The sequence below is a fragment of the Aristolochia californica genome, unplaced genomic scaffold (assembly GCF_029961685.1).
Source record: "Aristolochia californica isolate CCGP_79_NKW_82.1479 unplaced genomic scaffold, dmAriCali1.0.hap1 SCAF_10, whole genome shotgun sequence".
Lineage (NCBI taxonomy): Eukaryota > Viridiplantae > Streptophyta > Magnoliopsida > Piperales > Aristolochiaceae > Aristolochia > Aristolochia californica.
Window position 1 is genome coordinate 35,064,122 of NW_027181771.1, and position 551,385 is coordinate 35,615,506.

At 39.6% G+C, this 551,385-nt stretch overlaps 74 protein-coding genes, 1 long non-coding RNA gene, 3 other non-coding genes and 4 pseudogenes across 117 annotated transcripts in view; 31 read left to right on the forward strand and 51 right to left on the reverse strand.

The window, feature by feature from the left end:
* The first annotated feature begins 2,346 nt into the window (after positions 1–2,346).
* LOC137938427 (ubiquitin carboxyl-terminal hydrolase 14-like) lies at positions 2,347–14,616 on the forward strand. Of its 2 annotated transcripts, none has more exons than XM_068783386.1 (20): positions 2,347–2,624; positions 2,722–2,893; positions 3,308–3,420; positions 3,497–3,833; positions 4,140–4,234; positions 5,042–5,175; positions 5,265–5,321; positions 5,424–5,501; positions 6,062–6,116; positions 6,209–6,250; positions 6,439–6,519; positions 10,946–11,144; positions 11,237–11,282; positions 11,375–11,509; positions 11,774–11,862; positions 11,964–12,053; positions 12,641–12,817; positions 12,926–13,050; positions 13,379–13,508; positions 14,068–14,616. In XM_068783386.1, the coding sequence occupies exons 1-20, from the start codon at positions 2,529–2,531 to the stop codon at positions 14,244–14,246; spliced, it is 2,430 nt and encodes an 809-aa protein (XP_068639487.1). In that variant the 5' UTR covers positions 2,347–2,528; the 3' UTR covers positions 14,247–14,616. The 2 variants fall into 2 exon arrangements, with proteins under 2 accessions (XP_068639487.1, XP_068639488.1); XM_068783387.1 differs by having other exon boundaries at positions 11,390–11,509.
* Positions 14,617–17,464: 2,848 nt separating this feature from the next.
* Positions 17,465–19,502, reverse strand: LOC137942649 (putative cyclin-D6-1). Its single transcript, XM_068788377.1, has 6 exons — positions 19,210–19,502; positions 19,025–19,111; positions 18,802–18,897; positions 18,518–18,719; positions 18,302–18,432; positions 17,465–18,206 (listed from the first exon to the last, which is right to left on the reverse strand). The coding sequence occupies exons 1-6, from the start codon at positions 19,378–19,380 to the stop codon at positions 17,964–17,966; spliced, it is 930 nt and encodes a 309-aa protein (XP_068644478.1). The 5' UTR covers positions 19,381–19,502; the 3' UTR covers positions 17,465–17,963.
* Positions 19,503–26,102: 6,600 nt separating this feature from the next.
* Positions 26,103–27,960, forward strand: LOC137943223 (pentatricopeptide repeat-containing protein At1g28690, mitochondrial). Its single transcript, XM_068788914.1, has one exon. The coding sequence runs from the start codon at positions 26,153–26,155 to the stop codon at positions 27,737–27,739; it is 1,587 nt and encodes a 528-aa protein (XP_068645015.1). The 5' UTR covers positions 26,103–26,152; the 3' UTR covers positions 27,740–27,960.
* Positions 27,961–31,223: 3,263 nt separating this feature from the next.
* LOC137942612 (flavanone 3-dioxygenase 2-like) lies at positions 31,224–33,274 on the forward strand. Of its 2 annotated transcripts, XM_068788323.1 has the most exons (5): positions 31,224–31,500; positions 31,584–31,935; positions 32,031–32,278; positions 32,361–32,682; positions 32,757–33,274. In XM_068788323.1, exons 2-5 carry the CDS (start codon positions 31,669–31,671, stop codon positions 33,006–33,008), a joined length of 1,089 nt encoding a protein of 362 aa, XP_068644424.1. In that variant the 5' UTR covers positions 31,224–31,500; positions 31,584–31,668; the 3' UTR covers positions 33,009–33,274. The 2 variants fall into 2 exon arrangements, with proteins under 2 accessions (XP_068644424.1, XP_068644425.1); XM_068788324.1 differs by lacking the exon at positions 31,224–31,500 and having other exon boundaries at positions 31,575–31,935.
* Positions 33,275–50,365: 17,091 nt separating this feature from the next.
* On the reverse strand, positions 50,366–51,880 carry LOC137943198 (tryptophan decarboxylase TDC2-like). The gene has a single exon (XM_068788891.1). It carries the CDS (start codon positions 51,878–51,880, stop codon positions 50,366–50,368), a length of 1,515 nt encoding a protein of 504 aa, XP_068644992.1.
* Positions 51,881–60,203: 8,323 nt separating this feature from the next.
* LOC137942613 (protein PAL OF QUIRKY-like) lies at positions 60,204–62,997 on the reverse strand. The gene is made up of 2 exons (XM_068788325.1): positions 62,856–62,997; positions 60,204–61,637 (listed from the first exon to the last, which is right to left on the reverse strand). Exon 2 carries the CDS (start codon positions 61,625–61,627, stop codon positions 60,470–60,472), a length of 1,158 nt encoding a protein of 385 aa, XP_068644426.1. The 5' UTR covers positions 61,628–61,637; positions 62,856–62,997; the 3' UTR covers positions 60,204–60,469.
* Positions 62,998–64,301: 1,304 nt separating this feature from the next.
* On the forward strand, positions 64,302–67,398 carry LOC137942614 (equilibrative nucleotide transporter 3-like). 3 transcript variants are annotated; one of them, XM_068788326.1, is made up of 10 exons: positions 64,302–64,816; positions 64,926–64,996; positions 65,102–65,206; positions 65,301–65,456; positions 65,553–65,696; positions 65,774–65,879; positions 65,972–66,147; positions 66,264–66,424; positions 66,574–66,832; positions 66,963–67,398. In XM_068788326.1, the coding sequence occupies exons 2-10, from the start codon at positions 64,955–64,957 to the stop codon at positions 67,068–67,070; spliced, it is 1,257 nt and encodes a 418-aa protein (XP_068644427.1). In that variant the 5' UTR covers positions 64,302–64,816; positions 64,926–64,954; the 3' UTR covers positions 67,071–67,398. The 3 variants fall into 3 exon arrangements, with proteins under 3 accessions (XP_068644427.1, XP_068644429.1, XP_068644428.1); XM_068788328.1 differs by having other exon boundaries at positions 67,015–67,398; XM_068788327.1 differs by having other exon boundaries at positions 64,302–64,807.
* Positions 67,399–70,469: 3,071 nt separating this feature from the next.
* On the forward strand, positions 70,470–78,112 carry LOC137938430 (lysine-specific demethylase JMJ26-like). Of its 5 annotated transcripts, none has more exons than XM_068783390.1 (13): positions 70,470–71,201; positions 71,282–71,424; positions 71,568–71,676; positions 71,788–71,920; positions 72,058–72,121; positions 72,417–73,140; positions 73,250–73,579; positions 73,661–74,140; positions 74,598–74,670; positions 74,768–74,853; positions 75,506–75,625; positions 75,742–75,812; positions 77,885–78,112. In XM_068783390.1, the coding sequence occupies exons 1-13, from the start codon at positions 70,680–70,682 to the stop codon at positions 77,964–77,966; spliced, it is 2,937 nt and encodes a 978-aa protein (XP_068639491.1). In that variant the 5' UTR covers positions 70,470–70,679; the 3' UTR covers positions 77,967–78,112. The 5 variants fall into 5 exon arrangements, with proteins under 5 accessions (XP_068639491.1, XP_068639493.1, XP_068639495.1 ...); XM_068783392.1 differs by having other exon boundaries at positions 74,771–74,853; XM_068783394.1 differs by lacking the exon at positions 77,885–78,112 and adding an exon at positions 77,526–77,877.
* Positions 78,113–78,835: 723 nt separating this feature from the next.
* LOC137938444 (uncharacterized GPI-anchored protein At4g28100-like) lies at positions 78,836–80,885 on the reverse strand. Its single transcript, XM_068783406.1, has 2 exons — positions 79,872–80,885; positions 78,836–79,262 (listed from the first exon to the last, which is right to left on the reverse strand). Exons 1-2 carry the CDS (start codon positions 80,499–80,501, stop codon positions 78,909–78,911), a joined length of 984 nt encoding a protein of 327 aa, XP_068639507.1. The 5' UTR covers positions 80,502–80,885; the 3' UTR covers positions 78,836–78,908.
* Positions 80,886–84,119: 3,234 nt separating this feature from the next.
* Positions 84,120–87,974, reverse strand: LOC137943199 (uncharacterized; annotated as a pseudogene).
* Positions 87,975–90,401: 2,427 nt separating this feature from the next.
* LOC137942615 (protein MOTHER of FT and TFL1-like) lies at positions 90,402–92,467 on the reverse strand. The gene is made up of 4 exons (XM_068788329.1): positions 92,161–92,467; positions 91,177–91,238; positions 91,038–91,078; positions 90,402–90,952 (listed from the first exon to the last, which is right to left on the reverse strand). Exons 1-4 carry the CDS (start codon positions 92,359–92,361, stop codon positions 90,732–90,734), a joined length of 525 nt encoding a protein of 174 aa, XP_068644430.1. The 5' UTR covers positions 92,362–92,467; the 3' UTR covers positions 90,402–90,731.
* Positions 92,468–97,377: 4,910 nt separating this feature from the next.
* On the reverse strand, positions 97,378–98,840 carry LOC137942616 (transcription factor MYB102-like). The gene is made up of 4 exons (XM_068788331.1): positions 98,708–98,840; positions 98,465–98,594; positions 97,843–98,233; positions 97,378–97,800 (listed from the first exon to the last, which is right to left on the reverse strand). The coding sequence occupies exons 1-4, from the start codon at positions 98,838–98,840 to the stop codon at positions 97,378–97,380; spliced, it is 1,077 nt and encodes a 358-aa protein (XP_068644432.1).
* Positions 98,841–104,013: 5,173 nt separating this feature from the next.
* LOC137942617 (putative 3'(2'),5'-bisphosphate nucleotidase, mitochondrial) lies at positions 104,014–109,588 on the reverse strand. Of its 2 annotated transcripts, XM_068788332.1 has the most exons (9): positions 109,447–109,588; positions 109,255–109,351; positions 109,058–109,160; positions 108,271–108,521; positions 107,561–107,620; positions 106,890–107,269; positions 106,085–106,163; positions 105,798–105,848; positions 104,014–104,299 (listed from the first exon to the last, which is right to left on the reverse strand). In XM_068788332.1, the coding sequence occupies exons 1-9, from the start codon at positions 109,527–109,529 to the stop codon at positions 104,150–104,152; spliced, it is 1,254 nt and encodes a 417-aa protein (XP_068644433.1). In that variant the 5' UTR covers positions 109,530–109,588; the 3' UTR covers positions 104,014–104,149. The 2 variants fall into 2 exon arrangements, with proteins under 2 accessions (XP_068644433.1, XP_068644434.1); XM_068788333.1 differs by lacking the exons at positions 109,058–109,160; positions 109,255–109,351 and having other exon boundaries at positions 108,271–108,528; positions 109,447–109,581.
* A 1,273-nt stretch (positions 109,589–110,861) lies between these two features.
* On the forward strand, positions 110,862–119,732 carry LOC137942618 (diacylglycerol kinase 1-like). Of its 3 annotated transcripts, XM_068788335.1 has the most exons (14): positions 110,862–110,967; positions 111,055–111,203; positions 112,488–112,689; positions 112,833–112,955; positions 113,084–113,212; positions 114,327–114,412; positions 116,638–116,761; positions 116,931–116,979; positions 117,759–117,841; positions 117,924–117,991; positions 118,446–118,523; positions 118,624–118,711; positions 118,851–118,967; positions 119,143–119,732. In XM_068788335.1, exons 3-14 carry the CDS (start codon positions 112,501–112,503, stop codon positions 119,473–119,475), a joined length of 1,467 nt encoding a protein of 488 aa, XP_068644436.1. In that variant the 5' UTR covers positions 110,862–110,967; positions 111,055–111,203; positions 112,488–112,500; the 3' UTR covers positions 119,476–119,732. The 3 variants fall into 3 exon arrangements, with proteins under 3 accessions (XP_068644436.1, XP_068644435.1, XP_068644437.1); XM_068788334.1 differs by having other exon boundaries at positions 110,862–111,203; XM_068788336.1 differs by lacking the exon at positions 111,055–111,203.
* A 666-nt stretch (positions 119,733–120,398) lies between these two features.
* LOC137942619 (protein THYLAKOID FORMATION1, chloroplastic-like) lies at positions 120,399–123,036 on the reverse strand. Its single transcript, XM_068788337.1, has 5 exons — positions 122,710–123,036; positions 121,874–122,141; positions 121,382–121,598; positions 121,061–121,176; positions 120,399–120,734 (listed from the first exon to the last, which is right to left on the reverse strand). The coding sequence occupies exons 1-5, from the start codon at positions 122,903–122,905 to the stop codon at positions 120,635–120,637; spliced, it is 897 nt and encodes a 298-aa protein (XP_068644438.1). The 5' UTR covers positions 122,906–123,036; the 3' UTR covers positions 120,399–120,634.
* Positions 123,037–126,490: 3,454 nt separating this feature from the next.
* On the forward strand, positions 126,491–127,858 carry LOC137942620 (uncharacterized). Its single transcript, XR_011110576.1, has 3 exons — positions 126,491–126,703; positions 127,257–127,349; positions 127,428–127,858. It is a non-coding gene; the product is annotated as an uncharacterized lncRNA (long non-coding RNA).
* A 3,091-nt stretch (positions 127,859–130,949) lies between these two features.
* On the reverse strand, positions 130,950–132,178 carry LOC137942703 (uncharacterized). Its single transcript, XM_068788439.1, has 2 exons — positions 131,258–132,178; positions 130,950–131,175 (listed from the first exon to the last, which is right to left on the reverse strand). Exons 1-2 carry the CDS (start codon positions 132,131–132,133, stop codon positions 131,068–131,070), a joined length of 984 nt encoding a protein of 327 aa, XP_068644540.1. The 5' UTR covers positions 132,134–132,178; the 3' UTR covers positions 130,950–131,067.
* Positions 132,179–132,400: 222 nt separating this feature from the next.
* On the forward strand, positions 132,401–132,473 carry TRNAA-AGC (transfer RNA alanine (anticodon AGC)). Its single transcript has one exon. It is a non-coding gene; the product is annotated as a tRNA-Ala (tRNA).
* Positions 132,474–133,652: 1,179 nt separating this feature from the next.
* LOC137942727 (uncharacterized) lies at positions 133,653–134,060 on the forward strand. Its single transcript, XM_068788466.1, has one exon. It carries the CDS (start codon positions 133,680–133,682, stop codon positions 133,950–133,952), a length of 273 nt encoding a protein of 90 aa, XP_068644567.1. The 5' UTR covers positions 133,653–133,679; the 3' UTR covers positions 133,953–134,060.
* Positions 134,061–134,832: 772 nt separating this feature from the next.
* TRNAA-UGC (transfer RNA alanine (anticodon UGC)) lies at positions 134,833–134,905 on the reverse strand. Its single transcript has one exon. It is a non-coding gene; the product is annotated as a tRNA-Ala (tRNA).
* A 606-nt stretch (positions 134,906–135,511) lies between these two features.
* On the reverse strand, positions 135,512–135,874 carry LOC137942728 (uncharacterized). The gene has a single exon (XM_068788467.1). It carries the CDS (start codon positions 135,855–135,857, stop codon positions 135,606–135,608), a length of 252 nt encoding a protein of 83 aa, XP_068644568.1. The 5' UTR covers positions 135,858–135,874; the 3' UTR covers positions 135,512–135,605.
* Positions 135,875–139,796: 3,922 nt separating this feature from the next.
* LOC137942622 (vesicle-associated protein 4-1-like) lies at positions 139,797–144,182 on the forward strand. The gene is made up of 7 exons (XM_068788338.1): positions 139,797–140,341; positions 141,080–141,150; positions 141,413–141,494; positions 141,639–141,757; positions 143,115–143,192; positions 143,393–143,512; positions 143,858–144,182. Exons 1-7 carry the CDS (start codon positions 140,083–140,085, stop codon positions 143,915–143,917), a joined length of 789 nt encoding a protein of 262 aa, XP_068644439.1. The 5' UTR covers positions 139,797–140,082; the 3' UTR covers positions 143,918–144,182.
* Positions 144,183–147,822: 3,640 nt separating this feature from the next.
* Positions 147,823–149,802, reverse strand: LOC137942623 (uncharacterized). Its single transcript, XM_068788339.1, has 2 exons — positions 149,151–149,802; positions 147,823–148,383 (listed from the first exon to the last, which is right to left on the reverse strand). The coding sequence occupies exons 1-2, from the start codon at positions 149,589–149,591 to the stop codon at positions 148,024–148,026; spliced, it is 801 nt and encodes a 266-aa protein (XP_068644440.1). The 5' UTR covers positions 149,592–149,802; the 3' UTR covers positions 147,823–148,023.
* A 1,086-nt stretch (positions 149,803–150,888) lies between these two features.
* Positions 150,889–159,972, reverse strand: LOC137942624 (sugar transport protein MST6-like). Of its 2 annotated transcripts, none has more exons than XM_068788341.1 (3): positions 159,837–159,972; positions 152,359–152,681; positions 150,889–152,056 (listed from the first exon to the last, which is right to left on the reverse strand). In XM_068788341.1, the coding sequence occupies exons 1-3, from the start codon at positions 159,970–159,972 to the stop codon at positions 150,959–150,961; spliced, it is 1,557 nt and encodes a 518-aa protein (XP_068644442.1). In that variant the 3' UTR covers positions 150,889–150,958. The 2 variants fall into 2 exon arrangements, with proteins under 2 accessions (XP_068644442.1, XP_068644441.1); XM_068788340.1 differs by lacking the exon at positions 159,837–159,972 and adding an exon at positions 152,793–152,928.
* Positions 153,326–155,665, reverse strand: LOC137938819 (sugar transport protein MST8-like; annotated as a pseudogene).
* A 4,038-nt stretch (positions 159,973–164,010) lies between the features above and the next one.
* On the reverse strand, positions 164,011–166,182 carry LOC137943200 (sugar transport protein MST5-like). Its single transcript, XM_068788892.1, has 4 exons — positions 166,104–166,182; positions 165,624–165,968; positions 164,170–164,492; positions 164,011–164,112 (listed from the first exon to the last, which is right to left on the reverse strand). Exons 1-4 carry the CDS (start codon positions 166,180–166,182, stop codon positions 164,011–164,013), a joined length of 849 nt encoding a protein of 282 aa, XP_068644993.1.
* Positions 166,183–168,040: 1,858 nt separating this feature from the next.
* On the reverse strand, positions 168,041–170,145 carry LOC137942625 (sugar transport protein MST6-like). The gene is made up of 3 exons (XM_068788343.1): positions 170,010–170,145; positions 169,564–169,886; positions 168,041–169,264 (listed from the first exon to the last, which is right to left on the reverse strand). The coding sequence occupies exons 1-3, from the start codon at positions 170,143–170,145 to the stop codon at positions 168,167–168,169; spliced, it is 1,557 nt and encodes a 518-aa protein (XP_068644444.1). The 3' UTR covers positions 168,041–168,166.
* Positions 170,146–172,161: 2,016 nt separating this feature from the next.
* Positions 172,162–173,436, forward strand: LOC137943201 (uncharacterized). The gene has a single exon (XM_068788893.1). The coding sequence runs from the start codon at positions 172,162–172,164 to the stop codon at positions 173,434–173,436; it is 1,275 nt and encodes a 424-aa protein (XP_068644994.1).
* A 1,297-nt stretch (positions 173,437–174,733) lies between these two features.
* On the reverse strand, positions 174,734–176,712 carry LOC137942626 (ARM REPEAT PROTEIN INTERACTING WITH ABF2-like). Its single transcript, XM_068788344.1, has one exon. It carries the CDS (start codon positions 176,589–176,591, stop codon positions 174,879–174,881), a length of 1,713 nt encoding a protein of 570 aa, XP_068644445.1. The 5' UTR covers positions 176,592–176,712; the 3' UTR covers positions 174,734–174,878.
* Positions 176,713–180,910: 4,198 nt separating this feature from the next.
* LOC137943202 (dynein light chain 1, cytoplasmic) lies at positions 180,911–181,496 on the forward strand. Its single transcript, XM_068788894.1, has 2 exons — positions 180,911–181,116; positions 181,302–181,496. Exons 1-2 carry the CDS (start codon positions 180,979–180,981, stop codon positions 181,494–181,496), a joined length of 333 nt encoding a protein of 110 aa, XP_068644995.1. The 5' UTR covers positions 180,911–180,978.
* A 241-nt stretch (positions 181,497–181,737) lies between these two features.
* Positions 181,738–187,215, reverse strand: LOC137938451 (protein TRANSPORT INHIBITOR RESPONSE 1-like). Its single transcript, XM_068783412.1, has 3 exons — positions 185,691–187,215; positions 184,120–184,612; positions 181,738–182,798 (listed from the first exon to the last, which is right to left on the reverse strand). The coding sequence occupies exons 1-3, from the start codon at positions 186,191–186,193 to the stop codon at positions 182,031–182,033; spliced, it is 1,764 nt and encodes a 587-aa protein (XP_068639513.1). The 5' UTR covers positions 186,194–187,215; the 3' UTR covers positions 181,738–182,030.
* A 4,374-nt stretch (positions 187,216–191,589) lies between these two features.
* LOC137943203 (cyclic nucleotide-gated ion channel 4-like) lies at positions 191,590–197,427 on the reverse strand. Its single transcript, XM_068788895.1, has 7 exons — positions 196,889–197,427; positions 193,345–193,560; positions 192,936–193,246; positions 192,739–192,847; positions 192,401–192,637; positions 192,200–192,286; positions 191,590–192,105 (listed from the first exon to the last, which is right to left on the reverse strand). The coding sequence occupies exons 1-7, from the start codon at positions 197,399–197,401 to the stop codon at positions 191,590–191,592; spliced, it is 1,989 nt and encodes a 662-aa protein (XP_068644996.1). The 5' UTR covers positions 197,402–197,427.
* An 11,614-nt stretch (positions 197,428–209,041) lies between these two features.
* LOC137943204 (uncharacterized) lies at positions 209,042–212,588 on the reverse strand (annotated as a pseudogene).
* Positions 212,393–214,573, reverse strand: LOC137942751 (F-box protein SKIP27-like). The gene is made up of 4 exons (XM_068788491.1): positions 214,274–214,573; positions 213,083–213,413; positions 212,914–212,988; positions 212,393–212,825 (listed from the first exon to the last, which is right to left on the reverse strand). The coding sequence occupies exons 2-4, from the start codon at positions 213,317–213,319 to the stop codon at positions 212,589–212,591; spliced, it is 549 nt and encodes a 182-aa protein (XP_068644592.1). The 5' UTR covers positions 213,320–213,413; positions 214,274–214,573; the 3' UTR covers positions 212,393–212,588.
* A 544-nt stretch (positions 214,574–215,117) lies between these two features.
* LOC137942725 (putative pentatricopeptide repeat-containing protein At1g03510) lies at positions 215,118–216,805 on the reverse strand. Its single transcript, XM_068788463.1, has one exon. It carries the CDS (start codon positions 216,748–216,750, stop codon positions 215,473–215,475), a length of 1,278 nt encoding a protein of 425 aa, XP_068644564.1. The 5' UTR covers positions 216,751–216,805; the 3' UTR covers positions 215,118–215,472.
* Positions 216,806–217,227: 422 nt separating this feature from the next.
* Positions 217,228–223,467, reverse strand: LOC137942627 (uncharacterized). 4 transcript variants are annotated; one of them, XM_068788346.1, is made up of 16 exons: positions 223,404–223,467; positions 223,271–223,306; positions 222,288–222,888; positions 221,823–222,206; positions 221,620–221,728; positions 221,443–221,498; positions 221,019–221,357; positions 220,797–220,905; positions 220,151–220,200; positions 219,679–220,062; positions 219,474–219,570; positions 219,291–219,340; positions 218,826–219,203; positions 218,523–218,631; positions 217,907–218,102; positions 217,228–217,756 (listed from the first exon to the last, which is right to left on the reverse strand). In XM_068788346.1, exons 3-15 carry the CDS (start codon positions 222,878–222,880, stop codon positions 217,980–217,982), a joined length of 2,781 nt encoding a protein of 926 aa, XP_068644447.1. In that variant the 5' UTR covers positions 222,881–222,888; positions 223,271–223,306; positions 223,404–223,467; the 3' UTR covers positions 217,228–217,756; positions 217,907–217,979. The 4 variants fall into 4 exon arrangements, with proteins under 4 accessions (XP_068644447.1, XP_068644449.1, XP_068644446.1 ...); XM_068788348.1 differs by having other exon boundaries at positions 217,228–217,745; positions 223,271–223,407; XM_068788345.1 differs by having other exon boundaries at positions 223,271–223,407.
* Positions 223,468–226,663: 3,196 nt separating this feature from the next.
* Positions 226,664–226,735, forward strand: TRNAD-GUC (transfer RNA aspartic acid (anticodon GUC)). Its single transcript has one exon. It is a non-coding gene; the product is annotated as a tRNA-Asp (tRNA).
* Positions 226,736–230,085: 3,350 nt separating this feature from the next.
* On the reverse strand, positions 230,086–235,147 carry LOC137938458 (uncharacterized). The gene is made up of 12 exons (XM_068783416.1): positions 234,782–235,147; positions 234,545–234,656; positions 233,997–234,072; positions 233,534–233,630; positions 233,203–233,305; positions 232,983–233,116; positions 232,703–232,880; positions 232,461–232,618; positions 232,150–232,359; positions 231,452–231,799; positions 231,201–231,327; positions 230,086–230,496 (listed from the first exon to the last, which is right to left on the reverse strand). The coding sequence occupies exons 1-12, from the start codon at positions 234,887–234,889 to the stop codon at positions 230,345–230,347; spliced, it is 1,803 nt and encodes a 600-aa protein (XP_068639517.1). The 5' UTR covers positions 234,890–235,147; the 3' UTR covers positions 230,086–230,344.
* A 707-nt stretch (positions 235,148–235,854) lies between these two features.
* LOC137938469 (chlorophyll a-b binding protein 13, chloroplastic) lies at positions 235,855–237,247 on the forward strand. The gene is made up of 3 exons (XM_068783424.1): positions 235,855–236,100; positions 236,203–236,364; positions 236,464–237,247. The coding sequence occupies exons 1-3, from the start codon at positions 235,969–235,971 to the stop codon at positions 236,971–236,973; spliced, it is 804 nt and encodes a 267-aa protein (XP_068639525.1). The 5' UTR covers positions 235,855–235,968; the 3' UTR covers positions 236,974–237,247.
* Positions 237,248–237,354: 107 nt separating this feature from the next.
* Positions 237,355–250,315, reverse strand: LOC137938472 (myosin-1-like). Its single transcript, XM_068783427.1, has 24 exons — positions 249,181–250,315; positions 247,691–247,792; positions 247,415–247,558; positions 247,168–247,318; positions 247,053–247,080; positions 245,677–245,842; positions 245,454–245,517; positions 245,314–245,327; positions 245,142–245,226; positions 244,608–244,711; positions 244,387–244,525; positions 243,960–244,078; positions 243,727–243,879; positions 243,558–243,647; positions 242,663–242,740; positions 241,703–241,861; positions 240,593–240,796; positions 240,212–240,417; positions 239,991–240,126; positions 239,711–239,840; positions 239,482–239,628; positions 239,210–239,328; positions 238,761–238,973; positions 237,355–238,092 (listed from the first exon to the last, which is right to left on the reverse strand). The coding sequence occupies exons 1-24, from the start codon at positions 249,655–249,657 to the stop codon at positions 237,622–237,624; spliced, it is 3,699 nt and encodes a 1,232-aa protein (XP_068639528.1). The 5' UTR covers positions 249,658–250,315; the 3' UTR covers positions 237,355–237,621.
* Positions 250,316–252,341: 2,026 nt separating this feature from the next.
* LOC137942653 (uncharacterized) lies at positions 252,342–254,856 on the forward strand. Its single transcript, XM_068788381.1, has 3 exons — positions 252,342–252,480; positions 253,265–253,316; positions 254,530–254,856. The coding sequence occupies exons 1-3, from the start codon at positions 252,399–252,401 to the stop codon at positions 254,687–254,689; spliced, it is 294 nt and encodes a 97-aa protein (XP_068644482.1). The 5' UTR covers positions 252,342–252,398; the 3' UTR covers positions 254,690–254,856.
* A 2,348-nt stretch (positions 254,857–257,204) lies between these two features.
* LOC137942631 (sphingosine kinase 1-like) lies at positions 257,205–265,150 on the forward strand. The gene is made up of 10 exons (XM_068788352.1): positions 257,205–257,644; positions 258,959–259,081; positions 259,249–259,349; positions 261,201–261,273; positions 261,843–261,929; positions 262,064–262,141; positions 262,246–262,316; positions 263,837–264,133; positions 264,505–264,627; positions 264,783–265,150. Exons 1-10 carry the CDS (start codon positions 257,317–257,319, stop codon positions 264,978–264,980), a joined length of 1,479 nt encoding a protein of 492 aa, XP_068644453.1. The 5' UTR covers positions 257,205–257,316; the 3' UTR covers positions 264,981–265,150.
* A 1,934-nt stretch (positions 265,151–267,084) lies between these two features.
* Positions 267,085–279,825, forward strand: LOC137938481 (B3 domain-containing protein Os07g0563300-like). Of its 5 annotated transcripts, none has more exons than XM_068783439.1 (13): positions 267,085–267,433; positions 268,612–268,693; positions 268,868–268,966; positions 270,381–271,216; positions 271,341–271,437; positions 271,906–272,080; positions 272,194–272,270; positions 272,903–272,951; positions 273,057–273,304; positions 274,033–274,082; positions 276,254–276,370; positions 277,338–277,405; positions 278,701–279,825. In XM_068783439.1, the coding sequence occupies exons 1-13, from the start codon at positions 267,303–267,305 to the stop codon at positions 279,453–279,455; spliced, it is 2,784 nt and encodes a 927-aa protein (XP_068639540.1). In that variant the 5' UTR covers positions 267,085–267,302; the 3' UTR covers positions 279,456–279,825. The 5 variants fall into 5 exon arrangements, with proteins under 5 accessions (XP_068639540.1, XP_068639546.1, XP_068639535.1 ...); XM_068783445.1 differs by having other exon boundaries at positions 270,381–270,702; positions 270,814–271,216; positions 272,903–273,304; XM_068783434.1 differs by having other exon boundaries at positions 272,903–273,304.
* Positions 279,826–281,256: 1,431 nt separating this feature from the next.
* On the forward strand, positions 281,257–283,185 carry LOC137942632 (uncharacterized). The gene is made up of 2 exons (XM_068788353.1): positions 281,257–282,005; positions 282,396–283,185. Exons 1-2 carry the CDS (start codon positions 281,264–281,266, stop codon positions 282,779–282,781), a joined length of 1,128 nt encoding a protein of 375 aa, XP_068644454.1. The 5' UTR covers positions 281,257–281,263; the 3' UTR covers positions 282,782–283,185.
* A 717-nt stretch (positions 283,186–283,902) lies between these two features.
* LOC137943206 (cytochrome c-type biogenesis ccda-like chloroplastic protein 2) lies at positions 283,903–288,460 on the reverse strand. The gene is made up of 10 exons (XM_068788896.1): positions 288,397–288,460; positions 288,247–288,303; positions 287,201–287,344; positions 286,682–286,866; positions 286,370–286,494; positions 286,155–286,240; positions 285,711–285,742; positions 285,221–285,382; positions 284,379–284,461; positions 283,903–284,302 (listed from the first exon to the last, which is right to left on the reverse strand). The coding sequence occupies exons 1-10, from the start codon at positions 288,458–288,460 to the stop codon at positions 284,227–284,229; spliced, it is 1,014 nt and encodes a 337-aa protein (XP_068644997.1). The 3' UTR covers positions 283,903–284,226.
* On the reverse strand, positions 288,206–290,722 carry LOC137942634 (uncharacterized). Its single transcript, XM_068788359.1, has 4 exons — positions 290,680–290,722; positions 289,191–289,429; positions 288,866–288,937; positions 288,206–288,498 (listed from the first exon to the last, which is right to left on the reverse strand). The coding sequence occupies exons 2-3, from the start codon at positions 289,407–289,409 to the stop codon at positions 288,881–288,883; spliced, it is 276 nt and encodes a 91-aa protein (XP_068644460.1). The 5' UTR covers positions 289,410–289,429; positions 290,680–290,722; the 3' UTR covers positions 288,206–288,498; positions 288,866–288,880.
* Positions 290,723–290,810: 88 nt separating this feature from the next.
* On the reverse strand, positions 290,811–295,582 carry LOC137942633 (probable GPI-anchored adhesin-like protein PGA55). Of its 4 annotated transcripts, none has more exons than XM_068788356.1 (10): positions 295,400–295,582; positions 295,212–295,286; positions 294,871–295,035; positions 294,240–294,431; positions 294,030–294,111; positions 293,791–293,936; positions 293,515–293,596; positions 292,962–293,029; positions 291,990–292,683; positions 290,811–291,876 (listed from the first exon to the last, which is right to left on the reverse strand). In XM_068788356.1, exons 2-9 carry the CDS (start codon positions 295,251–295,253, stop codon positions 292,033–292,035), a joined length of 1,428 nt encoding a protein of 475 aa, XP_068644457.1. In that variant the 5' UTR covers positions 295,254–295,286; positions 295,400–295,582; the 3' UTR covers positions 290,811–291,876; positions 291,990–292,032. The 4 variants fall into 4 exon arrangements, with proteins under 4 accessions (XP_068644457.1, XP_068644458.1, XP_068644456.1 ...); XM_068788357.1 differs by lacking the exon at positions 290,811–291,876 and having other exon boundaries at positions 291,940–292,238; positions 292,317–292,683; XM_068788355.1 differs by lacking the exon at positions 290,811–291,876 and having other exon boundaries at positions 291,940–292,683.
* A 1,187-nt stretch (positions 295,583–296,769) lies between these two features.
* LOC137942635 (ADP-ribosylation factor GTPase-activating protein AGD5-like) lies at positions 296,770–301,865 on the forward strand. Its single transcript, XM_068788360.1, has 10 exons — positions 296,770–297,008; positions 298,185–298,243; positions 298,599–298,689; positions 298,863–298,917; positions 299,040–299,130; positions 299,253–299,472; positions 300,077–300,266; positions 300,391–300,569; positions 300,832–301,121; positions 301,514–301,865. The coding sequence occupies exons 1-10, from the start codon at positions 296,958–296,960 to the stop codon at positions 301,674–301,676; spliced, it is 1,389 nt and encodes a 462-aa protein (XP_068644461.1). The 5' UTR covers positions 296,770–296,957; the 3' UTR covers positions 301,677–301,865.
* Positions 301,866–302,484: 619 nt separating this feature from the next.
* Positions 302,485–305,227, forward strand: LOC137943207 (QWRF motif-containing protein 3-like). The gene is made up of 7 exons (XM_068788897.1): positions 302,485–303,146; positions 303,195–303,654; positions 303,785–303,904; positions 304,082–304,198; positions 304,289–304,378; positions 304,741–304,848; positions 305,180–305,227. Exons 1-7 carry the CDS (start codon positions 302,485–302,487, stop codon positions 305,225–305,227), a joined length of 1,605 nt encoding a protein of 534 aa, XP_068644998.1.
* A 2,330-nt stretch (positions 305,228–307,557) lies between these two features.
* Positions 307,558–308,523, reverse strand: LOC137942663 (vacuolar protein sorting-associated protein 28 homolog 1-like). Its single transcript, XM_068788392.1, has one exon. It carries the CDS (start codon positions 308,345–308,347, stop codon positions 307,718–307,720), a length of 630 nt encoding a protein of 209 aa, XP_068644493.1. The 5' UTR covers positions 308,348–308,523; the 3' UTR covers positions 307,558–307,717.
* Positions 308,524–309,020: 497 nt separating this feature from the next.
* On the reverse strand, positions 309,021–310,922 carry LOC137943208 (uncharacterized). Its single transcript, XM_068788898.1, has 2 exons — positions 310,731–310,922; positions 309,021–310,331 (listed from the first exon to the last, which is right to left on the reverse strand). The coding sequence occupies exons 1-2, from the start codon at positions 310,920–310,922 to the stop codon at positions 309,021–309,023; spliced, it is 1,503 nt and encodes a 500-aa protein (XP_068644999.1).
* Positions 310,923–312,213: 1,291 nt separating this feature from the next.
* LOC137942694 (uncharacterized) lies at positions 312,214–315,573 on the reverse strand. Of its 2 annotated transcripts, XR_011110580.1 has the most exons (8): positions 315,025–315,573; positions 314,553–314,630; positions 314,208–314,242; positions 314,052–314,107; positions 313,453–313,554; positions 313,164–313,244; positions 312,781–312,814; positions 312,214–312,485 (listed from the first exon to the last, which is right to left on the reverse strand). XR_011110580.1 is itself a non-coding variant. In XM_068788427.1 (7 exons), the coding sequence occupies exons 1-6, from the start codon at positions 315,400–315,402 to the stop codon at positions 313,183–313,185; spliced, it is 711 nt and encodes a 236-aa protein (XP_068644528.1). In that variant the 5' UTR covers positions 315,403–315,573; the 3' UTR covers positions 312,671–312,814; positions 313,164–313,182. The 2 variants fall into 2 exon arrangements, 1 of the variants encoding a protein (XP_068644528.1); XM_068788427.1 differs by lacking the exon at positions 312,214–312,485 and having other exon boundaries at positions 312,671–312,814.
* Positions 315,574–315,837: 264 nt separating this feature from the next.
* LOC137942636 (uncharacterized) lies at positions 315,838–319,236 on the reverse strand. Its single transcript, XM_068788361.1, has 5 exons — positions 319,166–319,236; positions 317,816–318,114; positions 317,604–317,726; positions 316,556–316,846; positions 315,838–316,412 (listed from the first exon to the last, which is right to left on the reverse strand). The coding sequence occupies exons 2-5, from the start codon at positions 318,077–318,079 to the stop codon at positions 316,203–316,205; spliced, it is 888 nt and encodes a 295-aa protein (XP_068644462.1). The 5' UTR covers positions 318,080–318,114; positions 319,166–319,236; the 3' UTR covers positions 315,838–316,202.
* Positions 319,237–324,197: 4,961 nt separating this feature from the next.
* LOC137938511 (beta-glucuronosyltransferase GlcAT14A-like) lies at positions 324,198–327,308 on the reverse strand. Of its 2 annotated transcripts, none has more exons than XM_068783471.1 (6): positions 327,129–327,308; positions 326,668–326,727; positions 325,697–326,496; positions 325,338–325,413; positions 325,111–325,226; positions 324,198–324,931 (listed from the first exon to the last, which is right to left on the reverse strand). In XM_068783471.1, exons 3-6 carry the CDS (start codon positions 326,292–326,294, stop codon positions 324,417–324,419), a joined length of 1,305 nt encoding a protein of 434 aa, XP_068639572.1. In that variant the 5' UTR covers positions 326,295–326,496; positions 326,668–326,727; positions 327,129–327,308; the 3' UTR covers positions 324,198–324,416. The 2 variants fall into 2 exon arrangements, with proteins under 2 accessions (XP_068639572.1, XP_068639567.1); XM_068783466.1 differs by having other exon boundaries at positions 325,697–326,499.
* Positions 327,309–328,410: 1,102 nt separating this feature from the next.
* Positions 328,411–334,075, reverse strand: LOC137938525 (uncharacterized). Of its 2 annotated transcripts, XM_068783480.1 has the most exons (10): positions 333,926–334,075; positions 333,286–333,406; positions 333,051–333,141; positions 332,618–332,912; positions 332,332–332,487; positions 331,471–331,620; positions 329,834–330,059; positions 329,661–329,747; positions 328,809–328,901; positions 328,411–328,673 (listed from the first exon to the last, which is right to left on the reverse strand). In XM_068783480.1, the coding sequence occupies exons 7-10, from the start codon at positions 329,900–329,902 to the stop codon at positions 328,590–328,592; spliced, it is 333 nt and encodes a 110-aa protein (XP_068639581.1). In that variant the 5' UTR covers positions 329,903–330,059; positions 331,471–331,620; positions 332,332–332,487; positions 332,618–332,912; positions 333,051–333,141; positions 333,286–333,406; positions 333,926–334,075; the 3' UTR covers positions 328,411–328,589. The 2 variants fall into 2 exon arrangements, with proteins under 2 accessions (XP_068639581.1, XP_068639588.1); XM_068783487.1 differs by lacking the exon at positions 333,286–333,406.
* On the reverse strand, positions 332,332–336,098 carry LOC137943209 (uncharacterized). The gene is made up of 6 exons (XM_068788901.1): positions 335,919–336,098; positions 333,286–333,406; positions 333,051–333,141; positions 332,903–332,912; positions 332,618–332,743; positions 332,332–332,487 (listed from the first exon to the last, which is right to left on the reverse strand). Exons 1-6 carry the CDS (start codon positions 336,096–336,098, stop codon positions 332,332–332,334), a joined length of 684 nt encoding a protein of 227 aa, XP_068645002.1.
* Positions 336,099–337,146: 1,048 nt separating this feature from the next.
* On the forward strand, positions 337,147–341,836 carry LOC137942637 (protein ULTRAPETALA 1-like). The gene is made up of 3 exons (XM_068788362.1): positions 337,147–338,402; positions 340,210–340,534; positions 341,420–341,836. The coding sequence occupies exons 1-3, from the start codon at positions 338,195–338,197 to the stop codon at positions 341,592–341,594; spliced, it is 708 nt and encodes a 235-aa protein (XP_068644463.1). The 5' UTR covers positions 337,147–338,194; the 3' UTR covers positions 341,595–341,836.
* A 14,402-nt stretch (positions 341,837–356,238) lies between these two features.
* On the reverse strand, positions 356,239–357,954 carry LOC137938556 (lysine-specific histone demethylase 1 homolog 2-like; annotated as a pseudogene).
* Positions 357,955–358,953: 999 nt separating this feature from the next.
* Positions 358,954–362,849, reverse strand: LOC137938542 (receptor-like protein kinase THESEUS 1). Of its 2 annotated transcripts, none has more exons than XR_011109878.1 (2): positions 359,199–362,849; positions 358,954–359,092 (listed from the first exon to the last, which is right to left on the reverse strand). XR_011109878.1 is itself a non-coding variant. In XM_068783495.1 (2 exons), the coding sequence occupies exon 2, from the start codon at positions 361,833–361,835 to the stop codon at positions 359,298–359,300; it is 2,538 nt and encodes an 845-aa protein (XP_068639596.1). In that variant the 5' UTR covers positions 361,836–361,929; positions 362,138–362,849; the 3' UTR covers positions 358,954–359,297. The 2 variants fall into 2 exon arrangements, 1 of the variants encoding a protein (XP_068639596.1); XM_068783495.1 differs by having other exon boundaries at positions 358,954–361,929; positions 362,138–362,849.
* An 8,135-nt stretch (positions 362,850–370,984) lies between these two features.
* LOC137943210 (probable jasmonic acid carboxyl methyltransferase 2) lies at positions 370,985–372,502 on the reverse strand. The gene is made up of 4 exons (XM_068788902.1): positions 372,308–372,502; positions 371,818–372,225; positions 371,475–371,735; positions 370,985–371,356 (listed from the first exon to the last, which is right to left on the reverse strand). The coding sequence occupies exons 1-4, from the start codon at positions 372,500–372,502 to the stop codon at positions 370,985–370,987; spliced, it is 1,236 nt and encodes a 411-aa protein (XP_068645003.1).
* Positions 372,503–378,629: 6,127 nt separating this feature from the next.
* On the forward strand, positions 378,630–383,748 carry LOC137938567 (endonuclease 4-like). Of its 6 annotated transcripts, XM_068783540.1 has the most exons (12): positions 378,630–378,988; positions 379,105–379,183; positions 379,408–379,461; positions 379,583–379,700; positions 380,295–380,475; positions 380,803–380,910; positions 381,036–381,091; positions 381,243–381,326; positions 381,529–381,621; positions 381,946–382,013; positions 382,681–382,754; positions 383,240–383,748. In XM_068783540.1, the coding sequence occupies exons 4-12, from the start codon at positions 379,587–379,589 to the stop codon at positions 383,356–383,358; spliced, it is 897 nt and encodes a 298-aa protein (XP_068639641.1). In that variant the 5' UTR covers positions 378,630–378,988; positions 379,105–379,183; positions 379,408–379,461; positions 379,583–379,586; the 3' UTR covers positions 383,359–383,748. The 6 variants fall into 6 exon arrangements, with proteins under 6 accessions (XP_068639641.1, XP_068639619.1, XP_068639649.1 ...); XM_068783518.1 differs by having other exon boundaries at positions 379,105–379,461; XM_068783548.1 differs by lacking the exon at positions 379,408–379,461 and having other exon boundaries at positions 379,105–379,207.
* A 9-nt stretch (positions 383,749–383,757) lies between these two features.
* Positions 383,758–385,018, forward strand: LOC137938605 (endonuclease 1-like). 2 transcript variants are annotated; one of them, XM_068783569.1, is made up of 4 exons: positions 383,758–384,167; positions 384,259–384,370; positions 384,699–384,773; positions 384,881–385,018. In XM_068783569.1, the coding sequence occupies exons 1-4, from the start codon at positions 384,039–384,041 to the stop codon at positions 385,003–385,005; spliced, it is 441 nt and encodes a 146-aa protein (XP_068639670.1). In that variant the 5' UTR covers positions 383,758–384,038; the 3' UTR covers positions 385,006–385,018. The 2 variants fall into 2 exon arrangements, with proteins under 2 accessions (XP_068639670.1, XP_068639677.1); XM_068783576.1 differs by having other exon boundaries at positions 384,259–384,334.
* A 340-nt stretch (positions 385,019–385,358) lies between these two features.
* Positions 385,359–389,147, reverse strand: LOC137942639 (uncharacterized). The gene is made up of 3 exons (XM_068788363.1): positions 388,093–389,147; positions 386,889–386,966; positions 385,359–386,577 (listed from the first exon to the last, which is right to left on the reverse strand). Exons 1-3 carry the CDS (start codon positions 388,996–388,998, stop codon positions 385,453–385,455), a joined length of 2,109 nt encoding a protein of 702 aa, XP_068644464.1. The 5' UTR covers positions 388,999–389,147; the 3' UTR covers positions 385,359–385,452.
* Positions 389,148–389,521: 374 nt separating this feature from the next.
* Positions 389,522–403,675, forward strand: LOC137938619 (uncharacterized). The gene is made up of 6 exons (XM_068783587.1): positions 389,522–389,956; positions 391,132–391,468; positions 391,945–392,029; positions 400,670–400,756; positions 400,850–401,086; positions 403,100–403,675. The coding sequence occupies exons 1-6, from the start codon at positions 389,796–389,798 to the stop codon at positions 403,174–403,176; spliced, it is 984 nt and encodes a 327-aa protein (XP_068639688.1). The 5' UTR covers positions 389,522–389,795; the 3' UTR covers positions 403,177–403,675.
* A 2,334-nt stretch (positions 403,676–406,009) lies between these two features.
* On the reverse strand, positions 406,010–406,529 carry LOC137942781 (uncharacterized). Its single transcript, XM_068788520.1, has one exon. It carries the CDS (start codon positions 406,432–406,434, stop codon positions 406,228–406,230), a length of 207 nt encoding a protein of 68 aa, XP_068644621.1. The 5' UTR covers positions 406,435–406,529; the 3' UTR covers positions 406,010–406,227.
* A 15,272-nt stretch (positions 406,530–421,801) lies between these two features.
* Positions 421,802–422,478, forward strand: LOC137943211 (uncharacterized). Its single transcript, XM_068788903.1, has 2 exons — positions 421,802–421,925; positions 422,264–422,478. Exons 1-2 carry the CDS (start codon positions 421,802–421,804, stop codon positions 422,476–422,478), a joined length of 339 nt encoding a protein of 112 aa, XP_068645004.1.
* Positions 422,479–425,863: 3,385 nt separating this feature from the next.
* Positions 425,864–426,310, forward strand: LOC137943212 (glycine-rich protein 2-like). Its single transcript, XM_068788904.1, has one exon. The coding sequence runs from the start codon at positions 425,864–425,866 to the stop codon at positions 426,308–426,310; it is 447 nt and encodes a 148-aa protein (XP_068645005.1).
* Positions 426,311–427,730: 1,420 nt separating this feature from the next.
* LOC137938636 (secretory carrier-associated membrane protein 2-like) lies at positions 427,731–434,531 on the reverse strand. Of its 2 annotated transcripts, XM_068783616.1 has the most exons (14): positions 434,437–434,531; positions 434,232–434,339; positions 432,720–432,785; positions 432,476–432,592; positions 432,326–432,388; positions 431,203–431,236; positions 430,992–431,114; positions 430,345–430,407; positions 430,129–430,222; positions 429,967–430,012; positions 429,742–429,809; positions 429,060–429,108; positions 428,162–428,227; positions 427,731–428,043 (listed from the first exon to the last, which is right to left on the reverse strand). In XM_068783616.1, the coding sequence occupies exons 2-14, from the start codon at positions 434,286–434,288 to the stop codon at positions 427,957–427,959; spliced, it is 933 nt and encodes a 310-aa protein (XP_068639717.1). In that variant the 5' UTR covers positions 434,289–434,339; positions 434,437–434,531; the 3' UTR covers positions 427,731–427,956. The 2 variants fall into 2 exon arrangements, with proteins under 2 accessions (XP_068639717.1, XP_068639709.1); XM_068783608.1 differs by having other exon boundaries at positions 434,232–434,531.
* A 1,328-nt stretch (positions 434,532–435,859) lies between these two features.
* On the reverse strand, positions 435,860–440,598 carry LOC137938627 (uncharacterized). Its single transcript, XM_068783598.1, has 16 exons — positions 440,206–440,598; positions 439,200–439,280; positions 439,016–439,126; positions 438,871–438,906; positions 438,611–438,721; positions 438,354–438,437; positions 438,164–438,282; positions 437,972–438,073; positions 437,740–437,856; positions 437,599–437,664; positions 437,271–437,337; positions 436,862–436,915; positions 436,585–436,674; positions 436,310–436,345; positions 436,180–436,215; positions 435,860–436,094 (listed from the first exon to the last, which is right to left on the reverse strand). The coding sequence occupies exons 2-16, from the start codon at positions 439,269–439,271 to the stop codon at positions 435,972–435,974; spliced, it is 1,224 nt and encodes a 407-aa protein (XP_068639699.1). The 5' UTR covers positions 439,272–439,280; positions 440,206–440,598; the 3' UTR covers positions 435,860–435,971.
* Positions 440,599–442,231: 1,633 nt separating this feature from the next.
* LOC137942729 (uncharacterized) lies at positions 442,232–445,763 on the reverse strand. The gene is made up of 5 exons (XM_068788468.1): positions 445,385–445,763; positions 443,906–443,955; positions 443,710–443,787; positions 443,033–443,603; positions 442,232–442,888 (listed from the first exon to the last, which is right to left on the reverse strand). Exons 1-5 carry the CDS (start codon positions 445,676–445,678, stop codon positions 442,364–442,366), a joined length of 1,518 nt encoding a protein of 505 aa, XP_068644569.1. The 5' UTR covers positions 445,679–445,763; the 3' UTR covers positions 442,232–442,363.
* A 538-nt stretch (positions 445,764–446,301) lies between these two features.
* LOC137938652 (katanin p80 WD40 repeat-containing subunit B1 homolog KTN80.4-like) lies at positions 446,302–460,632 on the reverse strand. Of its 2 annotated transcripts, XM_068783634.1 has the most exons (20): positions 460,333–460,632; positions 459,478–459,608; positions 458,962–459,079; positions 458,571–458,797; positions 458,360–458,462; positions 455,387–455,457; positions 455,200–455,274; positions 454,980–455,123; positions 454,398–454,479; positions 453,621–454,157; positions 453,152–453,208; positions 452,956–453,077; positions 452,242–452,376; positions 451,509–451,583; positions 451,278–451,390; positions 448,347–448,463; positions 448,173–448,241; positions 446,891–447,618; positions 446,700–446,768; positions 446,302–446,549 (listed from the first exon to the last, which is right to left on the reverse strand). In XM_068783634.1, the coding sequence occupies exons 1-18, from the start codon at positions 460,355–460,357 to the stop codon at positions 447,558–447,560; spliced, it is 2,262 nt and encodes a 753-aa protein (XP_068639735.1). In that variant the 5' UTR covers positions 460,358–460,632; the 3' UTR covers positions 446,302–446,549; positions 446,700–446,768; positions 446,891–447,557. The 2 variants fall into 2 exon arrangements, with proteins under 2 accessions (XP_068639735.1, XP_068639728.1); XM_068783627.1 differs by having other exon boundaries at positions 446,700–447,618.
* A 1,247-nt stretch (positions 460,633–461,879) lies between these two features.
* On the reverse strand, positions 461,880–476,651 carry LOC137942641 (protein EMBRYO SAC DEVELOPMENT ARREST 30-like). The gene is made up of 10 exons (XM_068788364.1): positions 476,375–476,651; positions 476,197–476,281; positions 474,471–474,541; positions 474,303–474,391; positions 473,958–474,201; positions 465,664–465,776; positions 464,948–465,038; positions 464,556–464,684; positions 463,875–464,428; positions 461,880–462,882 (listed from the first exon to the last, which is right to left on the reverse strand). The coding sequence occupies exons 1-10, from the start codon at positions 476,540–476,542 to the stop codon at positions 462,444–462,446; spliced, it is 1,983 nt and encodes a 660-aa protein (XP_068644465.1). The 5' UTR covers positions 476,543–476,651; the 3' UTR covers positions 461,880–462,443.
* A 3,186-nt stretch (positions 476,652–479,837) lies between these two features.
* LOC137942642 (uncharacterized) lies at positions 479,838–481,815 on the forward strand. Its single transcript, XM_068788366.1, has 2 exons — positions 479,838–480,213; positions 480,650–481,815. Exon 2 carries the CDS (start codon positions 480,667–480,669, stop codon positions 481,561–481,563), a length of 897 nt encoding a protein of 298 aa, XP_068644467.1. The 5' UTR covers positions 479,838–480,213; positions 480,650–480,666; the 3' UTR covers positions 481,564–481,815.
* A 1,325-nt stretch (positions 481,816–483,140) lies between these two features.
* Positions 483,141–483,974, forward strand: LOC137943213 (uncharacterized). The gene has a single exon (XM_068788905.1). It carries the CDS (start codon positions 483,141–483,143, stop codon positions 483,972–483,974), a length of 834 nt encoding a protein of 277 aa, XP_068645006.1.
* Positions 483,975–485,883: 1,909 nt separating this feature from the next.
* On the reverse strand, positions 485,884–488,973 carry LOC137942696 (uncharacterized). Its single transcript, XM_068788429.1, has 2 exons — positions 488,509–488,973; positions 485,884–486,412 (listed from the first exon to the last, which is right to left on the reverse strand). Exons 1-2 carry the CDS (start codon positions 488,806–488,808, stop codon positions 486,254–486,256), a joined length of 459 nt encoding a protein of 152 aa, XP_068644530.1. The 5' UTR covers positions 488,809–488,973; the 3' UTR covers positions 485,884–486,253.
* A 2,664-nt stretch (positions 488,974–491,637) lies between these two features.
* LOC137942796 (uncharacterized) lies at positions 491,638–493,505 on the reverse strand. Its single transcript, XM_068788534.1, has one exon. The coding sequence runs from the start codon at positions 493,102–493,104 to the stop codon at positions 492,016–492,018; it is 1,089 nt and encodes a 362-aa protein (XP_068644635.1). The 5' UTR covers positions 493,105–493,505; the 3' UTR covers positions 491,638–492,015.
* A 2,778-nt stretch (positions 493,506–496,283) lies between these two features.
* On the reverse strand, positions 496,284–501,740 carry LOC137938682 (protein GID8 homolog). 4 transcript variants are annotated; one of them, XM_068783683.1, is made up of 7 exons: positions 501,534–501,740; positions 501,152–501,251; positions 500,820–500,979; positions 500,546–500,658; positions 498,525–498,656; positions 497,847–498,003; positions 496,284–496,804 (listed from the first exon to the last, which is right to left on the reverse strand). In XM_068783683.1, exons 2-7 carry the CDS (start codon positions 501,200–501,202, stop codon positions 496,683–496,685), a joined length of 735 nt encoding a protein of 244 aa, XP_068639784.1. In that variant the 5' UTR covers positions 501,203–501,251; positions 501,534–501,740; the 3' UTR covers positions 496,284–496,682. The 4 variants fall into 4 exon arrangements, with proteins under 4 accessions (XP_068639784.1, XP_068639802.1, XP_068639776.1 ...); XM_068783701.1 differs by having other exon boundaries at positions 496,285–496,804; positions 500,546–500,649; positions 501,152–501,254; XM_068783675.1 differs by having other exon boundaries at positions 496,285–496,804; positions 501,152–501,254.
* A 756-nt stretch (positions 501,741–502,496) lies between these two features.
* LOC137938662 (helicase-like transcription factor CHR28) lies at positions 502,497–512,557 on the forward strand. Of its 3 annotated transcripts, XM_068783655.1 has the most exons (14): positions 502,497–503,146; positions 506,073–506,169; positions 506,311–506,394; positions 506,565–506,831; positions 506,919–507,164; positions 507,252–507,820; positions 508,070–508,141; positions 508,234–508,311; positions 508,406–509,363; positions 509,585–509,715; positions 509,821–510,042; positions 511,017–511,580; positions 511,685–511,894; positions 512,043–512,557. In XM_068783655.1, exons 1-14 carry the CDS (start codon positions 502,997–502,999, stop codon positions 512,145–512,147), a joined length of 3,753 nt encoding a protein of 1,250 aa, XP_068639756.1. In that variant the 5' UTR covers positions 502,497–502,996; the 3' UTR covers positions 512,148–512,557. The 3 variants fall into 3 exon arrangements, with proteins under 3 accessions (XP_068639756.1, XP_068639747.1, XP_068639764.1); XM_068783646.1 differs by having other exon boundaries at positions 506,919–507,820; XM_068783663.1 differs by lacking the exon at positions 506,073–506,169 and having other exon boundaries at positions 503,068–503,146; positions 506,919–507,820.
* A 643-nt stretch (positions 512,558–513,200) lies between these two features.
* LOC137938703 (trafficking protein particle complex II-specific subunit 130 homolog) lies at positions 513,201–532,942 on the reverse strand. The gene is made up of 22 exons (XM_068783712.1): positions 532,698–532,942; positions 531,051–531,280; positions 530,553–530,734; positions 529,484–529,667; positions 529,297–529,387; positions 528,310–528,473; positions 528,051–528,140; positions 527,772–527,933; positions 527,279–527,340; positions 526,942–527,032; positions 526,034–526,197; positions 525,696–525,918; positions 525,017–525,574; positions 524,656–524,868; positions 524,085–524,475; positions 523,873–523,963; positions 523,673–523,757; positions 515,077–515,266; positions 514,630–514,940; positions 513,997–514,087; positions 513,733–513,914; positions 513,201–513,631 (listed from the first exon to the last, which is right to left on the reverse strand). The coding sequence occupies exons 1-21, from the start codon at positions 532,759–532,761 to the stop codon at positions 513,739–513,741; spliced, it is 3,813 nt and encodes a 1,270-aa protein (XP_068639813.1). The 5' UTR covers positions 532,762–532,942; the 3' UTR covers positions 513,201–513,631; positions 513,733–513,738.
* Positions 532,943–533,313: 371 nt separating this feature from the next.
* Positions 533,314–546,116, forward strand: LOC137942645 (peptidyl-prolyl cis-trans isomerase CYP37, chloroplastic). Its single transcript, XM_068788369.1, has 12 exons — positions 533,314–533,490; positions 534,161–534,424; positions 534,516–534,605; positions 542,254–542,349; positions 543,074–543,181; positions 543,322–543,371; positions 543,595–543,697; positions 544,152–544,205; positions 544,492–544,647; positions 544,727–544,849; positions 545,673–545,722; positions 545,798–546,116. Exons 2-12 carry the CDS (start codon positions 534,206–534,208, stop codon positions 545,907–545,909), a joined length of 1,161 nt encoding a protein of 386 aa, XP_068644470.1. The 5' UTR covers positions 533,314–533,490; positions 534,161–534,205; the 3' UTR covers positions 545,910–546,116.
* A 211-nt stretch (positions 546,117–546,327) lies between these two features.
* LOC137942646 (caffeoylshikimate esterase-like) lies at positions 546,328–547,467 on the reverse strand. Its single transcript, XM_068788370.1, has one exon. It carries the CDS (start codon positions 547,405–547,407, stop codon positions 546,451–546,453), a length of 957 nt encoding a protein of 318 aa, XP_068644471.1. The 5' UTR covers positions 547,408–547,467; the 3' UTR covers positions 546,328–546,450.
* A 3,260-nt stretch (positions 547,468–550,727) lies between these two features.
* The window catches only part of LOC137943215 (serine carboxypeptidase-like 31), a 3,255-nt gene continuing 2,597 nt past the window's right edge, over positions 550,728–551,385 (forward strand). The window contains exon 1 of the mRNA XM_068788906.1: positions 550,728–551,028. Within this exon, the coding sequence (XP_068645007.1) occupies positions 550,728–551,028 (301 nt within the window). The remainder of the gene's footprint in view (positions 551,029–551,385) is intronic.

Genomic DNA, 551,385 nt, shown 5'->3' on the forward strand with positions numbered 1-551,385 from the left:
AGCGATGGCGCTCTTGTTTCGTCAGCCTCTCGAACGACGCTTACATTGAAAATTCTGGAATTAAATTAGTTAATTAATTGAATTATTTCTTGTGTGGGCCCAATGGGGTGTTTTTGACGTTTCTTTCTCCTACCTCGTTTGTTAACCGGCCGTTGGTCTAATTAGTAACGGAGTGGGCCCACACATGAAGTGCTAACTTTTAGTAGAGTTCATTTGATTTTAGAATGAGCCTCGCAAATTATAAACCATGACGTGGAGCCGATGTGATATATCAGGTCGGGTGGGGGTCCTGCTGCTTAAGGATGGGGAGGCCCTTTACGACAGATAATATAATTTTTTTAATCCAGACCAGGCCAAACCAGACCAGTCCGGCTGAACCTACTATTATTTACGTCTGTATATACTAAATATGGGAGGAGAAGGAATCAACAAATCCGATCAGATTTCGCAGCCTCATCCCCCTTTCTTAAACCCCTTCCTAAATTCCTAGCCACACGGCGAGCGTAGGGGAGAAACCCCACCACGTGGGGAAGGCAAAGCAAGATGGGGGTTTAGGGTTTAGGGTTTAGGGTTTAGGGTTTAAGGTTTAGGATAAATGACAAAAAAATACTCGTATGTTAGCTGTTTGTTTTGTATAGCCGTTTGGGTGAAACAAAGCATGAAAGGCTGTTCTCATTAATCATAAGAGAAGAAACGAGGAAAAATAAAATTCATGTTCATGTTATGCTTAAAACAACATATGCAATAAGTAGTTTGGACTTGTACTTTTGTATAAAATGGAATGAACATAATTGTAATAACCTATGGACCTTAGACCTGGGGCCATTTTATTTGTTTTTCTCTTACTTCACCTTATTTGGATTTGTGTGATGCAAACATTTAAAATAATATGAATATCAAATTTTAAGAGACGAATATGAGGATGATACGTTATTTCCTTGGTATCGAAGTGACAAAATATGATGGTGGTATCTTTATATCGTAAAAGAAAGGTGCAAGTGTTGGGATTTAGATCAAAATGATGGCAAAGAGTGTAAATTAGTGTCATTCTCGTAAGGATGACACAAGGGTGTAATTAGAGAAGATGATATATATTTACTTATGTCTTTCCGTTTTGAGAGTTAACGCCCTAAGGTCAACATAGTCATTTTAATTTGTAACCTTCCTTTATAAATTGAAAACAATGGCACAAGGGGTAAATCATTAATTCACCTATCTTTTCTCTCAAATTCATTGGTACGCTCTTCTCCCTCTCTTTCTCTCACTCTCCATTTATCTAGTCGTCCCTCTCTTCTTTTTCTTTCTCTCATCTCTTCTAAACGATATTTAAATTTATATATTTAAAAAATTAATTGTATACTAATATATCTAAATAATTTAAATAATTTAAATAATTAAATATGTAACCATTTGTAATTTTAAAATTTGAATGGCTTAAATTAATTTTATAAATATAGATATAAATTATAGTAATTTATAAATTATTATGTTTATTATTTTTTATAAATTAAAAATAAGAATGACTAATTTTAATGTTTCCTATTTTGTTCACTCTCTAGAATTACATTTTGGTAGTGAAAAAACTTAAATAGAATTCTAAAGTTATCGAAAAAGTTTGTGCTTTTGAAAAAAGAAAAATCCATAACTAATTTAAAACACTCTAACTTTAGAATCAATGTTGATTTGGTAATTCTTGGTAATTCTGAATCGATCTCATGTACACTAACCCCCAAAATATATGTTTTAGATATTCTTAAAATTTTAATATAATTCCTACCCCTAATTGACTAGCTAGGTCACTTGGTTTGCCGATTAAATTGATAAACTTTGTTGGGTCAATTAACTTAGACAAGAGACCGAGTTTGATTGAACCTAATTCAACCCTAAACACTTGAGAGGTACCCCATGAATTATCGAACTTTTGATCCAACTTATTCGATCTAACTCGGATTTTCAAGTGTTCAAATCAGGAAAACTCTTGTGAGAAGCCATCTATGAACTATTAAACCTAGAATTTAAACTTGAGAGTACCAGCTTCATAAAGAGACAACATCATACTATTTTAGAGAGTAACTTCATTTAACTTGAATTTTATTTAGAGAGTGGAATGCCATGTTTATAAAATCAGTTTCTTATCTCATTTTAGGCTAAAAAACGAGACAAAAGTGAAATTTCTGCAAGTAAAAATAGTAATAAAATGATTCACAGCCATTTAAGGATAAAAGAAAGAAAAAAAAAAAACAAAACGGTGAGATCTACAGAAGAAATCGCCACGACTACAAAGGTTAGACGCATAGATTGTGTTACCACTATAAGAAAGACGAACTGAGAAAGCGAGAGTGGTTCGAGACGCAACGAGACTCGAAACAAGCTACCAACCTCCTCCAGTGTCTATTATCGAGTTGCGTCCGCGAGAATAATTTACACTTTACTACTTTCGGCGCAAAAGGAAAACGAAGACTAGAATCTGATTCCTAGTCTAGCGTTTACTTGTCGTCTCTCCTTAGGTTTACAGAGAAACAATCTCTATGGAGTTGCTTCGATCGAATTTGTCTCGAGTTCGCATCCCTGAGCCGACCAATCGAATCTATAAGCAAGAATGTTGCATTTCGTTCGATACTCCGGTAATCCAATTTTCTTTTAGGTTTGCTTTATTTGAACGAAAAGAAAAGATGGTGTTTATGCAGTTTTGTTGAATGACGAGCTGTTGGTGAACTTTAGAGATCAGAAGGTGGGTTGTTCGTTGACATGAGCTCGTTTCTTGCATTTGGGAGAGAATATGTGGAGTGGAACTATCGAAAGACTGGAAATCCTGTTTATTTAAACATAAAGCAGACAAAACAGCCAAATCCAGAAGATCGCCCGCTCAAGAAGCCCACTCTTTTAGCTATAGGTACTTGTTTTTTATTTCTTTTTTATTATTTGAATTTTAGTTTATCATGTTTTATCATTTGTTTAATGAACAATAATGTGATGTTTAAATTTTAGTTGGAAATGCTTTCGATTTTTAGTACTTTTTAACCAAAATTTCGAGCTGTTTCAAATAGAATTGTTTGAGAACTGCATAATTCTGTAATATCAACTCTTGGGCTGTTAATACTTCAATGACTATAGAGTTGATCATTTGTTTATGAAATGTTTTTCGACTCTTCATTAACAGGTCATTTAGTGTGTTAATGAGGTATACTTCGTATCTTAATAAAAAAAAAGTTAAACCTTAGCGAGTTATTTGTAAATTGCCTTGCTACTTTCCCTAGTGGACTGTTGTTATAGTCTGAACCTTACGTCTTGTGAAATAATTTTGCAGGTCTAGAAGGGGGATTTGACTACCATGAGCAAGACTATGAAGAAACTTATAGTATTGTTGTACTGCCTGATTATGTGTATCTTCCATTTCCATCCGTGGAGTTACCAGAGAAGGTACTTTACCTGAAATATTGGGAACCTTGTTCGTATCTTGAAATACTTGATCTTATGTCCATGTCCAACATAACAGGTTAGATTGGCTGTGGATGCTATTTTAATGGCTGAGGGAGCAGAAAGGAAGGAGCAAGTTGCATCCTGGGTGGCTGATCAGAAGCAAGTTAGTTCATTTGCCCGGAATCTGCAACAAATCGATAACAGAGTTGTCGTTCCGCCATCTGGTTGGAAATGTGCAAAATGTGATAAGGTTGACAATCTTTGGCTTAATCTAACTGATGGCATGATCCTCTGTGGGAGGAAAAACTGGGATGGAAGTGGTGGAAACGATCATGCTATAGAGCACTACAAAGAAACTAACTACCCTCTGGCAGTGAAACTTGGAACTATAACCGCTGATCTGTCAGCAGCAGGTAATTTCTTCTTGTTGAGTTCTAAATTACTCTTGGTACTGTAATTAACATATCCAATTTATCTTTTGTAAGGTATCTGTACCAACTTGTTTTTATGTGATGGATATCAATTTTTCTGTTTACTGGCTGGTATTTGATCAGCTTGAATTAAGTTTCTGTCCGTGTATTTTTTCTTCTTTGAGTTAGGTGGAATTTGAAGCTTTGGTAGGCAAAACAAATTATCGTTTATTGTTCTTGAATTCATAGAACCTTTCTGATATAAAAAGTCAATTGAGAACTAATATCAAATCTTTTGTGGCAGTTCAGATGTTTTCTCTTACCCACAGGATGAAAGTGTTGAGGACCCTTTATTAGCACAACACTTGGCATTTTTTGGCATAGATTTTTCATCATTGCAGAAGGTTAGCTCCTTGGGGAATTGCTTGTTATTTTTGTTTATCAGTTTATCAGTTTTCCTTTCTAATATTAATCATTCAGCTTGTCAATGCAAATACTAATATGGTAGCTGATTCTTTTGCCAATTTTGACATGAGGCAGCGCATTGTATCACCCAAAGTGTTACTAGTTGTCTCCCTTCAGCCATTGTGTAGTTAACCTTCACATTGTTGAATTTCTAGAAAAGAGAAATAATTTATTGGCTTGATTATAACTGAGTGCAATGAGCCTCTATTTATAATAGAGGAAACAAGTAGAATACGATTACAATTAAACTATCCTTGTCCCAGTTACACCCAAAGTAAAACACTTAAAGATAAGTCCTTACACAATTAAACAATTGAATATAAGTAGAAGACTAACATAACTAAAACACCTTTAAATGAAGACTTTTCTGTAAAACATCTTCCTGTGAGACTCCTGTAAAACTTTACCTCTGTGAATTTTCTTGTTCTGAGAGTCATATAAGACTCTCATACATGTTCTGCAACAATATCTTTTTATTTTGTTGATTTTATTTTATTTATGAAAAATTCGCTGTTTTCATGTTTTTTTTATGTCATTTATTGTTGCCCTTTTGTGTGAAGAGCGCTAAGGTCAGCCTATCAATTCCTGCCATACATGTGGAGTCTCATGGGAGATGCATGCTTTTGTCTTTCACCTAAATGACCTCAATGCCTGATTCCTAATTATTCGTATTTCTTCTTCTTCCAAGCGATAATCTTAGACAGTTTCAGAAACCGTAGGAAATTGATTACACGTCTTAATTTCAGACTGAGTTGACTACTGCTGAAAGGGAGCTGGATCAAAATACTAACTTCGATTGGAACCGCATACAAGAAAGTGGACAGGAAGTTGAACCACTGTTTGGACCAGGATACACCGGGCTTGTGAATCTTGGGAACAGGTAAATTTGATTTCCCAAGGAAAACCATTATTTTATTTAGTTTTTTGTTGAAAAAATCTTTGTCCTGAGGCATCTTTATGCTCCTTCAGTTGCTATTTGGCATCAACAATGCAAGTAATTTTCTCAACGCATTCTTTCCGTTCACGGTTAGTGATGTGTATCTTGTTGTTTCTGGTAAATTTCAATTCTGTCATTTTCTTCCATGTATTTCATATTTTTACATATACATGTATTGTGATCCGTCTCAGCTATTATGAAAACCAGAGCTTGAAAGTTGCTTTTGACACAGCTCCTGCAGATCCAACTGTTGACTTGAATACACAATTGTAAGCAATCTTTGATTTTATTTTTGTTTGTAGTCTGGTAAGAGGTTGTTGTCATCTTGATCATTATTAGATCCTTCACCCAGCTATGTTGGGATTGGCTACATAAATCCTTGTTCTGGTTTTCATCGACTAATTGCTGGAATTACAAGCTTCTTTGTCCTTTCAATTTGTTTTGCTCTTTAGTTGTTTGCTTTTTTTTTTTGTTTTTGTTGCTTGAACTGTAAACGTTTTTCTTTTTCCCCTTCTAGCATTCAAGTGCATCATTTGGTTTTATTCCATTTAATTTGTGTTTTCTTCATGCTGGATGAACTTAGTCCTGTTAATGCTTGTCAGGTGGCTCTTTTTGTCCTAATCTTTGATGAGGACATTTATTGCCTTTGCCTTTCTCTTTTTTAAATCTACTAGTACATCCTAGTCCACTTTTTTTTATGCTGGGCTTCTGTATTGTTTCCTAAGACCTGATGCACTCGGTTGTTGGTCTATAACAAAGCTAGTAAGTGATTTGGTGGATGATGCAACTTGATTTATTTTTATATCACTTTTTCCTTGGTTTCAAACAGGACTAAATTGGGGTATGGTTTGCTCTCTGGTAAATATTCAGTTTTAGCTGAACAGGTACTTTAAAAAAAGCCATTGCTTGTTAACCTTAATATTTAATGTTCACATTTCGTTCACTGAATAATACAACTTTTTTCTTTTTGAACCAGAAAGAAGAATGTGAAAACTCCACGCCAACAACTGCAAGTGCTGTAAGTTCTCTCTTGGTGAACCTGTTTTCCACTTGAAAACAGATTCAAGAGCTTTCATTTGCAGTCTGGATAGATGTGAAATTTTTGTTTATCTGTTTTATAGAAAATTAGTGAGAAAAAAAAAAACAGAAACAAGAGGCTTTAAAAGCTTGAGTGTCCTTCATGCAAGTTGAACTCTTTTTTCCCAGAAACAAGAAGGAATACCACCTCGTATGTTCAAGGCAGTTATTGCTGCTAATCATCCTGAATTCTCCACAATGAGGCAGCAGGTAAAATTCTTTGTTAATGTGTTCTTTCATAGTCTTGAATGTCAAATTTATTCGTTTTTCTTGAGCAGTTGATGATTTAATTCTGACCAGGATATCACTATGTCTATTTAGTCCATTTTATGTCACCGAAGGGGGATCGTAATAGCTATCTAGTAGAGCTTGATGGTGGCAGAACTTTTTATCATTTTTTTTTTTAAAGAAGAAACCTTTATGAGTGGCTAATGAATCTGAATTCTCACTTCCTAGTGTTTGAAATGAAACTTACAGAATATTTCCTACACCTTTTCAACTACGCCCTTATTGGTGTTTTGGGGTTTTCTTTATACATTGTTGGTTGGACTTGCAAAGAAAATAGATAAAGAAAAGAAAAGAAAAGCTTTTAAGTAAATAATGAGGTTTTCGAAAACTAAAATTCTATTCTTATCTTTTCTTTCATTTTCTGTGAAATCAAAAAGCCCTTAGATATTCAGGGCCATCTTTACTTATGTGGAAAATGCTTGCATCCTTGAGCACATTTGTAAATTTGTCAATGCTGAGGCCTTCAATTCTTTCATAGAGTGATCATTTTATCAGTTCCATTTACAGAAACAATGGTTGACATTTACATGTCATACCTGACATAAACTAGGAACAAGCTCTCCCATCAAGAAGTTGAAAACATAACTAGAATTCCTAAATGTTGAAGTTGATTTAGTACCTGATCTGCCCATGACTTGTGATCAGCTGATGCCACTGTTGACAGCCTTGCCAAGGAAGTCAGTGATCTCCAGCGGCTTGTGGCATAATTTTCTTTTTTTCCTTGAGAATTCCTAGTTCTTTTTTTTTCAATTTAATCTAATAAAAAAATTTGCCATTCAAAAAAAGAAAATTTATTTATACGACTTTACATTGTTTGGAATCAAATATGGTTGGGCCAACTGGCTTGCTGGATTTGAACAAAAAACATGCCTGGACTTTTCATTTTAAAATTTTATAAATATATTTATAGGGGATAGTGGCTGGATACAAGTCAAGCCTATGTTGGCTGCAACCAACTTCTGCATGATTTGAAAAGTCATGAAAAAAAAGTGAACAATGGTTTTAAAAGGCCTAAAGCCCAGCAGGTAGCTACAAACAAATTTCATGAAACACATTTCAACGCGTCCTAGGAGGGTTGTTTGAATAGATGCCATCTAATAATTGCTCAGAATCTTCTTCAACTTTTAACTTCACTTGAGCCCCATACTGTTCTTCGTGGTTTGCAAATGAATCAGGCTCTTTGAGCTACATGGCTCTAAAAAGTTGGTACTGAGAGAAGCTTATCATGGCCAAATGTGGCTATAGTGAGGATATGTGGCTTCCTTCTGACATAGTCCCTTTCTGCGCTTCCAGCCTGTGGATGTCTGGTTGCAAACTCTTGTGAAATTTCGTGATAATACCAAGATTCATGTTAGAAGTAACCGTCTCACAAACTTCTAACCAGATGTTTGGGTGGGAGAGACCTCTTTGACAGCAGTTTTCTCTTCCATATTCTCTTTTGCTAGGTCCTCTCAAATTTCAGTTCATGCCTCATCTCTCTAGGAAGAAGCCTTAGGCAAGTATCCTATTACCCTAGTTTGATGACTGGTTTATCTGCTGACATGGCGCTGACAGAACTCTGGTATCTATGTGATGGTTTCCCATAGTTTGTTGACTGGCATTGATCTTTCTTAGCAGCATGCGGTAGCAATGCTGGAGCATTCCTTTCTGCAGAAAGTTACTTTTATCTGTGTGCTGGTTATGGTAAGATCCTCATTGTCAATTAGCTTGGTAGGCCTGACTGCCCCATTGCCATTGGCAATACATGAACCATGTTGAGAGTGGCCACAGTTAAGAGTTTATTCACTACTTTTCCTCTCAGATGTGGGGTGCCTTATTGTGAAAGTTTAACCTCTAGTGCTGCTTCACTGCGTCCTTTGTTGACTTCCTGGTGTGATTTTTTTCTATCCCTCTAGGTAAATCAGGGAAGGTCCTCTAGAAGCATTTTTAGCTGTGGTGTTATGGTGTGTAGGTTGAAGGAATATAACAAAGCTTTTCATGGCGTTTCTCACTCAGTTTGTGGCTTAATTGAGCATACAATTCATACCATGCTTTTATTGGCAAGCAAGCTTCTTTGAGTTTAATCTCCTCTCATGGTCCATTATGTGGGAGAATATGGAGGATGATAATTGATAACCCCTGCTTGGTGACCTGCATCATCTTGTTTCATTTGTTCTCTCCTCAGCCAGGGTGGTTCAAGCTTAAAATTGATGGTTGCTCGAGAGTAAGCTTGGGCTAGTTGGGGTGGTGATGTCACTAGAGATGTTGGTGGTAGTGTCCATCAGCATAGTTTACGCCCTTATTCAGTGCAACTTCACTGGAGTTGGGACTCGTTCCCTTCTCCGTGACCTTCAGCTCTATAGAGATGCTTTGTCTAAGCATTTTCGTATTAAAAGCGATTCAATAGCCCATTATCAGCTGGTTTATAGGGCACATAAATGCCACTTGGTGGTTTCTCCAGTTCTATGATGAGATCTTTGATATTTGTCGTCACATGTCAGTTATTTGGACTTGCATCCCTATGCATGTCAATGGACTAGTGGATTCCTTGTCTATTTTTTTTTTTTAATAAAGATGTATTGATAAAACGAGAGAGAACAAAATTTTACAAAAATTGGGGGAGCATATCCCTTACAACTAGTGATTGTAGGTTAGCTCCCTGCCTAGCAAGCACATCTGCTACCGAATTAGCGGATCTCGGAATGTGAGTCCAAATACAATAAACAATTGAGGTAATCTCTAAAATTTCCCAAAAGGTATCCCAATGCCGCCACGGGGGAGGAGAAACATTCTCACACCAACCGATAACCACTTTTTGAGTCACCTTCGATATGAAGAGGCCCACTGCAATTGTCCCTGAAGACGCAGAGACCGGAGAGGAGGCCATGTAACTCAGCAGAAGTAGAGTCGGATATGCCCAAAGGGCCGTCATAAGAGAAGAATTGATTGCTGGAATGGTCTGAAATGACTCATCCGAAACCCGAAATCCCTGGATTACCATGAGATGAGCCATCAAAATTTAACTTAAGGTAACCAGGAGCAGGAGGAATCCATTATTGCAACACTGGGATCTTTGTCCCAGAATGCATCATAGCCATATTTCTCCAGTTTTCACGAATAGGGGTTCCCAAAAAGGAAGAGAAGGCTTTCTTAGTCAAAAGCCAAGTAGATTCCTTGTCTAATTCAAAGTCTCTTTATGACATCTTGTTGTTGGGAACTGGTTCCCTTAATTTCTTTTGCTTGTATTTGTCCCTCATTGCCAGGACTTCTGACCTTGTCTTTCTTTATTTTTTTTTACGACTAACCTTCTCTCTTTCTTTATTGAAACTCATTTTTCTCCTTCTTCATGAGAAAAAAGGAAAAATAGTGAACTTGGACATTAAAAAATAGGAAAGGGAAAAATATATAGTAGGGAGAAATGAAACACCAAGCCATTAGAAGCTACTAAACTGTGTAATGGCTTTATGAGAAGAATGATGAACCATATATACATTTACTTGGGCCATGAGTCTAAATATCTAATACAACAACTTCCTTATGCAAAACATAGGAAGTATGGTTGCTCCTTGTATTTCAAAAAGAAAAGTTTAAGTTTAGTTGATGGTTCTTGTTTGTCAAATTGATTTATTCTACTAATATTTATCTCTAGTTTGTGGTGGCACAATTTTGACAGCCTTAATATCATATGTGGCTTATGCTGTTCTGTTGTTCAACATAGTTGTATCGTGCTGGATGTTATCTCTTTATATCTAGATACATGCTGGCCAGGCATCTGGGTTTTGTGCAACTTGGTTCAATATTTCAACCTACTAAGGACTCATAACATTGTTCTAGTGCAATGTATATTGGAGATGCATATGGGAATGTTGAGAAAGCATGACTTTAGACGTTTAAGAACTAGTGTTGAGCCGCTCCATTCCAAGCTTGAGCTTTTGAGTTGGATGTCTTTCTTTATGGTATGAGAGTAGGTTTTATGGGTTTCCACTGACAGTTGGACTTTCATACAAAAATTAGCCATGTCTTTGGAGCCACAAAGAGGGCCACACTTAAGGGGGGGGGGGGGGGGGGGGGGGTAATGAAGATAGTGCCACATCGGTAATTAAGTGATTCACAACCTTTTGCAATAACCATGGTTGGCCCTCCATTCAAAGCTTGAATTGGATGCCTTTCTTTAGGTATCAAATGATAATATAACAATCAGGCATGACATGGAAATTAGGAAATACCAAGCATACATGTTCTCTGTTTTCATTTTGAGAATTTGTACTTTTCTATTTGCTTTCAGAAAGGCAAGATAGGAAAAATTCTATATTTGTGCTAATTAAAATTTGATCTTGCCCTTTCTAATGAAGTTACATTGCCTATGTAGGATGCATTGGAGTTTTTTCTACATTTCCTTGATCAAGTTGAGCGAGCTCATACTGGGAGGCCTGAACAGGACCCCACTCGGAGTTTCAAGTTTATCATTGAAGAGCGACTTGTTTGTCCTTCTAGAAAAGTGGCTTACAACAAAAGAACGGACTGCATTCTTTCTCTAAATATTCCATTGCATGCAGCAACTAACAAGGGTATGGAGGTTCTTCTATTTGTGTTACAAAGCCATTGTTGAAGTTTTTCTGTTGTTTCTTCCTAATGGGTGTTATGATGTTGGAGTTTTCAGAAGAAATGGAAGCCTTTAACAAGTTGAAAGCAGAAGGAAAGGAAATGTAAATGGCACTCTCAACTTGATGCCTGACATATTTCAAGTTACTGATTTGATTAAGAAAAAGGATGAAGAAATTGTTGCTGTGCTAATCAGGGCCAGTTCTTGCAGTAATAGTGAAGCCGTTCGTCCTAGAGTGCCCCTGGAAGCTTGCTTAGCTTGTTTTACAGCCCCCGAAGAGGTGCAAGACTTCTACAGCACTGCCTTGAATTCAAAAACTACAGCAACCAAGTAAGTTTGCCACGTCTATGTCCTTACAATATCTTGCATTTATTCTTCTAGAAAGGTGGAGGATACATGTTGTATCCAAGATCAATTACAAACACAGATCATGCATTCAATATATCTGAATTTTGCATTTATTTTATTATTTAGTATCTGCACGTTTTAAAGATTTGTTTTGTCATTTTTTTTTTTAAATTTGGATCTTGTTGATTGAAGATATTCTCCACAGTACTGCAAGCAGAGGATTGAATATCATTTTTTGCTTTTCAGAACCACTGGTTTGACCACATTTCCAGATTATTTAGTGTTGCATATGCGCAAATTTGTGATGGATGTTGGTTGGGTCCCCAAAAAGCTTGGTAGGCTACAGTTTTTTTTTTTTTTTTTAATTACTATGAGATTTCTTCTGTTCCATTCTTGGCAGAAAGTTTGAATATAATTTTGTTTTGCCTCATTACAGATGTCTATGTAGACGTTCCAGATATCATTGACATTAGTCACATGCGCAGTAAGGGCATCCAACCTGGGGAAGAGCTACTGCCAGAAGCAGGTATTGGAGTAAAGCACTAGTGTCAATTGACTTTTTTTTAGTCCATTATGAATTTAATATACACACTTTTGCCACTTTTGATCTAGCTACATCCAATTATGATAAGTCAAACTTGAAATTAAACAATAAAACCTGCATGATGTTGGATAAGCACTACAAAAAGTTGTGCCCTTTCTGTAGCAAAAGGAAAAGTTGTTTGGCTTTCTCATGACAGCTCATTGGTTCGTATATCTTATATCTAGGACGCCTAAGGTGTCTTATCTGCATTGGGTTATTGGAACGCCTAAGGTGTCTTATCTGCATTGGGTTATTGGAACCATGATAGGTCAAGTTGCAAGTCTCACAAATTAACAGCAAAGCCGGGCAATCTGATTATTTGTTTCAATGTGTAACTTCTAAAATGTATTACCACTTTCAACATATTGAACTACTCACTGGTATATGCGCGGTAAGTAGGGGAAGATTTTCATCTACTCTTACCTGCTACTTTGTCATTCATTTGGTGCATCAACATTCATGCATGTGTCATGTTATCCATAATTCTTCTAGAAATTGCTTACTTAATTTTATTATTTTCTATGATACAGTTGCTGGCGGTGAAAAGGTGGTTGAAGCTAATGGGCCCTTTGCTAATGAAGACATTGTAGCTCAGCTTGCAAGTATGGGGTTCAATTATCTTCACTGTCAAAAAGCTGCAATTAGTACCTCAAATGTTGGAGTTGAGGAAGCTATGGATTGGTTGCTTTCTCACATGGACGACCCAGGTTGTTTATCATTTGAATAAAGCGATAGGCCTTAGATGGCTTATAATTTGAAATTGCATTTTCTTTTCTGTATGCCAGAACTGAATTTGCTTATGTGACTTCATTCAGATATAAATGATCCTATTTCACAAGACATATGCAATGCTGAACCTGCTCTTGATGAAGGAAGTGTCAGTATGCTGATATCATTTGGGTTTTCAGAAGAAGTTGCACGAAAAGCTTTGAAGGCTTCGGTGAGTCTGTTTTATTTCCTTATTTATTCTTTAAATGATGTCTAACATGTCAAAAACCTTAGATGAGAGTGGAAGTGTGAAAATAGAAAATATGTTGAGGAAAAGAAATTTGAAGTTAGTAATGAACTAATTTTGTCAGTAATATGAATCTTTATCTTATTCGCTGGATAATTATGGTAAAACTTTTCTGGGGATGGTTAAAAAGGCAAGTTATCTTTTACTTCCACTTGATTGTCTCAATCTGTGAGTTTTTGCTTAGCAGGCCTCTCATAGGATCTGAAATAACATATTTGACCTTTCATTGTTATTTTCGTTTATATCCTTTTAGGGTGGGAATATTGAGAATGCTACAGACTGGATATTTAGTAATCCAGATGCTGCCAACGCAGCAGATACAAATGCTTCATCAAGCACTGAGTCTAGAAATGACGAGTCAGGACTACCTGATGGTGGAGGAAGTAAGTTCCTTTGGACCCTTTTTTTTTTTTTTCTGTTCTTCTTACATTAAACTGATCGAGAGTGTTTATCAAGGTTTGATTAGGACAGCAGCTAGTAAGATCAGGTGCACCTAAAGGTTATCCAGCATTGATATCTTTATTCTGTTCTGTTTCCTGTGATCTTCATCTTATCCATTGCTCCAGCTTAGTTACCTTTTTTATTCCACGGGTAAAAATATTGCTCATCCATTAGTTTTTTTTCTGTTAAATACCATCTTTCTAAACTCAGGTGTGTAGTAAAAGTGTATATCTCATTTTTTACTACTGTCAAAACCTTGTGTCACCTATTTGGGGTTTGGCTATAACTCAGTGCCCAGACTTTCTGCTCTGAACTAAAGTTTGGTGATAGTTTATTTTTTATTTTCCTCCCAGTCACCTGTTCTCTTTTCCATTTTATTCATTTTTCATGAGGAGATAACAATATATTTACAATTTCAATTCATCCAGGAGTTCATATGCTTTGCTTTCTGATGCTGTTAAAAAACATTGGTTTATTTTTTTGCTGTTACTAAATTTGCAGAGTACAAACTTATGGCCATAGTGAGCCACATTGGTACCTCTACCCATTGCGGTCATTACGTAGCTCACGTGTACAAAGACGGAAAATGGGTTATATTCAATGACAACAAAGTTGGGGCGTCCATTGACCCACCGAAGGACATGGGCTATCTGTACTTCTTTGAAAGACTTAACAGTTGATCATCGTGCTGGATCGTGGGGAAAATCAAAGGTGTTGGCTTCAGCACGAACGTGAGGTCTTGACATGGCTCATTGTGGCGCTTCAAGTTGATATCAAATGAAGATCAACAGTTAATTTACCCTTACTGAAATTGAGCAGTATCTTCTTCTAGTGCAATTCTGGTTGGAGTGGTTACTGAGGTTTAGATTAGATCAACGAGGACAGTTTAAATTCATGATGGAGGTTATTGCTTCATTTTTTGTTAATCAAAACAGAAAGGGGTTCAGAAATGTATAGGCCAAAACAAGTCATGTCCTCACTTATCGAGCATCGAACTGCAACTGGTACTAAAACCCCCTTTGAATTAAACATATGATTTTTGATTCCCTATATTGCTCTGTTTTGTTACGTTCGTTTCTTCAGTCTTTCGCCGGATCCTGCCTATTTGTTCGATGAACCTGGCAAGGAAAAGCTGCAGGATGGTTGGAGCCAAGGTGTCACAAGGTCAGATGAGCCTAAACTCAGGCTAGTGGAACTCCCAACTCTCGTGAAGGCCTACCTTCAATCTGTCAAAGGTAATACAACCTGTTGCCCCGTCAAAGGTAGTACAACCTTTTGCCCCTTAGATCAACGTTGCAAACTCTATCCTCTCAAGTGAAGCACGAGCAATGAAAAGGTAGAAAGACAACGGAATAGGGAGAGAAAGTAACCTTGTATTAATACTAGAAAAGATTACAAGGAGTGGCCGTTCAAGGTGGAAGGCCAGCATTTTACAAAAACTCTCTCACATCTATGCTTTACAAGTTATCCCCGATGCTGAATGAATATACAAGGGTCGAATGCCTTGGTATTTATAGGCTTTGACCCCTTCCTTTTTCTCATGCTTCCGTCCAATGAGAGGAAAAATCCTCCCTTATCAAATCTCCTTGATTTGCTCCACCTTTATCAAAACTCCTTGATTTTGATCCTTCAGCAAAGATCTTCCCTTATTAAATTTCCTTCTTTGACTCAGTTACGTTTTTTGACCTTTATATGTCTTTATACAATTGGCCACCAACTCAGCCCTCAGGCCACACCAACTCAGCCCTTAGGTCATGCCATAAAAGAGTCCTAGATGCTTTAGGGGTCGGATCTGAGTGGCCCAAGAAGGGTCCCACTCGAAAAGGGTAAGTTCCCAGATTTTGCCACGAAACCATAATCATAGTTCTATATAACTCAGACGACCGGACTGTTGCCCGGACGTGTGCGCGTGCTGCTTCTGCGCCGCACGTGCATCTTACCTTTGACAACCCCATGTGCATTTCATCCGCCCGCTTGCGTTTGCATTTCTCCCTAGGCAACCTCAAATGCAGATGCACCTTATGCCAGGGCCGTGCGCACATCAATTGTGAGTATGGTTTTTGTCTTGGCCGGGTGTTAGGGCTGTTGCGCGTCTCGGTGCTTGGTCATCCATCCAGAACAACTCAAGTGCATTTTTTACTATGTAACGGGCTGGCCATATGCGTGCAAACCTTTTGGGCCATGCATGTGCACTTGACCTCGGTCTCCGTCGCTACTCTCGCTGTACTGACTAGCACAGTATTCCTTCATCCTCGGAAAGAGATCTGGGTCGGTGCCGTTCTTCTAGCTCTTGATCAACCAATCCCATTCTGGCGACAGGTGGAGACTTAAATTCGCAGCGATACCTTGCAACGAACCAGTCGGATGCCAGACTTCTCAACAGCTGCACATATGTACTGTTTATCTGTCCACTGGCCCGCAATCTCCCTCGGCGTGCACGTGACCACCCTGCGACTACCTGCATCGTTTTCTGCTAAAATAAAGAGTAAACACAGTGAAGTGTAACCGCTTCTCTGCTACTTATCTACACCGGTGTCCTCTGCAAACGCAGCGTTTATCCACTCCTTTCTGTCTTCTCTGCGTGATCGTCAATTTCCGTAAAACTGATTGGGGGGGGGGGGGGGAAGTGAAAGTGCATTAGGTAGCGTCTGAACCGGCCCGTGCACCGTGCCCGGCTATCGTCCGGCCACCGAGACTGAAAGAATGTTCCTGCTGTACTTGGACCAGGCGGCGATGCTTCAGAGGAGACCAGTCTCAGTAACATATAAATGTGCATTTATTTTAATCAATAACGTTAAGACTTCTTATGAATTAATTAATTCGTACACGTTCTGACTCAAAATCTGCAGTATATTAAATGTCAACCGAGTTCTCTAGGCTTTAACTTCATTAATCCACAGCAGCGAGACAGCCGTAACTGCAATCCTGGTTGCATTGCAGCTCTTGGAGACTTCCCAGTTTGGTCCCATGAGTTACCTTTTAGTGGGAGAAGTAGAGACACGAAAAAGGAAGAATAAAGATTGTCATCTGACGATGAGAGATGTAGGTGCGGGTTGAGGTTAGGGTGCGTCAGTTAGGAACACATGCAGCTTCGGAAAGTCTCAACCAGAATTAAATAGAACGAACTGCTACTTGACCAGCCCATGAGAGGATAGGAGCAGTCGAGCAGATTTTCAATACCGAGCAAATTCTACTTCCCAATGCACCAGTAATGAACGGGAAAAGGGTAAAGATGAAGAGTACGGAAGAGCGTTTCGATTCAAGAGCAATGATCTTAACATTTAAAGGTAGTAAATGAAACGACTTAGAAGCACGCTTTCTCGTGCTTCGTCTGTGTCAGTCTACTTGTGGCCCTCCGGCTCGAGGAGAATGACCATCATATATATCTTTACGGTAACGTGACTAGGCCAAGGGGCGGGTTGGGTCAGAGTAGGACTTGTCCTTCGTTTTTTCAGCGAGTCCTTGTTGATTCGATCTTTCATTTCAACAAATGAAATAGCGAGTATCTTTTGGGCAACAGAGTCCGGTCTTTGACCCGGAGATGTGAAGATACCCTCGTCATTTTATACTGGAGCAAGCTGTAGGCGTGATTCGCAAATAGACAGCTGGAGTTCTAAGTCAAACGGAATTTTCCAACTATATTTTTCTCGAGTAGATTACTGGTTACAAATTCAACTTTCAACTCAAGAGGACATGAGGAAGAGATATGTCAGAGTCAGTGGATGGTCGTACCACCTAACCTTTGTCTTGCGTTGCCCAATAATCAAACTCTGTTAACAGGTTATTAAAATCTATGTCGACAAAAACTAGAAAAAGCATGTCATTTCAGTCGCTAGTTTCATCAAAGCTAGTCTTTTCCACAACTGCTACATTTAAGATAGTTTTTTAACAGCTTATACGTAGATCATGACAATACATAGATAACCTTTTTCTTTTTTGATTTTTTTTCTTACAGAGATAATGATGATCAGTAGAGGGAGAGAGAGTAGTTGGATCAACTGATATGACGATCTGCGTGAAAGCAACGTCTTCAAACAACTGGGCTCGTATTTTTGGATTTCCCATTGCGTTGACTGGTGTCTAGACGAATCGCCCACAGAAAAGCAAAAGCAAAAAACCATCTCTGCCTGCTTCTCAAAATTATCTTCTCTTATTCCTGACACTAACTTAACTACTCTAACACTCGAAAGAAAACAAGTCTCCCCTTAACCAAAGCTCTGTTTTGTCCTTCTCCGTCCTTTCGATACACACGTAACAAAGGCGAACAATTTTCTTTGAATTTTCTGTTCTCCTTTCCATTTTGTTTTACTTCCGTACAGGATCAAGGTGTGGCGATTTTGTGTCTCATCTTTCAAATAATAATGTTTCGGTTTCGTGGTCTTTCCTCTCTTTCCTATTCAGCACTGCTGAATCTGCGAAAGCTGAAATGTTTTCAGTTTGCAGAAATCGCTCATCTTTGGTCTCTTGAGCTCCGGCTCCAGTCTCCCGGTACTGGTTTTCTCACTTTCTGAGCTTGAGCAATGGCGGTCGAGGACACACAGAGGGGTCCCTGAACTGTACAGCGATGAGGTGTCAATCGTAGAGGCGTAGCCTTCCATGACCACTTCTTGCATTTCAGCGAAGCAATCAAACAACTTATCCTACATGCAAAATCCAGATTTGTACCAATGAGTTGGAAACAGAAAGGAAACGAGAAATACGACTGCAGGAAATAACATATTCTTATTCAACTTACATTATTTACAAATATACATGTGGAGATCTCCTTCCTGAAGGACGGAAATTGTATAGGCAATAGCTCATGAGATGCAGAGAGTAGCGCGGACGCAGCGATGATAGACGGCTTATATCGAAGAAGTTTGACATCTGTTACAGAAACAAGAGTTGTGATCAGATCTCCACAAACTTAAAATGCCAATATAACAAAATATTTGAGGACCGTCTACTTTACCGTTCTGAGCTTTGAGGATGACCTCTGTAGCTCGAGCTTTAAGACATTTCATTAATGAAGGATCGTTGAACTTGAAGTAGGCGAGCAAGAAAGATACAAAAGAAAAAGGCGTTATCGAACGCATTCGCCACTTAAGAGCTCCGAGTATGAGAAGCTCCATCCTTCGAACAGTTTCACTGTCGAAAATAAATCCTTCTTCGCTCTGTGAATGGACCAAAATGTTACTCTCCCAACCAGATAGAGAAAGAGCCAAATGCCGCTTTTTTCTTCCTTGCATTTCTTACCTGAACATCATTCAGAGAGAAGACTATTTTCTTCATCTTGGCGGCAAGCGAAAGGCAAGATATCGCTACAAGTTTTAAGATCTGTGGCTTCCCTTGCTGCAAAATCAAGGACATTAAACGAACCGGATTAACTAGAGACACCTCCAAAAGACGATTGAGAAGAGTTCTCATAGAGAAGAATGATATTATAAAAGAAGAAAAGGAAATCTCTAAAATCCTTCACCGGAATTTCTAGGCTCGAAACAAATCGATCAAGGTAATTAATAGCAAGATAGGTGATGAACGGATCCAATCCGCAAGAGAACTGCGCCTGAAAATTCCAAACAAAGGTCAGAAACCGGAAAGACTTCATCACGAAAAAAAAAAAAAGAACAGTTATCTGAGTCAATGTTTCTCTTAACAATTAACCTTCATAATCAGAGAGACCGCATTTTGCCGGAATGACGCGTCAAAATCTCCACTCATAAAGCTTCGACAGTTTTCAACGGGCATATGATCGGATTCGGCTTCGAAGAGCGATGCCACCGTTTCCGACTCGTGAAGTTCCTGGAACGGATTTTCCAGATCAAACTCTTCCATCTCCCTTCTCTGTCTCGCTCGCCAGGATTCAGGTGCGGTTTCCAAAAGAGAAGAAGACCACCATTGGTCAGAAAAAAAAAGCACACACACAAAAGGTTCGCACTGCGCGTTGAAGACTTTAACTTCACTCCTCCGGTTCCCTTTCCGAGCACTCTTAGAGTCTTATCTATGGCGAGCCTTGATTTTCATCAGCTCTCTAGGTACAGCTCTTTTGGCTTTGATTGCCTATGTTCACGCCAAGGAAACCGTGTATAAGAAACGATAAAATAACAGTATTTATAAGGAGAGAGAAAATAAAAATGCTTCCGTGTCGTCGGTTTTACAATGGAATGCCGAAAATACCCCTGAGATGTCGGGAAGCTGCTACAGTTGTCTCGGTCATTGGAGTGGCCGCGACCCGCGACAATGATTTCTCACCAATTTCACGGATGGTTCTCGTCTCGGGCCAAGCTTAAATTTACTAGAAATTCCCAAACATTTCCGATAGACCCGATGCGTCCCTGGGCTTTATGTTATATATCCCTAGTTCGAAGGATGAAACTGTTTTCTTTTACCTTGCGGCAACTAATGCAACGATCCTTGAAAAGGATCAGGGTTCTCGATAAAATGAGACGATATAATGAACAAGAGAAATTGAGAAGACGTCTCGTGTACATTGCTACGCTATCGACTTTCTGCAGCCAATGAAATGTCTTACGAGATGGTCAACGTCAATTAAGTTATACTTATTTTGTATTACTGTATATGTATTTATTATCATTTGTACAATGAATAAACAGATAAGTACACAAAATAATAATATATTTATCAATAAAATTTATATACAAATAAAAAATACATAAAACACTTTAAAATATATATTAAAAAATTAGTAAATATTACACAATGTATCACCTAAAATAAAAAAAAGATTAAAACTAGGAGTTCTTTTTGCTTGATTCAGTATCCTCACACTCTAAGTATGCAAAAGAAAATCCTTAAAAAAATCTAATTAAAAAAATAAAATATTAAATGGAAAACTTACGATAAACATATGTAACATACACAAAATAAACTTTTTACCCAAAGTATTCGATCTCATCTGATCCTTCACGCACATAAGAGCACACATAAAAACCTTTTACCTAGAACATACATTGTTTTGTTTCAACTTTTAACACTTGTTTGGGGGGGTTAGTCAACTTGAAGATGAAGATGAAGATCAGCCGCATTACTCAGTTCAAAAGATGAACTTGTTAGTGGAGCGCTAGACTTCATGTCATCTGGATGTTGGAGATGAAGCGGAACATCATCTCCACGTTATAAAAAATAGAATCTGGTTTTCGACTGTTTTTGCCAATTATACGGATGAAGGAAATGCAGGGGTTTGAACCCTCGATGTTTTTTTTTTTTTTTCCCTCTCTCGCTCTCTTCTCATTTTCATTTTTTTCTTCCTCTCTCTCGCACGCCCTCTCTCGTCTCCCTGTGCCCTCGACGTCTCTGCTCCCTCTCTTCTCTCAGACTCACCCTCTCTCGTCTCCCTGTGCCCCCGACGTCTTTGCTCCCTCTCTTCTCTCAGATTCACCCTCTGGCCTCTGTCTCTTAGTCTTCTCCTCTTCATTTTGTTCGCCCTCTCTCGTCTCTGTGCCTCCCTCTCTTCTCTCGAACTTGCTCTCTGGTCTCCCTCTCTTGCTTCTCCCTCTCTCTTATCCCTCTCGACCTCCCTTTCTTCTCTCTCTTCTCCCTTTCTTCTCTCTTTCAGCCTCCCACTCCCATCTCTCTCTCGTTATTATTTTTTCCCCTAAAATACCTTCCGATTTCGTTCGATTTCCCCATTTTCCCCATTCCGATTTTGTTAAATTTTATTATTATATTAAACTTCATATTTAAGTCTCTGGTAAATAAAATATAATTAAAGTATGCATTTGATTAATTAATTATTTTTAATTTTTTCAAAATATATTATTAATTAATACCATGTAAAAGATCTATATTATGTTATTAATATAATACTTTTTTATTTATTAATCATTTTTTATTAACTTTATTGTATTAGTGATTTAATAGTGGTAATTAAAATATTTTTAACTCAAACATTTGGTTTAATTAACTCATTTTTATAATTAATAAAATTAATGGTTTTAAATTTAATGGAAAAATATATTTAATTAATAATATGTAAAAATATATAGTGTGATAGATTTTTCCTATTTAATCATGACTTTTTTATGTTAAAGAACACCTTACATTATCAATAAATTAATAACTAAATGTATTATATTCGTTTATGTCATTTTTAACGTTATTTTTTTATTTTTGTATGATTAATCATGTGCACAGTTAATTGATTCACGTAATTACTGTATTAATGTATAATAAACAGTAATCATTAACTAATATAATATATAATTAAATTAATTAGTATATTAATATATTTTAGTTGTACATTAAATTTGTTATTCGTGTAGTAATAATATTTATTTTACCTAATTTAATTTTTAAGTTATATGTTAATTAAGTATACTTTACAAGTTACTAATTCCCTTATTTTCTGCGTTTTTCTCATTAGGGGGAACTAACACTGGAAATTGTTTTCCAGTGGATATGAACTCGTCCACACTAACACCCATTTCGAAGATGAATTTCATGTAGATGCATGAAATGAGGATAGACTTCAAATTTTATGTTTATTAACTAACCCCCCCCCCCCCTTAGTCGAAGTGGAATTGCCTAAAATTACCTGATAGTAAACATAAATTATCCAAATCAATGGAGAAAATTATTGAAATTTTATATTAAGTTAAAAATTTTATTACAAAAATATATGTAAATAAATTTGACTAATGATAATAAAGAGTTAAGAATATATGGGAATGACCAAATATTGGCTCCATGAGAATGGAAAATAATTTTTTTTTAAACCTTTTTATATAAAAATAAATTGAGCATAAATATAACTGTAATAGGATTACTCATGGGATTGGTACCTTTGAAGATAGTGAAAAATTATTGGTATGTATTAAGGCATTATATTTGACACATCCGAAATCGGATACTTATGCATGCTACATATCAAACAAAACAGTTTATTTACTAGGCAAGTCAACTTATAACTTTGATTAATCAACTCACAACTTACTTCTAAGTTGGATAACTCAATTTGCAACTTGGGTGAGTTGACTCACCTTTTAGGGGTGGTAATTCAAGTTGAGCCCCAAGGATTTTCCCATTGATAGAGTTTTCTTACCCAATCCCTAATCTTTGACCCATGCACTTCAAAACCCGGGTTGGTCCGATTCAAGCCAAGTTTCGACTCGCTAAAAAAAAAAGGGACGGATCTAAACCAACTTTGACCTGGGTCGACCCGATCAATCGCAGGACATCCTACGTATCAGACAGATTCTGTCCCCAGAAAGACATTTCGGACTAGATTAACTCGTTATACTCGAAATCTACGGGAAACTGGAGTCTGGAAAAGAATAACCACATAAATTCGTTTTCCCAGAAAAAAAAAGAAATATTAAACTCTTGTGAGGTCGAGTGGTCCAGGGGAGTAATGGAGGTCCGGCAGTCGGCAGATATAGAACAGAGCTGATACATCCACCGCTAAATACAGACCTGCTGCGCAGGCAGTGATTTGGCCTGCCTTTCTTTCTTCCCGTTTGCCGCCCCACGGATTTTGCCGGAGAGAAATGAATGAGCCTTTGGTAGAGATACAGTGGGGACCCTAATCACATGCCCCCCGCTCGCGCGCGCTGTTCTAATTCTTATTTTACCTCCTTCTCTGCCTGACCTGTGATGGTCTTCTTCAAACTACGCCTCGTTTAGGTATATTATTGCATGGTTGATTGGTCGTCAGTGGTCGACGTCTATGTTTATTTCTCCGAGCTTTGCATCCAGTCTTTCTTTATAGGAGCCTTGAGACGATCACGCGGGTATCCTATGGTCGTTGCATGTGGTGGTGCTTTGATTCTTTGACCGCCTGACCGTCCCCCCCGCGCACTGTGCGCCTAGTGATCGATTAGGCCAGTCCATTTTTTTCATATTTTATTACGCCAGAAGCAGTTCAGGTTTCTCATTCAATTATATCATCGAACACCATGCGTGCATTTACGAAGAGTGGACTATGGAGTGTAGCCGAAGGATAGAGCCAAGCGCTTTGTAACCCGTGTGTAGATGCAAGAAAGTGCCAGCTTGTGATGGGTTGCATTTCAAATTATCCAAGGCCTCTGACATATTCACACCAACTTCATCTCCTTACGTTCTCCACTCTGAGGAGGAAGCCGAAGAATAGCATTAATACCTTCCCTTATCCAACTCCAGTTACCAGCTAGGGTCCGTGTCCTCGCGCTGAAACAAGTTCGACATGGGCCAAGGAATTATGGAAAAACCCAGACGCTTGCTTCTCATGTGAACCTGCATTCTTGCAATAAAATCTAGTAGCAGATCTCTCTGCGGATCCTTTGACATTTTATGCTGCTGTCCATCTTCTGACCGCGAGTTTGAAGCATTTGGCCTCCTTAGGAATGATGACAAAACAACTGGAAGAATATAAACCCCATGCTTTTGCTTTAAGTGAATTAGACAATGAGATGGACACATCGTGTGGCATCGTATGTATCAAACAAAGCAGAAATCTGAGGGAGAGAGACATGCAGACATACAGAGACGAACAAGGAGAAAAAACTCCATTATCAAATGGTCCTGTTCTGGCTGATTTGAGCACGTCGACTGTGGATGTTGTGACTAGGGCGGACACCACAAGAGCTTGGAAGCTTCCAAAAGACAGCTTAATCTTTGTCCTTAATCGTCTCTAAATCTTCTCCCCTTTTTCATTATCCTATACTAGTGGAGAATGGGTGGAAGACACAGGCAGAAGAACTGCAATCATTTACTCGTTCGTAGCGAGAAGACTTGTCCCTTGCGGCTTGCTTTTTCTTCCACGTTGGGCACGCTCTTGCCCTTCACTTAAAATGCCGACCATCTTTCCAGAAAATTCCGAAGTCAGTCTGCTCATGATCTCCTAGCTTGATCAAAACTTAGTTGAGTCTAAATCTTTGATAAATTAGTGTTTCATTTGGAGATAGAAATGATATGGGAAGATGTCTCATTTAACAAGCCTTACATCAATAAAGCTGAACACCTTACCAGAGTACCTCGGCTTCTCTCTCTGTGACCCTTTATTTGCTTTCACAATCAAATATGTATTCCTTTCTTTTCGGTGACAATCCCCTTCGGTGATACGACGGATTCTCCATTGCATTGGTGTAAGAGAAAGCCTAAAGGATATGTGTGTGTGTCTGTATCAAAAAGGTGGGTATGGGAATGAAGCCCGTTTCGACTCATTGCGAGGAGAAGCGGCCTTTTGCTTTTGCCGCATCTGGGTTCCTTCCCCCCACCCCCCTCTTTTTTTTACTTTCTTTTTTTACGTTTTAAGCTTTTCTGGTCACAGACCCTTGCAGAAACTTCACCAGTAATAAGTATAACGATGAAGACGAGGAAGACTTGGATTTTCATCCCCTCCTTTTCAGTTTTCACACTGTACAGTATTTTTTAAGGAGAAACGGTAAGCTAGTTCGTGCACGCTTTGGAACAACGTGGCTGTGGTCATTATAAGCTGCTCGTTTAGGAAGGGCTCACATGAGTACGAACGCCACGCCTTACTCCCCATGCAGATGACACCATTATTGTGCATGTCTTCGCTTCGATTCAGCCCCCATGTCATTTCGCCACACCACCGGGCCACCTCTGAGTCACGTCGGTGGAAGAGAGAAACCGGCTGAGAAAGCTTTGTAGTTTGTGAGGCATAGGAAATTAGCAGGCGGAAGCAGGACGACGAAGAGTGATCTGATTATGCTTGGACCAGGACCCCATTGTGGTAGAGATCCGAGAAGCTTCCTGTCAAGAAAAAGGTTTTAGAGAACAAGATCCATAGACATTATAACTTCACGGAAATAACAGCCTAGAAGTCGGATTAGTCTATTTATTAGATGGATGGAGAGAGATGAGAAACGATTTGGATCGTAGCCTAGAAAATTTGATGAGGCCAGTTTTGCTCCTCGAACAAGACAAATGAGGCCTTCACCATGAAAACAAAAAGCAGTCACAGATATGTCCATGATAGAGTGGGGACAGTAGCTCTAGCCATTGCCCAGATGTTAAGATTTGAGACATTCAAGTCTGAACAGGAACTGGTACTCTCTGTATCTCCAGCAGAGCTCGTACTGAATCTGTTTAAGTATGGTAGGCTAACATGAGGAGAGGACCCAGAAAGGGCAAGGAGATATCGGTAACGTCCTTCTGCTAGGTCTGAATCAACGTCCTTCTTGTGTGTATCAACTGCCAAAGGATCTGAATTGACGTCCTTCTGCGAGGTCTGACGAACTTGTGGATCAGGGAAAACTGTGTAACGGCAAAAGCAACTGGATCGATGTGGGTCTAGTGTCTAGTGTGGGGAAGATGGTCCAAGCTCTGAAACCTGACTCTCTGAATGTATAGTGTGACCAGTGATCCTTTCTTTTTAGCATTTAGTTTGTACCAGAGAAGAGTTGTGACAATAGGCCCATTTACTAATGGGTAAAAACTTGGGGTGAACTAGTGGTCCCTTTTTCATCGGTGACGTCTGGTAAGCTCAGTCCATTAGTACGTTTTGGCCCAAAAAGCCGTCTTGGGCGCGTGAAACCCCCTCGTCTCCAGATTTGGTTAGTTTCTACTCTTTTGTCCATGCAACTTGCCATCTCTTCTCTCATGGAGTCCAAAATAATCCACCTTAGATCATAATTCACTGTTGAAGATGAAAAATGGATATCTGTTCAGGACATCCGAAATCTTCAGCTCCCAAATTTGCAGATTCCTTCCTATAAGACACAACTACACTTCTTCCATCACCAGTCTTGCTGCTCTCTCTTCGGCTATTCAATACTACATCGATTCGGTTTCACCTTCAGAAGGGCAGAAGTTACACACCCACATCCTCAAAAGTGGACTCAAACCCAATACCAACGTCTCCATCAAACTCCTTATACTGCACTTGAGATCCGGGTGCTTAGACTACGCGCGTCGGGTGTTTGATCAGCTGCCTAGACCAACTACCTCTTCATATAATTCTATGTTGTCTGGATACATAAAACAGGGCCAAGTGCAAGAATCTCTTGGTATACTTCAAAAACTTGCTTTTTCTGATGAAAGGCCTGATGGATTTACCTTTTCCATGATTTTGAAACTATCAACGGCCTTAAATTGGCTCAATCTATCAAAAGAAGTTCATTCCCTGATAACAAAAATGAATTGTGAAGTTGATGATTTTCTCCTTACTGGCCTGGTTGATGCGTATGCAAAGAATGGCAGAGTTGATTATGCAAGGAAAGTGTATAACAAGGTGTTGGAAAGGAACATAATGTGTTGCACAGCTTTGATTTCAGGGTACATGAAAGAAGGGCTGATACAAAATGCTGAGGAAATATTTGAAGAAATGAAGGAAAAAGATGTTGTGGTCTATAATGCAATGATAGAAGGATATAGTAAAAATACTGTATCTGCCATTAGATCTTTAGAAGTTTATAGAGATATGCAAAGATCAACTTTCAAGCCTACAGTATCAACTTTCATCAGTGTCCTAGGAGCTTGCTCTATTTTGGCAGCATTTGATGTTGGTCAACAAATTCATTGTCAGCTCGTGAAGACAGATAGTCTCTTGGACGTGAGATCAGGGAGTGCTCTAATAGATACATACTCAAAATGTGGGAGAGTTGAGGCTGCAAGGAGAGTATTTGATGACATGCAGGTGAAGAATGTCTTTTCTTGGACTTCGATGATAGACGGATATGGAAAGAATGGAAATTCTGAGATAGCTCTTAAACTATTCCATGAGATGAGGCAGAATGACAATGTGAAACCCAATTATGTCACATTCCTTAGCGCTTTGTCTGCTTGTGGCCATTCAGGGTTAGTTTCCAAAGGTTGGGAAATTTTTAGGAGTATGGAAAGAGATTACTCACTCAAGCCAAGGATGGAGCATTGTGCTTGCATGGTTGATCTATTGGGCCGGGCAGGTAGCTTGTATGAAGCACTAGAATTTATCAAGCAAATTCCTGAAAAGCCAAATTCTGACGTCTGGGCAGCACTACTCGGGGCAAGTAGGCTTCATGGGAATGTTGAAATGGCAGACTTGGCAGCAAATGAGCTGTTTGATTTAACCAGAAGCGAAAGGCCAGGGGCTTATTTGGCTTTTTCAAATGCTCTTGCTGCTGTAGGTCAGTGGGATGGTGTGTATGAAGTAAGGGAACTAATGAAAGAAAGAGGGGTCTCAAAGGAACGTGGATGCAGCTGGGTGAGGAATGAGAGTAGCCTGCACAGGATCCATATAAAAAGGGATTCTTGAAAGGCTTTCATTGTTTCTATGTGAGAAGCAGAGAATGAGAAAAGACAAAAACCTGAGATGGCCAGATGGGTCTAGAAGCACGATAGCAGAGATCATGTATCTTGGGAGTGAAACCTATGGGTAATCTATAATCATCTGTGATTCATCTACTCCCATCTTGGGGTTGACTGATCAAAGGATCAGGCATCAGGTGACCGTTGAAGCTTACTTGTGATTCCACATATGACTGGTGTTTTCATATTGTGAATCTGATTAGGAGAACCCAAAAGCTATCATATTCAAACAAGCCCTTCAGAGATAATAAGGGAAGTTTGGCAATATGGCACGATGATTGATTTGGACCCATAATTGTTTGGATAAGTTGGTTAGAAGTGTGATCTCCTTCCTAGAGATTGCAAAACATGAAGAACATGACCATCCTCCACTCTAAAGAAATAGATTTCTTTTGAAAGATTGGTTTCTGTATGTGCTCAAGAGCCAAGAGTAATGATCAAATATCCTACAGAGAAGTTATTGCAATGTAGCATTGGTCTTTTTGCTAGGTGATCTGAATCCTCAATTAACGCGATGTTGTCTATTCTCTGAGCTTGTGCTGAAGTTCATCTGATTTAGGCTTACTCTAATTCAACTTCTAATCTGAATAGCTCTTTAGGATGCAGACTGCTATTGCCAATTCAGACGACCTGGGCAGTTGTTTTGAAGGCCGGAACATCATACTGCACCAGGAGGAGACAACCATGAAGATTGTTGTGACTTTGAAAAAGTCAAAATAGATATTGGAGAGAAACTTTCCTATGTCTCTCTCAATTGGAACGTTGGAGAGCTCCAACATTCACCTCCAAGTCCTTTATAAAAGAGATATTGGGTGTGAGGGAGAGGCATGAAGTGAGATGTACTTCTTTCCTCTCTCATATTCTCCTAATTCTCTATCAATCTTTTTTCTCATTCTCGGTGATTTTCAATTCCGATTATGATGTCTTGAAATCTATGATTCAATCTTCATGTTTCACCAGAACTATTCAAGTTTATTCAACCCTTATGGTAAAGTTCTTAATGATTGGGGAAGCAAATCTCTTTCGAAGGGAGTAGTGCTTAAAGGTAAATGATAAGAGGAGGTGATGCTGGAAAAAGGAGTAATATGTCTAGTGAATACATATGGCTAACCTACCCTCCAAGTATTATCTAAAATATGTACTTTCAGTAGTTCTGTGAAGAATCGGTTCGTGAAAGAGGAGTGCATCAACACTGAGTTTATTTCAGTGGTTTATTTGAGTATTTGAGTTTCCTCCGGTTATAATTTCCTACACCTAAAGAGATTCATGTTTGGTATAGTAGAATGGGAAACTCCAAGAACTAAATAAACGAAACACTGAAATCAGAACTTTTCGATGGGAAAAACTCAGTTAAGGTGGTAGAAGAGAATGAAAGAATTATTAACCACTTCAGAACTATTTTATGTGATTCTGGATGATGCACCAATGAACATCACAAAGGAATATGAACTCGGAAGATTGGCCTCCCAGCACATATGAAAAGGATGACTACTTGTGTTAGCTGTTGATTCTTAGTGTTTTATTGTATGATATTTACCTGAACACTAGAAGTGCTAAAGGACTACGGGGAACTCTAGAGGCCTAACTTTGGGGAAAAAATTGAATCAAAACTGTTGAGATATCGACCGGGCCGGTCTTTGTATAAGGTCCTGTTGCGCCTTTCACTAAAACCTTGAGGTTTTAGCGCAACTGGTTTCAATATGGTATCAGAGCAAGCCACTTTTTTGACAATATTATCGATGATAAATCTATAATTTATCATATACATGAGATACAAAACATCTCTTGTGAAGATGATAGTGAAGGGCAACTCCAGTGTTGCACAAGTTGTTGGAAAAAGGAGAGGTGAAGTTGAAGTTCGCATTAAGGAATACTGTCACTCTCCATTGAGAATAATATGAGTACTCAAAAAAATTCTTGTGGAGTGCATGTGAGTTCTTAATTCAATACACATTTAAGAACTTAAAATTCTATTGTATCTTGAGAAGGGATCGTCACAAATCGTTGTACATAACAAAGCAAATCTTATTTGAAGATAGTGAATACGCAAATTAGACATATCCTAATGGTATTATTTAAATTATTTATTTTCAGTGGATATGTGAAGAAGTGATTTGTCAAAAGAGGTATGCATCAGCACTAGGTTTAATTGAGTTATAATTTCAATTCACACCTAGTTTAAGAGAAGAAAAAGAAATCCTTTGAATTCTATGAGAATATCTTCAAGTTTTGTCATTGTTTCCAACAGTTTAACGGGCTCCAGATAATTGAGTGATGATTCTAAGCCTTGACGAAGAAGGGTGTCATCAGGGAAAAGATTCCTATCCTAAAGTCTGTGGCTATGTGTGACCACGCATTTTCCATCAGAAATTATCCTATCTTCAGTACCCCTCTCTCTGTTCACGATCAGTACTCCGTCCCCGACCTCTGACACTGTGTAAGGCGATGCTCTTGCATCGCAAATCAAAATTGGATGTAGTGATGGTGAATTCTGATCCAGAAACACTGCAGAGATAAAGATGAGTTGATGGCTGGTATCTTCATTACTTGTGTCTGTCCGGTAACGCGCGTGTTTATCGTTGCCTTCTTCGGAGGTATGGTACCAAATGCCACTATGCTGCCGAGGCTATGCATGTCCGGGACGTGGCTGTTTCTTGCTATCACAGTGACAACACTGATACAGATAAAGAAGATGAGCTACAGTCACGTAAACTCTAATCCTTATCATTCTGTAACTAGTATCGAGCATCGAGAAATTATTATATCTCTCGGATTTCTCCTCTCTGCCGCCGCCACACCGACGATCCCCGTCGTCGCAATCGCCGCACCTGAGCCTCGGCCTCCCGACACCGAGCTCAGCCTCTGCTCCCTTTCTGCAGAGCCCGCAACTCTCTGTTCGTTCGACAGTAACGCGCCACAGCGCGCCCTCCCGCTGCCGCCGCCGCCGCAGATCCTGTCGTCGCCGTCGCCGCACCTGAGCCTCGGCCTCCCGACACCGAGCTCAGCCTCTGCTCCCTTTCTGCAGAGCCCGCAACTCTCTGTTCGTTCGACAGTAACGCGCCACAGCGCGCCCTCCCGCTGCCGCCGCCGCCGCAGATCCTGTCGTCGCCGTCGCCGCACCTGAGCCTCGGCCTCCCGACACCGAGCTCAGCCTCTGCTCCCTTTCTGCAGAGCCCCGCAACTCTCTGTTCGTTCGACAGTACCGCGCCACAGCGCGCCCTCCCGCTACCGCCGCCGTCGCAGATCCTGTCGTCGCCGTCGCCGTCGCCGCACCTGAGCCTCGGCCTCCCGACACCGAGCTCAGCCTCTGCTCCCTTTCTGCAGAGCCCGCAACTCTCTGTTCGTTCGACAGTAACGCGCCACAGCGCGCCCTCCCGCTGCCGCCGCCGCCGCAGATCCTGTCGTCGCCGTCGCCGCACCTGAGCCTCGGCCTCCCGACACCGAGCTCAGCCTCTGCTCCCTTTCTGCAGAGCCTGCAACTCTCTGTTCGTTCGACAGTACCGCGCCACAGCGCGCCCTCCCGCTGCCGCCGCCGCCGCAGATCCTGTCGTCGCCGTCGCCGCACCTGAGCCTCGGCCTCCCGACACCGAGCTCAGCCTCTGCTCCCTTTCTGCAGAGCCCGCAACTCTCTGTTCGTTCGAGGGTACCGCGCCACTGCGCACCCTCCCGCTGCCGCTGCCGTCGCCGCCGCCGCCGCCGCAGCAGCAGGTATTTCCCTTACTCTTCTTTCTTCCCGATTTTTTTTCCCGACCTTTGGTTTAATCTGAGGTCTGGATTTTAATTCCGGGAAGAAGAAGAGCGCGCATCACCTTCCACAGTCAAGAGTTGGGCACTGTTACTTGAGTTTCTCCGAGTTGTCCAGACGATCCTTTCGCCATGGCCGCGCCCTCGACGCTTCTTGCGTTCGTCGAAAATGCTGTCACAGATGACTCCAAGAAAGGCGTCAAGCACCTCGTCGATACCCGCCCCAATCTCAAGACAATCCCTCCGCAGTACATCTTGCCGGTGGCCCTCCGCCCCTTATCCGTATCCCCTTCTCCCCTCCCTGTCGTCGACCTGAGCGGATTGCACGGAGCGCCCGCCTCGAGGGAGCTCACCGTTAGGCATATCAAGCTGACATGCCAAGAATGGGGTTTTTTCCGGGCAAGCATTTCTGGCCATCTTTCTTCTTCATGATCATTTTTCCCATTAAGAGTGCGCATTAGCTGTATATTAACCTGATTTAGTGCGATTAACAGATCGTTAATCACGGGGTCAGAGATAGTTTAACGGAGGAGATGATGCGAACAGTAGAGGCTTTCTTTTCCCTCCCCTGGGAAGAGAAAGCCAAATATGCATCCAACGACGTAATGTCCACTGTGCGATACGGGACGAGCATGAACACCCCGAAGCCGCATGTCTTACAGTGGCGAGACTATTTGCGACATTATGGCCATCCCTTCTCTACTAGCTTTTATCTCTGGCCAGATCGTCCCCAGAATTACAGGTACAAGAATCTCACTTCCCTTCCTGGTCGATAATCCTACCGGACCTGATATTGTCAATCTTCTTCTCTTGTATGTATAAAGACCAGTTGCAAAGGAGTACTTGGAGGAGATATGGAAGGTAGTTATGGATTTGGTGGGAGCAATTTCAGAAGGGTTAGGCCTCGAGAGAACTTACGTCGAAGAATCAATGGGAGAAGTTACACAGATATTAGCAGCCAACTACTATCCGCCATGTCCGCAGCCAGAGCTCACATTAGGCCTTTCTCCGCATTCAGACCACGGTGGACTCACCATTCTGGTCGACAATGGAGTCACTGGTCTGCAAGTGAAGCATGATAACGATTGGGTCTCCGTCCCTCATGTCCCTGGCTCATTTCTGGTCAACATCGGGGACTACTTAGAGGTAATCTCCAACATTAGTCGGATGAAAAGAGAAATCAATGATATGAATATATTTGCTTAATTGTTCTTGTCCAGATTCTGAGCAATGGAAGATACAAGAGTGTGGAGCACAGAGCTGTGGTGAACAACATAAGGACGAGGATCTCGATCGCTGCTGGGCATGGGCCTCAGCTGTCAGCCTCCATTGGACCCGCTAGGCGTCTTGTTGAACGGGATGGAGAACCCAAGTACAAAACCATGACGTACTCTGACTTCATGAGAGACCAGCAGAGCAGTGTGAGCAGGGGAAAGACAGCCCTGGAAGCAGTGAAGAGCGTGATTTCGTAGGAATTGCATGGCGGATTTATCCTGAGCATTATCTCTGAAGCATACTTCGACGAGGACTTTATGAGATTTTAGATGGAATAAGAAGTAAGAATAGATGACGATGAGGACACACCCATGAACAATGAAAGGGAGCTTTCAGTTCTCAAATCAAATCTGACATCTTGTCACGTCATGTCATAACATGTCATAGTAACAGGCAAACTTCCGTAAGAAATAAGATTTCAATTTTGTGTTGTATTTTAATTTACGGATTACATGATTTTAAGATAAGGAAAGAATATATTTCTGTATTTTGGGAAAAATCTCAATACTCTCCCTCAAGTTGGTGTATAGATATTATTCATAACCAATTCGTTGAGATAATTGTTAAAAATTTGGTAAGACACTGCCTTGGTTAGCACATTGGCAAACTGATCTTAAGACCGAACATGAGGGACTTTAATGATTCTTACTTCTAGTTTTTCCTTGATAAAATGCCTATTAATCTCAACGTGTTTAGTTCTAACATGTTGGACTGGGTTGTGGGAAAAATACACATATTGTCTTACTATCACACTATAATTTCATAGGACTTGTTTGCTCAATGTGTAGTTCTTGTATCAGATTCTTGATCCATAATAATTCACATATTGCCTTGGCCATTTCCCTGTATTTGGCTTCCGTTGACGATGTAGCCACCACCTCTTATTTCTTTCTCCAAGTGACCAAATTTTCACCTACAAATGTAAAGTATCCAGATGTAGATCATCAATCCTCTATTGACCCTGCCCAATAGGCATCGGTATAACCTTCAATTTTTAAGTCACCTCCCTTTTTTTAAAAATATATTCCTTTCCCTAGAGATGATTTCAAGTAGCTCAGGATACGGTTGACGACATTCATATATTCTTCACTTTGAAATTGCATAAATGGATTAACCACATTAAATACATAAGCTAAATCTGGTCTGATATGTGCAAGATACATTAACCACCCAACTAGTATTTGATAATGTTCCTTGTTAGCAGGGACTTGATCTGAATGTGTTCCCACTTTTAGATTTTCTTCTATGGGAGTATTGACTGGACTACATGTCATACCAGTTTCCTTCAACAAATCCAAAACATATTTTCGTTGAGGCACAAAAATTCCTTCTTTCTTTCGATCTTGACACTTTAATACTACGAAAATATTTAAGTAGCCAATATCTTTCATTTCAAACTCTCTAGCAAAATGACTTTGCAATTTTTTTCTTTTCTTCTGGATCATTCCCAGTAACTATCATATCATCAATATACACAATAAGAGCTGTGATTGTTTCCTTGTTAGATTTTAGGAAGAGAGTATGATCTGAGTTGTTTTGCTTGTATTCGATAGATTTCATAAAATTGGTGAACCTTCTAAACCACGCCCTCGTGGACTACTTCAAACTATATAGGGGCTTCCTTAGTTTACATACTTGTTTGCGTCATTTTGTTTACATAATACATCCAAGGGGTAATTCCATATATACTTCTTCTTGGAGATCTTCGAGCAAAAAATACATTTTTAACATATATAAGGATCAATCAAGATTCACAACCAGAGATAATAGAATTCGAACAATATTGATTTTGGCCACGGGTGTGAAAGTCTCCATGTAATCAATCCCGTAAGTTTGAGTATATCCTTTGTCGACAAACCTTACTTTGAACCCTTCAATGGTACCATCAGCTTGATATTTAATAATAAATACCCACCTGCATCTGACTCTAGGTAGTAGATTCGGCACAACAGGTGAACTTATGGTTTCATGAAGAACACTTAAGGGAGTTTGAAACTGTAACACACTCGAGGGTATTCGATTGATAAGATAGGTTGCAGTTGTGATGGATTCACCCCAATAACTAGCTGACATATGAGCTTCAAACAAGGAAGCATGAGCAACCTCATGAAGGTGTTGGTTATTTCGCTCTGCAACCCCATTTTAGATATTCTTTCAAACTTTGATTAACAAATTCTCCACCATTATCACTGCGGAGAGTTTGTATCGTAGAATGGTACTAATTGGCTATCATTCTGTGAAATTGTTTGAACAACAAACTAACTTCAATTTTTTATTTCATTAAGCCAATCTAAGTCATACGGGTGTGATCATAAATAAAATAAACAAACCACCATTTATCACTAAGAGAGGCTATATTTGTTGGACCCCATACATTAGAGTGGATAAACATTAAGGGTGTTGGACTCCTATTCATGTTTATTTGAAATGGAACACGATGGCTTTTAGCCAATTCAAAAACCTCAAACTTAAAATCTAAAACAGATAATTTAGCAAAGAGTTTTGGAAACAATTTATTTAAATAACCAAAGGATGAGTGACCCAACCTTTTATGCCATAACCAAATCTCAGAATCTACAGATTTATTCACGGAGAATGCTTGAGCTAACTGATGAGAAATCTCTAGCTTTAGATCAAGGTAATAGAGCTTCCCCCTTCTAGTGCCATAACCAATTGTCTTTCGAGTTCGAATGTCTTTAAAAACACAACGGTTTGGCAAAAAAAATCACAATACAATACAAAGTGAGAGTTATTTGAGCCATTGATAATAAATTATGATTGAGGGTTGGAACAACTAATACAGAATCAAAACTCAGATTTTTAGTGAGGGTGATGGAACTTTCTCCAATAACATGAGAGGGAGCACCATTTGTTGTGGATACAATATGTTGTTCGATGGTTTCATAATTTGAACATGATGATTGTCAAAAGTCATATGATCAGTAACTCCATAATCAATTATCCATTCACTAGCAATTAAAATTGATGCATCTTCAGTCTTGTTGGAGGTGGAGGGTTTTGCTACTGCAATTGAAGTATAATTATTTGGTTTCGAGTTCCATTTGTGAGGTGCTTTGGTAGGATCCCACCATTTTGGATACCCAATAATTGTTGGAACATAACCTTGATCCACGAAGCCCGACAAAAAGAAGCTTCGGATTTTCAGTGTGCTGGCAAGAGAAGTCGGCAAGAACCATGCGATGGCAAGGAAGTCGGCAAAGGTCGACAAGCACAATGCGCTGGCAAGGAAGATGGTAGAACCAGTGAATGTGTTCGGCAACGATGAAAGGTGTATGCGGTGCCGATTAAATCCAAATGTCTATTAATAGGACCTTAAGCTATGTAATCCACAATCCAGAAATAAAACGAAAGTTCAGAGGGCTTTGTTGTCTGAGAGAGTTTAAATTTTCGGTAAGAGACGAACGTTGATTATTTTCAACAGTGGTATCAGAGCTAGTGAAGGCTTGAGTCGACTGTTCGACGCCCGGGGAAGGCCCCCGAAGGGGCCGTTCCAGGTCCATCCCTCGCTACCACTGTCGTCGCCGCAGTAGCTCTGAAAAAAATTTCATCCCGCTGCTTTAACCACCGACGGAGAACTCCAAGGAGCTGGAAGAGGAGAAGGAGAAGGCCAAGCGAGGAGAAAAAGGAAAGATTTTCTGGCGGAAGAAAATCCAGAAACAGAGATGACGATGTCTCTATTTTTCGGTCGAAGGAGGAAGACGAAGAGCAGGTGAGTTTTTAAAATTTGTTTTTTAAGTTCCGGGTCGACTCGTCCCGATTTTCGTTCGTTTGGCGACTCGTCCCGCAAGCTCGACTCGTTCGGCTCAATTCGTCCATCCAGCACCAAGGTGCGCACGGACAGACTCGTCCGACTCGGCTTGAACTCGGTCAGTTCAACTCGCTGAGTTGACTCAGTAAGTTTCTGGAGGCTTGTAGCAGCTCATCCGACGTCCGATCAGGGTGATTTTGGAGGCGTTGGATTCGTATTTTCGAGGGCTTCGATTTGATAAGGTAGAACCTCTTCAAAAAAAAAAAAATATAAGTTTTTTTCTTTGTGAAAAATGACAAATAGTGTGACATCTTTCCAAGTTCCTATTCTCAAAAGTGATATTTATGATAACTGAAGTATCAAAATGAAAGCTCTTCTTAGAGCACATGATGTCTGGGATATCGTTGAAAATGGCTTAAGTGAGCCAGAAAGAGAAGATGCTCTTACACAAGAGCAAAAGACATCTTTAAATGATTCAAAAAAGAGAGACAAGAAAGCTCTTTATCTCATCTATCAAGCATTAAATGATGATGGGTTTGAAAAGATTTCAAGTGCAACCTCCGCCAGAGAGGCGTGGGAGAAGTTGCAAACCTCTTACAAAGGAGTCGAGAAGGTGAAAAAAGGTACGTCTCCAAATACTAAGAGGTGAATTTGAATCCTTGCATATGAAAGCATCCGAGTCTATTTCGGGTTATTTCTCACGAGTAGAGATGTTTCTAATCAATTGAAAAGAAACGGTGAAAAACTAGAAGATGTGAGAATAGTAGAAAAGATACTTCGTTCATTGGATCCCAAATTTGAGCATATCGTCGTAACGATTGAAGAGACCAAAGACTTAGAAGAAATGGCAATAGAGCAACTTCAAGGATCGTTGCAAGCCTATGAAGCACAAAAAGAAGCAAGATCTTTCTGAACAACTGTTCAAGACATAGATCAAAGAAAATGATGAAAAACAAGGCTACGCAAAAAATGAGAATTCCAACAACAACAATGAGAGAGGTGAAACCTCAACAAGAGGTTGTGGAAGAGGAAACATGAATTCCAGGTATGACCACTCTCATATTCAATGTTATAATTGTCAGAAATTTAGGCATTATGCTTCAGACTGTAGAGCTCCCAAGAACAAGTTCGTTGAGGAGACAAAGTATGCTGAAGCAAAGACAGAAGAAAATAAACGATGTTATTAGCATACAAAAACAACAATGAAGAGCAAGAGAATACTTGGTATCTTGACTCAGGGGCAAACAACCATATGTGTGGAAGAAGAAGCTTATTTGTAGATCTCAATGAATAGATCAGTGGAAATGTCTCTCTGGGAAATGATTCCACCATGGCGGTACAAGGAAAAGGTAACATTCTTATTCGAGCAAAAGATAGTAGTCATCAATTAATTTCAAATGTCTATTATGTATCAAATATGAAAAATAATATCTTGAGTTTGGGTCAACTCTTAGAAAAGGGCTATGACATTCATATGAAAGATGATAACCTTTTTATAAGAGATGACAGAGGAGATTTGATAAAAAAGGTACATATGTCAAAGAATAGAATGTTTCCTTTAAATATACAACACGATGTTGCCAAGTGTTTACAGGCTTGCTATAAAGATACATCGTGGCTATGGCATCTTCGCTTTGGGCATCTAAATTTTGAGTTTTAAAGCTATTGTCCAAGAAAGATATGGTGAGAGGCCTACCTCGAATGACTCACCCGAATCAAGTGTGTGAAGGGTATTTATCAGGGAAGCAATTCAAAAAAAACTTTCCGAAAAGATCAGAGTCAAGAGCCAAGAAGCCACTTGAGCAACTACTTTCTTCTCTTTATTGATGATTTTTCAAGAAAAACATGCGTATATTTCTTGAAACAAAAATTAGAAGTGTTTGAAGTCTTTAAGAAATTCAAAGCTTCAGTAGAGAAGGAAAGTGGTAAAGAAATCAAAGCCAAGCGATCTGATCAAGGAGGAGAATTTACTTCCAAAGAATTTCAAGAATTTTGCGTAGTAAATGGAATTCGTCGACCACTGACATTTCCTAGATCTCCCCAACAAAATGGAGTGGCAGAAAGAAAGAACCGAACTTTTCTTAATATAGTTTGGAGTATGCTTGAAAACAAGAAATTACCTAAGAGTTTTGGGCAGAAGCTGTGGCGTGTGCGGTTTATTTATCAAACCGATCGCCAACAAGAAGTGTTTGGGGAAAAACACCACAAGAAGCATGGAAGGGAAGAAAGCCTGGTATCTCTCACTTAAGAGTCTTTGGGAGTATAACTCATGCACATATACCAGATGAAAGAAGAACCACGCTTGATAACAAAAGAGAAAGTTTTATCTTTATTGGTTACGATGCACATTCCACAGGCTATAAGTTGTATAATCCAGATAGTAAGAAGACAGTAATCCGCCGAGATGTGGTGTTTGACGAAGAAGGATTATGGGATTTTGGATCTCATAACAGTGACTTCAATATCGCCACTCCATCTGAAGATGGACCAATATCGGTCGAACAAAATGGAGAAATGCCACTAGAGCCAACAACTCCATCTACTGCAATTACACACGAAGATGAGTCACCTTCGTCACTTTCAAGTGGGAGCCAGAGAATCGCGCCACGAATATGAAGTCTTTGATAAATATATGAAGAAACTGAGCCATCTGGTAATCTCATTCTTTTTTGTTTTTTTGCTGATTGTGAACCAGTAAGCTTCCACGAAGCTGCTCAAGAGAAGAAATGGCAAAATGCCATGGATGAAGAAATTAAGGCTATCGAGAGGAACAATACTTGGGAACTTGTTCCACTCCAAAAATGGCATAAACCCGTTGGTGTCAAATGGGTGTACAAGACAAAGAGAAATGCCAAGAGAGACGTTGAAAAACACAAGGCCAGATTAGTGGCAAAAGGATACAGTCAGAGAGCCGGCATTGACTATGATGAGGTATTTGCTCCTATTGCTCGTTTAGAAACTATACGACTAATTATTTCTCTTGCAGCTCAAAACAAATGGAAAATACATCAAATGGATGTAAAGTCTGCATTCCTAAATGGAGTTCTAGAAGAAGAAGTTTACATCGAGCAACCTTTAGGATATAAAGAGAAGGGAAATGAAGACAAAGTTTTGAAGTTAAAGAAGGCTCTTTACGGGCTAAAACAAATACCAAGAGTATGAAATAACCGGATTGACAAGTATTTCCAAGAGCACGGTTATACAAAATGTCCATACGAGCATGCCCTCTATATCAAGATCAAAGAGGAAGATGTGCTGATTGTGTGCCTCAACATGGATGATTTGATCTTTACAGGTAATAATACAAACCTATTTTATGACTTCAAGAAAGAAATAGCCAAAGAATTTGAGATGTCAGATATCAGGCTTATGGCGTATTATCTTCGCATCGAAGTGAAGCAAGAAGAAGATGAAAATTTTTATTTTACAGGAAGGCTATGCAAAAGAACTCTTGAAAAAGTTCAAAATGGAAAATTGCAAGCCAACCAACACACCGATGGAATACGGAATCAAGATATCCAAGCATGAAGAAGGAGAAAACGTAGATCCAACTTTTTTCAAAAGTTTGGTAGGCAGTCTACGTTATCTAACCTGCACAAGGCCGGATATTTTGTATGTAGTTAGACTGGTCAGCCGCTACATGGAATCTCCAACAACTACCCATTTTCAGGCCGCAAAAAGAATTCTTCGTTATTTAAAAGGTACTATGCACTTAGGCTTGTTTTATTCAGTTTCTAAAAATTACAAGCTTATTGGATATAGCGATAGCGATTGGGGTGGAGACATAGACAACCGAAGGAGTACTACTGGCTTTGTCTTTTTTATGGGAAATACTGCCTTCACATGGATGTCAAAGAAACGACAAATTGTTACATTGTCGACTTGAAGCGAAATATGTTGCAGCTACCGCATGCATGTGTCATGCTATTTGGCTCAGAAATCTATTGAAAAGAGTAGGCTTACTACAAGGAGAACCTACCAGAATCTATGTTGCCAACAAGTCAGCCATTGCTCTAGCAAAGAATCCAGTATTCCATGATCGAAGCAAGCACATCGACATTCGCTACCACTATATACGGGAGTGCATTGCAAGAAAGGATGTGCAAGCTGAATATGTGAAGTCACAAGATCAACCTACAGATATCTTCACCAAGCCATTGACAAGTGAAGACTTCATAAGATTAAGGACTCTACTTGGAGTTACAGGATCAAGTTTAAGGGGGAGTGTTGGAACATAACCTTGATCCACGAAGCCCAACAAAAAGAAGCTTCAGATTTTCAGTGTGCTGGCAAGAGAGGTCGGCAAGAACCATGCGTTGGCAAGGAAGTTGGCAAGCACAATGCGCTGGCAAGGAAGATGGTAGAACTAGTGAACGTGTTCGACAACGATGAAAGGTGTATGCGGTGCCGATTAAATCCAAATGTCTATAAATAGGACCTTAAACTATGTAATCCACAATCCAGAAATAAAACGAAAGTTCAAAGAGCCTTGTTGTCCGAGAGAGTTTAAATTTTCGGTAAGAGACGAGCGTCGATTATTTCCAACAATAATTTCATAACATCTTGACTTTGTATGCCCAGTTTCACCACAGTGAGTACAAATACACTCTAGTACAAATACACTCTAGTTTTGTTGCTCCAATCTCATAGCTGCAATTATATGATTCTGATGCCAGATTTTGATCACTGGTAGGACCAGTTGGTCGAGCTATTTTAGGCTTGCTCGACATGCCACCATTGCAGATGACTCAAAATGATCAACTTCACCATTTAAAGTGGTTTTACGAATTGAGTCATGACGTACGTAAGCATAGGTTTCTTCAAGATCCAATATCGGGTCCTTTCTGAGAATTTCGCCTCTAATTTGTTCGAATTTTGTATCCAATCCGTTTAAGAACATGTGTACATGCAATATTTTAACTGATTTTCTATAGACGGTAATAACATCATGATCTTTCATTATAATCCTATCACGATGATCAAGTTTTTGGAAAATTTTCATAAGATCACCATAATATGTTGACAGAGGGTGACCAGTCTGTTTGGTGGAGAAAACTCTTTGATTCAATGAAAAAAGTTGTAATTCTTCTAACCCATCATAGAAAGCTTAGACCGGAGCATTCCAAATTTCGCGTGCACTGCGCAGCCGAATATAACGCTTCATAATATCTGGAGACATAGAAGTTAACAACTACCCCTTGACCTTTTGATTTTCAGCATACCACTTCATATAGGAAACATCAATTTCTTGTGGGATTGGCATTTTTCCCATAATATATTCAAGATTCTCAAGTCTTGCAATTTGCATCTCTATGATTTGGGATCATACATCGTAGTTAACTTTCGTAAAAATGACTCTAATTGTAAAACCAGAGTTTTCAGATTGAATATGAATAATCGGTGTTGATTCCTTCGCCATGATGTAAGGAGAATGATGGTGATCATAATAAAATAAAACACCCAAAGAATTGGTCTGGTTCGGTTCCTACCACTCGGTTGACCCGATTTGGGTCTCTGATTCTGGTCTGGTATGGGAACTGGTCCAGACTGCCGCAAGGCTAACCCGATTTTGGGTCTCTAATTCTAGTCTGATCCGGTAACTGGTCTGATCTGCCACTGGAATGATCCAGTTAGGATTTTGGTCTGGTCCGCTGGGTTGACCTAGTTTTGGGTCTCTCATTCTGGTCTGGTCTGTCGCTGGGTTTACCCGGTTTGGATTTTGGTCTGATCCAAGTCCGAATGGCACTTAGTAGAAAAATAAATGAACAGAAGTACCTAAGTTAAGATAAAATAAAAACCGATCGCATCTTCGTCTTCTCCGTCTGCGATGCTGGTGCAAGTCGCTGGAACATGGTTCAACTGTTGTTCGTTGGCGGCTTTCAGGAGTCCCACTGGAGTTCGGTGGTGACAATTCTGTTTTACAATGACGACTGAGAGGAAAGAAGAAAATAAAAACGATTGCACCTTCTTCTTCGTCCTTCACTTTTGTCGTGTTCGCCAAAGACTATCACCTCTATCATCATCGCGGTCCTTCACTTTTGTCGTTGTCGCTGAAGACCATCACCTATGTCATCATTGTCGAAGACTGGGAGCCAGCCAATCGCGCTCACCCTATGTCAAGCTTTGATTAATCAATCTGATTAATTGAAGCCCTAAAAGGGAATTGCACACACGTGTGACCTAAGTCACTTACACATGCAAGAGAAAAAAAATTCTCACAGTCAACGACTACCTGCTCACTGTTTCTCAATTCCAACTCACTGAAAATCTCTCTCCAAATTCAAGCCTCTCCATCTTGGTTGAAATTTGTCATTGTGAGGTATGATATCATTGGGTGCATTGATGGCTCCAAATATTTTCTACCGAAAACCCGCACTGCAAATCTCTTTCCAAATTGAAACATGTCACTCTTGGCTCAAATTCTTCCTTGGGTAGATGGATGACTCCAAACCTTGTCCACCGAAAACTCTCACTGCAAATCTCTCCCCAAATCAAGCCTCTCATTTTTTGTTCAAATTCGTTCTTATCGGGTATGATCCCATTACAAAGCCATTATCACTTTCATAGTTTCAGTTGCTAAGATACAAGATTGGCCTATTTAACCGTGTTCTATCTTGAGGGGGCATGATATTGGATTATCTTCCCCTTGGTTTAGGAGATAAGATTTTTCATAACCCTTCAGTTATGAGATAAGATCTTTCATGATTGTATTTATCTTTTCTGTTTTAATATATATATATATATATATATATATATATATATATATATATATAAATATCACTTTCAATCAATGCAAAAATGTGATTCAATTTAACATCTCATTCTGCAATTAGTATGTATTATATATATAGTTATTCATATAAGGAGGGTGAACGAGACTTGCCTATATACATAGGTTTTATTTAGTTTCATTATTTTTTACACAGAGAAGATACATGTAATCTGATTTTTCATGTAAATGTGTCTTACTCGCCTTCTTTTATGTGATTGAAAAGATCAAACTTAAATGTTGATATATGGATAAACAAATCGTGGCATGCACTTACTTCAGCACTTTATGTTCAACACGTTGTTTTGCTTTGTTCCGTGGAATGTGTCACCGTGATACATATTTATTGATATTTGACAATTGAGTATGTTTTTTCTAGACTTAAAAACTCTTTTTTATTTAAATTATGATTTTTTCAAGTTGAGTTCTTCACATGGAGTTGAATTGTGTGCAAATGGTAACATCTGGTGGATTGACAATAGCAGACTGTTATGTGGGTGTCTTGAATTAATACTCATTTGCGACCTGATTACCCGATTAGTGCACACGGTATGTCCCGACCCGGTTAAGTTAATCAGGGTTTCATTTTATAGGGATTTTTCACAAAAGGGGATTGGATTTTGAAAAACCGACTGTAACAAGCTTTGAGCCGCACAACTCTTCTCTCTTGTGAGTGAACATCTCTCGTTGTCTTCATTCCATGGATGTAAAGGCTATTTTCCAAACCACGTAATCTTTTGTGCCTTGTGTGTGATTGATTCCTTATTTTTCCGTTTTCTCATTTACTTATACACCTCATTGCTGGATAAATCTCGAATTGTTTGTCGGTTTTCTAACAAACTGGTGTCAGAGCTATCCTTCTGGCAACATCGCCGGATCTCAGCTCCTCTCTCTGCTTCCGCTGCTTTGAACGGCGATAGAGATCTCTCTGTCCTAAGAGAGAAGCCTATTTTTCGGTGAGTACCGAGGGAGCCCTGTTTTTTCGCTGATTGTTTCTGTAAGTGCCGATAGGGCTTAATCAACCGAGCAAGGGAAACTTTTTTTTCCCTTTTGCGATTGAGATTATTGGTTATAATGGCTGCGAAGTATACAGTAGAGAAGTTCATTGGGCAGATGAGTTTCAGTCTATGGCACGTGAATGTGCGTGCTCTGTTGGTTCAACAAGGTTTCTACAAAGCATCAAATGGGAATGAGAAGCTTCCAGCGACGATGTCAAAGGAAGACAGGGAGGAACTTGACATCAAAGCACTTAGTTCAATTCAGTTGTGCTTGGCGGATGAGGTTTTGCGGGAGGTTGCGGATGAGACTACCGCGGTTAGTTTGTAGCTCAAGTTGGAGAGTATTTATATGACTAAATCTCTCATGAATAGGTTGTACTTGAAACAACGCCTCTACACTCTTCGGATGAAAGAAGGTATGTCTATTAAAGAACATCTTAATGAATTCAATAAAATTGTTATGGATTTGAAAAATATTGATGTTACTATTGAATATGAGGATCAAACACTGATTGTACTGTGTTCTTTACCTTTTTCTTATGAGCACTTCGTTACGACTATGCTCCAAGGGAACAATACCATATCAATGGAGGATGTTAAGGCGTCCTTATACTCTAAGGAGTTGAGGAAGAAGGTGTTTATGAATGGGAGCGAGGAACAAGCAGATGGTTTGTTTGTTAGAGGGAGAACGAAGGAAAAAGGTTTATCAAATTCTAAAGGTAGTGGCCATTCTAAGTCGAAGTCTAAAGGAAAAAAAGGCAAGTGCAATTATTGTCGTCAATCGGGTCACTTTGTATGAGACTATCCAAAACTCAAAGAGAAGGAGAAAAGGGAAGGAAATAAAGATGTTGCTGGGACTGTTGAAGATCATTCAGATGGTTTAGAATATGTTTTCTCAGTTACTGTTTGTGTTGCACACTCACAAAATGAGTGGATACTTGACTCAAGCTGCTCCTACCACATGTGTCCTACCTAGGACTACTTTGCGACATATCAGTCGATGAATGGTGGTACAGTTTTGATGGGGAACAACATGCCTTGTAAAACTGTCGGGATTGGAACGGTTCAAATCAAGATGCATGACAATATAGTGAGGACTTTGTCAGACGTTCGGCATATACCAGATTTGAAGAAAAATCTTATTTCTCTGGTTCTCTTGATTCCCTTGATTGCAGATATACTGTTGAAGGTGGAGTTATTAAGGTCTGTAAAGGTGTTTTGGTTGTGATGAAAGGGAAAAAGATTGGTAACCTTTATGTGCTTCAGGGCAGTACAATTATAGGTACTGCAACAGTTTCCTCATCTGCAGATACAGATTCAAACACTACTCGACTGTGGCATATGAGTGAGAGGGGTATGACAATTTTTAGCAAACAGGGTCTGCTTGGTGGTCATAAAACAGGGAATTTAGACTTCTGTGAATATTGTATTTTTGGAAAACAGAAGCGACTTAAATTCAGTACGACAATCCACATAACCAAGGGTACAGTGGACTATATTCATTCTGACTTATGGGGTCCCTTTTATGTTCCTTTAAAGGGTGGTGCTCGATACTTCATTAGCTTCATTGATGACTACTATAGGAAGGTTTGAATTTATCCGTTGAAGACAAAGGATGAAACGTTTCTTACTTTCAAGCAATTTAAGGCCATGATTGAGAACCAAACTGGAAAGAAGATCAAGTGGCTGAGGACTGATAATGGTTTGGCGTTATATTCAGGGGAGTTTAATGATCTTTGCAAGAATGTGGGAATTGTTCAGCATCGCATAGTTAGGAAGACTCCTCAGCAAAATGGTGTCGCAGAACGCATGAACAAGACACTCTTGGAGAGGGTTAGGTGTATGCTCTCTAATGTGAGTTTGGGTAAAGATTTTTGGGTTGAGGCAGTTTCCACAGCATGCTACTTGGTGAATCGGTCTCCATCGACTGCTATTGAGTGTAAGACTCCTATTAAGGTATGGTCTGGTACTCCTGCTAATTATTCTAGTTTATATTTTTTTTGGTTGTCCAGCTTATGCTCATGTTAATGAGGAAAAATTAGAACCTCGTGCTAAGAAATGTATATTTCTAGGTTATGCATCTAGGGTGAAAGGGTATAGATTATGGTGTCCTGATCCGAAATCACCCCCAAGTTTCTTATTAGTAGAGATGTTACTTTTGATGAAACTTATATGCTTCACTCGAGAAATGAGTCTGTTGAAGCAGGTAGAAATAGTGGTATCAGTGAACAGGTGGAGCTAGAGTGTGACACTTCTGGGAAAGACTTACAAAATACTCCAGTTCAGTCTATTGAGGAAAAGGTGCAAGATTCTAGTTAGGTAGAAGATGCATCACAAGAGCAACTGTACAGTTTGGCTCGAGATCGAGTGAGGACGCAGATTAGGCCACCTCAAAATTACGGCTATGCAAACATAGTTGCTTATGCATTGACTGTGGCAGAGACCGTTCAGTTTCAAGAGCCCTCTACATACCGTGAAGCTGTCACGGGTAGTGATTTTGCAAAGTGAATTGTTGTTATGAATGAAGAGATGGAATCTCTCCAAAAGAACCAAACTTGGGAGCTTGTGAAACTACCAAAGGGCAAGAAGATTGTTGGATGCAAATAAATCTTCAAGGAAAAGGAAGGAACTCCAGGTGATGAAGATGCTAGATACAAGGCACACTTAATGGCAAAGGGCTATAGTCATAGAGAGGGTGTAGACTTCAATGAGGTATTCTCACCCGTTGTGAAACATGACTCTATTTGTGTGTTGCTTGCTATGGTAGCTATGTTTGACTTAGAGCTAGAACAACTTGACGTCAAGACAAATTTTCTACATAGTGAGCTTGAAGAGAAGATTTATATGCATCAGCCTGATGGGTTTTCTGTTTCGGGAAAGGAAGACTATGTTTGTTTGCTTTAGAAATCTTTGTAAGGGCTGAAACAATCACCTAGACAGTGGTATAAACAGTTCGACATGTTTATGGTGGACCATGGTTATTCTAGAAGTGAGCATGACAGTTGTGTTTATGTCAGGGAGCTCTCAGATGGTTCATTTGTGTATCTGCTATTATATGTTGATGACATACTTATTGCAGCCAAAGATATGTCTGTGGTCAACAAGTTAAAGGCTCAACTTCGTGGTGATTTTGAGATGAAAGATTTGGGCGCAACAAAGAAAATATTGGGCATGGAGATTTGCAGAGATAGAAAGGCAAACAAGTGTTACCTGTCACAAAAGAGTTATATTGAGAAGGAACTGAGCGTTTTGGGATGCAGGATTCTAAACTTGTGAGCACTCCACTTGCTGCTCATTTCAGACTTTCAGCAAAGTTATCACCGCAGATCGAGTAGGAAAAGGAGCACATGTCTCATGTTCCATATGCTAGTGCAATTTGGAGCCTTATGTATGCCATGGTTTGCACTCGTCCAGATATTTCACATGTGGTTAGTGTTGTGAGTAGATATATAGGACATCCTGGCAGTCTATGAAATAGATATTTCGATATCTGAAAGGTACCACTAATACTGGTTTGGTATTTGGGGTTGCAGAGATAATGATATTGTTGGCTATGTTGATTCTGATTATGCTGGCGATCTTGATAAGAAGAGATCTCTGACAGGTTATATTTTCACTCTCTCGAGTTGTGTTGTGAGTTGGAAAGCAACATTATAGACTATTGTTGCCTTATCCACTACAGAGGCCGAGTACATGGCTGTGACTGAGGCAGTGAAAGAGGTTATCTGGTTGAGAGGCTTACTTGGTGAGCTTGGTTTGCCACAAGGTGCTACAGTTGTTCACTGTGATTGTCAGAGTGCTATACATTTGACTAAAAATCAGATGTATCATGAGATAACTAAACACATTGATGTCAAATATCATTTTGTGAGAGATATTGTCTTTCAAGGCCAGATTGAGGTAAAGAAGATTGTTACCGCAGATAATGCAGCAAATATGATGACCAAACCAATTTCTATACTCAAGTTCAAACATTGCTTGGACTTGATTGGTGTTTGCAGAATCTGAAGTGGATGCCCTTAGGGGCAAAGTGGAGATGGCAATAGATAGTTTCATTTTTCCAGAGGATTAATTGAATTCAAGCTAAGGTGGAGATTTTTTATGTGGGTGTCTTGAATTAAAACCCGTTTGCGACCCGATTACCCGATTAATACACATGGTATGTCCCGACTCGATTAAGTTAATCAGGGTTTCATTTTATAGGGTTTTTTCGCAAAAGGGGGATTGGATTTTGAAAAATCCACTGAAACAAGCTTTGAGCCACACAACTCTTCTCTGTGAATGTCTCTCGTCGTCTTCATTCTGTGGATGTAGGCTATTTGCCGAACCATGTAACTGTATGATTGATTCCTTATTTTTCCGTTTTCTCGTTTACTTATACACCTCGTTGTTGCTGGATAAATCTCGAATCCTTTGTTGGTTTTCTACCAAACCATAAAAATCATGGTCGGAGAGACGAAAGAGACGAAGGATTGAACTTTTTTTTTAAAAAAATGAGTTCTTCACATGGAAGTTGAACTGTGTGCAAATGACACTTTGATGGATTGACAATGGCAGATGGTTTGCTTGTCAAACTGACTCTCATGCTGAAAGAAACGAGTTCGGACCTGTAGAATCAGGATTAATTGTGGACCAGAAAGAGAAGAATCAATCTAAGAGCCAGAAACTGATACGCAACGTCTATCACGGATACAATTAGTTGCTGTAAGCCTGTGAAAACTGTAGGGATCGAAATCTAATTACAGAAACCGAAAGTTAGGGAGGGATAGCTCCTCTCCTCTAACCTCTTGCTTCGACTTATGCGAGCAGCCAAACGAGAGGAAGCTTTTTCCAATATTCTCCAGAAACTGTGAAAAGGAGGAGACCTTTATGCACTTCCAAATAAATCCATCATCTGCTCGCAATCAGTCCGTCCCTTCCCTACACGGAGCCGCCGCGCGCTGGCATTACTCTTTCATTCTTATGAAAATTTCTCTGCTACTTTCTTGATTCTCATTTTTGTCAATGTCCGAGTAGAAAGAGCAGGGAGACGGAGACAGTCTAATCAGGAAAGAAGATGACCAATAGCCGTGCTTTGCATTTTTGGCGTTAGCTCAGTAATGCCAGGGACAAGCAGAGCTTTGGCCTTTTTCCATGGTGGAGAAGTCGCATAATTAACTTACCTTTAATTCAGCTCTTTAATGAAGGGAATAATTGACATGAGTGGATGAACTACTAGCTATACAGACCCCCTCGGCCTTCCTTTCTCTCTGGGTCGAGTAATGCCAAGAAAGATTAATGGCGACCAGTTTCGACCGCGATTGTCCAAAGCATGACGTCCAAGTAGGTGAGGAAGAAAGTAAAATTTGATAAGCATTGTTCAATATAATGCAGGGAATAGGAGAAAGATAACAGTCTCGAATGGTGGTGACGGGAGGACGCGCGTTAACTTGACGTTTCGGAATTCTATCGAACCTTTATATTGCTTTCATGGCGATAGGGAAATTAAGTGGGAACCCAAAACCGATCACGTAAACCCTTAAAGTATTAGCCCTTTTGAAATTTATTAAGCAGTACTTACTAGCAGCATCAACTCATCCATTCGCCTGAATTTCAACTTGAGATCTTACACTAAGCTTTCCAACTTTGGATTCGAGCCTGCATTAGAGTTACTTGGATCTGCATGTTGTCTCAGTTAAGGAATAGTTTAACATGGTATTGAGTTTATTAATTGGGAAAGATATTTCTGGGTAATCATTTTAGGATAGGCGAAGATGTTTTACGAAATTATTCACTCCATCGATTGCATTTCGAATAGACTAGACCTGGTTTTAGTTTTTTTTTATGAATTTCATACATATATTTATAAATTCTGATTACAGTGTTCCCAGCACACTAATATTGACCTTTGCGGTCAAACATGTCGCACAAATCAAGTTTGTTAAGAAAGAAAAACTTGCTGCTTCCTTCCCCTTCTGAAAGACTGAAGAAATCTGAGAATTTTTGTTTTAAGAGTGATAGGACGAAGCCATCAAGAATCTAAGATTTGTTCAACCTGGTGGTTTTGCCCAACAAATCGTCGGCCGTCTCCTTTATCAGCTTCCACGCCGCCACTACGTGTCTCTCCTCCGTCAAGGTGGCGCCAACCGCGAACCTCAACACGTACAGCCCGCCCACGGCTGTGTGCGTTATGTAAACCCGCCCTGTCGCGTTCACCTCCTCCAGCAACGCCCGGTTCAGCCTCTCCAACCCCTCCGCCTCTCCCGTAGCCGGTCCCAAACGGAAACACACCAGAGCGAACCGTCTCGGCACCACAATCTCGAACCGTGGGTCCTTCACGACGAATCCCTCGAAAATCCCCGCCAACGCAACGTCGGACCGGATGTGCTCTTGCAGGTTGGCCACTCCGTAGCTCCGGAAAATGAACCAGAGGCGGAGCGCCCGGAACCGCCGCCCCACCCCCACCTGCCAATCTTTGTAGTCGACCACCTTTCTGCTTTGGCTCGGTTTGTTTTTCAAGTACTCGGGGTCGATGTTCAGGCCCTGAACCAACAGTTCCGGGTTCTTGACCCACAAGCAGCAGCAGTCCAGATACGACAGGAACCACTTGTGCGGGCTCATGCTTATCGAATTCGCCCGTTCGACCCCGTCCAGGTATGGCCGGAACTCCGGGCAGATGCACGCGCTGCCGGCGTAAGCTGCGTCGACGTGGACCCACGCTCCGAAGTCTGCAGCTACTTCCGTCAGAGCTCCGACCGGATCCACCGCCGTGGTCGACGTCGTTCCCACCGTCACGCAGAGGAAAACCGGCACCAGCCCCGCCGCGACGTCGGCCTCCATGCATGTGCGGAGGCGTTCCGGGGAGAGGGAAAACTTGTCCTCCGCGGTCGTCTCGATAGCCCGGATGTTGCTCGGGAGAATACCGGCTATCTTGCATGCTTTGGCGTACGTCAAGTGCGTCTGATCGGAACTGTAAGTTACGAGTTTGGCAATGTTTCCAGGCCCAACTCGTTCCAGTGCGCGGTCACGAGCTGTGACAAGAGTGCACAGGATGGCTTCACTGGTGGTGGTCTGTATCACTCCTCCGCCTGTCCCGGAAAACATGAACGACGAGGGGAGCTTCAGGAGATTGGCCATCCAATCCATCACGGACATTTCCAGCTCTGTCGCTGTGGGGGAAGCGAGCCAGTTAAACCCGACAGAGTTGAACGAAGTGGCAAACATGTCACCGATGAAACCAGCCGTACTGATGGTGGCGGGGAAGTAGGCGAAGAAGTTGGGACTGGCCCAGTGCGTCATACCAGGCAATAAGACTTTACGGACGTCTTCGAGAATGTCATCGAGGGGTTCAGGATTGGATGGGGCTGTATCCGGGACGCTGTTTAGAAGGAAACCCGGCTCAACGCTGCTAAGAACGGGAAGGGATTCAACGTTATTGTAATAATCAGCAATGAAATCAACAGCTCGATGAGCTTGTTTACGAAAGTCTTCGGGATCCAACGGTTTGAACTCGCTGAAGGAAGCTTCAGGGATTTTGGTATCGAGACTTCCCATCTGTCTCTCGCAGTAGTAGATGGTATCAACGAGGAGGCGAAGGAGAGAGAGAGAGAGAGATCTGTGGCACGGCTGTGTTGAGAAAAGAAGGGGAGGTGCGGTTTAAATAGGCGTCGAGCTGTAGCATCACGAGGGACAAAGTAGCAATTTCCGATAATTTGGTAGGTCAAGCTAGGTAACAAAAGCTGAAAAGCGGCTTTCTTCTAGTAATCCGATCCATCGAGTTTCCCCTTCGTGATCTCATTACTCTGTATTTCTTACACATCTTAAATCGTTAAGCCGAATGGAATCAGTCTTTTTATAATCAGTGTAACGGATAAACGGATAAAAATGAAAATGGCCATAACACCTTATATTATAATAACGGAACATTCTACAAATCAATAAATTACATGCAGCACGTCAAAGATTTCGTGAGGTTTTCACCAAAATACAAATAATTAAAAACGTTTGCCAAAACGTAAAAACCAGCACGCTTTCCACTGGAATCAGAGACTGCATGCAGAAGAATGAAAGCCACAACGCTGGAGCTTACGTGTGGCTGAATGCGAATCCGCGATGCGGGAAAAAGCTGCAAATGCATCCCCGAGTTTTCGCCTCTGCCTTTCCGACCGTCCAGCGACCATGCCTGGGAAAATACTACCTGGAGCAGAAAAGAGCTTTCAGGAACAGGAATAAAATACAATTCAAAATCAAGACCAGGTCAATATAGTTTTCTTTAATCGCACTCTTCGTCTCTTCCAAGTTCTAACTTAGGTGCGAATTGTTAAGGTCAAAAAAAAAAAAACAAAAAAATGGTAGAAATCTGTCAAGAGAGTCGATGTCACTCCTCTTTCTATGGCTCTCTCTATCCTGCCTTAAGCCTTAACTTCTAGATTCTCAAGAAAACTGATCAAATTTGGTCAACCTACCCCCGATTTCATTGGGTCGATTCAAATACGAAATCAAACTTATGAATCCGTAAATCAACAAACGCTAGATTTTAAAGCATGTATAGATTATAAAATATTTGAAACAAATAGTAATTTTCTGGCTAAGTGCAGAACTGTAACCGATGATCAGTATATCATATAATTTCAATTAGAATCAAGCCCTTTTCAAGTTATCCAAAACGCTAGTTGCGTTCATGATTGAAAAAATTATAAAACGACGCACATCCACCTTAAATATAAGATGGGACTCTCATCTGTTGTAGTACGAGGAGAGTGCCTTTCAGGTGATTAAAGAGGCCTTATAAAAGATAAAATAGATGGTTATCGCAAATAAGACACTGCAAGCTGATGCAAACAAATCTAATTCTTTATCCTAGCCTATCTTCTTCATTTCATATCTCTCTCTCTCTCTCCACCTCCCGTTCACCGAGTACTATGAGTGGAATTTTATATCTAAAATGTTACTTAAATAGTAAATATATTTGAATAATAAATATATTTTTCAAATTAAAATAAGAAACGTGAGTTTCCTAACATAAAACAGTTAGTTATTCTGATTTATCTCGGCTTCTCTCTGCTCCCGCTGAGAGATCCAAAAAAAAATTATTCTATTTGATCACATTCGGTGCCGCAACTATTACAACCGGTCCGACTTCTGCTGTTTCGGAAGCCGTGATTGGTCCAACTTCCTTTTAGTTTCGGAAGCAATGGTCCAACGTCTCTCATGGAGAATGTGGTTCTGTTTTGGAAGTTTATGAACCCATGTCCCCACGTCTATGGAAGTTTATATCCCACGTCCCTCCCATCGTCCATTACAGAAGCCGATAAACTTGATGGAAGTTTGATTTATAAATAGTGTTTGGTCCCCAATCTCGTTCACTCATTTAAAACCTTCAACTTACACCATCACTGAGAGTGATCAGAGACCAGAAAAGCCAAACAGAAGTGGTATTTCTACAAAATTTGATCATATGGAGGGTGGTAAGATTTTGGGCTTCCGTTTAAATTTTATTCAATGAATTTCATGTGGTAATTAGAAATTCACGATGAACTTACAGTTGGTATCAGAGCAGACCTTTGATCCTGCGTGTCGGTTCCATATGTTAGAGTTACAGTAGTTAGCTTTGTTTTTGCACTCTGTTTAAAAAATTTATGCGCTATTTGCATGCGACAACGTGGGCTCTCTCATCAGCGATGAACAACGTCGGAGAATGACGTTGGCACCGGCGACCATTACGAATGGTTTGTTGGCGTCGACATCATACAGAAAGCCCACGCCGACAGTCGTTGTGAGCTCTCTGAGCGCTCACCGCGGTGACAGTCGACGGCTCTGGCGTCGCCGTAAAACATCGGAGCCGGTGTCGGTGACCTTTCCGACAAGTTTTCCGGTGCCGACGATGTTTGGGAAAGCCGACGGAACGCCAACGAACAGAGTTTGCCCGCGCAGAAACATAAAAATTAAAGTTATAAGGTTTATTTGTAAATATAGGTTGAGTCGACTCGCCGTTCCAACTCGGCAATCAAGTCTCACGTTGGGCTAAATCGATCGGTGTAAATAAAAAAAAAAAGGAGTTTGAGTTGACTCGAGAGAGGACTGAGTCGACTCAATTCTCAAAAACTTAATTTTCTTGCACCAACGGGATTCGAACCCGTGCGCTGAACAGCTATATGGTGCCAGTGAGCATTCGGCCATTGGCCGTCGTGTGTAATATGTGTAGTATTTTATTTATTTATTTCCTTTAATAGTTTTATGCATTTCTAGCATATAATTAAATGCATGAAATTAAATGTTATGCATAATATTATAGTTTTTAATTATGCATCTATTATGAGAATATTTGTGCATAATGATCACTTGTTAGTGTTAGTTAAAATTATGCAATTCATGCTATTCTCATGAAAATTTTGCGTTATGCAATTTAATGTCTAGTGATCCATATAATTTTTTATTAATTAAAGAGTAACCACAACATCTTTAATTGCATAAAAAAATATATATTATGATTAGGATCACATAAAGTATATTAGACATTAATTGTAACTAATTTTACTTAATATAATAAATTTTATCTCATAGGAATTTTTATTATAATTGAGTTTATTAGTTAGGATAAAATATCATATTATTCATAATTTACCCACAGGAATTATGACTTCATACATAATTTGATAGTTTTATCATAAAAAAATAATTGAATCTGCTTGAATTAAAATTTTTAGCCCATAGGCATTTTTTTATGTAAATAGATTCATTTTTTAGCATGATTTACATCGGTAAAGCATGATATTTATTCATGCTTTATTTTTAACATAAGCATATCGTTTGTAATTTTATGTAGTTCTTCAACCTGTCAATTTTTCTGATATTTGTTGTGATATCCATGATCTTAAGGGAGATAACTATAAGGTATGGAGGGAGAGAATTCTTCTTCATTTAGGGTGGATGGATATAGATTATGCTATTAAGAAAAACGAACCACTAGCAATTCCTAATACCAGCACTGCAGTTAAAATCACGCTTTATGAACGATGGGAGCGATGTAATCGCCTTTGCATGATGTTCATTAAGACGAGAATTTTTGCTGGTATTTGTGGGTTCGTTGACCAACATGAAAAGGTCAAAGATTTGCTAAAAGCCATTGATGAACAATTTGTCACTTAAAACAAGCCTCTAGCAAGCACCCTAATCATGAAGCTCTCATCCCTCTGACTCACCAGTATACGAGGTGTGCACGAGCACATCATGCAAATGAGGGATATTGCGGCACAATTGAAGAAACTTGAGGTTGATATGTCAGAATCTTTCCTGGTGCACTACATCCATAATACCCTTCCGCACCAATATGGACCCTTCAAAATCTCCTACAATACGCATAACGATAAATGGTCAATTAATGAACTTTTGTGTGTTCAAGAGGAAGGGAGACTGGTGATGGAACAAGGAGAAAGTGTCATGCTGGCAATGCATGGAAAGGGAAAACTACAAGCCAAACTGAAAGGGTAAAATACTCCCCCCTCCCCCTAAGCTGGAATTAAAAAGGATTCCAAGTGTTTCTTTAGTAAAAAAAAGGGACACATGAAGAAGGAATGCGCTAAGTTTCAGAAATGGGTTGCTAACAAAGGTAAACCAACTTCATTTGTTTGTTATGAATCTAATACGGTTAATATTAATATTAACACATGGTGGATTGATTCTGGATCAACAATCCACATCTCGAATTCCTTGCAGGGTTTGCAAAACCTTAGTAAACCAGTGGGAAGTGAGCATAACGTCTTCTCAGGAGACAAGATGAGCTCACATGTGGAAGCGATAGGAACTTGCTATTTAAATTTAAGTAGTGGGTTTGTTTTAAAATTAGATAAGAACTTTTATGTTCCAAGTTTTTTCTAAAAACTTGATTTCAGTTTCAAAACTTGTACCTTATGGTTATTCCTTTATTTTTTCAGACTCATATTTCAGTTTATTTTATAATGATCGTGTTATGAATGGTATTTTGTCCGATGGACTTTATTGAATCAATTTACAAACACAATGCTACTTATGATTCAATGCATGTTCACATTGGTACTAATAGAAGTGTTCTTAATGAGGATTCCTCTACATTGTGGCACCGAATATTAGGTCATATCTCCATGGAAAGAATTAAGAGATTAGTAACTGAAGGGGTACTTAATACTTTGGATTTTATTGATTTTGAGATTGTGTAGACTGCATTAAGGGCAAGAAGACTAACAATTCAAAGTAAGGTGCCAATAGGAGTTCAACCATATTAGAGATCATACATACTGATATTTGTAGTCTAGACATGGACTCACATGGTAAAAAATAACGTCATCTGTTTTATAGATGATTACTCACATTACATGTATTTCTACATGCTTTATAACAAAAATGAAGCATTAGATGCCTTTAAGATCTTTAAGGCTGAAGTAGAGACACAATGTGGTAAGAAAATTAAGATCATGAGATTAGATAGAGGTGGAAAATACAATGGTAGATACACAAAGAATGGACAAACACATGAGCCATTTGCAAAGTTCTTCAAGAACATGGGATTGTTGCCCAATATACCATACCTGGTTCTCCGGACAAAAAATGGTGTAGCAGAAAGAAGAAACTGAACATTATTAGGCATGGTGCAGAGTATGCTTAGCAACTCCAATATTCCTAGATCCTTGTGGGCTGAAACACTTAAGACGATAGTGTAAATGTTAAATCGAGCTCCAACCATGGTAGTTCCTAAAATGTCATTTGAATTATGAAAATGTTGGAAACCTAGTTTGCGATATATGCGCGTTTGGGGATGCCTGTCTAAAGTAATAACTTATAATCCACACGAGAAGAAGCTAGACCCAAGGACCATTAGTGGGTATTTCATTGGATATGTTGAAAGGTCCAAAGGTTATAAAGTTTATTGTCCATCGCACAACACTAGGATTGTGGAATCAAGGAATGCAAAGTTTCTTGAAAATGACTTGATTAGTGGGAGCAATCCAACTCGGAGCATAGTTTCTGAGAAGGATCATTCAGAATCTCAACCTTCTACCTCAAGTGATAAATTGGTTATAGATCACAACACCCCTCCAGCACAAACTGGTGTTGAACAACCAATCATTGAAGTTCCACAAAATGTTGACGACATTCCAGTAGATCCGGTAGTTCAAGAGTTGCCAAACACTTTTGAACAACAAGTTGAACCACATACTTCTTAGGAATATGATGGTATAAAATTAAGAAGATCTACTAGACTAAAGAGATCAACAATTCATGATGATTTTGTTGTGTATCTACAAGAATCTGACATGGGAGCCGCAAATGATCCTAAATACTTTTCACAAGCCATGAGTTGCAAAGAATCAGAATTATTGTACAATGCCATGAAAGAAGAGATGAATTTTATGAAGATTAATGGAGTTTGGGATCTTGTTGATTTGCCTAGTGGATGTAAAGTCATAAGATGTAAATGGGTTTTTAAGACAAAGAAAGACTCATTAGGCAACGTTGATAGATACAAGGCAAGACTCATTGCTAAGGGATTCACCCAGAAAGAAGGAATCGATTACATGGAAACTTTTTCTCCTGTATCTAAGTAAGATTCTTTGCGCATTATTTTGGCATTAGTAGCCCATTTTGACTTAGAGTTGCAACAAATGGACGTGAAAATGACATTTCTCAATAGAGATCTAGAGGAGGAAGTTTACATGAAACAACCTGAAGGATTCCCCTCTAGTGATGGCGAGCAATTGGTTTGCAAGCTAAAAAATCAATATATGGATTAAAACAAGCATCCCACCAATGGAATTTGAAATTTCATAATTTAATTTCTTCATTCAGTTTTGTAGAAAATATTATAGATCAATGTATATACCAGAAGGTCAGTGGGAGTAAAATATGTTTTTTTGTTTTATATGTGGATGAAATTTTGCTAGCAACCAATGATAAGGGTTTTCTACATGAGATGAAACAATTTCTCTCTAAAAATTTCGATATGAAGGATATGGGTGAGGCATCTTATGTCATTGACATTAAGATTCATAGAGACAAATTTCAAGGTATCTTAGGTATGTCTCAGAAAACCTGTATTAATAAAGTGTTAGAGAGATTTCAGATGAATTTGTTCACCAAGTGTTGCTCCCATTGTGAATGATGATAGGTACAATTTGAACCAATGCTCGAAAAACGACCTTGAAAGGGAACAAATGAAGGACATTCCATATGCTTCTGCTGTCGGAAGCCTAATGTATGTATAAGTCTGCACAAGACCTGATATTGCATTTGCTGTTGGAATGTTAGGACGATATCAGAGTAATCTAGGGTTAGACCACTGGAGAGCCGCAAAGAAAGTAATGAGGTACCTTCAAGGAACCAAAGACTACATGCTGATGTATAGACGGACAAACAATCTAGAATTAATTGGTTACTTAGATTCTGACTTTGCTGGTTGTATTATATCCCGCAAATCAACATAAGAATACATTTTCTTGATGACCAATGAAGCTATATCATGGAGGAGTGCCAAACAGACTTTGACTGCCACGTCGACTATGGAAGTCGAGTTAGTCTACAGTTTGAGGCTACTTCACATGGTGTATGGCTTAAGAGTTTCATTTTTGGGCTTAGAATTATGGATTCTATCTCTAGGCCATTGAGAGTGTATTACGACAATTCAACTGTTGTTTTTATGGCCAAGAACAACAATAGTAGAAGTCGACATAAACACATCGACATAAAGTATTTGGTCATAAGAGAAGGTATTAAAGAAAATAAAATGATCATTGAGCATGTCAGCACTGAATTAATGATAGCCGATCTTTTGACTGAGGGCATGCCACCATTTAAATTCAAGGATCATGTCGTGAATATGGGACTTGGTTCCATTATCTAATTTTTCATTTTATGAACAATGTTATTTTAGTGAAATTCTTAATTATTGTGATGTTTTTCTCATATTTATGTGCACTTTAATTTTGAGAAAATCATCTATGTTGGATCAAGAATAAACGTAGGGTTTATTCATAAAGTATAAGAAATAAATATATTGTAATATAAGGAAGGTAATACTCGTTATCAGAGGACCTATCGCAATGATTCATGTATTTATGACTTAAATTCAGATTAACGATGAGATTCAGATTACACTAAAAGTGTGGACCAAGTGGGAGAACGTGGTTCCATTTTAGAAGTTTATGAACGTCCCTCCCATCGGCAGTTACAGAAGCCGATAAGCTTGATGGAAGTTTGGCTTATAAATAGTGTTTGGTCCCCAGTCTCGTTCACTTATTTAAAACTTTCAGCTTACACCATCACTGAGAGTGATTAAAGAGCGGAAGAGCCAAAAAGAAGTAGAGACCAATGGTATTTCTACGGAATTTGATCGTATGGAGTGAGGTAAGATTTTGGGTTTTTGTTTAAATTTTATTCAATGAATTTCATGTGGTAATTAGAAATTCACGATGAACTTACATTTCTGAGTTTTTTTTTCTCCGTTCTCTTTCTATTCCTTTGCCATAGTCTTCCCTGCTGGAAGCCTGGAACTCGGATGGACGAAGCCCATCAGGGTCGTGTCTATGGGTCGACTGCCACACCATTGGACGCCAGATTCTTGGTCCCGTAAGCCTGAAGATGCTCTATTTCTGCACAGCAGATGATAAAAGGAATGATCTGTCAGTTGATCTTGATTATTTTTTTTTCCCAGAAGAATATACTACGCATAGCGATAGATTGAAGTAGCAAGCGACATACCTGACTGAAGAATGATCGATGCTTGCCTTGTTATGCTGTTGATATAACAATGGCTTGTTAATGATATCAGACATGGAGTCCAAGCAGTGACAGGTGCTTCATTGGAATGTTAACAAGAAATGATGAAAGCAATCAAGAATTCCATGAAACAATTACAATCATCTTTTTACAAAAAATGCAAATTAAGAACATTTATATGTACACATTTCTTTCAGGAAAAAGACGTCTAACGAGATCCAAATGTTTTCCACTCTTGTAATAACAACAAACAAACAGAAACTTTTACAGTTCTATATAGTACCACGCAAAACCCAGCAGCCAAAATCCAGAAAGAAGAACTCTTACGTATCGCCTAAAAAACGCGTAGAGACACCGCGACGCGCTAATGATCTTTCCCTCCATAGTCGGAGCCGGTCACATGCAGGGATTTCTCTGCCCGTAGAAGACTTGCCCACCATCTCCAATCACTCCCACGGGGAACTCGTACGTCTCCGCTGAAGGGCGAACGACTTGCGGCACTTGCCCATATATCTGACCTGCTGCTACTGGATTAGCTATCATCGGGTTGTGATACTGTTGTGCCGCCTGCATTGGGATCCTCTGCACGTATGGCATCTGGACTTGAACAGGCCGTACTGGCATATTCCCTGCCGGCACGTAGTAAAACGGCATCGGTTGCACGGTCTGACCTTGCAAATGGGGTTCGGAAACGTAGTGCCAGACGGGGCTGCCGACGTATCCTGTCTCCCTCTGAACCGCCGCCTCGGGCGGCTCTATCGGGTTCCCCTTCGTTTCTCTCGCTACAGAGAGGTTCTCCGGTTTGGTCTTCACCGGCGGTAGATATGCAGGCACTCCGGCAGCGGACGACGTGGAACAGCATGGATACGAAGCTACCGAAGGCGCCGGGGAACCTGGGTCTGAGAACACCGACACGTTCTCGGATGGCAAGTGAGGATTCCTTGTCTTAGTATCGGAGTCAGTGTCCAGGCCGAAGAGATAATCGGGCACTTCGGATATAATGGACGACACCTCGGACCTGCCTCGCTCGAGAGAGGCTGAGCCACCGTTGAGCGCGTCCAGGAACCACTGTTTGGTGCCGCCCCCGTCGAGTAGAGAAGCTATGGAGGAAGCCCTCGAACAGGCCTGCGAAAACAGAAAAAGGCGTAGTCGAGCGGTTTTACTGTTGCCACCACTGGAATGCGACAAGCGGTCGAACTCTTCCAACATGTTATCCAAGTCCTCGTCAGTCGTGACGGAGATGAGGGCGTCGAGGTCTTCGTTGGGGAGCTGGTACTTGACGGTGAAGTCGGTGGAACCGGAGAGCTTGGAGAGTTTGGAGAGGAGAGACGAGAACATGGAGTTGCGGTGGATGGCCACGATTCGTGTGTCCCCACCCACGTAACGAAGCTGGTTGTCATGGGGCCTGGGCACGATCCGGCCGCCAAAGCTGCACATGAAACGTATACGTGGCTGCCCCTCTTCGTTCCACTTTTGAAATTGACCGGACCTGGGAGTCGAGTTGACCGAATCGGTGGCACCAGAGTCCGGTTCGACCGGATGGTGGGATGCCATGCTCCCGTACCTGAGGAATGAGTATGCTAATAAGTCTGAAAACCTCTCTTTACGTTGAAAAAATAATTCTAAATTTTCTTTATAAAATTATGGTTTTTTTTTATTACATTAAAAATACAATTTTTATGTGTATGTACTCAAACAAGAAGTAAAAGTTTTCTGGTTTATTTTTCTATTTCTTTTAGCATTTTAAATAACATGAAAAGCCAACGACAACAAAAATAAAATTGGGTCTTCAAAAACTCTGGTATCGAGATTCGAGACCCACGAAGTCTAGACCGTCACTACCGATCCGGTTTGTCATGAACAAGTTTGATGAGACCGAATCAGACAATTATGCGGAAATTATCGTAATTAACTTGGGCCAAGCAAATATAGACCAGATTAAACTGAGCCAGACCGGTTGTAGGGCGGGTCGTTCTAGGTCCAAACCAGTCTTTTACAAGTTCGAGTACAGACCCATAAAATAAAGCTGTCAAAGCAAGCAGAATAAACTATGTTTTCAACCTGACGTGGATGCATCATTAATCAGTCGAAAACTTGGAGCTCTTCCAATTTCAGGAGAGTTAAATCTCTGGTCTCCAAGGTGCGGCAGTGCGAATGGGGAATCGTTTCTGCCCACAGCAATCGCATTATATCAACGCGCATGACCAAAAATGGACGTGAATTACTCAACAGGAGCAACTGGTGGTGAAAAGGAACATGGCTCTTTGATCTCGTACAATCAGTCAATTTATTCCCAATAAAGGAGTGGTTATGAAGCGGTGAAAAAGAACTGCTCCCTTGTTTCTTCTCTTCCATTACATTGATCATTTTCATCCTCGATTCCGCCTTAAGAGGCTTCAAATAAAACCGTCGAACAGAGCCTAATTTCTGATAATAATGACTAAGAAAGCAAACGAATCATTAATTCAGATTCTTCATTTCGATGAGCGTTTTAAACTTTTGTCAACACAATTCCTCATGAGAAGCGCAGAGTCCTAAAGAAAAAAAGCAAATTTTCGCGATAACCAAAGGATATTAACTCAATAAACCACAGCCTCGAATGGAAGGGATACGAGTCGGAAATCCGATGCTAAATCATAAAGATCCACGAATCCAAAATCAAGGAAGCAAAACCAAAATTATTTGTTCTAAAAGAGGGAAGAGAGTCGAAAGCAGAAGAGTACGCAGAAGCGATTACCGGTCGAAGGAAAAAGCGACGGCACAGGCGGTGATTTCTACTTACTTGTACCGGATTCCGATGACCGCCTTTCCTCAGACAATCGACTCGTTGTTGTCGCCGCCTCGCCTCCGACGGAATCCTCAAGTTCGCCCGGCGATCATCGTGGAGGAGCGATGGAGAGGGAGACGAAGGCAGGGGGAGCAGAGGGAGGCGTTAGGTTCTAGTGTACTTTTGGAAGCAATGGCCAGGTTGCTGACGAAGAAAGTGGGCCCCATCTACTTCCGTTTCTAACTTTTTAACGTGGTCACGTAGACGTGCCTCCCCGCGCCACGCCCGCAGAATCAAAAGTGTTATCCGGACCGAACCAGGTCAGTCGTTTAATTTAAAATTGACTTGGTTTGGTCCATGATATTTTGACCCGGATGTAGCACCGAATTCGGGATCCATGAAATCCGGGGTTGATCTAGTGAATTGGATAATCCTACTTTGCCTAATTCATGCGAATCTAGAAGAATTCAAAATAGCTTTTACGATATTAGCAAGATCAGAAAGATTTTTTCACTAATTCTTGGGCCATCACAAACGAACAACAAATAAATACAATCCAATTTTAACATATTTAAAGAGATGTGTTTTACATTTAGTTAGTCATTTTGGGAAGAAATTTTATTAATTTTTAGTCCATTAGATCAATTGAACCAATTGAACCGGACCAACTACCATTTTGGGTCAATAACTAATTTGATTTTCAAAAAGAGTGATTCATTAGAGAAATATATTAAAAGGGTCCCAGTTCAGAATATATTTATATAGAGATAGGAACATATAAAATGCATAAAAAGCCAACAGACTGAACGCCAAAAATATTACAAGAAGGTCCATCCTAATGAATGGGGGCGTCGAATAAAGTTAGGTAATTCAACATAAAATATGACCTAGTGGATGAAATATAAAAGTATCTTTCATTTTGATATTTGATACCTCCCGCTAGGAACACTGACATTAGGGAAAATCCAAAGCGGTGAGGGGGAGGTGAGTGCTGAATGGTCTCTCGTGGGGCCTTGGATAGGTGGCACCACGTAACATCTTACGACATCCTTATCCCTACAAATGTAGGGTTGGGGTTCTTTAAAATCTGGGTTGAGTTTCCGAGTTAGATCAGATGACCCTTTAAGTGAATTAAACTCAGGCGAGTTCAAGGGGGCTCCCCAAGACAGAGCAGTTGAAGATGGTGACCTCAAGATTCCGTTAACCGGAGCCACTGGAGAGCTCCGTGTTTTAGGCCCTGTTAGTGCACAAAATTTCGTTAGTGCCCTCTATAAGTTCGGAGTGTAAGTGAATTCGCTAGGGTATTCACTTTCACTTCATTTACTCAGAAAGTCAATTCACTGATTTAGCATGGCTTTCAGAGCGTCGATGATAGTCTCAATTTCTTTGGCAGGATTTGTTTATATATGGGCTACAGATTATCCTGAAAATTGGAGTGCATTTGCTCCTGATTTTAAAGAGCCGGAGGAGAATGAAGAATATAAGAGAGAGAAGATGAATTTGATTTGATGCCTGAAACCGAGACGGTTTGGTAGAAAAACTTCAATGCGTGGATCTGAATATGTTGGCGTTGGACAAGGATTAAGCTGATTTGTCACAGGAAGAACTCTGTTTTCCGCCAGCAATTCCTTCTCCAAATGTAAGGGAGTTCCTTGAGTTGCAGGCTGAGAAGGGACGGAAACATTCAACTAAGAAAAAGTGCGCTGGTAAGCTGTCCAAGAACAAAAACAAATCCGAGGGGACAGGAGAATGGTAATGGCGAAATGGAGGACTTGTGTCTATCTATCTCTGATTGTGTTGTTTCTACCCACGACTTTTTAGAGATTTACGAGTTTCCTTTTTGGCGAGTCTACTCCACACTCTAAAAGATTCAGGATTCCTTTCATCTCTATCGAATTCCGGGAGTTTCGTAAATCATAACCTCTTTTCCTTATCATCTTCCCCTTCTTCTCCCACTTCCGAAAATCGTAAGTTCCGTAAGTGCCCTTCTTTCTCCTCTGCTTCATGAAGAACGGAACTCGAGGGGACGAACCCCTTAAGTTTTCCCAAACTTTGTTTAACTTCTGCGTCCTTCTCATCTGTTAGGTGTTGCTAGCGGTTTAAGTGGATCGGCCATGAGTCTAACGGACGGAAATGAAGCTCCTGCTCGTGTTGAAGTATGTAACGTGATTGTGATTTTCTGCATTTCTTTCTGGTGCTCTGTTTTCGTCTTATAGGTTGTAAAGGTCCCGGATTTATTTGTTTTGATTTCGTTTTTACAGGGGAGGTATAAAGCTATGGCTGTATGCTGGCTGTTGGGGACCGGTAGCCTTTTCTGTTGGAATAGCATGTTGACGATCGAAGATTATTATAGCTATTTGTTTCCGGTTTGTAAACTCTCTTATCTGCCTGATATTTGTACCTGAACGATGATGATCTCAGTCCAGAGTAAAACTTTTCCCATGACTTTTTTTCTTGCAGAAGTACCACCCAACAAGAGTACTTACCCTCGCATATCAACCGTTTGCCCTGGGAACGATTGCTATACTTACGTACAATGAGGCAAAGCTGAATACAAGACTTCGTAACTTATTTGGGTTTTCTCTGTTCTTCCTAAGTTCACTTATGGTTCTTGTTGTAAGTATGACTTGTTCTTTGAAGTGAGTTTTATAGCTTTTCTTCTGTTTGACATCTCCTGTGCTTTAATTAGTGAACATTATGTTTCTTGTTTAGCTGGACTTAGCGACATCAGGTAGGGGAGGCCTTGGCCCCTTCGTTGGTGTTTGTGTCGTCGCTGGAGCTTTTGGGATTGCTGATGCTTGTATTCAAGGGGGAATAGTTGGCGATTTATCATTCATGGACCCTGATTTCATCCAAGTAAAGTTCTGACCATCTTTTCTGTAACTAATCCTTTACTTTTTCTTTTCTGAACTCTGTACCTCTGTCAAATCTAGTCATTTTTAGCTGGAGTTGCTGCCTCTGGGGCTCTAACTTCAGCTTTGAGGGTGGTGACAAAGGCGGCATTTGAGAATTCTCAGAATGGTCTCCGCAAAGGAGCAAGTATGTGATTTTCTTTTTTTTGAAACTTCTTCCTTTACTTCTCTAAGAAAATTATTAGATTCCTTTTCTAATCTGATTTTACGTCTTGGCAGTTCTGTTCCTTGCTATTTCAGTATTTTTCGAATTTCTATGCCTGTTGCTCTATGCATTCATCTTTCCCAAGCTTCCCATTGTAAAATACTATCGAACAAAAGCTGCAAAGGAAGGATCTAAGACAGTATCAGCTGACCTTGCTGCTGGTGGCATCCAATTTCAACAGGACGAAAATGTATGGAAAATTTTCTTTCGTTTACTTTTCTTCGTCTCTGTGTCATGCTGACTTTAGTTAACACAGTAGTTGTTATTTATTAATTGATGTTGATGCTTATCAAGCCTATTCTGCAGGGTGAAGAAGATGCAAAACAGCAAGATCGCCTAAGCAACAAACAATTGTTTTTGCAAAATATTGACTATGCAATTGACCTGTATCTCATATATGTGCTCACTTTATCTATTTTTCCTGGATTTTTATCCGAGGATACTGGAACACACAGCCTTGGTAACTGGTAAATGCATATGGAACTTTTTATCTTGCACAATTGGAGATTTACTTATAAAATCTTTGACATTTGACCTACTTAAAAAACCATTGCAAGTTTTGCTGCTTCTAGTCAATGCTACATGAGTCTTAATTAGTGTTGGTTTGTTTTTTCAGGTATGCAATTGTCTTAATTGCAATGTATAATGTGCTAGATCTTGTTGGGAGGTATACACCTCTCGTTAACTGCTTGAGGATTACATCTAGAAAGGGTTTGATGTTATGGGTTATTGCCCGCTTCGTATTCATCCCTGCATTTTATTTTACGGCTAAGTATGGAGATCAAGGCTGGATGATCTTGTTGACCTCCTTGCTTGGACTAACAAATGGTCATCTTACAGTTTGCATTTTAACAATTGCACCAAAAGGGTATAAGGTTGGTTTTCATCTACTCTTATAGCATTCTTCTTGGCCATGATTAATCATTCTTTAATTGGGGTTTTGAATTGAAAATTTTGGTGGGCAGCTTGTGAATGAGTGTTTTGGTTTTGGGTTTGGGTTTTTAGGGACCTGAGCAGAATGCGTTGGGGAACTTGCTGGTGTTATGTCTATTGGCAGGTATTTTCAGTGGTGTCACACTCGACTGGCTGTGGCTCATAGGCAAGGGTTGGTGAGCTTGTCGAAGACGTTCCATTTCTTCAACAGAAACCGGAATGCCTGGTTGAACATAATGATTCCATTCAATAATCACGAAATCCATAAAAAACAGACTCAGTTATTCTTTTTGTCATCGCTTGTCTCTCTCTTTTGCTTATGCAAGTTACAGATCACGGATTTGTCCTTATTTTCAATTGATAGAAGACAGTAGTCATAAGCCCCTTACATCTTGACCTCCCATATAAAATGATAAAGCAAATGATTTCTGTTTGAGTGGGGTGTAGTTGCATTCATAAGCAAATTGAATGCTGATTGAATTTTTATGTATTCTGTTTTGAACTTATTAAAAACACCCTACTGTTCTATGATAATGCGCCATTGGAGTATGCAGATAATGAGTTTCTTTCGGCTTGTGGAAGCTTATTTTTAACCGTTGAGCTCGGTGTGTGGGCACCAAAATGTGATTCCTTTCTGCTGAAAAACTAAGCTTTGAAATGTTGTTGGGCGCCTTTCTTCAGTGTGTACCTCATTAACATGCAAATGCTTATGTTTGTTAAGATGACAGTAAATGCAGAATGAGTTCTGCTTTGGGAAAGGGAGTTGCAGCTCCTTGCCCAAGTGGTCTCGGCTTGAAATTCTATTCCCAAGCTCCCTCTCCCCTGTCTACCACCTAGGTAGGTGCTTCTTCTCTTCTTTTATAAAGAACGGCCATTGTAATCATTCACATGTATAGAGACAGAGCAAAGAAGTTCCATGTCAAGTCATAGCATCTCGGCAAATAGTAGAAGCAAGGACAAGTTGTAGTTCTAATGTGCGAATTAGGGGAATATTGCTGCAAAATGCAGCATAAATGATAAGCTTCCAAGTTCTATTAAGAAAAGAATTGGCAGTAAGCTACTGGGTAAATTCCAACGCCAACCATTATAAAAAAGGTTACCCAACAACACTATTGATGATTCTCTATTGGGTCTTCAGTAAACGGTTTGGGGGTGTCAACCCGTTGGTCTTATGTAATGGGTCTCTCTTGGTCAGGGTTCCACAGGCTATGTTGCATACATCAACATGGTCCCAGTATGTGAAACCCTTCAGGTACTCATTCATTTCCACCAATTACAGTAGTAGAACGGGGGGTTCTTCTCCTACACAGTGGGAGGTGAGGGAGGCCCATTTGTTATAGGGTTAGCGAATCCTCCTTCCCTATGAAATCTACACCTACAGCCTCGTTATGGCATAACCAGCCTAATATATATAAAAAAAATTAAGAATGTAACCCAATTAGACCCGGTTAAACAAACGGTTGAGGAACAAAAACCAGTCTTCCTACCAGTTTGATGATGGTTCGATTTTGATGACATTGGTGCTATTTAAAGGGTAACAAATAATTAATCTTTTCATTTTTTCAATAAATTTCTGGAAGAATTGGAGAAAGCCTTTTTACATCTATCACCCAAACAAAGAGGGATATTTTCTTAATTTATTTTTAAGTGCAGGATGCTCACAATTCTTCAAACGGATGAAGATTCAAATGAGGCTGCCTCACTTTCTGTTTAGAATTCATCTGAGCAACGAAATTTACAAGATAAATTACTGAATTCATCTAAACTCCATCGCCGGGACAGGTAAACGCATTGCTTCTATAAACCCTAATCCTTAGAATTGCACATGGACTGGAGCAAGTACTGAATCAGCCTAGTACAGCCATATGAGTTGCAGTACTGAATCCAGTACAAGTGTGTTGATCTATTGTACGACCTTCTCGAAGTACAACCACCGAGCCCTGGCGAGTACGGGAGTTTGACGCCGACTAATACGATGCTCCCGAATCCCGATCCATTCCCTCCAAATTTGCAGGACTTTGACATGAGTGTCAACGTTAAATTTTCTTGGACAGGTATTCGAGCTTATAAATGAAGAAGCTGAAGGGCGACAGGAGAAAGACGGAGGAACGAAACCCGGTAGAAAATCATCATTGAGTGCAGCGTTGATGAAATCGGGGATTTCAGCAGCGCTGCACTTAATAATGTTTTTCAGTTTTTGTCTCTCAGGTTGTTTTATCCAACCTTGCCTTCTATTTCTTGCAAGTTCGCGTCTCAGGTGAGATCTGATCGTTGGTGGAGTCTCTCTGCTTGCGCCATCCGACCAGAACAGAGGCGAGTCATTCAGCAGGAAAGATTCTTTAGTTTTTTTGGGTTAAGAGCTGCAATCTTTATTCAATCGTTTAAATGGTTAACAGTGGAGAAAAAGCAATGGCTGCTTGACTGATCTTTTCTTCTGTTGGCGTCCTCTGTGCGACGAAGGCCTCCCGGGAACGACGCCAAGGTGTACAAAGCCATCCTCGGCTCTCGCTTTTCCGACGACAAAGGCCTCCCGCTTCTAATGTACAAGGAGAGAATTGGCGTACCAGGGGAAAAGAACCCATCTCTTCTTACAGTGTAAATTATAATTTGTAAAAGGGCAGTATTTTCCTAAAAAGATTTGTGACCCAACCCAGACTTGTCATCCAGGTTAGGTTAGGTGACCCGAGTTCAGATTTAGACTCAAGGCCAGGACGAGACTCCCGCAAAATAGAAGGGGAATTCTGATTCCCCAGCCATGCCCGCCTCCAGAAACATCTGGGTCAAACCAATTTAGTTACAAGTCATGTATACCCGATTTAAACCTACCCATCTCCACCCCATCTCTTAATCTTGATCCATCTCTGCCCTATTCCCCTAAACCCTAAACCCCGCCCATCCCTATCTTGAAAATACGACATTAAAAATGGTATTTACAGTTTACCCACAAGAAAACAGATGGGCTTCCTTAGTGCGCTGGGAGCGCAGTGAAGAGTGAATAAAATGGGCTCGTGTAGTCTCTGCCTTGGGCCAAGACTTCCAGTGATGGTACCTGTAATCTTCTAGGTTAGTCCAGGATAAAAATATTGTCTACTATAAAAATACAAAACTATTCACGACAGAATGCATTCAGTTTAAAATGAAACGAATGCATTCAGTTTAAGGAATGCAAAATCATTAAAAGGGTTCAATGAATCTTCTCTAAAAAAAGTATAATTTTTAATACTGTCCAACTCCTGGGATTTCATACGTTTCAGAAACAGATAATAGGTAAGATTTGATACGGATCTTCGTGGTACTTATCGAAGGGTAATTGAACATGAAGCTCCAGAGAAACCCCCCCCCGCGTTGGGTTGGATTCTTGGCTGTTTACAGGAACAAACTTCTGAAGCATGGCAGCATACATGGACGTGGCTCATTCTTCTAGGCTTAGGAAGATATGGAAGGGCATTCCCGTAACAAGAGAGTAAAGGCTCGATACATTGGCAACTTTGGGGATGACATCTACGCTCAAAGCTGGCAGAGAGCCTTATTAATTTCTTTGTTTCCTGGAATGAAACGGAAGACTCTTCCTCTTCGTCTGGCACACTGTTAGGTTCTCTCCTCGTCTCTTTCGCTCGCCTCTCTCCGACCAAAAAACGGAAAAGGGGAAGAGCTCCCTCTCTTTGCATGGCGGTGTACTTGCTTGCAGAAATTTTTGGGAATGGTATACCCGGCTGTTTTTTATTTCCTCAGATGGTTTCCCGCTGAGTAGTTTCATATTTATCTGTTTTTGTTTGCGACATTTCGATTATGGAAGAAAGGGAATTGTTACCTGGTCACCTTCGTTGCCGGCGGAGTGATGGCCGTCGTTGGCGTTGCTTCAGGCGCGCCGTGGACAACAAAAGCTTCTGCGAGCTTCACCTTCTTCAAGCCCGCTACAGGCAGAGTAAACAGGTGGTTCCTCACTGCATGAAGCTGCAAAGGAAGATTCGAACTGCCCTTAACCGTGCTGCGGTCTCGTCGACGGAGAAATCGCCCAGTAAAATAGAGGTAAAGAAGGGTGACTTGCGGATGGAATTAATCTCCATGGTCCTGCGCCGCCAAATTGAGAAGAAAAAGCGGTCCCGTGATTCAGAGAAGCAGGATAAGAATGAGAAAATCTTAATGCGGGATTTACCTAACGGTCTTATGGCAATATCTCACTGTCCTCTTCCGTATTTTGGAAATGCCTTCACTCCCTGTGAGAAAAAATTAGGGCTTGATGGAAACCATTTCCTACGAAGGTGCATTCGTTCCAAGAATGTCGAGCCAGTCCCACTGAGCGGTTACCTGGTATGTGTTTTCAGTTTGCTTTTATTATTTCTTAAATTCAATTCCTTCATTTTTTTTATTTCTTTTACTTCGCTTTTTAGATTGTTCCTCGTTGCCGCAATGTGGAGAGCTTGAGAAGTTTACGGAAAACCTGTCATCAGTGTGGCAGTGGCCGCTTTGTCAATCTTGTTCGATGTTCGGGTTGTCAAAAACAATTTTACTGCAAAAACTGCATTGCTGACCGGTAATTACTTGTTATAAGTATTTTTCTGGGCCTATCATTTCTGACGATCGTCTTTCTCAAACTGCATCTACATTGCGATCAAGCTGTGGTTTGATGTTAAGATGCTTAAAATGTGTAAGTGAATTTTAACCTTTAATCCGTAGGTACTCTGGAATGTCTGAAGAGGAAGTGAGAATAGCATGTCCCATTTGTCGTGGCCATTGCAATTGTAAGAAATGTTCGCATAGTGAACCTGAAGACACTGGATGTAAGGTCTGATCTCTTGATAGCTCTTTCTAAACATTTAAGCCAGAGGATTTGTTCTATATGAAAAGCCTTAAATCCTGTATGCATTGATTCTCACAATTATTCCATTTCTTTCAGGTTTTTGTGAAAGGTCTGAGTAAAATTGAGAAAATACTTGACACCCATTATTTGATTTGTTTGCTTCTACCGACGCTAAAGCAAATCAACTGGGAACAGAGAATCGAAATGGAAATAGAGGCAAAGTTGCAAGGTAACTGCTGTTCTTTGTACATTATGTGAAATAGATACAACCGCTTGCATATCTCTTATGCAAAAGGCGAGTATTCAGCTTAATTTAATGTCTTTTCTGTTGACAAACAAACTCTTTACTTATTCATGAGATAACAGGAAAAGCCCCAGGTACTTATCAACTTGTGCAGGCAGAGTGTGGATGTGATGAAAAACTTTTCTGGTACTTTCACAACTATCATTTTAGTATCTAATAATCAGTATATATGTATACTGTTTATTACATAAGAGTATATGCATATATTTCACATTTTCTTATACATCACAAGATAGTTTATATGCAAATAAAGAATTACAGTATAAGCTTGTCCATCAGAATCAATTGTCTCAGTATTGGTTCAAGAGAGACTACTTTCTTTAGAGTTATTTGAGCATGTCAAGCCTTTATAGTTTAGCTACAGCATTCTTATGAAATAAGTTTGTCTTTTTTAACAACTTTGTTATATGTTTTTAAACAGTGATAGATGCAAAGCATCCATTATAGATTTCCATAGAAGTTGCCCACAATGTTCGTATGACCTTTGTTTAAGCTGTTGCTGGGATATCCGAAGAGGCAGCCTACCTGATCATATTGAAAAACCCAATAATCATAACAAAGAAAATGCTCATGGTCAAGGTGGATACGTGTTTTCAGGACAGAGTCAGGAGATTGATCCCACTTTGAGATCAATCCCACTCGAATGGAAAGTTAGCAATGGTGATGGGGTTATCCATTGCCCACCCAAGGAGCTAGGCGGCTGTGGGACCAGTCTACTTGATCTGAGATGTGTTTTCCCATTAAATTGGACTCAAGAACTTGAAGTAATTGCAGAGGAAATTGCATGCAGCTACGACTTTTCAGAAATATTGGATGCTCCTCCCTGTTGTTCCTTTTGTGCTGAAATGAATGATAAAGGGGGTGAATTTAATGCTAATTTACGGGAAGCAGCCACTAGAGAAGATTCTAATGATAACTATCTGTACTGTCCCACTACACAACATATTAGAGATGAAGGCATAGAGCATTTTCAGAAGCACTGGATAAGAGGTCAGCCTGTAATAGTTCGTAATGTTCTTGAAAGTACTTCAAATATAAGCTGGGACCCTCAAGTGATGTTCCAGTCTTTCATTGAAAGCCATGGGGCAGTATTTCAGAATGATGAAAAATTGGTGAAGGCTATTGATTGCCTGGACTGGTGCGAGGTAATTTCCTTATACTCTTTAGAGTGAGAGGGAGTGAGAGAATTGATTGTTAAACATAGAATCAACAGTATTACTTACATCACAGGTTTTTTATTTTTAAACTTGGCAGGTAGAAATCAATATTCAACAATTTTTTAAGGGATATTTAGAGGGAAGGATGCATGGAGATTTGTGGCCTGAGATGCTCAGAATAACAGACTGGCCTCCATCAAATTTGTTTCAAGAACAGCTCTCTAGTCACTATACTAAGCTTCTTCATGTTTTACCATTTCAAGAATATACTAATCCCAACTCCGGGTTATTTAACCTAGCTGTAAAATTGCCAAAAGAGATCTTGAAGGCTGACCTGGGTCCACGGGTATGTATTTCCTATGGAATTGCTGAAGAGCTTGGACGAGGTGATTCTGTAACAAAGCTGCATTTTGAAATATCTGATGTGGTACATCCTACACTCATTTGGTTCATTTTGAATGCATTTTAGGTTGCTGCTATAGTTTTCTTCTTTGTCCGATTTTTTCAGGTTAATGTTCTGACACATGCAACAGAGGTAGTTCTTCCCATACAGCAGCTTGACAAGATAGAAAAGCTCAAAAAGAAGCACAAGGCTCAAGATGAAAAAGACCTTATTCATTTAAAGGACAACAAAGTTGGGGATAAAGTCAAACTGGAACCAGATTTGGCTGGCATTAGCTTGAGAAACCAAGAAACACACGAAATTGGTGTTGAATGGAACAAAATGCAAAATATGCAAGGGTGTATAAAAACTGACTGTAAGTCCCCATTTCATGGATCCCCAAGCTATGTAAGATCTGTAGATGGAGAAAAGATCATTCAGGATGAAAAGAAGGGAAGCGATCTTGTTTGTGGTGAAAAAATAATGCCCGAGTTTTGTGGGGTTCAATGGGATGTTTTTCGTAGAGAAGATGTACCAAAGCTTGAGGCCTACCTCAGCAAGCATTGCAATGAGTTCCGGCACACATATTGTTCACCAATCAAACATGTAAGATTTTTATTATAGATTTTTTTATAATTTGCAAGGGAAGGGGGAGGAGGTTGTTGTTGAATGCAATCATGTTTGATGTACCTGATGATAGGTACACTCAAATTGATTGCCTGCTCACATAACATTGTATATTGGAGGCTTGATCCTGCTCATTGAAGGTTTCACAACAGTGTGGCCCTGCCTAAAAGTCTCAACATAGTTTAGTCCTAGAAATAATTTATCTTTTTGCTTGTTTCATAGTCATTAACCAGAATTTTAGGATTTACTATTTACCTAGAACTGTTTGTGACTGAGTATCCTTATTGATTGGTGGTTCCAGCTGGCTAATATGCATGCCATATGTATGATAGGCTTCTTTTTTTAAGTCATAGGAATACTCTTTGAATGTTATCTTATCAGTACTTTTTATTGCAAACTCTTGATTGATGCCGGTATGTATGTCCTGCCCTGATAGGTTGCTCATCCAATCCATGATCAAAGTTTTTTTCTCAATGCATCTCACAAGAGAAAGCTCAAGGAAGAGTTTCGTAAGCAGTAGCTTCTTGCCTTTGTGTTCTTCATTAAATTTTTTGCAGTTGTAACATGCTTAATTGAAGTCAATTTTCCCTTTTATGTTGTTTCTAGAAGTGGAACCCTGGACTTTCTATCAGAACCTAGGAGAAGCTGTCATGATTCCTGCTGGATGTCCATATCAACTTAGAAATCTTAAGGTAAGATCTATAAGGAAAATCATGAAGTTCCTATTTCCCTGATCCAAGAATTTTTCCATTTAATGAGCAGGATGTTGCAAATTTTCCATTTAAACTTGGTCAAAATGTTGCAAATTTTTTTAATGCTCATTTACCTATAGAACTGTCAACTGTACCCTTTCCATAATTTCGGTTGATTGATTTCAGAGATGTGGTCATCCAACCTTCATCAATGCCTAACTTTATTAGGCTCATCACTGTTCTGATGTTTAAGCAGCATGGTGAAATCAAAATGTGATTATCCACTTTTGTGTTTAGGAGGACTTGGTGAACTTTTAATTTCAGTGTTTTTGTTGGGTCATCTGTTTGGCATTCTGGACGGAATTCTGCCATGCATGGAATGATTTTTTGTTTCATAAGTTTAGTTGCTGATAAGAAATATTTGGAGTTCATTGCTTGTTAATTCAATTCTAGGCATGTCCTGGACTTATTATTTCTCCCATTCACTTTGTTTCATAATTTCATTAAATATGATCAAGTCTAGGCTGAATAGATTACTGTCATCATGGGCATGCAAATTTGATGGTTTCTGAGATTTTAATCATGAGATCAGGTGGGATGGTTTTCCCTTTTTGAGATTGTGCTTTGAACTATTTTGCTTTGCTAATTTCAGTCTTGTACAAAAGTGGGAATGGATTTTGTTTCTCCTGAAAGTGTGAGAGAGTGCGTCCAGTTGATAGATGAGCTCCGTCTTCTTCCCAACGATCACAAATTCAAGGAGGACAGAATAGAGGTCAATTTTAGTCTGTGTTTCTACATAATTTTCTCTGTTCTTATGTTTTGTGTGCGCCGCATGTTGAAATTATCAGTAAACAGGTTGATAGTATCTATTTGTTGTATGATAAATAGGTAAAGAAAATGGTCATCTATGGTATTAGTTCTGCTATTCAAGAAATCCGGGAGTTGACAACAAGTGGAATGTAAGTTCATCTCTTGAAAAAAATTAAATAAAATCTGTGCAATTTTCACTCTGAATTACTCAGTTTTTCTTTTGAGTACTAGTCCACCCAGGCAATCTTCAATATGAATTACTCTATTCTACTTCGAATTGTTGTCCTGATTGTATCTTCCAAATTATCTGTCCATGTTTCCATACCATCTTATCTAAGATTGATTTCCTCTAAACATTACACAGCAGAGTACAATCTAAAGGAACATCCTATTTCCTTTGTTGTTGCTTAATCTCATTACAGCATCCAGCATCTGCATTCTTCATATTCTTCTGCCTGTTTGGCAATAGGGTGCTGTGCAAGAAACTAAAATAATATGATGTGGTGGTTTCTGTTGCTATATCTTGACTTTTTTGGTATAAATGATTGTCATCTCAGTTAATGTAGACACAAACATGTATATATTCTCTTTTACTTAACCTGGAAAACGACCAAACATGAGGGATTTACATGCTCTTTATTGAACTGGACATCAATTTTATTTTTATTGGAGTTTAAGCATGCTATGGACTATGACAGGGAGCGTGTCAAATAAAGGTCATTTTATGCCTTCTTAATTTGTTATATACGTAATATTTCCCAAAAATGTAACAAATAGATGGCAGACAGCATAATGTTGATGATGACATACTGCAGTAGAGGATTTAAATCACCAACTTCAACAGAAATGGGATAGGGCTATAAAGACGATTGGGTGCTCTGGTTTCTCAACTAATGTTTCTGCATGCGTAGTTCTAGGAAGATCATGTTAAGTTGGAATTGAGAAACTCATTGTTTTCTTGCCTAAAAGAAAGAAAAGAAATGGCCTCTCTTTTTTTATGCTCTGTTTACATATTCTTGCTGATTATCTATTCCCTGGTCCAAAATCTACTGATATGGTTGTTCTCTTTCTCTATCAGACCGTGCTACTAAGAAAACCATACTCGTCTGAATGTATTGATTAGTTTCTTAAAAATTGTTCAACAGTGGAGAGATTGCAGTCTATACATATTTAATCTGTCTAGCCTATACATATTTATGTAAGTACATGTGTCAGACTCCTGAAGGTATAGTCAAGCAAGGTTTAGCTGTTTCTGCTGCCTACTCCTGAAACACCCAGTCAGAAGAAAATACTGAAAAACCAGAAAGTGGGTATAGGCATTTGACACTCCTATTAAGACTACATGTATCTCTCTCTTGAATCAAGTTCTTCAATTAAACCAAAATACTGGAGCTCTTCTACCCTCTGGCCTGTGTTTTTTATGCTGTGAGCTTTCCAAAATGCATGTAAACTTGCAGTGCTTGTTTATATGAAATTTTTACCCATTCATGACTTCTTGGGCTGGTGGGAGCTACTTGTTACCAAGGAAAAGTTTTATGCTTGTAATCTCTTGGATGAATTATGCATCTTAATAAGTCTTTAACTCTTTTTTTTTTTTTTAAATGGTTGATAGTTTACTTCTGATACACAAACTAACTGTGAACACTATTTAGGCTCACACCCGCGTCATGACTGACAACCGCAAGAATAGAACAGGGAAAAAAGAAAGGAAATTTGATTCTTTTTTTTTAGTTTTTTTTTGGGATCTCCATTTTTTTATTTTCCTGTTTTGGAGTTGACATGTGGCTTTCTTGTGGATCATTTTTCCAGCCAGCCATCTGTTTCGTATTTCACTTTTTTAGTATTTTTTACTTCAATGACAGGATTGCTGATGATTCTTGAACTGGAGAGGCTTTGACAAGAAAAGGCAAGGGAAACCTATTTATGGTACACCTGGTGTCACATCTCTAAATTTGCAAATAGCCTGAACCCAAGATTCGGAATTCCTCTTACCTCGTTGGTACTAATGTTTCTTGCCATTGCATGTACTACATGCAGAAGTTTTGTCTGACATGCATTTTCATGTCTATTCTTCCCCCTATCCTTCTAACCTTAATGTGGTGAAAACCCAAGATTTCTAATGTAGCATTTATCCGGTGTCTCTGTACATAATGTTGTTTGTAATTAACAGTTCTTCGCTCACTGGAAATAATTCAATTTATTGAGTCTATTAATTTTTCAGTTGCTTCTGGAAAGCCGTAGCATCAACAACAGCACATCAGCTTCAGTATCGTAACGACCTGATGAAGGCAATGAGCCAGTGAATGAGAGAGAAATTTTGAAGCCCATTTCAGTTATTATAATTATCCTGATCCCTTGCCTTGTGTTAAGAAAAAGTGGATAATCATTGCCTCTAGTTGATAATTCTACAGGTAATCAGATTTTTGGCGAAAGGAAATAATCATAAATAAATGGTCGTTAACTCGTACTTCAGCTTCAGGACCTCATCAGCTTATGTTTGGCAAAAGATTGCAAGGTATCATCATCACCTTCTTCAGAATTTAGATGTGATAAATTTTCATAACACCTGGGTTGGTCTGTACTTCCTCAAACATTGACGAGTGACTCGACTCCAGCTATGTTCGAACACATATCCGGTTTTTGGGAAACAGTAGCTGCGTGTGGCAAAAATCAGTACAACGACGAACCCGTACGTCAACACATAGGTGATCCGTAGTTACCAAACTCAACTCCAATGAAACTAAGCTACAGTAACGACAGACATTCAGCCGGACTTCGCTCTTCGCATGTGATCATCACTCACATCAGCTGATACATCTTGACCCGAGGCACCGGACCAACATCCTTTTAAATAACCGTTCCTTTGGTTAAATGATTCATCTTTTCTATGATCCACAGAGTCACGACAAAGGCTAAAAAGTAGGAATTTTTTTTAAAAACGACTGATTCCCCTCGTGAAGCGAGAGAATCAATTCATAATTAAAACTAATCACCTTAATTTCAACCAAAAAGGCCGAACAGATCGAAAGATGACCTCACAAGGGTAACTTTCCAGTTTCCTCATTCTGAAGTCGTCAACGTTAACACAGATAGGGTAATTTTGATTTGTATAAAAAAATTCACAAGAAAGCCAGATTCAGAACGGAAAATGACGATCGATGGCCCGCAAAAAACTGGGAAAAAGCCTTCTACAGTAGTTAGAAATTTCCAAGTCTACTTTTTACAAAAGAAGAGACTGAAATGAATCAAAGAAAGTGAAGGGTGAGAAGAAGAAATGGCATCGAAAGCCGGAGAAGAAGGTGGAGAGGTGAGGAGAAAATGGGTAGCGAGGAGACTGAGAAAGCGGCGGAATAGTCGAGTTCTTGAAATTGGAGAGAATCGACAGCGAGGGGCATGTTTTCTTGGTCGGGGCTGCACTTGGACTCGTGGGGTGGGTGAGAACTGTACATGATGGCACGGAGCACCGCTGACACCGTCGGGATAAACGCAGTTTTGTTGCGAGCGAGGAGCCATGTAAGCCCCATGAGTTGACAGTCCCTGCTGAACATCTTCCGGGCCCGTTCATTCCCTCCAGTGGTGCCATTAACGCCTCCCGTCAGCTGCAGGAAAAAAAAAAAACCACCGCCGTGAGAGTCGAAGAAGAGATATGAATGGGAATAAATTAATTTTACAGAAGACACCTCGTCTTTCTTCAGGATGCACGCCACGTGAAGAATGAAAAACAATTATGCTAAAAGACAATATTTGCCAGTTGATACGGCAACGGAACGCATTGGCAGATACCCCGAAAAGCTAACAGAAGACCTTTTATGGTTATTATATTAATTTAAGAAGGTGGGTTTACAGAGATGCGCACACCAGGACCCATTTTCTCCCCAGCGCATTGCGATTAAACGACGATGAAAAGTTAATATGATTTTATTTCTTAAACAATTAAGCCTGATTTTGAGCTCTGTGCGTACCAAGGAACACAAAATCTCTTTTCTTCGAAAGATGAAAATGGAAAAAGTGAAAACGAAAAGACATCTGCAAAGAACCCCAGCATGCATTAGCCTGAAACTTTCCTTGTCAATGCAGTGAAACTTTCAAACTAGTAGCAGTAAAGAAAAAAAAAGAAAAAGCAAATTGGGTTTTTCCACGTGAAAATGTATTAAGATTAAATAAGGAAAAAGGAAGAAGGGAACAATGCTAATGGAGGGAAGCCTAACCTTTCCGAGCGACTCCAAGCATCGAGTGCACCCGGCGTAGGATGAATTCTTACAGTTCCGTTCCAATATCTTCACTGCAGCAGTCGGCGTCGCGTTCCGGTACGAGGAAACGTTGAAAGCAGCTGGGCAGCTCAACGAGCTTATCTGATGTAAGCGGATCCCACAAAAACAAAGAATAGTGTCGCAGGTGGCGTTCGGCTGCGGAAGGTGGATGTTCCGTCTCTGCAACGAGCTCCGAAGCGACTCTACGCATTTCTGGGAGTCATCGGGCATCATTGGCATATCGGAAGAAGCCTGAGCTTGAGCCGGAATCTGAAGGGCCGTCCGAGCGTGAGCGGCGAAGAGCCAAGCAGCTAGAACAGGGCAGCATCGGCTGCGGTCGAGGTTCCCGCCGCATGCGTCAGCAACGCCCCCGAATAGCTCATCGGACAGGTCAAGGCGGCAAATCAGTGCTCGATTCTGGACAGGGAAGGCCGGAACCGTGTTCGGGGTTGAGAACTGACCTGGCTTTAGAGGCTGCTCGCCGCCGGTGTCGGACTGAGATGAGATTCCGGCGAGTGCGAGAGGAAGTGCAGAAAAGATAACAGTAGAGATTAAGAAACGAAGACGGAAGATGGAAGCTGGCTGCATGGTTTACCGCGGAATGTTTCAACTAGAAAAGAAACTCAACCAGAGAACCAAACCTTCCCCAGTTCACATAAGAAACTCCTCTGTTCGTCCACTCGAAATGCTTTTCAAAACTTCTCAGAAGCAGGAAGCTGAGGATGGGGTTCTTGGTATCAACCTTTACACACAATTCTTACAGAGATTCATCAAGAGAACCTGCATTTGCAGCGGATCCTTTCAAAAGACGCTCGAACGATTCGAGAGATATTCAGCTACTTCGCCCTCTCCGCTTTTTATCCATTCGAGAACAAGATCAACACATCACCCAGGAACAAAAACCTGAAATAGGAATTGAAAACGATAAAAAGGGTACGGGTCCGTTTCCTCTCCGCCACACGAATAACAGATTTATGCAGAGGGCACCTCTGTTACAGTGAGGACGAAGATAATAATATAATAAAGTGTTTGAATGTGACAAAAGGAAATGAAAATACCCAGATTCGTCCATGGAAACAATAATAACAGACGATATTAAAAAAGGCAATGGGAAAGGTATGGGAGCCTGAGAGAGGGGGAGTTTTGTCTGATTGGGGCGTCCTATTTCTTTTTATTCTCTGTGATTAGTCAGATTAGAGGAGCGAGGAACGGGGATCTCTCTTTTTCTGTCCTTTTTACTCCTTTTGCTTTTGTCTCGGCGCCACCCATCGGGCCTGAGAGCATGTGACCCCTCGAGCGTACGATTCCAGGTCTATTTGGCCTAAGCGAACCGCGGTGTTGATCGCCGCCTTCCGCCGGACATCTGCCATGGGCACGATGGTTGCGTTGGTCATACAGGACGCAAAACCAGCTTAAATGATACAACTGAATACAAAGAGTTCCACACAAACTGGAGTCCACAGGAAATTTGATTTTTTTTTCACTGAATTTTTAAGCTTATCTGATCACTGTCTAGGATGATCCAAAACCAGAACTTTGGACTCAATAGATCATATAACGGATGGCTCAAAATTTCTTTTAAATTTAATTAAATAACAATAATTTTTATTGAAGTGTTTTAAGAGGCAATAAAACACCTCTACATCTCGAATTTTAATCACAATTAGAATTAAAAATAATGATTTTCCAATCCGATCTTTTGTAACTTTCTTGGGTCCATATATTAAAAGAAAAGATAAAATGATTGCTCGATCAAGGGACTTTGATCGATCAATTACGAACTATGCTGGGCTCGTATCGTCGCCATATTTGGAAGATTTTAAAAAACAAAAACGGGAAGAAGAAGAGTAAGTAGTGTGTATGGTGCAACAGACGGCAGGATGGAAAACACTGTTTGGCTGCAGTGAGTGGTTCTTTCAAACTACTGGAAGACAAGCATCGTACCTGAATATCAAGCTGTCTTCCACGAGATGTTGGGCTTCTTCTTATCCAGAATCGAATTATTGATGCCTGATAGGAAATAACGACACGTCCATCAGGTTTTTGGTAGACCCTCATGTCTATGAGCAGCTCTTCCTCTGATAAAGAGTCCATATTATATATAATACATGCTCAACACTTTAAAGCATGATTTTTCAATTTGTGGAGTTGACTTGCTGCTGTTCTGTTGAGTTTGATCGGATTTGGACAATAGTCAAAAGGATGGACTACACCCTTAATTCCGGCGAGTTCCCTTCAATTCGCCCCGAGTCCAACCATCAAACTGATGATCTACGCAGAGATGGAAGTCGTGGAATTTTGATACATGAAAACGATCTGAGAAGAACAATTTCAACAAGGGGAGACATTGGAACCGTTCCAGCTCGCGAGATTAGAAAATGCCGTCTTCTTTAAACAGCAAAACGCCTGGTTCGATTCCTAATAATATGAGAGAGAGAGAGAGAGAGAGAGAGAGAGAGAGAGAGAGAGAGAGAGAGAGACAGACAGACAGAGAGAGGTGGGGGCAGAGGTCGTTCACGGAGGTTCCGATATCGCTGCCTTTGTGAAAAGGTGGTGGTCATGGCCATAGGTGACGTGTTTTTTGGACGGATTTGGTAGAAAGAAGAAACCTCTGCGAAACTGAATCGTCGTCGTGCGATCATGTAGCGCGTTATCTACAGACTGGAATCGTGCTTGACAGCAAAAGAAGCTCACTTAGTCACTTTTCCGAGAAAAATATACAGAGAAAATTGCAAAAAGGTAGAAGTGGCGAAGAAAGCAAAAGCAAAGAAGCAGCTGCAGAATTGACCACCCTCTCACATCACATGTATTCAACTGTTTCTTCCCGATTTACTCCGACAAAAGAAAAGCAACAACGTCCTGGACCAGCGACTGCTTCGATTCCCGATAATAATCTTTCCCACCTTTATTTTCTAAAAGAGAGGAGTAAAAAAAGACTTGCCTTGCTCCGTCTTCCAGAGCGAGAAGGACAAGAGCTCTGAGTCAGAAGGGAGAGTCGTCAGAGTGAAAACATAGGAATTAGGATAAAAATGCTGGGACGGAAACGCCGGCCCTATTAGCCTATAACTGTTAAGCAAAAATTAACCAGAGCACGCATGGGGGGCAATGTGTGACTACAGTGACAATTCACCAGATTCAATTTCTGCTCAAAAGCGATTAATAATGCACAAAACCGAACGGCTCTTGCTCACCGCTTTTCTATTTAAGCTTTTGTAAAGGGGCTCTGCATTTTTACGTAGGTAATTGTGATGAGATGATTTTAATGAGGGCTTGGAGCACGAGAGGATAGGCTTCAGTTGCTTTTGAAGCTGCTTCCCAGAAGCTTTCATGGCGATTTCCGTTGGTAATTGGTCTTAAAAGGGTGGCGCAGAAAAGGGTAAATCATGTCTCAAAAGCGTCGTTTGAAAAGGCACCAAAAATAGGAGTGAGACGACACGGAATCCACTCTTCTGGATTCGCCTGCACGAAATATATATATTATCAATTTCTGGGTTCCTTTCTCGTCTCAAGTTCTGTTTCCTCCCGAGTCCCGGGCATCTCACTCATCGCCGGGAACAAAAACAGCCTGGATGCCGGTAAGGAAATGCAAATTCTCAATCCCCATGATTGATAATGTGAGGTTCGTTCATCACAAGCTAATCACGTCAATTAATATTTTCATTAGTTTATCTAATGTGATTTATATGTTCTCAATTATGAGCTCTTCAAATTGACTTCAATGAGTGAAACGGAAAGCCTCTGTTTGATCTGAGTTCTATTTGCGGCTGCAAGTTACTCTTTCACATTTTGAAAGGTAAAGGCTTCTTCCAAGCTCAATCATTGTAGGCTCCGTTAACGTCACAATCATGACTTGTCTGCCAAACCGCACTGACAATTGAAAATTTCAGTATCATGGTCTGGCAGCCGGAAAGTGAGACCTGTAATGAAAAACGAGGAGAAACAAAAAGGCTTCAATAACTCAGGACGGAGATGAGAGAAGATTGGAGGCTGTCATCTTCAGCACTTCTACAGTGGACGGATGGGGGGAGAGACGCCAAAGTAATCTTTTCCCTGGAGATTATTACTGGAGGGCGCCATAAATGTCCATCCTGAAGAAAACAAAACAACAAAGATGTATTCACAGATGACGGATGATTCATGTCACAGATTTTAGTAAATATTAAAGATCAACAGTTTCCAAATAGGAAATAGAAGTTCGCTCGTTCTTTACCACAGATGTTCTGATTTTCTCTGCACACAGACCCTATAAAATCCTTCAACAGGCTTGCCATCGTGAGCAATATTAGCAATGGGATCATACTTTGACCTAAGCTTCTCCTTCTCCTTAGGAATTGGTAATGGAATATAATCCTTTTGTTCAAGATTCTTCACCGGAAAGTTCACTGATCACAATTAACACCAACAACCCAGAAAACCTAAGGTAAATGTCAAGTCCTTACCACATATGACAAGGAATCTACCCTTCTTTCTAATTAATCCTAAGATTGTGCTTATAATAAAATTAGGGATCTTACAAGGTTCTGAAAATGGTAGTGGCCATAAAATTTGATTCAATGAGTCAATAAGCATCCCAACTCACCCAGGGTGGCGTTTCTCTCTATGAAGAATTGTTCTTTGTAACCCGCAGCATGTGAAGAATTAAAGAATGTGGAAGCTTTGTTACACGGTATCTCATTCTTGCTAGACAAGGCCGTTCAACTTCAGTGGCTAACTGTCCATCAAATTTCTTCACTATGTTGAAGAGCGGAATCTAAAAAAGTTAAAATAAAGGCAACAATGAGATCATTATTTTGACCCAACAATGTCAGAGTGGACAGCGTTTAGCACACTAGATACAACTGAGCCAGAAAACGGAAACATTTCTCACAGAATACAAAATAAATAGAATTATCTAACATTTGTCAGCCAAGAATACCTGAGGTATAATATTCTTCTCCATGACATCTTTGAGAAGCGGAGGTGAAGGTAAATCAAGTCCAAGCATTAAGAATGGTGTTCTTGATGTTTTTGCGACCAATTTTGGACGCTCTGTCCCACTTTCAATGACACTTCATTATTCTGGTCATCCTCCCTCTCTGCAGATGCCTTTCCTTGTATTTCCTTAACTACTACTAGCACTCCCTTCCAAAAATCACCCTAGGTTACAGAACGTAATTCAAACGATTATGCCCCAACAGCAGCTACATGAATACAAACTTCATGAAAACATTAATTACCTGAAGCATTTGTGGATAATGCTACTAGAATTTTTCTTTGACCCCTTGAAATCTGCATGAAGAGTATTAAGCAGCCAAGACATAAACTCAATCAGGTCTGACTGCACACCTAGTTGAAACCTTTTCATGCTATCTTTCATAACTGCCTGTAGAAACTCAAGAGGGCTAACCTGAAAACAAGTTTGAAAAACATCTCATAAGAAGACGAGATAGTATGTGATATGTTGTCTCATAGAAAATGGGGATAGAAAAGGAGCGAGAATACAAACTAACACCACCTGTCCCTTAAGATTCCTTGCATGCCAAATTTTTCGAGTAAGCTCTCCAAACAGATGAACAAGAGGAGACTTGCAGTTCTCATAATTTTCAGGGATTAAGGGAGAAGTTCCTCAAAGGAGTAACCTGCATTAACAATTGAATTATAACATTCACAAAACCTGTCTCCTTAATGTTATTGAGGCCAACCTGAATGCAAAAATTAAATTAGAATAAGCAGTTTTGCAATCACAGGCTTTGCATCGAGAATGAATCAAAGGAGAAAAAAGTGCATCAGTCATACAAACAACAGTAAAAATCCATTATCATCAATACCATCTAAAAAGAATAATAGCAGTAATTTATTTTTTACATGTTGAACCCTCTAACCCAAGTGACTTTACAAAAAAAAAAAAAAAAAAGCTGGATCTCCTTACACTAGTGAGACTTAAACTCAAGACCTCACACTAGAGCCTCCCATGTGGCCATCAAGTCAAAGGCCCAACTCAAAAATAGAAATAATTAACAAATAGTTGTTCTAATGTTCAACTCAAAAGGAAAATTTTGGCATTCATTGGATGCCAACTAATGTAAGCCTTGGGTCAGGTCTCAGCATCCATAATTGAAAGCTGAGAAGGAATCAGACGCTGCTTGTTTATCCCACTGTCAGACATTGTAACGACAGCCTACTACCACATAAACACATTTAACACCGATAACAACACAAACATGAAGAAACCTACTATGGGAGGCTGATGAATCACCAGCATCCCCCAATTGAAAGTACATCATGATAACCCATTCCTCAAAAATGATTTCTCTAACAACACAATCCAGCCCATTTCACCGAAAAAAATTCGCAGAGATGCAATTCTGCTTCTCTTACTATTTATAATGACCTCCACAAGCAAGTTACTTATCATTCCAGGAATCAGACACTGCTTGTTTATCCCACTGTTAAACATTGTAACCACAGCCTCGTGACCACATAAACACATTTAACACCAACAACAAAACAAACATGAATAAACCTACTATGAGAGACTGACAAATCACCAGCATCCCCCAATTGAAGGTACTACATCATATTCTCTAACAACGGAATCCAGCCCATTTCATCACAAAAATTTCTCACAGATGCAATTCTGCTTCTTTTACTATTGATAATGACATCCACAAGCAAGTTGCTTACCATCCCAAGGAGATAGTCAGAACCATCAAGTGCCCTTGACGACTGCTTATATTTGTCAAGTTGTTCCACTTGTTCTGAGTGAATCTGCATGAGTACAGCAGATTATCCATAATTCAGCCAAATGGAGTAACCATAGTAAAACTAAAAAGGCTTTTCCAAAAAAAAAAAAAAGTAAAAATAAATTGATCAACTATGTAGAGATTCTTTCAATGGTGAATGTTCTTATTAATCAAGGGGGGGAAAAAAAAAGAAGAGGACAGGGCAGGAAAAGACCCTCACCCCAAAACAAAGCAAGATATAGAACTGAATCATCCCCAACATGTGATTGCAAGGCATGCAGCTCCAGACTATCAGCAGTACAGTTAGCGGATCAAAGGACAAGCCACTAAGTGATAGGATGAGTAGAAAATATTGCAAAGCTCTTCAAAGATAAGGATCATTGACCATGGTGTATGGGAACCTCTCTTCATCCAGTTAATTACAAAACCAGTACCCAGTCAACAATCAAATAAGGATGGTCTAGAAGAGCTACTAGAGTAATTCCTCGAAAGAAAGCAGCTAGATCATCCTCCATAGAATCGGCAAAGCCAGCATGGCCTGATCAGAAGAGCATGGTCAAGAAAGAACCATTGTTAATTGCTCAAGAGGGCCAAGAGAGGAGAGTAGAAAGTAGATCCGAAGACCAAATTTAAGAAAAGGAGAACCCTCAGACTTGGAAAGTAAAAGGGAAGTGGAGGATATATTCTGGTTTTGAAAAAATTTCACTCTTTTAGTAAAATTATCCGTAGCGAGGATCAAATCTTTTGCCACTAGCAGAGGAAAGTAGAAGCTTTTGATGGTGACCAATACTCCCAAGAGATTGGAGCCACAAGCTGATTAGGTAGATGTGTTAGCAGATCATAGTGACCCAAAAGAGCTTCCTTTTTAGATCAAAATGTCATATCCAACACCTCTTATATAAGTGCTCTCGAGGAGGAAAAGAACGAATTCCGCATGAATAGCGTTTGAGACCATCAGTGCACACCTGGAAATAAGATCCAAATAACCCGAAATTTGAAATAGAAAGGATGGATTTGTAGATAAGAAATTCTAAAAGAATTGGAGAAGGCCTCCAACTAAAATATTTTCTCCGGCTCAAAAACCAAGCCACAATCTAGAACCCATGTTCAAATTGGGCCTTGAGCAATATTTTTATTCCCCAAGGCAGGAAGGAATACAAGGGATTGACTCAGAAGACACCAAAGTTGATCATTGTACCAGTATATAGTTCCTATTAGCAACTGAATTCCATTTCCATTCCATCTAAGTTGGACATCCCCAGCCATTTCCCAAAAAATCATCACACCTGAGTTGAACTTCAACAGCCATTTCCACTACACTGCATGATTCCATCGCCATCTAGGTTGAACCTCCAAAGTGATACCATTTCACATAAGTGCAGGATTCTTTGTCCGTATTCTAGACTACCATAACACTTTGTCGACCCAGTTCAACCCAGCCAGTTGAGCTGGCTCAACCGGTGCTTGGAAGATGGAAGCAACACAGGGTTTTCTGCAACAGTTTACATGTGTTTGTAAATATTTTGGAAAAACAGCTCAGGTTGGACAAACCAACTTAGACCCACCTGTCCCATTCCTGTTGGATTCACAATCTTTCTTGATTGTTATTGAAGCTAAAATGAAGCCAGCATCTCTCAAAGTGGTAACTGCTCATTGTTACAGCAGGAAAGCCACAGACCAAACACTTCCAGTTGTAGGAAAACTGGCTTACTTTTATTTTATATAACAATAAGAAGCTTGAATCCATTGAAAGAGCTCCCAAGGGAGAATAAGCACGGACAAGAAAGCCAGAAATGAAAGGTAAGAGGATCAAAATGCAAGGGAAGTGAAAATTACAAGTTATTGCTAACTAAACCCTCGCCTTGCCAAAGCAACAGCTATGCTATTGGCGCATCAAGGTGTGTGTGATCAAACAATGTTCCAATTTTTACAAATGTCTTCGATTTCATACAAAATGGTGAACCACCTTAATTACCAGGTAAAAAACCAAAAAAACGTGGCTTACTTAATTACCTATATTTAAGAATGCTTTACTTAATATCTTATTTTTAAAATGCACAAGTGCAGTATGTACTTACATGGGCCATAAGTACTTCTATTGGAATTCATAATAATTAAATACTTTAAATGGTCGACAGAGAATTTTATTATTAAATTAAATAACATTAGAAAATAAACAATCACTAACAAAATTAGTTTTTGTCTTATTGTCACCAACTGGAAAATAACAGGAGAATTAGTTAGTGAAGAAATTCGTGATTTGCCAACTTTAACAATCAAAGTTTAGAAATGATCTCAACTAGATTATCAATTACATATAAGCATACAACAACAAATATCACAGCCTGATCCTAAATAAATAGTAAGCCATATAATGAATCAAGAACAGCTTCAAATCAAATAATCCATTGCAGAATACTATAGGATGCCGAAAAAACACCAAAGTTGTGAACACCGAAACTGACATGAATGTAACATAGGCAGGAAGGGATACAAATAGAAGAAGCCAAGTAAGAATAGTGAGGCAAATAAAACCATTTAGTGATTCAGAAATACGCAGAAAATGGTTGGCAAATAACAGAGATTAATTCAAAAATATAAAACGAGTTCTGAGAATCTCTCACCTAGATATGATTCAGTGGCAATGCGCTGCAGAAGAAAGAGATAAGCTTTCTCGCAGAAAACCGGTGTGTGTCCCTCCAAGCAGATCGAGGAAACCACGAAGGAAGCTTAATCGAATGCACGTGCGACGACAGCGTAAGAATAACGGAAGTGGACGAACACTCCGTCCGTAGACAAATAGAGATCGGAAGAGAAGTAAGAGATTGAATATGGAGGAGGTCACCCGTTAAAAAGGAGAACAGGGTTTCGCTCGAGCTGCATCATGCTTTCTGGAGAACAGTAGTTCAGTGAACTGTGAACTCAGCGAAAGCCGAAGGGGAGCACTAATCAAACTCATTTCGCTCAGAGATCCCAATGACTGAAACAGGAAAACAAAGGAACTGTTCGGGATCGGGATTTCCGAATGCGACTCGGCCAGATAATATCCGTATCCAAATCCGAAAAAATTGGGCACGAGGTGGATAAAGAATAAAAATCAACCTTTTCTGATTTTTATCAAAACATTTATGAAATATAAGTAATAATATTATATAAAATAACATTCTTTTTATGAAAATAAAAAATAGGATACAATTAAAGTTGCATAAACTTGAATTCAATTACTTTTATATCGTAGTATCAGGTTGAAATCTTCAGAAACAGATAGTAGAGTATCTGATCATAAATGGTTCTTTTGAGTGGAACGCATTTTTCTGTTTCAGCAAATCTCAACTCAGTGCCCACTCCAGAAGATATTCTGTTTTATTCGATGAAATAAAGTAGTATTCCCAGAATTGGCATTCTTTGGCAATTCAAATAGCTAAATAGAAAAACCAGGTCATAATCACCAACTTACGGAGAGAAATGAGGAAGATTCTGATCCACCTACAGCACCTCAGTTCTTAGTGGAAATCTCTGTATTGCACCTCATTGATGAACTTCAACTTGATTTCAAAACTTTCACCTAAAACATCTAGCGATTTCAATGCTTCCACCTAAACATTATCAAGTGAGGTAAATAGAATTTATTTTCGCTAACTACCCCTACCCCACTCTCAGAAAACCAAAGACGCTCACCACTTTTAGGCTATAAAAAATACAAAAATACACCCAGTATCGTCACTCTCCTGCCTCGGATTTCTTGTATGATTCACTGAACAACAGGTTAGGCCATAAACAAACGAGAAAGTTGAATTACCAAAGAACAGAAAGGACTAATTGCCTCGTTCAGTTCTCAAAGTTCCCAGCGCGTGGTTGCACAAAACAGTAGAGCGCTGTACACAGGAGAGATGAGAGACGCGGATCCAGCAGTCTCGAAGAAGTTTGACGAACAACTGCTCATTTTCGTTCATATCTTGGCAAATCTATATATTTCAATTGCGCCTGAAAAGCAAGAGCAACAAACTCGCAAGCAACTTATGTACTATAGATCAAACTAGTATATATAAGGCTCAACAAATAGCAAACGCCCGGCCGCACACACTATAATGGTCGATCAGCGTTTCTTAGACGCAGGCTCCTTCTGCGCGTTGAAGTAGACCGCAGCAGCTGCAGCTCCCGGTCCATGTCTCTCTGCAAATTTCCGAGTGTTGAAGTTCCCACGAGCATCTGGTACCTGGACGCCTTCCATCGGACCCGTCTGCTCAAACAGCGCAAAAACGTAGCGGTGTATGCCGGTCGGTGGCTTTGGTCCCATGTATGTCACCAGCTCTTTCCCTGTAAAATTTCCATGGCGGCCGTTTAAAAGGGATTTAATTGGAAGAAGCATTAACTAGTGGAGGTAATTAGCAGCCCAACAAACCTTTGGTCACATCCCCTCCTCCTGGTATATCCACTACCAACCTTCAACGAGTGATATGCCATAGTTCAGACCAGAATGCAGATCAGAATCGAGCTAAAAAGACGTGGTATTGATATGAAAAACCTAATCCTAGGCTTACCAATGAAGCCACTCTCTCATATTGGGCTCACTGGGGCTGGGAGCATCTGGATCTGTCATAATCTGTTAACAGGAAAGAAACTACTCAAAAAGGAACAAGGGTTTTAAGTCTTTTATCAGTTTAGATTCATCCTGAAACAAAAGCAACGAGTTCATGTACTGAATTACAAGATACGATGAACCAATTCTTTCTTCATATAAATGGAACGGTTCAAATTGTTCAGTGACTTGTAGGTCACGGCATGCATACGACCGTCCAGAAAAGCAATCTGTTCACTGAAAGAGAATTTGATAATGCAATATTTGTAACAAGTAACAAATTGAAAGGACAATTGTATTTGTGTTTTCTGCTTCAACGGCCTCACGGTGGGGATCAGAACTAGAGGCCGGTGTGATTACCTCATAAAATTTTCCGCTTTATGAGGCGGGCCTGTAATTGTCGATGTTTATCTCTATCCGGGAGACAATAAAGAGCGTTCATCTTTATCCAACAGAATTATTTAAGAACAATTTGAATGTTTGTATAAGTAAAATGAAAGAGAAATAGGTGGAATTTAAAAAAATGGCAACTTGATGATAAATAATGATTCAAAAAAAATGTATTACTTTCAATTCAACTTTCATAGATCTTATTGATATTCAGATAATCCCAGTGCCAATAGCCACACCTCGATTCATATTACGAATATTAAAATCAAAACATAAAATTAAAGCAAACAGCTCGGATGCAGAATTGCATGCGCTAAAAGGTAAAAAGTTCCACCGATTCTGTAATGCTACGACAGCAATCAGCATCTCGGCGCCAAAAATGGACCTAAAGATACTTGATTTTTTTAAACAGTGTATTTCTCCGAATCTCAAATTTGAAGGAGAAAAGAAAATAGATCATTTAATGCTACTGGCTCGACGCCATCCATTCTCGATTCAACAAAAAGAGGTCGAACACTTGAAGAACTTTAAAATGACGGAAAAAAAAACAGCTTACCAGAGTGTAGAGATGGTTGGAGAGACGAGCTTCATGGATTTGGACCCGCGGCCTGTCGATGGTGACCGACGGCTTGATCTCGCAGCCATTAGCAACCTGCTTCGATCCATAGAACACGACGATCTCGACGGTCGGAGAGAACATGTCGAGCACGTCGCCAATCACCTTGCCGACAACCAGAGGCTCAACGGACCGGGCCATTTGCGAGGGACTGGAGGCGACGGACGGACCACAACAAACTCAGCTCACTCTTCTTCACACACAGTAAACTGTAGGGTGCGCAGACGGGGAATTAGTGAGGGAGACAAGGAGGGAGGACAGAGAAAAGAGGGACTCGATGCCACGTTGCAACATCGCTTATACAAACGACACGTAGTTCGTCGTCTTACGGAGGTGGTGCCGTTACACGTGGACGTCTATTATCAGTTTGACGCTCGTTCCGTCGTAAAACCTACTACCCGCTGTTTCTGACGAGACGAGCTTATCGTGAGAGCTTCCTTATACTTCCTCAGTGGGGTCCATGAACGCGGGGAAAACCGGAAAACTGATTGAGAGAGAGCAATCGAGATACACTAACGTGCACTAACTCAATTTCCGTTTTAATTAATATTCACGCGCTTAGCAACTCTAATTGATTGGTAATCCAACCCACCAAAATAGATTTCATAGATCTAAATGACGTCGGAAGCTTCCACGTAAAAGGCCGATGGCCCTCCACTACCACAATTAATTACCATAACCGAATTTTTCGGACTAATACGTGGTCCAAATCCCATAAATCTCTGCCACGTTTCATATTGATGACTACAGACACTACAAGCTTATAATGAAAATCAATAGACAAGATCGTGCTATGTAACATGTAACATATTTAACAAGTATTAGATGTGTTACAGGGTGACACAGGCATTATGTAAGATGTAACGCTTGACTTGCTCTGTCTCTATTCTGAGTCGACCCGCAGGTCAATTCGGTGAATCTGAAAACCATGACTCAACAATCAGTCCAATTTTTCTATTATTTTCTGATGGCAGACAAACGCACGAAAACCCTAAACCCTAAAGGGAATTTTTTTTCTAATAAGAAATTTTTTCAATGAAAGCACTGACAGAGGGAAAAGAAAGATCCTACGCGTTTCTTCCTTCCACTTACGATGCTCTGGTTTCCCAAGCTTGCGTTTACACAGCAATCATCAAAACGGCATTCATATTCTCCACATTGTAAGAAAAGAAAGTTAGGTTTCAGGGTCCGAAGAGGAAGACGGGATGGAATTCACGCACGAGGTCAATAAATCCACAATCCAAAAGTACAAAAGGTTGAAATAATTATCTCTCCTTTCAGCTGAAAGATAAAAAGTCGGAAGACCAGAAAAGTCGTTCTGGCAAAAAGAATAAGATTCATTATTCTCTCCCCAAGCTAAAATCACTGACTTTTCTTCCGAAACGAAAGCTACCCATTAATGGGTTATGGATTCCTGAACGAGGGCGGCCAACATTTTTTATCCAAACAATCCATTGATCAAGGCAGTGGTCATCTTCTGAAAATCTCTCGGATCAAAGGTTCTGGCCAGTTTGGCGGTCCTGAAATGGACGTCTGAGGATTTTGATGTTCGATGACGATGATCTAACGATTAAGACGGATAAAATAAAGACTTGTTTTGGACAACAGTAAGGCTTATGTGGCTCATATCTGGCTCTCCAGAGACAGATGAGTGAGAACCACATCACTGCTGTGGTAGCTTCACGACAATTTTCATGAATGGAGTCTGCAATTATGGGAAGATATCTTTAGCAAATGAGAAATCGTAGCTAAGGCCGCAGATCACAGTGAAGATAAATCATTTAGTGATATATATTTTATATGGTAATCTGTATTTACCATTGCAACACGACCGATTCACAAGGGCTCTACATTTTCTGTTTGAGGAGACACAGCCTCCCAATAAGAAAGCTCCTTTAGAAAAAGCAATACAAAACAAAGGAACAGGTAATCTCTGATAAACAAAGAGTTGAATGAACTAATTGGAAGCAATCAAGCATTAAAAACAAACTCAATTTCTATTCTGGTGATTAACCTTAGCAATCATCACTTGGACTTGACTATGATGCACATTAAAAAAGAAAAACAAAACGATTAAGCTCATTAATTGAGTTATTGATCCACCCATTCTCAAAGGTCTCATCGAGTCTGACTTGAACTCCATTTTTTTAGTGATCGAAGCAATAATGGGTCAACCAAAGTTGTTTGCAAGAGACTAAGATTTCCAACCCCATTACCACCTTTAGGTTATAATACTTAATAGTATACCAAATAATTATAGGTGAAATTAGTTGCAGCTAATATCTCTCTTTCAACTAAATCGATGGAAATTTGCTTAACCATTGATGGATGGATACTAAATACAAGAACTCAACCCATTTGAATATCAATAACCAGTTAAAAAACTAAATTAACGGACTTAGCTCGAATAAACATACACACAACTACGAAAAGTGAAAGCTAATATTTACTTTTAATGGATTTTTTAAGTTTTTGTATTCTTCCACGGCAGAGCAATAGGATCCTTCAATGGCGCCTAATGACCTTTTTGGTCAAACGATAAGGAGACCCCTCACATGGCTACCAGAGTTTCCAGGCGAACTCTGTCATGTCGTTTGTACCAAAGCGATTCAAAACAGCGAGAAACGACATAAAGGATGAATTCTAGGTTGTTACTCAACCTCGATTCGCCCCTTTTAGCGTTCGGCTGTTGTCCAATTCAGACATGTGGTTCACGAATCGAGAACGAAAACCACGTCGCGAATGAACAGAAAATTGGCGACTGGCATATAAGCTGATCATTGCTTCATCCAGTCACCGCAAACAGAGGCCCTGCCCGCGTCATCTGTTCCAAGCTTTGGTTCCACGTTTCAGTACTTTTGCCGAAGCTTGAGTCCCATGGGTGGCTCTATGGGAACCGAAGGCAGAAAGTGCAGAAGGAAAAGATAACCGGAGAAGGACAAAAACGCGCTTTTATGCGGATCAGGACGGTGGAAGGGATGAAAGGGGTCTGTAGCAAAGCCGCAGACGCTAGTCGCCATTAGAGCCAAAAGAGGGTCGAGTCGGTGGGTCCTTAGGCTGGTCGACAATTCGTCAAAGGGAAAAGGGTAGGGGGGGCGGAAGCCGTACAGCTCATACTCGGCAGAGGAGAGGAAGGGGCGGTCGGAGCACTGAGACACCATGTGGACACGTCCAAATCTCGCAGAGTTGACGAAGACCGTCTCTCGGTGTCGCTCTGCTCCCTTTCTCTTCCCCTTTCCTGCATCCTCAGAGGCAAAAACCCAAAAAATAATCAGACGAAGCTTTCATGATTCGTACGAGTCGACTTCGTTTCTTTTTCTTGCGTCTGCGTGACGAACTGCTGACACCCACTGTATGGGGGAGTTACTTGTTGGAGAAAGGAAGCGTGATCGGCCATTCTACTACCAAAGAGGGAACCTCGGCACCAGATCGCCGCCTTTTTTCCCGTATCGAACCTAAACACTTAAAAAATCGTCCCTTTTGTCCCCGTGACTTCCACTAGAGTGGATATTTTTCAAATATTATTTTCTTAATTTATCGATTTATGTTTTTAATTTAATTATATATAAATTTTCTAAAATTTTAGCGGTCGTGGGTCCCAAACAATAAACCCTCCCATTCTCGTATATCATCACTAAATTTATTATAAATCGATATAAAAAATAGATTCATTAAAATTTTAATTTAAAATTTAAAAGTATTTTTATTTTCATCTCAAAATTATGAGCGGCGATTTTTTTTTTTTGCGGCCGCGGAATTCATTAGTTGGGCAAAACTAGGGGTAAACACTGAGGCGGCATGGCCGCACCACTTTACCACTTACCCGTACGATCCAAATCAGATATGAAATTTAGAGATAAGATCTCTATTTAGTCAACTGGGCCCACAACAGGCGGCAAGACAGGAAAAAGCGCCTAGTTCAGTACACGTAGCAGCAACGCTGACGTAAGCACCCTAGCCGAGGCTTTGACGACGCCCCAATTAATGGCCGATGGCAAAGCTACACGACATAAAGCGCAAGAGCCACGCTTAGATTGTCAAAAAGCCAACGTCTCCTTGTGGTCCCCGCCGGGGCCATCACCGCTCCCGCTAGAACACGTGTGTTTCTGCCTCGAAATTGAAAGCAATTACTTGCACGAGATACAACAGGTGGTGGACACGTGTCCTCAATTACTGCTCAAGAGTGAGCTCGGCGACTTTGCTTGGCCGGATCTCCCCTCCCACCGTCGGGATCCCAAAAATCGGGACGGGTTGCTGCTTTGCTTCCTTACTCTACGAATCCTCTGAAAGCACTTCTGCTACTTCATTTCAGATAAGTGTAGATTGTCTCCGAGATGTGTAGCTTCCTTTACGTCTTCTACAAACTCTTCCTTTCCTCCCTTTTTTGGCTATGATTTGTTTATTTTTTACTGTATGCTTTTAGATAATGAGACGCCATAAATCCTTGAGGAACCGAGGATTAATTGAAAATGGTTGTTGTCGAGAGCAGAAGTCCTTGTTAATCATATTGTGTTTGAAGGTGTGCTATAAATAGTTAAGCGGTTTAGCTAAGAAAAACATTGTTGAACTGAAACGGAAAGGATAAGTGTAGCAGTGAGCTTTTTTCTGGTTTTTTATTTCTCTGTTTTTGTAAATGGGAACTTACCATCTAAAAGGGGAAAGAAGAGTAATAAAAAAGGAACCCTTTTATGAAACAGTCGCACTTCTTGTGAGTGACAGCAAGATATGTTTTGTTCTTCAAGCGATCTTTTCAAAAAAAAAAAAAAAAAAAAATTATCCATGGCTGGTTTTCTTACTATGATTTAAAAATTGTAGTCTTGAGCTTTTTTATTGTTTCCTTTGATAGGGAACCGCCGTTGATCGACATCAGTCAATTGTTGCTTAGATTTAGAAGAGATTTAGAAGAGACAGCGGAAGACTATTAACAGTAAGGAGGAAGGAAACTACAGATGAGGATGCAGCTTAAAATGAAAAAATAAAGGAATATCATGAAAGCAAACAAGCTTTCTTGAAACAGCAAAAGCACTAAAAAAATTTCAACAATTCGTGTCGATTGTACAGTATTTGGACAATACAAACAGCTGAAAGATCTGGGAAAAAAAAAAAAAAAAGGAAAAAACCGCCAGCCACAGGCACCCAGATTCTCCGACGACGTTCTTACATGAATTCATTCACGTCCAAGAGATCATGAATTTCAAACTTTAGCCTGTTACTGCAATAGCTATCCCTCTCGTCCTCAGTACTGCTGTTGATGTATGTTGATGAGGAATTCAAAGGCGTTTGGCTGGCACTGCTATTCATGTATGTTGACGAAGAGTTCAGCTGAGTTGGGCTGGAAGCAGGTGTGGATAGAACTGAAGAAAAGTTCACGTTCTGGTTAGGGTTGAACTGAAATTTTGAAGTATCGGCCAGTGTGTCCAGTAAGGCTTGATCAGAATCGTAGTAGCCTTGATTAATTAATGACGCAAAGCTGTCCAAATTCAAGGGCGCTTCGTTATCTTGCCATAGATTTAGCTGCGAGTTTTGACCCCCAAAACTTGTCGGATTCGAGTCGTACTGCTCTACATTGGGTTGCAGGACCTGGTTCTCATTTAAAAATTGAGTGTTTGAAGTGGTGCAGACTGGAATGTCCTGAATTTGGCTTTGAAGCTGGGATGTCGGGAAGGACGCCTGAAATGAGTTCTGCATCTGGGGATTGGATAACTGATTCTCTGGTAGGTTTTGAGCAAGCAGGTTGGAATTCTCCCGTTGAGACGATAACAGATTGGTTGCAAGCCTTAAGAGCTCCGAATTCACCAGTGGCTCCATGCCGAGCAGTCTAGATAAGTTCAGTTGAGTTGGGTTGTAGAGGGAGGAACCCAGAATGGAGGAAAGGTCGAGCAAATCAAGCCTGGGCCTGTGTGTTACGGGATCAATCCCCATACGGAGGAGCCTCTTCCGGATATGCGTGTTCCAGTAGTTCTTGATCTCGTTGTCGGTTCGTCCAGGTAAGCGAGCAGCAATTGCTGACCACCTATTATGACAAGAAATGAAAGAGATATCAATAATGACTACAGAAAGGGGTACCAGGTGTTTATAAAGAACCGAGCTATTTTTATAGTACTAATCAAAACAAAATTTTGAATCAATTGTTAGGCAAATGGCAATGGTCCTCGTGAAAGATTCGGAAAGACTAATGGAAACTGGATTATTCAGAATCGAACCTGAAAGTCAATGAGAGAGAGAGAGAGAGAGAGAGACTTACTTGTTTCCCAGAATACTATGCAGCTGGATGATCGTCTCTTCCTCTTCGAAGGAAAATCGACCTCGTTTGATATCAGGCCTCAAGTAGTTTGCCCATCGGAGACGACAGCTCTTTCCGCACCTCGCAAGTCCTGCGCAACACAGCCACAATTACTCAATTGGATCAACAACACAAGTAACAAATCAAACCATCGAAAAGCTTGAAGAATTTAGAACAGAACCAGTGAGAGACGATGAAACTCACCGGCATTCTTAGGGAGGGTTCGCCAGCTTCCATGCCCATGCTTCTGAATATGATCTATGAGCTTCTGATCCTCCTCTGGAGTCCAGGGCCCCTTCTTCAAGCCATTTTTGTCACAGCAAGGCGCTCTTCCCATCTCGTTTGAGAGTACTGTTTCAGTTGGTAGCTAGAGACGGTTGATCCGAAGATGAGAGCGTTTATGTTCGAGATGGAGTGGTCAGAGAGACGAAGAGGAAGGAGAAGAAAGGTGAGAGCTGTTGTGTTAGGCAACAAAAGTCCTAGTGTCGTGGGAGGGGGGGCGTACGTAGGTATATAAAGAGAAGGGATCGCTGAGGCTTAAGATAGATAGGGGAAGTCAATGGGATTCGGTGCCGGCCTTTGTTAATCACACAAGCGACGTGGCTATTTTCAGGGTAAAACCCTCTCCCTCTCACCCTTTACAACCCGCCCGGATCGTTTCCCCGCCGAGGGCTCTTTTAATTTTCTCGATTCATATTAGCTGTCCCGAACGGGTGACCGACACGTAAACCCCCGGACTGACGTTAACCATACCGCATCACAAAAGCTTTTTTTCTCTCTTCACGGCCTCAGGTGCAATCTCATCTCTGGGGGGGACAAGTCCCAAAGTCAAAATTCGCAAAAGTGGTCCTAACTTGACACTTGGCGGCTTCCATGTGAGTGAATTCAGGACCCACTTGTCTTGCGGGGCCACGATATTGGTCCCAGCGTCATGGAAGCTTCCAGTTACTTGGTTTTCAATCTATTCACATGTTAGTAACCCAGATTGTACGCATTCGATGCAGTGTTTTTATGTTTTACCTTTTCGTGTTTTCTCTGGTGTGGCGAACAGCAATTGTTCATAAATGTTGGGAGCTCGCTTCGGGCTTGGAAGTCAATGTCCCCGACTTTGCGGGGCATTAAATTGCCCGGTGGAGACTCCGGCGACACACAGATCAATTGCGTACATTTAATGAGGAAAAGGAATAAGAAGCTTCATCATTGAAGCGCTTATTAGGTGCACGGAGGCCATTATTGAACGTCCTTCGGCTGGGTTTTTCACCCCCTCTCATTTACTAATAATCAACTCTTGAGCTAAATTGTTTTCTTTTGGGTTCTCTGGATGTAAAAACACACAAAATAAAAAAATTAAAAACAAAAAAAACTCTGAGAAGGCCGGGTGCATTTTGGTAACACTAAAATGATTTATGCAGTTTCCTTCTTCTGCTCCAAAAAATGACAGTGCGGATCCTCGGCCGATTTTACAAAAATTGCATGACGACAGGAAGTCCTCGATAATGTTATTTTAACGACGTGACGTGGGGTGCCGCTTCTGGTACGTGTCTCAGCGACAACCTCATCTTCCGCTTCCATTGGGGTTTGAAACCGAGGAAAGCTCAATAACCAATCGGTTATATACAGGTAGCGAATAGGAGCCAGTTGTCAGCCCAACGGGAGTTACTCTTCTACTTTCCTCCCTCGTCGGCCTATAATTTCTTGCTATGAGAGCATGAAAAGCTCCCTTCATTATTGTCTTAATTTATGTGCATGAGATGATAAATCCAAGCATAACCCCGTCCGGACAGGGAGAAATCAGGTGGAGATGCCTCATCGACATCGACCAATGACAAAATACGGTCAAATATTATTTTGTGCTTTAAGTGAGATTTGCTTGAATGGAACCTTTGACCATAATGTTGCGTGTCCATTGGTCTCACTTCACGGTAAAAGCCACTTCCTCGGGCCTATAGGAGAGTAATTTATAAAGTGGTTCTTACGTGGTAAAAATATTCTGCTGCTTCGCTTTATTTATACCGCAGAGTTTCTTACGTGTCGAAAACTTGCCCTGCACCCGGGGATTGTTTGGGTTTTGGAGACACCTTGATTCCCCTTTGCTAATCACAGATTAAAGACTAATGTTATTGTAATGAAACCGTCAACACCAAGGAAAAAATTTGCAATATCTATGACTAACCAAGATCGGAATAGATTTCTTTGAGACCCTTGATATTTTAACAGACCGAGTGCGATTAGATTATTTCTCCCTTAATCTATGGCTGAGGCATTCATGCTAACTGTTGTTGAGACATTTCTTTTCTAGAATTCCCTGATCTGGGTATGGTGATAAAATTGCACGTATCATTATTGCCAGTTCGGCCATTTCATATTTAAAAGATTACTTGACACTGAAGTAGCTTGCCCCATGAATCATGATTCCACTTCATGATAAAATTAACAAATGAGCAGCGATAAAAAAAAACCAAGGACCTATATGGCTCCAACCACTAACATTCCATGCATGGGTTTCATTAGATTAATCAACCCAGATCAGCAACCCACGCATTCCTTTTTTTGGTGTCAAGGAAACTCATTTTCTTTTATGGTCCTCCCTAATTAGGATTTCTATAGTAAAATAATATCGCTTATATCATATGCCCTTTAGGGTAATTACATGGCAAAATCCCGGGGCTTGCTTGTGCATGGCTTACCTGATAAGTCTCCTCCGCCTTCAAGTTGACCTCATCTCTGCATGAGGTGTCCAAAAGATCCAACAAACTTGATTATTTGTACACAGCTTTTTTTTTTTATCTCCGCATTCACATTCTTTAGGATTGCTAGGGATAGGTGATCCTTCAATCTACTATACAGTGGTCTAATGTGTGCGGCAATGATATTTGTTTATATTATATAGAGTACTATTACATGACACTCAGTCTTGTGACCATGCATAATTTTCTAAAATATACATACGTACCAATATGATAGCCAAGCAAGACAGGAAGACCATAGAAATATCATACCTTAGGGAAGAACACGCATACATCAATCATTATAGTATTATCTGCCGTGAGAACACCTCACATCTGTTCAATCGAGAAAATTTTGCAAAACAAATCTTCCATGATCTCCATTCCAAACAATTCAGACCGTTATTAAGAGTTTCATGGGCTTTCCTCGAAGATGCCCAATAGGGAGCAGATGCACATGTTTATCAACAAAAACTTCTTTATGTTCTTCTGCGGTCTGTGCGGCTTACATTAATTAAAGGCTGTAGTAGGTAAATGGTATCAAATTCTGCTATGCTATGGCAGCAGCACAGTGTACTCAGTAATGAGGCTCCAATCTCGGCCACAGTTTTAATGTATTTATGTTTATCAAGATATATGTTTCAATAGTTTAAATTAATGAACAATTATCCATTAACAAGTACCTACTCCATTGTACGTGACCATAGGCATGTGGCGACTTTAAAAGATCTCTTTGAATGACATAGAAAAAGAAGGCCTAGAAAATCTGGTTGTGGTGACAATGATTCAAATGCTGTAAACCATGACTGTACGTGGCAACAGTTTTCCCCTAACTCATGAGGCAAACAATTAGTCTTTTCAGTTTTTGAAACTCGAACAGTTTAACTAACAAAGTTGTTGCAAGAAACCTTCCTAACTTCAGGTGCCTCTGATAAGGCTTCACTTGTCTACCATGTAGACCTTATGGCACCGAAGGCTTTCTGGAATAACCAGTTGTCATTTGCAAACAATCAGAATTGATGGATGGACAGACTTTACTTACAAAGAGTTTTTACTTTAATAAAATCTTCCTGCTCTCAGAAGAAAAATAACTCTAGATGTTTTGTGTAATCTCTCTTGAATTAGTTGATTAAAAAAGGAGGTCACTATTGCTATGTTAGAAATACCCGTAGACTCGATTACACTAATTGAAGGTTAAGGCAAGAAAGAATATCAAAATGCAATCTGCAGTTCTAGTTAAAACGCGAAGCTAATCAGATCCTCATCGTAAGGACCAAAAATAGATTAAGAGTGGACAGCAAACATGACTAACAGGCACATAAATCCAACAAAATCTAATAGTTATATAACTTCTAAAAAGTTTTGAACAAACCAAATGCTAGGTTTTACGTCACTGCATCAAGGTACAGTTCTAACACAACCAAATTCAAATTGAAGTCATTATTCAGCAAGAACTTAGGATCAAAATAAATAGAATTTATTGCAGACTTCGGTTTGTTAAGGATCTTAACATGAAAATTCAAGTGGAACTGAAGAACTGATTAGATCCTATCGTAACTTAAAACACTATGCACTAGAATTTAGTGCAGTCCACATCCGTAGAGGCTTGATCTTAGCTAACCCAATATTTTGTCATTCCATGATCCAAGCCCCATTATTTGGTGCCACCGACATCAGCTATTAAGATGAGTGCAAACAATTAACTGAGCCAGAAAATGCTTGAAAACTTGATCAGTGAATTTATTGAGGATCATGATATCTATTATGTGTACAGTGGGAACTAACAAAACCTAGTGTCACTCCTGCTTTTGAGCTAAAATGACATGAATGCCTTGATCCCTTCATCTTCCACCAAGTCAAGTAGAATTTTTAAATGATCAAAGTTCAAGTTCAACTATACCACCACTTATTTGAGTTAAAGATAGGCCCGTTACTCCCACACTGATAAGCCAAAGTTAGAGGGCTTTCCACAACTAATGAGCTTTGGATCTTTTTAAACTCAAACCAATGTTTGGAGTATTCTCCCACACAACTCTGACTCTCAGACGGGTAGCCTAAGACATGGAGCACATGGACAGGTATAGGTTGGTAGAGTGTTATACCATTAACACTCCTTGTGTCTAAGACCGAAACAGAGAACCAGTTCAAGGCATGGAGAACATGCACATATGGACCACAGAGGTCACATAAAACATAAACATGGGGTGAGAAGTTAGACCAATTCCTCAAAAAATCACTAGCCAAGGTAAGGAATGTTTGCCATCAAATAAATATTGGATCTTTCCAGGCCAACGGAGGACTATCCCCCCCCCCCCCCGCCCCAAAACAGACACACACAGCAACTGTTACTCTCAAACAACTACTCTAAAACATTGAGCACATGTACAAGTATAAATTTGTCGACATTTTTTGTGATCAACAGTTTGAAACTCAGAGCCTATTCAACTGAAATTTTCACTTAATTGAACCTCTATCATTTCTCTCTGACTTGCCCCAGCAGCTCGTTAATGTGCTAAGGCTGTATATAAATCTAGTGTCAGTACACAAACAATGCCTAAAGTTTATATGGTTCAGTGTTAGTTCTTAGTTTATCAGGCAAAACATTCAGCGAAGACACAAGGCAGAAAACAGGCCAGGGGCCTAAGGCATATGTCAATTTCTAGCAAACACTTCATGCATAAAAAATGAAGCAAAACGTAGATCAATTAATCATAAATTACATTATGTCAATGTTTTCAGCAATGGATCAAATATAATGTCTAGAAAACATAAAAAAATGCATGGTGTCAAGTATCAAAAAAGATGTGAAGTGCAGAGGTGAGAAACTCATTATTTACCTCATGCCATACATTAATTTAATGAATAAACATAATCGTTTGGTTAAAAATATTACATAAAAAAGGTAGTTAAGATTCAAATATCAAACCATTTGCAAACTGGTAGAAATCATCTGCAAGATTTGAATGTGTAAATTACCATTTGTCACAAGCACTCCACCCGAAGGGAATATTACTCTTCGACCAACTTCATCTGCTGCAAGATCCAGAGGACTTCCCTTCCAGTCCGTCACCTGATTATGCATGGTCAGGGAAAGTAAAGAGAGAAGTTCACCACCAATGTGTCAAAAGCAAATTCCTAATCAATTACTCTCAAATATGCGGTTTATTGATTTGTATTTCTCAATTAATTTAGTCTTTTTACCGGAAAGGCTGATGAAATAGTTTGAGGAAGGAAAAAAAACAATATAGTACTTATTGAATAAGATCTCTCTCATGACTAAGCCTTTAGCATTGGCTTGAAAATAAAGACATTCTTTGCTTTGAATGTGTCAATAAGAATAATATAACAGCAGAAATTCAAGAGAGAAGTCTAATTTAGACCTATTTTTTAAAATAGTTAAGATGCTTTTATATAAAACAAAATTCTCATTTAACTTATGGACGTGCATCCAAATATTAATTAAATACGAACTTTTCATGAGAGAAAAGTACAAACAGTTCCTGGAAAGTACAATAGAAAGTACAATAGAAAGTACAACATGTAATATACATGAAATATTATTGTATCAGATCTCTCTCATGACTAAGGCTCATGACTAAGCCTTTAGCACTGGCTTGAAAATAAACACATTCTTTGCTTTGAGTGTGTCAATAAGAACAATATAACACACAAATCCAAGAGAGAAGTCTAATTTAGACCTATTTTTTAAAATAATTAAGATGTGTTTAGATAAAACAAAAATCGCATTTAACTTATGGACTTGCATCCATACGTTAATCAAATACAAAGTTTTCATAAGAGAAAAGTGAATGACAACTGAAAATTCCTAGAAGGCTGCTACAAACAATAGAAAGTACAATATGTAGTATACATGAAACATTCATCAGGGAGAAAGGTCATAAAAAGTGTATGATATGACAACAGAAATGAATTCCATTTGAACACCAGATAGTGACATCATTGGAACCTCATCCCCACCATAATGGGGTCATCAATAGGAATTTTCTTTCTTCATACTTCTTTATTATTTGCAGCTTTCATTGATATGTGATTTAAGTTTTCCAGACACACTTTCATCATTGTTATCTTCACCCTTCTGGATATACTTATCAGCCACTGAACCAGCAATGAGAAAAAGCTTCTAAAACTAAGATAATAGATGAGGTAGTAAATTAGCTAATATTCGTGAAAAATTCCTTTATTATAGGTGATGCAAAATTAAGACGATATAAGAGGTAGTAATCATAAGTCATAACAGAGTGGGAAAAGGCAACTAAGTTACACAAAAAAAGAAAAATAAAAAGAAAAAATAACAATTATAAATGCATAAAAAAGGAACCATAGTGTGAAGAAATGTGAATAGGAAATTTTATTTAATTTTCCAATTTCTGTCTTGGTTTGGATGCCAGAGTAAATGAATCTTTACTGGAACCTGAGAAACATAATACAGCAATTACATTTCACAGTACTTTATCAAAACAGGATAATTAAACTTTTAAGAGTCAAATAAAACATTAGTATCATAAAGGATAAGCAAGTAAAATTCCACAAAAACTGAGACACAGTACCTGTCCACCTGCCTCGTGCACACAAATCATTCCTACTGCATGATCCCAGGCCTGTACCACAGATAAAGTAAATCATCACAGCAGACCTCAGTAGTTTGTCTAAGAAATAGTGTAGATCTGTTGAGGTTCACTCATTATGGGCATTCCATGCAGGTATGAAGTCAATAATCATTAGGACAGTAATCAGTTTGATAAACCCTTCTGGTTTACTACAGAAATTATACAGATTTTCCCAAAGCTCAATCATTGAAAACATCACATGCAAGCATGATCTTATTAGCACAAACCTTGATAACAGTTGTTGACCTAGCGCGAACAATGAAGACAGAAGCTCTACCAAAAGCTACCATTAAATATTTGCATAAGCTGCAAAATAGGAAAAGGTGAATACTACTTTGTCAATAAGAGCATAATAACGATGGGAACAAGACATTAGCAGTATAGAGAGAGAGAGAGAGAGAAAGAGAGATAAATATGAAATCAGGTCATCATAAGGAAAAGTGGACCAAAAAATTAAAAATTAAGAAAAATAGAAGAGCTAATTAGGCAGTCAGTCCCTCCATAGATTTCTTTCATGATCTATTCAGGAAGATAATCAGAAACAGATCCCCCAGTAACTTTAGTATATTTAGATTCTGTCTTTTACAAATGAGACTTAAGAGTCTTGTAGCAAGATTCAAAACTTTTCAGTCAAAGCCACTTTTTAATGTTCTACTAATTTACTTCAGAAAGAATTGATGCAGTAATTTTCAGAAGAGCTCCTTTGCCCATAAAAATGTCCCCATAATCCTCAGAAATAAAATTGCGGATTAATGGATTCAAAAAGATCCAGCAATACCACTGCTGAGGTAGATACAGAATAAGACAGATATCAAATTGGTTTCTAGTTATAGGGGTTTGAGCAATTCAGAAGACTTGCATCGCAGTCTAGCAGCTCAGATCCAAAGTTATCAGATTATTTGCTTGTATAATGTATGTCAGTATGATATTCTGTGAGTGGTCCAGGTAGGGCATACAGATAGAGAAAATCAGATTTGGAATGAGAAGAAATAAGTAAAGTTAAAAACAAAACAATAGAAATAAGAATAAAACCTCCCACAACATGCCGGCAAAAGAAGGACTTTTTGTTTGTCTCCAACATTATCTGCATCTGTTGTTGCAAATGAAGTAGACAGAGGCAGTGATTCCCATGTTTGACTCTCAGGTATACAGAACCCTGCCTCATGAACCAAAGAGCAACTGTCCACAGAGCACTTGGACCACTTATTCAATAAATAGGCTGTGTCATCCAGCATAGTTGGAAGCCTCTTTGCCCATGTTCCACATCTAGTATGGGCAATCATAATAATTCCTGATCCAGATCCACCAGTTTCATCTCCAAGTACATCACCAGTTGGAACACACTCCTTCCAGTTAGGACAACCCATAACACCTACAACAATATTTCCTTCCACTACAAGAGCCAAACCAACCTGAAAATCCGGCATTCTTCCTTAGCTGAATAAAGAAAGCAACATTTGAATATTGATACACTTGAAATTCAGAGAATAAGGAGCATACTCATGTTTACAATGAGCCTGAAAAATGCTTCCTGCAGTCAAAACTAGGAAGAAATTCACTCAAACTTTTGCAAAATTATCCTAATCATTAAAAAGGATTGAACTTTCAGTTTGATTGTTCTGGACTACTACAAAAGTACTGGTGCACATCCACCGACACAGAAAACCCAGGTAAAGTTGGTGAAAGAGAACAGTGAAATTTACCACGTACAGGGCATCACTGCCTTTTAAAAACCCTCGTGTTCCATCAATTGGATCAAGCACCTGAGTCAAGTGTATGAACTCATTAATAAATAGACATAAAGGTAAGAAATTCAACTTTCCAAGAGAGTGCTTATGGAAAATTTAACAGTAGAGAATTGAGCCATCCATGCGGCCATGTCCTTTAAGAAAACAAAAAAGAATATGAATTTCATGCAACTTTTCCAAGTTTCTGATGTTTACCTCAGCAAGTCAAATTGGTACCTCCCAAGTGTCATGATTCAAGAACTAAAACCTTTGATATGCAGTCTTTCTTAGAAGAATGAAATGATCCAAGTACTTCGTGAAATTCTAGTTAGGTATGTTGATGTAGTAGAGTAAACCTTTATCTTAATGATGTTCAAGGTTCGTATCGAAATAAAATTCCCATTGTCCTTAAAAGAAAGGTAAAATGAGCAGGATTAGTGTCCTACACACAAAAAGAATGGCCCATAAATCAAATTGCTGAAGTTTAGACCTTGAACAAAAAGAAAATGCTTTAAGACCAAAGAATGAACAACACAGAAATTGGATGTCTGTTGATATGCCCAATTCTGAGAGGATTCCATGTCAAACTAACAGTTTTTTTTTAGTAAGGCAGCTCATGTAGTATTATCTGAACTTCAATGAAATGATGAATCAATTGGAGTTATAAGTTCATAAAGGAAGCTCACCCAGTAAGTGGCTGGTTTTGTGCCAAAACCAACAGTAATTTTGCCTCCTCTATCAATTGCATCCAGGACATCATTATGACTTAATGATTCACCTATGGCACTTGCTTTATCGCTTACAGCATCGAATACAGAGTCCACCAGGAAGTTACTCGAGGAAAGTTTTTCTTTTTCAGAATTTTCCAAGCTGGACCGTAGGAAAGCTGAATCCTCTTCAGCCACTAATGGGATGGAAGGAAATGCTCTTCCAAGCTCTACAATCTCAAATTATGAGCATATATGTGAGTATACCAACCAGTATAGAGCAACAAGTTCAACAATTTGTTATAAAAAAAGAAAAGACATTCCAAAGAATTAATCTTCAATAATTTAGTTAATAAGTCCTTGGAGAACTTACATAAACACGTGTCGAGCAGAAAGTCAACACACGCAGATAAGTTAAAAAAAGGCAGATTTTTTTTTAAAAATTACAGAATCTAGTATTTGTTATTTTTCTTTATCAGTGTTACTTTACTGCACATCTGTACTATTAGAGCATTCCAAACTTTAAAGACGAAAAAAAATAAAAAATACTGGATCTATCTACAACTTCTTTATCACGTTGTAGACTCTAACATGCTTCTTCCTTCAATTTTATCTTAATGCATATTACAATTATTTAGAGGATTCCGAGATTTAAAATGGAAAGTAAAAAACAAAAAATAAAACTAGAGGATCGGATTCCAGATAAAAGTCGAATAAAGAATGACACAGAATTTACTTGAGATGTCACTATTTAGATATTTTCTACCTAGGCTGATCAACGCCTGAACTCCGAAATCAGCGATTGTAACTGGTGTCTGATCGTTTTTGTGGAGAATTCGCTCCACACCAGAAAATAGAGATTTCTTAACCTTATCAACGACAAAAAGAAATAATTCATATACATTTGAAGAAAAAAGTAAAAAAAAGAAGAACTAATTAGCTTCACGAAGTCCACAAATGTACATCAACACAGAGTCGGCAAGCTTTCTCTACAGCATCTACTGCTACTTCTAGCTCTTTGTAGTACTTCGCCTTTTCAGGTAAAAATGGAAGGCTCGACCTGAGGTGTAAAAGTAGAAGAATTTTTTTTACCTAGATTCCACTAGCAAACGAAGAACGGCATTGAGCAACGAAGCATACGTAGAAGCAAACTACCTTATGGAGAAGCCGCGAGAGGACGAATTTGAACTTCTGCATCGATGAATGGGAATTCGCGAAGAGAAATGTACTAGATTCATGGCCACCAGTAAGGCTTTGGAGCTCTCGTCGTGGCCGGGATTTTGGAAAATAAGACGAATAGACGGAAATTGGCGGGTCTTGAGAGTCGAGAGGGATTTTATTTGTTCGCACGGAGCAGATACCTCGTATTCGGATATCCAGCAGAAGAAATTACCGGAGCAGCGATCGGTACCCTCATAGTATTACGAACATGCCATTAAGAAGCACTCGTTTTCATTTTTTCCTTGGGGCCCGCCCTCTGGGGATATCTGTAACGAACTTGACAAAACATTTTTACTCGGACCGGACCGGGTGGTTCAACTACTAGTTAAATCCAGTCTAACAGAATTAGACCAAAATGGCCACCCATGCGGTTTGATAGCCAGTTGGGTTTTAACAACATTGCCCCAGTGAAAACCAAATCACTTAAGATGTCAATTTATTGAACTTAAAAGTCAGATTCAGAATAAGATAAGTTGAAAGAAAAATATACTAACAGTCAATGGCTACTATACAAGAAATAGCACCAAGGAGAACCTGGAGCAAATATTCAATATTTAGGCCTCATTATCCTGCAGAGTTGAGAGCCTCTTTGTTCATGTTACACAGCCAGCATAAGCTATCATAATAAATCCCAATCCACTTCCACCAGTTTCACTTCCAACTCTAGCACTGATCAGTTAATTGAGAGGAGGAACTCTTTCCTATATTTTCTCCTCTTGAATGCATCAAAATAACGAAATATGCAAATTAACATACACTTGCCAATTTGTAAAAATGTGAGTTATGAGTTTACTTTTTTAACCAAACTTCGTAATCAAATATGAACATATATTTTAAATTTATACAGAAAATCATTACTCATAATGTATTTGGGTCTTTCAATGTCTCCTACATATACTTCATCTATTACTCGTGACCCGAACCATATCCACCTAGTTTATCTTCGATTGGTCGTAAACAAGACGCAAAAGATGGCTGGTCTGAGCTCATCACTACGGCTGTTTCTAATTGTAGTGTGAAAAAGGATCATGACAAATTGACGTTTATGAGGGGAATATCACCACGACGCTTCTACGAAACTTCATCTTCCACCAGGAAAAGTTTAAGTGACGCGGATGTAGCATCATCCTTCGTGGCGAAGATCAAGTAAGTAGGGGAATATCACCACGACACTTTTACGAAATTTCATCTTCCACCAGGAAAAGTTTCAGTGACGCGGATGTAGCATCATCCTTCGTGGCAAAGTTATCATCGTATATACCAGGGCCCGTCCAACTCATACTTCCCTTAACCTAGGCCTGGAGGATAACATTTTAGAGATTCTAATTACCACGTGAGATATTCGTAATATCTCACACGGAGCGGGTGCTTTTATCTTGTGGAGGGACACCAGCACTCCGTCAGCTTCGTCCGGCAATTAATTCAGCTGAATACCAACATTTTCGCGGAAAGCAGGTGCTTTTTCACGACTTTCTGGCTTCTCGCTGCATTTATAAATCCTCGGTGGTTCGAAGTTTATTATCTTGCCCGTATTCAATTCAGGAAAAGGCCCCGGCTGTCTGTCTCAATTCGTTGTCTTTTTCTTCTGAGAGTTTCTTCGTTCATTCTGAGTCTCTGACCTTCGAGAAAGTCTGCTAGTAGCCGTGTAAGGATTCTTTTAAGACAGCCTTCGTTGGAGTTGTTCTCCTTTGGTAAGCTTCTTTTCTAAGATTCTGTAAGCTTTTCGCAAAAGATCCGAATCTTCGGTTATTTCAGAATGTTCCGATCTCGACTCCTAAGCCACGATCTTAAGCATCTTTTCGTTGATATTCGTCGGTCGAAAAGGTAGAACATGTATGCACATGAGGTTCTCGATGAACTACAGCATAGGCATCGAAAATCAGTATCTTTCTATTTCATTGAATTTTTTGTCTAGTATGATGCAGATCCTGATCCGCAGTTCGACAAGATCAGTACAATTGAGTTATATTCCTCTTGGTCATCTTTTCCTGTTTATCGATTAGAGTTGTATCGTCGGGTCTCGTTAAAAGATAGCGGAGATATCTTGTCATGCTTGGCTTGAATTACCAATTACGTAATTTTAAGAAGTTTTACTAGTGCAGTTTAGGGAGTTCTTGATATGTTTTCGCCTCCTAAAACTTTTACACAGTCAGAAGCTACATCTGTTTAGATCTCTGAAGGCAATATTTGTTTGCGGGAAAGATGCTGGTGGTGGATCATGTAGTTTTATCAAAACGAGGAACATCATGTGTTTTTTAACATTGTATTGAATGTATACAGGAACGTCTATATGTTGATTAAACATTTATAGGCCTTAAACAGTGAACCTTGTCTGGATATTCGACTATCGCTGCTAATTAGTTTAACTCGCTTAGAACTCTCCCATCTAATAGTGCCATACCCACTTGTACAAGGGTTAGAGGCCTTACTATTGCTAATGATTGAAGCCCCTGTGCTTTTTTAATTGAGTAGTAAAAAAGCTAAGCACTCAGTTGAACCAGTTGCTCATGAAAGGCTACATAAGGTATCACACTGAAGAGGTTGATTTGATGAATTGAGCCACCTGAAGATGGAACTCTGCCCTCAATGCTGAAAATATCAGTGGCCTTTTTTTCATTTTTATTGGTGGCCAAATATCAGATGTTCTTTTGTTTTAAGGCATGTGATTTTCAGATAATGGATTCATCCTTTACGTTCTTCAACAAACTGTCAAATTAGTGGTTACATGGCTACTGAGACAGTTGGGGAACTGGTAGACAGGAAATACTAAAGTGATGCGTTATACAGGACTAAGTGGTTTTTTGTGACAAATTCCTGCATAAGGCTTTTCTAATGTACTTATGTTATATGTGGAACTTTTGTTTGTGCACTTTTATAGACCTAATTATAGGACTTGTAGTAGGAATTTCTCTTTCTCAGACCTTTCAAATTCATATATTTGACATTATTCGGAACATGGTGGTTTAAAATTGCAGTTCTGGCAAAAGAATGGGTGACAAGGAGGCATTTTTGCAGCAGTTCTATATCCCGGACTACATATTTGAGCCACAAGCAGTCGTGAAGTCTCCTATGCATATCCCTGAGTGTCCTGTGATAGTGTTCATCAACTCAAGAAGTGGAGGTCAGCTTGGTGGTGATTTGCTGGCTACCTATCGTGGTCTTCTCAATAAATCTCAGGTGTGGCTAAGGTGCATTATACGATTATCTTGAAGAATAACTCATGAAACCTAAGAGTGATACTACTATTATTCTTGCTGGAAACGCTGGGTTCAACATGTGTCTTCCCACTTGCGTTTAATCCAGGTGAATGTAACTTTCAGGTTTTCGATCTGGGAGATGAAGCTCCAGATAAGGTGCTGCACAAGCTTTATCACAACTTGGAAACGCTTAAATCTTGTAACGATGATTTTGCCAGTGAAATTCAGAAGAGGCTGAAATTAATTGTGAGTCATACATATTTTGTTCTACATGGACATGGCTTGTGGGGATTATTCTTCAAGATTAATATAGAAGCGTGTTTCAGTATTTACGGTCTCCTACATTTATATCTTCTCTGAATGCACTGCATCAGGTTGCAGGTGGAGATGGTACTGCAAGTTGGCTTCTTGGTGTAGTTTCAGATCTGAAACTGGCTCCGCTTCCTCCCATTGCGACAGTACCATTGGGAACTGGAAACAACCTTCCATTTTCATTTGGTTGGGTATGTATGACCTGAAGAACTAAAAACCAATTGTCTTGAGTGTATATGAACTGCTATTCTGGTATTGCTCGATCATTGTCAGGGTAACTGAGGAACTGGTTAGCCACTTTGCCTTGTGCAGCAATGCATATCTCCAATTTTGTTCTTTCTAGTGTACATATTAATGCAGTAAATGATAATGTTGAAGAATTAACTCAAGAATACTTATAGACATGAGATCGCTCCAAGTTCACTTATGTTTATGAAAGGAGAAGGAGACCCACTTTAAAGAGAGGGAGGCTCAAGTATAAGAGAAGGATATTCAATTTAAACAAAGCTGACTTTCCTAATTTAAGTTCAAGTTTCTAAAATAAAAAAGGCTTAAATTGAGAAATCTATAAGCTGCTATTTCCTACTTCAACAAATAGAAAGTCTAAAAATGGCAGTTTGCTGTAGTTGGACATTTTCATAAAAGAGTAATTTGCTGATTTGGTTTAGAGCATCACTTGGATAACAACTTTTTTCGTTAAAAGCTCCAATTAGAAAGCTTCAAGTAGTAGTAGTTTTTCGTTTTTTTGCTTTGGAGCTTTTTGTTTCTAAACTAGTAAAGCCTAAAGTTAGTAACTCTACAAGTTAGAAGTTATTTCCTATTTTCAAATTTACTGTTTAGCAAGTTAAATCAAGATTTATTGGCTACTAGTTAAAGACTATTTTCAAGAATTTTGCTGAGAAGATTCCTGTTTTATTGAGTTTCCATGTCAATAAAAGGGCTTCATATACAATAAGGAAATTGTTTGTTCATCGAGTCATTAATTAAATTTTGGTTTTTGCTCTTTGATGGATAACTTTATCCTTTTGATCTTTTTCCTGTTTGCTATTTTCTTAATTGCTGTAGAAGTCATACTTTTTTGTTCTGAAGTTTTACCTATCAAACTTTGGTTCATATTATAGTTTTTTTATATTGTTGAAATCTAGGTTACCTCTAAAGGAAGCTTTCAATTTCTTATTCCTTCAATCCAAACCCATGTGCTGCATCACATACCTTTACTATTTTATCTACATGCATACTTTTAAATCTCTTTTGAACTGTTTTACTTCAGGACTTCCATAACAAGCTTTTGTTTTGGATTTACAGGGAAAGAAAAACCCTGGTACAGATGCTGAGTCAGTTAAGTCATTTCTTGCTCAAGTCATAGCTGCCAGAGAAATGAAAATTGATAGGTACCATCTTTTCATTAGTAGTGGCTGGTCAATGACATACTTCTTTGAGATAATTGAAGCATCCTTGTTGGGGTGGCATCAAACTGAGCCGGTTCGTGAATAACTCGAGCTCAACTCAGTTCCGGATCGGTTTGATTCGAGTTGATTCGAGATCGGATTTCCAACTCGTTTAAGTAAACGGGTTGAACCCGAACGAGGCTTGGTTCAATTCATGAGCTTGCGAACTGGCTCGTTTACTTAAACCCAAGGTCAAGAGTCGGGACTTGGGACCAGACGTTGAAACCTTTCATTCTCCCAATTTTTCGACGAATGCAAACCGACGTTTCTAGGAGTTGTGTGCACCAGATTTGCGCATCAGCCTATTGCACGTTGGCGTCAACCTATCGATAGAACCAGCTTTCCGGTACGACCGATCCTCGGCTAAGACAGGCGCTGCCTTGGTTGAGCGTCAGTCGTGATGTCGACGACTGCAGATTTCCCTACGCGTCGTCCATCATGCGCTCTTGGCTCTGCAGCATGTTGGAACATAGCCAAGGCCGGCACTGGGTGTGCTGGCGTCGAGGTGGTGATAGAGGCTGGCGCAGGGCGTTGCTCTTTGCGCGTGGTTGGAGGTTGAAGACGACCTCCAACACGCAGAAATAAAAGAAAAAATTAAATGATTCATATGAAAGAAGTGGGCTTTAAAATGACGAGTTGGTTCGGACTCCCCGTTCCAAACTGCGCAACCGAGTCGTCTGAGTGAAGGCATGACCTACTCGGTAATCCTAAATTTTTTTTTTTGTTGAGTGTGGGATTTGAACCCACGACCTCAACTTAATTTTTTGGGGAATGGCCTCTAGGGCATCTCACCTTGAGTGTTATCATTGGATACATTTAATAAATTTTTGAATAACTAGAAAATCAATATATTTGTTCTTTATGCCATTTCTCATTTAATTCATATGAATTAAATAATTTTACATGCATATATGAATGTATAAATGCATATTTATAATAATTTTTTATGACCAATTTTTGGTTGACCTAAATATAAGGAATTAATAATTGGCATCAATTTTAGACAATTATTTTGGTGTCATATTTGTGTTTACATTTGAATAATTAAGTAATAGCCACATCATTCTTAATTATGAAAATATTTAGTGACATTAAGCTTTGTCACATAAAGTTAATGACATAAAAAATTTTGATTAATCATGGAGATATAATAATTTAACCCCACAGAGCAAATGTTATATTCAAATGATTAATCAGGATGGGAAGGAAAATTTTCAAAAAAAAAAAAATTCTAGTTGTCAATTGGAAAGATTATAATGACATGTTGATTTATTTGTTTGAATTTATTTACATGGGTAAATATTCAATATTTGGCTTCATTACATGTTTTAGTAAGCTTGTTGTTTATTTTGTTCCAAATTTTGATTCTTTCTATATTATTCCTCTAAATAGAGACAATTATACTGATTGGAAGGAGAAAATTCTCTTGTCATTGGGGTGCATGGACCTTGACTTGGCACTTCGATTGGATGAACCTCCAATGCCCACGGAATCCAGTACCCAAATTGAGACATGTATTTTATGCAAAGTTTTAAATATAAGTTGGATTTTGAACTTGGCTCGAGCTCGAGCTCGAGCTCAAATTCAATTGAAATTATTGGGCTCGAGGCTGAGCTCAGCTCGAGTTCGAAGTATTTAAATCAAGCCCAATTTGAACGTATGCAGGTTCGAGCTTGGCTCGACTCGATGCCACCCCTACATCCTTGTAGCTTTCTTTAGGATTTAACATAACTAGCTTTCAAGGAGTTTCTTAATACCGCCTCACAGCAGTGCATTTCCCATTTTGGGTAACAACTTACAGTTCTGTAATAACTAGGCTTATTACAGAAGTCTGCTGATTTTGAGGATAACTTTTATGGGTCAATTTTGAGAATCATATCAGACTATGACCTATCAATATAATTTTAGCTCAAGATGTGGCCCTAAATCTTGGTAAGATAACCCAATTTAGAATTAACATGAGTTTGAGTTTGAGTTGTCTTAAAAAAATTGAATTTGATTTATTGGAATAATGTGAAGTCATATAAAATTCCATAGCATCTATATGCTAATTCTATACAATTATGTAATTTTAAATGGTAATATTTCGGATAAATAATATTGAGAAAACTAAATTTTGATCTCAATAAAGTCGTACTAATTGGTGTTGCTTGTTGCATTCATAACAGTTGGCATATTATCATGAGGATGAAAGCTCCAAAAGAAGGTTCTTGTGAGCCTATTGCACCTTTAGAGTTGCCACACTCTTTGCATGCTTTTCATCGTGTGTCTAATACTGATTCTCTAAACCAGGTGAGCACCTTCCTAGCTCTTTCCTTGGTTACAAACTTCCGTGGAGTTTATTAGACAATTTCTAAGTGAAAAATTGAAAATTTTAATTATATAACAAGTTAGTAATGCTACTTTTCTTGTGGCCAATTATTTTTCACCACATTTTGATTCATGGTGGCATCTTGTTTAGGAAGGTTATCATACATTTCGAGGGGGATTTTGGAACTACTTCAGCATGGGTAAGAATTTAGATTCCAAGTATGTATCTTGTTTGTGATAGGCCAAAAGTTCATATGGAGTGAGACACTCTAGAATGAGACATGAATAGGAATTCAAGTCAGAAAAATACGAGTTAAAACTGTTCAACTTGGATATAAACATCATTCAGTATGATAGGTATTCTGACATGGGATACATGGAAGTATCTGTTATCTATGACAACATTGGTCATACTTTCCCAAAATCTGTGGAGAACATGATGCAACAGATGGTCGTCACAGGCAGATGGCAGAAAGGTGGGATTACTAGTGATTTAAATTACAAAACATTGTTATGTTATGATATTTATTTATTGGTGATATAAATGAGAGAGAGAGAGAGTCCCTATAATACACCTTTCTATGGGAGAATTTTGTAGCTAGCAGACAAGTAACAGAGAGATATATGATTTTTTTTATTTTTTTTGAAAACGAGAGATATATCAATTGATTTACAGGGAAATGCTCTATATTGATAACATATTTCACTTTGACAGTGTTGCGCATTTCTCTTGTTACATATATTTGAACTATGTACCTATTTCTCAGTTCAATTACCATTGTGATTTATTTTTCATGATTCCTCTAGTTTTTGTTCGATTTGATCAACAGCAAGAGGAATGGTTTTGTTATGCCTTGTCAGTTCACTTTCATGTTAGATTGACTTCCAAGGGTGGCCCTAATAGGGACCTAAAAAGTTATATTTGTTTGTAGATGCATTATTTTGTTAATGGATCTAAAGACTTGTCATGGATTTACAGGAATGGATGCTCAAGTATCATATGCATTTCATTCTGAGAGGAAATTGCATCCAGAGAAATTCAAAAATCAGTTAGTCAATCAGGTAATATCCTATGAACTTCTTGGATGCTGTTATCCTAAAGTCCACAGAACTCAACAATATTAGTTACTTTTTACTGATCCAGTCTACATATGCTAAGCTGGGATGTACACAAGGATGGTTCTGTGCTTCTCTCATTCATCCTTCCTCAAGGTATTTATTAGCTTTAGTGGTTGATGCAGTTAATGTTATTTCCAATAAGGAAGGATTTTCTTGTTTCTTTAATATTAATGATGCCATGTAGAATTGCAATGTTAGAATAGGAGAGGAGAGAAGAGAAGCAAGGGAGAGGAGAATAGGGTTGCCCCACAAAAAATGAGCAGTAATTAGGGATTGAGTTTGATCCCTCTGCCCTCTTAACTGAGTGAGATATTACAAAAGACGAGCATTTCCCTCTCTCTCTAATAAAACTGAGTAAATTATATTTCTGAGACAAGCATAGCCCCCGCCCTCCCCCCCAAACTCTCTCTTCGTACACACACATAAAACTGCTTAAAACGAACAATAAAATACTTATTAGAGAAAGAAGATAATGACTAATCTGCTCAAATATGAATTGGCCAAAATATCCCTGAATTAGAATTCTAACAGTTTAGTGCTGCTACAGGAACATTGCACAGCTTACAAAGGTTAGCATCATGAAAAGACACGGCAGCCAGTGGGAAGAGCTCCTTATACCTCGCAGGTGAAAATAAACAGAGTGGTTATTGATTTTCTCTGAGGGGTGCACCTATGCTCTCAAGATGGTTCTTGCTTCTTATTTTTATTTGTCTTTTAAACAACAGCATCAGATCAATTTTGTGTCTCAACTTGCCAAGCTTTTCTGGAGGTTTGAACCCTTGGGGAACACCAAATGAAAAGAAAGAACGAGATGTGAGTTTCAATATGCTTTAAACTAATTGCTTATTCTAAATACATTTTAAAAGTAGGATGCAGTAAAGTAGCTGCAATAAAGTTTAGTTGAATTGGAACATCTGGCTGTCCATCTTATGGATGTATTGATGCTCTACAGAGAGATTTGACTGTACCATTTGTTGACGATGGTCGTCTGGAGGTAGTGGGCTTTAGAGATGCTTGGCACGGCCTTGTTTTACTTGCTCCTAAAGGGCATGGTACCCGACTCGCTCAGGTAAGAAACTTCTTAAGGTTTACATTATGAGCATCATTTGTTTTTATTATCTTGGAGCAACTGCCAACGTGAACATGGAGTTTACGGGTAGTTCTTAAAAGTGGGTCTAAGAGTAACAAGTAAAGTCAACCTCCAATGATTTTTTTATTCAGTGAAAAAGAACATGTTGTGTCAGGCACATCGTATCCGTTTTGAATTCCACAAGGGTGTGGCTGATTGCACGTACATGAGACTTGACGGGGAGCCATGGAAACAACCTCTTCCTGTTGATGACAATACAGTTGTGGTTGAGATCTCTCATCTTGGCCAAGTCAACATGTTGGCCACCCAAGATTGCAAGTCTAAAAGCATTAGTGACCCGAAGTTGGGTTCATCGCTTAGTCATTATGATGAGGATGCAGAGGATAGCCATGATGAGTCCGATGAGGACTACGAAGAGAGGAGAAAGTTCGGGGCAGCTGACACATTCAGAATACCAGAAGATGTGGATATTTCCCGTCTCAGTTAAGCTACAGTACGTGTTATCGTTTCTTATTTTTATTATATTTCTGCACTGGTATCGATTGTTTTCTTATTCATCTTCTGATCAATCTCTCAAACACATTAACAGTGTTATTTTTTCGAGCTAGATGTGATGATAATAATGGTAGTCTTGAAGTTTCCAGTCTCGACTGCCCCTTGTAATTCTTCAGAAAATTGGCTTGTCATTGATCCAATCTTGGATCCTTGTTTAATTTTAGTGGGAGTATCCCTTTTTTGGTTTTCTGATGATTCTTTTGTAAAAAGTGCATTCAACTAATGTATTTGTATGGTGTAATCGTTCCTAAACAAACTGTATTTCAAAAGAGAACTGGCGTTCGATTTGTTGTTTTAGTATACAATGGAAAAGCGCGAATTTTCAGAAGCGTTTACTAAAAGACATTCCCTCCAATAGTTTTTTATAGGAAGCACAACAGTAAAACATTATAGTAGATTTTTATCTATCATTCGGTAATACAATCCAATATGACCAACACCGTTTGATTGTTCTACTATATACAATATAGTACAAAAAAAATTTACCTGGGGAAAAAAACTATCCGTTTATTTGAATATTATTTATAAAATAGAACAGATATAAGAGGTCATTTTCTCTAATTATCCAATTACCCAAATAAAGAGGGGTCATTTTATAGTTTTAAACCCTCATTAAGTTCAAGGGACAGTACTCCCCTTGGGTAATTTCGTTTAAATAATATTTACCATTTAGTTAAATATAACTTTAATTATCCCTCTACCATCCTTATTGTTTCTCGTACTTATTTACAACCTTTCACTTTGAGCCTTTTCAAACCAGGTCTGACATTTAAGCCCCTAACACGAACACAATCTTGAATATCTTAAGACACTACAAAGTGGCAAAATGCAGAAAATAGAACAACACAGTAAGAATCATCCAAAAACTTCGGCCTCTAGTGGAGAATGCTCAATAGCTTGTCAAAAGGCGCAAATGGCACATATAAGAGAATTACAGGGGAAAAAAGGAACATGAGAAAGAAAAAACTGAGGGAGGGGCAGAGAAAGAAATCATTATGAGTAATATGCATGGGATCCCCCCTCAAGTATACAACACCGGATCTAGTGAAAGCCTCATCCAATAAAGCAATGAGAAATGAGCTACCAACCTGTCATACTTGCAGGCCAGCACACTGAAATTCTCCAACGCATTTTGTAATGGTCTCGTTGGCCTTTTGAGATTCTGACCTTTCTTCTCTTTTCTTCTTTTCTCTGCCGTAGACAAAAACAAAACATTAAGAAAGTTAAAATAGCTCAGGGAGTTACATCTGAAACTATCACCTTTATCACCTATCAGAACATTCAAATTGGTTTTTAATGGTAGTAATGAAAAAGTTGGGAGTATGAAATAAATGGAGAAACTGGAAAATCTGTTTCTTTAACTGTTAGTCCAATTGTCACCAGAGACGTCCACAAAGCAACACTCCACTAATCTTGTGCATGTTCCCAAAGGATTTTTCAAGGGCACCAGATTGTGATTTACTCGAAAAGGAAATACTTGAGCAAGAGGCTGATAGATAGCCATAAGCAATTCGTACCTGGCAACATACTCCTTCAGAAGCTCCTTAGCTTGAACCAACTTTGAGAGAAGGTTTCGGTATACATCAAGATCTCTGTCCACACTTCTTTTACTAACATTTAAAGCCGCACACAGCTGCAAGACAAAATGAAGTTAGTGAATGTCTATCTACTGGAAAACTTCCAGCAAAAGTTGGCTTTAACTCCCATCTCAATGACTTCATAAGCTGGCACGGTAGTAGTTGTACAGAAAGATAAGAAATAAGTGGACAAACTGGAGTAAAGAGAAATGATGAACATAACCAAAAAAGGGTCGTCCAAACTGAGACAAGAGAATTCACCTTCTCCAGAATAGTCGGCTCCGGTGCATTTGCCAACTCAAGGAGTCGAAATAGCCCAATTGCAAAGAAACGACTGTAGCTGAAACTCCCCTGACCCCCAGCACGATCTGAGATGTCTTTTAAAATCCCCTCAACTTCTCCTTCTCTAGATGATAACTCAATTAGAGACTCCCCATTTTGTGCACGAGCCCACTCTTCCAACTTCTGCGCATCTTTTCTATAGCAAAAAACAATCAGTAAAAGATAAAGGCAAAATAGCAATAAGAAGATTCAGGAACCATTATAATCATTAAAATGAGCTTTAAAACAATGTATGCCACCGGATTCAGATCTAGAATCATCAAGACAGGAAATGAATGCATGATGAACAACATGATCTGGTGCAGAAAATGTTTCATGAATTTTCTGATATTGATTTGTTCTGTAGTGTACACACAGCAACCAAAATCAAATTTCATACTTGCAAAGATGAGTTTATGATCGAATTAAAACCTGTATTGTTCGGGATCCTCCTTTAGTGCCTGGATGTAAGCCTTGAAAATTTCATCACGGTCCTCATTGCTCTGATATCCCTCCATGAGTTGATCATAGACAGTGACAAAACCAAGAGCAAAAATTGGATCATACTGATATGTGCTTTTGTACCTCATCAGATGTTGTTGAACAATTAACTCTTGCAATACGGTATTGTATATGCTGGGAATTGGCCGCTTGTAGGTCCTCAGAAAGTTCATTTTCGTTTCCGATACAGTGGGAACATCTGAAATGGTTCCAAATATACTTGATTCTTCAGTAACGCACAAAATATTGAAAAAAAAAAAAACTTCATTCTTCGGTAACGCTCAAAAAGTTCAATAAATCAACAATGTAGATATTTTATCAGAAAAGGATGCATATAATCTTAGGAGTTACAGTCAGCGTGTTAGTTTCAAAAACAAGCTTAGCAGGTCAGCAAATTTCAAGATTCGCCTCGGTAGAAACTCACATTTCACTCCTGAAATAAGTTTCCTCTCGTGCTAAAACTGGTGATTATGGACTATCAACAAAATATTTCAGCAGAAAGATAAAAGGCTCCCAGTCTTACTGTACAGTACAGGTCCATCTACTTGTCCGCATAAAAACAGAGCATATGTTCTACAATCTTATTCATCATGTTTTCAGCTCATCAACACTCATTTGTTGCGATAACAGATCTGGCATCAATTCAATTTCAGAAAAAAAGTAGCGCAATTCTTCAGGAAAAATCAGAACTCAATTTTCCCTCGAAGTATCAGAGTCAAGAAGAGAAGCAAATTAGAGAAGTACATTGCTGAGAGAAACAGAGATACCTGCTAATGCGGTACACTGAATCACCTTGCGAGAGCTGTAATTTGAACTCCGGACACCGATACGATACGCTAAAAAACTCGTTCGAGATCTAATCCCATCGTAATTCGAAACAAAAGCACGTGTCACAAAAACGGATGCTTTTCTATCGGTAGCTTGCCCTAATGCCGTGAAAGGTGAAGAAGAAATGGCCGCCATGGGAGACCTAATATCCTCGAACCGGAAAGAGATGTCAGTAACGAGAAATACCTAACAGAGTTTTCTATACTAGTTTCTGATCATCGATGAGAGAACGGGAGTCCGGAAATCTTCGTCTCACAGACGGCAGGGAGAAGAAGCGGGAGGAGAGGTAAGGAGACGAAGGCTTATCCGGTTCGCGAAATTTACAAAATTAACCATTATGGTGCGGACACGTGTCGGATCCATTCGACTGCCCATCGCTGCAATGTCCGACAGAAATTTCCTCGTCGGGGTAGAAAGTAATTATTATGTAGTTATAATGAAAAGTATACTAAAAGTATATAAGAATTTTATTAATATAATATTATAATAGATTTAACTTTTATAAGATAGTTTTTATTTTAAATTTTTTATTAATAAGTGAAGATAGATTTTAACTTGTCAAATTAATAAAATAATAAAAAATATATTTACTTATTTAATAAAAAATATAAACAATACTTAAACAAATATTACTTTTTAATATCTAAATGCTTAATCAAATTGTTACTTTTTAATATTTAAATTCTCACTCTTAAAATATTAATTTGATATAATATTAAAAATATAAATTTATGTAAATAAAAAAGAAAGTATTTAATTATAAAAATATTTTTATAGATTTAATATTATAGGATAGTTTTATTTAACTAAACTAAAATATATTTTAACTAGTTTTAAATGAATAAATATTTTTATTAATTAATTAGTCAATTATATAAAAAAATTATTAAACAATTCCTTACTTTTATAATATCCAATTTTTAATCAAATTATTACTGTACAATATCTAAATTCTCACTCTTAAAATAGTTATTAAAAATAAATAATTTATATAAATAAAAATGGTCTTTTATTATATAAAATTAATTTAATAGATTTAAATTTTATTTTAGACATTTTTTAGTACACTAAAATAAAATTCAACTTGCTTAAATTAATAAATATTTTTAAAAATAAATTTTAATAAATGAATTAATTATAAAAATTATTTAAAAACATAATTTTATAATATCCAAATACTTAATAAAATTTTAAATTTTTTATTATTTAAATTCTCACTCTTAAATTATAAATCAAATAATTATTAAATTATTAATTTATATAAATAAATAGGATAATTTATTATATAAAATTACTTTGATATATTTAATTTTAGTTAATTATTCTGTTAATAAACTAAGATAATTTTTAACTTGTTTATTTTAATATATAAAATAAAATACTTAAAAAAATATTTAATTTTATAATATCCAAATGCAAGAGTGAGAGAGAGAGATAGGGAATAAGCACGCGAGTAAAAATGAATTTACTATCCTTATTGAGTGATTTCACTTCCACTCATTTTTCTTAAAAATAGGTAATTCACTTTCACTAACCACTTACATGCACATTAATAGATTTTGGATTATTTTCACTTTTCACTTTCAAAGTGCACAAACATGCCCTAATTTTGTGTTTCAAAGCAGGTTACTTGTTTTTGTTGTTTCAGAATATTAGATTGTCAAAAATCCGTTACTCTTATTAGACGACATGGCTATGTCTCAACAGTATCGGGCCATCATAGGTTACAGTTTTATATGGAAAAACTAAAGTTTTAAAAAATTACTAAAATTTAATTCATTCATGTATTTTAGACGCCTATAAAATTTTTTAAAATTTTGTTTTAAAATAAAAAAATTACTTTAGCATAAATGATTTAAAACATCAATTCATAGTAACAATAAATGTAGTTTGTAATAAATAACCTGAGTATAATATTAATTAAATATAAATAATTAACTTGATAAATAGAATATATATTGAATGTATAATATTAACTATATACTATAAATAATATAATTGTCAAAACTAGCCATTGATGGTCTCGTTTCTTCCACGTCAGCTACAGATCGGATAGAGAGGCCTCGTCATCCGACGCTGGATAACGGATAATATCAACCCATACACGTCGCACGGATCGTCCGTTCGTCTTTTCTATTTCTTGCAGAACACACCTCTCGCAAGTCACAGCAAACTGGCAAAGATATTTTTAGTTCTCACCCTCGTATCCAGATCTTTCCGAATTAGTGACCGACGCGAGCCGGTAAACAATCCCCTTCCAAACGTTTTGCGACTTTCCCCCGCCTCCAGAGTCCAGATTAAGCACAAATCCGCTGCCATGACCCGGTAATCCGGTGGTTTATTTCTTCCCAAACCTGGACAAATGAAACGGCGGGCGCGGTGTCGCCTTCCTCGTCATCTTTCTTCCTCTATATAAACCTCAGATAACCCATCAAATTGGCAATCTCACTCTTTCTTTCGTATTTCATCTTTTGATTTCATATCTCCACAATCTTTTTCTCTGAATCGATCATATAGCGGTCTTGGTATGAGCTTGAGGTACGCGAGCAGGATCGTTTACCAGGTGAGCATGAGAGCGGCGCAGGGGATCAAGGACCAAGCTTCAGCCATCAAATCTCTCAAGGATACGGCAGCTTCTTCTAAGCAGGTTAGGAAGTTATCCAGCAGTTTCGATCCTAGGTCGTCTCTGAAGCAAAAAGGTTCGGAAGAGGAGATCAAGAGGTCGGAGGAATCGCTTCGAACGGTTATGTACTTGAGCTGCTGGGGACCGAACTGAGCTGAAAATGGATTTGGGTCTGATCCCTGAAAGCCTGAAGCTGATCAAATCTCCCTTTCTAAATTCTAGCTACGTATGATGTGTACAGATATTTGTGTATGCACAGTCGAGTCAATCGAATGTATATATGTGATCAATAAAGGTGTATTCAAGAGAAATCTTTACAGAAATATTTTCATACATATTCGACAATACCAAGCTCGGTTTAATGGGGAATCAAATAATTTAAACTCAGTTTCCGAAACGATTTCTCATATTATACATTTCTTGACGTTTTACTATATATGTCATCGTTTTCGTTCATCGATCAGAAAACAGCTTCATGAACCACAGTAAAACACAATCACACAGAAGAACTTCATACACTGCATTCGATGTTATGAGAGAATTTTACATTCTACATGTTCTCTGCTCTACTTGCATGTGTGCTGGACGAATTTCTTACAATTACAGTCATGGGTTGTTCGAGATATGGTCTTCACCTGGCGTTTACAGAAGACATATCTGAAATTCCTTCTCTCCGAAACTCGATCTATCTCATTGAATCCTCTCGTTCTTCTTGCTTTTGCCATTATGATTTCTTCACCTCAAAATCTTCACCCAGATCAGCTTCAAATTTCGAAGTGACGAGAGAGACTGCAACCAAGTTCAATCAAATAAAAAACAATTGGTTCTTCACCTCAAAATCTTCACCCAGATCAGCTTCAAATTTCGAAGTGACGAGAGTGAGACTGCAACCAAGTTCAATCAAATAAAAAACAATTGGGAAGCGGAAAGCAGAGTTCTGAGCTCGAGTAATTACCTAATGACGACTCCTCTGTTCCATAAATATGACTCTCCTATAGAAAACCGCCACGTTGCATGAAATTTCTGACAAGCATGATGCGACTCACGAGGTAGACAGAAACCGTAATTGCTGTTCCTTCACCCCCATTTGAGTTATCTTCATCGCCAGCTCACCCGGAATCGTGTCGCGATTTTTCAAACGCCTTCCATCTCACTTCCATCTCAAACGAAACGATACTCTTCCGGAATCATACCTTCACAGTGAGATCGACGGTAGGCCCCGCTTTCTACGGCTGCCGACGACCCTCCCGGGATCCTGCCTTTTTCCGCACCAGAACTTCCCTTGCTGATCTGTCTTTACCCTCCGGCAGGTTTTCTCTCCTCCGAAGTTCTCTCTCTCTTTTCTTGGTTTATGTTTGCTCTTCGCGTGTCTAGAGAGAGGAGGAAGCAAGAGGGGTCCCTTTAGCCCTAAAAACTAAATATGGGGGGACTCAGATAGCCGACCTCCTTTGAGCTACTAACCACTCCGTGGATTATTAGTCTGTTATGAATAGCCATTATAATTTAGTTGTTGTTTTCCTCTGAAAGATCCTGATCAAAATCCTTTGGAAATGAATATTTTGGACCTAATGGAGTTGATACATGTCAGTTTCTTTGTTTAAAGATTTTATCTATGGGGATCGCACTTCTCTTTAAAATTTGTAAGAGGTCATTCCACCTTCTGCCATTTAACTTCATGTGAGAAAACGAAACCCCGTTTTTCCTTGTTTTACTTCAGTTTAGTTTCTATTCATGAGTTCATTTTCCAAATCCATCTAAGTGATTACAGTGATTATTTCAATGACAAAATATGAAATTTAGAGGCGTTTTGCAACTAATTATAAATATTTGGGTAATAGTTTGCATACACATATTTTTATCCAGTAGGAGATGCGACGGCCGCGACCTAAATCTACTGTAAAGATTGCAGATGCTCGAAGAAGAAGATGTGTGGGGGAGGATAACCAACCCCCTGAGGTAATGAGTTGTTTATAATGTATTGTGTATTTGTTCATTTGACATTATAAATGTCTCTGCTGATTTGTTTAGTATTAGGGGCACATGCTCTGTGATCATGTGCAACGTCTCGTTCGCCTTGAAGAATTGGCTAGAAATAATTCAATGGAGTTGGCCATACTCAAAATTAGGTTCAAGAGGTTCTGGGATAAAATGAAAGATATTGATGCACTTAAAGAGGAGGTGACTTCTCTGAAAGATGAGGTGGCCAAGTTAAAAAGCGAAAGGGAAATTTTTTTGGATGCAATGGGATAGTCATGAATGATACTTCAAAAATCATGTGCCTCTGGTTAGGTTCAAACTTTGTAAATCGTCTTCCATTTTGTTACAGTAGGACAAGATTCCGAGGCATGTTGGCTCTTTATCTGATGCTATTCTCCCCATTTACCAGACTTCGAACCAAAAGTATTGGTGTAAACAATGGGTTAAATCTCTGGTGCTGCGTCTATATATTTGTCTGAGTCGATGAATTTTCCTTGTCTCTTTAATCTTTTTTTATGTTAGATGCACAAATTTTACATCTTATTTTCTTAATATATGGCATCTTTATAGCCTTTCTACTACCCAGAGTACATCTGGAATCTTTGGATGAGTACTTGACATCTCTTGCTTCGTTGAAACGGATATCAGAATAAAGAGTCTTGCATAAAGCTTCTTACTATATGATATTGGTCGAGTCATTTAAAAATTTTCTTTAGCGCATATCAGACTCTTTTGTTTATATTTTGAAGCAATCCTGTGTCATTGGTGAAAACGACGATATTACTGAAGATTTCATTATCTGTTTGTCCCTTCCAAAGTGTCATTTAAAAGGCAAGCCACTATTGGAATACTTCCATGTCTCCATTCATATTACTGCAACTCTCATGTTTATACTCCTGTTGGAACTAGTGACAGAAGCTTGCATTTGGCATCAACTACAAGCAACATTAGTTGAGCCTATTTTGAATTTGATTCATTCCTATTGTGTATGTGTTATCATACCTTAATGTCATGGTGTCATTCAGTATGAAAGTCTACTGTAATGTTGTATTAGATTAATTGCACATGAAATATTTTCAAACTCAGGAGCATCAATCCTTTTGTTGATAACTCTGGTGTGCTAAAATTTATGCTATTCAGTCTTGTCTACTGTAATTGTAACTCTCTGTAAAATATCAATTTTATAATTTGCTTATAGTTTGTTTGAGAGAGAAATCTGGCACTTTTATGTTTACCCAACTGGGATAGCTACTTCTGGGTTTTTCACAATGCAATAGTGAAGAATCTCAAGCAAACCAGCAAAAGTCCAGTAAATCATGAATCGTCCAAAGAAAATGGACTCATCCTTCCAAATTGAGTGAAATATGAAGAACTAGTTATGTTTTTGCAGTTTGTATGAGTGGATAACTTGTTTTCTCAGACCTTTCAACACCGTTTTAAATTAAGAACATTGATCAGTGCCAGTTGGAAGGACCAAATAATTCAATTCATACTTCCATGGGAGTTTGGAAACTTGAAACTCTTGATGCACCCTCTTTAAAAGATGAGGAGAGAATTGTTAAAGAGATTGCTCTCGGTAATGTTATGCTTCAGTTTTCTTCAGAGTGGGCGCAAGCTCTTCATAATAGCTGCTTAGTGATTGGAAATCTAAGATTTTTAGATCTCATATACCAAATATTTTAGACGACTGAGTTATCTTAATAGATTTTCATGAAAAATATGAAGTTTTTGATTCTCCCTCTAACCCAACCCGATCCTATCGTAACCTGCTCATAGTCCTTATTCCGCAACCTGACCTCTCCACGGGCCGAGAGACATGTACATGTCCCACAGGACACGCCTATTGGAGACTCAAAAACTCAGGAGTTCTTTAAGCTCCGAATGACGGCGGTGATGGCGGGACCCTCCCCTCCAATCCGTTATTTGATCTCCTTCATCATCTTTCTATTGGCGTTTTCAGTCCTTTGACAACCACTCTGTTCCCATTCATTGGCCATCCCTAGGCCATCCCCACCTCCAGTGCATTGCACCGAGCCTCAACGGACAAACTCGTTCCATACTAAAGGAGACGGATTCGGAATCCAATAAAATAACATTGGTCCCCCATAATTGCAGGAGCGGTTTCACCTCAACTGCCCAGCCTTGTAGACAAGCCACCGTGATTCTTGATCAATATGTCTGAAGCACCCCAAATCTGATATGATCTGTTCTTCATGTTACCAAAAGAGTTTCATGGCAAAAAGTGATTAAATGTAGAGGATAAACATCAAAACTATTGATCTGTAAAGGCTTCTGGGTGACATTGGAACTGGGAAGTGGGTTGTAGTGACCCATTGTTTCCGCACAGAGGAGAAGACAACAAATCTAGAAAGAGACATGGAAACCCGCGACTGCAAAGGACAGGACGTAGGACGTAGAACGTAGTGCTTCCTTTGAGCTAAATCCACTGGCTTCTGCAAACCGCCTCCGGTTTCTTAAGACTGCGTCGTCTATAAATTTCTCTTCCTGCTCCCACTCCTCCAGTTTCATTCAGGAACGTAAAGAGTTCTTTTGAGAGAAGATTCCGTTCTTGTTTCTTGAAGTTTCGTACTCGGTTCAGACAAAAGCGGCGTACAAGAAGAAGATGAGTTCGACAACCAGAGCTTGGGTTGCAGCTGCAACCGTTGGTTCTGTCGAGGCGTTGAAAGATCAAGGTTTCGCCAGATGGAATCACGCCTTGAGATGTTTGGAGCAGCAAGGGAAGAGGAATTTCAGCTCTTACGGTCAGGGTAAGAGACTAGCGCATTCGACGGCGAAGAGATTGGAGGGAGATGAGAAGTCGAAGGTATCGGAAGAGTCGTTGAGGAAAGTCATGTATTTGAGCTGCTGGGGACCCAATTGAAACCGGCCGATGCACTCGAAAAGGAAAAACAAAATCAGGATTGAGTCAAGAAAATTGCCCTGCAAAAAGCTTTTTCTTTTTGTTGTGTGCTTGTAAATTCTTCCCAAATTCTTCTCTATAAAGGCCAATTTTTGTGCAGAAATACCATCGTTCTTCCATTCTACCGATCACTGGAATTAGAAACAGTTTTAGCATATTTCAATGGAGCTCTAGACCTCCCACAAGCCACATCCTTAATTAAGTTGAGAGCCGACCTGAAGTAAGAATAGTGCTGTTTGTGAAGAAAAATTTCCCTCTTAATCTCGCTCCATCGTCACGCAAAGATCTAACCATTGGCACAAATGACAGCTTTTGTGCATTTGTTTCATTTTCTAGATTCGAAAATTATGGTCGAGTTTACAACTACAATTTGAATCGACATTCTGTTCTGACTACGCCCAAATTTCTGATTTCTGCTCTTGCTGTTGAAATCACGTAGAACATACAGAATAGGCAAACGACAAGACAAGGCTTATTGGAAACAATAGCTCTTCCGTTAGAGCCATCGTAATAGAAACTTTCATGGACCGAGGATTGATAGCTATGCACTTCGTGACTGAGTAAAATTCTCATTGGGTCTGATTGGACGGAGCGAAAAACCTGATAGCACCTTGAAAATGTGAAAATGGAAACGGAGCAGTTATCAATTGCATTTGTCAATGAAAATAATTCTAACTTTGTTGAAATTTATCAACGGGTTACAATAGGAGGATTAAAACCTGATTAAACAATGTAAAAGGAATACAAATTAGTTCCAGACTTCCGGTTCCACAGTTCTCATTTCCGAAGCGGCTTTGAAAATCCTACATGATGCAACTGCGTCTTCTTCTTGCCATCCTGTTTATACTCCCTGGGTACTATCTTGAATTTACCAGATTGTTGTTGCTGCAAAAAGGAAAGATTCAAAAGTGGGTATAAAGCTTTTAATTAGAATAAAAAGTAAAAGCAATATATGAATGAAGCCCACCTTCACCCACAGCTGGGTGTGACTCTTGCAGAAACCTGCAACTACAGCTCCTCGTTTGCCTTCTCTATATTCGATACTCAACTCTTCTTTCATCCCACAAGATACATGGAAGGCCAGACAACACTTGGGCTGCGAGCATTCGATCCCGCATCCATTTGCAGAACCACATAAATAACAAACGGCTGCCCATCTTTTGGTCGGCACACGCGAACAATCGATCCTCTCTCGCCCTGTAGGATCCCGGAAGAAGACCTCCGGCACAAGAAGCGAGCATATGATATGAGCCCAACGGCCGTCGACGGTTGGCTTCGTGGATCCGCCGCTGACTGGGCAGAGACAACAGTTTGTATCGATGTGTTTGTCTTCCTCAGCTAATTTGCATCTGGCGCAAAACCAATCGCCTTCGGGTACGGCCTGAATGAGTGGATTGCCGTAACAAGAAGCGTGGACTGTGAGATCACACCCGTCGCAGAATACGATCGGATCTGATGGATCTCCATCAGTACTGTTACAAACGCTACAAATGATTCCGTCTTCTTCCTCGTCCTCTGCGATGGTACAATCTTCCTGATCCACAGCTTTCACCGGGCTTTGCTGCGTGGGTTCATTAAGATCAGGAATCTCCGACACTTTCTGCTTCACCGGCGATTTCTGATCCTCTCCCGCGAATTCGAAGGGAAAGAGAGCAGGGTCCGGCGCCCAGACGCGCTTCTTCGCTGGGAGGCAGCAGGTGATAGTAAAGGACTCATGACGAGATTCGACACGCTTCTTAGCAGGAAGGCAAGATTGAGATGGAGGGTGTGTGTCTCTTGGCGGGCTTTGCTGCAGAAGCTTGAATCTTTTCAGCGGAGGCAAGCCGCGGAAGCCGTTCTCCATTTTCAGAAGCTGTGATCCGGGTGGGAGAACAGAGAAGACGCTGGGAAATTCAGGAGGGTGCTGAAATTTGCATTCGAATGCCAAAGGGTTAAATATACGGAGGAAAGGATTTCAAACATCTGGTGGGAATGACAAAAAGCCCGGGAACGGGAAACGTTCGTTTCGTAATTCATACTTTCACTTTCAATTTTCATTCAGATTTGGCGGATTAACTTTTTGAATGTTGTTTAGATATTATTTATATAGTTTAACTACCCAAAAGTAATTGGGGATGTAGCTCAGATGGTAGAGCGCTCGCTTAGCATGCGAGAGGTACGGGGATCGATACCCCGCATCTCCAGTTGAGTAGAGGTTTTTTTAGACCTTTTTGGTACTAAATGGCGCTTTCGTAATTTTTCTTGCTGTTTCTCACACAATCTGCTAACATTCGCTGTTGGCTCATGGGAAAACCACGAGCAAGAAACAAGAGATGTACTGCCTTTCTCTCGTTTCTTTTTTATGTTTCTATACTTCCTCGATGTGAGGATCAGAAACGCCCAAAAACCGCCAGAACCCATTTATCAGCAACGTAATCGTCTTTGTTCGGGAGTTGGAATCGTTCCAATTCAGAGACACTCGTCTTTCTCTGTCAAGCAATCCGGTATTCTGCCCAAACCCATTTCCCTTGCGCTTTTAAATCCGCATCTGGTTTTGCAGAAGATAAGGTTCTCACACAATCGATTTCCCTCATTCCTACGAAAAAAAAAAATCAAACAAGGGCGGATTTTTATCCACAGAGATGCGTTTCACGAGCAGAGTTTGGCTTGTGGCAGCGAGCGTCGCAACTGTTGAGGCCTTGAAGGATCAAGGGTTCAAAAGATGAACGTCATCTTCCCCGTCTTTGTGACACCACTTGAGAAAGATATTGTGGGGCTCTTCAGCCAAGCGAAGTAACTTTCATCTTCCCAAGATTCTTCCTCGAGACAGGAGACAATGAAGGAGTGTGACAATTTTTATTCAACTCAAATCTAAACCAATTATTTGACCTGAATTATAAATACTTTGGGTTGTCCACAATCCAAGCTTGAACCAGAAGAATGTAAATTGGAGATGATGGCTGGGTTCACGGAAGCTGAATTCCAACTTCCAAGGTTCTACTTCTCCCGAGTGCTCTCAGGTTCTTGGCACACGGTTTCTTCTCACCGTACTAGTCTTTCAGTCTCTCCATCAATAAAGGCTTTAAGGTTGATGGCTTCTTCCTGATCAGCTGTATGTAGTATTTCTTAAGGGACAGCATAAGACGACAATGCCCAAATCTTTAAATCTTAATCTACGACTAGTTGGCCACTGGTTTTGAGTGGAAAAACCAGAGGCCCTTCGAAAGCATACCACCTGTCATCTCGGAACTGCCAATGGTTTTCAACATCCCACGAGCCCTCTGTTTCCTTTTCCGAGGATTGTATATATACGACTCATACTTCGATCACTCTCCCAACAGACGCAAGCAGCAGTAAAAACAGTTTCTTCTGAAAATCCCGATACCACATCTCGATCTTCTGCGGCAACAATGAGTTCAACCAACAGAGCTTGGATCGCCGCGGCGAGCATCGGAGCTGTCGAGGCCCTGAAGGATCAGGGGTTAGCAAGATGGAATTATGCATTCAGGTCTTTGCATCAACACGCCAAGAAGAATCTCGGGGCGTCGTACACTCTAGCCAGGAGACTCTCTTCGGTTGAGTCCTCTTCTAGTGCGGAGAGAACAAATGGAGAAGCTAATTTGAAGGAATCGGAGAAATCGTTGAGGACAGTCATGTATTTGAGTTGTTGGGGACCCAATTGAGCAGCCTTGGTTCCTGGGTTTTCTCCACCCGGAAAATTTGTTCCAGGGACTAGGATGAAGAAGAATCCTTCTCTCTTATTTTTGAGCTGTATATTTTTGGATGTAATTTCGATGAAACAAAACAAAATACAAGCGCAAGTGCGTTTTTCCGTTCAAGATAATCTGATTCATCCTCTATGTGTTCTGCAAAGTCGAAACGAGCTTCCATCTTCCAAGGTTTAAGCGGTGGAATCAGAATCCGCAGTATTTTCTGAGTCATCCCCTTAGAAGCCGTCGGGACGCGTCTCTTACTCCCGATTTTTTTTTTTCTCCCGCTCTCTTCTCTCTCTCGGCTTCTCCCTCTCTCTTCTCCCTTTCGGAAGAACGAGGAACATGAAGGATATATGAAGGAAGAGGGAGGGATGTCCAGCCTCCTCTCGCCTAGATTTAGTTGTCGATGTCCAGGCAATACAAAAACACATTCGGAAATCCTCCGACGACAACGGTAAAATTTGAAGGGAGAGAAGAAAAGAAGAGAAAGTAGAGGGGCGGAAATCGCCGAGATTCGGCGTGGAACTTGTTATGAGATGGGAGAAGAGGTAGTGAAGAAGAATATTAAGGGAAGTTGAGATGCAGGGAAAATTTTCTCCAAGAAAAGTCAAGGATGAAGTAGAACATAATTGATTTCCCAACCACATTACAGAGAAGTGAATGCGAATTCGTTTGATTCCGTTTAATTAGCAGAAAATGGTAATTACGTTCAATTCAGATCTGTTAAACAGGAAGCCTAAATTTTCTCTCGTGAATCGAAAATTCTTCGGAATCAACAGGGAAAGGCTTCAGATTCTGTTAAACAGGCAACTTCAGATTTTCTCCTGTGATGAAAAAGAAATGGAGTTCCTGGAGATGCAGGGGATCGAACCCTGTGCCTCTCGCATGCAAAGCGAGCGCTCTACCATTTGAGCTACATCCCCAATTGACGAGAAATGTATATTTTATTATAATTTCTTTTATTTCAATAAAAAATTTTAGTATATCGCAAGATGGCATCAAGTTCAAGTTCACATTTCTCTGAGTTGAAAAGCCCGTCACCCAAGCTTAATTCGGTTTTGGATTGCCTAAGGCCAAAACCCATTCACCCAATTAGAGCTTCCGAATTTCTGGAAATTTATTTTCAGGAGGAGCCGACTCCGTTTAATTAGCAACGCAAAATCTTATCTTTGTTTCCTTGATTGGCGAACCTAACAATGTTTTTTTTACTGAATTTCTTGGGGTGATTGAAGAATTGAGAGAAGCTAAAAGCCGGAATGGATTTCAGGGTTCCTTCGGATTTCTTATATTTCTAGTCATTTGGATAATGTTGTTGCGTTCTCATTGAATTTATCGTTGGAAGTCCCTGGTTTTGTTTCCGTTGAAGCTGGCTCTTTTCCTCCTCCTATCAAACTTTTAAACTCCAGGTAAGACAGATTCCGATTCTCCGAACTTAAATCGTGGCTAATTCTGGGTTAATTCCTCTGCTACCTAATCGTGAACGAATTGGGCAAGAAATAAAAGAAGGCGGAGATATGTGGTGAGCAACATTCATTTATAAGACCAGAAATCATCTGTACAAATTACAAAGGGAAGTTCGATCCCTATTGCTTTCCTCTACTTCTTCAAAATCAAATGGCGGTTTCAATTCGGAACCCAACAGCTCAAGTACATAACTTTCCTCAATGAATCCTCCGCTTGCTGCTTCTGAACTACAATTTTCTTCACTATAGAAGGACATAACCTCCTGGCTTGTGCATACGATCTTATGTTCTTCGTAGCATGCAGATGGAAGGATCTCAGCGCGTAATTCCATCTTGCGAACCCTTGATCTTTCAAGGCCTCCACAGCTCCAATGCTGGTAGCGACAACCCAAGCTCTACTAGTCGAACTCATCTTCTCTCTCGTTTTTCAAGATGTTTCTAATACTCAAAAATGGGGAAGCTGTTTGCAGTTATGTACAGAAGACCAAGAAGCAGAAGCTGTTTGCAGTCCAAGCTACTGGATTCAAAAAACCGCTTTTCCTTTTCCAATAAACCCGCGGCTCTTTTGCTGTCTTCTGTAGGCAGGATTTACCCCTCACCTTGGCCAAAATAACTAACCAGTTAGCGAAGAGCGAGTTCAAAATTAAGTAAGATTTGAAGTCTTTTTTGTATTTCGAAGCTCGAAGACAGTGCAAGCCACTTGCGGTCCTAATTAAAAAATAAAATAAAAAAACAGCCACAGTCGCACTCGGTATTTTGGAATACCAGGGGTGACGGGTCTGCTCACGTTCGAAACCGCAGGCTGATGTCTGGGTGCTGAACATTGTTTTTCTCCATCTTCCCTGGTTTTACAAACCGCACTTCCGACCCGAGCAAGCTCTGTCGTCCTCACTATATTTATAGCCCGTCGAACTTGTTCTAAGTCAACAACGAAAGACATTAAATTCCAGACTTCTCAAAAACCCCTCTTCGGAGTTCTCGTGTATGCTTGTCTCTTTCTTATCGGAAATGAGCGGAGGAGCACGAGGCTGTAAGTGGGAATCGACCTTCAAATCCATGCAGAGAAGCGCGATGGCGGATTCCAGCAAATCGTCCAATCAAGTAAAACGGCTTTCCGGTGGCTTGGAAGCGGCGAAAAGAAAAACCTCGGAGGAGAACGGTAGAAGGAAAAGGGAAGAAGAGAAGGCGGAGAAAGTCATGCATTTGATCTGCTGGGGCCCCAATTGGTAGCGCCGGAAGCTGGCGTTAATTCTTTTGGTTTCTTTTCTACTCTGGATTTTTTGTGAAGTTGACAATTATAATTGTGTTATGGCTCATCTAGCGAGTCATGAGTATTTGACAGAAATTTCTGATTTTTTGTTTCTCCTTTCATATGTGAGAAAATACTGTGTTGAACTCTTTTCTGAGTGAAAAAACCAAGAACTATTGTATTTGTAGCCATTGTAGTGTCCCTTTCCTCAGAGCTAACATGGATGATTTTCGATGAAATACAGGCCTTTCTGTTGGGGTTTTTAATCTGGTATTCGATATCTAGTATTGATGGGATGATACTGCTGTTCAGGAAAAAAAAAAAAAAAGTATAAGATGAGATAACAACGTTCTTTTTATATATTTTTGTTTGGTGTTCCAAATCCTCATGAAAGTTATAGGTAACGTTAAAACATGTTGAAACTTTTTTTTTATTTACGGATTAATTTTTTTTAAGAACTGTTCTGAACTGTGCGTCGCCGGAAAAATATGGAACTGGGCCTTGCATTTATCAAGGCTTGGCCTCATCAACAGCCTGAAGGCCATGGGGCTTCTGTCCAACAAAAATTCGAAAGGGAGATCAAAATCTCGCATTCTCTCTCGACTATCTTTATAAACATATCTATAGCTTTTCCACACGATGCTTTCGATCAAAACTAACAGATACAGCTTCGACGCTTCGGCCTTTCGTCAAGGTACGCATACTGCTACTCTCAACTCTTCTTGGCATGGCCTCGTTTAGTATGAATGAGCGGATCCATTACTGGTGGAGGGACTGTCCCTGCAGTGCAGAAGGATGGAAGAAGGGTAGGGCGCGGAGATAGGCTTATTGTCAGAAGGTGTCAAGGAGACGAGAAGAATGGCGGACGAAGAAGCTTTTTAAGTCTAGAAGAGGCTGGACTGGTGGAAATGACTGGATTGAGTTCAGCGAGCGGTTCCTCTGGCGATCAACAATAGCTGAAGAGAATTCCCAGTTGTTTTGGTGAATTTTCTACTTCTTGTTCCTGTAGTTGCTCTAGTCTCGAAATGCAGACCCAGCTGAAGATTGGGGCTTGATAATAATCATAATCAAAAACGAAAAACACAAGATTTCTCGTATAAACTACTCTATCTTCTGCCTGATAGAGTAGTTTATACGAGAAATCGCTCGTACTTGTGTTTTTCACTAACTTCTCTTAGCTGCAATTGATGACCATTCTCGATGCCTTAATAGCGGCGTCCCTAAATATAAAAAAAAAATTAAGACAACCGAAATAGAAATATAAAATCTCCAAATTACCCTTAATGAAACAATAATCAATATATAGTGGACTTTTCAGGGTTCCTGCCCCCCTTCTAACCCCACGATGACCTTACCGCGAAGGTCGATCTGCGTGCCAACTCTGTGTAAGGCGTTAATTAAACTCTACAACTTGACACTCCAAATGTCTCATATTGGATCCTTCAACCTAAGCTAGACTCCGGACCAATCTCTTTCCTTTGTAACGGATGTAGTTAGATGAATCGAATGGCAATCTCATTATCATAATAAAAGTCATTAGGAGTAATTTTGATTTTCTTTTTATTCTTTACTTTGAGTGAGTGGTTGTTGAAACTTGATACAGGAAGTTTGAAACAAGTCCGGTTCCGGTGCCCATTAGTAGGGACTCCAGTACTGATTCTGGTCGACAAAATTGGATTAGAGCATGGGAAGAAGTAATTAACTTGTGTCCTGCTGCCTTTTTTTCTCCTATTTAATGACTAAGTGGCATGATTAGAGTCACAAAAGTATGTTTAAGATATGAGGTGGAATGATACTACAAAATGCTATTACTTACGCTGTCTTGCTGTGGTTTAACACTGGGGCCTCTTCACATGACGTTTTTTTATTATATTGCAGGTTTCTGGTTCAGATGAGATTCACTAAAGATAGAGCTTTATCTCTCATTGGCACTTGCTATGATAAAAGAGGAACTTGGGAAAGAACACAACGAAATTAAAAGGGTCAAAAGCCTGCGGCTATAGCAAAATGCAGTTATGTCTAGGAACTGATTTGGGAGAAAAGCAGAGGAAACACAGGTTCAAACGCAACAAAAATGGCTTTGCTTCTACCAAGATGGGGTACTTTTTGGAAAAAGTGAGAAGTTGTTGCGGCCTTTCTCTGTTTCCTATGGACGCTTCCTGCACCCAAGCTTCCAACAGTTCATCTGCTTGTGTAAATACCCCCAAAAGCAGGCAACATTCAGCCAGATGTTGCCTGCTTTGAAGGGTTTGATTCCCCTTTTAACTCACGCAGCTTCGTTGAATTCTAGACTTGAGAAATCTATGCGTCATTCAAAGCGGCATTTTATCAAACACTTACGTATCTGTCAAAAATAAGTCATTAGTCAAGCCACCTATGTCCTGTTTGCAGGTACGCGGCGGCCAGGCAAAGGATTAAAGACAGGTGCCTTCGGTAGTTTCTTGAAAAAGTGAGAAGTTGTTGCGGCCTTTCTCTGTTTCCTTTGGAAGCTTGGAGGGACGCTTCCTCCAAGCTTCCAACAGTTCATCTGCTTGTGTAATTACCCCCAAAAGCAGGCAGCATTCAGCCAAATGTTGCCTGCTTTGAAGGGTTCGATTCCCCTTTTAACTCACGCAGCTTCGTTGAATTCTAGACTTGTGAAATCTATGCGTCATTCACAGCGGCATTTTATCAAACACTTACGTATCTGTCAAAAATAAGTCATTAGTCAAGCCACCTATGTCCTGTTTGCAGGTACGCGGCAGCCAGGCAATAGATTAAAGACAGGTGCCTTCGGTAGTTTCTTGTTGAGTCTCGATTCAACATTCAAAAGAGGTCAATTAAGATAATTTCTGTGTTGCCGGTATGTGTCATGTGTCAGATTTTTTGGGGTCGTGATTGGATTTCGGATATCGTAACGGGAAGGTCGATAGCTATGGACAAGGTGGACACCTGAAGCGTGGGGGTCCAGGAGGAGGCCCAGCGGCAAGGGCTCTCACATTAATTAATTCTCATCAGAAGGTGCCTGGAGAAGTGATTCCAAATTTTTTCACGGACCTGAAACCCAATCACCTCCTTTAAAATCGGAACTGTCCGTCAGGCCTCACTAGCCCCCACCGAAAGAGTAAAGTTGCCTTTTTGCAAGTTTCTCTCGATTCACCTTCACACCACACGACTCCTGTACCCAAACAGTGCAACACAGAGCAGAGGCGGAGAGAGAGAGAGAGAGAGAGAGAGAGAGAGAGAGAGGGAGAGGGGTAGATCTCGCTGTAATTCCTTTTGGAGGAATCGAAATCCTAATCAGGGCATTGCTGTTCCTCACGGGCACCTGGCATGTCGTAGAAATATTTGTCCACGTCTTTGGGTTCGATTAGTGAGAGGGGAGGGAGAGGAGAGTTGAGGAGAATAGATGGCTGTTGCGGGGGAAAATTCTCCGGACGGGAAGGTTTGGAGTATTTGTCGAATACCCTTTTGGCAAACGAGTCATTCGGCCTCTTCGTTGTCGGCCCCGGCTTCTACACAGAGTCTTCACCAGGTGAATCAGAGCCATCAGCTCGTGGAAGGATCCAACTCTGGCCACTCCAGTTCAGTTTCTTCCGTTGCCCGATCCTTTCTGCTCACGAGGCATAGATTGAGACTCGATCCGACGAGCAAGCTGTATTTTCCATGTGAGTCTAAGCCGTAGTTGACTTTTTGTGGTTTTCTTCATATATAGAATTATTTGATTTGTGAAACTCGGAGCTGGTTATTTGTACATTAGTGTTCGTTTCCGGTGGGAGAAATGGATTTTGTTGGTATTTTGAGAGCCTGAGCTAGTATTCATTTAGTTTGCAAGTCTGTTTTTGGCTTCATTGAAGTGATTATCTACTTTAAATTCCCTCCTTTTGCCTAAATTCTAGTTTCAGTTTGTTTTAATTTTTCTATTCATATATTTTATTTTTCTGGTTCTTTAATTAACTTTGATGCATAGACGTTTCAATCTTGCTTAAAGGTTGGGTTCCATTGTTCTCTTGTCCCTTTTCCCAATTGGTCTCTCTTTTTCTTTTTCATTGGGATCATTTCTGCAAGTACGGATGTCGAAGTTCATTTTTTGGATTTGGAATGTTTCATTTTCAATATGCTTGCACGCCGCCCCCCTACCCCTTCTTTTTAACGTTTTCTCGTGAGTTGACTTTTTGTTATCTTCTTTCACTTTTCTTTTCCGTAATTTATTTAACCAAAATATGCTGATTACCGAAAACTGATCGAGGAGTTCGTTTTCTTGATGTTGGTTCTGGTTTTGGAATGCGTCTTTCTCGTTAGGGCGTTGATGTTGGCTGTCTGCCTGCAAACTTTTTAATAAGTTATGTACGTCGGGGTTTACTTGTTCATGGCCTGATTAGTCATTGTTCTTCTTGCCATATCAGATGAACCTGGTAAGCAGGCCAGGAGTGCTATCAAGATTAAAAATACAAGCAGGTCACACGCAGCGTTCAAGGTAAGGGACTCCTTGCATTCGTTTCTACTTGTGTATCGTGTGCTTAGCTGAGAAAAGCTCGTCTTTCTCATAGAGCTACTTCGTGACTGTGGCTAAATGCTTAACCAGAAAAAAATGGCGACTACTGTAATGCCTAATGCTAAAGTTCTATCTTTGCAGATTCGGTTACCCTGATCGTCATGTATTTATTATAGTTGGTGTTTTTACTTTGTCTTATCATGTTTGAAATGAGCTAAGTCACGTCTTGTTTGTGTTGGTTTAGTTTCAAACAACTGCACCTAAGAGCTGTTTCATGCGTCCTCCTGGGGGTATACTTGCTCCTGGTGAAAGTATTATAGCAACTGGTACTCCAAACACACATTGGTTCAATTATTTTATCTACTTTAAAAATGTAGCAGTTTTTTCTTTTGAATAATAATAGAGGTCTATTCTATAGGATAACTAACAGGATCTTTCTTTTTTCCCCCCCTTTTTATTGGTATCACTAGTGTTCAAGTTTGTAGAGCATCCGGAGAACAATGACCAACAAACAGATCAGAAGAGCAAAGATAAATTCAAGATCTTAAGTTTGAAGGTGAAAGGTGGCATTGAATATGTGCCGGAGCTGGTGAGTCCGCTAGTATTTGGGAATTGTTCATATGTTTGTGTGGGTCCTTGTCCTATGTTTGAATACCTGTAAGTTATGTGTTAGTTCTGATGGTGTTGTTTTAATCGTCCTCCTTAGAGTTTTCTCTGTACTTGTGCCCAATTTTTTTTTGCCATTTTGGACATATTAACTCTTTTGGAATGAGCATACTAACATTCTTGGACAACAATAATGTCCATATATTTCTTTGTGGCTGCTATTTGGCCTGTTAGATGTTAGATGGCAGTGACATGCATATCCATACAGATTTTTGGACTTAGTATTGGCTGTCTATTGGTTTACGAATAATCTTTGCTGGTGCACAACATTTGTTGGCTCAGTTTGTACTTGAATCGTTTTTTAGGCTTAATGTGTTAGGCAAGTTCAGTCAGAAAGTTGCATGAGCTTGACAAGAAACTTCAAGTTAGCTGACAGGAGCTTGTGACATGAACCTCAGTTCTGAGTATATATAAGTGGAACAGTTATTATACTTTCTTTTCATTGGGAAATGGTAAGTGAATCAACTTGATAATAAAAAATGATACAATAGGCATTAGGTTTTACTCATGTTTCTTTGTTTGCTTCTTGAGTGGTGCTTGCTTTCACAGTTGAGTCATTGGATGGAATCCATTAATACTTAAAGGATGCTTCTTCCCATGTCAAATATTTTCTCTGGTGTGATCTGTCTTTTTCTTGATTATTATTATTTCTTTTCATAGGAAAATGTTAAGTGCATCAACTTATGATAGACATTAGTTTACTTCTGTTTCTTTGTTGAATTCTTGAGTGGTGCTTGCATTCACAGTTGTGTCATTGGATGGAATCCATTTAATACTTGGGGGTGCTTTTTCCCATATCAATGTTTTCTCTGGTGTGATCTGTTTTTTTCTTGAAATTATTTCACATATATAACATAGTCAAGGTATTGTGAACTGAAGCCATTCTTTCTTCTTCTTCTTCTTCTTCTTCTTGTGATAATATACTTTTTGAACATATCTTGAATGGTATGGAACTTCCAAGTGAGAAGTGTTAATATACAAGCAAGTAAAAACGTACAAGAATGGAAACTGAGAAATTTGGCTTCAATTATGTTGATAAAATGACGGGCACTCACATACTCTTAAGCGTAAGCCGAGTTTGAGCCCTGCCCTTTAAATAAAAAATTTCTTGTTACCTTTTTCTGGAATGTCTGATAACGCAGATATACCACACTCCCAGTACTTATGAAGGACTGAACCCAAGAACTAACACTAGAATCCACCAAAATGCTCAATCCACAAATGTTTTGCTAGTTCTTATTTCCTATTGTGTTACTTATATGACTGTCGTACTTCCACAGTTCGAGGAGCAGAAAGATCAGGTAGCTGTTGAGCGAGTTTTACGAGTTGTATTTTTGGATGTGGATCGTCCTAGCCCTGTGAGTGTTCTGTATAATTTTGTAGGCCACTTCTCAATAATTTTTGGTCCTAGGAAGTGTTGGCTTATCTCATTTATTACTCATTTGAGGTACAATTCTGGAAGCATTTAGAAATATGAGATAGAATTATCTGCAGAGATATATTTCTTTGTTGTTCCTCTTTGAAGCGTGGCTGATAACTCTCGTGTTGCGTTTTGAAGGCATTAGAAAAACTGAAACGCATGTTGGCTGAGGCCGAAGCGGCTCTTGAGGCTCGGAAGAAACCTCCTGAAGATACAGGCCCGCGTATTGTTGGTGAAGGACTTGTTATAGATGAATGGGTAATTTCGTCATCCCTTGTAAATGGCTTTGCTGTTTATTACTAGTTTTTTCTTACTGCTTTTTAGTGTGTGCCCATCTGCTGCCCCCCTATAGTGTAAAGTGGGAATCATGCCGGGTCATGAATTGATTTGGGTAAGAGCCAAAGTCTCGTTGAAGCAGTGCCAATTATGATACCCAATACATAGGTTTGAATATTAAGTCCATTTGCTGAGAGCTGGAGCATCATTTTACTACTATCAAGTGCACATTTTGTTACATTAGCACAGTGAGATACCCGTTGCTCCCTTGCGGGCAAGGGCTATTGAAATTTGTTCAGCTGAGATCATATGTGTTTTATGTTGCAGAAGGAGCGAAGGGAAAGATATCTGGCTCGGCAGCAGGTGGAAGGGGTTGAATCAGTGTAATGTGCAGAATTCGGCTGTTGTAAGCTCTTTTTTGTTTTGTATTGAAAGCAATAATTTTATCATGAAGGATGTATCATTTCTACTGGCACAGTTTCTGGCTCCAGGCTTTTATGGTGGGGTTTGTTTTTAAAATGTTTCATCTACAGGCACACAAATAACCTATTCTTTTGTCATATAAAATGTGACACGAATCTTACTTGTGTTTTCAGCACACTCTTCAGGCAAATGGCCCTTGTAGATTATCAGATAGAACTTTGCTTCCTATTTTTTCTTGTCAAATGGCTGTGTTCTTGAAATCCTTTGCTGACTGATCACTTTCTTTGGTGGAATTCGTCCCAATCACTCTGATCATGGTCTGTGAATTGGGCCTTTATTTCGTCTGAAAATGATGATTGAGCCCATTAAAGCATAAAGCCAACCATCTGAGTGGGAATGATGAATCACGTTCAAGCACTTGAGGAAAATTCTTGTGAATCAGAAAGACTTGAGATTTTGTTGATGTGATGGACCCCCCTTTTCAGGTTTTGTTAATTCAATCGAATCTTATCTGCAGACTATAAAATGAGGGCCCTCACTGCCAATCTGATCAAACTTTTTCTTTTCCTCTGTCTTCTTCTGATCTCTGTCCTAATCTCTTTCATTATTTAATTAGAGGCAAATCCGCTTCCTGCCTAACACAATCCTTCTTGCAAATACAACTGGAATTTTCATTATCTAATTCCTTTGCCTTGTTCACTTCTGTTTTATTTTACATTATCTTGAGTTGTTTTATGGTAATACCCAGATAAAATAAAATGATTGGTCATAAACCTAAGGTTCAGTTGAATGTTAGATAGAATTTTCAATTATAAAAATTATAATTAAAAAAAATCTCTAAAGCGGTCTTGCCCAACAGTTACTTCTTTGATCATCCCGCTTGCCAAATGTAAGTTTTTTTTCTGAAGAATCTCTGATTTCTTGATTCGGGTTTCAAATCCCATTTCTTAACTAAAACAATCGGCTTAAGATTGCCATGATAATATCAGTCCCCAGTGAAATTTATACATTTGAGCAATAAATTATAGTCCCCAATTTTACCGATGAAACAGGAGAGATGAACCCCTCCGATTGAACCAGAACTTCAGAGTCCACAATCATGGCTAATGGCCATCCTTGCCTCTCTGAAAAAACCAAGTTTTCAGTCATGGGTGTAATTCAAGATTCACATGGGTCGACCAATCAGGCGACGCTCGCCTCGTGAACATGAACATAATTCTTTCTGGACAGAAAAGCATTCAGGTCTCCACGTTGCAGATCACCTCTTGCCATATCTCGCCATCCACGGTTCATATATAAGATTCCTTCCATGGGTTGCAGTGACAATGTCTCTTTTGGCCTTTGTCGATTTCTAAGGTTTCTAACAGAGGAATAGGCGATTCGGGGACTGAATCGAAATAATAATCTTTTCAGTAATGGCCTGGTGTGAATGCTTCCAATGGCTTTTGTCGGATTCCAAGCTTTTTCAATGGCGAACAGGACAAGAAATGAAGTGTATTATATGGAGTGAATTATTTCTCAGTTGTGGCCCGAAGCTACCTGTTAGCTTCTCAACAGGGGAAACTTGTGACTCACCATCTAGCTTTGAAGATGAGGACGCCCCGAGTTTGTTTTCTCTTTTTTCCTGCTTTCTGTCTCCTCTGAGGGCTACCCGAACGATCCCGGACCCACTGTAATCTTCTTTTATGACTCTGATTTTCAATTTATCTTCGTTTAGTTCGATAACCGTCTTTCCGTTCTTCATCTTTCGTCGTCGATTCATTTCGTTTCTGTTTGTGCAACAGTCGAGATTTGATCTGATTAAGTTCTTCTCGCGAATGGCGAGAAACCCAGTGTATAAAATGTCGTTTACTGTAATCGATTGATTGATTGATTAAATTGAAATTTTCTTCAGAGAGAAAGACAGGGAGTAAACAGTGGCTGCTTTTTTACTGTAATTACACATTTCTGCTTATCTGATACCACTCCCGAAAAACCAGAAACCACCATTTCTAAACCGCTTTTGATCCTTGGCCTATTTATAGCCCTTCCCTGCTTCATCTCCAAAACAGCGCTGAAGCTTGTCCGCTCCATCTTCCTGCGATCATCTATCATACGTTACGAGAATTTTATTCTCTTACATTGCAAAATGAATTACATGAACAGAGTATGGATGGCGGCCACTGTGGCGGTCGCGCAGAGCCATACAGACCATGGGGTCAAATGGAACTCCGGTCTTAGGTCCTTCCAAATGGGGAAAGGGAGGATTCAGGCGACCGTTTCCCGGCCATTTTCCATCCTCGCGGGAAGTTTATCAGGCGAGGAGGGGCGAAGGCTCGCCGACGAGTCGCTACAGCAGGCCATGTACTTGACTTGCTGGGGCCAGAGCTAGCCCAGAACTTGTCCTTTGTAAAGTACTTTGGCCGCCGGGAGGGGCGAAGGCTCGCCGACGAGCCGCTACAGCAGGCCATGTACTTGACTTACTGGGGCCAGAGCTAGCCCAGAACTTGTCCTTTGTAAAATACTTAGGCCGCCGGCGGCCAGATGGCGTCTGTGATGTCTGTCATGGAAAGAAAGTGATGGCTTGTAATCGAGTGTGAAAGTGGGGAAAAAGTCGCACCACTCGCAAGCCAGTCTGGATTGTTTTGGGCGGAGGAAGAAGAAGAAGAAGAGAAGAAGAAGAAGAAGCGGGTGTGAATTTGTGAATATTTTTAAAATAATGCCATTTACTCCTTTCGTAAGAGTGCATCTCTGTTGTCGCTCTCCCTCAGTTTCAAAATTCGCAGCTGTGTATTATTTTCCGGCAACACAGACCATTTACCGACTCGAAGAGGAACGACGTGAACGAGTTTCACTTTCACCTGTATGTTCTCTCCATTTGCTAAAAAAAGTAGCAGCTTTGCTGCCGGCGGAACAGAAAAGACCATTTATTTACGGGGGAACAGAGACTCCAGGAACGAACTTCACTGTTTTGTTTTCTCTACTTTTTCATTAAGTTTCGACTTTGCGTTAGTTTCCGGCGACTTATACGGACGGGATGAGAGACGCCTTGAACGAACTTCACTTCCACCGTTTTTTTTTCTCTTCAATTACAAAAGCAGCAGCATTGAGTTACTTTCCGGCGACACACAGAATCGCCATTTTTTTAACGGGAAGAGAGAGTCCATGAACAAGCTTCACCTTATCACTGTTTCGTTCTCTCTCCCTTTACCAAATTAGCAGCTTTCCGTCACATTCTGGCGACACAAAAAAGGATTTATAACCTGGAAGAGAGACGCAGTGACCGAATATCAATGCAAAAAAAGTTATGATTACATCTGTATTCAGGATGGATCATTTGTTAAGGAACTTGGATCGCCTCCGGCATGGACAAATTCCGGCGCCGGATTCGGTTTGCTCTTCCCCAAAAATGTTGGAAATATATATTTCTGAACTTATCTTGCAGAATCTAGCCTTCTCTTGTGGGTTGGATTGGATTGGATTGGATTGGATTGTCTTATCTTAAGCTTAATTTTGAAGAACATGACCCTGTTTTGTCGTGTTGTAGTTTATAACTTTGTGTAGCTTTTTATCCTTTTTCTTGTCATCTAATTGGAAGATAGAACTTAGCCCAACTTCTTATGACTAATCATCACATGGGCCTCTAAGACGGGCTGTATAGACTAATTTTTATTGGGCTTATTTTTAGAAGCCTTTATCCGTCGAGGAGGAAGATATCCAACCCACATGAAATTGTGTAGGAATGGATTTCCAGGTTAGATTAATGGGCCGGATCGAGCTTTTTAACAGAAAAAAAGTCTGGATCGTATCTGATCTCTCTGGAGCTTAATTTGGGCCGAACGTATGACAAAACTACCTGTCCTATAGCACTATGGCATATTGAAACCGAATAGTCTCAGAATCAATCTCTCCTTACTCTCAGTTCCCAGTAAAAGCCCATATCTCTGAAAGCCAGATTACAGTCTCAAAGTTACCTATACAAAGGGATACATTCCAAATCAGAGCCTCTGAAATGAAATGAATCAATGTCTCGGAATCACACAGTCCAATTGATCTTCCCAAATCTGAAAACACACACACACGTCCGGGGATCAAAGGTGGTCGGGAAGAGGGAACTGCTGAATTCCCAAGGTCTGAGAGGAGGTGTTCTGAATTAACAAGACGATGCCGCACTTGAGAGGGTTGAAGTCTTCCCAGAGGGCGAAGTTGACGACGCCGGAGAGAGTCTTCTTCGCGGAGATGTCCTTGACGTTGCACAGCTTCTCCATTCTCCGGACCACGAAGTCGTTGGCGAGGACCCGCCCTTTGTTATCCCCCTTGTCACAGTCCACCACCAGCCCGCTCTCGTACAGCGCCACCATCACGTCCACCCCGTTGCTGTCGATCTTCGTCCTCAGAGCTCCCGTTAAGGAAATTTGCAGGGAGTTCGACGTAGGCCGCTGGAACGTCGCCTGTTGGATGAAATCTTCCGTCACAAGTTCGTCCTCATTATTTACTGCTAATTCCTCTAAATCGCAGAGCTTATGGTGCAAATTAACATGGATGTATCTGTTTTCAGTTTCCTTCAGAATGAATGAATGTTAAAGAATTTACGGAATCATCTTTCAGAAATTATTTAATATGCATTAGTTTATAGTTATTTCTGTCGACAACTCGACATTAATCATTTTTTTTTTCCGGTTAAAGTACCCACGTTAAGAGAAAGACCCAGAACGAGACATAAAGAGATTGTTTCTAAAAAACGAGACTACGGTGCTATTAGACGGAAATCGAGATTTTGAAACGATTAATAAACTGTTACTGATCTGCAATCTAAGATGCAGATACTCCATCGACATAAGTTGATTTGAATGTTGGTATATGGATGAGACTTTCTGCGCATAAAAATAGAGCTTTTAATGATAATTTGTGAATTATCGGTCAGGTAAACAAATGGGTTCTTGTGATCTAAGGCAGTTAATCCTCTAAAAAAAGAAAAAGAAAGATCCTTTTCGCAGTAGTAATTAAATTGGTATGGATAAGTTTGAGAAGCGGATTTTTTCATCTGAGACGTACGGATTGTTGATTTTTGAGATCTCGTTGAGATTTCTATGATATGAATCCATGACATGTAAACTCAATTGAATAGTTACAGGGAAAGAGAAGATCATAAAAAACGGAATGAAATGTATGAAACCAGAACGAGGAAGGCGTGGAGGCAGAAGTAAGATTGTCTTACCTGCATCGTTGGTGAGGTAAATCTAGTGGCGGACTGGATGGCTGACAGAAGCTCCTCTTCGTCCGTTCCCATGCAATGAGCCCGGCCATTGACGACAATCAACGGCGTGAATAACGTATCCAGGCACAAAGACTCCACGTACGACTTTTGCCGAACAGTCCAGAGGCTAGAGGCAAAGGGGTCCCGCCATCCGATGTAATCCCAGTAGTCGACATGAAAGGCGAGGACGATAACCGGCACCTCAAGGTTAAAATCCCCCCGCCCGAGCCGTGACAGAAGCAGCTCCGCTTCCGGAGACGTCTTGCAACCCTGAGAGGAGAAGAGCTCGACGAGGACTGCCCCGCATCGTCGCTGCTCTTCGGACGACTCGTCGACCGTCGTGTTGTCGTTCGACGCGTTCTTCTGAGACCTCCCAAAGCAGGATAAAAAACGAAGACCCATGGGGAGATGGAATCAAAGAAATCAAGACACGGATCAGAGAGAGAGAGAAAGAGAGAACAGAGGAGGGTAGAGAAAGAGGCCAAAAGATGGCAGCTCTTCTTCCTTCCTTCGTCTCTCCTTGAGGGATCAGGGTAGAGGGGAGAGGGGAAGAAAAGGGGGTCAGCGAGGAGGAAGGTGGGTGGAGGAGAGGGAAAGACGGGCGGAACAGCACAAGACTCGTAAGTCTTTAATGGAGGAGGTGGTGGTTCGGGGGGAGTCCAGATGGGAAGGTATGAGACGCTACGAGGCTTGTTGAGCTGTGTTGTTGCCGACTGGGACAGGACGATGCGGTGTCAATTGTCACGGTGGTTTGGTGGAATGTAAGTCACCATTTCAGCACAAATGGGAACCAACAACAACCACCATTTCTTGAGCCGGCTTCGTGTTTAGGCCTGGACGTTACGCAAACTCAAACAAATGTATCGGATGTCACGAGTTATGACATTTATAAGTATCTTTTCTGATACGAAATAGGGATTGAGCGATTCCGTTTTCAAAACATATTAATTCAATACACTTTCTAACACTCCTTAAAAAACAATTTTTAACCGTTCAACTTTAAATTATTTTCTAATTACGAATATTTATTCCATTTTTGTGTTTCCAGTTGATGAGGCCCATCGTACATAGGACCCATTTAGACTGAGGTTTTAATTGGATCGTATGGTCCAACAAAAATTCACATAAGCAAACTGCGACTAGTTTGGGCTTACAACAATATAGAGTTTTTTTTTTTGAAGTTTGAGCTCGAACCGTTTGTAAACCAATTTGGCATGGTGCCACCCTTAGCCCTGACATATTTGCATGGCTTGTTTACTTTTCGAATGGATTTATGACTCAGGTGAGTCTTTATTGAATTTTGGACTGAGTGAGTTGTCTTAGGAAGGAACTTAACTCTTCTGTTGTTCTGGTTGAATTAATTCCTTCTGACTGAGTTCTGACCTAACTCGAATTTTTATGTGAATCGAAAAACCCTGGAAACCGGGTGCAGAATAAGGCAGATGAAGATAGCCTTGTTTGACTGCACACATATCCGTTTACAATGAGACATTCATTTATTATGCTCGGCTCATTCAACAACGTGATCTTTCTGCTTGTGTTTCCCATTGTTAATGCAGAGCAGCAGCAACTCTTTCGATTGAATTTCTGAACCAATAATTTACTGAAATAAATAAAATTCCCTTGATATATATATATATATAGGAGTTTTAGACTCAATTACTGTGATTATTTCCATTAAGCAATCACCCTACTAATCTAAAAAAAAAAAATAAACAAAACATTTCATCATAGCTATCGACTAGAGTAATCCAATCCTAGAAGGGCTTTTAGACGACGGGCTTTGGTTTCTCCAATTCCAATCCTTCAGGAATGTCTTCATCCGAGATGTATTTTTTCCAGACGGGGTGGCGCTTCCAGATGAGCACCATCTCTTCAATGGGGATGTTCTTGGTTTCGGGGAGGAGGAAGTAGATGAAGATGGTCATCGCAAGCACCCAGACACCGAAGAAGAGGAAGAGGATATACTTCAAGTGGCAGAGCATGGTGAGGAAGATCTGGGCCACGATGAAGGTGAACAGCATGTTGACGGAGACGTTCACCGACTGGCCGGCGGAACGGATCTCGAGTGGGAAGATCTCACTGGGAACCAGCCATCCGAGGGGACCCCATGACCAGGCGAATCCGGAGACGTAGATGCAAATCACAGTCACCACGATGTTGGCGTAGCTCTTGCTCAGGCTGGTCGACACTCCGGTCCAGCCGAATTTGTGACCGATCAGATATGTGATGAGAGCCTGGCAGATAAGCATCTGGATGCCGCCCTCAAGGAACAGCACCCTTCTTCCAAACTTGTCCGCACTGGCAATGGAAATAAATGTAGCACCGGCGTTGACGCATCCAGTAACGACGGCAGACATCAACGAAGCGTCGGCCCCGAAGCCAATAGTCTTGAAAAGCACCGGGGCGTAGAACATGATGACATTGATTCCAGTCATCTGCTGGAACATGGGGATCATGAACGACATGATCAATTGGGGTCTGTATTTCCTCTGTCTGAAGTTCCTCCATGGGTGTTTCACAAGCTTCGAGGCGTCGCTGGCTGCAACCAAGTCCTTGTATTCCTCCTCGACGTCTTGGGTGCCACGGATCTTTACTAGCATCTCCCTGGCCTTAATGGCGTCGCCACGGTCGATGAGGGAGTTGGGAGTGTCGGGGAGGAAGAGGGATCCGATAGTGATGATCAGGGCAGGCACAGCGGCACCGCCGAGACCGATACGCCATCCCCAACCACCGGAGATCTTGGCCGTGAAGTAGTTGACGATGTTGGCCGCGAGAATGCCGATAGTGATCATGAGCTGGAAGACGATGTTCAACATACCACGCATGTTTGCTGGAGCCATCTCTGACAGATAGAGCGGGACCGACTGCACAATGCCAATTAAAAAAATTACCATCACCAGCGATGAAAACTCAGATTGAAGTTAATGTCGATATCAAATTGCGATTTCGTATCAAAACAAGAATTCTTGATTTATAAATTGAAGAAAGAAGGGAAGGAAATCTTCATAAAAGAGAAAAAGATTGTGTCAATATTGGGAACAGCTACGGCTCTGAAGTCCGAAAAGGACGAGAAGATTTGTTGTATAGGATTCTAAAGATAAAAAATGCAACGGCACCAGATAATCGAAAAAAAAAAAAAAACAACGGTGGTCAAAAGAAAGTTAACCTGGTTAGCAAAACCAACACCGACTCCGAGTAAAAGACGACCGATAATCAACATGAGGACGTTGACGGCCGCGGCGTTAATCACTGCGCCGGTCAAGAAAATCGCTCCACCAAAGAGCATGGAGATTTTTCGTCCAAACCTCTTAGTCACCAATGAGGCAATGAACGATGCGATGAGAGCGGCGAGATAGAGAGACGACGTGAATGTCGTCAAAAGCTGACTGTCGAACTTGCAGTACTGACTCGTATCATGGACTTCCTTCTCCTTGTGGTAAACGGACGGGAAAAACTCCTTAAGAAAAGAGTCCATGGACGTCACTCCACCTGGAAAATAGATCACGGAAAACATCAATCAAAACACTAATCTTTCACCAAATCTAAATTTCGAGCATGCTAGAAGGTACAACTGTGTCCCCAATCCGTCCTGTTACTTACCTGAGATACCGATATCATAACCGAAGATGAGACCACCAGAAGAGGCGACAATACAGGCCCAGAAGACGTAGGAAGTCATCTTCCCGGGGTAGCGCTTCCGCTGGCCATAGGGAGCAATCACGACACCGCCCGCCATCAGAGAAAGGTACAGAACACTCGGCGCCCGCGGGTGTCAATGAGGAGAAGAAGAGACGACCCGGGTATTTATAAACAAGAAAACGAAAATGATAGTTATCCTGAAGGATCTTAATTTATGGCGGAATCTGGAGATCTACCAGAACCCAGAAAAAAAAGGAGAGAATTTACTGAAATAATGGTCACGGTGGGCAGGTTCCATGCCGGTGGTGCTCCAATCTCCCACTTTTACCGCTTCATTTCAGAAGCATGACTGAGAGGCACGACTGATGCTTTTCATGATTGTGTTGATCACGTTGGGAGAGTCGGAGTAAAATTCGGAGGAGGGTTTTATCAGTCGTTTGGGTTGAGTAAAATTCGGAGGACGGTTGGCATTTTCTGATTTCCTGCTGCCATCGTTATTGGCCAGTCTTTGACTGTCTGGCGACGATGACAGCCGGTTTTTCAGGGATAATCCATTCTTCCTAGATAAGATAAGCATTGTTATAGAAATTAAGATATACAACAGATGGTAAAGATTACAACTCTTCACGATATAGGACCTTCGACAAGGTAATCCGTAGAAGAAGTAGTGGAATCTTCAGTTCTTACCGAGACCCGAGGCGGAAATGTTCCCGGAGACACGGTGCTAGGAGCACGATCAGTCCTATTACCACCTCGCCGAGGCCCAATGGGGAAGACGAAAACTACACTAAAAGGTCTAAGTTGTCGCTATTATGTAACATATAAAAGAAATTCAGACGGGTATTTTATGATTTTGTTCGGCAGATTTGTGAAGTATTTGGTTTTTCTTCAGTGTGGGATAACAGGGACAAGAGGTGACGGAGAGTCATAATTCAGAGCTGGTCCTGAAATAGCTACTGCGGTGTTATCAAAGCTTCAGTCGTTGAAGAGAAGAGCTCTTAAAGAATGAAATCCTCTCCGTTCTGGTCTAACAGTTTTGATGAGACTCCAGCACTACAACGCCATGGAAGTGCACGAATGAGTTCAGAATCTGCAAAGACGAAGGGTGACTCCTAAAATTTTTTAATTATCAAAATAAGTTATAACCTCGATTGATATCAATTAATTAAAAAATTAAGTAGTTAATTTCATTCTTATCAATAAAGTTGTATTAAATTATTTTTAAATTTATTTTTTATTATGCTATTTATTCAAATTCATGTTATTTTGAGATTTTCATATATTTTTATTAAAATTTACTAATAAAATTGAGATAACGAATAAAGTAAATAGTTTCTGGCTAGGTTCGGACGGAGTAGGGGAGATAAAGTTAGATTCGATTGTTTCCACCGGATCTCAATTCGTCAGGTCGGATCTGCTTGGGATGGACGACACAACAGCAAACGGGGACCGTTGATCGACGCTCCCGCCCGAGAAAGGAAATAGAGGGTCACGCCTCGCCTTCACTGTTCGTTCGGTCCGATTATTCTGGACCGGATCTCAATTCCTTTCTTTGAGCCGGGGGACCGTTAGGGACAACATCCAATCTAAATGCCTAATGGCATACGTAGTGGCTCTCACATCACGTGTTTGCGATTGTGTGACTATTTCACGACATCGCAGTCGTCCTCCTTTAGCGTCATAAACTGGACCCCACGAACATGTGACATGAACTAGAGAAGGTTCAACGAATCCTGACTTTCCAATCACGATGGTCCACTATCAAACGTAATGCTTTTAATGGTTATGATTGTCGACAGTACTCGAAGGGCCTATGTGACGCTCCATAGTCCATGGACTCCATACGATTTGTTACGTCTGCTCGATTACACCGTTTTAAAAGACGAGTATCCAGTATCAACCTATAGATCAATCACATCGGAGCGTCTAGATGGGGAGAACGTTTCGGATCGAACGGTCAGAATTCAATCGCTTCAACGTCTGTTCCTTGTAACGAAAATCTTCATAAAAGAGAAAAAGATAACTTCAGAATGAAAAAACATCGTTAACTAGAAAAAAAGCTAGTCAAACCAGAATCAAAATAGGCGCGAGGAAAAGATTCGTGTCAATATTGGGAATGGCTCTGAAGTCCGGAAAGGACGAGAAGATGTATTGTTGTATAGGATTCTTAAGATAAAAATTGCAACGGCACCAGAGAATAGAAAAAAAAAACAAGCAATGGTTAACCTGTTTAGCGAAACCAACACTGACTCCGAGTAAAAGACGACCGATAATCAACATGAGGACGTTGACTACCGCGGCATTATTCACCGCGCCGGTCAAGAAAATCGCTCCACCGAAGAGCATGGAGATTTTCCGTCCAAACCTCTTAGTCACCAATGAGCTAATGAAAGACACGATGAGAGCGGCGAGATAGAGAGACGATGTGAAGGTGGTCAAAAGCTGATTGTCGAACTTGCAGTACTGACTCATATCATGGACTTCCTTCTCCTTGTGGTAAACGGACGGGAAGAACTCCTTGAGAAAAAAGTCCAAGGACGTCGTCCATGGACGTCACTCCACCTGGAAAAAAAAAACACAATCTTAGATCACGAAAAACATCAATTAAAACACTAATCTTTCACTAGATCTAAATTCGATCTAAATTCCAAGCATATTAGAAGGTAAAATTTTGTCCCCAATCCATCCAGTTACTTACCTGAGATACCGATATCATAACCGAAGATGAAACCACCGGAAGAGGCGACAATACAGGTCCAGAAGACGTAGGAAGTCATCTTCCCGGGGTAGCGCTTCCGTTGGCCATCGGGAGCAATCACGATACCGCCCCCCATCAAAGAAGGGTACAGAACACTGTTCCCGCCGGTGTCAGCGAGGAGAAGAGGAGACGAAGAGAAGAGGTGACGACCCCGGTATTTATAAAGAGAAGAGGAGACGACCCCGGTATTTATAAACAAGAAGGAGGAGATGATAGTTATCCTGAATGATTTGACCTGAAAAAGAAGATAACTCTTAATTTATGGCAGAATCTGGATATCTTCTGGATATCTACCATAACCCAAAAAATAAAGGAGAGAATCAATTCAAATGCGGATTTCATGAGAAAGAGAGTAAGAGACTCGATCCATTAATCTGTTTGCTGAAAAAATGGTCATGGTGGGCAAGTTCGAATGTTTGGTGGTGCTCCAATCTTAGAATCTTTGTTTATCCAAATCTCTATTTGGTGGCCGTCAGTGAGCCATCCCACTTTTACCGCTTCATTTCAGAAGCACGTTTGAGAGGCACGACTGATGCCTTTTTCATGATTGTGTTGATTGACGTTGGGAGAGTCCTTTCTTTCAGTAGCGGAGTAAAATTCGGAGGAGGGTTTTATCAGTCCTTTGGGTTGAAAGGAAAAGACGAAAAAGACATCATTGTTTCGTTGATACGCTTATCTTTCGATTGAATTTCTGAACCAACAATTTACTAAAATGAATAAAATTCCCTTGATATATATACAAGATTTTTTTACTCAATTACTGTGATTATTTCCATTAAGCAATAACCCTAATAATCTAAAAAAAAGAAAATAAACAAAAGATTTCATCATAGCTATCGTAATCTAAGCGTTTAACAATCCAATCCTAGAAGGGCTTTTAGACGACGGGTTTTGGTTTCTCCAATTCCAGTCCTTCAGGAATGTCTTCATCCGAGATGTATTTTTTCCAGACGGGGTGGCGCTTCCAGACGAGCACCATCTCTTCAATGGGGATGTTCTTGGTTTCGAGGAGGAGGAAGCGATTGACTTCCTTTTTCTGCTATTTTATCTTCTTTAAGCTTTCACATTAATGGTTGCAGGGTCTGTGTTGAAATTTGGCCTCTGTCTTTAATATTCACGTTGCTCCTTCTCTACAAGGTTGATCTTTTAGAGCAATGGTTCTAATATGGTATCAGAGTCAGGTTGGTTGTGTGTTCGAATCCTGCTGCCCCCAATATCTGTGTTGACAAATTTGGTCCCCCGCTGATGGGGGTGCCCGTGTTGTGGGCGTCGCACGTGCGGGGGAGTGTTGGAATTTGGCCCCTGTCTTTAATATTCACGTTGTTCCTTCTCTACAAGGTCGATCTTTTAGAGCATTGGTTCTAATAGTCTGATAAGGGCTTCTGGTCAAAAGACGGCGGAAACGAGGGACGTCGACGGCTCGGATTATGTTTCTGGCCGATTTTTTGGACCCAATTTTGCGGCAATTGGATACGCAGGTATTTAACATCTCAAATTTTTTCTTCGATTTGATAATACTCAAGAATCAGAGATTCTTCAAGAAACGTATAAAATGCACATAGAACGCCGAGGCTTGCGCAATTCAGCTCCATCTAGCAACTCTGGCCAGGAGTGCTGTTAAGACGAGTCAAACTAGAACTCATCTTAAAATGAGACATAACGGCAGAGGATTCAAGGGTCCAAGGGAGGGGTGACAACAATTACTAGATTAATCGAAAGAGGACTTAAATATAACTGCGCTGTGGTAGGTTAAGATCAGGCCAACATGGGACATCTTTAATACAAACATTAGAGACGGTTCTGAACTTGACATTCTGTACTTTGGACAGAAATGATTGATGAGTGGGCGAGCTACTTTAATTTCCGGGCGCGCGGGGGAGCACTATCGGTGTCGGGCATTTTCTGATTTCCTACTGCCATCGTTATTGGCCAGTCTTTGACTGTCTGGCGACGATGACAGCCGGGTCTGGGACGTCGATAGTTCTACCACGACTCTCCAACAAACCAGAGATCCGCACAATTTACAAACTAACAAAAACTCTTCGGTTTTTCAGGGATAATCCATTCTCCCTAGATAAGATAAGCATTTGTTATAGAAATTAAGATAGGTATTTATATACAACAGATGGTAAAGATTACAACTCTCAGAATTCAATCGCTTCAACGTCTGTTCCTTGTAACGGAAATCTTCATAAAAGAGAAAAAGATAACTTCAGAATGAAAAAGCATCGTTAACTAGAAAAAAGCTAGTCAAACCATAATCAAAATAGGCGCGAGGAAAAGATTCGTGTCAATATTGGGAACGGCTCTGAAGTCCGGAAAGGACGAGAAGATGTATTGTTGTATAGGATTCTGAAGATAAAAATTGCATCGACACCAGAGAATAGAAAAAAAAAAACAAGCAATGGTTAACATGGTTAGCGAAACCAACACCGACTCCGAGTAAAAGACGACCGATAATCAACATGAGGACGTTGACTGCTGCGGCATTAATCACCGCGCTGGTCAAGAAAATCGCTCCACCGAAGAGCATGGAGATTTTCCATCCAAACCTCTTAGTCACCAATGAGGCAATGAAAGAGGTGATGAGAGCGGCGAGATAGAGAGACGACGTGAGGGTCGTCAAAAGCTGACTATCGAACTTGCAGTACTGACTCGTATCATGGACTTCCTTCTCCTTGTGGTAAACGGACGGGAAGAACTCCTTAAGAAAAGAGTCCATGGACGTCACTCCACCTGGAAAAAAAAAACACAATCTTAGATCACGAAAAACATCAATTAAAACACTAATCTTCTCCGCTAGTGCATTGGGCTACCCATCCTTCCTGTGTCGCAAACCGTGGCTAACGAATGAAACAAAGCGCAACCAAGAAGAATTTTATACTGGGCAAAGATCGATTGAACAGAACATAATACTTAGTTTAGACACATATTAAAACATAGGTTTAAATCGATTCCAAGATAGCCAGCCAAGGTTAGGAATTAAAAACTATTCATGATAGTTTAACAGTTGGTATCAAAGCATTTAAAACTTAAGCTCAAATGGAACCGATACAAAGAATCAGAGGTCAGGCTTTGATACCAACTATCCCTTCATATACCAGTTGAATATAAGAAGCCACCAAACCACTCCCCAAGGAAAGTCATCTTCCCGGGGTAGCGCTTCCGCTGGCAATCGAGAGGAATTAAGACATCGCCCGGCATCAGAGAAGGTAGAGAACACTCAGCTTCCGTGGGTGTCAGTGAGGAGAAGAGGAGATGACTGGATTCGTATAGAGGGAAAGACTTATGAACCAAAAGGAGACCCAGGTATTTGAATTTTAAAAGTGATAAGGGAATTACCAAAACATCCCTCTCCTTTCCTTAAAATTCCGAAACAACGTAAATAATTAATCTGTTTTGCTGAAAAAATTGTCACGGTGGGCACGTTCATGATTTCAATCTCCAGCAACCGCACTTTTCAATATGTTGGATTGGGGAAAAAAAATACCAGTCATTAACTAGAAAAAAGCTAAGTCCTAGTCGAAAAAAGGTAACTGGCAAACAAGAATCAAAATAGGCGCTGAAGTCCGAACAAAGGCAGAAGACAACCGCAATAACGCAGGAAGCAAAACATCCGAAAAGGACGGAGTTTATATTTTTGCAGAGAAAAGGACAAAAACAAGACATTGAAAAAAACAACAACAGATTCTGACTATCAAAGCCGAGAAGATGCATTGTTTTTTAGGATTAAGAAGATCAAAATTGCAAGTGCACCAGAGAACAGAAAAAAAAAACCAATGGCAAAAAGAAAGTTAACCTGGTTAGCGAAATCAACACCGACTCAGAGTAAAAGACAACTTATAATCATTGACGGCCGCAGCGTTAATCACCGCACCGGTCAAGAAAATCGCTCCACCGAAGAGCATGGAGATTTTTCGTCCAAACCTCTTAGTCACCAATGAGGCAATGAAAGAGGCGATGAGAGTGGTGAGATAGAGAGACGACGTGAAGGTCGTCAAAAGCTGACTATTTAACTTGCAGTACTGACGCGTATCATGGACTTCCTTCTCCTTGTGGTAAACGGACGGGAAGAACTCCTTAAGAAAAGAGTCCATGGACGTCACTCCACCTGGAAAAAAAAAACACAATCTTAGATCACGGAAAACATCAATTAAAACACTAATCTTTCACCAGATCTAAATTCGATCTAACTTTCGAGCATACTAGAAGGTACAATTTTGTCCCCAATCCGTCCAGTTACTTACCTGAGATACCGATATCATAACCGAAGATGAGACCACCGGAAGAGGCGACAATACAGGCCCAGAAGACGTAGGAAGTCATCTTCCCGGGGTAGCGCTTCCGCTGGCCATCGGGAGCAATCACGATACCGCCCGCCATCAAAGAAGGGTACAAAACACTGCGCCCGCCGGTGTCAGTGAGGAGAAGAGGAGACGAAGAGAAGAGGTGACGATCCCGGTATTTATAAAGAGAAGAGGAGACAACCCCGGTATTTATAAACAAGAAGGAGGAGATGATAGTTATCCTTAATGATTTGACCTAAAAAAGAAGATAACTCTTAATTTATGGCAGAATCTGGATATCTTCTGGATATCTACTAGAACCCAAAAAATAAAGGAGAGAATCAATTCAAATGCGAATTTCTTGATAAAGAGAGTAAGAGACTCGATCCATTAATCTGTTTGCTGAAAAAATGGTCACGGTGGGCAAGTTCGAATGTTTGGTGGTGCTCCAATCTTAGAATCTTTGTTTATCCAAATCTCTATTTGGTGGCCGTCCGTGAGCCATCCCACTTTTATCGCTTCATTTCAGAAGCACGACTGATGCCTTTTTCATGATTGTGTTGATTGACGTTGGGAGAGTCCTTTCTTCCAGTAGCGGAGTAAAATTCGGAGGAGGGTTTTATCAGTCCTTTGGGTTGAAAGGAAAAGACGAAAAAGACATCATTGTTTCTTTGATACGCTTCTCTTTCGATTGAATTTCTGAACCAACAATTTACTGAAATGAATAAAATTCCCTTGATATATATACCGGAATTTTTTACTCAATTACTGTAATTATTTCCATTAAGCAATCACCCTAATAATCTAAAAAAAAAAATAAACAAAACATTTCATCATAGCTATCGTAATCTAAGCGTTTAATAATCCAATCCTAGAAGGGCTTTTAGACGACGGGCTTTGGTTTCTCCAATTCCAGTCCTTCAGGAATGTCTTCATCTGAGATGTATTTTTTCCAGACGGGGTGGCGCTTCCAGACGAGCACCATCTCTTCAATGGGGATGTTCTTGGTTTCGGGGGGGAGGAAGCGATTGACTTCCTTTTCCGGCTATTTTATCTTCCTTAAGCTTTCACATTAATGGTTGCAGGGTCTTTGTTGGAATTTGGCCCATGTCTTTAATATTCACGTTGCTCCTTCTCTACAAGGTCGATCTTTTAGAGCAATGGTTCTAATATGGTATCAGAGCCAGGTTGGTCGTGTGTTCGAATCTCGCTTCCCCCAATATCTGTGTTGACAAATTTGGTCCCCCGCTGATGGGGGTGCCCGTGTTGTGGGTGTCGCACGTGCGGGGGAGTGTTGGAATTTGACCCCTGTCTTTAATATTTACGTTGCTCCAGGTATTTAACTTCTCAAATTTTTTCTTCGATTTGATAATACTCAAGAATCAGAGATTCTTCAAGAAATGTATAAAATGCACATAGAACGCCGAGGCTTGCGCAATTCAGCTCCATCTAGCAACTCTCGCCAGGAGTGCTGTTAAGATGAGTCAAACCAGAACTCATCTTAGGGGGGGTTAGTCCACAATGAAGTGGAATGAATTCCCCCCGCATTACCTAGTTCATCCCACTTATGGCGTTAGTCCACAATGACTTGACTTGAAGTGAGATAACACCATTTCATCTCCTCAGGCAAAAACAACGGAATTCTGTTTCCGCCCTTTTTTTCAAGTCATCCAATTACCGCGAGCGACGGCGTCGCTTCTTCCCCCCCCCCCCAGAAACTAAAAAATCACGATCATTTCCTTTCTCCTCTCCTCTCGCTCAGCCTTCGTCTCTGGACGAAAATTTTCACCCGACTTCTTCTCTCTTTTTCGCTGTCTCTGCTCGCTCTGCTCTCGTCTGCTCCTCTGCTCCCTCTACTCTCTCGCCTTTATCTCTCGTTTTCGCCCCATCTCCCTCTCTCGTCTCTTTCTCTCTCGGCCTTTCTCTTCCTTCTCCCTCTCTCGTCTCCCTCTCTCTTTTGCCTCTAGGCCTCCATCTCTTCTCACTCTCGTCCTCCCTCTTCCTTCTCGTTCTTGCTCTTCTCTTTCCTCCTCCCCCGATTTACTTTGATTTAACCTATTCCGGTTTCGATATCCTTCGATTTCCTTCAATCTTCTTCGATTTTCGACAGTTAGGAGTCGATTTCTTCCATTGGGCTTACATTTTCCCATTCGGTGGTGATTTCCCCCAAATTTCAGAAGGTAATCCGAAACCCTAATTTTTTTTCAACTAATTAAGTGTTGTGTTTGAGTTAATTTGAATTTTCGTACGTAATTTATCTTGATTGTGGCCAAATTTTGGGATGTAGGGTTAGGGTTTATGGGATTTAGGGTTCAAATTCGTGTTGATAGGGTTTAATTTCGGGATTAGAGTTGGGGTTGGGACTTTTAGGGTTTTAAGGTCTAGGGTTTAGTTTTGAAGAGTAGCTTTTGTTTAGGGTTTAGTTTTGGAGTGATGCCTGATGAGTTTAGATGTTGTACGGATCTTTGATACGACTTGGATATGATGCTGATTCCTTTTCAGCCAATGCACTTGTTGATATTTATGCTAAATTAGGAGATATTGAAGCTGCTATGATGGTTTTTGAGAAAATTTTGTTATGTATTGCTGCAAACAATTATAGTTCGACTCATGGTCAGTTTTTTTATTTTATTTTTTAAATTCTTATAAAAAAATGTCACTTCTTTCTCCTTTTATGGTTGAATATATTTCAAAAGTAAGTTCTATAGAAATGGGAGCTCGAAATGAGGAATGACTTCTCTGTGTTGTATTTGTGTGGTTAAATTTAGGTAAAAGTAAACGCTAGGCGGTCTCCAACATATCGTTGAGGGAGAAACTTCCCCATCGGATAAAGGCTGACTTCTTTGCATTTTGTTTTCTTGGAGCTGTTTCTATGAAATTCTCACGATTTTAAAATAAACTTGAGGTAAAGTAGAGTGACATTCAGTGTTTCACTGAAAGGAGGTTTGGAAGATCACAGAGCGAAGATTATTATGTGAGAATAGATCCAAAAGTTTTATCAGTGCTGACTTACATGAGTCAGTATGGTTCCTTTAGGAGATATAGCATAAAAATCAGTATCTTGTTTTTGAATTTATTGTAGAATCATAAACCGAACTAAGCAGTAAGTCTTTTATGAATTGGCTTGAAGACAGTTGTTGTACTTGATAGCTAAAGTGTATCAGCGCGACCTTGTAAAAGGTCTTCTCTTCTGTGAATAGCCAGTTCAGTGAACTAGTTAAGGCTTTTCTTTGCATAGCCAATTGAGCGAACTAGTAAATGTTGTATGGAAAGGTGGCATATGTCTAATGGATCTTTGATACAACTTGGATATGATGCTGATTCCTTTTCAGCCAATGCACTTGTTGATATTTATGCTTAATTAGGAGATATTGAAGCTGCTATGATGGTTTTTGAGAAAATAGTTTCTGGCTAGGTTCGGACGGAGTAGGGGAGATAAAGTTAGATTCGATTGTTTCCACCGGATCTCAATTCGTCAGGTCGGATCTGCATGGGATGGACGACACAACAGCAAACGGGGACCGTTGATCGACGCTCCTGCCCGAGAAAGGAAATAGAGGGTCACGCCTCGCCCTCACTGTTCGTCCGGTCCGATTATTCTGGACCGGATCTCAATTCCTTTCTCTGAGCCGGGGGACCGTTAGGGACAACATCCAATCTAAATGCCTAATGGCATACGTAGTGGCTCCCACGTCACGTGTTTGCGATTTTGTGACTATTTCACGACATCGCAGTCGTCCTCCTTTAGCGTCATAAACTGGACCCCACGAACATGTGACATGAACTAGCGAAGGTTCAACGAATCCTGACTTTCCAATCACGATGGTCCACTATCAAACGTAATGCTTTTAACGGTTATGATTGTCGACAGTACTCGAAGGGCCCATGTGACGCTCCATAGTCCATGGACTCCATACGATTTGGTACGTCCGCTCGATTACACCGTTTTAAAAGACGAGTATCCAGTATCAACCTATAGATCAATCACATCGGAGCGTCTAGATGGGGAGAACGTTTCGGATCGAACGGTTAGAATTCAATCGCTTCAACATCTGTTCCTTGTAACGGAAATCTTCATAAAAGAGAAAAAGATAACTTCAGAATGAAAAAGCATTGTTAACTAGAAAAAAGCTAGTCAAACCAGAATCAAAATAGGCGCGAGGAAAAGATTCGTGTCAATATTGGGAACAGCTCTGAAGTCCGGAAAGGACGAGAAGATGTATTGTTGTATAGGATTCTGAAGATAAAAATGCAACGGCACCAAAGAAGAAAAAAAAAACATGCAATGGATAACCTGGTTAGCGAAACCAACACCGACTCCGAGTAAAAGACGACCAATAATCAACATGAGGACGTTGACTGCCACGGCATTAATCACCGCGCCGGTCAAGAAAATCGCTCCACCGAAGATCATGGAGATTTTCCGTCCAAACCTCTTAGTCACCAATGAGGCAATGAAAGAGGCGATGAGAGCGGCGAGATAGAGAGACGACGTGAGGGTCGTCAAAAGCTGACTATCGAACTTGCAGTACTGACTCGTATCATGGACTTCCTTCTCCTTGTGGTAAACGGACGGGAAGAACTCCTTAAGAAAAGAGTCCATGGACGTCACTCCACCTGGAAAAAAAAAACACAATCTTAGATCACAGAAAACATCAATTAAAACACTAATATACTCCGCTAGTGCATTGGGCTACCCATCCTTCCTGTGTCGCAAACCGTGGCTAACGAATGAAACAAAGCGCAACCAAGAAGAATTTTATACTAGGCAGAGATCGATTGAACAAAACATAATACTTAGTTTAGACACATATTAAAACCTAGGTTTAAATCGATTCCAAGATAGCCAGCCAAGGTTAGGAATTAAAAACTATTCATGATAGTTTAACAGTTGGTATCAGAGCATTTAAAACTTAAGCTCAAATGGAATCGATACAAAGAATCAGAGGTCGGGCTTTGATACCAACTATCCCTTCATATACCAGCTGAATATAAGAAGCCACCAAACCACTCCCCAAGGAAAGTCATCTTCCTGCGGTAGCGCTTCTGCTGGCAATAGAGAGGAATTACGACATCGCCCGGCATCAGAGAAGGTAGAGAACACTCAGCTTCCGCGGGTGTCAGTGAGGAGAAGAGGAGATGACTGGATTCGTATAGAAGGAAAGACTTATGAACCAAAAAGAGACCCAGGTATTTGAATTTGAAAAGTGATAAGGGAAGCTTAGCAGGGAGATAGATATCCTGAATTTGAATTCTTAAATAACTAGCAAGCGCAGGTTGGAAACTTCCCTTATTGATTATTTGGAATTACCAAAACATCCCTCTCCTTTCCTTAAAATTCCGAAACAACGTAAATAATTAATCTGTTTTGCTGAAAAAATTGTCACAGTGGGCACGTTCATGATTTCAATCTCCAGCAACCGCACTTTTCAATATGTTGGATTGGGGAAAAAAAAACACCAGTCATTAACTAGAAAAAAGCTAAGTCCTAGTCGAAAAAAGGCAACTGGCAAACAAGAATCAAAATAGGCGCTTAAGTCCGAACAAAGGTAGAAGACAAGTGCAATAACGCAGGAAGCAAAACATCCGAAAAGGACGGAGTTTATATTTTTGCAGAGAAAAGGACAAAAACAAGACATTGAAAAAAACAACAACAGATTCTGACTATCAAAGCCGAGAAGATGCATTGTTTTTTAGGATTAAGAAGATCAAAATTGCAAGTGCACCAGAGAACAGAAAAAAAAAAACCAATGGCAAAAAGAAAGTTAACCTGGTTAGCGAAACCAACACCGACTCCGAGTAAAAGACAACTGATAATCAACATGAGGACGTTGACGGCCGCGGCGTTAATCACCGCGCCGGTCAAGAAAATCGCTCCACCGAAGAGCATGGAGATTTTCCATCCAAACCTCTTAGTCACCAATGAGGCAATGAAAGAGGCGATGAGAGCGGCGAGATAGAGAGACGACGTGAAGGTCGTCAAAAGCTGACTATCGAACTTGCAGTACTGACTCGTATCATGGACTTGCTTCTCCTTGTGGTAAACGGACGGGAAGAACTCCTTAAGAAAAGAGTCCATGGACGTCACTCCACCTGGAAAAAATAACACAATCTTAGATCACGGAAAACATCAATTAAAACACTAATCTTTCACCAGAAATAAATTCGATCTAACTTTTGAGCATACTAGAAGGTACAATTTTGTCCCTAATCCGTTCAGTTACTTACCTGAGATACCGATATCATAACCGAAGATGAGACCACCGGAAGAGGCGACAATACAGGCCCAGAAGACGTTGGAAGTCATCTTCCCGGGCTAGCGCTTCGCTGGCCATCGGGAGCAATTACGACACCGCCCACCATCAGAGAAGGGTCGAGAATACTGAGCGCCCGCGGGTGTCTTTGAGGAGAAGAGGAGATGACTAGATTAGTCTACTGGGAAGACTTATGAAACAAAAGGAGGACTCAGGTATATAAACAAAAGTAGGAGGAGTTGAAAAGTGATATGGGATGCTTAGGTGGCAGTCATCCTGAATTCGAATTCTTAAATAATTAGCAAGGGCAGGTTGGAAACTTACCTTGTTGATTATTTGGAATTACCAAAGCTTCCCTCTCCTTTCTTAAAATTCCGAAACATGGTAAATAATTTATATAGAAACACTGTTTACTCTTTTTCTACAAAATTAAAATTACCAAAGCATGATAAAGCACCATACGTAATTGAAACATCCCCTGCTGCTTTCACTCTTTTTAGGCTAATTCTAAAAATACTAAAATTTTAGCTTATTTACAATTCATATACTTTATAACCTCTGTGAACCATTAGGCGTTTCTTTTTTGATACAAAACGACATCTAAGACACCCACCCTGATACGATCGTGAATCACATAATACACAGTCAAATTTTAGGGTATTAATGTAATTTTAAAAAATAACGTTGTTACAGTATAATTTAATTTGGAACATATGTTATGTACCAAATGCATTATTTAATATATTACAAATTAGGTTATAAATATCACATTTTATATGGAAGTGATTCTTGCCTCCCTTTCTAATCCAACTTGGTAAATCGGAATATCATAACTCAGCATCAATGGTTCATTTTTCTCGTAATTTCATGGATTTTCCAGGAAAGTAAAGTTGGAGTTTGGTGGCAACAACCTAAAGTGGAAAATTCACCTCAGTCTTTACATATATAATAAGTATTCGAAACGTGATTCCTAAAAGACCATCTACTCACGTAGGCCCCACCGCCACGTGACGGCAATGCAAGTGGGTCATCTAAAAAGTACACAAGGGTGTTTTAGTCTTTCTGGTATATTCTCAACCTGGTAGAGGCGTATCTGTAATTTTAGTGCAATTTAAAAACTTATCTCGTTGCTATTTTTTCGATATGTTTAATTTTATTTTTAATTTTTTTTGCTGGAAAAAATGACCGCGAAGATATTGGAGATACCAAACTTGATTTTAGCTAGATCTAGTACCTAAAGGTGAGGCAGTGCTATACTTTTTCCTGACAAAATTACCCTTAATAGGAACATCTATTTATAACAGTGTACCCTTCGAAACTTCCTTCCATTTATGAACCCCATGGATTCGTTTATCAGAAAATTCTTCTTCACGCTTTTAAATCTGTAGAAATAGAGAACGGTTTTTCAAGACTTATCTATGGAGTTTTAAATGATCTGAGCTGAAAAAGAAGATAACTCTTAATTTATGGCAGAATCTAGACATCCACCGGAACCTAGAAAAAAAAAGGAGAGAATCAATTCAAATACTGATTTCATGATAAAGAGAGTAAGAGACTCGATCCATTAATCTGTTTGCTGAAAAAATGATCACTGTGGGCAACTTCCATGATTTCCATCTCCAGCAACCGCACTTTTCAATATGTTGGATTGAAAAAAAAAAAAAAAACGCCAGTCAAGGGCTTCATTTCAGAAGCATGAGTTGTGTTGATTGACGTTGGGAGAGTCCTTTCTTCCGGTAGCGGAGTAAAATTTGGAGGAGGGTTTTATCAGTCCTTTGGGTTGAAAGGAAAAGACGAAAAAGACATCATTGTTTCGTTGATACGCTTATCTTTCGATTGAATTTCTGAACCAACAATTTACTGAAATGAATAAAATTCCCTTGATATATATACAGGAATTTTTTACTCAATTACTGTGATTATTCCCATTAAGCAATCACCCTAATAATCTGAAAAAACGAAAATAAACAAAATATTTCATCATAGCTATCGACTAGAGTAATCTAAGCGTTTAATAATCCAATCCTAGAAGGTCTTTTAGACGACGGGCTTTGGTTTCTCCAATTCCAGTCCTTCAGGAATGTCTTCATCCGAGATGTATTTTTTCCAAACTGGGTGGCTCTTCCAGACGAGCACCATCTCTTCAATGGGGATGTTCTTGGTTTCGGGGAGGAGGAAGTAGATGAAGATGGTCATCGCAAGCACCCAGACACCGAAGAAGAGGAAGAGGATATACTTCAAGTGGCAGAGCATGGTGAGGAAGATCTGGGCCACGATGAAGGTGAACAGCATGTTGACGGAGACGTTCACCGACTGGCCGGCGGAACGGATCTCGAGTGGGAAGATCTCACTGGGAACCAGCCATCCGAGGGGACCCCATGACCAGGCGAATCCGGAGACGTAGATGCAAATCACAGTCACCACGATGTTGGCGTAGCTCTTGCTCAGGCTGGTCGACACTCCGGTCCAGCCGAATTTGTGACCGATCAGATATGTGATGAGAGCCTGGCAGATAAGCATCTGGATGCCGCCCTCAAGGAACAGCACCCTTCTTCCAAACTTGTCCGCACTGGCAATGGAAATAAATGTAGCACCGGCGTTGACGCATCCAGTAACGACGGCAGACATCAACGAAGCGTCGGCCCCGAAGCCAATAGTCTTGAAAAGCACCGGGGCGTAGAACATGATGACATTGATTCCAGTCATCTGCTGGAACATGGGGATCATGAACGACATGATCAATTGGGGTCTGTATTTCCTCTGTCTGAAGTTCCTCCATGGGTGTTTCACAAGCTTCGAGGCGTCGCTGGCTGCAACCAAGTCCTTGTATTCCTCCTCGACGTCTTGGGTGCCACGGATCTTTACTAGCATCTCCCTGGCCTTAATGGCGTCGCCACGGTCGATGAGGGAGTTGGGAGTGTCGGGGAGGAAGAGGGATCCGATAGTGATGATCAGGGCAGGCACAGCGGCACCGCCGAGACCGATACGCCATCCCCAACCACCGGAGATCTTGGCCGTGAAGTAGTTGACGATGTTGGCCGCGAGAATGCCGATAGTGATCATGAGCTGGAAGACGATGTTCAACATACCACGCATGTTTGCTGGAGCCATCTCTGACAGATAGAGCGGGACCGACTGCACAATGCCAACTAAAAAAATTACCATCACCAGCGATGAAAACTCAGATTGAAGTTAATGTCGATATCAAATTGCGATTTCGTATCAAAACAAGAATTCTTGATTTATAAATTGAAGAAGAAGGGAAGGAAATCTTCATAAAAGAGAAAAAGATTCGTGTCAATATTGGGAACAGCTACGGCTCCGAAGTCCGAAAAGGACGAGAAGATTTGTTGTATAGGATTCTGAAGATAAAAATTGCAACGGCACCAGATAATCGAAAAAAAAAAAAACACAATGGTCAAAAGAAAGTTAACCTGGTTAGCAAAACCAACACCGACTCCGAGTAAAAGACGACCGATAATCAACATGAGGACGTTGACGGCCGCGGCGTTAATCACCGCGCCGGTCAAGAAAATCGCTCCACCAAAGAGCATGGAGATTTTTCGTCCAAACCTCTTAGTCACCAATGAGGCAATGAACGATGCGATGAGAGCGGCAAGATAGAGAGACGACGTGAATGTCGTCAAAAGCTGACTGTCGAACTTGCAGTATTGACTCGTATCATGGACTTCCTTCTCCTTGTGGTAAACGGATGGGAAGAACTCCTTAAGAAAAGAGTCCATGGACGTCACTCCACCTGGAAAAAAAAACACATCTTACATCACGGAAAACATAAATCAAAACACTAATATTTCACCAAATCTAAATTCCGAGCATGCTAGAAGGTACAACTGTGTCCCCAATCCGTCTTGTTACTTACCTGAGATACCGATATCATAACCGAAGATGAGACCACCGGAAGAGGCAACAATACAGGCCCAAAAGACGTAGGAAGTCATCTTCCCGGGGTAGCGCTTCCGCTGGTCATAGGGAGCAATCACGACACCACCCGCCATCGGAGAAGGGTACAGAACACTCGGCGTCCGCGGGTGTCAACGAGGAGAAGAAGAGACGACCCTGGTATTTATAAACAAGAAGGAGGAGATAATAGTTATCCTGAATGATCTTAATTTATAGCGGAATCTGGAGATCTACCAGAATCAAGAAAAAAAAGGAGAGAATTTACTGAAATAACGGTCACGGTGGGCAGGTTCCATGCCGGTGGTGCTCCAATCTCCCACTTTTATCGCTTCATTTCAGAAGCATGACTGAGAGGCGACTGATGACTGAATTAATTTATAATTAAAATTTGCCTTTTTCATGATTGTGTTGATCGACACGACTGATGACTGAATTAATTTACAATTAAAATTTGCCTTTTTCATGATTGTGTTGATAGACGTTGGGAGAGTCGGAGTAAAATTCGGAGGAGGGTTTTATCAGTCCTTTGGTTGAGTAAAATTCGGAGGACGGTTGGCATTTTCTGATTTCCTGCTGCCATCGTTATTGGCCTGATTTCCTGCTGCCATCGTTATTGGCCAGTCTTTGACTGTCTGGCGACGATGACAGCAGGTTTTTCAGGGATAATCCATTCTTCCTAGATAAGATAAGCATTGTTATAGAAATTAAGATAGTGGAATCTTCAGTTCTTACCGAGACCCGAGGCGGAAATGTTCCCGGAGACACGGTGCTAGGAGCACGATCAGTCCTATTACCACCTCGCCGAGGCCCAATGGGGAAGACGAAAACTACACTAAAAGGTCTAAGTTGTCGCTATTATGTAACATATAAAAGAAATTCAGACGGGTATTTTATGATTTTGTTCGGCAGATTTGTGAAGTATTTGGTTTTTCTTCAGTGTGGGATAACAGGGACAAGAGGTGACGGAGAGTCATAATTCAGAGCTGGTCCTGAAATAGCTACTGCGGTGTTATCAAAGCTTCAGTCGTTGAAGAGAAGAGCTCTTAAAGAATGAAATCCTCTCCGTTCTGGTCTAACAGTTTTGATGAGACTCCAGCACTACAACGCCATGGAAGTGCACGAGTGAGTTAAGAATCTGCAAAGACGAAGGGTGACTCCTAAAAATTTTTAATTATCAAAACAAGTTATAACCTCGAATTATATCAATTAATTAAAAAATTAAGTAGTTAATTTCATTCTTATCATTAAAGTTGTATTAAATTATTTTTAAATTTATTTTTTATTATGCTATTTATTCAAATTCATGTTATTTTGAGATTTTCATATATTTTTATTAAAATTTACTAATAAAATTGAGATAACGAATGAAGTAAATAATTTCTGGCTAGGTTCGCACGGAGTTGGGGAGAAGTTAGATCCGATTGTTTCCACCGGATCTCAATTCATCGGCTCGGATCTGCTTGGGTTGGACGTCAGAACAGCCAACGGGGCCGTTGATCGAAGCTCCCGCTCCGACAAAGGAAATAGGGGGTCACGCCTCCGGTCCGATTGTTCTGGACCAGATCTCAATTCCTTTATCTGAGCCGGGGGACAGCATCCAGTCTAAATGCCTAATGGCATAAGTAGTGGCTCCTACATCACGTGTTTGCGATTTTGTGACACTTTCAACTAATCCTGACTTTCCAATCAAGATGGTCCACTATCGAATATAATGTTTTTAACGGTTATGATTGTCGATAGTACTCAAGGTCCCATACGACGCTCCATAGTCCATGGACTCCATACGATTTGGTACGTCTGCTCGTTTACACCGTTTTAAGAGACGAGTATCGAGTATCAACCTTTAGATTACATCGGAGCCTCTAGATGGGGGGAACGTTTGGGATCGCACGGTCAGAATTCAACCCCTTCAACGTCTGTTTCCTTGTAACGGTCAAAAAATTGCTGCATACAGCAGACAAGAAGGTCGAGATCCCCCATTTCTCTGGTCAGTGTTCGCATCGCCTTCGTCGTCGTCAAGAAGAGAGCGCAGTCTGTCGGTCTAAAAGCCACGAAGAATCAAGAGCCAAAAGCTTAGATTTCGTCTTCTGCTTCTATCGGGGGCATCGGAAATGAGTATAGTCCAATACCCGGAAACCATTAACGCCGAGAATGTGCTGTCTCCCTCGCAGAAATCGGGTGTGTTCAAATACCCTCAAGCCACCAAAGACGCCCAAAATCTCCAGGTCTGGAATAATGCAGCTTTCGACGATGATGAATCCGCCCTTAGGACTTCTTGGATGCAGCCGGCGTTGCTTGACATCAAGTCAAGTAAAGAAAACCAAAGCCCAAATTTATGCAAGTCACCGGTTTTTGACGAATGTCCGACGCCCAACAAAACTCTTTCGCAGGGGAAGCCTCTGAAGCTGCGTTTCAAACAAAGCTACCTTGATAATGCTAAAAAATGTGAAGGGAAGGTCGATGACGAAATCGAGGAGATCGAGAAGGAGATCGCCGTGTTGTCAGAAAGACTGGAAGCCCTTAGGATAAAAAAGAAGAATCAGAATCCGATCAACGATGAAACCACTATTGCTCGGGACGCCCCAGGCAAGTTTCCGGAGAAAAAGAGCTTAAAGACGCCCAAAAAGATCGAAAAAGTGCCACCAATCGCAAACTCCAGGAGGCGGGGCGTGAGTCTTGGGCCTGCCGAGATCGTCGGAAGCGTCAGATCACGGCCGATGGAGACTCCCCAGAGCCGCGGGAAATCTTTTTTCTGGAAGCTCCCTGGTATCGAAGAGGAAGAACAGGCGGAGAAAAGAGGACGAAAGAAGAGTCAGAAAAGTGTCAACAATTCCAGGAGTTTCAGCCTAAGCCCCAAATCTCGGGCATCAAAAATGGCTGATCCGAGGAGAGGCATCTTCACTGTTGGAGCAAAGAAACCCGCGAAGAAAGACGATACATCTCTCCAGCCAAAGAAGCTCTTCCCAGACAGAACGGCCGGCGCACAAAAACCAGGGCGAGTCGTTGCTAGTCGCTACAATCAAATCCTGCCGCGCTCCCCAGCAAAAGACCGCCGCAAGGGACCGCTTCCAGAGAACGAGAAAAGGGACAACAGGAGAAAATCTCGAGGTGTTTCTTCCGGAAGCGATCGAACTCCATCGCTGACAGAGAGCGGCACGAGACGGAGATGGGACATTCCAGAGGGAACGTCTCCGCCGACGATCGTGGACATCGGAGAAACACTTCCGAAGATCAGGACCTCACGAATCGTGAACGAGAGCCCACGCGATTCGGGATGCGCGAAGAGGGTCGCAGACTTGGTGGGGAAAAAATCATTCTTCGGCAGGGAAGACGGGCAAGTGGTAACGTCTGTATGCCAGGCTCTTGGATTCGAGGAAGAGGAATGAAGGAGAGAGAGAGGGACCGTTCTTGTTTTCTTTGTTCAATTTGAAAGTTGATGATACTAGTTTCCCTTGTTCTCGCACGATTGAGGTAAAGCTTTCTTTTGCTTCCTCTGAAAATCGTTATTGTAATTGATCATTCTTGTTATTTGTTCTTGTTCTCTGGTAAACTAGCAGGAAGAGCGCTCTCTCCCCCTCTCTCTCCCTCTCTCAAGGATCTCCCGCTTTCTATATTTTAAGAGATCAGTTGAATAAATGAGAAATAAATGGGCTTAACGCGAAAGCGTTGCCTTGGGCTTATATATCAAAATTTCCCCCTTTATTTTTCTCCTCAATTATTCACGGTAATTAGGCAATAAATAATTTAGGTAACAGAATAAATTTATAGATAATTGAAATTTATGATAGAATTGCCCTTATTTGTGCTTAATTTACACCCCTAATCAGTCTTATTTGCTAATACCAATGGAACTATGAATACTTGGACATTTCTTTTTCATTAGAAATTGATATGGGCCTAATCAACACAAACATGCCTGTTTGGTTTGAACAAATCCCAAAATCTAACTCAATACACCCATAAATTCAATTTTTGGGACTATCGATCGAGAAACGGGGTCCACACGGTCCCCATTAATAACTGTGGTTGGCTCACCAGGCCCCACAAAATTGGGGCGGAAAAGAACAGAATCTCCGCTAAGCGACAAAACATGGCGTCTCTCCCCTAAAACATCTCCTTCCTTCCTTACGCAATCCCATGTGCTGACGCAGTGACACCCGTCTCTTCTGGCTTCCATCCAAATCACAAATAGCGAAAGGGAAAGCACAGAGTTAATGGATTCAGAATAAGGAAAAAGGTTTGCTTCGTGTTTCGTTCAACTAATCCAACCAGAAATCACCAGAATCCCGTCTGCCGTTGGTTAAATTGACTTTCGGTGCGTCCCTTGTTTATTAGAAATTTTGATTGCCACTGGGCGAAGAAATCTGTAGTAGATGGAGAAAGGGGTAGGAGCGGAAATGGACGAGATGGGTGGTCAGTGGTCCTGATTTCGGTGTCTTTTACTATTTTTTTTTTTTGTTCTGATCCAAACACGTTTCAGAGCTTTTGTAGCAATGAAGAAGGGGTTGGAGGAGGACAGCAAGCTGTCGCTCGCCAAGATTGAGTTTGAAGATTACTTTTGCGAAACTTCTCATCACTAGAGTGGACATTGGGGGGAAGCTCTTAAGTGTCAGCCTCTTTTTAGATTCTTGCGTCAGAGACTCGGAAGTTTGTATCACAAAAAAGAACTGGGTAGAGAGAAGCTTTTCGGTAGGGAGGAAATTGAGTAATTTGATATTGTAAGGTGGTAAAGAGCTAAACATTCAGAGGACTCATTATCGGACAAACGAGATGCTTACAAAATCAGAGTCTACAAAGATACATTGCTGTGTGAAAGGAATTACAGTTACTAATGCCAGATTATGTTAAATAAGCTTCTAAATCGGTTCTCGGATAGTTTTCTAACAATCCTCTTGGCATCCGAAACTTCGGTTTCTGCAAGTTTTTCTAGTGTTTTCACATACCCTGATGCAGCAATCTTTTTGCGTCCGCTACTGCTATTGATTATAGAAGATAACATGGAAAGCAACAATTGTCTGTTGCTGGATTTTTCTTGTTCTGGGTCGAGCAATTGCAGAACGCGAACGATGTTGGAACCATCTTGAACGAATTTCTTTCGATTCCTTGGGATTGAAATCAAGCTGGTAAGAGCTTCAGCTGCCATGTCACGAATTTGGAAAGACTTGGCGTCTAACAGTTTTACGAGCTCCGACATGAACCCAGCTTCCCCCATGGCTTTCTTGGTCTCCTCCGAAACACGGCAGAAACGAAACGCCATTTTCATTGCCAATTCTTGAGTCGGAACCTCCCCATTTCGCAAAAAGAAGAGAACTCGATCGAGAAATCCCAGACCTAACAAAACGTTGACAGAATTGGCAGATGACATGGAGAAGCTCTCGATCGTTCTCAACGCAATTTCTCTCGTCTTTGAAGAGTAGGAACAATTGGGATCCAAGACACGAAGAAGCGATTGGATCCCCCCTTCCCTTATAACCATCTGTCGAACAGCTTCGTCCCCAAAAACCAGTGTTTGGAGAAACTCGATAGCTCGAATCTGTATAGCCTCGTCCTTCCATCTCAAAAGCCTGATAAATGTAGAAACTGCGCCTTCTTCGACCATGAATTTTTTAATCTCGTCAACTCCTGCGAGATTCCTTAAAACCCCGCAAGACGGACCAATCAATTCGGTGTTACTGCTACCGCTGTCACAAATCCTCAGCAACACTGTCACCCCTCCATGAGCCGAAACTGACCACGCATTATCAGAGTTCTCCGTCAGTTTCTGCAATCCTCTCGCAGCATTCTCCTTACCAAATTCATTTCCAATCTCCAAAACCCAAATCAACGAGGGCACAACTCCATTGCCCACAAGAAGCCCTTTGTACGAATCGAAACCTGCAAGCAGAGAAACAGTCTCGGCGGATTTTTCTTGAACAACCGTATTAGACGACTCCAAGAAATTTGGTAAGAGAGCTAGAATGTCGGAGGTCTCAGCGACAATCCTGACATACTTGTCGTCTTCGTGCAGAATCTCGTTCAGCGCCTTCAAGGCCTCGATTTTCATCTCCGATTCCCCGATCTTGAGCCGGGTCAAGAGATCCCTGATGTAGAATTTCATGTCGTCGCGGGACGCAGCGGGTCCAGGCCGAGACACAACCAGAGCATACCCACGAGTGAGAATGCCGTTCGTGTAGAAAGAGGAAAGGTTCTTGACATGAGCGTCGAACTTCGCGGCAATCACGTCGAGATCACTCTGCATAAGGAGTTTCCCGCTGTACGTGAGGTCGACGCATCGGCGAGCCAAGTCCCGGCACTCCTCCGTCGTAGAAATTACAGCCGAAATCAGGCCTCGAGTCGAGGGATTCCCGGAAAAGTCACAGTCTTGGGCGGCGGTCAGGCCGGAATACAACTGCTCGAGCTTGCTCCGGATCAATTGCCATTTCAGTTGGAAAACCTTCGTGGAGTGGGAAATAGAGATTAACGAGGAGAGAAGCTCAATCGATCGCCTGAAACCCCGCGCTCCGTCGTTTTCCGCCTCCTCTTCTCCTCTCCGCTCTCTCATTTCTCCTCTCACGGCGACCCCAGAATGGCAGAAACCATCTTCGATCGACAGAGTTCAGGCGAACCGACGGAAGTGCCGTTGCAGACGGTCGAAATTTATGGGGATTGAGGATGACTGATAGGCTGACACTGAAGCGTTTATCTTCCTCCGCCTCCTCTCCTATTCATTATCCCATTTTATTTTCAACAGAAACAAGATTTAGACGCATTTACTCTATAGTCCTTGTCTAGATAGGAGATATGACGCGTCGAGAAGGTGTTAATTTAGATATTTTTCCAGGAAAGGGCAGATTCGTCAGTTGAAAGGATTCCGATAATGAGCGGAGCTCGGAGGGGCGTTTTAAGGGGAGGTTGGTTGGTTGGTTGGTTATAACGTGACAAATAATATGTGGATTTCACGTGGATTAAGGTTGGGCGTTATGGTGGAACAACTGTTGCATTATGGCTTAATTATATATTTAATTAAGACACACACATGCTTTTATATACATATTAATGCAACTAAAGTATGACACTTTCAACCTCTTTTGAGCTTTTTAATGTATAAAGAAACAGCTTTGTGTAGGCGGGCTTTTACAATGAACAAAGTCCGGTAAAGGCCATCACTCCAATTATATTAACTTATTTGATTAATTAAGTCGATAATTTACAAAAAGATTATACGACTAGTCGTTAAAAATTATGCTCTATACAATTTTTTTGATAAATCATAAATAATCAGGTAAAAAACCCTAAACCCTAATAAAGATAAAAATCTATAAAAAAATATTTTATTTTATTTTATTCGCAATGATGGTAATAAAAAGAAATTTGGTTATAAAAAGTGGGTTTAATTTTGTTATTAATAATATATAATATTATTTTATGCTTAATTCTTCTAACAAATCCTTGATGAAGTGGGGTGGGGTGCCATGTTTGATGGGGAGTAGTTTCGTCTACTCTCGGAGGCGGTAGTTTTTCGTACCTAACAGATCGGTCTTTTGGGTGTATTAGCTAGCCGTTATCATGGTATCAAAGTTAACACGCCACGTCCCGCGTTTGAATTCTGTGAGGGGCAATAAAGAATGGGTGGGGGTGGGTGTTAGAGTGGTTCCGTCCGCTCTTGTAGGCGATAGATTCCTCACCTAACATATCAGTTTTTTGGGTGTATTAGCTAACCGCTGTCAGCTTGATGGAGAGTGGATAAAAAGGGGTAATAAAATAAAGCCAAGATGGACAACATGGATTGATAGATAGAAGAGAGAGAGAGAGAGAAATGAGAAAAAAATTTAAAAAAGAAAAGGAATCAACATGCAAGATTAAAGAAATTAACTATCAATATCTTGAGTAGAATGGGCGTTTTAGTTAATAAAAAATTTCTATAATGGGTGCTAATAATCTTGAGTAATCACTGACATTATGGAATAGTGGAAGGAGGATGACAGGGTGTAGTGCTCACACCAGAAAGCCTTCAATCTAGCTGAACTATGTACCTTTGGTGGACGTTTACCAAATGGTTAATCCTTCAAAGCACTTCTTTCCTCAATGTTGACAGGTGGGAGTTTTTCTTTCCCAGAATTAACAGTATCGCTTTCATCTTCCTCAGCAGAGAAATTTCCTAAGTTTTTTTTGTGACAGGAATCCTCAGTGAGCTTCTTCTAATCTCATTTTTTTCCCAAATAATAACATGAATAGTGGCAATCGTTTGAGCCATAAACAAGCTGTTTTCGTTTTGATAATAAGCAGATCAGCTGAAGAGATTCATGACCATAATCAAGTAGAGTTGTACATTCTGGTGACTCAGAGAAAACCATTCGGTAAACTGAAATGATACTCCCAACTGAGCAATTCTTCACTTCAAGTAAATGGGTTTTCTTTTGAGTTATTTGGGTATTGATGACAGAAGTCTTAGGTGTCCATTGTAACCTGTTGAGTGCTTGAAAGTAAGGGGCAATAATTCATGATAGGTAAGTTGTTTAGTTGCAGATATGATGAAAGAAACAAGAGAGGGTTTTGCTTTGAAGAAACAACAAGATTGGACACTTTACTTGGAAGACAGTTATGTAACAAAGATGAGGATTGTCTCAGGAAAAAAGAAAATTTAAGGGGCTTCGCATCTGTTAGATTTGAGGAAAACCAGTAAAAGGATATTCAGCCACTCTGATTTCTCTGTTCCTTCTCTGGGTAAACATCAATGGAATCCAATGACCAGAACTGAATATAAACAGAAGTCAAGTCGACTCAGTCAAGATCGGAGGTCAGTCTTAAAGGTCAAACAAGACAGATCGCCCTTCTATTCCTAACAATCTTCCTCAGTTGCTTACTGTAATCTTTGGACTCAAGAAAGCTTCATTCGACTCGGATATCCAACCTAGATTTTAGCAGGACTGAGTTGGATCCTGAACCTGAGCTGCAATGCCTTGATCTAAAAATCCTCTATTCCTAACAATCTTCCTCAGTTGCTTACTGTAATCTTTGGACTCAAGAAAGCTTCATTCGACTCGGATATCCAACCTAGATTTTAGCAGGACTGAGTTGGATCCTGAACCTGAGCTGCAATGCCTTGATCTAAAAATCCAATTCGAAAACAGAAAACCCAGACACGTGGACTATACTCAGTTGGATTATAAATCCTGTTTGGACTAAAAGATTTAGACTCTGTAACTGAACTGACATCGCCTAGTCGAGGAACTAAAAAAGTTGTTTTCTCGCTGCAGAAGATGGTCAAAAAGCTTCAGTATCTTCAGGGATAGAAAAACCCAGGATTAGATGTTTCACCAACTCATTATGAGATGGAAGATAATCAGTTAATGCAACTATCTTTACGCCACCTCTGGCCTGAAATATTTCTACAACCTTAAAAGATCCAAGCCTCTTAGATCTCTGCATGGAACTCTGTTTTCATTTTTTATTGAATCTGTTCAAATGGACCCCTTCAGGACCTGAAAGATGCTTGATATCCTAGTGTAAGATGGAATGATGGAAAAGTAGTGTTGAGTCATAGACTGCAACGAGTTGACTCGTGCTAGAAGACTCTATGGCTTGAAAATCTAAGACTGTTTGCTTTAGAGGTGGAAAACCAAGGCACCAATAAGTTTTCTTTATAAAATTCATGTTTTCAAAACCAAAATCTGATCAAACTCAATGCTTCTAATGACAGAGAATCTCATCAATGACGGACGCGGTATGCGGTATGCGGTATGCTTGACTGGTTGGGTGCATTTCCAGCATGGTAGAGCTCTTGACGCGAAAAGCCACGAAGAGGAGGCAGCTTTGAACGATCAGCTCCCCTTTCGGCACATAATTTGGCATTTGAAGGACTGATTCCTATATTAGGAGTTCGGTTGTCAAAGTGTAAACGAATCTTTTCTGCTGCATGTATTAACTAGATCAGACAATAGCCAATGCCGGCATTAATGATTTTAAGAAGATAGTTCTGAAATTCCTTGTGCTTGTTTTAATACTTGGGAATGATCGTATGGCTCGGAAAGTCTCTGTGGAGCTTCGTCCATGCAATAAGCAGAAGTTAATGCACAAAAGAGTGTTCTCAAATATGCATCTTCAACCTCATTGCAGAAAATTTTGTGATGGGTATATGAAGCATATTCGCACGAAAATTTTCATGCCTAACCAACGTGATTTGCAGATAATGTCAGATTATGTATCCTCAAATTGAGAACCCTTGGAATTTTAATCTTAGGTAACCAATGTAAAGATCAATTTGGGAATTGAAGAAAAGGACCTCAGCACACGACTGAGAAAACACTGTTGATTAAACGGTTTCTGCTTGGGAGGTGAAGAAGATGAAGCAGACACAGTGCCTTCCTTCCCACTGACCAGCGCTCAGACCATGCATGTAGCAAAGACAGATGATACGACGTTAACCACAAATGGGTTGAAAGGGATTTCATCAGCTTCTCCAGCACGTCCACCCATTTGCTTCCGATTCAACAAAAGATCGATCCTCCAAGCCCACCAATCCATTCACCCTCTCTCCAGCCAAAGGAAACAGACAAAACCTTCTGTCTTCTTCCACCACCTCCACCCAACACGTCGCAAACCTCCCACAGCCACAGCCCACCACGTACCCTTCCCTCTCCTACTTGCAGTCGCTGCCTTCTCCAGCCTTCCTACAGCTTTTCCCATCCACAAGAGGAGAACGATTTTGTAGCGATCCCACTTTCAGACTCCTGGATCCGCCGATGGCACAAATGGCGCATTTACAGCCATCAGTTGCTCGCGCCTGCTTCCGTGTCCGATTTTACTTGAGCTGCAGAACCCCCTCCATCAACTATATAAGTTATAATTCCTCAGCTCCCACCACTCGAAAATAGAAAAATAATTTATCAGTCCCTCTTCACTTTTCAAGCTTTCTCTTTTCCGGGCTTCTTTTTTGCTTTACTGGAACCATGTTGGAAGGGAAGGCTGTTGTGGGTGAGACGGACATGCTTCAAGCAATGCAGGACCATGCTCTCCGACTAGCTGCGGAAGCACTCGATGCGTTCGACGTAACGGATGCAACGGAGATTGCTCGCTTCATCAAGAAGGTAAAAGCGATGGATTGCTTTAACAGAGTCAATGAATCAACAGTTGTACAAAAACAGCAACAGTTTAGTGGTGCCTGATTCTTTTTATTCAGAAAAGAAAGAGGGAAAAAAGGCCTCTAAATTAGTTTTTTTGTTTTTCTCTCTGCTTCTGGGGACTGACTCAAGAGTTTCCCTTCCTGGTGTAGGAATTCGACAGCTCGTATGGGCCAGGATGGCAGTGCATAGTGGGAACTGATTTCGGGTCGTTTGTCACGCACTGCTCCGGCTGTTTCATTTACTTTTCCGTCGGCAGCCTCACCATTCTCTTATTCAAAGGTGCGGCGCTGGGCCAGGAGGCTGATGGCAGTAAGTTTTCCGCTTTCGAGGCCGTGAAGGTGTGAGCTCCTTCCACTTTCTGGCAGCTACATGAAGAGATACGCGCATGCTGAGCTGCCTGTTTTTTTATAACAAAACATGGCTTTCTCCAGGAACCCTACTATGTTTGCGGCTGTTTTGTACGTTCGTTCCACGGAACCTGTGAAAGACTGCACGACATTATGCTGTATATGCTTACTCTTTTAAGTGTTAATTTCTGCAACCAAACTGTCCCTTTTTCCCACTTTTCATCCCCTTGAGCAGGAAAGCGCAAAAAAATTAAAATTTATGGCAATTTTTGGCTTTAAATCCTCTATACACAAGTATGAGATCATAAATTATATCTCGTGATACAGAGGAGAGTCAAAAACAGGAAGAAAGACGAAAGCTAGAGAACAACCCAGCTATCAAATTTTTATTTCTCGATAGAGAATGAAGAGACAGATTAGTTCTCTGCCAAATAAATCCATACTTCAGAGGAGGCTGCAGATGAAGCATCCAGTGCAGTAAGATACCACTGGGACTTGGATAAGACGAGGATTACCGACCTCAGTAAACCCTCAGAGGGTGAGAACGAAGTTGGGGGCATCTCTTCTTCGGCCTGCAATCGAACGATAAACATAAACCTTCTCAGCCTGATTATCATCATTCTCGTCCTCCCTTATCACCTCCACGTTTAGTCTTGGCATCTCTCTGGCCAGAAGGCTACAGGCACTCATGGTGACATTGCAGGCCGACATCCAGAGTGACCTCATGGATTCATACCTCTCCAGCCCCGATAGCAGAGCCGCGTTTCCAAACGGACAGTCCCTGATCTCCAGCTTCCTAAGCTTTGGGCAACCCTCAAGCACGTACTGCATCCCCCTATCAGAGTTACCAGCAAAAGCCAAAGACAACGTCTCCAGGTTCTTGGCATATTTGCCGATGTACTCGAATGTTTTGTCAGTTAAAAGCCCTGAAACAGCTAGTCTTTGGAGCTTCGTGCAGATCTTTACAACAGCACCGAAGGCTTCATCCATCGGCTGGTTGGTCGTGTAGTCGGGCTCACAGGGGTTCATGATGCAGAGACGAAAGTGGGTGAAATTGGGACAATTTCTAGCAACTGTTTCGACTGCGGCATTGGTCATCTGCCGGCAGAAGTAGAGAGTATAACGGAGCTTCGGACAGCCACGAGAGACTGCCACAAACCCCTCTTCTGTCACCCCACCCCCACCACCAAAGGCAGCATCTTGATCAAATGGGTCAGCAGGGAAGACACGCAGCTCTTCGAGCAACGGGCAGCTACTCCCCACGGCCTCCAATCCTTTGTCTTCAACTGTATCCAGAACCTGTGACAGATGACAAGAGTACACGTCAATGTAAATAAACCACCTGAGATTCCCTGGCTGATTACATGAACCTGAAAGAGAATTGACCCCCCCTCATTATGCCCCAACATTAAAGGCAACACCACAACACCCGATTTACAGAATTCTAAAACGCTGATCAGGAAATTTTTTACCCATTACCCTTGAGAAGTTAATAGGATCAAAACATCTGGAACTACCAAGGGATTTTCGATTCCCTATAAAAGCAGGCATTGACTCGCAAGAAAAATGAACAAGCACCCATATTGCTAATTTACTGTGGCTGGCAAATACAAAATCATCTGGTAGTCTGTTTGCATAAGAAATTGAAACGGAAAGACGAACAGATAAGAAATCTATCAGGATGAAGAAGCAACATGTTGCACCTTGCTTTGACTTATCCGAGTGAAGCACTTTCATCTTTATTGGTCAAAAGTTGCGAGCTAAACTTTTTTCTTTTCAGACACTTGAAAAGAATACTTTATAAGCTTAAATTTTACAAAGATAGAAGGGCAAGCTAGATGCCACCTCCAAGCATAATTTACAAGCGAGTAGCAGACAGCTGATTGGAAAGGAGATTGGAGGGGACATGTACCAAGCAAGTAGATATTAGATTTAAGAAAACTATTGGTGACCTTATCTTATGTGCAATTCTTACAAAAGTGGCATAGAAGATAAACATAGTAAATCACTTTTTCTTTCTCTTATGCGAGAGTAAAACAAATGATCAAAGTGGGTGGATAACAAGTGATGGGACCAACATTGCTCAAGAACAGACAAAGCATCTGCACTAATTTTAAAGTGGGTCAACGCAAATAACCACACTTTTCTAAAGAGAACTCCCCCCTTTGGATGAGTCAGAACCCAAAAGAGGGTCCTTACCTAAAAGAATTGAAGCACAGAGCATAAAAAAGAAATTAATCTCCAGGAAGTTGTCAAGATCAAAGGAGAGACTTCACAAGGAATTCTGAAAAAATTAAACAGAAAGATAAAACAATGAAAGAAGAGAGAGACGACGTTCAATATGCAAGTGACTTGCGCTTGCATCTATGAGGTGGAAAAGCTGATTGTATTCACTGAAAACTTCAACAAGAAATGCGTTCATCAGTTGGAAAAGAAAAATGCCTATAATCTTTTCTTTTACTGTTTCAGGCCTTTGTTTCAATACTTCAACATTTTGAAGCTTATAACTTGATAATACTAACCACCACAACAATGACTATGGATAAAATGTTTACAAAACTAGTTGAACGAAGAACTTGGAAAAAGGAAAAAAAGTCATGTTGTGAGAAAATATTCTTACCCAAAGGCGTTGAAGATGAGGGCAATTTGGCAATAGCTTAGCCAGTTCAGCACTTTGCAGGCATGCATAGCTCAAATTTAAGAAAGTCAGGTTTGCACAAGCAGGATATAGAGCAGGAAGATACATAGATGTGACTTCCCATAACCCTGAAAGGGTATGCAGTTTCCTACAGTTGTTAAATGCAGTCTCAAGCTCTGCATACTGCCGAAGAGTGAATTCCTGAGAGAATGAGCCAGTTCCAAGCTCTATTAGCTGAGGACCTCGCAAAAGAAGCCTCTGTGACTGCTCCAGAGAAACATTCTTGTTTACTTTCAGGACCTTGAGAGACTTGCACCTGGCCACAAGCCTCTCCAGGGCATCAAAGTTTACTTCACTGCTCAAATTTGCAAAGTTAAGAACTTCCAAAGATGTGAAATAATCAGGAAAGCAATTCAGCCAACTGCCTCCAAGGTCCTCAATCCCATTCTCCTGAATGTCAAGCTCGGTCAAGTTCCTAAATTACAGGAATTAAAAGTTAGAGATAAATGAAGATTTGAAACAGTATGATTCAAAGAATAATAGAACTAAACAACTAGATGCTATTCCAGCTAGAAGATCCCAATCTTGCAGAAATATGGACCTGGTTCCCACTCAATATCAATCCATGAAATTGGAAAAAGAGCCAAACTACAGATTTTAAAAAAAAAAAAAAAAAAAAAAAAAAAAGGAGAGGTTTTTGACCTATGGCAATAAGTTCTAACTATTAAACAAACCATAATGTCGTTAGAGAAGAAGAAATTTTGATAGCAGAAAGGAAATCTAAGAAGTCATCACCAAACTATAAACATATTAACATCATGTAAAAACCAAAGATCAACTTTTTTTGTAAGATCATGTACAACTAGTCCTCACATCGACTGACAAGCAATAAGTTAAAAACTGATAACCAGTCCAACATTCTGAGAAATGCAAAACACATCTAAATTTTCGGCTACTCCACCACTATAAGCCACAATTCTAATACAGAGATAGCATTAGTGCTCCTTCCGGTAAAAGATCTCTCTACTTTGGCCAACGAAAGTTAAACATTTGTTAAGCCGAATCAAGAAACAATTTTTCTAAAATGCGAACAAAGATAAAACTTCCTTTTAACCCCACGAACTAGGATTACCTATTCTCTTCCAGAAAATAAAAAATAAAAAATAAAAAAAAAGGTCGTGTGATGAGCTCAAAAATACCCGGATCATCTCGGAATTATTCACTTGATCCCATTTTAAGACATTTTTTTTTAAACGGAAAGCTGCAAAGAAGTGGAAGATATTTTAAGCTTGTTGAAGCCAACAGCGAGCATGTGCCCTATAAATATGCATCAGGAACTTTTCAGGTCACTTGTTGAAAACTACAGCTGCAGCTTTTAAAAATCCTCAATTATTTGTTTTCTAGAGAAACCCCAAATTCCCATTTCCTTGATCTAGAGGTAACGCAGTATGCATTGATTGAAAGCAGTACCAAAGAAAAATCCCCAAAAGAAAAGAATATGAAAATGCCCTCTTGTCAGTTAATTACGACATCGGTGGAAAGTTTGTATTTACCTGCAGTAAGTAGCAATGGCCGCTAGACCTTCAGTACTGAACCCATCACAGCTAACGAGTGACAGAGCTCTGAAATTGACAAACTTCTGAGCCAAAAACTCTAAGCTGTCATCTCTAATCGTCATTCTCTTAAGCCGCAGCTCCTCAAGAAAAGGGTAAGCAGAAGCGAAGGCAGTAAGCCATGAATGAATGTCGGCCCCCCAGTTCGGTGGGACCAGATTGAAATCAGAAAATCGAGGCTTTCCCTTCAGCGTAACACTTTTGATGTTGGGGAACCGGCGGATTAGGATTTCCGGAGAGACAGAGTAACAATTTCCGATGAAAACGCGAGTACGGCTCCACCGCTCCGCGTTAAACCAGTCTTTGCATACGAGTGAGACAGAGCTCCGGTCTTTGTGTGATTTGATGGAAAGCAAAACTCGCTCCAAAACCTCGTCCGGGAAGGAAGAGACATGTTTTCCCTCTTGTTCTTGAGTTAAACTCTTTCCCCTTTTTGGGTCCATTCCTCTGCTTAAGCTGGAAAGCAGAAGCTCCGTAAATCGAGTTCAAACGGTTAAATCAATATCTTTGGAAAATTTAGCTCCTCAAAGGTTTAGCTGCAGAAAATAAAAAGGCTAATGCAGCGTCCTTACTATACTAACGTCTCTCTCTCGCATTTGCAAATAAGAGAATCTATCTGATTAACTGCGAAGCTTCACTGTCGCTGCTGAGAATGCAACCTTTTCAACTTTCAGAACAAAACTCTCCAGGAGTCGAGAGAGGTCAGAGGCAGGAAAACAACCCCTCCAAAAAAAGGAAAAACAAACCGAGTTGGACGAAATCTACAGAGCACCAGACTATCAGGTAAAGGCCAGCTTCTCAAACCCGATCGTTCTTTAGACCCTGAGAAAGAAAAGCAAATCACAGAGTCGTAAAGGGCGTCGGAAGAAATATCGCCTGCCACCACGGCCTAAAAAACACAGGGACTTTTCAGAAATCAGCGAAACGAAAATTGCAAAAAATCCGTCGTTGACATCTAAGGGACCACGCCTATGGCCTAGAAAAAACGATAGACATTTCCTCGGAAATGCTTGACATGGTGATTCGTATCCGCTGGAAGAAGTTTTTCGGAAATCCAGAAACAGCAGAGGCGGGATCTATTCCCATGGATATCAGCTCCAACCCTTAAAAAAATAGAACCGCAAAAAACAGCAAGTAAAAGAAAGAAAGAAAAAAACCACAACTTCCAGGAAGAAAAAACAAAGGTAGCGGAATCTCAAGGAAGGAAAAATCCCGAGAACTAAGAACCGAAATCCGCCATGGAGGCGACTGTCCAGTTCCTCTAAAAGCTAACCATCTGGGGTCTACGATTTTTAAAAGCAGTTAGATCTCATCGAGGATCCGCCATTAACGAATCTCCTCCCCCGCCCTCTCGTTCTCTCTCTTCTCCTCCTCACCTGCTGCTCTCATTTCCAATTCTCAAAAGCTTCCCCATAAATAATTATTATAAGTTCAGAATATGAAGGGCAAATTGCATTTGCGTGTACTCAAGAAAATGTGAAGTGAAACTGAATATGGTAAAAAAGATCGAAGCTCAGCCAGATAAGAGGTACCACTGACAGAGACGACAAGAGGGGGGAAAAAAAAAAACAATTCCTTACCTGACTCAGTAATCACCTTCCCTCTACTGCCTGGCGACTCCCTTTCCGACACGTAGCTATCGATTATCCGCTGCGCGGTTTTTTAATTCGACGGTGACGTGTTTTTCACAAGTAACTCGCTGGTGGGCCCGGGGTAATCAACTGTTCAAGAGAAACTACGCGCATGTGCACACAGCGCACACCGCGCTCCCACGCTGCCACGTAGCTGTTATTGATAAGGGCGTTTTCCCGACACCCACGAATGATAACTATAAAAAATAATAGACTCGTTAAAGATAGTGTACCGGCATGGCCACACCGGCACTCTTACCGTTACCGACTCGAGATATTTACCGAACCCATTGACCAAGCGGGCCCACTTGATCAATTCTAGAGATATAAATGAGATATAAGGGATTGAGTCAAGCTTATCCGATATGGAAGATAATTCGGTTCTTTTCGGTTCAAGTACGGTGAAAGCTATCCTAATGTAGGGGCGTGGTACGCACCCGACGCTGTCGCGGATGAGGGAATCTAGGCGGTCCACCGATTCAAGTGGCTCGTGGGAAGTGAAAAACCATTACCAGCGTTGATATTTTATTTCGTAATAATTGTTTTCTTAGTTGTTGCTTGTTAGATGGGACAGCTCCTATGCTCAATAATTTTCACCTGCCATCACCACCCTCGGCGTACGGCTGCCTCTCTCGTACAGTTCCAGACTCGCTCGATTTTTCGAGACTCGGAAGTATCGAAGCTGCCGACGATTTCCTCCGCGATTCTGTTTCAGAATTCCTACCTCTGCTATATTCTAGTTTCGATTCTCTCGTCGGCTACTGGAGTCGGTTCGCTCGTCTCCGTGTCTGTAGCTCTGATGTGAGTTCTGAAAGGAAAAATGTCTGTGAAGCATTTCGGGCAGAAACATGGGTGATTTCTTGACGGTACCTTTACTGATTTGACGGTCAAATAGAAAAACTTTCTCTAACAGATAAGGAAATCCGAAATCGTATTGGGGAGAGAATTTCCCCCTTGGTTGTTTTATCAAGACTCTGTACTCCCAACATCTCCTTGTTGGCAGTATCTTGGTCCTTCTGACTGGCCATTTCCATGAAAGTTCAAAACTTTTAAGTCGATAATGGGTCTCTCACGGAATCCATCCAAAATAGACATTTATGTGCGTGCTCCACTCGCCTAATCTAGAGATTTGAGACGGATATCTATCTCATTCTGATATCAGTAGAATTTTGAATCTTAATTCTTACTTTCCTGCAAAGGGATTTGACTTTCATGTCTGAACCAAGGAAGCTCACCGCTCTCATTTACCTTCCTGGTAAGGCAATCCCCGTCATTGGTAGTAGCTGAGAAGATAACGCTAAAATGGGCCCAGAACGGGAGTCTGATGTTCAGAGTTCCGCCGCATGTTCTTTGAAATCGATAATATGGACAAGTCAATAATGATAAGCAGAAAAAAGTTGATAAAATCGTGTTTCTGGCCTTCTTGAGACTTTTGAAATTTTTGGGAAGGGAAAGTCCATATCTGAGGCGATTCGCATCATATAGTTACGTGATCGCTTGCAACTGGGAACTTACTGGACGACTTCTTTTGAATTGTTTTTTATTTTTTTTTCATCTGGGGGTGGATGAAGGTGCGGCAAGGATGGATACTCCCTCTGCTCTCGCTGAAAAGAAGATTTCTTGATTGATTTGATTTTCTCCCTTGCTGGAAACCACACAACGATTCAGAGCGGTGGAGTGAAAACCAGGACTCTGGAGAATTTCCAGTTTCATCTTTCTCTTTTTACCCTAGCTTTTCTTACGTTTCTGCAAATGGATTTGTCGCCGCCATCGTCCACCAAAAGCCACTTCATCCCATTCAAATCGTTCAATTGATTAATTAATATATATTAAAATTATCCCACGATAGGAAGGACACTAAAATTATAATTAATATTTTTATTTTATTTCATTAACTTTTAATAAAATTATTTTACCAAGACGTTAGTGTCCGTGTGTCGTCATCAATTGAAAAGGTGATGGGTGTGGAAAAGCCCAGATGGAATGCGTCCACATTCCACGTGATGCCTCCAGCTTTTGTCTGTAAACAGCGACACCGCAAGGACTCGTAAATATAATAAAAAGGTGGTGGCAAAGGTGTATCGGGACCTGCCTCTCTTTAGTGAAATCCACACTTTCACAGCTTTCAGTGTCGATTTGTTAAATTAATGAAATAAATGTCACGCGTTACGTGACCCTTAATAATGGTGACCAATTTCAGTTGGGACGGTGGAACCTTTACCCATTTCTATGTATCCTCTCACGTGCCTCCCACTCTCTTAGGGCTGTAAAATGATATTTATTTTACACCATGGTAGTCGGTGTTAAGTGTTCCACGCCATGACCACAATTGTCACCCTAGGGCAGGTTCACATTCATGTCAATGGGCATTGTTTTACACTATAGTTATCAATTTGGGTGTTACAGCTTGTGATCATAGTTTCGGTGTTATTAGACTAAAGGCATCTAATAAAGATCACATAATTTAGTGAAATTTAAATATTTAAACATAATTTTGAGGAGAAAAAAGAATTTGGAGTAGCCAAGTTATCTAATATGGGTATTTATGTTTTTAATTATTTTAATTTCAATTTTATCTCAATCTACATAGGTTTAGGGTTTAGGGTTTTTATCTTGTCTCTCTTGCAAGGGTCACAAAGGCTCAGTCATATCCTTCTACTCTCATTAGTAGGAATATTTGATCTTAGCTCTCTTGAGAAGGTTATGAAATTAAGAGACAAATTAAGGCAATAAAAAATAATTAAGAGACGATTAAAAAACAAAAATTGAAACAAGTCATCGCCCATGCACCCTGGTCACCGAATCAGCGTCTATCACGCTCGTGCGTCATAGTGTGAACTTAACTATTGACTCACACGTGTATCCCGTCACGTGTGGGCGATCTGGCGGGTAAGTCGGGTGTTCCCAGACGGGCCGAGCATCGGGTCATGTCAGGCTTCACGTGCTAGTCTCGTCCGCTTTTCAGGTTTTACCGAATCAGTTACGAATCTCGACGGACGGCTTCTACGTTTACTAAATAAAACCCTAATCCCCTTGGTTTGATCATTTAGATTAACTGCCCATTGAGCTTATAGATAATAAATTAATTTTGTTTAATGCCATTAAGATTTTAAGCGTGACAGCTCGTGACAGTGGAGATAACGTCCTTTAAAGAAGTGACACGCTGAGGGAGCACGAGTTGACATGTCATAAAGTACTTAAGTTGATTAAAAAAAATTGGTATCGTTTCGGAATGATTAAGTAAGTGATTGAACTCCATGCTCAAGATTTCAAGTCATTGAATATTAATTTATCATTAATTGGGCGGTTTAAAAATATATAATCTGCTCGGTCCGGTTAAATGAATTGGTTTACTGCTTCCTCTGCGAACTGTCGAATTCCATCACTGGACTTCTTGATGGATCGTTCATCTCTCTCCGCCCTGAAGTTTCAAATTTTGATTCCCAGTCATTCGGTGACTGATGAAGAATGATTGAAGGGCCCGAGGCAGCAGAATATGCCAATACCCATAACTGAAAGGCTCCCCAACCCTCTTATAATTCGTTTTTTCACTCTAAGATGCAGCCCCCTTACAGAACCAGATAGAAACGCAATCATTTATTCGAAATTTGGTTGCGATTCTGCAGCCTTGATTGGACGTCACGCCTGCCCTTTGTCTCCCAGATTTAGAGACTCCCATGTTACCCTAATATTGGGGATTAGATTGACAGGAGACTGGATTGGAACACCGAGCACCTCTTAAACGATGCTGGAGAGTGGGATCCGTTTTTATATCGTTGGAGGTGGATCTCATTCCTTCGACCAGTGAGTCGGTACTGTTTCTGTGTTGGGATCCTATTCCGATTGAGAGGGTGAAAGGCTGATCTATAACGGATTAAGGAAAGAGAAGGGTCCATCTTTTGGGAGTGAAACCCATTTACATCCGATCAGGTGATTTGAGGGACCTGAGTCGGGTTGGGTTTTTCAGGTTCAAAAGTTGAAACTCAGCTGGGCTACATGAAAATCCCTCGCCAAAACATGGATTCTTGACATCAAGGCATTTCCAATTTTTTTTTTTTTTTTTTTTTGTTCTTATCAGCAGAAGACGAGGAAAGAAATTATTTTCGAACACGTTATTGAGCTTTATAAATTTGAAAACGGTGAGAAGAAAACAAAACCCATTATGGATTCATGGAGGACTTGTGTTTTCTCCGTCTGGGCACAAGCTATCAGAGACAAAAATCGTCTTGGTCGGGTTTTGGGGAGGTGAGGAGAGCAGTGTAAAGGCGAAGCCTGTCCTCGCCTAGGGAAGAACAACGCGAAAGAGGTCTCCTAGGGCGGATGAAAGACAAGCAGGTGAGAGTGAGGCGATGCTTGTATCTTCTCCAGGCCAGTTGAATGGCCACGGCAGCCCAGGTTCTCCAACCAGGCGAGTAATACCGGGCGCTTCTCTTCACTTTCTCGTTGATGAAGATGTAGCGAAAATGCTGGGTAACGTACTTGACGTCACTGGCTTCGAGCCCGAAAGCTTCCGTCGTCTCAAGGGTGACCAGGGTGGAGGACGACTGTGGCAGACGCTCTACGAATGGGCGTCTGAGGCACCAGGAGAGGAGTTCGTCCCCGCTGAAGTTACCAGGCCCAAGCATGCAGCAGCTGTCGACGCCGTCTCGCAGTACTTGGCTACTCATTAGATGGCCTCTCACGACGAACAGCATTCGCTGCACTGGGTCTCCTTCTCTGGTAATCTGGAATAAAGTTGCAGAGAAGAATCAAATTTCTTTAGCAGCAGAAAGGCAGAAAGACTGGAGCGTGCATGGACAGTTTCCGACAGAAACTAACCGTCTCGCCCTTGGGAAATATAAGAGACTTGACACGGTCGCAGATGTTCTCCAGCACCAAATCATCCATGTGTTGGAAGAGAGGAACCTGAAATCACAAAAGGAGTCCGGGAAGATTTGCTTTTCTCGTATAAACTGTCTTGAGCCTTGGGACTCTTTATTATTAGGGTTTTGCGTGCAAGATGAGTGGGCGTGAACGAACCTGGCGCACGAGGTCCAAGCAGAGGTGGTACTTGATGTCCCTTCGGAGCCCCTCAGGGAGGTTCTGAATCATCTCGCACTCGTCCACCCCCCGCATGGCCGCCCACCGCTGCCGCTCGTACTGTCTCACTCTCTGCTTAAATCCCTGAGGTAAGTGCCTCCGCCTCATCCACCACTCCATATTCCTCATTTTCAATTGCATCGCTTGCTTCTTCGACGTCGTCGCATGCAGATACACCTGTCTTCCACAACATAACTTCCGCCATTAGAGCTTTCAAGAGCTACTTCTGGAGGAAAGTCCCATCCCAGGCTAGTCTCAACTGGTTGGATGTTTCTTACCTTGATGTTTCCGATCAACATGGTCACCAAGAGGAGCCCGCTTGTGATGATAATGATGTTGAAAACCACCTCAAGCCATTCTGTCGTGCTCTCCAGACTCCCGAAAGTACTGATTGTAAAATTCAGAGTTGTAAACACATTAGAGCAGTAGACTTAATTTCGCGGAGAGGAGATGACCAATGAAGATTAATCCTCACCTGAGAGTCATCAGACCCCAGAATATTGGGAAGAGTATCTTCTCCAATCTGTTGGTGTTTGTTACCAGAGGAACCGTCCACTTGTATGCTCCATAATCGAAATTATCGCTGCTGCTTATACAGACAAATCTGGCACTTTTCTTGTCTCCCCAATCCAGCCTCAACCTCTCTTTAACCAGCGCTGCTCCGTAGTAAATGGGTTCCTCGCAGCCTAGAGTCGTCAGTCCACAGCCCTTGGTGACTCTGCACTGTTGTTTCAGACACTTGGCAGCTCTTTGAATACCCAACAGGTACCAGCAAGCGCCTGCCGCCTGGGCAAACACGGTACGAATCAACAGGGATGGCTGGAATTTCAATTTAGCATTGGCAGAAGGGAACATGAGGATGAAGACACAGATAAATTCCTTACATGCGATGCGACGAAGTAAGCGATCATGTTGAGTGCAATGCCCCACCAGACGGTGCCAAAGATGTAGCCTGAGAGATTTTGCATTCTTCGTAAGAAACAGACAGCGTGGTAGATCTTTGGGAGGTATTGGAAGAGGAACATGATCAAGAACACTGTCATCACCGTCGTGGTAGACCCGCTGGTTATCAGAGCTGGACCAACCAGCCATAGCAAGACCTGCAGTTGATTATAGTCAGCATTTCAGGCTCTTCTATCTTATTCTTCGTATCAGCGAAAGTGCCAACAAAAAACAAGGAAAAAAAAATGCAGAAGCGAGAGATATGAACATGATATAGAAACAGATTTAAGAATTCTTCAGATATGTAGTCCTGATTTTGCTTATCTAAAGTTCCAGGAGTAATTAAAGCTCCCTGCCTGGTCACCGGGGGAGGCATTCATAGACGAAAGGGAGAGGGAAGGAGGAATGAAGATCAGGACCGAATCAAAACCCTTTAATTATTTATTTTCAGAAATTAAATAATATATTTGAAATACTATATTCAAAGTTGAGTCAAGTAATTTGCCACTATCAACTTTCCACAGGCAAAAAATCACCAGTAAAGCAAATAGCTGGCCTCAAAATATGCAAAGATTGCCAATTTTCATCTGTCACTTAGGCTTTGCCATCCAAATTCAGATAGGCTACGGAAACTGAAACTATTCTAAGTATCCTCCAGATTTTTTTTTTTTAACAAGCCCCACACCTCTTGCTTTCTTTTCTCAATGCTCCTATGGGGGCCGTGAATGTAATCTCTCCTTCCCCTCATCGAGAACGCTTGAAAACTGGATTGGCCAAAACCTCCGCATCAATGGCGATGATATATACCAAGCTTCCTTCGCTAATTTCTCCCAGTCCCCACCCTTTTCCACATAAGGAGGCTAGGGGAGGCTGGGAGGAGCTTCGTCTTCCCTTTTAAAACTTATAAAAGGTTAAACCTCCAAAAATTTCCTCCAATTCTCGTACCAAGAGAATGAAAGCCGGTTTCAGCGGATACTTTTTTCTAAAACAATAAAAGCTCTCCAACTTTTATGGGAGTCAAATCGGACCCTAGGGTTAATAGATCTCACTTTTCCCATCTGACTAAGATATGCAACTCGTAATAGAGGAAAATATGATTCACGAGTCTCCTCTAAATGACAAAAAAAACAGTTCTTCACAGATCTCTAGGTAAGGGTGGCTGATGCAGATTGGAGAAGATGTCTCTCAACTTCAACACGAGGACTGTTCTGCAGACTTCTTCCTTCTATGTCAGGTCTCGTCGCTTTCCTTGGCCATGACGCAGCTCTGGTGCGTTTCATCTGCGATCACCGCTCAGGTACGAATGTGAGACGTACACACATCAAGCAAGCTCGAATCAAAGAGTCGGCCAACCTGGCTAACTCCGGGACAAAGCATTGTACAGAGTAAGACGAGAATAAATTTCATTTCATTTATTGAGTTCACAAGTGCAAGGACCTTCATAAAAGAGAACATCATCTGTAAATGCTTGTTCGCAGACCATTTTGGTTTCAACCAGACGTACTTTATCGTGGGAAAGAAACTCATCAATTTCTTTGTGGGGGTCCCCCGGTTCGAAAGACGAAGACCCATGATCTGATGGGACAGACCTCTTTTCTCTACAGTTTACAGTTAAAATGTTCATGTTTTCTTCTTCTGTACCAATGATTCGAAACCTGCTCTTCCTCGTAAGCACACGGGCCCGAAAAACTGACCACAACGAATGAACCCTGGGAAACATTTAAGAAAGGGTTTTTACCAAATTACCCATTTTTAAAACTTATTTCGAAAAATGATGTAACTTTGAAAATATTTTGAAAATTGACAAATCAACTATACATCTATACAGTTAAAGGCCTCAATACTGTGTGAGTAAATAGACCCAACAACTGCCACGTCACTATTGCCAAACATCATCTGCAAGGTAAGATGCCACCACATTAAATGACAAAAATTTGAAGAATGCATGCCCTCAGTTTGGTTGGGTTTTGCTGTCTTCTTCTGTTTTTGCCTGCAGCTGTAAATCGTGCCTCAAAGCCATCATCTGTCCATTTGGTTCCTAGTTCACATCTACTAGAAATACTCGAATTGGAGGAACAAGATGATCAGCGAAGCTGATAAATCAACCGTTAACGTTTTTTACTGCCAGTTTTCTATTTTCGTATCTGATGGAGCAATAGCAGCCACCGGCACCGACGATTGGCCGTCCCTGGTTTCGGCTAGGATCCATGATTAGAGCCGACCCAACTCCGGCTGCGTCGTAGCCGCAACCCATCCAAAGGCCCGCCTCTCATCCGTACTCAAACTATCTTGTCCGCGATGCCTGCTCCTCCACCTCCGCCCGCGACGGAAATAATTGCCAGAACCCCTGGCGCGACTGCTTCCCAGCCATCCTCACCGGTGTTACGGCCGGCGATTATAGGAGGGACTTCCTCGGTGCCCCAGTGGCCGCGGCCGTCTTCAACGGTGACTGCGGCACCGAAGCGGTCTTTCGGTAAAAATGAATATATATATATATATATATATATATATATATATATATTCAATTTTTTGTTTTGGCTGTTGACATGTCATGTAACACCTTTGACGGTACACGTGGACCGGTTAAAATTGGAGTATTTTTTAAAATAAATTAAAAGTCACATCTTTTATCTAAATAAGTTTTTTAAAATGGGTAATTTGGTAAAAAATCTGCCAAGAAGTTACTCTGGAACCGAGAGGGAATCTCTTTCTTCGGCAAACGAAAAAGGCTGAAGAGAATAAGCTTGCTGCTCAACGATTTTGAAGTGAAGTGAAGGAAAAGTTGCTAATAATTCACAAATGATAGTAAGGTCGTCATTTCTTTCTTGCTTTCATCCCTTCCAGGCGAATCAAACATAGCTAGCTAATCAGAAGGAATCTGGAGAGAGAATGAAAGAACTCCAGAAGAAGAACTCCATAAACGAAGCCTTTTGTTTCTGAATCATGGTAGAAAAGGAGGGGCTTCACTGTAACAATATACGTTCTTCTGAGTTCAGACTACTAATTATATGAAAAGTACTACTAATTTCAATCATTTTATCTGTTTCGAACTGTTTCTTCAGCTGTATATAACGGAAAAGTGGGAGAATCGATTTTTTTTCTTCCGTATTTAACAATTTACTATATAACTGGAGGCCAGCACTCACGAAGTGTCATTTAGTCAAGAGCTCGACTGCTTTTTTAAAGAGAGTCGAATTCCAGTCTAGAGCCATGTGCTCGGAGGAAAAGGGAGCTGAAAGCAGCAGATCGAAAGCACTTGTCATGGCATGTAAGAGTTTTCTAAACCAGAAAGACGGGTGGCAGCAGGGGAAGAACCTCATATTTTGCGTGTAAGTCCAAATATTTCTGTGAGTGGAAGATAAAATAAAAACAAAAAACGGAAAACAAAACAGTAACCGTAACGCTAACTGAAACGAAACTAGGTCGGAGTCGTCGACGACGATAGCTAAAACCAGTGATTTGAGGGGGATGAACGATGACTCTCACCTGAGGAATCGGAAGCAGAACGAAAAGATCGAAGAGGAACCACTTCATGGACTTGGCGTAGCGGAGATTGACTGCCGGTCTCCGGGAGTGAACTTTGCTTCCTTCCTCCTCGGCGGTCCTTGACCGTTTAGCCCCATACGCCAGCCTGAGTTGCAACCACATGTTCCAGATATGCAAAGCGTCCGTCATGCACCTAAGTGCAGTGACTGTGATGGAGAACCAGCCGTCGATGAAGAGACACATGCATGTGTCGCTGATCGAGAGCGCGTAGAAGAAGAGGGGATCGACGGCAAGACCGGCAGCGCAGACGAGGAGGAATACCCGGTTCCACTCGCGGATCCACTTCGCCCGCGGATTCAGCGAGCCTCTAGCCAAGAGAGCCCACCATCTTGCCGTCTTCCGCGGCTGGTCGAGGAATTTGGTTCCGCCGTTGGAGCTTTCTTCTTCGTCGTCTTCCTCGTCGACTTGCCCCTCTGAGACGGAAATGTCTTGGGATGATTCTGGACTTGCCATTGTTTGCTGGAGGATGGGGAGGTGCCGCTTTGATTTTGATAGAGGTGGGGGAGGGGATAGGGAGTTTCGGGCATGAGTGTCTATAGTGAATCTAGACGAAGAAGCGTTTGATAAAGAAGAGAACAATTTTTTTTGAAGACAAAGTCAGTAGATTACATTGTCAAAATTACTAAAATACCCACCTTCAATAAAAGTACAGATATGCCCTGCATATATGCTCTTATCCCTAAGGCACCCATCAATCTTCATACCAATTCAAAAGCTTATATCCATTTTTTTTTGTAATTAATTGGTATATATGGGAAACCACATTTGTGAAATACCAAACTCATATCCTACATTTAATTCAAGATAAGGGTAATTTGGTTATTTTAACAGGGGCAAATGTTAGTCAGGAGGGCAAAAGGGTAATTTAAAGGGTAGAGGTTGGGGTAGACACGGGGAGGGGATTAGAGAATGATGAAGCTGATGGTTCGTTCCAGGTGGTGCATGTTGGATGGGAGCCGTCGTTTCATATGGCTACGAAGAAGCGAGGTTTCGCTGCAGCTTCCCGAGTTTTGTTTTCTTCTACAACTCTCAAACGCTAATATCAAAAATAGGACGGATGGATCACAGAAATTCTGTTGCCGTCTCTTTCCTTCGCCCTCTCTCTCCGCCTTGCACGTATTTGGGAAAAGGACATTCCCTTCTTGCTGATAATTTGCTAGCCATCTTCAGCTTCTGGTTCTTCCCTGCTTCCCAGCTCCGGTTCGAGTTAAGTTTTAACCGGCTTTGACGATGCCATCCGTAGAGGTGGTTTCTTTCTAATTTTTGCCCTGATCAGACGTCTCTGCTTGTCCTACTATCTATTGGTGTTATTTGATACACCGGTAGACTGATTGAAGAGCTTCCTTCCATGTTAAAAGTTGGAGAAACAGACGTTTGCTGTACTTTTTCATTTCCGTAACTCTCCTTAAGAGTCTAAATTATCATCCATAGAGGTGGATTCTATCTAATTTTTGCCCTGATAAGACGTCTCTGTTTGTCCGACTGAAGCCTTATGAAAATGGGTTCTAAATGTGTTTCCGTGGATTCACGTGTGCCTTTCGTTTCACTATTTACAACTTCGTCTTTTGGTACAGTGAGCTGAACTAAAATCTAAACCCATCTCTCGCTTCTTTTTTAATGAACAGTGCGTCACCCTTTTAACTTCAGCGCAGACATGAAAAAAAGATTTTAAGATAGAGAAACTGTAAAAGTGTCTTCTGTTACATGATCCCGGTACGAGGGGGATTGTTAAGGAATAATACTAGTGACATGAAAAAAGATTTTAAGATAGAGAAACTGTAAAAGTCTGTTGATTTTATTATCCACGGAGATTTGGCAATTATTATTCAGAAAGCTTTTTTCATCGAGCTGGTTTAACCGTTTTAAGTTCTCCTGTTAATGGCTCTCACAATAATATTCTGCAGGGAGATTCTAGTACGAGTTTTCAATGATTCTTTCGGATTAGTGACGGAGGGATTTTCAAATGGAATTCCGCACTTGGTGGAAGAGGATCGACAACTGTGAAATTCACCAGATGACTACGTGAAAGTATTTATTCCTTCTCGGATTTTACCGGGATGGAGGATCTACATAGAAGGAAGCAATAATTAGGCTAAGCATCTATACAGATTATAGGATATGCGTTTCCACGACTCATCATTAAAACTTACAGGTTCCTTTTGGAAGTCCTCTTGATTTTACAATCTGGTCGTTCATTGATCTTCACATGTCTTTCATTCAAACGCTTTCTTCTATTGAAGCTCCTATGATTTATATTCGGAATCGGAGATAATTGAGAGGCGCAGAGAATGACGGACAGAGAATAGAAATTCATGTGAGTTCCTTTTGAGAGGCCAGCGAAGGCATTGAGAGACCGACACTGGAAAAATGTCAAAATGTACCCGTTTTTTTTTGTTTTCTAGTAACAAACGATCCTAATGAAATCATCAACTATCGGTTGTTTCCTCTTGGCATCTTCAATTTGTTCATAAATGTTTGTTTATGTTCTCCTTCTTAGCCTTGCGATCATTTTACAGCTTTTATTTTATAAGGGTGAAGATCTGATCGTGGACAAAATAACGAGTTCGACTCCAACAAGAGATTCTGTACATGTTGCCCGGAAAGAGAAATAGAACTCCCTCTGATATGTGAGTGCTGAATCAAGTTGAAACCTGTGAGAAAGAAGGTACTCTTGAGAAGAAATAACGAAGCTTCGAGGAAGAAAAGAAAGCCACGGCAAATACCCACAATTTAGCCCAGTCATCTAACCATCGTCGTTTCTGTCGCCATTCATATCCGCAAGAAACAGAAGACGGACGAAAAGCTGAAAGACCACGGCAATATCTGTCCGCTTGTGCTTCAGTGAAAGAAGGTTTTGCTATTGCATGAGACACTGCAACCCAAGCTCAATTCTCCAAATAGGATATGCCATCTAATACGGAAACGTGATTCTTTTAAAATTTTTAAAAGTAAAGATTATAATCAAAGAGAGGAGGGAGAGACACTGGACAAGAGAAATAGTTTCTAAAGTGAATAGATGAAAGAACACCATGAAAAGGGTACAAGCAAGACTTCTATTCTCTCAGTTGTGGGGCTTCTACTTCAGATGCGACTGGAGTCCCTTGCAAAAATGAACCGCCTACATGCATAAAAAGCTCGGATGCTTTCATCACAAGTGCACAGGCAGAGAGGAGAACAAGGAGAAGACTGAAAAGGTCAGACTCAGTAGATGACGGTAATGCGTCCATACTCAGTGATGGCTGAGTTCCAGAATTTAGAGTGCCAAAGCATTAAAAACTAAAACTAAATTTAGGTAACTCAGGAGCTTGTACATGTAAATAAGACTAAAGGGATTAAGAAGTCAAAAGAGAGGATAATTAAACAACTTCAGTAAGACACTAATGGTAGTGCACAAAAATAATGACCCACATGAAGCTAAAATAACCTTTTAACAAGAATGTGATAATTCTCCTCACATGCTCAATATATGATTCTCAGCGTCAAATAATTGATATTGTCACCAGATCTCGAAGCGCAGGGTACAACCTAACTCATTCTTCATTAACAAAGTCATGCAACTCTGTAGCAAATTCCACACTAGAAGCCAGATCAATCAGCCAGCGTCTTAGCAAGATGTTGTCGTCTTTGACCTCCAAAAACGGAAACTGTTATAACGAAGACACAAATCCGAGCACAATAAACCGAGAATAACTAACCACGAAGTATATAATCAAAGAGAGAAATACGAAATAGATGCAAAATCAGTAAATCAACTCAAACAGCACAAAGGGAACGATCTTACGTGGTTCGGCGACAACCTACTCCATGGGAGGAAACGAGAATCCACTAAAATCGGAAAGGGGTGAAGCTTTGCGGCTTCAAGCATACAAAATCGAGGTCCGATTTCTCCCTCGTCATCTCAACCTCTCCTCAAAAAACCCCAAATCAGAGCTCCCGATTTAACTTCTTAATCGGGTCCCGATGCGAATCCGAACTGGGTCGGGTAATCGGATTCAAGACATCCGATTAACAAATCTCCACCTTAGCTTGAATTCGATTACTCCTCTCTAAAAAACTGAACCTGTCTATCGCCTTCTCCACCTTGCCTCTTAGGGTATCCTCCTCAGGTACTGCGAACACCAAACGAAAGTCCAAACCGTGCTTGAACTTGAGTGTAGAACTTGAAAGTCTGAATTGAGCAACATCACTACCCGTGACAGCTTCATGGTAGTTAGAGGGCTCTAGAAACTGAACGGTCTCTGCCACAGGTAATACATAAGCGACCATGTCGGCGTAGTCGTACTCATCACCCTTAAACTCCACCTGCTCACTGATATGCCCTAACCGAATATTCCACAGACGAGTCGTGTCAATCTCTGAATCTAAAAATAAGGAACCTGCTGCAGTACCTATGACTATACTGCCCTGAAGCACATAAAAGGTTACCAACCTTTTTCCCTTTCATCACAACCAGTGTACCCATACAGACCTCCAAAAAAATTCCACCTTCAGCTGTATATCTGCAACCAAGGGAAACAAGTGAACCTAGAGAAAAAACAAAACTGGTACATGTCGAACTTCTTACAAAATTCTCACTATACCGCCATACATCTTGATTTGAACTGTTCCAATTCCAAACAGTTTTACAAAGCAAAAAAAATCCCCATCAAAACTATACCATCATCTACCGACTGATATGTCGCAGAAAAAATCCTTGATAGGACACATGTGGTAGGATCGGCCCGAATCAAGTATTCACTCATCCTGTGAGTGTGTAGCACTCAATTGTGAGAGCATATTCTGAACCATCAGAATGATCTTTAGCAACCCCATCAACCTCTTCCTTTTCTTCTCTTTTCTCTTTCTCTTTGAGTTTTGGACAATCTCTTGCAAAATGACCTAGTTGATGACAATAATAGTACTTGCCGCATTTCCCCTTTGACTTCGGCCTAGAACGGCCACTACCACTAGAATCCTTCTCCTTCGTTCGCCCTCGAACAAATAGACCATCTGCTTGCTCCTCGCTCCCACTGGTAGATACCTTCTTTCTCAACTCATTAGAGTATAAAGATGTCTTGACATCCTCCATAGAGATGGTATTGTGCCCATGGAATATAGTCTTAACGAAGTGCTAATAAGATAGAGGTAAAGATCACAACATAACCAGTGTTTGATCCTCATCTTCAATGGTAAAATCTATATTTCTCAAATCCATAACAATCTTATTGAACTCATTAAGATGTTCTTTGAGATGTACCTTCCTTCATCCGAAGAGTGTAAAGGCGTTGCTTTAAATACAGCCTGTTCGTGAGAGATTTAGTCATATAAATACTCTCCAACTTCAGCCACAAATCAGCTGTTGTCATCTCATCTACAACTTCCCACAAAACCTCATCGGCCAAACACAACTGAATGGAATTGAGAGCTTTGATGTCAAGATCCTCCTTAGCTTCTTCTGACATCGTAGCTAGAAACTTATCCTTTCCATTCAATGCTCTGTGGAATTCTTGTTATACTAACAAGGCACGCATCTTCACGCGCCACAAACTAAAACTCATCTGCCCATCAAATTTCTCTAATGTATACTTCACAGTCATAATTACCAAAATACCCTCGATCACAAAAACGCTCAGATGCTTAAATCTTCTCTCTGACCTCTCTAATAAATAGAATCTCTCTCTTTTCACTTCGAGAGTCCAACACCGAAAAGTGTCCCCCCCAAAAAAATAAAAAATAAAAAATTCTTCTCCTCGGCACTTCCAGAAACCACGAACAGTGCCCCAAAAAAAATAAAATTTCTTCTCCTTTCGGCACTTCCAGAAAACCACCAAACGGAAGCTCGGGACAGAGAGCTCTCTTCCCGTCAACGAAAACAGAGAGGGACAAACGGAAATCCGGCGCCGTCTCTGGAAAACCTCGCTCTGATACCAATCGTTATAATGATAACACAAATCCGAGCACAATAAACCGAAAATAACTAACCACGAAGTATATAATCAAAGAGATAAATATGAAATAGATGCAAAATCAGTAAATCAACTCAAACAGCACAAAGGGAATGATCTTACGTGGTTCGGCGACAGCCTACTCTACGGGAGGAAACGAGAATCCACTAAAATCGGAAAGGGTCGCGGCTTCAAGCATACAAAATCGAGGTCCGATTTCTCCCTCGACGAACCCCTGTTTCTTTGCGCAGAGAATCCCCAAAACCCTCGTCGTCTCGACCTCTCCTCAAAAAACCCCAAATCAGTGCTCCCGATTTAACTTCTTAATCGGGTCCCGACGTGGATCCAAACCGGGTCGGGTAATCGGAATCAAGACACCCGATTAACAGAAACAAAGCCGGATCAATATTCCGGATTGATTCGTCATCTAGAAATGGCAACACAGCAACATAGAACACAATAAATCGGCAACATTGACAATAATACCATGGAGAGTTAAGGAAAGACAACAGATCTTTTCTGAGCTAATTTCAGGTTTCGGATGGAAACAACGATGAACCAAAAACTTATGTCAGTGAGTGAAGCTACCAAGTAATCAGCAACGTCTAAGATAGAATAACAGAGACAACTAGCGTGAGCCCAGGAAGATATTTCTGATATCTTCGAAAGAAGATTGTAGAGCTTTGTTTGACAAAGCTTGGTGAGTAATTTTCCGCAGCACTGCTATGTCGATCTTCAAACTGATCTTGATATTACAGCTGCGCCTTAGATGATAAGGATTACTGCTGCTTTTCTTTGCTTACGAACCTTCTGGGTGTGTTCTTACTCTAGAAATAGAGTTCAACAACCCCATGGAGAGGATAGCCACGACGTCTTGGTAATGCAGATGAACAATTGTGATTTGTTTGTGATTCGCCTAGTATTGGCCATGGAGAGGATAGCCGTGACTTCTTGGCAGTGTTGAAAACCGCTACACTCATGCACTTCCTTTACTTATCTATACAGGTATAGCCTCTTAGTGGGTTGGCCTCCACAGGTGGAATTCTAACGAAGCAAACCAGACTTCAAATGAAACTTATATCAATAACTTTGGAATTCTAAAATGCCATGAAAAAAAAACCAAGTTCCAACGATGACGAAAAACAAAACAACAATACTAGCAAAAGAAAAAAAAAGGGTTTTTGGAATTAAAAAAATAGTTTTTTGGATCGAGTCTTGAAAATCAATGCTCTAATACCTTGTTAATTTTCAGGACTCTAGTGATTTAGCTCATAGAGAAAAAGAAAAGACACCCATTAAGAGAAAACTAGACGAAAAAGAGGTTATGGAGTTATTACTAACTTAATTTAATTACATCAATATGTCATCTCTATGGGATGACTCTTTATTTACTTTCCAGTCATCATTCTATGGGCCCGTGAGCCTTCTCTTTAATCTATGGGCTTTAAACCCATTTTTCACATATCTTCTATGTGTGGGCCTTCCATGTTGGTGTGGGTTTGGACAATGTCAAAATGGGTTTTTTTATTTTCTTTAAATCCCATCAAACATTATATCAATGCCTTAAGAAAGTCCTCGTGGTAAAGGCCTTAAAAGAGGTGCACGCGGAAAGGATAAAGGGTCTTTCAAACCCAGTAAGCGTGGAAGGAAAGCTGAAAAATCAGATTCTCAGTAGCAATGATGATGACGAAAAATCAGATTCTCAGTAGCAATGATGATGACGAGAATGAGGATGATTCATCCAAATTCACTTCTTCTTGGCAGTAGTCCCTGCAAGTTAGCAAAGCTAGATCCATCTACTGAATATGCAATTTAACTCCATTTTACTGCAGAGTAAGCAACACCCAGTTTTGTTGTTTGAACATCAAATTACTGGGAAACCATATTTAAATCTTCAAAGGAACCATCATGTAGCTCATCTTAATCTCCTTAAACAATGATAAGAAGGGTGCCAATCTCTTAATCTATGTATATGAATTGGGATTGGCATTGGTACAATTAAATAAACAAAAAAAAAAATCTCGAGGGCAAAAATACATCCAAAGAACCAATCCGACAGTCCAGTCTCTCCTCCCTGAGGAAGGGAACCCAAATTCTCATCGGTTATCCCATCCCCATTTCAGAACACACGGAAGATACACTCCTCATCTAACAGTTGATACATCTCGTACCCTATTCAATTCATCCATTAATTCATCCCCCTAGCAGCCGGGAGTAGTCGGCAGTACTCTTCCACCTTGCGCCGCCACTAAAGAATCTCTCGTCTGTTTTCTGTGGTCAGTAAAAAAATTGGTTCAGTTCAATGGAGATTGCTGCTAGCTCTAATAGAATACAACCAGTAAAACTATTTTTTTTTTCCTTTACACAGGACCACTGCGCCTTGAACAGACTGAATAACATCTGGTTTCGTGTGAGACTTTTCAACAGTTTGGTAGTTCATGGAAGGACACAGAGATGAACAGTTGTTAACGGTGGAATGGTCGTAGTAGCTTCTCTTCAAGTTTTGGAGACTGAAAGGTCGATCTCTATAAGATTTTCCTCTTCTACTACAGATCCTTTCATTCTGAGCGGGATCTCAATCAATCCGTCCTTCTCGTCTTCCCACCTGAAACAGAGATTCTCCGGCGAATCCCATGCAGGGAATTCCATTGGAAAGTCCTCATCGGAGGAACCTTCAGTGTCGGATTCTGGTAAGCAAAGACCCCAGTTTATAAAACCTTCAAAACCATCTTGCTGATCCCCCTTGTGGACAGAACGTTCTCCTGGTTCTTCATCATCTTCTTCTTCTCCTTCATATTCCTCGTATATAACTTCTAGAGGCGATTTTCGAGTCCACTCTAGAAAGGTACCATTTAAAAACAGGTCCTGGCTTAAATGCGTTTTCGTCTCAGTCACACTCTCCGTCTGCGTTTCGACCCAAATGTGTTTCTCATCCACGGTGTTGAATTCTTCTATTTCTTGCTGGACATTCTGGCTTTTGCTGAATTGGGTTGAGCCATGGCTGAGAAGGGAATATAGAACAATCCCAGTGAAGATCAAAACAGGGGAGAAAAAGAGGCGGAGAAAGAGATGAGGAAGGTAGAGAAGAATCAGGACTTGCAGAACGACAACGAATGAGAAAATAGGACTGGCAGAGAACGAGGACAAGAAGACTAAAAAATGCTCCTTGTTGCTCACATTACCATCTTCCATGAGAAGAACTAATAGAAGATAGAAAAAAAAAAAAAAACTGATTCGAAAATGTTAAAATATTTCAACCATTTTGAGCGAAGATACAATGGAGAGAACAGATGCCTCTGGTTTGCAACTTTGCGTTGTTGACTGTCGAGAGAAGGACATATAAGGGAGGAAAGGAGGTCTGTTTTTTCAAGCAGAAGACAGAGTAGCCTTCCTTTTCAAGGAAATTACGTGGCAGAGCATTCTGTAATTAGTTGACACGTACATTTTAGAGAGATGCATCGCTCCTCGGCTTCTGTAAAATCACTCTTGCTTCCAAGATAATTCTGGGACCTAATTCCCCTACTTGTTACTCGTCTCTTTCCTGTGAATAGCGTTTAGCCTTCCGCAATTATAGTTATCGAAATGGCAAGCTCGCCGGTGCAGCGCTTCTGAGAATTAACAGAAAAATCTCTCTGCTCAATTATTCACGGCAAATTTAAGAATTTGTTTCGTAATTCAAGGGCAAGAAATGTTGAAATATCAGTGGGTGAATTGGATGCCTAGTTTGTTGATCTGGAGCCCGATCATCATGGCTGGGAATAAGAACTTTCACTTTTGATGCATCACCATCAATTCAGCCATTTACCTCCATTACCTTTCGTCAAGGCGTCTTTTGACGACATGGTCCTCCGCCTTTATTACTTCTCCCCACCCCCTCTTCTGTTGGGTAGTGAATGGGCCATCTCTCTGGTTTGCGTTAGGAAAAACATAGCGTTTGAGAAGCCAAAGTCGATAAAGCAAGCATCATGGTGGTTAGCTTCTGGTTTTCAGAACGTGGATCCTTTTGACAATAAGCTAGTGGCGAGGAATCTCATGGAAAAAGCATAAAACTTTCTCGAATTCAATCTTCACTCTGCGAATGGTACCCTTTTGCACCAACTGGAGCAAGAAAGATACTCTTTCTGCATTCTTCTTCTCTCCAGAAGCAGAGTCTGTATGTGTCATTCATACATAGAGTCATGTTTAAACTTGGATTAAAATGTCTGGAATCCATTTCTTCGAGTAACCCATCACTAACCTGAATAGCATCTCTCGTCTTCCTCGACAAAGATAGAATAAGATAGCAGTTGGTACAATGGATTCAGTCGTGCACAGCCCTCGATAGCTCTGCATTATCTCTTTCATAGCCATAATCCTGAACTTGACTAGCTTGTTTATTTTATAATTGTGGATCTAACGCAGTTTGAGTCGTCGTCTTCCCTGCAACAGCAAATAAGTTAAAGAAAACTGTAACAAGATCATATGGATGTCCCCTATGTGGGCAACCATGAGGACCCACGAGGACTTGTGTTCAGTGCTGTTGTCTCTTTACTGCCAATCAAAATCAAACAATTTTTTTGTGTTCGTTGAAAGTGTTTCAGTCTCTTATTCAGTTTGTTGGCTAATGACTTGTATAAAAAATTAATATTTTATCATCATAATCTCCCACTATTGTGATATAAGAATCGCTTTACAAAGTAGATAGGTACCGACAAAATATCTCCTACATCCTATCTAAAACTTGTTCATGCACATTAACAGAGAGCAGAGATCTTATTCTCATCCGGTCATCCCCACTATCTCCTGCATATACTGTCATTCACGTGCAATCTACACAGAGAAGCAAATGGAAAAGCAGAGAGAAAGGCAAAAGGCAATCAATCATCCTTCTTCTCTTTCGAACACAGAAATGGAATCACATCTGTGGGGACAAGCAAAAGACTTCCTTTCCCTCTGGCGTGCTTTCCAAACTAGCTCCAATCTCTGCCCTGGTTCAGAGGACGAAGAGTCGTGGCGACTTTCTTTCTTATCAATAGGTTGGGCGCTTTTCCCTTCCACCCATTGAGACTAATACCCACCTACAGAGGACCTAATGGCAATCCCTGTCGATGGAAGTAGAAGAGAAATCGTTTTCGATGGTCTTCTGTCTTCTTCTTCCTTTTTAATCTTTTTCAGGTTGGATCAATGAATAACAAGATGGTTGATTATTTGTTGTTTAGCAGAGCGGAAAGGCATAAATCATTTACGGGTAATCTCCAAGGCATCGAATGATTTGAACGGATTGACAGAGATGTGTCCGCCATTAGTGAATCGGAATTTTAAAACTTATTAGTAACAGGAGGAAGACGAGGGTGAATGTGGCCACGTAACAGCGAGATTTCAGCCGTCGATTGCTCTGGGGACAAGTCGACATGATGCAGGGTAATGGGCCATGGAAACTTTTTGTACACATTGCCTGTTCACGTGATATGGGCCAAGAGATGCAGAGGACGACATGCACCTTTTGCAGTTTTGCCTTGGGCCCACTTTTAGGTGCCGAGAGCAGCTTATGCAAATCCATTACAAGAACTAATTATGTCTCACATAAACGAATAAATGTTGGTGCTTATTTACCTGGGGACTCCAATATAAACTCCAACATGTTAACCTGTACGTATTAGCATAGAATTAGTCCCCTCTAATCATATTGAGAGAAGGAATGAGAACTATTTTTATTAAAAAGTGAGTCTCTTCCCAATCAAATCGGAACGGGAGGGCGCCTCGCCTTGCTTCCCCTGTCCCTGCACAAGAGCAAAATCATAGTCCGGTTTACAAGATACCAGTCATGAGCAGTCATCCCGGATCAAAAGAGACCTGGGTCTTCTTTAGGAACAGGACTTCTGTTATACTGAGGAGTATTCAGGTTGATTCCCATCGAAAGAAGTTTCAGGTTTCATAATAAGCAAGGTAAGGGATTCACCTGCAACTTAAGAAAGTCAATTGTTGAGTTGATACTGTATGACAGAATAATTTTCTTATTCTAGCAAGATTATGTTCTATCTCTTATATTACGACACTGCAAATACCTTTTCCTAAGAAATTTACTACGATGAACTTTTTTCCATGTATTTTACTATTTTCTTCATAAAAAAACTAGTTATATACAATGCATTCACAACCAAACTTACAAGGAAAGAAGCTAAAATCTCACTCAGGAGGAGAGAGAAGACTGATAATTCTGTTGAATGCCACCACTACCTGCAAAACAACACTTCTAGCTTAGGACATCAAGACAAATATAAAGTACCAACCAGTCACAACAGAAACAACGTAAAGCAAGTACTGGAACCTGATGAGGCTTCAATTTCCCGCTTTGGAGCACTAAGCAAAGCATGCTTCATTTCATCCAAATATTTCTGGGACTCTCCTCTGTGTAATTCAGTAAATATAACCTAACGAAATACAGTTCATAAGCATGGCAAAGGAAAGAGAGGAGGATGTAGGAACTTAAATAACTTCAAAAGTAACAACCTCATCAAACTACTCATCCAAACCAGGCATGTTCTTTCTCCTAGCTAAGATGTAGTTGACTGAAAAAAAGAAAGAAACAGATAAGTGAAACATCGGGGAAATGTTACAAAGAATAATAAGAACATGATAAACTGAAACACAAAAAGCCAAATTACCTAGCATCTGCTGGCACCTCCTATCCCATTTCCTTAAATCTTTTCTCTGCACAATTTTTCAGCTCATTGGGTGTGCGGAAAACAACCTCTGCGATCTGATGACGATGACAATCAGCAAAATTAATAGTCCAGGGTTCTTTACTCAAGCAATTTTTGTTATCTACATGACATATGCCTACACATTACCTTATGATAGTTCACAAAAGCGTTCAATTTACGTTTACGGGCACTCTTATAAACATTAAATTGATCAAGAATGTAGTTACGTGGAATCTTTGCAGCCCGGACTAATAAGGTTTTGAATATCCCTATAGCTTGATCCATCAGATGCTCAAAACGTTCTCCATAGTTATGTTTTCCCAACAAATCCAGGCACCTACATACAAACCCTGAATCAGCTCATAATGCAGAAAGAGAGATCTCAATAAGAGAAAATAGCAATATTTGTTGTATATGTTGATTTTTAGTAGTAGTACAAAGTAAAATTTTGACTGAAAAACCTTCATCTGATCAAGTGCAACGTTAGTTCCTAGCAGAACATAATGTCCCTAGGATGCTCCCGCACATCGTTTTCTCCCCAAGTAGATTTCCCTAAACCAGGTAAACCGACCATCATTAACACTTCACAGTTTGGTGGATCATCAAAAGATGGACCCACTCTCTTCGACAACCAAACTCCAGGGCTTGTAACCTTCTTCAGAGATCAATCCTTCTTCCAAGCTAAACTGCATCTCAACTACTACATTTTTCAGAAAAACAAGTGGAAACATTACGTGTGCGCATGGAAGCTGGAAGCTCTTCAGTTGGACAATTCACTCCACATATACGAGCACCCACATTGAACTGCAACGCAACACCCTACCATTTCCCATTCTTGGAGAATTCGATTGTTGCACATGATTGTGTCGCCAACGCTGAACTTAGTTCCATAATCCATAAATTTTTCTCGAATTTGAAAATTTACCTGTCCCACCAAATGCATATAGCTGCTTTGTGTTCCCCCAAGACATCCCACAGGGACTTCCCCTGTTGAAATTCCCACATGACATAGATTCCTCTGATCAAAGGATGTGTCTTCCATATCTACAGGCTGTGCTGAAACAACTTTGCAGCCAAAACAGTATTTTCCTCTGCCAATACCGACATTAGCACGAGCACCAGACCAGCAGTAAGCAAATCCAGCTTCATAAAGAGCATGTCCTTCGAGACCATTTCCTTCTATACTAAAGTCTGCCAAAAACAAAAACAGAGAAACCACCAGAATCCTGAGTAACCAAAAGCACAGGTCAAGCATCAATGTTAATAGAGAGAGCAGCATGGTTGGACGCTTTTGCAACTTTCGAAATTCAAGTCCCCTGACAAATTACAAGAGGCCAACATGGATCAAACAAAACAAAGCTCAATTTCTACGTGCATGGTGGAAGAGGCCAACAATGTTTCTCTCGCGGAATTTATAGAAATCTGAAAAAACAAAGATGGGCCATTTCAAGCCTAATGAGAAATAATTCGAAAAAGACAAAAAAAAGAAGAAGCTTTTTCCATCCACGAAATCACTATTTCTGTGCTGCTAAACCGAAAACACAGCCGAGAATATTTAGGTAGCTACTACAATAAAAGTAGAAGAGAAATAAAGCCATTGAGGAAATAGTTACAATTTAAACCGCACAAAGCTCCTGCTTCTAGCCGGGAAATCCCAACAAAATATAACAAGTAGGAGACCTTGCAGCTGAACCTCTAGTCCAACCCCAGAATCCCTGTTTTTTATGACATGAGGTATTCGGTTCAAAAGCCAACACAAAGACCACCTTAGCATAGTAAAGATCGAGAACTACAGGAAACGTCAACAACAGCAAATAGATTAACCAAAGAAGGTAGCAACGTCATGCTCAAGACGAAATTGCAAATATTTAAGACTGATACCTAAACCGCAATCGGGAGGATTGAGCTGAACCCGTTGTGCATCACTAGGAGAAGGGAGTCTGGTCCGTTCGTTTCCGGTCGTGGGTACTTCGTAGACGCCATCAATATGGCAGCTGATGACGTGAAATACAACAGAGAGGTCAAGATGATTCGAAGATTGAGGCTTCGGACAGGTCGCTATAAGGCCACGATAGAATTTTGCAGGAAATCTCCGGTACTGCGTCTGGGTAGTAATCGGAGCAAGGGGGGTTAAATTGCGTGGTTTGGTAATCGATACCTGTTGAGAGTGACTCGAAATAAGGAGGTATATATATGAAAATCAAAGATATAAAATAAAATTTCATGAACTTCAAATCCCAAAAATTAAGTAATAAATAAGCATTATACGAGTAAATTGAAGCCAAAGAAGAAAAACAAGAACAGAAGCCCAGAAGCTATTGCTTTAGGAATTATATGAAATGATGAAACTTACAATTCATGAACAATAAACAGTAGATACAAAAAAATTAAATTAGAATGTGTCCAACTCAGTTTTATATTATGTGATTTAAGATGTAATAACCCACATTAGTCAGACTAAGTGCTTGTCTAACTGTGTTTCTCTTGTTGAAACCACGAAAAAATCTTTTACATGTTCTGAATTCTCGACTGATTCCAAGCTTGACATAATGGTATAAGTTCGTATGAACAACTGTAGTAGAGCTTTATATAATCATTCTTCGTTCCCATGGATCGTACTAATATTCAACTTAACATAACTGTTAAAATTTCTTTTATGCTGATGAATCAATCCTTTTTATTTTTGCTGAATTGTAGGCTCTGTTCCTTCCATGTATGTATGTCTCTTGGAAAACGATACTTCAGAGAGAAAGATACTGTTGTTATTTCCAACCAAAAGTTTAAACGGAGCTCAAATGCCGCCAACTCTTGGCACTTCCATTAACTTATCCAACCGAAAGGAAAACAGCTTCCTTCCAAAGGAATTACTAGGCATACACATCGCTGACTACAAAGAAATAGAGCAGGGGAGTCTTCAATGATGGGATTGAAGAGCAACCCGCCTACAAATCTAATCTTTACAATCGTTGTGCTTTCATGGTCACCAGCTCTTGACAGTGACCTGAAGCATGTACAAGATGCTTCCAGAACCATCTATGTCAACCCGTTGGTCCTTGGCCAAGACTCTGACGACGATTGAAACAGGGCAACGCTGATGTCTGAGAGCTTTTTTCTGTTGAGCTGGAAACGAGAGGTTCTATGCTGTCTGGGAGCATCTGGGGCTTCCAGGTTATCAAATTTCTCGCCTTCCTCTGAGTCGATAAAAGTCTTCACGCCAGAGACCTTCGCCGGAGTGGTGAACGCAAAGTGCCACTGCTTGGCTATTAAGGCCTGAAATTTTACAGAAAACAACAACAACCCTTGGGAAGAAGAAATGGGAGAGTATCAGAAGTGTATAATCAATCATCGCAAGACTTACGGCTTCTCTGATCGTCTTGGACACTTGAAAAAGCTGTTTAAGATCGTCATGGTTTACGCCACATAGTACTCGAACCTGCGTTGGACGGAAGAATTGAAACTTAATGATTGGCTGCAGGTAATGTAAGAATCGTATCTGTCTCAGGTTTAGAAGGGATTTGGGTGATTACCAGGAGGTCCTGGGGTAAGGCCTCAAGGCGCGATTTTGAAGAACTCTGCATGCCACGGCGTTTTGCTTTGGGTTCTTTGAGAGGAGAACTAATAGGGGACACCTCCAAGTAGCTGGAGACGATGACTCTCTTTCTTCCGATAGCTCGAGTGCAGGTACAAATTCCCAACTGTGTCTCGTTTATGTTATTTGAGTTATCACACTTGAATCCGAAATGAGAATTCTTGCCCAATGCCATCACTCTGTAATGTTGAATCTTTTGTGAACTTATCTCACCAAATACCCCAAATAGTATTGAACTTTGGCTAAGAAGCAAGACAATAGACTTCGCCCTGCGATAAAGAATTGAACTCCATGAGAAACAAATCAAGTAAGAAGACGTCAAACACTTGCTAGTTCTAAACACATTCATGGAAAAAACCCTCAGAGATTCATTAACTACAAGTAGTTTAAGGGAATCTTGATTGATGAATGGTTAAAAGGAACAGGGGAAATTGTTCAGAAACCCAGAAGCCATTGGTAAATAAATCAAGGTTACAAAAACTATGGCAAAGAAAAAAGAAAAGCACCACATTTACCCAGCACTGAAGCAAAAAGGAGGCTAAGAACTGAAAAGAAAACGACCATTTCATGGGCGGAAGCGTCTATATCAAGAATGGAACTACATTGAACATGCTCTGCCGCAATCCACCCTAACTTTGAGTCAAAAGCCACTTTCAACAAAACTACATTTCGTCAAAACACACAACTCCCTCATTACCCTTCATTTAAACCAAAAGCCAGAGACTCGAGAACAATCCGAACATTGAAGACGAAAAGGAATGCTTAAAAACAGAAACCCTTGGATACAAATCAATCCAATCCAACCCCATCTCCTTCGAAATTAGAAAAGGCCGGATACCTCCAACCACTTCAAACATCCGTCTCTTATCCCCAACCGCTAGTTTCGCCTCAAAAATCGTAGTTCCAATAAATGACGTATCTAAAATGGAAAAAAAGAAATAACATTTTTTTACAAACAACATACGCATTTCAGCCATAAGAGATACGAAATAGGAAAGAAATACCACCCCGCGCTCAAAATCGAACCAAGAAAAATCAAATTCTTCCCGCTAAACTCCGTTGAAAAAATAGTACCCCCCGAATCAAACGGGTGATGCTACCCTTCCCAACCCAAGACATTGCTGGTTACCTGAGAAGCAGAATCCGCAGACCTTCCCACAATCTCTCACGATTTCGGATTCGAAAAACTGCTCAAAAAAAAAAAAAAACTCTGAAATGGGGAAACTGTAAAATCCCTCCACCACCAGCGCTAATTGCGGCAAAACCGTCCAGAAATCCCTGCTCGTCGGTACTGGAATATGCCAAATTAGAGACGCACACGACCACGACTCTCAGCCGCAGTAAACTTCCCTTGTTCGGATTTATGTAGGTAAAAAAAAATTAAAACGAATATCAGAGTTTCGGGGGCTTCGTTCTTTTGAGTCGAAAGCCACAAAATGGTCGGCGTATTCTCCATGTCGGCGTCGTGGGCAATATTTATTTTCCCGCCCTGCTCAAGTTCAACGAACGCGTGACACGTGTCTCTCATAAGGAGGAAGGTCGATAATCGTTACGTCCACGTGTCAGACAATCTGCGGACGTAGCGAGTGGTTGGAGAAAATAGCCGTTGGCAAGGCGCGAACACGTGGCGAAGCGGAAGAGGCCCTCTTGGAGAGGAAGTTTTAGGCGAAGTGTGCTATGGAAGGAAAGTGGGAGTCAGGGGAGGCAGCAGTGCGTCATGAGAGTCGGTACCCAGCTTACGAAACACGCAGGAAATGGCGGAAACAGGAAAACTGCTCGTGCAGCGCAGACCCAAGGCCCATCAAACAGACAGAAGGCCCATGTAAATGTAACACGGTAACCATTGACACGCTAACAGCGTAAAAAGGTAGTTAGTGTCTGTCTGTGCACAACCAGAACAGTGTGTTAAAAGTCAGGTCAGACTGGTTCGAACAATTTGTACACGTCCAAACCCAAATTCGAACCCTCTCAAGTATTGGTAAAAGAACAATGGCCCCATGAGAAAGCGAAAGAAGAACGGCGTCAATGAAAATGCGTATGATGCCGTATCTCTTCTCTCTCTGTGCTCTTGACGCTGGTTAATATTTGTTGAAACATAACATTATAGACCTTCTGAAACAGAGGGCGTGATTGGTCTCTGGAGATGAATGGATCCCATTAAGGGAATGATAGACGCACCCTCCCCGGTCCCAGAAAACAAAATGATAGACCAACTTCACTGGCCTCATCTTTTAGAGCTGTCTCACACCATATTTAATCCATGGTAACCTTTCTGCTTCCTAACCTCCAAGAGCCTCTAAAGAAGCGGCTTTTTGAGAGAATGAATTTTCATGTCTCTTGAGCTCGGAGCCAACTCCCCCCAGGCAGGCTCTTGACACCCCTCTCTTTCATTGCCTTCCTCACCTGCTCCGCCTCCTTAAACCTCCCAGCTGTTGAATATATACTTGCCAACAGTACATAGTTTCCTGCATTGTCCGGCTCTATCTCGAACAACACTTCTCCTGCAATCTCAGCAAGCTCCACATCGCCGTAAGTCCTGCAAGCAGATAATAAAGCCCCCCAAGCGCTAACAGTTGCCTCCATAGGCATTCCTCTTAAAACATCATAAGCCTCACTCAATCTCCCTGCCCGACCCAACACGTCCACCAGACAAGCATAATGATCACTACCGGCGTCAATCCCGTAATGCCCGCGCATCCTTGAGAAATAATACATGGCATCATCAGGTAATCCGGCATGACTACAAGCCTTCAACACACCAAGAAACGCAACCCCATCAGGTCGAATCCTCGTCGATTCCATTTGGCTGAAGACGCTCAATGCTGTTGCTGCCTCACCGTTCACGGCGCAAGCGGAAACCATCGTGCTCCATGTCACCACGTCTTTCTCAGGTATCTCACTGAACACTTTGTATGAATTGCCCAAACACCCACATCGCCCGTAAGCTTCCACAAGAGCACTACTTGTGTGCGAGTGAGGATACAAATGATTTCTAACGGAGAACCCATGAATTTCCCTGACTAGGTCAAATGCTGCATCACCAACGCAGGCAGGGAGAAGGGAAACAACCGTAATCAAATTTGGTCGCAAGCCAGAAAGTTGCATCAATCTGCAAAAGTCTACAGCTCGTGAAGCAAAATTTTGAGACCCAGATAATGCAGTAATGATAGAATTGAAAGTTGAAGCGGTGGGGGGAACGTCCATGAGATCAAATAGTTGGATGCCCGAAGCGATTTGATTATATACACAGTGGAGAGAAATCATAGTGTTCCAAACAACAACGTTTCTGTTGGAAGTTTCATCAAACAACTGCCGTGCAGAACGGATAGAAACGCATTTCCCATACATGTGAATGAGAGAGGAGGAAACGAAGGGGTTGGAGAGTAGTCCAGTTTTATGGGATCTGGCATGAACGATCGACCCCGTACATGAGAAGTTAAGGAGAGTCAGGGCTTTGAGGCCCAGCGAGAGAACGAATGGGTCCGGAGAGAGCGAAGGGGAGTTGAGAATTTTATGGAAGACATCGAGCGCCTGTTGCAACCGGCCTTGGTATATATGAGACGACAACAGCTTGGTGAAGCTGAGTAACTGCTGGTGAATGCTCATTTAGCTTGACGATGACCGTAATGCATCGTTCCCCGACATCACCGTCCTCTATACGTTAAAAGTATAAGCAGCCAGCAGCTCTACTTTCGGTTTCCTCTTCCCAGAAGCTTTATGTAGATAGGGCGTTCGATGAAGGTCGCGAAAGCTGGACCGAACCTAGATGTGAGAGTTGACGAATCGGCCCAACTTATTGCAGATCTGGGTCGGTCTCAAAGTCCTGAAATTCCCGAGTCAAATCACCACGATCGGATCAGGACTCGGTGACTTAGTCGAAATATAGGGAGAAAGGATATTCCGTTAGCCTTTTTAATTACCGACAATTAAGGGACAAATAGATAAAAGAAGGCTTGCAGCATAATCCATTAATGATCCCTTGGTGCTCTATTTCCATTTGACTATGGTTCAAAAGCAAAAACCACCATGGGAGGGGATATTTCACTTCAGAGATGCAGCATTGAAACCTCCACACTCCCAACAGCCCTGCCAGAGAGATCAAAGAAACAAGTACTGTTTCTTCCATGTACATTATCATCAAAAGCAAGAATGGACAAAGCTACAGAGTTGTTCACTATACTCGGCTCTTCAGAAATGTGAAAGAAAAGAGCCTTTCTCAGTTCTTATATATACAAAAATGCCAGAGTATAAAAAATTCACTTCAGTTCCTACCAACCTAGATTTACTAAAATGGTATCCGGAGTGGTGCCAGCAGCTGCCAAAACAGTAAGTCCTTCTTATAACTATCTCTCTGATATTTTCTGTAAGGTTGGATGTCTACTCTTACTTTCTTGGGTTACAAATTTACAAAGTAAACTAATCCTCCCTAAAGGAAAAGAAAATCAATCTACCAAGCAATTTTAACTCTACTTTTGGAACAAGTTTCTTGTCTCTTGGGATCTTGTAGTTGTTTAGGCAATCTTTAGACGTAACATGCAAGCAAACAAAGTGCAAATCGACCATTCCTCCCAGTTTGAAACTGTTTTCAGATTGTCCACAATCTGTATAGATCCTACAAGAAAATTGTCAAAAGATTAAATCAAATCAACTCGCACGTCAAAACACCTAGTGAGGGAGTAATAAAAGAGGAATATAATAGAACAAAACTACAAGAGGAAAAAGATCAAAGAGAAAAGTTTGATCAATGATCTGTGGTACGCACCTCCATTGCTTGCATAAATCGTCACTAGAGATTTTATTTTCCATATATAATTAAGTCAAAGTCTTGAAGAACATTAGAAGTCTAAAAACCCAGCAATCCCTGGAAGCTCCCATTCATTAAGACTCATCTTCTGTTCTAGATATACAGGATTTTTGTCCGCACTATCTACATTTTTTAAAACTCCTGCGGGAATAACCTGTACAGAGAAAACAACTGTGAAACACAAGCAGGCAGCTTATGACCTAAAACTACAAATAACATGATTTCTATATCTTTTATTCTCACTTTTTCAGCCTCAGCAACAATCCAAGACATAAGGAAGTAACAGGAATATGGCTTAAAAACACTTAATTGCCAAAGTTATCACACACCAATTGACAATCTGCTGGAAATGCTGTTTTCAGACAATAATTAGAAGTTTTGAGCTTTGCCCTTACTAAATTGTGTTTTTTTTTTTTTTTTGTTGAAACGGCTCCACTTCTTCCTAACAATAAGGGAGATAAAAGCATAGAGACCAAATTACTTCATCATCTTTGTCCCTGCAATGCATAATTGTGACTTCAACAAATTCTTCTTTTCTATGAATTGTGTAATAATTATTGTAAATACATAGTACCTCTAAGGAAGTAGTCGATTCAGGGTCAGACTGGGAAATTTTAGTAAAATCCAAACTGTTATCCCCTGCCTCACTGACTTGCTTTGCCCCGAGCAGATGGTCCAAATACCTATCAATTCAATGAAACAAAAGAATGACGTATGCACCAGAAAAAAATACACACTAGAGACTGTTTAAGTTACAAAAAATTTCATTGAAAAAACAAGACAAAAAAAGAACAACAATCACAAACAACAAGAAGAGGCAGTAATCTCTATATTAGGCAGTAACAAGAAAAGGCAGTAATCTCGCTATATTACGCACCTCTTCATGTTGTCCATCTCTTCCTTGAGCTGCTCTAGTGTCAACAATGTACCCAAATCATGGTTTGAGTTCCCGGTGGAGTTCCACCCAGGTTCTGATATTGGGTCCTTAAAGCCCGGATGCCTCTGGAACCCAACTGTGTCTGCTCTTTCAAGCCAAAACTCTAGAAGACCATCTGAATTAAACCGTTGACAAAGCCTCTCACCTGTCCGGGGATAAACCTTACCGGCACCGTGCTTCAGCAGGTGGTCCACTAAGAATACATCAAGAATAAATTTGTGTGCCTTAAACTTCAGAATTGGACCTGGAATAGGCTTTCCTAGGACAGCTCCCTCCTTCCTGATGAAGTCCAGTAGCTTTTCCTCGGCCCAATTATATCTGCAGTCAAGGTTCCAAATCTCAACTTTGTAAAAATATAATCAGTTTAGAAGTAGTGAGTTTAGGTAGCATTTTCTACAGTCTGACCTTTCCTTCAACCACCAGTTCTTCGATATATTATGATTCTTCATGCTCATCTACATAAATTCCACAAGCAATATACTCAAGATGAGATCCTAGTCTCATTCCCAGTCATAAATACAGTGCACAATGACGAAGTCTTTTGATCAAAATTAATTAAGCAAGAAACTGAATTACTTGATTGAATACCTCAACGAACTTGGATGAACCAGGGATATTTGCCAGATTCAGGTAATCATCTCTTTCTTCAACCCTACATTTTCCAGAAAGTAGTTGCTCCAAATATCTGTTCAGCAGGTCCAAGAAACAGAGAAATAAAGATCCAGCCAAAAAAATTAAAATTAAATGTAGAACAAATTACACAGCTAGGTCTCTATAATCTTCTGAAATTTACCTACTCATGTAACTCAGTTCTTCCTTGAGCAGCTTCACCTCCCTAGCAATCTCAGAATCAAGGTACGGGTCATCTCCTGGTTTCCACCCAGGTGGCGGGACCCAGTAGGGGTCCTTCACTCCGGCCTGCCTCCGGAGTTCAATCAAGTCTGCATCTTCCAACCAATACTCCATGGCACCATCAGCATTGTGACGCCTACAGAATCTCATGCCTATATCCTTCTCTACTTTTCCAGCCATGTGCTTCAGCAAGTGGTCTAGCAGACCTGTATCACCAATATGCTTTCGTGCTTCCAACCTGAGATCCGGCCTCAAAATAGGATGTCCAAGAAATGCTTCTTTCTCTGTCATGATTTCCAGCAATTTCTGCTCAGCCCACTCATACCTATGCATCAGAAAATACAAAACTCAGTCTTTACACAACAATCTATAAGTAATTTTAGTGACGGATAAAGACTAATTCAAAGTATCACCTTTCCCTGGACCATCTCAAATAATTACAATGTCTCTTTCTACAGCCTATCTGCACACATCTCACAAAAAAGATACTCAGTACACAAACGTTCGATACTGATGGATCTATATCTAATTCAGTTAAAAGCATTTTCACCTAAAACTGATATACTAGAACCATTTTACTACTATTACTACAAAAGGTAATACTAATAACTTTTTATAAAGAATAATATAAATGACAAGAATAAAATTTTCAAATAATAATAATAAGGAAAAAGATTAATAAGTAATCAAACCTGTGTAGGACAAACAGATTTTCTAATTATCTTCCTCTTCTATGCTTTTTCATTACATATTCATGCTTACTGAACAAGTAAACAGTAGTTTTTTTTTCTTTTGTTAGATTAGATGAAATGATATTGTTGAAAATGTAAAGGAAGCAGATAACAGTCTTTCAACCCTAACTTTTAAAGAAAAATAGTGCACAACCAATAGTTGATTGGGCCCGAGTTCACAACTGAAGCCCTCTAATGATGATGATGATAGTGGTACAAGTACACTTGTAATCAGCATTCAAAAAAGTAATAATAAGAATGAATAAAAATGTTGCAGATTTTCTTTTTCATTTGCCAACAAAATACAGATTGTGAGTCAAACATGAACCTCCAGAGAACTGTTTGATTCCGGATCAGTTTGTGAGCCTTCAGTCGAACTTAAAGCATCCTCCGCCTCTTCAATCTCATGCTTTATCAAAAGAAGCTGGTCCAAATATCTGATGAAAAGTAGAAATGACAATAATCAAAATAAGCTTCTAAATAACAAGAATAAATCCATTACATTTTTTTAAATGACCATTAATATAGTGTATTATGACTTTGTGATTACTTTTTCATGCCGCCCAGACCTTCCACAAGCTGCCTTAACTTCCTCGCAGTCTTGGAATCTTGGTTGCCCCCAGACTTCTGTAGTGAAGGGAACTCACCCAAGTTTATGTTCTCCAGCCAATATTCAATGGAACCATCTAAATTGCAGCATTGACAGAGCCTATCACCTCTCTCTTCATCAGCCTTGCCCACCATGTGCTTAAGCAAATGGTTTAGCAGACCAGTGTCAGGTATATGTTTGTGCACCGCCAGAATCAAAGCTGACTTTGATAACGGCTTCCCCAGTACTGCACCATTTTCTCTAATAACATCCAGAATCTTTTGCTTGGCGAATGTGTATCTGCATTAAAATGTAAATTCTTCCTTTTATACAACTTAACAGTTAATCTGTTTCAGCTAAATTGAAAATAATCTTCCATTCTCACCTTTCCTTGGACCACCTGTTCTTTGAACTACAACAGCCCTGGTTGGTCCAGCGCATCTACAAATAATGCCTCAGGCAAGTAAGCCACTTGCATTAAATTATTTTCCAACAAGTCTTGATGATAGAGCTAATTTATTGATGCAGTGAAAGGAGAATAGTGCAAATATGTAACATGTACCTCCTGGGAACCAGTTAATTCAAGATCATCTTTAGATCTCTTATTTATGGCTAGGGAATGGTCTCCTCTCTCTCTCACCAACTCCTGTGAAAGAAGCTGCTCCAAACACCTAATCATGGGGTAACAGTATGTCAGTAATACAACAAAAGTTTAAATGTCCAACACAATTTTTTTTAATACTGCCCAAAACATGATCAAGATACCTTTTCATGCTGCTCATCCCATCTTTGAGCTGCTTTAGCTCTTTGGATTTCTCAGAGTCATGAAATGGGTTGTCGCCAAGCTTCCATCCAGGAGGCGGAACCCAATAAGGGTCGTCCACACCAGCCTGCCTCCGGAGCTCAACCAAGTCTGCACTCTCAAGCCAATACTCCATCATGCCATCAGCATTGTGACGCCGACAGAGCCTTTCTCCTCTTTCCAGGTCGACTTTACCAGCCATGTGCTTTAGCAGATGATCAAGCAGCCCAGTATCACTAATATACTTGCGTGCCTCCAACCTAAGATCGGGCCGCAAAATGGGTTTCCCCAACACTGCTCCTTTTGCTCTAACAACATCCAGTAGCTTAAGCTCTGCCACATTGTATCTGCATTAAAGGGCCAAATTGTTATGACATACAATAATATTAGGATTTGAAGTAACTCTCAGTAACTTCTCAAATTCTTACCTCTGCTTCGACCACCGATGCTTGAACATATTACGAGCATTTTTAGTGTTTTCTGTGTCTAGCCTGGATTTCTTTCTCTTACGTTCTTTGAAAGTAGACCTACGCTCCCTCTTTCTCACGTGTTTCTCTCCCACAGACTCTAAGGGAGCAACAATGGATTCCATAAGAGGAACTTCCTCTTTAACGAGAATCTCCGCTTTGACATTCGTGGATGAGGATGCAGGCTGCAACTCTCTGATAACCAGGGAGGACAAATTCTCTGACTGCCGTCCTAGGTAATGTACCTTTTTGCGGGCTCCCCAGTGCTGCAAGCCAGCGCACAGTAGGCCCAACCTGCGGGTATCTCGAGAGGGCTCGGTAGGCAACGTCTCAGGTTCAATAAGAGGTGCTTCAGGTGGGTCAACCCACAAGTTATCGAGATGGACGAATTCAAGGGAAGGAACCTGTTGACAGAGGGACCTCTCGCCAAGGTTCGTTCCCATAATGAACTGCTCATCTAGCAGCGGATGTAAAAGCAACTTTCTCTTGTGGCCGGATGGGACTCCATCACAATCTCTCGAAGAAGCATGCGCCGACAACGTTGCCGCCAGCATCTTTCAGTCTTAAAAGGGAAACAACAAAAGACAAACACAAAGCTCGACTTTCATCCATTGAAAAGCAAAAACCGAAACGAACGATCAAATACTCAAAAAAGAATAAAAACAGATGAAACAACAGTAACAAGCACCGAGGATATATAAAGGGTTTTACCACCACTCGTGCCTCCGCCAAACAGTAATGGGCAAAACCACATTCTACCCTCTCGAACCCCCTGGTAACGAAAGTAAAATTGCAGAACCAGAAACCCCTCCCAACAGACGAGGAGGGTATCAAACAAAAACCATGGTCACTAGGGTTTACCACCCCAAAGCTCGGGTTAACATGCGCAAACCACAACGCAGAAGACCAAAATTACGTCCTGGGAAAAGAATAATGGAGCTTACCTGCAATGACGACTGCAACCGAGTCTTGAAGGCGAACTTGTGGCGGGAGAAACAAAACCAAAGGGCGGCACATGAGAGAGAGAGAGTTACCCAAAAGAGAGAGATAGAGAGAGAGAGAGAGACGGGTTTCTACCTATATATTACTCCCCTTAAAAGGGTAAGATTTCAGAGAAATCTCCATGCCGTTTCGGTCTTTTACCTCATAGCAGTTTTGCGGCCACACTGGACTCCGGAGCTCCGGTGGCGGATCTTCCGTGCACTCTCCACTGTTCAGCTAGGTGACTCCCCCCTTAATATCCAGAATCAATAATCAACGGATCAGATTAATGTACAAGCGCCACTCCCAACCGTGGAGATGGACTTATCCTAGGGTGAATTGGAGGCAACCCGTCAACCACAGTCATATGGTGCAAATCATCGAATTAATCGGAAGGTTGGATTTATCCATGCAAAACTGAACATCACCTGTAACGTGAGATTCTCTAATAACTTGTGAAACATCCTAATCCTAAGAAAAGCTAATAATTCTTATCTAAAAATAATTTAACCATTTATTATTTATTACAAATAAAATTACATAAATATTATTTTTTTGCGTTTTAAATGCAGCATTATTCCAAAAAAAACGAGAGTTATTGTTAAGAAACGGTCCCACATGGATTAGTGGATACAAAGATTTTAAGTTGAGTTTTCCTAGCTAACAAACTCAAGATTTTTATATCCAGTAATCCATATGGGACTATATTAGTGACTATAAAGATATTGTATTTATTAGATGAAAAAAAATTCCTAAATGGCTAATTATTTTAGGATAGGGTCTTCGACCCAAATTTAACATGGTATCATAGCAAGGTTATCATATGTGGGCATCCACCCAAAATTATCCACGTGCCACCACTTGAGGAACCTCTACCCAAATTATCCACGTGCCTACACGTGAGGGAGAGTATTGAGTATAAAGATTGTATTTATTAGATGGGAAAAAGGTTTCCTAAGTGGCTAATCATTTTAGAATAGAGCCTTCAACATGGGGCACAAATCAACCTACAAATATGAGCTAGGGATACCAAAATAGGTAGAAGTGAGGTTGATCCATTTGGGTTTGTTCGTAATCAAGTTTGAGGCGAAGGGTTGATTGAAAAAAAAAAAAAAAAAAACACCCCATCTTTGAGAGTCATCTTTCAATTGACTTGATAAGAATGAAAAAAATATTAACTACAAAGACAAACATGCAAGTTTAGTCAACAAACTGGAAATTTGATCTCCATCTCATACATCTACATGATCTTCATTTTCGAAATGGGTGTTAGTGTAGACAAGTTCATGTTCGAAATCTTCGAAATAGGGTGTTAGTATGGACAAGTTCATCTTCATCTTCATTTTCGAAATTTAAAACCATTAAATTTATTAATTATAAAAATAAATTAATTAAACCAAGTGTTTGAGTTAACAATATTTTAATTACCACTATTAAATCACTAATACAATAGAGTAAATAAAAAATAAATATGATTAATCAATAAAAAGTATTATATTAATAACATAAGATAGATTTTTTACATTTCATTAATTAATAATATATTTCCACAAAATTTAAAGTAATTAATTAATCAAATGCATACTTTAATTATATTTTATTTACCAGAGACTTAAATATGAAGTTTAATATAGTGCTGGGTTGTGTCAGGCACTGAATTGGCGCCACATCAATACAGTTTGTCCTCAAGCTCGAAAGTAGGGTCTGTATGTCGGCGTCTCAACTTGTACCCAAGTAGCATCTGCGATAGCTATGTCCACCCTCTGGACGCCCAAAACTGGAGTTTATTTTATTTTATTTTAGTTGGCCTAGGTTGTCTCGGTTCAGTAAGCTCGGTCTGGCGCGCGACTCAGCGTACTGCGCTGATTAAATTTTCCTAACTTAGGAAAATTGTAATCGGAAGCCTCTTCCTCCTTTTGCGGAAATTTAGTCGACGGGTCGTTTGCTGCTATGCTGCCGAGACGGAGGTTGAGAGAAAATGTCACCGACAGAGTCTCCTGCTTCTCCGGTGGCGAATCGCAGCCCGTTGGGGCTTTGTCGTGTGGAGAGTTTCCGAGACAGATGGCTCTCAGAAACCTGTTAAGCTCTGTTTCTCAGCCCCCCAAGAGTAGAGAACCCTTGTGGAAATTTCGCCGACGGAGTCTCTTGCTTCTCCGGTGGCAAATCACAATCCGTTGGGTCTTCGCTGCTTGGAGAGTTTCTGAGATAGAGGGCGGGAGAGAGGGAGAAAAAAAGAGAAACGATGAAGTTTGAGAGAGGGGGGTGCGAGGAGAGAGAGGGAAAAAAAAAAAAAAACAGAAACCCGTGCGCGTACTTCGTCTCAAAGAAGATCAAACATGACCTTCTTTGAGATGAAGGATTTTAAATCGTAGAAATGAAGGACCGCTTCATACCCTGCATCTAGATGAAATGTCATCTACGCTCCACTAATGACTTCATCTATTGAAGGGCGTCATGCGGTTAAAGGTCATCTCGGACTTCAAGTTGACTAACCCCCTAATAACGAATAATAGTTATCTCATCTTTCTTATTTTTTTGCTTGAACAACTCTTAATTCACCTAACAGAGACCTCCACCGAAAACCACGAGAGAAGCTGTTGTTCTTAATGATTGTCACTAGAGATTTGAGAACTGTATAGATTACACGACCTAACAAGCTTTTTGTCTTTGGTTTTGTTTCAATGGGAACATGTAAGCATCAGCTTCTGAGTTGTAGTCTAAATTATTGAAATTCTTGGACGAGAGGAGAAACATGGCCGCAACAAGTGTTGAAAAAGTAGAAGGTTCTTCAGAACAGAGCAGTCAAAATGTTGGAGACGTCGATTGTATTAGCTGTTTGCCGGAACATCTGCTTCTTCATATTCTTTCCTTTTTAGACACAAAAGATGCAGCAAACACTAAGTAAGTTCAAATCGAGTAGTAATCTTCTAAATCCAGCATAGCACGTAACTAGTTCTTCATATGAAACTGAAGATATTCAGAGTGAAAATACACAAGACCACCTCTATTATGAGTCTGCTGTAAAATTAGGCCATCAGAAGTGAATATTGATGTCTGGTGCTGAGAACGTGTAACACCTCAGCAACTCTTTGTCATGAACATCAAGAACATCCGATCAGTGTTCCTCAGTGAACTAAATAACAAAGCTGCCTCTTGAATTTTAGTTTGAAAGTGCTGCCGTGAATGCTTTACCAGTGGGAAGGTGTTTCTGATTTTCATTTTGGAGATTTCAGTAGGAATTACTATGATATAAATGGAATTTTGTCTCTAAGTACTATGTTTTTCACTTGACTTTCTCTTCTGTCGCAATGAAGGTTCTATATATTTATGTTGTATGAATAAACGAAATCAACCAAGTCGTTGTAGTATAGTGGTGAGTATTCCCGCCTGTCACGCGGGTGACCCGGGTTCGATCCCCGGCAACGGCGCTTTTTGGTCATTTTCCTGAGAAATCACGACGGCCTCGTGTTAACAATCTACAGACTCGCCACCAAATCTTAACTCACCCCACGACAGTTTATTTATGCAACAGGTATCGACCTGCCAGAGAAGGAGAGGCTGGCTGTTTCTGATTGCCAGTCAACGAAGAGATCTCATTCCTCTCCCATGAAGTCCGTGTTCCAGCACTGATCGAGTACAGAGAGCGAAGAAATTATAAAAATGGATGTACTAAATGGTCAAATTAGTCTTTAGAAAACTCATCGAATCTCCGTATTTCGCCTGTGATTCTCTATCAAAACTAAATTTGGTCTTCAGTATGTACTAAATGGTCCCCAGAAGATGGCCTCAACCTCACGAGCCTCCCTTGTTGTTTGCTTCCTCCTTCCCTAGTCGCCAGCAAACGCCAGCATGATGATCGATAATATGAACAGTCCAGCATCGGTTTTATATTATATGATCTCATGCATGGATTCTGCAGGAATTCGTTTGCTCGTCATCCATGCTGGCTGAGCTCCCAGTAGAGACATCTCAGCGGTTGTTATCTCCAGTTGCCGAACTCCATCTCCTTACTCCACCGAGTTACCGCCTGACTGCACTTAATTTTGTGCCGAGTTCCCATTGATTTACCTCCGGACTTCACTCAGTTACCATTTCCACAGTACAGCGGATCCCGATGGATTTAGTGGCCACTGACTACTCATGACATTTGTTTTTTAGTTTTCTCTTGAATGGCTAAAGTGTGTCCCACTCAGAGCAGTTCAGTTGTGTAACGAGCTAGACAAAAAACCAGACAATCCATTAAAGTAGAATAAAGAAACGGAATTATTCAAGGAAGACGACGACGGATTGGATCCCCCACTCCACTTTGAAGTCTTCATTTTTCGCCGCAGCCCACGCGCCTCTCGTGATGGCTAATACACTACCACAATACAGTAACCAAATGGTTTCACCGCTTCTCTTCTTTCTTTGAACCTTCGTTTCTTCTACTGTTCTTCTGGACAAAACAATGGAATCCGCCGTCCGAGACGACTGCTCTTTACGGATCCGCACCGTCGGATATTACTGAGTTACCATATTCCCCCATCGAAGTAGTTCATCTGACGGCGATGTTCTGGTCTTCCTATGGTCATGTTGACCATTTCCCCTCCTTAGTCCTTCCACGTTCACGACTCTGTAGAGCTGTCGTAGTTTTCCTGTTTCGACAACAGGAAGACGGCCTGACCGTTATTGCGAAAAGACGAAAATAACCTTGATAATATAACCCTATGGTTCAGTCTTAATTTTGACAAAAAAAATATGTAAGAAATGAGACAAAAATAACCCTATGGTTTGTTATCGAGTGCAATTTGTCACATCACTCGTTCTCACGTGTAACATTCAAGGGAATCTCTTTTCCGTGTAATATCATTTCTCATTTGTCCGACTTATTCGACAGCTAAGATTCCTTGGTAAAAAGATTTCTCGTTTGAGAAAATCTCCGTACCCGAGATTCATGAAAGATGGCTCGGACTCGGAGGACCAGACCACGTGCACTGAATGGGTTCTTTTTCAATTTGAAGTAATTTTGTCTTTTACAAGGTTATTTACGTAATTACAAGAAGATTACTTCCAACTCTTATAAATACTTGACGGAGTAGAGAAGAAAAAACAAGAGTTGGAAGAATGGGGAGCGCTTCCCTACCGAAATGGCAGATTCTGCAACCAGAGCACCCAACAGCGCTTTACTTTGGATTCACTGCTCCGACTGTAGCGGTCTCAGCGTTAGCGATCTTGCTATGTATCTTCCTTGAAGCTACGAGGAAGTTATCGAGGGATCGGAGAGCGGCAGAAGGGGAGCAGAGGATGCGCCGGCGGCACAGGAGGACGTCCCTGTGCCGGCACTGGCCGTTCATCACCGAGCTCATCATCAGTCGCTGGAGCTTGCCGTCCAGGCTTTTCTACGGAGTTTTGGAGTTTGAGAACGAGTTGAGCTATATTAATATGTGAGACGTACCGTGGGGAGATGGAATTTAATTGCAGAGAGCCGAGGCTGTTTTGTTAATAGAAATTTTCTTTATTTGGGAGCAGAACACATGCATTTCTTTCGTTTTTTCTTTCTCTGTTTTATCTGAAATTTTCGGAGGATAGAGACTGTGTGGATAGTTCTTGAGATATGTTTCTTCAATTTTATTCTCAGTAGCGCTTCCTTTGTCATAGAAGCTTTTTAGTATCCCTGTAAAAAGTTTTCAAACAGATATTTTCATGATTGTAAAAGACAATGGCTTCATCGAAGCTTTTAAGTATATCCCTGTAAAGAGGTTTCAAACAGGTATTTCTATTATTGTACGGCCACCCATCAAGATTTTATGACAAATACAATGCTCCGCCATTAAAAAGGTTAATAAGCTTCCGCAAAACTTGTGTAACAGCCGGTTCCTGTCCTACCGGGCTCAGAGCCATAAATACAGAAATAAGAAAAACCTGAGAAAGGATTTCTGTAGCAATGCTTTCAAATGGTTACGTTGCTTATCAACAAATTGAACAACTCGCACTATCACCGAATACACTTGTAGCTCACAATAGCTCATCTTTGCGAACATCTGATTCCCAAGTTCCAGTTGAATCCAGCTAAATTGGCCATTTCAGTCCGATTCAGAAGCAAAGCATATAGCTCATCTACACTGCCTATCCTTCTATATAAAAATCCTTTTTATTAGGTGTGTAACTCAAGTCCTGCCAGCCAAGTTTCTGCTTACAACAGGCCATTGTCTTAGAACCGGTTATGGTAGTTCTTGAAAAATCATATGGAGGTCAAAGCGAAGGCACAGAAACCACTCAACAGCTTCTCACTAGTGTGAAATGAGAACTTCACATTCCCGAGACATGAAAGTAAAAAGACCACATTTGGAAAAAGATGAGATGCATGGTTCAATACCACAGAACTACACAGCAGACCGTTCATTACTTGGTTAGCAAGCCACCACCAGTAGATTTTTCTAAATGTTCATCATAATAGAAACCTTGTGGCCATTGAGCAAAGGCCCAATCCATAATTCAAGTAGAACGGAGAGCAATCTTATTGCTTTAAATTATTCTTCCATAATCTTGAGACAACAAATACAAGTAAAACCCAGTAAAATGCAAACGCAGCACCAGTAAAGACTAACTATACAATCCAATTCTGACCTGGTAGTGAACTCAGCCTTGTGTCACAAGAAATCAGCTGTACAAGACCTACATGCTATGAAATAAACAAGGATTTTTCATCAAAATCAGATAGTAATCCTAGAGAATCTAAACTTCTTGAGCAATACTAGCATCAAGCATCCATCACAGTACAAGGATTTAGACCGAAAGACACATTAAGAGGCAAATACCAAATTTAATTTTATTCTGTGAAAGACTCAAGTAGCACTTTTCAACTTCTCAACCTCTACATGGTGTCGTTGTTCCCGCATAAATCCACCAAATTACTTCTCTCCAACTATGTGTCTTGACATAGGACACAATAAATAATTTTACCTAGCCTCTGGAAATGGCTACTGAATCCGCAACCTGAGACCACTTTTTGCTTTGAAGTGCAGAAGTGGACAATGTAGAGCAGTGTCTCACAATATCTAGTGCCTGAAGTGCCTCACTTCGGTAAACAGAAGAGAAACCCCATATTTGTTGCAACAGTCAATGGCATCTCCATCTCTGATACTCCCACCAGGCTCTGCAATCACTGCAACCCCACTCTTGCATGCTTCCTCCACTGCATCATTCCAAGCTGCCACAGAGAAATTTGTTTAACACCAAGAAACAAGGCTGAATTTAAAAAATAAAAAATAAATCCATCAATGATCTGCTCTTAATACGTTTCAGCCTATCAGGGTGTGCATAATGAACACGAATTACATTGTCCACATTTATGTCTAAAGCATGCATACTTTTGTCTATACCTAATATATATTGAGCTTAACCAAGACAGATCAGCTCACAAGCCACATGCTTCAAGCACCGAATCAACTGCTCACTATCCAACTGGTTACCAAACAAAAGTATCTCAATATTCCCCGTCAAACAAAATTTATAAACCAAGTCTAGAATGAGCACACACAAAAAAACACAAAAGAAGAGAATAAGATCAATATGGTGGATTGCTGGGGCCACCTCCCCTTGCATCAGATCCTGTCTATAGAAATAAAGCATTCGATAAAAGCAATAGTAAATACTTATTGCCTCTTCAACCACATTCTTTTCCCTTGCTTACGAAAACATCTATGTCATGTCTTTAGAAAGATATATCACCCAAGTTTCCCCTTAACCCAAAAATGGTGGAACTTTCAAGTGCATTTTGAAATGTAAAAAATACTATTAAAGAATGAAGTGTCTTTTATAATGGAAATCATTGAAACAGGGACTTGAGTAATCCTCACATGCAGTAACTCATTAGTATTTAGATCAATTTTTCTACAATAAATGCTCACTTACCAAATGGGAAAAAGGCATCACTAGCCAAAGCTGCTCCTTTAGCCTCTTCTCCTGCCTTCCTCATAGCTATTCTTAGACTCTCCACCCGGTTTGGCTGTCCACTACCCATCCCTAGCATGCAATTATTCTACACACAACTCAAATAACCAAATATTACGAGTTATCCATCCCCTCTTAAATAGAACTTTAATAAAACACTAAAACTATTTGCCAAATATATCAGAGAAAAGTGGAACTCAAAAAGTACCAACCTTAGCTAATGCAATGGCATTGCTCTTCACATGCTTAACACACAGCCATGCAAACTCAGCATCATGAAGCTCACTTTCTACTGGACTCTTTTCTGAGACTACCTTAAATTCAATATCTTGAGGTACTAAATCATCAGAGTCCTGCACCAACCAACCCCCACCAACCTGTCTGAGTGAAAGTTTTCCAGGCTTGTTCTTTTTTGCCTCAAGAATCCGTAAGGTTTTCGATTTTCTGCGGAGGACCTCAAGACCTTTCTCCGTAAACTTGGGAGCAACCACTATCTCATAGAACATCCGTGTTTCACCGTCTGTAGGACTGCGAAATTCTCGAATTTCCTTTGCAAGGTCCTTAAAAACAAGTAAGAAAAATTTAAGTACAAAATAAAGTCTTAAATTTTTGGTAAAGACAGCCTAATGATGAGCCAAAAACGAAATGCAAATATAAAATGTTGCAATGAAAATAAAATCATCTGATAGACTGTTCTGTCTCGCTTCACTGTGCACTATCATTCTAGCACCAAACACGATCCTCACAAATGCTTGCTAGAGAAAAACTGTTCAAATGTTCAAATGTGATGTGGTGCCCCACATCACGTAATAGATACCATCATATTATGGCATCACGGCTCTAGCACACAAAATAAACAAGCACATAATCAAGAAATAGACCCTATACTTTCCCTTTCCTGAGAAGTTACCTCATCTACTTCTACATTGAAGGCCACTATGCCACCAAAGGCACTGATGGGGTCAGCTTTTACAGCTAATCTATAAGCATCAAGAATATCATCTCGAGAGGCAACTCCACAAGGATTTGTATGCTTCACAACAACACAAGTGGGTTTCTGAAACTCTGACACACAGTTCCAAGCTGCATCTGCATCTAGGTAATTATTGTACGACATTTCCTGCACCAGGAAAGAAATTGTCTAAGGTATGAACCAGCAAAAGTTGAAAGGAGAATAGAAGGTCCAAATTTTGGGTCAAGAAAGCTATGTGAATGTTTAACCTTTCCATGGTGTTGTAAGGCAGTTGCAATGCCACCAGCATTCACTTCCGCCAGACTATCATTAACATAAAATGCAGCTTTCTGGTGGGGGTTTTCACCATATCGAAGTGAACTTTTCAATGACAGAGACACAGTTAAGGCAGGAGGGAACTTTTCTCCTAAAAATAAAAATAAGGCCCAAACAGTTGAGCAACAAAACCGCTGCTAAAACTGAAAATTAAGAGAGGAAAAAAGAAAATTACCTCCAGAATGCTTCCAGAGCCATTCAGAAACAGCAGAATCATAAGATGCGACATGCTGGAAAGCCTTCCAAGCAAGTTGCCTCCGGAACCGTTCACCATCACTTATCTTTCCTTGAAGAAAGTCCAAGAGTGCAGGATAATCTTTGGAGTCCACAACAATTAGGACATCTTGATGATTCTACATAGCCAACAAAAAATGCATCAAAGTGCTGAAAGTTCACCCAGTGTCAACGAAAAGTCATCTATCTCAATCACTTTGACATATTGCTATCAGAAAAACCTTTGCAGCAGCTCTGATCATGGCAGGCCCACCAATATCAATGTTCTCAATGCCGTCCTCAAATGAAATCCCACTAGTAGAAGAAACTTTGTCATAGAAAGGATACAAATTGACCACCACAACATCAAATGTCCCTGGGAAGATGGAAAACAGAAATTAGCATTAGATGCATAAGATATGGGGTGTATGCATATGTTCAGTTTATTGGACAAGATCTCACCAATGCCATGTTTCTTTAAAGCTTCCATATGATGATCTATATCTCTCCGAGCAAGAATACCTCCATGTATGTTGGGATGTAATGTTTTTACACGACCATCGAGCTGCATTAAGAAAGTCAACAAATTTATTAACTTAAAGAGAATAAAACTGTACTAACGTCCAATGTACTTTATTACCACCAAAACATATTAAGGACCCATTTCTTGTTCTTTGACAAGAGCAAGGGATTAAAAGCTCAAAGGAACAACATGCAAAAAACTTTATCATTTAGGCAAGTCTGTAAAAGCAGAGTAGGAAAGCTTCAGGAAATAACCCAGGGGCTAGCTTACCATTTCAGGGACGCAAGTAAGTTCTTCCACCTTTATTACTGATAACCCAGCTGATTCTAAAGCTGATGCAGTCCCACTGGTTGAAACAATTGAATACCTATGATTTGAAACACATGATTGACACATGTGTTAAGCAGGTCAGCAGGTTAAATAGTAAACATCAGAGCTTCGTATGACATAGTATATAAGATAAGATTCTTCCTGTTGACAACATATTCTAAAGACTCAAAAAAAATGCTGTCTTAGCAGACTAAATCTACAGTTTCCCAAAAGAACGATCCGTTGCATTATGCATATTGGACACAATTAAACTAAAAATAACAGAGACACGTGGAACAAGCAAATATTTCTGAAATTATTAAACAAGATTATGAAAAGTGAAGGTTTCTCATCACTGAAAGATGTGGTTCTCAAGAGTAGATTGTAAAGTCTACAATCAAGAAAAGGACTAGATAAAATTTACCCTAAGCCCTGAAGTCCCTTGCCAAGAAAAGCTAGATCCTGCTTGTCTGATAGTGATATCAATGCTTGCTTCTTTCCTACCAACAAGAAAGCAGAAAAGTTGTACCGACAGCGGTATGTTAATACAGAGAAAGGGAAGTTGTACAAGAATATGAAGGAAATGGAGCCAATTGAGTGAATGCCCAAAGCGCCTTTCATTCAAATATCAGTCCACGAATTCCTATCTTCTAGCATTGAAACTCCACTTAGATAGTAGCTAGATGTATTTACTCTTTGTGAAGGATCATTGGTTGCTAGGTGGAAGAAAGGACCCTCCAGAGCGCTTTTAAATGTATTTTGATGAAATTGATACTTGAAAGTAGAGAAATTAGCACAAAGTGAAACGGGGAAAATATGCAAACTTCATTTCTATCAGAAAGTCGGTAACTTTCTACCAAGTATAAGCATGACAAGTGAACCGAAACAGCATATAAAGAATTGAAAGCCTAACTGTCGAAACTAAGAAGAATCAGAGAAAACGAAAGAGATTCAGAATAGGCAAAAGGTTACCCAATGAAGCAGTACTCGGCACGAACGCTGTTTCTGCTTCAGCCATGGCCTTCACCAAACGAGGACCGGTCCCAGTAGAGAACGAGGAAACGCGAAAGAAGACGACAGATTTCTGATAAACGAAAAGAAAAGAGAAGACATAAATATGAAAAATAAAATAAAAAAAACAGAGAGAGAAAAACGAATACAACCAAAAAGCACGAGGAAGAAATCAAAACGAAACGAAACAAGCTTTACGTGTTGAGACGCCGGACAAGAATGAAGCTGTGAATGGAAAACGCGAGCGGCTGTGGCTATGTGAGAGAATAGGTTTGCAGTGCTTGGGATGACGGCGAAAGATTGCATTTTTCCTGCTTTCCCCTATCGTGCTGCTGCTGCAGTGCCGTCTGCTGGTCTAACATTCTCACCTCTCGCTGCTGAAAAAACCAGTGTGGCCCGCCGCAAATCTCAGGGACCCACAACCGATTTTAGGGGATCGGAATCGAAAAATATATATAAAAATGGGAATCGGAATCCAGCAGGTGAGAAACATCCCAGCTGATGTGGCAAATTCGTGTCGGACGAAGCCTCTCAAATCTCAACTCAGGTTGCCAAAGCAATAAGAAAATGAAAAATCCAACTGGGAAAAAGAATAAAGCACAAATCAGCAAGAGAGACGAGCGTTTGATCCTGAAATTGATGAAACCTGATGAAGATCAAAGCACATAAAAAACCAAATGTCTTAGCAAGAAATTATTAAAATTAAAAGAAGCACAGAAGTAATCGAATTGCCTCACAACCAGGTCCAAGTGAGTCAACACCACGTTTTTAAGCAGTCATCAGGTTCAGACTTCTGAGTGGGGAACGAATGTCAAGCATGACTCATAATAGACTCAATCTGACTCATTGTAATTCAACCAATATCAACTACTAAACCTACATTAAACTTGGATAGGACGAGTCTAACTCGGGTGACTCGGATTATTCAACTCGATTTGAATCCTAATTCAATCAGCCCTTAAAAAAACTCTCTTTCTTCTAATCAATTAGAGACTCAATTTAAGGGCCTTAATCTATTTTGAGGGAGTCCTTTGAAGAGGGAAGTGTGAGGCTAAGATGTTCTGAAAACCAGTGGCTGCCTACTTGTAAAATGAGAAATTTGTAATACAGTAGTGGCACTAGAGATATGACATGGGGATAAATGGATATGATATTTAGATATTACAAATCCTTTCAGGCTTCCCTATTGGACCAAATTGAAGGCAGAGAATCTCCACCATGTCTTTGCCTCTTGTCATCGTCACCACCAGTTTTCTCTCTGCCGTCATACATACAGGCGTTCGGCCCTCCTTTCTGCAACTTAACTACCTTCGAGTCTCTTCGACGCAGAACAAGCTCATCTCAACTTCAGCCAGACAGTCTCTCACTCTGAGGTCGAAGCTCAGATGGCAGCAACCATTACAACTGCGTCTGCCAGCTCTGGCACCATTCTTAGACCCTCCACGTTTCTGGGTCAAAAATCGAATGCCAACCCTTTGAGAGATGTTGTTGCTATGGGGAACGGAAGGATTACCATGGTGAGACTGATGTAGTACTTGCAGACTAGTGAAACAGAAGAGGTGTCTGTAAATTTTGAACTTTTTTTTTTTTTTGCTAATAGTGGTTGATGATGATCTTAGGGGAACGAGCTCTGGTACGGTCCTGACCGCGTGAAGTACTTGGGTCCCTTCTCTGCTCAGACACCTTCTTACCTCACTGGAGAGTTCCCCGGCGATTATGGATGGGACACTGCTGGACTTTCAGCTGACCCCGAAGCGTTCGCCAGAAACAGGGCTCTCGAGGTATTTGAACTGTTTATGTTGTCTGAATTTTTATTTACAGTCATGCTTGGGTTTGTTTATGGGATTTATTTCATGGAAACGTGAACTGTTCTTCCGCAGGTGATTCACGGCAGGTGGGCGATGCTCGGAGCTCTCGGCTGCATCACCCCGGAGGTCCTGGAGAAATGGGTGAAAGTGGACTTCAAGGAGCCAGTCTGGTTCAAAGCCGGAGCACAGATCTTCACCGAAGGCGGGCTTGATTACCTGGGCAACCCCAACCTCGTCCATGCTCAGAGCATCCTGGCCGTGCTGGGCTTCCAAGTCGTCTTGATGGGACTCGTCGAAGGCTTCCGCATCAACGGGTTACCCGGAGTCGGTGACGGCAACAACCTCTACCCCGGCGGCACCTACTTCGATCCCCTCGGCCTTGCCGACGACCCTGTCACTTTCGCTGAGCTCAAAGTGAAGGAGATAAAAAATGGCCGCCTTGCTATGTTTTCCATGTTCGGATTCTTTGTCCAAGCCATCGTCACCGGCAAGGGCCCTCTCGAAAACCTCTTGGACCACCTAGACAACCCCGTCGCCAACAACGCCTGGGTCTACGCCACCAAATTCGTCCCAGGTTCTTAGAGTGGTCCTCTGCCTGCTTTCTCTTCATCTCCAATTCTGCCTGCTTTCTCTACATCTCCACTTCGTTCTCTGAGAGCCAGAAACAATGGTTAGGAAGTGGTCAGGTGCCTGTGTAGATCATGTTAGTTGCTTTCCGAGGTATCTCTTGTAATATTTACTGAGTAATGATATCATTCTTCCCGGTATTGTGACTGATTTTACTGGGTTGAGATTTGGAATGCAGAAGCTGGTTGAGACTGTTCTGATATCGGATGTTCAGTCTGTCCACAGAAAACTCAGGTAGCTGCAGTAATAACTTTCATTTTCATACGCATTGTAGTATAAGGTCACATTATGTTACTTACGGAATCACAACAGATAATATACAAGTAGGCCCAAACCCCCAAGAAGAACCCTTTCTAGCCGCTTTCGGCTGTATAAACAGGCATTCTCTTCCACATTGGATAGATATTAACGATAACATGGTAAGATATAAAACACTTCCTCAGACTAGGATACATGCAAAATGTTGCAGCAAAATACCGGTGACCATGAACCTCATTGACAGGGCCAAAAGCCAAGGTTCCGTCTTCTTATCCCCCCAACGAGTGTCAAACAATGTCAAAGGAAACAGGCTAATAATTTTTCCCAGTGATCTGAAAGAGTACCTCATGTAGCCCTTGTAGTCTTTTTCGCCCACCACCTCTTCTTAAGCTTATTCGCCTCTGGGTTTCCAAGCTTCTGGAGAACTTGTTTTGTTTCCCCCAATCGAGCCTTAAAATCTCGCTTCCATGCAGTGAACCTGTGCTTCAGTCTCTGTAGCTCTTCAGCAGGATTCACGCTGGAAGCTGCATGGCCTGATTTTACTTCAATAATATATCCAGCATCATCATCAAACACTCTTTTCCGCTGCTCAAATTCAATTGCAAGGCGGCCAACTGCAGCATGGCCATTGGACAATCTTGCTTGTACATCTGAAGGGTGAATTGCAAATTTCACTGGTGTTCTAGGAGTTTGAGTCTCAATAGACAAAGCACCATCAGCGTCATAAAGGTTGCACGCAGGCGACACCTCAAGCCTTCCAGTTCGACCCACTGCCTCATCAACAGCAAAACTTCTCCTTGGTGCAGCTAGACTCATCTGCAATCATTTAAGATTTAGTGTCCAGCATGTGCACGTGTTTCTGAAAGAGACAGAACAGATGACTAGCGACCAAATATTGTGTAAATTAAACAGAAAATTTAGAGTGTCATTTTCACAACAACAAAAAAAAAAAAAACAGAATGACTCAAAAAGCATGTATATGATTTCAACTTTGATTGTCCCAAGAGGCTTTATATGCAGTTTCTTATTTTCTTTCAACAAAGGCAAACACTTCTCAAAATTCAAGTCAGCGATGGGCCTAACGTCACTAATATTCAAATTTTGATTAGTTCAATCAGGAAAGACTGGATAATTCCCAATCTAACACCCATACATTTTACCTCATGTTCTCCACTCAAAATCAACAATAATGACCCACTGACCACTAGTAACTGTACTAATTTTAAACTGCACAAGCATTAGTGCAGGTAAGTGTCCAATTTGGAAGCAAACAATCAAGAACAATGTAAATCTAGGAATCGTTTGTATCATGTTCGTCAACCTAGTTCTCAATACCAATTGCGAGTATTTATCGAAAAGGAAAAAGAAAAAGAAACAGAATTTAATTTTCCTCTCCTGAGAAACAGCCTGCACAAAGAAAAGTTATGTAGACTTGCGCTTCAGAGAAAGAAACAGTAAATTAGTATTTGTCCAGCGAGATTCACCTGTAAGGAAGTCATTTGTATCTGCCACAACTGTTCCATGGACTTCATTCTGTCCTCGTACTCTGACCACCTTTTCTCATATTGCTTTAATTGCTGCTGCAAAGAAGTATTTTCCTCTTCTTTTTGTCTCAGCACTGCCTCAGCACTTAAAACTCGTCTTTGGAGTTCTGCCAAAGCAGGAGAGTGGACCTCAACATGCACCTGTACAGAGTCCTGCTCCCACAAAATATGTCAATTTTCCTTTCACATCAAGTAAGAGAACCAGGAACAATAATGATCCACAAATCCATGTACAAATGCATCACAAAACCATTTCATACCAAGGGAACCATCACTTTTGAATACAATTGTTTACCCTTTGAAATATAATATGAGAATACAAATTTTTATGTTTCAAATATAATACTTATACGTGACTGAATTAAAAAAAAGATCATTAATTAAAATACCTCCATTCCTTGAACCTTTCTATCCACCTCACTTCCTCTCCTTGAACTCACACTATCCTTCAAACTTTCAAGATTCTGAAGCCTACCATAATGTCTTCTAGCCAGATACCCACGGACAACTACACAGGAAAAAAAAAACCCAAGGACAAGAAACTCCCTATCACAATCAGAAGTAACTGGAAATAGATTTTTCTGTTCTCGTTCTGGTGACCTTGACTGATCATTATCATAAAAGAGAAGAAAAAAAAATGAAAGAAAAATGGCCAGGTTACCTGACTGAACAACTACAACAGCCTTCTGATGCTCATCAAATGTTTTCCTACAAGTCTTCTGCCTGACAATTTTCTGTATGAGAACAATTGCTCTCCACCTCTTTACCAAAACCACAAACTCTTTCCTTGCATTTTCACCTCTGACAACTGCATAAGTGACCATACAGAAAAAATTATTCAAAGATCCCTCTACCCAAATTACTAAAACAAATAAGATCAGAAGCCTTACATGATTGTAGAGTTAATATTTCTTTCTTAAGTTCTATGAAGTAATGCCGAACTCGGTGACCACGGATGTACTTCTGAACCACAAGAATTCCTTGCAATTTGCGGTTTCTTGCATCTTCCAACACTCCAATCTGCAATCATCAAATCACAAACAAAAGATAACTGCTTCATTAGCTCTTCCCATCAATTTATTCAAGAGCTTCAATTACAGATCACTCTTTTCTAAATATTTAGTGGATGATTCAATTCTAAAACAGAATCAGCTGAAGAGTATTTTTTACCTGGCCGGTTCTGAAGAATAACTTTGTATATCCAACTTGATACATATCAGGACGGATACTGAACTGTTGAAGAATTGCAACAGAAATGCTTAATGAGTCCGAGGAGACAACATTCTCTAACAGAAGGAAAGCATATCTGCAAAAGCATACACCATATCAGGACTGATGGCAATAGATGACTTTTCGAGATACTGCAGAGTTAAAGTGCTGAGGATTGTTACCTTGTTGCAAATTGTTGATGAGTCATTCTAGTTGGATACCCTGACCTTGATATCCTCACTACCTCTAGGACTCCACAGCATCTGAGCTGCTGTAAGACGAGGTCTTTTTCATACAAGCCAGGAAGCTGCCTTCTATTTGGCTTTATACAGCGGACAAAATGAGGTGTAGTACTTTCTAATCGCTGCATCAATTTGAATAATTGACCCTGCAAGCAGCCAAGTAATCTTGTAAGTACATTTCAAGTCCAAGTTATGCATCCAGACCAGCACTTTCAATAAAATATCAATTGACATAATTATTGTCCTCTTTTCTGCCATCTAACTATTACTTAATAAGAAAACAAACTGCAAGATTGCAGCATAAGCAACAGCATTTTATACCTTGAATTTTGTCCCAACACTTTGCTTTTGGGAGCTGGCACCACCAACACGCCTTAGAGGACTAAGGGGTTTCCGAGAATGATTAAGCATATTAGAAGCAAACAACTGAGGTAGTTGAGTATTGCATGATGACAGAAGGAGGATAGAATCATAATACAGGGTCTCTCTGTTCTTCTCCAAGAAGCCACTTGTATCATACTTAACCTGATTGGGTACAGAGAACAACAGCCAATCATTTTTCCAGAAGAAACATGCACAAGGAATTATCATACAAAATAAGTTGTGTTTATCTACAGCAACAAAATGGATCAGACTAAGGTCCACAATCTGACACAAGAAACAAAGCTGGTGAACAATAACATTTTTTTTTTGTTTTTAAGAAAGGTTTTCTCAAGGACATCAAACCTCAGAAACTTAAAAAAACATTTCTTTCTCAACTAGTTATCCCCAGAAAACATGATTTTTTTCCACCACTCCATGATTTTTTCCATTACTGCATGCATGACAAAGACTAATACACTCCAAGATGTCAAACTCCATGTCCAAATGAAGACTATTACACCCTATTCAAGCAAAGAACAGCAAAAGTAAACAACTTAACTAGAGAAAGGATATTATAGCCAAAAGATCATGCTATGTGATCCAAAGAACTTAAGAGGAGAAAAACATAATACAGCCAAAGATCATGCTATGTGATCCCTCTCTCAAGATTATCTTCTATATGAGGAGTATGACAAGCAAAACAGTTTAATGGTTTTCGACAAGAAAAAGAATGAACAACTGCCAAAATAGCAGTTGATAATGCATTAATTACTTTTTGAGAATTAAATCAATTATAAAGGAAAATTTTCAGTGTCACGTTCTCAGTTCATATTATGTACTTTTTCAAGCTATTCCAATTCCTATCAGAATTAACAGTCTGAAAGTTGCAACTTTTACAACTTCCAATAGACAAATCAACTCCGTGAACAATAGACAAAATGACTAATCCAATGAATCAGGGTCGATAAGCATCCCTAAATTGCGATTGTCAGTGTACGACCATGGATTTAAACTCAGTTCAAACTACTCCATAATGACATCAGATATGTGATAGAAGAAAAAACCAACCTCTCCTGCATAGTGATGAACACTGAAAGCCCCACCCCTTTCACCTTTGAAACATGGATTAGAATTCAAGTGCTGCTTAAGCTTATGGGCGAAGGTCAAGTCAGTAGCTTTAGGAAAAGTTGATTCCTCATCCAATAATGACAATAAGCCAAGTGGTTTCTGCAAGGCAGTACAAACACAGGATCATTATCTGCCCTTCAAATTATTCAGATATACAGTATTATAAAATGTAACAAGTCAATGGATACGCTCTCAAAAATTTCTGATGCAGATGCTGAGACTCAAAGGCTACCACTTCAAGGTTCAGGATAGATCTCCTTAATATTAAAGTACATGCCTTAAAGAATATATGACCATTGCTATACATCCATGCTAAGTAAAATTAACTAACACAAAAAGTGACTAGGATTAACTCCTGGTTTCCACCCCCTGTTATTCCATCAAGCTCATTTGCACTCCAGCAGGATATGCAAAATTTTATTATCATTTGCTGGGCCCCTTGGTACTGACAGCTCTACAAGTGATAAGGCCTTAAAATTTGCCTCACATAACTTCGGTTCTTCCCTCCTGTAGAGGCAGTCATTATCAGCTGGTGCACTAAGAGGATATTCTTCCCCACCCTCCTCCTCTGGTGGCTCATTCATATTATGGACGAGATCAATACCCTGGCGGTCACTCTCTCCATCACATGGCTTCACAGCCCTATATGGCAGTAGATTCCTTAGCAAGAAGGGAGTGTTCTTCCGAGTTTAACTCTATTTCAAGAGAATGTAATTTAATTTTCTTACAGTTTATACCTTTTTTTCTCTAGTTGGCTCTGAGACACACCCATTGTTGTTGTATCTGTAGCGCACTTCGACTCTCTTAATAAAATTACTCACCATTCAAAAATAAAAGAAGTGGCTAGGATTTCACATATATCAGTAGTTGATCCACAAGGTGAAGCCAGATAATGTTTACCTTCTCAAATAGATTGAGGCACTCCTGATTGTCTTCAAAATCAACTTTTGTCCAATCAATTCCATCTTGGCTGTACTCCTGCAATTTACATTTTAATCATAATGAGATAATATAAATTATGTTATCTAATTAAAACGTACTGTTAGCATGACTGCACAGATATCATCTCGTTTACAAGTAAATGATTAACTGATAGGAATAGCTTGAAGTACAAAAACCAACAAACAGGCCATAAAAATCACCACTAAAGGAAGTAGTATTTTTTAGATAAAAACAAACTTATTTAGCTGTTCTGTAGCTACATAATCTCATTGACAAACAATACATGTTGCCATTGTACCAGGTCAACCAATTCATATGAAAAAAAAAGATTATTATAAGCATATAATGATGAGCATATGGTAAGCACTAGACAGTAGGAAAACTCAAGGTGACGTCATTTGAGGATTAACAGCTAATTTTACATTGACACTTAATCAGCACTTATTATATGCCCCCCCGCCCCCCCCCCCCCCCCAAAAAAAAAAAAAAAAACACACTATATGCAAGATGCAATGAGTTGCAGCCAGACATGTTTCTGCAACTGAAACCTTATTGGGGGGGGAAAAAAATTATAGACAACACATTACAAGCTAAAGTGACACTAAACTTAGCATCACAATTAAGCACTAGAAGAGCTCCACTTTGTCTATAATGCAATAATAAAACAATGTAATTTGCATGAGCTGTCTCAAAACTCTGTTGGCTTGGAGTTGAGCCCGGTTCCATCCCAAAATGACTAGCCACTTAGGATGCCAATTGCTTAACCAAATAACCCATTAACTTTTATTCTCATCAATATGAGACTTTGTCCCACTCAACAAACTCTAATTCAAAAAATGCATTGCATTCTGACCTCCTGTTCTAGTTTGAACAGATGTCGGTTGAAGTGTTGTTGCAGCCTTTCATTTGCATAATTGATGCAGAACTGTTCAAAGCTGTTCTTCTGAAAAGGCAAGAAACAAAAGCATGAGAACCCTTTTGGGAAGAGGAAACACTTACTACATCAAACATTAAACACACACATCAAAAGATTCAAATCCATAAATGTCGAGGATGATTATGGATCTTCCTGTTCTCCGTTTGCCCACTTCAAGTGATTTATTTATTTGTTCTACCAGCCAGTCAAACAAGCTGGAATAGATGGACTTTGCTAACGCATCTCTAATGTCGATAGCCTGTAAAAAAATAGAACAATAAAAAACTTGTCCCAAGCTTGTGTGTGGTATGTCAGGAAGAAAAGAAATTGGAAAAGTACCTGTGGCAATGTAAGCTTTTGGACTATGTCATCATTGCCAGCCCGAATTTTATGAGTAGACAAAGCAACCATCAAGTCACAGACATTGCAGCCCAACAACTTTGCAGCATTTGTGACACCTGTTACCATGTTCATTATGACCAAGTGAAATAGGTTTAAATCAGAGCATGTATAACCACTTGCCAACCAGTAACCCTCAAACACATCATCCAACCAATCAAGGAATTGCAAATAATGTAAGAAATGAGAAAAAAGCACTTTGAGAGGCATGCATATCCAACAAAACTATTTTTTAAAGAAGATTATTTTATTAAAAGAAGTATAAGCGCAACAAAAAGGAGGGGGTGAGAGAGATTTTCAAAACTTTGCACTTAGAAATAATGATGCTACAAGACAAAGCAAAACATGAATGCACCAGCACCTTTACCTTCATCATTTACTACTTCCACATGGTTTTCATTGTCAATAACTGGAAAAGAAATGTTTCCCAGCCATAGAACAGCAGCTAGCAATGCAAATGCATTCTCTTGATCCTCTTTGCATATTTGAACAACATCTAGGGCTGCCTAATCAAATTGAGAACATGAATAAATAAAATATACTGACATGTTTTGGCAACTTCAAAACATAAAAGAACTGAAATGTTACCATCAAAGTATGAAACCTTTGACCATCATTAACATCATTAATAATCAAGCAATCACTCTGCCTTAAATACTCATAACTGCTGGCTGATTTCAGGTTGTATCGTTCTGCAAAGAAAAATAACATTCACTAAACAAAAATGCTTTACTCCATGAAAATTAAATCTAATTAATGTAGAAATTTGTCGGAAAATACAGACTGTGTACAGCTGTAAATATAGTATGTACAGCACGTGGGAAAATACAGTCCGTGTACAGCTGTGAATACAGCATGTGCATCATGTGGGAAAATACCATTCGTGTACAACTGTGACTATTTGACTTTCTCTAGTGATTGTAATTCCTGATTTGTAGGGATTAGGATTAGATTTTGATTTAATTCTGATTTGATTCTGATTTGTATTTCCAGGATTAGGTAGTTACCTAATATTGTGACACTCTACTGTACATGTAAATCATTATAATTCGTTTCTCATTTAATTTTCAATACAATTACCCAAGCTCGACATATTTTATCGAAAATAAAAGTTGAATATACCTCTAAGAGCTGGAGGAGCTCCAGCACAAAGTTGATAGAAAATATGATATGACCTTTCTCCTTTTGCCCGCTGAACCACTCTTGACTGCCGGAAATGAACAACTAAAATTGGCATGAAAATAGAAACAGAATGTAAATGCCATATAAAATTTCAGATGGCACTCAGACATACCTTCTCCAGTAGAACTGATGAGCAAATTTTGAATGCAGAGACAGAAAAGAACAACAAAAAAAAAAGGAATCAGCATTAAGCAAATAATAAGAACCACAAGATCAAATGATTTACAAATATTACGTTAAAGGCATTCTTACATGTCTGAATCTCAGCACCACAAATTTTTCCCATTGTGCTAAAATGGATTTCTATCAGTTTCCCCTGTATAATCACCAAGCACCTTTAGGATAGTCCTCACAAAAACAGAAAAAAAAAATTCACGGAATATGAGATCATTGAGGGAACCCAAAGATCCAGAGATTACTATTACATATGAACTAGAAGAAGAGTATCCTCAGTTATAAAAGAGAACAAACTTACAAAACGACTCGAATTGTCATTTCTTGATGTCTTCGCATTCCCAAATGCTTCCAGTATGCAATTTGTTTGAAGAACTTCATTTTCTATTCCACTGCCGCCTCCAAGCGCAGCCAAATACTGCATTGCGATTTTTGCTGTTTCAGTTTTACCAGCTCCACTTTCACCACTGCAGTTGATGTCAAACATTGAAACATCAAACATAAATACAGAATATTCGAAGACATGTCTAGAAGTCAGGACATAACTCTCAACCAAGGAAAAGTGCAAAAAACTTGTCCTTTGAACAACATAAGAAGAAGAATCAATCAGTAAAAATAGAAAGACTACATCATGAATTCTTTGCATTTACTATTTCATAAAGGGTGACACTATTTAGATTTGTTTGAGATAATGTCCATCCCAAATTACTAGTCAAATTAGAAGGTCATTTCCCAATAAATAACCATATGACTTTTCTTAACACTAATCTAAGTAGGGCTATTCCCATTAACAACTAGCAATGTAATGATTTATTTTGAAGCATTCACATAAATCACCAGGTACAAACCAGTCCTAAGAGAATTACTCAAATTTGACATCCATAATTCAAAGGTAATAGATTGTGCAGGCCCAGATACCAACTGCTCACTAAATGGTTATCTACGGAGTGGTTCATAGAGTTTTCAAAGGAGTGAAAAAAGATATTAGGAGAATGACGGTGAAGCAGATTGTGTGAAAGAATAGAACATCTGCAATAAATTAGTATGAAAATATAGATGGTGAGTCAGCTAGTAACTGCAATTCTTTTTCTAGTTCAGTAGATTTAAGATTTTACCCTAACTTAACCACATTGAAAATGACACACTTTCTAGTTTATTTTTTAAACACAAACTTTTCACTAGTCTAAGATAACTTATTACACCTCCCAAGCTAAATAAGTTCCTGATAGACTCATATTACAATGTCTCAACTAAACGGACAAACTTCTGATTCATCAAGCCACGTCTAGAGCTATCATCACCCTGTAAGGCTCACTATTTAACCTCGTTCTTGAAATCTAGCACGACGGGACACAGGATTTCATCGGAGCCCATTTTATATTTTGGGGATCTCTCCAGTAAGTGAAGGTAGCAGTCTTTCCAAATTTCTCAACAGCCTTCAACCAGATAACTTTTCCATGAACTTAAGCCCGATTACCAAGTAACCTGCACTTCAAATCCCTACTTTAAATCAATTTAAACAGGGAGATAAAAATTCTCTAGAAAAACAACACCAGAAATTCTCTCGCACATTAAAGCCAACTTGAGAGCAAACCACAGACAAACTCAATACATACAGGCAAATTACAAAATCGTATATTCAAATTCAAAAACCAGCAAAGTGCATTTTTGGCATACCTTATAATGATGGATTGATTTATTTCATCTGCATAATCCACAAAAATATTCGATCAACCAAAAATAACCAATAAAAATGAAGAAAATGTTTCTCAAAAATATCTTCCATCTCAACCTCTCATCATCTCCGTGAAGGCCTTATCTGCAATTGCATAGACATGGGGCCGATCATTAAGTTTCTGCCTGTAAGCTGCTACAAAATCATTTCCATACAGTGGTACCTCTTTAAAGGGGTTGATAGCCACCAATACAGGGCCTGCTTTAGTCTACATATACAAACCAAAAATATTGGTAATAAGCATCTAGCCAAGCACAACATGCCGTTAGTAGTAAAAAAAATAATGTTGCAGCCAAACACTTACATAAACCTCATCTTTAGAATATCTTTTCTGAAGATTGTGAAGAACAGAAGGCTCATTCAAGTAACTAAGCTGGATGAGATCATCTATGCCCTCAAGGATATCCGGATTTGCAGGCAGGATGTTTTCTGTCGATACAGTTTTAATCTGATAGAAACAACAGTATTCAGGTATAAGTTTTACTAGCTTAAGTTGTCAAGCAAGTTTCTGAAGCGTTTGAGGAAGCCTGAATCAAGTTCTTTGGAGAAAAAGAACAGGAAAAGACACATTCTGACTCACATTGCCTCCTGCAAGCAATACACAGACATCCTCCCCAGAAATTGACTGTATCTTTCCTAATTCCCAATCACCCTGGGGAAGACGACACCAAACACGAAGTTTCTGAAACCAAAAAAATAGCTTGAATATGATTAACCAAAGCATATAAAAAAAAGCAGGTTGAGCTTCAAAAGCCTGTGAAAAAACAAGGCATATGGGCCAAACGGGAGTTTCTGAAACAGAAATGACATATTTCAAGTCTGATGCAGGTTTTCCAGTCTTGTTGCAAGCAAAAGAGAGCTTTTTTCATGCAACTTGTGATTGTGACAACAGATACAACAATCCAAGAATAGTAAACAAGCTCCAAAATAATCCACACAACTATCTATCAAATGTTTAATTTCCTCAGTAAGAAAAACTATAGAAACCAGGTTACCGTTTTTTCTGTCTATGCCAAAAATGCCAATTTCATATCAAGCTCAAGCACTGCCCCCCTTGCTAAGAAAGGAAAATTTTGGTCTTTTTGAGGTGTTCTTGCAATGAAATTAGATTTTTAAAAAATGAAAGAGAGAAGGGAGGGGAGAGAAGCAAAGATTGATTGATCTTAACACCTATCATCAGCCTTACCAGCAACAATAAAAATGTGAAAGGCCACAAACATATATACTACTGATGATTAAACTACTTTACTATAATAACAGGCTCCCAGATGCTTTGTTTCCTGTCAGGGACCTTCAGTCTCAGTTCACTTCATTATCCAACCATTCTTAAAGCTTTGGAGATAGCAAACCAATGTAAAAACCTTTCCTCATTTCTATGGTATATCACTGCAAACTGAAAGGCATTAGACCCCATGAAAACAATAAAAGTTGTTCTTGAGATCAGGTGGAACTCTCCGAGTCTCCATAGAAAACAATTCAAATATGTCAAGATGTAATTTTAGGCTGGTCTTAAAAGATTACATGGCCTGTAAATTTTATAAACACAGTAGTTATTTCCTTAACATAAAACAGATCTGCCAACCCACATTCTACCAGTTTCAAGAAGTTTCTCATTCTCTCTGTGGACTAACATTCAATTCACTTCCAGAGCTTAAAGAAGTCAAACTCAGTGCCACTGTCTATCAGAGTAATTGTGGACTATACTAGGACAGTGACTAAATTGAAGGCATCTTTATCTTGTCTTCTCTTTTGTTGAGAATTTAATATCGACCGGGCCGATCCCTCTTATATTCATGTTGCCCCTTCACTAATGCCTCGAGGTTTTAGCGCAACTGGTTTCAATATGGTATCAGAGCAAGGTAGGTCCCGAGTTCAAGTCTCGCTCCCACCTGTTTCCACCAGCCACAAATGGCAACGTGCGGGGGAGTGTTGAGAATTTAATATCGACCGGGCCGATCCCTCTCATATTCATGTTACGCCTTCACTAATGCCTCGAGGTTTTAGCATAACTGGTTTCAATATCTTTGTCAGAACAGTCAACGAATCTCTTTATAAGTACAATGAGCATACCTTCTTCAAAACATAGTCCACAAGGTCGCCCAACTCAGATTCCTGACGCACAAATGGCACTGGAACCAGCTTCCCTCCAGAATCTACACCTTGAGTTTCTTCAGACGCTTCAAAACAATTCTCTTTGTCCAGTACCTTTGCATATGGAGTCTCTGCAGGTTGTTCGGTCTTTATTGCCTTTATGCTCCCAAATATACCGCCTCTGAAAGCCGATTCTTTGTCCACTGCGATATTCAATTCCCTTCTCTTATTCTTATCCTTCTTTTCAGGATCATCGGGTGGATATTCAACTGGAGTATCACCAATCTTGAAATTGATGCACAGTGACCGTCTAGAAGGGGGCAACCTTCCCCGCGAAGACGGGCGAACAGGTAATGCTGGCGGAACATCCTTTGGTCGCTCGTCACGGCACCTGATTGAATCAAGCATTTCTTCCAGGGAGCTTCTCGCCATCGAGGAGGGGGACACTGACAACATGATTTCAAAACACTACTTTCCTTCAACACGTCGAAACACAAAACTACCAGAGATTCCATGCTTCATTGTTTAACATCGTCATTAAACTTTCCGAACGCAAACACCATACTCTCCCCCTTTTTCTCCCAAACTCAACCGCCCAGATATTTATTTCTCAAAAACGTGGAAATTCTTGAACTGCATCCAACTCAATAATTTAAAGAAATCTCCCATAACCAGGCACGGAACAAACCTAAAATATAGGAACTCTTGAAGTCACAAACTGCATGTGCTTTTTACGTGAACCAAAAAAAAAAAAAAATAGAAGGCACGTCAAGTTCCTCTATTCGCCACCCAATTACCCCGCCACTAGCCTTCAATAAAACAACCACAGAAAAGCTTAGCAGACGCGAGCGCCCAAAGCAAATCAACCACAAAAACCACTATACTCTCTCGACTTCGAATCTAGTCCAACCAAAAACCCTCAAACCTCCCCAAAATTCTTCCCCTCTGATCAGAATCCCCTCCAAAACAACTTACTAAGAACTGCAACCGCAAACGCAACCGTCACCGTGATGCAAGAATGACAGTCAGCATTATTTTGCCATACAATCTCAGGTTGGGTAGTATGCCGCGTCTATCAACTTCGAACGAGTAACGGTTTAAAAGACCGGCAGTCCCTCTCCTCAAAGACAAAACTGAAGGTAGATGATACAAATCGTCGCAAAAATATTATATAATATACAGTAGCTGGAACATATCATATATTCATCGAAAATGTTACCTAAAACACGAGTGGTGTAGAAGAAGTGCATTGGCTTTGTCCCACCTCTTAACATCTCTTTAGAGTAATCAAAGAAGTTAGGAGGTTCTTTCTACTATCAAAACCCTTAAAAGCAAGATACCATAATTATCTTGGTTGGAAGAGAGCTACATGACCGTGTCTACAATCATTAGGCTGCTTTGACACCACTTGGCTTGGTTGATTAAAGGCACTAATGATGTTGTATTAGTTCATGAGTCAATATCAATTATTTTAAACTATATCATTATAATGAATATTCAATTAATGTAATGTGACAAGTGGTAATGAAATGGATATAATGAGGGGTGTGACCTAGATTTTTTTTAATAAGAGCTTTTTTATTTTAATAATAATATAAATTAAATCGACTTTAATTTATACTGACTAAAAAAACGAGAAAGATTGTAATGAAATGTTATATTTTTGCTAGTAAGTAATATTATTATAAGGTTGTCATGTTAAAGATAGTAGCACAAATTGGTGTTTGGTATCATATCAGAGCATTCTCGATAGATAATACGTGTTAATACAAACCATGAGTTGAGTTTTATTGGGGATTTCGTATAAAATTTTAAAGCTAAATTGTCGACTCCCCCCCTAAAAATAAAAATAAAATAAAATAAAATAATTGACACGTATTACCCAATATACATTTCAAAAGATATATACTCTAAATATTATTTTATCATAATAAAATATATTATTTAAAAATTGTAACCTACAAATTTATCAAATTACCCACTAATAATGAAATTAATAAACAATGGCTAAATTTAATCTCCATGCATTCATCAAAATAAAACAAGAGAAAAAAGCAACAAATAACCCTAGTCTATCTTGTACTCATTATCCATGATAGCCAAATCAAAGTCAACGTTTCGTTAAAAATCATTTAAGTAAAAGCCACACCACCATGAATGCACCGAACCATTGACCGGAATCCAATTTCAACTAATTTTTTCAAAAAAATCCAAAAGTTGGGTTTAATATCACTTTAAGCGAAGAAACTTCTCAAGATCAAATTGCCCTTTTTAAACCTTTGAATTAGCCATGTTGCTACCCGGTCAAAAACTTAATTGCATTAGACTTTTTTGTTAATACTATTATATCATGTTACTTTAAAGTTAAAAGTGAGAGTAAATGGTGTTGAAAAGGCCAATGCCCAATATTTACAAACTGACTAAATTAAACATGTGCTTAAATGAGCTAAATTGACCTTATTTGTTTTTTAAAGTAGTGTACAATATTGATACAAGGTGGGCATGGGTCAGGTCGGGGTTAGGTTTCCTAAAACCCAAATTCAACCCTGATCCGTAACCCTAAAACTTGAACCTGAAAAAAACCCACACAAATCCCGAATTGTCCCTGTAACCTTGTCCGTGCTTTGTCGTTGTAAATCCGACAATTTAGGTTAAGTATATTTAAAATTATAAATGAATATATGTAATTATTTAACCTTTATAAAATAATTTGATTGATAATAATTATTTTAGGTAAAAAAATTAATTAAAGTCCAACTTCTAGCCTTTTCATCAATTGAATCAGACCCATTAAATTCTATGTCAAACTCGAACGAGACCTATTTATTAATCGGTCAGGAGAATAAAAATTATTCCAACTAGGAATCAAAATCCGATTTAGATACATAAAAATTAGAGTTAGATCAACTGAGTCTGATCGGTACTCGTTAACCCGGTGACCAGACTCGCAACAAGTTAGAAGAGATTCAGTCGGAACGGAAGAACCGAATCCCTGCTTAGGAGTCGACTAGCCCTGTCTAAAATTTGATATGACCCACTTGAGTCGTGAGTCAACTCGGAGAGTCCATGAATCTTATTAATAACTCGGTTCGAGTCGAGTGAAATAAATAAATTGCCACCGCGTCGCACATACGGGCGTCTCAAATTTGTTACTTTTCGAAATCCCTAATTCTGTCGATCGGCTACTGCGACTCAACATGGCGAAGAAGAGGAACAAGAACAAAAGTGGTACAGTTTCGATGGACATCTCTACCGATACTTCACAGGATCTTCCACAGGGTATGGTTAGGTTTTACACTTCATTTTCCGTTTTTTTTTTTTTTTGGTGTTTTCTTGTTGTTGTTGCTTTCAGACCGCGAATTTGTGTCGTATTTGGAAACTCGACTTTTGTTTTAACAGTTGAGGAAGATATATGACGTTCTTTTTATTGATAATAATTGGATGCAGTTGAACTGAAGTAAATATTCTGCTAGAGTGTTGTTGAGTTCTCTAATTGTATGTTGGAAGATGTGTTGCATTCTTTAGCTTTTGAGAATTGGATGTATCGGATATGGAGGAAATTTTCTGCTAGGATCTCGTTGAGTTCTTTAATTGTACGTTGGAAGCTCCTCGAGTATTTAGATATCTCTATGAGGATGACTGCAAGCTCTTCATCTGATTGTTTATCTTCTTCGTAGTTCAGAGAATTATATTTTATTTATTTTCAAGATTAATCAAAGACAGTTATTTACCATATATGGTCATGGTTTGCTTGAAGCCACTGGAAAGCTACACTGCTGTTTCACGAACGAAGTTCCATTTCTTTTACATTATATTATTCAGTTTTACATATTTTTAGTGATTTAGTTGTTTCCTTTCATATTCTTTTTATTACATATGGTGACGCTATAGTTGTTGACACTTGAATTTCACTTGCTTTATTTGTTGTAAACAGTAGTAAGATATCTGCAATACTCTATACAATCAAATACATGAACGTGAGGAATGGGCAAAATATAAACACAATTTGTTCATCATCACATCTTTTTATTTTCAAGGACCATCTAACTTATAGTGTATGCAGCAATGGACACATCGGAGGGGAAAATTTCAAACCCGACTCTTGGAGTTGTGAGGTTAGCAACCACTGACACTGATTCTTTACTTCTATTTGTCACAATGTCAAGCAAGAAAATTTGTATAAATTGAAGGGTTCATTGAATGGGATCATAATAAACTGAAAATTTAATGCCCTTTTTTGTGAATTTTGCTTTAATTTATTTCTAAGACTGCAGCCAATTTAACTGGTATTTTTTTTTTTTTCATACATACAAGTAGTTCTTTGAACATAAAAGTATTCAAATAACTTATACATCAGAAGAAACTCAATCTGCTCTATGTTTTTTGACTTCAAATGTTTCTGAAAAGTTTAAGAAATCATTTATTTGTTTGTTCTTTCTTGGGCATGTTATCTAAGATGACTCCGATGGTGTTATGTATCTGGTAAAGAAGAAAGAACTTTAATATTGAAAGCATAGGATAATTCATAAAGCCTGTCAGTTGCGTCATACAGAAGATTATTCATTTCTAAATTGGCTTTCTGGAAGATGGCTTATGCCTGCAAGTGATTTTTGCAGTGTTGCAAAAACAGGTGTCTAATCACTGAGACAGTAACCATGTCATTTCTAATTTTCTGAGCTGAGACATCGGTTGTTCATCTAAAATGAAGTATAGGGTTCTAGGACCGCAATTCTGTTTTTTCAAAGATTAGTTGAACACACTTGAGACAGCCCATGTGAGTTGATCTAGATGCCTCATACTAATAAATTCCTGATATGGTCATTGAACTAGATGTTCAATCCACAGATAATGATCCTTAATAAATTATGATTTTAAAAACTTAGCTTGGCTGAAGGCAAATAAAACAATAAAGTTGGCAAATGATAGAGAGGAATGGAAAATGTTCTGCACTGAACATTGTTTTATTTTTTACGTTGATAAATTTAATGGGGAAAATCATTAAATTTGAGGTGGCATATATAATAATTGTTGTATTGATTAAAAATACGCAAATAATTGTCTTTGATTTGTTTCCCCCAGTTTTACTCTCTTTTGCTCTTTGCTTCTCAGTTTGCCTGAATTTTCTGCTCAGCCTCAGGCACTAGTTGTGGGCTGCAATTTTTTTGCTGGCTTTCTGTTACTTATTTTGAATATTTTTACGTAAAAGGATTATTCAAGTAATGCTCAGTTTATTGCAAATGGTGGTTGTGATTGAGAATTTTGTTAATTTTTTTTTAAAGTTCCTAAGTTTTTAATTTTCTTTTCATTTTTGGGAAATTTCTGAAACAGAAAAATAAAAAAAGGAGCACCAGTGCGAAGGTCCAAAACCGTCCGGAAGCAAAAAGCTATTGATAAAGCCGTATCTAAAAATCAGCAATCTGAGGAGAAGTTTTCAAAGAAGAAAAGCAAACTAACGAGGATTCAGGCTGCAAAATCGTTATACCACTGATATCAGGTTGGTGGTGAGCGGTGAGTGGTGACATTGACCCCCTTGATGGGGGAAAGTATGTTTATTGTCGAGAGCTAACCAATCTAAAAACATTTCCTCATTTCTGTGGTATATCACTGCTAACTGCAAGGGCATGAGACCCCATGGAAACAAAGGAGGTTGCTTTTGAGGTCATGATATCCACCAAACCACATTACAATTTTAAAAGTTACATAATTATAGGAGTTCCATCCGAAGAATCCTACAACTTCACAAGAGCAATATCCAGAGGGAACTCTCAGTGGCAAAGGTTTCAAATATGTCAAGATGTTCTTTTAAGCTGGTCTTAAAAGATAATATCACCCATAAATTTTGTGAACCCAGTTGTTATTTCCTTAATCCACATCCACCAGTTTCAAGACTTTTTTCTCATTACCTCTATGGACTAACATTCAATCCACTTCCAGAACTTAAAAAGAGTCAAAACTCAGTGCCACAGTCTTTAGAGTAATTGTGTACTAGGACAAGGATGAAATTGAAGGTATCTTTATCTTTACTTCTCTTTGTCCTAAAGGTAAGAAGGATCGCTTTGAAAGTACAATGAGTATACCTTCTTCATTACATAGTCCACAAGGTCACCCAACACAGATTCCTGACGCTGGAATCGGCGTCACCGCAGAATCCACACCTTGATTATTTTCAGACGTTCCAAAACAACTATCTTTGTCCAGCACTGCATATGGAGAGTCTGCAGGTTGCTCGGTCTGTATTACCTTTTTGCTCCTAAAGATACTGCCTCTGAAAACCGATTCTTTATCCACTGCGAAATTCAATTCCCTTTTCTTTCTTCTTATCCTGCTTTTCAGGATCATTGGGTAGGTATTCAACTGGCGCATCAATAATCTTGAAATTGATGGACAGTGACTGTCTACAACGGGGCGATCTTCCCCGCGAAGTTGGGCCATCAGGGAATGCGGGTGGAACGTCCTTAGGCCGCTTTTTCACGGCTTCTGATCGAATCCAGCATTCCTTCACGCCATCGAGGAGGGAGATATTGGTACCATGATTCCTTTCATCGTCAAGCCTAACTCTCTCCCCTTCTCTCCCAAATTCAACCGCCCATATATATAATATGTATTTCTGGGAACTCTTGAATTGTATCCAACTCAATAATTTAAAATAAATCTCCGGTATTCGGTACCGAACTCCAAAAACTCTGGTACAAGGTCCACACCTTCTTCTCTAGGCGGACCTTTTCTCGCTCTTATGCCACCTTCTCTCTTTTGGTGGAACTATTTTACTATCTCATTTGCTTGTATGGTGCTTAATGTCTTTATTCTCTAATTTGATTTTGGGTAGTGGTCTTATTATAACCTGCTTTATTTTAACAGTCTATTAACTTATAATCTTAATAATTGATCTATATTTTATTTGATTTTAACAATTGATTGATTGTTTAACAAAAAACCTATGTCTTGATCATCGAGAGCTTTGACTTTGAAATCTTAATCATCCATTAATGTTGACGGGAGAACATTGACTCAATTTTGGAAAGCAGTGGGTTGGAAAGGGAGAGGGTAGATTCACCCCTTCGATTATGGTTGAGTGTGCCCGTCCTAATTCAGACTAAGTCACATGGCAAAAATGAGACTGATTTGGGTCAAACTCAGCGTGGAACGAACTAATTTGCGTCTTGACTTGGTTTCTCCCTGCACGAACGAGTCCAGGTTGGCCTGTTGGTTCAAGACGATCCAAATCAGTTTGAATTGTATCAGATTTTCAGTATTTGATCCGGTTCCATGGTCTTCAGTTAAAGGCCAACGATATTCTCAAAGGAGATATCAATGATCAAAATAAGAACAAAGAGAAGGTACCTTGTTTCGTAGCTCTTCAATCTCAGACTCTCGGATCAATTGTTTACACGACGACTACCACCGGCAATTACGCAACTCTCGGAGTTCCCGGAAAAAGTCTCCCGGAATAGCCGATGCTTTCCAACTGAGTGATTTTTGGAATATCAAACTGAACCTCCCCAACCACATACCTCTCTAATCATCACTCCAATCATAAAATCCCTACTTTCAGAAAAAGAACAACCGCTTTTCAGTTCTTCCACACAGTTGTGAGTCCTCCATCTCCAAGATTCTCACCAATGACTCGACCATAAAAATAAAATATGTTTATAGTCTTAAAATTTAATATGATTTATTGATATGAATATTAGTAAATCTTTTCTTAAATCTGAGTCGATTCAGTCGAGTTGATTGAGGCCGACTCAGAAAATCGTTGAACGGTTACAGAAATCGAAGGAGATTTATGGTCTAAATTTTTGGTCGAAATACCGGTACCTAATGTCTCTCTCGAGGAAGGAGTTCGTCGCCCATACCAGCGGCTCTTCCCGTTGGTAGTCTTTATCCTGAACCTGGACTTCCACGCCCTTTAGCGGGCCCCACCTCGCCCGATTCGGTTAAATCCGATCTCTTTCGCGCGTTTGCGAGAAAATTTATTTTCCTCGACAATTACAATTATTCTTACAAGCAAACTGCGCCGCGACTCTTCCTCCACTGCTCGTCTCCTTTCCTCGCGACAAAGGAGCGAGCGCGCGCGCGCGAGAAATCTAAAAAATTCTGTATCGTCTTACGGCAACAATGGCGATCGATGCCTACACGCTGACGCTGACGAATCCGGTGAAATATAAAGGGAAGCAAACCGAGTTGTCGCTTTCGCCCGACGGCAGGCTACGGTGGACATCGGCCCGCGACGGCGAAAGGTGTTTGGTGATAGAGAACGAGGTGCTGGGATTTGCGGCGGAAGGTTCTCGGTTGACCGTTAGGGCGTATGTCGAGAAGGAAGGAAGCTTCTTCTGTGGCGCGGGGCGCAGGCATCGTGAGAGGAAGGACTACGTCTTTGAGATGTCAAGTGAGGAGTCGAGGCGAATTTGGAGCGGGAAGCTTAAAGAACGCATTGAGCCTTTAGGTAAGCATATTATTGGAGATTTCTGACTGACGTTTTGTCGAGGATTTGTGTGCGTTGTTGCTGTTGATCAATTTTTTTTTTTTTTATCGGTTAGCAAAATTATTGTGCTTCGTTGACTCTGCGCGTTTGTTTTAAGTATTTTTCTTATTTCGTTTCTCCTATGGAATTTAAATTCTTCTTTTCTCGTGAGCTCGTGGAACTAATTGTTGACATTGTGCACGGGCGTGTTCTGATGTTAGAACACGAACGGATTTTTTTTTTCTTCTATTCTTTTCTTTTGTTCCTCTTTCTCAATCCTTCTTTTTCCATTTTTCACGTAAAATACTAATTTTTAGTGTAAATTTTTGTTTTCTTGGCATCGTAGAATTGTTTATTTACATGCGTCTGAGTTTCGACCTAGTAGATCATATAATATATGTATATATCTCCTTTTCTGTAACTAAATACTTTTGGAATCATCTTTGTATATTTTTTGCTTTGATATCCATGATATAAATACATATCGTTCATAAAGAATAAGAGATTCTGATAAGTTACGTTTTTAAACTCGTATGTGGACCGTTTTTCTATGTTTCCTCTGAACATTCTTATTCTTTTTACATTTTCTTAAGAATTTTTTTTTTACTTTTTTAGTTATTCATCTCCTATTTATTTGTGTTTGTGTCTAAATGATTATTTTGTATATTTTATTGTTCATTCGGTTCACATATAGATGCACAAGACTTTAATGATGATGTTTATAGTTCACATAATGATTATCATCTACTTAAATTTTCTGTTGTTGTTTAGGGATATAAATCTTTCTGATTCGAAGTTCTATTTATCTTGGTCCACTTTTTTAAGTAACAGATGTCCTCGTACAGTTGCTTCTGTTGTGTTCAATTCACTAAACTATTCTGAACTTTGGAATTTGCTGAAACGCTGAGGTTTCTGTTTCTTTTGTGCTCCGTTTTGATAACAGATGCCTTCATATAGTTACTGCTGTTGCAATTTGTTGGTCTGTGGTTTCTTTATCAAAAGATCAGATTTTAGTGGTTAGTGTTGTAGTTCCTTCCGAGTAATGTGTTCCATACGGAAGAGAATGTAGAACAAATTATTATCATATAGTGCCCTTGCTTACCCTTTTATTTATCAGTGGGTACTTAATTGTTTCTTGAGTTCATGACTTATTTTTTACAAGTGATACTTCTATGAAAGATTAATTTGCCACAACCATCAAAGTTTTGTATCTAAGGTACAGATTTATGTAAAACACGTTTTTAGCTCAGCATTTGAGTTCAATAACCAGTAATTTGTTTTCTGCTTTTGCTTCAGGCCGGCCTAAAAGGTTGTTTGTTGTTGTGAATCCTTTCGGTGGGAGAAAGTTAGCACTGAAGATATTTCATAATGTGGTTCATCCATTGCTTGTGGCTGCAGATGTGCAATTTACATTGCAAGGTATTTATCGATCTCTTGTAATGTACATCAATTTTCATTTTCTTTTTTTTAGTGATGTCTATTACTTGTTCATCTCTTTTATGGATGACCATTTGACTTTGAATTTTTTTCTTGAGATGCGAATTTGACTGTTAATTAATGCCATAATCTTTTCCTTCTCTTTTCAGAAACTCAATACCAACTTCATGCAAAATCCCTTGCTCATTCTTTGGATCTTTCAAAGTATGACGGAATAGTATGTGTAAGCGGAGATGGTATCCTTGTTGAGGTTAGTCGTTGATCAACCTTCTGTTCCAGGTTGAGAAGCACAAACAGACATGAGAATTGTCTAATAAGTTGCAGTTGTGAGTCAATATTTTGACATTGTTTTAACATTCTGTCTCCTGGAAAGCTAACTCAACTCGCACTTCTTTAGATCAGAAATGTTGTACTATTTCTGTTGTTTTTGTTTGGAATAGTGACAAATTTATGAGGAAAAGAAACCAAAACAAGAGGTGGAAGAGAGAGACCCATCAAGAAATATACAAACCAAAGAGGCATACTGTGAACTACAACAAGGTGTTGACAACTTGCGTCCTCCTTAGCTTTCCGTGCTATTAGCAGACCTTAGGGTGTGGATTCAAATGATATTTCACATCTGTGCGATGTCACATGCTGCAGCCAAATACTGCTCAAATCTCTAGGAAAGGGCAGAAGATGAAGTTATCCAGCCAATAACGACTTTAGGTTCCCTTTCAACCGCTAGATGTAGGTGAAAATGTGCCTTCAAATGCTGCAGCCATTGCAGCATGGGCAAGACCTTAGCATCCGCGGAGTCCTTCACACCAACTGGACCAGATTATGCCAGCAAGACGTGCCCATGGCAACCCTGAAAGACACGCCAGCACCAGCCAACCCTGAGTTGTCCAATGAGCAACCATCAAAGTTAGTTTCAAGAAACCTGCATTTGGGGGCAACCATTGCACCATCCTTGGGGGTTTATATGCGGTAAGCTGAGTAAAGGACCGCCAGTTGTGCCTAATCACAGCACCCAGGTCTTCCTTAATATCCTTTGAGAGCTTAGATCAGAGTAGAAGGGTGTGGATTCAAAGCTTCAATAATTTTGCCCACTGATCTCAATTTGTTGGAAAAGGTGAGGTTCTTGTGGGCTAGCCAAAGTTTCCAAGGGATGGTTGGAAGAATTTGTCTCTAGAGTGTTTTTCTAACTTGTGAAGAGAGAGCAAGGCTGTGAGCTCATTGAAGATGTTGGGAAAACAGAATTTACTGTTTCTGTTGTTAATAGTTATTTTAGGTACTTAGTTCAGCCATGCTGACAAGGCAAACAAAATGTGAAACCTTTCTTTTATTATGTTGAATTTTAGAAGTATCCATAAATTTGTATAAGCTCCAGGTAGAGGAATGGGAGAATGATCATTAATGAAAGTTAAACCTATACATCTCAGTGAAGATAGCATGATTAAATACTAGAAAGTTCAATAACTTTCTGGGTGTTTCTTTATTTGGTCTCATGTCTTTATTTATAGCTGTCCCACCTTAAATTTCCTGGCAATATCTGCTACTGTAGTGGCATACTAAATGAAAGTTAAAGAGGTTAATTGCATAACTTAGATTATCATTTAGCTGGAATTTTTTTACAGAAAATTTTGCAAGATCTTTTAGACAAGTCAGAGTTGATTATGTATCTGTTTTGAGGCATCAAGTAGTGTTAGATTATGTGGAATGCCTGCTTTATGCTTGCCTGATATTATTTACAGGCTTAAGCAGTTGCAGTACTTACTAATTTGGTGATGATATATGTCATTTATAAGTCAAACAGAAGAGAAAAAAAAACATGGTTTATAAAATACTATTTCAGAAGATACAATTGTAATATTCTCGTGTGTTACAAGCTCTCTATGGAGCATTATATACTAAATGTTCCAAAGGTTTAGGCCAACATTGTTTTTATTGTACATCTATAACTAAGCTCTTAAGTGCAATATACTTGTAGTAGCAGCCTCCAACTCTTAATCAGTACATCGGATTATTGTTCTTTTGTATTCCTTTTGGTCTGCTACTTTGATATGACCTCTCATGTTTAGTTGTTCTTCCTCTTAATATGATGTGCTTTGTGTAGTAGGTGGTAAATGGGTTGCTTCAGAGAGAGGACTGGGCAGCTGCAATCAAAATGCCTCTTGGGGTAGTTCCAGCAGGTATAGTCCAGGAGGACTTTTACTAACGTTCAAAGTGCTGGTCCTTCATCACTTTTAAGACTATTTGAAGATGTATAAACCATATTTAATGTTACAGTTTCCAATGCATAGGCTATGAACTTTTATGTAGTGGCATTCAACATTCATATGAAGCTTGTATTGCTTTTCTACCTTGCTGTAGGTTTGTAGTAGTGATGGGTACTGAATCTTGAACACATGGTGCACTAAAAACAAACAAAGGGTGATTTCATGGATCTATATGGATAAAGTCAATTCATACTCTCTGTCTCTGTCTCTCTCTTTCTCTCTCTCTCTGTGCCATCACTTTCTCTTCATATAATGTAATTTGCATTTGTGTTCTTGTATTTTGAGGACATTCCAGCTTTCTCGCTGAGTTTATTCATGATGTTAAAATGTGTGATTCTTCTGTGGTTTTTATTTATAGTGAACACACTTTCTAGTGAGTATTTTTCCTGTTCTTCAACAAGACATAGCCAGCATATATTAAAATCTAAGTAACCATTTGCATTCTTTTCTTTTGAATCTTGAATTCTGATATTTGGATGCAGGTACAGGAAATGGGATGGCAAAATCACTTCTTGATTCTGCTGATGATTGTTGCTCCCCAGCTAACTCTGTCATGACTGTTATTCGAGGTATACTTTCAGTCTCACCAGATAATATATTGTTCTTATTATTATTTTATTTTTCTTCAATATGTACTTTCTAGTTCTCTTTTGCATCTTGCATTTTTTGGCTTCCCATGCTTTAAGCTTATGACCCCTGCCAGGTCACAGACGTTCATTAGATGTTGCCACAGTATTGCAGCAGGGAAAACGATTTTTCAGTGTTTTGATGCTTTCATGGGGTATGGCTCCAACAGTTGTCCTATTGTCTTGGTTTACTTGATTCTATATACACCAGTTTCCAATTGCTGAACTCACCCTAAGAAAGGCTTAATGGTTCTTGCAGGTCTGATAGCCGATATTGACATCGAGTCTGAAAGATATAGGTGGATGGGAAGTTCTCGCTTGGACTTTTATGTATGTATATTACTTCTGATGTAATTTCTGCTCGAACTTTTTGCATTGGTGGCACATAAAAAGTTATGTGAAACAAAATACTATATAGTACACTTATTTTGCAAAATTTCAGAAGCAGAGAGCGTAGTATAAATATTTGTGGTTTCTGGTGGACTTTCTCTTCTGTAACTTTAATGTATATCTGATGTTTATGTTCTGATCTACTTGTCTGAAACTGTTAAGGTGATGTATTTTCTCTTGAATTATTGTCTTTTTTAAAATTTTGTGAATGTTGATTGTACAGAGAGAGAGAGAGAGAGAGAGAGAGAGTCCACCTGAAACCCCTGGCAAGAAATGAACCAAGGACTCTTGCTAGAAAATCCCCAATTGGCCATTATGTTGAAGGCCCAATCGACTTGGTTTATAGTAGTCGTCTTTGCTCTCAAATTATCTCTATTAGCTAATATTGCTGCATCTCAGTAAAAACTCAATACCACAGTATATCATTTATTTAAACAAAAGAGAATACTATAGAATATCATTTTTTTGTTGGAATAGTATGATGTAACATATTCAGCCGTAAATTCTCAGTGATATTATCTAATTGGTCCTTTTTTTTTTTTAAATATCTATTTTGGGTCATTCTGGAATATATGAAATTACCTGTTCAATGCTAGGTTGACTGAGTGACTGTATAAACATGTTAAGCTATTTCCTCCGTACCATCTCAATGGTCTCATAGGTACATTTGCTATGCTTGCGATCTGTCATGGAGGTGGGTAGGTTAGTGTTAACTACTAAAATCTTAAAGACAGTATGCTAGTTTAGCATTTGGTTATGACCCAACTAACCAAAAGCAGCAATAGTAGGATTAAGTATGTCAATTTACTATTCTGGAAATGATTCAACTATTTGAGAATGGGCAGTAGGACTTGTTTTATTATTTAATGGTGCTCAATTCTGATGGATAGGGTTTAGACAGACTGTTGTTTGTTTGGTTTATGTTTAGAGTTTAGTATCAGCATGTAGTTCTCTCCTCTACTACTGTGGGGTAGACTGTAGTGGCTTTATTTTTTATGGAAAAACCTGGTTTTTTGGAATGGCATGATGATCAGATTCGTCTTGGGGTATTTGACAAGGTTGTTTACTTACTAGAAGCTGGTTGAACAGTTTCCAAACAATCAGAGGTTAGAAATAGTCCATCTTAGTCACCGTCCTCTTTACGTATCATGAAATCTTCAAAACTATCCAATTTGATCTACTGTCTTGGCTTAAAAAGAATTATGTTCTTCTACTGTTATAAATCCCTCTGTTTTACATTTGGATAGCAAGCAATGTGTGCAACCTGAAATCTCAAGGTCTGAACATGGTTCCTTACCATTGAGTTACAGGCTGAAAGCCTACTACTCTCAATAATGTACACCACATTTTTCTCAAAAAAAAAAAAATGTACTCCATGTCTATGAGATGGTTTAAACCTGTGAACATGCTAATCTACTTTTTTTTTTTTTTTTTTTTTTTTGTCTAATTGACTTGATCAGTGCATTTTGAGAATCTTGTGGTTGCGAAAATACCAGGGGCACATATTTTTTGTGCCTGCCCCTGGCTATGAAGCTTTTGGGGAGCCTGTGAACCAGAGCAGTGAGGCCAGCAGCACCCTTGACATCTGGCAGCAAGACCAAGAGGCTAATGCCAGTGTTCAGCAGTCTGGCTATCGAGGCCCTATAACTAGATTTGAACTGTCAGAGTGGAGAACTATTGAAGGACCATTTATTTCAGTTTGGCTTCATAACGTGCCTTGGGGAAGTGAAGATACTATGGCTGCACCTGAGGCCAAGGTTGGTCCTTTTCACCTTTCTGGTTCACAAGAATTGTTTATTCGTTTATTTTACTTCCATTTTCCCATCTGTCTTTTGAAAGGCACGGTTAGTTCTTCATGATTACGTTGAGACTTTACAGGAGTGGGGCCTTATACAGCACAAGACATTTACAGAAAATGCTATTTGGGATATAATTGTTGTGGTCCCAGGAAAACAATAAAAATAAATGCGTATGTATGAAAAGAGTGGTTATTTCATCAAATCATAGTTCGAAGAGTATTCCTTGCGATTTGTGGGTTGTCCTTCGTGATTTTTAGAAACTACCAACTGCTTATTGCTGTATTATTTGTTATTTTTTTTTGAAATGATGTATTATTTGTTATTTGCAGTTCTCTGATGGTTATTTGGATTTAATTCTGATGCTAAACTGCCCAAAGTCATCACTGCTGCGATTGATGACAAAGTTGAAAGATGGTAGTCATGTCAAATCACCATTTGTAAAGTATCTCAAGGTAATGCATCAGAATCAGCTTAATTAATATCTAGTGAAAATCACAGGTTTTTCTTGAGCATGATTATTCCTCTTCTTGGTTCTTCTGTCTGCACGGAAGTCGGTCCTACTTCCTGATGAGTTCTTCTCCTATTTTCTTTTTCTTAAAAACTGTAGGTGAAAGCATTGCAGTTGGAGCCAGGTAACCGGACTGGAGAGAAATCTAAAGGAGGAATTATAGATTCAGATGGGGAGGTGTTAGCTAGAGGCGAGGGGACATATAAGTCCGGCCAGAGGGATCTTATGGCATACGGCCCGCCCATCCAAATGACTGTGGATAAAGGTTTGGCCACCTTGTTCTCCCCTACATCATGATACTCATTTGGGTGTTCATCCTTATCTCAGTTCAGTTATTTGTATAAATGAGTCTCCAAAGAATAAATTTATATCAATATCTTCATAGAATCATGGGAAGCATTTAGCTCTGTACAGAAAGAGGAATATAACAGGAGAAAAATAGACATGCTGACACCGCAAGGGGGGACGAGGAGCGGGACATGGGAGAGTCATCGCCATGTTCTTCAGTGGTGTCGTGCCTAGTGTATAGTGGGGACATGTAGTGGAAGTCCTTGCGGAAATAGGACTTTTTTAGACATATTGGCTGAAAAATGGCTTCTGAACTTGTGTTTGCGGAAGTGTTTGTAGCTGTGGCAATTGTCAAGATCAATGCGATAAAAGTGCTGATTTGATGCTTGTGCTCATATTTCCTGGTGCTTTTTACCCTCCTTTCTCTGCCATTTCCAAGTTATTTTGCCAAAAGCTTAACCTTTAATTGTCAAATGGTATAAATCAGAGAGGTAGCTTTATAAGAGGGATGAATCAGAATGGTGCATACTGAAATCTCTTTATCAAGTTTATGTACTTCTCTCTTTCACTTTTGTTTTATATGAAATTTTAGTGAGTTTTGGTTTTAGAAAATTCTCCAACATGGAGGATTACTAAATAAATTCCTAAATTTACCTATCCTCAACATGGTAATAAAATCTCCAAATACTTGATTTACTTCAAATTGTTTAGCATGGAGAAAGAGAAAACTTCAATCAGATAAATAGAACAATTTTTTTTTTTTTTAACTACTTAAAGTTTAGAGTGAGCTTAGTAGCTAATGGTTCAAAATAATCCTTACCTTATGACAATGAATTCACAATATAAAATTTGATGTTAACTTACCGTATTTCTCACAAATGTTTTCTAGTGGTAACAGCAACTCGAAATTTACGAATTAATTTCTCTTAGCCGTATTCTTTCCTTCCCAAGCATAAACGAACGACACCTCTGTTATCACGTTGCACGGAGTTTCTCCTTAAAATTAAAGTCAACAGTGACGGTGAAGGTTGCTGCGGAGATAACGACATAACGTAAAATAACTACGAGTACAAAATGTGAACGCGCGCAATTCGTTAAAACCGAAAAACTGAAAAAATTGGGCATCACCAGTTTTGTTTTCACTCGTCATCGTGTCTGTAACCCACTTCCATATGACGACGTGATCATTCTGTTTCCTCTTTCCGTCACTCCCCCCAACGATTCCGTGCTTTTAAGATTTAAGTTACCGTGGAGACTCTTATCTAGCACTCAGTGAGATCATTAATAATCTTCCCAGTCTTCGACCTAATATAGGATTTTTTTGTCGACAAAGATGCGTAGAATCTCCATGAAATACAAATGCCTCCATTCACTCTATTCTCTCGTCTTCTCTCCACCACAGACGATTCAATTCAGATTCGATGCAGTCAAATACTGATCTGTTGCTGGAATTATTTGGAATAAGATTGCACCGCAAACGTGGAGTCCATCCACATTTGGGTCTCGTCGTCTACCCAAAGCACGGCTCGGGAGACTCCCGGACACGTTACCCGCTCGTGCTTTTCATTAACGCATCCGACATGCGGACTACGACGCCCTAGCTACCTTCCAAACGCCAAGCAGCGGAAACGAGACCACCGCATTTGGTAGTTACGAGGGCTACTGTCTACCCACTCCAGCCTCAACCCAGGGCACCGAAGCCTCCCCGCCTCCGTCCGAATTCTCTCCACCTTCCACCTGTCCCATTATCCAATAATTATTTCGTTTTTTAAGTTTTTGGCGTTTTAGTTTTTATTCTCCGAAATAAACGCCACTTCTGGACTCATCCGACGGTCGTGGCGGCTTGTGGGGTGGTGGGGCCGATCAGGCCGACCTTGCCAAAACGTGAAAATCCTCGAACCCCGGCGGCTTGAGGAGGGCGTTACGTGGTTTGCACTTGCATGGGGATCGCTGCGGGCCATGCAGATTTTAACTAGATTTCGCGAATTCCTTTTCTTTTTTCGGTTAAATTTCTTTCGACCAATGGGATAACTCGCTTTCAAGTGACGACGCCAACGACAAAATGAGAGCGGACGTGAAATTCTGCAACGTATTTGTAATACGAGAGAAAAAACGAAGAAGAAAAAGAGCGGTGTGCACGCGAAAAATTAAAGTCGGAGGGAGGGATAAAAAAGCAGAGAAGAAAAGTCTCTCCACCTCTCTGTTCGATCTCTGCAATTTCTTCACTCATGACTAGAGATTACGGCAGTTCAGCGCTTTGTATGCTTTGTTGTGACTGGGCTTGTTAGGGTTTCGGGTTGTGGGTACTGTGTGGTGTTCTGTTCGTCCTCGATGTCATCGTCGTCGTCGTCTGCTTCGAAGATCTGTTTTAATTCTGACTGTAAGGAGACGAAATCGGAGCAGTGGAGGAAAGGGTGGCGACTTCGAACGGGGGAGTTTGCCGAGCTCTGCGATCGATGCAGGTAAGTGTCTTGCTTTTGGGTGAATTTTCTACGCCATTTCGTGGAAATTTTTTTACGCCTTCTAGAGATGTGGCGATGCGGTGTGGTTGATTAAGTGGTTCAGACTGTTTTCTTTTGTGTTGAGACGTGTTTTTTTGGTTTGGACGATGAGCTTGTGAGAATTAAAAGGGAGAATTACCTTGGACTTTTCGTTTTACTAAATTTGCGACTTTCAGAGCGGTGGATTTCGATGGTTCAGTGTATCTGCTTCTTAATTTTGAGGAGTGTGTTATTCGTTTAACCTGAGAAAACTAAAATGAATGACTGATGTTGTTTCTGGTAATCCGAGAAGAAGTCGTTGACTGCAGTATGAGGTTATAACGAAGCTTATATAAATAGTTATGCCGTTTTCATTGGTTGAGGAGTTGATGTTAAAATTTTTCCTGTCTTTACGTGGGCCGGACTACTGTTGCATTTCTTGACCATTCTAAACACGAAAGTTTCTAAGCTGACTTTCCTGCAACTTTGAACTTCGGACATTTTACTTTAGCCGTTTTAACTTGGTCACTTGCAGGCATGGTTTTATTTCGATATCTATTCAACACTATATGCACTGTGTCTTTTCTTTTTTATTATAGAAAGTTTGAGGGATCAATTTACAGTTTGTGTGGGACCTTCGGATGTTATGCTCGTACTGTTACTAAATTTATTTATTTATTTTTCTTCCATGTGCAAAAAAGGATTTCGATGGGCTTCCTGTTGGGAAGCATGACTGGCTTTTAGATCTTGCGACATATATTGGATTTGAATGTAGTTAAGGGTAGTGGGTTATTGTTGTCGCTAAACTTTATGTTTTCATATCAATCTCAGGGTTTGTGTCAAATGGGTTTGATGTGTTCACTGTTTGGTAGGATGGTATTCAACTAGCATTAACTGGTGTAATGGAATGAGATGCTTTTTTTATTGGGTTTGACTGATAGCTCTCTTTTTTGGATTTTTTCTAGCTGGTAAGGTTGTTTTTCTGGATAGGAAAGACCTAGTCAAAATCAGGCGTAGAACCTGTATTTAGACATGGTTTTTGCTACAGTCATGATGCATATGTGACAGCCTGTAGATAACTTGAATCAAGTTCTGTTCATGTATTATGATAAGCTTTATCTTGCTGTTCTTCCTTTAAATCCGTCTATTTGTGGTTTTAGTGCTGCTTTTGAAGAAGTGAGGTTCTGTGAAGTCTTCCATTCTGATTTGGCTGGTTGGCGGAAATGTGAATCATGCGGAAAGGTAAGAAGAGTTGAGATCTAATTTCTAGTGTTTTCTAATAATTTTCTTTTGAGATATTTCATGTATCTGTGAGCTTAAAATAGATGATTAGACTAACTTGGTATTGCTTCTATACTTTTTTTTTCATTATACTGTCATTTCCCATATTATTCTGATTTAGATTTCCTGCTGCAGCGGGTGCACTGTGGATGCATTGCATCTGTTCACACGTTTTTACTCTTGGACACTGGAGGAGTAGAATGCATGCCTTGTGCAAAGAAGAGTTTTTACATGGTATGAACAGGATATGCTGTTTTTTGTTGGCTTCTTCTATGGCACTTCTGGAATACACAAAATGCTATTATTTTGAGTTGTCATTCATTATATAGTTTTGAGTTCCCCATGTCAAGTGTTCTTTCTAATGTCAGTCCATGCACAAGTATTGGAATGTGGTGATGGCCTCATTGCTGATACTCTTTGCTGCACCCCTGTTTCATTCACAGAGTGTTGCCATCCAATCCTTGGGGTCTGTCATTTCATTGGACCTGTCTCAATGGTATGTACATAAGCTTCCATTTGCTGGTGAGCAACTGGATGGTTGGTGTCGTTCCATTGAAGATATTTATGTTTGACACATATACGATAAAGCTCTTTCAACTAAGAAGATTTTTTTGAAAAGCTCTTTGAGCTAAGTTGTAGTCACCAAATAAGCCAATTTACATGTTGTTAAGTATGAGCTTGGCAAATCAAGAATGACCCAATGTGTTAGTGGAATGTAGTATTAATAAGAGAGAAAAGATAGAGCTGTTTGAGTTGTGTTGAAATTTCAGACTGTGGTCTGCATTTTCAAAATAAAAAATAAAAAATCAACATTGGCCTAGTAATGTCGAAGGTTTTATTTATTTTTATTTTTATGCCTTTGATAAGCTTATAAGAGCTAGGAAAAAGCCCAAAAGAATAGAAAAGGAAATTGTGAGGAAACCCTTGCAAAAGGCTCATCTAATAGTGAATTGCTTACCATAGAGAAAAAATTGAGGACAAAAGGTTTTTTGTTGCTAATCCAAATATAGTTAGAACAAGATTTCAGAAAATGATATTGAGTCATTATCTGCAAAAAGATGCAGAAAATGCAGATGCCACTTATGTGAAGCAAAGGTAAAGCCGTCTTGATGGTTTACATCTAAATCCACTTTAATTTTTATAGTTATAACCAACAAAATTACAGCTATTCACCTCCTGATAGAAGGGCTTCTCATTTTTTTCTTCTGTAGAAGGTGCTAGTTATAGTGACAGCTTCTTCTGTAGACATGTTTATGCTCATGCACGTTCTTGCATTTATGCACAGCATCTCATACTTAACTAACAGGTGCCCTTATCTCTACTGTTTGTAGCATGCTAGCAAACCTGATGATGAATCTTTTTTGAGAGTCATCCCTGTTAAAAGATCTTGGTCAACTAATCAATCTTCCTTTGAGAATATAATATATCTACTGTCTTTTCTTCTTTGTATTTCTAATCTAAAACAGTGGCACTTATTGCTATTAGTTCCAATGAATGGACGCCAGTCTAAGCTGCTTTTCTGAACCTTAAAGTTAATGGTCTCTTTTTAGCCCCGAGGCTGCTTGATTTATGTAGTTACTGGTTTACTTTCTTACTAGTTTTTTTCTTCAAAGAAAATAAAAATCTTATTAGTTACTGCCATTTCCAGGCATCAAATCAAATGTGGCCATCTTCTTTCTTTCTACCAGTAACTTTGCCTGAGAGGCTGAAAGACCTCTCTGTTAAAAATTGGAATCAATTTACAGCCTCTGCATCCGTTCCTGGACAGTGGCGACCACCACCTAATCTATGGAATCCTGCTAGTGGACAGTCAGAGTTGCATTCAAGGATGCCGTATGAAGTTGACAGACCAAACACTGTTGATAGCATGGTTGTTGGTGACCACATATGTGCTTCTAGCCATGAGAAGAAGAAAATTGAAGATCCATCTGATAGGATAAAGATCGCTGCTCTTGACAGGCTTGCTAATGGTAACATTGTTCTTGACACACTCAATCCATTAAATTCATTTCATAGAGAGGAGGGGATTGCAGATGGCTTGCGAGATTCACGCCGCCTCACAGGGGAAAATGGTCCTGCAGATATGAGGAAGGGAGTGGTGTCTGAGGCTGGTTTGGCTAATTCTGTCCCTGGAATAAACTTTGAGACACATCCAAGTTCGTCTGCAAGTATTTCGATGCAGTCGTCTGCTCCTAAGGATGATCCATCAGCTCCACATTTTGGTGTACCTGTTTCTTTTCCCTTGTCTAATGGTACAGATGATCTGAGTAAGGTTTCTGGACATTTGCCACAGCATCAAGTAACTCCACCATCATTGGCAAAGCAGTTCTATGGTGGTTCTAACAATGGAATGGAGCTTTCTTCGGAACCCCAGAATCAAATTCGAAATGGGAGACTTCGAGCAGAGGCACGTGGACGAAATCAGTTACTTCCTCGTTACTGGCCTCGAATCACTGATCAAGAGCTCCAACAAATATCTGGAGAGTATCCATTCTAGTTGTTTATATTGTTCTATAAGTTGTATACATGAAGTACTATTTTATTTCTAATGTTTTTCCTCCATACCCTTTATTTACTAGTCCATTTATAATCCTTAACCATCTCTTAGTTCGAATTCTGTTATTACTCCATTATTTGAGAAGATGCTTAGTGCTAGTGATGCAGGTCGCATAGGGCGATTGGTACTTCCAAAGAAATGTGCAGAGGTGAGCTTAAAGTCTTGTCTTCATTTGGATCTGCATGCTGTCAGTGACAAACAAATTTATTCTTAAGGATTTAAATATTGTGGAACTAAGAATTTCAAGTAAGAGAAGCCTACAAAGACTCAGGAAAATAGAAGAAAGAATTGCAAAGATGAAAACTGTGAAGGTTAATGTAATTATACTTTTTATGAGAAGTTGATTGGACTGTGTCAAATCATATTTTAAAATGTTGCAACTAATAACCATATGACTTTTCCTGATATTAACCTATTTAGGATTATTCTCACTGATATTAAAGAATAATTAGATGTAAGCAACATGAACGTTTTTAGAATAACATTGTTTGATGTGATCACTTGCATTCTTGGTGCATGCATACATGTTATTACTGTATCCCCTGACAAAAACTCTTGTTAAACTAGCATTCAGATGTATATTTGTTCTAATCATGTAAATGGTAAACATGAACAGGCATACTTCCCTTCGATATCTCAGCCTGAAGGGCTTCCTTTAAAAGTTCAAGATGCTAAAGGCAAGGAGTGGGTGTTCCAGTTCCGCTTTTGGCCTAATAATAACAGTAGGATGTATGTTTTAGAGGGAGTTACACCCTGCATTCAGTCAATGCAATTGCAAGCTGGTGATACAGGTGAGTATTGACTATCAGGAAACTGGACACTGTTCCTTGTTCTTTGTGCTGCCTCTACACAAATGCATATGGTGTCTGTTAAATGGTCTGAGAGTTTACTCTTGTATTTGCAGTGACTTTTAGCCGGATGGAACCGGAGGGTAAGTTGGTCATGGGATTCAGAAAAGCTTCAAGCACTCCAGCTGAGCAGGTTTGACCATACGAACTAATAGTTTAACTTTATTTGATTTACTCTGGCTAACTCTGGGTTGGGTGTGGGGGTGGGGGGTCTGTGGGGGTTCAGAAAGGTAACTGAAAGCTGGATGTGAGCCACTTAGCTGGTTCTGGAGCTCTTTGTTTGGTGTAGCCAAGACTGAAAAACTGTATGATGCTGATGGAGATCAATGATAAACCAGATTGTTCCTATATTGGCGACTTGTACTTAATAGGCCAATGATGCATCTGAGCTATTTTATTTGCTGCAAGTTATGCTGTAAAGCTAGCTTGATGCTGTCATAGTGTTTCACATCCATATGTAATTTTCAAAAGCATAAACTAACTCTGTGAGTGAATTGTTTATTATTTCTTTCGTTGCTTGCCTGTGTAACCTCTGCTAATTGTAAATGCATTTTTAAGGTATGAGAAACCTTTGGTATTTCTTTCACTAGTGACTACCTGCTAGCTAGAAAGTGAAAGTACTGTCTATGTGAAATAATATTTAGTTTCCTTACCTCCTGATATAATTTGTTGCACAAGTCATCTCATTCTGTCAAGTACTACATAGGTGCTTTAGGGAAATATGCCTTTCAAAGCTGGGTAACTTTCTCTTTTTTGTACTTTCAGGATGCTCATGCTCATAAGAACGGGAATACTATCTCAGTGAGTGGAAAAAGTAAAGCTAGTGAACTTTCTTCAGCTCTTGCTCTCTGTCCTACTAAAGGTGGTGCAGAGTCGAACAATAATTCGCTAATGAATCTGGGCAATTCAATTGATCCAGATGATGCTTGGGCTAAACCTGGTAAGGCTGGATCTGTACCAAAAGAAGGAGCTGGATCCAAATCTTCTCTTTCAAATAAAAGGAAAACCAGCACCATTGGATCAAAGAGCAAACGCTTACGAATTAATAATGAGGATGCCATGGTGCTCAAATTGACTTGGGAAGAAGCTCAAGGCTTGCTCCGCCCCCCTACGAAGCTTGAACCAAGTATTGTTGTCATCGAGGGCCATGAATTTGAAGAATATGAGGTATCACAGTTTGAGCAAGTAGCACTTTCTGATAATTGTAAATGAGACCTTAACATAAAATTTTTTTAAGCTGGGGACGTATTTCATCTATACTTGGCTATGAGACTGAAAGAAAATGAAAATATCAAGTGCTTTTATTCTTTAAATTTGAAAAAATGGAGCAAATAGAGCACAATTTTTTTTCAAATTGTTTTGTGATTTGTGTTGTTTCTCATATTCATATAAATGGAAAGCATTTTAACTTTACATTTCCAAAATAACCAGTTATGATCTATTCGTTGGTCCATTTAACAGATGATTTTAGGTACTATATTTGGTTTCTAACCTAAATATTTATATATTATTTCAGTAATTTTTTTCTTTGGATGTGTGAAAATTCACACTTTAATAGTTATCTATTGGGTCGTCCCCTGACAATATTGCATGTGTTGAGTATGGTCAGCATGCAATTGAAACGATAGACAGTTACCCTTCAATAGAAAATTTTGCATCATGACATCTTGCATTTTTAGGGAGTTACCATGGTCATTTGCAGGGACTGGTACCTGTTATGGTTGCTGTGGAAATTACGTCTACCTTATGTTGAAACATAACCTGTATAGTTTCACTCTCACACAGATATGATGTGCCTTAACCTCTTTTAAGTAGTACTAAAATGCCTAGAGTTTTCACCTGCATGACATATACAATAGCAAAGAGTGTTGAATTAATTTACTTGGTTATTGCAGGAACCACCGGTACTGGGTAAACCGACTTTTTTTACAACTACTCCTTCAGGGTAATGTCCGCATGACTTTCTTATGTCCTTGTATCATGTGAAAATTGTTGAAAACTGGCTTGAGCTCATTGTATATAAGTGTCTGCTCATCTATGGTGGATGATTTACTGCAGGGAGGCATGCTTTAAATTGCTCGTTTTTGTTGGCATGACTTGAAGCTTGTTTTTTTAGTCAATTTGAAGCTAATATTTGTCACAACCCACTTTTTTTCTAGATAATTTGTTATTTTTATTGTTGAGGTTTATGTGCTAAGTCCCCCTCTCTCTATTATTGCATCTGCAAATTTTCTGCCAACACAATTGTCAGACTGAAGTGTTTTGGAAAGCATTTCCTATAGTGGGTGGTTCAGGTTTCACTTAATGGAGTGGGATTGGGTATAATATCAATTGAAAAGTACAGATGCATTGGCTGTGTTTAGAAGTTGCAGAACAGGCCTTGCTTGGAAAGTGGACTTAAAGGTTCTGGGGAAAGGCATTAGTTTTGGATTAAAATGGTAGCAAGCAGTTGGGTTCTCCCAACACACTCTTCCAAATCCATGCCTTGCTAATACATGTTCTAGGGCTTGATATTATGTTCCCCCCATTGATCCTGCAATCTCCAATAATGTTGAATCTGAGATGGCTAAGCTTCAGCTCCGTTCTTCCGGCTGAGGTGTAGGGACAGACCTCTGTCTGAAGACTCCCTTTGTTCCTCCAATCTGGTGATCAGAATGGGGTAGTGAACATCTGCAAAAAGTTGAGAAATTCTGTTACTGCAAATTTGTTGAGGGCCACTACTGTCTATAACTGTCCTATTTTCTTCAAGAAATTATACGTTATTTGCGTTATTAGTTGTGTGCTTTTGTGTAGTTATAATTTGAACTATTCTGTTACTACCTATAGTTTTTTAGTAAGAGAAATAACGGGTGTGATCAACCAGCTGAGTCTTACCCAAAAAGAAAAGAAAAGAAAAGTACACAGAAAACAAGAACCCTCTATAGAATCTCTTGTGTACTTTTAAAGGGGGTTGCTGCTTCTCTCACAGGTTGGGAAAGGTTCATCAGGGTAAAGGGTGGGGTTCTGCATCCTGGTGGCTTGTATTTTCTCAAATTCTTCATGTTGATTCAGCAAGTGAATCCACCTGTGTTCACTCCTTTTTCCCTCCAATATGCAGTCTTGTAGGCCCTGAGAGAGTTCAGGCTTTTGGTTAGCGTTAGATAAAGTAAAAAATTACTGCAGTGGACAAGTTACATTGGATGCGGCTTAACTTGTGCCATTCTTGAAAATGTTTAAAGAGTTGGCCCTTGAGCAGATCAATGATCTTCTAGACCTCTTGGTATTAGGAGATGCATCTTGAGTCATTTTGACAACTGCCAAGCTATTTATAAATCATTCTTGGCCCTTGAGCAGATCCATGATCTCCAAGACCTATGGATATTAGGACATACATCTTTAGCCCATTTTGACAATTTCTTAGTGTTGAGAGATGTAAGATAAGGGATACTATTGTACTTGCAATGCTCTTTATTTAAGTTGACTCAAGTAAGGGGTATTTTGGTCACATTGGTTGAAGTGACATATTTTCCTTTGTAGTCAAGAGGGTATTACTGTCAATTTCTATGTAATTTGTATTTAAACAAGGTAGGGATCTATATCAGCCCTAATCTAGATCATTAGTGAATGCCCGATAGTTTCCCCCTTTTTACTTTGCCGTACACTTCAATTTCTGCAATTATTTTATTCTGCACTAAGTCAAGCTATTTATAAATGATTCTAGGATTCAGATGGAAATTTACTTGCATTTGTGACAATGAAGTTGCTGGCCATGGACTACATGATATTCAGTCAACCCATTAACTCTGGTTTTCTGCACATACCTGTATTAAGCAATGTGCCAATTGCATTAAAGATGATTGCTGAAGGCAAGTAAAGTGGAAAGACAAAAGTTTAATACAAAGCAGAAATGGAATTTACCTTAATAATGGAGAACCTGGTTTATTAGGAGCTTCATTCTGGAAGCCCACTGGTCTAGAATATGCAAAAATCGGTCCAGCTGTGAATCCTCTAAGAGTTTGGGTATTGGTGATATTTTAAGAGTTTTTTGGTCATGGGATAAAAAAATCTTCACTCCATTATCATCATCAACAGTCCGTCTCTCTTTCTCTCTCATGCGTATGTTATTTGTTTTTACAGTAAAAAGATTCAGTGGGTTCAATGTGATAGCTGTTCTAAGTGGCGGAAACTGCCTGCAGATGCCCTTGTTCCTGCTGAATGGCACTGTTCTCTTAACTCCTCGTTTGATGGTGAAAGGTCAGTAGATTGAACATTTTTGCACCTACCAAGTCCTAGATATTACCTCTTTCAACTTTGGTTATTGATTCCAGAATTCCAATTTGGGTCTTCCATGTTGGGTTTTCATACTCCAGGCCTCTTGGTATTACCAACTCCAGGGAATTGGAACTTAGATTGCTCCTTATGGGTCTTCAGATTTATAATCAACATTTCTAAGGCCCTTTAATTCTTGGGGGTGGCTCGGTGTGGGTTATCACTTGGTGCAAAAATATTGTGGATTCTCCATATAGATTTAGTCATGATTTTTGGCCATTCTTGGTATATCCTCTTGGATGTCTGTTTCTTCGTCCCATACTCTGAGATTGTTAGCTTAGAATCTTGCAAAGAGTGATTGGCTCTTCAACATTTCATTTTGATTACCCACCCATGGTCTTTCTGTTATCAGTTTTGATAAATTGCTCACTAAGGTTTTTATATGCTCATATTCTGATGTATCCTTATTTGCCATTCTTCAAAAGAAAATTCTAATGTATCCTTGTTAAGTTGACCACTTTCTTTCATTTGGTCTGTTGCTATTTATAATTTTTCGGTCAGGGGCCGTGAGTTTCTCTATTCCTGGCTATTAGTAAACTATACCTGGACATCAGTTGGTTGCCTCCCTATTTAATTTACAAAAAACACTCCTAGTTTGTGCTTTTTTTTGCTTGTAGGAAAACATTACATTTTCCGTTGTACTGGTTGCCGCATTCCAGAATAAGTTAGCCTGTTCTCTGCAACTGGTGTTGTATTGACATGTCTTGATGCATTAATAGTTATGATTATTCTGGTTACTGGATCATATGATAGAAGTGCTTGGAATTGTCCATTCATCTCTTCTTTTTACTTTCAGCATAGTAGCCAACTGTCCTTGAGAGTAATTTGAGCTGCAATCAGTGGAACTAATTTAACAACTATTAATATGGTGGCATGTCACCTACTTTTGCAGGGCTAGATGTGATGCTGCACAGGAGCTAACAACAGAACAGCTTGAAGGTCTCATTTCCTCAAATACAGGTACTAAACTTGAACTGTTAGTAATTCATATGCAACATATGTTGGGATGTTTTTGATCGCATATCTGTTTCCTATTTAACTAATAGGGGTGATAGATTTCTGTTATCAGAAACTAAAGGTGAAAAAAAGCTATTATGGTGATCAAATTGAGAGAATTGTCCTTTTAGATGATGAAGATGATGTTAATGGTAAGACCTGCTTATTTTAGTGGTGAACAAGCTTAAAACGTGCAGCAGATGCTTTTGATATTTAATTTACTTACATTCTATGTGAGACCTTTTTCCAAAAGATGTAAACCCTGTTTATTTAAGACATCTTTTAGAGTCATTGAAGTTAAAGAGTCTATGATCATGAGAAGTCTTTCCCAGTAGTTAACTGTACCAATGTATTATCCATTACGATGTACATCAGGCAAACTAAATGCAAGTTTTTATTTGTTTTCCTGATAAGCTATCACTATCTAGGGGTTCAAGCAATTGATGCTGGAGGCATATTCCGATTATTAGTTTAAAATCAACCAAACAGGTAGTGAAATAGTTCTGAACCCAACAAATACAACTGCTGGAATTATTTGCTAAAAGAACTGTGTATATTTTGTGCAGTAGAATACATGTTATGAAAGAACTCCATACCCGTTGTGAAACTGCCAGTAGGATATACTATGGCTATATTATGTCGTGAACTCTTTGTTATGGTTTATACCCATTTTCTAGGATATTCCTGTTGACAAATTGTTACTGAATAAAGAGTTAAAGTTTCTGTTTGTTATAAAATCTCTGCTTACTATTTCCTGTTACTTTTGTTTAAGGATTGCCCTCATTTTAAGTTGTTAAGTGAAAGGTAGGATTTGTTTAAGTACTATAATGCTCTAATTTTAAGTAAAGTGAAGGGTAATATTGTCATTTTATAATTGGTGACTTAATAAAGACCAGAAACTTTGAGGCCTACATGTGCAAACTTCTCTCTCTCTCTCTCTCTCTCTCTCTCTCTTGTTTTTATGTTGTTAACAAGATGATTTTTTGTCCTTCTAAGAAGATTCAAGTACTAATGTTGCTGATGTCAAATATGAATGCTGTATGTTTAATAACTAAAATTTCCATCCATGATGAGGATTACAGAATATTATAACTGTCAACTCGAGTGAGTTTTTAGTATTTTTTTTCTGTCTTGACATCATTAGCTGGTTGTTGAAAAGATTTTCTCATTAGCAGAAATAGTGATTTGTCATTTTTAATCTACCATCTTGGTCATAGATACTTGTCATAACCTGTTTAGTGATGTTAAAATCATGGCAGCTCCATTGAAGAAGAAGAAAGTGAAAGAAGAATCAGATGGTGCAGAAGCGTCAGAAGGTCTTGACACACTTGCCAATGTTGCCATTCTTGGTGAGGGTGGGTCATTCCCACCTTCAGGTCAAGCCACCACGAGGCACCCACGGCATCGTCCTGGTTGCACCTGCATTGTTTGTATTCAGCCTCCTAGTGGGAAAGGGCCAAAACACAAACAGAGTTGTACTTGCAATGTGTGTCTCACTGTTAAGCGCCGATTCCGTACTCTGATGTTGCGCCGGGAGAAACGTCAGTCAGAAAAGGAAGCGGAGACTACTCGCAAGAAGCAAATTATCAAATTACCTGAGAAGCAGGAGCAGGAGCATGAGGAGGAAGAGCCAAGTAACATTAGGGTTGACAATGTAACAGTAAGCTCAAAAATTACTGAAGGCGTTAATGAAGATTTAAGAAATGAAGCCACTTCTTCTCCTTTGAAAGGTCAAATTGATCTAAACATCCAGCCAGAGCGCGAAGAAGAGTCATCTCCGGTGTCAGATTCAGGCAGCATGTTGAGACTGCTTCAAGATGCAACTGATATGTACTTCAGGCATCAGAGATCGGTTGACTTAAATGGGAATAGAGACTCAGTTGCAACGCAGATAGAACCGGTTGTCAGTGTCAAAGAGAAGCCAATTGAAGGCGGTTCAAAGCTGGATGAAGAGAGGGACGCTGTTGTTTCAATATCCATGTCCATGTTGGCCTCAACACCAGCGACTGGCTAGGTACAAATACCGCTGTTGTGGAGACCACATCGTGTACAGTTCGTCAGCTTCCACAACGTTCTATTACCAGTACGGCAAACGGCCATTTTGTATATAGAGAGAGTGAATGCGGTTAGTAGCGAGTCAATTGGGCTGATTTTTTTCTGCCTGGTTCTTTCGTTTGCGGCAAGGTTGAAACTGTATTATTCTTCAGATGCTGATCTTTCTGCCTTGTTATGATGATATTGTATCGTATTTATATGTTTATTCTGTAACAGTCAACAAAGGGGATATACTCGAGAAAATGCAAGAGAGATGTACTCGGGTGCAAATGCAGGCTAAAAGTACTGGTGAGAGTTAAGGTTGTTGTTCCCGTTGGAATTCGAAGCAGAAGATAATTTAATCAATACAAATTCATACTATTCTTCGTATTCGATGTCAATTATTATTATCAAATAGAAGCAATGTCACCTTATCTACAACTCTTGGTTTGCTTATTGGTTCTAGGCATCGATTTGCAGGTTTTTGGCTTTGTGGAATCAACTGTTTAACTATTTTTACTAGAGTATTTGAATGTATTTTAGAAGGATGTTCTCTCAATCAAAACATCTACTGCAGAAAGTTAGCTTCGCCGTGTCTGAGCTAACCTAGCCAGCAACAGTTTCTGCACTGTCTGAACTGCCAAACCTTTAACTAACCGGAAAAATCAAAATTTGTTCGGCAAGTACGCTAAAGTTGTCTTCCCATTTCTTCCCTCCCAAATATAAAAATATGCAATCCCATGTAACTTGTAACGAGTAGGGTATTTCAAAGGTTCTGTTGTTCTTTTGTTTGACGTTTCAGAGTCCAATCTGTGACTAATTAGCTGTAACTTCCCCCTCCCCAGAACGTGTCGCCCGCATGGCCGATGGGCGGTTGCCGCGGGTAAAGCAAAAGGGACGACGCAGCCATGATGTAAACAGACCCATTTGCGCTTCTTCTTTGTTTTCTTCGTTAATGGTTACTGCACGGAGAAGATAAGGCTCCTCTCTCTCTCTCTCTCTCTCTCTCGCGCTGTCACACTTCATTGACTCGAAAGTGGACCATCACGCCCTGTCTTCCGAGCCTGGTCATACACGCGAAGGGGTGTCGGTTGCTGCTCCTGTTGTTGAGATAAAGACGTTGGTTTTATTCACTGGACATGAATAAAACCTAATTACAAACAAATTCGACACTTCCATCTCATCCGTCTGTCACCAAATCACAAAAAAAAAAAAAAAAAAAATCTCTAGCAACTTGTAAAGAAAGATTAATGAAAATTTTATCTGTTGTTATAATTTGTTTAATTTTTAACATTACAACAATGCTACCAAGACGTGGAACCGAAGGTGTCAAAAATATGGAACAACTTGATGGATCCACCTAGTGGGCTACTCTCAGTAAATGGGACAGCCCACCTACTAAACCAGCCCAATGGCCTCGACCGTTTTTTTTTTCTGGGTATGATTGTGAGAGTTCAGACTCGGTTCGGGTTTTTAAAAACCCATACCCCGTGCCCACGGGCCACCCCTAGGCGTTATCATTTTTCCGAAACGAGCACTTCCAAAGAAGCACGGGACGGTCCCGTGTATTGTGTGGCCTAAACAGGCGCATATAGGTTGCACGTGGAAGACTCGCCACTCATGCGAACTGGCCTCCCCACCCCTCCGCGCCCAACGGTCGAATATCTGACCGTTGAGGACAATGGTTACTACTTACTAGTCGTAGACATTAGTGAAGGTAATGTGGTTCCTTCAGTTCATCGGACGGCTCACAGTTCATCCTCTCCCTCCATCTCTGCTCCTTATATAATGCTTTCTCCTTCCTCTCACCTCCATTTCAAAAATCTCTCTCACAGCTCCTCACGCACTCCTCGCTCTCTGCACCCCATCGTTAGCAGATTCCTCTGGAAAGAGCCGAAACCAAGTCTCCCATTTTCTCTCTCCCTGGGTGAAGGAATGGCGAGCGGCTTGATCTTCTCCATGAAGACTCTGCTTTTCTCGACGGGTGTTCTATCCACCGCACTCGTCTTGAAGCTCTCTCTGCCCTCTATTTTGAGCTGTCTGATTTACGAGATACCTCTCTTGTACGGCTCGCTTCACTCATGGCTCACGCCTCCGTATCTTTACTTCGTCATCAATGGGATCATTATCACCATTGCGGCATCGTCGAGGTTTCAGCAGAAGGAAGAGGAGGTGGTGGAACCGGCACCGATAGGGAAGATCGTGGCAGTGGCTGAGGCAGCTGAGATCCGACCGGTGTATGGTTTACCGTTGAAGGATTTCGAGGCGGTTGTGGTGAAGAGCCCGGCGGAGATCCGGCCTGGGTATGGGGATGTGGACCCGGCGAGGTTTGGACAGCCGCAAGCTAGAGTTGCGACGGAGAAGATGGAGGAGGAAGGGGAAGAGGAATTTGTAATTTCGAGGTCGGATTATTCGTTGTCGAGGGGGAATTTGATGGAGGTACCGTCGGAGTATTCCATGACGATGATGGAGAGGCCGCCGGCTTCCGCGAGGTTCAGTCACCGGAAAAACGTGAAAGCCAGCCCAGAAGGTAGCAAAAAGCACTTAACAGGAACTTTTTGGCTTTAGAGTTCGCCCTTTTATATTCACAGTTCTTGCTTTTCAGTATAGAAAAGGTAATTAACTTGACCGAAATATGTCAGCAGAATGCTAATATTCGCTCGCCGGACGGTTACAAGCGCCGCCGGTGTTGCTTGCTTCTGCTCAAACTGCCAAAGACTTTTTTCGCCTAGCCTCTACCAGAAACTGAAACTGTAAATAAAAATGATAACGTGCGGTTTCTGAAATTTTTATATCCTTTTTTTCTTTTTGTTTTTTTGTTTTTGGGTCCTTCCCTGAGCTCCGGCTGTCACCGGAAATTCTGGCTGCGGCCTCTGTCTCTGTGAGAATAACATCTTTAAGTTATCCAAATCTGATGCAGGCAGTAAGCTGCTCGGAGTATCAAAGCCGAAGCGACACGAGACGCTGGAAGGAGCGTGGAAGACAATCACGGATGGGCGCCCGATGCCGCTCACCCGCCACCTGAAGAAATCCGAGACCTTCGAATCGTACGACCGGGCGAGAACCGAGGCGATGGCAACGTCGACGCCGGTGAAGAAATCAGAGACGTTCAAGGAGCGGACAGGGACTCCGTCTCTCTCGCCGTCTCCGGGTTCCGGGAAGCTCCGGAGGGAGCTTCCGTCGAGTCAGGATGATCTGAACCGCCGGGTCGAAGCTTTCATCAAGAAGTTCAACGAGGAGATGAGACTACAGAGGCAAGAGTCGTTCAAGCATTACATGGAAATGATTAACCGTGGCAGCTCCTAGGCAGCCATTAGATGTCCTCGCTCTCTCTCCCTTAATCAAATCTGGAGAAAAAAAGTTGAGATTTTTCTTCAGATTTTAGGTGAAACTCATCTCTAGTCTGCTTGAATTACTGGTTTGGGCTTCAATATTTTTGGTTTGTGAAGATACAGGCATCGATATTAACATCAATTGTTTCTTCTGGAAAATATGTCAATTAAGCTTGGTTTCTTAATCCGTTTCAAATATCAAAAAGAAATTTTTGTATCCTTGGCTTAGCCATCTCAAATCTCTGACTCTACAGAATACAATTGAATCTCTATCGAGACGTTTCGAGACTCCTAGCTCTCAGAAACCCACACGTCACAGACTCACTATAGTCTCTCTCTCTCGGACTTTTTTTTTGTTTTTTTTTTTCAGATTCTCAGCGGAGAACTTGTGGTTCACGTATTTTTCACCACAATTCAGTCACAATCAAGATGGTATGACTGATCTCTTCTGTTCAATGCAAGTTCAATGCAAGTAAGGAAGATGATCTTTACTTCCTTAAAAATCTGGCAAGCCTGGACTCTGCTGGCTGTGAACAGTAGTGAAAAACCACCGTCCTTCCGCAATTTTTGACGAACAATTCTGCTAAAAGAGAAGCGTCTCTGAAAAGAAATAAAAATCAAAAGTGGGACTTCTCAAAAAAAACGTTCTGTCGCGTCATGTTCAGTCTTATCTCTTATCTTTTTATTCTCTGTTGTTTACCGGCAAATCTTGTCCTCTGACATTGGCACATTTAATGGTCACAAGCCATCTTCTCTTACACAGGCGTCGGTGGGCTGCTTTGTATGGTCTCTCTGGGTTGAAGGTCTGAGTGTCGAGTCTGTCAACACCTCCCATCTTTGAATATTTTAACAATCGAAAATAGCTGCCAGTGATGGGATTCTGTATGCATTCAAGGTTTCGAATTGCTGGTATCACTCTTGGGATGGGAGAGATTCGTAAGAACAAGGAAGACTGACAGCTAATTTCGAGTTGCCCTCGTTAATCCGGGTCCAATTATTGTTTGAACACTGGATTTAGAGATTCATATTCTAAAGGTAGTGGAGTCTAGCAAACTGCATTAAGATGGCGTCGGTCAAACAAACACTGTGGTCCAATGTCAGTTTTCACGAGCGGAGATGCTTATTAAAGGTGGAAGCAGTGGCTACATCTCAATTGTTCTTTGTCTAAACGAAGTAGGGGGCACTTGCCGCCTAAATACGTGCAAGACAATACTTATTAGAGGAGAAAAGAGAAACTCAAGGCAAATTACATTTTTTTATAGGAGGAATCTTACATCCAATACAGACAAAAGTTGTCTGCACGTTGACCTTTAGACAGCAGCTACTGGTGATTCTTTCCCTGTAAAATAGAAGAGAGGCCAGATGTCATTTAGCAATTTACAAGAACTGCACCTGTAATTTTTAAAGGCCGATCCATGGTTACATCGCCATTGTTGTAGCAGGAAACAACCGATCCAACAGAGTATAAACTCCCCCACCGAGAAGAAGAGCACCGCTGCAAAACAATCACAAAGTAAAGAAATAAAGAAACCAAAATTATCAAAAAAAGATGGAAGTTGTAATTCAATTACCTGTAAAAAGAGATACAAGGGTGAGAAACAGAGCATTGAAGAATATCATATTCTGAGTTTAAGAGCCAAATGTACATAACCTTCTGAGAATGAGCACAAGTTTCAAATAAATGTTAGGGATGTTGATTGTAACAGATGTAAATAAATGTATAAACAAAAGGATAACAATACTGTCTCAAATAGTCCCTACTACTACAATTGAAAGAAAACAGAGGTTCTTACTTTCTACTAGGGGAGTCTTTTGAGCAATTGATAAGAAGAAAAAGAATAAGAACACTGACAAGAACAGTATACCGAGATTAGGGAGCATATGCAAGCCTGATGAGTACAAAAAAAATGTTGGATCCAAGATTACAGAGCCCATGCTTTCTCATGTTAAACTCGGTTGTAATTGGGTAATCAATATTACATATCAAAAGGTACATTAGAAGCTTATGCTTGCTGCATTCTACATGATTCTTCATGGTATTCTCCAAACTGCATACTTATTCATTACTGGTTCTCTCACACTTGTATCGATCTTATCAAGGGTTCACTCACTGATGTAGCAGAAAAGAATAGAGAAACAAGTAGAAGAAGAGAGACAAAAGAAGTGTAAAAACAAAATCCGATCAGGTTCAAGACAGTACATAAACCAAAAATTTAATCATGGGCCCTCACAATTTATTAGGCTAGTTAGGCATTTTGCATTCACTTAACAGTCATAAGTAAGTTTAATATCTCTACCATCGCTACTAACACTACTGAAAGCATGATTAAAGAACAAGATACAACATAAATTTCCTCTTAATACATTAGAAATATCTTGACAACGAATGAAACATTTTACATGGTGTTACTACCTCTAAAAGGTTCAAACCCATAAGAACTGCTACACCAGAAGCGGCCAGTGGAAGGCCCTGCCCAATTTGTCCATAAGCCTTCCCAGCAAAAGATGCAGCTATTCCAAGGAGCGCAAGTGTCGTTGCAAGTCCCAGTGAGAATGCAATTGAATCCCCAATTATCTGCAATAAAATAAAATAAAATAAAATAAAATGTGTTAAAAAACAAATCCAACAGGAAATGTTCAAGAAAAGAAAGCTCAAACTGAGCTTGTTCTTTTTCTGTTTAATCTGTTCTTATGAAAGAAAGAGAAAAAGGAGCTTTTTTTCTTCATTAAGTCAAAAACATAAAATTCTAGAAATTGAGGTATACAATGAAAAGCAGGCAAACCAAGTAGCCTGGCCTCAGACACAAACTTCTCCATTTAAAATTAACATCCCAATGCTTTCACACAATAATAACAAGGTAAGGTACTCTATTATCGAAAATGTACCTGTTAAGAATTTTTACCTCAGCTCGGCTTTTTCCAGAGCCAAAAACCCCTGAATTGTTTTGAAAGGAAGAAGTTATCAGCTTCCAATAAGAAAAATATGCAAATACCAAGCAAATACCACAGTTGTGTAAACATGAACCTAATTTACTGGATTATTGAAGCACACAGTGCACTTATACAGCATGCAATGATGCTATCCAGAAGCACAATTGAAGGTTCCACATGGATAGGATACAGTTAAAAATTCTTCTGAATGGAACAAGCATATCTTCAACAGACATATCCTTATTACTGAAGAACAAGTCGGTAACCTTTGTTACCTAAAATTCATTACCCATTGCTATGTATTCTACAGTACTTGGAGACTCTAACACCACCGACAGGCGACTTCAGGGTTTCTTCATTACATGGTATACCACCATATCATTGCTAATCATAACACAAAAGGAATATAGACATACCGATGTATCCAAGAGTAAGTGGCAAAACACTTAGTGTGCAAGGGGAAAGACTTGTCACAAGTCCCGCACCAAAAATAACTGCTAGGCTGCAATATAGGAAAAATCATTATTGTCAAAGGACAGCTTTTTTTTTTTGGAGGGGGGGGGGGACGGTAATAAAGACAAAATTAACAAAATAATCTTGATAATTGTGGGTTAAGCATGCAACAATGAACCTAGAGAAGCTCAGAGAGGATAATTGGTCCTGGACAGCTTCATTTGCCTGTTGCCCAGCTGAATATAAGAAGCCACCAAACCACTCCCCAAGGTTTATATCAGCCAAAATAGGAGCCGGTACTTCCTGATTTGAAGAAAAAGAATTTGTCACTCCTGAGATTTTTAAATAAGTAATTTGTAAGTAGCACAAAGCTGCAGTGATCAGTAGTACAAAAATAAATTTATTAAAGCCTTCAGATTTAAGAAGAAGAGAAAAGTAATTGACTGATATGAATTAGTAGATAGATAGACAGACTTTAAAAACTGCTTACAATGAGCGAAATGTGCCAACTGCCAACCAGTTCTAAAAGATTTATGATGTTCAAAGAACACACAGAAACTGTGTGTTCTGGCTGCACAAAACTAAGAAGCACTGAACTCTCACCATGACTTTTTCCAAAGGGAAGGCCTTTACAGCATCTGTTGGAACCAAACTTGCCTCTGACAACAGAAAGACCTTAATAAATTTACCATAAATTCATGATAACAAATGACATTGCTGGAACAACAAAACCACAGAACATCACTTATTTTCTTCTTTGACTAGAATGAACGTTCTGGAATTTGAAGGGCACACACATTGAGATGAAACATTAAGAATGATGAACACAACAGTTCCTTTGCATAAAAATTCTGTACATTGAAGACACATTTTATACTTCTAGTTATGGTCAGAGTTCCAATCAACCATGATCATAGAAGCATCAAAGCTCCTATGATGACCAAAAGAATCACTTCTCCTATAGTATCTATTTATTCTTCCATTGCATACTTGTGGAGAAACCACATACCTGATATGATGCAAGCTAACTTGGTAAGACAAGGACCAATTCTTCTAGTACTGTCTGACAATGTGAGAACATCTTCACCAGGAGTCAGATTACTTGGCAACAAAGATCTTTCAGATATTTTTTCAGGAATTTGGAGCTTAATTTCTGATAAAAAGTAAAAACATGCACAAGAGAAGCAAAGTGAGACAACATCTTCTTCAAGGGTTTAGTGTTATGGTTGCATATGTGAATCAAATTGTATAGGCCTAAACAAATAACGCAGAAGAAGTGCTTTCGTCCGTTTATTCTTCCAAAAGCAATGAAATAGAATTAGTCTTAGAAGAAGAAGAAATTCTACTTCGCTCCAGGGTAAACAGTCAAACTGGATGCGAACAATAAATATGCCACATCAGAAATTACAGAAGAAGTCGAGACGTGAAATTTCCAGCATCTAGAATGAGTCCTGTCTCTACAGACGGGAATTTTCGGAGGAATGAAGACTCAGGTCCACCGATTCCGAACAAACGACATCTCTGAGAGTCTCAGTGGCTGGGAGAGCAAAAGGCGCGGGAGATTTTTCTTCCTGATATGTATGTATTAATGTTATACGTAGACTTCCTACTTTGACCATTTCTTTGGTAAAGCTTTATTACAAAATAACTGAATTTGTCATTTTTTTAGTAAGTTTTTATCTGCACAGCCACACCCTTAAATTAAGAGCAGAAGAAAACCTTAAAACCCAGCCACTCCGTTAAATTAAGAGCAGAAGAAGACCTTAAAAGCCAACCACACCCTTACAATAAGAGCAGAAGAAGACCTTAAAAGCCATCCAACTATCCAGGCTTGTCCAGTTGTCTCTGAATTCCATCACCCACAATCAGGAATCAAAAGGTGAATGGAAGAAAGTGAGGATTTTGACAAATTCAAGAGAGGCAAACACAACACTTTGAGAGCAGTCTGTAGTAAATAGTAAATGAAACTGATGCATTCTTGACTCAAAACAGAGTATATCATGCATGAGCGCGAACAAAGAGAAGCATACACTATTTTCCAATTTTTGTACATACTTTCTTTAACCATCTTGTCCAGACGTTTCGTTTGAAGCTGCAGTAACACAGTTCCACCTGCTATTACTCAGTACACCAGAGTCTATTTAAAGATGCTGCAACTCAATATTACACAAAAAGTTTGCTGGATTGTGTCGAAAACTTTATAACCCCGCTGCCTGACGGTGTGCTCTATCCCAGTTGACAAAAGGTATTCAGTAAGTCCTCTCCCCATGTTTTCATCAAAGTGATACAGATGCCTTGTTCATCATCCTGCAAAGGATTATCATTGAACAGTTATTCTAAGATAACAACATATAACAGGTAAACAAAATTCATTAGGACCTTCACAAATGATGGAACACGGCATCCATTGGTTGGTAATGAATGTATTTCTTGTGGATGTTGACCTGTTTGGTTGAAGTAGAGAAAAAAAAAAAAAAGTTCTATGACCACTTGAAAAATATCCTTGTTGCAGTCTGCTAATCTAGTGTTTTTCCTTTCACCTCGTTTTCTCTCCAGCGAACATGGCCACAGAGAAATAAAATGCAACCATCAAGGAATTTTCAGTTATCCAGAGGGAATCTTTCCTGTAAACTATCAATCATATACAATGCAAACTTCAACTTAAGATACCAACCATAAGATTTACTTCTCACAAAGATAGCCCCGCAAAAAGCAGCTCCAGTTCTTCATCCTGTGTGCGAGTCCTCTGCCAGTAGCAGGAGAGAAAAAACCACGAATGCAACAAATTCTGTTAGTACGGCACACTAGTGGTAAAAACTTAACACAGCATCGTACTGCTAGTAACAAAAACGCAATCCACTGAATTTACTAATAGAAATAGAAATCTATTTATTTAACCTGATAAAACAGTCACTACATATATGGAAAACTGAAGGTTTAAAAATAACTGAATTGGTACCGTAATATTTCTTCCATTGTAGAGGATATAGTCTTCTCACCTGAAGGGACATGAGTTGCAGAAGTTTGTTGAGGACTCGCAAGCGATGGGTTGCATAGCTGCTGTTAGAAGGGAGATGGTTCACCCTCTCTAATTCTGCATGCACCGCCGCTTTCCTCTTCTCTTCACACCCTATTTGCTTCCCCAGTCCTGTTTGCCAAGCACTTTCCCTACCCTTATTGGCCATATCAAGGGAATTACTATCTTTCAGATGATCCATGGCATCCACTTTCGGTAATTCTACACATTAAGCGAACCATAGCTTGTTATTAATCAAGGAAAAAGAAATAACAAAATTCAGGTAAAGCCTATCATCTTTTAACCTTAGAAGACACGCATACAAGTTACATTTGCTGACATATGTATGTAACTAGTGAAGGAAATGAAAGACAAGAAATACAAAGAAAAATCACAAAAAAGCAGTAAAAGTATAAAACTGAAAATCAAAATGAATGAGGGGAAGCAGAAGGTGTCAAGCCTGGTTCAGAGATAGCCACTGCATCGACATCAAATCAGAAGCATAATTAAAATGCACAAAAGTGAAGTCTCCAAAAAGACTGTAATGTTAGATCAGTTTTGCTTATACAAATTGTGACAGAGAAATATAATTCCAGTAAAAAATGTTCAATAGATACACAGTAAGCTCAAGATCACAGACTGTTAACTTCTCAGCTAAATTATTTTCACTCCCACACCTTGTTGCGGATGAAGACCCTCCTTCCTAGGTTTGTTTGGTACTTCACTCTTCTTTTAATAGTTTACACACATCATTTCAAAAAAAAAAAAAAAAACATACGAACAAGTAAATAGATAAGCCATTAAAGGCATTAAATCCAGAGACAGGTCAAGCCTCCAGAAAAAGAGGTGTGCTTGTTAAAGGTTTATGATGAAACTTTTACTAGTACACTGAAGCAGACACCATTCAAAACGAATGAGCAGAAAAATGAGAAGCAGGAGTGGCTTTAGATGGAGAGTGAATTGCAGATCTGCAAACAGAAAGTGAACATCAAGGAAGATTCCATCAGTCTCCAGGTAAATCCACAAGTAAATTTCACTAAATCATTCTAGATGGAGGGAACCACGGGACTTATTTCCCATTGAAGGCAAAAGAAAGGCAGATGGAGAGTTCCTCTCTTTTTAGTTCCCAGCAACCAGATAGACAAGTTTCTCCGCACGAGTGACTGTTAAAAGAACTGAACTCATTGCTATTGGAGAAGAACAATTTGTTCCTGATGACCAGATAAACGATTCTTTGAATAAGGTGGTAAGGCTTCTTGATTCACCATCTGACATTTACTAAAGAAAAGTTTGATAAGGACAAGGGATTCAGAGGATAATGACAAATAATCTGTTGAGTCGAGGAACAAATCCAACATTTGTGGGTCCTCAATAACATCCTTCTGCTTGGTTTCAAACTTTCTACTACAAGTCACAGCAGTAATCAATAAGATAAAAATAAACCTCAATATCAATTGATGCGAAATAAACACCTGTGTTCGACCTACTTGATATAGCTGAATCCACAAGATAACAGTCTACCAGACTGCCTACCAAACAAATAACGGAACTTGATATAATAGACACAAAAAGAGCCCCCAAGGAAGCGGTGGACTCTTTAGATGCGGAAGGACCTCAAGTACTATAATTAGAAGATAAGATTTTGGACTATACTTCATTGCTTCAGGAAAAATATGATATATAACTGGCCCAATCTTTCAACTTCAACAAAACCAAACATATTCCCACAGCTTTATATTTGGTACAGAAAGGACGGCAAAAATGGACAAAAGGCCAACGAAACTCACAAAATCGTCCTCTTTCCAAAATCATACAAATTCTCTTCCTGCTGCCTTCTGTTAGTCTGCAAGGGAACATATGATGCACAAGGAGGGCAGAGCCCGAGAATTAAGAGAGTCTTCGCTGCCACCGCTTGTGATGATCAAGTGTCCAATCATCGACGGTCTTCGTCGTCTAGCGCCCACCAGAAGTCTCACAGAAGAACGGTAATAGCTGCAATTGGAAGGGACAAGTAGACCGCATTTACGACACTCTTTAAACGGTTGAGATCGTGGCCCAAGAAATATTATTCTGTTTCTGGAACGAATCAGGGATGTAGTCCCTCTGTCATGCCTTCTTCCTATCCTTCCATTGGAGATACGTAGGAGGGGAGGACCCATCTTCATGGAACGATCAGTAAAATGCGTAGGGCCCTCTCCTCTCCTTTTAATGTCCATTCCTCCCCCTCAATCACTGGAACAGTAGGAGGTCGGCGGGGAAGAGGGGAGGACCCTTCCTCATGCATTGGCCCGGGGCGAAGCTTCCTATCTTACCAAAACAGCACCATCCAAGATCAACCAGCTACCTGACTTACTTCACCTGACCTCAACTACGCTGTCATCTTCAGTAACTAATTCAGTACTCTTTTCAGAAGCGTTTTCTCAATTTCTGGTTATGCTATTTTTTTTTCTTTTAATTGTGCCTTACAAATCATAGCAGGTCGTAGTTTTTTTATGACGGATTTTAGCAGTATGGAAGACATCTTTTGATACGACAAGATGCCATAGTGGCAGCTCATGATGGACAAAACACAGTTGAGGAGCTTGTAGCAACTCTTTCCTAGATATCCAGATGCTGGTGAAGTCCTCGTCTTTCTTGTGCTAAAACTATGTTGCAGGTCCCACGAGGTCCTGCATAAACTGATAAACTCCTTCAGCTAAGACCCGATAATGAGGAAAATCAATTTAGGTCATATTTCTATTTCATACATACACATGGTAAAAGCTTCAAATGAAACCTGAACTTATCTAAGAGTTCACTGGATATAAATGAATGAAGCAAAACAATTAAGCATCAGTCTTTGATGAAGAGGCCTCATCGGTATGAGTGAACTGGTCCGCGCGAGAACTTCCCAGTGAGGGAGAATGGGAATCATGGTCACCATCAACACATTTCTCCAAAGCACTAACAACTTCCGATGGGGCTTGCATGATCTCTTTGTTGCAAGGTGGGATAACTTCATCATCTTGAACGGACATAGCTGAGATGCTTCCTGATGGCCCTATATCAGAAGCAATCTTTTCTGGCCCATAAGTGGAAGAAACAGAAGTAGAGGTATCAGAAACACTACCAACTTCTGATGGGGCTTGCATGATCTCTTTGTTGCAAGGTTTGATAACTTTATCGTCTTGAACGGACATAGCTGAGATGCTTCCTGATGGCTCTGTATCAGAAGCAATCTTTTCTGGATCACGGGTGGAGGAAACTGCTGTAGAGGTATAAACAGGATGATTTAGTTGAGATGGAAGTGATTCTTCACTATCTTCAAGATGGCACTCTGAAACCAAAGTAGAACGTGGCTTGTTTAAGTTAACATCAGAATCTTGAAGAGAATTGAGATTTCCTGCAGCAACAGGCAGGTTGGTATCACCAATACTAGCTCGACTGACAGACATTGCATCTGTTGCAGTATTTGATTCTGAAAAGGTTGCATGTTCCTGCAAAAGAAAATGCAAGCAAGAAAAAGCCATGACCTCAGATACTTTAAACTTTCCACAGTAAGAAACTAGTCTTGGATCTCTGCTCATATACAATAGGGCTAAGTACCATGAAATGACCGACCGTCTGCAGACACTCAACAAAACACAATGAACATGATGAAGGGAAAAAATGACTTAGACATTATGGTAGTTTTTGTTTTAAAAGGTGTCAGCAAAAAGAAAAAGCTATTATTGCCTCATGTATAAGAAACATTCTGAAAATCTAATAAACCAACCAGCTCAGCATGCAGATTCCTGGTATTGTGACTGATAAGATCAGGTGGTGCTGTACTATCCTCATCATCTGCCAAGAGAAACAGTGATGTAAGAACCTTAAATCTACATATAGAGATATTTTTATGCAAACATTAGCTATAGTAGAAGAAGAAGAAGAAGAAGAAGCAATAAATTGGTTCAACTAAAATGGCTTGGTGACTTTTGGAAACAGATTCCTTTCAAAAGCCCAACATAGACAACTTCATTCCCATTAGGGCTCCTCAGTACAAAATAAGTATAAAAACAAAGCAACAATGAAAAGAGAAAAGAAAGAGAGGTGCGTGCAAACAGAATTTGTATAAGCTGAGAAGATATTTTGATGCAAATATTAGCTATAGAAGAAGAAGTAATAAATTGGTTCAACAACTAAAATGGCTTGGTGACCTTTGGACACAGGTTTCTTTCAGAAGGCACACACAAACAACTTCATTCCCATTAGGGATTTTCAGTACAAAACAAGTATAAAAACAAAGCAACAATGAAAAGAGGAAAGAAAGAGAGGTGCATGCATACAGAATTTGTACGAGCTGAGAAGTGCTGCCTCAAGCATTGCTTTGAAATCTGAAGCGGCTGATACCAGTGATTCCACTTCACCCTTAACGAATTAAGAAAGAAAGAAAAGGTAATGGTACAGGTTGTAATAATCTTATTGCCACCTTTACATAAATGTCTTACACTCATGAATTTTGACAAGGAGAATCATAAAGCAGTTTTTCTTTTTCAAAGGTTAGAACAACCTTCAACCTAAAAGCAAGGACAAAAACGAACATCACAACTTAAGTAACTTGCCTTCTTGTTTGGTGGGTTTCCCATCCCATATAAATCTGCAGCGACTGTCGGGTGTGAACCACCTTCTCCTGCACTTGGACGTACATCATATTGTTCTCCAGCAAGGATGAAATCAAGATGTGAAGTCTCTGATGGTATAGAATCCTCTGTGCATATAAATCACTATAACCAAATGACAACTAAGCAACCTCAAAAAAACACATCCAATGCATACAAATCTGTAGAGAACAAGGTAATACCAGTTACTAAGCCACAGCTGTTGTCATGGATATACTCATCCGAGCCAATAATATGAGGGAGTGGACCATATCTGGACCCAATCTTCAAGTAAAAAGCCACAGGAAAATTTTCAGTCATAAGGATTAGAAGTTCCATTCTTATATTCCAACACGTACAAGTCAACTATGATGCACCAGTTAATAAATTTAAAATTTGGATAAGAGACATACTCTGAAAACAGACCCCAAGGAAGTTCTGTTTTTGCTCTGAACATGATTCTGGTAAGAACTCAAGCCAAGAGATAAGGCTTCTCTATAACGTGGCAAAATATCCTTTTCATAACTCTGAGCCGGAATGGCTGCTTCAGAATTCCTACCGTCTTCCTCTATATGAAACATCAGTCCATCTTCTTCAGATATTTTCTACAGTAAGATAATACAAACATCCGATGAAGTGTTCTAACACTTGATATCAGCTGAATGGCAGTCTAACTATGAGAGACATTTTGAAGGCTACCTAAAAATATGGCAATTTTTTTAACAAATAAAGGGAGAGAAGAAAATGTAAATAACATCTTAAATAATTTAAATAGAAAGACAACGCATAAACAGAAGATAAACCTGTAAAACATTGACTAGGAACATGTCACTTTTGTCGTGAAAGAAATGTTTCCTTGTTCAAAAATGAAGGTGAAGTTCCAGAAACATCATATATTTTCAGATTAAGTGAGAGGACTAAAACGTTCCGAAGTTACATCCATTATTCTGTGAGATGAAAGAGTTTCTTAACAAGACTCCTTCCCTAAAAAAAATAAAAATAAATAAATAAATTGCAATTAGAGTCAGAGATGTTAGTACTTGCATTTTGAACAAACCGGTGATGTGAAAGACAGCGGAAAGAATTAAAAGTGTTTTTTAGATGTTGTTCAACAACGCCAGTCTGGTCCACTAGCCGGTGCACTTCCTCCGTGGCAGCATTGGCTCTCTTTTGCAGATGTTGTGAGAAATCCTCCAACCGTCTGAGAAGCTAAACAACAAAATTTCCAAATCGATCTGTTAGGAACCTCTCGGTCCAACTGAGAAGCTAGAATTAGGGAGCGAATGCATTCGATCAAACAAAATCGTAAAGATTAGCCAATTCTAATTTGCCGCCTCACGTAATAAGTACTGCTAAATGGGCAGAAAACTATAAAAGAATCTAACCTCGTTTTGTATGCCCAGTCTCTTAGCAACAGCGTCTTCCATCGTCGTTTCAGTAGAGAGATCTATGTGATTCACCTGAATATAGAAAAGTTGTTTCTGTCAACAAGGAAAGCTTAAATTTTCATACTTCGACGTTCCAGAGCAATTTATCTTCTTGGATGAAAGAACAACTGCGCTTTTACGAGTACCTGAATTCCTGAAGCAAAGATTGACGGTACATCGCGGACGATTTTTTTTTTTTAGGTAATCGTTTTTCGCCGATGATTAAGGTGGAGGAGACGTCGATTTTACTTTCCAAGATCGAACCTCACCGCAAGTGCGCCGGAGAAGAGTTTGCCTAACATCTGCGACTGTGGATTCCGCGCTTGCAAGAGTAGTGAAGGACCCGCTAGGCGGAAAATGAAGACCCGACGTGGAAGGACCGGATCCGACTAATGAACACTTTTGTCCGTTTATCTGGTTGATTGTATTTATCGTTTATTAAATGGCATAAAACTGGAGCTTAAATTCTTTGCTTAATTAAATATTCAGATAATTTTATCTGAAAATCCATTTATCGAATTTTAAATAAAATAAAAATGGCTAAGGATTATTTCCATGCCCAATTAATTTATTATGTTATAAATATATAAGGGCAATTTAATAATTTTATATTTGAATGAAAGTATTTTTTAGATAAATATTTTCTTATTTTATTTTATTAATTATTTTATAAATTATAATATGATTTTTTGGCTTTTGTATAGATAATTATATGATTTTTATAAATTTTATGTAACCCCGACCTTGTCTCCACCCATGTTGTATTGCTAATCCATCCCCGCTTTGGCTCTTACCTAATTTACCTTTTGTTTTATATTCTAAAATTTATAAATAAAATAACTTATATAAAATTTATTATACTGTATAAAAATAATAAAAATATTCTAATTTTGTTTAAAAAATATTTATATAATATAAATATAATTAAAAAATATATAAATTAATTAGGTTAGAGTCGGGTCAAGATCGGGTCAGATCTAGTAAAAGCCATCATGGCCACAAACCCATCCCTGCCCCACGGGCGATTCCCTTTCGATTCATCACGAGTCCGATCAATGGACCTACGAATTCTGATCGACTCATACGTATCTCAGTCCTAAAACCCTGATCAAGATAAGACTTAGTACTAAATCAGGCAACTCCCACGTTAATGACCTATTGTTGAATGGAATGGAATGTCATAAAAGGTTAATTACCAATTTTTTTAAAATTTAAATTAATGTTACAAATTTATTTAATTTAATAAAAAATGATGCAAAATTATGAAGAAAGAAATCCCTTATGGTCCAAGGTTTGGTAAACAGCGCCATGAGGGCCATTTTGATCATTTTAGGTTAGCCTACCAGTCGAGATTCCACGTTTTCGCTAATCAATGTGGGCCACTTCGAGAACAAAAGTCGTAGAAATGGACCGGTTCAACCCAACCACAGACGACAGTTTCACACCTGTCAAGGAGGTGAGTCATCCCTGCGCGAGTGTTTCTTGTACGTGTGAAGATCAAACTCCAGAGAAGAAAGAAAAAGAAGTGTCCAAGAAGACGCGGTACGCAGTGCCTCTCTCATTTTCTTCGAGTCCATCGCTTGGATTTCCCCCTGCCTGCAGGAAGAGAGAGAGGAAGAACGAGCTTCTTCTATTCTTTCTCTCTCTCTCTCTCTCTCTGTCGCGGATTTTTCTCGCTGCGATTGTTTGGGAGTTTTTGGAAGCATGAACGAGAAAGCGTCCGTCTCCAAGGAACTCAATGTTAAACACAAAAAGGTACCGTTTCATGTCGACGCTATTGTTTTCGAACTTTATTTTTTTTGCTATTGGTTGATTTTGTAATGGCTCTTTTGGGGAGATCCACAGATGTGTGACTGTTGGGACCACTTGAATCAGTGAGGTTGTTTTTGGTTCATTTCACTGATCAATTCTTTATGTATATTGAAATTCAGGATACTAAGAGTTAGGCTTCGATTTTGGTTGTTTTTTTTAATTTTTTTTAATTTTGTCGCTGGTCGGTTTTCTTCGGGAGATTTCAGTTATGGTTCTTGCTGGATTTTTCTTTTTTTCCATGTGAAATTGTGTCCCGTGATGAAGTCGCTTTTTAGTAATTCTCCGATTTTGTGGTCTGTTGTGAATTCGTCATCACGTCTGGACCAATTTCAGTGATGTAGCTCCGCGTTACAGGAGGATAACTTTGATCTTCTTTGGGTGATCCTGGCCGATGGATTTTAGATCCTTCGTTGAATTAACTTTTCTAGTATTATTTAGGAGATCTTGAAGAAATTAACAATTGAAATGGAGATTAGGCCGTCATGGTTAACACGGAGATCTCAACTTGATTATATGGAAAGACATGAGTTAGATTTTAAACATTCTTAGATTTGAAAAAAAAATTACGGCTATTATCCTGAGTTTATCTTCTTTTTTTCCTCTAAATTGCAAGAGAGGACAAATTGATCGCTTTAACATGTGCTGTATCTCCATGAAAATAAGGAATTCTAAAAAAACTGCTACCTTTTTTCTTGTTTGCTTTTAACTAGACCCGAAGAGACGAACAGTGAGAAAATTCTATAGACACAGAAAAGGTGAAGAAGATAAACTTGGTGCGTGGTTTAATATAGTTGCCCTGTGCTCATCAGATTCATACCATAAAAAAAGTTACCTGAGTAATTTTTTGCCATTATGATTGCTTTCTTTTGTTAAGGCTTCTAATTTCACAAACTGTTCATCAACCTTCTTTTCCTATGCTTGTCTGTTCACGACATCTTCACCAATAATATTGACGAAACTGTTCTGCACTTAATCGCATTTCCCCCCCCATCATTTGGGCTGAAAATAGCATTCTTCAGATCAGCTATTTATCTTTGGGAGAGTTGGATCGAAGCTCATCCTTTAGCTATTTATCTGTTGGATAGTTGGATCAAAGCTCATCCTACATGTTACTTGCAGATACTGGAGGGGCTCTTAAAGTTGCCAGAGAACAGGGAGTGTGCTGACTGCAAAGCAAAGTAAGTTGATATCACTGGCAGTTCCCTATATTTCATTCTTGTGTTCAACTTCCCTTGATCTGTTGGCATTTTCATTTCCTGTCTAGCATATTTTTTTGAGAACCTCTAGGAGATAGTTGTAATCCTCTTTAGAGGATGAAGCTTCAATATGTTCAGTTTCCATGTCCATTATGTGCATTGTCAATGGCTACATTGGAAGGGCTGTAAATGTTTCAACATTGTTGTCATTAGTTTGGTTGCTCCAGGCTGATAGTTCTGAAAGTTACCCCATCATTAACCCCTCTACTACAAAATTTTTCAAGTTCCTGATTGTAGGTTTGAAATTTTGATTTAAAATTGGGTGGTTCATATGCAGGGGCCCGCGATGGGCAAGTGTGAACCTTGGTATCTTCATCTGCATGCAGTGTTCTGGTATCCACAGAAGCCTTGGGGTGCACATATCAAAGGTGATATTTTATGTCAGTGCATTAAACTTGGGTTTTCCTTTTTAGGTTGACACTTATTTTCAAAGATTGGTTAATTTATGGGGAAATGTTTTGCAGCGTTAGTAATGACAGTGCCTGTTTTTCTGTGTGTGTGTGTGTGCATGTGCGCTGATAATACTGTTCACATGTGGCAGGTGAGGTCTGCTACTTTAGATACATGGCTTCCAGAGCAGGTTGCATTTATTCAGAGTAAGCATGTACATCTTGGTCTCACATCACATTAGTTTCAGGAAAAAAATTTATGTGCTTTTGGCTAACCTAGCTCCTAATAAAACTATGGTATTCCATCCTTTCTTTCCGTGTGTATGCAGCAATGGGTAATGAAAAGTCAAACAAGTACTGGGAAGCAGAACTACCTCCTAAATATGATCTAGTTGGGATTGAGAACTTTATTCGAGCAAAGTATGGTTGCTTAGATTGATCCTTCTTTTCTAACGGTTGTGAGATTGCTTTTTCAGTTTTTTTTAGCTTCATGCTTAATTTTAGATCTTGTTGTTACTTATGAAAAAATATGAAATACTCAGGTATGAAGAGAAAAGATGGGTTCCTAGGAAGAAGCGAAGCAAATCTCCACCAAAGGTTTATGAAGAAAAGGCTCCTGTCTCCTGCCTGAAAGTTGGGGAAAGAGTAGCACATGGATACTCCAGTAATGCGAAAGTAGAACGTCCCTTGGAAGAGCGGAGGAATACTCCACCTCCTACTGTAAATATTAATGTTTCAGCGCCTCCTAAAAGGTCTAATGAGGTATTGTATAAATATATGCTGTAGTCAGCCGATTTCTATGCTACAGAAACAAAATTTGTTCCCAATGAGTTGAACTCTATCCATTTGAACTTAAACTGTTGAAAGTTTTGTTTGTATTGCGCCTCAGGGCACCCTTCCCCACCTAAATAAAAAGGAAAAGGACAAAATAAGGAAATCAAAATTTTATTTTGCATTGAATGAGATTAAGTCAAGCCTTTCAATCAGAGTTCCAGAAACTAAGCGTTTTGAACGAAATCAGAGGAAAGCACATTGTAGGAATTGTGGAATCAGTTGCCGTAATTCTTTCTTGTGTATTAGTTAAAACTCAATTACCTTCTCTCTCATCAGACATGAACCTTACTTCACATTAAGAAACTCCCATCTGGGAATTGAGCTTTCTGATACAATCATGAGCATACTATGCATGTTTTTTGTTCATTTTCTTACTATATTTTGTTTGGCTGAGGGTGGGGTGTTTACTTTATTTGATCGTGTGCAATCCCTTCAGATCTTCATTGTGTTGCCATTATAACTGTTTTAACTTGGTTAATATTGAACCTTAAGCAAGAGATGTTTTCCTCACAAAGCTGAGCTTATTGAACAGGTTCCTTCAGAACCAAAAGTGGAGCCTGTTTTGGCTCAGGCTGATCTGATACAGAAAGAACAAGCTAAGCTGGATGTTTCACCTCCCAAAGTTGATTTAGCCACTGATCTGTTTAATATGCTTTCCATGGATAGTCCAGGTGAAAATGGCTCAGAGTCATCATCTGTGGACGATTGGGCAGGATTTCAGTGTAATGATCACTAGAACCTATCTTTTTTTTTTTGCAGTTTCCATATCATAAGCAACCATGTTTTGTTAGATGTGGAGCTCTTTCTTACTTTTGTTGCAATATTTTCTAAATTCTAAATCTACAGCTGCAGAAGCAACGAATTCATCAGAGAAAGAAAGTTCAGCAAAGCCAGTTGAGAGTAAGCAAAAATCTACAGGAATTGAGGACCTATTTGTGGACTCCTCAGCAGCCATGCAGCCTCCGGTTCTAGATAATTCACAGAAGAAAGATGTAAAGAATGATATTATGAGCCTCTTTGACAAGGTCAGCACCTTGGCTGTGATAATTAACCAGTTCTTTCATAAACATTGTGAAAAGACACGCTCAACAATTTCTACTCTGTGGGTGATGTCCAAAACCTTGCCGACTCAAAGAGTTCACTGAAGAATTTGCTCAACTTGGCTTTGCTTCTTTGATTTCCATAGAGTTGAAAGTTTTTGGACAACAGTTGGTTATCTTACTGTATTTATATTATTTGTTTTTGTCAAGCGAAGTTGTTTATCTTACAGTTTCTATTGTCTTGCAGTCCAGTATGGTGTCCCCATATTACATCCGTCAACAGCAACTCGCTATGCTAGCTCAGCAGCAAGCCAGTTTGTTGGCTGCTACAGCTAAGCCTGGTAGTGCACCCCCTCAATTCACTGCACAAACCCAGCAGCCTGGCCCTAACGATCTCCAAGTTCTTAGTAGTGGTTCACCTGCACAGAACTGGCCGAATGTTGAATTCCAGATCCCGGGAATGATATTGCCAACTGTCAAGCAAAGTGTCAGACCTACGCTTACTACGGGGAATTTCAGTCCATTTCCTACATCAAGGTAATCCTACTGATGTTACTTCTGATACGGTTATAATTTTAGAGAAGTTGAAATCGGAAGGAAATGAATTTTAGGTGCATTGAGTTCATGAAAAATGCAAAAGTATCACTAAAGTAAAGATGAATGGAGTTCATTCCATTTCTTTTAGCACCCCACAGGTTTCTCCTTTTTTTTTCTTGATTTTTAGCAGTTATCTTCCTCTCATTTCATTGTCATGGGTTTGGACTGGGCTGTAGAGTAAAAGGAGATGAATTGTATCCGTCTGTGGTGAAGTGAAATCAAGCTTGTTAAGGCGATGCAGTAATTTTTTTTTTTTTTTTATCATTATTTTTAAACCTTTACGATTAGTAAATTTATTAGAAATTGTGTTCTTAAACTTCTTCATGTTGCAGTATGACGATGGGGACAGCGCCAGTCGTTAACGGAGTAGCTCCGAGTGGAGTGATTAGGCCTCCTCAAACATCTCCTCCTGTCTCATCTTCTGTGATCCCAAGTAGATCAAGCAAAGAGTATGATTTCTCGTCGTTGACACAAGGAATGTTCTTTAAACAATAGCTCGTGAGGGTTACCAGAAAGCGAATATTCATGTATTTCAGTCATGAATGTAGGAAACACGGCATTTGTTTGGGATACGGGAACTGTTTGGTAGAGCGGCTGCTTTTTTTTAATTTACTTGGTGGCTTAATTTGTACTACCAGTTGTATTCGAATAATAAAGGTTTTTTTAGATGTTGTTTTGCACAAAGGTTGAGCTCAGGATCGTTCTTTTGAAAAGTAAGTTGGAAGAATGGTAGGGATTTTGTAAAGACGGTTATCATTTTCTTCCTTTGAAAAGTAAGTTGGAAGAATGGTTAGTCAATTTATTGATTGAAAAGGCTGGGAATATTCATTTCAACCTACTACATGTATTTGTAAAAATATCAATTAACCCCGCATGTTAAAAGACAAATTCACTAAGACTCTTGATGGATACCAATTAATAACGAGTAATGAGATTGATTTTTGGGTCAATTTCTCAACTCTTAACTTCAACCCGCTTACGGTCCGATATAATAGATCAGCTTATGAAATCTGCCGGAGTTTGGAATTGCAAATACTGACACGTGGCATATTTAAACAGAAAGGAAGTGAACCTGTGCAGTCCAACGCCGGCAAAAATGCAGGACGTCGACGACTTTGGACCGACTCAAGAGCTTGAAATTTATTTTCGGATGCCTCCTCACTCATCGTCCCACGTCCGCTAAAAAAAGACATTATCGTCGTCTCCATTCCAAAATCATCTCTACAACGATGAATCTCTCCTCACTCTGCTGAAAAGGCTGTACTCTTTGAATATCTCTGAAACTGAAAGTAGAGTTAACAATATGCAGGGGGAATCCGAATCGCCACTCCAACTGAAGTCTCGTGAAGTAAGCTCTCGCTTCCTCTCCCCGACCTCTAGTTTTCCCACCAGAGCTGGAATTCCGTCGCCAAATCGAGCTCACTCGCCGTCTCTTAAGAAGAATGCGTCAGTGAGAGAGCAGAAGCAACGGAGGGGCGTTGATGAGGTAGGTTCAATGAGAGGCGGACTTTGGCCTTCTGCGGTTTCTAATTCTTCTTCTACTTCTGCGTCTGCTGCTTCTGAAAAAATGGCTGTGAGTACTCTTGCTGATCATCTTGGAAACGAGAGGTTGATGGATTTGGTGGAGAGGAAAGAAATGAGCAAATCGAGTTTCACTAGGCAGAAGAGCTGTTCAGAATTTAGTAGATTTGATGTGGAGAAGAAGAAGGATAAGGAGATCAAAGAAAACACGAAGGAAAACCGCCCTATCGGGGGATCTATGAGATACGCTTCAAATTTTCAAATTCCTGCTGCTTCACCGTCTGTGTCTCTTACGCCAAGGAGACTCTCAGTCGACGAGAACATCCTCGACGGGAAGCCGCCTAGACGGAAATCTGATACGTTCTGTGATGTACCGAGCTCTGAATCCGAAGGCAGCGAGATTTTTTCCGGAACAGATTTCGAATCTCCTCCTTACGGAAAACGGTTTTCTTTCTCCTCCTCGTCTTCATCTTATCTTTCTTCGACTGTGAGTTCTCGAAAATCAGGCGTCAAAGTTCCATCCAGGTTTATGAACCGAAAACGCAGGGGTTCGGATTCTGCCGAAAGTTCTCCGAATAACAGCTCGGTGACGAAAACTGTAATCAAGAGAGCAAATTCTTTGACAGCCTATGGATCTTCCATGTCACAATGGGCTCTAGCGCCGGGACGAACGTCATCGTCGCCGATATCTGCTGAAAGTGATGGAAAGCAGATTCAGTCATATTCAAGGTTGTCGCCTATGCGGTCGAAGACGAAGGGAACCGTCGGAAGTTTCTTCAGCTTAGGACTGGATTTACTGAAAGGAAAGAAATCTTCGAACTCCTCGTTATCGAATGATGAAGTGCGAGAGATTGCTCACAAACTACGACTCCTCCACAACCGGCTATTACAGTGGAGGTTTGCGAATGCAAAAGCTGAATTCATAAACACGAGCAAGAGGAATGAGGCCGAGGTAAGCAAAACTTGCACCACATGATGTTTTTAGGTAGCTGACGATCGAAGAAGCTACTCGATTGCGTCTTAATTTTATCTTTCAGTCTGCTAATCACTTTAGTTTATCCCTTTATCTTATAATAACACAGAGGTCTCTCCTCAACGCATGGCTTGACCTTTCGAAGCTGCAGTCTTCTGTAGTTCAGAAACGGATGCAGTTCGAGAAAGAGACGCTTGATTTGAAGATTAACAACATCCTCGGTTCGCAGGTCAATGTTTGCACAAGATGATTGGACAATTAGATAATGAATTGAATACACTACTGTTTTGGAACTCTAAATTAGTTAAAATTGATACTAAGATTGTTAAATGAATCTGAATTGCATTAAACCTGCAATCTTTTATTATTTACCAGATACTTTATAATGTGCAATTCTATGATGCAGACTAAGCCCTTAGAAACATGGGCACAAATGGAAAGGGAACACCTCTCAGCAGTTGCAGTAATTAAGGATTGCTTGCATGCTGTTCTCTGTAGGGTTCCTCTAATTGAGGGAGCAAAGGTTGGCTTAAATTATAGCAGAAATCGTTTAGCTCCGTTTAAACTTGTAGTTTTTTTATACAAAACTAATTAGATTTGTCTATTCTTCTAGGTGGACTTCCAACAAGCATATATAGCACTTCATCACGCATCAGACCTCTCGATGTCTATCAATACAACAATGAACAACTTCTCTTCCATGGTTAGCCTACTTGATCAATATAATTTTCTTCTTCGTACTATTTATGCAAATTCTTTACCTCCATTTGTGCTGGGATCTTCGGCATCGTCTTATTGTGCTTAGTCTTAACTTGTCTGAGTATCCATTTCAGATCTCTTCCCATTGGATACGAAATTTAACCAACTTCGATTTCTTTTTCTCCATTTGAATGAACCTGTCCCCTCCCTGATTCGAACAACAACACCTAAACGATCTTTGTTTCTCACAGTATACCCATTGTGTTAGCCACTATGTGTATCTTCTTTACAAGCATTTTGCAAGACCCTTCTTGTTAGTTAGTTTTATCATCTAATGTCTGAATTTACATCCTTGTTGATTAACAGGCCGAGAAGACTGTTCCACTGTTTTCTGAGTTGGCAGAAATAGTGGCAAGAGAGCGGTGCCTTTTGCAGGAGTGCCACGAGTTGCTAGATGTGTTTGCGAATCATGAGGTACCCATGAATGGACTGGTTTATTTCTACGAGTCTACTTCAAACCTGTTCTACTTAAGTGGGATAGTTTTAATCCTAGAACTGTGACTTGGACTTGGACCCAATTTAATCAGGGTGAAATCTGGATTAGGTTACCCGAGTCTATTAGCAGAAAATACAAGATGAGTCTGACTTCCTGGCTTCATCAATCCCCTACCAAAAACCGTGTTAACTAGATAAATTGTAAAACCATGACGGTTATTGCATCTATTTTTTTCAGGTTAAACGTTTGCACTACAATCTTCGTGATCTGTTCTTTGAATGCTCACATCTTCGCTTGTTCTTTTTGCAGTTGCAAGAGAAGAGCTTAAGGTCTCAAATTATACAGTTGAAGTCTTAAATGTTTTAGTCGCTAATCATAGAAAAAACCAGAAAATGGTATGCTCTTCCAGTTCTGGTTAACCAGTACAAATCGCCCGGACATACATTGGATAATCAATGCAGGCGACCTTGGGTGTAATACACAGTTTCATAAGAAAAGAACGCAGAGCATTTCTAGGCGTCAGACATGTACATGTATAATTAGATGGGTTTACCATCACATGTATACAGGAAGGACGATAAACAAGATTTAATTGTAGCCTGCTAAGGCTCTGAATGATGCAGCAACAACCCCAGGTAAACTGCATTCCTATCACTAATATGTGTAATGTGTAGCTGGAATTGTGCTTCTTCTGGGTGACTATAATTGCTCGAGACTTGTCCTGAAGTATGGAAATTTTGCACACACATGTTTTCTGATGCATGTAATTGCTCTAGTTAATGGAAACAGCTGATAGTGATGGAGGGAAGGTAAAGCATAATACAACATATCGTTTCAATTTGGTTGTAATATGTTTCCAGCTACAGAAGCATTTCTTTAAGCAAAATCAAATGCCAGATATAGGCATTGAGGTCAATCATCATATACAACAGTTCTTTTTTATTTTTTCAACACAACAAAAATTTTAACTGTTGCAAATATAAAATTCTTCAGTTTGAGTCAAATACACTGGAATTATTTGCAGTCTGTAGTACAAAAACTGAAGCACTACTTTCAACCAAAACATATAATAGTCACAAGGAGAACTAAAACTTTCACTTACAAATTATTAGATGTTACTATTCAAGTACAGATTTTTGCTGCAAGTCATTATACTGCTTGTTGAAGTGTCTGAACTTACAGCGTTACACAAGTTGGATTACATTCTGTTTTAAGGTTCTGATGTCCTATTAAGCAAAAATAATGCCATAAATGTTTTCGCATCCTCGACTTACCAATACCCGGTTCTTCTCATCCATATTTTCACAGCACCAGTCAGAAAAGCAACAAGCATTTTTAACTATAAATGCCAGCAGTTTAACATATGACAAAAGATGAACAACATCATATGCACTAAACTAGCATCATAAATCATCAAAACAGTGTCCCAACTGGGGTGGGATCTGCCATAAGAATCCTTGCTCCATTCTAATTCACCCAACTTTTTCATCAGTCTCAGTTAACACTTTACGTCAAACAGCAGCCAGTACAAACATTTATCACAACTCATGTCATGAACTCTTGCCATATGTATTAAACCACTTCTTCATTAAGATTTTTTTCTTTCTTTCTGTTGTTTAGTTATTCAAAGAGCATGATAGCTAGCTAACATTAACTTCTAGTAGAAAATAAAGACATACAAATACAACACAAATACACTTGATAGGAGCATTGCTCACAATCACATCAATACATGGTTAAGTATTCTGACGACTAGCCTATCGTTAAAATAAATCACTCACAGTATCTTTTCAAATGCCGTCGGATCTCCATGATACTTTCTTAAATATCTCAAGCAACAAAAACTTTGGCCACAAAACCGCATGAATAGTAACAAAGGTCCCAAATCCAACACATCATAGGCACAACATTCCTAACCACAGCACTTCTACTTTCACATCCTTTGATGGTACACACAGGATAGTGATTCTCCTTTTGACTTCAATCTTTATCATTCGAATTTCTAATCCACTTTCCCTGATATAATATCTTATCCAGTGAACATCATGCAAAACTGGATTGATTCTTATAATGCTTGTTAAATTTTCATGAATTCATCCTATTAATAACTACAGTATACATGATAAATATGACAAGTACGCTCATAGTAAGCTCAAGATCATTAACATGAGCAAACAGAAACCGGGCCAAGTTTCCAACATCAAGAGAAGCTTCTAACATCCCTTTGAACTTGAGCAGCAACAAAATGAATGGCACGGAAAGGAGTATCAGAAGAAGCTTTCCATCCCATAAGCCGATTAAAAAACTGGAGCATTTGTTCAAGGCAAAATGCAAACAAAGAATTGATGTAAAAGCTTTTCAAACTTTTTCAATTAGATTGTTGACAGCAGCAAAAAGAACACAAAAAGGAGGAAATACATAGGAAAAGTTTTCAATGCTAACAGCAGATGTAATGAGAGTAACTTAAAAGAGTTGTAATGAAAGAATTAGACTAAGTCATGTTTTTGTTTGATGTCCTTCCTAATGCAACTGCATCAACGTGTTCAGAGGAAGATAGAAATATTGATCAGTCATCAATGGCCAAGACAAGTTCGCATTCACACAGAGGTTCTCAGCCACTGCTGTGCTAGATGAACTCAAGAAAAAGCAGTAATGGAGTCAAGAGTAAAATACTGCTTCCAGGTTTTCATTAATTGACTGAAATATTGATATCAGAAAAAGTTTATTTTTCTATTTCATCTGTCAAATATGGAAACTTAATCACAAAACTAGCAAGAAACTGGTAGGACGTATCAATTCTGACAAAAGTTTCATAAATATAGGGCTTATTTACAAAACATACCACAATCAATTACCCAAATTGGGCAGTGCAGCCATGAACGAATTATACGAAGACTCTAGATCAAAATGAAGCTGTCTAGCCTGCTGCTCTGTCAGCTCGTCGGCAGCTCCCATTTTAGAAAGCTTCCCAATCCACTCCTTCATCTTTACCTTCCCCTCATAATCCGGCGGCAGAATACTAAGCTTGTTCAATGAAGCCGACAAATCCGACAACAGGGGATGGACCTGATCAACAGCAACCATATTGAGCTTCAGTGAGTCCATAGCCGTGATGAAATACTGCACGCATTCTGCCACGGTAGCGGCCGATGTTGCGGTGGAAGCCGAGGCCGAAGTCCGGTGCTCGATCGTGGCAGGGACCCCTGATACGAGGAGGCGGTTGAGCGCTGCTGGGCAATCCATTTTGTAGGTCTCTACGAATCGCTCGATCGAAGGAACCCAATCTTTGAGAGAGGATGTCAGGGTTTTAAATTGGGCAATGAGCTTGAGGCATTCGGGCTCGTACTCTTGGGAAGACACGATATCCCGGACGTACGCCTTCTCGAGCTTCTCCGTGGCTTTAATAATGGCAAAGAGATCCGCGAAATTGTCGTACATCTCCCGCTCTCGCTTATCGTTCCAGAGCTTGACTTCCATGGCAGAAAAAATGAATCTTTCCGGATAAAACAGGGAGGAATGAACCTGAGGAAAAATAAAATCAAGAGCAGATTCGAAGAAAGACGTTCGAGGAAGACCTGAAATCGATTGGATTTTCGTGTGGAAATAGCAGAGAGGGAGCAATTACGAAGCTGACGATCCTTGAACTGGCGGAGGCGTGAATCTCAAGAATTACACGTGACTCGGTCAACTCAGCTTACATTTGATTAGTTGGTCTGGGTCAGCTCATTTTGATATATAATAATGATCTTGCCATTCATGCGTGATTGCGTCTCTGGATACGAGACGCTGCTTGTTCTTTATTTATTGTTTCCCCTTTGTCGTATTCTTCCGTTCTCTTAGGCCTCCGGCGAGCGATGAGGGTATCGATTTGAAGTGTTTTTTCCTCCCCAGATATTTGGAATGACAGCTGAGTTTTTTTGTTTTACGGCATTGAAAAACAAAATTGTATTTTTATTTTCGAGTTCTTGAATCTCAGAAAGTCACCCGAAGTAACATTTTAGGCAGTGTATATGTGTTTCTGTTTCTGGGGCTATCAGTTCTAAATCTGCCACTGATTACATCTGCTATGTGAATGATTTACGACATTTTAGCTCTAAATTATGCATTTAAGAACTTATACGGATTCATACGTACATAGCTATGAGCATTGTTAGATAGATATCAGATGGTTTTTCTTCTTCTGTTTAACTCTTTGCAGATCATGGACCTCCGAAAGTGAACTTCTGGGAAGATCTGTTAACTCCTCATCTCTCATTGTCACATTGTTTCCTTCTCGTGACTTCCCACTGTTTGATCCCAAAACAAGTCCATTTGCACCTACTGGGTTCTTATCACTATTCTTAGCACTCTCTGAACTTCTCTCATATTGAGAAGTTCCAGTCGTGTCTAATTCCTTCTCCTTCACAAAAGCTGCTATTGTCTTCTTACCGTCTAATTTCTCACCCTTTCCAACTGTATCCGTCGAAGGTGGATTCTCCAGCTTCTCAAGGTCAATACTACCGGTACTAGCTTTCTTTCTCTCGCTTCCAAGACCACTGTGATATCGGCCTTCATTCCCCATGCTTAAATTAGGGTTCACAGACAGTTTCAACTCGTTTCCGATGGAGATAACTCGTCGTCTCTTGGATTTCTTCTTCTGATCTCCTTTGTCTCTCGTCATGGAGTCCACACCATTCTGAGAGTATTTGGATGATCTCTGTTCGGGATTCGCACTTTCTTCTTCGTTTTGATGCTTTTCCTGCTTTTGCATTTGTGCAGCCCCAGAAAATTCCTCTTCCTTACCACCGTCAACCTTCACCGGTGATTCTCCATCATTACTAGAGATCTTTACCTTCTCCGACTTTGTATTATTCAACCTGACGAAGTTCAATCCTTCCTCTGCAGCATCTCTCTCACTTTCTTCCACTTTCACATGTTTTCCAGAGTTTTCAATTTTCCTGTTCAAGACGCCATTGTCTACAGAATGTCGCTCTTGGTCTCTGTGCTCCTCATTTTTGTCGTCCCCAACATCAACTGCCTTTGTTGAGCCTTCGCCATTTTGGTATTCCATGGGCTTTCTCACCTGCCCATCTTGCGATGGTCCGCCTTCTTCTTTACCTGCAGTTAAATTGACCAGTGCTTGGGATGGGTAGTCAGGCCTGACCGAGAGGACTTTAAATTGCTTCGCCAGGCGTTGCTTCAGCTCTTCTATTTCTGCTTCTTTCTGCGTCAAGGCATCTTTAAGAGCTTGAATATCCTCCTTCGGTTTGTTTTTCTCCCTGTCTTCAAGGACTTTGATTTTGTTTTCTTTTTCCTCCAAGGCTGCGTCCAGAGATTTTATTTCTTCTCTGAGAGAAACCGTAATCGACTGCATTTGCACGAGCCGGTTTGTAAGCTCTGCCTTTTGGTTCCTTAGCGTGACTGCCGTCACTTTCATCTCCTCGAATTTAATTCTTAATTCTTTGGAAGCATCCCTTTCTTTCTGCGGATGATCAAAAGGAAAGATTGAATTTGCTTGAAAAACTTGGCACATACGGTCAATCAATACCGAAATTAAAGAGAGAAATCAGAGTATGAATCGATTATATGAAACATTATCTGGCAGCTGTAAATCAACTCAAATACTTTCTATATAAATTTGTGTTTGAATAGCGCAAACCACACAGAAGTCAGAACTACAAAACGGAGAGTGTGAAGAGCAAGACATGCGCAAGGTTTCAGAGTTTCAGAGACTGGTAAAACTGTGCAAAGATGGCAAGAAGAAGGAGAAACTGAGAATCGACGAAAGCCCTCTATTCCTTCCGAAGCAAGGATGTAACTTGATGGGTATGAAGAAGATGAAGATAAAGAGCCTCAAGTGGGTGCCTGAGATAGAACATACCCGGAGAAGAAGCTGAAGGGCGAGAATATCTCTATCCTTGTCTTTGATGAGGATGTTGAGGAGTCTCCTCTCTCGAAGCTTGTGGAGAATCAACACCCCAAACACGGCCGCCCCAAATGCCAGCAGCAACATCATACCATAAGCTCTGCTTCTGTTGTTGCTACTGCTCCTCCACCCAACAACTCCCGCCATTTCTTTCCGTCTCTGCAGCAGAACCTGCGATGCCACCTTTCTTTACCTCACCCTCGCCTCTGTAGACAAATATGAAAAGAACGAACCGCTTTGCTTCAGAGAGAGAAAGGAATACACTGGCTTAAATGATACACAAAGATGAGCTTTGCCTGGTTTTTCCAGTCTCTCTCTCTCGCTCTGCAACACATGTAGCATTGTCGAAATGGCTGCAAGCAGGTGGGGGAGCATCGGAATAAGTGCGTCAGAGCGCTGATTCTGGCTCGCATATTAAATTTGGGCTCTTCTGCTGCTATTTCCTAATTCTTGAAGGAGAATGACAAGTGTAGCTCGGCATGCAATTATAAATAAAACGGGGATGACAACTGGACTGGGAATCCATGCAATCCTTCTCCTGGGTTTTTCATCAAAGAAACGTTTCTTTTTACAGTCTCTTTTAGCAGAAATGCTCATTCAACGTGGAGTCGTGTTTTTTACTGTTTCATTAGGAGATGGTTTTCCTTGTAACAGAGTCTATCAACGTTCATAATAAACTGAAAACTTCAGAAAGACTTCAAGCCCAGAAAAGGGAACGTAGGTCTCCTAAAAAGCGTTGCCCTTGATTCAGGGGGAAGCCATTGTTAGTCAAGAAGCACTTCATATAGACTTCTGCAGAATGGGGCGCCCGTCGGAGATCACAAGGTCTAAGCATAACGCTTTACTGGAACTGCAAGCATTCAGCAATGACTGCTCATGTTACTTCAATTCTCGCTTGATTCGCGTTGCAATGTATTCCACAGCTCATCTGATGAAAATGCTCTGCAATCTCCATTAAGGACAACAGTTACGAAGCTTTTTGTAAACTTGCAGATCAAGGATATGCACTGTCTACGATTAAATTATGCTTCACCTGAGGACATGCAGTATTAAATTTCTTTTCATGCATGCAATTGCAATAAAAATTTCAAGTTCAAAAGGTTAACTACGAGTATTTTCCCGATAAAAAAAACCATGCTAGTAGTAGTACCCTCAAAATCAATTGGAATCACTTGTGGCTCTTACCTAAATTCAGAATTTTGATGGAAAGAAAAAGATTAACAAAGTGATCGTAATTAGCTAAGTTTCAAATTCTGAGAAAGAAAAGATGATGCAGCCATTAAATTTTTTAAAAATAAAATATTAAAATTAATATACGTCCCATCTGCCAAAGCCTTTCCGTACCATTGCAGGTGATTAGGTCCTTCAGCAATGACGAGAGAATGAGAGATTTCAAACTAGAAGTCGAAATTTTGATATCAATGGTTTGAATGACCTTATCAGAATACACAAAATTTTGTTATCATGTTGGAGTGAATAACATTGAAGACGAACGATACTTTTACTCGCAGCGTTAGATTACGAGTTTCGCTGCCAATTCGAAGTACTAAGGAACCACTAATTTGCAACAACTGTAACTCCATTTTCCCATGATCATTCACCTGCTGAAAGACGATTTTGAGATTGTTTTCTGCTCAAACTACTGAATATTTTAAGCAAAATCAACCGTCCGAACAGTTTTTTTTTTTCCAGCGTAAGTGTGGTCACAGCCTGCAGTACAGTAGATCCTATAATCAATTTGTGCATTTAATGCTTCAATTTAGATGCATGACTACAGGGCGATACAAAGTGATGCAACCCATGCTTGATACGGCGAGAGACCTGAAGGGAGTGCCTAAAAAATTTAAATGAACTAGAAAGATGACCAAGATAGGAAACCTAGTTCAAACCAGTGATTAATATAACAACTCTAGTTTTCCTTTCTTTACAAATATTACAGAATTTTCAAAGTATAATATACAGTATGGTGGGTTCAGATACAAATTGGGAGGGATAGTTATGTCACCTGATTCACCCTTCCTCGAGTTCCCTCCATTACTCTGCAGTACGTAAGAGATCAGTGTCAGAAACAGTGACTGAGAGACGCAGCAAAGGACTAGCAAGTAAACCAGAAGGTAAGTTTTGGACATTTAATATGAGAAATTCAAAGAAGTATTTGACATAAAGTTGTGTAATGAATAGCAATATTTGAGATCATTTCTGGGTCTCGTTATTTTTTATTAGTAACAAGTATGATAATGTAGTGTACCCCTTGTGTTAGTTCTCCTTGGTGAACAAAAACGGATGGTAATACAGCAGGTGGAATTGCATCCTCTGAGAACTAGTCTTAACAAAATTTTTAGGAGATAAATAGGTAAAAGAAAGCGACATGAGGACAAGAGTTCTTACAAAGCAATAGTGATAGAGATCAATCGATATCCCTTACTTCAGCTTCAATGTCAACAACAGAAACAGAAGATGATGATTTTCCTGTTGTTACAAGGATGCAAAGGTCAAATTAACTAAAGAAATCAATCAGCAAATTCCATGACTGGTGTCTCTTCAGAGTTCTGGAGCATTTAACTTTGGACGAAGAGATCATCACCTCATTTTTAATCAAAGGAATCACTTAAAAATAGAAGAATATGTTCAAAGAGTAAGTTTAACTTCTAAACATAGACATAAAATAGTGATTCACCTTTCTCTGTGAATGGTGAAAAACCATTGAAGGCTTGGTCATATGTTGCAGACTTATTGGAAGAGAAACTCGAAGATTCTCTCACAAATTTGTTGTCCTGCACTGCAGCCCCATAAAGCTTTCTTAGAACTTACCACCAGGATGTAACAAGATTTAGCAACAGATCTTTCATAAGGCCATTTCCATTGTAATGCAAGTATAGTATTGTGTCTTGATAATTAGATAAGAGCATAATGTAAAATTTGACTTCTCAAAATTTCTTTTACCTTAGTCTACTCAGTTCAATCTCTCAAATAAGATCCAAGTTCTGACACTTTTTTTAACGAAAAGGAGGTATTCACAATGTGAAATTTTCACTACTGTGCTGAAGGAGGTAGCTATCTTATATTAAATAAGTTTATAGAACCATTTGAGAAAATCTTTAAACCAGTAGACTTTTGATGAATAGGCATCTAACAGTATGAATCTTTCTGATATTACCAATGAGGTAAAGCAGCTGTAACAGCCATTCAGTTACTAACACACACAGAAGGTCAAGTTGAAAAGAGAAAACTCATGAGAAACTTTGCCTGATTGATAGCAAAACAACAAGAAATCACCTGAGAAAGGCTGAGTACAGAATGGACAAACTTGGAAGCCATCTTTCAAAGAAGATCTGTAAAATGTTAGATCATCATGAAGTCGATTGTAATCTGATAAGAAAGAAAAGGTAAGAATCTAGTACACTGAAGATCCTATATTTACTATGAGCTTACTTGAAAATTTGGAACTCGTTTCCACAATTGGGGCACTGCAACAAGGTAAAACAGAGTAGGAAATCAACACTAGAAAGTTATAGCAATAGAGAAGCGTACACAAGAGGAGAGCAATGCATCTCCCCTTCAGATCTGTCCAAATTAAAGAAAGATCCTTTTGTAAGAGCAAGAAGTTGATGGAGGTTTTGCAATACTAAAATCATCAATAACCACTGGAAACTGAACCAATCAGTCTTTTAAATAATAATAGAAACAGCTAATATGAAAATCGTGGAATTTAAGGCTTTTAATTCACACTAATCAATTTATACATACTAGAAGGAGCAATGGGAGAAGAAATCTTACACTGTCTTGAACCATATCTCGTCCAGCAAACCACAGAAAAGCAGCCAGTCCAATAATTGGTAGAAGCACCGCAATGAGCTGTTTAATATGCATGTTATGTGATCAGAAAAACTGAGAACCCATAGCAAACAGTTAGTGAACCCCTCAGCCTAGCCTTAACGAACTCAGAAAGACAGAGAAGATACGAGAAGAACATGAATAACTCAACTTCAAAGAAAGCGATTGCAGAAACTATAAACCTTAATTTCAGTGAAGGAACAGAAGCAATAAATTTCACATAAAGCTATCATGTAAGGAGCTAACAGCTTCAAAGGCGGAAATGACAAATAAAGGGAAAAACAATAGTTTAATACAAACAGTACTGACTGGACGGAGAAAACTCCACCAACAAATAAAACGAGATGGCTTCTGAAAGTAACTAGATTATCTCGAATTAGGCAATAAATAAATAAATAAATTATGCAACGGTTACCCAGATGGAGACAATTGCATCCAGAACCCAACCGAGCTGCCCTGTCACTGAAAGGTAAGTTAACCCAATTGCCAGAGCTAGATTTCCCAGCACCCTCGCAGTATTACTATTGTAGTTGCCGCCCCCGCCGCCATTAAAATTGAACCCACGATTAACTCCCACCAAAACAATCCTCTTATCTCTTCTTCCAGTTTCTTCTCTTTCCCTGAGAAATGACCCTCTTCGTTCCCGAGCTCTCAACTTGCACTTAAACTCATTTCCAAAACCGCACCGACTTCTTGGAAGAGAGTAACAGCTTATCTGTGGGAGAAACACGCACCCGTGACTGCTTCTTCTGCTGTAAAGAGGCGCGTTGATGAAAACCTGGAGGGTACTCATTGCCACTGTAAAGAGAGGAGATTGCGGAAACTGGGCTTTTGGGTAATAAGTGAAGAAATCATGGGAGGCTGGATTGCCGAGAACGCCAGTAGGCTGACCGCAGATGTCCCCAGAACCTTGCTTGTTGAGATAAAACGGATGAGTTTTTTGGCTGTTAACGAATAATGAAGGCCGCGAGCTTCCACTGATACTAGTGGCTTCCCAGTTTCATCATCCGTAATAACTTGTATTTTGTGCTAAAAAATATTCCTTTTTCTATTCCAATTCCAAGTTTTTGTTTTTAAACTTGTGTGTTCCAAGTAGAGACCGGAGATTCATGGTTACTCGAAACTGAAACTAGTGGAGACAAAAACTAATTTAAATATTTTAAAAGTTGAAATAAAAAGAGATTTTTCTTACTTTTCTGTATATAACATTTGGACATTGGGAAAATAGTTAGAAATAAGAATATAACTTTCAAATGTCAAAATTTCATGAATAATTACATAATATATGTACTTTTACAATAAAAATTGTATCTTTTCCTTAGTCTAAGAGATGGTGTAGTTTCTACTACATTCGTCCAAATCAACTGGGAAAAAAAACACGAGAATCAGCAAGTTGAATCGAGATTGCAGCAGGCAGCAGCATCTCAGAAGGTGTCATATCTTTCTGCTGAAAATATCTTATGTAGTTGTGAAAAACTGCCATGAAAGATAGAGATAAGATGAGTTTTTAGAGAAGTAACTACTAATACAATACTTCTAGCATCACTGCTACATATTACTCTATTATAGTTTTTTTTAGCTTCATTCCAAAGATCACTGAGTCTTCTTATCCAATTTCAGCTTCGCAGCAACATCCCCACTGTAGGGCGCAACATGGTATGCATACTGCTGAATCACGGAGAAGATAACCATCTCTAAACACACGAGGACGTTTTGCAGAGCTTCCTGGATGTGCTCAACATCTAACCAGAAGTGATGGGATCGGATTATTCCAGCTGCTGCTAGGATTTCAAGCACAATTCCCTGCAATGAATTCCAAAAGTCCGTTAAGAGTTTTTCCCAGGATGCCGACTGATACATGATTATGATTGTTATAGTTTATAAAGAATAGTTGATAGTAATCGAGAAGATGATAACTCAGCAATTGATGAGATGATCTCTCTTACCTGCCAGAAACAGAAGAACACAATTCCTTTGATGCACAAGAATTTTGATAGAGGTTTGTGAGGTGCCAGCTCCTTTGCAAAAACATGATAGAAGGCAACAAGAGAATATAGTGCTAGGGAGACGGAGATATTCAATATAATGGTGAATGTCCAGCTGATCCAAGTAGTGTATAACCCTAAAAGTTGAAGCACAATCATGAAAATAGAGCAGATTGGTCGGATGACGACAAACTGCCATGTCCAATACTTGAGCAGTTTCAACGTATGGTGATCCAGGCGCACTATGCGAGGCTGCAGTTACAGAAATACGTATCTAGACAAGCTTCTTCATGTAAAATAGGCAATAACATTATAGAATTATCAGTCTAGAATGAAGTTTTGCAGCTGGAAGCAATGATAGTAAGATATTGAAGGTGATGAAATAACAGCTAGAAATTGAAAGATTAGTTTCTTATATGAAAATTTGCTTTTGCAATCCAAAATCTATTTGTGTGAAACCGCTTCTCTGATAAGGAATAAAAAATAGGTTAACAAACAAATTCAGGAGCCATAAGAGATAACAATCAGGCAAGCATTACAACAATGTGGGGGTCAGCTAGCCTTAAAAGGTATTTAGTTACATAAGGAAACAATAAAGTAAATCATCGTTAATGCAATTATGCTGGGTCAACTACTAATAGGTCACAAGAATTTAGAAACAGCAATAGTTAAACAAATTGAGCCACTTCTAGGTGAGCAAAGAGTAAGAGGAACTTTTTCTGAGGTCTTTCTGATGAGATGCACATTAGCTCAAAGGCGAAAATTCTATAATTGGATACAAGAAACAATTTCACCCAACCACAGCCAATTTTCATACACATTGGTTTTCAAATTATCTCCATAAACACGTCTATGTAAATAATTGACATCCAAAAAACACGAACTAGAGACAGTATGTGAAACAATTTCATTTATACCGATGCTATTATTTTTTATTATTAGTGAACACAGAAAAATGTTTTCAGGTGGTAAAATACATCCCAATCAAAAAAATCATATTATACCCAACCTGAAAAAGTGTCATTGGAAAGCTATGGTGTATTTCTCTTCCTTTGATATTGTCTGGGACAATGTTTTTACTAATAGATATGTTCAAGTAACTGTACATCAAGGCCAGGAACTTAGCAATCACCTGCCAATGGAAAGAGAAACATTCACTAGTAAAAGTCATTTATAATCTGTGAAAGTAGGATCTTGTTAGATATTTCAAAATGAACTAACCAGAGCTTCATAACACTCCTTCACTGAATCCAAGAATGTGAAAAAAGCTTTGCTTCCCTGAATATCAACGAATCCAACAAAAGAGTCGAGGGCATACAATGGAGCCATGAGAATGATGATAAGAATGGCCTTTTGCTCCTTTGGGTTTTTCCAGTAGAAAAGATGCTGCGACACCAGCTGGAATGTAAAATGCATCGTCAGCATAACACAGCCACCTGCTCCAAGCAGGGTGAGAGTTTGTCGATCCATTGTTGCTAAATCCATTTTTAGCAGGTGACAGGAACATATAGAGGCAGCACCTGGAGCAAAGAACATTGGTATTCAGCAGCATGTGGAAATATATATATATATATATAATTCTAATCTTTTAAATCAAGTAATCCAAATGCAGCTGAACTGGAGATTCATAAGCTAAGGAGCTTCTCTTGCTAAGGCTTTGTGTTTAGCAGTCACTTTTTGCTTCATTGCAAAAATAAAATCATGAACCAATTTCATATTTAGGTTAAAACATCAAACACATGTAAAAATCAATTATGAAGTATCATTGAACCATCAGCCAACAATTATAAGAAGCTCTCCTACAATGAGTACTTTGTAGTTTCTTAGGTTAATCACGTTTCTCCTCTCCCTGTAGTGAGTGTAGCAGGTCCATGGAAATGGTGAGGAAGTGTCTACGGAAAAGAGTCAAAGTTATCACTTATCAACAGAAATGAATGCCTTTATATTTCAGCACTTTAATTCAAACATTTATTACAATAAGCAAACTTTCCACTAATCATACACTGCGAATGCTAACTTGCAAAATTTCACCTCCATAAATCAAGCAAGAATCCCGCAATAACCAACTCAACTTCCCAACTTTTGTTGAAATAAACAAATACCCCAGAAGATTTTCAGACAGAACGGACGAGAACCAACACATAGCTAGTTAGTCCTACCGAAAGGAGATACAAAAGCAACGAATTTCAAATATCCAGAAGACTTATGGAAGGCAAATCAAATGGAGTAGCATCCACACAATCAAACCCCCAAAAGAGAAAAAACTAACGACGCGACAAGCAGGGCTTGAGCAATGATTCATGCGAAAAACAATATACGATCTTCCGTGAAAACTGGAAAACAGATAACCAACCCTTACGTTTTGAAGTGGTACAGTTCAAAGGCACAAACAAACTACAATACCAATTCTTTATCTGAATCACAAACAGATCAATAATCCATATGCAAATGGAAGCTCGATGAATTTTCAGCAATTTACATTCATCAAAGAATACTAGAAATGGAACTTCTCCCCAATAATACAGTTTCTACCAGGACTGAAACAGAAACAGGAGGAGAAACATCACTTACAGAAACTCAGAAGTGTGATCAGACGAGGAGCTGTTTTAGATAGGAGCGGAAGAAATAGGACTGCAGTACTGTGTATTTATTAATTGTCAGCTTTCCCATGCGGATGGAAAAAGGAAGCTACATACAAACTTCTGATTAGTACAACTATGTTTTTACCCCTGAGAAACACCAATATGACCAGACTTGCCCTTCTATGAGTCGGTCGATTTGTCCACCGTAAGTAGCATCAGACTGTCCGCAAAAAAATCTGTCCTTTATCTGTTCTGAGCGTCTTCTCTTATGAACAGGAAAGAAGGCTGCCACTGTTTTCTTTACCTTCCCGCCAGCTCCCATTCTAAGTCCGCAGGTTGCTTGTTCCGTCTCGATCGATTCCAACAGAATGTATTTTCCTCTGTTCTCATCTTCTATCTCTTCTTCATCTATTTTTATCTTCTTCCTTCTTCCGTGTTTTTTCTTTTACTAATCTTCTTCTCTCCCTGCGTCACTTTTTTTTCCCTCCTTTCTTCTTCCGTTTACTTTCGTTGGATTTTTTTCTCCTTACATTATCTACCTCCGATGCTAAGAGCATATTGCTAGTCTTCTTTTGAGAAAATGAGGAAAAATGAGAGCAATATCTATTTAATTTAGCCTCTTGCATAACTGAATCTGCCAGGGTATCCCAACCCTTGACCAAGTCGGAAGAGTCAAAGTGTAGAAACGAGGACAAATGAAACTGCCCTCCCTGTGTAGTTCAATGTGAGACTCTCTGCATTTCAACCTTCTTTACTAAGCCAAGCCAACAAATGTAGGTGCACCTATGTTTCCTTCTCTTCTGTTTACAGTTTTGTCTTGCTCCCTTCTTTGTTTGTTTAGTTCAATTGCTCTTGTCTCTATCTTCTTTGTCTTTGTGAATAGTTTGATGAGTTCTACTTTTAAGTTTTTTATTGCTTTCATTATATCTTTCTGTTCGTATTAAAAATGAAATGCCTGAGATAGACTGAGAAACGGAAATGGCCAGTTGGGTTAATCAGAAGTATTTTGATTTGATTTTAATGTCTTGGGTGACCAAGACAACCGCAGTAAAACAAAATAATGGCATAGAAGTGGGGGCCCTCATGAGTGTAATAATGAGTTTGGAAAATGTTCTAGAATAGCAGCACTGTATACGAGATCAAAAGTGGGAAAGGAGACGCTAACGTAGGTTTATTTAAGACAAAAGAGAACTGACTCTACCTGCAGACAAGGCTGAAAATTTTGAAAATAGTGAAGTGCATCCGCCTATTGATTCTGAAACTTTGATCTTTTAAAGACTAATCCACCAAACTTCTAAATATTCTAAGGCCCTCTTAGTGCCTCATCCTGGAAATATTGGAAAAACATTTCTAGTAGAAATACGTTTCCAAGATCCATTAGTACCTCATATTTCTTAGAAATACTTTTCTAACTGAAAATTCTTACCAGGAAAATCATATAATTTGTCAGGTTAGATTTTCCAGCCAATATTGACCAAAAAACCATATGAATTTTTTTTGAATAAGAGTATTTGACAATTGATGTTGTAATACTTTCAGCACTAGGCAATTTTTCATGGCAATTTTGTATTTGATAATTTATTTTTTTGAAAATTTATCGGATATAGAGATGGATTATTAGTTTTTTATTTATTTCTTTGGAAAAGGCACTAACAGGTATATTTAAAAAAAAAAATCATGTAATTTCCTTGTAAAGCACTAATAGGATTTTATTTTAAGGTTTCTTGGAAATGTGTATCATAGGAAAATCATTTCTAGCTTTTCCAGGGATATAAATTTTCAACAAGGGGCACTAACGGGGCCTAAAACTTTTGAAGTTATTCTTTTCATGTTCTTTAGACTATTTCCTAGGTTTGATTTTTGTCTAAAAGCCTATTATACAGCTGTAATCGTGTGATAAACAAGTTCAAATTTCTATCTTTTAATCAAATTACTCTACTCATTTTAATACTTTATCTGTGTTAAAAAGAAAGTTTAACTAGGGAATTTTTTACTTTCTAAGGGGATATTTATTTTGGTATCTTTTACATTTTGTAAGGAGATTACGTAAATTTAAACCTTTTTCTTCTTAATAAATTTTATTTAAAATAAAAAATTGGATAAATTTCCTGGGAATGTCCTAGTGAATATTAAAAGTGTTGCAGCTTATAAATATCCTGGAAACTCATTTTCTGGAAACTAATTTCCAATTTTCGCGGGTTGGACATTTCCTGCTAGAGCTCTAACAAGACCTTGAAATTCTGTCAGACCTTACATTTTTTAAACTGGTCTCTTCTGATTCAGTCTTAATATTATCCCAACCCATGTCCAGCACTTCAGCAGCAACAGTTTTAAATTAGATGTTGAAGTTTTGGGCAATTACTGCAACATTAGTGGTGAAGTTGGATTACCTAGGATACCCAAAATCAGCAGACGTGAAGGAGATTGAATTTTAACGGGAACTGGGGTTTTTTATGTCAAATTTTAGATATTGTGTAAATTATCATGTGATGTTTCCTGCTTCAAATAAAAAACAATATTATCTTTACCAGTTTATGGTGTAGTTATTTTCTACAGTATTTGTGCATGGTCATGCTGCAATTACTTTGCAACTATTGTTGCACAAAAATTACAAAAATTGATCTTAAAGCAAACTAAACTTGTTTTTTTCTTAACTAGTTAAACATGCTTACCCTATGAAATTTTGAACAGTTAAATGGTGTCTTAAACTGTGTTGTATTGGTTTCTATGACCTTTATGTGGATAGGTCTGTGAAGACATATTTTATCTTCTCGCTTATAAAAGGAATTAAAGGCACTGAGTAAAAACTAGAAATCAAAAGCTTTATTTCATTGATTCTAGCTGTATTTTTTTCTTTTCTTTGTTCTTTATCTTTTCTTTTTCCTGTCACTTTTTGCATGTTTATTTGTTTCCTCTCTTTAGCGTTTGATAAAAATCTCACGGCACTCCCAAAAAAACAAAAAAACAAAAAAACAAAACTGAACTAGAAATTATTAGAAAGGTTACTTGTAGAAACATATGTAGAGTTGGAATTCTTTAGCTTTATCACTAACCCACATATCAAATTTTAAGGCAGAGATCTCTTATCACCGAGTGGCATTGCTCTCTTGTGCAGATTGGACAAGTGTGAAGCAGGCCAAGGATGATTAAGATGATGCTTGCCTGTTGCAAACTTCTGCATATCTGAAATTCGAAACAGGTGTAACCTGGACTTGATAGAGCAGGCAGCCAAGCTATATCCTGAAGTCGTCATAGTCAACAAGTTCAAGGATGAGGTTTACAATAGAGTTGGTTACACACTTGTATCCCATTACTCCCAAAACCCTTCCTGAGATGTTACTCCCTTGCCAAAAGTTGTATTTGCCAAGGTTAAATCAGCACTTGAAGCTCTAAATCTTGAATTGCACTTTGGGACTCATCCATGCCTTGGGAGTTGTTGGTCACATTTACTTTCACCCTTTGTCTCAAGCGTCATTAGAGCAAGTGGCTCAGCTTGCCACATCGGTGGCTGGTGATATTGGCTACAGGCTTCAAGGTCTGACTTCTTCAAGCAAGGTTTGCACTTCAATGATCTACTGGAGCCTTGCCTAAATGAATCATTCTGGTGTCTCATTGCATGAATAATTTGGCTCAAATTTTCCTAGTTTATGGCCAAAATTGATGGACATATATACTAGAATAGAAGACATATTGGTTTTTAAAATAGGCAATTGTACCACTATTCTTTGACATGCAGTTATTTAGCTATCGGTAACTTATACTGGAATATTTGATCTCCAAATTTTGATGAGGACAGGAGAGTAGGCTACCATGTAGTGGTTTAGATTCAACAATATGGGATCCAATGAGTAGGTTTCTGCTCTGTATATTGATTTGAAGATCGAAATGCTACTGTGTTCACATTCTGCAGTCCCTACCTTGCTGTGTGTTGCTGCCCGTGAACAAGGACGAAGTCTTGATTCGATTAGAAGACAGCTTGGCTATTTCAAGCCTAGTTCTGTAGGAAACTATTGGGCAGGTGGGCCCAAATCGAGGCGCTTGCCTCTGCAGCCAGATGCCGGTCCTGTGCAAGTGGCTCAATCTGCAGTTGTCGAGATAGGTACAACTAACTGGTTTGGTAACTACAAACTGCCTGTTTAGTCTTCCAATTTAGCTACAGTTCATAAGAAATCTAGAGAAGTGAGCGGGAGTGGAATTGGTCTGGAATCAGTGTAAGCTCTGGCACTTGCCCATGGTGATGACTCAATTGAGTTGGCCTGTAATTTGTTGATCCCCAAAGAATTGGAGCTGATCAGGTGCAGCTTGAAGTTAGCGGCTAGCAAGAATGGAGGGTTTAGCTGTTGGCCAAGGATACTTGAACAGATTTTTCACAAGAAATTATTATTGACAAGTATTTGAAGGGACAGCATTTCTACACTTGACAAAACCAATTTCAACTGTGTCAACATTAGCAGATGTTGCTGTCCTTCCTCTCAGAGCCCACTCTCTTAGTTGAAACTTGAAGCAGTTGATTAATGGGGAGGATAAGAATTTGTAAATCAGCTATGGATGAAGGCGCTGTAAACTGAGTTTATTGTTTAAACCAACTACTATTAGCAACTTGCTGATTCGTTTGCTTTGATCGTTTTCACTATCTCATATTAACTTGTGTTCTGAACAATGGAAAATCTCAGTGCACTTCAGTAAAACTGGAAGGTTGGAGAGACCGTTTTGTAGGTTGCGTTCTTTCTTCATTTCTTTTACTTTTCTTAGCTCCTGGACTAATGAGACGCTGAACTTGAAACCTTAACAGACAGAAAATGCCATAACTGTGGTATGAGTTGCCAAGTTGGGAGTGGAGAGATCATAAACCAAGTGGGAGAGAATCTAGCAATTGCAACAGTGTTTTCAACGTTCAAGCTACCTCTTGCCAGACACAGGTAGGCAGCCTTTTCTTTGCGGACCCTGTTCTAGACTTAGTTTTGCTCATTTGTGCTTGGTTTTGGTTTATGGGGTCATTTGGTCTTATTCAATCGTGCAAATTTGTGACACAAATAAAAACGGATGCCTCTGTTAAGAGCGGAACATTTTGAAGGAGGCCGTTGAGAAGGAATTGTTTGAGGTATAAATTGCATTTCGATTCAATATCTGAGTATACACTCTACCGTTACTAAAAGGCCACAGCAGAGTCGTGAGGTGTACAATTACAGCAAAGACATTGAAAACAGAAGCTATGCACATATATTCATGACATGTTACTGTTACAAAGAACAATTCCGACCGGGAAAATCTTCGGAGAACAGCTTTTGAAACAGTAGTTGCAATCTCTCAGCACCTGGCCCAGGCAAAAACACTGAATCATTACCTCTTGCAGAGCAAGGATCAGAACCATTTCCCTGGCTCCCAATGCACCAGCCTCCACGAGCAAACTGACCATCCGCTCGACCCAATAGCTCTTTATCAATTTTATCCAGGACTGGATCATCCTTCTCAAATTTCCTGGCAAAAGGAGCTCCACTTTTGACCATTTTATCAAAATATTTAACAGATAATGAGAGAGGGTGCTGTTTGGGAGGGTTATCCCAAGCAATGTAATGTAGGTCATGGCTCACTGTGGTGTTGCGGAATGCAGGTGAATTGCAAATAACTGTGTGGAAGTACCCTTCTGCAGACGATATAAAATTTGTGTAGTACATTAAGAGAGTGCGGGGAAGATTGTCCCAGCCCCATATGCAATACTCAAGGAAAGACCTAGTGAGCATTACCCATGCTGATCCTGAAACACAGAAAAATGGAATGCAATTATCACATTAAGTGAGGCAATTAAATGATACAAACCTCTAATAAAATAAAACAGAAATAATAGGCAAGGCAAAGAGTAATCTTTTACAGCTGTATTTTTGTTTCATGACCATTAAAAGAGTATTTTATCATAAAAAACTGAGCAGTACCTACCTGTAAATAACTTAAAAGATGTTGGTAGCTCCCTTCGGGAATTACTCCAGAAAATATCACTCTTTTTGGACAAGTAGAGACCAGGATCAACAATGATTGGTTTTGCTCTCTGGTTCCTGCAAAGAGAGATCGAAGTAAAACTCCTGCAAAGCTAGACAGATGCAGTGCAGAAAACCTTTGAAAGAGTAGAAAAGGATGGGCATTTCCAAATTCTGCAGTTCACTTACTCCTTCCATCCAATATTTCGTGTATGTTCTATAAAATTGAGATCCCTTGGCAAAGGTGAGAGAGCATGAAGCAGATCTACACAACAATCAACCACTAAGATTAAATGTCAAACAGGATGTTTCATGGTTCTGGCATGATTCCACCAATTTCAAGAAATATGTACTAAAAAAACATAGAGAAAACAAGATGTAAAGAAAGGAAACCCACATTATCATGTCTCCTGTTATCGTTCCATAAACTAAGTCGTATGCTTTTCAGCTAAGAATAACAAAGAAAGAGGAAAAGAATAACGCTACCGGAAATGCAGACTGTGTATGCAAGCCACGAGTGGATCAAAAAGGTCAAGGGAGGCACTCACCGTCTTGTGTGACAAGAGGATAATCCGAGGCACTAAGGTTTATAAACCAGTCCCAATCAGCACTCTCCTTGAGCAAAATAGCTATAGCTTGAAGAGTACAAGCAACCATTGTGGAACCTTTATATGTTACCAAGTTGGCTTGGGCCATAACTCGTACATTATCCACTTCACAAAATGTGGGATCACCCTTCACAAACATTATCAACTCTAACCTTTCTCTGGGAGGAGCCTCAAGGTCCATGTGGAGAAGATATTGATTTCTTGGATGATAAATAGCCAGCAAAGTCCTCCTAATTCTATGACTGTCACCCTTCGTCCCAGAAATCAAATAAGCAATCCGTGGTGCTTCCAACTTAGAAAATCTATGTTGTTCCAGGGGTTTCCTCAAATCTGATTCCACAAAGAACCTGGTAGAGTCCTCCGAGCTAGCAAAGGAAATAAAGTCTAAGGACAAAGAATCACCACCATATGAGGGGAATAACCCAAAAGCAGCTGCCAAGGCCAGGGTAAATGAAACAAGCAGACTCGAGAGGAAAGGCATTAACCATCTTCTATCACTAAACGCTCTGCCCAGATGAGGATTTCCATTTCTCCTCATGCCTCTCCAGATTACTTAAAGTAACAATAATTTTTGAACAACTCTGAATTCCTCTCTACACGCAATGTCCTCAACCTTCCGAAGCAGGAATTAACCGCAGCAAAAAACAGACGCCAATTGGAATATGAGCAAGGCGCTACCACTAAGAGTGCCAAAGTGGCCCCTTCCGAAGGACCATGATCATTTACCCGAAGCCAGGAGTCTTCTGAGAGGAAAGGATTCCAAAATGTTAACAAGATTGAAGGATTTAAATCCCCTTTTCTTCCAGTAACATAAAAATGTCCACAAAAGCTGCAGTCAAGAATAGCAGAATTGCATAATAATAAAGAGCAATAGCACGATCAAGTTGAAAACCCAGTTCAGTTCCAATCACCTAAAGTTTCTGTTCAAGTCTACAGCTTGCGCCGTCCGCTAACATCTTCGCAAACTTATCCTGAAAAATGCCGAAAGTAGCTCATTAGTCTTCCATAACAAGTAATAGTCGATAAACCAGCTCCTCAACCAATAACCAACGTAGCAACCAAACCAAAGAACTTCTGAAAAACAGATACAGATCACATCTTTCAGCAACGAAAGATTACTCAATTTAGCCCTTGTTGTTTCATTTCAAACAAGATTGCACCTTTCAGCAACGAAAAGGAAGGCGACAGTAAAAAGTACATCTTTCCATTTCGAGGTTCAGGTGTTTTAGACATTCAAAAAGAGATCTCATAGATTACTTTAACAAAACATTATCACTCTTCTATAGAAAAAAAAAACTATTAATTCTATTAATACCAAAGAACTAGAAGCACCGGATCTCGCAGTAATCAAGTTCGAACTAAAAATGCTCACCAGACAGACGAATGCCGATGTCGATGCAATTTCTGGAGCAAGGTTTGAGAAATTGTCGAGGAATCCCATGGCACGAGATGAGAATCCCCCTCGCTGGATCTATAGATATGAAAATACAGGAGAAAACTCAGAAACCGCGATTCGAGAGGGAGACGACAAAGGGGAAATAGGAAGGCAGTGAACTTCCTAACGCGAGAGACTCTGCAAGGAGAAAAGAAAATTAACGGTTAAATAGTAATTAATAATTTTAGTTAAGATTTTCAGAAAAATCATGAGCCGTAGATACAACACTTTTCGATAAGAGGATCTAAATTATTGTCATCAAGGATTTATAATTTGGTGGGACCACGGATGTGATTAATGTTGGGGAGACGACGGATCAATTAATTATAGAGATTAAATGAGGTTTGGCGGCCGACAATGACGAGAAACAAGAAAGTGAGTTCCACGAGTCCGTTCCACAATTGACTCATAACTCATTCCAAAAGAAGGATGTTGGAGGCCCTGCACGTTTGCTTCAGTGGGGTTGGTTGTCTTGTTCTTACCTTACATCCAAATCCAATCCGATTGAAGCAAAGGCGATTACCGCCCAAAGAAAAATAAGTGGGCAAACACCTTTGGCTTTTTCGTAATTCGGAAAGAACGGTTGTTCGTAGTTAGAACGAAGTTGCTGGAATGCCTGAGTCGGGACACAGATATAAAGAGACCTGGAGTGGAGTAGGCAAAAAGCATAGATTACCAACTTCCTGTCATTTCCCTGTTAGCTCAGGGTTGAATGGATCGCCTGCTGCAACTCTGCTGCTAGGTGAGTCACGCAGTGGGCACTGGGCTCATCCCAACTGTGGGCAAAAAACGTATGGCTTCTTCGCATGGATCAACCATTCGCTGTAGAACTACCATCGGAAGGATCAGTACAAGCGCCAGGCCATGGGCTCCGGCCAAGCAATCTGGATTTTATCAGCTAAACCTGTGTCAGTTGATTATCCATGCAAAGGCTACTAGCCTTCTATCTAATTTGCTGAGTTAACTCATTGTAAATAGAAAGACAATCCCGTGTCCTACACTGTTCTTTCAAGCTTAGCATATGACAGAAGACAAAATCTCACATCTCATGTCACTCTTTCCAAGTCTAAAGCCTCATTGCGTGCATTGCAGCCTCTTTGATCATAACACTTCAGCCAAACTACAAGAACAGGAGCTAGTTCTAAATGTGACGTCTAAACAAAAATTAGGCAACCCAGTAATGATTTCATAAATTTGGCACCATCTCATCAGCTACACAATTCAAAGCTTCTTAATATGATTTTATTCGAATGGTATAAATTCCTTACCAAGAATATAGATGATCCATATTTACCAGGATCAAAAGATCAACCATTTCTCAGCTGAATCTTCTAGACGGATGGAAAAAATACAGGTTCCATGATGGACCTCAAACAGCAGCACGACTGTTTTAGTAAACTAGCTTGCTGCTATCGATATTGTTTTTAGAACCTCTCCTAAAACAACAGCCCACTGAGTCCTTTTGAGTACACCCCTCCCCCCCTGCATCGAGTTATTTAACAAGGAATGTTAAGCTTCAGAGGAAAGACTCGACAAGATAAAAAGAAGGATGAATTCCTAGATAATTCCTACAGTATGATCTTAAATTTTCTGATATGCACTAATAGGTTATCACACCTGGCGGAACACTGAATAGGGCTTCCTTAAGGGTCCATCACATGATAGCTCACTTATACTTCCATCAATAAAGGTCCCACGAGCAAAGACCACCTGTGTCATAACAAGATATTACCAGTCATATATCATCAACCACGCTCAATAACACCATTGTTCTCCCTCTCTGGAGAAGAGAGAAGACCAAGGGAGCCACTCAAAGGTAATAGTTCACTTGTATTACGAAGGACAACTCTCCTATGTGCTCCATACTTCCAGGAAAACAAACATAAAAATTGGATGTACTTATCAAATGACTACATCGACTGTCAGAAACAAAAACATTGGCAGTAGAAGTACCAAATAAAGTAAATAAAGCAAGAGAAAACACCACTTTCTGCTGCAAAGCCACAAGCATTTTTTACTGCTAAAACATTTTGAAATGTCCTTACCCATTGTATATCACTCAGCCACTAATTCAAAAAAGCTGAGAAACTAATATCAAGGTCAAATATCTTTATTTTTGGTCAGTTACTCAAAAATCCACTCACCTGTTGCATTCAAATTCGGAAACCCCACAAACAAGCACATAACAATCTCTTCAAGAATCCACAGACAGACTCAGTTGGACTTTGATTGCAATTTAATTAAGTAATTTATGTTAAACGAACTTCATTGAGTATTTTATAACTTCCATTTCCTCAAATCTCACAGAACCATGGTGTGAAAATTGAAACCCTCACAGAATCCTTTACAATTAAACTAGAACCCGGAATGCCAAACAGCAACATCCAAGCAAAGAAACACAAAGACCACACACGATAGAAGGAAGATAAAAGATTCTTTGAATTACCGAAACAAGAACTTAGAACACACCTGAACTGTATCATGACTGGAAACTCTAGGAAGTGGCCGCACATTAAACCCCTTAGATGCCATGACTTCTGCAATAAGAAAGCTTCCCTAGAAAGACAGATGGCAAGCTCTGGTCATAATCAGGATAAGTTGCAGGAATGAAATTAATAATGCCATTATGAGAATGTTATCACCACATTGATTGCTTGTCCAGACTTTTTGCGGCAACAGGAAAAGCCCCTGGAAAAGAGCTCCCATAACATGACCAGGAGTGGAACCACACTCAACTCCTAGACCTGGAGCAGACAATTAGGCTGCAGCAGCCTTGACCCACCTATCCCTTCCAGCAACATATCCACCAGAAGGTGCAATGGTTCCTCCTGGATTCTTAATAAAACTTCTAGCAAACAAGTCTGCCCCCTAGCAAACATCATAACAGGATTCTGTCATGCCTTCCACAAAAAGGAAACAGAAGAAACAATGCAAATTTTGTTTCCAACCATTTGATCATATAGACACTATATGAAAGAATTCACAATTGAGTTCATTAGTCCAGTGTTTATTTTTCTCCATGCAAATTATAAAGAACTTATCCACGAATTGGTTGTTTATTTTTCTCCGTGCAAATTCTTAAGAACTTATCCACCAATGGTTTAGTGTCGCATACTACGATGGATGGTTCCATGAACTGCACAAACTTGCCATAGCAGTTATCCACCATGACATAACAACCTGGATTTTGCCTCTGCTCATTTGCATGCAAGACTAAGTTAGAAACAAAATATGCTTGGTAGGTCAGATTATGTTAATTTTGGTATCTTGTGCTCAGAAAAAAAAAACATTTTTAAATCAATTAAATTACGTATAAGTTCTGACTTGTGCATTAATGGTATGTTTGTGGATTAGGCATTTGGCTAGTTGGCCACATGGTGAGGAATTTAGTGTAAAGCCTTGAGCTCAACTTTCACTGGGGGTATTGGGCGTAGTGTGAATATGTAATCAAGACTCAAAAAAAAAAAAAATCTGACTTGTTCACTGGCCCAAGTCTGACAGATTTTCCAGGAGCAATGCAACAGTGCAAACTTGATTAGTTTCCAAGATGAAACATCTCTCAGGTAGAAACCAAATAAATTTAGGGGGGGGTGGGGGGAGAGGATCTCATTGTGACTAGAAAACAGTGTGTAAAGTATCCACACTTAACCAATCTCAGACAACACAAACAACTGGATATATGTCAGCCTAGATTCTAGACCTTGCAATCAAGTGTATTACATAATCAAAGGAAATGTAGATAAATAAATTCAGAGAAAACCAAACAAAGACTGATAGACCTTTATGTACTACATGATGAAACAAAAATGATCCGTTACTGATGTAGTCCAAGTTAAAGTTCACAAGAAAATACAAACTCTGGTGCATTAAGATATATTCCCAGTTCAGAGGAAGACATTTGCACTCTTAAAGCACATGGTGGCTTTGGCATCTATAAGCTCACAACAGGTAAATAAGGATGTGAGACTGCTCATTTTCTCAAAATCCTCTAGATGACTCATTGCAAGATGTTAACTGGCCTCAACCTTTTTTTTTTGTTTTAGATAACAATGAGAAAATGGACTTTGCAAAGAAATTTACCAAGGGTGAGAAAATACCACAAAAAAGGCAAGAAACAAACAGAAAGAGAGAAAGCTGAAAGGCGAAGTAAGGTTCCAACAACTAGATGCTGCCGGGAACCCCTTCCCGAGTCAATGACTGATCTCTACCTAATTATGTGAGTGATGTTAAAATCTTCATGCCATATGCAGATATGATCAGGGGATCACCTACTGCTTACCTAGCTTTGCCTTTTGCGCATAACCATTTTATAGATTTATTGAGAATTTCACGGCACTTTCCTGCATCTGTAACTCCATGCTCTCCATGTCCACCCCCCTTAAAGTGAACACTTACAGAAGGCTTTTGTAGTTATAATCTTATGTAGAATCTGACCAGGGCACAGTAATGAGCATTAAAAAAATATACAGTAATCAGCTTTTAATAGAAAAAACTTTAGAACATTAGATAGGTACTAACTTGTTGTCTTCTAAGATCTTTGTACTAAAAGGCACCACCAACAAAATTTAGGAAATGCTAAGCAAGTGCTCTCTCTCAACTAGCACAACAGATTCCCTCTCCCTCAGCCACTAAATTTAACTTTTTGCATGTGATCCAGTGACAAAGCAGGTGGCAGGATGGTCTTACAAGCTCCAGGTATGGATTATACCTTAAGCTATTGAGCTGTGATAGACACTAGAAAAGTTAAGGTGCAAGCTCTTATTACTTGAGTCTCTTTTCCATGAGGATTTCAGTTTATCTAATCTCAACCAAGAAATGACTCTTGGTGCAAGTACATGAAGTAAGAAAAAGGCAGAAGCCACCTGAATAAGCTTCAATCTAAGGGAGGAAATTGAAGAGCTCTATAAGCTCTGTTAAGAGGTCAGTTGAGTTTCCGATTACATTACTAATAGTAGTCAATCACCATTGCTTATTTTCTTTAGTGTCCCGTCTCTATGTTTTATTCCATGCAGCCTGATAATCGCTTCCATTACTTTAGTTCTTTTCACCTTCATGGCTTATAATCACAAAAACTTCTTATCGGCTCTCAAAGAGCAAAGAAGTATATAAAATCCATGGGAGTTTTCTTAACTAAACAAACCTAAATCATGTATAAAGTACTTGCATTTATCATCTTTAGTGCCTTCTCAATCTCTTTGTGCTCAAACTGCAACACCATGAATACCCACATGACCACTGTTTGGGGCCTCAAGGCACAAGCAAGTTCGTCCCAGTTAACCCCACCATCTTTAGCAAGCTGGAAGAGAACAACATTAACAATGAACTTCAAAACACAAACTGCTAAAAAAAGTAGATTATGTTTAAAAAAGTTTTATCTACAAACACCAAAAGCTAACTCAATGTAATCTGTCAACACAGTAGCTTACAGAAAGTTCTCTGTATGTCACTTCAAAATCTTTAAGAGATCCAAGCCCATTACAATCTCTCATTCCAATAACTTCTTCTAATGTATCATAAGGAGCACCAACAACTGCTAAGAGCCGACAATCAGTCTAAACAACATTATAGAGATGAATGAGCTAGTCAATAATTACAAATGCAAAGACTGCATAATTATTTGCAAACAGATGTTAAGGAACAGATTGAAGGATAAGATACTTCATCCCCAGGTCTTAATAGAGCAAATAAGGCGCACGTAATTGCATGAGTACCAGAAAAACACTGCAACAGAAAGATGGAAGCTCAAAGTCAGTTAACACAACCGTATATCTAAAATTCAAAGAGAATACCACCTACACAAGGACTAATTTGAATTTACAAGCAAACATAGAATATCACATATTAAGAGTTAAAATTTACCTGTGAATGAACCATAAGCAGATTAAGCCTTGATTTTCTGCCAATGCTTGATTCTGTGCTTCACGCCCCCCGGCTTCATCATGACCATAACCTGTAAAGCCACCAAATGCCGTAGAAAATTATGATCAATGTCATCAGTGAAGCTTGAATCCAAAAAGTTAATCACCTTTGTCTGTAATCTAACAAGAGATATGAAGGACTTTTGCATGTTAAGAGTATGCAGAAATAAATCTACCACATAAATGACAACCACCCAATGCATTCCAATACGCTTTAAGAACACGAGAAGTATGATGAGCCACCAAATATCGCTGCCTCTTAAACTCAATGTATAGTGATTCAACTGCTTCAGCGACCTGGATATGATACAAAAGGCTTAAGTGGACCAGATAGCAAACATCGCATACACTTATATGGCAATCGTTTATTTGAAATTCCTCTTTTTAGCATAAGGCGAAGTGGCACACAACGTTGCATTTTTTTATAGTTCCTCTTAACCAAGTGAGACGTAGGAGATGAGCATTTATCCTGCCAAGCGTAGCTAAAACTAGGAGGAATTCGGGATACACAACTCATGCAACAGTTCAGTGTATGGAATAAAACATACAAAGTAAACCAGCTTCTGGGTTAAGGATTATAGAACAAACAAACAAACAACTCGCTTTAGTAAAAGAGAACCACGTGAAGGTCAAGCATCAAACAATAAGGTCCTAAATTTTCACTAACTAGACGGAGTTACGAGCTATTAACATGAAGTACGCTCCGAAATTGACATAAAGACAGACAAACCGAGGGAGTTCCCTCAAGAGCGCACAGTGTTAACATGTTTCAGCAACAATGAGTTTAGGGTTAGAGATCATCAGAAAAAATCTAACCTCCGGTACAATGACATCAAGGAGGACAACCGCGATTCGGGAGGTTAGTCGAAGAGGAAGCGGATTCGAGGAAGCCTTCGAAGGCAGCCATTGTGTAGGAAAAGCGGTGGCATACGCGCACGTCAGACGTCATTGGCGTCTAATGTGGATAGTTCTCGCGGGAACTGATCGAATCAATGAAATGGCGCGAAAGAAGAGAGAAAAGTTTGCCGCGGTTTGGAGCTGTAATTAAAATAAAATGGTGAAGACTTTTATGAAAACTGAGCGCTTTCATATTTCCAAATATAAACTTATTATTTAAATCTATTGAATAATTAAGATAAGTTACTAGCTGTTAATCGAAATAAATTAATTAATCAATCTTAAAACTTGTTATTATAAATAAAAATATTATTAATAAAAAAATCATAAAAAAATAGATTGAATATATCATTATTATTGGATATATTTAAATTCATTTATTTATACTTAATAAATTCAACAAGATTAAGTATAATTTTTTATTACACAAAGATGAGAGTATATATTCCTACTTAGATATTGTCACATTGCATGGACACTTATACTGAATGCATGAATTAATATCCAAATTATTAAAAAAAAAATCTTAAAACTTAATAATATTTTTCAGTTTTTATAGTGTAGATGTTCATATAACTTTGATTAAATTTAATTATATACATATTATAAGGGTACTATAAAATAATTAATCCAATTTACGAATATGACATCTAAGTTGATATATAAAAAAAAAGCAAAAACTTATGGCTATAATTAAAAGTTAATTATTTAAAATATATTTAAAAATTGCATGAACTTTTAAATATGGTAGCAATCTTTGTTCATGAAATTGGGCACATGATCCCATTAGAAAAAGTTTATATACAAAAAGTAAATATAAATATAAAATAATACAAACATTTGAAAATTCCCTACAAATATGTGGGAACTATGTCACAACTAAGAAGCTATAGCCTAATACGATATCGCTAACAATTAAAAGCTTGGCAGACTCGGGACCATGAATGGTGTTCAATGAAGCCAGCCAAGGATTCGTACTTAAAAAGATTTCATTGTCGGACGCGACTGATTGATTTTCCCACGAATCAATCCAAGCCATCCTGATCCTGCCATTGCTCCTTGCTTGCACGCTGCGTCTAGGCTTCGAACACGGCATATGTCACGTTAATCCGTTTTCTCGTCAATTCTAACTCCCTTCCCCAAAGTCCAAACAGATCATAATTCCCCACTTCAATGGCAAGAATTAGGTGCATCATGGTTCATGCAGCAATTAATCATACGAAACGGCTATCAAACTGAAATCTTGCAACTCGGAAGAGATTTTTACGTGACGCCATTGCCAGTTCCTAGCATTGGAAACGGCTTGCTGAGTTTCCGTTTCTTGCAGAGCTCTGTTTTTTCATCTTAACTACTTGGAAAGCTGCTCAACCCAACTGTTTTAGATACAGACACAGGCTTGCTTCGGGGTACAGATCATAATTACCCTTATCCCGTGCACGTCCGAAAGGAAGACGTATTTGAATAAACTTTCTTCTTTTTCTGGTTTCGTGGGTTATTATTTGTTAGTCTTCTGTGTCTTGCTTCGGTCTCGCAGTTCATGTAAGTTTTTTTTTTTTTTTTCCATTGAAGAAGACGACCTCCCAATTGCAATAACGAGTCAATTTGGTGGTTCGTTTATGTTATATTCATTAACTCGCCTCCTCGATTTCCTTCACTAAGTCGGATTTTTAATGCATTATTGGTTGTTACAACAACCTTGCATATGCATCTGAGTAATGAGCCAACGGAAAAACGAAGATCAAGTCATTGGCCGAAAACCCGTCGCTTAGTCGAGATCGAACTGTTACTCTGATACGGTCGACAAATCATCTTCATCCGTGTACCCTTTCATTCAATCTCGGTCCAAAGAGTTATTAATGGAATGGCAGGTTCATCTTCTTCTTGATTAAATAGTCAAGTCAACCCATTTAACCTTTTTACTAGAAGTAGTAAATCGGAGTTGGTTAACCTCCTCGGAAAGCTGCTTGTAAATACCCAGTAATCGCCATTGAAGATAGATCGAACTCAGCCACCCAGTTGAAGCCACCTTCGTGGTCCCGAAAGTGTCATCTCCTTCGAGGCTTTCCACCCTTTGCTTTCTTTCGGCTGTCATTGGATCTTTTGGTATTTATTGTGCATAAGGGTGTCCTCAAGCAACGTCATTCAAAAAGGCGACCTTGAATAACTTATTATTTGTTTGTTTTTACCACCGAAGGAGAAGCAATCATAAGTTAACATTTGCTTATGTTGAAATGTCTGTTAAAGATCATCTCAGGTCAGATCACAGCTGTAAAAGCTTTCAGAATTAACTTTCAGGCACTCGGAATGAGACGAAAGAAAATAAAATGTGGGGGTCTTGTCTTGCAGAACGTCCATGGCTCTATCTTCTGACCACTAAAAAATATAGTGAACCTGAAACTGTTCTGGGACTACAAATGCTAACTCAGTTAAACTGAGGTCTGCTTTTACCAGTTCATAGGTGAATGAAAACCGCAAGTGAAAATACTGTGCCCACTACGTCCTGACCGCATTTATTAATTAAGCAGGAAGGGATCTGCTACACAGTTATTTACGTGAAAGATTCCATAAACAATCAAACAAGGAAAACTCAAAAAATCCTTCAAACCCTTCGAAGGGTCTATATATCTATAGCTACATGCTACATCTTCAGAGGTGAGAACTGTAGAAGTAGAAAGAGGTTATTGAAAGCGGAAAAACTCGAATTGGAAAGTTGGAGCGAACAACTGATGGTCATTGAATGGATTTTTTTTACAAATCAACAGGTCAAAGTGGAGTGCATGTAAATGGGTTCTGTAGATGAGAGGATGCTTTTACTGTTAATGACGGCCACAGATGTCGCATATACGAGTGTATAACCGCGCAATTAACACTGTGGTTGAGATGTCTCGTACGTGGGAGACACCATGAGCAAAGGATCCACAAGCTTGCGAAATTGTGTCTGATGCCTATAAACCCACAAGGGTGTACGAGATGAACTCTTCTGAGCTCTCAAAATTCAGGTCAGGGTAGGCGTGGTGGACTTTTGAGAGCTTTTGGTATGGCTCAAAATCCAAGTTTGATTCCAGAGAGGAAAGCCATAGAATAAGGAAAAAGCTAGAGTCGCGAATATAAATAGCAAAAAGGAGTACGGTTATTGAAAAACCTCGGCTTTGCTTCTCATGAGAGGAGTTTTCCCCAGCATGAGAGTTGAAAAAATTTCATGTCAGTTGTCATGCAAAGAGGCCATTGTGGCGCGACATTTGTCAGTATTATTTTGTCCAGCTCGGAAGTCATTTAAAAATCGGTCTTTTTTCTTTTTCCTTTTTGTTTTGGTTGCTTTAAGATTTTCCTGGGGGGTTTCAGTTTTCGCAGAGACCCTTCTCCCGTCGCTTCAACTTTTTCACGGTTCTCCAACAGATTTCTCGGAGTGAGACTCGGGGAATGGCGCTCAGTAGGAGGTTCCTTTGATGGGTTTCAGTGGGTTTTTTTATTGGACTCGTGAGAAGGGTTGCCTATTCGCTAACCCAGTTGGATTCTCTTTTTTTTTTTTTTTTTACGTTTTCTCCGCAAGATTTATCAGGGGAACTGAGTTTTCAGTGATGCGTTTTTATTGGTTTTAGAGAGAGCGTGGGTGTTGAACGGGCGCTGTTTTTTATGTTTTCGAAAATAAAAAAACCAAGGTCGATCTGTTTTCTATATTTTTCCTACCAGATTCATCAGGAGGTGAAGTTTCTTGCGTGTGTGCTCGTTCATTTTCTCTCTGAGGCTGTGTAGAGGGAGACCGGAGGACAGTGGTGACGATTGATGAAAACATAGCGTTTTGGTCTTCCTGCAAAAGTCTCTGTTCAAATTTTTTAGTCCTCTGCACGCTTCTACGCCAGATTTCTCAGGACTGAGGCTTATTTGATTGGCTTGACAGTGTCTTTTCTGGAGGCCTCTCCTATTGTCTGCGTAAGATTAACATTTTTAACGTTTTGGGAAGCTTTTTCGTCCCTTACAAGGTTTTTGAAGCATAGAATTTGGCTGCTGTGTTGGTTTTCTTCTGTTTCTCAAGAAAGTTCGTAGAAGGCAAGCCAACTCATGTTTCTTCACGTTCGCCGATCAATGCCACCCACAAAGTGTTCGATGAGGTTTCATTGATGGGTTTTCTCATAAAAGCAGCTTGAAATTTTTTTGATCTTTTAAACTTGCGTCGGCTTTTGGTGAGACATGGCAAGTAGTGCGGAGAAAAATGCAGCTTCTTTGTTTGGCGATGAGGACTTGAATGAGATGAGTGGGCTGAAAACAGGAGGAGACCATATTGAAGTTACATGCGGCTGTACCAGTCAAAGGTATGGAGATGCCGTAGGAAGGCTTAGGGTTTTCGCGTCAGGTGATCTTGAGATCAGTTGTGAGTGCACTCCTGGTTGTAAGGAAGGTTAGCAGTATTCCTTGTTTCTTTGTTTGAATTTCTTTCTTCTGTCTTCACTTTGCATGTTTTTCTGTTTTGCTTTGCTTTGTTTTGCTTTGCAGTGCTCAGGTCTGCGTTCATGCAAGGTTTTGTTTTACTTGAATACATCCACTGGCTTTGCTTGTTTAGTAGTAATGCTCCCGTTACGCTACAATATCTGGCCTAAATATATATAGCCATCTGGATGTCAATTTGCGCAAGTGAAGCATTGCCTTTTTTGTTCTTGCAACCTGATATTTGTAGCTCGCTCGCTATTCTTGAAAGCGTCCGACCCTGATACTCAAATGACATGAAGGGAAGTGGTGAAGCAAGACTTGTCAGAAGCAGGATGGTGAAGGATGATTCATGTAGCCTAGCCCAACACGATGGGACAAGGCTTTGATGATGATGATGATGACGATTTTTATTTTGTTCCTTGTTTGTATTTTCGTGGTGATGCTTCTTTCTCTTCAGAACATGGTGGATATGGTGGAGTGAGATGTACATGAAAATGATTTTGCAGTAGGCTTGGGATGATTCATTTGCTTGTCTCGGTTGAAAGCTGGGCAATCGGGGAAGGCACTATTTGATGTAGTTTTGAAACATATATTATTATGAAGGCTCGGACTTTGAATTGTGAATATCTGAGTGGTATTTAGCAGGATAACCCTGGTGTTTGACTTTGTACTATAGATGTTTGGAAGTGAGGATACTTAGTGGTCATCTAACAAGCAATGGTGGTTTCAGGAAACATCTGTTAAACTAATTCGAATAATGGATCCAGATATATAAGTGGTTATATGCAATTTTAAAAGATCTATTTTTAGGCTGTTGTCTTATACTAATAGTTGGGTCTAAGAGGTTTTTTCTTTTCTTTTCGTCTTCTTTTTTCTTTTTTTGTTTATGTTTTTTGTTTTTGACTAGCTTATAAGATTTCTCTTGGGTATAGCTCTGTTTACTGCTCTTTTGCCATGTATAGAATGTATGGCATGTGTTGGTTTTGGAGTTGCTGTTTACTCTGTATTTATATTGTATATTGGCCAAAGAATAGCTGTTTCTTCGTGCTTTGATACAGGAAGCTAGTTTTAGATTTTTATTAGCAGACTGACTATGATGGGTCTCAGTAACAGGAAGCAGAAAACAGAATAAAACTTAATTAGTTCAGCAAATTAGCACAACAATAATTTACTTCTATGGAAGAATTTTGACAATGAAGTTTGTCACAGAAAACTGTAATTGAGTTACTCTGAGAATAACTTCAAAGGCGATTAAACATTCTTGTTATAACAACTCTTATTTTAGGTATGCCTATTCTAGTGATTAGTGCAGAACTTTGACTATGGGCTACACCATCAAACAATCAGTTGCTTTCATTTGGTGTGGATCTTGTAATGTAATCAAAGGTAATCGATTGCTTGGAGCATCTTACATTCAATGCTGATTGTTTCCAGTCATTCCTCATTTATTATCTGTTTCTTTACTCCCTAAGGTTCACATTTCTCAAGGCAAAAGTGAACACTCCAAGCTTCTCTTCTTTGAAGAAGGACCTTTTACAAAGGGACTGCCAGTTAGTGCACATATTGGAGACCAACAATAAGGATTGTCAGCCTTCTTATGTTTTCTAGAGATTGTGTTTTTAAGTTATTTATATAATTTACAAGTTAAAGGACAGATCAACTTCTGGATACACTTTTACAGTTGCATTCTTTGTTTTCTTGGTGAAAATCTCCATTTTCTTATGCTACGGTTCTTTTAATTTGTTTACTGATTGGCAATTTATGACTATGATGGCCAGATAAGTTAAGCCCAGCAGCATTTGAGAAGCATTCAGAGCGAGAAGGTGCTAGAAAATGGAAGAACAATGTTTGGATTATTCTTAAAGGTGAAAAAGTGTCCCTTTCAAAAACTGTTCTGCTTAAGTACTACAATCAAGCATTGAAAAACAATAATGGATCCCACAAGTCCCACTGTGCACGGCCATCTCATCATGATGAGTTTATACGGTGTACAATCTGTAACAAAGAGAGAAGGTTCCGGCTCAGAAGTAAAGAGGAATGTCGGGTCTATCATGATGCTCTACTTGAACATAATTGGAATTGCTCCAATTTGTCATATGACAAGTAAGCTTTCTCTTGAATCTTGTAAAAAAACCTATGCTTTGTGAAGCTTTCAGATTCTACTCTGCAATATGATTTTCATCTTCCTTGCTGAATTGTTTTTCTTCATATATTTATAATTTTTTGCCGTTTGTTACTATCATGAGACCTCAATGTTCATGTGAATAATGCAATAGATTTTTTTCTAGTCTCATAAGAATGTTCTAGATGTTGATCATCCATTAGACTCGATTTATGCGGGCACTAACAGAGACCTTTTTTTTTATTGCACAAATAGAATAACTGAACTAGCATGACAAAATTTTGTTTGAAATTTAACTAGCATGCAAATATGAAACACAAAAAAGAAGGCTAAAACAGAGACAAACTGGTTCGACTGCACAATATCAACTAAGTACCTTTGAGAAAGGTCCAATGCTTCTCATCATGTGGTGTAGATTAATGCAAAATTAGAAGGGAAGCGTTGAGCTTCTCTTGTTTCTCTATCAAAATTCGGAGTCTACAAAAAGCAAGACTTTTTCCTTCGTTGGTTGCTGATGTAAAAGATTCAACTGGAGATGTGTGTTAAGATGTTTATTTATCTCAACTTGTATCTGAGTTTCTGTACTCTTTTCAGTTTAGAGAACGTATGAAGATTTTGGTTTTGGCACTATAAGCCCTGTAAGACCCTGAACTGATGCAATCTGAATTTTTAGGTTTGGATTCAGTTCAGATTTGGATGTTAACAGATTACAATCTAAGACGCACTATGTATTTGATTTGACATTTTTGCCCAGGCTTCTTACTTAATGATGGTTTCTTATCACTGTTTTGATCTATCAAAAAGTCTTTTCTTTCCAGATGTTTAACATGGATATAAACCTATTTCACTGTACCTCCTTTTAACAGAATCACTTGTGATACTGAAGAAGAACGAGCTAGTAGGAAAGTGTACCGAGGATGCTCGCGTTCTCCCTCCTGCAAAGGGTGTACTTCTTGTGTTTGTTTTGGGTGCAATATCTGCAGGTTCTCCGAATGCAGCTGCCAAACCTGTGTGGACTTCACAATGAACTCTAAAGCTTGAGGGTGGTCAAGAAGTTTATTTCTTTTTGGCTTTTCCGTGGGGGTATTTCCCCTTTTTTTTGTGCCATTTGGGCTTCCACCAATTACAAAATTCTCTAATCATTGACTCCGCCTGACAAACTGAGATTTGCAGTCTCTGAGTTCTTATTTTGGAGTTCTCAGAGGCAGCCTTGAACTATTATATATGTGGTAATTTTTCCTTCATTGATCAATTTATCGCATGGCCGTAGAAGGGCTTCTTTTGTGTTAGCAATGTGTAATTCAGCATCTACTTTTCCAGTAATCTGATGCCATTGAACTGCCCATGCACAGTTCAAGCAATTCATGCTTTATTGAATGAATTCCCTTACCCTCTGTGCAGATAGATAATCCAAGGAATAGAGGGGATAAATTTCGTGGAACTACCCAAGGGTCGGCTAAAAATCTAAGAATAAAACAATGCTCAAGAATCACGGTTGCCTAAGGGTTCAAATTGAACCAAATCTGACTAAAAAAGATCCAAGTGTAGCTGAAATACTACATTAATTTCCGGTATTTGCTGAACGAATGGAAATGAAGTTTACCAGAAGATAAATCAAGGCAGAAAGAATAGCTTGATGAAGGTGCAAGATCAAATAAAAAAAGAGAGGATACTCCCTGTGGGTGAAGAAGAGGGCTTTGAGCTCGTGGGTGGGTCCCTGATCCCATTTTAGAGCAAGCCATTAGCCATTTATATTTTATACAGCTCTTTCTGTTCCTAGTTTCAAGAATGAATCATTGCTTTGCTTTCTTTTTTAAATAAAAATCATTGGTTTGTTGACCATCCTGTCACATATAACGTGGCAACTTGGTTGGGGTGGATGAGGTTGGTAAACTTTCCATGGCAGGTGATTGCTCTCTGATGATTTTGGCATGAGGCAATTCAGGATTTGAAACCACTGAGGTGTGAGCACACAGCTACTCTTTCTCCAGTCGATAGGTAGTTGACAGGGGTGGCCATATCAGCACATCGAGTATCATACTAGGACTGCTAAAATCTGATAAATACATTGATAGGGGAATGTTGGTTGTTAAGATAATACTCCTTTATCCAAATTCCAAAAGTAAAGATCAGTTTCGATCTTTCTCCCTCTCTGGTATTACATTTACCAGAGAAGGAGAAGGCGTCGAACTAGCTCGGTTTTACAATTTCCAATACATGGAAATTTTTTCGTATCTTCCTTCAACAATTCAAGTCTGTCAATTCTGACGGTAAATGTAGCAGCATCTAAAGTGGCAAATATGCTCATTTCTATAGAAAAAAGAAAGAAAGAAGAAGCAGTGTTTCACGTCAGAGAAACTACTCTAGGGAGAGCAGGAGAGCGCATGTTATCTCTAGTTTCGTGTCTTTTAATCCATCGTATAAACAAACACTGAAACACAGGCTTCTCTTTGTTTATCTTTTCTCCTCTGGAGGTTGTTCACCTACGCATGATCTTCGAGGTTGTTATTTGTTTCCATGCAGAACAATTTCTGGGGATTATCATAATCGACTCACAGTTAGAGATTTGTTGAACTGAGGACCTTTCATGTTGTCAACACTGTCGTTTCTGTTGGCGCTAGTTCTGATTTTTGAGCCTTGTTATATTCCTTCAGAGACCTCAAACAGCTTGGAGCGTAGAACACAAGAAACCTGCTTCTTACAAGCTTTAGTCTTCAAAGCATTAATCATTCGTGAGAAGTCACAGATGACTCGGCCTTGAGAACAAAGTCAGGAGGAGGAAGACAACTGTTACTCCACTGAGAACTAGTAAAGATGGAAACTACCTTTTAAGGTCTGTTTCGTGTTTCTGGGTGAAGGAGGAATGAACACTGAATTGTTTTGACGGGTGAAAAATACAAGATTCACAGCGTCAGAATATAACAAGGAGCCATTTCGAAAAATTCCATTACTGACATGTCCCACAAGTGATTTCATCGATCAAATTCAGAGCTATCGATTTCATCATATCAACCACCAAGATGCCATCCCTCAATACAGATTCATTCCATTGACTTCACCAGCGTCTCTTTCTGAATTCGATCACGAGTACGTAAATATCATAATTTTCATGAAAAATGTTATAAAAACAAGAACAATTTTTAATTTAGTAATGATCACCAATTATTTTACATTTTATTTTCCAACCTGTTCGTGCTCAAAATCGATTTCAATTTTTATAAAATTTACTTATCATTCTAAATACATACCTTGTAAATATCAGATACTTTTGAGCTTCGGCCAAGAGCCATTTAAATTAGAATCATTAAGTTATTACGAATATTGAGCAAAACTGTGTGTGTGGTTGATCTACTTTGTTTGGTCACCTTTCTAACCAATTTGTATTTAAAATTTGTGTTCTTTTCTTTTCACATTATCACAACAAGTGAGAGAGACGTGTGTGGACTTAATGCTCAAATAGAAGGTAAATATTTATTCCAAATAGATGTATTTCGTTTAGAACAATGGAAATTATTGCAGGGAAGTGATGTAGTTGTGTAGGTGAGTGGAAAACTGGAACAAAAGATGACTTCACTTGTTCTCACTTGAAGCAGACACTGGGTGGTTTCACTTGTTCTCACTTGAAGCAGACACTGGGTGGTAATCTGATATTCCATCCAACTTCTTTTACCTTGAACAATAAAAAGCCCTTCACACTTCACAATTCAACTTTATCTATCAAAACCCAGATGGATTGGGGCCAGCCAGGCTGATTTAATGCCAGACTCATGGAGCCAACCAAGCAGTTTCATAACAAATCCTGGTCATATCTGTAAGAACCAAACACCCCTAATCTATCCGCTGCTCAATTTAATTCAATCGTATGCCCTCTCAATTAGAAATCAACCTTTTCTCTCCACAAAATGTACCAAATGACAAGAACAGCACAAAGATTCCAAATAATTTAGTTAAGAGAAGAAGGTCAATCTGTGTCACAGCGAACTATATACCGGTTGATTTTTAATACCTGTAACATATCAAACGAGACACGATGCTACCAATACAATTATATATGCATCTAATATGACACCAATTCATGATACATGTTTGTACATGCAACTAGTGGTTTTGGTCTTATTTCAATCCCCACTTGTGGTACCACTTCTAGCAGCAAATAAAATATGAAAGATGTTCTATCTGCCTCCAGAGACCACCACTGCTGCAACAGCCACTGCTTACAGTATGTTGGACCAGATGTGGAAACATCCCTTTAAAGCTTTCACCTTCGCCTTCACATGAATTCCTATTTTCTCAAAAAGGTCAGAAACAAAACCAGTATTGCAGTCATATTTGATGATCTATCCCGGAGAAAGTTCAAGCTCTAGAGACCTTGTCAATTATAGTTTTCCACCAAAAACCAAATTGGATCTGAAGACTTGGGATTGATTCGTTGTTTCAATATATCTGGCACATTTGAATTCATATAACTCCTAATATTCTGCTGGGAATATTTTTCCCTGATGAGAGCAACACATCCCCAGATACAATTTACCAAACATTATTGTGTGTAGCCCTCCTTGATGACTCATACCTGAACTCCAGATAGTAATAGTTTGGATAGAATCTGTCCTAGAAAGAACTTAAATACCTTAGTAGCAACGAGAAAGAAGTGCCATGTTCTCTTTCTAAAAGAGATACTCAGGGGAAAATTCGTGTATAACAGCTTTATTTTAAGTCACTCAAGATGTTTACATACAAAGATTATCATTTTTTTTAATATTTAATAAAAGAAGCCACTTATAAGCAGCATGAATAAAATACTCTTGTGAACCCAATGGATTATAATTTGTCCCTCCCCGAAATATAAAAGAAACTCCCAAGCCAAAATATCTATGGGGATATCTCTTAATTGGTTTTCTAATCATGTAGGTATGAGAAATGTTCACATTTTGGCAACATCTCAAATTAAATGATAATCTACCTCAATATATTTATTTTTTATTTTTCTGAATGACATCAACATGCTTATTTCTTTCACAAATAACTAGATAATAAAAATGGAAGCTTGATTATTACATTCCAATGCGATATGACGAATTAAAAAAAAAGAAAAAAAAATCAATCACACAGACTATATAAACATTAACTAAAAAATCATATGAACCATTGCTCTTATACTTTGCTTGAATGTTAGAGTTTAGACCTAGTTACAATTGTTTGTTTTGAAAGTTGATACCTGAAGTGAGACTTACAAGACCTACTATGAGAAACACTATAACATGGCCATTGAGTTACAAGTTGAATCCATAAATATATTAAGATGACCAAAAAAATTTCTACCACTAGTAGATCCAAATAATTAACATAAAATTATTTCATCAAATCAAGAAAACCACTACATTTATACAGAAAACATTTACCTAGCGTACTTTTGAGATACTTTATAAACAACATCTAAATGAATTTCATTAGGAGACTTCATAGGTTTTATCACAATGTTAATTGCCAACAAAATATCAGCCTTGTCACAATCAAATATACAGGTTTCCAAATAAGGCCCTTATGTTGCTTTTTTCTCATCCAATAAGAGGATGTTTTCATCATGCAAGCTAACATTCATATCCACATGAGTATTTCCAATGTCGCCCTCCTACACATTAAAGGACTAGATTTGAGTAACTTTTCTTAAAATAAAAATTATTAAAATTGAGCTTGGTTCCATCACAAATGACTAGCTACTTAGAAGGTCTATTGCTTAACCTTATAAACCAAATATTTTTTTTAATATTTATCTATGTCACTACTCTCACTAACATGCCTCTTCATGTCCAACCTTACACATACTGATAACGGGCCTAAGACATGGGAGCACAAACAGGTAACAAACTCACCAGATGTCCTGCTCTGATATCATGTAAGATTGACTCTTGATCTATCCTAAAATGACTACCTACGAAGAAGGCGTATTGTTCAACCTTATATCCAACTGTTTTTTTTAACATTTATCCATGCGGGACTATTCCCACTAACAAAAGTAAATTATAACTACACTAAACTTATCAAATCATGCTCACAGACTTCCTTTAAACCATTAATAAAATTTCACTTTATATTGTCTTGTCTCCAAGCAAAAAAAACTAGTCTCTCCATAAAAACATGCTTAAACAAGCCACCATAAAAACATATTCTTAACATCAAATTGATACAAAAGCCAATGTTATTTTTTGAAAGAGAGCTTTAATAATCCCAAAGGAAAAAAAACTACAAATTGAAAGGGGGCCCTTACAATGAAGGATTGGAGGGCGACCCCCTCCTTAGCTGAGTCAACTAGACAATTAGCTGAGCAGGGAATATCTGACCAAGAGCAAAAAGGGGATCAGATAGCCTAAATTTCATAAAAATAAAACAACAGTGGTGGAGTTTGAAGTGCTATGCAGTCCCACACAGGAAGTAAGAATAACACCAGAAGAAGCATAAAACACACAAAACCAGCAAGTTTTGGATTACCAGGAGAGGAGCCATTAAAGTTAAGCTTGATAGCTCTCTCATAAGGAGGGGACTCCTCAACTATAGCTTTAGGTTTAGGTAAGGATAGGGAGATAATGAAAGACCAGTTGAAGCGTAAGGAGCTGCCATGGATACCTTTGAAGTCGTCATGTGTGAGGAGCCAAGAAATAATGTGCTTAGGATCTGTTAAGTTGTGGGGCCTAATTAACACCCTATGCTGAGTTGGTCGCGGATCCACGATATACTGACTGTTGTTTCATTAAGGGCAGTTTGGGAATTTTACTCTTGTATAGCGGTTGCCCTAATTTTCTTTTCTTAATTGAGGGGTACCACTATTAGGGCTGAATCATCTTAATCCAAGGAGCATCTCGAGTTGCAGCCGGAGAGGTTAGAGAGAAACACCTGTAAGTGTGCGATTTCTCTTGTAAACTATTTCATCTTCATAGTGGATTACTGCAACGGCGGAAGACAGGATGTAGTCTCACCTTGAGGCAAACTTGTATAAATCTTGTTGTCTTTATTTTATTCTTGTTTTTCCCTTCTTCCACGTTTATTATTATTGTTCTCGTTAGTTTGGAATTAGGGCGTTTAATTCCTAACAGGATCCACAATAATGGACCAAGAAGATGTATTGTGTCTCTCAAACCAGAGACACAAGGGAATAAAAGCCAGGCAAGCTTTCATCACAGTTCTGCCAAAGCAAGAAAAGGGAAAGCCCAAGCACATCTAGAATAGATTGAAGAATGACTGTAACACACAAGCTAACATCCCAAACATATTGAAGAAGAAACTCCAAATTCTCTGTACAGTGGATAAAGTGGTGATCAATGCATTCATTAGTAAGCCTGCAAAGATCACAAATTAAGCAGGTTAAGGAGGAGCCTCGACAAGATAATGAGTCTTTGATGAGGATTTTGCCATGAAGCAAAACTCTAGACCAAAAATTGAACCTTGAAAGGACCAGATAGCTAGACTCCATACCCTTCAAGCTATGTTGGAACCAATGATAGAGATAAAAAGGGAGGCTTCAAAGGTGAGCAGCTTGTTACACGATGAGACGGAAAAGTTGCCCTCAGAATCAGGATACCAAATCAGCCTATAGCCTGAAAAGTCTTGAGAAATAACTGATCAAGCTCCTCAAGCATGCAACTGATTTCCATAGCTTCAATGTCATTTAGAGATCTCCGAAAGAGGGCAGTCCAATTAATACAATGAAGGCAGTCATACCCAATTACTACAGCAAGGGTGGCATGCTGATTGACGATGAGGAGGAAAAAGCGAGGGAGTAGAAGCTGAAGATAGGCGTTGCCACCCATAGATCACTCCAGAAGTGAACCAGACAAGACATAACCAGCATCAATATGGGTATTGGCCTTGAAATGATGGAAGGTGTGGGAAATAGAGCTCACATGGGGGAGAGCTGACTGAAGCAATCATTACTGAACCACCGGAAGTCCTGAGTGCCACTCAATTTAAAAATGAAAAATTCACGAGGGAGGGAGGGAAACAAATACAGATGCCAACACCATTTTTTAAGGAGGGTAGTATTGGCTATTCTTATATGTCAGATGCCAAGACCACTCAAATGCTTCAGTTTGCAGACATCCTTCCAGCTAATAAGGTGGTGTTTAAAACCCTCAGACATGCCTATCCAAAGAAAATTCTTTATAAAGAGAGCAAGTATGTCGGGCTTCCCACAAGGCATGATTGAATCAAGGTAAGTCTGCTAGCTCTGGAGAGATGGCGGCCCTTCCAAGTGGAGAGTTCGGTGTGGAGTCCATCGAGGACAGAATTCCAAAGGCTTTTGCCCGGACGGCCATGGAAAAGGGGAAGTCCAAGGTAAGAACCAGGGAGAGACCTGGCCTACCATCTCAAGAAGGCAGCCGATTGATCCAAAGAGCTTCAGTCAATATAGAAACCAAAGAGGGTAGTTTTTGCTAGTTGATCTTTTGTCCAAACATCAGCTCGAAGATATGTAGGAGTGCCTTCATGATCAGAACAAAAGCCAATATTTATTCATTGCAACTAATAAAAGAATCTAAACAAAACTCAAGAGAGCTACTAGAGAAAAGAACACCTATACCTCATTACCTAGCAAAGGCTCACTCAATTCCTATCTATTCCTAGAAACTAGGTTTGCATTTCTTCTACATAGCCCCATTCCAAGCAAGATGAGATAAGGCCCAAATATAGTAATAAATGACAAAAAAACACAAAAGGAAACAATAGGTGTAGGCAAAGAGAAAATAGACAAATTTAAGAATAGGACAAATAATAGAGGTCATTATTCCTTCACAAAGGGCAATGAAATAATAAACATAAAAAGCAAAGCAAAAATATATCAAGTTGACTTACAATAATAGAAGATGGACCCTAGCCAAAGAGCACGATTGGTGAGGAGGCGTTGTAGTAGTAAGAATCTCCAATACCCTTCCTTTTGATACAAGTATACGCCAGAAGCGGTTCAGGTATTAATTCAACTTCCATCAAAACTATTAGTAAGACTAATGAAGAAGAGAACTCTAAAGACATAACTTGACCACTATTTTAAAATATATTGGACATTCTTAAAAAGAGCTACATTGGAACCTTTTTTTTTTTTTTTTGAGAATAAGGTGTGAATGTATTACTAGAAAAAAAAGTACAAATACATACCTTACTGTACAAGGCCTTCCTCCACAACAAGATGTTGGAGGGAAACACCTAATTTAGCCTGATTATCCACTAAGTGATTAGCAGATCTAGAAATATAATTCCAGCTACATTGCAAATGAGAAATTAAATTGTAGATATCCTCAAAAAGATCCCAATGCCACCAAGGAGGCTTAGAAGACTTCTTGAACCAAATGATGACTACTTTTGAATCCCTTCGACGCAAAGAGGGCCCACCATCCATTGATAAAAAAGTTTTAATCCATTATATATAACCAGAAAGCTTGGCAGTTGTTGAGTCAGATTCGCCAATTGGCCTGGGAAAAGAGCTACATTGGAACTAATATACCCTTTTCTTGGAATAGGGTCAAAATACTCTAACCACATTTAATTGGTCGAGGAAAGAAGTTATTCATAACCAAAAACACAAATTGAGGTGGAAATGAATGAACTTCGAAAGCACAACCCAGAGCGAAATTTTACCTAGAAATAGAAAAGACAAGTTTTAGTTAATAAGACAACAAGCAATTAAGGATAAAAGACCCCTAGAAATTTAGGAACCTTTTATATGGAACAAGATTAGAGAAGCTACATCCAAAAGATAATGATACTTGAGGAGATAACTTATCTCTACCTAGGTCTAAACAATAAACAACACATGTATGACCAAAAACACAAATTATAGGTGGAAAAGAATAGACTTCGGAAGCAAAACCAAGCAAGGAATTTTACCTTGAAACAAAAAAGACGACATTTAATTAATAAGAGAACAAGTAGTGATGGACAAACATCCCCCTAAAATTTAGGGACATTTGACGTAGAATGAGATTGTACAAGCTACAACCAGAAGATGATGATACTCGAGGAGATAACTTATCTCTACCTAGATCTAAACAATGAACAACACCTCTACAACTAAATACACAAACTAGAGATAGAATAGAATAGACTTCAAAAGCAAAACCCAAAAGAGAATTTTACCCAAAAACAGAAAAGATGGCATTTAGTTAATAAGATAATAAACAGTTAAGTACAATGATCCCCCTGAAAATATAGGGAAATTTTACGTAGAACAAGATTGTACAAGCTACATCTAGAAGAAGATGGATTTTCCCTCACCCACTCTATTTTGTAGTAGAGTGTGAACACGAGATCTTATAAATAATTCCATGGGGACACCACATGCCACAAAGTATTATATGAGCAAAAGAAACAAATAGTTGAAGCAGCTTTTCTTTATGCATAAAAAACCTTTGGATACACGAAGTATTTCTAACCTATATTTGAGCAAGTCAAATCACTCTTGTACAATAATCAATAATTGTAACAAAATAATAGCCAACATGACTCATAATATGACACAAACCCCTAACATCTAAATAGACCGAGCTGAAGGGATTACCACTTATGTTAGACTTAGGCTTAAGGATTGACTTGTGATGTTTTCCTAATTCACAAGCAACATATTCACATCAAGTGAACATAAAGAAGAGGTCAGAATATCTTTTCCCATGAAGGGACTAAGTCTAAACTTCCAATGAGAAGGTGATACTACTATAAGTATAGTTTTTTGAGTTGGAAAGTGAGTCTTATTCAAACAATATACCTCATTTTCTTCATGCCCTTCACCAATCTTCTTATTCTCTTGGAGATCCTGAACATGAAAAAATGGATAAAATGTTATAGAACAATTAATTTTTTTAGTAAATTGACTAACAAACAACAAGCCAACAAGAAAATTGGGAACAAAAAGTACCACGCAGTGATGAGACAAGAGTAGCTTACACTCCCTACACCTAACACATGAGATGCAAATCGATCAACAAAAATAATAGAAGAACGGGAAACATTTATAATAGGAACAAAAAATATGAGAGCTACCTATTGTAAGTATGGAGGATTTAAATCATTGATCCATGAATTAGACTAAAAAGAAAAAAAGGGTAGACATACCTAAGTTTGCCAAATTAGTAGTAGCTAAGGAGGAAGAATGCAAGTTGTTTAGCACAAACCTGTTGTATTGCCTAGAAAATGATTTTTTTTTCCAAAATGACAATTCACTACTGTGAACAAAGAAACAACAAGAGGTGGAGTGGAAAGCCCTTAAGCCCCAAAAGAGATGAAATCCCCAACTAAAATAAAAATATCTGCAAATACCTGATTTAGCTGAACTTTCTGCAACAAGATTAACTAACTGTAAAGATGAACCCAAGAAACAGAAAAAATCTGATGCAACTACACAATCTCATTGTAACAATATTGAAGCCGCCAAGTAAGAATGGAGGAACCAGAAAACCATGAAATAACTGTAACAGAATCTCCTTTAACCATGAGAGGACTAGGAAAGCTTTAAACATAAAGTTGTATCCCCTTCAAAAAGAGATCTAATCTCAGCTTCAACTGCATCACACCCGTCAATTGGACCCAATAAATTAAATTTAAATACCTACCAGCAGGCCTAGGATTACCTTAAGAACTTTCATCAAAGGTTAACTTGAGATATCCAACAAGAGGAGTATCCCAACAGACCATAGATGGGAGAGAATTATCAAAGCTAGCAAAGTCTATTATGTTATTCTTGGGCCACGAGATAGAATTTGACTCAATTACAGAATAATTTGTCTCAAACTCTCTAATCATCGAGTTAACCCATGCTAGCTTGCCAAATGTATCAGAAGATCTGCCAAAACTGTGATTTGTATGTCAACATGGGGTACACAATCTACTGCCTCAACCTCCACCATGACCTCCCTTGTTCTTACCCACATTCTGATAGCCTCCTCAACTTGCATTCTATTGCTAAAGCATCTTTGAAAAATTTTGTGCTAGACATCATATACGATGTAGGACAGCAAGGAATTCAATTTCTAGGGTTCTAATAGACAATAAATTAGGCTAAAAGGGACTAACAAGACAATGAGCGGATAGACAGTAATGATTGCATGCTAACACCCTAGGTAATTTTTTTTTTGTTGAAAATACAGGCAAATTAACTTAAATCATGAAAATATACTAAAATTACCTCAAACATGCATAACCAGTACTAGAGAGAGGAGAAAATACTTTAGGGGTGAAAATTTTTAACAAATCTGGGAAGGTAAAAGAAAATTTAGGTTCCATTGGGCTAAAACAGGTAAGGGAAACAAAAAGGTGGGTTGTTTTTTTATTTTTTATGTCCAGGTTTGTCCCACTTTGACATAGATAATCCAAACTAAGAAAAACAAATTATAATGAAAGAACTAAAGCCGAATGTGCATAAGGGAAGGGCAGAAGTTGAAATTGAATACAGAAGTGTTGGGATTGAAGAGATAGAACTGAAAATTGAAGAAAAGTGGCTACAACTGAAGAAGGTGAAAAGAGAAGAAACTAAAAAAAACGTTGCTTCTTTTCTTGCTAAAATAACTCTGGGAATGAAAACAGAGAGAGAGAGAGAGAGAGAGAGAGAGAGAGAGAGAGAGAGAGAGAGAGATTTTGGCAAGCAAATGTTAAAGAGAAAAGTAAAAAAAAAGGAAAGAGGCGTGACAACTGATCTAGAATTCACTTCCAAAAGGGAGTGTGTTTCACACCCAAGCTAACAGAATTCTGGAATTTCATTTATCCCATATCCAATTACAAGAGTCTAGTGGTTTTAAATAGTCACAACCCTAAAACTTAATGGCCCAAATTAAAACATCTCATTAACTAAAAAGAAGAGCCAAGATTAAAAGTTTACAAAAAAAAAAAAAAACTAATAGACCTTCAACCTACACTAAAGGGACCCATTAATCTAAAACGACGAAAATTACAAATAAACCCAACTAATTCTTATGGGTCTAAAACAAAGCCAAATTAAACATAACTCACTTAAAATAAAAACAAAATTACAAAAAAAACCCATCCAATTATTAAAATTTAGTATCTAAACCTACAAACGGACAAAAACTCAAAAAGTTTGGGCTCCTCGTTGAGCCAGATAGCGTAACTCCTCTTTTCCTTCCTTGAAGTTGCTTGAAACTCTTGATCCCCCATCAATAAGGGCTTGTATGGTGTCATATCAGGGAGCTGAACCTTGTAAAAATTTAGTCACTGAAGAGTTTTTCTCATTATTCCTAATATTTATATTAAAAGCACATTTGATTCCTCCTCTTATCCTCCAAGTGTACCAAAGGACATGCTACCTTATCACCCTTTGCAAAGTGACCTTCAAATAATTCATAAACTTGAGACATGTATCGCTAATATGATGTAACATCATATTTACACCAATGTGCCTCTATGCCATTAAAGAACCAAGTCATCACCAAGTAATTATCTTTTTTCCACTTATCAGGCTTCTTTCATGGAAGATCTTCAATAATATATGTGAGTTTCTCTTTGGTTACAATAGAAGCTCAAAAAACCCTAGCCCATAATGATAATTTTTACCATTGCACTTCATGGATGGTACTATCAAGCCTCTCCAATATCAGATTCGTGAGAAATTACTTTCCTTTATTAACCTAAAGCATATCGATAACTTTTGACATCTTCACCAAGCCATATGAATAACCCAAAAAACCCTGACCTCCAATATCTATAGCTAAATTCAGCATCGGCACCCTACTGGTTTCTTGAAATCAGAACCCAACACCATCATCACTCGTAAGAAAAATATTGATAGCAGAGCAACAAATCTACACAGCATATGAACACCCACAATAGATGCAATTGAGAACTCAATATAAGACCATTATACAGTACTTAACTCATTGGAATGGAATCTTGGACTCAGGATATAGGCAAATCAAGAAGCTTTGTGGCACAAAACAGAAGAAAAAACATATATTGAGACCCATGCAGAAACATGTTTTTTTACCAAAGAACATACCTGCATGAGTGCGAGATAGAAAGGAGAAGAAAGGAAGGAAACAAATATCTCTCTAACGACAAAGGATTTAAAGCTGCTCTGATTCTAAGCAGAATCTAAAATTGCAAGAAGAAAAGTGGGAAAGAGAGGAAGAGTGGTGTTCCTTTTTCTGAAAGAGAACTAAATCAGGGAAGTCATCCTGTTATCTCTTTTATTGAATCACTTTAAGTTAAATGCATAAAGATACCTTTACTATATCAAGAGGAATAAACCACTTGTTAGTGGCATGATAAAAATACCATTACAAACATGATTTACATAACTTGACATAATCCAATGGAAATCGCACACCTAAACACCTTTAACAGCTACTGAAGAGGTTATCATTTTCAGAAAGTAAAGAAAGGCCACTCCGTTCCTCGTTGCTCTCTGTAGCTGCTTTGTTCAGGCCCTGAAAACGAAATCCAGTAACACCGTAATCAAAGTGAATACTAATACTAAGACTCACAGGCCAAAGGGATTTCAGACACTAAGAATGACATAAGCTTGCTAAGTGTCAAGCCCTTTGATTGCTACTTTAATAATATTGTGGACTTCACTCAGTAGATGAGGCTACTGAAGAAAAGGCAGAAACAGCTGTATCAGCCATTGAACAAATGAACACTATTGCAGTTAGATTTCAGTTCAATCAAAGTTTAGAAAAAGAAAACACCAACACAATTCCTTTTAGTCTACGGCTACTTGTGTTAAACCAAGAAACTGAAATGCCAATTACGTAAGTTAACTGAAGTTCGATTCAAGGAGTACATCCTACAAATGATAAAGAAATATTCATTAATGAATGATAAAAGTAATTGATGCGAGTTAAACAACTTATTCAGTTTATACTAAATCAGACCGGATAAATAGATAGGAGCATTGAATATCTATGCTTGAAATATCAACTAATTTAAAAAATTTTAAGAGTGTGAAAAATTTATAAGTACCATAAGTCTTTGTAGTCAACTGAACTGAATTTATTACTCAAATCCAAATTGCAGTGAACAAGAGGTGGATTGTACCTTTGACTCAATGGTCACATGGGGGTTCTCTAGTGTTGTGAGGTCTTGGGTTCAGCTTTCACTAGGGTATGGGGTTCAACATTTAAAGAGATATATATTTTCATAATGGAGAAGGCTAAATAAGTTCTTCTTTGGTATCTTTTTCAGTGCCAAACTTTGAACCATGGCAATGACTGATTTCAACATCAAATTTGTACCAAATTGACTGTCATCTAAGTCCTCCAGTAGCCATGTTAGGTGAACATAATATTTATGGTCCTAAAGACTCACAAGTGATGGATAGAAAAGCCTGCCTTTATTGCAAAAAATTTCACTAGATAGGAATTGATGGAATTACAGCCTCTAGGTCAAACTAAAAAATTGCACCTTTGGATGCTCTCCCTGGCTATGTTGAATACAACAAGATGCTGATCAGGAGGTACAGGAACACTGTACAGTCGAGTTCCTTCCAGTCTACATAATATACATGAAGAATGCCTCATGCACCATGAATCCTTTAAGAATTGTGGTTGCATAAAGCTATTACTTAGGTAATGAAGAATAACAAAAAAAAAAAAAAAAAAAAACCTACGTAAAATCGCATTCTGCAGAAACAGGACCAGGCCTAATCTGGCCTCTGCGTGCATTGGCAAAGTTGGAAACTATGGAATTACCTAGGTCTCCTAAGGCATTATATCCCACAAGCTTCAAGCCAGTATTTTTTAATGCCAAAAGCCATTTACTATCATTTTCCTTCCTCACCAACTGGAGTTCACCTGCTTGCTCTCTAGATCATACAGTGTACAGCGGCAAATCTAAATTTGGTGACTGTTGCGAGCCCTCTATTTTTTTCTCCAGAACCGTAGTTTCTACAAGGTGCATTGTTTGAATTTCGAAGAGTGATCCTCATGAGCACCAAAGATATATACTTTATAGAGTGCACAAACTTTTCGTAGGATATAGGAACACCTGCACACAGTGCATCAACTAGTCTTGCATTACCTCCCAGCAAGCAGACAATGGTCCCCACCCATTTCAAGTGGAGCATCCTGATCCCAGTCCACAACTGAGCGATCTGAAAGCTGACTAGAATTTGCATACTCCAAGTTCGCAAGATGCCAATCAATTAGTTGTTTTTTGTCACCACCTCGAGCCACACAATAAAATTATCTGAATATTTCAAGAGCCAAGCCCAAGGAAATGTCTCTAGCAAATTCACCTAGAATTTGTCTTAACGGTGTGGCTTTGTCAAGCAACTTATTAAAGACAGATTCAACTCTGGAGTCCATCTCTTCATCAACCGGTGCTCCATGTGGCTTGTACAAAGGACATTTATCTCTAACCTTGTGTAGTGGAATGAACAATTGCCTGGCCAAAACTCCAAGAGGATTGGCATGAATACCAGTGATGACACTCCCCCCAAGATCCACAGCAACAAAGTTACCCTTTTGACAAATTTTCCACACTCTCCCTCCAAGATCCACAGCAGCAAAGTTACCCTTTTGACCAATTTTCTGGGTACACACTCTCCCCCCGGGCCTTTTCCTACCTTCAAGAACAACCACTTTAAAACCAAAACTCAAAAGCTGCCTTGCTGAAGCCAAGCCCGCAAGTCCAGCTCCAACAATTATCACAGACCCACCACTTGCCTTACAAGAAACATGAGATCTGATGAATGGTGAAACCCCAAGATTAATATAACCACGTGACATAAGAAAATCATAGGCTGCACAAATTAGAGTCTCATACTCACTACTGACAGTTTCTCTTATATGTGATGTCCCTTTGAAAGCCAAATATGGACATTATCCCTCCATTTCGTCAGTATGTGATTTCTCACAACAATGTAGTTGTTTTGTTCTACTCCACCCAGCTCACTGGCAAGCGCTGCTTTGATTTCCTCTTCAAGTAACTCATCAATAGGAAAACCAAGTGACAGGTCAATCATCGCTTCTGTCTGAGTTTCTTTCTCCATTTCTTCACTGTTCTGCATTTTTTCCTTGGTACACCACTCAAATGCTTCTCTATGAGCTCATCCATAAGATTCTCATCGTAGTTTCTTAGACCGACACTCTTTTTCGATGGGCGCATAGAAATTCTGCCACTGATTGGCGTTTCTGTCTTCATGACTCCAGTCTTCCGGTTCAGCACATATCCATACCTGCTCCCTAAGAATCAAACTTATAATGATGACACTCGAATCTTTAAATTCTATGACTCAAAGTTCAAACCATAGATAATCTTGCTACACATTCACCCCCATATGCTAGAAATCTATTGAAGACCTAAATACAGTCGAGTTTGTTTTCCAGCTCTCGAAAGCAGATATGCAGCAAAAAGCCATTCATCAAGGACGAAAGCATTGTCGTTGTCCAAGACTACTAACTCTCAACGAGAATCAAACAGAAGGATATTTTTATATGCTGCAAACAAACGACACTCCTGGAATTTAAATTTGCGGCAGCTCTGATTTCCAGGATGTCACTAAGGTCCGTAAGTGTAAAATTTATATCTCAAGAAAACAGAGAAATATTTTTCGTACGATACATATTTCTAAGAAACTGTCAAGATAAAAACTAAACGTACACCGAAACCTCTGAATAAACTAAAGACGGAGTTAGATCTTATCCATTAGGCCAGGTCATGTAAAACCTCTCTATGTTGGTGCCCTGGTTAAAAAATTTATATCCCAGAAAAATTATATGGAATTTGTTTTAAATTTGCAAAGAAAATTAATTGGACTTGTTAGTGCCTTTTCTAAGAAAATAAATAGAAATTAATAATCAACCTCATATATTACCATAATTATCTAATAAATTTTTAATAAAATAAAGTATCAAATACAAAATTATAACAAAAAATTACATTATATTGAAAGTATTATAACATCTTAAATACTTATTCAAAAAATTTCTATAAGGTTTTTTAACCCATCTTGGTTAAAAAATCTTGCCCGGAAAAATATACAAATTTTCACATAAAAAATTCTAGCTAAAAAAACGTTTCGAGAAAACAAGAGACATTAATGTTCCCTTAAAACATATTTCTATTATGTTCAATGACTAAATCTACAATATGAACTCAACAAGTAATTACAAGATGTATTACTTGATTTCATTGTAATTGTTAAGTAAAACCCATAACATCTTATCCAATAACTTGGGGTTGTTTTGTTGGCAGAGTAAAAAATTCCACGGATGTTTTCCCACAATAACAATGAAGACACTGAAGGAATGCAAGTATAACAAAGTTCATTGCCATATGAAAATTTCAATCTCATCTCGGTGAAGGAACTGAATGAAATTAAAGGCATAAATAGATGAGAACTGGAACTGATGTGGATTCCATATATGATGGTCGAATGAAGAAATTACCCTTCTACCAGAGTTTCAAAATCTTATGAATAGAACATCATCTAAATTCAAGAACTGTTACAATGCATTCAGTATAACGAAGGAGACATGGAGATTGAATACCACTTGTAACAAACCGACAAATCCATCTGTTTGTATCTTGCCCAATTTTCTGCAGACTCACTGTTGAGGAGAGCAAATTATATTACAAAGAAGAACAAATTTCCCCATACATATATATCAGATAAAAAATATCAAAACATAAGCAGAACAAAATAGGTGGAACTACCTTTACCCTGCGAGTAAAGATCAGTAAAGTGATTTTCGACAATGAAGTTCTTGCTTAGGGCTTCAAACATAAAAAAATTATGAACATTTCAATTTGTTCTCATCTTCCTCGAGGGTTCACCAGCTGCGAGAAGACAGCACTGGTAGCTGCATCCTCTGCATCATCATCAGTACCAGAGTTGATCCCATCTATCATGCTTACGCTGTTGTCAAACGGTGTTAGGGGTGTTAATGGGATACTGGGAATATGGTTTGTGCTATTTTCATCCGGGTCTGTAAGTGCAGAAGTCTCTTCAAGCTGGAGTGCATACTCAAGGTTCCATAAAACATCTCCCATTGTGGGCCTATCAACCCCATATTCAGCCAAACATTTCTCAGCTGTTTCTCCATACTTCTTGAGAGATGCTGGATTAACCTTACCAACCAGAGCAGTGTCCATTATTTGCTCTAACATTCCCTTCTTCTGCCAGGTCATCGCCCATTCAGCAATATTTACTTGTTCTCTTGGGAGCACAGGATTCAGAGCAGGCCTTGTGCAGAGCACTTCCATCAGAACTACTCCAAAAGAATACACGTCTGACTTCTCAGTTAGTTGTTGCCTTCTGAAGTATTCTGGGTCAAGGTAACCAAAACTTCCTTTAACGGCAGTGCTCACATGGGTTTGGTCCAAAGCAGGACCCGTTTTTGACAGGCCAAAATCTGCAACTTTTGCCACAAAATTCTCATCAAGGAGGATATTGGTTGTCTTCACATCTCTGTGGATGATGCTCTGTGCAGCCCCTGTGTGAAGATAATGCAGCCCTCTGGAAGCCCCAATGCAAATCTCCAGCCTTTGCTTCCAAGAGAGTGATGGGAGATCTGTTCCATAAAGATGGCTCCTAAGAGGACCGTTGGCCATGAACTCATAAACCAGAATCATTTCTGATCGCTCATCACAGTAGCCAATAAGAGAGACAAGATGACGATGACGAAGTTTTGACAACATTTCAATCTCAGTTTGGAACTCCGCAAGGCCTTGTTCAGACCTCGGGTTTCCTCTCTTGACTGCCACCTTTGTGCCATCTTCAAGTGTACCCTTGTAAACCTTACCAAAGCCACCCACACCTAAAAGCAGATTCTCATCAAACTTGTTTGTGGCATCCATGATCTCTTGAAATGTAAAGACTCGGCCAAGATTAGAAGAAGACAGAGAGATGCAACTTGCCGTCCCACTCTTTTGGGAGATTGTGGAACCTTTAGTAATGGTGTGGGAGTTTCCATACAGGGGCAATGGAAGCCAAGGGTGAGCATGGGGTCTTGCCTTTGACCTACGCTTCATGAAACAGCAGTACAACAGAGAAATCAAACCAATTGCAGCCAATGTCCCAACAGAAGCCCCAATTATTATACCCACCTTGCTCTTCTTTGACTTCCTTGCAGGAAGAAGACCATCAACTGAAGATGATCCATCAAAGCTTTTCAGATCATTGCTGATTTTCAAAATCTCCAATCCATTCAAGAGGGCATCCGCTAAATCTGTATCCTTATCTGGCCCTATGCTAACTGACAGTGTATTTGACCCATCCGATGAATTTGACACAAAATCCTTGAAAAATGGCACAGACAGACCCCCTGTCTTGGTTGAGAGATCAAGACTTGGAAGCACCAACTCAGAATTGATATAGACATCGAAGAGGAGCTCATTTAGACTACTGCTCACAATGTCACAAAAGTGTAACCTGATAAAGTACATGAAATCAGGATCAATCTTGAAGATCCATGTGATATTGAAGCTTCCATTTGGTACATTTGCATCTCCCATCGTTTCAGCAGTAGAGTAAATCCAATTAGGGGCAATTTCAGGTGTCAGCACAGGGGGATACTTTACATTGCTAGGAGTAACGGACGCATTTACTGCAGAGCTATTCACATGGAGGTACTTACGATCATTCTCCCAAGTTCTCCCAAGCGAATCATTTTGGGGAGTAACCAAAGGCCCTCCCATGTTCAATCTGTAAACAGTTTCAAGACCATAGTTGGAGAGACCACTAAAAGGAGCAGAAGGCGAAACACTTACAACCTGGTCAGGAATAAGCTCATCTGGGACTGAAACAACTTCAATCGCATTAACAAAGGCAACAGAGTTGTTTGAAAGGATAAAGGAGATGGTCAACAAATTGGTTGTCACATCGATCAGATACTCCTTGAAGAGAAATGGCGTATTTTGATTCTTGAAGGTGAAATTGTTCAAGAGAACAAAGGCTTCGGTAACCACAGTGAGTGGGGCGGAACTCAAATCAAGGTTGGAAGATGGAAGGGGATGAAGATAGAGACGTACCCAGTGGCGGCCCTTTTGTCGAATCTTGAATTCATACGATGACAATGAGGTGAAAACACGCAGAGACTGATATAAAGGAGATGGAAAAGATGCATTAGAGTTAGCAGCAACAACCTGACCCTTGTCTTCGCCCTCCAGAGAAACTAGATGCAAATCGGGAACAAAAGTACGGCCTTGAACAGTGACATTTTGTGCAGCTCCACAAGCAATCAAGTAATTATCAGCAGGCAAAAATGCGGCAGAAGAGATATGGACCATGGAGCAGCAAAAAATTACAGAAAAGAGGAGAGGAACCCAAGCATTCCACCTCGAATTCCCCATCCGTGACAGCCACAATCTCCTAGTCCTCGATAGCCAGATGATTCAAATTCTCGGTGCAATAACCAATGTATGCCAGATTACCAAATTCCAGCTCCTAAAACGGACATTAGTAAATGCTCTACTCAAATCAAAACTGAAACTTGCAACTCATGAGCTTCATGAGCTCATTGCCTTGAGAGGCACTCGATTAAGGGACGAAAAGAAGAGACTGGTCGTAAGCCAAAATGGTTCAGCTTTTAAGCTCCACAGACAAATATGGCAGCTTAAGATCATAAAAAGAATTTTTCTTCAGGAATCCATACCTCTCAAAGAGAAATCTTCCAATTAAGGATCTGATCAGACAACAACATGAATGAGATCCGAGAAATGGCGCCATTACAAGTATCCGTTAAAGCCTTATTCCAACCGGAATGGCCCTTTCCAGCTCCAGGTTAGGCTGTCATTTACAGAAGAGCGGGGACCCACATCATCGTTGAAGCACAAAAGGAACAGAAAGAAAAACTCGAATCGGTTGCTGGTGAAATATTTTTCTGATTTTATTCTAACCCACGCTGCTCAGACAGCTGTGTCTTTAAATAACGGAAACCGCCTTGAGAGTTCTGCAACTCAAGAGTCTTCTTCCTTTTCGTTTAGTTGCTCGGTTGGTCCAACCCTCCAAGCGATATCCATCGGATCCACAAAAAACTGGTTCTGGGCCCGGCGTTTCACGCGGTTCCGAGAGACGGGAGCCGAAAGTGACGGCGTTAAGATTTGAGACAGCTGCGGTCTTCACTCGTTAGAGCTGCGTTTAAGACGGACGGCCTGCAACATATAATGGCGCCAGCTGCTGTCGGAAAATGTTTGATTAAGTATTGAGAATAGCTTGTGAAGGTAAACAGTACAGGATAATTCCAGGAAGCTTCAGCAACTTGCGACATATACAGATCTACAGCCCGTATTTGCTCTGAAACTAGAGTTATCTCGTCTTTCGACCGCCGTAAACGTCATCTTCTTCCTCAGAATGCTGATCTAAAAAATCTGAAAAGAAACTCCGAAAATATAACAGTATTCAGTAGTCATCTTCGTCTTTAATTTATTGGGATTGCCGTGTAAAGATAGTACAATGAATTCGCTTTTCGAGGGTAAAAACTGAAATCAGTCTTCCTGATTCAAAAAAAAAAAAAAGTCGACGAGAGTGAGCCGTGTCCAAACCCGTTAATTCTAACGGCAAATTCGCGCCGAAAAGCGACAGACAAAATCTTGACCCGACGGCCGTCACTTTGGACGTCGACAGCGATTTCTTTTCACTGACGGCAGTCTCAGTGCACATGGCTACTCCCGTTCGTCATGTTTCTTTGTTTTCTGGTCCCTTTCTTTCTGGGTTCTTTCAAATCATAATGTCATCCAACGAAAGAGCAGAAGTGGGAGAATAGCTGTATAGAGCTCCGTTCAGCTTACACAACCTCAACCCAGCTGTAAAATTTATTTTCCGTCCAGTCCAGGAACTCAATTCTATCAAGATTCAGGGATAAGAATAAGACGACATTACGACATTAAAAAAACAACGTCTTCTTCCAAACTTTGGAGTGGTTGTTGCAAGAGGAGAGTTACGGCAATGGTATCGAATCACGCCTCCTATCACGGCCCCTCCGTAACCCATGCCGGACTGCGCGTCGCGACTTTTGCTAACCGGGTCCCTTCCACTTAGCTGTATCAGTTATCTGGTACTCTTTTTCCTGTATGAATGAAAACGTTGGTTCGCTATCAATACTTAATTCCAGCATAACTCCAGCCTTGAAGCCTACTAAACAAATTTAGCAGATTAAGGTATGCAATCCCCAGTTTGCATGAAAATATTTTGCCTGCAGAGAATTCAAAGTCTCTGGTCTCCACATTCCTACCGCCATGTGCACGAGTAAATGAGGAGAATATACAAATTCATGAATTTAGGAGAATTTGCAGGGAGACTCTTGAGTAGCAGCAGACTGCGGTGTTGATTAGCAAAAAGGCCCTTTAACCAATGGCTTTTATCATGCAAGGCACGGACATGGACGCCATCCATTATTCCAATCAAGGTGGGGTCTGCCGTGAATACGATAAAGCGTGGTTACAGACAGTCGAAGAGGCTGACCCAACGGCGAATCCGGGGCCGAGGGTGGCTCACATGGTAGTCGCATATCGTAAGCACATGGGTGACGTCATCGACGCGTCTTCTTCTTCTGATTCCTTTCTGCACTCAGCGCAGTTCAATCCCAGAACGCACGTCTGTACTGTTTGACGAAATGCCGAGCAGGCGGGCAAGGAAAGAAGAATCGCGGGGTTGAAGCCTCTGTTCTTGCGTCTGCCATCCGGAGTTTCTTTCACCGAACGAAGCATGACTGGATCGCACTGCGAGGCGCAAAAAGTATTCGTATGCGGGGGGAGGGAGATGTCAACTCTCTCAACCGTTCATATGGACACACTGTTTATTGTATTTAACAATCAGATCAACATTGCTCCACGTTCGGTGCTTAATATGAAAGTGCTTTCCAATCACCGGAAACGGACTGGCAACGGAAGCAACAGCATTGCTGAAGCAGACATGATAATTGGCAAGAAAGAGACGTCCATACGTAAAAAAATCTTTTAAATTTGAAAAAGGGAACCTGAAGTTTGATCGTTTTAAGCACTTTATCTGATGGAAGTGACTGGCCTTCCCTCTGGTAATACACTAGAAGACCGAACGAGCCGTGACTGTCACACGCCTGTTCTTGTACCGGCATGAAGATATAATATACGTTTCCGTCAATCCTTGTCATGGTTTCCGAGAACGATAGTATCCCATCAAACTCGTATCTAAGGGTACAGATGTTCCTGGTTCGTTGAGGTTTAGGGTTCTCGGAGCTCAATTTCTTACCATCGTTCTGCTCCTCTGCAGGTTTTTGAAAACCCATTTCCACCTTGCTGAACTTGGAATGAAATTTGTCCTTGCAAAAACCCATCATAACTCGTGGGTTCAACCCCATCCCCACCCTGAGACAAGTTCTCAAGGATGGCTTTCATGATGATACACTATTGGTCTGGTTGATAGACTAGGATAAATTTTGTAATTATATAACTACACCTAAAAAATTATATTAAAAGATAAATCAATTCTTTGATGAATACTTGGTCCTCCTCGTCGTGCCAACTTTCTTGAAGCAATCTCTCTGAACCTCTGGAACATTATGTCCAGTCGTTCCACTCCGAACTGGTTTGCCAGCATGTGTTCTGTCATTGCTCTCATGCCCTTTTTCCATTGTCGTCGCAATTTCATATTTATCAGCCTCTGAACTTGTTTTGTCTTTGTCCTCGGTGGGGGCACCCGTATCCAAGTCAAATTATTTAGTCGGAAATTATTTTTTACCATTTATTTATATTTTTATCTTGTGTTTTTTTTTTAAATAAGGTATTGGGGGGAAACCGCTTCCTCGGTTCTCACGATGAGTAGAAGAGGTAAAATGAAGAGCCTTTGAAATAGAAGATTCTTATTGATAAGGTGTTCACTAATAAATAGGATTAGGAATAAAATCTGTCACTCGGACTATCTATGGAAAACAATAACAGTAACATATTTATGAACAGATAGGCTCTAATCTCCCCCTCTAGACTATGAGGAGGACTCACCACAATCTTCCATTCCGGCTAAACTTATGCACAACTCATGTTTTTCCTTAGTCACCACGTTTGTCATCATATCTGATGGGTTTTTATCAGTGTGGATCTTCACAAGGGATAACATATCATTTTCCAACACCACTAATCCAGTGATACCTCAAATCAATGTGTTTTGTCATACTATGAAAAGTAGTATTCTTACTCAAGTCCAAAGCACTTTGACTATCACAATGAATTACATACCCCTTTTGTTTGAAGCCTATTTCACCCATCAACCTCTTCAACCACAACATTTCTTTACTAGCTTCAATTGCTGCAATGTATTCAACCTTTGTTGTAGAAAGAGCAATACATTTTTGAAGTTTAGATTGCCAAGAGATGGCTCCCCCTGCAAAAGTAAGCAAGTAACCTGATGTAGACTTTCTCCCATCTATGTCACCTGCCCAATCTGCATATATAAAACCTTCTAATTTAGGTTTTGAACCACCAAAACACAAACACAATTTACTAGACCCTTTGAGGTACCTGAGAATCCACTTAACAACAACCCAATGTTCTTTCCCTGGATTTGCAAGAAATCTACTCACAACACCAACTGCAAAAGCAATGTCTGGTTTAGTACATACCATAACATACATTAAACTTCCTACTGCCGAGGAATAGGGAATCTTTTCCATGGCTTCCTTTTCCTTCTCAATTAAAGTACACTATTGGGATTAATTCGAAATGATTTGCAAGTGGTGTACTTACCGGTTTTGCATCTTTCATGTTGAACCTCTCAAGAATCTTCTCAATGTACTTTTGTTGTGACAACCAAATTTTCTTATTCCTTCTATCACGAGAAATCCTCATACCCAAAATTTGTTTGGCTGCACCTAAGTCCTTCATATCAAAGGACTTGCTGAGATCCTTTTTCAACCTGTCAATCAAATTCATGTTTTGCCCAACAATTAGTATATCATCAACATACAAAAAAAGAATTATAAAATAACCATTTGGGAACCTTTTACAATAAACACAATGATCTGTAGATGTCCTCTTATAACTTTGACCCAATATAAAGGAGTCAAACTTTTTATACCATTGTCTTGGGGCTGTTTCAACCCATAGAGACTCTTTTTCAGCTTACAAACTATATGTTCTTTCCCTTTTCTTTGAATCCTTCTGGTTGTTCCATATATATATCCTCTTCTAAATCACCATGGAGAAATGATGTTTTGATATCCATTTGTTGAATCTCTAAGTCTAGACTAGCAGCTAGACTAAGAATCAGTCTAATTGATGACATCTTCACTACAGGTGAATTTTTTTTTTCAAAATCAACTTCTTTCTTTTGGCTAAAACCTTTTACAACCAATCTTGTTTTGTACTTGACTTGATTATTCCCTTCTTGTTTCAGTTTGTAAACCCATTTGTTTTTCAAGGTCTTCTTACTCTTCGGCAATACCATCAACTCAAAAGTGTGGTTCCTATGCAAAGAGTTTATCTCCTCTTCCATAGCTTTCAACCACATATCCTTGTTCTTATCTTTCAGAGTTGCTTGAAAATTTTCAGGTTCACCTGCATCAGTAAGAGTAATAAACTCATTAGAAGGATATTTCTGAGAAGGAATTCTACCTCTTTGAGATCTTCTCAATTCAAGTTCAGCCATCGATTGTTCAATAGGAGTTTCTTCTTCTTCAACTTCTTGAGATGGTTCATTTAGCCGCTCCCGTAATTCAGCATCATTAGGAGTCACATCTTCATGGATAACATTATCCTCTTCATGAGATTCTACACTTTCTTCAATAACTGGTGTAGGAAGAAACACAGGAGGCAAGAATGAGGTAATATCTAGAGTACTTTGACTTTTCTCGATTTTTTCAAAGTCTTCAATGGTTTTGTCTTCATGAAAGACCACATCTTTACTTCTATGCAACTTCCTATTCTTAGGATCCCATAATCTGTATCCGAACTCATCATCTCCATAACCAACAAAGACACATGGAATAGATTTCACATCAAGCTTTGATCTGTTTTCTTTAGGTACAAGCATAAAAGTTTTACAACTAAATACATGCAAATGATAATAAGAAATGTCTTTTCTTTTCCATACTCTCTGAGGAATATCCTCTCCCAAAGGGTATGAAGGTGACAAATTTATCAAATAAACTGTAGTCCTCACAACTTCCCCCCAATAGGGTTTAAGTAATTTAGCTGTAGAAAGCATACACCTGACTTTTTCCACAATGGTGCGATTCTTCTTTTCAGCTACACCATTGTGTTGAGGGGTCATTGGAACTGTCAACTCATGCCTAATTCCATGTTTTGAAAAATAATCTTTAAATGCTCTAAAAATATTATCACTACGTAAGCATTTAAGTTGTTTACCTGTCTCCCTTTCAACCATGGCATGAAACCTTTGAAATATATCAAAAACTTCCTATTTGAATTTCATAGTGTAGACCCAAACCTTCCTGGAAGCATCATCTATAAAAGTAATGAAATACTCTGCACCACCAAGAGATTTAATATCCATAGAGCATACATTAGAATAAACAAGATCAATAATCTTTGTGTCTTTCTTATGAGCATTTCTAGCAAAGGTAAGTCTATGTCGTTTACTAAACAAATAATGATCACAAGGAGAAATTTTCATACCTTTAGGTAAAAAGTCCTACTTTGCTAGAATCTCTAACCATTTCTCACTCATATGTCCAAGTCTCTTATGCCATAAATTTGATGAGCTTGCTACTACTGTCAAACCTTCATTAATGACTTCTACTTCAGTTTTGTAAAAAGTACATGATTTGATTCCTTTTGCTAGTATAAGTGATCCCTTGCAAAGCTTCCACTGGCCATTAACAAAACGGCTCTCAAATCCTCTTCATCTAATATGCCTGCAGAGACTATGTTAAAGCAAAGATCTGGGACATATCTTACATCTCAAAGAATCATCTTGCACCCGAGGTTAGTTTTGATGACTATGTCCCCCTTTCCTTTAACTTTCGAAAAACTTGTGTTTCCCATTTTCACTGTTCCATAATCACCTGACTGAAACATAGAAAGATACTCTGCATGAGGAGTAGCATGGAAGAAAGCACCACTATCAACAATTTAACTTGTTTCAAAATCACTTGCTAAAAGAGAATCTACATCACAAGTCATAATAGCAACTTCATTATCCAACACTATTGTGTTTTCATCTTTTTCATTCTTTTTTTTTTTTTTGCACTATATTTTCCTGCCTTTTGTGCTTTCTTGAGAAACCTACACTTACTCTTGATGTGTCCCTTCTTATGACAATAGTAGCACTCAAGATCCCTTCTTTACTTTGATTTTCCTCTAGATTTTTCTCTCTCTTGAGGTTTTCTACTTTTACTTCTACCTCTCTTTTCAAACACCAATGCTTGAGATTGGGAAGAACCTAGTGATTTTCTTCTTGTCTCTTCATTCAACAAGCTGCTAGTGACAAGGCTCATGCTCACAATTCCATCCGGAGCGGAGTTGCTTAAAGACACCGCTAAGGTTTCCCAACTGTCTGGTAGAGAACTCAATAATAAAAGGGTTTGAAGCTCATCATCAAGAACCATCTTCATGGCTGCCAAATGATTTACAATGCTCTTTATCTCATTGAGATGTTGTGCAATGGAACCATTGTCATTGTACTTCAAATTTACAAGCTTCCTTATGAGGAAAACTTTATTTCCAGTTGTCTTTCTCTCATATGAATCCTCTAATTTCTTCCATAATGATTTGGCTAAAATTTCACTTGAGACATGGTGAAAATACTATCATCCACCCATTGTCGGATATGCCCAACTGCTTTTCTATCAAATTTTTTTCGTTCTTCATTTGAAATATTTTCAGGTTTTTCCCCTTCAATGGGTGCATACAAGTCTCTGCAATACAAATAGTCTTCTATCCTTGATTTCCATATTATCTAATTTTCTCCATTCAAACCAACCATTCTATTAGCTGCATTTGAACTCTCCATTGGGTAAAAAACCACCCCAAACAACCAAGCTCTAATACCGTTTGTTATGGGAAGCTGGTAGACAATAAGACTTGTGCAATATTAACAAATTATCTCATTTGAAACATTTCTACAAACACCTTATGTGGAGAAATTGAAACCCACATAAAGTTTAAAACTCAGCCAATACCTCAAACAACCAACCACAATCAAACAACCACAACACAAGATTTACGTGGAAAAACCCTTCAGTGTGAAGAGAAAAAACCACGGGGCAAATCCGAATAATCTTCCACTATTAAAAATGGGCTTACAATATCAATTTCTCTCAAGTTTGCTCAAACTTGATGTTTACAAAATCATGAGAGAAACAATTCATAATTCAAGTTCATTCACAAAAATTGTGAGATAACCAAATAAACAAAGGTTAGAGATCACCGGATATGGAGATTTCACCAAAATAAGAATATAGAGAAAGACCAACTTTAGAGAAGCTTTGGAGAACCTTTTTCTTTTCTTCCTTTCTTTTCTCCTTTCTTCTTCTTTCTCTTCTTCTTCTCTTCTTTCTCATCTCGGTCGAATTCTCACTTCCCCCTTTCTTTTCCCGTCTTTGCGTTTTGTTTTCTCTCTCGGGTTTTGGGTTTTCACTTCCCCCTCTTTTTTTTCGTCTCTCTTTCACATGTGAGAGATTTAGTGGTAGGGCCCACTCATGGGCTGAACTCCACCTACTAAAAGCAACACTCTACATGTTTTTGAAAACCCATTTCCACCTTGCTGAACTTGGAATGAAATTTGTCCTTGCAAAAACCCATCATAACTCGTGGGTTTGGAAATCCCCCACCCCATCCCCACCCTGAGACAAGTTCTCAAGGATGGGTTTCATGAGGGTACACTATTGGTCTGGTTGGTAGACTAGGATAAATTTTGTAATTATATAACTACACCTAAAAAATTATATTAAAAGATAAATCAATTCTTTGATGAATACTTGGTCCTCCTCATCGTGCCAACTTTCTTGAAGCAATCTCTCTGAACCTCTGGAACATTATTTCCAGTCGTTCCACTCTGAACTGGTTTGCCAGCATCTGTTCTGTCATTGCTCTCATGCCCTTTTTCCATTGTCGTCGCAATTTCATATTTATCAGTCTCTGAACTTGTTTTGTCGTTGTCTTCGGGGCGGGCACCCATATCCAAGTCAAATTATTTTGTCGGAAATTATTTTTTACCATTTATTTATATTTTTATCTTGTGTTTTTTTTTAAAATAAGGTATTGGAGGGAAACAGCTTCCTCGATTCTCACGATGAGTAGAAGAGGTAAAATTAAGAGCCTTTGAAATAGAAGATTCTTACTGAGAAGGTGTTCACTAAAAAATAGGATTAGGAATAAAATTTGTCACTCGGACTGTCCATGGAAAACAATAACAGTAGCATAGTTATGAACAGATAGGCTCTTTTACTTGTGTGAGCAGGAGTAGATCCTCTCTATTCCTTCTGAACCTTCACTCATGAGGTTATTAATCGAGGAATTTCAAGGCAATTAAGTAGAAATCTGAAGCCAAGATGAGTAAAGGTGGATCTTCAGAGGTGTTTTCTAGTCAAGGAAACTCCTATGTTGAGGAGGTTGTCCTGCTCATCGTGCCAACGTTCCGAAGCAATCTCTCTGAACCTCTGGAACAATTTGTCTAGTATCTCCATTCCGAAGTGGCTGGCCAGCATCTCTTCTGTCATGGCTCTTGTACCCTTTTCCATTATCGACCCAATTTTATACTTATCGGCCTCTGAACATGGCTTCTCTCTGTCCTCTACACAAGCATCAAGAACCACGTCAAATCTTTCGATTCGGTCGAGATCGAAGGAGTTCTCGCGGTCTATCACATCCTTCAGTTCCTCGACACAAGGTGAGAAATATGGTATATTGAACGAGTCCAGCTTGGCCTCTTCAACAAAACCCTGAATTGGAGGAACGTAAATCAAGTAGTAGAAAAAAAAGGAAAAAGAAGCACAATAGGGTAATTTTACTGTGCCATACTGTATTCAGCATTCTGAAATTCTGAAGGAAGGTACCAACCTGTGACACCATATCCTTGAGTGCTTGCGTTAATATTATAAAACTATAGCAGTATTCTTTCCTCCCACTTTTTCTGCCGGCAAAAGAGAGAATCATGCGCCCTCCAGTTACCATTTCTTCTGAGCGGAAGCGAAGGAACTGTGAAAAATCCTTCTGAAACTGCTTTAGGTAAGTTTCAAAGACACAGGGTGGGCTTATCGCTGATATGTAGATTTTCCCTTTGTTTAATTGACCTGTCTCATCCTCTAGCCCCGGCGGCACCTGTCATTTGCTTCACTACTCTTACTAGCTTCATAAAAAGCAAAGAAACGTAGCATTAATTCTGATTTGCATGTTTACGAACCTGAGAGAGCCAGTGGACGCTGTACGAAGAATGAACAAAGTGCAGTGTTCTCATGGGGAAAAGCCTCGCGTAGAATGAACCCGGCGTACCTGCAATAAAACAGTTCGGCAGTTTTTTTTTTTTTCCTTCCATCAGATTCTCGTAGAAGCGTGCCATGTGGGTATGGAAAATGGTGTTGAAATCATTCCCGGGAAGATCGTTCAAGTAGACGAAAATCTCCGGCAGTGGAAGATTGCATTCGTTCTTTCTTTCGTCAATGGCTTCGATTATTTCGGAAAGTACCATAAAAGTATTGGGTCCCGAAGAACATCCAAGATCTGCAATGACCAGGTTATTTAGGAAGGTGGTGGAATAGAGATCCAGTATGGCCTCTCGTATCAAATGCTTTAACTGGGATATCCCAATATTCTGAGGATAAGAGAAGAGGAGACTGAAAGTCAGGAAATGAGCAGTAAATTGGAAACAAAGATCAACAAATTGTTACAAAAACCTGAATGGACGAGTTGTTGGTATAGCTGTTTTGGCCTACTCCTCCTTTCATGCTCATAACTTGTGGGACCTTCATAGCTTCTGTGCTTCTCTTAGCTTCTTCTTCTTCCTCAATGATGAAGCATCTGCGGAACTTAAAGCCCAGCAATCTACTAGTTGCACTTGTAAAATCCTCCTTTGTCAACGACTGCACCATTATAATACTCCAGATTCTTCGATTCCATTAAGAAACTTGTACGGGCATCTCGATTTCCAAAGTTTATCTTTCTGTAATCTTTTAAATGAGTTCATGTTAGATGTGGTTCTGCAACTTGTTCTAAGAAACAGAAAGGTGGTAGGGTGGCATCTAGTTCAACAATTGTATAATCTTGATCACCTAACGGAGGGTAAGCATGTCTCCAGACATCGACCTAAAGCCATGCGCAAACTTGTATATGTTTGAGTTTGACTTGATTTAAATATTTTAAATTCGAGTTTAAAATTGGAATCTAGGTCGAACCCACAAAATTTAAGCTAGTTTGAGCTCGAGCTCCAACTTATATTTAAAAATTAAAAAATTACAAAATTATAAAAACAAATTAATAAAATATTATAATGAACTAAGTACCATTAAGCTATCATAGGAGTTCATGACTTTGCAATGGAACATATTAAAAGAAAGATTAAAGACCTTCGATAGTGTTTATTCCATAGCAAACAACCCAAAAGGTTTGAACTATCGATCATCAAAGTTCGATCATCTTTGATGTTTGAGATGTTACGGCAAAACAATGACAATACAGAGACAAGTAATCACACGACACAAAATTTTACGTGGTTCGGCAAATTGCCTACGTCCACGGGAGCTGCAGAGGATTTTTTTATTTCTTCAATCAGAGGAATCATAATACAAGTGGGACCAGTATCTTTTCTTTTCACCTATTACACAGCCAGCAGAGACCCTTCTCTGCAACGTCGACCAACAGAGACCCTCCTCTGTAGCGTCGACCAAACAGATGCTGTTTCTGGACAGAAACAGTGACGCCGTCTTGAGCTACTGTTTCTGGACAGAAACAGTGACGACCTCGCTCCTCCGGTGACGGCCTCGCTCTTCCGGCGACAACCTGACTCTTCCAACAGCAACCTGAGTACCGCGCGGCAAAACCCCTTTCTCTTCCGCTCTCTGTTTTCCGAAGACACACAACGAAGAGAAAAATTGATTTGAATTGAACCAAGGGAGATTTTAATTTTCCCTTGATTGTAGCTTACTCCAAAGGGCAAATTAAAATCATGAATCCCCTTCATGTCCTGCTCACACGTATGGACCAGACTCCACCGTGCTCAACAATTCTCCCACTTGGAGACTGATACACCCACTATATCACCCTCTTCCTCAAACATGATATCTACTACCTCTACAGCTCACTGCTCTTGTCTTCATGCTAGAAGACCAACTGAAGTTGCACACAACTTCAGTTTCTCAAGTGTAACACCCTTTGTCAACATATCAGCAGGGTTCTTACTTCCACAAATTTTTTCAAGTACCAACTGTCCATCATCTAACAATGATCGTATAAAATGATACCTGATCTGAATGTGTTTTGTCCTAGAATGAAGGGCTGGGTTCTTGGCAAGGAATATGGCACTCTGACTATCGCTGTAGAGAGTCCCCTTCTGATTTTTCTTGCCCAATTCCTCCAAGAAGCCCTGTAGCTAGATCATCTCCTTTGCAGCTTCTGATACTGCAATATACTCAGCTTCTATAGTAGACAAAGAAACTGTTTTCTGTAGATTTGAACCCCATGAAACTGCAGTACCACCTAGAGTGTAAACAAACCCTGTTGTACTTTTCCTGCTATCAATATCTCCAGCTAGATCAGCATCAACATAGCCCCTCACCTCTAAGCTCTTTCCTGAGAAACACAAGCACGTATCTGAGGAGCCTTTTAAGTACCTCATAATCCACTTCACAGCTTCCCAATGTTGTTTTCCTGGGTTACTCATGTATCTACTCACAACTCCCACTGCATGGGCAATATCCGGTCTAGTGCAAACCATAGCATACATAAGTGAACCAATAGCTGAGGCATAAGGAACCTTACTCATGTAATCTAGTTCCTCCTCTGACTTAGGTGACTGATCCTTGCTGAGTCTGAAGTGACTGCCCAGGGGTGTGCCAACTGGTTTGGCCTTATCCATATTGAACCTGCTGAGTACCTTTTTTACATACTCAGCCTGCGAGAGTCTCAACGTGCCTCTGACTCTGTGCCTGACAATTCTCATACCAAGGATTTGCTTCGCAGCTCCCAAATCCTTCATTGCAAAGTGCTCTGACATCTGCTTCTTCGGATTATTGATCTCATCAATATTAGCCCCTGCAATAAGCATGTCATCCACATACAGTAACAGAATGATGTAAGAATTGTCAAAATACCTGACATAGCAACAGTGATCTGCCTGACATCTGATGTAACCTGCACTGGACATAAAACTGTCAAATTTCTTGTACCACTGTCTAGGAGCTTGCTTCAGGCCATACAAGCTCTTCTTCAGTCTGCAAACTGAACCCTCCTTTCCCTGTACTGCAAACCCCTCAGGTTGGTGCATGTAGATGTTTTCTTCAAGGTCTCCATGAAGAAAAACTGTTTTCACATCTAACTGTTCAAGAAATAAATCTTCAGTAGCAACCATGGACAGTACTAACCTGATGGTTGTGATCTTCACCACAGGAGAGAAAATCTCAGAGTAATCAATACCCTGCTTCTGCTGAAAGCCCTTTACAACAAGTCTAGCCTTGTACCTCTTACTGCCATCATGCTCAGTTTTCACCTGGTACACCCACTTGTTGTGCAATGCCTTCTTCCCTGGTGGAAGTTCATTCAATTCCCATGTCTGATTTTTTAACAAGGAATCCATCTCTTCTTTCATTGCCAACTCCCACTTGCTAGAATTTTCATCTTGTAAGGTTTCTTCATAACTCTGCGGTTCTCCACCATCTGTCAGTAGAATATAATTCAAAATAGGTGAGAAACGTTGTGGAGGCCGAATAATCCTAACTGACCTGCGAACTGCAGCTACAGGAGTGGACGGCTCTGGATCTGACTGAGGAATAATAGGAGTGGGTGCACTAGACCCACTCTCCCCGTCACTCGCATCTTTGCACTGCACTGTGACCTCTGGTAGGTCATCCAATCTCACAAACTCGGACTCCTGAGGAGCTGCTTCAGCAACTGTACTGGACTTGTCCTTGTATACAATCTTCTCATTGAAAATCACATTCCTGCTTCTTATAATCTTTCGACCCTGATCATCCCAGAAACGATAACCAAATGCCTCGTCTCCATAGCCAATAAAATAACATTTTCTTGACTTGGCCTCAAGTTTACTACGAGCATCAGAATCAACAAGAACATAAGAAAGACAACCAAAAAGTTTAAGGTGAGCAAATTTGACCTCTTTCCCGCTCCAGGCCTCCTCTGGCAATCCACAATCTAACGGAACTGATGGTCCTTTATTGATCAAGTAAACTGCAGTACTGACTGCATCTGCCCAGAAAGTAGGTGGTAATCCAGCATGCAACCTCATGCTTCTAGCACGCTCATTGATGGTTCTGTTCATCATTTCAGCAACTCCATTTTGCTGTGGTGTCCCAGGAATGGTCTTCTCCATTCTGATACCTTGAGTTGCACAATATTCTTTGAACCCGCCATCAATGTACTCACCGCCATTATCAGACCTCAAACATTTCAGTTTCAAGTCTGTCTCTGTTTCAACCATGGCCTTCCAAATTTTGAACACACTGAATACCTCAGATTTATGCTTCAAAAAATAAACCCATACCTTCCTACTATGATCATCAATGAACGTGACATAGTAACGAGAACCTCCAAGGGATGCCACTGGGGAAGGTCCCCACACATCTGTGTGCATAAGGTTCAGTTTTTCTTTCTTCAGTGTTCTGCTACCCTTTAAAAAACTGACCTTTTTCTGTTTCCCCATAATGCAACTCTCACACATACTGAGATCAACTGATTTCAGTTCTAGTAGCTTGCCTCTGGACAACAGTTCTGTCATACCCCTCTGACTCATATGACCAAGCCTGCAATGCCATAAATCTCCTGTGCTTTCTGCAACGGTAGTAGCAATAGTATTAATCATACCAGTAGTCGAATAGAGTGTACCAGTTTTCTTACCCCGAGCCAGTACCAATGCTCCTTTGGTGACCTTCCAGGTGTTATCAGAGAACACCACTGAGTGGCTACATTCATCAAGCTGCCCAACAGAAATGAGGTTCTTCTTCAATTCAGGAATGTGCCTGACCTTTTGCAAGGTCCATTTGTTCTTGTTAGGGAGTGCAATGTCAATGTCTCCCATCCCCACCACGTTCAAGGCTTCTCCATCAACCAGATATACCTTCCCAAAGTCACCTGCAACATAGTTTTGCATTATCTCCTGATAGTAGGATGTATGGAATGAGGCCCCTGAATCCAGTATCCAATCATCAAATGGACTATGAACGACAAGCAATAGTGCATCTTGTACATCTTCAGTTACTGCATTTGCACTATCATTTTCGGTTTTCTTAGGGCTTTTACAATTTCTCTTTAAGTGGTCAGCTTTGCCACAGTTCCAGCAAGTTGCCTGCTGACCAGGCCTTGACTTACTCTTGCTCCTGTACTTTGACTTTGATCTATTTCTGTTTGAGTTCCTGTCATGTGATCTCCCCCGAGAATCAACATTCAATGCGGAACTTGAACCCGAAGTCTCGCCTGAGTCCCTCCTGCGTACCTCCTCAGCCAAAATCAAATCACGAATATCATCATATTTCAACTTTGATTTACCGGCAGAATTACTCACAGCCATTCTCATGGCTTCCCAACTATTTGGCAATGAAGCCAATAGTATCAGTGCACGTATCTCATCATCAAATTCAATTTCAACAGATGACAATTGATTTGTGATAGTATTAAAAGCATTCAGATGTTGTGCAACAGATGTACCTTCTACTATCTTCAAATTGAATAACTTTTTCATCAAATAAACTTTGTTATTCGCTGAAGGTTTTTCGTACATACCTGACAAGACCTCTAAGAGACCCATAATCGTCTTCACCTTACTGACGTTGTGTGCAACGGATCTTGACAGGGTTAGCCGAATAATCCCCAAAACCTGTCGATCCAACTGATTCCAATCGTCTTCCTCCATTTTTTCCGGTTTCTTCCCCAACAGTGGAAGATGGAGTTTTCTCTCATGGAGGTAGTCCTCTATCTGCATCCTCCAGAATCCATAGTCCTTGCCATCGAACTTCTCGATCCCTGATACCTTCACTTCATCTCCAACCATCATTTTTTCCCTCAGCCGAACCTCTGCTCTGATACCAGTTGTTACGACAAAACAATGACAATACAGAGACAAGTAATCACACGACACAAAATTTTACGTGATTCGGCAAATTGCCTACGTCCATGGGAGCTGCAGAGGATTTTTTTATTTCTTCAATCAGAGGAATCACAATACAAGTGGGACCAGTATCTTTTCTTTTCACCTATTACACAACCAGCAGAGACCCTTCTCTGCAACGTCGACCAACAGAGACCCTCCTCTGTAGCGTCGACCAAACAGATGCTGTTTCTGGACAGAAACAGTGACGCCGTCTTGAGCTACTGTTTCTGGACAGAAACAGTGACGACCTCGCTCCTCCGGCGACGGCCTCGCTCTTTCGGCGACAACCTCGCTCTTCCGGCGACAACCTGACTCTTCCAACGGCAACCTGAGTACCGCGCGGCAAAACCCCTTTCTCTTCCGCTCTCTATTTTCCGAAGGCACACAACGAAGAGAAAAATTGATTTGAATTGAACCAAGGGAGATTTTAATTTTCCCTTGATTGTAGCTTACTCCAAAGGGCAAATTAAAATCATGAATCCCCTTCATGTCCTGCTCACACGTATGGACCAGACTCCACCGTGCTCAACATGAGATAAATAAAAAACAACTATCAACCAACTAAATGGGAAATTGACGAGAGTCCCTTGCCCCGATCATCTAGGTTCATCTAGGTTTACTAGGGGTGGGCATCTTGTTGCCCCGATCATCTAGGTTCATCTAGGTTTACTAGGGGTGGGCATCTTGATGTCTCCAAGGACAAGTAGAGGATAATACTAAATGGCACTCAACCCGACTCAAAAAGCACTCGAACTCGAACTTGATTTGTATACATGAAAATCTATATCCCATTGACCCATTAGGATTAGAGCTTGCCAATCGACTTATCTGACTGACTGGTCGACTCAGGCAAATCGAAAAGCATGATAAAAAGCACTCTAGGCCTCCGTGCAAGACTGAGCCAAATAGCTGCCATTTGGCGTATCACGCTCGAGTCGCATCGCCAGCCCCTGGTGCCGTCTGCGATTCGACCGGAGCACCGTGCGGAATTCATCCTACGCTGTTCCCCGTCGTCATTTGACACCGGCAGATTTTGACAATTCGCCAATTAGTCAAATTTCCGTTGGAGGAGGGTCCGACTAAGCTGGTCCTGGTCTCTCCTGCTTCTGAAAGGACCTCAGTTCAATTAGTTTGGTTACCATGATAGAAAATCACGTCGTGGTTGGGAGGAGACTTTCGATCATCGTCATCAACCACAGTGATATCGTGTTTGGTGAAAGTTTCGATCAATTTTAGAGCTGGAAGAATCTTATACTTTTCGGTATTCTTTTATTAATTTATTCGAGTGGTTTACCTTGTGTATTCACTCCAATCACTCCCGAGAACGTGTACAAGTTTTGCCTAAAATTTTTATTTTTATTTTTTTGTGCCACTCAGAGAGTGTGAAGGCTTTGCGTATATCTTGTCCATTTGGATTGTGAACTTTTCCTGTTCGGAACTTCAATCAATTTTCCAAGTAGGTGGTGTGGTTTATTAGCAGGTTGAAAAGTAGATTGATCACTTCTCCCTCTTATTGTTCTTGTTGTTTCGTTGTTGTTGTTGTTGTTGTTGTTCTTCGTTTTTTCTTTTTTTAATTTTTATCTGTGAAACCTCCAAGTTACCCAATTGGTTTGTTACATACTTTTCATGTGGTAAGCTTTGATAATCGTTTAATTCGAGTGTAAGATTTGATATCTGAAGGAACTAAGAAGCTCCTCCGCGGAACCATTTCTCTCCTTTCCTTTTCTTTTGCAAGTATGTTTTCTCTGACAAACTTCACATCGCAAGTGAACGTGACATTGTGATTTATAGAGATTACGCTTGTTACTTTTATCAATAAGCAATGACAATGCCTCGTATTTCTTTTCTTGAACAGCAAAATGAGCGGTCGCGGTTTTTTCTTTTTTGGGAGGGGGCTCATTCTTCTGCAGTTTCTTCCTGGGATTCTAGCATGGGGAAAGGAAGGACACTACGCAATATGCAAAATAGCAGAGGTGAAAAAAAAACATAGCTTTGAGACTTAACAAGAATATATCCCTGTCTCGGTTGAGTCTTTTGGCCAGTGGACTGATTTGAAGTGTGTTTAATGAAGTGAAGTTTTGGGTTCAAGGTTTATCATGGATAAATTTCAATAGAGAAAAAAAAGAAAATTGGAGAGGGTATTAGCATCTCATTGAGTTAATCCATCTAGTCATTAAGTTGATCGAAGCAACTATTTCACATGTTTTAATGCTACCACTGATGATTGTAAGCATGAAGATATGCCTTAGAAGCTGAATAGGTCAGGGCTTCATCTGTCTCTGTTGTTTTAAGGGATGAAACGTAATTTTTAAAATTTTTTTTTTGGGAAAGTTAAAAGTTGATGTTATTTCCTTCCATGACTGATCCTTTTGTTGATTCTCTCAATTCTTTCATCTATTTTCGTTGATATATTTGTCTTTCAAAATTCTATTTTGTGAATACTTACTATTTTGTGTCTTTTCAGAAGAATAAGAGTTTTCAGTTAGTTGGATGTTATGGATTATGGGCTAGTTTCAGTATATGGGCACTTCAAAATAGTTTTAACATGTGAAGCCACACTACTGTAGGGACTATTGACTGAGGATGCCGCCGCTGCTGTACAAGTACTGCTTCCAGAGTCTGCAGAAGGTGATCTTGCTTCTGTTTGTTCCTGGGCTGATGAAATTCGGCATAATTACCACTGGCGCTGGAGTGGTCCTTTGCACTATGTCGATACACCAGACTTCAAGTGTAACTATGACTACTGCAGTAAGCCGTACTCTTTTTTTATTTTTTTGTGTTGTGGTGTGGTGTGGGTGGGATGAAAAGCAAAACCTGTGCTTGTCTGTGTTATTGAACTGTTCCATTTTGCTGAGTTCGTACAATGTTACACTTTTGTGCAATTTCCTTAAATTGCTTTAGATTTTCTAGTCAAACATAGATAAGGAAATGTAACTTTTTAATATTGTTGTCCACGGGCTACAAGACTGCATATACTTAAATTCCTTATGATTATATGGCTAGAGGCTGCTCTCTTGTTGGAACTACATCTTTTGCAGTTCACTTACATGGTTGAATCTCTGCATGTCTTAACAGGAGACTGCCATGACACTGCTGGGCATAGAGATAGGTGTGTCTCTGGAGCTATATACAACTATTCATCTCAGCTAATGGATTATCAAGATTCTGATACCAACCAGAAATGTAATTACCTTTGCGCTTAATATTTGTTTCATTTTGACTTTAGACTACCAACTGTTATCTCTTATAGAAGATGAGAACTTTATATGTTTGTTTGAAATTGGAAATCCATGTTTGGTTAATTTCAGATAATCTGACAGAGTCTCTCATGTTCTTATCACATTTTATTGGAGACATCCATCAGGTAAAAACCTCTTTCTGAACCTTTAAAGGCTTTCATAATTAGTTTAGTATCACTTTACTCTTCATTTTGTATACTTACGACAGATGGAACCAATTACTTCATGTCTGTTTTGTAACATGTGTTCCTCTTTGCAATGTCACCTTTTGTGCAGCCACTCCATGTTGGTTTCATTGGAGATGAGGGTGGGAACACAATAATTGTTCGCTGGTACAGACGGAAGACCAATTTACACCATGTACGAATGAATCTTTTTGAACTTTTAGAGTCATCCAATTCTTTTTCCAATTTCAATCATTTCTAAAGCTATGATTAAACTTGCAATAGAGCTGTAGTTTTCACTCATGGGAAATGTGAGCAAGTTGGATTTGATTTTCATGCATACATGGTTTTGATCAAGGCTGTACTGAATGCTAATGCACTGTCTTTCTGCCTTCCAGGTATGGGATACCATGATTATTGAGTCTGCCATGAAGCAATTTTACAACTCAAACCTTGCTATCATGATTCAAGGCATTCAAAAAAATATGGAGGTATTTACTTCCTTCTCTTTTTTTAGCTCAATACAGTGAAAATTTTCCTTGTAAAAGACATTTTGGCTCCCAATTATCATGTTGTGTGTGAGCAGCACTCTGTTTCCCAAAAATTCAACAAGACTTGTTGAAGTTAATTTAACCAGAGAAACCAGCCAACCATCATGACTAATTTTACATGGTCATACAGTCATCTAATGCTTATCGCCCCTACTGACTGTTAGCAAGAAGCGTCTTTGGTGTTTGTAATTCTTTCATTGCAACATTTTACATATATTTTCTTTTCTATTGATACTACCTGCTTGCTTTTTCTTCTTTCTATAGGATGATTGGTCTCTTGATATCTCATCATGGAAAAATTGTGGCTTGAACCAGACTGTTTGCCCAGATCCGTAAGTGTCTTGGTATATGGAAATTATTCTTAGCTACACGAAAGAGTTTATCTTCTTGCTCGTAATTAGGCCTTCATGAAGAAAGCATGTGAAAGAGTTTCTAGGTCATTGTTTTCTGGTTGCTTGCTTTCCTCTTTGTGTTGGCCATCTCAACCTCAATTTCCATGGAAGTTCCCGTAGTGATTGGGTCCTAGCTGTCATTTAAGAGTTATTTTGGCCACGAGGGGCCTGCTTTTTTATCTTTCTCATCTGAAACTGTAATTACCTTGTTCAAGGTTTAAATCCCTTCAGCTCATGCATGGTTCAATAATTGTGATTTCTTGGGCTCAGGGAAACATTTCCCCACCTTCATGCCAGTTTGAAGTATATGGCATCTCTAGCCAGCTCTCAATCACACATGGTCTCGCATTTTAAGATTTGCCAATTTACTTTCCGATTCTCTTGGTAAAGATTGCTGTGCACAGTTTAAAAAAAATTCTAGGCCAGAAGGTAAAATATTTCCAATTAATTTCTAAAATTTCTAGACAACTTGGTCCCCTTATGATTGAGCTCACCTCAAAGCCTTTGACCACTGAGAGAATAAATAACAGCTGTGTTATGCTTGTTGGATGTGATATTTAAGGTCGGTTGTAAACATGCGATCTTTGATGGAAACCTTTTCTGGCAGGTATGCTACTGAAAGTGTTAAATTAGCATGCAAATATGCATACAGGAATGCTACGCCAGGAAGCACCTTAACAGGTAATATTTGTCTGCCTTGTTTCTTTTAGAAAATATCTTGCACTACGTCGGGTGCCATCTGGTCCCAAAATTGCAGTCTTTGGTTTATTTGTTTTTAAATATATTTCAAATATATTTTGAAAATTTCTTGTGTATTTTTTAGAAATATCGGGAACACACCTTTCCAAAGGTTCTCTTGAGATTCATAAATATTTTGTGAAAAATACAAGAGAAGTTTCATGTTGGACTTGAAAAGGAGTTTTATACAGTAATGAAGAGTTCTTGGTACTAGAGGGTTTCGTAAAGAAAGAAAAGATGACTTTGTACCAGACTCTCCTCATGTTTTTAATTTTTCCTAATCCAGAATTTTTTGTGATAGTTCTCTTTTTCTATTTTCTGTGTCTTAAAACTAAAAGTCTTCATAAGCCTAAAGCTCTGGTGATAGGAATCTTTTATTCTTCTGATCCTCACGTTTTGCTTTACATACACTGTATTCATTTCTGTAGACGACTACTTCCTCTCTCGTTTACCTGTTGTGGAGAAAAGATTGGCTCAAGCTGGGGTCCGCTTGGCAGCAACCCTCAACAGAATTTTCCTTCCCTATCCTTCAATATGGCAGCAGTGATAACTGCAACAGAAACAGGGACGGCAAGCAACAAATACAGCAAGTCACTCCCTCAGCACTAAATAAACCTGAGAGTTTCTGGGTCAGCTTATTCATTTGTTAAAGGTAAGTGGAAGGCCGTGTCATCTCTTGAGCTGAAATGCTTAACTTGCCTACTCCATTGAAACGTCTTACTTGAGAAACTCTACATGTGAACCAGACTTGTACTCAAATGTAATTCATTCAAGCAACAGTTGTATGTATATAAGGAGCCTCTAGTTGGGGCATCAATGGAGGATGATTTTTCGTGATGGGAACTTTCAGGGGTTATCAGTTCAAGTAGTTCTGCTCTTGTTGTTGTTACGAGCTGGGCCAACATCACCACTGTGAACCTAGGTGTCTTGATATCGATATTAGGGCTCTTAAAATTATTTATATATATAAATTGTACTCTTTGCACATGGCCGGAGCAGATACGCCACTGGTATAATTACCGGGGGACCGGTTCGCCTCACTTTGTCGATATGCCTGATGATCTCTGCGGCTTTGATTATTCCAGTAAGCCACTCTCTCTCGGAGCTTCGTTTTTTCTCTTTCCCCGTCTCTTGTGAACTTTCTGGAATAACCGAAGCGCTGCTCTTCTTATCACACATTTCATGGGAGAGATTCATCAGGCATGGACTTCCTAGCCTTCTCAGATTATGTTTATTTCTTCGGTAGGTGAAATGTCTTTTTTTCTTTTGCAGCCTCTATATGTAGGCTTTACGAGTGACGAAGGTGGAAACACCATAAAGTTACGCTGGTTTCGACACAAATCTAACTTGAACCATGTGAGTAGCTGATCATGCTGTTTTTTAGTTGATATATAATGATTTTGTCAGTCATGAGTTCTGATTCTTATTCTTGTTTACTTCTGGCAAGGCATGGGACAGACAGATCATTCTCACTGCTGCTGCTGAATCTCTTCCAGGAAGAAACAGAGAAAAATTTCACTCACGTAAGAAGAATGTATTCCACAGCAGCACCATACACTGTATGTCATTCTGGTGCAGGGAATCTGGTCGGAAGATACGTCTTATATGAGATTACGGATAAATATTATCAACATATAAATACCTGAATTGATGAATGTAAAACATTGTGAATTTTTTTTTTTTTAATTTCTTCAATAATGTCATCCTGGGAGAATGTGAGGATCTCTTCACTAGTACAAAAAATTGTGTCCATCAGTACACTGGAAAAATCATTAAAAAGATCATCAAGTTCAAATAATCTCAATTATCTCTTGAGGAATATTCTGACTTCGATATCAGGTGTCTAGTTCTTTTCTTTTATCTGTTTGGCTTGTGGTTCATTGTTAGGTATGCTACAGAGAGCAATAAACGTGGCCTGCAAATGGGGTTATAAAGAGGTTGAGCCGGGGATTACTCTAGCAGGTAAAAAACTGAACCTGACTACCCGGGTGAGTCTTGCAAGTTCATCCAACTGATCAGTTCAAGTTGATAGTATTTTCTCTTTGTTTTGGATTTTGTATATTTCGCAGAGGATTATTTTGAATCCGGCTTCCCTATTGTCACTAGAAGAATTGCACAGGGTGGACAAAGATTGGCAATGACTTTGAACAGAGTTTTCAGTGACCACAAGCAAGCAATCTCAGCACCAATCTGAGCATGACAATGGTTGAGACATTTAAATCACAAGATTCAATTGCAACATGATGTTCATTGAAAAATGTACTTAGAACTCTGTAGCCATTTGTGTGATGGAATGATGATAACTAACTGACAGTGATTTCATTAACATCAATAATACACATTCAAAAGAAATTGAACAGTGAGGAATGTGATTGATTCTTTGTTTTCTTTTGAACTTGAAAGATGATAAGGGTGCAGTCATGATAAAAAAATGGCAATGTGCTACAAGGCTTAGAGAAACTTCAGAACTATGACTATGCACTTTTAATGCAGCAGGAAAAGAAAAAGATGTACAAAATTGGACATACATATAAACAGTGGTATAGCTGTTAGGCATATATCATAGATATTTTTCATATATGATGAAAAAACCACATAGATATTATGTTCAACATATGAAAAAAATTAAGTAAAACCATTACTACAAATTTTGTCGTCGTCCCCTACCTCTGAAATGATGACCACCTCGGCCTCGTTGGAATGGCTTGTTTCCTCGACCAGATGATATTCCCGGATTATATTGTTGTGTGGCTGAAAAGTCACCTTGAAGAGCTTGAGGCTGCAACTGTGGATTGAATCCGGGCCTCGTTGGTCCTTGGTTTACATTATCTGGACCCGATGATCTGGGCCAATTCATGGACGGCAACCCCATGGACAGATTCATGTTCACAAATGGTGCCATTCCACACTGACTTGGGTCAAACTGTTGTTGGAATGGTGTTACATTTTGAAAGCCTGCAAACATTTGGTGTTGATGCTGGACAGGATAGTGGTGAATTTGCTGTGGTAATGACAGCCCATGAAAAGGAATTGCATTACTGAGTGGGCCCACTGGAATTGGCCGAGTTGGGATCATATTTGGCCACACTCCACTGAACTGTAAGGCCTGATTAGGACCTCCAAAAGGAACACCTGTTGGAGCACCACGTGGGTATCCACAACTTCCAGAACCAAATAAAGCTGGAGCAGGTGGGATCTGTGGCTGATCTGGGACAAAAGGTACCTTGACATCAGCTTTTTCTGGTTTGACTATACCTACCGGTGCAGGTATAGCAGCTGGTTGGAAATCCTTCCTCCATTCATTCTTAGCTGGTTGGAAGTCCTTCCTCAATTCATTCTTAATTTGAGCCTTTTTATGATCCTTTGTTTCTTGGTTTCCATGCTTTTTATCAGCTTTTCCCCTCTTCGCAGTTCGCTTCATGCGCTTGTATTCTGCTTCTTTTTCATCATCAGAGAACTCAGCCTCATCAGACATCTCTTCATCATTTTCACCAGAAGCATCATATCCTTTCCGGTAAAGGTTTTTGTCATTGAGAACATGGTCAGCAAAATCCACAACAAAAGATATTGGAGTTCCTTCATGAATTCCAGTGGGCACGTCCTCCTCAAAGTTGTAACGAACCACATAATAAGGATTTTTTACAGGTCCAAAGATTTCATCCACCAGCCCTAAGGGCAATCTGGTTTCTGTTATCCAGAGAATCGAACCCTCGTTGAGTGGGTTGTGCTTCTTCAGGCCTTCGACGATGACTTTAGCACCAACTATCTGAACAATTACATAGGAAGCTTGTAAGCAAATTATTAAAAAGAAGACTTGAGTATGCACAACTAGCAGCAGGATGAAACAGCTAATAGATAACACCAGTACTACACCATATACATGTCATGCCTGTGTAAGCTAGCCAACCTATTTGACAAGTTGATCAGGCCTCACATAAGTTGGGCCTTTCAAATAATGGACACTGGTCAGCATTGACATGTGCTATATGTATGGTTACATGCCAGTTTCTACTGGACATGTCGGGTCTTGCATACATTCTCCTTAATACAGAAATCATAAAGTTTCTATGTGTTTACAGATAAAATCACTCCAACAGGAAGAGTCTGATGATGCGGTTCCAGCGCCACAGTGATTGCAGGAACATGAGGTAGAATCTGCAATGCAATTCCAAGTAGTGAGAACCCGCCATATTGTTAGAGAATAGAAATACATTCATACTTTCATAAATGATTGAAATAAATGTCGACTGATGAAATTAAACTTGAGAACATAAAACAATACATAAAGCCTCAAAAGAGTCAAAAAAATTCTGCTGCAACTTAGATGCCTAAAAACATAGAGATATTGATTTCTTTCTTCTACTTTTTTTGGTAAGAAAGTGATCAATTGTAATGCATAAACAAGTATTTACAAGCTGAAAATAGATAAAGCAAATGAAGCTGTAACATCAAAACCAGTAGAAACAAGCATTTACAAGCTGAAAATAGATAAACCAAATGAGAGGCCGTAACGGCAGAACCAGCATTTGATAGAAATACAGCAAGAGGCATAGGAGGGTGATGCACAACAAGTTGTTGATTTTCTGGCCCCTGCCTAGCCAAATTTTCGGCGGAAACATTTGCTGAGTGAGATGTATGAAGTCATTTGATCCTGTCATCTACCATAACATCCAGGATCTAGTAAAACATGTAGGTAAGCCTCCAAGGTGGCGCGGTTAATAACCAATTACGAGCCACCTTCATTGAGGAGGGAGAGGAGGGGACAGCAAGGAGAAATCTAATTCAGCCCTGGTTGAGTCAGCAAATGCTTCAGTACATGATTTCTTTATCAACTGAACTCCAAGCAAACTTGTACACTTCTACTTATCAAGTATGAGACTGCTTAACTTTGCAGGTATGATGTGAAACAAAATGGGAGGCAGCCTAATTTCCACAAAATCGTCTTATGAACACTAGACATCAAGATAAACCAATACAAAAATCAATTTATGTTAAGAAGCAAGTGACATGACTCTTTGAGATAACAAATGAAGAGACATGTAACTAGTTTAACTGATCAGCGGTACTCCACATATAGCTTCAATTTTAAACAAAAGAAACACAGATAGAGAATTAATTCAGTAGCAATCTGCATAAAATTTTGAGCGTACTAAAAATCAGAGACAGAATCATATAATTTTACCAAGTTCATTGGCATTCTACATTAATCTTCATAGTCAAACCATAGCATAGAATATCACTAAGTTCTCAAAACCAATTCATGAAATCGAACACTACTTACCTCAACTTCATTCTTAGATTTGATTGGTCCTTGCATGACAGCTTCCTCCTCACCCTCACTACCAAATACTGTTTGCTCCACATCTGCATCTCTTATCTCACCTTCTTCAACTTCTATAATATCATCTGAATTCGTATCTTCTTCCTCCTTATCGTTGTCATCATCAGTTTCATCACTACTAGTAGATGAAGATGACTCTTCATCACTGTCAGACTTTGAAGTGCCACTATCACTCTTGTCACTAACATTTTCTAACTTCCGATTTTCTACTTTAATTTCATTATCAGCCTCTTTCTCTATCTTTCTTGTACTAGCTACCAAGGAGTTCCTAAACGTTCCACCATTGCTCTGAGTCTCTTCTGCATTCACAGTCACTGATTGTGAAAGACCCAAATCTTCCTTTGATGATTCTTCACATCGAGTTACTGAATTACCAATCAAGGTTACCTTCTCCATTTCCTCGACCATTGAATCACCCGACAGCTCAATATTTCCTCTCGATTCCAGTTCAACAAGACCACCCACATAGGGCCCGCCAGTGCCTAGTGAGCCAGCACTGATTCCACCAGCAGTTTCTCCTCTCAACCCCCCCGCGGTAAACTCAACTGATTCATTGAGTCCCGCACTGGTTTTGAGACGACATTCGTGAACCACTCCTACTTGACTTTGTTCTACCCACTCGTCTGTTTTTGAAACAGTGAAGTTCGGGATTGCGTCAATACCTCCCGAGAGAGTCTCATCAGTCGGCATAGATTCAGAATCTTGATCAAGAATCCAACCTTCTATAGAGTCGAAATCGGGAAATGAGTCGTTGAAGAAAGACGGAAAGTCGGTGAAGAGGTCAAGTTGGTCGGTTTGGACGGAAGGTTTGGACAGGTCCTTAACAGCCGATTCGAAGCGCACCATCACGGAGGAGGAAAGGGAGTTTTAGGGAAGAATACCGACGCGCATAACCAACCATAGCAACAAGTGAAAAACACGGCAGAGAGATATAAATACCGGAGCGGGAAGGATTTTGCGAATACAAGGGACGGGCCTCGTCTTTGAGATTTCGAAGAAATATCAGACGAGACGAGGTAGGGTTTAAGGCTTTAAGGCTTAAGGCCCCAGCTAGGGTTTATGGTTTATACTTGCATTTTCATATGAAAGTTACGTAGCCGTTCGATCAGAAGCTCCATTGTGGGGCCATATGTCGAAAGGATGAAGGACGTGAACGTTTTAATAGTCTCTGGATTCACTGTTACAAATTGTTCTAACTGGGCAATAGTCAATAGACACGTGTCATTTTGATTACGTGTCTAACTGTGATCGGGCTAAACCAATGTTCCTGGGTATAGCAAATTTTCTCCCCCGCGAGGTGCACCCTCATCTTCTTCTACTATAAAAGCAGAGTCCCTTTTAGCAGAGATTGGGAGATTTTAGATTGAAACGGTGAGGCGTCAGTGTTCCAGTGGAAGGGAACGCCAGCTCGATCTTTTCGGAGGCCTTACTCTAATACATTTGAAGATTCGTAGCGTAGATACCATTCTCTGTATTGATGCTTAATAGCCTAAGAACAGGCTCGCTGTTTTTCGCGGATCTAGATCTTCACGGATAAGAGGAAAGGAGCTTGACTGAGCTTTTCTCCTGAATCATTTCTTTAATGGGTTGTGATAACATAGATATCTGATTGTGGGGAACTTGGGACTCCGACATCGTTCAGCATGGCGGGAGTAGCTCTTTTATTGGATCTGTTGAAGCATAAACCGGCTATTTCAAGTAAGGCTCTTCACTCTTGCGGTTTCTTTTCTGCAACAGTGGCTGCCTCTGCTGCTGCTGCTTCAGTTGCTGGGGGAACATCTTTGGCTTCTAGATTTTTGTTTCGGTATGTTGTTTTATTCCTTGTTGATCATCTACCTTTATATTTTCTCTTTTTCCGCGGTTACTGTTTGGTGGTACTAAAGTTGGGTGTTTGTTTTATTTCTGAAGTAGATAGGAAAGTTTTTCATTGAGAGAATACTCAAGAACCCACCCAAGGGACAGGATAGGGACTTTATTTCTTATAAATCAATTAATAATGTTTAGATTGGATTGAAGACTTCTATCCTTAGTTTATGTGGACTCGCCCTATGTAAGAATTGATTGAAATTCAAAGTTTAAATTGATCATTCTATAATCTCTAAAGAGAGTTCTTTTACTCTTTTTGAGACTATTATAGGTAAAGTCATCTTCTCTTACCAGATAACATTAGAAATAATATAAACAAGACCAGTAGAAAAATTGATAATGTGAAGCTTATTTACATATATTTCTTAACAAAATTCTCTAACCTGTTGTCTTGGACCGTTGAAATTAAATCACATAAATTTAGGAGTAGTAATTGCTAATCATTAATCATAATTCTTATCTACCTTCAAATTGCTATCGACCATGAAAATCCTCTAGGTGTGCCAGTCGCAATTTGTATAAATTAATTGGAGCAATCATCATTGTCTCTGAGAATTTGTAACCCAGTATAAAGATTGACAAATCTATGCTGCTCACTTCAATTAGAACTCTTCATCAATACCAGAAAATCCATCAGAAGTAACAAAATTGAAATTGATAGCAGATATGAAAATCAGTTGCACATTTGAGTATTTATCAATAATTTATAAAGAAAATCCATCAGAAGTAACAAAATTGAAATTGATACCAGACACAGAAATTAGTTTCACATACGAGTATTTATCAATAATTTATGAAGATATGACATCTATGATGGGTGTCAGTGATAGCCGATTACCTTTTTTGAATATATTTTGTCTTAACCACAGTAAATGTCTCTTTGTGTATACAAATTTATTTCATGGTAATAAGTTTGATGCTTCACATCTGCTTGAAGATTGCATTGTTGCATTGGGTTGTATTTGAGTTGACATACACACCAACAAGATTTGGACCTATCCTGGGGATGGGATTGATTGTTTAGTTAGCTGGAACTGCCTAACATGTAGACGTCTAGTCTATTTACATTTGTTGTTACACAACACTTCTTTCTCATTTTTTGTTATTAAGCAGGGATGGCGGAATAACGGTAGCCTTTTCTGATGCTGGTGCTGTATGGACTGAGGAGAACATTCCTAACCTAAGACCAACCTCTGAAAGTATCTTTCAACACGAGTCTATCAAATACAGCTCCAAGTATTACCCAGTAGAGTTGAAACCACTATTCTCGGCTTTTGGACCGAGGCCTCTTGCATTGACTTCATTAAGATCATTTCTAATGTATTATTTGCCCCTTCTGGAGCGTAAGCTTACACCAGATGATGACGACGATGACAACTTTCTTGGTGATCCTCAGCCTACTGATTTGGTTTCTCCCTTTAAGAAGTCATTGAAGCAAATCATTCTTGAGGTTTCTCTCTCTCCCTCTCTCTCTCTCTCTCTCACACACACACACACACACTAAATCATGATGTCTATATGAGTTACTGGAAGAATAACTCTCCTTGCATATTATAAGAATTTCTGGTGTTTGGAAGTATTTTTCCCTTCTCATCTAAGCTGCCAGTATAGGAGTTTTGTTCTGTTGTCTCGGATTGAGCAGATTTATGATTCGTATACTTTTTCTTGGATAGAGAAGATTTATTATGAATGTATTTCCACTCAACTAGAATAACACATGCAGGACAGCTTATCATTAACTGTTATGACCAAAAAGTTTTGTGCAACCATGATATATTTTGCATGTCATCTATGGGGATTGATATTTCTTGGATTCCTTTCATATACTTAACTGAGTCATCTAATAAAAAGATATTGTGAGTTCCTTGGAAACCTTGGGGATTACATCAAATTATAGGGCTGAAATTAATCTCTTCTACCATTCAGGTGACTGTTGTAACAACTAGACGTGTGTTGGAGAGAATTGCTGTCCATTATGCCTCAAGTAGGACTGCATGGAAACTTCTTAAAGGTAGCTGACCTTGTATCATCTATAACTCTTGTATATTTAGGTTAACAGTAGAATATTTCGTTTCTTGTTTAAAGATCATTGATACATGAAAGAAATATTGGTTCTGAGTTGTCAATAAGCGAGAAAGACAGCAGTTCAAAAAAAAAAAAAAGAAAAAAAGAAGAAAAAATTAATGGAAAAATTGGTAGGGCATTTTTACTTCCTTTTGTACTAATAGTTCATTTCAGAAATAGAAATTTATCCAAAAATGTCTAATATTTAGTTGAGATTTGAAAATCTAGAATCTTACCACTTTTTTTAATTATTGTATTGAAGAAAAAGAAGATGAGATTAAAATTTTCGTTGAGAGGAACTCCCTAGGAAAGAGCTACAAAGAGAAAAGGCAAATGCCCACAAAGAAGCAAGCAAAAACAGATAAAAACTACAGAAAAAAAATACCAAAAATAGAAAAACAAAGGCTCTCCTGCAAAAAAAAAGTGTTACTTGAATGCGCCACTCCTAGTCAAGCAATCACCTAGGTCATAGCCGCTTCCTGACAATGCATCTAAGAGATTGACAAAGAGTCACAATGTATATAGAAATTTGACCCCTATTGAGACGGAGGATGAAGCCATGGTGTGGCCAGACACCAAGGAAAATGACTGTGCAAGTCCAGTGCACAGCAATGGCAGCAACGGCCAAGGCCAAGTGCAAAGGCACGGCCCAGAGGGGCACACACATATGGCTGACCCGGCATCAGCTGCAGCAAAGGAAGACACCCTTGAGCTTGCCAAACGGATGGCCAAGCAACAAGGTGCACAACAACCCCAGCAGCCAGTCCAGACACAAGGCAGCACGCCAACAGACAGTTCTGGCGGGGCGAAATGGGGTTGTTGGCGCCCATAGAGTCCTGGCGGGGCGAAATGGGGTTTCCAGCACTCCAGCGCCAGCAGGACTCCAGGCGCCAGCAGAGTCCTGGCGGGGCGAAATGGGGTTTCCAGGACTCCACCGCCAGCAGGACTCCAGACTCCAGGCGCCAGGCGCCAGCAGAGTCCTGGCGGGGCGAAATGGGGTTTCCAGGACTCCAGCGCCAACAGGACTCCAGGCGCCAGCAGAGTCCTGGCGGGGCGAAATGGGGTTTCCAGGACTCCAGGCGCGTGCCAGCAGAGTCCTGGCGGGGCGAAATGGGGTTTCCAGGACTCCAGCGCCAGCAGGACTCCAGGCGCCAAGCGCGCGCCAGCAGAGTCCTGGCGGGGCGAAATGGGGTTTCCAGGACTCCAGCGCCAGCAGGACTCCAGGCGCCAGACGCCAGAATTCGGATTTTTCGGATTCTGGCGGATTTCTTGGCGTTTTTAGAGATTTCTAAAGCCAAAGGAGAGGTTATAAATAGAGGGGCCTCTCCCATTGTAAGGAGGTCGAAAATCCTTACTATTCTTTACTTTTCAAGTGTATAGAGAGAGTTTTTAGCCTTGGCCTTCAAGAGTGTTTGGCCATCCTTTGTAATCTTGTATTCTTAATACAAAGTAGGCTTTTCTCTTCTATATCTTGGTCTTTTCATTGTCCCATTTGGCTGGCAACTTCTTGTGTGAAGTATTGGTTGGAGGATCCGAGGCTCAAGGAGGCTGACTAGTTCTTCGGAAGAGCTAGGCCGCACGGGGTAGATATTCCGCAAGGCTAGACGGACTTAGCCTAAATCTAACCGCGTGACAACTGGTATCAGAGCGTGCGTTGCAATCAATGGCTTCCACAAGTGGAGAAGATGCTTCAAGAGGCAAAGAACAAGTAAGTGATGTTAACTTTCGTTTTTCTACTCTTGAACATCGTTTGGACAGTGTTGAAAACCTTTGTACGAACTGGGAGGAGTTCGTTCAAAGGACGATTGAGGAGCATCAGCCAACTCCGAATTGGCTGAGAGGATTTGAGGAGGACGTCCATTCTGCCATGGCTGTCATGAGGGTGGAGATGGAACGATTGGGGAAGGACGTCAAAGACCTCACTGGAGAGCTGCGGGCAAGACTTTCTTTGTGCGAACTAGCCTTAGCCAATGGAGGGGCTGGTCACACGCAAGCAAAGATAAAGGTGCCTGAGCCAAAGTCTTTCGGTGGAAAGAGAGACGCAAAGGTCATAGATAATTTTCTATGGCAAGTGGAGCAATACTTCCATGCGAGCAAGCTCACCGACGAGCAAGCTAAGGTTAGTACGGCTGCCATGTTCTTGTCTGATGATGCTGTTCTTTGGTGGAGAAGACGCATGGGAGATGAGCAAGAGGGAGAGGACCCCGTCCACACTTGGGAAGATTTCAAGAGGGAGCTGCGGAGGCAGTTCTTTCCGGAGGATGTCGAGTACCAAGCAAGGAAGGAACTTCGTGCATTGACGCAGAAAGGTACAATTAAAGAGTATGTACAATCCTTCACTTCCCTTATGCTTTGTATTTCCAACATGACGGATGAGGACCGTCTCTTCTCCTTTCTTGCTGGCCTTCGTCCATGGGCTGAGCAAGAATTGAGAAGACGAGAGGTAAAGACACTAGTTTCAGCGTTATCTACGGCTGAAAAGTTAACCGAATACGAAAGGAGGAATGATTCGGTTAACAAGGTGTCCAAGGAAAATAATGGTAAAACAAATTTTAAGAGGAAGGAGAAAGGGGAGAAGAAGCCATGGGTAAAAGATACCAAGGCTAGGCCGGAAGAGAAGAAGAGAGGGGACAAACAGAGGCAGTAGGTCCATTGTTTTATATGCGAGGGAGAGCACTATGCGAGGGATTGTCCTAAAAAGAGACTCCTCAATGCTGCTCAAACAGAATCTGACAATGGAGGAATTGAGCCTAGGATGGGTTCTCTAACCCTTCTCAATGCTGCTGTCCGTTCCAGGGAGGAGAAGGCTGCTCCACTTCCGGTAAGACCCTCAAGAGAACTTCTTTTTATATCACTAACACTTGCTGGACATACTATTAAAGCAATGGTGGACACTGGCGCCACCCACAACTTCCTTTCGAAGGAGGAGGCTAGGCGCCTAAGGATACGAAGAGAGAAAGATGGGAGCAAAATGAAAGCCGTAAATTCTGCTGCTCGTGAGGTCCAAGGCATTGCCAAGAATGTACCGGTGGTGATAGGCAAGTGGGTAGGATTTCTGAATTTTACCATTGTTGATATGGATGATTTCAAAGTAATTTTGGGAATGGAGTTTTTCACGGTTTGTAGGGCTTTTGTTATGCCACATGTTGGGGTAGTGGGGATTATGGACGAGAAAAGTCCTTGTACTGTTTCTGAAGTTGAAGATGAAAAAAATAAAGATTTAATGCTATCAACCCTCCAGCTTAAGAAAGGTCTTAAGCAGGGCTGTTCTACTTATATTGCTTCTCTTTGTGCTATAGAACAGGATGAGGCCACGCCTACTCCTAAGGAGATACAAACCGTTTTGCATGAGTATAGAGACGTCATGCCGGAACAACTCCCGGCGAGGTTACCACCTAGGAGAGGGGTGGACCATCGCATAGAGCTTGAACCCGGAGCAAGAAAGCCAGCACAAGCACCATACCGAATGGCGCCCAAAGAGTTGGACGAATTACGAAGACAACTCAGCGAGCTGCTGGATTCGAGGTTCATAAAGCCAAGCAAAGCACCTTATGGAGCTCCTATACTGTTTCAGACTAAAAAGGATGGAAGTATGAGACTATGCATCGATTATAGGGCGCTCAACAAGGTAACCATCAAGAACAAGTACCCTATTCCCCTTATTGTTGATCTCTTTGATCAATTGAAGGAGGCAAGAGTTTTCTCCAAGCTGGATTTACGAAGTGGTTATTACCAAGTTCGGATAGCTGAAGGAGACGAAGAGAAGACTACTTGTGTAACGAGATATGGGGCTTACGAGTTCATGGTTATGCCCTTTGGCCTAACCAACGCACCAGCAACTTTCTGCACTCTCATGAACGAGGTATTTTCCGAGTACTTAGACAAATTTGTCGTTGTGTATTTGGATGATATTGTGGTGTATAGCAAGAGTATGGAAGAGCACAAAGAACATCTTCGAAAAGTGTTCAAGAAATTGAGACACAATCAGCTATATGTCAAGAAGGAGAAGTGTTCCTTTGGGTTGCAAGAGGTGTCCTTTCTTGGACATTGGATAGGGGAAGGACGGATATGGATGGACAGCAAGAAGGTGGAGGCTGTGCGTGATTGGTCTATCCCTATCAAGGTGCGTGAGCTTAGAAGTTTTCTTGGCTTGGCAAACTATTATAGGAGGTTTATCAAGGGTTTCTCAGCTATAGCAGCCCCCTTGACCGATCTCCTAAAGAAGGACCAAAAATGGCGATGGACGGACTCATGCCAAAGAGCATTCCAGCGGCTGAAGGATACCATGATGGTTGAACCGGTGCTTCACCTTGCTGATTTCAGCAAGCCATTTGAGGTACATACCGATGCCTCAAATTATGCCATTGGGGGTGTGCTAGAACAAGAAGGACACCCAGTCGCTTATGAGAGTAGGAAGCTCAATGAAACTGAGCAACGGTACATTGTACAAGAAAGAGAAATGACGGCGGTAGTGCATTGTTTACGTCTTTGGAGGCACTATCTTTTAGGCTCCAAATTTATTGTAAGAACTGACAATGTTGCTTCTAGTTACTTTCTTACACAGAAAAAGCTCAGTCCAAAACAGGCCCGGTGGCAAGATTTCTTGGCCGAGTTTGACTTTGAGATGATGTACAAGGCGGGGAAGGCCAATGGTGCTGCCGACGCACTGAGCAGGAAGGTGAACGCACCTAACTCTTATGAGGAAGAGACCAGCCAGAGCTTAGCGCACATGGCGCAGCAAGCACCAGCATCATACACGCATGCGGCAGAGGAGAAGACGCGTGCGGCTGAATTCCAGCATACCGCAGCAGCCGGTACTTGCTTCACGCGCACCACGCGCGGTGCGGTAGCAGCTGGACAGGAAGAGGCGCGCGGCGCGAGCGTAGGCGCAGGAGATATGTGCTTTGCGCAAGGCAAACGCGCGCGCAGGGGGGACCATCTTGGCGCAGAAACAGAAGATGGGACTTTGCGATTACAAGCCTTAGCAGCAATTACACAGGTTGGTACATCGTTGCTAGACAAGATTCGCATTGGAATTCGCCAAGACGCCCAGGCTTACAGCATTGTACAAGCTGCTGCCTTGGGCGAGACGAGAAGATTCTGGCTTGACGACGGATTGCTCAAGACCAAAGGTAATCGACTTTATGTGCCTAAGTACGATAACCTACGGCGTGACCTCTTGAGGGAATGCCATGATACCTTGTGGGCAGGACATCCAGGTCAAAGAAGGACGTTGGCCTTGTTGTCTGGCCAGTATTATTGGCCAGACATGGAGAATGATGTGGAGGAGTTTGTGCGCACGTGTCTTATTTGTCAACAAGATAAGATCGAACAACGCAAGCCGAGGAGTTTGCTACAGCCCTTACCTATTCCAAAGCGGCCGTGGGAGTCTGTTTCAATGGACTTCATCTCTGGATTACGTAAGAAAGATGGGCTGGCGTCTATCATGGTGGTGGTAGACAGATTTACGAAGTATGGTACATTCGTAGCGGTGCCAAGTGATTGTACAGCAGACGGAGCAGCTAGAGCTTTCATGGCACATGTGGTGAAGCATTGGGGTTTGCCCACAACGATCATTAGTGATCGTGACCCCAGATTCACGGGAAAATTCTGGACCGAGTTATTCAAACTAATGGGAACATCACTATGTTTTTCCACTAGTTTTCATCCACAAAGTGACGGCCAAACCGAGCGGGTAAATGCTTTGTTAGAACAGTACTTACGCCATTTTGTTGCAGCAAATCAGAAAAACTGGCCAGACTTGTTAGACGTGGCCCAGTTTTCATACAATTTGCAGAAATCGGAATCAACCGGGCACAGTCCTTTCGAGTTGGCGACAGGACGACAGCCTTTGGCTCCCATGGGTCTCTTTCCAGACACTTCACGGAAAAGTCCAGCAGCTCATCAGCTGGCGAAGAGGTGGAAAGAGAAAACGGAGCTGGCACGGGTCTTATTGCATAAGGCAGCTAAAAAGATGAAGAAACATGCTGATTTGAAGAGGAGGGAGTCTTCGTTCAATATTGGTGACCAGGTCCTTCTCAAACTTAGACCTGAACAATTTCGTCACCTAAGGAGCAAGAACAAAGGTCTTTTGAAGAAATATGAAGGACCCTTTCCTATCATTGAACGGGTAGGCAACCTCGCCTACAACTTGCAGCTGCCGAAAAGGTTTAAGTTCCACAACGTTTTTCATGTATCAAACCTTAAACCTTATTTTGAAGACCCGGACCCGGAGAGAATAGTTGATCCACGAGCTCCCATGGATATATCTACTACCTTTGACAATAGGGTAGAGTATATTATTGCAGACCGAGAGGAACGCCAAAGGGGCAAGCCCCGGAGGACGCAATACTTGGTCAAGTGGCTGGGTCAACCGGAAAGCGAGGCAACATGGCAAGATGCTGCCGAGTTATGGCAGTTCGAAAAGGAGGTGGCCGACTATCGCCAGGGGTTGCAGACGAGGGCGTCTGCCTTATGGCGGTGGGAGTATGAGACGGAGGATGAAGCCATGGTGTGGCCAGACACCAAGGAAAATGACTGTGCAAGTCCAGTGCACAGCAATGGCAGCAACGGCCAAGGCCAAGTGCAAAGGCACGGCCCAGAGGGGCACACACATATGGCTGACCCGGCATCAGCTGCAGCAAAGGAAGACACCCTTGAGCTTGCCAAACGGATGGCCAAGCAACAAGGTGCACAACAACCCCAGCAGCCAGTCCAGACACAAGGCAGCACGCCAACAGACAGTTCTGGCGGGGCGAAATGGGGTTGTTGGCGCCCATAGAGTCCTGGCGGGGCGAAATGGGGTTTCCAGCACTCCAGCGCCAGCAGGACTCCAGGCGCCAGCAGAGTCCTGGCGGGGCGAAATGGGGTTTCCAGGACTCCACCGCCAGCAGGACTCCAGACTCCAGGCGCCAGGCGCCAGCAGAGTCCTGGCGGGGCGAAATGGGGTTTCCAGGACTCCAGCGCCAACAGGACTCCAGGCGCCAGCAGAGTCCTGGCGGGGCGAAATGGGGTTTCCAGGACTCCAGGCGCGTGCCAGCAGAGTCCTGGCGGGGCGAAATGGGGTTTCCAGGACTCCAGCGCCAGCAGGACTCCAGGCGCCAGGCGCGCGCCAGCAGAGTCCTGGCGGGGCGAAATGGGGTTTCCAGGACTCCAGCGCCAGCAGGACTCCAGGCGCCAGGCGCGCGCCAGCAGAGTCCTGGCGGGGCGAAATGTTGTTTCCAGGACTCCAGCGCCAGCAGGACTCCAGGCGCCAGACGCTAGAATTCGGATTTTTCGGATTCTGGCGGATTTCTTGGCGTTTTTAGAGATTTCTAAAGCCAAAGGAGAGGTTATAAATAGAGGGGCCTCTCCCATTGTAAGGAGGTCGAAAATCCTTAGTATTCTTTACTTTTCAAGTGTATAGAGAGAGTTTTTAGCCTTGGCCTTCAAGAGTGTTTGGCCATCCTTTGTAATCTTGTATTCTTAATACAAAGTAGGCTTTTCTCTTCTATATCTTGGTCTTTTCATTGTCCCATTTGGCTGGCAACTTCTCGTGTGAAGTATTGGTTGGAGGATCCGAGGCTCAAGGAGGCTGACTAGTTCTTCGGAAGAGCTAGGCCGCACGGGGTAGATATTCCGCAAGGCTAGACGGACTTAGCCTAAATCTAACCGCGTGACACCTATGCTCAACTGATGACGACTGCTGAATCTCCTTCCACCTGAAGGGTGAAGTGAAGTTACAAGCATTGGCCCAAAGGTCATGTAGAAGGCCCTCAACTTTACTAGAAGGCCCTCAACTTTACCTTTGTAGACACACAACAGCCGAAAGGGGCAGAAAAGACAAGACGGACATTGCCCAAGGACCCCCAGATCACAGTGCCACCAGTAGTAGACACCAGGTGACCATTATGACTACCTTTAGGATCCATAAACCCAGAATATTTGACTTCAGAGTTAGTATTCCTCACTGTACTTTGTGTCTACCTGTCTCGTCACTACTGGCTTTCCCAAATAATATAAGCTTTCTTCTTTGTACAGAAAATTTTTAGCTTGAAGCTTTCAGGCAGTCCAGACTTGTCTGGTCTAAATGTCCATGTTGATTTATGAATTAGATATACTGCTCATGTATGGACAGGACCCTTAATAGTTAAGATTCCATGTCTCCAAATCCTAAACGATAACTTTCTTGGGTTTGGCTTCAAAATGATCCTTTACAAGATCTACTTGTTTGAAATTACAGAGGAGGCTGATGTCACATGAATCATCTGCCTTAATTTTCAAAATGCTTTTCTTGTTGTGCATTAGGCTCAGTGGCCACTTGTGGGGGGTGGTGAGAGGTTTCTAATGTGAGGACTTGTGTTCAAGTCTCACTTAGATTTGAGATGTACTATGCGTAGCCAACTTAGAAAAAAAAAACATAAAAAAAGGAAGAAAAAGATGATAAACCTTTTCTTCTTTTCAAATTCATCCTTCTATTCTTTAATTTACTGCTGTACTTTGTCTTATACCTCTACATTGCTAATTTCTTTGAGTTGGTAATTTTTTGGTCTTGCTTCAACTAAGTAAAAATTATCCCTTGACTTGTTTATTGATCTAATATTTGCAGATGCTGCTAAATCTGCAAGGCGAAAGGCCATAAGGGGAATGCCATCTTATTTGTTCTTTTGGACTGTCAGCAAAACAACTTTCAGAGGTTGATCTTCTCCTTATATTGTAGTTACCTTGATTTGTAAGACATTATTTCCTGATTGCTTGGGATTTTCACCATCATCATATCTGTCAACAGCACATGTGCTAGGTGTTGCTGCATCGTGGCTTGTCCAAATTGGGGTGGATTCTTACCGAGTTTTTGTATCAACTCCTGCTGATGATAATGAACAGCTTGATAAAGCTGTAAGGGTCAAGCTTTTCAGAAAGAAAGTTTTGGCAGCAACTCTGAGGTGTTCTTCGTCACTAGTTTTTGCATCCATTGGATCAGGGATTGGGGCTACTTTTGTTCATCCTTCTATTGGTCAGTGGGTTGGTAAGTATCTCTATCAGAGAATCCATATGATAAATATTCCCAACAGTAAAAAAATATCCTTATACTACATGTGTTTAAAAGTGTTATTTTTGTTTCATGCATGGCTGTAACAGTTCCTTTTCATGTCTTTTTGCTGAATTTATGATACACACAGTATTAATCAAAGTCTTGCATCCTTGTTCCAAAGAAAAAAAGAGCTCGTAGTCTCACTTTGTGATCAATATAGAAAGCAAAACCAGCAATAGATGTAAAATATTTTGAATTTCCTCTGCTTCAGAAACTTCAAACTCCTATACAAAATTACTGTGTATACATTTGATTTTGAGAGTGTTGCTCTATGCTGGATACTGGTTACAGAACTACTCTCCTCTTTGTTGTCTCACTGCTGTTGGCTGATAATCTTTGGTTTTTTGGTTTATATTTTTCGAATCTGTGGGAGAATGAATATTTATTGTTCTTCTAGATTGGTTATTTTTGTCTGTTTTTCTCTTTTCCTCATTGTGTAACTTTTGAGTAGTGAGATATGGCATTTGTCTTCTATTCTGAAAAAAGAGAAAAACTCACCCCTTAAGTTATAGAAGATTTTTAAAATTCAACAAAATGGTGTCCATTGAGTTTAATAAAAGATTCTGTTGGCACAGAAGCAGCTGTCTTGGTCAATTGACCTTCCAGATCTCAAAATAGTCATACTATAACTTTGACAGCAAAGAACAATCATGATCTATAGTTTGATTAAGAGTGTTAGCCAAGTGACCTTTCACAATCCAGGATATGACACAGACATGCTACACTTAAAGCAGAAATAACAAGAAGACTTCAGGAGTTGCAACACTACCAGAATGAAATTTAGCCAAGTTTAGAAGCGATGAACACACACACACACACACAAAACCTGGGTTTAAACAACAACCTAGCCCTATTTTATTTGCCATCATCTGGTTAATGATATTGCCAAAGAAACCAATTGGATGAAATAGGGATTGATTACCTGAAAGAAAGGTTTTATGAAAATGGAATATGAAGGAAAACTAATCCTTACAATAAGAATTATAAGGTTCATAACCTGTTTGAAAATATGTTGCAGTTGGTCTAGTGGTATTCTCTTTACATCAGGTGCATCAGGTCGCGAGTTCGAATCGCGCCACACCCCTCTCAAAAAAAAAAAAAAAACCTAGAAACTCAAGAGGAGCTGTTAGGTTGCAGAATTATAGTAGGGGAGCATCTAGAGAAGAACTTATATTTTTTCCTTCTTGATAAAATCTCTTACTTGCCTTTATAAAAAAATATTCAAAAAAAGAGATGACTTCCTGGATTGCAGAACACAGTGACGTCTATAACAGATTGCTATTTCTGGAAGTTGCCATTATTGTAGCATTATTTCTGCAATTGCTTATTCATTGCATATTAGTTGTACTTGTACACAAGGGTTGTTTGCACAGTGAAAATTTTGAAACAGCTGGCTTTGATTTCACAAAAAATAAACTGCATTGAGAATGTACTGCTGCAATTCTAGTGCTAGGAAAAATTATTTGCAGTTTGAAATTTAGAAACCCATGGTTGTGAAAAGTTATCTTGGACCGACTGAAGAATTTACTATAAATATTATTCTAGCATAAAGTTTAGTTTATGAGAACCCTCTGAAAGTGACAAACACAACAGTTAAATGCCTTTACTAACCCTTTCTACGGGGAATTCAACTTCATGGCACCTGTTTTAAATTCTCTGAGATTGGACCTAGATTATAAAATTGTATATCTCCTTATAACTTCCAAATTACCCATCAAAGTCATCATATTAGGTGCATTCTTGCTCAGTGATCTGGCCACTTTGAACGGGCACTAATTTAAGAACTTGGCAAAATATCAGCAACTTCATAAATATGTTAAGCGTTAGGGACATTTGAGTTGGAGCATTTCTCTTTTCCTATTCTGGTTATTGAATTTATTCATGTATACTTGGTAATAGTGGGCCCATGGAAAATGACAAGTTTTACTCCACTTTGTTTTCTTACAGGGTGTGCTCTTGGTGACTATGCTGGCCCAATCATTGTTATAGTGTGTATGGAGAAAGTTCTCCATCTGAGTCTCTAAAACAGTGGTATACGATGTTCTAAACCACGAGAGGAAATTGTCTAATAATTTCCAAAAGGAAGAAAATGAAGGCACTTCAAAGATACCAAGTGACTTGTAACTGAAAGAAGTTCATATCTGGGGACTGGTCATGCAACACTAAGGTTGGACTGAATATGGTGTAGTACCGTGTTGTTGTCAATGTGCCGCATGACAATCTCATAAGGGCGTATATGGAAACATTCTATCTGGCTAAGATAATGTTGTTTGCCGCTCCAGCAGAGTTGCTTATTTGATCCTAGGAAATTTAGCAAGAGTGGAAAACTTTCTTCTACAGGAACTTGGTAGCTTATGCTTCACAATGATCACCTTTGCCTCATGAACAGTGAGAAAGACACTGTACATTGGTACTTTTCAGGTATAGAATAAATCTGTTTTGCCTTAGTTCCTACGAACATGATCTTTCAACTATTTCCAGTGGAAGATAACAAATATTAACCATAGAATCATGTTTTCTCCTCTTTCTGTGACTAACCTTGAAGAATTGGAATGCTAATTGATCGGAGACTTAACTGCCATATATACCCTTCCCTTGGTTTGCAAGCAAAAGATGTTACAGTAGTTTGAATTTCTGAATCAGTGTCATCTTTCAAAATTTAAGCAGAATTGGTTGCCCAATAAGAAACCACAAGTTTCGTTTACAAGAAGAACACTGGTAGGTACTCAAGTGGTTGACATCAGATGACAAACATTTAAACAGAAACTTGAAGAGCAGATGCGGTGGTTTGCATCAAGATGTCCTTGGGTTGGTGTTTCCAGATTTGAAAACCAACAGATGACAACCTGAAGGTGCAGTGCCCGGCCAAGAGAGAAACATGTAGAGGCCAGGGATCTTTTAATTCCAAGAATTTTACCAGTAGAGCTCTTAAATAAGTTAGTTGCGGATTGAAGGTGGTGGCAATCGTTGTATGGTTCAGAACACTTGCCTGAAGTAATGCTTGTGCATGTGTTTGGACATCCAACCACCTTGTGGAAAATATCCAGCGGCTCCTGAGAATTGAGATCTCTAGTGTAATTAAACTTGTTAGTTACTATCTCCATTGCCACTTACGAACCTGCCGTTACTAAGGAAAATTGTGGTAATTCTCCAAGCTTATTATGCTATCTGAAAGCCATGAATGCAACCGAGTCAGGCGACCCTATGTAAGGTGTTGCGTTAATGGAGTCGCGGTTGTATGGAGTAAATGTGCATCGTCCACTCTCTCAGAAGCTGCGAATCAACATGGGATGTGTTTAAGACCACTGTCTCTTGTTGCGTTGTTTTTTTCTTCGTCTCAGCCATCACTTCTTCTGGATTGAACACGAAAAAGAGTCGGTCCTTTGCACTCAACCTCTTCAAATTCAATTTCCAGATCTCACCTTCCCCCATCACTCAACTCGTGGTTCTGCATTTAATCTGTCACTGGTGTTCTGTCTATCTTCACTCTGCAGCAAATCGAGGACCTAAAAAGTAAAAGAACAATCCCATAAGGATACGTGCGTTCTGCTTCAATTTATTTCTTCCTTTTTGGCCATGTTTTCAGGGAAAACTTTTCAAAACTTCTCAGCATAAGACTTTCAAACTTGAAATGATTTGCATAAAAGGAAGCTGTTGGGAGACCGGATCTTTTTGCTGGAAGAAGCAAAACGTCAAAACAATGCACGCGCTTCTCTGGGCTTTCTTCACATGTGACATTAATTTCTATCTTTTTGATGTAAAGAATTAGGTGAGAGAACAGAGCACGCGACAGTTTAATGGATGAAGATCAGAAAGAACTACTGAGGGAGAAAAAAAGAAAAAGTATAGCCTTTTTTGCAAGGTAGTTCTATTCATAGACTGCCCCTTGTATTTCCTGCAAAATGAATGAGCTGTGAAGGAGAAAGCAGGAAAACCCAACCCCCTCGGTGAGCTTAAAGAATCGAACAACTTTTTTCAATTTTTTTGTGACAAAGAGCTCCAAGAACGAACGGATTCCACGGCAACAGGTACCGGAAGCAAGGGCAGTTTCGGCTAATTCTTTTTGCCTTTGAGTAAGGAAGCGCAAAATCTGGAGTTCCCACCTTTTGACCTTCTTCATCCTCTAAATAACTAAAAAACGAAAACCAGTAAAAAACAACAGCCTGGTTGGGAGTTGGGAGTGATAGCGGACGACATCCACAGTGAAATCGAACAAGATTTTGAATCCAATATAAAAAAATAAAAATAAAAACTGCGGGAGAATTTTAAGAAGTTTAAAAAAAAAATCAGACTAAGATCTATTTTTTCGATTAAAAAACATAGTCACTTTCAAACAATACAGATCGGCTTTTCCGAGAAACGGGAAGAAAAAGCAAAATAATATAAAAAGGAACTGAATCGATTTTTTCCTTTTTTAATTTTTTTTGGAAGAGGAATATGGCTAATGAAAAAGAAAAACAGGTTCTTCTCAAATCACGAGTGGCAATGGTGATATCAGTAAGATCATACAAAAATACTCTCATAAAATAAAAATAAAACTCATAATAAAGACAATGTAAAGACTGCCAATGACCAAGCACCGTCATCTGTAAAGGAGAAAACTCATAGATATGATGTACCCGTATACGGCTCCATAAATATAAGACTTCCAACAATGAACTCTCTTACCTCAACATGATCACTTCAAAAGATAAAAAACCTTTCAAGGAGGAGCGCAGGACAAAAGATTGCCCATCTTCACTTATTTCTTGATAATGAAAAGAATCCTCACCACTTCTAGCAGAAATATTATTCCAACTATATACACGTTTCGCAATCAACAGAAAATAAAGTTTTGAGGGATGCGACTAACGCGTATTCCAAGCAGCTCACACGGAGTTTAAAAGTTAACAGTATATTAATCCGCGCTCAACATATCATCCCCAGTAAACAACTGGAAAAATAAGCTGAAATGTAAGATTTTCGGTGCTACACCTGCAAAGCCGAATCTTCGGAGATCCGACCTCTTCTCCGTCGCAGCAGAGCGGTAGATCATTTATCAGTATCCTATCCTCTTCCAGTTAAAGAGTACTACTTCACCTATAGGACTTTAGAACGGCTCCGCAGAATGTACAAATGATCGCTCGCCAATTTTTCCAGTAAAATGGAACGTAACAGAACCTCGTCGCCGTCTTCATATCGGCAACGCTGGCTCCTCCACCACATCGTGAGCACGTCCCCGCCGCCGGCTTGCTGCCAATTATCTTCCTCTTCTGATCCACCAAAAAACAGAAGAAAACCATCTTCGATCACTCGAATCCAAAGCAGGAGGAAAGTTTCTCTGGTTTTTTCTCTTCTGGAGAAGTGAAAAGAGTTTCTGATTCTCTAAGAAGGCGAGTTTTCCGTGTGTTTTTCCCGAAATTGAACGGAGTCGACGTGGGCTTATATTGATGAGCCGGCCGTGAATGCCGATCGTGTTCACTGTAAGTCGGTTGTTTCGAACGGTTGGATGTTTTACACGTGTCACCGCGTTAGCTCGATCCGTAATCACGAACTTTCCTCCGGGGACCTGACGGGGTTTCATGTGAACCGTGTGGATTCAAATAGTTAAAAAGTGTTTTTTTAACTTATTTTTCCTATTTTAAAGTAATAAAAAATTCATTTTGTTTCTCTTATAGACATATTTTCTATATTTTTGTCCCAAAAAAATATTTTAAAAAATTATATTGACACAAAAAAAACTTTATTTGGCATTAAAATTGACTTGAACAAAAAAAAAGGGTGAGTGTGATGTGAACCATACTTCCAGCTTTACAATGTTCATAAGAAGGGGGCCAAGACACATGAAATTGGATAAAGATGGAGGACCTTTGAACACAATTTTCTTATATGCCATCCATCCTATTACAAACGTTGAAGAGAGCTTGAATGAATCGAAGTCACTAATTGTATCTTATTCTATATCTATCAATTAAATTCTTGATTCCACATGTCACCATGTGAGGAACCTTATTTTTTATTTATACCCACTACCTAATAAATACTATCTTTGACTACTTCCAAGTATGTTAATACATGCTAGTTGAATGGTTCAATGCAATATGTATATGTAAATATACTTTCATTATAATTTGGTTGTCGAAGGAGCTACTCGAGTTTATGACTGTATTACATATTATGTGTTTGTCACATGTCACATAGAAACATTTTAATTCATTCATGCACTTGGTATACCAAAAAAATAAAATAAAAAAATCACCCGGAATCTTCAAACATTCCAAATGTTTTAGTAATTTAAAGGTATTTCACATGTAACATAATGTATTTTGAGTTATGTCGGAAAGTATATAACATATTTTTAGTCATGTTATAAATATTTAATGCATTTTAGCCATGTTATAAATATTTAATGCATTTTTAGCCATGTCATATACAGTGTTTAATGGAAATTTATGCAATTCCTTAACAAAATAGTGGTAAGATATATTAATATGAGAATTTAGATTTGATGATACATGTAGGGTTTTAGGGTTTTAGGGTTCCAAGGCTTCACTTCCCTTTGAGAGTCTCTCGCCATTTGCTTCCCGTAGGCGACAATCAGTGGCATCAGACGATGAACAGAGTTCATGTGAAAGATCGACAAAGATCGCCGGCTACTCGGTCTGCTCTTCTCCTTTTCGTTTCAATTTCTGGGTTTCTTGTGACAGTTACGTGTTTATGGAGAGCCATTCTGCGGGCGGAGGCATGTCGTTGAAGACGCTGTTTCTGCTGTCGATCTTGCATGTGGACGATTTCTGTATCGAAGAAAATGTGTCCTGCAGCCAAATTTGAAGTTTGTAAGAAAAGACAAGCTAGGGAGGCTGTTTAATTTCAAGAGGGGGGGGGGGGGGGGGGGGGGGGACAACTGCTTTCTTTCTTCCATTAATGCAATGAAACGACGATTCAGACGTGAGTATGGAATGGAAGAAACCCACAATCGCATGCATTGAATTCGTTTGAAATATGTGAACCAGTGAAGCTTTACCGGGAAATTAAACCCATTTTGAAATTCTCAGCTGCGTAAAACTTGGAACAGTAATCTGCTCTCGAGTGCGTTCCATGTTCGTGTCGTCGCCGTGAAAATAATTAAACTGATCGAAATGGTGATGCACAGTGGGCGATCCTTGTTCCCCGCGAACACGAACTGAAAACAACATAAATCACAATGGGATGGTGGGCTACGGAAACAAGTATTGCAACTGCGGCCATGTCTCCCCGTTCATATTGATGTGAAGTTTAGTTGCAGGCATTTAAAAGGTAGGTAAAACTCTCTGTCCTCCAATTGATCATAATGAAAACTGAAGCTGTTGAATCCTACACGTCAACTGTCACCGGTAAAATATCTTATGTACGTTGCGGTTCAAGCAACTCTCCATCGTCCTTCATGCTAATTGAATCGTGGAAAGGACAATCCGAATCGATGTAGTAGACAAACGTGCCACGGCAGCTGATCCGAACATAGTTAAGGAATGAGGTGATTCTGCCGAGGTGAGCAAGGTGATAACGGAGAAGAAGACGGAATTTTATGGTTGTGGGGGAAAGACCGGAGCTGTACTTGGTGAAGGGAGAGAAAGGGATGACCATATAGCTGCAGGAGGTAGTTGGGATAAGACCGGATCATTTTTTATGAAACAGAAAAAAACTAAGAAATCAATCAAATAACAGCCTCTAATCAATTTTTTTGTTTAAACAAATCTCATAGTGTTTAATAACATAGATCTCATGAGCTCTGTTTCAAGCTTTTTATTTAGTGTTCCGAACCCATTCAAGGTTCTTATTCTCAATTCCCCTGGTCAATTGATGTTTGTTTTGATGCTCCTCTTCAGAACAGATCCCACGGAAAGAGAGAGAGAGAGAGAGAGAGAGAGAGAGGGGAAGAAATTAGTGTAAATAAGAAATGCAGTCATGTATGTAAATGTAAAAAATATGGTCTTCAAACAAGTGCCTAAAAAGGCTTTCCCCATTAATACCAGTGATTTAGTAGGAAAACGTTCTCTTTCTCAAACGTCTCATCCAGTGATTGGCTTTAACACAGCCTGGAACGAAAGAAACTACCAACTACTAGAGACAATTGAAGGCCAACACGAATCTGGCTACTGGGCTTTCCAGTTGGGATATGAAGCTTCAAAGGGAAAATTAGGTTCCTGTGTTGATGTTAATGTAGTAGACAATAGAGAGGAAAAGCAGATAAAGAGAGTAAACAACGTGGTGCTTTGCAGCTAGTATTGACAACAAATGTCTAGCCGGTTTTCAACAAACTGACAGAAGAAACACAACTTTGAGCTAAGATTCCCGATTAAAACCCAACAACGCTGGAACCTTTTGGGGCAATCTGCATCCATCTGGGGGCATTTCTACTAAGGTTAAAGTGGCTCTTCTGAATTTTTTCCTCCCCTCTTATCGGAATATATTGAAGTTAGGTGTGAATGATGATGAGGCTTCCATGGTAGAAAAAACTTTAATTTTCTTGCAACAATGTCTACCGAGTGTGATAACTGTGATTACATGCTGAGAGGCTTGAATTCTGCTGTGTTGTTTAATTTTTTTTCTTCTTTTTATGTCCCTTTTTCTGCAGGTCTGCTGGTGTATTCAGTCCTTCCTCTTCTGTATCTTCCCCTGTTTTTTATATCAGAAGTAGAACCTTTCATTTTCTCTCCTCTGTTTGTTTTTGTTTTTTTGGGTAAGTTGGCCTGTTTCGTTCCACCAAGCTCCAAGACTTCTTCGTTTCATTTGTCTGATCCGTACTCTGGATGCGATTAAAATCCATCTTGGCACCTGCTGGGTGTCCTCGATCATCTCTTGAGATTTTTTAATAGACCATTTCGATGAAGGTAGTTCCAAATTCCCGAAACCACCGATGAGCGCGTGTTTCAGTTCGAAACCACCTCTGTTTTTTCCCCTTGTCTTGGAAGTCCATGCCTTTCGCTTACCGCCATTATTCTCTGTGTACACACTCCCCTGAGGCGCCGCTATGTTGGATTCTCTATATTCCCAATCAATGCTTCGTATGCAACGTTCACCGATCGTAAACTCCAGGAGTCTTGAGTAGTATTTTCCAACAGAGATTAATTAAATAACCTTCTCATTTCTCCTGAACGGGGGAGATCTATTCCTCTACAAAGTAGAGTCCCTTTTACGTTGCTGTTCTTTCTTCATATTAAAAGCTATCTCTTCTCTGGCCAGAATCAACAGACACTGGAACGAAACTGGGTTCATCAGTGATTCTTCAAGGGAAAGACTGAAGTAATTTTCATCTGGTATAACATGGCGTTGTCGAGGATAACCAAAAATCGTTCATCGAAAAGTTTCGTTAGCAGTTATATTGTCCATTAAGGACTTGCTCTGCCATTATTTGCCTGTTGGAAAGCACTTCTTGTCTTCACTGACAAATTATACGACGAACAGCGTTTGAATCGCCTTTAGGGTGTTAGAATAAAGGGAATTTTACCAAAATACCGGTTTGAAACAAGAAAATAACAAACATCTTAAATAAGCAGAGGAACGGGAGAATACCCGAGATATCAAACACAAGGAACGATTGCAAATTAATTATAACGACTCGACTACGAGAAGCGTGTCGGCGCATGGATGCCCAAAGAACTGTTAAAGTTGATGTTCTGCCAAAGGAGGAAGCATGGCAGTCGTTCAAGGAAAAACTTGGTGGAATGGTGCTTTCCTCAGAAATGTAATAGATTGCTGAGCTTGTAGTAAAAGAATGTGGATATCTGCCACTCCCACTCGTCACTGTGGGACGAGCTATGAGGGAAGTGGATGATGTAGGCTTATGGAGGAATTGCCTTGCAAGAACTGAAAACTTCCAACTATGGAGATTGATGACATGGAAGATTTTGTCTTTCCTCGTCTGAGATTCAGTTACAATCATCTGAGAAGTGACAGGACAGGGACCTGTTTATTGTACTGTGCATCGTATCCTGAAGATGAACAAATCTCCACTGAACAGATGACAGAATGCTGGAGGGCAGAGGGACTGATAGATGACATGGGAGAGGCAGAGGTAGGATCATGGAGAGGAAAGGAGATGGATCCCTTCCCACCAGCGTAGAGTCATTGGAGCTTTATGACCTGCCCAACCTGCGGGCTATTTGTGAAGGAATGGCCACTCCGCGAAATCTAAAGAATTTGAATGTGGATTGCTGTCATAGTTTGATGTGTTTGTTCTCATTAAATGCTTTGGAGCCCCTCCGGAACCATGAGAGAATAGCAGGAAGGGATTGTCGAATGTTAGAGGAAAATTATAGCCAGATCAGAAGATGATGCTGAAGCCTGTGGTGACAATGATTCTAATAACGTGTTTGAAGTTCCCTGGTTAACGGAAGTGGGTCTCGATGGAATTATCTGGACTCGAAGCATTTGTTGGACAAGCACATTGAGATGTACTTCTCTAAACTCAATCAACATAATGGAGTGTCCTCAGCTGAAGAATCTTTCTTGTATCTTGGAGAACCCACCAATGCTGCTATCAGAGGACTGGTGGAATGCGCTAGAGTTTGGATGCAAACTTGTCAAAATTGATCTTGCGATTATTCAAGTGTAGGACTGAGTTCTGTACGCAAGATTATATGATAATAAAGCAGAGGAAGCAGAGAAAGCATATCTCAGCTCTGTAAAACGCGACGGCCAATGGATGAGCATGTATCAGTACCACACTTGATCTTGATGCAAGTCAGTTTTATAAGACTGAGCTTAATGCATCCTAATCTGTTGCAACAATTTGAATGCCGCGGCGCTTGATAGAGAAGAAAGTAGCGAAGGAATGAGCCAAGCCGATGACAATCGCAGCCTTCACCTGACCCCTCTTGGGAATAAGCCTGCCTGTGCTGGGTACCCCGTATTTCCTTGACATGTCACTTCTCCCGGCCATTTTCACCTTCCACTGATCGAACTATCGCAGCTGGATTCGGAAGCCTGGTGAAGAATAAGGATACGGAGGGCGGCTTTATAGAGTGGAGGTAACACGGAAAGATCATATGCATCACATGGGCATTATTTGTAGCAGACGGGAATCTTCTTTTCCATCATTCTCTCTCGAGTCACCACTCCACTGAGCGAAAGAAAAAAAGTGTGGAAAAGCAGACATGAACGCAGGTGCAATGAACAAAAAGAAAGAAAGTGGGTTCAAATGGGAAAGACCGAAACGTGGAGATTGAGATGGTTGAAGTTCATGAACTGAGAGTCACTGTGACTGGGCTGTCTAACTTTTTAAAAAAATCCAAAAAATTTTAATTAAAGAAAAAGAGCTTCAACGACAGAATAAAAAGTTAGGAACAAGTTTTTCATCATCTACTTGTTTGCAAGAAATGCACGAGAAGGGCTGCTTTCTTTTTTATTGTTAGAAAACAAAGATCTTCATTAAAAATTAAAATCCTCCATCTAACTAATAAGAAGCTTTAAAATCCATAAAAAATTTCATCAATTTCGAATCCATTCAAAATTTATCCAATTATGAAGAGACTCTTAATTACATCAAGAGTGTTCTACCGGTTCACAAATTCGCTATAAACGAGAATGATAGTGAATCACTGACATTGGCAGAACTGAAAGCAACACTAAAAATAGGCACTATCCAACATGTAAAACAAACTCTATTTAACTAAGTAAACTGAACTTACTGACACTCTTAAAGATTAGGACAACTCAAATGTAGAAATTTGTAACTTCCTCAACAATCCCTCCCTTAAACTGATGTTCCAAACATAACATTCAGTTTAATAAGAGTCAAACTTTGAAGCGCCATCCCTCAAATTGAATCATTTGAAATGCAAACACCAAGTAGCTTCTTGAGCTTCTGAAATGCATGAACTTGAGAGGCTTGGTTAGAATATCAGCAATCTGGTCTTCACTTCTGCAGTAAATAAGATTAATGACTCCATCATTTGTGAGATCTTTTAAGAAATAATACTTCACATCTATATGTTTGTTTCGACCATGTCAAACTGGATTTCTTGAAAGTTTTATTGCTGAATTGTTGTCAAAATAAATCTGAGTAGGTCCATCCTCCTTGAAATGCAGGTTTTTAAGGATTTTCTTTAACCACATAGCTTGACAAACACAAGTTGTTGTAGCAACAAATTCAGCTTTAGTGGATGTTAATGTGACAATAAGTTGCTTCTTTGATGACCATGAAACAACTCATGTCCCCATCATGAAAACATACCCATATGTGCTTTTTCGATCATCTGAATCTCCTGCATAATCATTATATGTAAATCCAAATAGATTTGACTTTTCTCCATTACTATAGAACAACCCAAACTCCTTAGTACCTTGCAAGTAACAGAAAATTCTTTTTGCAGCCAAGAGATGAATCTTTGTAAGACATTTCATGTACCTGCTAACCACACTTACAACATGCATTATATCAGGTCTTGTTGATGTCAAATACATTAAACTCCCCACTATTTGTTTGTAAAGAGTGTCAGCAACTTTCTTTCTTCCATTATCTTTGTTTAGCTTCATACCAAACTCAGATGGAGTATTTATAGGATTACAATCCTTCATCTAAAACCTGTCCAAGATTTCTCGCACATACTTCTTTTGAAAAATAAAAATTCCAGTAGAAGACTACACTACTTCTATGCCAAAAAAATAATGCATCAAGCCAAGTTCAGACATCTCAAATTCAGTCATCATGGGTTTCTTAAAACTACCAAACATGGTTGTATTATTTCCATTGTAGATTAAATCATTTACATATAAGCAAACAATGAGCATCTTTCCTCCATCTTCAATTTTTATAAAAAGTGTATATTCATAAAGACATTTTTGAAATTCTTCCTTCAAAAAATAAGTTTCTATACGATTATACCAAGCCCGTGGAGCTTGTTTTAATCCATATTGAGCTTTCTTTAACTTATACACTTTATGCTCGTTGCCAAGTTTTATATAATAAGGAGGTTGATTGATAAATTCTTCTTATTTCAAATCTCCATGGAGGAAAGTTGATTTCACGTCCAACTAGAAGATAGGCCATGAGTTTTGAGTTGCCATAGCAATCACCAATCTGATTGTATCATGCCTTGCAATCAGAGCAAAAACTTCTTTATAATCAATACCAAACTCCTACTTGTAGCCCTTAGCTACCAAGCGTGCCTTGTGCTTGTCCACTTCACCATTCTCCTTCAGCTTTGTCTTGTAAACCCACTTCACACCAATTGTCTTTTGCCCTTTTGGAAGATCACATAGCTCCCATGTATCATTTTTTTCAATTGTTGTAATTTCAGCATATATAGCCTTTCTCCATTTTGGTTTTTTGACAACGACTTAAAAAATGATAGGATCACAATCTCAAAGCATAACAAAATGTGTAAGTGGGTCATCACCTTGGTCAACTCCAGTTACTTCATAATCAGTCATCTATGCTGGTCTTCTTCGAACTGGTTGAGGCCTTTGTGATTCAGTTGCAAGTGGGATTTGATCAGTTGGAACATTTTAAGTGACTTTCTCTTTTTGTTCATTCTCCATAGGTTGCTGCCCTTTCTCATCATCATCAAAATCTGCTGGAATACTTTCTTTAACACCATTTTGATTTCATGACCAGGTGTCTTTTTCATCAAATACCACATTACGGCTGATGACAATTTTCATGGTGCTAGGATTGTATAGTTTATAGGTTTTTGACTTATCACTAACACCAAGAAAAATACATTTTCTCCCTTGTTATCTAGTTTCCTCCTTTTCTCATCTGAAATATGGGCATAGGCAATACACCCAAAAATCCGAAAATGATCTATAGTAGGTTTCCTTCCACTCCATATTTCCTCTGGTGTCATATTTTGAATAGCAAGTGTGGGATTTCTGTTCAATATATGGATGCTCCAATTAACTGCTTCAGGCTAGAAATTTTTTGAAATGCCACTTGTAGTCAAAAGGTTTCTCACTATATTCATAATAGTACGATTCTTCCTCTCGCATTCACCATTCTATTGGGGTGTATAAGCTGTTTTAAGTTGTCTCTTGATTCCATGGTTCTCACAAAAACTTACAAATTCATGTGAGTTATATTCTCCACTACAATCTGTGCGAAGACCTTTTATTGGGTTGCCAACTTATTTATCAAAAAACGCTTTATAACTTTTAAAAATACAAGGGTTTCAGATTTTTCTTGCAAAAAATAAACTCATATCTTACGACTATAATCATCAATGAAGGTAATTATATATCTTTTACCTCCATTAGAATGTGGTGTTATTTGCCCACAAATGTCGGCATGAACAAGCTCTAATACTTTCTTCGCTCTCCTAGATTTTCCTTGTGGGAATTGATTATGGTGTTGTTCGTTAATAACGCATTCTTCACAAACTTGAAAAGAAGTTGTAATTTGAAGAAACCCCGTCACCATGTTATTTTGTTATAGTGTTTTTAATCCGCCAAAATTCAGATGCCCATAGCGAAAGTGCCACAGTCATACCTCATCTTTTAATTTTGCTGAGAAACATGAATGAGTTGTGTTGTGGAGATAAAGTGGGAACATACGATTCATCGTCATGTTAACTTGAGCAATTAAGCCCAACTTTGCATCTTGAATGTGACATACTCCATCTTTGATAAAAATTTCGCATCATTTTCTTGTAACTGACCCACACTAAGCAAATTGGTCTTTAAATCTGGCACAAAAAGAACATTAGCGATAGTGTAGGTGGAATTTCCTTTGGTTTGGATTGTTACCTTTCCTTTTCCCATAACAGAAATTGTGGAGCTGTCACCAAACTTAATTGAGCTGCGAAAGGATTCATTCAAGTCAGAAAATGCTTCATTCTCTCCACACATGTGATTGCTCCTGCCAGTGTCTAAATACCACATGTTTTGTTGAGTTTCATCCTTCATGTGACACACCATCAAAAGAGACACCTCTTCTTCCATTTCTAAAAAGTTAGTTTGATATCCACTTTGTTTATTCAAATCAGTTTGACATTCTGATTTATAATGGCCATACCTATGACATCTGAAACATTCAACATTGGACTTGTCTGTCGACTTTGATCAAGTTGTTGAGTGGTGGACTCCACGTCCTTTGCCTCTCCCTTGAAATTGACTCTCTTGGTGATGAAGATTTTGTTGTTGGTTCCCACGATCATTGTTGTTTCTGCCTCCTCTACCTCAACCTTTGCCTCTTCCTCGTCCTCTATCAGCTCTACTGGGTGTAGAGTGATTTTCTAATAAGGTCTTCAATGTTTGTTCTTCTTTGTCCTGCGGGTAAATTTTTCGCTCATGAACCAACAAAAAACTTTCTAATTCATCAATTGACAGTAAATCAACATCATTAGCTTCTTCTATAGTACAAACGACAAAATTAAAATTTTGTGTCAAGGATCAAAGAATTTTCTCAACAATGAGAACATCCTTTGTCTTATCGCCATGGATCAGCATCTTGTTAACGATTGCCATCGTTCTTGAAAAATAGTCTGTAATTGATTCTCCTGATTTCATTTGAAGCATTTTGAACTCTGAACGAAGCGCTTGAAGTTGCTGCCTCTTAGCCCTTGTTGTACCTTAGTACTTCTTCTTCATGGAATCCCAAATATGATTGGTTGTGTCTTTGCAAAGAATGATTTCCAAGATTGAGTGATCAATAACTTGAAATAGATAATTCTTTGCTTTAAGATCCTTTAACTTCAGTCCTTCAAGCTCTGTGTTTTGTGCATCTGTCAGTACAACACCTACTACTGGTTCTGTTACTCCAGAAACAATAACTGTTCAATATTCTTTGGACATCAAGAAGTTCTCCAAGAGCATGCTCCAATGGTCATAGTAACCAACAAAGTGTGGAATGGCAGGTTGTACAAAGTGTGAAGCCATCAATTTCACTGAACTTAGGTCGCTCTCGGGGTTCTGCCGAAACGACAAGGGGGAAAAAGGATCTGGGCCCAAGTCAAGTCGTAATCAACTCCGTTGTCCACCCACTGTTGTGAGGTAATAGCTGTTCTCTGAACTAGCCATGTGTTGTGCCCTCCAAGCAACTTTGTTCAAATTGTGCGAACGATTAGACCCGTACCATGCTCATCAAACGAGACAGAGAGGAGGGAGAGAAAAAATACCAGATTTCTGTTGGAATTTTGGGGAATCTCGATGGGCTACGCTAATCTCAGTGAGTCGGAATCCTGTCGGAGATGGGTGATCGGCGGGTGACAATTCACGGACCGACGCTTTGAATCCTCGATCTAGCGAATGAGTTGCAAGATTCAACTTCTTCTCTGCTCTCGAAGATTTGGACTGAAGAGAAGGCTATATGCAAGCGGGCGTTAGCGCTTAAAATACCAGGTACTGGCGGCGGCAATGGCATCGGCGAAGAAGGTCTACGGTGACGACGATGATGGCAGGATTTCGGGATTTTCTTCCCAAACGGAGATTTGCGACTCTGATTTCGGGATTTTCTTCCTGTACGGAATTTTATTTTCCAGAGGGGTCTCGCCCTCCCTCTCTGCAAAAAAAAAAATATTCTTGATGACCTCTCTCCTTTCTCTTTCTACAGTTGCGGCGTAGGAAAGACGAGGGGTCGCTGAATGAAAATTTCTTCTCGGAGTCGCTAATCCAGCTCTGATACCACTGATAAAAACAAAATACAAAACGACGTAGCAGAGGATATATTTTCTATCATCTATTGATAAACAAAAAATATATATAAATAGGTTAATACACAACTGAAAGTAACACTAAAAATAGGCACTAGCCAACGTGCAAAACAAACTCCTACTTAACTAAGTAAGATACTCCTAAATACTAGGACAACTCAAATGTAGAAATTACTAATTTCCTCAACACGGGAGTGGCGTCTGGCCATCTGAGAGCCTCACCCTCCCGCGCGAAAGTGGGTCTGTCAGGAACCCCTTCTCTGCGCTTGTTGGGTTTCATGCCTCCCCCTTAATGGAGAAGAAAAATATGAGATTCTGAGTCATTGCAGGGTGAGAATTACTCCAGGGAATTGAACACGGCTGTTTGAGTGGTTCAGATGAAGTGCGAGGGTCCAACAACTTCGATTATTTCCTGAAGGTTAAGAGTCACTTCTGACTCTAATTGTATAGTTAGCATTTGTTTTGTAGCCTCTGAGTTTAGGCTTCCATGACCGGCCTATTCAATGTGTTGAAGTTCTTCATATGTTTGCTTGACTAAGACTGGCTCATTGATGGATTATGAAGAGGATGACTTATAGCAGTGAAACTTGGGCTTTTCAAAGACTAGTGGTACATAGAATTTAAAAAGTCATTGGACTTCTCTAGTCTGACTTTTTTTTTATCTCTTTCATTGACTGTCCTAAACACACAAACCCACTGGACTTTTGTGACGACCCTATGAAGAGCTTGAGTAACTATACATGTATAAAGAGAGGGGTAATTTTTTCCACATCATTGAGAATGTGCCATGTTCGTAAGGGCCTGTTAGTGCGCTCAGTAAGTGAAATGTATTTCACTTACACTGGAGAAAGTGGGCCGAAACCCGTTAGTGCGCTCAGTAAGTGATGGGGAAAAGTGAAATACAGTTGTATTTCACTTTCCCTCGTTTCAGGCTTAAAACGATGGTAAGTGAAATCCGAGCTTGCACCCTCGCTGTCGGGGAGGAGCGTCTGTCGAACGAGGGTTTAGGAGAAAAAAACAATTTCTCCCTCGCTCGCTTGTCTTCGGCGATTTCAATAGCCCCGCGACCTTATCTCTGACGCTCCTCTCGCCGTTCCCAGCTCCGACGCTCATCTCGCCGTTCCCAGCTCCGACGACCTTCGGCGAGAGGACTCCCCTCTCTCTGCAACCTCTCTGACTCCTTCCTTGCTTGCGATTGTCGGTGATTTCAATCGCCCCCTCTGCGACCTCTCCCCGACGCTTGATTCTCTTCCTCTCGTTGTCCCCAGCACCGACGACCGTTGCCGAACCAGTCTTCCCTCTCTGTAACCTCTCCGGCTCGATTCGAGGTATTTGTGAAGTTATTTGCATTCGTTTTTTCTGTTTTTTTTCTTTTTCTTTTTTGTTTATATTGAAGTATTGAAGTTTTCTCTCAGAAATCTCACATCAGAAATATTTCGTGTCGGTTAACAATGTCATGCTCTACATTCAAAAAAATTTCGTGTTTGAGTGTCAGAGGAAGAATAATAATATGATTCCCCACAGGAGTTGAGAGGCAAGAAAAAAACATGGGGCTAGAAGAGGGGCATTTTTCTCCTTTTTTTCATTGTTTGAGTTCAGACATTGTTTTTCAGTTCCTATTTTGGATAGAAAAGGAGAGGGAGTAGATGTTGATGCAAAGCCACGTGATAATAAACGAAGTTATCAATTGGATTTTTGGATTTGTTCATAAATTAGGTCCCCATTAGAATAAATTCAATCCTCGGGCCATAGATGTATATCTTCCTAGGGTCCCCATTGGACAAGACTTTTTTTTTTAAACACATATTGCCTGTTGACTTTTGTTAAAATTGATTCAGAAAAAAAAATTGATAAGTGCACAAACCAGTATATCTAGTCAATTAGTTCCGCTAGGAAAGTAAAAATTTGTTGACCTTGGCAACTAGTGTGAGTTCATATCACCAATTATATTAAAAAGAAAAAATTGGTTTATTAAGGACATATGGCTCCAACAACTATGTTGTGTGAATCAGTGATGCTCTTCTGGTAAGTTTCTTATCCTTTTATGTATGAAGGTTTTAACTTTGTATATGAACTGTTTGCTTGTGACTTCATTTCCACATGGACTTTGTTTGTCCTTGGGAAGTTTGGACATTGGAAAATAAAAATAACAAGGTAATGGAAATTGTTACTGATGTGTGAAGTTTCTGGCTCTTTCGTAAGCTCTATGTTTCATTGTCTACTTGTTATGAGTTTTAGATGGCTGGAAGGAAGAAAAGTAAAGACATTATGGATAGTACTACAAAGAGGTCGTACGACACATGGACGTCTGACGAAGATTGTAAAATGCTTGATTTGCTCAATGAGCAAATCAATATGGGTAACAAATTACCCAATGGAGTTTGGAAACACGAATTTTGCAACGATTGTGTCAGTATGTTCAATATGGACGCAGCGAACCAAAAAATAGTAGAACAGTTGAAAAACCGTGTGAGGACTTGGAAAAAAACGTATATGGTTGTGAGTACATGCCTAAATACTAGCGATTTTGGGTGGGATCTAGCAACCCAGAAAGTCACTGCTAGTAAGACAGTGTGGCAAGACTACATAAAGGTTTGTAATTGTAACATGGAATGTTATGTTTCTTGCTTTATTAATCATGTTTTTTAGTAATTTTAAACGATAATTTTTCATGCAAACGCATAGAGGCCGAAAAATATAGACGAGAAGGTTGTCCGCTCTATCACAAATTGGCTATTGTGGTTGGAAACAGTATGGCCACAGGGAAAACGAGTCACACAAGCATGAAGTCAGATGATAACCTTTTGACTTTTGTAGAAGGGACTATGATTGATGACATTGATGAAGATGATGTAGTCAGGGAGATCCCAACACCCAACATTATTGAGTCTCCAAGTGATGCTCCTCCGAAAAGCAAAGCACCAAGCAATGATGGGGATAAAACTTCTTCTACTCGGCATAGAAATTGATCTGAACCATTAGTTGAAAATGCTAACAGGATCATTGAGGTTATTAACAATATGTCATCAACCCTTAGAGACATCTTTACTCCCCCCGTAGAACCTCCATGGTTAGAAGTACTCGAGGCATTACCTAACTTGCCCATAGAAGTCAAATATTATGCCATGGAATTGCTTGACACCAAAACTAAGAAGGATATGTATATGAAGATGAAACCAGAAGATCAATATAAATGGTTGATGGCTAAATTCAATGCAATATAATAGACTTATACAGATGTTGACAATTTTAACCTATATTTACGAGACACATTTGGTTTTGTATGAATGACGTTGATTATTGAGTATTTTTGTTCAATTATGAATGTGTATTAGTGAATGTGTTTGAACCATGTTTTCATTATTCAATGTCTAGTATTGCAGGTACCCATGGATAATCTACTAGGGAGAAAATATGTATTTGTATTGCAGCTTATACAGTTATATTTGTCCTTGTCCATTCATACTTAAACGATTGTAATAGGCAAGTACAACGTTCTTATCATATGGGTGGTCCACGAGATTTAAAGAAAGCATTAGAAAGATCACCTATTAAATTTCGAAAAGTGTATAAAATGAATCAAACTATTTTTCTCAAGTTGGCTGGAATCTTGAAAAGTAGAGGACTTTTATCTGATACAAGGACAATATCTGTGGAAGAACAACTTGCTTATTTTTGTATCATTGTTGGTCAACAATAATCTTACAGTGTCACCTTAGAGATGTTTGAAAGATCAAATTGGACAATTAGTAAGTATTTTAACAAGGTGTTAAAAGCTGTTATCAGACTACAATCTGATTACATCAAACGACCTTACTCACTCAAAGATCTTGAACAGTGATATCTATTATCCATATTTTAAGGTAAATATAAAGTCATTTGATGAATAATTTTCAGTTACTATAAAAATATATGTTTGTATTAATGATTTTTTTATTAGGATTATATTGGTGTCATCGATTGTACTCATATTAAAGCACATATCCCATTTGATCAACAGGCAAGATTCTGGAACAGGAAGGGTTTTCTCTCACAAAACGTAATGGTAGCATGTACATTTGACATGCAATTCACATATATACTTGTTGGATGGGAGGGATCAGCAGCCGATTCACGTGTATTGAAGTCAGCATTAACCAAACGAGATAAACTTTATGTTCCTGAAGGTAAATATCGTTTCTCTCTATATAGTCTATTTAAATTTATATATATTTTTAGATTATAATAGATATATATGATGTTGGATATGCAAATCTTCCTGTGTTCTTGGCTCCCTATCGAGGTACTCGTTATCACTTGCAAGAGTTTGGGAATAATACTCCTACGGATGAAAGAGAATTATTTAACCGAAGACACTCATCTTTATGGAATACTATCGAGCGTACATGTAGGGCTTTAAAAGCTCGTTTCAAGATATTAAAAGATGCTCCTCCTTTTGATTTTGATGTCTAGGTTAACATTGTGATTGCCTGTTGTGAATTGCATAATTATATACGCATGAAAGATCACATGGATTTATTTGAAGATGAAGAAGATGATTCTAGTGGAGAAGATTGGGAAGATAACAATGAAAGTGATATTGAAGACAGTAATAGTAGTGATGATGTTGAGGATGATGTGGATATTCAAAGAAGTACTCAGAAGGAGTCTACAGTACAATCTGCAAGAGCATCATATTATCGAGATGTTTTAGCAATTCAAATATGGCAAAATTATTGAATATTATGTTGTACTTTTGTATGAACAGATATATTTCTTTGTGTTGTACTTTTGTATGAATAGATATATTTCTTTGTGTTGGACTTTTGTATGAACATATATATTTCTTTTATATTAAAAAGATGATTGAGTTATATTTGTATTATTTTTATTTTTATTATTACGATATTTGTGTAGTACGCTATGTAGTACGATATTTGTATAATTATTTAATATTTAGATATTAAAAAATTAAAATTTGATTACAATTTTAATAATATAAAAGTAAGCATTTGTTTAATTATTATATTTAATATATTATAGTCAGATATACTATTAGTATTAATTTACTAATATTAATTTAATTTTTTGATAGTTGAATATATCAAAATATTTTATTTAATAAATAATCTATATTCACTTTACACCACACTTTCCATTGTGCACACTAACACAAACAAGTACTTTACACTGCACTTTCCGTTGCGCACATTAACACAAACAAGTACTTTACACTGCACTTTCCATTGCGCACACTAACACAAACAAGTACTTTACATTCCATCTCACTTTCCCCCGGGAAAGTACTTTTCATAGTATTTCATTTCCCTCTGAACTTACATTGCGCACTAACCCCCCCTAAGTAAAACCTAATTTTCTTATCACCTTTTTCTTGTATCTTAGTCATGCTAGGGTTACAGTCACTCCCTTTTTGTACAATCGTTACCCCTCTTTCCTCTTTAGCTCCTTTGCTTCTTTTTTATTCTCTCTTTGTTTCATCTTCTCCTTCTTCTTTCCTCTACTCTCTGATCTTTGATGGCATATATCAGGTAGTAGCACTAACTTTTGGTCCGACCTCGGGGAGAGGTGCCCCGCCCTGCTACCCCTTTATTTCACCGTAGGTCTCTCCACTCTCTCATCTGGATGCGAAAAAGAGGGGAAGCCATGTTTGCATAGTCAAAGAGGGGAGAGGGAAAGCGGCTAATCCAGCCCCTTTTTGTACAGGTTAGGGGCTTGGTCCGATCCCATCTTCGTCCATAAATATGATATTGATCATGCAAGAGGTACTGGCGCAGTACGTAATAGTGAATATTCGGCGGGTTATTGATGCTAATTAGCTGGGAAAAAAAAATATAGTATATGCATCTGAAACTGGGAGCACTGGTTTATTTATCCAGGACCTGCTAAAGGTGCAACTATTTGATAAAAGTGGAGATGGGAACAATTCATTGGACAAGAAAGCGATGAGAATCAGAAAAACCATACCTTCCCTTTGTATAATTTGCTCTAATGAACTTCTTTCAGAGTTAAATAAAAGAAAGGATAGCACTCTGAATAGGCGGCATTTACTTGGTAATAAAAGCGCGAACCTCTCTCCAGATTCGGGGTGAGATATTTGATCGCGATTGTGCTGCATGAACCAACCTCCTCTCTCTATCTCATGAGATAGGATTTGATGTTCCCCAAATCAAAAGTAGGCAACCCCTTTTTCCGTTCATATCTGTTGGGGCGTAGTCGGCATTCATGCTTCAACCGAACCAGACTAGCAGGGAACTGAGATTTGCTGAAAAGAAAAAAAAAAGGGCCATAGTAGGGAGAGCAGGAGATCCTCTCCTATGGCAGAAAAAGGCAGTTGCTCTACCCCTCCGATGGGGAAATAATCCCGTATTATAATTTTTTTTACGTGTAACTAGTTATATAAATTTATCTGGACTAAGAGCTATCGATCGAGTAATTGACTTTTGGTTAGTGCAAGAAAGACTGGATATGTTGGACAAAGAGTGGGTGATCACTGATCACGTTTGCTCTTCTGCACTGCACAGATCCCCGACCTCACGTCGTGGAACAATGCCCTTTCTCTCTCATGCGAAGGCTCCGGTTTGATCTCCAAATATCTCTTCCAAAAATCTGAACTCTCGTATGGATTTTGAAAGCAAATGAATCGAATTCGTCACTAATTCTAAACTGACAGCCAGTACGGGAGGAGGACCCCTACCACTGCTTTGGCTGTCTGTTACTATAAAGATCACAAGACAATACCAGTGAAAAAACCTTTAGCTATTCCACTGCCTGCCTTGCCGTGCCATGCCGTCCCTTCAGATTTCACCACTGCAGTCCCTTACTCCTAACAGTCGTTTTACAATGAGAGGCGTGCTTTGAAGCTGTTTTTTTATGTTGAAGAGTGTCTTTGTCTGCTGCTGCAACCTAGACAGCGCAGATGCACTGTGATCCTTTAATCGTCCGTATGGTACACGTTTACGCCCGCAAAAATGGAATTCGGAAAGCGAGTGGAAGGGACGACTGAGAGGTCCGCCATTAAGTTTTGTCGGCCTACCCTTTTCCCCTTCGCCCCCGTTTGTCAAGTGGACTTTCCCGCTCAGGATCCTATCCCGTTCCGCTATTTGGATAACCTTGCAATTTCGGAAACAAGAGATGACATTTTCGCTTCTGAATCAAGACCGGAGAGTTGCTGGGAAAAGTGGGCAAAACATGAAATCGCTGGATTTCCTCTCCACAGTCGTGAAATTTTCTAAATCCATTGGCAGCAACAGTAAGATGAAAGCAAATAACTTGTCTTGTTTTATGAATGCTTTCGCGGTTTCTCTTGGTGTAAGACACTTGGATTCGATTCTGTTTTGTTGGTCAAAATTACAAGGCATAAAACCAGTTCTATACCAAAGAATCTATTGGTGCATTCGGCTTTTGCCACTCGTCGTTCCCTGCTGCTAATGCAATTCAATTCAGTTGGCCGTCCCCCAATTTCTCAGTAGTGGAGAGATCTTTCTGGACAGTTAACTGAAACCATTCAATTCAGTGAAATCGAAAAGAACCCATGATCTTATCTACGTAGAATAAACGAAACATCTTCATTATCGTTGTGCCAACTGCTAAGGAATTAGCGGTTGGTCGGCTCCTCCCCAATTTCTTCCTGCTCGCCTCCTGCGCACCATGCAAAGGCCATTCCATCCCCACAACTGATTTATTAATGAAGCTGTTTCCATTCCGTCCCCATCCACATCCACATCTTAGAATTAATTCACCTTCTTTCAGAAGTAACTTATCAAGAATCCATGTTACTGCACTATATTTATGCACTGTACGATACTGTACTCGACCTAGTTGAGGCTTCCAGGGGTAGAGATGAATTGGGTATTGTATGAGTGTGCAAGTGTCTGCAACACAAGGCAAGGCATCATGGGGCGAAGGGAAGAGAAAGTAAAGGAAGGGAAGGCGAGCAATAATTGCCTTTGACCTAATAGCCTGAGCTCTCAACTGCCCTCTACCTCATCCCCCTTTAATGCCTTTTCCCTGTCACGCATGTTTATAAAAAGCCAATCCTCTCTGCTCCCTCATCCTCACAGCTATCCACATGGCTTCTTCTTCATTCGAACACCTGAAATCGGACATGACCCCAGCAACTCGCTTTCTCCTTCTCACCCTTGCGCTCCTTGCGGCGGTTTCAGCCTCCGCCGCGGCTCGCACGGATCCCGACGAGGCCTTCCCCGCCGACCAGAAGAAATCCTCCAAGGGAAGCGGCGGAGGGGGCGGTGGCTTCTTCGGCCCCGGGGGCAACTTCAACGTGCCCAACTTCGGCATCCCGGATTTCGGGAACGGAATCATTGGCGGCGGTTACGGAGGAGGCTACGGCGGGCCCTCCGGCGGTCACTCAAAAGGAGGGATCTTTCGGCCGACGGTGGTCTGTAAAGAGAAGGGACCCTGTTACAAGAAGAAGCTCACCTGTCCTGCAAAGTGCTTCAATTCTTACAGTCGCTCTGGCAAGAACTTCGGCGGTGGAGGAGGGGGTGGGGGTTGCTCCATGGATTGCAAGAAGAGATGTGTCGCTTACTGCTGAACAGAACGCCATGGGTGATGCATTTCAGCTTCTGTACCCCGCGGCAAATCGTAAAACACATATCCTGATCCTTCTTGCTCCTCTTTCCACAAATTTTCCTCAGTTACTAGCTTTATATGAAAGCGTGTCGTAGTATGAATTTATATCTATGAGATTATGACTACGTATTTTCTGTAACTAGATGATAGTTAGAGAGAGAGAGAGAGAGAGAGAGAGAGAGACTTGTATCTATCCCAAGTATGACGACGATGTGATGAATAAAAGAGGAATGTTTCTAGTAGTAGTATGACATGATACGCTAACAACAGCTTTCTGTCAAATTGTTTATATCTTTTGATCAAAGAGCTAAACTTGCCTGCTGGTCTCTGAAGATCTTTTTTTCCTTTATTATTTTATCAATTGGAGAAAGAACAGAAGAAAGGTCTTGGAAGAGATCTTTGCAGTGAAATGCAGAGGTCTGGTGATCCAATGAAGTTTGAGTCTGTGTTCATGGGTTGTTAATATAATTGATGACTCACAGTGTATGTGTCATTCTGGCAAACATTTAAGTTGTCAAAAGCTGCTGTATGTATACTTGGTCGAGATTTGACAATGGCTGATGGAGTGATCGGCCTTGTCGAGATCTTGGGAGTCTGGGATTAGACAAAAATAAATAGAGAGTAGAAGGGGAGATGTGATGAAGTACAAAATGTCTCCGATTCGATCCTTTTTCAGAGCACAAGACTCGTAGTTAAGGCGAACCGAGAAAATATCATTGATGGCTTTAAAAGTTGAAAATGATAAGATTCCTCCTGTTTTTTTATTTTTAATTTCTAATCCAAATATTTGCCATAAACAAGGAAAGACAATGCAAGGATTCTGGAATGAAACACATAAATACTTGGCTTGGTGGCACGCGGACATCCCATTAATTATCTTCAACCATTACCTCTCATGTTGGGAAGGTGGTGGTGTAATACTACTCAGTTCAATCTTGCCCCGCATTCATTAGACACGCCATCGCCAATACTTGTTTATTTGGTTGTTTGGATTTTGCTGGCTTATCAGTCTTTGTTACAGTTGCGCTGCCCACCGCTCTGATTTCGTTACCATCTGATTACCCGGACCAACCCACCGCAAATTCTGATAAAGAAAGACGCGCGATTGTTACTTATTAGGTGATTTCCATTCCATCTCGTTAAGTTTTGACATATTATCCCAGCAATAGACACAATTGGCCAGGATCGAAAATTACAGAGACATCTGTATTTTTTCTAGACGTTCGGATTCGGCCTCTGAGATATCACGTCCCTTAAAATCAAGACGTCTGCGAGACTCACCCCCTAAAAGGAATCATTCTAAGCTGGACTAGGGAGCCTCCTGAAATAATGCATGACATGATCGGATAAAGAAAACGTTGCTCGCCTTCCTCGTAGCGACCTCTAGTAAAGATGTTTCATAAACTCATAGTCTGGAGCTAAAATAAACCAAAGAAACTATACCTTACCAATACAAAATTACACAGCACTACTAGTACAATAGAAACGAACAAAAAAGGGGGAAAAAATCAGAAAGGCCAAGATATAACATATGTGTGAAAAAACCCGAGTTGAAATACAAGGGATTGTCTTGCCCGTCAGGGGCATGTTCTGGCTAAATTATGTAAATCATAATGCTGCCCTCATGGCACCCCGGGCAGCCTCACGCTTCATTTCAGCTGCTTTTCCACTCCCTCTGAAGTACATGTAGACTTGCTGAAGAGGAAAAAAACCCCCAACAAAAACACAAATAATAAACAAATAAACAAAGCATGAGCAAGGAAATTGATGATGAGTAAGCATGCATTTAAGTTAAAAACAATGAGAAGCAGACCTGAATAACCCACACACTGAGCAATGACTCGAGGCAGAACAATCCAAACCCAATAAAGTAAAAGACCTATGAAACACAAGAAACAATTAGTTAGGTGAAGGCATGCTTACAAACAGAGTTGTTAAGCCATGGTAGCCTCATCTACTAGAAGTAAGAGATTTTTTAATTGTGAAGTTCCTCTAATAACAAGAAGAGATCGTGAAGTCATTCAAAACCCCCTATACATTTAACATGTTCCACAATCTATTCTCAGCATCTGCCCTAAAAGCAAAAGAAAAAAAAAACAATGCAGAAAATGAAATACCCTCTTATGTTCCTAATTTACTATAAGAAATTAAATCAAAACCAGGGTGTTCAAGGGACCGACTGTTCTTAACTCTTGATAAGAGAAGCATAGAAAAAAAGTATTGTATTATTTGATACTTAAAAATTTCATGTACTGCTTTTATCTTTCTTGCTAATAATTTAGTTGGTTTGGGATAAGATCTGTCAATGGCAAAACAGAACATAGTTGTTTACACTGCAAATGGTGATAATCAAGGTTTCTAACCTGGGTTCATCAAAACTCAGGTCAAGTCACTCCAAGTCCAGAGCTGGACACGGTAAAGCGGGGAGGGGACTTGCCCTAAATAGAAGGGGCAACTCAACTCACCCCCATGAAAAACCAAATCAAACTTGTCAAGTTGCAGGTCGACTTGCAGGGTTTGGAAACGATGGGTGATAATTCAACCATTGTTTTGGGCTGAGATGCTAAGATTACCATACCAACTATTGCGCATCTATATCTAAGAAAAATGCACTTTTTGGGCTATTAAAAAATGCAGATATTTTAAATAAAATTCACTGCTAATATAAAATAAAGAAGGCAAAAAGTAGGAGTAAAACCAGCAAGACATACCCCGATCAGAAGGTGGTCACCAATAACATCTATTGCTGGCAAGATACCCCTGTCCATTTTTTAAAATACAAGAGAAACATCAGCTGAATTTGCTAAAAGTAACCAAGTTTCATGAGAATTGAAAAAGATGAAGAACTAACGCAGAAAACTACCATGAAATCAATTTCCAGGCTCTTTCTTTTCACAGTTTTTTTAGATGGCAATGGCATTTCTGAGGACACCTAGTCCACTAAGATCATAAAGATAGGAATGACAAGAAAATTCAGCAGCTACTTGAGTTTGCACACATTTTTTGTTTTTTTCATGTATATGTTTGGGTGGTCATAAATAAAACAGTCTTCATGTGAACCAGGAGGTGGGGAGAGAGAGAGAGAGAGAATACATGAAAACTTTTCTTGCTAATCCCATAAAACAGTGTTCTAGTGAATGGGAGAGGGGTCAAGAGAGAGATTTAGTACATCAAAAGTTGCTAATCCCAATAAAGTACAATCTCAACTTTTTCAACAGTTCAGTACCATTGCAAATCAAATTCCAGGGGATTACTGTTTACATCTTACATGTTGAAATAATTGTGCCACCACTCCTTTTTTCAGAACATTACTACAACAATAAAGTTTGTATCACTCAAAACCACAGATATACCTTTAGAAAAGCAACTTTTCTAGCAGAACATATTACTTACGTCAAAGATTTTCCTTTGAAAATAATAGGAGGAGCAACAGCAGCAAAGATGCAGAATCCAATATGGAGCTGTAACATAAGAGAAGCAAAAAGTGAGGTTATCACCACCAGTTTTTTTTAGCAGAAACAATGAAAATATAATAATAAAATGTTGATTAATGAACAAAAAATTATACACTAAAGAAAACCCTATCAATGCCAAAGGTGAAAGGACAAAGCAGTTTACCAGATAAAAGAAGAAAAACCACCCAAACTTCAGAGCACTCTCAGTTCTGAAATGGCAACAGAATCCAGTAAAATCATAAATACATGTAAAGAGGTAAGCTTGAGTCTGCATCTTGTAAGAGGCTAAAAGAAGTTTTAACAAAGACAACTTATGTATCTGTACCTCATAGCACGGTAGAGAGGGCGATACCATAACACATATGCTCCTGGACACCCAGATATGAAGTAGATAATGGCCAGGAACCAGATTTTTACACCTAAATAATCATAGAGAAAAGCCATAGGTTTCAACGTTATAGTCCATATGCAAAAATGGGTTAAATTAAAATAAGAAAAAAAATATTTATTAAATGACATATGGTTTAATTTCTAGGCTTACCTTCCCCTTTTATCCAGGCTGCTGTAACTGCTATTACATTCCATAGAAGACACGCTACCAAGCCTATACAACAACCCCAGCTCAATTAGAAAATAGTTTTGTTTAACAACCAACTATAAACAAACATGTTTACATAGATCATTTGTAAGCAAACTACTGGAATATAAATAAAAAGCACTGAAAAAGACAACACAAGTCAACCAAGCAAGTATGTGTTCAATATTTGACAGAAAATTGTGTCACCAACTAACAAGTGTGCCGTTTTTAATTGACACGGTTAATGAATATAAAACCACTTTTCATAAAATAAATAAAATCTAAAAATTCACTAATTTGATCATTTAAAAAATGATTAAAATTAACATGGAGGGAAGTTCTATCCACGTGCAGTATGATTTTTTCGGAGTGACAGAACAACTCATTATGATAATTGGTAATATAGTTGTTGTAACTACACTAAAAATGAGAGGCTACACTGAATGCTACAATTGGACAATATGCTAGAACATTGAAACAAAGATAAAGACTTTTATTATATGCAACAACAAAAAAATGTATTATAAAATTTCAACAAAAGCAACAGACCTTTAAAAGCTGAACAAAACAAACACAGATTGTACTGGAATTTAAAAAAAAAAAAAACATACCTAACAATGTTGCAAATGCAAAATACTGCATCCGTTGAAGGTGGATTGGAATATCTTTAGCAATATCATTGTAAATAATGGGAAAAAACGGTGGCCAGTTTTTCTCTTCTATGACAATTCCAGCTGGAAAAAGGAGAAGTAGAACCATAACATAAGAAGCTTTCCAAACTACTATAGCATGTAACTATTTTTAATTGCAATGAGAATATACCTCTTGATGCAGCTTCTTCCCTCCTTTTCAGTTCCTGTTTATGATCCACATTAGTAACACAATAATTAATTAACATGTTCCACATTCTTACAGGAAAAAGCTTAACATGTTAAATGGGAAAGAAGATTGATATAATATGAAGCAACGATAAACAGTAGCAAGTGCTTCTGCAATGAATTGCAGCAATGATTGAGCATTCAAATGAGCCTTCAAATATAACATGACTGAACATTCATGACCAAAAAGAAAGAGCTTACATGATCTTTTTCCAGCCAGAATATAAACTAATCATTTATACTTGTATAAAGTTTCAGAGGTAAGGAAACCGGATATATTTGGTAAACAACATCTTAAAAATTATTTAGGTGTTGGACTCCAAGCACTTTAAGAAAAAAGAATGCTTATCATGAACATTTCAAATTAGCATATCACTCCAGCAAAGAAAATCCAAAGCTCCTTATCTCTCAACGGGGTTGGTTGTGTATCACTGAACATAGTGTTTGCAAGAAGATGGGAATATAGAAATATGCGAACTATATTCAGGACTCCCATGTGAGCCAAAAGTAATACATAGAAGGGGACTCTCCAGTTGTCATTAATTGGGCAAGCAGGAAGAAAAACTTTCCAGTCACTTCATAATGTATTTTGCAGAAATTGAAGACCTTTGTAAAAACTTGAATTTCACATGGCAGAACACCCCAATTAGGGCTAATGGCTTAGCCGATACTTTTGCTAGGGAAGGGGTCCCCAGGCAGCACCTTGCTATGGGATCTTCTCTTTCCCTTTGACCTTTATTCGCAATTTGTTTTGCACTGTTTTCGCTCATTTCTTGTACTCTTTGCTCCCTGGTGAGTTTCTTCGATGGATTCCTTCTTTCTAGCTGTTATTAGAATAATAATAAAACCAGGTAACATATAGAAGGAACTATTTTTATGAGTAACCAGCACTCATCTTCCCAAAGGAGGCAACCAGAAAAAAGCAAACCCAAAAGATAAGGTAACAGTTTCAGAGACTTTAAATTTTTTTTTGAAAAAGAAACAAACTCTGCAGTCACTTGACAGAACTAGAGTCTTAGAGTACCATACAGCTACTAAAACTATGAAGCAGACGCATGAGCATGTACCTGTTCTCTCTTGCTCAATTCTGCCTCTTTAGCTTGAAGTTCCTTCTCCTTCTTTTTTAGGTCCTACAAGTGAAAGATAACATGCTTAGCAAAAATAAAAAACCGCCACGGATCTAGGATTATCAAAACACTTCCCTTCACAATAGATACCTTTGATGAATCCAGGGGAATATCAATTGTTGCACCACGATCATAGTTGAAATCAGCTGGCTCAGGAGGAAGAGGTGACAGCCTTGAATTTGGAGCAGAAGGGACACTCCCAGGGTTCTAGAAAGGTCAACATAACAAATTAAAATGATTTGTCTAAGAAAATGGAAACATTTTTCTACCATGAAAAATATGCAAATATACAACAAACTGGTGCCTCTTGAAAAGCAAAAAAGGAGGAGCTTACTGTAGTGTAAAATGCACCTCCACTGTAATTTGATTGACCTGAAGCTTTTCCTCTAACTGCAGGATCCTGGTATCACAAGTATGTAAGGAATCGCTTAAATTAGCCAGGTACAGCTCACAACCAAAACAGACTTATTTAACTAAGAGAAGCTGATTAACAAATTGGAATAAATAAAATACCTGATTGATGAATTTTCATATACAAAGATAGTAACAACAAAAAGAATCTAAACAAAAGACATACAAGACTTCCAAATTAGAGATCTAACGAGAGACAGAAAACAAGAAATAGTACACCTCATCTTGCATCATTGATGCTCTTTGCACCACATGGAAACAGAGTTTAAAATAGAAAAAGTGATCTTTCCACCAAATTCTCACCTAAACCAGCACATTCCCTCTGGGAGACTATTTGAACATAGTGAAAAACACCCACCCTCAATTGGGCAGTACAGATTAAATGTCCTTTTCTTTTCCTCAACCGAGTAAGGTCTTAATACTCTACTAAAGAATCTGAAAAAAATTTGGAGTTCTATGAGGAACTCGTTTCACTTTAGCAAATGGAAACGAGACAGATAAATCACCATATAGAAAGGCCCATAATTGAAACAGAATGTGGTGAACTTGTTGAAATAGCTTTGATCGTATTAAAGGCCCAAGAAAAAGGGTTTAGTGATTGATTTTCTTGGTAGTGTTTCCTCTTCTATTGCTACAGGATGCACTTCATTCATCCAGAATAAATATCTGTAGCCAAGGGTGTCCAGATATAAAGGTTATTTTGCAAGTAACAAACACCATGTAAGACAAACAGTGCATCTGAGCTCAAAAAGAAAAATCATTTAACACTTCTTTCACCTATTTGCCTCTTTGATTTCTTATCAATAGTTCTTTCCAGATTAAAAGCACTGGCTTCAACTTTCCAAAGATTTTTTCTTCAACTACATCTAACAACAGGTCAAGTCCCTCAGACTGCTGATTCTGTCTGGGACAGGTATAACTACTTTATTATCCAAAATTTGAATATCCGCATGTAGGCAACGATTTATGGGCCAACGAAAGTATTAAAGTACATTGCATTTACAATCAGCAATCCCCTTTCCCTGGATGGTAGGCCTGCTTCTGTCATATGGACTTATTGTTCCTTATTAGACATTCCAGCTCCCCAGAATCTATGTTTTCTGGTGAAATCAAACCAATTTCACAAAGTACGTCTGCAGAAACCTAGATCTACGAGATTACAGCAGACAGCCAACGTAATCAACACAAATTTGACCTCGACGATAATCAACACCGTCATATCTTATACTTGAGCCCCGGAGATAAAATTAAAACAAAAACTCCGGTTTCGTTACATACTAAAAAAAATTTAGCATTCCTAAACATGAATGCAAAATTCAAGACGTTCACACCTTGGAGATGAATGGTCACAAAATCTAAAACATAGGAATGAATCAAAAGAAGAAGGAAAATAATAGGACGCAGATCGATGAAGAAATGAATAACACAAACTTACCGCAAAAGGATTCACGTCATCCTCGTCAAACGGATTGCTATCATATCTTCCGGCCATTAGACCGAATCACTTTGGATGGATCTCTGAGGTTAAAAGCAAATGCAAGACCTGAAAAAACGAAAAAAAAGGTTTCCAGGAGAAAGAAAGAAGGAAGAAATGGCACAAAATGAAAAGATTTTCCAAAAGGTAATGGAGGCAAAGATACGTCAAAATATTTAGGGATCCTTTCTCTCCCTCACGGAGTCGTTGCGTGCCTGTGAGAAAGGAGAGAACGAAGGCGAAGCTCTGCAATTTTGTGGCTTTGGTAAAGCCGTAAAGACGACTATTTTATTTTTGTAATATAATTTTTACCAACATTTGGCGGGTGTGACCCACTCCCGGCCCCTAACGCTATTCACGCGTCCTGTGTCTCGCGAACCACCCCAAAACGAATCCCCTCGCTTGTCTGATAATTGGTTTGTAGGCCCCCCGGCTACAGCCATTCTCATTCTCCAGTATCGTCTCGTCTGCCACCTGGCGTAAAGGATTTTCTCTCTCTTCTGCATTACAATTCAATTCGAGAAAAAGGCCTGATCTAACTCCGAACTCCAAACTCCGAATAATGCGCGCGCGCCCAAACGGAAAGAACAGATTCGTCTCTCGTACCATACTGCGCAGAAAGCTCAAAAATGGCGACGAGTATTAAGCGTAGGTTGTATCAGTCGCGCTTCGTCCTACGGCAGACAGGTAATGATGAATGCAGCAGGAACAGATAGATCAGTTGGTCGTTTTGTCTGGTCTTGGAGGAGAGAGATGCCATGTGAATGCCAGACGTAGGGGTTGGCAGGGTCGCGGTCAGGTTTTGCAAATCCCTGACCAGGTTTACCAGTGCCCAGCCTTGTGCAGCGAAGAGAACTGAGATGATTTAAGTTTGGTACCGCGGTCTACAGAACGCGCTTTGCATGAATTCCACCGTCTTCTTTAAGAACTTTGTACAACGTTTGCGTCCCTTCCGAATTAAGACATTTGGCCAGTAATGGCGGAATCTGAACTCTTTGACCTATATGATATTCGGGTGATGGGACTTCACGCCGCCGGAAAAATCCAGGAAAAATTAAAACAGAGAAGAGACACCATTAGAAAGAAGCTCGATTTCAAGGGTCAATCACTCGATCTTCTTCGTCAGATTACAGGATTCCGGTTGAGACATTTTTTATATACTAATTTAGTGTTTCCATTTTAATGCTACTTCGCTGCATCTTCAAAGTTATTGTTTCCAAGTTGTTTATTTGAAAGAGGAGAAACATAGCAGGTACATTCTTCCGTTAGGTTTTTTATACTCGACGTCCATTTCCCCGGATGTACTTTTTGTCTTCCTCAAAGTCGCCGTTACCGTTGCGCTATTCTCTTGCTTGCTTCGATTTCATGTCACGTCTGCTCAATGCTGATCCTTTCATTGTTTTGGGCGCAAGATTTTTCCTTGTTCTGGTGCGATTTGACTCGAAGAACCTGCTTTGTGCTTCCCAGCTTCTGATGAAAAACAAACGAGATTTATCCGTTTGACGGATACATAGACAGAGACAATGCAAATGACACCGAAAAGGAAAAATGGGGCAGAAGGCGAAAAAGGGTGAGCTCATCTAGGCCAATTGAGATCATCAGACCAATTGGGAATTAATAAATTTAATTACAAGACAATCAGCCTCCGGCTACAAAAAATCAAGGAACCAATAAGTGGATTCCTGAAAACTATGTAAGACATCAACGGCGCCTCTTTCCTTCACTATGCTGTCCAAATGGGTCGACCCAATCCTTATCGTCCTTGGTGGCTTCTTCCCACCGCCGCTGAAAAACTTCCAGCTCCGACGTGGACTGCCTACGAATCTGGCTCATGGATAATTGTTGAAGTTAACAATCTTCAACAACTAGTTATCAACTAGAAATGCAGAGCATCTGTTACTAGTCTTACCTCTGACCGGGGATCGACCGGCTGACTGCTTCGTTTCTGTAGATCATGAAAGAAAGCTCAAGTGAATCTACTTTGCATTTGAAAAGATGAACATTAACAGACGAAGCTAGACTCAGATGGTGATGTTCACCAAGTTAGTGCTGGTGGAGGGAATGGACGCCGCAGTCTGCAGATGAACGCAAAAAAATCATCAGTTAAGTACCTAAAAACAGGATTATTCTTGGCTTCTCAAGTGGAGCTTGAATATGTGCAGATGTTCAAAAGAAAAAAGGAAATCTTGTATATTCCACAGCACTCTCGATGACATTGAAACTGGTCAAGCAATGTCACCTGCTTTTGGATATGAAACATGCATAGCAAGTAAAAGAACAAAGGGAAGGTAAATATAACTGCAGGCTATCACACCTTCGTCAAGGTGGATCCACCAAGAGATTGGATTCCTTTATGCACAATATACTCGCTATCAATTATGCCCACTTTCTTCGTTCTGTCCCCCTGAGAAAGCCAATGCACTGCAGTTAGTTTATGGCCATTCATTGTCTCAACATGAAAAATGAAAAGTTGTAAGAGCAATCTGCTACAAAGGATAGCTGAAGCTAAATCGGTTCATGACTTGTCATGATTAGAAAGCAACGCAGTTCAAGAAAGGAAGAAAAATGAACAAAAAACTAAAGAATCGAACCTGAGCACAGTATCCAAGCTTCATATCCATCCCCCAACCATGAACAAGGTCATTCTGTCAAGATTTAAAATAGCAACTAAGTTCATAGAGGTAAACAAAGCATAATATTCTACTAGTGGCATTCCTTTTGACAAGCACATTATAGACTTTAGTACAATGAGGTAAGAATAAGAACTCCATAACAAATATATTGCATCAGTGAAAGGCATACGGTCCATGAAGTAAAGTCTAAGTATACAGAGGACGGACCAATCCTTTATCTGCATAACACTCCAAAATAACACCAACCATTTGAATCAGCTAATGCCGAAAAACAGGGATTCGGACAGGTAAAAGTTGACTGAAAACACCATGAAGACACTTCCAAGAAAAATAATAAGTTAAATCCTACCCTACAAAGCCTTAATACCTGGATAAGATGCCAAACACAGCGCCAAGCAGATCTTGAAAATACTGGTGCCATGCCTTCCACCCACCTGATGAAAGAAATTAGCAAAATTAAATGAAAGGTTGAAAATAATGTAAATTATACAAGTGAGCTAAAAGCCATTAGATCAATTCTATTCATGTGCTCAAATACTGTCCTCTTTTACTATTATACTCTGCAAACGGGAAAAAAAATTATATGCATACAAAATTATATGCCCTTATCTTAGATAAGGGCAGCACCATAGAAAAGGAGACCAATCAAATCATGTTGAAAAATGATGAACATTCTCAAAAAACAAACAGCTTACCCCGTGCATGGTGGACCGTTACTTGTCTCATTACATTTAAAATGGCCTCGAGACTCATAGATTCTCCTGCATAAATTGCAGCAAGGCTGAATACCAACACCAGACACCTCTAGTGTAAACACCAGTTGAGATAAAACTCACCGATGAACCTTCTTCATCTTGTTTCTGACAGTGATTCTGTGGTGTATTTCTGATAGTTTAGGGTCCAAAGCTGGCTGAGTTATCTCTAGGCCTTCAGATTTCATGATTTCCAAATACCTGAGAATATTAGCCATTTTTATCAACTAAATTCAAACCTTGCCTCAAGAAAAATTCCTTCAGGTAGGCGCAACAAGAAAAACTGAAAAGGTTGCAGAAAGCTTCAAATTTTGACCTTCCAGGGTGAAAATTCTCTACACCCAAATCTTCATCCCAAAGAAATATATAGTCATAAATGGAAACAACATTAGGATGCAGAAAACGCTTTGCAAACCACCTGGAGCAATAATAATGCACCAGTTAAAATACCTCACTAATAAGATATAGATTTGGCAAAGCAAAAAAGAAAGAAATTTTGTCCACATACCATTTTGTCTGGTTATATGCGACAATATGTATTGCCTTGTCACTCCATCGGAGATTATTCCAACCATCGACTTTACCATCATAGTGGAATAGTATAAATGTAAAATTCTCTGAATAAAACTGAAATTTCAAAAATTAGAGTAATAGAAATTACTGCAAGGAAAAAGGAGTTGACATTAAATTGAATGTACCTTCCGAACAATCATATCTACATTACGTTTTTGCCTAATGCCCACAGGTATTGCTAATAAGTTTCGGTGGGTCTGTTCATCTTCCTAGGAATACAATCAGAGGCAAAACTTCAGCAACAAATTCCACCAAAATATTGAATATCAAAGATTTGGATGCCACATCCCTAGACAAAGAGAGTAGCAAAACATCCTGAATAAAAGGATATCAAGTATCCAGATCAAGGGAAAAGAGGTTGCCACAAAATTTGTAGACAAACCTTCACTCTAGAGCTCCTACTCAACCATAAAGGCCTTGGCTCCAAATCAGAATTTGCCTCCACAATTCCACGAGGTAAAGAGTCAACCTTACCAGAAGTCTGAAGTGATTCCTGATTAAGAGGAAACAAGACCTTTCTAGATGTACAGAAATGATAAACAGCAGCAGACTAGAAATGTTTTAGTAAGTTTCAATAGGTTCCATCATGTCTCTACATTTGATCTCAATATTTTGACAAATAATGACTCACAAAGAAATTACCTTCAACGCATCAAACAAGTACAATCTTTCTTCCATCTGGAAACATTTTAAAGCTTTGAAAGTTTCATGAGAATACCCAACATAAGATAAGGCAAAAGAGAGATGAACACTTTTTTGAATAGTTTAAGTTGTGTGACAGATGTACCTTTGTATGAAGATACTGAAATTTAGTTGTCTTGTACAGAAAGAATATCATCATAATTGTGAAAAAGACTAACATATATGGCAGTGTTTTAAACTTAACACCAGGAATTGCCTGCATTGGCACTTGCAACAATCAGAACTAATACAAATCAAACGCCATCAGTTCAAATGAATCACAATATTACCTCTTTCTGAAAGAAACTCTTGCTTCTGGACAGCATTCTCCATGATTTGAGAACCTTGACGGGACCCGCCATGGCCTATTTCTTTTGTTTATAAATGCAACAAATTAAGCGAAGGCAAGAGAGAAGGTTAGAAACAGGGAAATGCTAATGTTTTATTTATAAGTAAATGATAGCTGTTTTAATCATGATGTACCATTGGATGATACTATTTCTGTAATCATAGAAAATCAGGAAATGGATGGACGCTCTCAACAAAATTCCGAATCAAGCCTAACAGCGTAAACTTGCATTTTAGTCTATATACTGCTGAACTTACTAGAAGATCAAGAGAGAATACACGAAAAGGTAGCAATAGAAGCAAGAAAGGTGGCGAAAGACATGGATTGTGGTAAAGTTGTACATGACCCAATTAGACACTTAGAAATTCAAAAGTGAGAGATAAGAAACACAGCCACGCAAGTAAACAAGTTAGAGAAAATTAAACTTCGGATTCTCTCTCAATTGTCACACAGAGATATGCCAGCAGGAAAATCAACACACATAAACAGCAATGCAGGGAGCCAAAAACATGGTCTGGAACCTCCAAAAGGAGCAACTCGCAAAATGCAACTTCGTTTCTCTTTGGTTCATTTTAGATAGAGAGAGATAAATAAAGACAACCTGGTAACATCAACATGCGCTGTTTACATGTTTTGGAGCTGAGTATGTTAACTTAAGACTAAAAGCAGGGAACGCCCTCTGCGCAGAAAGGACCGGATAGCTAAGAAAACACCTCCTTTCTATGAATCCCATGCTTTTTAATTTATGACAAAAACAGGCAGGCAATCAACAGACGTCAAGTAAAGTTACTAATCGTAATTATCTCATGACTAGCAATATTCAGAATTTCCATGAGCTCGTGTATATAGAATGCGAGCTACAAGAATACTCGGATCGGCACAATCAAATTCCGGGGACGCCTAAACACATATACAACAAAAACATAGAAAACTAAGATTCAGCGTACCTCACGTAGTCAAGCAGAGCTCCGGATTTGCTGCAGACAAAAGACAACAAAATTACCTCCTCAGAACTCCAGATAAATACGAAACGCTCGGCCGGTCAAATTCAAAAAGTTGAAGAAAATCGCTCTACAAACTCCTGACTGAACCCAGATTCTCAAAGCACCCGACGGGAAAAAGAGGAAAAAGAAGATCCCTCCCAGCAGAGGAGATGCAGGTAGAGAAAACCAGAAACAACGGATCCAGCTTGGAGGAGGAAAGAAAAGCTTATAATCGGCGGTAAGAGATTGGGGAGCGGATATGACAAGGGAGGGTGGGTGAGAGGCGGAGGAGTCTCGGAGTGGCCTTCCCGCGGCGCTTGCATTTTTTTTTTTTTGTTTTTGTTTTGTTTTGTGGGATTCCTGGGTCGGTCACAGCCTTCCCTGTCGATTCCTAATTATTTAATTGGGTATTATTCAAATTTCTTAATAGAGGGGATTGAAATTGATGATAGCCCCCCGCCTGCGTGCGTTGTTGGATTAATAAAGAAAGAAGAGGATCCAAGAGACACCGACAGGTGGCGATTGTAGCGGAACAACGGATGCTATTCATGGGCCACGCGTGTGGGAACTCTCCGACCGCGCGGAAATCCAGTGACGGGAAGAAACCGGTGCCCGCCGCGGTCTTGGGAGGGATGTGACTCTGATAAGTTAATCAAACTGGAATCTAGTCTACCGAAAAAATAAATTAAATGCAAACAGGAGATGTTAATTTAATGGCATTTTAATTGATTTCTCTACGTCTAAGCGGGGAGAATATGGGTGTGGTTGGGACCTTCCCTGGAACAATGATTCCCCCACACATGTTTGTTTCCGGTTAAATCCTACTCCATGATAATTAATCTTCTTATAATACTATTGCAACAGATCTCCTACAATTAATCAACCCTAATTTTTCCTTTCCAGGATTTTCTTTGAAATCAAATTAATCATTCTTACTGGGATTTGCTTTGAAATCAAATTTAGAACTCAGTAAATACTTCAAACAATCAACCACAATAAAACAATCACAACACAAGATTTACGTAGAAAAATCTTTTAGTGTGAAGAAAAAAAAACCACGGGGTAAATTCAAATAATCTTCTACTATTAAAAATGGGCTTAAAATATCAATTTCTCTCAAGTTTGCTCAAACTTGAAGTTTACAAAATTATGAGAAAAAATAATTCATAATTCAAGTTCATTCACAAGAATTGTGAAATAACCAAATAAACAAAGATGATAGATCACCGGATATATAGATTTCACAAAAAATAAAAATATAAAAAAAAAAACTTTGGAGAACCTTTTGTTTTTACTTTCCGTTCTCTCTTTGATCGAATTCTTACTTCCCCCTTTAATGGTGGGGCCCATGGACTGGACTCCACCTACTAACAGCAACATAAGAGAACTACGATCTCACCCTCTGCTTCAGAGAGGGCATTATCTGATTTCGTTGCGCTAGACCCAGAAACTCCTTTGGTATAACGGTGCCGAACAGATGGTTCAGAGGGCTTCCTCGAAGAAGAGGGTGGAAGCTTTTACGATTCAGAGCAGGAAGAAGAGCTCGAGGAATCGATTCTTGATTTGCATTTGAATGTCACGACAAATTTGGAAGCATCACTTGCCAAAGAAGGGTATCCAATGGGTAGAAAGCACAGTAACACACGCGACTTTCTCTTGGACAGGATCCATTGCTCATTCTTCAAATGGGGTAGTAGAATCGAAACAATCTCATCTCTCTGTAGTACTTTTTTATTATTATTAATCTGCGAAAGAAGTACAAAAACTTGAAGTGTTCGATATTACAGACCAATGACACCATTAATGGTGCTTCTTTCTTTGTTTTTTTTTCTCAGAACGCCGATGGCATGGACTGGGACACCAGCAAGATTGCCAAAAGCCAGAAGCGGCAATCCTTGGAAGCGCCTTGCGTGGAAATAGCTGTTTCTCTGTTGCAGGTTCTCAATTTGAATTCTCAGGTACTCAAGTACAACAAAGCTTCATCTATCTTTTTTTTTTCTTTACCCTCTTCGTATCAACATCTGTATCAGAGGCTCTACAAGAATGGACTAAAAAGGCGAGTTTTTTTTTTTGTACATAAAAATTTGAAAAGGAAAACCTGGAGATAGCAGAGCTGCAGATTTTATCTTGTCCTTTGCTTCTTCCTGCCTTTGGACAGAGCGTCCCGTTTCTCAAGGGCACGGCCACCACCGGATGGTCGACCCACTCTCTTAGGAGTAGGCTGTGGTCGTGGCGAGTGATCCACCGGTGGTGAATACTCGGAAAAGCCGACTGCTGTCTGCGTTGTCGTCGGCATCGTATTCTGAGTCTTCCCCATCGTCTTCGTTATCCGGTTATTGTACACTCGCTGGCTTCGCTTCTTTACAGGATTGCCGCCAGAGTAGCTCTTGGTGGAAGGGACAAGATCGCCGGAGGCGCTTGAGGTTGAAACGCTATACAATCTTTTGAGGGCAGGGGAACCTCGAAGAGCGAGTGCAGATTGATATTCCAGTGAGTTCTTGGGATAGAAGGCGATTGCGTTGCTGGATAGCAGCAATAGGTCTCGATACAGCCCTATGGTTGAGGAGATGGAACCCTCCCGGATCCCGGACCTCAGAGTACCGAAATCAACGTGCCGCCGGATACATTTCTTGTATCTGGCCCTCCTCTGTCGTGTACCAAAGACACACGAAGAAAGAAAAGGAAAATCAGCGCAGCACATTTAAATTCTTATACAAAAAGATTGATTGATTTTCTTTGGTCGAATCAGATAGGAAATATTGTCGTTCATGGCAATCACTCCTTTCTTTACCTGGCTTTCCGACCGACGTCGAAAAATGGACACCTTCTGGTCCTCCATGACCGAATCCAACAGCGCCTCCAGATTCGTCTCTGGGTTGTTCTCACTCGAGCACCCATCAACGGAGGCTTTGGCACTTCGGTCATAATCTCTGGCGGATTCTTCCCCGTTAACCTTGCAACGGTCTGCTGCAGCAGAACTCAGCACATCGCTGTCTCCTGCACTCGCTTCTCTTACTGACGTGCAAGCCTTCCTCTTCCTCTTGCCTCTTCTCTTTCTCACGCATGTCTGGCCAATTTTCTCCGATTTCTGCGCCTCTGTTTCGGTATTTTCTCCGTCGACCTTTATATCCCCCTTCCCTACCTCTTCTACTTCCTCCTCTTCTCGAGAAGACCAAAACTGCGTAGATTCTTCTGTGAAACTACCCGCAGATGATCTGCCCTGGGATTTCACCTTATCAGTGGATTCAACCGTGCCGGCGTTCGTATTTAAGGTGGCCCGTAGGTTTAAGCTAGTGTCAATATCGTTGCTGCCAAAGTCCTGTCTCGCGCTCATGAGCCTCCTAAGCCTCGATTTCAGGGATCTAACAGAAACCAACAAAAAGATCACACCCCCGATCGAATAAACTACAGAAATTGCGATTTGAAGAAAGATTTCATAGATACGTACTGAAATTAAATTCAACCCACCCGATAGAATCTTCGGATTCTTCCAATTCTCTCTTCAGCTCCGCCACTCGCTGTTTACGCAGCTCTTCGAACCAGGCACTGAAAAAACGAAAACAGTGGGTTTTCAGATTTTCAGTTTAGTTCAGTTCATTTTTGTTGCTATTTCTATTATTCTTCGTGATTTTAATAAGTAAATTGAAGAACAGGTGAGACTTACGAGCAGCCACAGAAGCGCTCCTGCAAATCTTCGTATCTAGCTTTGCATTCCTGCAATATCGGACAATGCAAATTGGTTGAAAGACCGAAAAAAGGTATCTAAAAAAAAACCCTAATTAAGGATTAGCGTCAAAATGGGTATGAAATTATGAATTATTCGGTCACCGATTCTGATCAGTGATTACCATCTTAAAAAGGGGTGTTTGCAACCAAGGATACCCATTAATAAGCAAGAACATCTGGAGAAGGGTAAAGAGAATTTTCATTGCCCAGCGGACGATCGTAGCTTGGAAAACAAAAAATATACAAACATAAAAATAAATTAAAAATCATTACATCTGACTATTACGCAAAATTAAGCCATTGTATTCATCTAGATAACAAGTTCGTAAATAGATAATTTGATAGCTGATATATCTTGAATGAGTAAGAAAATTGTTAAAGATTATGAAGCAATTTATAATTAGGTAAGTTATTGAGTATTAAATCATGCAGAAATCATAAAAGACAAAGCCAATATAATCAATTATTGAGTCTTTTGACTAGATTATTTTGTGGATTCATTAATTTATTTATTTCTGTAATCGAAAAAGCCGCAGTCAGATTGACTGGCCAATTTTCGCCGATTCCGATTTTTCAGCTTCTAACGACTCCACGTTGACGGCAGATCATCTTAAAATATTTCTCGTGAGCACGCATTTGAGGTTTAAACAATCCAAAAAATCATGGGTCTCACGGCAGGCGTTGATCTAGTCCGTCCTCCTCCTTTCTTGAACTGTTCGTCATCCGTTCACGTTTATTTACTGCTAACAAGATTCAAAAGAAACAACAGTACAGGCAAAAAAACAGAAGAGAATCAAATCCCCAGCTAGAAAACTATACAGATGACTTGAGTACGAAGCATAATAAAAGGAGGAAAGGTAAAGCTGCAGTTTTGATATGGATGATTCCTCCTCAGCGGAAGCTGGTAACAACAAAGCTAGAGACTGAACGAATTATTTGCCTGTTTTAAGAACTCGGGCAAGCTCTAGTTCGAGCAAATTCTGATGAATCGATCACAATACGTTTCCCGAACTAGAACAATTAGAGACAAAGGAAACGCATCCTCTCCCTGACAGTCAAAAAGGCGCAGGCAAATGAAACTTATATTCATCGTTTCCAACTGTTGAAAATTATCCAGCGAACTCACTCTTCCAACAAACTTACATAGAGAGAGTTACATTCGCTTTAACAATCGCAACCGTCAAGATTATGAGGAAACCAATTCCTCCAAAAAAGAAACAAAGAAAATTATCTGAAACGACCGGATCAGAAATTGGAAAACAATCGATATTTATTTCTATAATTGTTACGGTAGCCCCTTGTATTCGTTGATGTCGTCGTCGTTCTTGTTCTTGTTCTTATAGATCTTATTGATAATAAATGAAGTGCCAAAGGAAGTAAATTAAAGAATGATTTGGAGAGAAAAAGAAAGGAATACCTTGGGAGTGAATCGATTGGGATGGAGGGTCCTGGATTGGACTTCCGAAGCGACCGCCTCCCATGCAAGAGTCCCATGCCGCAGTACTGCGCCACCCAAGAGCAGCTCCTCCCACGTGCCCCATCCCACCGTTTCGTGCTCCATTCGTCTCCCTCTCCCTCGTTCCTTCGCCGACATATCAACACCCCTTTCGCATCCTCCGCCGTCACCAAGAACTAGATTCCTCATAACCAGCCTTAAGCGAAGGTTCGCCTTCTTGCGGATTATTAACAAGGCGATCCGTTCTTGGTACATGCGGGAGAGAAGAGGATTGTTAGAGTTTTGGCTCTTTTTCTCTATTTATTTTTCTGGCTTCCGTCTCTTCTTGTTTATGCAGAAAAGGAATGCAGAAAGAGAAAGAGAGCGAGAAGGGGAATTGACGTGCTCCTTCCGGTAGAAAATAAAGGAAACAAGAAACAGAACTTCTACTCGCCCATTACTTGTTCGTAAATTTAGATCAAGACTCACTGTTTCATGTGGCCTGGGCTGCAATTTGACTTATTTAATCGTCGCAGTCAGAGGCACCGCTAAGAAGTTTGTTCTCGATGAAATGGCAATTTTATAGGTTTTGCCTTTTTGGTAATTGGGTGCGTCGAATTTTTCATAGAGCTTGCGACGTTGGACTCACTGATCATGGATTGACGACCGCTAAAAAAGTAGAATAGAGCAGAATCCAGGATCTTGTGAAACTAGTCTCTGCCCCTGAAATCTGTGAACTGCCTCAGAACCTGGGATTGATCCTCTGAATAGGTCTCTTTAATACAGGAAACTAATCCTAAGAATTTATGGTCATCAATTAGCAAGATGTACCAAAAGAATAGTTATGTGAAGGTTGAATTGAGACACTACTGATATCTGGAATGGGTCTATTTATATAATTGACTCTGAAGTTCAATAGTAAAATCTTATAGGTTCATCCATGGCCACATCCCGTCTCTTATTGATGTGAGACAAGAATTCCGCCCAACATTACCGAAGTCATGGTCACAATCAAATGCTAAAATCTGTACACATTTCAAGTGTTGCCCTCCTTTAGAGAGAGTGTTTGCGTAGGGAAAGTGTTGAAAATATGGAAATTTGGGATCCTGCTGTTTCCGAATAACCCATGTACTTCATGTCAGACAACCTGTTGCAGTCGCCATTAGAACATCAAACAATGGAAAGAGTTAATGATATCTACCATAAAACGGCTAAACATCCTTGAATCAACTTCTTCTTCGAAGCAGGCAACATAACCATAACTCTACAGAGGGATTAGAAACACAAACTTGTGTACCTGCGTTTGGTGAAGATGGCAACTCCCCCCAGAAATAAAGTTTGCTGCTTTTATTTTCAGCGGGACTGTCTGCAAGATGAACATTTCACTAGATGATCGTACCCCTCTTCAGCTTGACAAAAGAAAAGGTAAAAGAACAAATCATAGTGGGAACACTTAAAAAGGTTTGCCTTCAGCTCGAAGATTCTAACCTGCCTTGGGAAAACTAATAGTCCATGATATGAAGGGGGGGAAGTAAAAAGAAAAAGAAAAACAATAACAAGAATTCCACGAGCCTCAGCTACCAGAACTTGAATACAGTGCTCTCGCAAAACTTTCAGTCTTTCAATCAAAGGGTATCCTTACAAATCAATGAAGGCGCAACTCTATAAACAACGATCAAGAATCTGTTAAAGATCTCCTTTGAACATAAACGGTCATACATTCAGTAACAGCAGTACAGACAGACTGCACATCTTCTCTATACAGTTATAGTGACTATACTTCCCCTTGGACAGGGAACTGCTGCCTATCATCCGTTGCAACCGAATGGAAAATATTAAGCTTTGAGATCTTTTTCTGTGAGGAGATTCGCCCAAGATAAATGGATAGGAAATTCAATTCCCACAAACAGAAGAGCTTTTGACTAGTTTTAAACCTTCAAACTGCTCTGTTGGGTGATTCAGTACCAAAGGCCACATGAAGAGCTTCAATTCACTTGAAAAGTAAAACGAATGTTCAAGACTTGGTGCGCATCAAAGCTGAAAGATTTTGGTGCGCATTATTGCAGCAATAATATATAGCACAACCAGGTGAAGCTGCAAAAGGGATAGTAAGGAATCCTCATCACTCAGTTGAACATATACCAACTGATTTTTGTCACGATTCCAGTAGGGCTAGATTCAACTCCATAGCAGACTTTGCCAGTAGACCCCCTCTCCTACATGAAATTTGCATAAAAGATTAGGAGCAAAATCCAGTTCAGTAAGAGTTTTTATAACAGCAGTGCCATGAAGGTAGGACTCACACCTACTCCTTGACTTGGAGAAATAAACGAGAGGAAAGAGAAGAAAAGAGAAGAAAGTGATCCATTGCATCACTAGCTGCCACATTAGGGGAAAATTCTTGTTACATGTCAAGTTTGTGATAGCATTCAATAGGACATCATTTCCAGCTTCAACATTTCTTCTCAAGTCATGTATAGTTTGTTGAACTACCAATGTAACTCAAGCTTGAAACATTTGCACCCTTAGGTGGACTGTACTGGCAAAACTCACATGACTTTTTTCCCTTTCAGAAACAATTAAGGAGAAAGATTGAACGTTTCCCTCTCTCACCTTATAGTACCTGCAACACTATCCTGTCTAACTCCTACTCTCTTCTCCCTATTCACCATTTTCTCACTGTATTAAGACAAAAAACTTTTACCTGATGAACCATGAGTATGTGTCTGCGAGAGAGCATACCATAAACCCTAAAAGAGTTGTATCATACCTTGTCAACGAAGGGAGAATTTGCTTAAGCTTTTGTAACTGGGTAAAACACTGTTTGCAACGTTCGTACCTGCCTCATTCAAAGACATGTTGCTAACACATAAGGATCTAAAGAATATACAACACAAATAACTATAAAAGAAATGAAGGTCAACAAAATATTCAAAACTGCTACCTTTGCTCAGCCTCAAGATCAACTCCAACAGAGGAAGTTGCTGACATGGTTGAATAGATTACTGGACCAAATGTTTTCACAAGCTTCAAAAGGGTTTCCAATGAGATACCCATGAACCTGCGTAGTGCAACATCTAACTAATTAAAAAGGTAAATAAGTACTAATGGGGATGAAGTGTTTCAAGTTTATTCAAGGAACAAAAAAGAAATTTGGCTACTTGCCCTTGTGAAGAGCCTAAATTTTGATTTCATGCAATTCTAATAGATCTAGAGACCAGAGGTGGTCATCTCATTTGGGTTTAACTTATCATTTTTGTTTTTATTTTATTTGACTTGTTTCCATTTTGGTTATCTAGTTGGCCCTCGTCTTCAGTAAACTTTAGAACAATTAGGGTTTCTTATTATACTTAAATTTCAGGCCTTAGTTTCTGGTTATTATGATGTTCTAATCTAGGGAGATGAACGATAGGGTTAGGGTTAGTGACTAACATAAAGTTACCAGTTTCTTGCACTCAAATCAGTTCAGAAATAAGAATTACAGCAAGTTGTGCTTGGCATTAGGAGTGAAAGTTGTTGAAAGAGATTTCCAAGATCAAGGGATGAAGCCTTCCTTTTATTTTCTTCATTTTGATTTTCGACAAGTTGCACTTTACATTAGGTGGGAAACTAGTTGAAAAAAGATTTCAACGAGTGAAACCTTCCTTCTCTCCCACCTCAATCAACCTTCCTCATTTCTTAACTTTTTTAAGAGTCACTATAGAGTTTTCTGGGGCATAAGAGACATTACTTCCCTTTTTTCTTGCTTTTGGTCCCATGTTTCTAGATCAGCCAATTCAGTGGCTGATTGTCTTGCTAAAAATGAAGCCTCCATGCAACCTCTTGTTGTAACCAGATTGCTCCTTTAATTTTTGTTTGTTCCCTTGTTTTCTAATAAAGTGCACTATTTGTTTTTAAAAAAAAAGAGTCAGTATAGAGCAATTACTGTAACAAGACAATGTAGCACAAATAGTAGCAGTTGCGGTAGTACAATCGTAAATTTTACTGTGTCTCATTCGCTTCTTTGCAATCCAATTTTACCTATTTCACCAATATCATCATTCCTATTTCATTTTCTCAGCTTTTCTTGTTTATTTTTTCTCATAAACTTTAATTCTATTGGCTTAGTACTTAAAAAGAATAGAGACAACTTGGAGGCTTAATCTTGTACCATCCTCCCTAAACAGTAATCCCCAATCTTTTCATTAAGCCAAAAAACCTTCAAGCTGCTTTGTTCTATATTGTTCTCATCTATAACATATTTCTTTTTTGTTATCTTTAGATGTTCTTGCAATTGTTTGTAGAATTTTAATGGTTTAAGCAAAAAAAATTCATGAATTTCGCATCCAATAAATTTCTCTCTGAACCTGGACATATTATTCTCATCTTACTTATTTGCTAAACCTTCCTAAATTGAACTTCCCCGCTGTCCAACATCAATAACCATGTAACTTCCAGATAGGCACCAAAATGGAAACTACGGCAATATAACATATGATATAGTACTTGATTAAGCAAAGGGAATCATATCAGTCACATGCCTCACAACAACAAAATCAAGGCCCCAAAAAGCACAACAGAAGTAGGGCAACAGATAATAGTAAAAGATACAGAGTTCTGTTCAGATTGAAACTTCCTGAATACATGCCCTTCTACAGAAAAGACTCTAGTGTTCAAAATCTTCTAGATCCAAACCTAGGATCATCTAATTTTCTTAGAGGTTGGATTACTTAAAACCATCCTTTTAGTAGTTAATTAGGTTCTAATCTTGTAAAGTATCATGCAAGAGAGTTCAATGGAGGTCCATATTTACTGTGTGACCAAGTTACTGCTTATTTTCAGTTTATTTGAGTATGAAAAGTTTGTGTTAGCATTGTAAAAGTTTTTTTACTAAATTAAATTATTTAAATTAATAGAACTCCAATAATAAATCAACTAACATTAATCTCTCATAGTGAAAACAATGCTACTGTTTTGGATCAAGCTAACACTGTTCCGCATCAGAAGCCTCGACTCTTCTTGGACCTGGCTATATTTAAGATGACTTGACTGAAACCAAAGATATCTTGCAAGACACTCAACCCTGCTACTAAGTAAGAACATGCTAGATTACCCTAAACAGACGACCAGAATCACAAAGATAACTATTCAGTAACAACCAATGGCACAAGGAGCAGGCTATGTATTTTCTGAGAGGTTCCTTCAAAATTGTTTCCTTAAAACAAATTTGTTAGTAGTTTTAAAAATTTAAAAGGAGAGAAGAAAGAATGCATGATATACGTGAATGAGAAATCGGTGGGTACAAAATTCCCTACTCTATAGTTGTATGTCTGTTCAACATATCAAGCTAGTAGTCTGAGAGAGAGTTAATGTGAGTGGGGAAATAGACCCATATTTGTTTAATCTTGAAAAGGTCCTGTGCTATTAATAGTGAGGTGGTCATCAGACTTTGACTAGTTATTGTGGAAGGAAGGACCCTAATTTCAACAAATATGACAATAGTCACAAGAAAATAGAATAAGAAGTGCTAGAATAGAGGTATTGAACCAAACATAGAGACACAGCAGATGGCAACAAAGAGAAATGTAGCAAATTTTTGTCTCGTTTACCCAGAGACATGATTCTCCAAATGTAAGATTAAAACAGTAGTTAAGAATGAACAGATACATTGCATTCCATGTCAAAATGAAGTGCCTTTTTTAATACCTCACGTAGGTCACACCAAACTTAATTTTCGTTGTCTCTCATATGGAGAAATGAAATAACTAAATGGGCAATTAATTAAGGCTCAATAACAACTGACATCAAATGCCAGAATCTAAATGCTATCAAACCTCAAATACAGATTCCAAACTTTAAACAGAGTAGGAGAGCGGTAAATTAAACAGTTGCCAACCTGTCAACCTTGCTATCAAGTAAGCCTGTAAGCAGTGGCAGCAAACAAGAGAAAAGATCGAGGGTAACAACATCAATTTTATCTACAAGAACACTGATCACATCAGCCTGGACCTGCATACATCATTAAATCGGTACTTACAGTCAAACAAAGAAAACAAACCAACAGTGTGCTACAAATTTAAATGTCCAGAGAGTTTTTATTTTATTTTTTTGAAGAACAGAAACATACAGCATGGTCAGGCAAACGTTTGACAGCATTAATGGAGCCCTTTACGTCATTTCGTTCCCAAAATTGCCGCACAACCTGCAAACAGATGACATTAATCCCTTTCAATGCGTCCACGTATATATTTGAACAGATTCTTCTGAGTTTTTTTTTTTTTTTTTTTGATAAAAGTGATAATGTATTAACAGAGAAAAAATTACTTCTGAGTGTTTTTAAATATGCTGGTAAGAGACTTGTCCAATTAAACAATTTAAGGGACACAACAATGCACAACAGACAAGTTTATAAACTACACATCAATGATCTAAACCTTGAGTAAAGAAGAAAATTTATCACTGTCCTTATTCTTGTCAATTCCAAAGTGAGAAATTTTCTTCAACTTTCTCCATAGGTGCACAATGCTTGAGATAGCTCCCCAGTGTGATTTTACATGGCTTGAATTGTAAAATAAGGTTTTAGAAGAAAACAGAAACAGTCAAGTGGGTTCCACTGAGTCCAACAAAGTTCAGGCTAACTTATCTTTTTGTTCGAGTTTAATGTCCACATTGTTTTATAAAATAAGGCCCATTAACATAGTCCAGTCATTTTCATGAAAAAATCATACTTTTCAAGACAAGCTCAAAATAAGTTTTCAATTGTTGATGAATCAGACCTACAGAGGGCTTTTCAGATGCAACCTGATCAGAGCAAATTCAGTGAAAAGACTAAACCATTGTTTATTACTGGATCCAAGTACCTGCAGTTTTGTAAGGCGAGACTGAAGAACATCAATAAAATTATGGTGGTCCTGCATTAGGATTTCAGGCATATCCTCACTATGTGGGGTTGCTGCAGCCCTTTTGGATGTTTCACATTGTCCATTTTGGACTTGCTGAAAAATGGGGAAAAAGACATTGTGATGTGGATATTATACTAACAATATGCATGCAATCACATGAGCATTCAAACTGTCTGTGGCTATCATGCAATTCCAAACTGAAGCTATTCTACCTTACAAAATTTATCAAGTTCACAAAAACCACCAAGTAGCATGTTAGACGATCTCAATGCAAAAAACAATCTAAGATAGTTTAACATAAGCTACTTATGAAATAACACGAACAGTCTTAAAGATGCAGATATGCAAGCAAAATGACTCTCATAGATCGACCTTCAGTATTCATGTTGTAGATAGACAAATGTAAAATGTATACCATACTTAGAACTTGATGGGCACAAATTGTCATCCAGAATATAGATGTACTTGTGGATACCTTTTCATTATCTGTAACTCTTTAAATGTTTCCAAAGTCATGCAAAGATAGTCTTCACTAAATGATTCAGAAAAAGCAAAAAGCAACAGTTCTTATTTAAATATATAGAAAGAGCCCAGAACCTCCTTGTGTTACCAAGAGATCCAGAAGCAGCTGGGCTTAAAAGATAAGCTGATTTTCGATGAAAAAGTGCTTACAGCTGTAGAAGGTGACACATCAGTTTCAGGCACCATATCTGCAAGAGCTTCACTACTAGTACTTCTTTCTCTATTTTCCCATCTCTCAACCAGAGACCGTGTCCTTCCATGTTGAACTGCCACTGCAAAATTAGACCCATAATTAGATTTGACCACTACCTAGACCCATTAAACATAAGCATTTTGCCATACTCACCTCCTTTCACGTATCTCATAGAAACTGAGCGATGACTAGAATGAATTGACCCTGAACCTGTCAAAATTGTTTTTGCATATTAAAATCTAGTTTCTTGTGCAGAGATTTATTTATTATTATTATTATTTTAATAGTTCTGAAAAAATGTTGAAGGAAAAAAACACAAGTTTCTCTGTAAAGCCCTTCTTCAAGGGTCACAGAAATGGAAAAGTGAATTAGGCTACACTGGGATTTAAGAAAGAACTTAGATCTTATTAAACCAGTGGAAGTATCTAAAGAATTACATATTGTGCTTTTAATAAAAACATGTACAACTTTAGCAGGGAAATTAGAACTCAAAAAAATTTTTCTAAAGGATGAACTTCCAAATTGTAATGCTAACAAAGAAAAAGAGATGGGGAGGCCCTAAAGTAAAACACAGAATGAAAACATATTAGCATTTATTACTTAGTAAAATATGTAACTTTACCATTTTCAGAAGGTAATCTTGGAGATGGCTCTGGTGATAGGATCCTTTCAAGATTTTCTGTGACACTCCTGATATTATTAGGGTTTCCTTCGCTGCTCTCGGAAGCTTCATCTTTGGCCACCAATCTGGGATGCAAGCTATGACTTATTGCAACATCACTAACTTCACCATTTGAAGATCCAGTATCATTTGCTCCCAACCCTGTCTGAGTGCCCTCTTTGACATTTGATGACTTCCTTAAAAGAGAACGATCCAAGAATGTGAAACTATGCAGGGCTGTCTCAGGTGTGGCACTTTCTTTTCTAGAATCAAATTCCTTTTCTGTCCTAAGTGAATTGCTTCTAGGCACAATCACAGGTGCCACAGTAGGCTTATTTACTATAAGATTGCTGTTCACTGAATGCACCTCTCGCAAATTGTTCTTCTTTGGAGTTGATGTATTGCCTCGGACACCAAAAGGAGTTGAAGAAAGATGAACTTCCTTTGAAGAATAAGGAATCTCAAGTCTTCGAGAACCACTACGACTGCCTTCAATGGCTTCGTGAGTAACATGTAAGAGGTGAAAAGAGTCATGCAGAGAAGGTAACATATTGACAATGGAAACATATAGAGTTGATATGGATGATTATCAGAATAATTTAGAACAAAGAAAGAGATTGTTTGGGGACAACTATAAGCAAAAAGATACAATTAGCAGTATGCCATAGAAATTGAAACATGAGAAAGAAGAAGTGAATTAGCTAAATTTAGAAGACTCAGAACCTCATTAAGTGTTACCTTGCTGCTGTAAACTCTGACCCTCAGGATTAAAATCGGGCTCCATGTTTTTGGGCACTCCAACACCATAAGGCCGAACAAGCTGAGTCAAAGGTGTAATGTTGTTTTGTAAGTCATATTTCAAAGATGGAAAAGAGGCAGGATTGAAGTTGAGCCAACCTTGGCTGCTCACAATTTTTTCCTCATTAGAAGGATGCCATTTAATTCATAACGGTTACCATAATAGTTACAAGTTCAAAAAAATGATGTAATTATCTCCATTTTTATTATTAAAAGTGGAAAACTTAAAACTGTCAAATAAACATCATGAATATACATGACAAGAAGTAAATCTAGAATAGAAAATGTAATGGTTCATTAAAAAAGTAAATGCACTTAGATTCAATAGACTCCATGCACTTTCCTTTTTTTTTTTTTGAAATGTTGATAATTTTATTTTAAAGAAAGAAAAGATACATCAAGGGAGACCTCCCCTAATAACAAGAGATTTTAAATTTATTATCATTAGAAAAAAAATTAATAAATTATCATTAGACTTTTTTTAGACAATATTAGAATCACTTGAAGGGAGGAACAAATTACCGAAATATCTGCAACCCAAACTCCAACACAGCTTCGATGATAAGAGCAACCCAATAGTTTCCCATCATGAATACTGACATCACCCAATGTAGACCAACCCATATCAATAGCATCATGAAATCTTACAGGCTCCCAAGACCACACCTAAAAAAAAAAGTAAAGACAATGTTGTCAGGGTACCTCAAAACCTCACAAGACAATAGTGCAAAATGCATCTTACCTTAAAACTATCTTCTAGTCCACAAAATAAAGTTCTTCCATCAGGGTGGAAGATCATAGATCGCACTCCTGTAGACTAGAGAAAACAAAACAAAAAAAAAAAAAAATTAGCAAACTTGACGTAATATACTGATGAAAATTTCTAGCCAGTAAGATTAATGTACAAATATAAACAACCTTTTACATACCTCAGGCCCCGCAGATCCAATAAGTTCAAAGGTTTCTAGATCCCAGAATTTCACAGTTCTGTCTGCTGAACCTGGCAATGGACCACAAGTCAGCCTGAGCAAAATTTTATGGAATAGTGATGGGTTTCTGGAATATCAACCTAAGCACAATGAACAAGCTAAAAATATGCTCATAGGTTGAGCAGGTCACGCTAAATGAACTTCGGGAAAATTAGCTACATTTCCATGTGGTAGATAAAGTTAAAAGTCCAATGATACCCTGAAACATCATATACTTTGGAAAGATCAGAGGCCTTCCCATTATTTTTTCCTAATGTTCTCCTGATGGGATACTCTAGCAGGAAGAGATAAAAAAAAATTAAATATAGTGCAGAAGTTGAATCCTGATCCACCCCAATATGACTACTCTAGTAAAGAGGTCACATATATGAGTCCTTGACACATCTAGCACTACGCAATAACAGGGTTCCCAGTTTTCCTGCAGTACCCATCAACATCGAACAGACAAGCTCACCTGAGACATAGAGAATGAGCAAATGAACAAATAAACTTGAGCTTGGGTCGTTCTGAAACCACTTATAAGTTAAGTCCTGCTCGATCCTCAAATGACTGGCCAAGTGATGAGCCACTTCCTTACCAATAAGTTTATTATCATCCAAACCCAAAACCAACTCTCCACCCAATATAAACTAGTTTCGCATGCTTGGACATGCATACACATAAAAGCCCTTCACATGTCTGGAACCTTGAGACATGAGGGACCCTCCGCATATAGAAAGAGGTTGATCCCACTTAGCAACAATTTTCATTAATGTATGCATTTGCATGTGGATGAATGTATAGACATAGTTCACACTCACTCACACACACACACACACACACACACACACACACATAATATAAATATACATGTATGCGCATGTAATCAGCTTCAATAAACTCTTAGTATAAAGGGCTGGAGCTCATGTTATGGTTCAAATTGCATATGAAGAAGTGTCATTAAAAAAAAATTGTATACATAGATGATAAGATAGTTCTGCTTTATGATAATCAGATTTTTGCTTCCAGTTTTAGTTTAGACAAAGTTGTTAATCATGTTTTACTCAGGGGACTGAATTAGGGTGTCAAGTGTTAGAAAGCTCAACCCTTTTCTTTCTAAATGTATAAGATAATTCAACTAATCAAATTACAAAAACACCGCTGACCTGAGTCACTAAAAACACACAGATTTAAATAGGGGCGAATATGACAGCTAACAGAAAACTAAATCTTTTATGTATTAAAGCTAGAGTATGACTGATTACTGAAATACTTCCACCATCAAATAAAAGATAACCAGAAGTACTTTTTAAGATAAATAAGGAGTATTTTCAGAATAAACTTTTTTTTCCTGAAATTAAAAATGAATGAACTTTGCTGACCACATACCACAGAAAGAAAAGAATGTCGTGAGCCAGAACATGAGGAAGGCAATCAACTATATTTGGTTCACCTCACATAACCATTTAGAAATAGAACAGAAACAAGAATTCAAAGAAAAAGATACCAAAACCACTTGCACAAAGACCTGAGTGTATTCCATTTATTTTGTTTTCATTATCATTTTTCGTGGTGAGAGGACATCAGTCACCTTAGCTTTTCTTCTCTGTAAAATTGTTTAGTCATCTTGTAATCTTTTGTATCTTTTTTTTCCCCCTTTAGTGAAATTTGTCATCATTTCAAAAAAGAAAAAAGAAATTTGTCATCATTTTCAAAAAAAAAAAAAAAAAAAAAAGCCAGTGTACTTTGACATGGTTAACGGTCAGACTAATAACTCCACCACAAGTTTCAGACAATTAGGAGATCAAGGCAGTAAAATTTTAGCAATCCATGGGTCTAAAAAAGATTTCTTATAGACAACTCTGGGGATCACTCTCTCCTTCAAATGGCCACATGGCTCCTCCCTCTCCAAACACACTAAAGCTGCACTTCAAAGGAAGTTCAATTGGAAACTCAAGGCCAGTTGAGGTGGTGGTCTAGTGAGGGACTGATCAGGGCAGACCCTCCTAGCTTTTCCAGGCCCCACTGGCCACCGTGTCTCGTTAGAAGCAGAATTGAAGGCAACTCATACTCCCTTGCAGGTGGTATGGCAGCACACCATAAGGGCTGCAAATAGTATAGCTGACAAGCTTGCTAGGGCTGGGGCATCCTGTCAGTCTTTAGGCATGGAGGAATTTATAACCCTTGAGGGCCGATTCTTTCATCTTCACTGTATTGTATGTACCAATCTTCATTCTTTTAATGAAAAAAATTCAACAAATTCAAAAAATAATAAATAAATACAGGACATAAGAGTTTTCCCTGCTCCTTTTGGGGTATGTAATTCCACTGAGGCTGATCATCACTCTATGGGTTGATAAGTTTTAGATGAAGGGGTCATTGGCTGGTTTTCAGTAGGTCAGCTTCCTCTTTGGAGATTATGGTCAATTTATGATGATGTTTTCACAGCAAAGCATTCAGTTAAATTGGTTCCACACAGGTCAAAAGTGCAAAAGGATCGCTAGTTCATTGGCTAGGATGAGTGCATCTCTTCCACGCCTTGTTGAGAGTGAAACTTGTTCCATTACCATTTCGGATTGATTTTCCTTTTAGTTTTGGTTTGTATTTTTTCAGCTGGCATTATTTTTATTAGCTTCTTTACTGGCATTTTTTTTTTAAATATTAGCCAGTGCTGTTGCTGGTTTTTTTATGGTCTTTTCCGATTGATTTTCCTTTTAGTTTTGGTTTGTAGTTTTTCAGCTGGCATTATTTTTATTAGCTTCTTTACTGGCATTGTTTTTTTTTTTTAATAAGCCAGTGATTTTGCTGGTTTTTTTATGGTCTTGCCTCTTTGGCAGCATTGTTTGTCTTTTGTAACTTTGCATTTCCTCTTTTTCTTTAATGATATCCTCATCATTCCCGAAAAAAAAAAAAAAAAAAAGCTGATCACCATACCTGTTGCAAGAAGAAATTCATGAGGATGAAAATCTATACAGCGAATCCGTCCTTCATGGAACTTAAAATCATGTAAGAGCTTTCCAGCTGTCAGATCCCACAGCTAGTCAAAATGATTCAGTATATTAGTCCCACCAAAGGAACAATGGATGTACAATTAAAAACTAAATTTATAATGGAAAGGACACAAGAAAGGAAGCAGCAGATTTACCTTTACAACATTGTCTTCTCCACCAGAAACAACCCATCGCCCATCTGGAGTAAACCTGATAGTATTAATTCCATCTGTATGGCCTTTATATGTATGTATGCAACCTTTCCTTCTAATATCCCAGATCTTCAGATTAGTATCTAGAGAACCAGATGCAAAGAACTCCCCAAATGGATGGAACTCAACAGCCGTGCAGTTTGATCTGTGGCCAGTAATAGTGCGCAGTACTACACTTCAAAAACAATAAGAAGCAGAAAACCTAGTCAGGAGCTTCATATGTAACACCAGAATGAAGCTGCCATACATAGCAGGTTACATTCTAGACGCTAAGATCTGAGCATTAACTAAAAAAGAAATCATTTTCAATCTTTTCAGTTGATGTGACACTCACTCTTTGCCTCCTCTAAATCCCAAAGCTTTAAAGCACCAGCAGAAGCTCCAGACACTGCTAAAACTTCGGATGAATCAAAAGTCACAGATTCAACTGAACTTGTGTGACCAGAAAGGGTCTGCACAGGATACAAGACAAGTTCCATTTGTTATTGAAGCTTATCAAACTGCTTGAAGTCTTGATGCTACTGACCATATTAATTGTAGAAAATTGTACTAACCCAAGTATCACAAGTTAATCTATCTCACATCCATGAACAAAACACTGACAGGTTTAAGATATTGGTACGTTATGCTGTGTCCAAGAAAAACTAATCACTATGGCAGGCTTATTCTTTTCTACCTTCTACTTTCTAAAACTTGATTATAAGAGCTTTTGACCCTGGAATAATCGTCAGCACTTCTGGAAAATTGAATACAGGAGGGATAAATGGGAAAATCCCAAGATAGGAGAGGCAATAAAATGGAAGTAACCAAAAGAGAAGAAGAAAATGTCATCTTTGAAGATCAAACTCACCAGCAAAGAACTTGGTCTACCAATTGCCCAGAGATTCACCTTGTGATCTTCACCACCAGTAAGAAGAAGTCTAGATGACTTCCTCCCAATCTTTAAACAGTTGACATTGGATGTATGTGCGATAAATTCCTCTAATCCCCTTTGTCAAGGAACTCAAGAAAAAAAACCAACTTTACAGAGAGAATAATCCTAACGTATGTTTAATAAGGAGAATCTATAATTTAAAAAAAAAAAAAAAAAGTCTTTATACAGAAATATTATTTAGGAAAGAGATACCAACACGAAACAAATGTTATGCCGCAAAGCACCCAAAAACAACAAGAAAACTAGTATAAAAGGAACTTCAGAGAAATCCAAAGTTTGAACTACTCAACTGCAGAAGACCAAAGATAAGTGTCATGTATCTATGCGGTAAATTTTCCGAAGATCACCTTCTAGCGAAAAAATTATACAACTCAAAACGAACACAAGAAAGCAAGTTAACGTTGAAGCAGTTCCAATCCCCCCAACTGGACTACGTTCTCCACAATCTCTGAAAGATTCCGGAGAAAGCTGATCTAAAACAAGAGTTTTCAGAAGAACCAAAACGTGCTTCTACCAAATCTCGACAATCGAAGTGAGAGAAAACCATAAGATTAGTTAGCCACCGCCCAATGCGAAACTGCTTACAGACAATTAGGAGTTCCCCGCAAATCTTTTCAAGCGAAAAAAAAAAAAAAAAAAAACCTTTCTTACAGCAAGAAAAAAACGACAGAATCAAACATGGCTCATTGGCTAAAAAAAACCCGGATGCGCAGCTCCTTTCACTAGACCAAAACAACAATACTGAAGTCATTTTTCAACTTTAGTGGATACGCAACTTATACCCGCGCTTCGCCATTGCTGCAGGAGTCAGGACAAGTGAAATTCCAAAACGCGGATGCTCATGAACAGCACGATTTCCGGAAGCAGATCAAAGTCAGAGAGGAAGGAACAATTAATACAGCCGAAATCCAAACAGAAAGCGCGCCAGCGCCACAAATCCGACCACAAACAAAACCTGGAGCGTAAGTCGGGCTTGAAGAAGCTCAAAATGGAAGGTATGAGAGGGAGAAGTGGGAGAGATTCGGACTTCACGCGGAGTCTCGGAGAAGGAAAGGGGGGCGAAAGCGTTGGACGGTGGGATGTCGGAAAATAATAACACGATTGAAATTTAAGAGAGCCTAATAACTTGATTAAGTAGTTGGATTGTCCTCTAAGCGAAATCTAATCTGACTCCGGTTCGTGTCACTCGTGCGGCTGCTCGAAAGATGTGAAATCAGAAACGCGATCCGATAATCTGAGCCGTCTGACGATTTGGTGAGTTCGCGACAACAATTCGCAAATAAGTTCTTATTCGCCATTGCCCTTCATACTGACGAAGCTTTAAAGTTTGAAATTGGAAGTGATGATAATTCAGGCTTCAGCTCAACTTTTCCGGTTGAGTAAGATTCAATTAAAAAATTCGGTTGATTCGGATTCAATTAAGACATTTGTGGAATCGAATCGAAACTATCCCAATCAAGGCGCTAAACACCTTTTTATATCTCGAATTCTGAGATTTCTTTTTAAAATTTTGTTTAATAAAATTTATTGAAATTGATGGCCTCTTTAACGGAATTGAAGCGGTTCAATTAAAGGAGATAACTTTTGCATTCCGACGGGCGACCGAATCTTTGCAAACATAATTGGTTTGAAGTGAAGAGGATTGTAACCTCTTGGCGGCCACTTGATTCGAATGGATATCTGCTTGTTCAAAAATCATAATAGCCATGCACAGACGTGGTTCGCAACTTGCCACAGGCATGGAGGAGTGTTCAGTATTCAGCATTCGCATCTCCTCCTGGATAGAGGCGTCAGTTAGAACCACAATTCGTACGAGGTGTCTGGACAGAGAAGAGAAGAAAGAAACAACGGTGTCGCACTCGAATTGGAGTTTTTATCATCGAGTTGTGTAAGGCAAGGCGCAAGCAGCTGCTCCAGCGGCAGTTAAGCTATCTTTGTCATCCAAACGATCTCCTACCTCACCACCAACCGCAAAATCATTTAAATTTTTCATGGCCAGGATGTACCTTTTCTTCTGCAGTTTGTCCAATGTAACATGTACTATAATCAGCGATGGCTTCAGTGGATAATTGTGAGCCGATTAAAAAATTAATGAAACTGGCAGTTCTACACCCAAAAAGGTGGTCCTGCTTATGGTTTCGCAACTAACAATTGATGGCTTCCCTTTGTGCTGTTAAACAAAGGGTAGAGAGGGTGTTGCAGGGCAAGTATTGTGCGTCCATTTTCCTTGCAGGAGCTGATCGCTCGCTGCTCTGGCCTGGCTTGAATTTGAAGATTGCAGGCGAGACTCAATTGTGTCATATTGCTTGTGATCAAATAATATTAAATATAATTTTTTTTTTCTTTTCTAAAACAGATGAAAATGTTAAAGAATTCTATGGCAAGTATGTTTGCCGTATACAAATTGATATTACATTGAGTGCAATTGCCCAATGCAGAAGCTATGTTTCCTTCTAATAACTGAAAAAAAAAAAAAAATTACACAGAAACTCACACTGTACCAAAAAGTGGCTTATCGACTGAGCAACAGAATGGAGGTAAAAGTGTAATGTCTTCGGGCAGCTCAATGAAAAGCCACGGTATACAAGTTAAAAAACTTCTGAACTTCCCTCCTCAAGGTTTCTTTACACGACCATAGCCAATATAGTAGTAGTATCAATTTCCCAAACGTCAGTATTCATTGCCCAACTGTCCAGCCTTTCCTTAAGCAGTGGTACTTGGATGGATCAGATAAAATAATTCAAATGGTTATCCCCTCTCATGCTCCACCCCTTCATCTGAAAGTAAAAAATCCAGAAAAGGGACCCTACACAGGACCAAGCCAAAGCATCTAACCCGTAAAGTTCTGTCATTTAACTGTATGTATGTATCTACAAAATGTGCTAATCATCAGGATCCATCTCATCGTCCGGCTCCGAAGGACTGCCCCCTTGATTTGATTCCGGCTGCTCTTCCATATCTACATCATCTTCTAACGATTCACCCTCATCTACTACTTCTCCTTCCATGTTGGTATCCTTGCTGGAGATAGTTTCCAATCCTCGCTGCATCCATTCAGGGCACTCATCTAGACTTCTATACAACTGTTCACTGGGATTTCCCTTGACTGGCCTCGTAGTTTTAACAAAACCAGAGATTCTACAAGAACACTCGGGCAATGGATGAGATAAGAATAAGTTTGGTTTTGACAACTGAGATGCTCTCATGAGGCCATCTTCATTCAAACTTTTGTTGAGGTGTTCCCGTACAGAGAATGTCCAATTGCGTTTTGGATGATACATATGCTCTTTAATATCATCAAGAAGACCAATGAGAGTTTTTCTGCCATAAATGATTGCCAACATGGGTCACAGAAATGAACAAAAACAGAACATAAGATAAATGAAAATTTTGAGTGTCAATCAACAGTGAAATAGCAAAATTTGTTCCTGGAGTAAAAATTATAAACAGAATTTATTTAATTATTAACACCGCTAATTTTTATTCTAATATTTTTCAAAGAATAATAATATTATTTTAAAATGAAAAATAACAGCTACAACCAAAAGAATACTACAGCTAAAGAGACCATATTACTTTTATGTTGCTTCTTTAGAGGAAGCCCAAAGACAGGAGATTACATATTAGTTTTATATTGCTTCTTTAAAGCAAGCCCAAAGCCAGGAGATCACATAATCAACAGGATAATGAACTTCAGAATACAAATAAAGCACATAATCTAGATTTTCTCATCCATGCAAAAAGCTGAATGAAAAGCACATAAAAATCATGACCATCTGCTCGTGGAAGGTTGACCTTACGGCAATAAAAGGAATCCTACATATTGTAATTCAGGAAAACACCAATAGGATTGAAACAGAAAACAGAGAAGTGACATGGGTGTCCCCTTTTTATTTCAAGCCAACAAAGATATGCTCCTGACACAAAAGAATGACCCTCAACGTACATAGTACAAGTAACAAAATATTTGGAGATTACACAGTATGCATTCAGCATGCTTGACTATAATTAATCTAGTTTTATATATTGATTCTCTTTAGAAGCACATACACTGGAAGCTTGAAGTGAAGCTTCCATAAACAACCAATGGTGACAAAAACAAAGATAAGATAGTAGCAATGCCAAGAAATATAGAAAAGATCTGATTTCTTAGACAGTTAAATGATCTATTCTAGTGTTAGAATTTCAAGAGCTTAACTAGGCCTACAAAAAGTAAAAGATCTTTGAACGAAGTGAACTAAAAAGCATAAAAAATAATTAGAATAATTTCCAAATTTAACCAAGAAATGAAGTTAAAACCAGCCATCTTTTACCTATCTGGACGATATGTTCTAACTGAGGCCATTTCGTACAAGCGATGCCCCATCACTAAGCTTGAGAAGTCAGGCCAGCCACTACCATCATTGTTAAAGCCTGGGAAAAAAGCATCTGCCTCCAGAGAGACAATATAATCAAGAGCATCCCACAGCAACCTGTGTGCTTTGAACCTGAGATCCACAAGTGAAGGGTCAGGTTCATGGTCCGTCTCTGCAACCCACCCATACCAGCCTTCCTTCTCATGTCGATAAATTGGGCGCGCAGGTGGTGGAGGAAGAGGGCGGGGCCGAGGACCTGCCTTCTTCCATTCTTCAATAATTTCCTTTTCACTTTTGGGTGCTGGAGACCACGGCAGATCTGAAGGAAGTGGAGTTTCAGGGCCTATTAAGTCAGATAATTCTTTTGCGCTGCATAAAGAAGTCCGATCAACTAATTTGGTGAACATGGCACGTAGAGGGATCAGAACACGTTGCCCACCATATGTTTCAGAGCCAGCAACATACACCACTGTGTTTGAAGGATAGCCCATTGCTCGAAGAAGTAGTCCAACCTGCAGAAAGAAAGTCAAAATAACAAATTTACGAAGCATTGAAAATTTGTCCTACATACAAGGAAAAAAAAAATAATACCAGTTAGTCTTAATAGGCAGCATTTTGAAGAGCTTCACACTATTTTACCTCTTCAGGCATGAGGGGGCAAGACCCATTTTTCCTTCGGAAATGAGGTTCAACACTCAGTTCTTCATGAACCATCCCTTGTTTGATCATCTGAGCCCTCCGATACTGTATAAGTTCAGTGTGAACGTCCTAAACCATAAAAGGAGTTACACACTTGAATCAGCAGAAGCATATACCAAGAAAAAATCGAGTCTTATCACTCTTGAGTGTAATTCTAGGGGCAATTCCAAGGCAAATGAAGACCCATGAAACTGCATGCAAACAGCACCTCAAACCGTGCCACTTGAATAAAAGAACATGGTACTATAGGGAATAAAAGCAAACCAAAGATGGATGTCACATAGAATGTAACTCTAAACATGCTCAAATATGAGAAACAAACACAAATCAACCTGAAAAAGCTCAGCGCAACCATGATACGCCAGTGTGTCCCTCACTAGACCAGGATGAAAAACAAGGTATGGATCGCTGGATGCTCGTAACCTGCTGAAAAAAATGTTAACAAAATAAAACAACAGACTAAAAGAGAGGCAATTATAATTCTAAACTTTACATGAAGAATCACAGGAAAATTAACTATCCAACAAACTCAAGAAGCAGAATTTTGGCAACTTATAACTGCCTTATGGCTGAAATTCAGGACTTTAGTAGGTTTAGAAACAGCACCAAGGAAAAACTGTGGGACACTACAAGCAAGATAGCCTGAATATTTGTGAAGTTTAAAGAAGTCAAAACTTGCAATGCTTCCTGAGGGATTCAAACTCCAGTGACCTCAAAACATCGAGAAAATCAGATAAAAAACAGTTACAGACATATAAAATGAATGAACAGAGTAGATGTTTGGGAATAATGTTAGCTCTGACACAAGCATCAGGCTTTCATGAAACATTTTAAAGGAAGCCCACTATCAGTTGTAGACTTGTAATAATGATTTTCAGTTACCTAGAATATCCACTAGTAAGGTACAATACATATCCATTGCATATTATAAAATGATATTTGCAGGCGGTATTCTTTTTCCACAAAGATGGATACTTTGTGGTTCCCAGATGTTCAGAACCAAGGTTTCAGTGCAAACAAAAAAAATAAAGTAGTCCAGAAATCATGCCTCTCCACAATCTGAAGCCCAAGATCATGAATTTCTGAACGGAAATGAAGAGCGTGAAAGGCCACCCTGCATCTAAGCCTCTGATATTCAGCCATACTTGAGGGAAGGATGGACTGCATATAAATGAAAATCCAGTCAGAGTGAACTACATCATTTTGTCAGTATTTAATAGGAGAACAACGAACATATAGGTGTAAAAAGAAAAAAATGAGCCAGTTATATGTCTATCATGTGCCAGTATACCAACTTGGCAAAAGATAAAATAAGCTAAACTAGAAGATATAAAACATAGCAGGAAAATTTTCCTGGCACACTTGAATGGACTAAAGACTTCAAAGCAATAATAATCAAAATGATTTGATCAAAAGAAACACGTTCTGGTTGAAGTTGGTGAGTAGTCAATCACCATTAATGTAAAATCTGCAAAGCATTTCCAAGTTACTGGTCACCATTATCCTCTCCACAAGACTAACCTGAACCTCGTAAATTATATTTTATTTATAGTTAATATGTATAAGGACACATCATTTAAAAAAAAAAATATATATATATATATATGTGTGTATAAGGACATATGAGTGTTTTGTTTTATACACACAAGAACACTTGAAGTACATAGCTCTATTCGCTATTTGGCAAAATATGGAGATAGAGATCAAAAAAAGGTATCCAGAATTCTCTTTTTTATCTCATAACAAACAAGCAGAAGAAAATGGAAAACTCAAAAACACATTTGAAATCGACTAGCTGTTTTCATTCTATTCACAAAGAAAAACCATAACATCGCACTAAAGTCTTGGAACAACAACATGCTATCACCTTAAGCTAACTTATATAATGATTCCAAGGGCATTCACCACACAACACATGATAGTAACCTCAAAGTTTTTCCATCCAAAATGAATGACAAGCAGGTACAATCAACAGAGGTCTTAGATGAGGAAGTGGAATATGACAGTAGAAAAAAAAAAATATAAACTCAAAAGGCAATTCAAGTGCAAAATGTTGGAGATAGCAAAAGTGAAGTTTAAAAGAAAATGAACTTAATTTGTAATCACTAGCAGCATGTTTCAAACTTGTTCCATAGATGTACTTGGGTATAAAGGGAAAAGATAATTAGATAAACAATGGTAAGTGTAAGTTCAAGAAACCATCCACAAAAAGTTGTTCTTTAAAAGTATGTGTTTCAAGGAATCAACAAATTAATAATGTGCATAAACAGGCAAGAAATGCAGTTGAAAAAATGTAACTGAAGCAAAAATTTTAGCAAGAGGACTAATTGAACAAGTTAAGTTTTGCCACGTCGGAGAACAGATATATAGAAATAGCAGTTAAGGCAAAGTAGAGAACAAAACATGTTAAAAGCATTAAGAGTGTTAATCCGAGTTTTAGTTAAGTTCCAAAAAGTGAGGCAGAGAAGCTATTAACAGTCTTGTACAGAAGATTACTCAAATAACTTATGACAGCATGGTGAAAGAAGCTTTACTGAAGATGAATACAGGAAAATCTATGGGACCAAAGGCACATCCTAGTTGATGGGTGAAAATTCAAGAACATAATAAAAAGCAAAGTAGAGAACATGGGAGAAAGAAGGTTGGAGAAATTAATTCATGTTAAGTTAGAAGAGGATTAGTTTGGGTTCCCTCTTCTCTCATATTATAACATTAATAAAGATAAAAAGACATTAATGTCCCTGCTCCCCTTACACCCTTGGGAAATAAGATTTTGTAAGAAACTACTCTCCTAGAAATCTAAGTAAATAGAAATTACATATTCTAACACTCCCCCTCAATCTGGAGTTTATAACTACAGCTTGTTACATATTTTCTCAAAATAAAACAAAAATTCCATTCTTTGGTCTTCAGTAAAAAATCAACTCAACATATCTTTAGCTTCCTCTTGTTCTTGCACTCAACCACTGCACAATCTGTGTCTTCCTTTTTCCCCCTTATTTGGATGATTTGAAAACACTTGCTCTAGTCACCAACTATAATAAAAACTTCACTGTCAATCATGAAGCTCTTCATAGTAGGCTCATCCAAACGCCTCATTCTATGTATTTCTTCTTCTACTTCTCCCCCTCAAGCTGGGGATGTGACACCAAGAGACCCAGCTTGTCAAGAACAAATATGAGCAAAGAAACATCACTTTTTGCCGTGTAACAAGACTCCAAACACTAGCACTCCTAGGTCAAAGAAAAGTTAAGAGACACCAATCTACCCACTTTTAAGGGTAGCATTACATTCATCCACTTTCAAAGATGCAAACCTATATAATTTGACTCAATTCAAACTAGATTTGGGCACACTCCTAGCCAAACAAAAGCCACATACTCCAAACAAGAGGATTGACACCTACCAAGCACTGACACAAAACTCAATACCATGTTGATGTCCTATCTTGTGACAACCCCTTGCAAAGATAGAAACTAACCCAAGGATGAAGGTCATGCTTGTCCACTCTGGTTAAACGTACTCCTAAAGTAGGAAAAACACATACACACCCATCAATTCTTCAGAGAAAACATGTCACAAAGGGCTGCCATGGGTAATGGGTATGTGAGTATTGCTTCAAAGTGATGAGAAAACTAACCAACCAAAGAGGTACCATTGGAGGTTACACAGCCTACCCTTGAACATAAACTCATCTGCTGCTGCTGCTTCCATGAGACACAGGCACACTAAGACTATTCACCCTTCCGTGGGTATGTACAAGGAGAGAATAAAAAAAAAAGTTGACACACAAAACTTCAAGTTTGGCAAGGTTGACTTAAACACAGCTGAATAGACAACCAACTATGAGAATAGACCATCAAAATGAACTAGCATATTCCACCAAGAATGTTAAATACCAAATTAAAGAGTTCATACTATGATCAGAAACAACAGCTTAGTCTCTCAACCACAAGATACACCAAAGGTATTGACCAGAAGAGTGAACTACCACAGCTCATCATAAAGCCAACTGTTTGATGCCATAATAGTTGAGAATGACAGATCAGATTGGGTTCTCCAAAAACCTCATTTAAGTCCACATTTTGAAGCATAGTGACAGTCTTAAGCTCAAGCACTCTTCTTCAAATCAGCCAAACTCTAACACCAGGTACCACTGATTCTGCTCTTCTAAGGATTCAATGCCGAAAAGCAGAAAGTTATTGTCACTGGGATTCCAACTTTGGTAAGAAAAATATATTATTAAACAACAATAGAATTTCAGAGTATGTGTCCTGCCGAGAGTTTCTGCTTTTCTTATGTTTCTGCATGTTGGATTTTTTGTTTGCTTGTGGAGGTGGATCAGCAAAAAGAAGCTTGGGGTAATCCACCTGGGTAGGAAAGGATTCTAATATGACTTTTCTCTTTTTCTGTTCTTTGTCTATTTCCAGCAGGTCTTCTCTAACTTAATGTTCCAACAGCAAACATAGCAGCCACACAGAAAGTACCAGATATAGAAATGAGCAATCAGCAACCAACAACTGAACTGAACCAGCAAAACAAACCTCGCAACACGTTATAGCAGCAACCAAAACTCACTCCTATTTAATAGAATTTAAACAAATAAAACAGGACAAAAGACTCTAGCACTAATACCGTTTCCATTGGGCAGAGTCCAAAAAATAGGAGAAGCCTTGCAAAAGAATTATCACAGATTAAAAATAGAGATCTTCCTAGACTTATACATGATACTTAGCATAACCAAACTGGGTTTCAGAAACCTCAACTGTGATAAACTAAAACACAGAGGGATATAAAACATGTAGATACAGCAAATTAACCCTGGAGCAAGCCAATCAGCACACAGCCAGAGAAACAGCAGCAAGAAGAGATAAATTCCATAACGCAGCAAGAGTAGAGGAAAAGCACCAGTTTAGGTCACCACTTATATGCAGTAGGCCAAACAAAACTCAGCATGCATGACTGGCAGAATCAAGGCCCACGAAACAGCAGGATGATAAACTCATAGCAGAAGCAAATTAAAGATCTCCCATATCAGTTAACAAGGAAAGACAACTACCAGAGAAGACCAAATACAACACTAAGTCTCTATTTGGTGCAGCCTCCAACTATAGGAAACAATATCAGAGGGAGCCCTAGCAGAACTAGGAAACTAAAATAATCGAGTACACGCCTCAAACTTCTGCAGAAATAGACACCAGCACAAGCAACAGCAACAAGCCCATTATGACAACCGCATAACAGAGCAGCAGAAAGGAAAAGTAAAAAAATGCAGACAAAGGAATCAAAAGGAACACAAAATGCAAGAACCACTGATGAGGACTTAGAGCAGGGAGCAGTTCAATAAGAAGAGGAACCATGCAGAGAGAAAAACACTCATAAAAAACTTTTTATCTTTTATTCTTCTCTTTTGTTCTTCTGCTTCTCCATGTTCTTTTTTACTTCTCCATCTAGCTTGGAACACACTCCGATACAATGTGAAGATTCATGAATGTCACTAAAAGCTAAGTAGAGAATGTGGGAGAAGAGAGAAGGCTGGAAAAACAATTCATGTTGAATTAGAAGAGGATTAATTAGGGTTCATTCTGATCTCATAATTATAATATAAAATAAAGAAAAAAAGACACTAGTGGCCCTACTCCCCTTACACTCTAGGAAATAAGATTCAGTAAGAAACAACTTCCCTAGAAATCTAAGTAAATAAAAATTACATAGTTTATCGTGTGCTGCAATGTGGCCTGGAAAAACTCAACTAATACATGCTTAATTTTATTTTATTTTGAAATGGTGGATGGCTTTATTGTTAAGAGCTAAAGAAAATGAGAGAATACAGAAAGGGCTCCCTCTTGGTGGAGCAAGAGGAGGAGGAGTACTCCAGGACAAGAGAAGGGAGAAGGACAACTTCCTCAGCCAGCTTATAAGTTACACTATTGGCAAAGCATAGACTGTGCTGCCAGGACACATCAAGAGAGCTACAAAGAGATATAATTTCCTCGAAACATAAAGAAAACACCAATGAGGAGGGGAGAGATATCTCATCCAGTTAATCACATTTGTTAAGTCCCTTTCAAAAAGAACCGGGGCTAGAGAAAATGCTGATGGAATAGTCCGATGCCTTCGAGCAGAGCTCAAATCTGTGCTTCAGCTGAATCACATGAAGGAAGAGGACCTAAGAAGGACAGCAGCACAGAACCCCCTGATTTCCAATCACCTCCAATACCTGCAGGTCCAGGGTTTCCCAGAGAACACCCATCAAAGTTGAGCTTTAGGTGGCTGGGAGGAGCAGGAGACTGGGCAGGTTGCTGAGTATGGCACTGGGTGGAGAAAGCAGAAACTTCTTTCCAGTGATCTGAAAGCGGGGGGGGGGGGGGGGAGAGGGGAGGATGCAGACCTCTGTATGTCTTTACCAAGATGAAAGAGGTCGGAAAGATAGATTCAATGATGTTGCCTATTGAACTCTGCTTATGATTGAAGATTCTGTTATGTCTTTCATTCCAGTTCAGCCAAAGAGCTGCTGAAATAACAGATTCCAGAGAGTTTTTCTCACTGAGGGAAGGTTCCAAGAGGAAATTGAGCAATAAATTCAGGGAAAGATCTAGGGAAACAGGGCTGGATTCCGAACTTCTTTAAAACAGCGCTCCAGATTGAGGAGGAGACTGAGCAATGGAGTAAGAGGATGTCAACGGATTCTTCAACTTGCCCACACAGCTTGCAAAGAGAGTCAATTATTGAGCACCATCTTTTTAAAGCTTGTCACAAGTGAGAATTTTCTTATGGACAGCAGTCCACAGGAAGTGAAGAGCTTTAGCAGGGCCAATCAGCCCCTAAACAAGGAAAATCTTATTTTCCGTTTGGTAATCCGAGAGGTCCAGGAGCTGTGGTTGCAGAGAGGAAGTAGAGAAATGACTTGCGGTCATTAATGACCATATTGGTTCATCATCACCTTCCACCCAGAACTTGGCTGTCTCCAGTAAGTTAAGCACCACAGAGACATTATGGGATATGTTCATTATTTGGAGCTCTCCGAAATGGCGATCCCAAGAAAAGTTGCTTTCCGAAATACTTCTAGAGGGTTGAATCGTCATTCGTTTGTTTCGATCCTGGTTGAGTCTGGGGAATTGGTTTTGAAGGATATTGGATCCAATCCACAAATCAGACCAGAAAAGGATATTGGAGCTCAACCTAACATGGAACCTGATATGCCTCATGAACCGATGTTTATACTTAAAAACTGCTTTCTAAATGTTTGATGTTCTGTATGAAATGGAGTCAATAGGAAACCAGCAATCAGGTCCAAATCCATACAGTTAAGAACCTGTTTTCACAGAGAATTCTTCTTGGTTGCAAATCTCCACAACCACTAAGAGAGGAGAGCCTCATGCATGGATTTCAGCTTCATGATGCCCAGGCCCCCATCTTTCTTCCTCTTGTTGAGTAATTCTTATTTCACTAGCAGGAATCTGAATTTCTCTAAAGCTCTCCACAACAGGAATTTATGTTGGATTGCTTCAATTTTGTCAATTATGCTTGTCAGGTATGGGATAAGGGATAAAAAAATATAAAGGGATCCCAGCAAGAGTAGATTTGATGAGGATAGCCCTGCCCACTAGAGAGAGCAACCCACCTTTCCAAGAGGCTAAACGCTTTTCGATTCTTTCAAGGCTGGGGTTCCACAAGGCTTCATTTGATCGAGCATAGAAGAGAGGCAGACCGAGGTAGGTAGAAGGGAAATTGAGCATCTTGCACCTGAGAATATGTGTCAAGCCTATCTTGGCTAACATTCACTACCATACAATCCTGATTTAGCCCAGTTTACTTTCTGCCCTGACACCGGCTCATATAGGAATAAAAGAGCCTTCAAGCTGAGAATTTGCTCTGTTAAGCCATCACAAAAATAGATGGTGTCATCAGTGAATTGCAATAGGAAAATTTTGAGGGAGCTACTGTTAAAGCCTAATCCAGAAATCCAATCGTTTTGCTACACTGTTTGAAAAAAGGACTCCAAAGCTTCGCTAATGATGTTGAAAAGCAAAGGGGATACTGGGTCCCCCTGCCGAAAACCTCAAGATACTTTGAAAAATCCCTTTGACAGTACCATTAATAAGCATTGAGAAGATGGGAGAAGATATGCAGCTTTTGATCCATTTCCCCACTGTTAACCAAACCTCATTTTATCAAGTGACAAATCGACAGATTCCCAATTAACACAATCGAAGGCCTTTTCCATGTTAAATTTTTAGAATAACACTTTCCTCTTCTCCTGTACTCATCAATAAGCTCATAAGCTATGAAATCTGAGTCAAGGATCTGTCTACCTCAAATGAAGGCACTTTGGGATTCATTGATGATATGTGAGAGAACTTTCCTTAACCTTCTTGGAGGACTTTGCCGATCAGTTTAAAGAGGCTGGAGATTAGACAGATGCGTCTGTAATCTATTGGGCTTTCTGCCCCTTCTTTGTTTGGGAGGAGAACAATGAAACCCCATTCCTTTAGAGGAAATGTCATTCTCCTAGAAGTCTGCAAACATAGCCATTATATCTTCATTATGAAATTCCAGCTTTTCAGCTAGACTTAGCAGTGAAACCATTAGGACCTGGAGATTCATTGACTGGCATGGCTTTAAGGGGCTCTTTAACTTCAATGCTTAATTATTGGAGTGTGAAATGGTTGAAACCAGAAAGTATGATAGTTTGAGGTGGAACGAGGCAAACTAGGGAAGATAAAACTAGGATTCAAAAGTGGGCATACCAGAATAGGAGAGTTGTTTGAGATATTAGACACATTCAATAGTTGGGTAAAGGACAGGCAAGAAATAGTGGAAGGTTGAAATTGACATGGATGGAAACAGTCAGGTGGCTTATAGAAAGTCAGTCTAGAAAATTGAACTAGCAAACAATAAAGCAGAATATATTTGTATGCTAGAAAGTAGGACAAGGTTTTTATGACAATGATGATGAATGCATCCATAGGCAGTTATGCAGCACTTATTTGTTGTGCCACTGAATGAAGATAATTGTCTCATGCAGTTGTGGAAGGATTTATTTTTTCCTTCTTATACCAATTTCATCCCTTGGAGGAAAAAGTAATTCATTTTTTTTTAACATCAAAACAGTCTCCCATGAAACATTTTTCCAAAATGTTGAGCATAAAGTAGCAACACAGGAATATTAAGAGCATGCACAAGCAACTATGCAGGAATGTAAGGTTTTTATGTTACTAAACCCTCTTATATTAATAGATTATGACTTTAAACCTTTAAAGCCATTAAAAATTCTAAAAGAATTAGTATTTGGCCACTGCTAATGCCGAAACGATTCCCTTATATGAAAGATTCTCTCACCTGAAGGCATCCTCCTTCACTTATCAATAACCCAATAACATTTGACTTTTTTAACTTTGGCAAGACATATCTGATATAGAAGTCTGGAGATGCAGAATTCTTGGGTGAGAATGTCGAAAATTTTTTCTTTTTTCTTGCTTCCTGAAGATTTTGAGGCAACTTTCTCACCACTATAACATCATTTGCTAGTGCTGCAATGAACTGCTCCTCATCGTAAAGGTATGAAAAACTCTTGAACTTGGAGCTGGATAGTAAATGAAATAAGGATGAGATGGCTAGAAAGGTCAGCAGAAGAATAGCCACAATGTATGTCCAGGAAGAATGAAGAAAAGGTTGGAAGAAAACCTGATACCCTTTGCACGACCACTTTCTTGGATCTCTGGAATGACAAGAGTTGCATTTAGAAGCCTGGCTACAGTGACAAGATCAGCAATCTAGAAGGTGAAAATACACATTAGAAACTGCTAATGGGAAGTGCAACAAAGAAAAATTCCTCAGGTAAAAGTATCCCACCGCAGATTGTATCTTCTCAAAACCACCATATATTTTGGCATAGATAAATCCATTGTTCATTTCATTTGGAACTGCAATACAAACATAAATGCCTGAGCATAAATTGTTTCAAAGATCAAGAAAAATCAGAATTCATGTGAAAAGGGAATGAAGAAATTGAACCAAAGTTTTTTCAAAAAAAAAAAAAAAAAAAAAAAAAAGAAGAAGAACCAAAAGAAAAGATTAACATTGATAAACCACACACACACTCACAAAATCAGCATAGGGCCCTAAAGGATGATGGTAGTTTGGAATTTGAAATTCATGTCAAATCATGTCTATCAGCCACTCGTGAACACAATATACGTAAGAGTCCCATGGTTTTCCTTACTAATACAAAATTTTCATATTAAATCAGAAATTATCAATGAGAATTCTTTACACCAACCAGTGGAAACCAGCAAGTTCAACATTCTGAGAGTGGAAAACGTGAAATGGTGAAGCACAATTTCTACCACTGGATCATGAGATATTCCTTTTATGCAGCACTCAGTTGCATGTTGAGTAAGTTTCTTGTTACATAATTAGCTATTTATAGTTTATTGTACTGTTCTCCAGGGAAATCTTTGAGTTAAACTTCTGCTAGAATGAGCTACTCATTTTCTTCTTATGTTCACTGGATAACACAATAAACCGCAAATCTGGAAAAAAAAACAAGAGTTCAGAAAATCAGATGTGTCCTCTCAATTTTAAGGTGCAGAACTTGAGTGAAAAGTTAGGCGGCAGAAGAAGAAAGGATCTCTTAAAGCTAATCTCACTGACCGCCTGTTCACAGTGAGTGTCAATGAGGCCAAATCTTGTTGTGTCAGCAATTACATAGAGAAACAAGTATATACCATTTAAGCATCAACACTTGTGGTGTGCAGTCCAAGATAAGTGAATATCTAGGTCATTTGCCTCTCTCGGTGAAATACTCTTCATGCAGCAGCATTAATGCCCTACAACTCATACAACTACCAAAATTGTTCTACTAAGAACAGAACAAAGTCTATTCCCATTCATTAGTTAGAAGAAACTAATAACGTTCAACGGATCCCTCTTTCTCTATCAACAGTAGACAATTTCAACTTTCAGCGTTTCTTAGTAGTTGCTGATACAACATTTCTTTCTCCTTCATTCATACTTTCAGATATGCCTTGGGATATCGCACCATATGGACTACTGATGAGGAAAAACTAATCAGACAAGGCTAAATGACATTGTAAAACTTTTACTATGCCAACCTCATTAGCTACAGCTGAAGTGTACAGATTGTTATAGTACCACCGTGAATAATAAATAGCCTGGAAAAGAAAAGAATTTCTAGTTCTTTTCTCCCTATTCCATAACCTAATGATAAAACACAGCCAAACTTCCAAACAGAGCGATGTGGGAGTGACAAATCATAAACTGAATTTCATTTAAAATGAGCTAAACGTGTCAGCTATTGGTAGTGAACGATCACCGTCCTTTTTTAGCTGAAATTACTTGCATACCAGTAGAGTGGCAATTCATTGTGTAAAGAAGTCAAAACTTACACCGAACCAAAGAACAAATCTGCAGGTCTGAAATGATGCTGATCATTTTGAAGTGAACGAGAAATACATAAGACAAGCAAGATATATGTATATATATATATATATATATATATAGAGAGAGAGAGAGAGAGAGAGAGAGAGAGAGAGAGAGGGAGGTGTGGTTGACTTACCGGGATATGTACTCCGTGGATTCGCAAATGGCTGGACAGACTCCAATGACTTAATACTTCCCCATAGCTTCTTGTAGCGCATGGTCTGCACGACGGCACAAGAACAAGCAATCAAATCCAAGTCACCGTTGAAGTTCCATTGGGAACAAAGAGAGAGGAAATAAAATGCAACCCTTACGTGTTTGCCGAACTTGAGCGTAAAATCGTCGTCGAGAATCGATGTGGATCTGATTTGAACGATATCTCGGCTGGAATATCTAGCGAGGTGAAGGTGAACGAGAAGAGAGACGGAAGAAACGAGGAGAGTAACCAGCGCGAACCATTTGATCTTGGATTTGAAAAACATTTTACACGGGAGCGTTTCAGAGACGATCCGGAACAAATTCAAGTAGCAATCACATTTACAGATTCGAGACTTGAGAAGGAGGAGTCTGACTTTTCTGATAGAAGGCTGCGATCCGCGGGAGCGACGGCGAGTGCGAAGTGCTGTTTGGATCGCATGCGGTGCTTTATAATAACTGGCTCGGTCGGAAGTCCGTGGATCGGTAGTGGAAGTCCCTCAAAGTTGGGCTTTCTCTAGGAGGCGTGTGGCATGTCTGGTGGACATAATGGACAAATACATATATGACTGATTTCATGGTACCAGAAAATGTAGATTATTTCTTGCATTTTCACTAACAAAACTATGAAGTTGATGCAGGAAAATGTGATGCATTGCAGTGATTGCTTGCTTTTTGGTACTTGTTATATGATGTCGATGGCATGTAAAATGACAGAGAAGTACACTTTTAATTTGTCCATGGGAATCACTGCACATGACTCGCTACTGTCATTGTTAACGATGCTTGATTGAGAGGAAAGGGAGATGGGTGCATTTGTATAAATTCTAGATTGGATGGTTGGTTTTGATTATGATTTTAAAAATCTCAAAAACTGTCTTTTAGGCATGAGCAGAGAAAGGAAGAAAGGACTCTTAAGACACACAGTTCATGAAGGATTTGATTCCTGTTCTAAGAGATCATTTTTCATGTCTCCATCTGCTTTCTTACTTGGTGATGTGATTAACCTGAGTAAAGCCAAGTGATCCACGGACTATGGGGAGATGCTAAGCAACTACATGCCCCCACAAACATCCACTCCTCATGATGCTATGAAGGTTCATAAAATTATCCAAATTAGGAAATGGTCAATGGATGAGTACCACAATAATTCAAAGATAAAACGGGAAGAAAAAAGGATGAAAGATATTGTTATTAATTGTAATAAAAATATAAAATAATGATTTTTTTTGCTATTATAGCAAGAGGTGGAAACTAATTAAGTGACAAAAATTGGTCATAATGAGTAAAATGATGTACATATAGGATTTGATGGTGTAACAAATTCAAGGATTAAACAAACACTTTGGATGATCGAGTGATGGAGGTGGCTCAACTAGTAATCATAGATGAGGCAATCAAACTCCTTTGTTAAGTCAAACGTAAACATCACGCTCGAGTAATGGGGGTGAAAGTACAAAACTAATGGTGGGGAAGCAATAGTGACTCGTATTGAGCAACTTTATGTTGCAATTCAAATATTAGCACAAGTTGGCGATATTTTTGAAACAAATAGATAGATCGATGCTACTAAAAAAATTATCTATTTAGACACAAATTTTTGCTACCATGCTTTTGCTTCGATGCATACAAAATGAAAAGAAAGTGTTATTTTTTTGTATGATATTGGAAAAATGAAGGATTTTTTTTAAGTCATCCACGAAGAAGAAAGTAGAAATATGAGGATATCATGTTAATTTATCCTTGTTATGATAATTATGTTATGAATAATTTGTTTGTATTATAATAATTATGTTATGAATTTTTTTAATTATCTTTTATGTTATGATTTCTCTTATTAATAACGAGAATGATTATGAGTTTTTAGTTATATGTGAATTTTCATGTTGGTATGGATGAGTTCTCTGTTTTTTTTTTTTGTGTTTGTCGTATAATTTGGTATTGATATTTTATCATTATAAAAGGTGTCAAGATTACCAAAGTGCCTATGATAGATAATTTAAAGAACAAGGTACTATAATCATGGTTACCATAGGTCTAAGCCAAAGATATCTAGTGTCAATAGAATGGTTAAGATGGTCAATTTAGATTATTAATACATATTTCAATAATATACTAAAGGTTATACTAGAAATATTCATCTAAAACTCATGGGTAATGATAAGTATAATCAGTATTTTAAGGTAAACAACTACTATAACTATTATTTATTTATTTAAAAATTAATTATATTAACTTTCAATGGAGCAACTGATGAAACTTAGATAAAGGCCCGTATTATTGGCAAATGCACTTTTTAGGTTTTGAAATTCAAAAATATTACATCACAAAATATAATGGTAATTTGTAATTTTAATATGGAAGTATTGACAATTTGATGCTTGCATTTTGATTCAAGCATTGGATGCACCTAACGAGTTTGTCGTCCTAAGAGGTAATATGTTTGTTTTATTTATTTATTTTTATACTTGTTAGCTTTAGTCTTATTAATCATTTTTATTGTTTCATATCGTATGAAAGTACTACTTGTAAATGTTGGATATACCAGCTTAAATAGTTTTTTTTTTGCACCTTATCATCTCAGAGTTATTCAACCATGGACATTATTCGTTAAAAAGTACAATTGAGAGGACTTTTGGTATGTGAAAGTTTTGGATCAAACACTTCTATATAAGAGATAAGGAAAAATTATTATTGCCTGTTGCATTATTCACAATTTTACAGATCACAATAATGAATGGATTGAAGGAGAGGAAGTAATGTATGAGATTGATTTATAATTTTTATTTATTTTCCTGAAAAAACCCTAATAGGACTTATTAAAAAATTTAAATATTTTTATATAATTTTCTAGTAAGTCACTAAGATTTTATATTTTAAAGTTTGTTACACATGTTTACCCTAACTGGGTCTTATCCGTATGTGGTACAAGATGGGGATTGATATCTGGTTTCATGGGCACAAAAAACCGGAGTCGGATGTGGGTCCTTGGATCAGTGATGTAAAAACGAATTCGTTTGCTTCGTTCTTCTCTGTCTGGTGCCCCCGCCTCCGCTGTCTGCTTCAAGCTTGACGGTGGCGGGAGGCTACTTTATTTTTCCATTATCTAATCCCACGGTTGGAGTTTGAAATTTTAAAGCGAAAGAAGAAGACGATTCCCGATTTTTTTTTGTATTTTTGGGGACCGCTCGAACGCGACTCTGCGGAGTGCAGATTCCCCGGTTACGTCTTCCCCGGTCGACGGTCATTTCACACCTGATTTTACGTCAATCAAGCCCATCAATGCGGTTTACATTTTTTTATTTAGAAGACGCGATTAATTTAAGTTTTAAGTTCACCTAGTCCATCAAGTATGGATTTCAGTTCCGTAAGGCAGTAACTGCTACAGTTCTGTCTGTTGATGGAGAGATAAGAATCATAAGATAAGAGGAAGCCCTCTTTCGTGTTTTTACTGCAACCGAGGAATCATTAGGAAAGTGATTTTCTTTTCCCCTCTGGATCATTTTGGTTGGATTTTGCGGAATCTCGTCGGTGAGCATTTAAAACCGTATCGAGCTCAACAGGTAATTAATGGGTTCTGCTTGTAAATTTTTTTTACAGACTTCCCTTCAATAAAGTCCATTCAGTTAAAGGCCCTCGATAGATCGAAAGTGGCTATTGAGCTAATTTTTGAAAAAATCTGTGGCTTTTTGTTCACCTCCGAGGGGAAGTTTGAACAAACTCCGAGCCCAGATTATCTTCCCGACTCCTCGTTAGGAAATTCTAACCGCTCTTCAGCATTTCTGACAGTTTTGCTCTCAAAGGAAGGCAGTTACGATAACATCTTCGGGTGCTATTTCGTATTAATTTCTGTACTTGGCTTTAGCAACAAACACATCTTCGCCGGGCGAAGACTCTGTCAAGAGCCGGAGAATTGGGATCTGATCCCTAAGAAAGTCTTCCGGTGACCTTATCCACGGTAAGTAGATAAGCTCTTGCACTCCTACTCCTACTCAGTTATGTGTAGTTCGATCGATCTACTCCTAGTCGGGCAGATAATTGTAGACTGATGCTTTCCCTCTGTCAAAACTCATGTGAACACGTTCTGCTCAGAGAAATCTCCGGTTATGAGCTTCTCTATCCTCCACATTGGAGAAGTTTAACCCATCGAAGCCCCCTTGATTTCTCAGTGTCCGTCTCCTAATTATTGGCCAAAAGATCCAGGACTTTTGGTAATTGCAGACTCTCTGCGAACTTTCTTGCCCTAGTAAGATACTGATGCAAAGCAGGGGGTGCTTCCGAATCATATGAACCTCCTTCTGGTCAACTATTCAGATGGATCGAATTTGAATCCTAGGGTAGAAGAAAGGGAAGTGTTGGGAATTACTTATCTTCAACTTCGATTGAAATTTCAGGTGAATCTACCAAACGAATGGGTAAGGCCGGTCGCAGCTGGCTGCAGATCTACCGCATCTACGGGTTGGAGGAGTGGCAAACCGTGATATTGTTGCTAATCCACGCTCTTGTCTTCTCGATGGTCTCTCTACTAATTCTCTTCCACTTCACATCGCTGTCCTCTGTCATCCACTCTCTCGTCCCTTTCCTCCCTCAAGGGGGGCCTCGCTTCGTGGCGGGGTTTTCGGGAGCCCTGACGGCACTGCTTTCTCTTTGCCTCTTCTTCGCGGCACACAACTTCTTCCAGTCGTCACTGTCGCTGAACTGGATAATGTCTCAGCGGATGCTGTCTTCAATAACGGACTGGTCGTCGGTGAAGTCGGCACTGGACCTTGGTTGTTGCGGGCGGGGGATCCTGCTAAACTCGGTGGCGCTGCAGCTGAAGAAGCAGGGGAGCTCGGGACGGGTGGTGGGGCTGGACCACCGGCGGAGAACGGCGCTGGGGACGCTGAGAACGGCGAGGGCGGAGGGAGTGCAGGAGTACGTGACATGCAGGGAGGGAGACGCGAGGAGGCTGCCGTTCGCGGACAACTACTTCGACGCGGTGGTGTCGGGGTTGTACCTGCACGGGGTGGGGAGGGAGTACGGGCAGAGGAGCGGGGCGGCGGCGTCGGAGAGAATGAAGGGGCTGGGGGAAGTGGTGAGGGTGTTGAAGCCGGGAGGGGTGGGGGTGTTGTGGGACCTGATGTGCGTGCCGGAGTACGTGGAGAGGCTGCACGAGCTGCGGATGGAGGAGATAAGATCGTTGGAGAGGGTAACGGCGTACATGGTGAGCAGCCAGATAGTTTCGTTTCGTAAGCCGAGGGAGGCCTACCATCAGTCCCACCACCAAATGGACTGGAGAGGTTGCAGCAGCATCGGCGTCTCCGGTTGAGCGAGCCCTCTCCAATCGTTGCTCTTGCTTCTCCTCACTATGTCTCTCTAGGAGATAAAAAAAAATTAGGAGACTGCTGAAGTGTGAAGACTCTTGTGTAAGTATTAGGAAAAAAACAAGAGAGCAAACGCTGGGAACTGGGGAGACGAAGTCAATCCAGTCGGTAATCCACAGCACCAGAGAGCTATTCTCTTTATGTGTAAAATATGTTAAAGCCAAGTTATGTGGAAATGCGACGATCAACTGGAATTTGTTGGGCAAATCTTGCTTCTGCAAGGCTTTAATGAATTCCTTTACTGTTATATGGCCATGGACCCATGAACGTTGACGAAGACGTCAATGTGCATGTCTTGGAGCCCAACCGTGTGTTGTCTATATTAAGATGCACAGCTGTTGCGTCGCCAACTTTCTTCAATCCTCCATGAACGAGGAATCCCGTTTCCTCTCTTTCAAACATTGGAGTCCAACCGTGCGTCGTCTATATTAAGATGCACAGCTGTTGCGTCGCCAACTTTCTTCAATCCTCCATGAACGAGGAATCCCGTTTCCTCTCTGTCATACATTGAAGTCTCGAAATCGTTGGCCGACGGCTTCAATCGAAACCAGTAGCTCGTGGCTGTCTTGGGCCACTGCCTGTGGGATTGTCTTCATCCAAATGAATAAGATTTAGTCTCCAGTTCTCCCACCTCATCCATAATCCTTGTCGACTTCCTGCATCTTAGGGTGGGCAATAATGGAGAACAAGTCTTGAGGAAGCCACAATGCCTCTTTGGGTAAGTCAAGCCATTTCTGGGCTAACATGAGTAACATCTGAACATGGGTTGGCAAGAGGCCTGTGGCTTCTTCTCCTCATATACGAGTCAACTGTCTCTTGTCTTTTCTCGGACTATTTCATTGACTGGATGGAGCAGATTGGCTTTGGCCTTCTCTCCTTTTGAGCTCATCATGTAACAATATCACATGCATCATTCAGTTGAGCCTGTGATTCGCCGAACTGGAACATGGCACAGATCACGGAACTGGATGAATAATTACTAATAATACTCTTCTTACTTCAATTTTATTGCGTTTCTGTTGCATTGAATTATTATTTGCACCCAATACAGTTCTGAGATTTCTGTAGTTTCTATGCCGATTGTGCCTTTTTTGTTCCATTGAATTGCGAACCGAGCACAGGTTTAAAAAAAAAAAAAAAAGTATAAAAGAAATAAGAGACAACAAGCCATTGGCAGCATTATGTATGTACAAAAATTGGTTCCTCTGGTGAGGCAGCCCATCCTCCCCTCCCCTACTAAATGCACTCAACGACTCTGTTTTCTGGGCATCTCTGAACTACACACCCTCTGTCTTCCCCCAGGTCTCACGCCTTAAGATCGCCCACCTTCGGTAAACACTACCAATTTCAGATTCCAGAGAGCTTTTCCTGCTGCCACGACTCGGGTGTATGGGTGGAAAAAGGCTCAACATCATTCACGCCTGAAAAGTGTGTTGACAGTCTCGAAATCTGTTGTTTTCTTCGTGAACAACTTCACGCTGTCTTCTCGCCCTTCAATGGCTTTGTAATTCAGTGAGCAAAGATGGGTTGTTGTATTAGTAAGAAAGATCCTTCCTCAAAGGGTTCTCCCCTACCAGTGCTAGGATCTGAGAACCGCCATGACAGTCTCAAAGAGGAGAATAGCAGAGAGCCGCCGCCAGCTCCTCAAGAAGAGGAGACTGTCAAAGAGGTGCTTTCAGAGACTCCAAAGCCGCCCCTTGTCGTGATTCCCTCTGGAGATAAGGGGATTGAGAAGGGGCCTCCAAAACCTTCAGTTCCGGCGATTCCTACAGAAGACAAGAAGTTCGATAGAAGATTTTCTCTCCTGAGCTCAAATGACGAAACATCCGAAATGTCGGAGATCTGTAGCCTGAGCGAAAGCATATCCACGACCATTACCGAGAAGAAGGAAGAAAATGGTTTCGAAGAAGTCGAAATGCGGCCCAAGAATTACACGTCCCCTGCCAAATTTCAAAGAAAGCGTCCCCTTTCCGGCGACTATCCTGGCAGGAGAGACCACGGTGGGAAATCACCGGCGAGGAGATCGGAGCCTTCTCCGGGACGGAGAACACCGGGTAGAGAAGGGCAAACGGTGACCAGGTCACGGATTTCTAACAAGAGGGATCCTGGGGAAGACTCAGGCAGAAGGTCCCGGTCGCCAGCTGTCCGCCGAGACTCTAAAGGATCTGCGACGCCAAGAAACGAGCTTACCCGGAGCACCTCTACTAGGAAAATGGGACGAGCTCTCCGTCTGGTCCCCGAGGAATTGGCCAAAGCTACTATCCCACAAACGGAGGGGACAAGGGAAGGAGGTCCCCCTGCAAACGAGTCGCTGGAAAATCCGCTCGTTTCCTTGGAGTGTTTCATCTTTCTGTAGTATATTTTGGTGTTTTCTTGTTTTTTTCTGAATTTTTTTGGGTATTTCTTCTTCTTGAATTGTCCAAACCACGGACTTCGCTGCCTTTTTCTAGTTTCCATCTCAACTACCGGGATTGACGGGCAAAGCAAATGGAGGGTGCCTTTCGGTTTTTTCTTTTTCCATGAGACGGGAGTGTTCTCTGTTGGATTGGCGTAAAACAGCAGGGTTTCCTTCTCTGCTTCGCCAAATTGCGCAGCAAGGACACCATCGACATGCTTCTCCTCGTTGGCGTTCCTACGTATCTTTTACCCTCGAGGTTAATCAGCATCAAGAGGATAGTGAGCCGTTTTGAAGACAGAAACCAGGATCTAAGACAAAATTTATGGTATTTTGGCCATTTGTGTTTCCATGTTCGCCTCTGTTACAAAGGGTGTCTTTTGATTTCAGGAATTGTGTGAAACATCGTGCTGCCCAGGGGAGAGACCTTGTAAATTTTAGTGGGGTGGGTGGAACAGGGGCGAGCTGTAACCTATGTTGACCTTTCTTTTTTCCTGTGCATGGCGTAAATGGATATACACTCCTCGTGATTTGAGAAAACTCACCATATCTTGCTCTCCTGTAGTATTTGGAATTACTGGCTCTGACTCAATTTTCTTTTTGTCCGTCTGTCTTCTTCTCCCTCGCTGTGTTAGGAGAGCACGAACATGGCCGCTGCAAACTGCAAACTCATTGTATCTGTGAGGGATGCCGATGGCAGCATTTAATCCTGAGAAATCCATTTTTTCCCTGTTCGAGTAGACAGTGAAAGAAGAACGTTATTTAGTCCCCACAAAGGAAACTGGTGTGTGATTCTCTTTTTCAGGTTGAGATTGTATTGATGATGACGAATAAGATTGATAATAGGAAGCAGAGAGGCGAAAAAAGCTTCAGATTTGAGGTGTTTTTTTAGATTGAGCAATAAGCAGACTGTATTGATGAAAAATACGAATAAGATTGATACTGGCAAATGCTTCATATGTTTATGAGACTGTATTGATGAAAAATACGAATAAGGTTGATAATGGCAAATGCTTCATATGTTGATGAGACTGTATTGATGAAAAATACGAATAAGATTGATAATGGCAAATGCTTCATATGTTGATGAGCAGAGAGGGAGTAAAAACAAACTTCAAATTTGAAATTGTCGTGCCACTTTCGGAGGGAGGCTTTGTTAAACCGTGCGTCTTACAAGAGATTTCTGAGTGGATCGTGCGAACAATATTATGTCTTTCTCGGCGGACGTGCGTGCCTCACAGAAATGCCGCCCAACGACGACAGAAGCACAGCATCTCGCCATCTCCATTGTTTCTCATTAATATTTCTCTCCCTTCCTCAGGAGGGCACGACGGGTTCTTCGTTTCATTTGCGCTTCGAGGGATAGAGACACAGACCCGAGTCCCCAAAAAGGACCAAATCCTTCAGCGTGGCGTCACCAAATTGAAACTTCAGATCGACACGCCACTCTCAGCTGCTTCCACTCTTCCTCTTTTCCTAAGATACGTGGGGTTTGGTCTACGAGCCCTGAGCCCTGCTCGCCGTTGGCAGTCGAAGGATGTCGTGGTAGGCACAACTCTTAAGGCAGGTAGCTTCGCCCAGGACGCATGACGTCAAAGCAGAAGAGCAGGGGGGCTTCATGCTGCAGTGCTCCATTGGACTTTATCATGTTTGGTTTGCAGAGCTGACGAGTACAGTTTGTTCAGAAAATGAAACTCGAATGACCTACTGGTCAATGCTCGGCGATCCTCAGTTGTTTTTGGCTCCATTTTGCCATTAGAGGAGAATGCTGCTTACCTTGTTTGATCTTTGCTTCGCTGCTTAGCCAGTTCAGATGACTCTGTTGTTCACCGAGGAATATAACAATGGCTAAAGCAGCAGATACCAGGCATCGTTGTTATATAACAATTGCCAATTTACCATTTCCATTACCTTGTTTTTACACTTGGACCAGCTAACTAGAGGAATATCCACCGTAAGCTGAAGATACAACGGTGTAAAAAGCCATGTCCAATCAGCTGTACAGCTGATATTACAATGAAAATTGAAGAGGGCATATTGACAAGGCAGATAGAGAGATATACACAACAAACGGGCTCTTCTGAAGAATCCTCTAGCTTGGGATGAGAAACTGTCACATTAGCAGAATCTTTGCAGATAGGAACTTAATGCTTTTGAGTCGAAAAGAGTTTTGTGCTACTGATGGCATACACTAAGCTCCCAAGACTATGTTACCGATCCATCAGCATCACCGCCGATTTCTAACTTGAATTTTGACTGGGACCTGCACTAGGACTCTGCTGATGAGCAGGCCATAATATTCGCTCTGGGGGGCAAGGGGGCGGGGCAGGGTGCCCAATATAAGTGGGAATTTCCTGGCCAGGCATCAAAACTGACACTCCTTTGGCATAGATTGACATCTGCATAAATATAAAATACTAGAATCAAGAGTCCTCTTTTGCATCATTATTGCTATACTATAGATGCATTAGTCAAATAGTTATTTGGGAAAAGAAAACATGTTACAGAGCTTACTAATCCACTCATGTTTGACGACAAAAGTCCCAACAAAGACACTGATACTAGTTACTTCAAATGCTTTGAATTTACATGAAATGCCTGTTCTAGAGATATCAATCCAGACTGATTTGCTGGATAGAAAATTCAAACATTATGGTCATCCACTCCAACAGCTTAAATTTAAATTGGATTTTCTCAAAACCTCAAACCCTACCAGAAGGAAGAAACAAAAAGTGTTACATCTTTTGAGCTCTACTCACTGATGGTGAGTTATAAGTGAGTTGGTCCACCCAGGGAATAGGTATGATGGGCTACCGAGAAGTGCATCAAACCCTCTGAATTATTCATACAAATACATAAGGCAAAGCTAAATACAAGCATCTTATACAAGAAAATTTCAGAGTCACATGAAAATAATACAAACACATTTTATACAGAGCACTAACAACAGATGCGTGTGAATAAATGAAACCACAAGTGTATGATTTCATGCTTTTAGAACTATTAGAATGGCATCACTTTTATTAACTCATTAAAAAAACTCCTAACAAGAGAAATTAACCACATTTGTGGATCTGATAGATGTAAGATCCATCACAAACAACTCCATGCAGAGTCCTTTATGTGATAAGGAATCTCCCAAAAGATTATTTATTCTTAAACAATAGCTAGCCAGAGTAGCTTTTGCTGTTGTTTTTCTCTATGTGACAACAACAAGTATTACTCTCAGCAGCATGCTTTCAAAAAGAAAAGAAAAGAAAAAAAGTGCCGATCCATACCCACATAAAAAACAAGCAATGCTGATGTATGAAAAAGAAGGAAATCATCTCAACGCTGCTATGCAATGCTGATTGACCAACTTTTACAAAGTCATACATTTCCGGGGAGCAGAAAAGAATTGCTTAATGTATGAAAATCAGACCAAAATCAATTCAGGCAAGAAGAACAACATGAAAAACAAAAAACTGATAATATGCTTTCAAAATCTAAAGAATAGAATGCTTTAGTGGAGGTATCATAACCTTATACACTAGAGTTCCACATGGTAGTTAGCAAATAGATTTGTGTAAAACTAGAACTAAGTTTGTGGACCTGGCCATTGCCTTCGTTTTGAAGTCACAATGAACCTCATGGCAGTCATTAAGTTGACCTCAAGACTTACACAGAATCAAGGGCGAGTTTGTGGAAGCTCATTAATTAGCCATATATATGGCTACATAAAAATGGTAAAACTTAACAACTGGAAAAAAAATAAAGACACGGATAAGACTTGGGAGGCATTCACTATAGTTAGTTTACAAGAGGTTTCTCCTTTAGACTAAATAATCCAGCCTGCAAAGAAACTGGAAATATAAACACGGGGAAGCAGCTTCCTTTCAAAACAAAACTCTCTGGAAAGAGCTCACCAAAGAATCATACTCAAAAACTCTTGAAGAAGTGCGTCAATAATCCATAAACCCAGCCTCTGAAATAGAACGAAAAATAAAAATCGAAACTTCAAACATAGAGAAGGAAAATTTCATTCATCTATTACAGATTAAGAGACGGTGGCTTTTTCACAGGTAACACTTTGCCCTGGGCATCAGAAGTGAGCGTGTAGTGAAAAATGGAAGTGGCAAAATCCCACCTGCGCATGGAGTTCCCCTCTTACGAAAGACAAGTCGAGGGACAAAAGTAAGATAAGTTGCTAAAATTCAAGGGCATGGTGTCCCTGTCAATTTATTATAGTTTACCATATACATCCAACACAAACAAAATCTGCATTAAATAGATGGCATTTTTGTAATATCATTCACCCATGACCTGATCAAGATGTCGCTCGGAATCAATGGCACTGCAGCGGTTTTCCCGGTAACCTCATTAGGTTCCGCGAACCAATGATACATCGAAAAGAATTTGAAATTCAATAGAATATAAGAAGGGAAGTAGAAAACTAAGGCATTCTGATGTTCGTACCAGCAGAAAGACCAGGAAAACGAGAGAAACTGAAGCTTACCATGGGAGACAAGTTTCCAGCTTTCAAAGGCACTCCCACCGCCCCGTCGACAACCACAAGGTGTCCTCCCCCTCCCCGTGGCCCAGGTAATTCAGACGATCTAGGCCTTATAAATCTCTCAAATATAGCCATGACGAGAAACATGGATATGAGAATGGCCGTGGCAACGAAGCCAAAGGAAACCGCATTGACCGAGTTATCGAAATGCCTCCACCGCTCTTCTTCCCTCTGCTGAGCTACCACGAATCCTCTCACCGTCATCGCTGGCGCTGGTGCCAACATAAAACCTCCCTCTCTCATCCCTATCTCCGCCCAACAAGCCCTCACTCTACTCTATCTCTAAAACAAGCGAAAATGAGGTTAAGGGAAAGTAAGAGACGAAGAAGAACTTATATCTCTTCTCTCCTTCATGTGATATTTTTTTTTCTTTCAAAAACCAGAAAAAGGAACCAAAACTCGCACTCTGATCAGGTGTGTGGCTTGAATCATTGGGTTGCGAGGGACACTTTTAAGAGGAAGGAGAATGACGAATTTGGCCTTGAAATTTCTTGGGAACTGTGTAGACGATGGAAGGGCTCGCAGGGGTGATTTGGGTAAGCCAGGGGAGAACCAGGGTGGAGAGTGAAGGAGACTGCTGGAGCCTAGAGACATGTGCGGTGCTGGTTTATGTGCGCTGAGGTGGGAAACATGAAACATGAATTAGAAAGCTATAGTCGGAGAACAGAGTAGTAGCAGGCTATAGCAGCTTATTAATAACTTTAGCTTTCTGCTGGTAATATAAAAATGGTGACTTTTACCTTTGCCACCACCACACCCGTGAAAATGCCTTTGGGTTTTTCCCTCTGATAATTCGGTGTTTTGTGCTGCCATAATGTGGCTTTGCTGTGGTCCTACGCCAGCCTTGGATGCGCATCTCTTCCCTCTGCCACAGCACCAGACCTCTGTGCTTCGTGAATTTTACAGTACAGACGCCAGGCAGGGTAAACTACCCAACATGTTTCAGCACTATTACCCGCTCGCGATAACCCAGATGTCGTTTTCTGGAGATATTGGCTGCTACTCTTTGTGTTTGATAATGTGGGTCAAAGCAAACACCAGACAGGACAAATAGCAAGTAGCCGAGAGGCTCAAACCGAACGATTTGCAGTTTCATGACTGATTGATCGGTTGCTTTTCCAAAGGAATTCTCAACCTATAATTTCCCATGCGTTACTGAAATCGGGATGTTTCTTCAACGATCCAAGTGCAGTTCCTCGCACTTTTTTCTAACTTATTACAAAAATAGAACACAACTTCAGCAGCAGGTGCATTATTTAATGGGGTAACTCCAGATTGAAGATTTTCTGAAGGTAAGTAAAACCAGGTTAGTTGTGTCGTGCTTCAGGTGGGATTGGGTACGTTAGTTTGAAGATGAACGAGAACGAGAATCTGTACGAAGATCACTTGTCTTCGAAAAAGCCGCAGACCTTCATCGGTTTCATTTCATTTCTCCTCTTTAACGGAGAAAGAAAGAAGGGTAAAAGCAGTAGCACGGTCTAACAGGCTCCGGCCTCGTCGGCCCCCTCTGCTGGACCGTCTTTCGATTCATTCTTCTTCTTTTCCTTTTCTCGCACGCTAAGCTGAATCATGACTTGACGGCCTTAACTCAGGCCCCACGAGTGATGTCTCACGTGTGACTATGACGTGGTTTTTCGACGGGATCATGTTGCATGTGGCCCCCAGTGTCGTGGGGTCAACATTATTTCTACACGTGGCAGACCTTGTGGTACAGTAGGCAGCGGGACCACAAAGACGGCAAGACTTCTTTCTTATTAACTCCGAGGTCCATGGTCCAAGGTCCAACTTTCAATTTACGGAAAGCGAAAGAAGAGTAAAGTAGGAGCGACATGTTAGCTTGCATTGTCGGCCTTTCGCAGACTCGTATACTGACTCTTCTCTGCCCCTCCTTCCACCACAGTCGAGTGTTTCATCACCAAGTTCTCGAGATTCTCAATGGAAGGTCTTCCTTGGGACCGGTGACTCATGACGAATAAATCTAATCTTCTGCTGGCGTCTCGTCAACTTGAGAGGCTTTTGATTTAAAAGTCTAAAAGACTCGAAGATTTATTCTATGATCGGACTAGGTTTAGCTTTGGATTCGAGTTTTGAAGCACCAGAGATGCTGTAATCTAATGTAATGCAAAAGGGTAGATTGTGTTCGTGTTCGTGTTCGGTAGACTGTTGCAGTGAGCGAGGGCAGTCGGAGGTTAGCCGTGCGAATGCGTGGTGCAGGTTCCGTGTTCTTCTCTTTGATAAGCTATTTAGTGGGTTGCCAGCTCCAGGATAGAAGACTGTGAGGTCCAAGGCCTGCACGTGAAAGGGGAAACGAGCTTCCCTTTTCACTTTGCTTCTTCCTTTTCAACCTCTTTCTCTGTGGCCAGGGTTCTGCTTTGCTCGTCGATCTTTTTGACTCTGCATTTGACTAATTTAGAGCCGAGACCTAACACTAGCTTGCTGCTCTAAACAGATATAGAAGAGTGATCCGGCGATTCAGGCGAATCATTTGATGGCTTTTTTACTGCTAGGGACGACAGAACTAACTTTTTCTCAGAGTGCTCGAGTTTCTCGTCTTAGGTATGACTATTGACTAGCTTGTGTAGGACAGCTCTTACAGCGCCTCTACTGTAACTAGCTTCTGTTGGGTGCTGCTCAGCGCTTTCTCATTTTCGGTTCTGTAGCATAACAATGGTCGCTCAAAGTTGAAACAGAACCAGATAGAGGCGAGGAAGTAGGCGAATAAGACGATGAGATGAGTAGTTTCATGCCTGCCCAGCAGAGGAACAGTGATTTATTACATTCATAATCACCACGATCTAGCGGATTTTTCTGTTTACCGTTATTGTGACTTTCTTCGTGTTTTTTACAGTTGACATACTCCATCAGTGCGCCTCTAATCACTCGTCTCTTTTACAAGCGTCACCCCTCCGCCAATCCTTAGTGCTCCGGCGAGATGAGCAGCCTTGGTACCAGGGATCTAGGGTAGATGAATAGTCGACCCGCCGAACCAGGTATTAGTTTGGGATATGTACAAGGTTAGTGTAGGCTGTACCAAGTATTAGTATTACTCGATGGTGGTAACGATTAATGAGTAACAAGGATCATTCCTCATGGAAGAAAACACAGCAGACATGGTTCAAAATATGTCAATTACAACACCCATAAAAACCAAAATTAGCGAGCATAGACGTATGGCCACCTATTTAATCAACAAAAATATAAATGTATACTTGTGCATACTGCAACCATGGAGAAGCTCTGTAGTAATAATAAATCAGAATTCGCGCTGAGTTGACGGCGCCGCTTCCTCGGTGGTGAGCAGTGGGCTCGAAATCTGTTAAAAGAAAGACGATTAATTTGATACGCATGGTTGCAGTATGAACAGCGTCAGTCATGGAGAAAAGCTAGGTCATCGGTCGTTTTAATGGCCGATGGATAGACACATAGAATAAGTTAATGATGCCGCGACGTTCATGAAAGCTGGATCACACAGCAATGGCTGCACAGCTCTTTCTCCCCTTCCTCTTCTATGGGCTCCATGCTCGTCCACGCCTCCTCCTCTCTCCTAGCGGATGTGTCGAACGCATGAACCACTGATACCGACCTGTAAGTATCTCCCTCCAGACAATACCCTGCTAGGAAGTACAGCTGGGTGCCCACGGGCGCCATGGTGAGATAGATTCTTTGATTCGCGTCGTTCATGGGATCTGAAGAGGAAGAGAAGAAGCTGCGACGGTGAGAGCCGTCCACGCTGTTCCAGATGTTCAGCTTTCTGTCGTACGACTCTACGTGGCCCTTCCATGTGTTCAGGCAGTCGCCGGAGCTGTAGAGTTTATTGTTGACGGCGACGATCTGATTGGGGGGCACGTCCAGCCGCCACATTCTGACCATTAAGTCCCACTCCCCGCGGCAAAGGTCGAACACCTCCGCTGAGCTCCGCTCGATGGCGAAGGTGACGGTCCGGCCGTTGGAGTCACCTCGCTCCGCGAATCCTCCCACTACGTATATCTTCCCCTGCCATGTTACCCCCACGCACTTGTACCGCAGCGTGCTCATGTCCGGCAGGGGACTCCACCCGTCCATCGCCGGATCGTACATCTCCGCCGACGAAACCCCTCTGCCGCTAGCCAAACTGCACTGTCCGCCCGCAACGTAGATCTTGTTGTCGCACGCCGTGCATGCGAAGTCGAAGCGCGGAGTGCTGAGTGGCGTACACTGCGACCACTCTTGGGTGGAGACGGAGTATTTCCTCACGGTGGGGAGGACAGCAAGGTTCACCTCCTTACCATGGCCGTCCTCTGCTTCTTCCTTGTAACACAGACGGCCGCCGATGATGTAAATGGAATCGCCGACGGCAACCATGGCAAAGCCCTTGAGGACATGTTTCGCCGTGATTCCGGGAATGGGTCCTACGCAATTACGCGAATTGTCCGAAGGGTTGTATGATTCAATCCAATTACAGACCTTGGTGTGCGACGAAGGCGTTCTCGCGCAGAAGGCCGTGTACATTCGATACTCCGCCGATGGTGGCGGCAGCGGCGGCGACATTAACGAACCCATACGAACCAACGCCTGTACTTGAGTCTACTTTCTGTGTTACACCGGACCCGCAGCTTCCCGTTGGGTAATTAAAAGGGGAGTTGAAGGTATAGAGAATAATCAAAGTTATAGTGAAGGCAGAAGGCGGAGAAGACGAAGCGAGAATGTTTTGTGGACATCGAATTACTAAGAAGTCGCTTACGGAGGTGACTCGGGAGAGCATCTCAAGGATTTGTAGTTGGAAATAGCGATGATTTTGGACTTCTGGGTGTCCACGTGGGCGGAGAGGGAGCAGCGAATTGCATGAAATCATTCTTGTTCTTCGAGAGAGGAATATGGGATTGATTGTCTCCTTCCCCTGTGTCCTCTTCGACATTAAATAACACATTACTAGGACGGAGTCAAGGTTGAAGATGACCCACGAAGGCCGATGAAGCATGATTCGTCTGCGAGGAATTCGAGGAAGTCTTCTGTCTCCTAATCTCTACTTCCTTTTTTTTTTTTGTTGTTTTTGACGAATTCCAATCTCGGAACTGAGCTATATTGATACGGCCCTTGAACCTGAAGCAATTCCTAGGAGGGCAACGGCATGTTATTCAACAGTAATGGAATTGTTTTACGTGAAAAACAAAGCAGCGGAAGGGTGCGTATTAATATTTTTGTGAACATGGTTTGATCGCTCAGCCGAAACATCTGTACTTGTCCGGTGGGATTGATAAAAAGACGAAACTAATATTATTTAAATATTTTATCTTGGGCATCTTAGTTTTTTGAACTAAGAGCGCGATCCAGAGTTGGATCGGGACTCGTCGGTCCTGTAATCGAGCTTGGGGCAAGAGCCGGAACAAACGATAGAGGGTGGATTTGTAGCCTTGTTACGTATTTCTATGAGAAGAGTTTTTGAGTTAGTAAGACAGATTAATTTCCTAACTCTGACTCGTATGTACCAGCCCTTGGAGTTGGGGTTAAGAGGCCGAACGAAGAGTTGGTAAATTCAAAAGGGGTGAGAGAAGTAAAGACTGAAATGCAGCAGAGCTGCAGAAGGATGGTGCAATGGTGGTCCATGGAACTGCAGTCAATAAATCTAATAATTGAACTATAGAAAGACAAAAAGCAGGACAGAAGGAAGGAAGAATGACAGCTCAAAAGGTCGTTGAAGATAATAGACAAGTCGACCAAGGCAATGGCCTGTAAGAGTGGGCATTGAATATTTCTGGTTTTAATTTGGTTTGGTGAAGGAGCATTGCACTGTGAGCTGTTGCTCGAGATTGTAAATCTGTAATGAAGAGGACAGGTAGGAGGCTTACATGGTAACGTAAAAAGAGGAACAGAGACTGAACAAGAAGAAAGACAAAAGAGAATTATTTCTCTTGCATACAAACAAAGAACAAACACAAGAAGGGGGATTGCAATTGCAACCAACGGCACACTCCCCAAATCATCCATTCCAAAGTCCCAATTGCCTCCTTCCCTTCTGCTCCCACTCCTCCAGTGATTACTGGACTGATACGTGATGACAAATCCGCGACGACATCCCGCTCTGGTTTCTAGAAAAAAAGGAAGCTAATGATTTGACCCATCATCCGTGATGAATTGCCTGTTAACTAATCCGAGTTCACCACATAAAAAGGGCGAGAGTGAGAGAGATGAATCAAACTGAACTAAAACTAAACTAAACTAGTCGGCGTTTTTAAAAGTTTTAAGCCTCAGTCAATAGAAAAAAACCAATGCTGGTTGCCAGGAGGAACCGCATTTGTTAACTCTGGTAAGAAGGTAGAAACATTGCTGTCACAAGATAAACGGAGTAAATGACAGAGACAATCGACACCCGGCTTTTTGCCCTCGTTCAAGGTGGAACCCATCTCAAACAGATTGAACCAAAGCAAGCAAGCCCTTACTACAAAGTCCAAACTCTGAACGCTCTCTAGCTTTATTGAAGCGACGTGACTGAGGGAGAAGGAGATGAACAGGGTAGTACATCCCGGGTAACTGATGTAAGCCATGAATATTGTTTGGAGTATGTCCAGGTAGCAAAAGACACCGAAAATAACAAACTGCACAATGCAGATTGCAAAAGTGCAACATTCTCTTGTATTGAGGTTGTGGATTTTTTTAAGATCCTTTTTTCATCCCATGTGACTGCATGGCAGTGTTTAAGTTCCTTCATCAATTCGTTTCCTGCCCTCTTTTCTGTGCTGCATCTCCGGGAGAAAGCAACTCTTGTATATTTGCATCACCGTCAGGTGTTTTTCATCGCTCCAAAGCAGGCAGGAGGGGTCTGGATATTCTTTTGAGAGAAGATTACAGACCCGTACGTAAGATTCCACCATTTCGGTCGAGGTTGAATTTCTTCTCGCAGAAATGGGTTGGATAAGAGGTAAAGCATGGTTGAGCTGCGGAAAGAAGCGTTGCAGAAGCATTTTCTTCAGGATGAAGGCGCGAATGGGGAAGGCCATTAAGAGCAGCAACCATGACCGGTTCAGGTTTCAGTACGATCCTTCCAGTTATGCTCTTAACTTTGATGATGGTCGTCGCGACTGTGGTTTCACTGGAGCAACCAAAGAGTCATTCCACGCAAATCGAATCGAAGTCCTCTGTTCTGATCAGAATTTCGCTTGCGTTTATGTGCTCTTGATGAGAAACTGGGCACTAGAAGGAGACGCGCTTCCCATCATCGCTCTAACGTATCGTATCTAGCTCAGCATCAGTTCATCTTAGTTTTTTAGGATCAATTATTTCGTCTGTGTTTCTCTATCCTGCAGTGAAAACGAGAATCCGACTCTGTTATCCATTCTTTTCTTTCTTCTTAGATGGGTTCCATTTTCGGTTCTAACACGGATCAAAGGAGAGTCCTTCATGAGGTACAACCAGGCAAACTTTCCATCTGGACTGCGCAAAAGTTTTTTCTTGTCATTTTCATTCAATAGCTATGGCTTCCTCATTAGTTTCCGTCTTCATTGATGTTCAACCGATTCGTGCAATCACCACCAGTTAAAAAAACAAATTTCTCTGTACTCATTATGCCAATCAAGCTTTGCATATAAGAAAAAACCGACCCTGCGGCCGTTTATATCTCACTTTGAGCTTTTTGGTTTGATTAAAAAAAAAAAAAAAAAAAAAAAAACGGGAATACGAGAGGGATAACTACTGGCTATTAAACTCGAATTCTGATAGGATTTGATTGTTCTCGAACAAGAAAAAAGGATACTATAAACTATATTCTGCCAAAGAAAGAAGCTGTCCAGGACCAATTCAATTTGAGGTAAAAGAAAAACGCATAGCAATAGAGATTCAGCTTAAACCTCTCATATTTTCTTCTTTCCCTTATATACTTGAATTTGGAACTGTAGGATTTTTGTTTTCATTTTTATTGCATGGTATAAAACTGGATCCTTGAAGTTCTACATTATGAGCATCCTAAAACAAGAGTACAAACAAGTAACCCAAGTAATAAAAGGACCTGGCTCTCAAGTAAAGAATCAATCTACCCATCTAAGAAGAAAACCAGTTACTGAATTATTCACACAATCCTTTTCTTCATTTCCATGTAATAAACAGATACTGACGTGTCCCCCTTTCCAAATAATTTAACAATAACTTTAAATGGATGGATCTTCAAGCACAGCTGTGGACAAGTCATTTATACGAGGATAAGCAGCCTTCTCATCGAGCTGATTCTGAGCCCAAATCAGCATTTTCAGCAAACTTGGAAGCTTTGGATCTGAATTAATAACAACAACCATTGAGTTCAGTATTTCATTCTCTTAGAATTCAATAACGAAAACGTAAAATGCTCGGTGAGAAAACAAATTCAATTGAGATTTCATATGATTAAGGCAATGCACTATTTTCCTACTTTCAGAGTACCATCGGTCTCCCCTAACAAATTCAATTGAAATCCAGATAAAAAGGGAATCAAGTCTTCGTGGGTAGAAAGTTACTTCATATACAACCATACACAAACATTAAAATATATGGAAAATTAAGCAAGGTTCATTCGCAGTAACAGCAGTTACAGTTACAATGACAGCAAGGTCTGCCATAATAGAACGGGGTACTGTATCAGGTTTCCAAAAATCTGAAGCATATGCCCATTGAAGAACAGTTTGTCTATATTGGCCTACACGACCTATATGGTGTGTGGTGTATGCACATCACCTGTATAGCAAACATTACAGAGGTCCTGATTTACAATGTGTACAAAATAACCTTACCAGCCATCTCTGAGTTATTTAAATCCCACTTTGTGGTTTTCTCCTCAATCCCAGGTGTCAAGTTGCAGAGAGACAATTAAAAATTCGGTCCTTAAAACTTCAAAAGAAAAATCTAGGTGCACATCCCCTTGATCAAAATTTTATGCTTCTTCAGTCCATACAACACAGGACTGCAGAGTGATTGGTATATTATCTTGTAGAATATCATCATATTCTTTGTTCATCAGGTAGCAGGGTAATAAAAAATAATCCTGCTGACAATAGAAACTGTGAACATTAAAACATATTCTTTAAGTAAATGGCATCTTTTAAATCCCTAGAGGCTCATTTGCTACTGATCTGACAAATGATACTACAGACCACCAAATGTCCCAGTCAAATGTTGAGTGGGCCTTGAAATGCTCACAAAATGATATTGGTAAATTTACCAGACTCATCTGAAGATATACCATGAACATGCATTGTTGTAGAAGTAAAACTAGAAAATGTTTACAGAAGCAGATAATCCAGGATTTTTTATAAAAAGGGAGTAAGGAGATCTGTTCCAACCTTTTTCATGACTTTGGCTTGTCAGAATAGCTGCATTCACCTCGCTTGCTGTTTTCAGGCGCTGTGATATGTCTAGAAGGTCTCCAACAGGGCAATTGGAAACATCTTCAAATGCCAGAAGTGCAACTGTCCTCTCTAACTCCTCTAAAAAGCTTTGCTGCATACAGAAACATTAGCCTTTAGAACATGATATAGATTTACAAGGCTGAAAGACACTTTAAGCCAGACCTCTGTGTTATAAAATAGTGTATGAGTCAAAATATTCACCCCAAAAACTAAAACAACATAATAGAACCTGTCCTCTTAGAATATGTAACATAACGGGCTCTCCAACATAAACCTTTTGTGATTTTTTGAAATCAGTATAATGGTGAGAAAAAACCACTATACACTAAATGACATGACAGTGGACATCATTTAACCAATTATAAATTTTATTTTATTTTTAAAACTGATTATTAGTATTATCTTAAATTATAAGTTAACGCCCTTACAAGAAATTAAAAGTTGAATAAGACTTTCCAACAAAATCAGCATATTGAAGAAGCATCAAAACCATGAGCTCAAAGCTTCTACAATTCAAAACGAAATATAATCCAGCAAGGGCTTAATAGGCCTACTCAACTAGTTAACAAAATGTAAATCCCACAAGGTAAATTAACAATATGAGAGCCTTACATTTTCTTCACCTCTTGGTGCAAGCTCTTCCTGTGCAAACTCAAGGGCTTCTTCCACTTTGCCATTTCGAATCAGCTCAATCAACCTCTGTTGTTGGAGATGGAAAAATAACTGGGGGTTTGTATCCAGTATCTGCACAAATAATCCTAATTGAGTAAGCTTTGCCTTCAAAGCCAGCAAAATTCTAAATCCTAACATGAGAGAAACTATATAGTTGATGTATTGTAACAACAGGTCCAATGGTTGAAGAAATAAATCCAAGGAAACATTACTCAAGAAGATCAATGTATCAAGTCCAGAAATATAAAAATAAAATAAATAAAAACCTAATATTTTCATAAATAAAGATCTAACATAACCATCAGAAATATGGAAACTTTCAGAATAGATTGATGTTAGCTCAACAACATTGACGTAACATGCCATCTTGCAGGCATAAAAGCAGCAATAGCAACAATGACCATAACTATTTGCACCGTAGCTGCAGACAGTATGGGAAGAAATTTGGCATCCACAAGAAGGGGATCAAGAGGCTGTATCTTCAAACTTCAAATCTTTCTTTTGTGAAAAGTTTTTGTACTTGGGTGAAAAGCTGAAATATTTTTTTTATGTCCAATATTTTAAATATAAATGAAGTAAGGTACTTAAATTTGGCCAGCTGAAGCTGATATGCGTAATTTAGAAACAGTCTAGTGTATTCATTCTTTTAGGCCGAATATCTAGTATTTTGCATATACTTTATTTTATTACTTTCCAAGCTGAATCACTATCCCTTAAAGTAATTAAAATTAGTCCATCATTCTCTTCTTCAGTTTGTAAATCGACAAATCCTGCCTAAAGTTTCTCCATCTCTAAAATCTAAGCCTCCTTTCAAAAGCTCTCTTCCACTTCCTTGATCAATTGGATTCACAAAGCTCAATCAGTTGTCTCCCTTAAAAGAATACTAAAGATTAGAAAATAGTTGTTGGAAGATCACCGAGATTTTTTCTTTTTGAATTACAGAAATTTTAGTCATTAAAGTATGAAGGTTTATACATGTAATAGGATGAAGATGAAAGAAGCAGCTCTCAAGACTGAAGAGGAAGAAATTACTCAAAGACTAAAGATGGATTGGATGATGCCCCATCATTAACCACCTTATCAGCTATACTATTTGCAAGCTCTAGTGCATGCTGCCATACCACCTGCAAGGTAGTACATAAATCATTGATATCATCAAACGTATCCTGATTTTGACATGGGGGAGAGGAGTTTTTTTGCTAGCCAATTGATTACAAGAGCTGAATCGCCTTCAACTTTCAGTGGACTGGTGAATTTCTACGAATATAGCTTGAGTCCAGCGTGTAGAGCATTCAACTCTGTTTCTACAGAGCCACAGTGGTCAGTGGGGCCTGAATAAGCTACGTAGGGTCTGCCCTGAGCAGCCTCTCATTAGATCACAAACTCCACCCAGACCTGGTTTTCAGGGGAGGAAGGGAATGATAAAGAGATTGTTTCATCAATTGTTTACATCTTTCGGGACATGTGATGGCCTGAGATAAAATACCATAAAAACAGGTAATTTATAGCAAAGACTTGTGTTCTGCCACTTTATCGTTCATGGGCAAGCTTTTACAGTGACTGTTCATCACATATAAATTTCATAGAAGGCATTTGTCTACATCTTTTTACTCTAAATGATGAGCACAGAGAGTTATTTTCATTCAGGCCAGTAGGTCCAATGTCCTTTCTTGGATCATATTATGAACATGGAGATTTTTTAAGGTTATGCCTGATGAATTTCAATGTTTTCAAGAAAGAGCAATTATGTTGCAAATGGAAATAAAAATATACAATCTGAGAGGAGTGCCATTTGAGGTTTTCTCCTTCTAAACAGCTCAGTGCCACATTTGATCTCCAATAGATATGAAGTGTGTTCTCTTTTTGTGCAAACCCAGTTAGGAAAAGAAACAATCAAAACAAAACAGTAGAAACACACAGGCACATCAAAGAAAATAAATATAGGGAATGTAGCACTATACCTCAGGATTCAAATCATTGACTTTTTCAATTGCATCCTCGACATTGCCACTCTGTACAGCCTTCTTTACAGCCATACGATCAGTTATTGTCATAAGATCAATATCTGCTATTTCTGGATAAGGTGGAAGGTGAAATATTGGCTGATGAAACCATCCTAAACTTCTTAAAATAAAAGCAAAAAAATATACATATAATAAATGGCCTGCTCGTTTTTAGTGGTAAAACTCCAAACACAAAGCAACCAACGCTAATAATGCTACAAAACAAGGATACGTTCGGTGCCAGACTCCATCCGAAATTTCTCTGCAGCTTCAACGTAACCTTCGGTCACAAGAAAGTTCATCACTAGTTTATTCATATCTTCCTTCCTAATTTTTACATCGTTGAGTTTCCTCTCCCATTCGTCTCTTGTAATCACCTTCTTAGACGTGGACTGCCAAAGTAATGTACACTTTTATTTACTTTTTCAGTTAAATGGCGAGCGAAAACCCCATAAACAGACGTATTTTGGTAAGTTTAAACAAAAATTAGATTCCTTTTAGTTGCAATCCCGAAAGCCCCACAGTCGAATTCAATGTTCTAAATGCAGAAGCAATCTTCTTTACCATCGTTTCAGTTGATGCTAGCTGACCAACGACGAACCAGAACAGTGACATCAGTATTCAAATCTAAAACCCATCGAAAACCCGAAGAGGTGAGCTCAGCCTTCTGCAGTACAACAAGCGAATATCAATTAAGACAGAAGCTAGGATCATAAAGATAATCGTAACGACCTAGGGTTTGATGAGCTTGATCACAGATATCTCGACGCAAGAAAGTCGCCAATAAAAAATAATAGAACACTTGGATTTTGAAGGATAAGAAAAGATGCCCACTGCTTGTGTCCAACCCTAAATTCGTTCAAGCGTTAAGAAGAGTAATGAAGCAAACAGAAAATGCGGATAATGCAACGCAGCAACGACGGAGAGGGACCCAGCTACCGCTTACCTCCTTTTGTTCTTCCGACGAGATTTTTAAGTTTTAAATTACCCGACACTTGCGCAGATCCTCGCCGGGCTACGGCGCCCTTCTTCGACGTCGCGCTGTCCTTCTCCCGAACTTTCTATTGAGCACACGGGTGCTGCGCTGAGCGGTGGCTGCTGTTGCTTTTGTGCGACTTAGGAGTTTGGTCCCGTTACTGAAATTTTTCTAGGCCTAATCAGAGAAGGCTCTAACGGTGTAAGTCACTAAAATAGTCAAAATTAAAATTAAAGTAATTTTTTAATTTTTATTTAATATCTCATAGCAATTTCATTGACTTATTTAAGATCAAAACAATCATGTTCTATAGAAAAATCTTTTTTTTTTTTTAATTTTTTTGTTGATCAGCCTAACACATACTGGTTAAATGTGTGTGTACATACAAGGGTGTGAGTCTAATCAATGTTATATTTAACATTTGGTATCAAATTTAGGTCTAAAAAAGTGAAAAAATGGAGCTTTAAAAAGTTTTTTGTTTTGGCAAAAACCCTAACTGTTTGCAAATCTAAGAGCTGATCTTGAGAGGAGTTAAGGTTAGCTACTTAAAATTTAAAAAAAAAAACGAGGGTTCTAACAAGGCAATCGTACTGGATCTTGATGAGATCATTGATAAGCAATAGCCACGCCATCTAAAAAATTGAAGGATTTGTCTCAGCTCTCAATTTATGAGTTAATAAATTTTCTTACAAGTATATTTGAGTAAAAGTTGCTGGAGAATTTAGAGTCGACGATGGGAGTTTTTAGATTCACTGCTGTCTGCTGTACTGTGTAACTGTGTACGTCAAAGCAGTGGTAGATTACTCTTACCAGGCGACCAATCAATCGTATTGTGTGCTTTTTTTCAGAAATACGTTCCCGCATCCTTGCGTGCAAAATATTAAAAAAGTTCGCTTCACCTGCAAATGTGATCTGCCCCCGCAGTCCTCAGATCCCATGCATCCGCAGACTTTCGTTTGCTGCCATTTAGGTGACGACACGGTGTGCCCCTCGAGGGATAAACCAGGCCCAAATTTTCAAACCTTCCGTCCTTCCCTGCGTTTTCTCGAAACCCAAAATAACGAATAAAAACGACGGCTGAAAGCTAAGAGAGGGAAAAAGGAAAATACAATTGCACAAACACCAGCAGCGCAAAAGCAAAAGAACCTACTCGATCCAGCTCAATTCAACTCGCGTCTCACGTCGGTGGGAAACTGCGACGAATCTTCGGGACCCTGTTGTTGTCGGCGTCTCTCTTCTGTTTCCCTCTTTGATATTTCCTTTTTTTCTACCCAGGGTGTGTTGTTGGTGCAATCACACTTTTGGAATCTTTTTTATCGACTCTTTCTTCCGTCCATATTCGGAACGTGAATTTTGCTTGCTCGATTGCTGTTTCAAAGGTTGCTGCGTCTTCGACATCTTCGGTTTTTTCTTTCCTCTCATGGTGTATCCTGATGTTGCACGCCGACGGTTTTGGTGACTCCAATTGCGTGGCGGACGGAGGAGCTTTGGCCGCCGACGATCCCGACGAGCTTTCAATTGATATCGAGAGCTTTTATAAGATCCTTGACGAGAATTCAAATCCTTCTGTTCGCGACACCCCGGTATGTTCGGTATCATCTGATTTTGTTTTTCTTCTTAGGGTTTCTTTTTTGCTTGGTGCTTCTGGCAGTCGTTTTGTTTTTCTGTGGGTACACAAAAAATTTAAGATGGGCAAATAGTTTTTGAGATTAGGTCTCATCCAATTAGGTTTCATCAAGGTCTCTACTGTTCTTACCGAGCAAATTAGTCTACTTCTTTGCCCTTATGATAGAAGCAACTCGTATGCAGCTTTTATCAGTGTACTTACGCTCCTGGCTGCCACCTTTCCCGAAGCAATCTCATAAGGACTTCCATTGTTCGAACAGTCGTACTATATTACCAAGAAGGAAATTTTGGAGCTAGAGTTCTTGGTATACATTACCATGCTAGCAATCCATAGACTGTGCAATTAAATATAGACTTAAGTGAGGGTAACAAAGAGGGGATGAATTCCAGACCCCTCAACGAGTGCCAGAACTGCCGCACTCTTTCTTTCTCTCTTGTGCTTTCTCTTCTCTTTGTTTCTTCTTAGTTTTATACTTTCACATGGAATCAGAGCAAGAATATCTGGTTGCAGAGAGTTTCCAGCAAGGTTTTCTCCTCTTCCTAAGTCTGCCACTTCTTCAAGAAAGAGTTATTCAGATTCTTTATTGAGTGAAGTTAAAGTTTATATTTTTCCTCTCTCTCTCTCTTGTGTCATGACATTGAGATTGATAGCTTGTGCTGCTAAATGGAAAAGTCTGCCTTCTTTGTACTATTCCATCTCTAGTGTAGGATGCTTTGTTGTCTCCTCAATGGAAAAGTCCATTGATGTGGAGATGGAGGTGTTGCTGGATTGTGGTATTTGGACATTGTGTGGACCACCTCCAGATGCTGTTATTTAGGGAATCACTAGGTCTACATTGTGAAAGACAAAGTTGATGGGTCCATTGAGTGGTATAAAACCAAACTTGTAGCTAAGCTGTATACTTAAACAAATGATGTGTTGTTTTTGAAAACATTCTTTCTTGTGCAGTTGAATACCTCATTCTAGAAATTTTTTTTGATCCAATCCGTAGGAATCAATAGAAAAAGAAAATCCCTTATGATACACCAGATCCAGCTTGGTTATTGATAGAGTGAATAGATCTGCCATTTCTTGAAATCTCTCTTCTGATTCAAAATCGTGGTGTAACGTGTATCCCCCTTTGTTCCGGTTATGGAATAGATGAAATAAATCAAAAAATGGATTTTTGTTCAAGAATGAAATCTTAGTTGTCATTTGTTTGTATTTTAATTTTTGTGACTATTACTAAGGTTTGGCATCTGTTCCAATTAGACATAAAAAATGCATTGCTGTATGGGATTTGGACAAAAAAGTATCCATGGAGCAACCTCTTGGGTATGTTGCTCAGAGGAAGGCTGAAAAAACATATAGGCTAAACAAAGCTATTTATGGCAACCAGAGACTTAGAGTATTGTTTGACAAGTTTAACAAAGTGATTTTGTCCTCAGGTTTTATCATAAGTCATTGTGACCACTCATTCTTTTTTTTAAGAAATCATCTAAAGTTGTAGTGCTTGTTGTGTATGTGGATGATATGGTGCTATCAGGGATTGATGCAAAAGATATTGAAGAGGTCAAAGTACATCTTACAAAACATTTCTAAATTAAGATTTAGGTTCCCTTAAGTATTCTCTTGGAATTGAGATAGCAAGAAGTAAGGCTGAGATTGTTTTAACACAAAGGAATGTATGCTTTAGATATGCTACTAGAGTATGATTTGTTAGGAGCAAAGCCTATCAAGACACCCATGGAAGTGAACTATAATCTTCATGAAAATGCTAGTATTGAATGCAAATATAAGACTATGTATAGAATGTTAGTGAGCATACTGATTTATGCCACAATTACACCTCCTAACATCTCATTTGTTGTGAGTGTCATCAGTCAGTTCATGGAGCATCCAAGAAAGATTCATCTAGAGGTTGTGCATAGAGTATTGAGATATTTGAAGAGAGTACCAGGTAAAAGATTATTGTAAGAGCGACATGGTTATTTGCAAACTTAGGGATACTTAAATGCAGATTCAGGGTCCAAGTTGGATAGAAAGTCTACCATTGGTTATCGCATATTTGTTGGAGGAAATTTGATTATCTGGGAGAGCAAGAATAGAATTTTGTGGCTTGATCTAGTACAGAAGTAGGATATCTGGCAATAACTCACACAATTAGTGAACTCCTATGGGTTTGATCAGTTTTACAAAAGCTACGTTTCCCAACATAGGATAGGATGGAGGTGCATTGTGACTATCAAGCTGTCATTTTTATTGCTAGTAATCCAGTCTTTTATGAACAAACTTAACATTTTGAGGTAGAATGTCCTTTCATTTGTGTTGGTGTTATGAGTGGTACCGTGGTCACTCCCTATGTTAAATTTGTGGATCAGCTAGGTAATGTGTTTATTGAGGCCATGGGAAAAGAGAGTGGAAATTTTCATAACAAGCTAAGGCTTCTAGATATATTGGCTCCAACTTGATGGGAAGTGTTGAATTATGTGCACAAGGATAGTTTGGTCATTTGATATTTGTCAGATTGTCTCTCTATGTTAGGAGTAAGTTTGTCTTGGTGTGTGTGTCCAAGGTTCTGGGTTGAATAGTTATAGTGAGTTTGGAATAGACGGCTATATATATACTTTTAACTCAAATAACTTGAGTTTATTAAGGAGAGGTTGAATTCCAGACCCCTCAATGAGTGCCAGAACTGCCGCACTCTCTTTGTTTCTCTTGCTTTCTTTTCTTTCTCTTTCCTATCAGTTTTACACTTTTAAAAGCTCCTAAAAATCATTGCTGCTGCTCCTCTTAATTTGTTTTGCAACTGGGTGGTTGTTCTCTTGTAATTTTTTATCTTTCTTAGATTTTCAATAGAAATAGTTTCATAATATGTTGAATTTTTTGAATATGATATACAGACCAGTCCGGAAGATTTAACCTTCAAGACCTTTTTTGAAGATGAGTCTACTCCTGTTGCTGTTGCAGTACATGAAAAGGAGTCTCAATCTAATAATGGTTGTTAATTTTGCTCTGTTTCTTTTTTTAACTTCACCTATATTTCTTGTTTTAATTTTGTTTAGAATTTTTTTGAAGAGAAACTAGAATCAAGTAATATCCAGTGCTGCAATATATATTGTTGCTCTTGTTTTCTTTTAGGCACCAAAGGATCTGCACGACCAGTTTTGACAAGAGACGGATTACAGCAAACTTCTCCATGGTTTCTCTCAATTTCAGATTCAGGTATGGGTATGGGGTGCATTAATTAGAGACTCCTGGGAGCTCTTAAAACATCAGTGTGGAAGATTTTGAACTTCAGAACCATATTCATTTCCTCAAATTGATATAAATTTTTTATCTTTTTAGCTGAATTCCTGGCATTATATCTTACTGGTTTATAATACCTTTTTCAGGACATGCTGCAACTAGAAAGTCTATTGGAGATTGTGGCAATACTTGGATGTTTACAGCCTCTGGTGCTGCAAAAATCCAGAATGAAACATTTGGTTGGGGCACCATATATACTCATGCAACAGAAGAGGCAAACTATTTCAGAAAAGATTGTGAATCTGATAGCAAAGAACATCAGGATTTTGCAGTTACTAGTGGTGGACTGCTGTTTGAAAGGGGGAACCAAGAACTGACCAGCAAAGTTAGCATGCTGCATGAAGGAGCAGCAGGTGAACCATCTTAAGCTCTATTCATGCATTTTTATGTGATAGTCCATCTTGAGTGTAATGAACTAGAATTTGTTGATTGTGCTGCAGGATCTTCAAATGCCTCTGGCATTGATACATCTGATTGGAATTTTTTTAATATAGATTATCCAAATGGAACTCACGATTCGATATCCTATACAGCCTGTGATGGAGAACATGATGGTCACCAGGTTGGCACTTTTACTAATAGTATGATGAGTGAAGATGGTAGTCATTGTCCACCGCTATCCTTCACTGCTGATGCAGTTGCTGAAGAACCTTTGTTTAAATGTTCTTACAGAGAACTTCCCAAAGGTCATGGTAGTTTCCAAAAAATTTCTCTACATAATAGAAAGTTGGATGTGGTGTCTCTGCTCCCTTATACCAATGTTGTTAATTCAGGAACACTAGATGAAATTAGCCATAGTATTATGCCTGTATCTTCATTCGATTTTGCTATGGCGAGTCCAGATGTTTGTGCGAAAGACATTCGACATACTGATGTAAATAACTGCAAACCAAATGGGAGACTTTCTTCTTCTTCTATTCTGCCATTTGTAAGCAATGGAAGCTCCTCTCTCTGTGCTGATCTAACATCCCTCCCTATGTCAAGGCTGCCTGGATCTGAGTCATTCACGTCAAGAAAGAGGATTAAGGAAAAGGATGATGTTCAGCTGCCTGTGTCACACAGATCTGGCCAGTATCAGCATTTTCTGAAAGACAAAGAAGAAGTGTTTTATCAAGATAGCTGTACCTCTGGTTCAGGTTCACACGATGAGAATGAGGCAGATGTATGTATTATTGAAGAGACAAGCAACCCAAGAGAACATTCTCTTCTTCTTACACATGGAAAATCTAGTGCAACATCACAACAGGGTTATTCATTGAATAGTTCTTGTACTCAGAAAGGATGCCTAGTTACAAGGCCCAAGGCAAATGATGAAAGTCTAACTTTTCGGGTTGCATTGCAGGTGAAGATAGCATTATTCTACATGAAATGGTTCTATTTTTATATCAGCATTTAACATCTACTAGAAGAGGCAAATATGTGAGGAAAATTTTTTTGACGTCATATTTTTTAAAACATCCCCGTTTACGTTCTTTCCCTGTTTCTTTGGTCAAAATTCCATCTGCACCTGTTTCTTAGAGACATTCAAAATTTTACTTCAAATTGCAAAATGGTAACTGGTCTCTCTAAAAGTTGTGAAGGTGCTTTGTAGGATCTATCACAGATAAAGTCTGAAGCCAATCCACCAGATGGTGTTTTAGCAGTCCCCCTCTTGAGGCATCAGGTTTGTTTGGAGCTTTGAGTTATATCTGCTATTTTGTTTTGTTATGCTGTTCTCCTGGATTTTTTACTTAAATGCATGACCATTATGAACAGAGAATAGCTTTATCATGGATGGTTCAAAAGGAAACAACCAATATAAATTGTTCTGGAGGAATTTTGGCAGATGATCAGGTTGGTGTGCACAGAGCTGCTTACACTTATCTTAATTTTCTTTGTTTGGGTAAGCTTTCGATTCTTGAAGGTTACCTAACAAATTGTCTTACAGGGAATGGGAAAGACAATATCAACAATTGCACTTATACTAATGGAAAGGGCTCCTATGTCTAGCTCAAATTCCAAGGCCATGCAACAGCCAAGAGAGTGTGAAACATTAAACTTAGATGATGATGATGATAATATAGGTGTTGTCCCTGTGCTTGCATCTGATTGCTTAAATCGAGCTGCTCCTGATTCTAGTCTTGTTTTAAATAAGAGCAATGGAACAGAAATGGTGAGGAATGCAAAGCCTCCTATTACTTTTGCATCAGGAAAGGGAAGGCCTGCTGCTGGAACATTAATTGTCTGCCCCACAAGTGTTCTTCGGCAATGGGCAGAAGAGCTGCAGAATAAGGTTACAAGCAAAGCTAATCTATCTGTTCTTGTATATCATGGAACAAGCCGCACCAAAGATCCTGAAGAGCTGGCCAAATATGATGTTGTACTGACAACGTATTCAATTGTGAGCATGGAGGTCCCTAAACAGCCATTTGTTGATCAAGATGATGAAGATAAAGGGGGAAGGCTACAAAGTGATGCTCAGTGTATTTCTGTTGGACTATCTACTGGTAGGAAAAGGAAATACCCTCCTAGTTCCAATAATAAGAAGAACCGCAAGAAGGGAAATGACAGTGAAGCTCTTGACTCTGTTTCTGCTCGTCCTCTTGCCAGAGTTGGATGGTATAGGGTTGTCTTGGATGAAGCTCAAAGCATAAAAAATCACAGAACCCAAGTTGCTAGAGCTTGTTGGGGTCTTCGAGCTAAGCGAAGATGGTGCTTGTCTGGTACACCTATCCAAAATGCAGTTGATGATTTGTATAGTTACTTCAGATTTCTCAGATATGAACCATATGCAATTTTTAAGTCATTTCGCTCCATGATAAAGATACCCATTAATAGAAATCCTGCTAATGGTTACAAAAAGCTACAGGCCGTCCTGAAGACCATCATGCTGCGACGAACAAAAGGTACTACTCTTCTTAATCAATTTCATTTTTCTGAAATGTAAATCAATTTAGTGTGTATTTATTCATATTTAGATATTAGCAGCATCTAATGTACTCTTTGAACATTTACCATTGTTTTCTCACTTGAAACTTGGGAGGTTCCACTGGTGACATAATACAAACATCAGGATTTTCTTACAAGCTCTGCAGATTGTCGTGATGACATACACTTTTGTTTTTAGGCACTCTTCTTGATGGACAACCGATCATCAATTTGCCTCCAAAAACTGTGTTACTGAAAAAGGTTGATTTCTCGGAGGAAGAACGTGAGTTTTACTCCAGACTAGAGGCTGATTCACGTGCACAGTTCAAGGTAATGTTCTTATTGAATAAGATGATAAAAAACATATATTGCTTTCCATTTTGGGTGACAAGTGTACCTCTCACTTTCTTTAATTGCATTTTTCTTCTATATCAGGAGTACGCAGATGCTGGGACCGTCAAACAAAATTATGTCAACATTCTATTAATGCTCTTGAGGCTCAGGCAGGCCTGTGATCATCCTCTTTTGGTTAATGGATATGATAGTTCTTCCATATGGAGAGCCTCAACTGAGACAGCAAAAAGACTGCCAAAGGAAAAATTAATTCATCTCCTCAATTGTCTGGAAGCTGGTTATGCAATTTGCGGGCTATGTAATGTATGGTAGTCCCACTCCCTTCTTTGCTTCAATTTTTTTTGTTGAAGTATGTGCTAATCATTCCATTTTCTTTAACTCTGTTTGCTAATCATTTCATTTTTTTTAACTCTGTTTGCTAATCATTCCATTTTCTTTAACTCTGTTAGCATCTCATTTCACAAGTGTGAGAATTTTCTTCATTGTAATTATCTGTAAGTAACCAACAGGAATTAGCTTTACTGCTTTTAAACATTGGAGTATCAAACTTGCCTTTTAGTGTAACTCTTTTAGTGTAAATGGGGCTTCTAGACTGCTGCTAAATGATGGGGTATGTAGTCGGGGTAGGTAACTCTTTTAGTGTAAAGGATGTACTTGATTGTTGTTGTTAAATACTGTAAATGATCTTATTATACAGTGATCTCTCAGTGTTTTAAGAGCCCATTATTGCTAACCCCTAACTCCTTCAGCTTCCCGTTGTCTTGAAAAATGCAAAACCATATTCTTTCAAATAGAATATACATGGCCTGTAACTACCTTGTGCAAATTTCTTCTCCTTCATCTGTAAGTACCTTCTACAAATTTATCCTTATTTTTTTAAGAATTTCCAAAATTAGCCATGTAATGTTAAACTTGTTATTTGACGTTAAACTTGACCATGTGAGTTTTGATTTTATCAGCTTAGCTTCTAATTGAAATCTTTAAGAAAGTCTCAGTTAAAGTGCATTCAATTCCTTAGGCCTTCAATCTTTCAATCCTTTGTACTAATGGATCCTCTTCCCTTTTGTTTTCTCGGGACCCATTTTTTGTTTGAACGACTGCATAGGTCACCCTGAGAATTCTTGTTGGTGATTAATCGTGCTTTTGACAAATTGATTAAATAAAGCTGATAGAATTAAATTGTACTTTGCTAGTTTAACTGTTCTGTATTTTTACAAAGCACTTGTGATGTTTATAAGTGCAATGTTTGTGTCAATATTAAGTCATTTGCATTGCAGGACCCTCCTGAGGATGCTGTTGTTGCCATATGTGGTCATGTCTTTTGCAATCAGTGCATATGTGAGCACATTACTGGAGATGACAGCTTGTGCCCTGCAGCTCACTGTAAAGTACATCTCAGTGTCACTGCTGTATTTTCTAAAGCCACACTGCAAAACTCCCTCTCTGACCGGTCTGGGCAAGATTGTTTTCATCATACTTCTCCTGGTGTTGTTATGAGTAGATCCGATAGTTTTGGAATGAGTTATTCTGTATCTTCAAAAATAAAAGCTGCTTTGGAAATTCTCCTGTCTCTGTCAAAATTGACATCCAGTTCCAGAAAGCAAGATTCAGATGAGGCTGCTAGTGGTCCAGAAAGTGCATCTAGTCTTCTTTTAGGTATTGAAAGTGGTCAAAGCACACCAGCAGTGGAGAAAGCGATTGTTTTTTCACAATGGACTAGGATGCTAGATTTGCTTGAAACTCCTCTACGAAGTTCTTCTATCCAGTACAGGAGGCTTGATGGAACTATGTCTGTTGTTGCAAGAGACAAAGCTGTCAAAGATTTTAACAATCTTCCAGAGGTTGATCACTGGAACTATAGTTTAGATTTTACAGTAAAATTTACAGAACTATTCTGCATAAGTGTCCAACTTATAATTGGTCACTAATATTTGTCGTGTAATAGGTTTCCGTCATGATAATGTCTTTGAAAGCTGCAAGCCTTGGTCTGAACATGGTTGCAGCCTGTAATGTTCTTCTCTTGGACCTCTGGTGGAATCCTACTACTGAAGATCAGGCAATTGATAGAGCACATCGAATAGGGCAGACTCGTCCTGTTAAAGTCTCTCGCCTTACAGTGAAAGATACAGTTGAAGATCGCATATTGGCCCTTCAGGTATCTTTTTCTGCTCTTGCTGCTAAAGTATAAATGTTATTTACAAGAATGGTTGTCTAAGAGGGTCTAGATTTATATGCAAAATGTATAATGAATGAAGGAACACTGTCTGCATGATGGAACATGTTTACATTAGTCATGTTTGCAGGAAAAGAAGAGAGAGATGGTCGCTTCTGCATTTGGAGAAGACGAAACGGGAGGTAGGCAAACTCGGCTCACAGTGGAGGATTTAAGATACCTGTTTAGTGTGTGACTGAACATCTTAACCTAGTGAATGATTTATTCTTTAAGTGGTCTAGGTTGCAGTGTCGCAATTCCCACTGTTTCCTAAGGTGCCTTAGTAGGGGACACTGCTAAAGTGGGTTTCTGAGTGGGGCCTAATTTTGGCTGTCATTTACTTGGCAGTACATGTGTATAATTTCTAGAGGATCTACTTAATTTTCCATTATGCCCAAAATTTTGTAAGTGTTATCCCTTAGGAAATTGCCTTGTAAATGTGATATAAATACCCAAAGATAGAGGGAAAAAAGACGCAAATAGGTGCAATAACTGTAAATCAGATTTATGATTGTTTTCCTGAAAGAAGATCTCTTTATTTTTCTCAGTTATCTGACTAGCCCTTCAATCACCAAGTGTTTTTTCTCGTGTTTTGCCACTTTTTGTTTCATGTGGGATTTGCAGTCTTTTAACTTTCTAATATGAAACTGTATGAATTGTTCTTTTTTTCATTCAATACAAAGGAGACGTGTACATATATGTAGATTGTAATTTAAATGGTTGAGGTACTCGGTTCTGTATATTTTAGTATGAAGTGTCGATCTGGAAACTGTAACACAAAAAAAGGGCACCTATTTTGCTATTGCTAATGAAGTAATTTGCTATTGTACATTGAAAAGTAGTTTTTGTCTGAAGGAGCTAATAAACGCACAGCTCCGGTGATAATATTTTTGTCCAGACCTTCCCCAAAAAATAGTTCTTCCCTATATTCAAGCGTTTTAAAATGGTCCTATCCAAAATCTGCCTTGGGGTCTATCCAAGCCAGGGTGGGTTCCCACGATCCCTTTGGCTGCCACTGGTCTTCGTCCCACGGCCTTGCTCATCTATGAATGGCCCAACAAACTTCAATCCGGACTAAACAGCTTTAAATTATGTAATTAGAATTATGGCTATGGTCTGTTTTCATCTACCACGGGAGACTATGTTCTTCCCTATATTCAAGCGTTTTAAAATGTTTCTGGAGGATAAAAGTCAGATCTAGAGATGGTGAAAATATTCAAACTTAAAAGAGTTTCAAGAAATTCGCATCTAAGAATCAAATACCACCTAGGCATATTAGGCAGTAGATACAAATTTAAGTGTTTTAAGATATGTCGTGTGAAAAAATATTTTGCCAATCAGTACATCACAGAGAATGAATACAACAGGTAAAAAATTAACCAACATTTGTATAACCGTTTTGCTCTACATTTTCAATTTGGCAGGAAGGTTATTGCTTGACTAACATTTCATTCGTGCCTTGACAGTCCAAAATAGTAATTCAGCTTGAGACTTTGTAGAACAACTCTCAACCCTTCGTGCGTGCATCCCTCTACTCCAGTTACATTAGTTTGCATTCCAATTCTTGGATATAATTTTTTAGTTACTCAACTAAGTGATCCAAAGGGGCCAAATAACAGTGACACCAAGAGAAACAACGTTACATCCAAGACAGCTCACAAAATGTGAAAAGCAGACCACCTAAAACAACAAATATATGTAAGAATAACATGGAAGAAACTAATCTAATTAGATTTGGATGTTGTCACATTGCATTTTATGCATCTGTAGGGTAGCCTCACCTGTAATCACACTGCAACACAAAAAGATGAGCTCAGAGGTGGTGGCAAGACACAAACTAAATGCGGACTAGCTGGGTTGCAGCTTATTTTGTCATCCTCCACCTCAGGAAGACCAAGTTGAGGGGGGCGAACAAAGCCAGCCACAAGGGGGACGCATATTATTGAGATAACTATCCTTGAACCTGCAAATTAGGCATCAGTGGCACAGCAAAAATAATTGAAAACCTATCTTAGAAATAAAAAAAAGGGTGAGCAATATGTAACCTTGCTGTTTAGACAATGATACATGACCACGTTTTCTCCCTGCAATCATCCAATGTACAGCATTTGCTTTGATTTCATAGAGCACTTCATCCTATGGTGTAAAAAGTTTTATCAGGGTGCAAAAAATAAATATCTAGCTAATTTATTACCAATAAGAAGATAAAATGCTACTTGGAAAGTTTTCCTATGTTTTTCTGATTGAGCTCTAATACTCTAGAAAGCAATGAAGTACAAACCTACGACAAAGTAGAACTGTAATATCTGAGAATCAGCAAATGGATAAACCCAAACATGTATCAGGAATGGACCTTTATTAAGCTCTGAGTTAATTCGGCCTCATAGGCTCATTAGGTTTGACCAGATTGCATCTAAACCCTGTGTCCTATCAATTAAAGAATTCATCTCTTCCTTAATACTGGAAGGGTTTCATATAGGCAAGTAGATATAAATCCCACCTTTTTTCATCAATACCAATTTTTTTTTGAGCCCGCATTTGAGCACACCAACACAAGTGGGTCCTTGTCAAGTATATATAAATATTTTTTCAATTTGCAGAACAGAGTTAAATCCTCTTCATTTCCTTAAAAATCACACAGCTTTCTAAGTGCACTATGAAAGGAAATTTCAGCTTACTTTGTTTGCAGAGGGCAAATTTTCTTTTAAATCCTTTATCCTTTCCACTCTCCATTTCATGCTAACAAGTTGACCAACTCTAAGTCCATCTGCTGGTAAGGGAAGGAAACCAACTGCTAGACATGGATCAAAAACAGGCCTCTGCAAAACTAGTGCACTCTTGTAGAGTAATTCTCTGGCATCATTGGTGAGAGGCCTCTCCAGACTTGATGCAGATGCTGCAAATGGAGTATGTGCTCCAACAGTTCTATCACCCTTGATCTGATATCGGATGTTCAGTACACTATCCAGTTTCAGTACCTCTTTCTCATCTACAACAATCCAACAACCCATTAACTTCTTGTAGAGAAACTGACTAGGATAAATGATAAGCAACTTACATCTGTAATACTTAAATAATTTAAGATGCAGCTAGTGAAGGCCAGAACAGTTAGGGAAAAATCTTACCTCCACTGGACATGTTTCCCAAGCGAATGCTGAAAAGAATTCCAGCTCTAGATGATGGAGAGATGATAAGTGGAAAGAAGCTTGAAGTTGGTCTCCCATCTCTGCTTCCTATATGAATGAAACCAGCTTGCAGGTCCAACCAGGCATCATTGATGGTTAAGGTAGCCTTAACTTGGGAGTGCAAGGTCACCTTTGACAAATTGTACAACAAAATCACTTTCAAAATTACAATAAACCAGATTTACAAAGCTATTAAGCATTTAAAACTGTCAGTGCTTGTAAATTTAGTGTGTGGCCCAACTCATAAGAGCTCATCAAAATCAGGTGATCCTTTAGCCAGACATAACAAGTCAGAAGCTACCACATAGGTTTTGATAACTTTAATCAATAAAAAAACTATCTATTAAAGAAATGATTGTTAAATCATGCCAACTGGATCTATATGCACAAGGTTGTTAATATTTACAATATCCTCACTCAAACAAAACCATACTTGTTGTGACAAGTTTGTGTGTCAAAGTTGGGTCAGTTCCTCCTAAATTGAATAGTTGTAGTTACACGACCTCTTCCAATAAGACGCACAAGATCTTTCCAAGCCTAAAGCAATGTGCTTACTCTTGGACAACTAGCCTGAAATTTAGAGCACTAGTACAGCCATAGAATGTGCAACTTTTTATTGACCAACACACACCCCCCATCCTGAACTAAACTAATGACTTTTTTATTTTTTGAATAAGATGCTTTATTGAGAATGATCAAGAAAATTACACATTACATTGGAGTATTTCTAACAACAAGAGATTGAAGAGCAACTCCTTGTTTAGCTAAAAAATCAGCCACATAATTTGCTGATCTAGGAACATGAGACCAGTAGCAATAAAGGGTTGAGACAATAGACATAATTTGATGGTAAATTTTCCAATGTTGCCAAGGGGGTTCTTTATCTTCAGAGCACCATTTAATAATCACATTCGATTCACCTGCAATTATAAGTGGATCATTAAAATTGTCTCGAAAAGTCAAAAGACCTTGAAGGAGAGGTGAGAGTCTCATTGGTCCTGAAAAGGTTAGAAGTTGAAGACTCATTTTATTTTTTATAACTCCTCCAAAACCTGCTTGCCCCGGATTTCCAAAGGAACTACCATTAAAATTGAGCTTCAAGTGGCCAAGGGGAGGTGGGATCCACCCAGCCATAATAGGAGGACGTGCTGGAACCGTCTTATGAGCCATGGAATTCCAGTTTTCTCAAAGGGAAATATCCCTCATGCTGCTGAATTCAGATCCTGTGTGTAACCAGGAAGAGATATGGCCAATAATAATGGATGCAGTCTTGCTTGCAGGTCTGATTTTGTTGACGAATCTTCTATTGTCCCTTTCTTTCCAAATCCCCCAAGGAACGTGAGCTATACACTGAAAGAATGAGTTTTCCCACTTTCTGAATTCTAAAATCCAGGACCATTTTAAACATACTAGTTCAATTTAGTTCAGCATACGGGTCCAAATCCTCCAAGAGTTCAGCATATGGTTTCAGTGATTTCTGGAATCCTCCTGAGGGATCTATTAAAAAATTTTGATGGGAGCTCTTTCGGTAGTCGTGAACCAGCAGGTATTGGAGGATTAGTCCAAGATCATCTTCGTCCAGCCTAGTAGATTGTAATTTTTTCCGGAAACTCCTCTGCCTTTCCCGGAGACAACGGACTTCGCACGGTTCTCCGCTCTGCTCGACGACGGCCTTATTTCTGCTTCTGCCGGATCATTACTGTACACTACGGCAGCATCCTGATTGCAAGCTTCCGTAAACTTGTTCTGTTACTCGGTATCCAGCCTGGTATTCAACTGGATTGTTTCCGGAAAAGACGACTCTGCTGAGTCCGTTTTCTGTTCGGCTCGCTGGATTATTTCCTCTGCCAAGAACTCTATTTTCGCCAAGAAGAGAGGTGCTGATTCGATCCAGAGAACCAGCGCATTTAATCCACTAGCAATCAGCCAGCATCCAGAATTTTTTTTCACTGCTGAACGATCTCCTTTGTCTCTGGTTTTCCGCTCTGTTCGGAAGCGGAAGCGGAAGCGGGGAAGAACATGATACTGTTACTGTTGATATTGGGAAGTTCTGTTTGATGCCATTATTCAAGAACTTATTGATGATTCCAGCGCCTACATACTTATCTTCATTGCTGGATAACTGCTGTCCGTTTTTCGTTTCCTTTAAGAGAGTGCAGAATCCGGAAAAAAAATTTGAACCACCGCTCTGTTTGGCCGAGAGGAGCACAAAGGCACTGTTGAAGAATTAAATGTTTCCCTAAGTTAGGAAACATTTAATCGGCTCGCTGGTTCTGCCGAGCGACCCGGTTCTGTTCCGCTAGGTTAACCCAGCGGGCGGGCGCTAGACTCAATCTGTTCCGCTCGGGTTAACCCAACGGGTTGGGCCAACTCGGACCGAGTCAACCCGGTCCCGGTCAACTCAGACATGGCCCACTTATTTTCTGCCTCGGTATGAGTCAACCCGGTCCCGGTCAACTCAGACATGGCCCACTTATTTTCTGCCTCGGTATATGTGTCTAGGTCCCAAGTTTTATACATATTTCTTCCACGACTCGGCTATGTTGGTCTACTATCTGACTCAATACGACTCGATAATTTTTCTCCGACTGAGTTATTATTTTGAAGTATTGACAACTTATTCTTTGGTCATGATATTATTTGGAGCATATACTCGCATTGGATTATTTCATGGGTCATTTAACAAGGGTTTTTATTATTTTGGTTCGTGTTATATGGGCCCAGACCCATTTTAGCTACTGCTATTGTGTCTCTTTAGATGAGACATTATCATTGAAGAAGAGGTGGCCTCAATATCTTTTCTCATACCATCATTTATTTAAACTCTCAAACATATCTTTGGGAAAAACCCTTATTGTAACCTTATGAGTGTTACTACGGTTGGGACACCATGAGAGTCGGTGCCCGGATTGGAACACCATAATGGATGAGTTTATTACTAATATCATATAGTCCCCTAAATTGACATTTATTACTCCTACTACTTGAGAGTCGTTGTCCTGTGGAGGGACACGGTGATGGAGGAGTTTTTTATAATACTTCTGAGCATTGCGTATAGACCCATTACTTACAGAAGATAGGAGTGGCACTACCTGAGAATGATAGGAGTGTGCCCTACATCCAACATGGGTTATGGTTGGAGTATGGAGCAATGTCATACGGCTTGGGAGTAATTTTACTCTCACTTATCTTATGCCAACTGGGCCTCATGGAAGAGAGCACCAGCGTGAGGGGGAGTGTTGGAAGATGTGGAGCACTGCCATTTTATACAAAAAGATTCTATACATCATTTGCAGCAAGCTGGGAGTTCATGATGTTCTCTCACCCCCAGTTTGAGGGGAGTGTTAGAATATAGGCCCAAGCCCACACGACCAAGGAAAGCCCACATACCAAGTGTATTGGAAGATGGGCTCAAGCCCACAAGATATGGACCCACCATGATCACGTGAGGTGGCATGATGAGTCATCACACAAGTTGGAATCCTTATCACATGAGTTGGAAGATTTGGCAAATCTTCCTGGATTAATGTAATTAATTTATCTTCCCTTGATTTACGTAGATTTGGATAATCATGATTGATGTAATTAGGTTTAAGTTCTAGGGGCATAATTGTAATACTGTAGTTTGATTAATCTATAAATTGAGCTTTAGGGGAAGGGTTAGGATATCAAGTCCATAACCTTTTCTTCCTCTGGTTTTCTCCTCCACCCCCCCCAAAAAAAAAAATGTTAAGTTGGGTCGAAGGCACATCCCAAAATGACTAGCCAACTTAGGAAACCTCTTTCCCAGCTAATAAACTCAAGATCTTTGTACTCATTAATCTATGTGAGTCTATTCCTTAATACTCCCCCTCACATGTAGGCTCTCTTTTGTGGCTCTACAAGTGGATAATTTAGGTGTAGGCCCTCTTTTGTGGCTTTACAAGTGGATTATTTTAGGTGTAGGCCCTCTTTTGTAGCTCTACAAGTGGATAATTTAGGTATAGGCCCTCTTTTGTGGCTCTACAAGTGGATAATTTTAAGTGTAGGCCCTCTTTTGTGGCTCTACAAGTAGATAATTTAGGTGTAGGCCTCTTTTGCGGCTCTATAAGTAGATAATTTAAGTGTAGGCCGGCATACGAGTACCCGCTCTGATACCATGTTAAGTTGGGTCCAAGGCCCATCCCAAAATGATTAGCCAACTTAGGAAACCTCTTTCCCAGCTAATAAACACAAAATCTTTGTACTCATTAATCTATGTGGGACTATTCTTTAACATTTTTTTTCTATGGAAAAGGGAAATACTTTATTGACTTATTATAATCACAGTACATAAACCTCTATTTATAATAGAGGAAGGTAGTAGAGTCCAATTACAATAAAACTACCTTTGTCCCAATTACACCCATATTCTAACTCTTAAAGATAAGTCCTAGTATAATTAAATAACTCAATATAATAGAAGACAACATAACTCAAACTAGAACTCTTCTATGAGGACGTGACCATAAGATAAAGATGCCAACTCGTGGTTATCTTCGTGAGTCCTAGATCTTCCAAGCAACTTGTGGTTATCTTTTTGAGTCCCTTTTTATCTTCCAACTATTGCGATAAGGATTCTAACTCGTGTGATGACTCATCAGGCCACCTCATGTGATCATGGTGGGTTCATATCATGTCGGCTTGAGCCCATCTTCCAACACACTTAGATATGTAGGTTTTCCTTGGTCGTGTGGGCTTGGGCCTATCGTCCAACACTCACCTCAAGCTGGGGGTGAGAGAACATCATTAACTCCCAGCTTGTTGCAAATGATGTATAAAATCTTATTGTATAAAATGGCAGTCCTCTACATCTTCCATCAGAGGTGTTATTCATGATCATGCTAGTGTGGTTCAGTTCGCTTTCTCAAGATCTATTGGCCTGGCGGATGCATTGGAGGCTGAAATTCATGTTATTTTGAAGGTAGTTCAGATTAGTATTCAGCATTTTCAAATTCCTTTGATTATTGAAGGTGATTCTTCCACCGCTATCTTATGGTGCAAAGGCTCCCTTGTTCCATCTTCCAATCTTCGGTATTTTTATGAGGAGATTATTCATATTTGTAAACATTTAGACGTTTAGCTGTAAGATCATCTAATTTTATTGTTGATGAATTAGCTAAAGCTGGAGTTTCCAAATCTGCTCATGTAATAGGGGTTTCTCTTCTCATAAGGCTTTGAGCCTTTTTTTAAAAAAATTATGACTCTTTAAAAAAAAAAAAACTCATGGTACATTCCAGATGGTGTTCATATAAATGCATCACCCCTTTGGCAGGCTAATTGCTCAGATTTGAGAACATTCAAAAGACATTAAATTTGAGGTACAAAGTGGTGAATCAATTAGTTTTTGGCAGGATTGGTGGATTGGAGACAAAACCCTCTTTTAAGAATTTCCATTGTTATTCTGTTATGGAATCTACTTAATGTTCTGTTAAGGATTGCGGGTCTACAGAAATTGGTGGACGGAACATAAATCTGATGTCTGATAGCACTAGCATGGGTATTGATGAACAAAATAGGCTACACTCAAAGTTGCAGTCATTTTATTATAAAGGTACAGGTGATGACAAGGCTTTTTGGGTCGCTGAGTCATCCAGCACATTCTCGGTTACTTCCTCTTATCATTATCTTCAGAACCATGACTTTAGAACATCTACTCCACACTCAAATGCGTGGAAGTTCATTGCAACGCCAAAAGTCAAAGCCTTTCTATGGAGTGTAATTAAGGGTAAAACAGATGATGAAAAGTTATTTGGTTGCTGATTCATCCGGCACATTCTCAGTTACTTCCTACAATCATTATCTTCAGAAATATGACTTTAGAACATCTACTCCACGCTCAGATGCATGGAAGTTCATTGCACTACCAAAAGTCAAAGTATTTTTATTGACTGTAATTAAGAATTAAGTTCTGACCAGTGATCAACTTTGTCAAAGGGGCTACCAACCACCACTATTATTGTAGGTTTTGTGACTGAGGAATCCATTGACGATCTATTTCTGCACTGCTCCTTTGCTATTGAAATGTGGTTACCCTAATACTCATTGATTTGAGCTCTCAACTTGTTTGCCAAAAACACTTGTTGATTGGATTTCTGAGATCTGTTTTTTTTCCCTACCAAAGACAGGAAAGTCTCCATGGAAATTAACAGGTACTGCAGTAATATTGAAACTTTTATCTACTGTACTCTATTGAGCTCAACTTTGTGATGATTTCAAAGACTATACTAGAGCAACTTTTGAGGTTAAATTGGAGACTCTGCTATTTGTTCGTGTAGAATTTAGAACTCCTTCATAATGATCTCGAGCCAAAGAGGGAGAGGAGAAGAAGGAGAAGAAGAAGGGAAGAAGAGAAGATGAGAGAAAGGAGAGAGAGTTAAGAGATCAACTTCCGAGAGAAAGGAGAAAGTTTTAAGAGATCAACTTCCTTAGCCAAGGGCTTCCATTTATAGTTTTTTACAATGCCCTTAGGGCTACAACATTACAAGAGAAGAGACATACATAGATAAGTAATTACATCTTCATGCCATCTTTATGAGAAGTCTTCTTATTTATCAATATGCCACCCCTTGTATGTGTTGGCTTTCTTCCTTGGACGTGTAGGCTTGAGCCCACCTTCTAACAGTTCTCTTAGAGGTGTACTACATACAAAGGAATGGACGACTCTTCTGCTTGGTTGTCTCAAACTTAAATTTGATGGAAGTTCAACTGGTAAACCGGGTCAGGATGGAATACGGGGTAGTGTCAGAAATCAAGACGGACATACTTTCCTTACCTTCTCAAGCCCAACTAGCGTTGTGGATTAAAAAATGGCTGAAATCACAGCTATGCTTAAAGGCCTTTGATTATATCAACCTCACTTTAATCAAGCTTTGATTATTGAGAGTGACTCCATGATTGTCATCTCTTGGGGGAAAGGCATGGTTGATCCTCCATGGTGGTTTGATAGGCATCTTCTACAAATTTTGGACTCGATTGCACCACTTCAAGTAGTATGGCAGCATATATACCGATCACCGAATTCAGCAGCAGACTCTTTGGCTAAAGGAGAATTGCACATCCACAGCAACTTATTTCCATGGGTCCTCAACTATAATAGCAATTTCTATGTTTTTCTTATAGATTGTATTTTTTTTTTGGCTTTTGTAATAAGCTCAATTTTGGGTTTTTTTAAAACCCTAAGTTCTGTATGCAGATCATTTTATAATTTTTTTTGCCAACATTCAAAAGAAAATCATCAATAAATAGTAGAATAAAAATCACACGAGGGGCATCTAAGTTCCCCAAATTCTTGTGTTTTTCTCTTTGCAGTCTCCTAGTGCATCAAGTCCCACCCCTATTGTGCCAACCCTACAACTCTCTCTCCCCTCACCTTTTGATACTTCCCTACCTTTTTATATAAGGTAGTGCCCTAGTTTAGGAGTGAGATAGAGAGAAGTTTCCTAGTCAAAGCATGCAGATCATCAATAAATAGTAGAATGGGCGTCCTGTGAGGAGCATCTAAGTTCCCCAAATTCTGTGTGTTGTTCTCTCTTTTATTTCTCCCCATGCACATCAAGTCCCTCCTCTGCTGCACCAGCCATATAACTCTCTCTCTCCTTTTACCCCTTGCTGTCTAACCTAGCTTAGGTCTCTTCCTCAATCTTCTTTGAGATAGTTTCTATCAGAAAATGTAAAGAAATCACCCTATGATACATAAGAACAGAAGCAAGCAAGGAGAGGAGAGTTGGGTTAGTGTATGAGGCAAACAAAATCAAGACCATCAATCAAGATGCAAATCTCAGTAGATAGATCAGGCGCCTCAATAGTAAACAATGGGTGAACGTTGTTAACAATATTCTTGGATGAATGCGGTTAACATGAACAACTTATTGATTGGCGTTGACTCAAAGAGCATTGCAAAATGGAAGTGGCAAGGTAGATTCGGTATTTGCCTCAATAGCCAAATGGGGTCCACTGGTGTGAAGTCTTGAGTTCATGTCTCACTAAGATATGGACACTAGTGTTTGTAATCAACATACAAAAGAATACATGGGAGCAACACCAATAACCAATTCAACCCTGATTAGTAAACTCTAGCATTGAACAAAAAGAACTAGTACAAAAGAAGCAGGTTGAAGTTAGGGCAATTTCTCCCAAATGACTTGGTGAAAGAGGCTAATTCTCTGCTCATAAACAGAGAATATTTCGAATCTCAAAACAATGAGGAAATATTCTCCTAGAACAATTTCACTCACTCTTACACAACTTGCATGAAGGGGACACATGTATATTCACTGGGTGGTAGGTGCTTATTATCCACCAATAAATACAACAGCTAGCTCTAAAATTTTTTCATGAACTGTGGCTATTGCATGTCATCAACTTCACAGAATAGCAAATACAAAAGGAAAGCAGTTTCAAAATACATAATATATCGCCTGCTTGAATGACTGTTTATGCTACATAGGGAAGTGAAACTATGTACCAATGTCTCTTCTTTCTAAAGACGACAATCGCAGAGTGAAACAGAAAATACCTGTAAAAGCAAAGTACCATCATTGCATTTATCTGCAATGCGAGTGCTGACATGGAAAGGGTCAGTGAAGTGCACAGCAACAGTCCTGCATATTCAAGCATATCTTAATTAAAAGTATATTCAGGACAAATTCATGGCCAAATAAGAAAAGGGAGCTTTCAATTATTTTGTGAAAAGAAAAATCAACACAATCAATGTGCCTTTCAAACACTTGGTTATGAGATGTGCCAAACTCCAGTTTCAAAGCAACTGTCCTCATTCCATCAACAACACTCTGTTTCTTGGGATAAACTGAAAAACAGAATAGCATTCGGAGGTCAGGCACAAATGTCAAAGTAGCTCAAGGTTCCAAATAAGACAAGTAAAACAATCACTTCATTTCCAAATCGCAGCAAATCTATGAGATGCAAACCTGAAGAAGTTCCTCTGGCTGGTCTGTTGTCCACAGCTTGGATAGGAATCCACAACACAGAAGTTATGTTGCTTGCCCAATCAGGTAATTGTATTTTACCATTCTCAAGTGCTAATTGCATATATTCTTCAGTAACATGAGATAAATTATCCTTCTTTCCATCTTTCAAGTTCTCAACATGAGTTGCATTCATTTTATTTGCACATCTCTCCAGTTCAATCAAGCAAGACTCCTCAATCATCAGCCCTGGACCAGTATCTATGTGCAAGATGGCACCTTTAAGAGAATAGTTGATGGGCTTGACAACTAAACCAACCCACTGAGGTTCATCCATTAGCAAAGCAGATGAAGTGGCTGCAGCAAGATCAACTAAAGGCCTTGGTTTGAACACCTAAGCAAAACGAGAAACTATCAAGACAGTTTCTCTTTATATGTGACTAATTTGCAAAAACAAGATAACTAACAGGCAGATGATTTCAGGAAGAAATAAAAGCAGAAAGAAACTCAAAAAAGTAAAGAAATAAATATCAACTGCTTATTTTGAATCTTACTGAGAGTTAAGAAATAATACTTTTAGTACTGGTTTAGTTGGCTTCTCGTAGCCCATGAAATCATCACTATCTGGGGGACCACCTTTGGAAAAACTATGGGATCTGAACCTTAAGTGTCCAATCTGTCCTGTGAGAACTCCTAAAACATAGGATCCAGGTTTTTGCGGAGGCAGATCTAGAGTAATAGTGTTCCTCCCAGGCTTTATGATAGGAGCAACAGAGCTTCTAATTGCCTGAAAATCCAAAGAGAAGATTTACCAACTTCATTAGTAGCCAAAAATACAACACATTCAATGTCAATAAAACGAAAAAAAATAATTGAGGTAAAAGTAAGAAACAACTACAATCAATGAGTGACATTTGTAAGCAAAGAAATGGTACCTTAACACCTTCACCTTCAATTTCATCAGTACTAGATGTTGCAATCAGTGTGAGACTAAGTGACTCGAGTGTTATATCATCAGGAAACCCACTCCAGACTGTCACCAACAATATACTGTGGTCCCCTTCACATAACTCTAGTGGTGGACCAGGATTTCCAGAAAATGTAATTAGTGATGACACATCAAGGGGTACAGGATGCTTCATTTCACCATGGGCAAGCCGCACAACCTCTAGCTGAAATGCTTGACGTTCTTTAGTCCAGAATAGACCTTTATCTAATGACAACAACCTGACACATGATGAGAGATAACCAGCTTCATCATTTAGCATCTTCTGGCACTCTGCAAGATTGGGGAGAACTTCAGCCAGTAGGTCTTGCCATCCTTCACCAGCATAAAGAGCACAAACTTTTTCATAAGACTTCGCAGCAAGATCAAAATTCCCATGCTTATGGCAAACAGCTGCAATTTCTCCATCAAGGACCACCCCATGTCTTTTCCACCATGAGCTGTGGTAATTGTCTGCAGCACCTTTAGTTAACTCTAGATATTTTTGCTGGAAGAAGCAACAAGAAGTAGGTTCAGCCAATATTCAAAGAGGAAGAAATAACAAAAATGAATTTAGACTAAAGTCATCAAATATAAATACCAGTGCAGCATGACATGAAGAAATTTACCTCAAATTCTTCGATGGAAGAGAGGGATTTCCATAATTCAGGATCAGATATAGTACGCTGCAATGCATATTCTGCGGCAACATAAATTTCAGAAATTCTCATAGGGCGATCAAGTGGCAAAGCTGTATTTTCTAAATTTCCTGGTCCAGAATTGATTCGTGTCATAGTGCTCAATTGTGGTTTATTTGATGGAGACATCTTTGGATATCCATCCAAACCTGAGCTGCCCACATATAAATAGTTTCATTACTGAGAAAAACACTCGAAAGAGCACAAAAGCAGAAAAGAGACAAATCAATAAATGGAAGCACCATGTGGTATGTTTACTTTGTCATTACCCATCAGTAGGACTTGGCCGGTTTTCAAATAATTCAAAGACATTGCCAGCTGAAAGAGAAGCCCTACGCCGATTAGCCTCACGAAGAAGAACAGAAGGCTCTAGGGGCAGAGGTTTCCTTTGGATACTGAAGTGCTTGACGCTGGGATTTGCTTGAAGAATCATCTGTAGAAAAGTAAGGTACATTGACAAAATTTATGAACAACTAATTTCAATTGACAGAACTGAGTAACAAACAAAACAAAAATATGGATGAGGTGGCAACCACAGAAAGCAACATTCATTGAGGACAACAAGCTAAAATTAGAACCTATACACAAGCTTTACCAGAGCAGTGACCACCTTTTTTCAATTCTCGAATGTTAATTACGCACACACAATACCCTTTTCCCCACATAGTTGAGATTAACTGGAAATCAGTGGCCTTTTTTAACAAATCATGCATCTTTCCACTTTTCCCATAGGGATCATCCTCAATCAGTTCTCCAGAAGCTTGAATTCAACGGCTATTACTAAAGCAGCCAAGACCTGTGGGGGCATCTCTGATCCTCTTCACATGGAGCTCAGATTATCCTTTAAAACTCATTGAAGATCTTTTAGGACCAAAGATGTAAAAAGGAAGAAATTACCTGACAGCAAATTATCTAGCTAACTGCTAAAGTGGGATTTTCTTTTTCTGTTCAAATCTGCTGCCTTTTCATCCTTTTTGCATCCACTTTCTTGTTTTAGTAAAACAGTCCTCTTGTGTATTTTTTTTACAGTAAAATATAAAAAATGGTCAAGGAAGTCACACACTTTTTTAATGCTAGTCGCAGAAACTAAATAAAAAATAGATTGATGGATATCCTCAACATAGTACATGCTACGCAAGTAAAACCTTTTTGTTTTCATATTATCATCTACACTAACCTTCTCTTTGGCTAACACTACAGATGAAGCATCAGGGGGGAGTGACGGCCAAACCCCTGGCTTGGGCCAAGGTAGCATGCTTAAAGCTGCACTGCACAAGAAAGGAGAGCTGCATTTAATATTGGAAGAAATCCACTTCCCAAAAAAGTAGTAGCATGCTGTAAATTGACAAAGATATGACATTTAAGTATTTATCAGTACAAACTTCATAAATCACTTAACCTAAGAAGGAGCCAATTTTGCACAAGCATATCACAAAGACCACAGTTTATGGAAGTAACATATGCTTATTGAAACTTTAGAGATATCGGTTTTATTGACAACGTCCAAAAAATACCTGTTTACAGGACTGCGTTCAATGTCTATTCCGTACCCAATGAGATGTGCAAGCCGCATAAACTGGCAGATTAGAGGTACCCATTAATAATCTCATATGGTAATTATAGAAATATTAAAAACGGAGTACATAAAAGAACATGGATCAGGGAAAAGAAGTTCCATATATTGGCACATGGTTTAAAAAAATAACTTCCAGTGCAACCCACTCATCAAAGAAGTGACTTCAACACTTGCCCCTAATGACTTATCTTGAAAGAGAAGATATAGAGTTCTCTCTATATCTACTTTGACCACAGTTGCTTAACATACAGAAGTAGAAATAAAACATGTAGATTCCAGATCCAGGCAGCATTATGCCTGGCAGGAATAAGAATAACTAAAACAGATACTTATTTCCAATGAACTGGATGAAAGGAAAGAATAAATAGTCAGATTTCAAAAACAAAAAAAAGGAATAAATAGTTAGGAAATATAAGACATAAAAAGATTACCTTGATGCGGCTAAGGGAATAAAGATCCCCTTGAAGACGAAAAAACTCTTTATCAATGTCAGGTGCCACAAGTTCTCTATCATAGTGTGACGAGGTAGAGTTAATTAAAGCTAGACAAGCAGTTATTATCCATACTTCCCGCATACAAAAGGGTATGGTATTCTGCAAAGCATGGCACAGAGGTAGGAATAAATTTCTGTAAGCATACAATAATGCCAAGCATAGAAAACTATTTTTTGTTTTTTCGAGAGCCAACTGTAACCACAAAGTACATCATACTTCATGAAGTGTCAGCGCCTTTGAGAAGCTGATAATAAATGAATAGCCTCTGGATGCGACCTCAACTGGACGATTAAGCTTAAACAGTAACTGTATAATGAAAGTCAATGGTAAGCATAAATATGAAAAAAGGGGCTACCAGCAACCGTATGAAGAAAATGGCCAGCCCCACGAAAATATGCAAAAAGGTAAACAAATTCTTTGTATTGAGGTAGCAGAGCATAAGGCAGACAAGAACCCAAATAGTTGATGTACGGACCTTAGATTGACAGGCAAACAAATATTGTCGAAACTCAAATTCCCTAAATGAATCATCTTGAACAATCTGTGACAAAGGCTTGTATCCAGGTTTTAACAATGCTGCCTGATCATCTCCATGGTCCAATCCTCCAAAGTCTCTCTGTCTTACAGACTGAGTGTTTACTGCATTTGTTACAAAATGGTCAATACTAACCAACAAAGATCCCAAGTCTCAAGAAAGCACATGCAGCTACTAGCACACATCCTTGCCATGAACATCATCCGAAGAGAATTTAGAAAAGACGAATTAAATATCCTAAATGACATTGTTATCATTTAGTATATCTGGTAAGCAGATATGTCCTGGCAGTATCAGACAACACATGAACCACCATGTCAGTCTGAATCAACTGATACGATCAGCATAGAACCATTTCAGCCATATCTTCATCTGACATTTTCTGGCTGATACACTCATAAATGCAACTATTTGTTGAACCATAGGAATGAAAGGAAACAGTGGCTAGTGACCAGAATTCTAACAGGCAATGCCTTTACCTAGTCACATATCCACCATCAAAACTATTCTTGCCTGAAATAGAGACAGAAAAAATATAGTAACAACTTTTCAAACATAATTGAGATCATAAAATTTTTGTAAAGTGTCACTAGGTAGTTTTACAGTATGAAGGGCAGTTTGATCAGATCACTTACAGGTTATTTAATCAATGTTGTAATTAATTAAATGAATTCAAGGAGAGAGAAAGATCAACCCTCTGGGTCTATTAATAAAGGAGGGAAGGGTTTAAAAAGAGTTTGCTGCTGAAATTTCTGGATAGTATGGCACTTTTATTACAAAAAAACTAAACTCTCTCTTTTTCTCCCTTAATCCAACTTCACAGTTATCTAAGCATTCTGCCACAAACTATAAAACAAAAGGAAAGCTTTAAAAATGTAACAAATTAAGAGCATTTTTCAAATAACGAGGTATAAGTCCTTCGAGTACCTGTCTCCAAATAGCATAGTTCTAATTCATCATATTCTCGCAATGCATCTTCATGAAGATGAGCCATCTCAAACATGAAAGCCAAACTCTCCTGCAATGGACGAATAGATTATTCTATCCCAACAAAATGATACAAACTAAATTTAAAATATGCTCAGAAAGAAAATGGAATTGAAAGAAAAACAACCTTCAAAATAAAAAAGTTACAGAAACTCCACACTGGCATGAAACGCTGCTCACTTAGCTTGCGAATTTCATCCTCATAGAATTGAATACGTCTATCTAATGTGTTCCTCATAGATTCGACTATCTTAGAGTCCAAATCTTCCCAAAAGCTTGCCTCAGGACCATGTATATCCAATTTGCAGCATCTAAATTAGATTAACAGAATAAGAAAAAAGAATGAGCAGTTACACCTCCATACATAATTCAGCCAAGAAAAGTAGAACCTAAAACAGAAATTAAGATGTTACGATTAATAACCTTTCTCACAGAAAGAAAATATAGAAAACTAGTCAGAAAGAAAAAATATCAGTATATGAGAGTGGTTTAAGTAAAGACTTCCATAAAGAAGCTGCTCTGAGAAATTATTTTCTGCTTTAAGTTTGGTTAGTTATCTCTAGATTCCCATCAATTTTAAAAGTGCAAAAGATCTGTGCTCATTCAGTAGAAATAAAGTAACAAAATACAAACATTTTGTAAACAGCAGGCGAGCAGGAGTAGTTGGCTCTTCTGCCAAGGTAGCATTTACAGGATCATGTAAAAAAATGCAATGAGGAACTTTGTGTCCAGTGTGATCTCTGAACCTTCTTTTTTTTTTGGTCTCTGAAACTACTTCATAAAAACATTATGCGTTTTTTGAAAACACCCCCATCTTAGTGGTCATGCCTAAATTAAATTTCTGCACTAGGTAAATCCAGTAGCTCTGGAATATCGAGGGTGTGTTCAAAGAAAGATGGGACTTAGTATCATTTCCTACCAATTATGTCCCATGTACTGCATGCTGAAAAATATACATCAATTGATGGAATGCCAAACTTTTTGCAGCAGAAAGATCAAAATGATGAGGCAGGAAAGTGATTCAAGTTCTTTATCTTCTGTAAATTGTATTTCCTTTATTCTCTAATCAACGTTTGCTGATGTGTAAAAGAAATTTCCACATGCTCAAGTAAGTGTTATGAACCCAAATAAAAGAAAAAGGAAAAGAAGAAGAAGAAGAAGAAGAAGAAGAAGATATATCATAAACCTTGAAATACCTTTCTCTCTTTTTTGTACTAAAGTCAACTTCAACTTTTGCATATATCTTTTTTGCTAACTTGCAAGCTTGATCATTGCTTGGGTGAGCCTTTGACACAAATACAATAAACCACTCTCTTTCATCATTTTGAACAATTAACTTCAGTCGTGGTTTTAGAATGGTCTTGAATTCATCAAGGTCCTGAATAAAGCAAAACAAAATGAGCTCAAATCATAACAGCAAAAGTGCATGATACACAGACTCCATATATTGATTAGAATAGTCAGAAGAATTTACTTTGAAAAAATGCACTCACTTGCATTTATTGTTACAAGCACCACCAAATTTAACAGTCATGATCAACAATAAGCGGATTATTTTGTCCGCATAACTTACTTGAGAGTTTATGCAGTTACTATGCAAAATGATAAATGGCACATATCATAGAAAAACCTACAGTTTCAACTAGAACTAGGACAGACAAACATTGAGCATGTTGAAAGGACAGGAAAGATACCTCACAAGTAACAAGAACAACAGTTGCATATGGCTCCCGAAACCAAAAGAGAGACTGCTCTTGGGGGAAACGACTACGTAGCCTTGCATCAGTCGTTAAAATGAACTCTGCTGGCAGATTATCTACGCAAACTAGATTACGAGTCTTGTTGTTCAAGCAAGCCTTTTTGAATGGTAAGCGGTTCTCAAATCCGTCCTTCACACTGGGCCACAAGTCACTTACATCTTCAACTGGAAACGATGTAAACAGTGTTCTTTTAGTCACATTATGCAAAAGAATAAGGAACCAAATACATGAGATGATCAGACAAGAGAGTTTTTTTTTGGAAAAAGAGACAAGAGAGTAAATCTTCTGTTCTCTAACATCAGATGAAGAACGGTAAGGACTTTGTCAGTCAGTTGAAAAAGAAATTGCTTCCTCAAGACTACTAAAGGCACATTATGCAAGGGACCAACTGTCTCAAGTAACAGCTCAAAGTGAACACTCCCCTAATGGCATTGTTGATCCGTTGGCTAGGGAGGACGTTTCCTGCCAGCACCTCACTATTGGGGACAATCTCCCAACTTGATTGTTTTATGTTCTTTGCTTTGCTTGAGCGTCTCCCTTTGGCTTCTAGACTATAATCCAAAAAAGCTCAAAGTGAACATAAAACAACGGTACTTGGACAAGACCTACTGGGTATGGGGAATTTGAAGTGGTATTTATTTCCGATCATCATCATTGGCTTCTGGAGAAGTAGAAATTCTGTTTATATAAATAACATGCAACATAGAGGATCATTCAGCAGAAATTAATCAGAGTACTCAAATCTCTTGAAGTCATGCAACTAACAGAAATTTAAACACTAATACATCTATAATTTATTTCAGACTTAGGTAGTTCAGGAGGAGTATTGTGAAAACCAAAGTTGTGGGCTGCTGCATCTGACAATGAGAACGGAACTTTGATGTCTTCCTAATGTCTTAAAACTTTCAGTTCACTTCCAGCAATTTTGGAAGATTTTTCTTTTACCTTTTTCTTTCTTTTCCCTCAAATTAAAGATGCAACTTGCAAAAGGAAATGAGAGAAAAGATTGTAAAAACTTTTAACAGAAAGCGACTGGTTCAGATAAGCCATAGAATTATCGACACATCAATTTTTCCCCCGAAGCTTGTTTTGTTTCCCTGTAGACCCAAGTGAAAAAGTTTGACTTGGTTGATCTCTTTCACTTCAATGTACGGATGAGATAGTGCCCGTCTGAAATAGATTTTACCGGGATGCAATGACTTGAATTATTATGACTCTTAAACCAACGATTTTTTATTTTTTATTTTTAGAGAGAATAAGTCGACAAAATAACCAAATGAACTGCAGCAGTAAAAACTAGTAGGACCCTATAACTCATTTGTCATTCAGACGAGTAGTATTTTCTCTGTGAATGCAATAGAAAACTCAAACAGCCAGGATCGTATATATCTGCATGAATGAACAACAGGACTAGATCAAAATATGATTTCTAAGCTACGACAAATCGTACAACAAGAGCATTCGCGCTTAATTAACCGTCCAAGGTTGGGTGGCTAGATCGGAGCAAAAAGGCAGAAGAGTCTAACAGCTTGAGGGAAGGGGGAATAGAAAAATAAAAAAGAGAAGAAAAACTGAACAAACCTGCAATGACCAGATGATCACATGCGTTCTTTATAGTCTGAAATTGAGCAAGGAAATTCGCCATGGCCGATCGAGTTGAACCATAGGCAACTGGAAGAAACTGAGTAACGGGTGGTGAAACTAAATGGGAGAGAGGAGCTTCTGCTGACAGAGCAGAGAGGGAATAATAAGATCTTGCAAGGAGCGAGAAAATGGCAACAGTAACGCAGAGGGTTGGTAGTGGTACTAGCTAGTGTAGAAACCCAACTTGCTACCATGCACCTCACACACATTAACCTCTTAAACTACAGGGTGCATTTCAAAACCTAGGTTTGTATGATCATTAGGTCAGTGTTTGTATGAAGCCTATCTTTGAACTTGCTTATTAGTAAACCACCGCTTATTCAAACACTGAACACGTTAGACAAGAAGACCACAACCACAGCCTACCCCAACTACATACACCGTATAGTCAGTGTACAGTCTTTACAAGTTTTTACTTTTATACCAGAAAAAATACATATTTATAAAATGGCATTTTCAGTAAATACGTGCATCGTCTGGGCTCCGCAGAAAAAACCGATATGAACTGGATAGAGCCTGCGTTCCCGGCGTTCCGCAGTTGACGATCCAAATGTCCACTCTGCTTTCTTCTGCCATTCTTTCCTGCGGCGCTTCCTCTGCGTTTTCAGCCGCATTTCCTACCCTTCTTCTACCATGCTGTGCGTGTTTCGGTGCACGTACGAGACTCAGACAGCGCCGGAGGAACATTTGCGTCCAAGTACGCTGCACTTCCGGTCACAAGTGTTCTACGGTTTGTTGGTTTCCCCTCGAGCTCTACACCCTATCTCTTTACGTGTTTGTTTTGGCTTCTGTGCTCGATTTCCGTCTTCATCTTGTCTGCGAGACTCGTCAATAACTTTGTCAATGTCAGTGTCTTCTCGAGGATCTTCCTCTCGTCTGGTGACTAGAGAGAATTTGTTTTGTTCTTTTTGCCGGCTTAAAGAATTCCAGAAGAAAAGTTTTTCTGATAATCATTTATTGGACAAACATGCATTGCACGTAAGCAGCCAATTAACTTCTCTGTCGCTAACATACAGGCTTGGTAACTCGAAGGCCCTTTCTGTTGCAGACTCGATGTTTAAAATGCTGTTACGTCTGAATGAAATGTTTAGCAAATTATTATTGCACGTACTTATCCAGTCTGACAATCTCTTTGTCCATCCTCTTAGAATCAAATTCTCTTTCATTTTTTGGCTTCTTAAAAGATGTTAGCGAGAAAGCCTTCTCAGCGTCAAACACAATCTGTACAATTCTACTGTTCATAAAAAAAATGATTTAACAAATTACCGATTAAGTCAAGCATTATTTAAGTCCACCATTTTTTTTCTCTATATTCACAAGTTAACAACCAACATGTGAGAAAATATGGATCTCCATGCTTCTTGAAGTGGGAAAATATGATGAATTTCTTCCTTGGTCAGGGAGCTGCAGATCCAATTGATGTTCAGACAGAACTCAACTTCTCAATGGTGTGTGATAGAATGAAGAAGAAGGTTGAAAGTGCAATTACTTTAATCCTAATTGCTGTACAGATTTCATCTCCGATTCCTGTATGCAATTGGAGTACAGGGTTTATTTCTCCCGCTGGTGCAGTTCTTTATTCACCAGATACTAAGGTTCCAAGGACTGGAGAGCTTGCTTTGAGAAGAGCAATCCCTGCAAACACAAGCATGAAGGCTGTACAGGTGATTTATCATTTTTATAATTTTAAGACTCTCCAAGAGTTAGTTTATGTTGTAAGCTCCATTAATCTTGCCATCTTAAGTTGGTTCATAGGAATCTCTGGAGGACATATCCTACTTGCTCCGAATTCCACAAAGAAAGCCTTATGGTACAATGGAGGCTGATGTTAAGAAAGCTCTCAAGGTATTGGGCAAGAATTGACCATGCTATGCTATTTATTTTAACCATTGTTTTATTCTATAGCTTGTAATGGGTGAAAGCTATGACGACCACATTTTTTCATGTAAATGAACACTCATATAAGCATAATCGGCTCAATGATGTGTTGCACTAGTATTTCCTCATTTTGAACTCTCCTCACAATCTTAAAGCCGAAATGTAACAACACATTTTCTCCAAAGTGGCATGCTTCCCTATTTGAGACATTTTGTATATAGGCATGTCAGTGAGGTGGATTAATCAGGGAACCAACCCTGAAATGCCTGTGGGGTTGGGGGAAGGGAGCAGTGGTTTGTGTAAACTTGCCCTGTGAGATTTAATTAATATCAGGCCACAATGTTTCTGGATAAAGACATCAAAAGAAGAATATTGTATAAACTTTAAAATATTTAGGAATTATGTAAAGAACAGCCAAGAGCAGATGCATTAACTTAATCATATGAGGAGTAGTGCCAAAATATTCTCCATTGACCTCATATTTAGAAGATAAAACTAAAAGCCTTCTTAATCTGCTTGATTGCTTCATATTGCTCAGTGGATGGTTGACAGGGCTTGAGCAGGATTGACAAATTGACCCTGTCAAGGTGCAGGGCAGAGGGGTTCCGGATACTTTTGCTGGTGGGTTTGTCTTCTTTAAAGCCCACCTGCTGGAGCTCCTAGTTATAGAAACAAATCCACCTATTATCTACACTTTACTTGAATACAAGTTTGTTCTCTGCTTCCGGCTTCTTTGTTTGTCCTGGGGATTGACTCGCATATCTTGTGTAATGCATACAAATGGCTTATGACACATTAACTTGATCTAATCTGAAATGTTTCCTGTGCAGCCTTCACATACTTTAATTCTTCTTGCTTTGATTATAGAATACTAAATAATTGATTAGATAGGACAACATACTGGTTATATAAATATAATTGATTGAAAAAATATTAACACTGAGTGACTGCATCTTTCTTTTTCTTGAATGGCAATTCTTATTGATTAATAACATTGTTTGCATCACCATTTGTGGATGTTAAGTATTTACTTTCCGGCTCCGAAAACCGGTGAGACTTGGGGACAACCATCAATTGATCAGATGACATACCGTCGAAGAGGGAACTTTAGATTTCTTGGAAAAGACTCGGACACAGGTTCAAGTAAATTCAAATCACTTGCCTTCTCTAGCTACTCCTGCCAACGAAGCAAAACCCAGCACATCACTGAAGTCGGAGCCTTATCCATAACCACCCCACCATAATTGAACCCAACTGGCTAGACTTGTCAAATGCAATCTCTAGAAACTGCCTAAACCTCGCCACACAATCTCCTACTCTTGGAAATGGGACCACTCAAGATGTTTCTCTCACCTCGCCCAATTATATACTACACCAATCTTACTACCCTCACTTTTCCTAAAACCATTCCCCGGGCCAATCCAGCCCCCTTTGACTTGAACCCCATCCTTGCACAACCCAACTCCAAACAGCCACCCCTCCCCCACGTGCACAGCAAACCAACCATCATTTGCTCTAGAACACCTGCAAAACCTAATCCTCCCAAATCACTCCTCTGCCTCATCAACTGAAACAAAATTCCCATCCCTCAACCCTCAACCACAGGAACAAAATACCACAAATCCAAATTGCATTAACGGGAGGAGATCTAGAGCCAATCGTTGAGACTATGGCAGAGATGGATAAAGGAAGAGACATACTGCACTCCAACCCCCCCATTCAGAACCTATTGTCACAGATGCTTGCAACAAGGAAGCAGCCTTCGAGCAAACTCAACACCCATCAAAAGCTTTCTCAATGAATTCAAACATTTTTTCTATAACTAGTTGGAATCACAATGTCAATAGATTGATCTTCCCTAACTCGGCCACCCTACTAGGTCCTATCCAGAAGGACAACCCAGATATATGACCTCAAATCTGACCAATATTAAAGGAATTTGCAGCTGCGATGAGCATAAATGTGTAAGGATTCTGACCCTTTCCCCACAAGGCTGTCCCACGACCCTCTATTAAAATGATAATCATCTCATGGAAAATCCGGGGCCTCAGAGCCTCCCGCTAGCGTGCTGCTGCTTGAAAACTCCTCCAAGCTCATCACCCCCACTTGATCTTCTTCCAAGAAACAAGGCTTGCTATTACCTCTGCCAGACATGCTCATCATATCTGGTCTGGTCAACAATATGAGTGGAATTGGATTGACGCTAGTGGATCCTCAGGTGGAATTCTTGATTTTTGGAATTCATCCAGATTAAATATCATCTAGATATCAAACGGAAACTACTCTCTCTCTCTCATTTTTGAAGATCTCTCATCTCTCAGATAACTCTAGGTGGGGTGCCTGGTGGTGTTTACAACCCATCTACCAAAAACTGGCATTATGACTTCTGGATCAAAATTGATACCTCCCTCAATGCTTTAATCTCTCCCCTGGATCATAATGTGGGACTTCAATGCCATGAGGAATTTAAATGAAAAAAAACCTCTTGCCCCCCACCACTCTGCCTTGTGAGAGAATTCAATGATCTTATCAACCATTGCAGCCTCTAAGAGATTCATCTTAGCATAAATTATTTCACATGGACAAATAACCAGGACCTTTGATCCTCTCAAGATTAGACAGGTTCCTTGCATCCAAAGACTGGCTTGAAAATTTTCCGAAGGCTGCCGAAACTACTCTCCCCAGAGCTGCTTCTGACCATGTCCCTATCAAGGTGGATTGCCTTCTAAATTTCTGGGGACCAATCCTCTTCAGATTCAAATCTTTTTGGCTTACACTTTGCTGGGAAATTGGAAGATTGGTGGACCTCCATTCAACCACATTGTGCCTAGACCTGCACTTTCGCAAATACGCTAAAGCTCCTCCAAAACACCATTAAGAGTTGGGCAAAGAACTCCTCTGGAAGCATTGCATCGCCTCTCATCGAAATGATATCCTAGCTCAAATTCAGTCGCTTGACCAAACTGCTGAGACACCCTCTTGACTTAGGTGAAAATTCTCTTCTCTCCTCTTTGAAGAATAAATTTGAACCCTTGCCTCTCATGAGTGCACGCTTTGGAAACAATGTGCTCATTTCAAATGGCTTTGTAAAGGGGATGAAAATACCAAAATTTTCCATGTCATCGCCTCATCACATTGTCAATCAAATAGAATCTCCTCCCTCATATCCAAGGGGGAACGGATTCTAGATTTATCTTCCATTGCTAACAAGTTTGTTAAGTTAAGTTTTACGCATTGTAATTGGAATCTCATTCCTACATCAGCCAACTCTTTGGCTGATAAATTGGCAAAATTCGGAACTTCCCAACAATCTCTCATTGTATGGGAAAGATTCCCTCCTTTGTAAATTGCTCTTTTGAGCTTTTGTCTTAATAAAAATCAGCATCATTTCAAAAAAAAAAAAAACAGGTTTGTTATGTTTTTTGGAGATTTGTATTCCAAAAACAATTTGAATCCTCCTTTTCCCTCTTTCATGGTGTATAGATTCTTTTCAGCTCATGATAGAAGCAGTCTAGAAGTCCCATTCACAGAAGAAAAAATTGAATATGTTATCAATTCCCTCCCCCATATAAAACCCCTGGCCTAGATGGCTTTACAGCTGAATTCTATAAGGCTGGCTTGGCCTTCCTTAAATCGGACATCTTCAAGTTATTTTCAGACTTCCACTCAAGGGCCTCACAAGCAAAGTTCTTGAGCAACCTTTATCCTTCTTGTGCCCAATAAGGCCCATGCTAGTTCCTCCATAGACAACCAACCCATCAGCCTCATATCGAGTGCTTACAAATTAATTGCTAAAACCCTTGCAAACCGCCTAAGTGTTGTTCTTCCCTCCATTGTCCATCCTAATCAATGTGCTTTTGTCCCAGGCAGAAATATTCTCGATGTTGTCCTAATTACTCATGAGTTGATTGATTACTTCAAGAAGAAAAATCTCCCAAGGATCAAGATCAAGCTTGGGCTTGAAAAAGCTTTTAATTGCGTCAATTGGGCCCTCCTTGATTTCATTATGAGCAAGATGGGTTTCAGGGAATTTTGGAGATGTTGGATAAGGTGTTGTGTCTCATCCGTCTCTTTCTCGGTCCATGTCAATGGCGCTGCCCATGGTTTCATCAATAGCTCAAAGGGAATCCGCCAAGGAGACCCCTTGTCTCCTTCCCTCTTCAATCTAATTGGCGAAGTCCTCCTTGGTGTTTCCTCGCTGCCTGTCAAAACTCTTGGTTGTGGGGCCCCCAACTCCGATCATGCCCGAGTGGGAGCCTCCCCCCAAAGTTTGCATTAAGCTGAATTTTGATTGTAGTGCTTTGAGATGCTTAGGATTGGCAGGTGCGGGGGGGGGGGGGGGGGGGGGGGGGGGGGGGGTTCAGAAATAAATGTGGGGAGACTATCTTCTCCTATGCTGGGCCTGTGGGCATTGCAGATTCTACCACTGCGGAGGTGAATGCTCTTCATCTCGGGTTGAAGATTTTCAAAGATAGACTTCAAGAGAAACTGCTGATTGAGGGAGACTCTAAAGTGGTCATAAGTTGGTGCTCTAATTCAGCCTCTCCCCCTTGGCAGCATTGGCCAATTACTTCATCTATTGTAGATATTGTATTTTCCATTTCTTGTACTTGGAATCACATTCCTAGGTCAGCCAATTTTGTGGCTGATAGGCTAGCCAAGTTTGGAACCTCCCAGCAATCTCTCATTGTTTGGGATGGCTCCCCCTCCTTGTAATCTTGCTCTCTTGAGCCTTTTTAAAATAACTCAGCACTATTTAAAAAAAAAAAAAGTCTTGGCTGTGACCTATTGCTGACATTGAGGAAAATGAGATTCCTATTCTTCAATTCACAAATGACATCTTTGCTTCAGTAAGGCAACCATTGACCAAATGATTAACCTCAAAGCCCTCCTCTCACTCTATGAAATTCTCACTGGCCAGAGAATAAACTGGTAGAAATCTACCATTGTGGGTGTCGGTGTTCCCATGGTCGCTCTTGATGAAATGAGCTCAATCTTTGGCTGCCAAAAATCTGAACTACCCCTCCATTATCTTGGCCTACCCTCTCTACTAGCCAACCATCAAAGTCCTTACAGTGGCCTATCCTGAATAAGTTTGAATTCAGACTCTTAAACTGGAAAGAAAAACTCTTATCTAAAGCCAGCCATCTTACCCTGGTCAAATCAACTCTCGCTGGTCTCTCAAACTTTTTTTTTGTCTATCCTTTAGTGCCCAACCAGTGTTGCAAATGAGATGGGAAGGTTGAGAGAAGATTTTTGTGGAGAGTATCTTCGAATACTGCTAAATACCACCTGTAGAGCTGGTCAGATGTATGCCTTCCTAAGGACAGGGGCGGTATTGGCATTAGGAGGATAAGGGATATCAATGAGGTGTTCCTAGCAAAATGGAACTGGAGATACTGTACAAAGAAGGAAGCATTCTAGCGTTGGTTGCTGCAAAATATAGATATGGTCTGATAACTGGTTCACCGCTCTTGTTGCCGCTTGCAGAGCCTCTTCCATCTGGAGAGCCATCATGAAATTTTTCAGCACGGTGCAGCAAGGTTCTTGCTTCATGGTGAGATTTGATTTGTAATGTTCTAGATGGATCTCTAGCATGGTGATATTACCATCACACACGGCTTTCTGAATCTTTTTCTTCTCGCTTCTAGGCCCAATCTGTCCGTAGCTACTCCCACACAAACTCTAGATGGAATCTGCATCTCAGACGGAATTTGGATTGTTAGGAATTAGTTACCCTAATTCCAAACTAACGAAAGCAATAATAATAATCGCAGAAGAAAGAAATGCAAGCACGAAGAGTACACCAAAGATTTATATAGGTTCGCGTCAAGGTGAGACTACGTTCTGTCTTCCGCCGTTGCAGTATCCCACTATAAAGATGAAATAGTTTACAAGATAAATTGTACACGCTTACAAGTGTTTTCTCTAACCTCTCTTGGGCTGAAACTCAAGATGCTCCTCGGATGATGATAAAACCCTAATAGCGGCGCCCCTAAATATAAAGGAAAAATTAGGGCAACCGGATTACAAGTGCGAAATCCCCAAACTACCCTTAATGAAATAGCAGTCAATATATTGTGGATCTGGCTGGGACTCCCCCTCCCTTCCAACCCCCACGGTGACCTTACCGCGAAGGTCGAGCCATGTACCAACTCAGCGTAAGGCGTTAGTTAGGCTCCACAACTTAACATGGATGACAATGATACTCTGGCTGCCAGCAACCTCTTGGCCTCCCTTGACTCAAAATTTATTGACTGGTCTGGTCTACATTCTCTAATCTGGATGCATTCAACTGATGGAGAATTCAGCTCGCCTCATATTAGACCTCCAAGGCACCAAATTCCCAGGCTCTTGTTCCAACTCCTGCCAAGGCTCGGAAGCTCTCAGGTCCTCCCGAAGCCCATTTTCAATTGGTGTGCACTGAAGAACAGTATCATCACTGCTGATAATCTTCACAAACGGGTTACCATGGTTATCAATTCTATCTGCCAACTTTGCAACAACCTGGAAGAATCAGTTGACCATCATGTTCTCATCTCCTGTCCATACTCTTTCTACATCTGGAATCATGTCTTCGAACTTTTCAATATCAGTCTCTGCCTCCCTAATAACTTCTGGAATTACATCCTCCAATGTGGATTTATTCCTCTCCCCCATTATGGGAAGATCCTTCGGCAGACCTTTCTCTATTATACCATGGTGCATCTGAAATGATAGCAACTCCTGAGTGTTCTCAAACTCTGCCTCTACCTGTGATGAAGTATTGGAAAAGATCATCTGCTGTACCCTTGCTTAGTTGCAACCAAAAAAGATTTCAGCAGTTTCAAAAGTGCCTTGTAGCCATTGGGCAGAAATTGCGGCCTTCACCTCCCCCCCTCATGATCATATAAAGTTTGATCCACTCCCCCTCATGATGATACAAAGTTTGAATTTTGATGGTTGCTTGCTTGGTGACTCAGGCCCGGCAGGCTAAGGAGGCATCCTATGGGACCAGCAAGGCAACACTCTCCTCGCATACGCTGGCCCTCTTGTAACAAATAACTCCAATTGTGCTGAAATCTTTGTTTTGCTCCATGGCCTCAGAATTGCAACTACTAGATTTAACTCCCCACTAGTTGTGGAGGGAGACTCTGCTTCCACAATCAGCTGGTGCAAGAAAAAGGCTCCTCATCCTTGGCGTCTTCTTCACATTATGGATGAAATCAACTTTTGGCTAATTCTCTCTCCATAATGTGGCTTCACACCTCGAGGCAGCAAACATGGCTGTGGATTCTCAGCAAAAAATGGAGTGTATCTATCCAAGCTCTCTCCCTTGGATAGTCTTCCCCCTTAGTTTGTACCCTGTTTCTTCTTCTGTTTTTTTTCCTTTTTCTTGTTGTTTTTGGCTCGAGCCTGTAGAGTCCCTGGCTCCTCCCTCTCTTTTTCTCGCTTAATAAAATCTCTCATTTTTCAACAAAAAAAAAAAAAATGACTAGTACTGACAAAAAAGTTATGTAGTACTTCCATGTATTGACATTGTCTGGAACTAAATGACTCTGTTATCTGAATTCAAAATTTTATTTTATGTTGTGGAAATTACACTCACATTGATGCAAGTATCTGTCTTCTATAGGTTGCAGTAGATGAGAAGGAGTCCATCTTGAGTAGCATACCAGCTGAGTTGAGGGAAAAGGGTTCAACCGTTTATGCTTCTCTTATAGATGGGAAGGTAATAGAACATTGCAATGGGGTATTTGTTAATGAACTAGATATACTGTTACATATGAGAAAATATTAAATAAATTAAGAAAAATTTTATGCCATAGGGCTCCATTAAATAAAATTCCCGTGAAACTAAAGTAGAAACTGTTTTGTGGAACTGATTCTGACAATAATCTGGCTTCAGTTGTGAAGTAACCTACAACTTAGTCTAATAACTTGCACTGGGCTTCTCTACTCCGAGTCTAACAACTTGATAGCTTTTTCCCATGAGATGTCAAACTAGAACCTTGAACAGAAGTAGGAATAGACTCTCTAAAAAGTAACATGAGTTGTGCTACTTTCTTCTCCTGAGTTTTCTTCATGTCATTAATAAAATATACTATCGAATATTACTGAATTGATTGATGGAATATTTTCTAATTTTGATATTTTCATATGAAACATAAACTTATAAATCAATTGCAAGATTCTCATAGTTTTTGTGTCGCATTTTATATCTGCTTGTAAATTCCTTGTTTCCTCTCATTATTTACATACGAATCACTCTTTGACATTGCTTCTCCAAATTTATCAAGGAGAATTATTAGCTTTTGGTGGGATATTATGCCTTGAACAATTTTCAAATGGGACTGTAAACTGGGTTTTACTTTGGTTTCGACGGAGATTATAAGTTTATAGAAATCTGCAATATTTATAAAGAGAAGTCTTGAGAGTTTCCTTTGCTATCATAGGGAGGTTTGCAGAGTCTCATTGATTCCATAAAGGAGAAGGATCCTGATAAAGTGTCTGTAAGTCTTGCATCTACACTAGATACTGTTGCAGAGTTGGAGTTGCTCCAGGTATAATGTTACTTTATGACCTAATATTATGTTCAACTGTGATCAAATGTCTACTTAGTAAGCAGTTTTTTATTTACTTTTTTCTATGAGAATCTTAGTTCAGGATGTTTTTAATGTCTAAGTTACTCTCACTTCAACAGGCACCAGGGTTGTCATTTCTGTTACCTGCGCAATATACAAAGTACCCCAGGTGTGAACTTTGCTTGTGTTGTCCCAAAATTCTGTTCATGTCACTATTGTTTTCATGAAATATAATGCCAGTATGCACATATATGATCGTAGATTAAGAGATTGTGGGGAAAGCCACCTTGCGTTAGACTGGGGTCTCTTGTGTGTGTGTGTGTGTGTGTTGGTTTTGAAGGGGGCGGGGGAATAGTTTTTTACAGAATCATAATAATTCCTTCATAACGCAGGCTTACAGGAAGGGGGACAATTGAATTCATCATTGAGAAGGGTGATGGTTCAACTTTTTCTGCAGCTTCTGGTGGTGAACCAAGAAAACTTGCTACAATTCAGGTCTCCTGAAACTAACATCATAAACGGGAAGAAGGATGCAAAATATCTTCCTGTAGGTCTTATTTGCATAGTGTGCAGAAGCTTTCATGCTTTTAAAATCAGATTATTTTTGTGTGCATGCAACCATTGTTTTTTTCTTTCAATATTGTGTCATAGTGATGGATAGCAACTCTGTCTAGATGATAAGCTAGGTTTCATTGTTTCATTACCAAACTGAGGTTCTTTCTTACCTTGCATTTATGTCCTCCCTCAGGAGCTTTTCCTAATAAAATCTCTTTCTCATCATTATAGAAAAAGTGCCTGTGTAAGATACCTCCTACCAGTTTTGAGTGTTTTCGCATAGGCACTTGTGTTCACAATGCAAGAAGTTTGTTAAGCACAGTTCTATATTCAATTGATGTTGCTTGCTGCTTCTTCGTATCCAAGATGTTAATCAGTATTACCATAATATCAGGTTGTTATTGATGGATATTCGGCTCCATTGACTACGGGGAACTTTGCTAAATTGGTAAGGTTGCTGTATTTTTACTGGAAGTTCTTTGATCCAAATAATGGGTACTTCATCTAGACACTTCACAAATATCTCTTATAGAAAGAAGGGTTAATAAACTTGTAACAGTAAATGACATCTTCATGATAAAACTTGCTTTTAGATAACTTCTGAAAATAAATGGTTGTATTGTTCTCTGAAGCAGAAATTTTGTAGCAAAAGCAGCTATCCCATATGATGGCTTGATTATTCCTGTTCATTGCTCTTAACTGGCAAAAGAATGGTTTTTTCTTTACAACCTCAGGTGAGGGATGGGGCATATGATGGGGTAAAGCTGAAGTGCACCAATCAAGCAATTCTTTCTGATACTGAGCTTGGGACTGATGGTAATGGTGTTCCTTTAGAAATAAAGCCATCCGGACAGTTCGAGCCACTATACAAAACTATGTTGAGTGTGCAGGTTAGTTTCTGACAGTATCTCTATCTGCAAGTTGTTCTTTATTTGTGAAGTACTGACCTTTCATTTTCTAACTTGACAGGATGGGGAGTTACCAGTACTTCCATTATCAGTATATGGAGCAGTTGCAATGGCTCATAGCTCTGCTTCTGAGGAGTATTCGTCACCATCCCAGTTTTTCTTTTATCTCTATGACAAGAGAAATGTATGCTTCGATATACATATTCTCTCTGAGGATCCTTTCTACGTTGAGTAGTATTAATACATTGATGTTTTTTAAAAAATATAATAAGGAGATTAATTTTTAGCTTTAATGTACCTGTCATGACTTGAAGAACTCTGTTTGGTGGAGTTTTTTCTTGCCAAAGACTTGCTTTATTTTGGAAGTAAACAAGTTTGTATCATTTATTTAATTTTTTCATTCAGCTTGACTTCTCTGCTACATTTCTCATTCAATTCCACCACTGTGCTGACAATTTCCTCTGAACCCTAGTATCCAGTACACTATAATGACAATGTACTCTCTGAAGCTTGTGTCCAAGTAGTCCATTTCTTGGAGTCAAACTTCTCCTTGATGCATATTGGGTTCCTAATTGATGAACCCTTGAAACTGTTTAGATGAATCTCCCCAAAATCTAGGGCGACCGCATGATGTGCATTATGAGCAGCTAAAAGCTCGACTTTTTTTTTTATGGCAAGATGTGTATCAGTAACACCTTGTTGGCTAACAGATCCAATGCATGTGTAAATGTAATTGTAGACCTCAGAATGCATAAAGCAGTGTTCTAATCGTCCTTAATTGAACCAGCAAGAAAGTTGTCGACTTTCTACAGTGTAAGCTCAGATCATGCCAGTCCAAAGCTCTTGTCTTGGGAGCTTGATTCTTGTTCAAATCTTGTCATGGTGGCTACTAACAATAGTTTGTGTTTTATGTTTCAAGTGTTCTTCGAATACTTTCTAAATCTAATGCAGACTAGTATTTTTCTCTTACCATGTCATGTTGAATTTCTCAAGTCTTTATTTTGCAGGCTGGCTTGGGAGGGCTGTCCTTTGATGAGGGCCAATTTTCTGTTTTTGGGTATGCCTTTAGACACTGAAGTCCTGAATCTAATGTCTATTCTTCATTTTCTAACTGCACTGCTCGGATACACAGATACACCACTATTGGCAGGGATATACTGCCACAGATCAAAACAGGTGATTTCATTCGATCAGCTACACTTGTGGAAGGAGGAGACCGTCTCATTTTGCCTGATGATAAGTAGTCTCTTCTGGCAGCCTTCCTTTCTTTGTAGGCATTGTTGATTAAGAGGCTTTGGCCTGATTTTCTAGTAGAGGTCGTTCTTCAAGTTCCCAATGAAAAAAAAAAACTGCAATACCAAATTTTGGGTCTGTTTAAGGACAAAATGGCATTAAAGATGTTGGTCTAAGAATAGTAGGATTGATTTTCTTTCAAAATTGTTGCTCCAGTCACTCCAAATTCTTTTTTTTTTTTTTTTTTCTGTTTATTGCATTGAGGGCCTATTGACTCCAGAGTCCATACAACAAAACCGGAAAAGAGAAGGATAGTGGAAGAATCACTTTCTTCTGTCAATTCACTTCGTAATGAAATTTTTAATGTTGAATGGATATTGGATAACTAGATATCAGAACACAAGGTTGCTTTAAAATCTCATAGAATAATGATGCATTTACAGCATTAGATGTTGATAAGACGAATGTGCAATGTACATTCCAAATTGTGCAAGCAATCGAGATTTGAGATGAGAGTGAATAAAAGTGACACTGAGTAGTTCCACCACTCCCTTATGCAGCAGACCTTTGGTTCAACCAAGACAAGATATCTGCTCGAACAAGTGCAAGATTCTCATCCGTCTCTCCAAACAGCAGGGAGTGCATCATGTCCGCGTAGATCTTGATAGTCTTATCTGGACTTTTGGCTTCTTCGTAGAGTGCCCCACTAACATCCGGATCAGTTACAACATCGTCGCTCCCGTGCAGCACTATAAACGGAAAGGTGACATCGCTAAGCTTGGTGCTGAGATAGTCGGTGACACGCAACAGCTCTAAAACAGTACCCAACCTGGGTTTCCCTCGATATCTCGACGGATTTTGCGCAGCGATTATCTTCTTCTGAGGGACCTTGACAGACTTATCCAAGAGATCTGCAGTGGGGACGATTGGTAAAGTCGGGAAGAACTTAGCGACCAGGGTGAGAATCTCAGGGAGCGGCCATCTGGGTTTGACTTTGTCGGAAATTCTACACATGGGGGCGACGAGTATCGCTCCATCCCAGGACAGGGGCTGTTTGAAATGGATAAGAAGACATATGGCCCCTCCCATTGATTCTCCGTACAGGAAAGAAGGCAAAGAGGAGAAATCGGGTTTGTTTTTTATGGAGTCGAAGAAGGAAATGCAGTCCTGGACGACGAGATCGACGTCAGGGACGAAGGCGCTGAGCCCTTGGGAGAGGCCATGTCCTTGGAGATCAAGCGCGAAGGAAGCAAAACCCATTTGAGCGAGGAAGATGGGAGTAGCTTGGAAGGTCCAGCTGACATCGTTGCCATAGCCGTGGACCATACAGATGATTGCACGGGGAGGAGAGTGAAGCGGCAGCCAGGTTCTGGTGAAGAGGGAAAGGCCTCTGGAAGAGGTGTAGAAGAATTTGGAGGAGCGGACGCGTTGGGAAGCGTAGTAGTCCGCTTCCGGGGTGTTTCCCCAGTAGTGGGAGAGGGGTTGCAGGCCTTCGTTCTCCTTCTCCATCTCTTAGACGCTGAGAGGCTGTGACTTTTTCTGTGCAATGCTGGACTCCCGAGTGATGGAATGGATGAGACTCAGAGATAGGACCAGAGCGAAGAGGAAACGATTAGTCGCTACCGACCGACGAAGAATGTTGACCGGCACGAGAAGAAACCGACCGAGTCACGACACTAGCGGCGAGTCAAAAGCGTTGGGGTCACATTGACGCAGTGGTGCACGCCGCTGAAATTACACCTCTTCCACGATCTGTCGTACAAGTGAAAACCGAAAACTGTGAACAGGGAGGTTAAACTACTAAGATTAGTAATCGCAAATCTGGACTATTTCCGTTTCAACATGTAAGTCTAAGCTGATAACTTGCCCAAAAGTCGTCTCTCCCTGTTGTGATCAAGATTTTGCAATGAAAAGAGACAAATGGGATAATTTTTGGGTTCTGTAACTTTTTTTATTTTATGAATTTTCAGACCAAATAAAGGATCGAGAGTCCCATTAAATCTGATTTAACTCACAATTTCCGTCAAGATCTAATAACAATAAGAGAAATTTCCCATGAAACAAAATCAATGCGATATTTTATGATTTGAAAGAAAAATTAAAATTAAAAATTTTCCTTTAAAAATCTGTTGACTAATAATTTATTTTAAGGCTGATGGGCGGAGGGAATGGGAGGGAACGAGAGCGAACTGCAAAATAAAGTCTTTGCTGTTGATTTCTCCGGTTATAAACGTCAAGAAGAAAGAGTGGGGAGCGAAAGACTGTATGTCTGTGCCTCCGTAGCCAACTGTGGATTGATGCAAGAATTAAGCTCTCTTACAAGTCATCCATTATGAGATTATGCACCACGCCTGAACTTGGATGTTATCGTCTTCATCTGCCACATTGTTCTGTTTGTGCCATTGAATCGCCTTGGATCCCTTCGATCGGGATACCAAAGTACTACTACGGCGAAAGAGACGCTTTGGTTCAATTTAGAGATTTCATGAATTCTACCGTAGCTGCAAATGGGTTGGGATAATGCATCAATTCCCATGTGATTCGTAAAGTTCGTCGAGGGCTGAGAAGATTGGTTCTCTTCCGCCAACATGCAACTGATTTCTGTCCAACTCTACACGTCAATCTAAGCAAGTTTTTTCCTTGTTCCTAGAGAAGCTTCTTTTATTGCGATCATCTGATATCAGAAACCCACTCCACTTGGGGATTAACAAATCGGTACTGTAACAGGCACAGAAGGCTAACCGACTCAAGCAGCACATGAAGAAGCCCTTTGAAAAGCATTAAAATGTGTGTAGGGATTAATCCTGTGGAAAAGATTTTGACGGGGGTTGGCGTCTCTCCGGGCGTGCAAGGAGTCAAAAAGAAACTGATCTCTCATTATTTATCACCATACTTACTGGCTTTTGTGTCACCTGCCATTTGCAATGGGCATAAGTTAAGAGAGTGGTCAGCCGATCCCATTAAAGCTTTTGATGAATGATGATGATGATGATGATTCCGATATATTTCGGAGAAAAAAGGGTATTTACATGGCAAACTTTAATTCCTTACTGATGATCATCGCTGAACCGAAAACTGACTCTGTTTACAGGCCAAAAAACAAATGTATTGACCCCATTTCATCTTTATCCATTGCTAATTTCTTTCCCAATCTTGGTAGAGGACTAGAAGAAATCTTTGTTCCTTCTACCCCAGGCATCTTTCTTTGGACTAGCTTTCCCAAGGCAAGCCTAAAGGCCACCATCCAACTTGCACAACCACCCTGTATTTCTTTTCAACTCTCAACAGTTCTTCTTCTGACCAGCCAAAATGGAGCCTTGTCGGGTCAGGGCTATCCTTTGCACTCCAAACTTATCTGTTCAGATTTGTGATCAATCATCTCATTAAATTTCTTGACTCCCAATATTTGATTGGCGTTGCCATCTCTTCCTACCTCTCTCTGTCTCGATCTCCTGTCTCTTCTTGATTGGCATTTTTTATTCTTTTTACCGCCACTAACCCACTTAAGAACCGACCGCGGAAAGATATCGCCCATCGCGTCTTTCGTGATCAAGATTGGGTTATGTTCCGCAATCGGCATATATTCCGCAATCATCTTCTCCATGGCCAGTTGCCTTTGCCTGAAGATTTGCATGCGGAAGTAGCTTTCCCTCGGTTCACCGAATTATCTTTAAAATTTGACATTTTAAAGGCTGCTTCGCTCCTGTAAGTACACTCACGAGCTCTCAGTTTAAGTGGGAAATCAGCAACACACCAAATAAGCAGGATGATTGTGCGCGCGTGACAGGACCAAGAGCAGATTAATTTATTCTTGGCTGCACTTTTAGCCGACTATCAAGGAAATGCTGGATTTGTTAAAAAAAACTTGGTTTCTGCAGAGGTGACAGAGGATGTGCCATTAAGTAGTTGTTCCTTCATCATTTTCAACTCAAAGTGAAGAGGAGTAGGAATCCAAGTCAGGCTTCAACAACCCATACGAACCCCCCAGAGACTTTCTGCTTTCTAACGAATTATCATTTATCTAATCTCCTTCCAAACTTGTCATGACTCATGAGGATCATTAAATCTACTCAGACCAGTTTGTTTTGTTTCTATAGCTTAAAAAGCTGAAAAGGGCCCTGATCTTTTTCTGGAAAGTGTTTGCGAACATACGCCACGGTGTAGCTCGCCTTACTTGACACATAGGGGAATATAACCACCATTTGATTCCTCTCATGGCTGAAACAGAACTGCATTTGCCACACATGAACCCTTGAGAATTCGATAGTAGGGAACACGGAGAGACAGCGAGAGCACTGTTTAGTTACCAACGAAGAATGCCAACAAATTACTATACATAGCGCACAGTACCAACAAATTTAAAGCTTGATTAAAGCTTTAATGGCAGTAAGGCAAATACGCCAGGGATGATTTCCTGTGACTTTCGATTCCAACAACAACCAACTTCAGAGAGGACTGGAATTGGAGCCTCCACTCACCCTGCCTGCATATGTCCGTCCATGCAAGAGAAATGCTCTCAGCCTGCCTAAAATCCATGTCAGATGGCACACAGTTGCCGATCCAATTAAAAAACCGTTGCCAGGTTACTTCTATTCTATCTACAGGCTCCCCTTTTTTAAAATTCCTCCTTCTAGATCATGACTGATGTCATCATTCTTGGGAAAAACTCAGTGCAGATCTATCCATGTCTCTTTCTCGGTTTATTTTTTCTCTCTTTCTCCCTATAAATATCAATCTCAGGTATCGCCTTCTTCAGGACTGGGGAGTGAGGACAAGTGTCGGCTTTCCGAATACTTTGTAGTAATCCAAGGAAGAAGCAGGGAGGCGAAATGGGGGGATATTTGCGTGTGGGAGCAGTTGAGATGATATGGGTACTTTCAGCTTTATCAGTGCTGGTGGCGACTGAGGCGAGAGGAGGGCGGGAGCAATGGTTGCACAGCAAGGGGGAGGTTAGTGTAGGACGGCACCCGGATCTGGTGATGGACTTGCCTGAACAACCCAACGTATCCTTCAGACACTACGCGGGTTATGTAACCGTGCATGAACGAAATGGGCGAGCCCTCTTCTACTGGTTCTACGAGGCCACCACACGGCCTGACGATCGCCCCCTGGTGCTCTGGCTCAACGGAGGTGAGTCTCCATCAACGCTTCTCTCTGCTTTTTTCCATTCAACGTAACGGGCATTTCCGCTCGAGGAGGCCCAATTTCCGGCTGGTCAAATGTGGCACAACCTACTGCCGTTCCTCGTTTGACCAAACCAATCTGTATATCAGTTAGGCGAGCAATCCCCACCTTCTAGAAAGAGGTCGAGAATCAGAGCAGCTAAAGAGTGAAGACTTGAGGACACGAACACTAACACGAACACGACAGAATTGAAAGAGAGACCGTATTTTATTTTATTTGTTTGGTATCTATAATCGGAGGAGAAATGACGGCGGTATATATTCTTGGTTTTCAACTAGTACTGATTTATAAATCCGTTGTCAG

Bases quoted from the DNA above. Each gene is read 5' to 3' on its own strand.
- LOC137942636 (XM_068788361.1), bottom strand. From the start codon at position 318,079: ATGGATTTAGCAACAATGGATCGACAAACTCTCACCCTGCTTGGAGCA. The intron at 316,847-317,603 runs GTTGGGTATAAT...CTGTAACTGCAG, and splicing joins TTCCAATGACACTTTTTCAG to CCTCGCATAGTGCGCCTGGA. The intron at 316,413-316,555 runs GTAAGAGAGATC...AATTCATTGCAG, and splicing joins TGTTCTTCTGTTTCTGGCAG to GGAATTGTGCTTGAAATCCT.
- LOC137942626 (XM_068788344.1), bottom strand. From the start codon at position 176,591: ATGAGAGAGCGGAGAGGAGAAGAGGAGGCGGAAAACGACGGAGCGCGG.
- LOC137942619 (XM_068788337.1), bottom strand. From the start codon at position 122,905: ATGGCGGCCATTTCTTCTTCACCTTTCACGGCATTAGGGCAAGCTACC. The intron at 121,599-121,873 runs GTTTTAATTCGA...TTTTTGCTATAG, and splicing joins GAGGATCCCGAACAATACAG to AAAAGATGCGCAGAAGTTGG. The intron at 121,177-121,381 runs GTGAATTCTCTT...TTTGTCTTGCAG, and splicing joins AGCCGACTATTCTGGAGAAG to CTGTGTGCGGCTTTAAATGT.
- LOC137942641 (XM_068788364.1), bottom strand. From the start codon at position 476,542: ATGTTTTTCAAATCCAAGATCAAATGGTTCGCGCTGGTTACTCTCCTC. The intron at 476,282-476,374 runs GTAAGGGTTGCA...GCCGTCGTGCAG, and splicing joins CGCTCAAGTTCGGCAAACAC to ACCATGCGCTACAAGAAGCT. The intron at 464,429-464,555 runs GTAAAATAGTGT...TTCTTTCTGCAG, and splicing joins GCCCCCTCATGCCTGAAGAG to GTTGGACTACTTCTTCGAGC.
- LOC137942653 (XM_068788381.1), top strand. From the start codon at position 252,399: ATGGCGAAGAAGAGGAACAAGAACAAAAGTGGTACAGTTTCGATGGAC. The intron at 252,481-253,264 runs GTATGGTTAGGT...TAGTGTATGCAG, and splicing joins TTCACAGGATCTTCCACAGG to CAATGGACACATCGGAGGGG. The intron at 253,317-254,529 runs GTTAGCAACCAC...TTTCTGAAACAG, and splicing joins CCGACTCTTGGAGTTGTGAG to AAAAATAAAAAAAGGAGCAC.
- LOC137938542 (XM_068783495.1), bottom strand. From the start codon at position 361,835: ATGGGGAATTCGAGGTGGAATGCTTGGGTTCCTCTCCTCTTTTCTGTA.
- LOC137943203 (XM_068788895.1), bottom strand. From the start codon at position 197,401: ATGGCAAGTCCAGAATCATCCCAAGACATTTCCGTCTCAGAGGGGCAA. The intron at 192,638-192,738 runs GTAAGAAACATC...TGTGGAAGACAG, and splicing joins TGTTGATCGGAAACATCAAG to GTGTATCTGCATGCGACGAC. The intron at 192,106-192,199 runs GTTAGTTTCTGT...ACTTTATTCCAG, and splicing joins TATTTCCCAAGGGCGAGACG to ATTACCAGAGAAGGAGACCC.
- LOC137942642 (XM_068788366.1), top strand. From the start codon at position 480,667: ATGGGTAAGGCCGGTCGCAGCTGGCTGCAGATCTACCGCATCTACGGG.
- LOC137943201 (XM_068788893.1), top strand. From the start codon at position 172,162: ATGAGTATAGTCCAATACCCGGAAACCATTAACGCCGAGAATGTGCTG.
- LOC137942725 (XM_068788463.1), bottom strand. From the start codon at position 216,750: ATGAGCATTCACCAGCAGTTACTCAGCTTCACCAAGCTGTTGTCGTCT.
- LOC137942612 (XM_068788323.1), top strand. From the start codon at position 31,669: ATGGCCGCGCCCTCGACGCTTCTTGCGTTCGTCGAAAATGCTGTCACA. The intron at 31,936-32,030 runs GCAAGCATTTCT...TGCGATTAACAG, and splicing joins AAGAATGGGGTTTTTTCCGG to ATCGTTAATCACGGGGTCAG. The intron at 32,279-32,360 runs GTACAAGAATCT...GTATGTATAAAG, and splicing joins GATCGTCCCCAGAATTACAG to ACCAGTTGCAAAGGAGTACT.
- LOC137942781 (XM_068788520.1), bottom strand. From the start codon at position 406,434: ATGGTTTTCTTCTGTTTTTTGGTGGATCAGAAGAGGAAGATAATTGGC.
- LOC137942646 (XM_068788370.1), bottom strand. From the start codon at position 547,407: ATGGAGAAGGAGAACGAAGGCCTGCAACCCCTCTCCCACTACTGGGGA.
- LOC137938511 (XM_068783471.1), bottom strand. From the start codon at position 326,294: ATGAGGAGAAATGGAAATCCTCATCTGGGCAGAGCGTTTAGTGATAGA. The intron at 325,414-325,696 runs GTGAGTGCCTCC...ATTGTTGTGTAG, and splicing joins TCCTCTTGTCACACAAGACG to ATCTGCTTCATGCTCTCTCA. The intron at 324,932-325,110 runs GTAGGTACTGCT...TCTGTGTTTCAG, and splicing joins ATCTTTTAAGTTATTTACAG to GATCAGCATGGGTAATGCTC.
- LOC137942624 (XM_068788341.1), bottom strand. From the start codon at position 159,972: ATGGCGGGCGGTATCGTGATTGCTCCCGATGGCCAGCGGAAGCGCTAC. The intron at 152,682-159,836 runs GTAAGTAACTGG...TCTATTTTCCAG, and splicing joins TTATGATATCGGTATCTCAG to GTGGAGTGACGTCCATGGAC. The intron at 152,057-152,358 runs GTTAACTTTCTT...GGCATTGTGCAG, and splicing joins GTGTTGGTTTTGCTAACCAG to TCGGTCCCGCTCTATCTGTC.
- LOC137938481 (XM_068783434.1), top strand. From the start codon at position 267,303: ATGTCATCGTCGTCGTCGTCTGCTTCGAAGATCTGTTTTAATTCTGAC. The intron at 272,271-272,902 runs GTTTGACCATAC...TTGTACTTTCAG, and splicing joins CAAGCACTCCAGCTGAGCAG to GATGCTCATGCTCATAAGAA. The intron at 277,406-278,700 runs GTACTAAACTTG...AAATCATGGCAG, and splicing joins TCTCATTTCCTCAAATACAG to CTCCATTGAAGAAGAAGAAA.
- LOC137943206 (XM_068788896.1), bottom strand. From the start codon at position 288,460: ATGGGGAGAGGACTTACTGAATACCTTTTGTCAACTGGGATAGAGCAC. The intron at 286,867-287,200 runs GTATGTGGTTTC...AAATTTATTAAG, and splicing joins GTTAGCTTGCATCATATCAG to GTCTTTCTGTTGTCAGAGGC. The intron at 285,743-286,154 runs GTATGTCTATAT...AAAACAATTCAG, and splicing joins ACTTACTCTTGGATACATCG to GGGTTTTTGGCTCTGGAAAA.
- LOC137942613 (XM_068788325.1), bottom strand. From the start codon at position 61,627: ATGGCATCCCACCATCCGGTCGAACCGGACTCTGGTGCCACCGATTCG.
- LOC137938458 (XM_068783416.1), bottom strand. From the start codon at position 234,889: ATGCAATCTTTCGCCGTCATCCCAAGCACTGCAAACCTATTCTCTCAC. The intron at 233,117-233,202 runs GTGAGATCTTGT...CCATCTTCCCAG, and splicing joins TTTAAAGAAACATGGCATTG to GGACATTTGATGTTGTGGTG. The intron at 232,360-232,460 runs GTTAAACATTCA...TTCCTGGTGCAG, and splicing joins CCTTACAACACCATGGAAAG to GAAATGTCGTACAATAATTA.
- LOC137942637 (XM_068788362.1), top strand. From the start codon at position 338,195: ATGGCAAGTAGTGCGGAGAAAAATGCAGCTTCTTTGTTTGGCGATGAG. The intron at 338,403-340,209 runs GTTAGCAGTATT...TATGATGGCCAG, and splicing joins CACTCCTGGTTGTAAGGAAG to ATAAGTTAAGCCCAGCAGCA. The intron at 340,535-341,419 runs GTAAGCTTTCTC...TCCTTTTAACAG, and splicing joins TCCAATTTGTCATATGACAA to AATCACTTGTGATACTGAAG.
- LOC137942796 (XM_068788534.1), bottom strand. From the start codon at position 493,104: ATGGGTTCGTTAATGTCGCCGCCGCTGCCGCCACCATCGGCGGAGTAT.
- LOC137938636 (XM_068783616.1), bottom strand. From the start codon at position 434,288: ATGGCCGGAAGATATGATAGCAATCCGTTTGACGAGGATGACGTGAAT. The intron at 430,013-430,128 runs GTACAGATACAT...TTGCCATTTCAG, and splicing joins CCTCTCTACCGTGCTATGAG to AACTGAGAGTGCTCTGAAGT. The intron at 429,109-429,741 runs GTAAGTAATATG...AAAAATGGACAG, and splicing joins TTCAAAGGAAAATCTTTGAC to GGGTATCTTGCCAGCAATAG.
- LOC137938662 (XM_068783646.1), top strand. From the start codon at position 502,997: ATGTTGCACGCCGACGGTTTTGGTGACTCCAATTGCGTGGCGGACGGA. The intron at 503,147-506,072 runs GTATGTTCGGTA...TATGATATACAG, and splicing joins CTTCTGTTCGCGACACCCCG to ACCAGTCCGGAAGATTTAAC. The intron at 510,043-511,016 runs GTATGGTAGTCC...TTTGCATTGCAG, and splicing joins CAATTTGCGGGCTATGTAAT to GACCCTCCTGAGGATGCTGT.
- LOC137942627 (XM_068788346.1), bottom strand. From the start codon at position 222,880: ATGCTGGCGGCAACGTTGTCGGCGCATGCTTCTTCGAGAGATTGTGAT. The intron at 221,729-221,822 runs GTATCTTGATCA...CCCCATGATTAG, and splicing joins GGGATGAGCAGCATGAAAAG to GTGTTTGGAGCAGCTTCTTT. The intron at 220,063-220,150 runs GTGATACTTTGA...TCTGATGCATAG, and splicing joins TTGAGATGGTCCAGGGAAAG to GTATGAGTGGGCTGAGCAGA.
- LOC137938444 (XM_068783406.1), bottom strand. From the start codon at position 80,501: ATGCAGCCAGCTTCCATCTTCCGTCTTCGTTTCTTAATCTCTACTGTT. The intron at 79,263-79,871 runs GTTAGGCTTCCC...TTTTTCCTGCAG, and splicing joins GCTTGGAGTCGCTCGGAAAG to CTGACGGGAGGCGTTAATGG.
- LOC137938619 (XM_068783587.1), top strand. From the start codon at position 389,796: ATGGCGGGAGTAGCTCTTTTATTGGATCTGTTGAAGCATAAACCGGCT. The intron at 400,757-400,849 runs GTTGATCTTCTC...ATCTGTCAACAG, and splicing joins CAGCAAAACAACTTTCAGAG to CACATGTGCTAGGTGTTGCT. The intron at 401,087-403,099 runs GTAAGTATCTCT...GTTTTCTTACAG, and splicing joins TTCTATTGGTCAGTGGGTTG to GGTGTGCTCTTGGTGACTAT.
- LOC137942614 (XM_068788326.1), top strand. From the start codon at position 64,955: ATGAGTCTAACGGACGGAAATGAAGCTCCTGCTCGTGTTGAA. The intron at 64,997-65,101 runs GTATGTAACGTG...TCGTTTTTACAG, and splicing joins AAGCTCCTGCTCGTGTTGAA to GGGAGGTATAAAGCTATGGC. The intron at 65,697-65,773 runs GTAAAGTTCTGA...TGTCAAATCTAG, and splicing joins TGGACCCTGATTTCATCCAA to TCATTTTTAGCTGGAGTTGC.
- LOC137938451 (XM_068783412.1), bottom strand. From the start codon at position 186,193: ATGGACCCAAAAAGGGGAAAGAGTTTAACTCAAGAACAAGAGGGAAAA. The intron at 184,613-185,690 runs GTAAATACAAAC...CCTGTAATTTAG, and splicing joins GCCATTGCTACTTACTGCAG to GAACTTGACCGAGCTTGACA. The intron at 182,799-184,119 runs GTAAGAATATTT...CATCTGTCACAG, and splicing joins CTCATCTTCAACGCCTTTGG to GTTCTGGATACAGTTGAAGA.
- LOC137942649 (XM_068788377.1), bottom strand. From the start codon at position 19,380: ATGGAAGAGTTTGATCTGGAAAATCCGTTCCAGGAACTTCACGAGTCG. The intron at 18,898-19,024 runs GTGAAGGATTTT...TTGATTTTGCAG, and splicing joins TTTCGAGCCTAGAAATTCCG to CAAGGGAAGCCACAGATCTT. The intron at 18,207-18,301 runs GTAAGTTGAATA...TTTTGCATGTAG, and splicing joins CATGTATATTTGTAAATAAT to GATAAGTTGTTTGATTGCTT.
- LOC137938472 (XM_068783427.1), bottom strand. From the start codon at position 249,657: ATGTTGTCAGTGTCCCCCTCCTCGATGGCGAGAAGCTCCCTGGAAGAA. The intron at 243,648-243,726 runs GTGTGTGTTTAA...TTGCCTTTTCAG, and splicing joins ATGGATTTGAATCTTTTGAT to AAGAACAGCTTTGAACAGTT. The intron at 241,862-242,662 runs GTAAACATTATC...ACTGCCTTGCAG, and splicing joins GCCTCAATCTATTTGAGAAG to AAACCACTTGGCTTATTGTC.
- LOC137942625 (XM_068788343.1), bottom strand. From the start codon at position 170,145: ATGGCGGGTGGTGTCGTGATTGCTCCCTATGACCAGCGGAAGCGCTAC. The intron at 169,887-170,009 runs GTAAGTAACAAG...TTTTTTTTCCAG, and splicing joins TTATGATATCGGTATCTCAG to GTGGAGTGACGTCCATGGAC. The intron at 169,265-169,563 runs GTTAACTTTCTT...GGCATTGTGCAG, and splicing joins GTGTTGGTTTTGCTAACCAG to TCGGTCCCGCTCTATCTGTC.
- LOC137942634 (XM_068788359.1), bottom strand. From the start codon at position 289,409: ATGGATCATCTGAAAGATAGTAATTCCCTTGATATGGCCAATAAGGGT. The intron at 288,938-289,190 runs GTGAGAAGACTA...TGCTACTGGCAG, and splicing joins TGCAACTCATGTCCCTTCAG to AGGACTCGCACACAGGATGA.
- LOC137943207 (XM_068788897.1), top strand. From the start codon at position 302,485: ATGCAGGGGGAATCCGAATCGCCACTCCAACTGAAGTCTCGTGAAGTA. The intron at 303,147-303,194 runs GTTTTCTTTCTC...TTCGACTGTGAG, and splicing joins TCTCCTCCTTACGGAAAACG to TTCTCGAAAATCAGGCGTCA. The intron at 304,849-305,179 runs GTACCCATGAAT...TTCTTTTTGCAG, and splicing joins ATGTGTTTGCGAATCATGAG to TTGCAAGAGAAGAGCTTAAG.
- LOC137942751 (XM_068788491.1), bottom strand. From the start codon at position 213,319: ATGGCATTGGGCAAGAATTCTCATTTCGGATTCAAGTGTGATAACTCA. The intron at 212,989-213,082 runs GTAATCACCCAA...CGTCCAACGCAG, and splicing joins CCTTACCCCAGGACCTCCTG to GTTCGAGTACTATGTGGCGT. The intron at 212,826-212,913 runs GTAAGTCTTGCG...GTAAAATTTCAG, and splicing joins CCAAGACGATCAGAGAAGCC to GCCTTAATAGCCAAGCAGTG.
- LOC137938605 (XM_068783569.1), top strand. From the start codon at position 384,039: ATGTTTATTTCTTCGGTAGGTGAAATGTCTTTTTTTCTTTTGCAGCCT. The intron at 384,168-384,258 runs GTGAGTAGCTGA...ACTTCTGGCAAG, and splicing joins ACAAATCTAACTTGAACCAT to GCATGGGACAGACAGATCAT. The intron at 384,371-384,698 runs GTATGTCATTCT...GTTCATTGTTAG, and splicing joins CCACAGCAGCACCATACACT to GTATGCTACAGAGAGCAATA.
- LOC137943211 (XM_068788903.1), top strand. From the start codon at position 421,802: ATGGTAGCATGTACATTTGACATGCAATTCACATATATACTTGTTGGA. The intron at 421,926-422,263 runs GTAAATATCGTT...TACGCATGAAAG, and splicing joins TAAACTTTATGTTCCTGAAG to ATCACATGGATTTATTTGAA.
- LOC137943200 (XM_068788892.1), bottom strand. From the start codon at position 166,182: ATGACTTCCAACGTCTTCTGGGCCTGTATTGTCGCCTCTTCCGGTGGT. The intron at 165,969-166,103 runs GTAAGTAACTGA...TATTTTTTCCAG, and splicing joins TTATGATATCGGTATCTCAG to GTGGAGTGACGTCCATGGAC. The intron at 164,113-164,169 runs GTTATCCATTGC...TTTTATCTTCAG, and splicing joins GTGTTGGTTTCGCTAACCAG to AATCCTATACAACAATACAT.
- LOC137942618 (XM_068788334.1), top strand. From the start codon at position 112,501: ATGGGTGACAAGGAGGCATTTTTGCAGCAGTTCTATATCCCGGACTAC. The intron at 112,956-113,083 runs GTGAGTCATACA...GCACTGCATCAG, and splicing joins AGAAGAGGCTGAAATTAATT to GTTGCAGGTGGAGATGGTAC. The intron at 116,762-116,930 runs GTGAGCACCTTC...CATCTTGTTTAG, and splicing joins ATACTGATTCTCTAAACCAG to GAAGGTTATCATACATTTCG.
- LOC137938525 (XM_068783487.1), bottom strand. From the start codon at position 329,902: ATGTTATGGGAGCTCTTTTCCAGGGGCTTTTCCTGTTGCCGCAAAAAG. The intron at 329,748-329,833 runs GTGATAACATTC...CTGTCTTTCTAG, and splicing joins CTGGACAAGCAATCAATGTG to GGAAGCTTTCTTATTGCAGA. The intron at 328,674-328,808 runs GTGTGATAACCT...AACTCGATGCAG, and splicing joins CCTATTCAGTGTTCCGCCAG to GGGGGGAGGGGTGTACTCAA.
- LOC137942694 (XM_068788427.1), bottom strand. From the start codon at position 315,402: ATGAGTACCCTCCAGGTTTTCATCAACGCGCCTCTTTACAGCAGAAGA. The intron at 314,631-315,024 runs GTAACCGTTGCA...CATATTAAACAG, and splicing joins ATGCAATTGTCTCCATCTGG to CTCATTGCGGTGCTTCTACC. The intron at 313,245-313,452 runs GTGAATCACTAT...TTGTAACAACAG, and splicing joins TTCACCATTCACAGAGAAAG to GAAAATCATCATCTTCTGTT.
- LOC137942729 (XM_068788468.1), bottom strand. From the start codon at position 445,678: ATGTACCAAGAACGGATCGCCTTGTTAATAATCCGCAAGAAGGCGAAC. The intron at 443,956-445,384 runs GTATTCCTTTCT...CCGATATTGCAG, and splicing joins CCAATCGATTCACTCCCAAG to GAATGCAAAGCTAGATACGA. The intron at 443,604-443,709 runs GTGGGTTGAATT...GGTTTCTGTTAG, and splicing joins GAATCCGAAGATTCTATCGG to ATCCCTGAAATCGAGGCTTA.
- LOC137938567 (XM_068783518.1), top strand. From the start codon at position 379,587: ATGAGCGGTCGCGGTTTTTTCTTTTTTGGGAGGGGGCTCATTCTTCTG. The intron at 379,701-380,294 runs GTGAAAAAAAAA...ACACTACTGTAG, and splicing joins CAATATGCAAAATAGCAGAG to GGACTATTGACTGAGGATGC. The intron at 381,327-381,528 runs GTACGAATGAAT...TCTGCCTTCCAG, and splicing joins GGAAGACCAATTTACACCAT to GTATGGGATACCATGATTAT.
- LOC137938469 (XM_068783424.1), top strand. From the start codon at position 235,969: ATGGCAGCAACCATTACAACTGCGTCTGCCAGCTCTGGCACCATTCTT. The intron at 236,101-236,202 runs GTGAGACTGATG...TGATGATCTTAG, and splicing joins GGAACGGAAGGATTACCATG to GGGAACGAGCTCTGGTACGG. The intron at 236,365-236,463 runs GTATTTGAACTG...GTTCTTCCGCAG, and splicing joins CCAGAAACAGGGCTCTCGAG to GTGATTCACGGCAGGTGGGC.
- LOC137938427 (XM_068783386.1), top strand. From the start codon at position 2,529: ATGGAGTTGCTTCGATCGAATTTGTCTCGAGTTCGCATCCCTGAGCCG. The intron at 5,502-6,061 runs GTAAGCAATCTT...GGTTTCAAACAG, and splicing joins GTTGACTTGAATACACAATT to GACTAAATTGGGGTATGGTT. The intron at 11,863-11,963 runs GTAGGCTACAGT...GCCTCATTACAG, and splicing joins TTGGGTCCCCAAAAAGCTTG to ATGTCTATGTAGACGTTCCA.
- LOC137942635 (XM_068788360.1), top strand. From the start codon at position 296,958: ATGAACGAGAAAGCGTCCGTCTCCAAGGAACTCAATGTTAAACACAAA. The intron at 298,690-298,862 runs GTGATATTTTAT...CACATGTGGCAG, and splicing joins TTGGGGTGCACATATCAAAG to GTGAGGTCTGCTACTTTAGA. The intron at 299,473-300,076 runs GTATTGTATAAA...CTTATTGAACAG, and splicing joins CTCCTAAAAGGTCTAATGAG to GTTCCTTCAGAACCAAAAGT.
- LOC137943212 (XM_068788904.1), top strand. From the start codon at position 425,864: ATGACCCCAGCAACTCGCTTTCTCCTTCTCACCCTTGCGCTCCTTGCG.
- LOC137942703 (XM_068788439.1), bottom strand. From the start codon at position 132,133: ATGGAGAACGGCTTCCGCGGCTTGCCTCCGCTGAAAAGATTCAAGCTT. The intron at 131,176-131,257 runs GTGGGCTTCATT...TCCTTTTTGCAG, and splicing joins ACACCCAGCTGTGGGTGAAG to CAACAACAATCTGGTAAATT.
- LOC137943198 (XM_068788891.1), bottom strand. From the start codon at position 51,880: ATGGGAAGTCTCGATACCAAAATCCCTGAAGCTTCCTTCAGCGAGTTC.
- LOC137942615 (XM_068788329.1), bottom strand. From the start codon at position 92,361: ATGGCCCGGTCCGTTGAGCCTCTGGTTGTCGGCAAGGTGATTGGCGAC. The intron at 91,239-92,160 runs GTAAGCTGTTTT...TCCTGTTAACAG, and splicing joins CCAACCATCTCTACACTCTG to ATTATGACAGATCCAGATGC. The intron at 91,079-91,176 runs GTAAGCCTAGGA...CACTCGTTGAAG, and splicing joins ATGAGAGAGTGGCTTCATTG to GTTGGTAGTGGATATACCAG.
- LOC137938652 (XM_068783634.1), bottom strand. From the start codon at position 460,357: ATGGCGAAGCGCGGGTATAAGTTGC. The intron at 458,798-458,961 runs GTGAGTGTCACA...TTTGAAGTGTAG, and splicing joins GGATTTAGAGGAGGCAAAGA to TACTGCGCACTATTACTGGC. The intron at 454,158-454,397 runs GTAACACTTAAT...TTACTCACGAAG, and splicing joins TCAGAGTTTACAGCAGCAAG to CCATTGAAGGCAGTCGTAGT.
- LOC137938682 (XM_068783683.1), bottom strand. From the start codon at position 501,202: ATGTCACTGTTCTGGTTCGTCGTTGGTCAGCTAGCATCAACTGAAACG. The intron at 500,659-500,819 runs GTATCCTTGTTT...CACCTTATCCAG, and splicing joins GATGGAGTCTGGCACCGAAC to AAATAGCAGATATTGATCTT. The intron at 498,004-498,524 runs GTAAGGCTCTCA...TTCTGTATGCAG, and splicing joins CACCAAGAGGTGAAGAAAAT to CAAAGCTTTTTAGAGGAGTT.
- LOC137943223 (XM_068788914.1), top strand. From the start codon at position 26,153: ATGAAAAATGGATATCTGTTCAGGACATCCGAAATCTTCAGCTCCCAA.
- LOC137943210 (XM_068788902.1), bottom strand. From the start codon at position 372,502: ATGGTGCAGTCGTTGACAAAGGAGGATTTTACAAGTGCAACTAGTAGA. The intron at 371,736-371,817 runs GTTCGTAAACAT...AGCAAATGACAG, and splicing joins GCGTCCACTGGCTCTCTCAG to GTGCCGCCGGGGCTAGAGGA. The intron at 371,357-371,474 runs GTTGGTACCTTC...CCTCCAATTCAG, and splicing joins TCAAGGATATGGTGTCACAG to GGTTTTGTTGAAGAGGCCAA.
- LOC137942727 (XM_068788466.1), top strand. From the start codon at position 133,680: ATGAGTTCAACCAACAGAGCTTGGATCGCCGCGGCGAGCATCGGAGCT.
- LOC137938703 (XM_068783712.1), bottom strand. From the start codon at position 532,761: ATGGCGAATTTCCTTGCTCAATTTCAGACTATAAAGAACGCATGTGAT. The intron at 524,869-525,016 runs GTACCATTTCTT...TTGGATTTTCAG, and splicing joins TTGAAGGTGAAGGTGTTAAG to GCAATTAGAAGCTCTGTTGC. The intron at 514,088-514,629 runs GTAAGCTGAAAT...TTTACACCATAG, and splicing joins ATTTGCCCTCTGCAAACAAA to GATGAAGTGCTCTATGAAAT.
- LOC137942663 (XM_068788392.1), bottom strand. From the start codon at position 308,347: ATGGAAGTCAAGCTCTGGAACGATAAGCGAGAGCGGGAGATGTACGAC.
- LOC137942631 (XM_068788352.1), top strand. From the start codon at position 257,317: ATGGCGATCGATGCCTACACGCTGACGCTGACGAATCCGGTGAAATAT. The intron at 261,274-261,842 runs GTATAGTCCAGG...ATTTGGATGCAG, and splicing joins TCTTGGGGTAGTTCCAGCAG to GTACAGGAAATGGGATGGCA. The intron at 264,134-264,504 runs GTTGGTCCTTTT...TGTTATTTGCAG, and splicing joins TGGCTGCACCTGAGGCCAAG to TTCTCTGATGGTTATTTGGA.
- LOC137942616 (XM_068788331.1), bottom strand. From the start codon at position 98,840: ATGGGAAGAGCGCCTTGCTGTGACAAAAATGGCTTGAAGAAGGGGCCC. The intron at 98,595-98,707 runs GTGAGTTTCATC...TGTGTTGCGCAG, and splicing joins AACCCTCCCTAAGAATGCCG to GACTTGCGAGGTGCGGAAAG. The intron at 97,801-97,842 runs GTCTGCACCACT...AATGAGAACCAG, and splicing joins GCCAAATTCAGGACATTCCA to GTCCTGCAACCCAATGTAGA.
- LOC137938627 (XM_068783598.1), bottom strand. From the start codon at position 439,271: ATGGCGGGTCCCGTCAAGGTTCTCAAATCATGGAGAATGCTGTCCAGA. The intron at 436,916-437,270 runs GTATTAAGGCTT...AAATCTTGACAG, and splicing joins GTGTTTGGCATCTTATCCAG to AATGACCTTGTTCATGGTTG. The intron at 436,095-436,179 runs GTAAGACTAGTA...TCCATGAGCCAG, and splicing joins CGGTCGATCCCCGGTCAGAG to ATTCGTAGGCAGTCCACGTC.
- LOC137942633 (XM_068788356.1), bottom strand. From the start codon at position 295,253: ATGGAAGACGCTGTTGCTAAGAGACTGGGCATACAAAACGAG. The intron at 294,112-294,239 runs GTATGTCTCTTA...TTTTACTTGAAG, and splicing joins CCTTGGGGTCTGTTTTCAGA to ATTGGGTCCAGATATGGTCC. The intron at 293,937-294,029 runs GTATTACCTTGT...TTATATGCACAG, and splicing joins CAGCTGTGGCTTAGTAACTG to AGGATTCTATACCATCAGAG.
- LOC137943209 (XM_068788901.1), bottom strand. From the start codon at position 336,098: ATGACAGCCGAAAGAAAGCAAAGGGTGGAAAGCCTCGAAGGAGATGAC. The intron at 333,142-333,285 runs GTAGATTTATTT...GTGGCTTTACAG, and splicing joins GGGTGGTTGTCATTTATGTG to GTTATGGTCATGATGAAGCC. The intron at 332,488-332,617 runs GTAAGCTACTGT...GTTCTCTTCCAG, and splicing joins TGACATACAGAGAACTTTCT to CTTGCTAAAGATGGTGGGGT.
- LOC137943202 (XM_068788894.1), top strand. From the start codon at position 180,979: ATGTTGGAAGGGAAGGCTGTTGTGGGTGAGACGGACATGCTTCAAGCA. The intron at 181,117-181,301 runs GTAAAAGCGATG...TTCCTGGTGTAG, and splicing joins TTGCTCGCTTCATCAAGAAG to GAATTCGACAGCTCGTATGG.
- LOC137943208 (XM_068788898.1), bottom strand. From the start codon at position 310,922: ATGGCGGGAGTTGTTGGGTGGAGGAGCAGTAGCAACAACAGAAGCAGA. The intron at 310,332-310,730 runs GTATGTTCTATC...GATCATCCGCAG, and splicing joins CCCTTCAGCTTCTTCTCCGG to AAAGAAAGGGATGCTTCCAA.
- LOC137942623 (XM_068788339.1), bottom strand. From the start codon at position 149,591: ATGGGTCTTCGTTTTTTATCCTGCTTTGGGAGGTCTCAGAAGAACGCG. The intron at 148,384-149,150 runs GTAAGACAATCT...TTCATCCAACAG, and splicing joins TTACCTCACCAACGATGCAG to GCGACGTTCCAGCGGCCTAC.
- LOC137943213 (XM_068788905.1), top strand. From the start codon at position 483,141: ATGGGTTGTTGTATTAGTAAGAAAGATCCTTCCTCAAAGGGTTCTCCC.
- LOC137942622 (XM_068788338.1), top strand. From the start codon at position 140,083: ATGGCTGTTGCGGGGGAAAATTCTCCGGACGGGAAGGTTTGGAGTATT. The intron at 141,758-143,114 runs GTGAGTCCGCTA...GTACTTCCACAG, and splicing joins TTGAATATGTGCCGGAGCTG to TTCGAGGAGCAGAAAGATCA. The intron at 143,513-143,857 runs GTAATTTCGTCA...TTTATGTTGCAG, and splicing joins GACTTGTTATAGATGAATGG to AAGGAGCGAAGGGAAAGATA.
- LOC137938430 (XM_068783390.1), top strand. From the start codon at position 70,680: ATGGAAGAAAGGGAATTGTTACCTGGTCACCTTCGTTGCCGGCGGAGT. The intron at 71,425-71,567 runs GTAATTACTTGT...TTTAATCCGTAG, and splicing joins AAAAACTGCATTGCTGACCG to GTACTCTGGAATGTCTGAAG. The intron at 72,122-72,416 runs GTACTTTCACAA...GTTTTTAAACAG, and splicing joins TGTGATGAAAAACTTTTCTG to TGATAGATGCAAAGCATCCA.
- LOC137942696 (XM_068788429.1), bottom strand. From the start codon at position 488,808: ATGAGAGAGGGAGGTTTTATGTTGGCACCAGCGCCAGCGATGACGGTG. The intron at 486,413-488,508 runs GTAAGCTTCAGT...ATATTTATGCAG, and splicing joins CTGGAAACTTGTCTCCCATG to ATGTCAATCTATGCCAAAGG.
- LOC137942639 (XM_068788363.1), bottom strand. From the start codon at position 388,998: ATGGTGCGCTTCGAATCGGCTGTTAAGGACCTGTCCAAACCTTCCGTC. The intron at 386,967-388,092 runs GTAAGTAGTGTT...ATTGCATTGCAG, and splicing joins AATCTAAGAATGAAGTTGAG to ATTCTACCTCATGTTCCTGC. The intron at 386,578-386,888 runs GTAAACACATAG...GTAATTGTTCAG, and splicing joins CTGTTGGAGTGATTTTATCT to ATAGTTGGTGCTAAAGTCAT.
- LOC137942617 (XM_068788332.1), bottom strand. From the start codon at position 109,529: ATGAATCTAGTACATTTCTCTTCGCGAATTCCCATTCATCGATGCAGA. The intron at 106,164-106,889 runs GTTTTATTCTTA...CCTATTTTGCAG, and splicing joins TTGCCGGCATGTTGTGGGAG to CTTATGCAAATATTTAATGG. The intron at 105,849-106,084 runs GTTTGTGCTAAT...TCTGTGGTACAG, and splicing joins GGTCAACAACTGTTATCAAG to GCCTGGGATCATGCAGTAGG.
- LOC137942632 (XM_068788353.1), top strand. From the start codon at position 281,264: ATGCTTTCTCCTTCCTCTCACCTCCATTTCAAAAATCTCTCTCACAGC. The intron at 282,006-282,395 runs GTAGCAAAAAGC...AATCTGATGCAG, and splicing joins CGTGAAAGCCAGCCCAGAAG to GCAGTAAGCTGCTCGGAGTA.
- LOC137942728 (XM_068788467.1), bottom strand. From the start codon at position 135,857: ATGAGTTCGACTAGTAGAGCTTGGGTTGTCGCTACCAGCATTGGAGCT.
- LOC137942645 (XM_068788369.1), top strand. From the start codon at position 534,206: ATGGTGTGTGATAGAATGAAGAAGAAGGTTGAAAGTGCAATTACTTTA. The intron at 534,425-534,515 runs GTGATTTATCAT...GTTGGTTCATAG, and splicing joins CAAGCATGAAGGCTGTACAG to GAATCTCTGGAGGACATATC. The intron at 544,850-545,672 runs GTATGCTTCGAT...TTTATTTTGCAG, and splicing joins ATCTCTATGACAAGAGAAAT to GCTGGCTTGGGAGGGCTGTC.